General features: G+C 41.2%; 2 protein-coding genes and 1 non-coding gene across 10 annotated transcripts; 2 read left to right on the top strand and 1 right to left on the bottom strand.

Moving 5' to 3' along the window:
* Positions 1-160,495: 160,495 nt before the first annotated feature.
* On the top strand, positions 160,496-372,755 carry MEF2A (myocyte enhancer factor 2A). 5 transcript variants are annotated; one of them, XM_023553065.2, is made up of 11 exons: positions 294,510-297,363; positions 298,084-298,205; positions 298,301-298,372; positions 299,107-299,242; positions 314,971-315,102; positions 318,153-318,372; positions 319,413-319,472; positions 344,643-344,830; positions 361,808-361,934; positions 366,966-367,092; positions 368,676-372,755. In XM_023553065.2, exons 4-11 carry the CDS (start codon positions 299,228-299,230, stop codon positions 369,028-369,030), a joined length of 1,224 nt encoding a protein of 407 aa, XP_023408833.1. In that variant the 5' UTR covers positions 294,510-297,363; positions 298,084-298,205; positions 298,301-298,372; positions 299,107-299,227; the 3' UTR covers positions 369,031-372,755. The 5 variants fall into 5 exon arrangements, with proteins under 5 accessions (XP_023408831.1, XP_064123129.1, XP_064123130.1 ...); XM_023553063.2 differs by lacking the exons at positions 294,510-297,363; positions 298,084-298,205; positions 298,301-298,372; positions 299,107-299,242; positions 314,971-315,102 and adding exons at positions 160,496-160,860; positions 271,996-272,184; positions 292,344-292,547; positions 315,168-315,305; XM_064267059.1 differs by lacking the exons at positions 294,510-297,363; positions 298,084-298,205; positions 298,301-298,372; positions 299,107-299,242; positions 314,971-315,102 and adding exons at positions 160,933-161,063; positions 271,996-272,184; positions 292,344-292,547; positions 315,168-315,305.
* Positions 372,756-377,507: 4,752 nt separating this feature from the next.
* TRNAK-UUU (transfer RNA lysine (anticodon UUU)) lies at positions 377,508-377,580 on the top strand. The gene has a single exon. It is a non-coding gene; the product is annotated as a tRNA-Lys (tRNA).
* Positions 377,581-384,395: 6,815 nt separating this feature from the next.
* Positions 384,396-391,613, bottom strand: LYSMD4 (LysM domain containing 4). 4 transcript variants are annotated; one of them, XM_064267057.1, is made up of 3 exons: positions 391,525-391,613; positions 390,097-390,383; positions 384,396-387,236 (listed from the first exon to the last, which is right to left on the bottom strand). In XM_064267057.1, exons 2-3 carry the CDS (start codon positions 390,373-390,375, stop codon positions 386,625-386,627), a joined length of 891 nt encoding a protein of 296 aa, XP_064123127.1. In that variant the 5' UTR covers positions 390,376-390,383; positions 391,525-391,613; the 3' UTR covers positions 384,396-386,624. The 4 variants fall into 4 exon arrangements, with proteins under 4 accessions (XP_064123127.1, XP_064123126.1, XP_064123128.1 ...); XM_064267056.1 differs by lacking the exon at positions 391,525-391,613 and adding an exon at positions 391,414-391,520; XM_064267058.1 differs by lacking the exon at positions 391,525-391,613 and adding an exon at positions 391,433-391,520.
* Between the last annotated feature and the right edge of the window lie 81,491 nt (positions 391,614-473,104).

The raw sequence follows: 473,104 nt of genomic DNA, 5'->3' as shown, positions 1-473,104 counted from the left end.
TCCATGGCAAGATCCACTATCTCCAAGGAGCCCTCCCTGTGCCCTCAACCAGAGGGGATGCTGCCTTCTTGGAGTCCCCAGGTCTGGGCCCCTCCCACATGGAGGACTCAACTCTATTATGGAGAGCCGCTCTCCTGCCTCGTTGTCCCATATGCCCCCACCTCTCCACACTGTTCACATAGGAGGTCCCATAGTCACTCTGCGAAGTCGAGCTATAGAACAAAAGCCTCAGACTTGGGCTCTAGCTATGCCTCTGAGACTAATTTGCAGTGTGACCTTAGGGAGACTTGTACCTCCTCTGGGTCTCCCTTCCTCAGGTGTAAAATGGGAAGACCATACTGGAAGGTCTCTTCCCAGTAACCCCAGCCTGACTTCCTGTGACTCTTCGATCTCCAGTCCCAACCAGGGGTATGGAGTAGGGGGTGTGGGGTGGGGTTTGTTCCTGAGGGCCTGGCAGGGCAGGGCTGTCTACATGGAGATTGTCCAGTCATAGGTCATATGGGGACATGGGTGCTTTGATCTGCTCAGCACCCTTAAACCTCTCTGTAATAGCATCCCTGCCTTTGTGGACTATTGGAGGTCTACTTTCTGGGGGTCTTCCAGCTCCAGCTGTCCTCCCTCCCCCAGCTGTAGCCTGGCTCCCACAAATAGAGCCCTTCCCTGGGATTTTATACCCAGGCACTGAGCAGCCAGGGTGGAGACAGCTTGACTCCCTGCGTCTTGCCTTCCACTGGGGCAACTGTTCTGCAGCTGGAGGGATGAGGCCCACAAGCAGACCAGAGTGATGCTGAGCGCTGGAGATGGAGCCCCAGGGTGATAGAAATCCATGTGGCCTGAGCTCCCTCTAGACAAGAGGCTGTGGCCCTCCTGCTGCCTGCTCATGCCACGCCCCGTCCTCGGCCTTCCCCGTAGCCATCACCTCTGCCTAGCTGAGAGAGGCAGCCGCTGGCTTTTCCCCATGGTGCCCACCTCATGACCCAGCCCCACACCCAGGATTCTGATTTTTAAACAGTCTGGATACCAGGCAGACAGCTGAGAACCACTGCTCACAAAAAAGGGCCATCTTCCCAGCAGAGCAGAAAGAGGACTACATCAGTCCTATCCACCCCCGAGAGCTCTCTGCTCCAGCCTGGAAGGATCAGGCTAAGTGTGCGGGAGGGCCCTGCCCTCCAGGGACAAACCCCACAAAGCAAAGCAGGGGACACCACGGGTGCCAGAGAGAACTGTGGTGGCCCAGTAGGGAGGTGGCTGGGCTGTAGGCAAGGTACCTCGGGGCACCCCCTGACCACTGGTTCCTGGGGTATCCCTCCCCTGTGGACCCCACTTGACCACTGGTTCCCCCGAACACCCCTCCCCTGTGGACCCCTCTGAGCACTGGATCTCTAGGCGCCCCTCCCCTGCGCTCTCAGGGTGTGGTTTGTGTCCCTGCCCTCTCTAGCTGAGATGACTTCCATCAGGAAGGTGCCCTGAGGTCTGGAGTCGGGAGGTGAGGAGGCCTGGACAGGAGGGGTTCGGCACTGGGCTGAGCTGACCCAGGCCAGGGACCTCCCCAGCCTGTCCATCATCCCTGGTTCTGAAACCTCTCTCCTCACTCCGTGAACGCCCTCGCCTCGTGAACACCAGCCCCTCTGAGCGCCTTTAGCCAAGCGTGAATGCTTTTTCACATTTGGAACAATAGCAGCTACCAGCTCTGAAACGCTGAGACTTTTTCCTGAGTCGTCCTGGGCGCTCCAGGTACCTGCAAGGACAGCAGGGCCAGCCCAGCCTGCAGTGACACCCTGCTGTGCCCACCAGCACTGCGGGAACCAGAGTCACTGGCTCAGCGGGCTGCATGGCAGGGTTTTTATTTGAAGGCTCTGAATCCCAACCAGCTGTACCAGCTGTTGGATGACTCCCTCTGTTAACACATGCTGAAAAGAAGGTACGGGGAGAGTTACGGCATCATCATTTCCCTGGACTTATCTACTGCCTCCAAGTGGTGCAAACTGCTAAGCGCTTGACTACTAACTGAAAGGTTATCAGTTCAAAATGCCCAGAGGCCCCTCAGAAGAAAGGCCTGAGGATCTGCTTCCAAAAGGTCACAGCGTTGAAAACCCTATGGAATACAGTTCTACTGTGCAACGCATAAGGTCACCAAGAATTGGAAGGAACTAGATAGCAACTGGTTGTTTGTTTGTTTGTTTTAATCTGCTGCCTGGAAGAAAACAGACCATTTATTATCTCCAAAGGTCCAAGGCCAAGTGCCCCAGCCCACAGATTCTCCAGCTTGGGGGAGGTGGAGGCTCCTCTTCCGCCCCTGCGTGCTGGCCCTAAGAAGGTCTGGAATAAAGAAAGGAGGTAAGGGGGGAGGTACCCCAAACAAAGGCCTCTGAGGATGAAAGCCAGAAGCCAGGTTTTCCACTGAAAAAAGACTTCCATTTGTTCTTGGGTGGAGTTTAAAGACTAGCTGAGAATTGCCATTGTGAAATGGATTCATTTCAAGCATTTACTTTGGGGGGTTTGTTCTGGGTTTGTGCTTTCTGTCCTCCCTGTGGCCACTGCGCATGAAAGGCTGGGTCAGGCCAGGCGCTGGGGGCTGCTGGCTGGGCTTTGATTTCCCCAAGAACAGCAGGAACGTCCTTCTACCTGGAGAAGTCTGGCCGTCTCCTTCAGGCCCGTCCCAGACTTTGCTGAGAATAATTCTTCCTTGAAACAGCCTAACAATTCCCATTAAAAGTTCTGAATTGCCTACGCCAAACTCAAAGCTCACAGAGACGGCTTTGAAGGCTTTTCATGAAACAAAAATAAAACCCTTCGCAGACGTTGGAGAAACTTGGCTGAAATAACTCCCAGGTGTGTGAAATGTGGCTGAGATGTGTGAGGTACAGAGCAGCCCTGGGCCCAGGTGGGAAGGATGGACGAACAGTGGAAGAAGTGGGGAGCACCGCTGAGAGCAGAGCTGCTTCGAGGATTTGGGGGATTTTTATGACTTGGCCATTCCGGGCCAACATTGGTACTGTGAATTAGCTCCACTAGGAGGGAAGCGGATAATCCCAAACAGTGACTAATCCCCAACCATGACTAATCCCCAGGCCAGATGCACAGTTCAGCCACTTCCCACCTCCTAGCAAGATGATCACAGCCATCAGGAAAAGGCCTGCTAGTCTTCGAGGTAGTTCTGAGCCTAGAGCCTAACCCAGCCTTGCCCAAAGTCAGTTCATTCATGCATACATCCATCCCATAAGCATTTATTGAGAACTTACCATACATCAGGCATTGTCCTAGGTACTAGAGTGAACAAAACAAAGATGCCTGCAGCTGTATCCTTGACATCTCAGTGGCACAGTCTCATAGATTGAGAAGGAGTACATCATGGCTCTCGGGGGTGACAGTTCCAAATGTGGAAGGTGCAGGTAAATCACCTGGGCACCTCATTAGAAGGTAGCATCTGATTGAGGAGGTCTGAGGTGGGGCCTGAGACTCTGCGTTTCCAACAAGCATCAGTGCTTTGAGTAGAAAGGAGTTATGGAGGACTGTTAATGGACTGAATTGTGTCCCTAAAAATATGTGTTGTAAATGCTAACCTCTATGCCTGTGGTTATAATCCCATTTGGGAATGGGCTCTCTTTACTATGTTGATGAGGCAGGATTAGTGTGCGGTGGATCTTGAGTTAATCTCTTACGAAATATAAAAGGAGCAGATTAAGCAAGCCAAGAGAAGAAAAAAATAGATGCCAAGCCACATGGAGATCTCCAAGGAATCAGGGAACAGAAGCCGAAGAGGCAAAGACTTTCCCCCAGAGCCGACAGAGAGAGAGAGCCTTCCCCTGAAGCCAGTGCTCTGAAATCGGACTTCCAGCCTCCTTAACTGTGAGAAATAAATTTCTGTTTGTGAAAGACATCCATTTATGGCATTTCTGTTATAGCAGCTCTCTGTAACTGAGACAAGAACCTCACTGCCTGATGTCAAATCTAGCTCTGTCATTTGTCTTCAGATCATGGGTGAGCTTTTAACCACATTCTTTCTCAATTTTCTCATCTATAACATGGAGATTAAAGTAGTCCTGACCTTACAGAAATTTATTCTAGAAACGGATTTCCTTGTTGGCTTGCGCCTGCCTGAACTGGGCTTTTCCATCACTGGCAGAGTCCTGAGCGACACATTTTTGGATCTTTCCCTGAATCTCTTCCTCTTTCCTGCTGTACCACCACATTTGCTTGGTTCAAAGGGCTCCTTCCAGTCTGAGAAGATAGAGAGGTACACAGCTTTCTCCTCGTCCAGTGCTGCCACTGCGGGGAGCAGGGGTGGACAGAGAGGGTCTACGTCACACTGCGCTGGGGGAGCGAGCAGACAGTGCAGGCTGCAGTGTCCTGCTGGGACCCTGGGCTTCATCCCAAAAGATGGAAGGGCAGAGAACAGTGTGGGACCTAGGAGCTGCAGCCGGGTGGCCTGAGTGCAAATCTTGGGTCTTTGGCTGAAGTTCTTGGTGACCTTTGGCAAGGTGCTGGACCTCCACATCTTATTTTCTTTATCAGTAAAATGGGTGCTTCTGATGGCACCAGCTCCTAGGATTCCTCATTCCGTTGCTTTTATGATCAATTTGGATGCTGACCCACAGTGGACATGGTTGGGGGCTTTGGTCCAGGCAGGTGGCATGTGGACTGGCCTTTACCTCCAGAGTGGGTAGATTTGTGATTGAGATGCTGCTAGTTGTGGTCAAGGTGATCTGTCTCAGGGACTGACTCCAGCCTGAGTTCCCATGGGGGTTCAAATGCATCAGTGGGTGATACCTGCAATGCAGAAAGGTGAAATAAAGCTAGCACTGTCATCCATGAGACAGGGCAGGGGACACCTCCACTGGCACCTGAATTTCTTCATTTGGGCAGTGACGAGCCTAAGGACCCGAATTCAAGTCTGAACAGGCTGCCACAGCTGCGTTACACACCCACCCCACTGCCCACACCTCCCCAAAGGCCACAGGACAGCCTGGGGGCTCGGTGAAAAGCCCGACCTGCCACTTACGAGGTGGGCAGCTACAAAGCAACTGGGCAATGCCTTTAGTCCCCGAGTCTCAAGTTTTTCATGCATAAAATGAGATCATTGGAGTGGTGGTTTATAGGATGCCTGTGAATTCCCTTGTTCCATGCTGCAGACCCGGGTTTGATCCCCCGCCAGTACACTTCAGGCACAGCCACCGCACATCTGTAGTGGAGGCTTGTGTGTGCTGGGATGCTGAACAGGTTTCAGAGGAGCTTCCAGACTAAGATGGACTAAGAAGAAAGGCCTGGCAATCTACTTCCTAAAATGAACCAGTGAAAACCCTGTCTGATCTGCAGCCAAACAAGGGGATGGTACAAGACCAGGCACCATTTCCTTCTCTTGTGCATGAAAGCACCACAAATCAGGAGCCAATTGACAGCCAACAACAAGAAGCCTGGCTTAATGCCAGGTGGGACTACAGAGCTCCCTGTAGGACAAAGGCCTGTGATATCATTGTAGCGGAGTTGGCTTCGCCTTGGTTCAGACAAAACCAATACACACAAATGAAAACACCCAAGTCCACTGCCATTGAATTGATTTTCCCCGCTCGTTGTAACCCCACGTGTTATAGGGTAGAACTGCTCCATAATGTTTTCTTGGATGTAATCTTTGCAGAAACAGATGGCCAGGGCTTTCTTCTGTGGCACTGCTAGGTGGGTTCAAACTGCCAATGTTTAGGTTAATAGTCAAGAGCAAACTATTTGTGCCACCCAGGGACCTTCACTTTGGTCCTATTATCCAAAACCCATTGCCATCGAGTCGATTCTGACTCATAGTGACCCTATAGGACAGAGTAGAACTGCCCCATAGGGTTCCCAAGGAGCAGCTTGTGGATTTGAACTGGAGACCTTTTGGTTAGCAGCCATAGCTGTTAACCACTGCACCACCAGGGCCCCTCGCTTTGGTCCAGTCCCACCCAAAACCTGTACAAAGGCTTCCTCTTCTACAGCAAGACTGTGCAATATTTGCAACATCCTTATACTTAAAAATTATTCATTGTTTATCTGAAATTCAGTTTAACCAGATGTCCTATATTTTGTCTGGCAGCCCTATTCTCTGTCCATGCTCTGCTCAAGTCTCCTGCCCTCAGCCTTGCAGCTGAATTTTGCCCACCCTGTTCCTCACCCCTGCCCACCCATATGCCTGTCCTCAGGTGGGTGGGTGCCTGTCCTGTCTCCTCTCTACACTGCTAAGATACAAACAATCCCCTACTGGTCTCAGGCATTTTTTTCTTTTGAGTTTCATTGAAATGGATCTTCTAAATGCTATCTTGGACTTTTCTAAAGCATGTTTCCCGTTGTCTGCTTTTTCTGTCCACACCCTGACTTTCCTTCTCCTGAAAGCAATGAGGATGCTGTGTCCTCTGACCCACCACTAGGAAACGGTTGAGTGCCAGGATTTGAAGGAATGACTTTTTGGGACACTGTCCTCTTGTGCAATGAACAATGGAAGCTGCCATTACTGTGGCATGGGAACTACGGGATGCAGGGAGGGGGCACCCTAGAACCACCAAAGTGGGTAGGTGTGCTTCACATGTTTTAAGAGCATTTTAGGAGCCCTGGTAGCACAGTGGAGCCCTGGTGGCATAGTGGTTGAGAGCATGGCTGCTAACCAAAAGGTCGCAAGCTCGAATCTACCAGCCGCTCTTTGGAAACCCTATGGGGCAGTTCTACTCCGTCCTAGAGGGTCGCGATGAGTTGGAATTGACTCAACGGCAAAGGGTTTGGTTTCAGGTGGTGCAATGGCTAAGCTCTTGGCTACTAACCAGAAGGTTGACAGTTTGAACCCAGCAGCTACTCCATGGGGGGAAAAAAATGTGGCTGTCTGCTTCCATAAAGATTCCAAAACCAAACCAAACCCGTTGCCATTGAGTAGATTCCAACTCCTAGTGACCCTATAAGGCAGAGTAGAACTGCCCCATAGGGTTTCCAAAGCTGTAAAACTTTACAGAAGCAGGCTGCCACACCTTTCTTCCGAGGAGTGGCTTGTAGATTAGCACCATCCAACTTTCAGTTAACAGCTAAGCGCTCAACTGCTGCGCCACCAGGGCACCTTCCATAGTGATTACCTTGGAAGCCCTTCGGGGCAGTTCTGCACTGGCCTGTACGGTCGCTATGAGTCAGAATCAACTTGACAGCAAGTTTAAGGACTTCTTGTTTGGAGCTCGGCTGTGTGTTATAATGTGGTCTTTTTCAATAGTTAAAATACTTAGTAACTTAGTTTTTGGAACAGGAAATGCTTGTTGTTGTTGTTGTTTTTACCCAAACAGTGTGTGTTGTTATTAGTTGCTGCCAAGTTGGTTCCAAGTCATGGCGGCCCCACTTGCGCGGAGTAGAACTGCTCCATAGAGTCGTCAAGGCTCGGACCTTCCAGAAGCTGATTGGCAGGGCCTGTCTTCTGAGGAGCTTCTGGGTAGGTTTGAACCAACAATCATTCGTTTAGTAGTCCTGTTTGCACCACCCAGGGACTGGAAACAGTACAACCTGCAACTGAATGAAGTCTCACTCCTCTCCTTCCCCAGGCCCTGTGTCGACCCCCAGAGGCCAGCGCCACCTTGTCCACCCAGGCCCAGGTTGTGCGAAGGCGGCAGATCTGTTCCTTCATGTCTGACGTGTTTTGTGCACAGACTGTGGCCGTACGGGGTGCATGTTCTGATCCTGTTTTCTTCCCTCACCACCCTACCGTGGAGAATGCTCTCTCCATCTGAGGTTTCCTTTAGGTGAGTCATCCCAGGCCACCAGGGAGGTGGTCTCAGTGTCTGTGCTGGGAATGCCACCCTCCTCCTGGAACTCTTGGTCTAGGTCCCTGACTGATACATACAAGAACAATTTAAAACCTAACTCTGCATTCGAAAGAGAGTTCGACGCTGCACCTGTGGCCTAGCTTTGAGATTCCGTCTTTGTTGATGGACGCTGAGCTGTTTCTATACACTTTTAATGAGTGCATACACGCAGGCTTTTGTTTTGCCCTTTAATATCACTGCTCATAAACATTTCCCTCTACTAACACAAGATCATATCTTTTTGATTTGCAATGGAAAAACTGTGTCACTATTTTTTCCATCACTCAAGCACGTATAGGGTTGATCTTTTTACCATAGTTCTCTCACTGGCGATTGAATACAAAAAGGAATGCGAAACATGTCATCGGAAAACTGCTGATTAACTATTAAAATGTCTGCGCTCGAGAGTGCTCTGTCTGTAAAGATTGAAAGCACCAACGGTTACGTTTCTCCCTCTTTGGCTTCAGGGAACAACAAGCAGAGGACCATCCCCCCATCAGAGTTGCATGCACCCTCCCTCGCAGGCTCTTGGCAGTGGAAAGGATTAGTAAACTCTTTCAAAGGCCAGAAGCCAAAAATCACGCCCTGAGCTAGCCAGTGAAACACTCTCCTCCCAGCCCGTGCCCTGGCCGCGCAGCTCCGACACCCCAGGCCTGCTGTGAAACCACGGTGGGTCCCCGCTGGCTCACTCTGCCCTTCATGACATTCGCTGAAATACCTCCTGCACCAGGCTGGAAGAGCGCAAAGGGAGGATGAGGAGGCTGAGTCTCCTCAAAGACAGGATGGCCACCAGAAACTTTACTTTCAAGGTGAATCTTGGACTTGGTGCAAAAGTCTCTGAGAGTAAAGGTAGCCGGGTGTTCTACCAGAACGTGTACATGGGTGCTGGAGGGATCACCCAATCAGAAGAGATGGCTGTGGGTGGGCTGGTGTAGGGGCAGGAGCAGGTGTGAGTCCCTTCCATGCTGGGGGCCCTGGAGAAGGGAGGGGGAGCCAACAGTGAGGGCACCAGCAGCAGTTATTGTGTGTGATCTGTGTCTTAGTCATCAAACGCTGCCATAACAGAAATACCACAAGTGGATGACTAACAAACAGAAGTCTGTTCTCTCACAGTTTAGTGGGCTAGAAGCCCAAATTCAGGGGGCCAGCTCCAGGAGAAGGCTTTCTCGGACAGCGCTGGAGGAAGGTCCTTGTTATCAATCTCCCCTGATCTAGGAGCTTCTCAGCACAGAGATCTGGGTCCAAAGGACACGCTATTCTCCTGGCTTTTGTTTCTTCGTGGCATGAGGTCCCCATGTCTCTCTGCTTGCTTCTCTCTTTTATATCTCAGAAGAGACTGGTTTAAAGCACAACCTAATCTTGTAGATTGAGTCCTGCCTCATTAACATAACTGCCGCTAATCCCACCCCCATTAACATCGTAGAGGTAGGATTTACAACACAGGAAAATCACATCAGATGGTAAAATGGTGGAAAATCACACAATACTGGGATCATGGCCTAGCCAAGTTGACACACATTTTGGTGGGGGACACAGTTCAATCCATAACAGTTTGGAAGGATGGCACTGACCACTGGGAATGCTGGCTGGATGCTAGCCCTGCGTGTACCCAGAGTTATGAGCTCCCGGGGTGGCCCCACGAGCTCTCTGCGTACTGGCCTGAGGCCATCCTCCACAAACCTGTATCCCCCGAAAAGATCCAAGTCTACAACAGGTCAATAGAAAAGGGGCAATGCACTGAAGAGCATGGGGGAGCCAGCAGAAGAGAGTTCATTTCCTCAGGCCTCAGCTATCCTGCGCTCTTCTCCCACGCAGCCTCTGAGGACCCTTCTAGAGGCCCTGAGCAATTCACCTCTGACAAAGGGGCCTGTATAGTGTGCAGTTCAAACTGGGGGACTCTCAGAGTGAGGGGGCATCACTAACAATTGTACCGGGTTCGTCTTCAGCAAGCCACCAACTCTGGTCTTCCCAACCCTGATGTCAGCTTGTACACCCCTCCTTGGCACAACAAAAGCCAGTGGTTTGCTAAATAAAAAAAAAAAAAAAAAATAGATGCCTCTAATTTCCTCTAAGATCCGTGGGTGGCACAACCAATTTGCAGTTGGCTACTAACCGAAAGGTTGGCAGTTTGGACCTACCCAGCAGTGGCATGTAAGAAAGTCCTGGCAATCTGCTTCTGTAAAGATTAAAGCCGAGAACACCCCCTGGAGCTCAGTTTTACTCTGTAACACATGGGGTCGCCATAAGCCTGAATCGACTCAACAGCAATGGGTTTTTTGTCTTCCCCCAAACCTTCTCTTTGGAGAGAACAGGTTTCTCCTTATGGACCAATCAGCTGCTTAGAAAATATATTCTCCCTACCCTCCCACGTATATTGTCAGAAGGAAGTGAGGAAATAAATAAATGGACTTTCTATGGGCAGTCTTTGTGTACCAGGAGCTTCATTTAAAAAATAAATAAATAAAACCTGTTGCCGCCAAGTCGATTCCAACTCATAGCTCGTTCTCACAAACCTGTGGGGAGGGTGAGATTGCCCCCATTTCACGGACAAGGAAAGTGAGGCTCAGACACATCCTCTTGGGTTGGTGGTAGTCAGGGTTCACACCAGCTAACCAGCTCTGTGTGACTGCATGTCACAAGCTCCTCCAATAGCACTAGCAAGGAAGAAGTGAGGCATTCAGAAGGCCACTTAGCCATAAGATGAGTGTTCCTCTTCATAGCCAACGTGAGGCTGGTGACACTTAACCCTTCCCTCCCTAAACATCCGTATGTTTCCCTTTGTACCCCTTTGACATTTTTCCTCAGTGGGCTGTTTCTGGCTGGTTTTGATAGCTGCATTTTTATTTACATGCAAATTCACAGCAAGCAGCTTGCATGTAAATACTATACTAATTACTAAACCTCTGAGGCTCATCAGAATGCTGGGTCCTAACGGGCTGCGAGGTTGCCGATAACCCACAACAACAGCCTGATTCGGAGCAGTACGAATTTTTGCATCTGCATAACAAACAAAAGGGAACAGGAGGCTGGGAGAGTGTACACCTATTTCACACGTGTTTCTTCAAGGTCAAATGGTCTTTTCTTCCCTTCCCAATCTACATATTCATAAAGGCCTTTTACAATTAATGAGACAGAAGATTAAATGGTTGCAGATTAAGAACAAACCCTACTGTTCTAATTAGACTAAAAGTTACTTAGTCAATCAGATTGGAATTCCAAATTCAAACCAGCTAACGCAGAGGCATAACAATGCCAACACACACACGCACACACATGCACGCACCCCTTCTCCCCCTGTTGGTGTCTTACAAGCAGACACTGGGGCCTGGGAGGACAGCCATGAGCCTCCGTAAATGTTTCTACCTTTGCAGAGACAGTTTTACTGGGGACATACCCACATTCAGTGCCTCAATGGTGGAAGAACAGAGAAGGGAGAACGGAATCCCATCGTGTTACAAGGAGGCAACACTGTTTTGGCCCCAGTGGCCACAAAAGTAGAAAAGGGGTCTCCCCACTTGGATCTGGTTGTGGATTTTCCCCGGACTCTTCCTTGGGAACCTGAAGGGATGAAGGATTTTGACAACCAATGAATGCTTATGTAGGAGGTCTCTGAGCCTTGGGGGTGGATACAGAGATGGAGGACATGGTTCCTTCCATCAGGGAGCTCGCAGTTCCCTGTGGGTGTGCAGACCTGTACATCTGCAGAGGTGACACACAGAGGGTTGTATGGGCCCTCACCTGGGGTCCATGGACCCCTTGAGCAGCATTCCTCAAAGGGTGGTTCTGGAACCTGCATCCAAATGACCCGGGACACTTGCCAACCTGCAGACTCCCTGGCCCCGCCCCAAACCTACCAGTAAGGCCTGGAGACTGAACTTTAACAGCCCCGATTGGTGCTGACTCTCACTGACGTCTGAAAACCATTGGCTTAGGGGTCCATGCCTGGTTCACAGCATCCACAAACTCCTGGAAATTGTACCCAAAATTGTATTTTGTTGTGCATTTTCTGGGAAGAGGTCCATAGCTTCTGCCAGGTTCTCAAAAGTGTCCATGTTTCAGAACAACCTTAGTAACTCCTGGGATTGAGGAGCAAGATCAACAGACCAGAATTCTACAAAGCAGTGGACACTGACCACAGTATGTTGCCAGCTGTGGTTGAGTTGACTTTGACTCATGGAAACCTTATGTACAGCACAATTCAGTGTTGCCAATTCCAGTGTCATCCTCACAGTTGCCAACATGTTCACATCCATCATTGCGGCTGCTGTGCCAATCCATCTCACCTAGCCTCCCTCAACCTTGTTGGCCCTCTACTTCACCAAACACGATGTCCTCTTTCAGTAATTATTCCCCCCGACGATGCGTCCAAAGCAAGTGAGTCAGACAATGTTCTCTTGTGATCTGTAAGATTTTCATTGGCTAATCATTGGAAGTAGATTGCCAGGCCTTTCTTCCTAGTCTTAGTCTGGAAGCTCTCCTGAAACCTGTCCACCATGGGTGACCCTACTGGTGTTTGGAATACCAGTGGCATAGCTTCCAGCATCACAACAACACACAAGCCAGCACAGTATGACAAACTGACCCCTGTATTAACTGGGGCAAATCCTGTAGCCTGTGATGCGGAGACATCACAATGAGGTGCTGGCAGCTCTTTCATCCCAGCCCCAGGGGTGCAGGGACGTGATGACTTGGAAGAGAGTGCTTCCCAGCAGAAGAGGACTCCTGCTGGTCCACGGATGGTGGGAACTCATTCCAGATGGGTGGGGGCTGGGGGGGCGGCAGGAAGGAGAATGGTCATCTCTGACACAATCCTCTTTTCCATTCTTTCTTAAACATGCCCAGACTTCCCATGCCCCCTCCATTATTCCCACGAAACTGGGAGCTCGGTCCCATTTGCACCTGAAGCCACTGGCACACCTTCTCTGGCTTGAGTGCCTGCCCCACCCTGCAGGTTGGAGTCCTCTCCCGACCTTCGCTCATGATTGCTAATGAGATCACGTCTGCTTGACGGGAAAGGGCGATTATCCTGTGTGCCGGGTTATTACCCTCACCAGAGGCACTTGGCCGGCCCAGCTGTCTGCCCGCCCCAGGCGCACACACCTGGCAGGGCCAGGGCAGCTGCTGGGAGCCACTTCTTGGCAGCTGGCTTCTTAGCAGACACAGCCCCATGGCAGGCAGAGCTGGGAAGATGTTGCAGGACGGGTGGGTGCATCCCCCATGAAGCTGCCCCACCCAGAGATCCCCAACTCTGCTCAGCCAAGGGATGGCAGGGATTGTGCAGGCCCTGAGGGCACCTCGGTGGGACAGGGCTCTGGTTTTGTGGAGGAGGCTGGCATTCCCATCTCAGGCATAGGGCTGAAGCCCCTGCTCTGCACAGAGAACCTTAGCCAGACCCTGCAGGGACAGTGAAAGGGCATGACAGACTCTGCACCCGGCTCTTGCCCTGGATTTGGCCGGCAGGTTCATCTAAATTCCATTCAGGTCTGCTGGTCAACCTCATGTGGACTCCAATTCCCAGGTCTCGCCAACGTCCCCCAACAACTCAGGAAAAGCCTTCAAACTGAACCCGATCTCCAGGTCTCCCTCCACCTCCAGCCCTCCCTCTGTGTGGTCCCCAGGTGTGCATCGATGCCCAGTGGGTGGTGGGCAGGGGAGAGCAGGAGTGGTCCTGGAGTGTCTGGGATGTGCCCACCACCCACAGGAGGGCCCATCATGCAGCAAGGACTTGAAATATCAGAACTGGGGCCACACTGTCTTTTCTCCTGTGAACCTCCATCAAAGAGCAGGGCCTTGAGGGCTGCTGGCTTCCTGCCCCATCCCCTCCCATACCCCTTCTTGCAGCAGCTGTGTGCAGACTGCTGGGGGTCCTCCGGGGCTTGCAGGAGGCCGAGCCCCTGGTGAAAGGAGGGCCCGCACATCGCACTGAGCACCTGTCCCGTGGCTTTGATCTGTGTCCAAGCCCAAAACCTCATGAATCTCCTTTCAAATTATTCAGGTGAGAGGGAGATTAGCTGTAGGGGAGAAGGAGAGAGTGGAGAGAATGGTTATCTACATCTGGGTCATAAGTTTCAGGATCAGGTAAGGGGTAAGCAAGACACCCAGACAGCCCTTGCTCCCCACTTGGCGCGTTACCTGACTCCCTCCATAAATGGGTGTCGGCCAAGAGAGGCAGAGCAGAGTGAGTCTAAACCATGCTGCCCAGAGCAGCCCCCATCAGGGCACCCAAGACCCTACGACCCCTCGGAAACTTGCCCACTTCCAGGGCAGAACCTGCACCCTTCTCTGGGAAGCCCCCAGCTTGAGGTTTGTGATGTCTTCATGAAGAGTCACCGATGAAGGAAGTAAGCAAGCAAGTACCCAGGCTCCAGGAAGGCTGTTGGGAGATTCTGGAAACAACCGTGAAAGATCATCCGATCCAGCCTCCTGGTTCAGTGATCACCAGTTAACCATTCAGCTTTGGGAACCTGAGAGCCATCTCCAAGAGAAACACACAGCCAGACTAACTATATGAAGCAGGTGCCACTACGTCCACCTTACAGTGTAGAAAATGAGCCACAGGGTCAGCCAGGGACTAGGGGAGCTGGAATTTGAACCCAGGTTGTCTAATCCTGGAGCTCATGCTCTTAACCAAAAACTTGAAGAAAACATAGGTAATTAAAAAAAAAATCTCAAGGTAGGAAAAGCTTGTTAAAGCATGACACAAATCCAGAAGAATTAAAGGAAAAAAAAAAAAACTCACTGCCGTCGAGTCGATTTTGATTCATAGTGACCCTACAGGACAGAGTAGAACTGCCCCACAGAGTTTCCAAGGAGCACCTGGTGAATTTGAGCTGCTGAAATTTTACTGAGCAGCTGTAGCACTTAACCACTATGCCACCAGGGTTTCCATTAAAGGAAATTACATTGGTATGTGTTTGCTAAGGCTGATATTGATTGATAAATTTAACTTGTTACAAAGGTAAACGCTTTCATGATACCAATACTAATGACCCACCACAACAACACAAATGACAAAGGAAATGTTGGGAAGAAGAATTTGTAACATATGATGATTATCACTTTCCTTAATATATAATGAGCTTTTCCAAATCAATAAGAAAAAACAAAGACAATAATCTAAAGGGAAATGGAAGGGAAAAAGTCATGAACATATAGTTCACAGAAGAAATAGAAGTGACAGAAGAAATATGAGTGAAAAATCACTCAGTGTCACTCATAATTAAAGAAACACTGAGACTCCGTTTTCACCTATCGGAGTGGGAAAATGGAAAAGCTTTACAATCCCAGTATTGATGAAAGAGTGGGAAAGGGAAACGTCTATATTTTGAGGGAGAGTATAAATGGATAGAACCTTATTTTAGAGTTATCTAGGATTTGTCATAGCTAAACAAAGCTGGAATTGCAAATACCATTCCACATAGCAATTCCACCACTAGGTATTTGTCCCACAGGCAGAACCACACAAGAATGCTCATTGCTTCAGACTTCGAAACAGTAAAAACCTAGAAACAGTTGAGATGTCACCCATAGGGCGATGGCTGAATGAGTTTTGCCCTCCCCACCCACCACAACAGAATTCTACATAGCTATTGAAAGGAACGAGGAAGATTTCATTAAATTCCGGCGTTGGGGGGAGAAAGGATGTCTAAGACAAATTATGACATTTTATCAAGTGAAAATGTGAAGTGCTAAGTGGCGTGCAAAAGGGTGTGCTGTCATTTGTATGTGAACATGAATTAATAGTTTTCCTTGGAGAGGAAGAAGGATATATTTACCGTCTCTTTTTCTCCTTTTCTGTGTTTTAGCAGTTCTCCCTAGAAAAGGACATCAGGCTTGGTAAAGTAGAGGGTCAACGAAAATGAGGGAAACTCTCAATGAGATGGACTGACGAAACAGTCACAACGATGATCATGAAGATGGCACAGGACCAGGCGACACTGTTCTGTTGTGCATGGCGTTGTCATTAGTTGGAGACCACTCAACGACAACAACAACAACAAAACTCTGTCATGCCTCAGGATCCCCAGAGAGTCTCTTGTTCAAACCCAGATTGCTGGGCCCACCCCCAGAGCCCACCCCCAGGCCCAAGAGGCTCCATTTCTAGCAAGTTCCCCGATGATGCTGAGGCTGCTGGTCCAAGGACTCCACTTTGAGAGCTACTGTTGTCCTGTCTGAATTTTGGTATCACGTGCAGACACTGGTCTTATAATTTATATCATTTATAGCAATGAGTTCCAGGCCCAGGACAAGAGCTGGTCTACCACTTCAAGCCACCCCAGTGATTTTTTTTTTTTTTTTTTTACCTTGTCAGTTGAAAAACCACTCCCTGTGCCTAAACCTAGTCCCTCCTGCTTTAGTCTGAATACCCTCCCTCCCCCGGTGAGGTCACCTACTCACAGGAAGGACAAGCTACATTCAGGCTGGTCTCCCACCCACTGGAAGACAATGTCCAGACCCCCACCCTTGAGCCTTCTCCTCTCTGAGACCAAAGCTCCGAATCCCTTTTATCTTAGAGCAGCTGTTTTCTGGTTGTGTAATCACTACACAAAGGCTCAGCTCGCCCACTCCCTAGCCCCTATGACAGAGAAATGCAAAAATGGAATGATCAGCACTCATCCGGTAGAAAGGTTACAGCTTCCATGACTGCCGGGGGCCTGCACACCTAGAGACTCATTGCTATAAAGCCAGTAGTAGAGCCCCACGCTGGAAGGGGAGGTGCGTGCTAGGTAAGACCATGTTTAATGAGGACAATGGGGTGATTACTCAGAAGGCTTGTTCTGTTTAACAGGCTTCAGGTGGGACTTCTCAGGGTTCCCGGGACAGCCTTCAGGTCAACTCCCAAAGAAGGTGCGAGCAGTGAGGGGATCTGATCATGGCGATGACCCAGATTCCCTGCTCGGGGCCTCAGGTGCGCTCTGCCCTCCCAGATGGGCGGAATCTAGTTATGTCCACAGCCCCTTCCCTTCCAGCGCACCGGAGGCTGGCGGTCACTGTGGAGACCAGAGACCGGCAAAGCATTTAGTGGCAAAGCCTTGGACCACATACCTCCTGAGCGGAGGTTGTGGCAGGACTGTCAGCCGCTTGGCCACCCCCATCCTCTCAGGCTGCCCTCTGAGGTGCCATCTCCTCCTCCTCCGTGCCCACCACAGCTGTGACCCTGATCCTCTACAGCCTCCCTCCTCTTCTGTTTTCAAAAGAGGGAAAAAGCATTTTGACTATGAAGCATTTCCAGGGCTGTTTAGGTTTGCCAAGTGCTGGGTCTTTTGTTTGCCTTCCCTCTCAGCCTCCGCCTGAGTGGTGGTAGCAGTATAACACTATTATCTCCTCTTTACAGGAGAAGTTGCTGACTGAGGGAGAGGCCACTCGCTTGCCAAGGTCAGCACCCACACAGCTAGAGCCTAGCAGGGGCGCCCCCCCAACACACACACAGTGGGACCTGGGAGGGACCCTGGCCCAGGGGGGCTACACTGCTGGCTGGGGACCAGGAATGCTGGAAGGAGATACCAGAGCCACTGGAGGCAACTGAGATGATGGAGCCGTGGTGCAAATCTCATGTGTGAGGAGATGAGAAAGTGGAGGGAGGCAGCCAAGGTTTAATCTAGTTCTGGTCTACCTTTATTAATTGTTTCCACATTTTCCTCATTTGATTCTTACAATCACCAGTAGATAGTTGGGGAAGGTACGGAAGCCAAGGCTGTCGAGACGAACCTATGTGAGCTGATTCCCAGTCACCATCCTTTCTCCCCAGTAACCCATCCTCTCAGCATATGTTCTGGGCTTTTCCAGGGCTAGGCCTCAGGTGGGGAGGAGCAGGAGCCCCTGTCTAGCCCAGGCCCCGCTGTAGAGTGGTGAGGCCTGGCAGGTGTCACGGCCCCCCTCGACCAGCCCAGGAGCTGCTCTGCTGCTGTGGCTGAAAGCTGCCTGCTCCATATCTGCCTCCTCCTTGAGACCTGGGTTTGTTCCGGGCAGCACGTGGCCCCTTTCCCAGCCCCCCGTGCAGTTAGGGCTGCATGTGGCAGTGTGGGGACTCCTGGGGATGTGTGTCGGTAGACACAGCCACCACCCTGTCTCCACGCTGCTTCCTGCCGCTTCCTGCCTGATTGCAGAAGCCGAGTCTGGAGGGGGCAGCCATCTGGTGACTCCGAGGACAGACATCCCACGCTAAGGATGGCAGAGCCGGAAGCTCAAAGGAGCCCGAGTCTTCCATGCTTCCTCAAACTGCGGCACCAGCTCTGTCTGCTTCTGGCCTCATTGAGGGAGAAAACTCAACTCCTATCCAGTTAAATGTGGTCGGCTGTAGTCAGGGGCAGCTGAGCAGGCTCTGAAGTGACAACAGCCATGCAGCCCTTTGGAAAGAGGAGCCGTCTGGCTTCCCTGCAGCTCTCAGGACCTGCCTCTCACCCTACCACGTGCCCCAAATCCTGGCTCTGACCCACAGTCCCTCCCATGGCTGCAGGGAGCTGTGAGCAGTACCCACCCAATCTGGGTCTGGCGTTTCCTCCACGATGCTCCCCACCCCCCCAGGCACTCTCACTGAACACTTCGACTCAGGCTCAAATGTCAGTCCAGCACTTCTAACCTCTTCCCCCCATCTGCAATGGTCAGTCTTTGCCATCTCTTATGTGGTCACAGGACGGTTCTGAGGTGGTCAGGGCTGCTGCCGTTCCATATCACAGGTCGGGCAATGATTGATGCAATGCCCTGCTACGGGGCGTGTGGCAGCTGAGTGGGGAAGGTGGGACTAGAAGCAGGTGTTCATGATCTGCATTTCCAAAGCGTAGTGCCCTGACCCCACATCAGAATCACCCAGGATTCTTGCTCACAATGCAGATTCCCAGGCCCTACCCCAGACCTGGTCTTTTCAATTGCCTCATATGTATGTGAAAGCTGGACAATGAAAAAGGAAGGCAGAAGAAGAACTGATTGCATTCAACCTGTGGAGTTAGTGAAGAATATGGAATATACCGTGGCCTGCCAGAAGAACAAATCAGCCTTAGAAGAAATACAGCCCGAATGCTCCTTAGAAGTGAGGATGGTGAGACTTCAGCTTACTTGCTTTAGACACATCATTAGGAGGGGCCAGTCACTAGAAAAGGACATCATGTTTGGTAAAGCAGAGGGTCAGCAAGAATGAGGGAAACACTCAATGAGATGGACTGACACAGTAACATTGACCATGGACTCAGACATACCAATGATTGTGAAGAAGACACAGCGCCAGGCAATATTTCATTCTGTTATACATAAAGTCACTGTGAGTCGGAGCCGACTCGATGGTAGCTAACGACAGCCCCAGACCTGCTGAACTGGGGTCTCTGGGACAGGGGGCCTGGAATCTACAGCATCAAGCATGCCCACAGCCCTGGCGTGATTCTGGTGCACACTGATGCCAAAAACCTCTGCCCCAGCTGAGCTGCCTCCCCAGGTGTGAGGGTCAGGCCTCTGGGATGCCAGGTGCAGCCCCTTCCTGTGCCAACACTTCAGAAAGCAGGTTCTCACCTGGGAAGCATCAGGAACTCCTGATGCCCAAGCTGAAACCCAGGCTGGTTGAATCAGAATCTCTGAGGGTGGGACCCAGGCTTCAGGATTTTTTTAAGTTCCCCAGATGACTCCAAGGTAGAGAGCCGCTGCTCTGGACCTTCCAGAACCACTTGTCCCAGTGCTGTGTAAAGTGGGGCCAGGGTTCTCCCACTTCACTGAGCATCGGAATCCTCGGAGGGCTGGTTAAACCCACATGGCCGGGCCACCCCAGAACTGCTGACTCAGCAGGTCTTACGGGATCTGAGAAGTTGCCTTTCCAAAAAGTTCCCCGTTGATGCTGATACTGCTGGACTGGGGGACCACACTTTGAGGACCACTAGGGTAGAAGAAAGATGGGAAAGTGGAAAACCTAAAAAGTCGTTCCATTTGGCAGTTCCTATTAAGCAGGGCCCACCTGGCGCTACTTTTTAAAGATTTTCATAAGTGTTACAGATGGTTCCCCAGGAATGCTTCCTCCCCAGTGCAGCTGCAGAGGAAAGGACTGTCTGTGCTAATGTAATGACCGCCACTTAGATAGACAATTAGGGCCTTGCATTCAAGGCCCCCAGAGATGGTGGGGCAGGATGTGCACTGCACAAATCCAATCCACGATTCATGTGAACCATGCCCACAGTATTGTCAAGCCTAACAGTTTCCTACTGAAAGCTCAGCTCATCAGTATGGAGTGTTCACATCTTGCTTCTACGGTTGGCTTACCTTGTCTCCTGTTCCCTAGGAAACAACCCCACTGTCCTCTTGTGAGTAGCCTCCGAGTGCTGCAAAAGGTTAATGTGCTTGGCTGCTAACTGAAAGGTTGGAGGTTCGAGCCTACCCAGAGGTGCCTGGGAAGAAAGGGCTGGTGATCTGCTCCTGAAAACTCAGCCACTGAAAACCCTACGGAGCACAGTTCTACTCTGACACGCGTGGGGTCACCGTGAGTCAGAATCTACTTGACAGCACCCAGTGGACTTCCCTGTAGCCACTAACTTAGGACAACCTGACCTGGGGCTGATCTGCAAGCAAGGCCTTGCCCTGTCCTGGGCCACCACAGGTAAGCTCTCTCCTGGGACCAGGTGTGCATGGAGCCTGGCACAGGGAACCCGGTTGGGGCGGGAGCACATGGCCTCCCTCCTCTGCCACTTGGTGCTGCTGATCATTCCTCCTCCACGAGGCGATAAACCTGCTGGAGGAATTTGTTTTCTCTGGCAGAGCGTACTCCGTCCAGTGCAGAGGCGTCGCCAGCGCTGGTTCCTCCAGAGCCCCCCGCCCCCAGGGCCTGCAGGCTTCTTCCTTTCATGAGACACTTTTGGGCTGAAGCACGTGTCCTGGGTGTTTCGTCTCATGACTCGGGCCCAGCTGCCACCACATTCTGTCTGTGACACTTGGCTGGGGTGGGGGAGTTGCATCAGCGGGGGAGAGGGGATCTTATCAGAGGGTGTTCTGTTTGGGGCTTGAACACAGAGAAGCTGGCCAGCCCAGAGCCTGGTGGGAAAGAGCCGAGATTCACACCCCACCCAGCAGGGAGGGAGGGAGAGAGGTAGGCAGGGGTGCAGGGAGAGGGCATTCAGCTCACAGGGGGATCAGGGACCTTGCCAGGTATGAAGTAGTGGGGGAAAGAATGTCTAAGCCAGCTGGTGCCTCCTCCCACATTTCTGTCTCAAGCCCAACCCTCTCTACCGAGCTACAGGCTCATAAATCCACCGGCCTCCTCCCCAGCTCCCCTGGGACAGCCCCAACCTGCGCTCCTGATTTCCACTCCCAAGAGCTACTCCTCCTAACACCTCAGCAGCTCCAGCCTCTGTCAGGGAGAAGACTGGAGGGCGTCCTCGACTCCTCTTTCTCTCTCACCTCACATCCAAAGCTTCAGCAAACTCCACTGGGCACCTTGGGAAGCCCTCTTTCTCTTTTACCTTCTCCCCTGCAGTAGGGCAAAGACCCTGCAGGCAGTAGACTTATCTCCCCGGGAGGAGAGTGTCACCCTCCAACCCCTCCCACCAGGACAGAGGTGGTCCACGGCAGGTGTCAAGGGTCCCGAGCTGGGCAGAGGGCCAGCAACTTCCATCTCCAGCCCTGCACTTGGTCACAGTCTTGGGAAGCCCTGGCTGGGGAACCTCCAGTGGCTCCCTGAGAACGGCTGTTCTGGGAACTGTGCTGTGGCAGGGGGACCACCTTCCTGCAGGCCTAGGTCAGGAGGGGCCGGGCCTCACAGGGGCCTGGGCTGGGCTGCTGGGGACCGGCCCACTCTGCCTCAGCTAACCAGGCTGGCCACACGCTCACAGAGTGATGCGAGCCTCACTTCTGTGACAAAGCCAAGCCCTACCTTTCACCAGGTCGCTGGATAGAAGGTGGAAGTGACGGAGGGGAGGAGGGGCATAGACCAAGTCCCTCCACAGCAGCTGACCATTAGAAGCTGCCACCAGCTACAATTACTTGCTGCTGCTTTTAATTTCATGTTGAGAAACCACGGGTGATGGAAAAAGAAATTGGTCCCCATAGGCAGAATGCTTCTCTGATAAGCATTTATTAGCAGAGCTTCCGAAGGTGTCAGGAGCTGAACGTGAGGCGGCTGCTTCTAGAAGTGAGATGTGCGTGCAGGTGGGAGTCACGGTGGGGAGAGCAGGAGAGACGCTTTTGAGAAAACTTCTGTGGAGCAAGGCACCTTTCCTTTAAATATCGGAACTTTTTTTAAAAAAAATTATGTTAAGACATATATAATGCAACATTTCCCATTTTAGCCATTTTTAAGTGTGTGATTCAGTGGCATTAATGATTCGTGGTGTTGCGCAGCTTACCAGACGTTTTCTCATCACCCCAATGGAAACTCAGTATCTCTTCCGCAGTAAGTCACCTCCTCCCAGCTCCTGCAAACCACCAGTAAACTTGGTCTCTATGCATTTTCCTACTCTAGATATTTCACATAAGTGGGATCATACAATATCTGTCCTTTGGTATCTGGTTTCTTTCACTCAGCAGAATGTTTCCAAGGCTCATCCATGTTGAAGCATGTATCAGAAAAGTTCAGAACATTTTTGCCACCAACCCCTCCTCCCCTGGCAGCCTCCTGACCTGTCCCTCCTTTCAAATGTGTCGTCACTCTCTGAAGGCCCATCCCAAAAGATGTTCTCCTTCAAACTTGTTTGCCTGGGAATTTTCGTACAGGTACACCTTGCTTCACATAACTGATGCATGCCTCAAAAATTATGTATTAATTAGCTTTGTTACAAATCAGATGCTGTTTTAAATGCACCAAGATGGTTTGCATTTTAAGATAATTCTATGACAAATTCTGTATTTTCATAGGCTCTCATAGCCAGTTATGCTCAAGTTCATGGCTGCCTCCCCAAACATCCTCGAGAATATGGCCCAGATGATATATTTTGATTCATACCATCTCAGAAATTTACAAATGGAAGGAAACTTAGGCTTTTTCACTGTAGTTTCCAAATGTTCTCTCTATCTTTTTAGCCATAGAACTACTTCTTCAAATGAAATTCTACCCAGAAGCTGAGTGCATAGGACAGAGAGGAGAGGGGAGCATCTCCAGCTGGATCAGGGCGGGGAACCTGAAGTCCTACCTGTCCGACTTCTCATGCAGCTCCCTAGGTTACCCCGTGGAACCCCTAGGGCCCCATGGGATCCCAAGTTTGAAAATCATTGCTCTGGACATACAATGAGCATTCTCTCTGCCCTGCAGTTCCATCTCCAAGACTCTAGATCCTTCCACCTAAGCACAAATGTTCAGCATAGCTTCATTTATGACTGCAATTTTTTTAAAAGGAAGCAATTTATGTTCCTCCATCTGCCTGCCATCAGTGGAGAACACGTGGCAAGCTGGACTTCCACCCCACCTGGCAGGAATAAGGTACTCTTCCTGTTCCCCACTGGGGTGGTATCAGCAGAGGCTTGGTCAGGAGCTGGAATTCCCACCCTCACCCAGGAGTAACAAGGAGCCCTCTCCCCTCAGGTGTAAATAGACGACTTCTACCTCCATCTGGCAGTAATGAGGAGGCACCCCTACCCTTTCTCTGAAGAACAGTGTCAGAGAGAGCCACCTAAGACAGCAGGTTTACATGAGATCCAGAATCTCATAACATCATACCCCAAATGTCCAGGTTTCACTCAAAAATTACTTGTCATATCAAGAGCTAAGAAAACCTCAGCTTGAATGCAGAAAGACAATCAATAGATGCTAACACTTACATGGTGGATGTTAGCACTATCTGACAAAGATCTTAAAGCAGCCGTCCTAAAAAATGCTTCCACAAGCAATCATGAACCCACTTGAAACAAATAAAAAAATAGAAAATCTAATCAAGGAAATAGAAGATATAAAGAAGAATAAAATGGAAAATTCTAAAACTGAAAAATACAATAACTGAAATTAAAAAAAAAAAAAAACCTCAATGATGGGCTCAACAGGAGAATGGAGGAAACAAAAAGAATAGTGAACCAGAAGATAGAACAATAAAAAGTACCCAATCTGAACAATACAGAGAAAATAGAGTGAAAAAAAAAAAAAATGAATAGAGCCCCAGGGACCTGTGGGACTTGAACAAAAGATCTAACATTCGTATCATTGTAGTCCTGGATGAGATGAGAAAAGCCAATCTGAAAAGCACTAGAAGAAATGCTACTCCTGCTATTGCTGGGTACCATCGAGTCAATTTTGACTCAGTGACCCCATGTGACAGAGTACAACTGTCCCATAGGATTTTCTAGGCTGTAATCTTTACAGAATCAGATTGCCGGGTCTTTTTCCCATGGAGCTGCTGGGTGAGTTCAAACTGCCAACTTTTCAGTTATAATCCAAGCATTTAACCATTACACCACCAGGGCTGAAAATTTCACAAATTTGCCAAAAGACATAAACCTACAGATTCAAGAAGTTGAGCAAACCCCAAAAAGGGTGAACCCAAAGATATCTGTACCAAGACACGTTATACTCAAACTTCAGAGAACTAAAGACAAAGAAAAATATTCAAAGGTAGAAAGAGAGAAACACCACCATACCTATTGCAGAAAAACAATTCAAAGACAGTGAATTTCTCATAAAAAACCAAAGAGGTCAAAAAGAAGTGGCACAGCATTTTCCAAGTGCTAAAAGAAAAGAACTATTAACCCAGAATTCTATATGCAGTACAGACGTTCTTCAGGAACGAAGGGGAGATCAAGACATTCTCACAAGATGTAAAACTAAGAGAGTTTCTTGTCAGAGGCCAACCATAAAAGAGTGACTAAAGGAAGTTGTCTGAACAGAACGGAAATGATAAAAGAATCTTGGAACACAAAGAACAGCAGAAAGGGTAAAAATATGGGTAGATATGATAAATTTTTCGTCCCCTCTTGAGTTTTCTAAATTATGTTTGACAGTCTGATGTGGTTCTAAGTATACGTAGAGTAAATATTTAAGACAATTATATTACCTGAACTGGTAAAATGTCAACACCAGTAGACTGATAGGTTATGTATGTAAAATGTCATGTCTGGAACAACCACTAAAAAAACTTACAAAAAGATATACTCAAAAACACTACAGGTAAATTAAAACAAAATCCTAAAAAAATACTCAAGTACTCATGGGAAGGCAGGACAAAGAAAACAAAGAAACGAAAAACAGAGACTTAATGGTAAACAAAAGATAAAATGGCAGACTCAAGCCCTATATCAATAACATATTAAAAATTACATTAAATGCAAATATTCTAAATACACCAATTAAAAAGGGATTGGCAAAGTACATTAAAAAACAAGATCCAACTATATGCTATGTACAAGAAACCTCAAACATGATACAGGTAAGTTTAACGTAAAAGGATGGAAAAAGATATGTCATCCAAACATTAATTAAAAGAAAGCGGTAGTAAAAACTGACAATACCAGTTACTGGTGAAGATGTGGAGCAACAGAAACTCTCTCCTTGCCGGTGTGAATGCCAAATGGTGCAGCCACTTGGGAAGACAGACAGTTTCTTGCAAAGTTAAGCATAGTCTTACTCTATAATTCAGCAATTGCACTCCTAGGTATTTACCCCACTAATCTGTGAGCTTATGTCCACACAAAAACCTGCACGTGGATGTTTATAACAGCTTTATTTATAATTGCCAAAACCTGAAAGAAACCAAAATGTTCTTCAAAAGGTGACTATAAAACTTCAACCCCTCAACAAGAGAAAGGCAAAAAATTCAATAAAACAATGGGCAAAGGACATGAACAGATGCTTCATCAAAGAAGACATTTAGGTGGCTAACAAACACATGAAGAGATGCTCATGATCATTAGCCATTAGAGAGGTTCAAATCAAAACCACAATGAGATCCGATCTCATGCCTGTGAAAATGGCACTGATCAAAAAAAAAAAAAAAAAAAAACAGAAAACAAATGTTGGCGAGGTTGTGGGAAGATTGGCACTCTTATGCACTGCTGGTGGGAATGTAAAATGGTACAACCACTATGAAAAACAGTATGGTGCTTCCTCAAAAGGCCAGAAATAGGAATACCATATGATCCAGCAATCCCACTCTTAGGTATATATCCGAGAGAAATAAGACAGTGACATGAATAGACATATGCACACCCATGTTCACTGTAGCATTATTCACAATAGCAAAAAGATAGAAACAACTTAAGTGTCTATCAATGGGTGAATGGATAAACTAAATGTGGTACATACATACAATGGAATACTATGCAATGATAAAGAATAATGATGAGTCCACAAAACATCTTATAACATGGATGAACCTGGAGGACACTATACTGAATGAAATAAGTCAATCACAAAAGGACAAATATTGTATGATACCACCTTTATAAAAAGTCAAAAATAAGTTTACACACAGGATGCAACATTCTTTGATGGTTACTAGTGATGACAGGGAGAATCACTTACTTGTCAGGAGACGTGATAATTCTGATGAAGGGAAAGGCAATACACAATAGGGAGGAAGTCAGCATAAAGTGACCAAGGTAAATGAAGACACTGAGAGGTATGCAAGAAGAAAGGATAACTACGGTAAATGCTATAACATGCTATAACATGTACAATTCTGCAATAATAGTAATAGCAACCAAAAATTTGTGAGCAGTTACATGGGTAGATATGTGTGCTATATTGGTATGGGAGGGGATACAGGAGAACATGCATGTACATGGATAGGTATAGTTGTGGGCATTTGTATGTACATATTGTATGTGCTGCATGTATACTCATATATATAATAGAGAACATCGGGGCATAGTTAGGGAAACTTCTTAGACATAACCAAACACCTCATGGGACTGAGTTACTGAGCTTGAAGTCTAAGGACCATAGTCTGGGGGGACATCTAGGTCACTTGGCATTAAAAAAAAAAAAACACTTGGCATAACATAGTTCATAAAGATAATGATCTATACCCTAGTTTGGTGAGTAGCATCTGGGGTCTTAAAAGCTTCTGAGTGGCCATCTAAGTTACAACTATTGGTCTCTTCCAGTCTCAAGCAAAGGAGAGTGAAGGAAAACAAAGACTCAAGGAAGTGAGTAGTCCACATGACTAATAGACCACATAAACCATAGCTGCCTCTAGCCTGAGACCAGAAGAACTAGATGGTGCCTGGCAACCACTAATGACCACTCTGACCAGGGACACAATAGAAGGTTAGAATGGGAGAAATGTAGACCAAAACTAGAATTCATAAAAAAGACCAGACTTACTGGGCTGATGGAGGCCGGAGAAACCCCCGAGACTATTGCCCCAAGACATCCATTTAACCTGGAATTTAAGCCACTCCTAGAGGTCAACTTTTAGCCAAATAATAGATTGGCCTATAAAATATACAATAACACCTGTGAGGAATGTGCTTCTCAGAACAATTAACTACACGAGACCAAAAGGGCAACATTTGCCCAAAAGCAAAGATGAGAAAGCAAGGAGGGGCAGGGAAACAGGAGAGACAAAAACGGGGAAGGCAGGGTGTAAATGGAGAGAGTGCTGACACATTGTGGGGACAGTAACCAATCTCACAAACATATTGTGTTTAAATTGTTGAATGAGAAACTAATGTGCTGTGTGAACTTTCACCTAAAACACAACAAAATGTTCAAAAAGAAAAAGGGTAAATATATAAAAACAAACTGTGTTACATCCATACAATGGAATATTATTCAGAGTAATGAGCTGTCAAGACACAAAAAGACATGGGGGAACTTCAACACACATTGTCAATGAAAAAAAGCCAGTCTGAAAAGGCTGCATATTGTAGGATTCCAACTACATGACATTCTGGAAAAGGCAAAAACTATTGAGACAGTAAACAGATCAGTGATTACCTGGAGCCTGGGGAGAGAGGAGAGTTAAAATAGATGGCGATTTTTTTTAAGGCAGAGAAGCTATTCTTTATGATACTATAATGGTAGATACATGATATTATGAATTTGTTAAAACCCACAGAACTTTACAGCACAAAAAGTGAACCTTAATATAAGCAAATTAAACACACACACACACACACACACACACACACATTTAGAAAGTCAGAGCACACCAGGGTGTAAATGACACTGTGATAAAAGAATTTAACAGTATTACAAATGTATGAAGTAACCTCACGGAAGGGATGGGGGACACATGCTGGACTAAGTAATTCTGGAAATGAATAGAGACTGTAAGACTAAAGGCAAATGGAACTGTACATGAGCACAGTACACTAGTTAATAAAGTTGTTTCCCACCAGGTTAATAATTCTGAAGCAACTATATGCATATATTGCAATTGAACTATTAGATAAATGGATAGTGTATAATGGGAGCCAGATTTCCCACTGTTGTAGTGGGATGTTACAGACAAGAAAAAGTAAAGGCTAGAATGATTCATGTGGTAATGGATTGGAGTTGGAGATATTAGTATGAACTAATATTTAGCTTAACATAGATACAGACGAGTATAGAAATGTGTATAGATACACACATATATACCATACTTAAACTATATGCTGAGCAAATAATCCAAGAAGCTAAACTATATGAAGAAGAATGCAGTATGAGAATTGGAAGAAGGCTCATTAACAATCTATGCAGGAAGACTCATTAACACCCTGTGATATACGATGACACAACCTTGTTTACTGAAAGTGAAGAGGACTTGAAGCATTTACTGGTGAAGACCCAAGACTACAGCCTTCAGTATGGATTACACCTCAGCATAAAGAAAACAAAAAAATCTTCACAACTGGACTAATGAGCAACATCATGATAAACAGAGAAAGAGTGAAGTTGTCCAGGATTTCACTTTACTTGGATCCATAATCAATGCCCATGGAAGCAGCAGTCAAGAAATCAAAGGACATATTGTATTGGGCAAATCTGCTCCAAAAGACATCTTTAAAGTGTTAAAAAGCAAAGATGTCGCTTTGAGGGCTAGGGTGCTCCTGACCCAAGCCGTGGTGTTTTCAATCTCATATGCTGGACAATGAATAAGGAAGATCAAAGAAAAAATGATGCATTTGAACTATACTGTTGGTGAAGAATATTGAAGAAAAACAAACAAATTTGTCTTGAAAGAAGTACAGCCAAAATACTCCTTAGAAGCAAGGATGGAGAGACTTCGTCTCATGTACTTTGAACATATCATCAGAAGGGACCAGTTCCTGGAGATGGACATCATGCTTGGTAAAGTAGAAGGTCAGCGAAAGAGAGAAAGACCATCAGTGAGATGGATTGGCACAGTGGCTGCAACAATGGGCTCAAGCATAGCAATGATTTTGAGGATGGTGCAGGACTGGGAAATGTTTTGTTCTGCTGTACATAAGGTCACTATGAGTCAGAACCAACTGGATAGCACTTAACAACTACAACAACAAAACATGTATATACACGGATCAATGTACGTTCATACATTTCCTTATTCTGTCAACTGAAAGGGGCTAAAAGCGACAGCATCCCAGTAGCAGCGAGCGCACTTTATACCCAGATCTAGGTTTCCAATATCATTCCCCAACAAAAGGAACCAGAGGTCACTGGAGAAATAGCTGATTCTACAACTGGAACAGAGAATATACAAGATGAGCATGGAGTGTCTTGTAGTGCCAGAAAGTAATGAAGTGTTCAAAAACAAAATAAAGCAAAACAAAACACATTAATAGAGGTATGTCAGAGGGACACAGAAGCCGACTGAAAGAGCTCCCGATGGAGCTCAAAGCTGGAACAATTGGAGCAACAGAATGAAATAGTATTGGGTTATAATCCAAAGTATAAAATAAATATTCATGAGTCCATACTACTATATATAAATGATTGAATAAGTAAATAAATGGAAGAGAAGAGATAAATCTCTCATGCAGAAGAAGTCCAAATAATTTATGACGAGCCCTGGTAGTGCAGTGATTAAAGCGCTTGGCTGTTAACTAAAAGGTTGGCAGTCCGAACCCACCAGCTGCTCCGTGGGAGAAAGATGTGGCAGCTTGCTTCTGTAAAGATATATAGCCTTGGAAGCCCTATGGGGTGGTTTTACTCTGTTCTGTGGGGTCCCTATGAGTCGGAATCGACTTAATGGCAGTGGGTTTGGGTTTTGGGTTTTCCTCCACGCTCAAGGAGGTGGAGCATAATTCTCCATTTCTTATATGTGGGCTGTACACAGTGATTTCCTTTCCAAAAAGGAGAGTAATTTTACAGTGAATAAACCTGACAAATACTACTTCGGCCAGGTGATAAAGGTTAAAATCAACAGTGATATGTCACATATACCCTTGATATGACCTCTGTGGTCTTCCTCTCAAAAACTCATAACCTCAGTCTAATCATGAGAAAAAACCTCATACAGATCCCAGTTGAGGGACATTCTACAAAATACATGATCAGAACCCCTCAAAAGTGTCAAGATCATCATAAACAAGGATATTCCGAGAAAGTGTTACATTCAAGTGCCGTCTAACGAGACTTGGTGACTAAATGTGATGTGGTAACCTGGATGGAATCTTGAAATAGTAAAAGAATATTAGGTAAAAACTAAGACAATCTGAATAAGGTATGGATTTCAGCTAATAATAATGTATTGTCTTAGTCACCTAGTGCTGCAACAGAAATACCACAAAGTGGATGGCTTTAACAAAGACAAATTTATTCTCTCACAGTCTAGGAGGCTAGAAGTCTGAATTCAGGATGCCAGCTCCAGGGGAGGGTTTTCTGTCTGTGTCAGCTCTGGGAGAAGGTCCTTGTCATCAATCTTTCCCAGTCGAGGAGCTTTTCAGTGCAGGGACATCAGGTCCAAGAGCTATTTTCTGGGCTCTTGTTTGTTGGTGGTATGAAGTTCCCTGTCTCTCTGCTTGCTTCTCTCTTTTACATCTCAAAAGAGATTGACTTAAAACAACCTAATCTTGTAGACTATAAATAAAATAAATTAAAAAAAATTTTTATTATTTTTAATCTTGTAGACTGAGTCCTGTCTCATTAACATAACTGCCTCTAATCCTGGCTCATTAATATCATAGAGGTAGGATTTACAACACACAGGAAAATCACAACAGGTCACAAAATGGTGAACAATCACACAATACCGGGAATCATGGCCTAGCCAAGTTGATACACATTTTAGGTGGGGACACAATTCAACCTATAACATGTATCAATATTGGCTCATTAATTATGAGAAATATAAGATGATACTAATAAGGAAACTGGGTATACGGAAGCCCTTTCCTCTCTTCACAATCTTTCTGTAATTTTCAAACCATTCTAAAATAAAAAGTTCATTAAACAAGAAAGAATGGAAGCAGGGGTAGTGATATTAATATCAGATAAAGCAGACTTCAGAGCAAAGAAAATTACCAGAGACAGAGAGGGACATTACATAATAACAAAAGGGTCAATCCACCAAGACAACATAACGATCTTAATTGTGTACTCACCAAACAATAGAGCTGCAAAATAGGTGAAGCAAAAGCTGATAGAAGTAAAAAGAGAAATAGACAAATTCATAATTACTGTTGGAGACTTCAAACCTCCCTCTCACCAGTTAATAGAACTAGATAGAAATTCAGCAAGGATATAGAACTCAACGACACCATTAACCAACAGGATCTAATCAACGTTTATAAAACACTGAACCCACAACAGCAGAATACATATTCTTTATAAGTTCCCACAGAACGTATTCCAAGATAGATCATACCCTGGGCCATAAAACAAACCTTAACAAATTTAATAGAATTGGAATCGTTATAGAGCATGTATATGACCAAAATGGAATCAGATGAAAAATCAATAAAAGAAAGATAACAGGAAACTCTCCAAGTCACCCTTCTAAATAATTCATGAGTCAAAGATGAAGTCTCAAGGAAAATTAAAAAATACACTGAACTGAATGAAAATGAAAATACAATATATCAAAATTTGCTGGATACAACTAAGTAGTGCTTAGAGGTAAATTTACAGCATTAAATATTTACATGAGAAAAAGGGAAAAGTCTCAAGTCGATAATCTAAGCTCCCACCTCAAGGACCTATAAAAAGAAGAATAAAATAAACTTAAAGCAAGCAGAAGGAAAAAAAAAAAGATATAAGCAGAAATCAATAAAATCGAAAAAAAAAGCAATAAAACAAAAGCTGGTTCTTTGAAAAGATCAATAAAATCGACAGACTTGTAACAAGACTGAAAGAAAAAAAGTGAGAAGACAAAAATTATCAATTTAAAAAATGAAACAGGGAATACCACTACAGTTCCTAGGGACATCTAAAGGACTATAAAGGAATATTACCAATAATTCTACAAACAAAAATTGGACAACTTGAATGAAATGGACCATTTCCTGTGAAAGCTCAGATTACCATGACTCATCCTACATAAAACACAGGTAGTCCCCGACCCCTGTCGTAAATCAGTTCTGATGTAAGCCGAATACCTCATTTTTTTTAGTTTTCATTATTATTGTCTTCTATCATCAGTATCTTTATAAATTCACTCTTAGTCTTTCTATTGTCTTGAAGGTCACATTGCATAGAAACACAGATATGATGACATCAACAAATTACCACTGCAACATTTTATGTAGTACATATTACTAACAACAAGATAAACAAAAAACAAACGGTCTTAAGGGCAGTGTCTCAAGTCAAACATCATAAGTAGGGGACTACGTGTAGGTAATTTGGCCCTATAACTACTAAGGAAATGGAATTTGTAATTTTAAATTCCCAATAATCTCAAAAATAAAAAGTTTAATTAAAAAAATTTTTTTTTCACAAAAGGAAAACAGTTCAAACATCCATTGTTAGAAGCCTAGCTATATAAACTACACAAGACAAGCAAACACACGGGGTTGCCATCAGCCAGACTCAATTGGACAGCAATGGGTTTGTATGAAGGGACATGGAATCACAGCTGACTGAAAGCAGGCAAAGAAGAGTATGTATACGTGATTTTTTTTTTTTTTCCCCGAAATGAAATAAATGTTAAGTATGTTTGTAAATGCATAGAAAAAGGTCTGGGGCCTACACTCTAAAGTGTTAACAGTGATTCTCTAGGGGAAGGTCAGACTTGTTTGGGAGGCCGACTTTTACTTTTAACAGCAAATGTGCTTAAAAAGAAAAAAAGCCTTCATTTTGAAATTAAGAGACTGAAACCGAGGTGATAGACAAGGTCACAGAGCTGGCTCAGGATCCAGACTTTCTGATCCCAAATCCAGAGGGGCCGAGAGGAAACCAGGCCGGACGGGCCTCCTTGGAGCCTGGGCCGGGTGTTGAGTGTCCACAGATAAGAAGCTCTCGGGAGAGGAAGGGCCTGGGACAAAGAAGACCCGTGCGGATGTGGAGGACAGGAAATGGCACTGGCTGGGGCTCTCCTTGCCTCCGGGTGCAGGGAGCTGGGAACACAGCAGAAAGGCAGGCTGGGCCAGAGTCTGGATTTCAGGAGACGCCCAGTTACCAGGCAGACTCTGTGATAGCCACTGGGAGGTCACAGTCCCTGCCTTCCCAGAGCTCACCATTCAGGCAGGAGACTTGTATGCAAGGTGATCCTGAGACACAGCCCTTCACCCTGTGCGAGGGAGCCCGAACAGCAAGGCCCTGACTCTGCTGAAGGCTTGGGCCACGTTTGACTTGGGCCCTGAAAGCTGGATGAGTAAGAGAGTGTTGTGGGGGCAGCGGTGGTTCAATGGTAGAATTCTCGCCTTTCATGCAGGAGACTCGGGTTCGATTCCTGGCCATTGCACTTCACGTGCAGCCACCACCCATCTCTCAGAGGAAGTTTGTATGCTCCTATGATGCTGAACAAGTTTCAGCAGAACTTCCAGACTAGATGGATTAGAAAGAAAGGCCTGGTGATCTACTTCCAAAAATTAGCCAGTGAAAACCCTATGGAGTACAACCATCTGATTCACAACCAATCATGGAAGGATGGCACATCCATGGGTAACATTTCCTTCTGTGTGCATGGGGTCGCCACGAGTCAGGGGCCGACTTGACAGCTGCTAAAACAACAACAAGTGTGTGCTGGGTAAGACAGGAAGAGGTGGGTCCCTGAGGGGAAGGATCGGCATGTACATATGAAAGCAGGGAGTGCTAGTGGCTGAGACACTACGGCCCGCCCAGGAGAGCAGTGGGAAGGAAGGCAGCGAGCTTGGGGTCTAATGTGGAAGTTCTCTTGTCCTGCAGGCAGTGGGGGCCATCGAAGGTTTGTGCACAGGAGTCACAAGTGGTATGTGTTTCCGTTAAGTGAGTTCCGGCCACTGGGCAGAGAAGGATGGGAAAGGAAAGAGGTAGCTGCTACTACAGGAGTTGTGGCACCCAGTGATAAACCTGAGAAATGGAAAGGCGGAAATGGATTTGAGAAACATATTTGAAATATGCTTGAGAAACATCTTATAGGCTGAATGCATAGGATTTGATGTGGGGGACCCTTGTTGATTTTGGCTAACCAGCCACCATTTCCCCTCTCCTTTGGTAGCATCTTAGATGGGCTCTCAGCCAAGAAGCCCTGCCCACACCCAAGCTCTGCCGTCTTTATCTTCTGGCCTGAGACATAGACTCTTGAAAGGAAGAGACAAAAGTGAAGGCAGCTGGCAGAAATCCCCCCACCTCCACTGCAGAGCCTCCAGTGGGCTTCTCAAGCTTCCCTTCCAGTCCATTACATCCCTCCAGTGCTGGCCTTGCTACGGCTTTCCTTTTACATGCAAAGGACCTTGCCATGGGTGGACTGTAGGCAGGCTGGGGGGAGAGGCAGAATCCTCTCAACTGTCAGTTCTAACCACTCAGAAGATTCTCTTGGGCCTTGTGGGCTTCTTCATCCTCTCTACTTCGTCTGATTTCTGCTAAGTTTGAACCTTCTATTATCACTGAGTCCTACATTGAACATAACTCAAAAACTAAAGAAATTTTCATGTCCCAGCCTCCCTAATTCTGTCTCTGACAGTGGTTCAAGGGAAGGTGGCATCCACCCCACTCTCTGAGGCACAGGGTCAGACGTCCGGCTTGGTTAGTGGGTCTGTTTAGCTTTTTCTCTATGACAGCCGCTTCTCCTAAGTTTCTGGGCACCCCTAAATGGCAATGGTTTGGTCTGTTCGTGGATGGCGCTAACTGCCATTAGAACTTTGGCTAAAAGCCATCCTGGCAGGGAAATATGGAGAGCCACAGTGTTGCTGCCCTTGGAGGACTTCAGGTGGTGGGGAGGGGACTCAGGGGACAAGGTTGTAAAATGGTAGTAGTACGCTCAGAGCCTGTCCAACTTTGGGGGTGGTAAATGAGAGTCAAGATCAGCCCAAAGCTGATTCCTATGAGGTGGAGGTCAGACATGCCTCCATTCTCCAACTGTTTTTTGTTTTTTGTTTTTTACCAGTTCTGACATAGCCATCCCTCTCATGGTACTCTCTACTTCTCTTCTGGGTTCCATAATTCATGGCAATGGCCACACGGAACTCACAGACCATACTTACAGGTAAGTGGCTTATTAAAGAAGTAACAGGGTACAATTTGGGATCAGGATCAACAGGCTACAACTCTGGACCAGGAACAGGAAGCATCTAGGCAAAGTCTGGAAGGCTTTAGTGCCTTTTTTAGTGCCCTTCTCCCTGCTGTGCATTCCCCCTCTCCATCATGCAGGCTCCTCTCAGCCCCCTCAGGACAGGCCTCCTCTTGGCCCCCTCAGGACAGGTTCCTCTCTGCTCCTTCAGGGCAGGTTCTTCTCGATCCCCTCAGGGCAGGCCTCCTCTCAGCTCCCTCAGGACAGGTTCCTCTCTGCTCCCTCAGGGCAGGTTCTTCTCGATCCCCTCAGGGCAGGCCTCCTCTTGGCCCCCTCAGGACAGGTTCCTCTCTGCTCCTTCAGGGCAGGTTCTTCTCGATCCCCTCAGGGCAGGCCTCCTCTCAGCTCCCTCAGGACAGGTTCCTCTCTGCTCCCTCAGGGCAGGTTCTTCTCGATCCCCTCAGGGCAGGCCTCCTCTTGGCCCCCTCAGGACAGGTTCCTCTCTGCTCCTTCAGGGCAGGTTCTTCTCGATCCCCTCAGGACAGGCCTCCTCTTGGCCCCCTCAGGACAGGTTCCTCTCTGCTCCTTCAGGGCACGTTCTTCTCGATCCCCTCAGGGCAGGCCTCCTCTCAGCTCCCTCAGGACAGGCCTCTCTGCCTTTGGCCTCTCCACTGCTAACTGACCTAGCTCATAGCCAGGGTAGCAGTTTTGTTCAGCTTTCTCGGCTGCGTTCCTCGCAGCAGGTTTCTGCCGTCACTGATGACTCTGCCGAAGGGCCCCTTCAGGGCCTCTTGCTATCTTCAATGTTACAGCCTTTGACCCATGTTACAGTTCTTTGAGGAGTTCCTCGCTTCCTCTCTCTCTGCTTCTTTCTTCTTGCCTCTCTTATCTTCTTTCTGCTTCTATCTTCTTTTGTCTGCAAACCTCTGTGGGGTTGGCTGCGTATATAAACAAAACCAAAATAAAACCCCATGCTGTTAAGTCGATTCTAACTCATATATATATATATGCAAATCATATATATATATATATATGTGTGCAAACTCCTGGACAATTTCAAGGCGTGGCACTCCTGGGAGGCCACAATCACTTTATTTGCATAGTAGGCTATAGTCACGTAATTTGCATTAAGTATATTGACCAGTTCCTGCAAGGCTGGTAAAATAGACCAGTCACAGGGCAGGCTGCAGCTCAGGGCCAGACAAAAAGCATCGGATCATCAAGCTGTTTACAGCCTACCCAGGAAATGCCAATCAGTCTGGACAAAAGTAATAAACCCTCTCCGGTAGAAAACTAAGGCAAAGGTAACTCCCCAAGGAAAACCTTTCAAGCCATTTTTTCAGAGAACCGAGGCAAAAGGCCACAGGAAGGAACTCATCTCACCAGAGGTGTACTGAGCACCGTCTACACGTCAGGGGCGGAGTTAAATGAACTAAAGGCCTGACATACGTGATGTTAAGTTCTCATGACAACCCTGAGGGATAAATGTCATTTATTAGGCCCATTGTACAGACAAGAAAACCATGATTTAGAAAAGTCAGATGGTAGTAAGTGACAGTTTGGATAGAAATTCAAGTGTGTCTGGTATCAAATCACGCGCTTTCCGCCACACCACGTGACTGCCGTTGAAGGGAGGGCTCAGGAACAGAGAAAACGATCTCAGTCCGCCTCCCACCTCCCAGCCCAGTACACTGACGGCCGAAGCACCTGTGGGGGAACCCAGCTTTACGTTGTATGATAGGTGATAAGGCTGAGCACTGAAGGTCAAGTGACCACTACCTACTACCAGAGCTTTTCCTGACAGATAGATAGTTGCCACTGAGTTGACTCTCACTCCTGGTGACCCCCCATGTGACAGAGCAGAACTGTGTTCCACAGGGTTTTCATTTGCTGATTTTTTGCAAGTAGATCACCAGGCCCGTCTTCTGAGGAGCCTCTGGGTAGACTTGAACCATTTGTACTACCCAGGAATTCTACTCTTTACTAAAGCAAATTGTAATAAAGAGAAGGGGTGAGTGCCTAAGAGGGTAGGGGTGCAGGAGCCTGGCCCCCTGCTTTGCAGAATTCCATCAGCCTGTCCTTGGCATCAGGAAAGCCTGTGGGTGTCATTTTGGTCTCAGGAGCAGGACACATCTTTTGGAGTGTCTGCCCTACTTACAACAACTCCTTTATCTGAGGGCTGAGCCCCCACCCCACCCACCTACAGGGAAGGAGTCCTGGCAGCCTTCGCTATACCACCCAGACCTGTCCTCCTAACCTGGGTAGGACCAATTAGTGCTTGCCCCCTAGAAATTTTGAACTGAGGCTGGGAGACAACCAGAGAATCTGGCTGGTCCTATAGACAGAGGGAATATAAAATCAGGAGCTGTGCACTGGCCATCTTCCACCTGCCAGGAGCAATAGCGAAGGTGGGTTGGAGGAGAGAAGCTGATGCAGGAACACATGAGACAGGCAGAGAGCAGCTTCCTGCGCCCCCAGCGCCTTCTAGGCCTGGTTCCCACCCCTCCTGAGGCCCAGTTGTTCCATTTGCTCTTGGAATTCAGGAGCCCAATTTCCTCCCAATAAATTTCTTTGAAGTAGGTTTTCGTCACTTTCAACCAAGTGTTCCAGGCAATCCCAGTTGAGAAGGGTATGTCTTCTTGAAACACTAGACTTTTACTCCCCAGGGATCCTCTGCAAGGGTCCCAGAGGTGCTGGGGTGAGAAGGGGCCAACCCTTATATCCAGTTGAGGTTGAGGTCCTGGTTCTGCCTGGTTCTGAAATGAAAGGGTTAAACTCAGAGGCCACTCATCACAATAACTAAGCCCTATCACAATTAAGCAGGCCTCACTCTCCCTATGATAACCGCAGCTTTCAATGTCAACCCCAAGGACTCAGGCATGTTCTGAAGGTAATTCATCTGTCAGTGCTTTGTACTAACGACTAATCTACATTTGGCTAATGACTCCATGCTGTATACTGACCTTGACTTCACTTGAAGGTCTTCATCATGGCTACCCTACCAAATGAAGAGCGGGGAGAGCAAGTGAGTGGTTTTTTGTAATACTCACTTCCCTCCACAATTTGACTCGAGTGCTGAAAGCATTCCTTTGTACCCTCTGGCCAGTATCATCCAGCCCTTCTTTGGGGTGAGGGGACCCACTGTCCCTGGTGCCGGCTCTGCCCAGCCCTCAACAGTGACAGCGATGACATCTCCTCTCCTTCTGCAGTCACCTCCTCCCCAAGGCCCAGACCCTTCCAGCACCGTGTGCCCAGCGTGGGGACAGGTAAGCCTGCCTTTGCTGGCTTCATGGGAGGAACCTCCCAAGAGCCCTGACTTTCCAGTGCTGTCAGACCCCTGGAGGGGGTCCTGGGTGGCAAGAAGTGAGAGGGGGCAGGTTTGTTCTGGATCCCCCCATCCTTCCCTCTCTGCTAGAGGAATGCTCAGGGGTATGCCACACTGCTGACAGCTGCAAGGAGCAGGAACTTGGCTCCCTCTCCCCACTTTCCGGCTAGGTCCCAGAGGTGGCCATGGGGCAGCTGAGTGTTCCAGGGTTGCAAGCCAGACACCAGCATCTCCCATGCTGTGACCAGAGGCCCAAAGACCTCCCTGGGTGCACTGTGCATAACTTCAAAGAAAAGAAAGCCTTTTACTGGAAGTCCCCATGCAAATCACAAGCCTCCAAAGGTATCTATTAAGTGAGTTTCTTTTTTGTCTAGTTAGATACTAGACCAAAGAGTTCCAATTTTAAATTTCACTGACTGATTTATACCCAGCCCACTTCCAAAAATGATGACAATAATACCACAGGTAGTATGGCCAGAAACAATTATGGAGACAAAGGAGGGGAACAAAGCCAGAGAATCGTGCCCAGCCTCAGCCTTCCAGGAAGGTAAATCTAAGACCGCATTCTCTGGATGTCTTTAAAATTCCTTTTATTTCTGTAGAGCTCTCCTGCCCGCCCTCAGAAAGGCAGCCCACTTGGCGCCCCGGGTCAGTTCGCCCGGAGGATGGTCCTGTTGCAACTGTCCTCTGCGGCCGTGGGCGGAGGCTTGGTTTGTGTCCCATCACCTGACATCATCTGCAGGCCCTCTGCCCTCTGGGCCACGCGGCGGAAAGTCCTGTAGGATCGAGTTTCTCAACTGAGTCTGCAGCCGGTGACAGTTTGTCCAAGCTGTGCTTTGGCCGGCTGTCTGTTGGTGCTTTCTCTTCTCCCTTAAGGAGATCAAAGTGAACACGAGAGCAAACCCACTCTCGGCCCCTGTGCCTGGCACCATGGAGATGCCTGGACAAGCCGGGTCAGCTGGGCCTCGGGGGAGTGAGGAGACAGACCAGCCCCAAATAGGATCCGGAAGTGAAAGGGGAAGGGGTGAAAAGCGCTGAGTGTGGGCTTCAAAGGGAGCCCTTTTTCTGCAGTTCCTCCAGGAGCCCCCAGACGTGGGAGCAACTGGTGGACAGGGCCCGGATTAGCTTGGCCAACGCTCCACCTCTGCCCCCAGGGGTGAGGCCAGAGGGGCCTTGCTTACACGCCATTCCCTCTGTTGACTCCTTTAGCCTTGAACACAGGAGATACAAAACCTTCCTTCTGTTTCTATCAGTGGAGCATATTGAAACCTGCCATTAGAAGAGGTCCCAGCTAATCCCGTGGCTCAGTCCCTCTGCTTTCATGGCCATCGCAGGTGGCCTGGTAGGTGACACTGCACACCGAAAGGCCTGGACACTACACAGGTCTGTGTTTTTGTTCTGCCCTTGGCTTACCAGCTGAGTTTCCTTGGCCCTCCCTGAGTCTCATGTATTCTTACTTATAAAATGGGGATGGATAATACCCACTGCATAGGATACTGACAGATGAAATGAAATAAAATAAAAATTTAAAAATATATAATATATAAATTAAACAAAATATCTATAAAAATAAATACACATATTAAAAAAAAAAATCAAACCAAACCTGTTGCTTTGAGTCTGACTCATAGTGACCCTATAGGACAGAGTAGAACTGCCCGTAGGGTTTCCAAGGAGCAGCTGGTGGATTCGAACTTCCGACCTTTTGGTAACAGTCATAGCTCTTAACCACTGTGCCACCAGGGCTCATATAGATATAGATAGACAGACAGACAGATAAATAGATAAATATGTATATGTATGTATGTATAGCTTGGGTATTTGTGTGTATAGTGCGTGTTTGTGTGTATATATATATATGTGTATGTATATGTAATACGGAGCCCCGATGGCACAGTAGTTAGCCGTTCAGCTGCTAACCAAAAGCTCGGCAGTTCAGATCCACCAGCTGCTCCTTGGAAGCCCTATGGGGCAGATCTATTCTGTCCTTTAGGGTTGCTGTGAGTTAAAATCAACTCTACAGCAACGGCTTTTGGTTTGATGTAACAGGCATATACACATATATACCGTACATATCTATATGTATGTATGTGTATATATATATATATATCCTGGCCCAGAGCACACGTTCGACATGTGTTTAGCATTTCTTGTGTCACTTCTAATTACTGGCCTCTTGGCCTCTTCATGTCTCATGATGCCAGGTGTTGTTGCTTTCCACACCCTCTGTGCCCGCTTCCTTAGAGCTCCGGGTACCCTTGACCATGGCTCCCTGGCCCTGGTGTGGCCCAGGCTCTTGGGGCAAGAACAGCTGCCCCTGGGCTGATTGTCTCCTCCCTGCTGCCCCACCCAGACTGGCGGCAGCTGAGGCCAACCAGGATAGGCCAAAGCTCTGGCAGCTGGTCCTGGATGGAACTTGGAGGTCTGACCACAGGCAGAGTGTTCCCTGGGCAAGCCCAGGCCCCAGAATGCCCGTCCATGAAACCCCAGCCGGTTGACCTTCTGGGGGTGGTATGAAGTGAGCCTGCCTATTCTGTAGAGCCAGGCATGGAGGGACCTGGGGTGGTGGGAGGTGCCAGAATTGTCATTGCCCTGCCTTTCGCCTTGGCCATGTAAGCCTGCTTCCTCTCGCTCTTCCTTTCCCTACCCTTCAACATCCTCACCCCCAAGCATTCTGCCGCACTCCCGCCCAGGGTGAAGTAATGATAACAACGGCGACGGCAGCATTTGCTGAGGTCCCTGTGGTGGTCCGGGCAGTCTCTGTTCATCCTCACTCTCCGGTTCCCCTCCTGCCTCTCCGGCTGTGCCTTCTCAGTCTCTGGGGTTAGGCCCGCTCATCTTCACAGGCCCAGGGCTCACCAACCACTCCGTCTAATTGGCCCCGTACCTTCATCCCTGCACATTCTGTTTGGTGCTCACCACCACATGCTGGGCTGTGGATGAAAGTAAATAAAACACCATGGCCATTGAGTCGATTCCAACGCTTGGTGATCCCACGTGTGTCACAGTAAAACTTTACTCCAGAGGGTTTTCAGTGGATCATTTTTTGGAAATAGATCACCAGGTGTTTCTTCTTAGGTACCTGTGGGTGGGCTCAAACCTCCAACCTTTCGGTTAGCGGTTGAGGGTGTTAACTGTTCATACCACCCGGATGCATGTAGTTGTTGTGCTTATTTGTAAGTTGCAAGGGTGTGGTCTCGGCCTGGCAGGAGTGAGAGCATGAAAAATATGTATCAAAGGAACAAATGAATGAGGAAACAGGCTCCGAGAGGCTTAGTCACTGTCACAGAGCTGGAAAGTGGTGGAAGGAGGATTTTAACCCCATTGCCTGATTCTGGAAGACCCTGGTGTCTGAACAGCCATGACCACTCCACCCCTAGTCAGAGACCCCCTTCCCTTGCCCCCTCCCCGCACAGCCCCACAGTGGGTGTCTTCCCTCTGCTGTCAATCACCCCCTCCCCCAGGAACACCGAGGTAGCATCACCCAGGGGCACCAGTAGGGGCTCAAGGACGCAGCCAGCCCAGCTGTGGCCCTTCCTAAGCCACCAACCCTGCCGAAGGAGAAAAAGACCGTTTCAGAGCAGCAGGGAGGGCTGGAGCAGGAGCATGAGGGGCCCCCTCCTGCTGGCTTCTTCCAGAGCTCTTCAGCCCTGTGCCTCAGCAGCCTTTTGAAGAGAGGCAAGCCAGCTCTACCTGTCTTTCTGATTTGGAATCTAGGTCACTCTGCAGCCTCCCCTCCTCCTTTCAAAGACAAGCAGGATTTCTCCTAGCATCTCAGAGGGAGAGAGAGGACCTGGAACAATGTTTCAGTGGAACCCACACCCTGCCTGCTGCTGTCAGGAGCATTTCATTTTGGGGTCAATATAATTTATGAAATGCAAATGGTTTAGCATCAAAAAAAAAAAAAAACTTGGAAGAGGTACAAAGTGCACCTCACACCCTCTTGCCGAGGTGTGTTGGGGCTCCAGACAAAGAGATTTAATTGGAGGCTAGCCAGTCGGGTGCCCAGGAGGCCGGCCGGGGAGGAGCAGGCAGCCGCCGTGGGCTCCGGGGCTCTGGTTCGCGGCGTTTATGCCGTGGCTCTTGTCTGAGTCACACAGCAGATGAAATTACAGAGGTTCCTGCACACGATGAATCAGAAAGCAGGATCAAGCCAAATATTTGGACAAGCTTTGCGCGAGTGGAGCAGGATGAAGACTTAGCAGCCAGCCAGCAGCAAGCCCAGGGATCGTTTCTGACCAAGTGCCTCCGAGGGCCAGGCGCTGTTTGTGCTGGCCTGAGCTAGCTCGGGTCCATAAAGGCTCCCTGCAGTCTCTCTCGCAGCCAGCACTGTCCAAAGGGGCTGTGAGCATCCCAGGGCCCCCCGCCGTGATTCAGCTTCATGCTCAGAGAGAAGAGGGGGCTTGTCAGGGTGCAGCGCCCAGGCAGGGGTGTGTGTAGGGGGGGAATGGTTCACTTTGAGTCACCTCATCTGCCTTCTCTTCCTGGAAGTCATCAGGGCAGTGGGCAGGGTTGCTTGCAGCAGCTGGGAGAAGGCCATGAGGCCCTCCCACACCTCCTGCCTGGGCCCTGGTCGGGGGCACAGCCAGACACCACAAAATGGAGAAGGAAGTGGAGCCCCAAGCCCCTTGGCAAGACTTTGTTGCAATTCCTCTCAGAGAGGCTTAATTGCTACCCTTTATAGCTTCAAAGCTAGGGGGTTTTCAAGGCGGTTGGGAACAATAAAACCAGTAGTAACAATACCACCTTAGGTTTGTCTGCAATCTTCATTTAAAAAAAAAAAATTAACTTTTGAGAGAACTCAACATTCTTGGGGTTATTTTAAGCTACCTTCTCTCCTTTGCAGGGAAGTTCCCAGGGGCTAAAATAGTCTGCATTGAACTGAACAAACAAATGCCTTTAAGTGAACTGCTATGGCCAGCAAGAGTAGCTCATACGTGCTTTGGGTGGACTGTGTGCTGAGCCTTTGCCTAAGGCTGCATACCACCGTGTCTTGACTGAGCCTCACAGAGACCCTGTGAGGTAGCAGCTATTATCCTCCCATTTTGCAGATGAAGGAACAGGCTTGGAGAGGTGTTAAAACTTTCCAGAACCACACAGCTTGGAAGTTATACATCCAGAACTTAAAGGCAGGTGGTCAGACACCCAGCTTATGTTCTGCTTCCGAACAGCTCTAATGCTACACAAACCCGTTAGCAAAATGACTCAGGGGCACGGGTTCGAACTAGACTCACAGTTTCCAGCCCTCGGACCTTGAAAAGCACAGATAGGATGGCTGCCTTGGGGAGTCTGGCCCACTCTCTAAGCTGGAAGGAGGCTGGAGGGAAAATGTTGGCTTCCTCAGAAGCCAGGCAGTCCTCACGGGTTAGCCAGAGTCTAGCCCATGTGGGCCAGCTCCGCTTCCTCAGAGACAAGACTCAGCAAAGATCTTCCTATCCAGACATCCTCTGAGACAACAAGGCTGCTGAGCTGGCATCACAGAATAGAGAAAAGGCTGGCACTCCAAAGTCACAGAGTCCTGGCTCAGAACCTGGCTCCGCTCCTCACTAGCTGTAAGACTATTCCAGTTACTGTCGCTGCATAAACCCTTAAAACTTTGTGGCTTAAAACATCTCTTTTATTATGTTCAGATTCTGTGTGTAGAGCAGGATCCACTTGCTCTATATCTCGGCGACTCCAAGACTGGGGGTGACTCAATGGCTGGGGTCTAGAATCATCTGGAGACCTCTTGGCTCACATGTCTATCTATGGTTGATGCTGGTTGTCAGCTGGGAACTCAGCTGGGGGTGTCAGCCAGAATGTATATACATGGGTTCCCCATGTGGCGTGGGCTTCCTTGCAGCATGGCAGCCTCAAGGTAGTCAGGCTTCTTAGGTGACAACTTAGGATTCCAAAGGCAAGTGTCCCAAGAGAATCATTTAGAAATCACATGGCCTTTTCTGAATAGCCTTGAAAATTGAGTTTTGTTCTATAGGTTACAAGTAAGTCACTAAGGTCAGCCCAGAGTCTAGGCGAGGGAACACAGACTCCACCTCTTGGTGGGAGGAAGCTCAAAGAATTTGTGGGTTTTTTTTTAAGGTAGGTGCTGTTTTTATTCCCTGTTTTCAGACAGAGAAAGCAAATCTTAGAGCCATTAAGTAATTTCCCCAGGGTCTGACCGTCAGTGGGGGGCAGAGCAAGTGTTGGATCTCCATGTGGACATCTTTTAAAATCCCCTACTGACCTTGCAGAAGCTCTGGTGGTGTAGTGGTTAAGTGCTATGGCTGTTAACCAAAGGGTCGGCAGTTCGAATCCACCAGGTGCTCCTTGGAAACTCCCTGGGGCAGTTCTGCTTTGTCCTATAGGGTCGATGGCACTGGGTTTTGTTTTTTTTTTTTTTACTAACCTCCCACAAGTTACTCAACCTCGTAAGCTTTGATTGCCCTACTGTGGATGGGTGACAATGATACCCAGTTCACAGAGTTGTTCTGAGGACTGAATGAAGGAAGCTAGGTAAAGTTCCTAGTGTACTATAGAACCTCAATTAATAGCTTCTCCTCCTCTTCCTCAGCATTATTATTCACCTTAGCAGTGGAAACATAATGACAAGAGGTGACAGGAGTGGGGGTAATGGGAAGTCAAAACCCTGGACCTTAATTTCAGCTGCGGATGTTAACGACTACTAACCTTTATGGCAGACTTAAGGATGTATTGCCACATTTGATCTCATTTCAACTTCACACCAGCAAGTGAAGGGCAGAACTCAGATTTGAACCCCTGAGCCTATCCCACCCCTGGCCCACTATCTGTGAGGTCTTTTCCAGTTATAACAATATATAATCCGTAATAATGTAGCAGGTGAAAATGCCATGGCCCGTGTTCTCAGTTGTGTGTACAAAGACTCAACTTCTTGTGTTTTTCTATCCCTGAACCTATTTCCTATCTTTAGTCTCTATTTCTGTCTGATGACAAAAAATGTAACCTAGTCATTTTCATAAAAACCCAGTAGAATTCAGCGATTTCTCAATCTAGGTTAAGACTCATTACAATTTACGGTTTTCTTCCAGACATCTCAGTTCCACAGGGGATTTCTAGATCAAGGTGTCCAAGAAATGCTTAGTTCATGACGGTGGTAGAGACACTGCTAGGTTTTCTCAGGTCCTGTTTCACTTTCCTCTCACTGTGCGCACAGAAATACTGCATTTCTGAGCCTCCCTTTTGGTTGGGTTGGGGTCATTTGGTTGTCAAGGCCAAGGGGGTCTAAGGGAAAATAATGTATGCCATTTCCTGGCTATGTCCATAAAAAGTCCTCAGTGTGACCTTCCAGCCCTCTCTTCATCTGCTGAGTCCACTCTAGAAGTCACAATTAAAATGGAGCAAATTGGATCCCTGAGTCACCATTTGGAAGAAAACTATTCAGGAAAGCCACCAGACCTGCAGCGGATCAGACCATAAGGAAGGAGAAACAAACTTTCACGTATCAAGCTACTAAGTTTTGGGGTTTGATTGTTTCTACACCATTACCTCGCCTATCCTGACTACAACGAGAGCCAGCTTGAGCTGGCCCCAATTGAAATTTATAATGTTCATGGCTGACTTTGACTATCAACACCAACTCCCACTGGTATCTGCTGAAGCAACCAGGATTTACTCACACCATTGTCTATGGGATGCACTGTTCCTTCATTTGGCCTCTGGCTTGCCTGGCCCACTCTGCCAACTATGACTGTGTCTTCTTATCATGATCCCAGCACCCTTCAGACAACTAACGTCCACACTCTGTTTCCTGCCATATCCATGTCAGGGTCATAAAAGGATTTAGCTGTTCTCTATCTTGCAGTTCTCATCTCTGTAGAACTGCAGGAGACTTGACCCAGGCTCTCTGCCTCCGATGTCCCCACACCCATTTCTAATTAACTGTTCTCTTACCAGAAGGCTGGTGCAAAGGTTTCCCTAACCTGAGATTTCCTCATACTCTTCTAGACCTTTCTTTACCTTCTCTTCAGCCTGAACCATCTTGGTTATTACTGATGTTAGGTGCCGTCAAGTTGGCCCCTGACTCTTGGCAACTCCATGCACAATGGAACAAAACACTGCCCAGTCCTGCACCATCCCCATGACGGCTTGTGGATCGATCACACCATTGTGATCCATAGGGTTTCATTGACTGATTTTCGGTAATGGATCACCAAGCCTTTCTTCCTAGTTCATCTTAGTCTGCAAGCTCCACTGAAACTTGTTCAGCATCACAGCAACGTGGAAGCCTCCACAGACAGATGGGCGGGGGCTGCACGTGAGGTGCATTGGCCAGGAATCACACCCAGGTCTCCCACATGGAAGAAAAGAATTCTACCACTGAAGCACCACTGCCCCCTGAACCATACTGGTAGGACATGAGGAACTGCAGGCATCCCACTTCCACAGTTCCTTCTCCCTCGGCCTTACAACCTGGATCTTGTATGTAGCAAGGAGTTATTGGGCCTCTTCTATTCTCTCCCCATTCTATTGTTTCGGGAACAAACTTTATGCTCTACTTTCTTTAGAGTTTAGGTCTTTGAAGTTCAGTAAACCTTTTCTTTTTCAAAAAGTCTCACTCTTGCATAGCAAAAAAGTCTTCATTCACAGGATTAATTTTCTCTTCAATGAGTTTAAGAAGACTATTTTGAAACTCCAAAGCCTTAGTATTTGTGTTCTGCTGAATCAGGGCAATAAGGAAACGTTGAGGGGTGGGGGGAGGAACCTGATGTTTTTATGTCTGGTATGATTGTACTGCAATAATGGGGAACATTTACATTGAGTTTATGTGTGTTACCCCATTTACAACTCAATAACAGCCCTGTCTGTAGACATGACCCATCCTCTATAGGTGGGGAAAGAGCCTTCGGACGTTTTAGTGCCTTGCCCGTGACTAAGTGGCAGTGCCTCGGCCTGGCCAGCAGTGGTGGATATCCAATAGGCAAGGTAAGAGCGGTGCTTGTCTTGCTTATCAGGTCATCTATAGTGAAATTGTTCCCCACCGATTAGTAAGTAGACACAAGTAAGCCCGTGTTTACCTTGCTTACTGGGTCATCCACCCCTATCAGGGATTGTAAATTGGAAAAGAAGCTTTGATTTTGTAGGAAGGTGCTGTGGCGTTGGGAGAAAGACAGATGCCAGCCACACCTAGAAGCAGACTCTTAGACATGGTGAAAAAATGTGAAATTGTTCACTACAGATGATCTATGAAACAGGGTAAGCGTCATGCTTACCTTGCCTTTTGGATAATCCACCTCTGCTAGTCAGGGTGGTCCTTTCTTCAGGCCATCAGCATGTGACAATGCAGCAAGACACAGAAGCCTCCACAAGGAGAAATCAAAGCCAAATGCAGGCAGTCGATGCAAGCTGGGGCAAGCTCTAAGTGTGCGAATGCGCACAAGGAAGCCTCAAGAATCCTGCAGACCAGAGTGTTTGCAGACACCCATTACTATGCAGTTCAAAGAAAGGAATTCTCTCTGGTCAGTGCTATATCCCTGGGGCCTAGAACAGTGTCTGGCCCACAGCAGGTATTCAAGTAATAGTTGTCGATTGAGTGGATGAAGGAAAAGAAGAGGATCTGCTCTCAGGTACCTCATCATTTGGCTGAGAAAACTGAGTTCACAAAGAGGGAAGACAAGAAAGCAGATTAAGTGCTAAACCAGGCAAAATGAACTTTAAGAAAATGTGAATGTAATGAAAAAAAAGACCAGTCTGTGGGTGAGACCACCTGAGTATCCTAACAGACCCACATCTATGTGGTGCATCTGAGGTAGCAGCTCAAGGGTTACCTCTGTCTGACTTCAGGGAGATTGTGACATACCCAGAACACCATTTTCTGCTAGTATCTGGTAGGAGAATTTCTTAGACGGGGGAGGGGGGACTCAGTTTGTTGGGAATAATAAGTTTTAAGCAAATTAGGATGCAGAGGGAGTCCCAAGGGTGTACTCAAGCCACAGAAGACGGCTACTTCAGAAAGGGACAAACCAGTTGCCTTTGATTTGACTCTGACTTATGGAGACCCCATGTACGTCAGAGTAGGACTGTGCTCCATAGGTTTCCGGTGGCTGATTTCTTGGAAGTAGATCACTAGGCCTTTCTTCTGAGGTGCCTCTGGGTGGACTTGAACCTCCAACCTTTCAGGTACCAGCCAAGCATGTTAATGGTTTGCACCACCCAGGGACTCCTCAGAAAGGGTCAAGAGATTGGAAATTACCATAAGGAAACCCTCCAGGTGGGGAAGAGCCAATAGAGTCAGACCCTAAAAGGAGATAGTAGGGGCATGTCAGAGGTAGGGGAACCCCACAGTGTGGTGAGGAAGAAGACACTTTGGAGAAGAGCCTTGTCTTCTGGGAATTTCTTTGCAAGTGAAATAATGTGTGTTGTATAATGTCCCTTCACCAAACACCACTGAAGCCCTCAATGAGATGGCAAGGTGTCTGGATTGGTTGGGTTTCTTGTGGCAATAGTGAAGGATGCAGGACTTCTAGCTCCTGGTTTAAGCAGAGCTGAAACAGAGTCAGCTGATGAGAGTGACAGGTCACCTGCCAAATGAACCTCTCTAACAAGATTGGTGTGAGGGTTAATAATGTAAGTACTTCCTACTGGAACGTGTTGACCACCAGATGCTTATTGAATTTGAAGTTGTTCTGGGGAGATTTAAAAGATCAGTTTCTAGAGGAATGGGAACTGAACGCTAGTTCATTCTGTACAGTGCCTAACACAGTCAGGGCAAACTCGTGGCATTGATGTTGTCATTCTCCAGGCTGTGCCTGTGGAGGCATTACTAACGGACTCTTTCTCTTTGAGGCCAGATTCAGACTTAGAATCCTTCTCAGCATTACACTCCAGGTAGCCCATACCAATGAAATGCAGTTGACTTAGACAATTAACCTAGTTTCCTTGGCCTGAGCCAGAGGCCACAGACAAGAAGCCCATGAGCTGGATATGGCTTGGAGATATGAGTTGTTCTTGCTCGCAAAAAGTTTTGGGAGGGTTTGACTTAATTAATGACATTTTTAAATCAGGAAATTTCATCTAAGTATCCAGAATTCTGACTTCATTTGAAACACTGGAACGTCTGGCAACACTGAGCCCACTTTGCCACTCTATAACAATTGTCTACAATTGAGGAGCAGTTGCCGCTGTGAAAGGCTGGGACCTAGAGGCATTTTGGATTGTCCCCACCTCTCAGCTGAAGCCACCTGAGCATGAGTAAAAAGAATAGACTCTCAAGATGGCCTGAGTTCAAGTCCCGTCTCTGCCACTTACAGATGATGTAATTTTGGACAAGATCCTTAACTTTTTGGGACCTTAGTTTTCTTATCTCTAAAATGGCGGTGGGGGGGGGGAATCATAGTACTTACCTCATGGGTCAGTTGAGAAGATTAATTTAATCAGAACGGTGCCTGGTGCACAGGAAGCACTAATGTAAATTTAAGTATCATTGTTAACCTTTTGAAATTTCAATAAGCACTCAAGAGCCTCCTGTCTAGCATGTAGCATCCCAATTCCTGCTGCACAGTTGAGGAAACTGAGGCAGCAGAAAAAGGCCAGGCAGCATCTCTCAGGACACAGACAGGCACAGTGCCTGAGTCTCCAGATGTGGGAGCCCTTGGGGGTCCTTGCTGGGCAAGGGTCTCTGCTGCCCAGCCCAGGCCTTGTGGGTATTTCTGTGAGGATCTATAGCACTCAGCCCACACACAGTGTGAGGGCATTGTATTTGAGACGGAAAAAGGAAATAAAACATTTGTTCTTTGCCCTTGCCATATCAAAGGTGGGCTTGGCCGGTGCTCCTGCTTGGGGGGGATGAAAAGATGAAACTAATTAGAGTAGAAATGTTGCTAAAAGTGCATACTCAAAGTGAAGGTAAGAGGATTGGGGCTTCTCCAGGGACCTATTTTAATGGGATGAAGTTAAGCAAATAAAACCAAGGGCTCAGCACCAAAGCACCAAGCCCAAAGGGCGACCACCTCCATCTCTTCGCCCTCCTCAGTGTGCTGCCCCTTCACCTTCAGAGTAACAAAGGTTGACACTTATGACACTGAACGCACTGTCTTCGGACCGAGACCCACAGAGGGAGGCCATCCTCTGGGAGAGCTCCTGCAGCTCCCAGGGATAGTGGGGGCCCCAGAGTATCAGAGTTGGCGCCTGAGGCCACAGCTGGGAGTATTTGTGCTGACACTCCTGGAGTGGAGGCCTGGACAAGGCATCCAGAGCCAGGCGGTGGTGCGCGGAGTAGATGGCTGGGTGAACAAAGTCATGGAAGGAAAAGGGTGTTTGGGAAGAAGACAACCTCCCCTGCTAGGGAAACTGAGTCTAGGCCACATTTGAACTGCTTACATTGTTTCCTATCTTCCTTATAGACAAACCAAACCAAAACCAAATCCATTGCCATTGAGTTGATTCCGACTCATAGTGACCCTAAGGATAGAGTAGAACTGTCCCATTAGGTTTCCAAGGAGCAGCTGGTGGATTTGAACTGCCAGACTTTTTGGTTAGCAGCCAAACTCCTAACCACTGTGCCACCAGGTCTCCTCTTTACAGACAAACAGGGAACAATTCTCTTCGAAATCCAGCCATCTGGGTTCTCTGAACGCCCGCTGGGCCTGTCATTTCTCCATGCTTTGCCCGCCTGCTCTGTAGGTTCTGCAGCTGTGAGAGGGTGAATTTAGAGCCACCAGGCCCCACCTCTCCACACACACCAGGATGCTGTTGCGTTCTCACATGGAGAGCTTGCTCTGCAGACTCCCAAGCCCCATCTAACCCGTGAGTGTACAAGGAAGGCCATGTCCAGGGGGGTGATACCAAAACCCCCCAAACCCACTACTGTCGAGTCGATTCCGACTCACAGCGACCCTATAGGACAGAGTAGAACTGCCCGACAGAGTTTGCAAGGAGCACCTGGCGGATTCAAACTGCCCACCTCTCAGTTTGCAGCCATAGCACTTAACCACTAGGCCACCAGGGTTTCCCCCAGGGGGTGATAGAAAGAGTAAAGTCAATCTACAAGATCAAGGGCTGCAGACAGAGGGCAGGAGGACAAGGACTCCTGGGAGGAAGGACTGGGGGGAGGGAAGGGTGAGAAAGAGTGGAGGGCAGAAGTGTCCCAGGGACTCTGAGGGGTGTCTCTCCATAGGTCTGCAGGAAATGTAAGAGTGGAATTCACTTCTCACTTAATTTCTGACTGTCGAATGTGCTTTACATTCAGCACACTCCAGGCCTGAACCACCTGAGCCCATAATTTCCACGGGGTTACTGAGGAGTAGAGGAGAGAAGGGGAAAACACTTCACGTGGACCGGGCATCAAGGACAGATGTGAGGGAGGGCCTCAAAATGACCCAGCCTGGCCCAGCCCTGCCTCCAAGGAGCTCAGCTCTAGTGGAAAGACAGATGTGAATCCTGCGGATTCTTCAAGCCCTCAGACCCCCAGGAAACACCCCATCCTCCCCTCAGCCTTGCTCCTAGTGTCCAGGGTTCCTAACCTGGCAGACAGGACTGCTCTGCCCTGGCTGCTCGAAAGAGCTGCCCCCTGAGGCTGCCTGAAAGAGCTGCCCCCTAAGGCTGCCTGGGCTCCTTCGGACCGCCTTCCTCCCCTCTCCTGCGCCTGTGTGGATTTCGTGACAGGAGGGCCGGGCATGTCCAGATCTTTTTCCTGGAGCCGAGCGCGAGGTGGGGTGGAGAGGGCCGCGCGGGGTGGGCCGTGCGCCTCTGCACGTGGTCTGCGCAGGCCGGGAGGCTCGGGCTGCCGGCGCTGGGGCATCGCTGTCGGCAGTTCAGCTACATGTGCGTGTGGCACCGCGCCCAGGGGAGAAATCCGAAACAGCTTTCGACCTGGAGCTCTGCTCCTGCGTGCGGGCTCCACCCAGCTCAGAGCCAAACAGCTCTGGAAGCCAAGGCGCGGAGCCCTGGGGAGCCTTCTGAGCCGGCGAGGGAAACAAGGAAGTCTCTTGGGCCAGGGTATTTGCAGCGGGTATACATTTTACAGTTATGACTCAGATGAGCAGGATGTAAGTTTCCTGATTTTTTATAGTTGCGCCCAGTGTGTTCAAGAGCCCGATAGCTACTCGGTAGTGGCCGGCGATCAGCCCCAAGTATCTGGGAGAACAGTCAGGCAGTTAGCAATTTAGTCTGTGGCAGGTTAAGTCTGTCTTTCAGTTGTCTTTGCCCTCTTTTAGGCGGCAGGTGGGACCTGGGGATGCTCATGTAAAATCTTGTCACAGGGGCTGGGCCCTCTTCTTGGCATGCTGGCCTTGTCTCCCTGGCAGGAAGCAGGACATGCTCCCTCATCCTGGTAGATGCCGTTCCTTTCCCCTCTGGTGAAGGGGACAGAGGGCAGGCTGCACACTCAGCCTCAGCTGTCTAACTCTCCTTCTCTCTCCAGACTATTCTTCCAGCCCAGGAAAATGGGAAAATTGGGTTCCTGAGTGTCTGCAAATTGCCCATATGTCCTATCCTGCATCCTTCTACAGCTCAAAACTCCCTGCTCAGTCTGCCTGACTTGGATTCTTGATATGGAAGGGGACGCTTTTAGAATTTAGAAGAATCATCTCTCTCAATGCCCCTGGGTGGTGCAAATGATTAAGTGTTTGGCTCCTAACCAAAAAGTTGGAGGTTTGAGTCTACCCAGAGGTGCCTCGGAAAAAAGACCTGGTGATCAGCTTCTGAAAAAGCAGTCATGGAAAGCCCTGTGGAGCACAATTCTACTCTGACACTCATGGGGTTGTGGAGTCGGAGTTGACTCGATGGCAACAGGTTGTGATGGTTAAGGTCGTGTGTCAACTTGGCTGGACCATGATTCTCAGTGGTTTGGCAGTTACGTAGTGCTGTAGTTTGGTAGTTATGTAATGATGTAGTCATCCTCCATGATATGATCTGATGTGATCAGCCAATCAGTTGTAAGGGGATTTTCCCCAGGGGTGTGGCCTGCATCCAATATATATCTGGATGCTCTGGCAAAGCTCTCTTGCTTGCTCTAGATCCTACATCCGGCTCATCATCATCTGACCTCCAGTTCTTAGGACTTGAGTCAGCTGCCTGCCATCGTACCTGCTGATTTTGGGATTCATCAGCCTCCACAGCCTTTGAGCCAGCAGCCTGTTGTTTTACCTGCCAATCTTGGATTCATCAGTCTCCACAGTCCATGAGCCAGCAGCCTGCTGTCAGACCTGCTGACCTTGGGTTTGTCAGTCCCTGAAGCTCCAAGAGTCAGGAGAAGCCTCCAGCCTGACTCCTGACCCATGGACTGGGGACTTGCCAACATCTACAACCACATGAGCCATTTCCTTGAGATAAATCTCTCTCTATATGTGTGTGTGTGTGTGTGTGTGCGCGCGCGCGCATACACTTCACTGGTTTTGCTTCTCTGGAGAACACAGCCTAAGAAAAGGTTTAGGCAGTTATTTTTTGTTTGTTTCTCTCTCTCAAGTTTCTGTAGCTCTTACAGTGGAAGAGATTCACTCTTGTTTCTGAGATAGATTTCAAAAGCCTACACTGCATGTCAAGGAAAGAACATTCTCTCTCTTTTTAATCCAACTCTAATAATCCTAATCCTCCCCTAGCTAAACCAGGAGACAACCACTGACAAAAGAGTGTGAAAAAGAAAAACTCTTTAGTTTAGAACGTTATCTCCTAGTTTCGACAACCATGTATTAGAAGTGCTGGGATTTGTCAAGAAGTGTGAATTTAATTTGTCACTGAGATAGGCTGAGGTTTCATGGTTTGCAGCAGAGGGTCTTAGAGGGTCTCACTGTGGTTAGCTAATGGGACCCCTGAGCTTTAAGAATGAAGCGAGAGGGGAGGGGGCTGGGAACAAAAGTGGCAGCTAATATAGTTACTTGTCTGTCTACAGCACTTCACCCCTTATTTCATTGAGCACTTTAGCACTTTAAAGATGCTATTCCGCTATCTTCCGACTTCTATAGTGTATTGGTTTCTTATTGCTGCCGTAACAAATTAGCACAAGTTAGTGAAGTAAAACAGCACAAATGTGTTATCTTACAGTTTACAGTTTTGTAGGTCAGAAATCCAAAATTGGTCTCACTGGGCTGGAATCAAGGTATTCCAGAGCCACGTTCCTTCTAGAGGCTCTAGGGAACCATCTGTTTCCCTGCCTTCTCCAGCGTCTAGAGGCCACCTACATTCCCTGGCTCCTGGATCCCTCCCAGGGGCAGATCCAGCCTCTGCTTCCGTCATCACACCTCCTTCTCTCTGACTCTGACCCTCCTGCTCCCTCTATAAGGGCCCTTGGGATTACCTTTCAATTAGCAGCTAAGCACATTTACAGGCTCAGTCTTGTCATTATTGTTATTGTGTGCCCTCAAGTGGATTCCGATTCATAATGACCCTATAGTGCAGAGTAGAACTGCCCCATAGGGTTTCCTAGGCTGTAATGGTTATGGAAGCAGATTGCTGGGTCTTTTCCTTTTCAGACTCAGTCTACCTCTGGTTTATTCCTGTCTCTCAGGTGAGGCTCTCCTAGACTTTTTATTGAAAGCCTATGAGGTCTCGTTAGCCCTGGGAAAGGATCCTCCCTCTTTTGTATTTTAACTTATCTGGCCCTCCTTTTGTCCACAGCTCTCCAAAGTCTTTAAAAATATGATTCGTCTGATTTATTTTTTGTCTCTAATTGTAGCAGCGGCATAGCCTGCTGCTGCCTACTACATCCTTCTTGGGAGCGAAAGTCCCTCTCTCTACATTTCAAAACAGCAAAGGTGAAAATACCTATAGAATAAAAAAAAAAAAACCAAACCTGTTGCCGTGGAGTCGATTCCAACTCATAGCAACCCTCTAGGACACAGTAGAACTGCCCCATAGGGTTTCCAAGGAGCGCCTGATGGAGTTGAACTGCTGACCTTTTGGCCAGGAGCCAATGTGCTTAACCACTGCACCACCAGGGCTCCACCTATAGAATAAAAATCATTGCGACTCTATAGAATAGCAAGTAACAAATAAGACGACAAATAAGTAAGTGGGAAATGGGACCCCCATTTTGAGGACTTCAACAGGGTACAATAAATAACACCCTTCTTGTCCAACCAAGTTCTGAAGCAAGTGAGAAGTCCTAAGACAGGTAAAATGCGAAGCGTCACCTATATTCCTGACAAGGCTAGGCTGGGTTATGAAGCTTTCATCTGTGGGCAATGGCTGTACTAATACTGGAGCTAAATTTTAAACTAAACTCCAGAGTTGGCAAGCCTAAGACATGGGGCAGGCCCCCTCTGACAGAGTCAGCCCATGGAGGAGAACAATCATGGCACTGTTCTCTGCAGGCAAGGAACAGCTACTCTGCTTCTGTACTGGCCAATCAAAACAGATCTCAGGGGAGAAAGGGCGAGAGTCCCCAGGAGGGGATGGAGGGGTAGGAAGCATAAAGCCAGGCAGGAGATGGATTTTGGAGAGGCAGGATCCTGGAACAAGGGAAAGTAGAAGGGGACAGAAGATGGAAGGGAAAGAAGGAGGAGGAGACTGGAGGAGTCTCAGACCTAAATAAAGTGTGGGGCTGCAGAGACAGTCAACCTTTGGATAGGGCAGTGCTGGAACAATCGGGCCTGAGTTCTCGTTGCCACAGTCCTGGTGCGCGTGACAGCCATGGCCTCGGGGGCAGTTTCCAAAACTCCTGTCTGACTCAGTCCCAGTCAGCCTTGGGCGTCTTCTGACCATCACCAGGGAAAAGGATGAGCAACTTGGCATGACTTTCCAGCCCCCTCCCGGTGAAATTCTACCTGCTTTACCAGCCTCATCATGCGACACCCCACCTTGTCCCTTTCCTACATATGGCCCGACTAACACAGCTCTGCTTTGCACCCAGTGCTCCAGGACTGGAGAGGGTGGGTCAGGGCAAGGCTGGCAGCTCTGGGAGGGCCAGGCCTACCAACCAAACCCGCTGTGGGGCTGATCCCGAGGCCAAGCCAGGCAGTAGAGGCCTTCCAGCAACATCTGGAAGGGAGGGTGTGGCCGGCAACTGCAGGGCAGCCGTTGCAAGCAACCTAACAGGCGGCCCACCCACCTTGAAGAATAGAAGCTAGCTCACTGTCCCTTAGCTATCCCTCCTGGTGGCATAGTGGTTAAGAGCTACGGCTGCTAACCATAGTTCTAACCCGCCAGGCGCTCCTTGGAAACCCTATGGGGCAGTTCTACTCCGACCTTTAGGGTCACTATGAGTTGGAATTGACTCAGTGGCAATAGGCTTTTTTTTTTTTTTTCTTTTTTTAATGGGCATACATCCAGCTCAGGCACCACAAAGAAAAAAATAAGAGACTGGGGGTTGCAGAACTGGCTTAAACCAGATCTGACCTGCCTAACATGCGCAGCACCATCAGTCCTGTTCTCTGGGTAACCCCAAAATTCCTCTCCCGCTGAATGGACCAAACTTAGGTGGCCCAAGATCAAGGGAAACATTTCAGAAGCAAGGGCTTCAACCTAAGATCTGGGTTGCGGGACTCACCCGCTCCTGGACTCAGCCGGTACAGAAGGGGAAACCACCCCAGGAACGCCTTCAAAGGCTGAACCAATCAGCAATTAGGCCCCGCCTTGGGAAGTCCCTAACAGACCCTCTCCCGGAATTCCCTGACCCGTATAAACCCCAGCTGCTGCTATTTTGGAGAGCCACCTTGGCAATGCAAGTCACAGTGTACACCTTTGCTTGGCCAACCAAATAAAGCTGCTTCTTTAGCTTTCACCCATTTTGTGTCTCTATAGCTGTGCCAAGTGAGACCTGAGACCCCCGGTAACAAGGTGATAAGAGCCCGGAGACAATGCTGGGAGAAAGGGTCAAACAGAGAATAGAAAGAGCAGGAGTGGGCCGTCTGGGAGGTGGGCAGCCCAGGGATGGCTCCTGCAGAAGGCACCTTGCAGCCACAGCGTCCTTCCATGGGAAGCTTGGACCACTCATTGGCCTCCCACCCACTGAGGTCTGCTGGACTCACAGGACTGGTGTGATCTGCTGGAGTGCCCTTCCCTCACCTTGCCACCCAGCTCATCCTTAGAGGCCTGGCTGGTACCCTCGGTTACTACAGCACTTGTCACAGGCCTGATAGGTGGCAGCAGGTGTGGCTGTGCTTGCCACTATCTCGCAGAGAACCCAAGGCAGATCCACCCCTCTGCCAGCCTGCACCCTGGTACAAGGGAAGCTGGAAAATGTTTGTTTCCTTAAATCAACAATGTAAATAGAAACGATCAAAATGCAGGGTGGATTTTCCTAACACACACATTGTTTGCCTCATCAGATCATTAGGTGCCTCTGAGCAATCGAGGATGTCAGGCTCATGGCTAAGCCTGGGAGACGGCACTGCCAACACAGGTGTGCCTCACCCTGCAGGTGGCCCGAGTCCTCCTGGGGGAAGGCACTTCTCCCACCTCCTGCCCATTAGCCGCTTGTCTTCCACTGAGAGGAAACCTGGTGGCATGGTGGTTGAGAGCTATGGCTGCTAACCAAAAGGTCGGCAGTTCAAATCCACCAGGCGCTCCTTGGAAACCCTATGGGGCAGTTCTCCTCTGTCCTTTGGGATCGCTATGAGTTGGAATCGACTCAACAGAAACCGGTGTTCTTCCGCTGAGAAACTGCATGCTGGTAAGAGACACCAACAACAGACATGCAATCAATCCAAAAGGTTCAGGTGACAAACGCAAACTCACATGACTGGCTGTAATGTCACCTCTGGGGTCAGGGAGCCATGGAGCCCAATGGCAGTGGTCCTCTGGAGACCTTCACTCCCCCAACTCATGATGACTAGGCCACAGAGGCAGAGCCTCCTACCTTGCCTGCTCAGCTCTGGCTCCTGCTTTAAGGAGTGCCTCCCGTCCCACCCCTCACTGAGCAAGCAGGCATGAAAAGGCCGCAGCCCCAAGGTCCCTGTCCTCAGTGGTGGGGCCACCTAGGCGCCTGAGACCACTGTAGAGACCAGAGGGGTCACCCACTGGCCTCCTCCAGCCACGCCCAAGGACGTCGCTTCTTCTCAGGAGTGGGATCTCACAGCTGCTGTCAGCAGAGGGTACCTGGCCAGGTGGGACACCCCATACTAAGGACCCAGGGACCTTGGGATGAATAACATGACAGCTAGAAATTCTAAGGAGAAGGGATAGACCACAGGGCTGCCTCCCATCACCCACAGGGGCGAGCCTGAGGAGGTCCTCCAGGGATGGACCAAGGCAGTCACACTGTCCCCAATGGTGCCCAGAGGAGCATCGCAGGAGGGGTGGAAGTGCCAGCCTCTAGGCCAGGGCAGGTCCAGTCTTGCCAAGGCCACCAGCGGAGCTGGGCAGTGGAGACCAGGACTGCTGGGGGGGCCAGTTACCCGCTGCCGTGGAGTCAGCTCCAACTCATGGCAACCCCATGTATGTCAGAGCAGAACTGGGCTCCACAGGGTTCTCAGTGGCTGGTTTTTTGGAAGTAGATTGCCAGGCCTTTTTTCTGAGATGCCTCTGAATGCACTCAACCCTCCAGCCTTTTGGTTAGCAGCCAAGTGCATTGACTGTTACTACCACCCAGGAACTCTGCCACGGGGATAGGGCCTGGCTTGTGGACTTACAGCTTTGCTGGCTGTTTTGGGGAGCAGCCCTGGGGTCTGACGGGTGCCGAATTGGTAACTATTTGGAGACTGCGCACCTCAGAGTTCCTGCAGAAAAGCAGGCCGTGCTCAGAACCATTGCAGGAGGGATGCTGATGGGAAAAATGGGAAGGGGACGTTTATCCTGCCTCTGGTGGCACGGTGTGCACTGATCCTTGGGAATGCGCCGCTCCTCTGGGAACCACCCCAGACCCGCAGGCCAGAGGAAGAACCGAGCTGCCACAGTTCTTTGGCAAAAGAAATGGGAGGAGAATTAACAGGCTTTTAGAGAAGTGACTGAGCCCCAAGACAAAGCCTCGTTGGCAGAGGGTCAGGGCAACACCCACATCCCATGGAGGGCAAGGGCGGCTGCTGGCCTGACTTGAGAAACAAGGAAGCAGCTCCAAGGAAGCCAGTCAGATCCTCCCAAAGGGTGATATCCGCATTTGTAACTGAGATGAGCGAGGCTGCTGCATAATTTATGAAACAGCTGAGCCCAGAGTTTACAGGGAAGGAGGAGGCCCTTAGAAGGGAAAGTGGTTTCAAAAGCATCCGTATGTCACTGCGAAAAACACACGGAGACTATGATTTAGAGTGTACTGAGGTTTATAGAACCGGAGATGACTCTAGTGCAGTTAGAGACCACAGGAGGGAGGACGAGGGTGTGGGCAGAGCGGGCAGAGGGACAGAGCGGCAGGGGTGCTTTTGAACACTCCAGGAGAAAGAGAGGCACACTGGGAGGGGTCCACACCCTGGCTGTAAAGAGATGTACGTGTGCACATTCCCAGAGGCGTGGGGTATGTGTGTGCACACCCCAGAGGTGTAGGGTATGTGTGTGCACACTCCCTGGGTATATGGGTATGTTTATGTGCACACTCCCCAGGCGTGGAGGATGTGTGGGCACACTCCCCAGGCGTGGAGGATGAGTGTGCACATTCCTCAGGTGTGGAGGGTGTGTATGTGAACACTCCTCAGGTGTGGAGGGTGTGTGTGTGTGCGCATTCCCTAGAGGTGCAGGGTGTGGGTGTATATACAGTGCCCAGGTGTGTAGGGTGTGTGAGTGTACATGCCCAGGGCGGCAGGGCACAAGCACACTGCCCACATGCACTGGGTGTGTGTGTGTGCATACACTTGGAACAGAGAAAGGGGGAGTGGTAGTGTACTTCCAAAGGCGCAGGGCCTTGCGGGACTTTTAATTCTCTTTGCCAGGCTCATCTGCTGTAAGAATTTGGGCCAAAACTCTGAGAAGAGGTTTTAAAAAAAAAAAAAAAAATTAAGGTATAATCTACATACAATAAAATGCATGTTCTTAAGTCTTCAGTGTGATGAGGTTTGACAGTTATATATGTCCAAATGACACCATTGAAAACAAGTTACAGAACCTATTCATCACTCTAGAAAGTTTCCTTGTGTCCCTTACTACTTTTTGACTTGCATAAGCATGGATTAATTTTGCACGTTCTAGAAATTCTTAGAAATGAAATCACACAGTATATGCTCTTTTGTGTCTGGCTTCCTTCGCTCAGCACAATGCTTTTTGACATCTGTTTATGTTGTGGGCATGTCAGCAGGTGGTTGTTTTTATTACTGAGTAAATTCTATTGAATGGGTACACCGTATTGTTTACCTGTTCTCCTATCCATGGACATTTGCGTTGTTTGCAGTTTTGATGCTTATGAGTAAGACTACTCTCACCATTCTTGTACAAGTCTCTGTGTAGACATGCGTTTCCATTTCTCTTGGGTTATAATACCTAAGGGGGGAACTGATGAGCCATACAGTATATGTATCCACCACTCATCTGTCAGCTGGTCATACTGTCATGGCTTGCGTGTTGCTGTGATGCTGGAAGCTATGCCAGCAGTATTTCAAATACCAGCAGGGTCACCCATGGTGGACAGGTTTCAGTGGAGCTTCCAGACTAAGACTGTCTAGGAAGAAGGACCCGGCAGTCTACTTATGAAAAAATTGGCCAGTGAAAACCTTATGAATAGCAGCGGAACATTGTCTGGAGTAGTGCCAGAAGATGAGCCCCTCAGGTTGGAAGGCACTCAAAATACCACTGGGGAAGAGCTGCCTCCTCAAAGTGGAGTCGACATTAATGACATGGATGGGGTAAAGCTTTTGGGACCTTTATTTGCTTGTATGACACAACTCAAAATGAGAAGAAACAGCTGCAAACATCCATTCATAATGGGAACGTGGAACGTGCAAAGTATGAATCAAGGAAAATTGGAAGAAGTCAAAAATGAAATGGAACACTTGAAGATGGATATCCTAGGCACTAGTGAGCTGAAATGGACTGGTATTGGCCATTCTGAATTGGAAAATCAAATGGTCTACTATGCCAGGAATGACAAATCGAAGAGAAACAGCGTCGCATTCATAGGCAAAAAGAATGTTTCAAGAATCCTGATAGACTACGATAATTGTGTTCATGAGGACCTGTACACAGACCAAGAGGCAGTTGTTCCGGCAGAACGAGGGGATACTGAGTGGTTTAAAATCAGGAAAGCTGTGCCTCAGGGTTGTTCCCTTTCACAAATACTTACTCAGTCTCTATGCTGAACGAATAATCTGAGAAGCTGGACTATATGAAGAAGAACACGGTATCAGGATTGGAGGAAGACTCATTACAGCCTGCGATATGCAGATGGCATGACTTTGTTTGCTGAAAGTGAAGAGGACTTGAAGCACTTACTGATGAAGATCAAAGACTACAGGCTTCAGTATGGATTATACCTTAACATAAAGAAAACAAAAACCCTCACAACTGGACCAGTAAGCAATATCATGATAAAGAGAGAAAATATTGAAGTTGTCAAGGATTTCATTTTGCTTGCATCCACAATTAATGCCCATGGAAGCAGCAGTCAAGAAATCAAACAATGCATTGCATTGGGCAAATCAGCTGCAAAAGACCTCTTTAAAGCATTAAAAAGCAAAGATGTCACCTTGAGTACTAAGGCGCACCTGACCCATGCCATGGTCAATACTTCAATCACCTCATATGCATGTGAAAGCTGGACAATGAATGAGAAAGACGAGAGAAAAATTGATGCCTTTGAAGTACGGTATTGGTAAAGAATATTGAACATACCATGGACCTTCTAGAAGAATGAACAAATCTGTCTTGGAAGAAGTACAGCCAGAATGCTCCTTAGAAGTGAGGATGACGAGACTTTGTCTCAGGCACTTTGGACTTGTTATCAGGAAGCATCATTCCCTGGAGAAGGAAGGACATCATGCTTGGTAAAGTAGAAGGTCAGCAAAAAAGAGGAAGACCCTCAACAAGATGGATTGACACAGTGGCTGCAACAGTGGGCTCAAACATAGCAATGATTGTGAGGATGGCACAGAACTGGACAGTGTTTCGTTCTGTTATACGTAAGGTTGCTACGAGTCAGAATCAACTCAACAGCACCTAAAAACAACAGAGTATGTGTATGCTTGACACTATGAGAAATTACCAAGCAATTCATCAGCAATGATTAAGAGTTCCAGTTGCTTCCAATACTTGCCAACGTTCATCTTATTTTATTTTAGCCATGCTAGTGAGTTTTTAGTGAGTGAGAAATGGGATCTCATGTGGTTTGATTTCCATTTTCCTGATGACCAGTGATGTTGAGCACTTGTCCATGTGCTTATTGGCCATTCATGCATCTTCTTTGTGAGCTGCCGTTGAAGTCTTTTGCCTATTTTAAAAATTGAGTTATTCATCGTTTTATTGTTGATTTACAGGCATTCTTTATATATTCTGAACCAATCAAAGGAAGATTTTTTAAAAGTAAAGTACTGCCCCTGTCCCTTAAGCAGAGGTCCCTGGGTAGCCAAGTGGTTTGTGATCAGCTGCTAACTTAAATTTGGTGGTTCAAACTCACCCAGTGGTGCTGCAGAAGAAAGGCCTGGGGAACTGCTTCCATAAAGGTTATAGTCAAGATCTACCTACAGCGCATGGGGTTGTCGTGAGTCAGAATTGACCTAACAGCAGTGGGTTGGATTTTGGCCTTTTAAGCTGGGATAACTGTCACCTCTCCCCCGCCCCAATTGTACCTCACATCATGTCCCTTTGGATGGTGTTATGGGTAGAATTGTGTCCCCTGAAAAGATGTGTTCAAGCCTAACCCCCAGTACCTGTGAATGTGACTTTATTTGGAAATAGAGTCTTTGCAGACATTGTCAGTTAACGTGAGGTTGTACTAGATTATGTTGAACCCTAATTCAATCTGATTGATGTCCTGTTAAGAAGAATGGATGCAATGCAGAGATGCAGAGGGAAGACAGCCATGTGAAAACAGGGGCAGAAACTGGAGTTATGCTGCCACAAGCTAAGGAACACCTGGAACCACCGGAAGAAGGAAGAACCATCCCCCAGAGCCTTCAGAGAGAGCATGGCCCTGCTGACACCCTGAATTTGGACTCCTAGCTTCCAGAACTGTGAGAGAATACAGTTCTGTTCTTTTAAACTACCCTATATATACTTTGTTTGGCAATCCTGAGAAACTAATACAGGTCGGGTACTGGGTTTAAAATGTGACCATCGTGACTCAAGTGGCAGAAATGGTAATTCTACTTCATCAAGCTTAACTGCCTCGTGAGGCTGTATGTCCACTGAAAGCAGGTAACAAAACAGATGAACCAATAAAAGCAACTAGCCTTACTGCTTCCAGGTAATTAATTCTCTTCCATTTGAAAACTTCATCTCTTCTGTATAATTACTCGGGCAATTCGGGATTTAGTCAACTTAGTTGGTCAAAGTTTAAAGTTCATTTCAGAGTTCTATTATCTCAAAGGAAAACCTGGTGGCATAGTGGTTAAGTGCTACGACTCCTAACCAAGAGGTCGGCAGTTCGAATCCACTAGACGCTCCTTGGAAACTCTATGGGGCAGTTCTACTCTGTCCTATAGGGTCGCTATGAGTCAGAATCGACTCGACAGCAGTGGGTTTCGTTTATCATCTCAAAAGCCTTCCTGCCCACCTCACCCCCTCAAAGGATGGCCAGGAAGGATCTTATGGTTCTTGTGGCTGCAGGGTGGACACTCCTGGTCCACTGTGTCCTCCAGTTTCAAGTCACACTGTGTGGGGTTGCCCTCTGGTCTGTGGAGGTCAGCTCCATCCCTGGGCCATGTGCTGCTGCTGACCATGACCCTCCGTCTAATACTGTTTTCTTTGTGAGATGCTTTGAAGTCTTTTGCCTGTTTTAAAAATTGACTTGTTTATCTTCTTATTGTTGATTTACAGACATTCTTTACATATTTTGGGCCAATATTAAGAAAGTTTTTAAAACTAAAACACCACCCCTCTCCTCTTCCTCCAACCCTCTGCCTTCCAACCCCAACCTACAGAGAAAGTTCTGGATTCTACTCAAGCCCTACCAGGACCCCGGGGAGCCTGTCTATGATATCTCAGTCTCTCTCTCCGCCTGAACATACCACAGCACCATTTTCCTCTTCTGAACCGCCCCATAATGGGGTAGGTCACCCTGGAAGGTGGTTTCTGCCTGGAATTCTAAACGGAAAGTGGAGCATATGCTTTTTGATCCTTCCTCAGACCATCTGAAGTTTTCATAATCTCTCTCTGCACTCAGAGTGTGGTGTTTTAGCCCTAATCTGGCTGAGTGTGACTATCTCCAATCTCCACCCCCACATCCCAGCCCAGGGAGGGCTGGTCCCTTTCCGGTGGAACTGGAAACTCCTCTTGGGTCGTATCTGCACATCTTTACCTGCTCTACGGAGTGTGGTAAAAACGCTACACTCATCCTCAAGATTTTTTTTATATTTAAAAGAAATCTATTTGAATTTAGAGAAACCTCTTCTGTCTAAGGGGCCTGGGTCTTGCAACTGAAAACTTGGTTTTCACTTCTATTGTTTCTGAGCTTGTTTCCGAAATCTGAAGCTAAACGCTCCCTCTTCATTCTAGTTTCTCCTTTTTCCTTCATTCCATCTGCTCCTCAGGAAGGTAATGGAAGCTCTGGGTAGAAAATCACAAAAGAGTGGAAAAAGAAAGCACGTTAACATAATTCAAGACATTAATTTTAACACACTTGTCTCGGTGGTGACAACAACAAAAACACAACCAAACCAGCTGCCGAGGGGTCCGTTTTGACTCGCGGCAACCCCACGTGTTGTCGGAGTAGAGCTGCCTTCTGTAGGGTTTCAACGGCTGTCATCTTTCGGAAGCAGATCACCAGGTCTTTCTTCTGAGGTTTCTCTGGGTGGATTTGAACCACCAGCCTTTCAGTTAGTAGCTAAGCACTTAAATGTTTACGCTACTCAGGGACTCCCAGTGGTAACTAGGAAGGACTTGTTGCCTCCTTCAAAAACTCACATGTCCTATCCCTGTGCTCAACTCCAACTCCAGTCCCCCCTTGTGGGCCATCCTATGTTTGACATTCCAAGGCCTTTGGCCCTCAAATCCCCTTCCTGGTTGCTGCTTGTCTGTAATCTCCATGCCCAGCACTGCTCGTCTCACGCAAGGATTTGTTCTAGTACCTAGCTCCACAGCATCCACCCACTCACTCCTGGGCAACACAGGGGCAGGATCCGGACCCCGAGGACAGGCACTCCTAAGAAATCCCCCAAACAGATTTCTTGATAATGCAGGCCAGCCCGGTTTGGACTGGATGCTCTGGTTAGCCAGCCTCCAAGACAGCCATCAATGTCCCCCATCTCCTCATTCTTGGTCTTGTGTGGTCACCTTCCTCATCATATCAAGGTTGGTCTGTGTAACCAAGAGAATAAGGCAGAAGGGCTGGTATGTCTTTTCTAGGTTATAAAAGACACTGTGCATCTGCCTCAGTCTCTCTTGGATCACTCACTCTGGGGGATGCTGGCTGTCACATTGTGAGGCTGCTCAGGCAGCTCTGTGGAGAGGTCCATGCGAAGAACTGAGGCCTCCTACGAGTAGCCACATGAGTCAGTCATCTTGGAAGCAAGCCCAAAATCACAGTGGCAGACTAATGTGGTTGTCAGGGCTCCTTCATCCAGCCCCCTAAGCTCATAGATAAGAAGCAGAGGCCCAGGGCTTGGGAGATCAGCCCCACACCATACCTCTGGTTACTGCCTGAGCCAGGCCTTGCTCACAGTCCCATTTTAGATACACTGATTGATCTTCAGTTCACGGTGGTTTCTCAGACTTTACCATCAATCTTCCTGTGCTCTGACTCCCCCATCCTATGGATCCTGGCCATTAGGAGAGCCCAAGAAACCCTATCATTGTAGGCAGGGGATGGGGTGGAGGTGATGGGCACTCTAGTTTGAGGAAACAACACAACTAAAGGCACAGTGGTGTGAATGTGTCTGAAATTTGGAGAATAGAGAGTTGACCAGGGCAAAGGAAGGTTGGGGCCAGAATATGGTGTAGAGTGAGGTTTCCTGGAGCACGCTGAAACTGCTGAGGGCAGTTCTCTCCCCTCTAAAGTGGAGGCCACTAAGCAGCAAGCCCACAGACAGGGTGCACACAATCAGCCCGAGTACTCTGGCGTTCAAAGGAAGATGTTGTTAAAGCAAGAGGCAGAGAGACCCTGTGACTATGGCCCCTGGGCACTCTGCTAACTCAGAACTAAAGCCACTTTCAAAGCCCACTTTTCAGACAAAGATTACACAGCCCTATAAAATAAACAGTAACACACATGAGGAACGTGCTTCTTAGTTCAATCAAATATACGAGACCAAATGAGCAACTCCTGCCCAAAAAGCAAGATGAGAAGGCAGGGAGGGACAGGAAAACTGAATGAATGGACACAGGGAACCCAGGGTAGAAAGGAGAGTGCTGTCACATTGTGGGGATTACAATCAATGCCACAAAACACTTTGCTTATAAATTTTTGAATGAGAAACTAATTTGAGCTGTAAACTTTCACCTAAAGCACAATAAAATTTAAAAAAAGAAAAAAAAAGAGGCAGGATGGGTCAGTCCGTCCATTCTTACTCGATCAGGAGAGATGTTTCTAAACAACCTAAGTTTGGGGGACAGAGAGAAGCAGGAGTGCAAGCATAGATGAGGATCCCTGAAGTGGTGGTCCTGGGGCTCTAGGGTCAGCCAAGATGGCCCAAAAATGTTGGCCTTTTTGGACAACTTTCTCAGTGGGCTCTCAACAACCCCTAAGTCTGAGCTTGCAAAAACAGAGGCTGAAGCAGCAAAGGCAGATGGAAATGTATTAATTTCTTTGGTTTGGTTTCATCTCATTTTCATTCCCTGCAGCATTTTTCTTCCCAGGAAAGCAGAGAATTTCCCAGAATAAGGGGCCCTGGCCCTTCTATATGATCTGCCTCTTGGTATCATTTTTCAAGGCCAATTCGCAGACCTGTATCTTGCCAGAAAGTTCAGACACATAACCACATCAAGTTCAGAAAGCCTGGAATTGTTAAAGAGAAAGATAAAGCAGGTTTGGAAGATGAGTGGTTTTCTATTCCCAACGTCCACGCCCTTCCAGAGCCTTGTTGTTGTTGTTAGGTGCTGTCATGTTGGTTCTGACTTACAGTGACCCTAGGTACAAGAGAACAAAAAGCTGCGTAGTCCTGTGCCATTGCGACAATCATTGCCATGTTTGAGCCCATTGTTGCAGCCATTGTGTCAATCCATCTCGTTGAGGGTCTTCCTCTCTTCACCGACCCTTTACTTTACCAAGCTTAAGTCTGTGATCATTAGGGTTGTGTGTCAACTTGGCTGGGCCATGATTCTCAGTGGTTTGGCAATTATGATGTGGTTTGGCAGTCGTATGATGATGTGATCACTTCTGTGATGAGATTTGATATGTGATCACCTCCATGATGGTATGAGTAGCTGTGAGTAGCCAATCAGTTGAAAGGGAGTTTCCCTGAGCATGTGGCCTGCATCAGATATAAGTAGGCATTCTGGCAAGGCTGTGGGCTTTTGCTCGCTCTGGATTCAGCAGCTGGCTCCTGTTTGTCTGACCTTCGGTTCTTGGAACTTGAGCTAGCAGCTTACCTGCCATCTTGCCTGCCGATCTTGGGATTCGTAGGTCTTCTCGTAGGTCTTCAAAGCCTGTCAGCAAGAGCCCTCCTCTCTGACAGGTTTGCCAGCCCCTGTGGCTACATAAATCAGGAGAAGCCTCCAGCCTGACTCATGGATTTGGGACATTCCAGCCTCTACAACCATGTGAGCCATTTCCTTTATATAAATGTCTTTATGTAGATGTTTATATGCTTTACTGGTTTTGCTTCCCTAGAGAACCCAGCCTAAGACAATGACCTTCTCCAGGAACTAATCCCTCCTGATAACATGGCCAAAGTATGTAAGACAAGATCTCGCCATCCTCGCTTCTAATGAGCATGTTGGCTGTACTTCTTCCAAGATAGATTTGTTTGTTTTTCTGGCAGTCCATGGTATATTCAGTATTCTTTGCCAATAATTCAAAAGCATCAGTTCTTCAGTCTTCCTTATTCACATGCATATGAGGAGATTGAAAACACCATGGCTTGAGTCAGGCACATCGTAGTCCTCAAGGTGACATCTTTGCTTTTTAACACTTTAAAGAGGTCTTTTGCAGCAGACTTGCCCAATGCAATACATCCTTCAATTTCTTGACTGCTGCTTCCATAGGCGTTAATTGTGGATACACGTAAAATGAAATCCTTGACGACTTCAATCTTTTCTCCGTTTATCATGATGTTGCTTATTGGTCCAGTTGTGAGGATTTTTGTTTTCTTTATGTTGAGGTATAATCCATACTGAAGGCTGTAGTCTTTGATCTTCCCAGTAAGTGCTCCAAGTCCCCTTCACTTTTAGCAAGCAAACTTGTGTCATCTGCATATTGCAGATTGTTAATAAATCTTCCTCCAGTCCCGATGTTGCATTGTCCTTCATATAGTCCAGCTTCTCGGATTGTTTGCTCAGCTTACAGATTGAATAATTATGATGAAAGGATACAACCCTGACACACACCTTTCCTCAGTATCCCCTTGTTCTGTTGGGGCAACTGCCTCTTGGTCTATGTACAGGTTCCACATAAGTGTTCTGGAATTCCCATTCTTCACAATGTTATCCGTAATTTGTTATGATTCACACAGTTGAATGCCTTTGCAAAGTCAGTAAAACACACGTAAACATCTTTCTAGTTTCTCTGCTTTCAGCCAAGATCCATCTGACATCAGCAATGATACCTCTCGTTCCATGTCCTCTTCTGAATCCTGCTTGAATTTCTGGCAGTTCTTTGTTGATGTACTGTTGCAGCTGCTTTTGAATTATCTTCAGCAAAATTTTAGTTGTGTGTGATATTAATGATATTGTTAGATAATTTCTGCGTTCTGTTGGATCACCTTCCTTTGGATTGGACACAAATATAGATCTCTACCAGTCAATTGACCAGTTAGCTGTCTTCCAAATTTCTTGGCATAGCTGCACCCATTTGTTGAAACATCTTAACTGATATTCTGTCAATTCCTGAAGCCTTGTTTTTCACCAATGCCTTCAGCGCAGCTTGCACTTCTTTCAGTACTGTCGGTTCTTGATTGTATGCTACCTTCTGAAACGGTTGAACCTAGCATGTGTTAAAACTAGAGTAACCCAAGAAAGTGAGGAGGGTATAAATTTTGTAGACTTGGGGGACAAATAAATTTATTTTTCTATGATTGAACTTAACTTAGCTCCCAAGCCTTTGTTTATATTCAGTCACTATCAGAATGTTTTGGGTAAAAACTAAATCAGTTAAGGAGATTTTCCATTCCTCTTTTCTTCCCTTCTCTCTGGATGTTAAGTTTGAGGTGGATGCATTATGGGGGTGAGGGGAGGAGGCAATGTGTGACTGTGACCAGCATGTCCACCTCTCACTAGTCCCAGAACACTGGCACCTTCCCTGCCACACCTGTATCTGTGACCCCTTCTCTCCCCAGGTTTCAGATCTAAGCAGGTGCCTCTGTGTCCTCCTCATCACGCCACCCAGGCTGCTCAGCCTGCTCCCAGGCCCTTCCACACCCCACTCTGTGGCACAGAAGCATTATCTGTGCTCGATCCGTACCACCATGGGAGGCTAGGGGCTCTGGGGGACCACCTGTGGCCCATCTGCTGAGGCTCCACCCTTGACTCTGGCTGCTTCCAATCTGGTGCCATGGAGCACATAGGCTTCTCCCAGAGGCTAGTTCCCCTTCTGTCTCTCTCCTTCCTCTTCGATTTATTTGTTGAAGAAACCAAAAGCCTTGGCTTCTGAAGAGTATTGTCACTGCTACAAGTTAAAAAAAAAAAAAAATTCAGAAATCCATTTGAGTGACTACCTCCCTTTCCTTGTGTAGAGTCTACAAGGCAACAAGAAAAATACAGCAAAGAAAAGAAATTTGAGTGGCAGGCGTTGCAATGTGTTTTAAGGTGGTGGGGAGACAGATGCTCTTTGCAAAGGGAGTTTCTTAAAAGCATATCAGGTAGGGAACAGGGTTATGTAGATGGCTAGAATCAAGTTCAAAGCTAATCTTTTAAGGACAATGTGACAAGCCACACCACAGAACTGGGCTGCTGCTGCTGCTGCTGCCACCACTGTCTCTTTTCCCTCCAAGGTCACTTACTCTGAGTCTGGCTTTGGTGTATTTGTCTGGCAAAGACGAAGCCTTACACTTTGAGCCCCAGTTGCAAGGCAGGCTAAGAAAGGGAGAACCTGACAGTCACAGTACCTACAGGGGAGGTGGTTTTGCTCTTCACGAAGAGTCAGAGAATAGGGGATTCACCAAATAAAGATAAAGGTTCAGATGTTGGGGAACCAAACAAATGACAGGTATCACTAAACGGGACACCTGAAAAATGTTGAACTGGCAAATGTTGTGTTACATATAATTTACAACAATGAAGGAAAGAGAGAAAGAGGGAGGGAGAGAGGAAGGAAAGAAGGTAGAAGGGAAGCTTGGAGGGAGGGAGGGAGGGAGGAAGGAAGGAAGGAAGGAAGGAAGGAAGGAAGGAAGGAAGGAAGGAAGGAAGGAAGGAAGGAAGGAAGGAAGGAAGGAAGGAAGAGCCAGTACAAAACCAAAAAAAGAGGAAGAACAAACATTTTCAGGACACCTCTTTTGTCATTCCTTGCCCCTGGGAGCACGCTTATGGGCAGGTGGGAAGCAGCTCCTACCCTTCTGTCCAGCTCTAACAGTCACCGTTTGTGGTTGAGGGGGTTGCCTTGCTGGTGTGACTGGCTTCCTCTGGTTAGAAGAAAAACAGCCACATCCATTCGCATTGTTGTTAGGCGCCTTTAAAAGAGATGTCGGTTGCACTTAACACACAGTTGGGCGGAAGTAAAAGCTGGGTAAGCGCCCAGGCTATTCAGTTGGAAATTACATCCTGCTCAGAACATAAATGTCATGCTCCCCAGGCTTGACATAGTCCAACTGCCTCGTCGCCTTCGTTCCCCAGGACTGCACATTTTTCAACCAATGGCCCCGTGCTTGCCTTCAGACACAACCTGTCCTGGCGGGGAAGGCCAAGAGATGCAGGAGGCCAGGGTGGAAGCAAGCTAACAGGAACACAAGAATGGCATCATTGACCTAATCTTTTCTTTGGAAAAAAAAATCCCAAATTAGAATGCATCACTCCAGACTCTAGGAATTCTTTCAAAGGTCATCTTAATAATCCAAACCAGTTGCACTACCAGGAAAAAATACTAATTTAGTATGGTTGAAAACACCCACAGGCAGGTGCTTCTTGCTTGGGAAAAGTAAGACAGACAAAGCCATGTACAACCCAGAAACAGCGGGCTGTACACGGCTTTGTCCTTTCGTGGGAACGACGAGCCTCTATCTTCCACCGGACACAATAACTGTATAGCAATTTGAGTGATAGGAATCATAAACACAATCCAAGAGAAATTTACAAGCAAATTGGGAAGCTGTTTCATCTAGTGACACAAATAAGCAAAAGCCAGGAGGCAGCCATCTGAGAAAAGACAAACCAACACTAGGAAGGAGACTGAATGTGGTCATTTCTTCCGAGGATAAAGGAATCCCACCAAGCTTTGCTTAGGCAGCCTCAGCTCCCGTTTCTGAGGCTTTCCCACATTGGGGCTTTCTTAGCTCCCCTAACCCCACCTCCATACAGTGGAGGGGCCAAGGTCTGTTCTCAGAAGCATTCACACTCAAGTGTAAGTAACTGATAGCAGACAAATGTGTAACCAGAACCAAATCTGAAATCCAAGGGTAGAGATCCTCACTGGAAGATGTGGGGGACAAGCCCTGGTGGGCTGGGTTCATCATGGCCTCTGTCTCCATGAAGGGCAGAACGACCAGAGTTAGCCAGACCTGGCTGGAAACTCTAGCACTGAAACTTCCTCCTTACACGGCCTTGGGGTGACCATCTGGGGTGGTTCTGAGCTTCCTTGTTGCACCCATAAAAAGGAGAGACCACTGCAGACCTCTCAGGCTGCAGATGCAGTGGGATCCTGTTTGTGAAGGTGTTTTGGCAGATTAAGCCTGTGCAGAAACACCTGTGGCCCGGATGCTGGGCCCTCCAGAGCAGGCCAGGTTCCAGCGGAACTTGGCCTCAGTCAAGGGCTGGCCGAAAGTTGGCGTTCTGCATAGAAAGCCAGTCTCCTATGAGCAACATACACATAGCCTACAGAAGCTTCTGGAACCCACAGTGCTGTTGTCACTCACCTCCCTGGGTCCTGTGCATTAGCCCCGGGAAGTAGTATTTATTCACTGGCCTCCTGGAGATAGTCCCTGGAGGCCTGGGCCTGGGATGGGTCACATTTTAGGACACTAAGCGCTTTTGTTCAGAAGTGACATAGGACACAACGTTCCTGTGGAATTAGCTCAAAATTAATTTAGCCACAGTGGCTTATTATTAGATTTAATTATAAATGAAACGATTCACCAGGGACTTTTTACTTTGTAAACAAGCACCTCGGATTCAGAGGGAATTTGGATTTTTTTCTATTCTCCAGTCTCCACACATTTTCACAGTCAAGCATAAAGAGTATTTTGGAAATGGCTTTGGGTCAAAGGCCACTGAGGCCTGCCGCCCTTTTAGGTATGCTGGCTTTTGGTGGGAGGGTCCAGAGGGCCTCTCTGCTTCCACACAGCCTGCCGGGCACATGAAGGCGCTCTCTGCTGCAGTTAATACATTGTCCCCAAATCACCCCAACTCTCTTCCAGAATCCCAGTGCTCCTGCATAAACATCAACTCTGCTAAAATAAAGAGTCCAAAGAACAAGGTCTGAGCAGCCCAGGCTATGGTTTCCTCCAGGAGCCCTGAAACCAGTGATTCTCAGAACACAATGCTATACCACTGATGGAACATAAAGTTAGTGTAGACACGTAGTTCTGAGTTTAATGATTACGTGTTCATTTTAAGTTGTACTAAAAACCTGTCTGTCAGTTTGTTATACTGTGATGGCTTGCATGTTGCTGTGATGCTGAAAGCTATGCCACCAGTATTTCAAATACCAGCAGGGTCACCTATGGTGGACAGGTTTCAGTGGAACTTCCAGTCTAAGACAGACTAGGAAGAAAGGCCTTGCGACCTCCTTCCAAAATCAGCTAATGAAAATCTAGGGATCACAACACAATATTGTCCAGTATAGTGCTAGAAGGTGAGCTCCCTACACAACAGCCAAAAGAATAAACCTGAGCATACATCATTGTGACAATGATGCAGGATGGGACATTTTGTTTTGTTGTACGTGGCATCACTGTAAGTTGGAGCTAACTCAACGGCAACTAACAACAACAACAAGACAAAGAGCACTCACCAAAGCTGTGATTTCATGGTAATATGTATATATTTAAAAATAGGACAATTTGAAGAAAGTTATTAGCTAAATAATAAAAAAGATGACAAGTCTATGGCAAAAATCATAACTGAAGATGGCACAACCACTATGGAAAATGGTATGGCACTTCCTTAAAAAGCTGGAAATAGAATTACCATATGATCCAGCAATCCTACTCCTAAGGACATATATCCAAGAGAAATAAGAGCTGTAACATGAATAGACATATGCACACCCATGTTTATTGCAGCACTATTCACAAGAGCAAAAAGATGGAAACAATCTAAATGCCCCTCAACGGATGAATGGACAAATAAATTATTGCATACACACAACGGAATAGTACCCAAAGATAAAGAACAATGATGAATCTATGAAATATCTCACAACATGGATGAATCTGGAGGACATTATGCTGAGTGAAATAAGTCAATCACAAAAGGACAATGATTGTATCAGACCACTATTATAAAAAGCCAAGAATAGGTTTAAGCAGAGAGGGAAGCATTCTTTGATGGTTACCAGGGATGGGAATGGGAGGGAGGGAGAGTCACTAACTAGATAGCAGACAAGTGTTAATTCAGGTAAAGGGTAAGGCAATACACGATATGAGGGAAGTCAACACAACGTGACGAAAACAAAGGAAGACCCTGAGAGGTATGAAGAATAAGGGGTAACTACGGTAAATGCTATAACACGTACAATCCTTCAACAACAGTAACAACAAATCAGTCATTTTGGAGTAGATGCATAGGCTAACATGTATGCTAAATAGGTGAGGGGGTCATACCAGAGTGCACCCATGTACATATGTAAGTATGGCTGTGGATATTTCTATACACATATCTATAAATGCTGCACATGTACTCGGATATAAGATAGAGCATATGGGGGCACAATTACAGAATACTTAGACATCAGGACTGAACTACGAGACATGAAGCCTAAGAACCATAGTCTTGGGGGACATCTAGGTCAACGGACAAAACACACTTCATAAAGACAACGTTCTATATCCTAGCCTGGTGAGTAGCATCTGGGGTCTTAAAAGCTTGTAACCGGCCATCTAAGAAACAATTGTTTGTTTCTTTCTGCGTGGAGCAAAGAAGGAAAATAACTGAAGCCTCAAGGAAGCAATTAGTCTAAAGGACTAATGGCCCACATGGACCGGAGCCGCCTCTAACCTGAGACCGGGAGATCTAGATGGTGCCCGGCTACCACGACCAACCACCCTAACCGGGATTACAATAGAAGGTCCGGGTCAGAATGGATAGAAAAAGTAGAACAAAATTCAAAGAAAAAAAGACCAGACTTACTGATCTGAAAGAGACTGGAGGAACCACCGAGACTATTGCCCTGAGACAACTTTCTAACTTCAGTCTATAGATACTCCTGGAGGCCAACTTTCAGCCAAATAATAGATGGGGCTATGAAATAAACAGTAACACCCATAAAGGATGTGCTCCTCAGAACAATTGACTATATGAGACCAAAACGGCAACATTTGCCCAAAACCAAAGATGAGAAGATACGGAGGGACAAGGAAACTGGACTAATGGAAGCAGGAAACCCAGAGAAGAAATAGGGAGAGTGCTGATACATTGTGGGGGTTGCAAGCAATGTTACGGAAAAAAATCTGTGTAAGAATCATTGATTGGAAAATTAATTGGCTATGTAAACTTTCACCTAAAACACAATTAAAAAAAAAAAAAAAACCCAGTGCCGTCGAGTCGATTCCGACTCATAGTGACCCTATAGGACAGGGTAGAACTGCCACGTAGAGTTTCCGAGGAGCGCCTGGTGGATTTGAACTGACGACCCTTTGGTTAGCAGCCGTAGCACTTAACCACTACGCCACCAGGGTTTCCAGTAAAGCACAATAAAATGTTTTAAAAAAAAAGACTGAAGTTTGCTTAGTAATATCTTTGAGCCAGAGCTCCTCGAAAAGGGGTTCTCAAACAGTACCATGAGTATCACCTGAGAGTTTGCTAGAACCCAGAAGCCCAGGCCCCACCCCAGGCCTACTCATCAGAATCTGCATTTTAACAAGGTCCCTAGGAGGTATATATGGTTTGTGCTCGATTATTAACCTAAAGGTTGGCGATTTGAACTCACCCAGCAGTACTGTGGAAGAAAGGTCTGGAGATCTGCTCCCATTAAGATTACAGCTTAGAAAACCCTATGGAGCAGTCCTACTCTGTAACACATGAGGTTGTCATGAGTTAGAATTGACTCGATGGCAACAGGTTTGGTTTTTGGTTTCCGGGAGACTAGCTAGCATGCAGTTTAGAGTTTGAGAAGTATTGCCTGATAAGACACTGGGCTAATGAGACCACGTGGCTGCTGATGCTCTAGATGGATGAAATACACCTCGCTGAGGCCTCTCTGGCAAAATGGGTGAGGCTTTGGCCAGCAGAAACAATTACTTTGAATATCTGAGGGCCCTTCTTCACTCCCACAGTGAGACGTTGTGTGTGTCCACTGTGTGTAGGTCCCAGGCCCTCTCCATTTGTACCGCTTTGCCTGTAGAGAAGCAGAGGCATGGCTAGCCCCAGAGATGGAGCCCAGGGTGGTTTCATCTGCAAGCAGGCAAAGGAGCCCACAGCAGGGGACAACCTGGGATGGCTAGGACAGCTTCCCAGCCTCCAGGATCAAACCTAGAATAAATGCTGCAAGGACCTCCGTAGAGGCTGCTAGCTGCAGCAGCCAGCAGATAAGAGTGTTAATTCAGTCTGGCTGGTATCCAGAAAGCTGCACAAAGCTGGGCCTCCGAGCAAAGAGTAATAATAAATAAAGTAAAAATAAGTTGGCAGTTGTGCCTCCTTTGTAACACTAGCCGCGTGCATTCCCTATACCCAGTGTGCCAGGCGCTGTGCCAGAAAGACTCCATCCTTGTTCTCTGTCCTTCACTGAAATCCCTGTGGGTTAGCCCTGTCACCTCCACCTCACAGGGAGGACAGCGCGGCTCAGAGCGGTGCCTCGCCTGTGGTCACCGAGCCCTGCCCTCACCACCCCCAGCTCTCTGCAGAGTCAGCTCTAGGCAGGAAACGGAAACAGGCTGGTCAGTTTCAAAGCTGCACACGACCGGTTTTCCCTAGCGGATTCTGGATTGAAAGGACTCTTGGTATCCTAATAAGGCCTCAGAAGAGAAAGGAGCGTCTTATCACCCTCTGCTGAGCCAACACCATCTCATCAATCCTCTGCACTTTGACGCAGACAGAATGGGCTGTGATACACGTGGCAAAGTTAAAACGTACCTTGAAAGAGAGTGGAAGTAAGTTGCCAAAACGTTCAGCCACGAGCATCTATCTACGAACAGCCCCAGTGGCTGCACCTCGCTGGCGTGCCTGAAGGGTGAAATGGCTCCTTTTGCGAAAGTGCCCACAATTTGCCTGGTACACAGTAGGTGCTCTGTAAAAGGGTGGTTGCTTCCTTCTCCCCACACCCTCTGAATGGAAAGTGGACCATTTCCTCATTCAGCCCACAGAGAACCAGAAACCAAGGCAGCCTCTGCCCAGACAGAAATGGATCCTGCTGCGGACCGGCGGTCGGAGAAGCTTCCCATTATAACGCTGCTTCTCAAAACATTGTAAATCCATGTCCCATTCTGATAAATGTAAACATTTGTCCTTCAATATTATTTCAAATTTCAAATGAAATTTAATATCATGACTGAAAGTAAGTCAAATGAATTATATGATTTGACACATTTTATGCAAACTGCCCCCACCCAGAGAGATGCTAGTATAGCCCAACTACAAGGACAATCTCACTGCCCTCGGCTGAGTCTTGATGGAATGAGCTACTGCCAGAACATGAGGAGAATATGTGGAAGGTAAAACAGGTATCTACCGTTTTCATCTGCGGGCACCTCTGTCTGCCCAGCACCTGGTAGCAGCCTTTTTCTCCCATTGCTCATAGGCTGGGCACACAACCAAACCTGGGCCAATCATAGTACCCACCCTTGGCCACAGGGATTGGTCCAAGAGATGGTCACATGGCAAAAATTTGACCAATCAGGGTACCATACTACCCCTGGCTGCAGAGATTGGTACAGGAGATGGGCACATGGCCAGAGCTGGAGCCAATCATAGTCCCTCACCTGGCCCTGGCTGCAAGAGTAAGCAAATACCCTGACACCTGAGAATTTTTCAAATTGTAGTGGGGAAGAAGTGGACAGGAGGGCCTTGCTCTCTCGTCAAAGCTGGGAGGAGAGGAGGCCAAAGTGACAGGCACTATATCTCTTGCCTCGTGGAGGAGCAGTCCGAGACAGTGAAGCCCGCTCACAAAGAGAGGCCAAGATAAGAGGTGCAGAGTGGTCTGCTATCATCTGGGTCCAGACTCTATTCATCTCCACGGCAGTGCTCACCTGCTTTTCCCCCAATTCGGCTGCAGGAAGCAGTACATTCTCTTATCTTAGTGAAAAGTCCTTCACTGAAGGTTCTCACCGCACACCCAACCAAGGGTAGCCCGCCTAAAACAGGAGGCACAGGAGCGGGTTCCAGAATATCCCTGGGCATAGAGGTGGCTGTCCCCCAAGGCCAGGTGACCGTCTACGGCATAGACTTGGTTTTCTTCCTCTGCCTTTACACACCTTTCTCTCCTTTTGTCTCTCTGGGTCCCACACTGCCTCTCTGCTTCCCATCCCCATGCGCCCCTAACGCTCTTCCTTTGAATGACATACTTTTGTCCACCCAGGCCTCTGATTCTACATGCTTTTGACTGTTGGTTACACTTCTTGAAGTATTTTTTCCTCTGGAAAATCAGGGTGCTAACGTGTCCCTGATCTTGGGGCACTATGAGTGTTCTCCAGCTCTGTGCTCTTGGGCTGCTGGCCCAGCAAGACCCGGCCTAGCTGCCTGATACGCACACTCACTGTCTGTGCCTTGGTGGCCCAGTGATGCCTGAACCCACAGCAGGCTTGACAAGTGTGTGCAGGAAGCTGCTTCATTCCCTCATAAGCTGCCCTAATTTCTGTGATACAATTTTAGCATCTGGCCAGCCGAGCAAGTTGGGCCTGAAACATTTATAAAATCATTTGTTGAAGAAATCGTCTTCCAGAATCCCATCTGGGATCTTTTATTTTCTGTTTGGTGTTGCACATGTTATGGGGAAGAAGCAAATAAAAACCCTCAGAATTTAATTTCAATTTACACCAAGACAAGAGATATCAACAAATGACATGTTACCAATCCAAGTGTTCAAGTGACATGTGCAAACTCGCATGAATGGCTGAAATGTCAACTCTGGGTTCGGGAGACAGGGTTTCAGGCCCCATTCAGTTGTACCAGCTCAGATAAATCCCTTAACATCTCTTAGCATCAGTTTCCTCATCTGTAAAATAGGGCTTGCTAAGGCTTGCTATAAGGTCCTTAGGTGGTGAAAACAGTTTACATTCAACTGCTCTCCTAAAGGTTGGCAGTTTGAACCCACCAAGCAGTACCACAGAACCAAAGGCCTGGTGACCTGCTTCCATTAAGATCACAGCCAAGAAAACTCCATGGAACACAGTTCTACCCTGGAACACATGGGGTTGCCTTAAGTTGGAATCAACTTGCAGGAACTAACAACAACGAAGGCTTGCTGTGGGGATTCCAGATAAAGAAAGTCATTAATATCATTGCTCTTATGGCTCTAGACTAGCTTACACCTCATGTCTTAGTGCTGAGGGGCGGGTCAGCAACACAGGACCAGAAGCGCATCTCAGTTTGCAAGTTTTAGTGGAGCTCGTTGGGTTTAGTAATGCCGTAACTTGGGTTAAAATCTCAGTGAACCACATAGTGTTATGTTGCATAATGCTTTTTACAGTTTTGGGGAACAGTAGCTCAGCTGCTCTAATTCAGCCTGCAAACACCCACCACATTTGAATTAGAGAACTTACCAAACCACTTGCCATCCAAGAAGAGGACACACTTCCCATTTGTGGGGGCACTTAAAAATTACAAATTCATTTTGACTTTCTCTTGCATTTTGTACTCTATTACTTTGCATTTTAATGAGAAGGGGTTTTAAAAGATTTCCAAATACCTAAGTAGCTAACATTTTAAACCAATTAATTTTCCATTTCAAAAAACTTCATCTGTGATTACTGTAAATAAACCCACTACCGTCGAGTCGATTCCTACTCATAGTGACCCTATAGGACAGAGTAGAACTGCCCCATGGAGTTTCCAAGGAGTGCCTGGGGAATTCAAACTGCCAACCTTTTGGTTAGCAACCGTAACTCTTAACCACTACGCCACCAGGGTTTCCTACTGTAAATAGTAAAAAACACTAAATTTTTCACTATGGGAGAAGGGAAGGAAACCCTTACCTTATCACACCCTTTTAAAATTTCTTAGATTTTTTTTTACCCTCAGAAATGTAAAAAGCTATTTTTCAAAACCTAAGGCTTAGACTTAGTGAATATATCCCCCTCTCCTTTTATTTTTACAAAATATAATTTTGTGGTGAAATGACCAAATGGTTTAGAAGGAGAAAAGTATGTTCCTATGAAGAAAATACTAGACTTCTAATAACTTTTTTTCTAAGATCCATTCAGATTGTTGACTTTTTATAAGTTAGATGTCAAGTTCTAACTCACCTATGTACTCCTAGACTCTATAAATATACACACACCTAACACATTTCTAAAAGAAGCAAATGTGTCTCAGGAAAATATCGGAACAATGAAGTTCCTGAGAGAAGCTTGTTTTCTCAAGTTATTAAAAGAAGGTGGCAAGCGTTCATGAGGATATGAAAATTTAAAGTTGTCTGAAGGAAACTCTTGAGTACGGTTAACACTGCTGCCAAAAATCTCAGCTATGTTATATCCGAATGTTCAAGTGCAAGCTACACTCTGATGAATTGAAAGGTAAGGTAACTGCAGAAAATTTCTGCAGCAACACAGGGCAACATTGAAAACCAAGTTTGAGAAGTTGGCTGAGCTCAGTCATTCAGGGGCTCCATGGTCAGGTTACATGGTCTACGACAGTCAACAAGCAGCTTACCAGGCGCCTACAAGGGAGAGCAGGAAAGAGCAGGAACGGTCTGGCTCTCTTCACATTCTCTTAGACAACACTTAGGGAATAAACACGTTTGCTCTCCCTGAAAAAGTGGGTGCTCAGAGAAATGCAGTCCTGAACTCAGAAGAAAGAAATCCATGACACCTTGCAATAAACTCTTTATTCCCTTTTTCCACGAAGCTTGCTTGTAGCGTGATGTTGCTATTTTTATCAGCTCTCTTCAACCCAGCTGTTGCTTCATGTTAACATGGTGAATGGTGTGAAAATCCCAGCAGAGGTGTGTGAATCCCAGAGGGACCTGTCTTCTGTCATTTCTAGAACAGTTAGAATGTCAGGAGCTTCAGTGGGATATGGGTCAGGAACTCTTCTCCAATGGAGGCAATGAGAACATAGCTGACATTTTAAGTGATACGGAGCCAGGCATCTCTTCAACCCCCACCAAAAGCATGCACATGACCCCCCCCCCCCCACACACACATATAGAGGACAAAAAGGTAGGACAAATCTGTGTGGAAAAGTTGGAAACAAGAGTCTTCACATCTCAGGGGCAGACCATGACCATCCCAGGTGCAGGCCCTTGTGGTGTCCCAAGGTTGGACAACTGTTTGGAGTCCAGCCAGGAGGTTGCCCCAGAGAACCCACTTCCTTTTCCTGACTTAGAATGTGACTTGTAATTTAAAACCCACCCTTTGTATTTCCTCTGTGAAAATAACAGCATTTTGGCGAGACTGTGTGTGGGGGGGGGAAGTGCCACATAAAACTTAGACAGTTTAAAAATACAGCTCTAATTGCAGGATTGTTTTCCCATGGTTTGGCAAATTAGGGGGCAAATTGGAGGAGCACTTGGAACTTGCCCCAGGCATAAGAAAACTGTCCAGTTAAACATTTGACTGTGTTGTCCATGAACTCTTTCAAAACATATGAAAATATGATTATAGGCGCTTCCTTCTAGAATAGCAACTACTTTCTATGGGGGTATATTTTGTGCCGAGTGCTGCAATTTAGCATGCGAACATCAGGGCTTGACTTCTTTGGGTTTTTCTTTCGCTGTCTCTAGTATGAGGACAAAATTGTTTCCCTGCCCATTCCAAAACTCAGGCTTTTAAAAAACCAGATGAAATTCAGTGAGGAAATCAATTCCTTACAAAATCCCTTCCCTTAAGATTCACAATCTATAGGACACTAGGGAGAAGAGCTAAAAAAAAAAAAAATCAAGAAAAACCCAGTGCCGTCAAGTCGATTCTGACTCATAGCGACCCTATTATGGGAGAAGAGCTAGACCTTCTCAATTTCTTTACAAAACTTGAGCCACCCTGTCACTTTAGTTTAAGACTATGAAAAAGTCTAATGTGAGGCTATTGAGTATTGGATGCTGTGGGTCAATACACAGTCCATTCTCCCCTCCTGGTGGACCTTTCTGTACTGCAACGATAGGAAGCTAGCAACCGTCTGTTCCAGGATCGCTTGCAGCTCAACTTTTGGACATGTGCATATTTTGGCCTAGCACAAAGCTCGGGAGGCAGAGGTAGGGTGGAGGCCACACTTCTGTTGTTTCTGCTGACAAAGGCCATGAGGGTGTGCTCAATCGTGCTGCGGCAGCAGCAGGCCCAGTTTCAGTCTCCGAGCAGCAGACACGGGGCATTCGTGTTTTGCTGGTGCGAGCCAAGGACCACTGCTTGGCTCAAGAGCCAATGTTTCCGCACCAGCTTTCTGATGCCTGGATTGCATGGGAGGGAAGGTATTCCTATCAGCAACATGTCTAGGGTGGCTTCCTGGTGGCAGCTCTCTGGCACACCAGTCAAATCTTGCTTTTCTGGAAGTTGTTCCTAGTGGTCCATTCTGAGGCCTTCACCTGAAGCCTTCCAATTATTTTATGAAGTGCTTAGTTCCTTGTATTAAATCCCGTTCTGCTCACAGTAGCTCATGTGGTTTCTGACGTCTGCAACTGAACCATGACTTAGGAAGTAGGCAACGTGGGGCAATCGAAGATCGGCTTTTAGTCTCAGCTGTATTCTAACCGACTGGGACTGGTTGCCCTTTTCCAGACCCCTCCCTTGGCTCTGCCTCTCTCCCTTTCAGCTACCATCACAGCTTCTGGCTTCACAGAGAAAACTGGGGCATTAACTCCTTCAACTTCTTATTTTCACCTGTACCCAAATGAGTGCCACATCCTCACATGTTCCTTCACTAAGAAAACAAACCCATTGACAGAAATCTTTTTTTTTTTTTTCAACGTAGAGGTTAACCGTTGGTGTTCCTCTAGGACATGTCTCAAGGACCTTACCAAGTGCGCACCACAAATGTTGCTGTTAGTTGCCATTGAGTGGGTGACCCCATGCACAACTGAATTGGCCAGGAATCGAACCCAAGTCTCCCAGATGGAAGATGAAAATGCTACCACTGAACACACATTAAAAAAAACACATAGCTTCCCCCAAATCCCACTCAGGCCTCTCCCCCCGGCCACCCTCCAGGGAGCAACATCTGTCTGCTCTCCCTCATTGTCCTTGCAGCTCCTTCCCACCACATAACCCCCTCAATTCCTCTTCCCCTGTGCAGCACTCCCTCCCCAAGGCAGTCAGAACACAGATGTCTGCTTCATCGGCCCACCGGGGCCAAAGATGGCTGGAGACCCTGCAGTGTCACACCCCCTGCTCCTTCCTTGCCTCCTCGTTAGAGAAGCTCAGAAAGGCAGTAAGCCCTCCATCACCAAACTGCTTTTCTCATGAAAAAACATCTAGTAAATAACAACCTCCACCTGGTCATGTACCTTTACACCCATTGCTGTCAAGTTGATTCTGACTCATAGCAACCCTGTAGGAGAGTTGAACTGCCCCATAGGGTTTCCAGGGACAGGCTGGTGGATTCGAACTGCCGACATTTTGCCGAGCTCATAACCACTGCACCACTGGGACGCCTACAACTTTGCAGTGGATAAAAACGTATAAACACAGCAGGTCTTTCCCAAAGCAGATAAATATAAATCTAAGAAGGCAACAGATGTATCTATCCATTTAAAAGAAAATTATTGAGGGGAAATTTACATAACATAAACTTAACCATTTAAAGTGAACAATTCGGTGGCATTCAGTATATTGACAATATCCTGCAGCCACCACCTCTACCAAGTTCCAGAACATTTCCATCACTCCAAAATAAAACCTCGTACTCCTTAAGCAGTTCCTCCTCATCTTCCCGTCTCCCAGACCTGGCATCCACCAATCTGCTTTCCGTCTCTGTGGATTAATTGATCCTGAATGTTTCACATAAATGGAAATATCCGGACACAAATGTGATCTTTTGTGTCTGGCTTCTCTCACTCAGCGTAATGTTTGTGAGGTTCATCCATGTCATAGCACGTATCAGAACTTCATTCCTTTTTGATGGCTGCGTAATACTTCGTTGTATGGATCTACCACATTTTCTCTACCCACTCGTTTGATGATGGATACTTGAGTTGTTTGTGCTTGTTGGCTATTGTGAATAATGCTGTAGTGATTATTGGTGTACGCGTGTCACCGTCGCTGCTTTCAAGTCTCTTGGGTATATCCCTAGGAGTGGGATTGTTGGGTCATATGAGAGTTCTATGTTTAACTTTCTGAGGAACTGCCAAACTGTTTTCCGTGGTGACTGCACCGTTTTACATTCCCACCAGCAATACACAAAGCTTCCGATTTCTCTTCCTTCTCCCTAACACTTGTTATTTTTCTTTCTTTTTTTATTATAGTCATCCTTACGGGTGTGAGGTGGTATCTCATTGTAGTTTTGAGTTGAATTTCCCTGGTGACTAACACAGTAAAACCGCGAAAGCTGGAACACGTATAAGGCGGAAACCTGTCAGAGAAAGAAAACTAAAATATTTTCCACTAAGACGAGCAATAAAAAAATGGTAAGACTACACCCTGCCAAAGGCGGAAAACATGCAAGACCCAGAAAAACAAGGCAGTCCCGTCAAGTTCAGCTCTCACAGGTTTCACTGTAGATGTCAATAAACGTTGAGCATCTTTTCATGAGCTTGTTGACATTCGTATATCTTCTTTGGAGAAACTGTCGATCCATTTTGGTCTGGAACTGGAGAGACTTGAATTCAAATAAGTTCAAACATTTAGAAGAGGTATGAGCTTGAGCTCATTACTTCTCCAGGCCTCATTTTCTTCTTCAATGAAAGGCAGACGTAGAATAACTTCAAATGCCTACCTCCTTGATATCTTTCAGGACTTAATCTGGGCAGCTGAGAGGGACTTTCCTGATATTCCTAATTCAAACAGATTCAAGTCTTATTCTGCTTCACAGAACCTACTCTTTTCTTCATAGCACTTGACACAGTTTGTTATTATATATTCATTCGTGTAAAAGTTTGTGTCATCTGCCTCCTCCACTGGCTCATTAGCTCTTTGTGGTCAGGAACCATTGACTAGTCCTCTTGGTCATCGCTGTATCTCCAGAGCAGAGCAGCGTGTTTGGCACGTAGAGGGTGTGAGACAATGTTTGCTGAATGGAAAAAAAAATTAGTAAGTTATTAAATGAGACAATGGTATATATTAGATCAGTAGTTCTCAATGGGGGATTTTGGAAATGTGGTGGGGTGTTTTAGGTTATCACAATAATAGGGAAGGCACAGGGCCAGGAACACTGAGAAATGTCTGAGGGGTGACCCTGCAGTGCAAAGGCTTGTCCCACATTTCACACAATTAGAATATCCTGCAGGACATTGGTGTAGAGGGAAAATCTGCTTGTAATTATCTGAATTTGTAATACTCTATCTTGTATATAAATACAGAGTAATGTTGATACTGTTTTAACACGCACAGGATTTTCCAGGAATGCAACGATCTCATAAATTTAGAAAACACTATTTTACTTTTTGTTTGAAATTCCACTGAGAGTCGTTCACCTTCTCAGAAAAATCACCTCTCCTTTAGCAACACTGCTCATGGTATTTGAACCGTCAGTATAACACTCCTGGATCAGGCCGCATTTGTCATTATGATTCTACGTGCTGGCACAAAAAGCTTCTATCTAGACCTGCCTGAATATCTATATATTGAAGTGCATATTCTTTTATTATGACTTAATTTCTTATTTATGTTCTATTTAAAGCATTATGCTGTTTTGAAATTATATTTATAGACAAAGTTTGCGTTTTATTACAGGATCTTAAAAGAAGTATTCCAAAATTTTATTTGAAAGGAAGGCACTGAGTTTAATAGGGATTGTTGTTGCATGCTGTCAATTCCTACCCATAGCGACGCTATATGACAGAGTAGATCTGCCCCACAGGGTTTTCTTGGTTGTAATCTTTACGGAAGCAGATAGCCAGGTTTTTTCTCCCAAGGAGCTACTGGATGGGTTCAAACCACCAGCCTTCCGGTTAACAGCTGACTGCTTAAACATTGCGCCACCAGGGAGCCTTTTAATAGGGATTAGAACTACTAATTAGTATTAGATATTCTCTTTCTTTTAATAATACTGTAATGGAATTTTACAGCCTTGTCTGAGGTGAATGGCAAAGGAAATAAGATCTTTCTTTCTTATTCTTATTCCAAAGTCTAACTTTCTTATTGCATTCCCAAGATGCTCCTTTAAACACACCCAGGGACGCTTTTAGTATTTCATACACTCAAAGTACTTGTGCTTCAAAGAAAACTGTGCATTACAGGACTTCTGAGTAAAAGAATACCCCAAAGTGAGGTTCGTGCAGTTACATTATCTAAAAGAAATCCGACTAGTATAAGAAAGGTCATGAAATAGAGAATAGAGTTCTGGGGCTTATGTGCTGGACAGACCTGGGTTTGAATCCTGACTTCAGTCTTTATTAACTGTAATATCTTGGACTAATTGTTTAACTCTCTGAGCCTCAGTTTCTCATCTGTAGAATGGAGTCAGGGAGAGCTCTCTCCAGGGCTGCTGTGTCATGAAATGTGATCTTGCGTATAAAGGGCCCAGCACAATGCAGTCACGTGGTAAACTTGTCGTTGTTGTTGTTAGTTGCTGTCAAGTTGACTCCAACTCATAGCGATCTGTGTATAACAGAACAAAATGTTGCACAGTCCTGTTCCATCTTCATGATCATTGGTATAATGAATCCATTGTCATGGCTATTGTGTCCACCCATCTCTTTGAAGGTCTCCCTCATTTTTGCTGATCCTCTGCTTTACCAACCATGATGTCCTTTCCTGTTGACACATCCACAGTAAGTGAGTCAAATTCTTTCTCCACCCTCTCATCCCCCAAATTATTCAAGTTGCCCCTGTAGACACTGCCTCACGAAGCATCTCACAAATATGAAATCATAAAATGATAACACATCACAGGTATCACTGACCTGGATTAAACACTCTGCTCAACGTAAAACTTAGTCCAAGGTTTCTTAACCTGCAGTCAGTTGATGTGCATCTTCCAGAAGTCCGTGGCCTTCATCATTCTAAAAGGACCCTGTGATCTGCAAGTTAAAAATAACCACCTTCGACAATACCAGTTCATTGCTTTTGACTCAATTATCAAATGGTCAGATTTTTTTTTATAGGTTTTTGAGAAGTATGTGAAACCAATCAACCACCAAGATCCATCCACACTCTCTATTGTGCTAGTTTGCAGGAATTTGAGAGAAAAAAAAAAAAACATTATCTCGTCTCAAGGAGCTGATGATTGAGTCTAGGAGAAAAACGCTTCAGAAAACTTAGAGCGTGTGTAACTAGGTAGAGTTCAAAGTGAATATGTCAAAACTCAAGACACTCAACAGAGGTGAATTCAGGTGAGAAAGGTGAATTTGGAGGAAATGGAAAGTTGACACTATGAATTGGAATCGACTCGACGGCAGTAGGTTTTTGGAAAGCTGACGATGTATTTTGAGGGTTTTCTAATGATGTGGATCTGAAACTAGCACCTATTTGAAGAAAAATACTACAAAGGTTTCTTAATTGGGTCAAATAGATATGTTGTTGTATCGTGGTTAATCCAACCTTCCTAGCAGAGATTTTTATTGAAATCAGCTCTTTGGTTTTAATAGAAAATTCATGCATTCATTCAACAAGTGTATATTGATTCTTGGTGTATGTCCAGCATTGAATGCAAAAGTAGGGATGCTCAAGTAAGCAATCAGATACGATCCCTGCCCCCACGGGATGCACATTCTAGAGGACCAGACAGACATTATCTAGTCCTAAGTACACAGCTACCTCCTGCAATACAGGAAAGGACCAGGATCTACAGAAACATATAACTGGGCTAATTTAATTTGGGAAGTCTGGAAAGGCTTTCCTGAGGTATGATAGTTCAACCAAATTTTGAGAGATGAAAAGAAGCTAGCCGGGTGAAGGGGAAAAGAACATTCCTGATAGAGAGAACAATATATGAGAAGGTTGTGTTATTTTTGCCTTTTAGTATTTCTTAAGAAATTTGTAAAGAAGACTCAAGATGTCTGATCCAGATAACTCCGGACATAATATTATTCACATAATAATTCTTCAGAATCCTTTATATTTTTATGGTTTCATTCACTTAAGGAACTGTTCCCCAAATATTTTTAAACACCTCCCCAGCACCCAGAAGAAGACAATGGCCTAGAGTCAGCAAAAACTGTGGGGACAGGGGACACCTACTGAAGTGACCAAATGATAGATTGGATCTTTGTCCAAGATAGAGATGTGGGTGGGAGGGAAGAAAAGTCTCCTGTGCACGGTGACAGAAGCGGCGCTTCATTCATCCTGGTTGTTGCTGACTAAAGAGAAAAGAGGATCATGGAATTTTAGAACTAGAAATGACCTTAGAAATAATTTTCTTCTATTCTGGTAGTGCAGTTTTTAAGAGCTACAGCTGCTAACCAAAAGTTCAGCAGTTCAAATCCACCAGCCGCTCCTTGGAAACCCTATGTGGCAGTTCTACTCTGTCCTATAGGGTAGCTATAAGTCGGAATTGATTTGACAGCGAAGGGTTATTCTTTTTCCTCTCAGATAATCAGACTTTTCCTGGTTATCTGAGAGTAAAGGGTACCATGCCATTTGGCTGTGAACTTTCTGTTATAACTTTTTTTCAAATGATAAAAATAATGCATGCTTACTTTTGAAAAACTGGAAACTATGCAAAAGAATAAAGAAGCACTCAAATACTGTACCTACATTTATTCCCTTGTGAAATTTATAGTAATTTACTTAATCATTTCTCTGTTTTTTGGATTATCAAATTGCTTCTTTTTTACGTTATAAATAATGCTGCAACAAACATCTTTGTTCCTAAAGTGCTGTTATATTTAATATTACTCCCTTAGGGTACATTTCTGGAAATATGATTTGGACTCAGAGGATTTGGATATTTTTAAGGTTCTTGATATATCCTGCAATGATTATCAATGGCTCTGGAGTATCTAGATGGAATGTGAATGAGGAACTTTATGAAAGATGAATCAGGTAGAAAACACTTAAACAGCCTGATCAATCTTAACGTCGCTGAAAATGTGATAGCCGGACATTATTACCCCCCTTGATTTGATTCGATAGAAAGTACACAGCCCTAGGCATTATGCTGAGTGAAATTAGTCAGTTGCAAAAAGAACAAATATTGAATGAGACCACTAGTATAAGAACTCAAGGAATAATTTAAACACAGAAGAAAATATTCTTTGATGCTTATAAGAGCAGAAGGCGGAGGGAGAGAGGGATATTCACTAATTAGATAGTAGACAAGGCCTATCTTCGGTGAAGGGAAAGACAACACACAATACAGAAGAGGTCAGCGCAACTGGACTAACCAAAAGAAAAGAAGTTTCCTGAATACAACGAATGCTTCGAAGGCCAGAGTAGCAGTGGCAGGGGTCTGGGGACAATGGTTTCAGGGGACATCTAGGTCAAGTGGCATAACAAAATGTGTTAAGAAAACATCCTGCACCCCACTTTGGTGAGTGGCGTCTGGGGTCTTAAACGCTAGCAAGTAGGTCTTCAACCTACCTGGAGCAAAGAAGAATGAAGAACACCAAGGACGCAAGGTAATTATGAGTCCAACAGACAGAAGGGGCCACATAAACCAGAGACTACATCACCCTGAGACCAGAAGAACTAGATGGTGCCTGGCTACAACCAATGACTGCCCTGACAGGGAAAACAACAGAGAATCCCTGATGGAGCAGAAGAACAGTGGGATGCAGATCTCAAATTCTTGTAAAAAGACCAAACTTAATGGTCTGACTGGACTAGAAGGACCCTGTAGGTCATGGTCCCCAGACCTTCTGTTAGCCCAAGACTGGAACCATTCCCAAAGCCAACCCTTCCGACAGGGATTAGACTGGACTATAAGTCAGAAAATGATACTGGAGATGAGTGAGCTTCTTGGCTCAAGTAGACACATAAGACTATGTGGGCAGCTTCTATCCGGAGGGGAGATGAGAGGACAGAAGGGGACAGAAGCTGGCTGAATGGACACAGGGAATACAGGGTAGAGAGGAGGAGTGTGCTGTCTCATTAGGGGGAGGGTAATTAGAAGTACATAGCAAGGTATATATGAATTTTTATATGAGAGACTGACTTGTAAACTTTTACTTAAAGCACAATAAAAATAAATAAAAAGAAAGTACACAGCCCCACCTATGAGTTATTCTTCCCAAAATTTGAAAAAGAACTGAACTCAAACCTATCAAGCTTCTAGGACTGAATCCCTGTTTATAGGAAGAAGTTAAACACGACCCCAAGGAAAGAATCAGATGAATCCAGATTATGGAAAAGTCTACCCTACAAATAACTCAGTTCCTTCAACAAGTGTCATAAAACAAGAAAGAGGGAACCTTTATGGATTAAAAGAGATGTAGAGAGGTAGCAACCAAATTCAGTGTGTCTCTATCAAACCACAACCAGTGAGTCCAGTGAGTCCAGTGGTTCCGAAACTTGAGCAGGCATGGAAATCCCCTGGAGTTTTCAATTCAGTAAATCTGAGGTGTTGTTTATGTCAGCTGCCACAGGAGCTGATTTTCAGAAGTAGATTACCAGGTCTTTCTTCCTAGTCTGTCTTAGTCTGGAAGCTCCGCTGAAACCTGTTTAGCATCCTAGCAACACACAAGCCTCGGCTGACTGACGGGAAGTGGCTGCACGTGAGATACATTGGCCTGGGTCTTCCACAGGGAAGGTGAGTTCTACCGTGGAACCACCTATAATTTGCATTTCTAATGAGCTCCCACGTGATGCTGACGTTGCTGCTGGCCTGGGAACAGCTCTTTGAGAAATCTTATAGTCTGATACATAAGCTTACATGTTTTATATATTAGTTTTTTTTTTTTTTTATCCTGAAATGCTAGAATAGTTAGAAGTCTTTTAGATGCAAACAAAGAAAACTCAACCCCATCAACCCAAAGCATGAAAAAGTTATTTAATAATTCCAATAACTAAGAAGTCCCATGTTAGGGTGACTGGCATCAGTTCACCAAATTCTCACAGTTACAGCTCCCTTTGCTTAAGGTTTCCTGGCTTGGCCTCCTTCTATGCTTGCTTCATTCAAGGCCAGCTCCATTTCAGATAGCAGCCATGGCTTCGTAGGTTCCAGACCTCATATTCTGCCTCCCACCATCTAGAGGAAGAGTCTTCCAGCAGCTCCCCACGGGAGAGAAAGTAAACTTCTTTCCCAGAAGTCCCCATTAAACATCTCCTGAGTTTCTATGAGTCGGAATTGGCTTGACGGCACTGGGTTTGGTTTTGGTTTTGAGTTTCCTTGCTCTGAATATGACTATGTGCCTAGCCTGGAACCAATTACTGTGGGCAGGGGAGTAGAACGTGCTGATTGGCTCAAACCAATGGGACAGGGCTTTTTTTTTTTTTTCCTTCTTAAATTGGGAAGGACTGATTTTTTTTTTTTTTAGTTTTTATTGTGCCAGAAGTGAAAGTTTACAAATCAAGTCGGGCTCTCATTAAAAAGGAAGGACCGATTTTTATTCTATTTCCGCACTTTTATTTTCTTCATTGTGGTAAATACATATGAAAAAAAACAACTGCCATTTCAACTTTCATGACATATACAATTTAGTGACATTAATCATGTTTACCATATTGTTGAAATATCACCATTATCCATTTCCAATTTTTTCTATCATTCTTAGCAGAACCTCAGTGTCCACTAAGTAATAACTCCTCTTCCCCCCTCCCTTCCAGCCCTGGTAACCACTAATAAACTTTGGTCTCGATACACTTGCCTATTCTAAATATTTCATGCAAGTGTTGTTGTTGTTGTTAGGTGCCATCGAGTCGGTTCCAACTCATGGTGACCCTATAACAGAACAAAACACTGCCTGGCCCTGTGCCATCCTTTCAATTGTTGTTACACTTGAGCTCATTATTGCAGCCACTGTGTCAATCCACCTCATTGAGGGTCTTCCGCTTTTCCGCTGACCCTGCACTTTGCCAAGCATGATGTCCTTCTCCAGGGACTGATCCCTCCTGACAACATGTCCAAATAATGTAAGACGCAGTCTCTCCATCCTTGCTTCTAAGGAACATTCTGATTGTATTTCTTCCAAGACAGATTTGTTCATTCTTTTGATAGTCCATGGTATGTTCAATATTCTTTGCCACCACCACAATTCAAAGGCATCAATTCTTTGTCTTCCTTATTCATTGTCCAGCTTTCACATGCATATAATGCGATTGAAAATACCATGGCTTGGGTCAGGCAGACCTTAGTCTTCAAGGTGACATCTTTGCTTTTCAACAGTTAAAGAGATCCTTTGCAGCAGATTTACCCAATGCAAAGGTTCGTTTGGTTTCTTGACTGCTGCTTCCATGGGTGTTAATTGTGGATCCAAGTAAAATGAAATCCTTGACAACTTCAATCTTTTCTCCATTTATCATGATGTTGCTTATTGGTCCAGTTGTGAGGATTTTTGCTTTCTTTATGTTGAGGTGCAATCCATACTGAAGGCTGTGGTCTCTGATCTTCATTAGTAAGTGCTTCAAGTCCTCTGCACTTCCAGCAAGCAAGGTTGTTTCATCTGCATAACGCAGGTTGTTAATGAGTCTTCCTCCCATCCTGATGCCCTGTTCTTTTTCATATAGTCCAGCTTCTCGTATTATTTGCTCAGCATACAGACTGAATCGGTATGACAGGATACAACCCTGACGCACACCTTTCCTGACTTTAAACCAATCAGTATCCTCTTGTTCTGCCTAAACAACAGCCTCTTGATCTATGTAAAGGTCCCTCACGAGCACGATTGTTTGGGAATTCCCATTCTTTGCAATGTTATCCATAATTTGTTATAATCCACACACTCCAATGTTTCTGCATAGTCAATAAAACACAGATAAACATCCTTCGGGTACTCTCTGCTTTCAGCCAGGATCCATCTGACATCAGTGATGATATCCCCGGTTCCACATCCTCTTCTGAAACTGGGCTGAATTTCTGGCAGTTCCCTGTCGATATACTGCTGCAGCCGTTTTTGAAAGATCTTCAGCAAAATTTTGCTTGCGTGTGATACGAATGATCTTGTTCTATAATTTCTGCATTTGGTTGGATCAACTTTCTTGGGAATAGGCATAAGTATGGATCTCTTCCAGTCAGTTGACCAGGAAGCTGTCTTCTATACTTCTTGGCATAGACAAGTAAGCGCCTCCAGCGCTGCATCTGTTTATTGAAACATCTCAATTGATATTCCTTCAATTCCTGGAGCCTTGTTTTTCACCAATGCCTTCAGAGCAGCTTGGACTTCTTCCTTCAGTACCATCAGTTCCTGATCATATGCCACCTCTTGAAATTGTCGCTCATCGGCTAATTCTTTTGGTATAATGACTCTGTTCATGTAAGTAGAATCGTATAATATTTGTCCTATTGTGACTGACTTATTTCACTCGGCATAATGTTTTCAAGGTTCAGACATTTTGCAGCATGTGTCAGGACTTCATTTATCTTCATGGCTGGGTAATATGACCAAAAGAGGAAAAGTGTGATTCCTCAGAGGAAAACCTGGGGCAACGGAGGAACAAGGAAGAAGAGAAGCTGTGGGGTCAGAATTGTATGTCATCAGAGGGAATGAGGAGGGAATTAGCATTAGTGAGCACTAACTGTGTGGTAGGCATTGTGAGTTGAAGAAAAAATTAAATATTCCTTATTTTTTCCTTTATTTATACGTACAATAAAATTCAGCTATTTTAAGTGTACAGTTTCATGAGCTTTGGTGAACATAACCACCATCACAATCATGATGTTGAACTTTTCTATTGCTCAAGAAATTCGCTTGTACCCCTTTACAGTCAATCGCCTCTCTTCATGCACAACCCCAAGCAACCACTTATCTGCTTTCTGTCACTATAGTAGGCATTTTCTAGCACTGGCCACAAATGAAATCATACACTATTCAGTCCTTTCGATTATTTTACTTAGGTATAATACTTTTGAAATTTAGCTGTGTTGTTGCATGTATCTATAGTTTGTTACTTTTCATTGCCAGGTAATATTCCATTGAATATGGATATACCACAATTATATATGTGTTTATCCATTCAGCAGTTGATAGACTTTTTGGGCTGTTTCCAGATTGGAAACTATTATGAAAAACCATCTATTAATATTTGAGTATGATTCTTTATATGGAAATATGTTTTCTTTTCTGCTGGATAAATATCCAACATTGCTGTTTGTTTGACTTATATGGTAAGTGTATGTTTAACAATATAAGAAACTATCAAACTGTATTACAAAATATCTATTCAATTTTTCATTGTCACTAGCTGTATATGGGAGTTCTTATTGCTCCACTTTGGCATTGTCAATTTTTAAAATTTTAGACATTCCAGAATTCAGTTTTACTCTGTAACACATGGGGTCACCATGAGTTGGAATAGACTCGACAGCAATAGGCCTGGTTTTGGTTTAGTGTGTATGTAGTGGAATCCAACTGTGGCTTAAATTTCCAATTCCTTAATGGCAAATACTAATGAGCATCATTTCATGTACCTATTTACAATTTAGGCATCTTTTTGTTGATGTGTTTGTTCAAATCTTTTGACCATTTTTTATTGGATTACTTATCTTATTATTGAGTTGTAAGTGTTCTTTATATACTCTGGATACAAGTATTTCATCAAACATGTTTTTTTACATATATTTTCTTTCAGTCTGTGGCTTGCCTTTTCATTTTCTGAACAATGTCTTTGAAGAGAAAATATATATATATATAAAATATGTATGTATTTTTTTTAGGTGTGAAAAATTTACAGCTCAAGTTAATTTCCCATACAAAAATTTATACACCTATTGTTATGTGACACTAGTTGCAATCCTTATAATGTGACAGCACACTCCTCCTTTCCACCCCGTGTTTCCCATGTCCATCCAACCAGCTCCTGTCCCTTCCTGCCTTCTTGTCCTGCCTCCAGACAGGAGCTGCCCATTTGGTCTTGTAGATCTGCTTGAACTAAGAAGCACATTCTTCATGAGTATTAGTTTATGTTTTATAGTCCAGTCTAATCTTTGTCTAAAGAGTGGACTTCAGGAATGGTTTTAGTTCTGAGTTAACAGAGCATCCAGGGGCCGTGGCTTTGAGGGTTCCTCCAGTCTCAGTCAGACCATTAAGCCTGGTCTTTTTATGTGAATTTGAGTTCTGCTCCACAGGTTTCTCCTGCTCTGTCAGGGACTGTCTATTGTTTTCCCAGTCAGGGCAGTCAGTGGTGGTAGCCAAGCACCATTTAGTTCTTCTGGTCTCAGGCTGATGGAGTCTTTGGTTTATGTGGCCCTTTTGTCTCTTGGGCTAATATTTTCCTTGTGCCTTTGGTGTTCTTCATTCTTCTTTGCTCCAAGTGGATTGGGATCAATAGATGCATCTTAGATAGCCACTCACAAGCTTTTAAGACCCCAGTAAACTTTGTTATGCCAATTGACTTAGATGTTCCCCGAAACCATAGTTCCCAGACCCCAACTCCTGCTACTCTGTCCATTGAAGTGTTTGGTTGTATACAGGAAACTTAGTTTTTTTTTTAGTCCAGTTGTGCTGCCTTCCCCTGTATTGTGTGTTGTCCTTCCTTTCACCTAAGATGATTCTTGAGTACTGTCTAGTTAGGGAATTCTCCTCTCCCTCCCTCCCCACCCTCATAACCATCAAAGAATGTTTTCTTCTGTGTTTAAACCTTTTCTTGAGTTCTTATAATAGTGGTCTCATATATCTGTCTTTTTGTAACTGATTTTGCTGAGCATAATGCCTTCCAGATTCATCCATGTTATGAGATGCTTCTTGGATTCATCATTGTTCTTTATCATTGCATACTATTCCATTGTGGGTATGTTCCATAATTTGCTTATCCATTGATGGGCACCTAGGTTGTTTTCCTCTTTTTGCTATTGCGAACAGTATTGCAATGAACATGGGTATGCATATATCTATTTGTGTGATGGCTCTTATTTCTCTAGAATATATTCCAAGGAGTGGATTGTATGATACTTCTATTTCTAGCTTTTTAAGGAAGTGCCAAATCGATTTCCAAAGTGGTTGCACCGTTTTACATTCTCATCAGCAGGACAGGAGTGTTCCGGTCTCTCTACAACCTCTCCAGCATTTATTATTTTGTGTTTTTTGGATTAGTGCTAGCCTTGTTGGGGTGAGATTGTAGTTTTGATTTGCATTTCTGTAATGGTTAATGATTGTGAGCATTAAATATTTATATTTTGATGATGTTCAATTTATCCATTTTTTTCAATTATGGTTCATGTTTGTATCCTGTTTAAGAAATTTTTGCCTAACCCAGTGACACAAAGATGACTATGTTTTCGTCTAGAAGTTTTATAGTTTTAGCACCTATATTTAGATCTATGATCCATCTTGAGGTAATGTTTTTATATGAAGTGATATAAGGGGTCTATATTTGTTTATTGTACACACATAGACAATTGTCCCTACATCATTTATTGAAAAGCCAATCCTTTCCTCATGGTATTACCTTGGCAGCGAAAATTTTGTTAAAGATTTTTGTGTCTGTGTTAATGAGGGATATTGGTTTGTAATTTTTACTATTATTTTTGTCTGATATTAGTATAAGGGCAACATGAACCTCATAAAACGAGTTGGAAAGTTCCCACCACTTCTATTTTACTGAAGATATTGTGTAAAAATTGTATCATTTCTTCTTTAAATTTTGGTAGAATTCACCAGGGAAGCCTTCCAGACTTAGAATTTTCTTCATGAAAAATGTTTTAACTATAAATTCAATTTCTTTGATAGATGTAGGGCTATTCACGTTACCTATTTCTTCTCAAATTTGTTAACTCAAACGAAGTTGTCAAATTTATTGGCATAAAATTGTTCATTATTCATTTCTTCTCAAATTTGTTAATTCAGACTAAGTCGTCAAATGTATTGGCATAAAATTGTTCGTTATATTTACTTATTATTCTTAAAGGGTCTGCTATGGAGTTCCCTTTTCCATTCTTGACAGTGATAATTTATATCTTTCCTAATCAGTCAGTGTAGACTTTATCTTCTCAAATAACTAGCTTTTGTTTTCATTGATTTTCGCTAGGGCTTTCCAGTTTTCTATTTCATTGACTTCAGCTTACATTTTTTGTTTTCTGCTTACTTTTTACTTTGGGTTTCATTTGTTCTTCTTTTTCTAAGTTCTTAATGTGGAACTTATAATATGAATAACTTCCTTTTTTCTAGTGTAAGCATTTAATGTTATTAATTTCCTTATAAACAGTAGTTTAACTACATTTCACGTATTTTTATGTTGTGTTTTTACTTTCACTCACTTCAAAATGTTTTCTAATTTCCTTTGTGATTTCTTTTTCATGAATTATTTAAATGTTTTAATTTCCAAATATTTAGGATTTCCCAAATATCTTATTGTTAGTGATTTCTACTTTAATTCTGTTCTGGTCAGATTCTATAACCTTACTGATTTTCTATCAATTACTAGTAGAGGAATGTTGAAATCTCCAGATTTGTCTGTTTCTTCTTTCAATTCTATCACTTTTTGCTTTATGTATTTTGAAAATCTGTTAATAGTTACATGCACATTAGAGTGGTTGTTTCTTCTTGATTAATCAACCTTTCTATTCGTTATGAAATTTTTTTTTTATTTCTGGTAATATTCCCAGACCTGAAGTCTACATTGAAATTAATATAACCACTCCAGCTTTTAATTAGTAGTATTTTCATGGTGTGTCCCCAGATTCAATGATTCACTAGGAGAACCCGCAAGACTCAATATATACTCATGGCCATGATTTATTACGGTGAAAAGATTAAAAAAAAAAAAATCAACAAAGGGAAAAGGCACATGAGATGAAGTCCAGAGGAGACTAGGCACAAGCTTCCAAGAGTTCTCTCCTAGTGGACATAGAACCGGAATGTGCTTAATTCCTTCAGCAATCATTTGGGACAAAAAGTATGAAATGTTGTTTACAGGGGAAATCCATTAAAGACTCAGTACCCAAGGTTTCTGTTGGGGTCTGGCATGTAGACACACTCTGCCTATAATGTACCAAAATCCCAGACTCCCAGAAGGAAAAGAGGTGTTCAACATTCACCACATTGTTTTTACAAACAGCTGGACAAGGTGGTGAGAAGAGTCACGCCCACAGATGAGCAAACAATAAAGAACACCCACCCCCAACCCCTGCTCAGACATTACCAAATTAAACAAAAAAGCAGGTTAAAACAAACAAATCTACAATTGATAAATGAAGAAAAATAAGTACTGAATGCCCTGAAGACAACAGACAATATCAAAACATATATACAAAAAAGGACAGGATGGTTTCAGTAGGTGTTCAAAATAAACACCAGATAACCTTCCAGTAGAATAAAACGCACTGGAACTACCTGATAGGGAATTCATATCTCTAATATTCAGAGTTATCCAAGAGCTGAAGGAAAAAACAAACAAAAATGAGGGAAAAAACAGACAAAATCATAGAAAACACAGATAAAATAATGGAAAAGACAGATAAAACAATGGAAGAATTCAGGAAAATAATACAGGAACAAAATCTCAAAATAAATTCACAACTAGAAATCATACAAAAACAAAAATTAGAAATCCAAAAGATAAACAATAAAATGTCAGAAATGGACAGTGTCATAACAGGTTTAAGGAGCAGTTTTGAAAAAATGGAAGACAAGGCCAGCAAAATTGAAGACTAATACTTGGACACCACTTCAAGGAAAAAATCAGAGAAAAGAGTGAAGAAAAATGAATAAACCCTGAGAATTATGTGGGATACAATCAAAAGCAAAAATTTGCAAGTGATCTGAGTTCCAGAACAGTGGCAGAAAAACGAATACACAGACTGAATCATTGAAGAACTGCTAACAGAAAATTTCCCTAATATCATGAAAAATGAAAAGCTGATCATTCAAGAAGACCAACAAACCCCATAAAGGATAAACCCCAAAAGAAAATCACCAAGGCATATCATAATTACACTTGTTAAACCCAAAAGACAAAGAAAGAATCCCGAGAACAGCTCAAGAAAAATGAAAAGGCACATACACAGGTGAAACAATAAGATTAAGCTCTGATTACTCAGCAGAAACCATGCAGGCAAGAAGGCAATGGGATGACATACATAAAGCAGTGAAAGTAAAAATTGCCAACCAAGAATAATATAACCTGCAAAACTCTCATTCAAATATGATGGTGAAATTAGGACATTTCCAAATAAACAGAAACTAAGGGAATATGTAAAAACCAAACCAAGCTTGCAAGAATTATTAAAGGGTGCCCTTCAGTTAGAGAACAAACAATGTCAGATGACAGCCTGAATCTAGAACATTAGACCACATTAGTCAGATACCAACCTAGGCAATGAACTCCCAAGGATTAATCAAAACTGGAAGATTTACAACGGGGAACCAGGGAGGTTAATCTGGAAATGACAACAAGGTCAGAACAATAAAAGAGGGGATAAACAGTGTAGGTATAGAACTTTCAAATGGAGAGAAAGGCAAGGTGATACCAAGTAATAAAAAAAAAAAGTAATAAAAGACTGGTTCAAACTTAGGAAGATAGGGATAAATTTCAAGGTAACTACAGAGAAAGTTAACAAACCTACTCATGAAAATAAAGAAAAACATAAAGTCTCAGTAAACACAAAATCTACAAAGAGAAAAGAAACAAACAAACAAAAAAATCCAACAACAAAAGGAAATCAGCACAGGAGAGTAAGAGGAACAAAGAAAACGTCAGCACCACAAAAAAAAAAAAAAAAAGCACTACAAAATGAGAGCAATAAACTAATAAACTCACACCTATCAATAATTGGGCTGAACATAAATGGCCTAAATACACCCATAAAGAAACAGAGAGTAAAAGAATGGATTAAAAAACAGGATCCATCAATACACTGTCTACAAGAGACACCCCTTAGAAACAAAGGCATGAATTTATTTTAAAAAACCAAATGATGGAGAAAATATATATCAAGCAAACAGCTACCAAAAAAAGAGCAAGAGTGGCATACTAATCTCAGATAAAGTAGACTTTAAAAGAAAATCCACCATAAAAGAAAATCCACCATAAAAGACAATTCAGGGCATAATATAATCATTAAAGGGACAATCCATCACAAAAACATAACCTTAATAATTATCTACACACCCAATGACAGGTGCTCCAAAATATGTAAAACAAACACTAACAGCACTGAAAGGAGAAATTAACAGTTCCACAATAATAGTAGACTTCAACACACCACTCTTGGTAAATGACAGAACATCTAGAAAGAAACTCAGCAAAGATACAAAAGATCTAAAGGTCACAATCAGCCAAGCTGACCTCATAGATCCATATGGAACACTCCACCCAACAGCCACAAAGTACACAATTTTTTTCAGCGCACGTGAAACGTTCTCCAGAAGAGACCACATCTTAGGCCACAAAGCAACCCTCAAAAAAATCCAAAACACTGAGATAATACAAAGTATCTTCTCTGATCACAACACTATCAAATTAGAAATTAACAATAGGAAGATCAAGGGGAAAAAAATTCAGATACATGGAAACTGAATAACATTTTGTTAAGAAAAAAAAAAAAAAAACCTGGGTAATAGAAGAAATCAAAGATGGAATCAAAGAAGTCCTAGAATCAAAGTAGAATGAAAGCACATCAGACCAAAAGGCAGTGCTCAGAGGTCAATTTATAGTAATAGATGCACACATTAAAAAATAAGAAAGGGATAAAATCGGAACATTAGCTACACAACTTTAACAAATAGAGAACAGCAAAAGAAGCCCACAGTCACCAGAACAAAGGAAATAATAAAGATCAGAGCAGAAATAAATGAAATAGAGAATAAAAAAACAATAGAAAGAATCAACAAGACCAGAAGTTGGTTCTTTGGAAGGATCAATGAAATCAACAAAGCACTAGCCAAACTGACAAAAGAAAACAGGAGAGGACACAAAGGACTCATATAAGAAACGAAATGGGGGACATTACAACAGACCCAACGGAAATAAAAAGGATCCTAACAGAATACCATGAAAAACCATATGCCAACAAACTTGAAAACCTAGACGAAATGGACAAATTTCTAGAAACATACTACCTACCCAAACTAACATGACATGAGGTTGAAAATCTGAACAGACCCATAACAAGAGAAGAGATTGAAAGGTAATTAAAAATGCTACCAACAAAAAAAAAGTGCTGGCCCACAGGGCTTCAGTGGAGAATTCTACCAAACATCAGAAAAGAGCTTACACCACTGCCACTCAAACTATTTCAGAACACAGAAATGGAAGGGATACCTCTGACTTCATTCTACGAAGCCAGGATAACCCTGATACCAAAACTAGGCAAAGACACCACACAAAAAAGAAATTTACAGACCAATATCTCTCATAATTATAGATGAAAAATTCTCAACAAAATTCTTGCCAATAGAATTCAATATCATATCAAAAAGATAATACGCCACAAACTAGTGGGATTCATACCGGATATAAAAGGATGATTCAACATTAGAAAAACAATCAACTTAGTTCACCACCTAATTAAAAGAAAAGAATCACATGATCATCACAATCATTGACGAAAAGGCATTCAACAAAGTCCGACACCCATTCCGAATAAAAACTCTCAATAAAATAGGTATAGAAGGGAAATTCCTCAACATAATGAAGGGCATCTATACAAAACTAACAGCCAACATCATTCTTAATGGAGAATTTCAACGTTTCTCTTGAGAACAGGAACAAGACAAGGGTGCCCTCTATCACCACTTCTATTTAACATTTTGCTGGAAGGTCTAGCTAGAGCAATAAGGCAAGAAAAAGAAAAAACTGATAACGAAGGTGTAAAACTGTCCCTATTTGCAGATGATATGATACTATACATGGAAAATCCAAAAGACTCCATGAGAAAACTACTGAAACTAATAAAAAGATTGAGCAGAATAGCAGAATGTAAGACAAACATACAAAAATCAGTTGGACTCCTATACACCAATAAAGAGAAAGACAAAAAGGAAATCAGGAAAACAATATCAAAAAATTTATAATAGCCCCTGAAAAAAAAAAATACTTAGGAATAAATCTAACCAGGGATGTAAAAGATCTACACGAAGAAAACTACAAAACACTACTGCAAGAAGCCAAAAGAGAATTACATAAATGGAAAAACATACCATGCTCATGGATAGATAGGCTCAACATTGTGAAAATATCAATTCTACCCAAAGCAATCTACAAATATGATGTAATCCCAATCCAAATGCTAACAACACTCTTTAAAGAGATGTAAAAGTGAACCATTAACTTTATATAGAAAGAGAATAGGGCGTGCATAAGTAAAGCACTATTGAAGAAGAAGAATGAAGTAGGAGGATGTGTACTACCTGATCTCAGAACCTACTATACAGCTACAGTATTCAAAACACTCTGGTACTGGTACAATAACAGATACATTGACCAATGGAACAGAACTGAGAACCCAGATGTAAATCCATCCACCTATGGTTCCCTGATCTTTGGCATTAACACGATATAAACCATAACTAACAACACACAAACTCTAGAAAATAAGCTAGATAACTGGAATCCTCTAAAAATTAAACACTTATGCTCATTGAAAGACTTTGCCAAAAGAGTAAAAAGAGAACCTACAGACTGGGAAAAAATTTTTGGCTGTGGCAAATTCAACAAAGTTCTAATCTACAAAATCTACAGGAAAATCTACCATCTCTATGACAAAAAGACAAATAATCCAATAAAAAAAATAAGCACAGGAAATGAACAGACGCTTCACCAAAGAAGACATTCAAATGGCTAGCAGACACATGAGGAAATGCTTACCATCACTAGCCATTAGAAAAATGCAAATCAAAACCACAATGAGACACCATCTCCCCCCAGCATTACTGGTGGGAATAAAAAAAAGAAAAGAGAAGAACAAATGTTGGAGAAGCTGCGAGGAGATTGGAACTCTTACACTGTGCTGATGGGAATGCAAAACGGCACAACTATTTTGGAAAACGATATGGCACTTCCTTAGAAAGCTAGAAATAGATATGCCATATGATCCAGCAATCCCACTCCTAGGAATACATCCTAAAGAAATGAGAGTTGTCATACGAATAGACATATGCCCATCCATGTTCATTGCAGCATTGTTCACAATAGCAAAAAGATGGAAACAACCTAGATGCCCATCAACAGATGGATGGATAAACAAACTGTGGTACATATTCAAGATGGAGTATTACACAGCAATAAAGAACAATGATGAATCTGTGAAGCATCTCACAACATGGATGAATCTGGAGTCAATCACAAAGGACAAATATTGTATGAGACCACTAGTGTAAAAAATCATGAAAGGTTTACACACAAAAAGAAAAAACCTTTCATGGCTATGAGAGAATGGAGGGGAGGGGTGGGGAAGGAAAAACACTAAATAGACAATAGATAAGTGCTAACTTTGGTGAAGGGTAACACAATTTTTTTTTTTTTTAACACAGTACACAATACTGGGGAAACCAGCACAACTTGTCCAAGGCAAGGTCATGGGAGCTCCATAGACACATCCAAACTCCCTGAGGGACTGAATTACTGGACTGAGGGCTGTGGGGACCATGGTCTCAGGGAACAACTAACTCAATTGGCATAACATAGTTTATAAAGAAAATGTTCTACGTTCGATTTTGGTGAGTAGTGCCTGGGATCTTAAAAGCTTGTGAGTGGCCATCTAAGATACTCCACTGGTCTCATCCCATCCGGAGCAAGGGAAAATGAAGAAAACTACGGACACAAGGGAAAGATTAGTCCAAAGGACTAATGGACCACAACTACCACAACCTCCACCAGACTGAGTCCAGCACAACTAGATGGTGCTTGGCTACCATCACCAACTGCTCTGACAGGGATCAAAATGTAGGGTCCTGGACAGAGGTAGAGAAAAATACAGAACAAAAATCTAACTCAAAAAAAGACACTGGACAGAGACTGGAGAAACCCCTAGTGTATGGCCCCTGGACAGTCTCTTAGCTCAGTAATGAAGTCACTCCTGAGGTTCACCCTTCAGCCAAGGATTAAACAGGCCCATAAAACAAATTGAGACTAAAGGGGCACACCAGCCCAGGGGCAAGGAGTAGAGGGCAGGAGGGGACAGGAAAGCTGGTAATAGGAACCCAAGTTCAATAAGGGGAGAGTGTTGACATGTTGTGTAGTTGGTAACCAATGTCATAAAACAATATGTGTACTAATTTTGTAATGAGAAGCTAAATTGTTTTGTACACTGTCATCTAAAGTACAGCAATAAAGAAAAAGAAAACCTTATGGCTCGTAGCCTACTCTAACACCCATGGGGTTCCAATGAGTCCATATTGACTTAACGGCAATTGGTTTTTTTAAAAAATGTTGATAATGTTTAATAATAATGAATGTTTCTAACTCCTAGTTCTTTGTGTAGTACCTGGGGTCTTAAAAACTTACAAATGGCTATCCAGGGCTCAACAATTGGTCTCTATTTGCTTGGAGCAACAAGGGAAGAAGGAAAGTTAGGAATAGGAGGAAGATACGACAGGTGAGGCTAATTGCCTCCATGAACAACTGCCTCCATGAGACCAGAAGAATTGGATGGTGCCCAGCTATCATTACTGAACATTTTGATAAAAGATTCCACAGAATAATCTTGATCAAAAGGGGAGAAATGCAGACGGAATTCCAAATTCTTGTGGAGTCCAAACTTTCTGGAGCCATGGGGGATGAATGAACCCTTGAAACTATTGCCCTGGCGTAATTTTTAAACCTTAAACCCTGAAACTGTTCCCTGAAGTCATTTTTAAACCAAAACAATAGCTTAGCTTAACTAGAAAAAAGGTCTGCCTTGAGCATTTTGCTGTTTTAAGAACTATCTATATGTGATCAAATTCACAACAGCAACTCAAAAGATTAGATAGGAACCTTAGGTGGCAGTGAGTTTACGTTAATGACAGAGGAAAAACTCAGAAAAGGAGGGTGAGAACGGTTGCACAACTTGAAGAATGTAATCAGTGTCACTAAATTATTTATGTAGAAACTGTTGAATTGGTGTATCTTTTCCTGTATATGTTCTCAACATCTGTGAAAAGAGACAATGCAGAAGCTCTATATCATCTGTTAGAATGAGGTTGGGGCTGACTGCAGAACAAACCATCAATTGCTCATATGCAAGTTCCAGTTGAAGCTGAAGAAAATTATAACAAGTCCACAAGAGCCAAAGTAGGACCTTAAGTATAGCCCACCTGCATTTAGAGCCCTTCTGAAGAATGGATTTGACACACTGAACACTAATGAACCAAGGCCGAACTAGTTGTGGGATGACATCAAGGACATCATACATGAAGAAAGCAAAAGGTCATAAAAAAGACAGAAAAAAAAAAAAAAAAAGACCAAAATGGATATCAGAAGAGACTCTGAAACTTGACCTTGAACATAGAGTAGCTAAAGCGAAAGGAAGAAACGATGAAGTAAAAGAGCCTGAAAGAAGACTTCGAAGGGCAGCTCAAGAAGACAAAGTATCATAATGAAATGTGTAAAGTCCTGAAGTTAGAAAACCAAAAGCAAAGGATACCTTGGAATTTCTAAAACTGAAAGAACTGAAGAAAAAAAATGCAAGCCTCAAGTTGCAACACTGAAGGATTCTATGGGCCAAAAATTGAACGTCTCAGGAATTATCAAAAGAAGATGGAAGGAATACACAGAGTCACTGTACCAAAAAGAACTGTTTGACTTTCAACCATTTCAGGAGGTATCATATGATCAAGAACCAATGGTACTGAAGGAAGAAATCCAAGCTGCTCGGAATGCATTGGTGAAAAACAAGGCTCCAGGAATTGACTGGAATACCAATTGAGATGTTTCAACAAAGGATGCAGCACTGGAAGTATTTGCTCGTCTATGCCAAGAAATTTGGAAGACAGCTACCTGGTCAACCGACTGGAAGAGATCCATATACCTGGCCATTCCAAAGAAAGGCAATCCAATGGAATGCAGAAATTATCAAACAGTATCATTAATATCACATGCCAGTAGAATTATGCTTAAGATAATTCAAAAATAGCTGCAGCAGTAAATCAACAGAGAAATGCCAGAAATTCAAGCAGGATTCAGAAGAGGACATGGAATGAGGGATATCATTGCTGATGTCAGATAGATCCTGGCTAAAAGCAGAGAATACCAGAAAGATGTTTACCTGTGCTTTATTGACTATGCAAAGGCATTCGACTGTGTGGATCATAACAAATTATGGATAACACTGCAAAGAATGGAAATTCCAGAATACTTTAAGTGTGCTAATGAGAAACCTGACATAGACCAAAAGGTAGTATTTGGAACAGAACAAGGGGATACTGTGCGATTTAATATCAGGAAAAGTGTGGGTCGAATTTTTATCTGTACACTGAGCAAATAACCCAAGTAACTGGACTATGTAAAGAAGACCGAGGCATCAGGATTGGAGGAAGACTCATTAATAACCTGAAATATGCAGATGATGTAACCTTGCTTGCTGGAGGAGAAGAGGACTTGAAGCACTTACTAATGAAGATCAAAGACCACAGCCTTCAGTATGGATTATACCTCAACATAAAGAAAACAAAAATCCTCACAACTGGACCAATAAGCAACATCATGATAAGTGGAGAAAATGTTGAAGCTGACAAGGATTTCATTTTACTTGGATCCACAATCAACAGCCATGGAAGCAGCAGTCAAGAAATCAAAGGATGCATTGCATTGGGCAAATCTGCTGTAAAAGACCTCTTTAAAGTGCTAAAAAGCAACGATTTCACCTTGAGGACGAAGGTGCGCCTGACCCAAGCCATGCTATTTTCAATTGTGTCACATGCAGCACAAGCTGAGCAATGACTTGCGGTGTTGGCAAAAAATATTGAATACGCTATGGGCTGCCAGAAGAAGGAACAAGTCTGACCTCATAGAATGAGTTGGGAAGTATTCATCCTCTTAAATTTTCTAGAATAATTTGTGTAAAATTGATGTTATTTCTTCCTTAAAATAGTTAGCAGAATATACCTGTGAAACCATCTAGGCTCTTAAATTTGTGCGTGTGTGAAGATTTTAATTATAAATTCAATTTCTTTGATAGACATAGGACTATTCAGATTATCTTTGTGTGTGTGATCTGTAGTAGTTTATACCTTGCAAGAAATTAGTCCCTTTCATCTAAGTTGTCTGTCAAATTTCTTGCATAAAGTTACTCTTAATATATTCTTATTATCCTTTTAATTATCTGTGGAATCTATAGTAATATCAAATTTTATCGGTAATTTTTTATATTGGTAACTTTAGTTTTCTCTCTTTTTTTCCCAATCAATCTGTCAATCTATTAATCTTCTCAAAGAACTAGGTTTTGATTTTGTTAATTTTTCGCTAGTGTTTTATGTGTCTGTCATGGATCGAATTATGTCCCCAAAAATGTGTGTATCAACTTGCTTAGGCCATGATTCCCAGTATTGTGTGATTGTCCTCCACTTTGTGGTTGTAATTTTATGTTAAGAGGATTAGGGTGGGATTGTAGCACCACCCTTACTCAGGTCACCTCCCTGATCCAAGGTAAAGAGCCTTTACCTGGGGTGTGGCCTGTACCACCTATTATCTCTCAAGAGATAAAAGGAAAGGGAAGCAAGCAGAAAATTGGGGACCTCATACCACCAAGAAAGCAGCACCAGGAGCAGAGAGTGTCCTTTGGACAGGAGATCCCTGTGCCTGAGAAGCTTCTCGACCAGGGGAAGATTAAGGACAAGGACCTTCCTCCAGAGCTGACAGAAAGCCTTCCCCTGCTGCCAACACCCTGAATTTGGGCTCGTAACCTACTAGACTGTGAGAAAACAAATTTCTCTTTGTTAAAGCCATCCACTTGTGGTATTTCTGTTATGGCAGCGCTAGGTGCCTAAGACAGTGTCCTATATCATTGATTTCTTCCCTGATGTTTATTATTTTCTTTCTTCTGTTTATTTTGGGCTTTATTTACTCTTTTTATTTTTTTCTAGTTTCTTATTGTGAAAGCTGAGATCATTGATTTTAGACCTTTTTTATTCAAATATAGGTATTTTAGTGCTATACTGTTTTAGCTGCATCCCACAAATTTTAACATGTTGTGTTTTTTCTAATTTTCATTCAGTTTAAATTATTTCCTAATGTCCCTTTTGATTTCATCTTTGACCCATATGTTACATAGAAGTATGTTATTTAGTTTCCAGATAGCTTTCAATTATTGATTTCTAATTTAATTTCACTTTGGTTGGATTCATGGAGCCTCTGGGTGGCACAAATGGTTAAGTACTCCACCACTAACCAAAAGGCTGGCAGTTTGAACCCACCTAGAGGTGCCTCGGCATACAGGCTTGGCTATCTTCTTCTGAAAAGTCATAGCCTTGAAAACCCTATGGAACTGTTCTACTCTGCACACATAGGGCCACCCTGAGCCATGATCAATTATAAAGCAACTAACAGCAACAAAAATAGATGGATACTTTACCTCGTATGACTTGAATTCTTACTGAGACATCATTGGCCAAAATAAGTTCTACTTTGGTAAATAGTCTGTGCGCACTTGAAAAGAATTTTTATTCTACTGTTTTGGGGTGACGTTCTATTAATGTTAATCAGATCAAGTTGGTTGATAATGTTGTTCAATGCTTTCTAATTGTTCCGTTTGTTATTGACAGAGGACTGTTGAAATCTGACTGTAATTCGTCTATTTGTCTTCCCATTTCTATCAGTCTTTGTTTTGTGTACTTTGAAGCTGTGCTATTAGATACATACATGTTTAGGATTGCTATGTACTCTTGATGAGTTGATCTCTTTATTGTTATGAAATAATTCTGTACTAATATTTGTTTTAATATTTTTTCTGTACAAATATTATTTTCTCTGAGGTCTACTTTCTCTGAAATTAATATAACCACTTGTCTTAGTCATCTAGTGCTGCTGTAACAGAAATTCCACAGTGGATGGCTTTAACAAACAAAAGTTTCTTCTCTCACAGTCTGGTAGGCTAGAAGTCCAAATTCAGGGGATCAGCCCCCAGAGGAAGGCTTTCTCTCTCTGTCAGCTCTGGAGAAAGGCCTTTCTCATCAATCTTCCCCTGGACTAGTAGCTTCTCCATGCAGGAACCCCAAGTCCAAAGGATGCGCTCTGCTCCTGGCACCATTTTCTTGGTGGTATGAGGTCCCCACTTTCTGCTTGTTTCCCTTTCCTTTTATCTCTCATAAGATAAAAGGTGGTGCAGGCCAGACCCCAGGGAAACTCCCTTTACATTGGATCAGGAATATAACCTAAGCAAGGCTGTTACATTCCACCCTAATCCCCTTTAACCACAGGCAGAGATTATGATTTATAAAACATAGGAAAATCATAAAATGGAAGACAATCACACAATACTGGGAATCATTGCCTAACCAAGTTGGCACAAATTTTGGGGGGACACAATTCAATCTATGACACCACTACAGCTTTCTTTTGATCGGTGTTAGCATGTCATATTCTTTTATTTTTAGTCTTTTTTTTTTTTTTTTTTTGTATATGTAAAGTACGTTTCTTGTAGGCAACATATATTTGGGTCTTGCTTTTTTATCCAATCTGACAATCCACTTACATTTAATGTGAGTATGGATTGTGTTAGGTTCAAATCCGTTCGGCTATTCGCTTTCTATTTGTACCATCTGGTTTACATTTTGTTCCCCTTTGTTTTGACCTCTTGTGAGTTGTTCGATTATTTTTTATGATTCCGTTTTTTCTCCTTTGTTGGCTTGTTAGCCAAAACTCTTTGCTATGTTATTTTAGTGGCTGCTTTAGGGTTTATAGTATACTTTTCAAACTTATCACAGTCTACCTATAAGGGACAGTATATCACTTATACACATAGTACGAAAACCTTACAACAGTCCTCTATTTCCCCCTCCCCAGCCATTGTCCTATTGTTGTTATACATTTTACTTCTACATATGCTATAAGCCCCACAGTATATTGTTTTTGTTTTTGCCTTTGTTGCCTGATGCCCAATACCTTAAAAATGGTTCTTCTATACACTTTGTCCAATTTTTAAATTATATTGGTGTCTTAGTCATCTAGTGCTTCCATAACAGAAATACCACAAGTGGATGGCTTTAACAAAAAGAAATTTATTTCCTCACAGGGAAGTAGGCTAAAAGTCCAAATTCAAGGAGTCAGCTCCAGGGAAAGAAGGCTCTCTCTCTCTGTCGGCTCTGGAAGAAGGTCCTTGTCCTCAATTTTCCTATGGCCGGGGAGCTTCTCAGAAGCAGGAACCCTGTGTCCAAAGGACGTGTTCTACTCCTAGTGCTGCTTTCTTGGTGGCATAAGGCCCCCAACTCTCTGCTTGCTTCCCTTTCATTTCTTGAGACATAAGAGGTGGTGCAGGACACACCCCAGAGAAACTCCCTTTTTGCTAGAATGGGGAGGTGGCCTGAGTAAGTATTACAACCCCACCCTAACCCTCTTAACATAAAATTACAATCACAAAATGGAGGACAACCACATAATACTGGGAATCATGGCCTAACCAAGTTGACACATATTTTTTGGGGGACGCAATTCAATCCATGACGATTGTCAAAAGATAAATCTGGTCACTTTTATTTCATCTTGGCTGAAAGCAGAAGTCTTCAGAAGTATTGAAATACCAAAGATTTAGCCTCATATTGAATATGGGTGGAAAAAACAGTTTTGTTTTTTTTTTTTAATTGTGCTTTAGGTGAAAGTTTACAGCTCAAGTTAATTTCTCATACAAAATTTTATGCACATATTGTTATGTGACCCTAGTTGCAATCCCTATAATGTGACAGCACACTCTCCCTTTTCACCCTGGGTTTCTCATGTCCATTCTCCCAGTTCCTATTCTTTTCTGCCCAAATTGTGTTATTTTAATACAGTCGTTCTTAACTATTTTTATATCATGGACCCTTCTGGCTATCTTGTGTAATCTATGAACCACTTCTCAGAATAGTGTTTTTGAAATGCACAAAGTATATTGTACTGGATATAAAAACCAAAACAAAAAAAAACCCGAAACCATTGCCATGAGCTGATTTCGATTCATAGCAACCCTATAAGACAGAGTAGAGCTGCCCCATGGGGTTTCCAAGGAGTGCTGGGTGGATTTGAACTGCCATCCTTTTGGTTAGCAGCTGCAGCTCTTAACCACTATGCCACAAGGGTTTCCACATAGCAGATATAGTTATCAAATATTTTTAAATGAATTTATGCTATAGTAATATGTGCACTTCTTAATTAACACATTAAATAACAAGACCTTGCAGTTGGTCTTATAAGTACCAACTAGTACTAAGTATAAATGATATTCTAAGATAATATGAGATGACTGTACTGTGATCTGAATATATCCATACTTTCTATTTGTAACAATGTTGACGTACTGTTAATATTGCTGTGGTTTGTTGCCAACATGTATTATGGAAGGAAATGCTAAATTTCAGTCAGAGGTTAGTGGAACTAAACAGGCAGCTGCTCTCTCAAGTTCATGGACCCCTGAATTCTATCCATGGACCCTTTGGTGGTCTGTGGATCCAGGGTAAGAACCTCTTTTTTAATGAATAGAAACTTGAGCACCTAGGAGGTGTGAAGTTTTCACAATTGGCTAAGCTGGAAACAGCAATGATTTTATTTGAATCTGCAATGAGAATGGTGCTAGTTTGGGGAGCATAGGAGGAAAATAGGTGTACACAGTGCAACTGGGAATGTCCTTCATGCCAAGATGGGTCTTCTTTCTGTGGTTCTCAGACCAAAGAAGTTTCAGCCCAAAGCTGAGGAGTCTATCTGTCAAATGGCTTCTTGCTCAACTCACTTTCTGAATCTCAAGTCTTATCACTCAAAATTGACATATTGGGCAGATCTGCTGTTTGTTTTTGCCTGTGGTCCTTATGGCAGGCCACAAACCCTTTGGCTATGTGAATACACAGTTCTGTTCCTGTCCAGTGTGTCCCAACCAGAAAGTCATTGTAATTTTTGGGTTTGTTCCCATACTCCCTCCAAATGTCATTAGTCATATCCTCCTTCCCGTTTCTGCCTTGAATAGGCGGTCATTATGATGAAGCCAGATTCGTTTCAGAATTCCATGAGAACCACAGTGTCAGGCCATCACAACTCTGGAACTGGAAACGGAAAAGGCTGTGATCTGAGGCTGGCTGGCATGGTCCTTGTGAGTCATTGTGGAAACACTGTCCCCGGATGCTGCTGAGAGGGACTGGGGAGCTGGTGAGTCCATCTGTCAGATGAGAGCCTGACCCCCTGACATCTTAAAACATTCCAGAATATGTGGGATGTTGGGCCTTCCATCTGGTATCCTGGTTACATTAAGATTTGGGTTGTTTTATTCTATTTTTGGTACTCTTGCAGTTTCCAAGTTGTGAAAAAAAATAATAATACTTTTTTAGATTACAAAAATAATACATATTCATTGTACAAAAATTGAAAAAGGCAGAAAAACATGAAAAAATTCCACCACCCAAAGATAGAGTTTTCTTTGAGATGTTGCTCTTTCTTTAAGATATTATTTGGATTATGCTGTGTATAATATTTTTGTAAGCTGTGTTTTAATAATAACAGTATAATGCAGTTTCTGTTTTAAACATTATAAAATTGTGTCATTTTTGCCATTGTTGTCTTTGTCAGGTACCATCGAGTTGGTCCTCATCTCATGGCAACCTCATATACAATGGGATTGAGTTGTTACACTCAGTAGTAGACTTCTCACCTTCCATGCAGAAGACCTGGGTTTGATTCCCAGCCAATGAACCTTAAGTGCAGCTACCACTCATCTCTCAGTGAAGACTTGTGGGTTGCTGGGATGCTGAACTGGTTTCAGCAGAGCTTTCAGACTAAGATGGGCTAGGAATGAAGTCCCGGTGATCTTCTTCCCAAAAATCAGCCAACGAAAACACTATGGATTTTTGCCCTAGAGGGGACCTTATATAAAATATCTATCCAACACGTTCTTTTTAAAAATGAGGAATGTGAAATTCCTGGAAAGTAAGCAGTTTGCCCAAGGTTCATCAGCTCACGGACCACTCTGCTGCCTCAGGACCAGCCCATGTTCTGTGTGTATCCGTCTTCAGACAGGAGCTAAAAGGGCTCTGGCCTCTCTGCCTCTTGGCCCAAGGAAATGCAGATGAGTTCCTGGAGTTACTGAGTAGGAAATTTGCCTCTGCCCTGGATCTTGAGTTAAGGAACTATCTAATTTTCATTCCCTATAAGAAAGTTTAATTCCCTATAGGAAGCCCCTGGTGGTGCAGTGGTTAAAAGCTCAGGCTGCTAACCAAAAGATCTAAGGTCAGAATTCACTAGCCGCTTCTTGGAAACCCCTGTCCTACAGGGTCACTATGAGTTGGAATCAATTCTACAGCAACAGGTTTGGTTTTTTGTATATGAAAGCTAAAAATTTGAAAAAAAAAAAGAAAGGTCTTCCCCATGCAAAAATGATTTTTATAAAGTGGAAATTAAGAATAAAAGAAAGCATTAAAAATTCTGCATGGGTTTTCCATTTACAAAGCATAAACTTTTAAAAATCCAGTTGCCATCACGTCAATTCTGACTCATGGCAACCCTATGTTTGTCAAAGTAGAACTGTGTGCCATAGGGCTTTCAATGGCTGGTCTTCAGAACTAAGTGGCTAGGCCTTTCTTCCAAGGAGCCCCTGGGTAGACTTGAACCACCAGCCTTTTGGTTAGCAGCTGAGCACATTAACCATTTGCATTACCCAAGGACTCTGATAAAACATAGGAAGATGTGATCCATGTGCTAGAAGAACTCAGGAAGAGTTCTCAGGAAATAAATAACAAAACTATCATAGAAATTGAACCAAACATAAGGCAGAAGATACAGTATGGGACAAAGGGAGTAAAAATGAGAAAGACAAACAAATGAAATGGAAGTGATTGGAGTTATGCTGTGATAAGTCAAGGAATACCTGGAGCCACCAGGAGCTGGAAGAGACAGGGAACCGATCCTCGCGCAAGGAACTCGGCCCTATCAACTCCTTGATTTTAACCCAGTGAAACTGATTTTGGACTTCTGGCCTCCAGAACTGTAAGAGAATAAATTTCTGTTGTTTTAAGCCACCCAGTCTATAGTCATTTGCTGCAGCAGCCACAGGAAATGACTATAGATGGAATAAAGAACAAAATAAAACTAGCAAATAATTAGAAGGAAATGTGTGAAGTATGTTTATAACTTTTGAAGGTGTTCTTAAACAAGATCCATCCATACTCAAGAATTTATTAAAAAAATGATTAATATATCTGGCCACATAAAATTGTCTTTTTTTTTTTACAAAAGAAAGTATCCAAAAGTCAAAACACAGGGATACTCTGGGAGAAAATATTTCAACACAAATACAGAAAAAGGGTTATATCTAGACCAATGCTGTCCAATAGAGCTTTCTACGATGATGGAAATGTTCTCTGTCGGTGCTGCCGAATACTACAGCCACTAGCCACATGTAGTTAGTTACTGGGCACTTGAAATGTAGCTGGTCTGATTGAGGAATTATATTTTAAATTTTATTTAATTAAAATAATTTAAATTTAAATAGAGAAATCTGGTGAGTGGTGATCCATGTTGGTCAGTGCACATCTCAAATATGTAAAGAACTCTAACAGATACAGAAAAAGATAAACAGTAAACAAACTAGTCAAGAATATAAACAGGAAAATCACAGTTAGTACAAAGGAAACACTAACGGTTAGTAAATATGTAAAAAATAGTCAGTTCCCTTCCTTGTTAATCAAGGAAATGCAAATTTAAATAACAATTAAAAAAAAAGTTACCATTGAGTCAATTCTAACTCATGGGGACCCAATGTGACAGAGTAGAACTGCTCCATGGGGTTTTCTTGTCTGTAATCTTTATGGAAACAGATCACCAGGCCTTTTTCCATGGTGCTGCTGGGCAGTTTTGAACCCCCAACCATTAAGTTAGTATTTGATCACAAACCACTTACACAACCAAAAGACCCAAGTAACAATAAGATATTCTTTTTTGGTAAAAGTTTTAGAATTTGTTAATATACAGAGATGGTGAAAGTTAAGGGGAATGGAAACTCTTTTTCACTCTTGGTAGGACTATAAATTGAAATAATCCTTTTGATGGACAATTTAGCAGTATTTATCAATTCTAAATGTGCATAACCTTAATCTAGCAATTACCAATATTTTTATTGGTAATACATTCTTTCTAAAATTCTCCTAGAATAAAAAATACATAAGAAAAACCAAGAATCATTTTGAAAAAGAAAAACAATGTGGAAAGGAAGGAGGCTTTTTCCCCACCTGATGTCTTTTGTGGAAACGCTTGTGGCATAGTGGTTAAGTGCTATGGCTGCTAACCAAAGGGTTGGCAGTTTGAATCCACCAGGCGCTCCTTGGAAACTCTATGGGGCAGTTCTACTCTGTCCTATAGGGTCGCTATGAGTCAGACTCAGACTCCACGGCACTGGGTTTTTTTGGTTTTGAATGTCTTTTGTTAGAGAAATACTAAATTACAAAGAGGCATAGATTAGAATTTCATTATTCTAATTCAAGTTTTGATGTTACAGAGAAACTTGAGCTCATCTATTGCTGGAGGGAGTGCAAATTGGTACAATCAATTTGGAAAAGTGTTTGGCAGTATCTATAAAAGCTGGAGATATATATACAGTGTTGTTTTTGTTGTTAGGTGCCACACTAGCTCATCCTGCACCATTCTCAAAATCGTTGTTATGCTTGAGCCCATTGTTGCAGCCACTATGTCAAACTATCTCATTGAGGGTCTTCCACTTTTTCGATGACCTTCTACCAAGCATGACGTCCTTATCCAGGGATTGGTCCCTAATAATAACACATCCAAAGTATGTGAGATGAAGTCTCGCCATCCTCGTTTCTAAGGAGCAGTCTTCTAAGATGGATTTGTTCGTTCTTCTGGCAGTTCATGGTATACTCAATATTCTTCACCAACATGTAATTCAAAGGCATGGATTCTTCTTCAGTCTTACTATTCATTGTCCAGCTTTCACATGCATATGATGCAGTTGAAAACACCCTGGCTTGGGTCAGGCGCATCTTAGTCTTTCAGGTGACACCTTTGTTTTCTAACACCTTAAAGAAGTCTTGCAGCAGATTTACCCAATACAGTGCATCGTTTGATTTCTTGACTGCTGCTTCCGTAGGTGTTGATTGTGGATCCAGGTAAAATGAAATCCTTGACAACTTCAATCTTTTCTCTGTTTATGATGATGTTGTTTATTGGTCCACTTGTGAGGATTTTTGTTTCTTTATGTTGAGGTGTAATCTGTGCTGAAAATTATAGTCTTTGATCTTCATTAGTAAGTGCTTCAAGCCCTCTTCACTTTCAGCAAGCAAGGTTGTGTCATCTGCATAAGGCAGGTTGTTAATGAGTCTTCCTCCAATCCTGATGCTGCCTTGTTCTTCTTGTAGTCCAGCTTCTGGAATTATTTGTTCAGCATACAGATTGAATAAGTGTGGTGAAAGGTACAACCCTGACTCACACCTTTCCTGACTTTAAACCATGCGATATCCCCTTGTTCTGTCTGAATAGCTGCCTCTTAAGCTCTGTACAGTAGCCTCATGAGCCAATTCAATGTTCTGGAATTCCCATTCTTCTCAATGTTATCCATAATTTGTTATGATCCACACAGTTGAATGCCTTTGCATAGTCAATGAAACACAGGTAAGTGTCTTTCTAGTTTCTCTGCTTTCAGCCAAGATCCTCATGACATCAGCAATGATATCTTTCGTTCCACATTATCTTCTGAATCAGGCATGAATGGCAGTTCCTTGTCAATATACTGCTGCAGCCTTTTTTGAATGATCTTCAGCAAAATTTTACTTGCATGTGATATTAATGATACTGTTCGATAATTTCCGCATTTAGTTGGATCACTTTCTCGGGAATAGGCATAAATATGGATCTCTTCCAGTCAGTTAGCCAGATTTCTTGACATAGATGAGAGAGCACTTCCAGCACTGCATCTGTTTGTCGAAACATCTCAGTTGGTATTCCGTCAATTCCTGGAGCCTTGTTTTTCCCAATGCCTTCAGTGTAGCTTGGACCTCCTCCTTTAGTACCATGGGTTCCTGATCATATGCTGAAATGGTTGAACATTGACCAGTTCTTTTTGTTATAGTGACTTGGTGTATTCCTTCCATCTTCTTTTGACGTTTCCTGCATCATTAATATTTTCCATGTTGTTGTTTTGTGCCATCGAGTCGATTCTGACTCATAGCTACCTTATATGACAGAGTAGAACTGCCGCATAGGGTTTCCAAGGAGCAGCTGGTAGATTCAAACTGGTATTTTCCCTGTAGAATCCTTCAATAATGCAGCCCAAGACTTTAATTTTTTCTTCAGTTCTTTCAGCTTGAGAAATGCAGGTCTTTGTGCATGTCATTATAATACTTTACTTTGTCTTCCCGAGGTGCCCTTTGAAATCTTCTGTTCATTTCTCTTACTTCATCATTTTTTGCTTTAGCTACTTGACGTTCAAGAGCACATTTCAGAGTCTCTCCTGACATCCATTTAGGTCTTTTCTTTCTCTCCTGTCTTTTTAATGACCTTCTGCTTTCTTCATGTATGATGTCCTTGTTGTCATTCTATGACTTGTGTGGTCTTCCTCAGTTATTAGTGTTCAATGCCCCAAATTGATTTTTGAGATGGCCTCCAAATTCAGGTGGAATATAAATATACTCAAGGTCATGCTTTGGCTCTTTTAGACTTGTATTAATTTTCTTCAGGTTCAACTTGAATTTGCATATGAGCAATTGATGGTCTGTTCCACATTCAACCCTGGCCTTGTTTTGACTGATCGTATTGAGCTTCTGCATAATCTCTTTCCACAGATGTAGTCCATTTGATTCCTATGTACTCTATCCGGAGAGATCCACGTGTATAGTCTCCACTTACGTTGTTTTTAAAAAGGTATTTGCTCTGAAGAAGTTGTGTTTCTTGCAAAATTCTATCATGCAATCTTGGGGATCATTTCTATCACCAAGGCCATATTTTCCAACTACCGATCCTTCTTTGTTTCCAACTTTCGCATTCCAATCACCAGTAATTATCAATGTATCCTAATCGCATGTTCGATCACTTCAGACTGCAAAAGTTGGTAAAAAGTCTTCAATTTCTTCATCTTTGTCCTTAGTGTTTGGTGGGTAAGTTTGGACAGTAGTCATATTAATTGGTCCTCCTTGTGGGCATATGGATATTATCCTATCACTGACAGTGTTGTACTTCAGGATAGATCTCGAAGTGTTGTTTTTGGTGATGAATACAATGCAGTTCCTCTTCAATTTGTCATTCCCGGAATCTTATCTATACCCTAGAGATACGCTGAACAGATATGCATATATAGTTGCTCCAAAAGACATATATAAAAAGTTCATAGCAACAGCATTGGTAATAGCCTCAGCTGGAAAGTCCCCAGATGTTCATCAACAGTATCATGGATTGATAAATTAGAACATATTTATGCAGTGGAAAACCACAGTAATGAAAATGAGCTAACTTCTGACACATGCAATAACATAAACAATTTGCACAAATATAGTGAGTAAAACAAGAGAGATACATTGAAATGAATTCCAAATGATTTCATTTATATAAATTTCACAAACAGGCAAAACTAACCTAGGGTGTTAGAAGTCAGGATAAACGTCCTCTTTAGGGAAAGGGAGCAGCAACTAGGAGTGACAGCTGTCCCAACGAGGTGACCCACCCTTACAGTGTTTGGGTCCTGGTACCTGCAGAGAAGTAGGGCCAGTTTTCCACTGGTCCACCTCCCATCAGATGCTGCATCAGAAGGGGGAGGGTATTTCTCCCTAGCTCACTTGACCCTGAGACCCACACATTAAGAATCAGGAACTTGATCTGTTCTGGCTCAAGGCTTCCCTGCTTTATTTCACACAGTGAGTATTGTGGATCAGATTGTGTCCCCCGCCCCCCAAATTTATTTTGGAATCCTAACCCCTAAACCTGTGGATGTAATCCCGTTTGGAAATAGGATTTTCTTTTTTATGCTAATTAGATTATATCCAATTAGGGTGGGCTCTAAATCTAATCTCATCTGAGTTATAAAAAGAGGAGATTAGACACAGGGAGATGCACTCAGGGGAAGACAGAAGCCATGTAAGGATCGTATATAAGCCAAAAACCAAGGACTACTTATAAGGAAAGAATTGACAAGGCCGCAACCTTGATTGTCTTTCAGCTTCCAGAACTGTGAGAAAATAAATTTCTGTTCTTTAGAGCCACCCACTTGTGGTATTTCTGTTACAGCAGCACTTGGAGACTAAGACAGCGAGGCTGAGTTAGAAGCACCAGCAACTGAATCACCTTGTTGTCAAGTGAACAGTTCTCGCATGGAGGCCTGTACAGGTATCTGACCAAATGAAGACAATGTCGAGATCTGTGTCTGGCACACATTAAGCACTATGAAGGTGTTTGTGTTAATTGTTATTACGTCTTACATATCCACAGTTGACATTTCTCTCCCTTTACTCAGCTCTACGGCAAAATAGTCACAAGTAGAACTTGAAGAAATCCCTGTGCACACCGGAATTCCATGAAGTCTACCAATTTTCTGTACCCCATCATTTCAAAAAAAGTTTATTTTGATGATAAAAGCTTCAAAGTTATAAAAAACAGTACATATTCATGGACCTTCCATCTCCCAGATTTAATAGATGTTGATACTTTGCTGTATTTTGCTTCAGATACCTATTTTTTAAGTAGGCAGAATCAGCTAGAGTCCTTCCTTCAATTGCTCTTTTCTCCTGTTCTCCCTCCAACCCCAGGGGGTTTCAATCTCCTGAAGTCAGTGTATGCCATCCCCAATCCTGTTCTTAGACTTTTACTCTAAACGCATCTATTCATAAACAATACAGAGCCCCAAGGTAATTTCTTAAAATATTAATCCAAAGTTGAAATAATATACAATCCTGATGATGATCTTTTTGAAATGTCTGCTGTTATGGGTTGAATTGCGTCCCCCAAAAATATGTGTTGGAACCCTAACCCCTGTACCAATGGATATAATCCCATTTGTGAATAGGGGCTTCTTTGTTGTGTTAATGAGGCCACATAAGAATTGGGTGTGTCCTAAAACTAATAACTTTTGCTAAATAAAAGCAGATTATACACAAAGAGAAGCAAATACAAATGGGGGAAGACAGACACCATGTGGAGGTCTCCCAAGAGCCAAGGTAGGCCAGGGATACAGAAGCTGAGACAAGGATTTTCCCCCAGAAGTGACCTTCCCCCAGAAAAGGTGGCCTGATTTCAACTTCTAGCTTCCTGAACTATGAAAAAATAAATTGCTGTTCATTAAAGCCATGCACTTGTATTTCTGTTACTGCAGCACTAGATAACTAAGACACCTTCAGCAAAAAAAAAATCCCTCTTGAAACAAGAAAATGCCCACTCAAGGGGGATTTGGTGGGATCAAGGGATACTGTTTATATGCAGGCTAGTTTCTGCCTTGCACAGAAATCCACTTTCTGTAGAAATGACTGGAACCACAGCCCATTTTTAAGCTGATGTCAAAATTTCAGGCACTAGTGTTAAGTGCTACAGCTGCTAACCAAAAGGTTGGCAGTTCGAATCCACCAGGCACTCCTTGGAACCTCTATGGGGCAGTTCTACTCTGTCCTATAGGGTTGCTATGAGTTGGAATCCACTCAACGGAAATGAGTTTGGTTTTTTTTTGGTTTAGTGTTGACCACCACAGCAACCCACAACACGTGTTTCACAGAATGTCCAACAGCTGAATGATCCAAGTATTGCCTCCAGGCTATGGCAGTTATGGATGACACCTGCTAGTGGCTGCTGGACTGAGCCCACGGATAGCTGCAAGCTGCAGGTGAAGCACCTATAGATACCCAAACCCCTCTTGCCCTTTGGATTTCTGAGCCTGAGCTCTGTAACATAACCAGAAGTTTGTTACATGTTACCTGGTGTTGGGGATGGTGCGCTGCCCTAGTCCTAGAGCTTCCTCTCTAACCTGGATTCCTGCCTCCCTGCCTCAAGCCCCCATGGAGACTCCTCAGAGGATTGTGAATGTCCTGGCAGCAGCGTGAGAGTTCTTCATTACCTGGACGAGCATTTCTTGGGTGGCTCAGTATGTAAACCCTACCTCCAGCACCAGGAACGTGGGCATGCTAAGGAATTCAGACAAGGGGAGACTTCCCACTATTACTCTTACAACTGAAACTTTTGAAGGGTCCCTTGATGAAGTTTTTCTATTGTTACCCCGACCCCCATCAGTCATGGCTGCCAAGATGACTAAATGTCGGTTCTGCTCCAACATTTCTGGAGCACCCTCAGGGAGCTCACACTGATGGCCTTGCAGATGGGCCCTCCCTCCCTGCACCATGCCAGCTGTGCTATGACAAAGAAGGGTAGGCTCCTGGCCTGGAACCTACTTCCAAGGGACCCATTCAGATACCCTTTATTGTCTTAGGATCTGATCCCTTCCAAGTGGTCCTTGGCTCCCCTGGGATTTCATTTGGCTGTGTCTTTCCCCAGCTGTTTTCTGAAGGCAGCAACCTGTTCTAGTATTTCCTGCCTCTTCCCACTATCCCATAAAAATGTAACTTTCCTGAGTGCCATCCTAGTAAGGCGTTATTTTGTTGTTGTTTTTGATACTTTTATTGGCAACAGAATAATTGATATAATAAAATATGCTACCATAATAACTTTAGAGGTAAAGATACCAATTGGTGGCAAAATTATTAATCTAGAGTTTGAGTAGTTGGGATTTTGGAAGCCTGGAGACCGCCTGAAACTGAATGAAATGTTACCTGTGCATGATTTGGGGGGTGGAAAGGCACAGAGCTTTCATCAGGTTCTTAAAGATTTCTTGAGACTGCACCCCCCATCCCCACACCTCGCCAAAAGTTAAGAACTATTGACCTAATATGTTCATGTATTAATTCATCCAATACAGACGTAATGTTATCAGACACCAGAGACAGCACGAACAAAGCAGACATATCCCTGCCCACATATAGCTAAGAATCTCGTGAGGGCAAACAATAAACCAGTAAACACACACGAATAATTGCAAATAGTAACAAGTGCTCTGAGGGAAGCATAGTGACATGATAGAGGATATTGGGGGACCTGCTTAAAAGGGTGGTCTGGGAATCCTATCCGCTAAGGTTTAAACTGAAATCTAAAGAATGTTTAGGAACCAGCCCTGAAAAACTGGGAGAAAAATATTCTAATAAATCTTGAGGGTTCAAGGGATGGAGCATCAGGGGGAATGGTGCTGGATGGGATTAGAAAGGTAGAGATTATCCAGTTCGTACCATGTATGCTAGGAGTCCTTAGATGGTGAAAACGGCTAAGCACTCAGCTACTAACTGAAGGCTTGGTAGTTTGAGTTCACCCAGAGCTACCTTGGAAGAAAAGCCCGTGGTCTACTTCTGAAAAATCAGCCGTTGAAACCCCTGTAGAGTACAACTCTACTCTTACATACATGGGATCATGAGTCGCAATCAACACCACAGCAACTGGGGAAAAGCAAAAACAAAATAACAGCAAGCCGTGTACATCATGGTAACTGGTTTTAAGTTTTTATAAAGTGCAACGAAAACTACTTTAGGGGACCACGCAGTGGGTGACACGATAGCACTGATGTTTCAACACTATACTGTGACTGCTCTAAAGAGAATAGGCTGTAAGAGAGGAAGGAGCCAGGAAATAACACCCCAGGTGAGAGACAGTGATGACTCTGACTAGAATGGTGGGGAGAAGAGGTTCCAATTAGGGTATATTTTAAAGGCAAAGTTGGTGAGACTTGATGATGGGTTGGATGAAGGGGAGAGAAAAGGAGGAATCAAGATGATGTCCACATTTCTGGCTTGAACAACTGAGTGGGTGGTGTTGTTTCCCAAGATGAAGAAGCCTAGAGGAGGGTAGGGTTTGGGTTGAAAGGTAAATCAAGTTCAGTTTTTGATATATTAAGACTGAGGAAAAGTTGAGGTATAAAGTGGTCACACTGGGCAGTAGAAGAGGAAGCTTACTAAAGCAATGTAGTAGGTTTGACATGAGTCCTGGGAACCCATTTATGGTTCAAAATAATGAACTAAGTGTCAATCTCTGTTTGTTGTTGTTGTTGTTGTTGTTAGGTGCCATCGAGTCAGTTTCGATTCAGAGTGACCCTATGCACAACAGAACGAAACACTGCCTGTTTGCGCCATCCTTACAATCATTGTTATGCTCGAGCCCATTGTTGCAGCCACTGTGTCAGTCCACCTCGTTGAGGGTCTTCCTCTTTTCCACTGACCCTGTACTCTGCCAAGCATGGTGTCCTTCTCCAGGGACTCATCCCTCTGAACAACATGTCCAAAGTATGTAAGACATAGTCTCGCCATCCTTGCTTCTAAGGAGCATTCTGGTTGTATTTCTTCCAAGACAGATTTGTTCATTCTTTTGGCAGTCCACGGTATATTCAATACTCTTGGCCAATACCACAATTCAAAGGCTTCAATTCTTCTTATTTGGCCTTCCTTATTCATTGTCCAGCTTTCACATGCATATGATGTGATTGAAAATACCATGGCTTGGGTCAGGCGCACCTTAGTCTTCAAGGTGAAATCTTTGCTTTCCAACACTTTAAAGAGGCCTTTTGCAGCAGATTTGCCCAATGCAATGTGTCTTTTGATTTCCATGGGTATTGATTGTGGATCCAAGTAAAATGAAATCCTTGACAACTTCAATCTTTTCTCCATTTATCATGATGTTGCTTATTGGTCCAGTTGTGAGGGTTTTTGTTGTCTTTATTGTAATGGATTGAATTGTATCCCCCCAAAATATGTGTCAACTTGGTTAGGCCATGTATAGTTGTCCTCCATTTTGTGATTTTCCTATTTGTTATAAATCATAATCTCTGTCTGTGGTTAAAAGGTCACCTCCCTGATCCAAAAGGGAGTTTCCCTGGGTGTGGCCTGCACCACCTTTTATCTCTCAAGAGGAAAAGGAAAGCAAGCAGAGAGTTGGAGACCTCATACCACCAAGAAAGCAGTGCTGGGAGCAGAGCGCATCCTTTGGACCTGAGATTCCTGAGCTGAGATGCTCCCAGACCAAAGAAGACTGATGCATCACAAGGACCTTCCTCCAGAGTTAACAGAGAGGGAAAGCCTTCTCCTGGAACTAACGCCCTGAATTTGGACTTGTAGCCTACTAGACTGTGAGAGAATAAATTTCTCTTTGTTAAAGCCATCCACTTGTGGTATTTCTGTTACAGCAGCACTAGATGACTAAGGCGTTTATGTTGAGGTGTAATCCATACTGAAGGCTGTGGTTTTTAATCTTCATTAGTAAGTGCTTCAAGTCCTCCTCACTTTCAGCAAGCAAGGTTGTGTCATCTGCATAACTCAGGTTGTTAATGAGTCTTTCTGCAATCCTGATGCCCCGTTCTTCTTCATATAGTCCAGCTTCTCGGATTATTTGCTTAGCATACAGATTGAATAGGTATGGAGAAAGGATACAACCCTGATGCACAACTTCCTGACTTTAAACCAGTCAGTATCCCCTTATTCTGTCTGAACAATTGCCTTTTGATCTATGTACAGGCTCCTCATGAGCGTGATTAAGTGTTTGGGAATTCCCATTTTTCGCAATGTTATCCATAATTTGTTGTGATCCACACAGTCGAATGCCTTTGCATAGTCAATAAAACACAGGTAAACATTCTTCTGGTATTGTCTCCTTTCAGCCAGGATCCATCTGACATCAGCAATGATATCCCTGGTTCCACGTCCTCTTCTGAAACCTGGCTGAATTTCTGGCAGTTCCCTGTCGCTATACCACTGCAACTGTATATCGTCATGACCTTCAGCAAAATTTTGCTTGCATGTGATATTAATGATATTGTTCTATAATTTCCATATTTGGGTGGATCACTTTTCTTGGGAATAGGCATAACTATGGATCTCTTCCAGTCAGTTGGCCAGGAAGCTGTCTTCCATGTTTCTTGGAATAGATGAGTGAGCACCTCCAGCACTGCATCTGTTTGTTGAAACATCTCAACTGATACTCCATCAACTCCTGGAGCCTTGTTTTTCGCCAATGCCTTCAGAGCAGCTTGGACTTCTTCCTTCAATGCCATCGGTTCCTGATCATATGCCACCGCTTGAAATGGTTGAACATTGACTAATTCTTTTTGGTGTAATAACCCTATGTATCCCTTCCATCTTCTTTCGATGCTTCCTGCTTTGTTTAACATTTCCCCATAGAATCCTTCACTATTGCAATTAGAGACTTCAATTGTTTCTTCAGTTCTTTCAGCTTGTGAAATGCCTACTGTATTCTTCCCTTTTGGTTTTCTATCTCCAGCTCTTTGCACTTGTCATCATAATACTCTACTTTGTCTTCTCGAGCCGCCCTTTGAATCTTCTGTTTAGTTCTTTTACTTCATCCTTTCTTCCTTTTGCTTCAGCTGCTCAACATTGGAGATCAAGTTTCAGAGTCTCCTCTGACATCCATCTTGGCCTTTTCTTTCTTTCCTATCTTTTCAACGACCTCTTGCTTTCTTCAAGTATGATGTTCTTGATGTCATTCCACAACTTGTCTGGTCTTTGGTCGCTAGTGTTCAACATATCTAATCTATTCTTCAGATGGTCTCTAAATTCAGATGGGATACACTCAAGGTCATGTTTTGGCTCTCATGGACTTGCTCTGATTTTCTTCACTTTCAGCTTGAACTTGCATATGAGCAATTGACGGTCAGTTCCATATTCAGCCCCTGGCCTTGTTCTGACTGATGATATTGAGGTTTTCCATTGTCTCTTTCCACAGATGTAGTCAGTTTGATTCTTGTGTGTTTCATCTGGCATGGCCCACGTGTATAGCTGCCATTTATGCCATTTATGTTGGTGAAAAAGGTGTTTGTAATGAAGAAGTCGTTGGTCTGGCAAAATTCTATCATTTGATCTCTGCCATTGTTTCTATCACCAAGGCCATGTTTTCCAACAGCCAATCCTTCTTTGTTTTCTGAAAAGAATTAGCCAGTCAAAACCAATCTATGTCTAGCCATTTTCAACTACTTAGGCATAATCAAGCATGTGAAGATGATAAATTCACACAAAGTTAGGGTTTTGCCAGTTAATTTTGATAAGGGCAGAGTGGGGCAAGAGAATTGAGGCTATTTGCAAGGAGTAACATTAATGACCACCACCCATCTGTCAGTTTGTCCTACTCTGGTGGCTTACATGTTGCTATAATGCTGGAAGCTATACCACTGACATTTCAAATAAAGTTGGGTCACCCATGGTAAACAGATTTCATTGGAGAGTCCAGACTAAGACAGACTAGGAAGAAAGGCCTGGTTAACTACTTCCAAAAATTAGCCAATGAAAACCCTATGGATCACTACAAAATATTGTCTGATGTGGTACTAGAGGATGAGTCCCCTAGGTTAGAAGGCACTCAGAATACACAATGGCCACAAAAACGAGCTGGAGCAACCAATGATTGTGAAGATGGTGCTGGATGGGGCAATATTTTATTCTTTGTACATGAGGTCACCATGAGTCAGAGCCAACTAACAACAACTATAGCTATTGCTGTAGAGTCTACTATGGGTTTGCTGTAATCCATTTTCCTCCATGCAGTGGGAACCGTATGTGCCAGGAGCCCTTGAATGGTGCAAACAGTGAAGCACTTGGCTACTGAGAACATAGCTAGACTACATTTCCCAGATTCCTTTGCAGTTAGGTGTGGCCATGTGACTGTATTCTACCAAAGGAATGGGAGCAGATGTTCTGAGTGCCACTTCTAAGCCTGGTCTGGAAAAACCTTCCAGATGTGCATAAGTTTACTGTGCTCATGTCCTGGTGACCTCTGGAGGAACTGTTCTGGTGACCTCTAGAGGAACCTTTGAAACTACTGTTGAAAATGGCTGAATTGTAATCAGCCTGTGTTCCTGGTGGTGCAGTGGTTAAGCGATACAACTGTTAACCAAAAGGTCGGTAGTTCAAATCTACCAGCCGTTCCTTGGAAACCCTATGAGGCAGTTCTACTCCGTCCTATAGGGTCTCTATGAGTTGGAATCAACTCGACAGCAACGGGCTTGGTTTTGTGTGTGTGTGTGCTCCTAGTGGCACAGTGGTTAAGTGCTTGGCTGCCAAAAAAAATGTTGGTGGTTCGATAAAGGAGAATGAAGAACACCAAAGACACAGAGACAGAAAGGGCCACATAAACCAGAGACTACATCAGCCTGAGACCAGAAGAACTAGATGGTGCCCAGCTACAACCAATGACTGCCCTGACAGGGAACAAAACAGAGAACCCCTGAGGGAGCAGCAGAGCAGTGGGGTGCAGACCTCAAATTCTTGTAAAAAGACTAGACTTAATGGTCACATTGGGACTAGAAGGACTCTGGAGATCATGGCCCCAGACCTTCTGTTAGCCCAAGACTGGAACTATTCCCAAAGCCAACTCTTCAGATAGTGACTGGACAGGGTTATGGGACAGAAAATGATGCTGGTGAAGAGTGAGCTTCTTGGATCAAGAAGGCACATGAGTTTATGTGGGCAGCTTCTGTCTGGAGGGGAGATGAGAGGGCAGAGGGAGTCAGAAGCTGGGCAAATAGACATGCAAATAGAGGGTGGAGAGGAGTGTGCTGTCTCATTAGGCGGAGAGCAACTAGGAGAAAATGGCAAGGTGTATATAAATTTTTGTATGAGAGACTGACTTGATTTGTAAAATTTCTCCTAAAGCACGATAAAAATTAAAAAAAGAAAAAATGTTGGTGGTTCAAATCCACCAGCAGCAGTCAAGTTCTATAAAAGATTTACGGCCTTTGAAACTCTATGGGGCAGTTCCACTCTCTCCTATAAAAAAAAAAAAATCACTCAACTAACAAAATTGACTCTCCCACAATGGGTTTGGTTTTTTGGTTTTGCAGTTCCAGGGGCATGTTTCCCCACTCCTCCACTCTCCACGCACACCCTACCGTGCTACCCGGAACTCACATTTATCTTGTCTTGAACCAGCCCACATTTGGATATATTTGTTACCAAACCCATGTCCTAACTAGTACATGTCATGTCATGAGAGTGAGGCAGGAGTGCAAAAGGGCTGGGGACTACTGGATTGAAGGGCCACAAGTGGGCCCACTTCTTCAACAGAAACCACAGAAAGGTGAGGGGACCATCCAGAGTTCCACATCTTATTCCTGGAGAGGCTAGGGCAGTACTCCTCAACTCTGGCTACATGTTAAAATTAGGACTCTTAAAAATCCTGATACACTGGCTGTACCCCGGGCCAATTAATTTAGAAGATTTGGGGAGAGGTGGCCCAGGCATTTGTTAAAGCTCCCCAGTTAATACCAATGTGCAGCCAAATTTGAGAACCACACAGCTATGATGAAAAGCTAGGTTCTCTGATTTGTGGATTGATGCCCAGTGGGGTTTTACATGCATGTTATGACTAGTATGAAACCTGGGAGGAGCCCTGGTGGTACAGTGGTTAAAGCCACCAGCTGCTAAGCAAAAGATCAGTGGTTCAAACCCACCAGCAGTTCCAGAGGAGAAAGATGTGGCAGTCTACTTCCATAAAGACGTACAGCCTTGGAAACCCTATGAGACAGTTCTACTTGTCCTATAGGGTCGCTGGGAGTTGAAATCAACTCCAGGCAGTGGGTTTGGTTTTTTTTTTTTTTTTTTCTCTTTTTGAAAACCTGGAGAAGCCTCACACCTGGGTGAGGTTACAGGGTGCACCCCAGCCCCAGCAGACACCAGCTCAAAAGGTGACTGTGCTTAATGACCAGGTCACTTGTAGCTCTCAGGGGATGCCAACTGGTTGCAGAGAATGGTGTGAACCAGTGCCTCTCTTCCCCCACCCCAATATAGGTCAGTCTCAGGGTGAGAAAAGGGAGGGGAGATTCCTAAGTTGGCTGAGGAAACCCAAAACCCACAGCCGTGGAGTCAATTCCGACTATAGCAACCCTATAGGACAGAGTAGAACTGCTCCATAGAGTTTCCAAGGAGCACCTGGCGGATTTGAACTGTCGACCTCTTGGTTAGCAGTTGTAGGACTTAACCACTACACCCCCAGGGCTTCCAATTGGCTGAGAGTCAACCTGAAATAAGCCACTTTGACCACAATCAGGTAAAATTTACATTATCTGTTATCAGGGGGAATAAAAAACAAAACAAACAAACAGCGTTATATCATGTGGCTTGAGAAATGGGTACCTGCTCAAGTGCATTTTAATCATGAGCACTTGGAAACATTCTTGGTTGTTAACTCTAGAACTCACCATAATGGTAGAGATTTCGAGACCTGGCACATTCAAGAGGGAGCAATATTGTGCCAGTGGATCCTCAAGCCAGACTGGCCCAGTTAAGGGAGCTGATCCTTACTAGGGAGCTACCTGAGTCCCTAACTCTAGTTCTCTAGCTTACAGGTATAAGCCGTTGCTTTCGAGTCAATTCCAGGCCATAGAAATCCATAAGACAGAGTAGAACTGCCCCATAGGATTTCCAAGGGGCAGCCGGTGGGTTAGATCTACCAACCTTTTGGTTAGCAGCAGCAGCTCTTAATTACTGCGCCACCAGGGCAAGGAACTGTTAACCACTGAGCCACCAGGGCACCACTGAATTTAATACATAATTTAAATTGTTGTTAAAATTATGGACAAATCAATTTTCAGTAAAATGGCTTATATATGAGTCTTCAGATATGAGCAATGCCATTGAGCAAGCACGAGTAGAACAAGTCTTACTGTTATTATTGCATTTACTATTATCCTTTAATCTGATAGTATTTTTGAGTGTCTACTATAACCGAAGAGCATTGTGGTTAATCCCTAACAGACTAAGAATGCCATTTTAGTGGGATGAGATGAACTGGGTTATAAAATTTTTAGTGGATGCGAGGTACTAAGATTTTTACCACATACAACATTTTCTACAAAGAATATTCCACATATTCTGCAACAAAGAAAATGAGTCAGTGAACTTAGTTGTTTCAACAATCAATGTAAAATTCTGTTGATCTCCCACACTAAAGACTGACTTTCATCCATTTTGCTTTAAATGGCTCATACTTCAATTTTGATGCTTGTTTCATAAGAAATGCTATAATTATAAGTGAACAAATGAAAAGATGTCATAAAATAAATTTTACTGATCAGAAAACAAATATTACAACAAACTGCTGTATTTTAGTTTTAGATAGATCTTTCATCTCTAACACATTATTATTAAAAACATTTCTTTCTCTTCTTTGCTGTCACAAATTCTTCAATGATTTCATCACAGTTAAGCTGCTGAACAATATCTACTTCCAAACATAACAAGGATAATGAGTCGAGTCTTTTTTGGATCATTGTTGTGTGCTTAGGGTTTTTGACTCTCTTTAGGGATGAAAATGAGCATTCTGTTGTGCAGTTCGTGACCATTAAAGATAAAAAAAAATAGGAATATGCAAAAAGCAATTACAATATTGGGACATGCCCATTGTTTTTTATCTTCTATTATGGAATCATACACACCTATATGAGTAAAATTTGTCTTTCCTGAGTCTGTAAACTTAGTTCTCATGTAAGAATGAAATTGTCCTACTTCTCCAAAAAGGTTCATATTTAAGTCATCGGGATAAGTCTGCACTAATTTCTTAAATGCTTTCATGCATTCTTCATCAAGTATATCCACACTGATTAAGAAGGAAAATCTATCTGAAAGAACTTCATATGCTTTTGCCCTTCTTTTCACGCAGCCTTCAAGTGTGTCAATGATGGTGCAGTATGTGGTTACGGGAAATTGATCTCTGCACTCAATACCTCTGGAGCAGTTCTGTCATTTACTTGTTATCTTTCTAATGCTTCTGCAATGATGAACTGCTTGATAATCCATATTTAGCAGTATTTGTTTTGTTGTGTTTTCAAATTTTTCAAAATCTTTTCTTAAAGTACTTAAATACCTTGTTAATGACTGGTAGAGATCTGTACGTGTCTTTAAAGTTTCTTCTGAATCTTGAACAGCTTGACTCATCTGATGAAAATGCTCCAACAACTAACATAAATACACACTCTAGTGCTTGCTTTTTGTTAGTGATGTTTTCAGCTTCTCTTCTGGTATCCACTTTTTGTGTCCTGTCTTCAGCAATATTTTCTAAGGTATCTGGAATCTGAGCATACGATTCCAGGATTGCGCTTGTTGCTATAGCAAGCACTTTGCAACGTGTATTAGAAAAACATTTTAATAATCATTGCCTAAATATGTTTTAAGAACCACCCATCAGTGAGTAGAGGTGGCAAAAAATGTATAGAGTAACCAAAGAGCAGGAAAAAAAAATCTGCTTCCAGAAAACAATCTACCACACTACATCCTACAAGATTAAGTGAATGCTGTACAACCAAATATGTTACGGGATTTGATTCCTTGGTTTGGAGGTTTAGGGTCTTGGTTTCATGGGATATTCCAGTTAATTAACCTAATACTGTGTTTAGTGCTTCTGTTCTACCTCCTAGTTCATTGTGTAGTGCCTGGGGTCTTAAAAGCTTGCAAGTGCCTTCCAAGGTACAACATTTGGTCTCTATGCACCTGGAGCAACAAAGGAAGAAAGAGCATCTAGAATAGGGGGAGGATATGGAATGTGTAGCTAGTTGCCTCCATGAACAACTGCCACCTTGGCCATGAGACAAGTAGAACTGGATGGTGCCTGGCTACCATTATTGGACATTTTGAGTGAATACTCCATAGAAGAGTCCTGATCAAATGAGGTGAAATGCAGAACAGAATTTCAGATTCTCATGGACTCTAGATTTTCTGGAGCCATGGAGGTTGAACACCTGAAACTGTTGCCCTGAGATAATCTTTAAACCTTAAACCAAAAATATCCCCTAAAGTCATCTTAAAACCAAACAGTAGTTTAGCTTAACTACTAAAAAAAGGTCTGCCTTCAGCACTATTGTCTTTTGAGAACTAAATGTATGGGATCAAATTGACAACAGCAACTCAAAAGATTGGAAAAGAACCCCAGGGGCAGTGTGTTTATTTTAATGAGGGAGGAACAACTCAGAAAAGGAGGGTGAGAATGGTTGTACAACTCAAAGAATGTTATCAATGTCACTAAATTGTACATGTAGAAACTTCAATTATTGTACGTTTTGTTTTGTATATTCTCAACAGCAACACTGCAGTAAATAAAATTAAGAAGGATAAAAAAAGAACTCATGGGACAATCAGAATGGAATTAATAAGAATGTTGACACATTGTGAAAAATGTAATCAATGTCACTGAATAATTTGTATAGAAATGGTTCAATGAGAACCTAATTTGATGCGTAAATTCTCGCCAAAACACAATAAGATATTATTTTTTTAAAAAAAGATTACATGAATGTACACCACATAACATGAAAATGGCATATTCATTATGTTCTTAAATTTTCTGTTGCATGCCTTTATAATGCCCTGTCCTATTGGCAGCATTGTCATAGGACCGGCCTCTGTACTTAGATCAATTTTGCAGACTTCATATAAATAGTGAAGTACTTGATTTTAAATCTCTTTACCGGTATGACTTTTTAAGTTAAAGAATGTGATAAATCACTCAACAGGTTTTCCATCTGTTGGATATGTGTATCTTAAAACAATATTTAGCTAATCTATATGTTCTAATGACAGAAACACTCTCATCGTTGCAAAACAGAAACATATTTTGCATGATAAATAAATATTGAGCCACCTTAATGTGCCTAATACCTCATTTATTAGCATATAGAGAGTAATATGAAGCTCTGTGTCCTGCACAACTGGCAATAAAAAACAAAACTCACTGGATACATGAATTAAAACTTTTCGTGTCAGGTAACTATTATCATTTCCAGTGTTTTTTGACATTTGCTGTGTTAGTACTATACTAAATTATTACTCATGTTGGTATTATATTAAATGTATGTCAGATTGCACCCACGTGTATGCCAAACATATTTTAAAGTTAAAATTATAAGTATTTATTGTTTACAAAACTTAGGGCATAACTCTCTAGTACATGCTATACAGTTAAAAAGTAACTTGATTGAATTCATTGCAATGGTCATCTTATTACAGTTCCCTTGATTTTGCTCATCTCTGGGACTGGAGATCCTATTGGTTGTTTACCAGGATGTGCACAAAAGCATACCCTTGTGTTTGTATCACGGCAAAGAGCATTGCCGGCTGGCCCTCCTGGCTGGAGTTGCTGGATTAGTGCACATGGATGTACAAGAAGGTTCTCTCAAAATGGTTCAGAGACCAGTCATCTACTAATATAATCCACTCTTGCCCAGTAATCATTCATGTTGGATCCAGTTGCATATATGGTGAATGTAGCAAGAGTTAGACTCAACAGCCCACCCCCACCTCTTAAGAAATAGTGTATTCCCAAGGGACCCACCAAGATAAGGAGATTCAAATACACAGGAGGGGACTGTAGGAGACAGATGTCAACAAAGGTGGTGAAGTGGTGAAGGGAGGGCCTCATAGCTTAAACAACATTGTGTGTGGGTGCCCTCATGACCCTGCGTGAACTTTATTTCCAGCCAGCATAGTCTCACCCACTGGAGCTGGTATCTATTTCATTTAGTGCCCTGCTAGTTCCCTTCCCCTGTGGTGCTCACTTTTCCCTGTGTCCCATCTGCTTGGTATCTATGGGTCTTTGCTTTAGATAACTAGTGCCCCTGTTTTGTTGATGCCCTAAGCTTACCTTGCTTGTTGAGTAATTCATCCCTGACCAGACCTTTCTTCTTAGTCTAGAAGCTCTGCTGGAACCTGTTAAGCATCATAGCAACACGATCCTCCACTGATAGACCGGTGGTGTCTGTACGTGAGGTGCACTGTCCAGGAATTGAACCTGGATCTCCCAGATGGAAAGTGAGAATTCTACCACTGAACCACCAGTTCTATATATATTTATGTTCCTAACATAAACGTTGGCTACCTGGATTTTTTCACTTAATATATCTTGGATTTTATTTAATTATATAAATACCTGCCTTATGTAGCTAAATACTATTCTCTCGAATGGTTGTTCTATAAGTTATTTACCCAATCTCAATTTCGTGTTTGTTTCTTTCTTCAATCTTTTTGCTGCTGTAAGTAATTCTGCAAGGAATATAATACAAGTGTCTCTGTGGAGTAAATACTGAGACATGGAATTGCTAGATCAAGGGTATGTACCTTCAGACTTGTGGTAGATATTAACCAAATTGCCTTCCAAGAGATTGTACAGGTTTTCACCCTCACTAACAATGTACAAGAGTACCTGTTTCTTTCGGTATACACTTGACAACTCAGCATATTAATAAGCCTTTTTATCTTTTTTAATCTAATAGGGGAAAAATGGAATCTCTCCATAACCTCAGCTCTGCCACTACGCTCAGTTCTAGAACAGGTATTCTAAAGTGAAGTGGCTTAAAAATTCACCCTCTGATACATCCAAAGGCCAGGACAGTAAATTCTGGGGGAGAATTTTGATGAAACACTTCAGCTTTTTTTGGCAGGCTGAATCCAATGTGTCCAAGCTGCTAGAAATGACAAATGATTCTGAAGGAGAGGACCCAGCCCCTGGAAACCATGCGCTTAATCCACTCGACATGCTGGAGCATGACTTCTGAAAAGGCTTTTTGGATTCCTGTAGATATGTATATGATAAATACTTTGTATCTGTGGCGTTCACCAAAGTGGCATTGAGAGGTGCTGTCTGCTTTAATCTATTGCTGAATTACAGATATACATGATCAAATACAGGCAAGACAAGAATCAAGCCTCATAAAAATCTTGCCTACAGCATGTACCAAAGGAAAAAAAAAATCAGCCATGCCAAGGCTATGCAGGCCAAGCAAAGCCAAGTGTTGTGCAATTATCCAGAAGAGGTTGAAATTTCTGACAAAAACAGGGAATGCACTGAAAATGTGAGCATAAAATGAAGCCTCATTTAAAAAAAAAAAAAGGTCATTCTGATATTTTGCTAATGGGAGTATTGAATACCATGGCTTTTGATCTCCAGTAGTTACTTCCTCTGTGAAGATCAGGGTAAAATAAATTTTCCACTCCTGGATTTTCTGAGTTGGTCCCTCTGGCTCTAACTTAAACCAAGTTTTCGAGTGGTTGCATCAGACCAAAGTATTCCATCCTTTCTCACGTCCTGATTGAAGACAAAGATTCATTCTTTCACTTGGAGAACATCTATCAAACTTTTACTCTATGTCAGGTCCTTGGCAAGACACTGTCGAAGGCAGTGATGAGTAAAACACTGCCTGTTTGTTGTTAGTTGCTGTCGAATTCATTCCGACTCATGACGACCCCACGGGTTACACAGTAAAACTACTCCATAGGGTTTTCTTAGCTGTAATGTTAATGGAAATAGATCACCAGGATTTTTCTTCCGTGGTACCTTCAGGTGGGTTTGAACTATGAACATTTAGGTTAGCTGATGAGCACAAATCATTTGCACCACAGGGGGATTTTGCCAGAACCCTGATGGCACAGTAGTTAAGAGCTTGGCTGCTAACCAAAAGGTTGGCAGTTCTAATCCACCACCTGCTCCTTGGAAACTCTATGTGGCAGTTCTAATCTGTCCTATAGGGTCACTGTGAGTTGGAATCAACTCATTGGCAATGGGCTGGCTATTGGTTTTCTGGGACCTTGCCTGCTTCCTAGAATCTCCCATTAGAGAAGGTGATCCGAGAAGAGCTGCTAGGAACCACAGTTAGGAGGAGTTTTGTCAGTGTGCATGGTGGCTCCAGGCCCCACAGTTAGCAGCATGAGCCCTTGGGGGTATCATAGTCTGGTTAGGGCTAAAATTAACTGACCAGTGCAAAAGGTTCTGGCTACTCTTAGAAAACCAATAGAAGTCTGTTAGGTTTCTCACTGACAATTTTCCTTCTGTGTCTGTTTTCCATTAAGAGTTAAGGGTTAGCTTAGAGGGTAGGAGCCAACTTTCTGCCACTCTCAGCCTAAATGTTGTTTGTTGTTAGTTGCCGCTGAGTCATCTCCAACTCAGGGCTACCCCATGGGCAATAGAACAAAACGTTGCTGGGTCCTGTGCTATCTTCACAACCACTGGTATGCTCAAGTCCATTGTTGTAGCCACTGTGTATTTTGAGTATCTTTCAACCTAGGGAGCTCATCTTCCAATACTATATTGGACTACATTCTTTTGTAATTCATAGGATTTTCATTACCTAATTTTCAGGAGTAGAGAGCCAGGCTTTTCTTCTCAGTCTGTGTTAGTTTGGAAGCTTCATTGAAACCTGTCCATCATGGGAAACCCTGCTGGTATTTGAAATACTAGTATCATAGTTTCCAGCATGATAGCAACACACAAGCCACCACAGAAAGATAAAACTGTGGTAGACAACCTAAATACAAGCATACAATCAAATCTTGCTGATCAACTGTTGTGAATGTCTCTTTTATTTTGTCTGGCACATGGGCCCTCTTTTCCTGATAGTACCATTCCAATTTGTGAGGGGAACCCCCCCGCCCCCACCATTCTCAGTCCATGAGTCCCTGTGGCTTTGGGAATTGTGATGCCCCTCCCAAGACTCCAGGGCAAACATGAACAACCACAGGGTCCGTATCACCCTAGCTACAGTAATTGATTCATAGAGAGGCATGTGTCCCAGGTCAGGCTCAACTGGGGGACTTTGTTAGTAAATATTAAAAAAAGAAGCTCTACACACACATGTTCGTTGCAGCATTATTCACAACAGCAAAAAGATGGAAACAATCCAAGTGTCCATTAACAGATGAATGGATAAACAAATTGTGGTACATACACACAATGGAATACTACACAACGATAAAAAACAGTGATGAATACATGAAATATCTCACAACATGGATGAGTCTGGAGGGCAATATACTGAGTGAAATAAGCCAATCACAAAAGGACCAATATTGTATGAGACCACTATTATTAAAACCCAAGAAAAGGTTTACACACAGAAAAAAACAATCTTTGATGGTTACAAGGAAGAGGAAGGGTAGGGAGCAGAAACCATTAACTAGATATTAGACAAGTGTTAACTTTGGTGAAGGAAAAGACAAAACACAGTGTAGGGGAAGTCAACACTACTTGAACAAGGCACATCCAAACATCTTGAGGGACCAAGTTACTGGGGCTGAGGGCTGGGAGCCATGGTCTCAGGGGACATCTAGGTCAATTGGCATAACATAGTTCATAAAGAAAAAGTTTTCCATCCTACTTTGTTGAGTAGCATCTGGGGTCTTAAAAGCTTGTGAGTGGCCACCTAAGGTACATCTATTGGCCCCATCCTGTCCGGTGCATAAGAGAATGAAGAAAACCAAAGACAAAAGGAAAATATCAGCCCAAAAGACTGATGGACCACATGAACCACAGCGTCCACTAGCCTGAGCCCAGAAGAACTAGATTGTTCCTGGCTACCACCACCAAACACTCTTACAAGATCACAATAGAAGGTGCCAGACAGAGTAGGCAAAAAATGTAAAAAAAAAAAAAAAAAAAACTCAAATTCAAAAAAAACCAGACTTACTGGTCTGACAGGGACTGGGGAAACACCCAAGACTGTGGCCTCCGGACACCCTGATGACTCAGAATTGAAGCCACTCCCAAAGTCCACCTTTCAGCCAAAGATTAGACAGACCTATGAAACAAACAATAACACACATAAGGAACATATTTCTTAGTTCAATTAACTATATGAGACCAAATGGGCAACACCTTTCCAAAAGCAGGAAGGGTCAGGAAAACTGGACAAATGGACATGGGGAACTTGGGGTAAAAATAGGAAGAGGGAGAATGCTTACACAATGTGGGGGTTGCAATCAATGTCACAAAACAGTTTGTGTATAAATTTTTGAATGAGAAACTAATTTGCGCTATAAACTTTTACCTAAAGCACAATACAATTTAAAAATGAGAGAGAGAGGTGTTTTTCAAAGGAGGGTATTAAGTTGGAAGATGTCAGAGCAAGTAAACTGCAGCACTTGACTAAAGTAAAAATGACTGCTTTAGAGTTTGGGGCCCTACTCCATCTTGCCTTTCTTTCTATGTGTTCTTTAAGGCCTGTAACTAAATGTAGGCTGAAGGGTTTTTTTTTCCATTTTCTCTGTGGTTAAGCTGAGAGAATAATGATAAACTGTTTCCCAGAGTCTATCAAGACCCTTCCTGAAACAACGTCCCAGGAAGAGAGTCTTGATGCTGACTCTTATCTACGTTTCCTAGGCAACTACTGGCAAGAAAAATCTCACTTGAGCAAGCTGTTTCTAAGACAGAAATGTCCTGTAATCATCCCCCTTCTAGCCCCCACTTCCAGTAAGCCTGCCTTGTGTTAATCTAAGTTTTTAATGTCCAATCAAAATAGGGCACCTTAAGTTCTTTGTTCTCACCCTTTAAAGGGTCTCTGCTGCTTCACAATTTTAGAAGCATTTATTCACTCTGTAAAATCAGATGTTTTCCCCAGTCTAGACTGTTATCAAACCTTCAATAAATTTCCTTGTTTTACTTTAACAGGATAAGCATTTATTACTCTTAGACATAAAGTGGTGTCAGAAGTGGGAATCTGAGGCATCACTTTCGGTGACCTCCTGGGACATCATGAAGTCAGATCTGTGGTGCCACATGGACACCTTTGTGTTCCTTCTGCTTTCCTGGGTTCCTGGTAAAGTTACCTCATGTAAACAGCCACCCAAACCAAACTGCCTTTTTGCATTAAGTTCCTGGATATTTATGATTGGCTTTCTGTCTGTGTTTCTCTTCTGTACTTCTGTTTTTGGTTTGCTTTTTCAAACATTCTGAGAGGTTCCATTTCACAGGGGAAGAGAGATGACAGATTGTCATGGATTGAATTATGTCCTCCAAAAATATCTGTCAACTTGGCTAGATTATGATTCCCAGTATTGTATGATTGTCAACCATTTTGTCATCTGAAGTGAGTTCCTTATGTGTTGTAAATCCTATCACTATGATGTAGTGAGATGGATTAGTGACAGTTATATTGATGACATCTACAAGATTAGACAATGTCTTAAATCAATCTCTTTTAAGATATAAAAGAGAGAAGTAAGCAGGGAGACATGGTAACCTCATACCACCAAGAAAGAAGCACCAGGAGCAGAGTGCATCCTTTGGACTCAGGGTGCCTGTGCAGAGAAGCTCCTAGTCCAGGGGAAGATTGATGACAAGGACCTTCCTCCAGAGCCGACAGAGAAAGAAAGCCTTCCCCTGGAGCTGATGCCCTGAATTTGGACTTGTAGCCTACTATACTGTGAGAGAATAAACTTCTATTTATTAAAACCATCCACTTGTGGTATTTCAGTTGCAGCAGCACTAGAAGTCTAAGACGTAGATCCTGCCTGTTTTGTAAAGTTACTTGCTCATTCCTTTCAAGTGCACATTTAAGGACCCCAAAGAGGGTATTTGTTGGAGCTCATGATCTTCAGGAATGCTAATATACAGGGGGTCAGTGGCAGCTCCTGCCTGTCTTGTACTTTGACCTCATAATGTACCATTACCTGATCAGGAACCCTCTTAAGTTGGTGGCGACTTTGAGAATTTTTTGAACTTTCTGCTCTTGTTTTCTCTGGGGGTTTTTTTTCCTTCTTGCACATCGAGGTTAATAGTTTTTGCAAGTATGTCAATTTTGACTAGTTCATTTGTTTGTTTGTAAGCAATTTAAAGTTGGCTATATCCTTGTTGAGGCTTTGAACTCCCTTATTTATACCAGCAGTTGTTAAGAGCTACGGCTGCAAACTAAAAGTTCAGCAGTTCAAATCCACCAGCTACTCCTTGGAAACCCTGTGGGACCAACCTACTCTGTCCTATAGGGTCATTATGATTCACAATCTACTCGATTCCAATGGATTTGGTTTTCTTGTTGTTCGTTTTTGGCCTATAAAATAATCAGGCAAATGGAAGTCCTTCTAACTTAAAAATGAAAGACCTAAATCAAGCCATAAAGAAACAGAGAGAAAAGAAAAGCTCATGGGACTGGGAAAAATTACAGTTTTCTAAGTCCCGAACACTAAAACCCCCAGTACAAAGCAAGCAAGAAAAAAAAAAAAAGGAGTAAAAATACTCTTCCAGGGCTCTGGCTTCTCAAAGAGTGGGGCCACATCCTCCTAGGTTTCAAAGAGCCAAGTCTTCACCAACTTGGTTGAAGAATGTGGAACTGCCATTCAGTTTGGCCAAGAGGATGGGGCCACTGCCCAAAGCAGAGGGGCTGGGGCTGTCATGCCCAAGGGGAAGAAGAAAAGGGCCTGCCAGGGCTGACCGGGTGGGGTTGCCACTCAGATGGAATAGAGGAATGGGGCCACTCAAAAACAAGGGAGCAGATTTGCCATTCCAATCAGCCTTGAAGGCAGAGCTGAAGCCCAGGGGTAAGAGACCTCCACCAAGAATTCAGAAGGCATGGCCAACATCCAGAGTCTGGAGGGCAGGGCCATTGCCTAGGTGATCTCAGAGAATAGAGGATTATTTTTGAGCCTTGAGAGCTAGGGTAATTTGTTCTGCTGAGTTTTATACTTCCTGGGTGCCCATTATCCCCTTTTTTCCCTTCGATTTCTCCCATTTGTACTGAAAATGTCTACCTTGTGCCTGTTCTCCCATTGTACTTTGGAAGCAGATAACTTGTAGCCTAGATTTCACAGATTCTCAAATGAAGAGAAATTTTGCTCTGGAATGGAGTACACCTAAAGTCTCATCCATATATGATTTAGATGATTCAGGAGATGAAATTTTGGGTTTGGAGTTGGTTTACAATTTTGGGATGATGTGATGGGGTGAATGTGTTTTGCATGTGGCAAGGAATTGGGGGGACTGAAGGATGGAAGGTCATGGATTGAACTTTGTCCCCAAAAAATGTGTGTTGTAAATCCTAACTTCTATGCCTGTGGTTATAATTCCATTTGGGAATCGATTGTCTTTGTTACGCTAATGAGACAGGATTAGTGTAGGGTGTGTCCTGAGTCAGTCTCTTTTGAGATATAACAGATTAAACAAGGGAGCAGAGCAGAGATGGGGGAAGATTGATACCAAGTCACATGGAGATCTCCAAGTAATAAGGAGATAAGTCAAAGAAACAAGGACCTTCCTCCAGAGACAACAGAGAGAGAAAGCCATCCCCTAGAACTGGCACCCTGAATTTGAACTGTGAGAAGATAAATTTCTATTTGTTAAGACCAAACAAGAAACCAAACCCAGTGCCGTAGAGTCGATTCCGACTCATAGAGACCCTATAGGACAGAGTAGAACTGCCCTATAACGTTTCCAAGGAGCACCTGGTGGATTCGAACTGCTGACCCTTTGTTTAGCAGCTGTAGCGCTTAACCACTATGCTGTTTTGGTTTTGGTTTTTCTGTTTGTTAAAGCCAAAAAAATAACTTCCAAATAGCTTATTTTGAAGCAACCTTAAAAAGACCATAAGACACGAAAGGAGAGACTGGAAGGAGGGAGCAAGATGACTCATTAGGGGGAGAGTAAATGGGAGTATGTAGTAAGGTGTATATAAGCTTATATGTGACAGACTGACTTGATTTGTAAACTTTCACTTAAAGCACAATAAAAATAATTTAAAAAAAGAAAAAAAAAAACCATAAGAGGTCCACTCTGTAATTCCTTAACAACTATAAGCTAAAAACGATGGGCTTCCTCTGTGTTACCAAGCAACTGGGCTCACTGTTCTTCCTGCATTTGAGTTAGTAGAAAGAACTCTTTAAAGAAATCAGGGCTCTACAAACATTACCCAAAATGTCTGACCTTCAAAGTTAATTACCATGTAGGTAAATAAGTTGCTTCTCCCAAGTTTCTTTATTGATGACTCCAATTTTTATAAATTAATTTAAAAAAGACTTTTAAGACATCTTTAAATAAATGAGATGAAATTACCACTTTACCAGGACACTGATTTAAAGTCAATGTTTAAAAAAAACTATAAGCTGAATATACTTAGAAGTAATTTAGAATCTCAGTGATCACTTAAAGAATATGAGTTCCCATTTATGCGTTGTCTTCTCTTTCCTCTGAGAAACTTTTGTTTAATGCTAAGAAACTAAATTACTTATGTTGTATAATATTAAATAAGCCTGGGAGTTTGGAGCTGGCCAGTAAATTTGTATATTTTTTCTGTTTTATTTTGCGTTGAGAACTTGCCACTAATATTATGTTTAAGTTTCTGTCTTTCATCAAGTTGAAAGTCATGGTTGGCAAGTACTGTTTTTCATGAGGTTGCCTTTTCTCTTCCAAGAAAAACTGCTTTTTGCACCTGGGGTTTTGGTAATTACCCCGAGAAACTTTGACATAAGTTAACATATTTAAAAAGTGCAGTGAAAAAAGATGAACCGTTTATTTTAATTGATATAACAAGCCCTTAAAAAGAAACAAATTAGTCTAAACTGCCTCTTTAAAGGATCCTATGAAATATGTACAAAATAAGGTTATAAACATAATAATTTCTTTTACCTCTCAGTTGTATTATTAAATTAAATTGTAATATTCCTTCAAAGAACTTACTCTGATTGGTTTAATGATGTTTATATAAATTAGTTTTAATATCTCAAGAATTAATAAAAATAAATTCATTCTAATGAAGTTTTTATGTTTTATAAAATGTCAACTTGAAATAGTTTCCAAGATGAGAAAGAATAATTTAGATGGATACGTAGAAAGTAGTAGAAAGTCAGAGAAAAGTTAAATAGAATGTTAAAAATACTAAAGAAGGAAAACTAAACTCATGCCACAGAGAAAAGATATGTGTATGTATGTTTAGGTCTAATATTAAATGTGTTTGCCACTAAGAAATATAACAAACACAACTAATATGAAAGTTGTTAAAGATTTTTTGTTTAATCAAGGTTCTTGTTTATTGCAACTAGAAGTTTAATAGGTTAAATCATAAGAATTTTTAAGAGCCTTAATATCAAATAGCATGAACAAAGAACTGGGTTTCTTGTTAAAATAACAAAGTTTTCTTTAATTACCAAGTTAAAGAGTTAATATGTTCTTTATGTAATCTGCCTTGAAAACAAGGATTTGATTTCTCATTAAAATAAAACTCGAGTTAAAACTAAGCTACATAGTTTAAAAAAACAAAGGTTTTTACCTTTAAAATCTTTGCTTTAAATATCTTAAATATTTTTTTCTCAGTAATCTATAATAAACTCTTGACCGTTTTGAAACTTTGTAGAAAGCCACAAAAGACTTATTTCTGTTCTATAAAGAATAATAATAATATAAAAAAGATTAATATATTTTGAGTTACACAAAACATGTCAAAACAGAAAAAGTGTCAAATATTCTTGAAGTTAAAATTTATGTCAGCACATAATATTATGTCATAATTTTATTATTTCAATTGCTAACTTGGTCACATCTTAATTTCTTTTAAATCTGACACCATCAAGCCAACTGTTTGACTAGGGAAATTGGCATCATTTCAAATATTTAAAGACTTGATAATCTTAGTATATTTTTGATGTGTCCTGACTATATAGTTTTATGTCTCAAGATTATTATGTGTTGTATCTGAAGTTCTTTGAAAATAAGATTTTAAAGATAATTTTGTCTAAATTGACTTTATTTGGCTTTGCATTACTTTTGTAATTCACATCAAGTCTCACTTTTAAAAAGTATTATAAACTAACCATGGACATGTTAAGTTTCATTACCCACAGATAGATTTTACTTTCCTGACTTACTAGAAACATTTGAACATATTTTTGAAAAAATATCAGATTTATAAAAAGGACTGTATTTCAGATGTGGATACTATTGACTTAAATCAAGATTTGAGAACTTTTGTGTAAAAACTGAGGTTTTTTTTAAGTTACTATTAATCCAGAATGATGTGGAACTAAGGTTAGCTACATAGAACTATGTAAACTAAAAGAAGTACCATAAGGTTTTATGAGAGCATTGCTGATGTTCAATATTCTAAATTTTTAGATGGAAGAAATCATTTTTATTTTCCTTTCCTTCTTTTAATATAAGAATCAGTTACTTCAATAACTAATAACAGTATGTTGGTTACAGAATATCCTATAATTTAAAAGATGTTATAATATGTATTAAAGTTATAATTAAATATATTCAGAATGTTTTAAATAATTCCACCTGTGGGCTCCAAGAAATGAATACTGAAATAGCTATAACAAGAAGTTATTCAAACCAGATGACCCTGTCTTATGTTACCTATACTAGCTCTAATATTGTTAAACATTGTCAGTCTTTAATCCAGTACTCTGAGAAGTGTTTTCACAAGTTAAAAGAGCTTTGATGATCAAAAACCGAAATCCCAAAATCTGCATGATATTGTTCCAAGGGATCATGTATATTAGAAAAGACATCAGCTAAAAGATTCCCTGGAGTCTTGTTGGAAAAGATTGTATGTAATTCTCTTTACTAATCCTTGCACTGCTAAATTACAGGGAATTGAGACTTAGATGCACCTTCTCCAATTAAAGAAGACTGTGATTCCTGTGTGGACTGTACAGACCACCAAAGTACTTAAACTGAAATTCAAATTTTACAAGGATCAAAAACAGATGACACGTGGTGTAGACTGCTGATCCCAAGACCTCCAGACCAGGCCTGTATTCATCTCAACACTACATCTGAAATCTTGGATTCATGCAGACAATAAAAATTATTGAAGTATGCCTTATATTTTTTGTTTTCCTAATAACTAATTGTGCTACACTAGTCTCCTTTCATGGTGGCTATATTATATGGAGACCCTTGAACTAATTGCTCTCTGATTGTTACTTATAACCTTTAAAGTAACTTTGTTTTATTGACTTAGACTCATAAAATGATAATGTGTTTGTTTCACGAGTTAATAATTTAAGCTATTGTTTGATTACTCATTTCTCAATCATGTAGATTGTTGAGATTCTTAGAATTTGATTTTTAGCAGAATTGATCGTTCTTATGAGGTTGCATTTAGGATGCCTTATGAAGTCACTATGAGTCAGAATCAACTCGATGGCAGTGGGTTTGGTTCTTTGGTTTTATCCCTATATCAGGAAATTTCCCTCCACAGTGCTAGTTTTTTGTATCCTCACTAGAGGTTATTGCCCCTGTCTAATATTTAATAACTTTGAAGTTATTTTCTTCTATAAACAGTAACCCATAAATTGTTAATTTTAACTTACTGCTTTCATGTTGAAATTATTAGATAATATTGTATTAATCACCATCATTTGACAAATTATAATAGCTACCGTTTTCCTGTTAAGAATAGTATATATGCCTTTAAATAAGGGAGGAATTTATTTTAGAATAAATGTGATTTTTATGACTCTTGCCTTATTATGCTATTTTTGACTAATATTTTTGCATTATATAGCTTTCCTTAAGTATTCTCCTGCTGGCTTTTGTAGACCCCATTGAAACCTGGCATGAGAATGCCTTTATATGACTATCTCAAGCCATAGCCAATGCCAGCAATATTACCGATTGCTAGATTTGTCATTCCAATTTCACTCAGGGCATGAGAATTCAGACCCGCTGGTATGTCCTGTCCTCAATTATACCTTTGTACCTAGGCCCTTTGTAAGCTATACTGTCACCTTTAAACAAGCCATCTGTGTTAAGTTATGGCACCCACCAGATGTCCCTGATGGCTTTTACGTGCCCTGTTTTGGACCACCCATATTCTAGAAGAATATCTAAAATGCACCAGAAAATTCACTGTTAATGTTGAAGTTCTAACCTCTTTCTCCCAGAAGAGATGTAAGACAGGAGCCTCTAAATATTTGGTTACTCACTCTACATTCCCACAATATCATCAAAACTTTTCCTCAGAATGTGCAAGAAATATTTCTCGGTTTTGTAATAAATTAGGGGATCAAATTAAATGGGGATGGTTCCCCTGCTGCAGTCATGTATTAGTGGAAGATTGGCTGCTGGTAAATAGTCCATCCCAAATCCTCATAAATGACTAAGAATCATATATGCCCCATCTGGGTATGTATTTTTATAGAGAGATGAATTCCCCCATATTTAGGCAACACCATGCATGCATGGATAAAGAATGATGGGACAATGTGCTTCATGAAACTTAACAGTCTTCATGGATGTCTATTCTTATGATGAAAACCTTCATTAAGGCAAACATTTTAAGCTTTTAGATCTAATCAGAAACAAACAAGAACACTGGAATGAGAAAGCAAGTACTGTACCAACATCTTAGGAGATAATCCAAGACTAGGATACTCATTTCTTAGGGGATTTCTTCCTCAGTATAGAGCCACAGACTTAGAGCATGCCATCCAGAACATCTCTAGTAGCATAGAGCAACTGAGAGATGATGTTCTAGGCAGCATAGTGGCCATACAAACATCCTTAAATTCTTTAGCCAAGATTGTTACAGAATTACCCTGGATTTCCTCCTGGCTCAACAGAGGGTTGTCTGTGCCATAGCTAATACTTCATGTTGCATTTAGATTAACACCTTCATTGAGATCAAACATGACGTTGAACAGATCCACCATAAAGCTACTTAGCTTCATATACCTGCTTCTGGTGAAATTGAATCCCCCTTCTTGGACATTTTTAGCTGGCTACCAAAAAGGGTTGGATCCTAGGCCAGGTCATTCTTCCTGTTCGCCCATGTAATCATATTAATTACAAGAATTGTTATAATTGGACAGATTAAATGTTTACAGTGTATGACCAAAGCAGCCATTGCAAACCATTAAACAAATGCCCATACCACTCATGTATATAGAGGCTGCCCATCTTTGCAATGAAATAGAGGGACCTCGCACTCTCGATTAGCCATTCAAAATAGTCAAATTGTTCCTGTAATGTGGTGCCTCTCTTTACCAACCCACCTCCACGAGATCACGGAAGCTGAATGTCAAGCTATGCTATGGTGAAGAGGGCCAGTGTTAACCAACTACTGGAAATAAACCAGCTGGTACCTGGCTACCAAAGAGTAGTATCTGAGATCTCAAATACTTGTCATGACCAAAGGCTACTTACAAATGGTAATGTAAAAAGGCTCTCTAAACTTGACCGGCCACCAAAAGAAGAACACAACCCTTCAAGTCCATGTGGAAGAAATATTCATTCAAAAAGTGATCAAAGGATGTTCATAGGAATCTTTCATCAAAAGGAAGGAATGAGTAAGAGCAAGTAAATTGAGGCAGTTGACTAAGGTAAAAATGGCTGCTTTAGGTTTTAGGGCAGCACTGCTTCTTGCCTCTTTTTTAATATACGCAAACCCCTGACTTATTTTTTTAAGGCCTGTGACTAAATGGAAACTAAAGAATGTTTTTTTTTCCTTTTCTCTGTGGTTAAACTGAGAAAATAATGATAAACTGTTTCCCAGGAGCTATCAAGACCCTTTCTGAAACAATATCTCAGGAAGAAGGCCTTGATGCTGAACCTTATCTGGGTCTCCTGACTACTACTGACAAGAAAAATTTCACTTGAGCAAGCTGTTTCTAAGAGAAGAATGACCTGTAACCACCGCCTTTCTAGTCCCCGCTTCCAGTAAACCTAACTTGCATTAATTTAAGTTTGTATTGTCCAATCAAAATAGTGTACCTCCAGTTCTTTTTTCTCACCCTTTAAAAGGTTTCCACAGTGTCACCATTTTGATCACTGTGTAAAATCAGAGATTTTCCAAAGTCCAGACTGCTACTGAAACTTCAATAAATCTCCTTGCTTTACTTTAACTAAGAGCTCAGCTGCTAACCAAAAGATCAACAGTTTGAATTCTCCAGCCACTCCTTGGAAACCCTATGGGACAGTTCTACTGTGTCTTATAGGGTCACTATGAGTCAGAATCAACTCAACGGCAACAATTTTTTTTTATGTTTTTTACTTTAACAGAGTAAGTGTTTGTTATTCTTGGACAAATGTAAATCCAGAGTTGCTGCAGTTGGAGCAGCACAACGGGTTGGAGAACAGGGTAAATGGGAGACAGATGAAGGACAAGAGAGAGAAAAAGGGAGACAGACAGAGACAGAGAAGTGGGAACATTGTTTCAGCTTCCAGAATCAGAAATACCCAAGAATCCTTCAGTAAAACAAAACAGTAAATCCCACCTTTTAATTTTTGGCTTAATTGGTTTGAGTAGGGTCCCTGTCACTCAAGGCTGCTGATTAATAGATTGACTGACAGATGTCTCACTTTCAACTTTTGAACAAGAAGGAAGTAATTTGTATTAACTTGCTGGCAGTTTAATCTGGGGTTTCTTCCTGGTTGTCCTACATAGGTAACAATAACACAAAAACAATTCCGCTCCAATGGCTTAAAAATACCCGAGTTCCTTCCCATTCCCTTAGGTTAAACTCCAATTGCTTGTTTTGGCCCACGTAATCTGAGCTCCATGGTCTCACCTCCCATTCCCCCACCCATCTCCATCCCCAACTCCCACCTTATTCCAACCACACTTGCCCCATTTCTGTTCTTTGAAAAAAATAAGCTTGGTTCCATCTTGGGGCCTCTGTTCTTCCCTCTGCCTGAGATACTTCCCCAGGTCTTCATCTTGCTCCTTCTAGTACTCTGCTATCTGCTTAATTATTCTTTATCTCATGATCTTGTGTTATTTTCATGCTAGCCCTTCTCATCATCTGATATTTTCTTGTTTAGGTATTTTTTTATCTGTCTATCCCCACTGACTCCAAACTCCATGACAGCATTATATTCCCAGTGCTCAGAATAGTGCCTGGCACACCAGAGGGACTCAGTAGACATCTAAGGAACAACCACAGGTTTAGCTACTATTTGTGTGTTAATCAACTAACCAACAAACCAACCAGTTGCCACTGGGTCAATTCTGACTCATGGCAACCCCATGTGTGCAGAGTAGAACCACTCCTTGGGGTTTTCATGGCTGTGACCTTTCAGAAGCAGATTGCCAGGCCTTTCTTCTGAAGTGCCTCTGGGTGAGCTCAAATTGCCAATCTTTCAGTTAGTAGTCAAGTGCTTGTTATGAATTGAATTATGTCCTCCCAAAATGTATTGTAAATCCTAACATCCGTGGGTGTGGTTATAATCCCATTTGGAAATGAGTTGTTTTTCTTATGTTAATAAGGCAGGGTTAGTTTAGGGTGTGTCTTGAGTCAATTTTTTTTTGAGTTATAAAAGAGATTAAACAAGGAAGTGAGCAAACAGAAATGGAGAAAGAAATGCTAAGTCACATGAAGATTGCCCAGGAGTAGAATCTCAGAAGAGACAAGGACCTTCCTCCAGAGCTGACAGAGAGAGTAAGACTTTCCCTAGAGCTGGCCCACTGAATTTGGACCACTAGCCTCCTTTCATGAATTGAATTGTGTCCCCCAAAAATATGTGTATCAATTTGGCTGGGCCATGATTCCCAGTATTGTTGTCCCCCATTTTGTGACTGATATAATTTTCCGATGTGTTTTAAATCCTAAACTCTGCCTAAGGTTAATGAGGCAAGATTAGATTATGTTAAATAGGATTAGGGTGGGATGTAACACCCTTGCTCAGGCCACATCCCTGATCCAATGTAAAGGGAGTTTCCCTGGTGTGTAGCCTGTACCACCTCTGATCTTAAGAGATAAAAGGAAAGGGAAGAGAGCCAAGAGTGAGAAACTCATACCACCAAGAAAGCAGAGCCGGGAGCAATGCATGTCCTTTGGACCCGCGGCTCCCGTGTGGAGAAGCTTCTAGTCCAGGGGAAGATTGATGAGAAGGACCTTCCTCCAGAGCTGATGAGAGAGAAAGCCTTCCCTTGGAACTGACATCCTGAATTTGGACTTCTAGCCTACTAAAAAAAAACTGAAAAAATAAATTTCTCTTTGTTGTAGCCATCCACTTGTGATATTTCTGTTACAGCAACACTAGATGACCAAGACAGAATTTGGTACTATGAGTCAGATGCTGCTCTAACAGACACCTAAAATATGGAAGCAGTTTTTGAAACTATGAATGGATAGAGGACTCAGAAGGAAGTGAGGAGAACTGTTAACACCAGAGACAGCACAGGTGGTGAGAAGCAGCAGCAGAGAACCAGCAGCGGCAGAAGACCAAAAGCAGCAGAACCAGGAGACCAGCGCCAGACAGTGCTGGAGCAGACCCACGGGGCAAGAGAGCTGAATGCCTGCGTGCAGGAGGCTTCCTGCACGGGGGTGGTACCTCTGGGCACTTATTCGTGCAGCTAGGCATGCCACCCCTGGAGTGGGAGAGCTGAGTGCCTTCTGGTTGAAGTTTACTGGCAGAGTGGAGTGCTCCCAGGCACTCATTGGTAGAGCTACAGAGCTTTGGAACACTTGGCCCAGCAGGGCAGATGTGAGTGTTAGGCCCCAGGGCAGAAAGGACAAGGAACCAGGAAGCAGAAGCTGAAGAGACAAGGAACACAGGAAGTCAAGCTGCCTCAGTCTCAAAAGGTATGGCCACGACCTCTGAGGTTTCAAAAGGTGGAGTTGCCACTCAGATGAACTAGGAGAATGGAGCTCCTAAAGCTGAGAGAGCAGAGTTTCTGTCCCAGTGGGCTTGGAAGATAAAGCAGAAGCCCAGGGCTGAGGGGCCTCCACTAAGAATCTGGGAGGTACGGCCAGTACCTAGAGGCAGGAGGGCAGGGCCATTATGTAAGTTCTCTCAGAGAACAGAGGATTATTTTCAAAGCCTTGAGGGCTAATGTAATGTGTTCTGCTGACTTGCTTGGTGCCTGTTATGCCTTCTTTCCCTCCAGTTTCTCCCATTTGTCATGGAAATGTCTTCCTTGTGCCTGTTCCACCACTGTACTTTGGAAACAGATAACTTGTATTCTAGATTTCACAGATGAAGAGGAACTTTTGGATTTTGGACTTGGAGTTGATTTAAGACTTTTGCAATGATAAGATGGGGTGAATATATTTTACATGTGGCAAGGACATGAATTTTGGGGGGGCCAAAAGGTGGAATGTCATGATTGAATTGTGTCCCCCAAAAATATGTGTATCAATTTGGCTGGGCCACGATTCCCAGTATTCTACGGTTGTCCTCCATTTCATGATTGATATAATTTTCCTATGTATTATAAATCCTAACCTCTGTCTGTGGTTAATAAGGTAAGATTAGATTATGTTAAAGAGGAGTAGGGTGGGATGTAACACCCTTGCTCAGGTCACATCCCTGATCCAATGTAAAGAGAGTTTACCTGGGGTGTGGCCTGCACCACCTTTTATCTTATAAGAGATAAAAGGAAAGGGAAATGAGCGGGAACTTCATACCACCAAGAAAGCAGCACTGGGAGCAGCGTGTGTCCTCTGAACCTGGGGCTCCTGCGTGAAGAAGCTCTTAGTCCACAGGAAGATTCATGAGAAGGACCTTCCTCCAAAATCAACAGAGAAAGCCTTCCCCTGGTGCTGACCCCCTGAATTTGTTAAAGTCGTCCACCTGTGGTGTCTCTGTTATAGCGGCACTAGATAACTAAGACATATCCTAAACTGTGAGAAAATAAATTTCCATTTGTTAAAGCTGCCCACTTGTATTATTTCTGTTATAGCGTCACTAGATAGCTAAGACAGCACTTAACCATTTGTGTTAACCAGGGGCTTCACTTGTATGTTAAGGTGGCACTTAATGCAGATTATTTTACTTGATCCTCAAAATAACCCTGAATAAGTATTCTTGTCATTTTGTAGGTGGGGAAATTGAGATCTAGAGAGGTTGAGCAACTTGACCAAGTTACACAACTGGGAAATGGTGGACATGTGATGTAAACAAAGGATACTTTGACTCTAAAACTCTTGGTCTTACCTCCTCATTGACTCCTAGATTTGTCTCAAATTCCAACATTCTAAACTTCTACATAAAAATCCTTGCTAAATCATGAGTTCTAATTCAGCAATGATTTGTATAATGTGGCCATCACACAGACAACTGAACCATTCTCTCTGTATGAGATCTTCAGGGACATAGAGGCCTAGAATAAGTCATTCTTACAAGTACGATGGAGTCTAGTAATACCTGGAATGCATTTTAAAAGAAATATTTAGGGGTAACTAAAAATTGTATGGAAGGAGTGTTCCAGCCTTAAGAAGAACTATCTTGACCAAAATACACAGCAAAGGGGACAAGGGAGAGAGATCTTGATGGTCTTATACGCGAGGGTTGATGTAGGTGGGATATTGGGGGGATGTGTGAAATGCAGCCCTTCTTTGGATAGAATATTAAAAAAAAAAAAGAAACTCAAAATTTGAAATTACTATAATTGACATGTGAATATATTATTGATTGTGGAGAGAATCAGAAAGTCTGAATAAACTCTATACAGAAGAAAAATATAACAAAATGAGAACATATAACAGAAATTTAAGAACTATTTCACTTTTCATTGTATAAAACATCCAGCTGTCAAAGATTCAAGTTCTTATATTTTTCTAAGTTTATTTAATCTTTGTGTAGATTTTCACACATAGGAATATAAACTCTACAAATGAAGGGTCTTTTATCCCCTTCTTTGAGAATCTGAATTCATCCTTTTCATCATCGGGCATTTGAGAATAAAGGCCCATATGATATTCAAATAAGAAAGTGGAAACACCATTTTTAACGCCTGAGAAGTATGTAATAGGTGATGTTAAAAGTTATACATGCATATGTATCACTTTCTTATGTTTAGGCATAGCCATGTGCCAGACATGGATCTACACCGCTTTGCGTAGTAACAGGAAACTTTCTGTTATTTTCTGTGATTTTTTTTCCCCTGAATTCACAACGTTGGCCGCTTCAAAACAGTCATACTAACAAACATTTTAACATTGGCCAAATTAAAGTTGAGTTTATTGTTGTAATGTATTGTAAAAGTGCTTTGTACCAGTTACGTATTTTTTCTTTTTTTTAATTGTACTTTAGATGAAGATCTACAGAGCAAACTAGCTTCTCATTAAACAATTAATACACATATTGTTTTGTAATATTGGTTGCCGACCCCACAACTTGTCAACACTCTCCTCTTCTCAACCTTAGATTTCTCATTACCAGCTTTCCTGTTCCCTCTTGCCTTCTAGTCCTTGCCCCTGGGCTGGTGTGCCCTTTTAGTCTAGTTTTGTTTTATGGGCCTGTCTAATCTTTGGCTGAAGGGCTAACCTCAGGAGTGACTTCATTACTGAGCTAAAAGGTTGTTCCGGGGCCATACTCTGGGGTTTCTCCAGCCTCTGTCAGACCAGCAAGTCTGGTCTTTTTTTTTTTTTTTGAGTTAGAATTTTGTTCCACATTTTTCTCCAGCTCTGTCTGGGACCTTCTATTGTGATCCCTATCAGAGCAGTCAGTGGTGGTAGCTAGGCACCATCTAGTTGTGCTCGACTTAGTCTGGTGGAGGCTGTGGTACTTGTGGTCCATTAGTTCTTTGGACTAATCTTTTCCTTGTGTCTTTGGTTTTCTTCATTCTCTCTTGCTCCAGATGGGGTGACACCAGTGCAGTGTCTTAGCTGGTCACTCATAAACTTTTAAGACCCCAGATGTTACTCACTAAAGTAGATTGTAGAACATTTTCTTTATAAACTATGTTATGCCAATTGAGCTAGATGTTCCCAGAGACCATGGTCCCCACAGACCTCAGCCCAGTAATATGGTTCCTGTTTAAGGAGTTTGGATGTGTCTATTGAGCTTCCCTGACCTTGCCTTCGTCAAGTTGTACTGGCTTCCCCAGTATCGTGTACTGTCTTACCCTTCACTAAAGTTACCACTTACCTATTGTTTATTTAGTGTTTTTCCCTCCCTACCCCCCCATAACCATCAAAGATTGTTTCTTTTTGTGTGTAAATCTCTCAAGAGTTTCTATAGTAGTGGTCTCATACAATATCTGTCCTTCTGTGATTGACTTATTTCACTCAGCGTAATACTCTCCAGATTCACTCATGCTATGAGGTGCTTCGAAGATTCATCATCGTTCTTTATCGTTGCATAGTATTCCATCTGTGTACGTACCATTGTTTGTTTATCCATTCCTCTGTTGATGGGCATCTAGGTTTTTCCATCTTTTTGCTATTGTGAACAATGATGCAATGAACATGGGTGTGCATATGTCTATTCGTGTGAAGGCTCTTATTTCTCTAGGATATATTCCTAGGAGTGGAATTGCTGGATCATATGGGATTTCTACTTCTAGCTTTTTAAGCAAGCACCATATCAGTTTCCAAAATGGTTGTACCATTTTGCATTCCCACCAGCAGTGCATAAGAGTTCCAATCTCCCCAAAGCCTCTCCAACATTTCTTATTTTCTGTTTTTTTAATTCTTGCCAGTAATGCTGGGGTGACATGGTATCTCATTGTGGTTTTCATTTGCATTTCTCTTATGGCCAGTGATCTCAAACATTTCCTCATGTGTTTGTTGGCCACTTGAATGTCTTCTTTGGTAAAGTGTCAAGAGACACTTCCCATTTTTTAAATTGGACTATTTGCCTTTTTTGTTGTATAGGTGTTGGATTTTCCTGTAGATTTGAAAGATTAGACCTTTGTTGAATTTGTCATAGCCAAAAATTTTTCCCCAGTCTGTAGGTTCTCTTTTTATTCTTTTGGTGAAGTCTTTTGATGAGCATAAGAGTTTAATTTTTAGAAGATTCCAGCTATCTAGCTTATCTTCTGGAGTTTGTGTGTTGTTAATTATGGTTTGTATCTTGTTAATGCTGTATATTAGGGCCTCTAGCATTGATCCTGTTTTTCTTCTGCAATCTTTATAGTTTTCAGTTTTATATTTAGGTCTTTGAGCCATTTTGAATTAGTATTTGTATATGGTGTGAGGTGTGGGTCCTGTTTGATTTTTCTTTTTTCAGGTGGACATCCAGTTGTGTAAGCACTATTTGTTAAAAAGACTGTCTTTTCCCCATTCAGTGGACTTTGGGCCCCTGTGAAAAATCAGGAGACCTTAGGTGGATGGAGTTACTTCTGGGTTTTCAGTTCTGGTCTGTTGGTCAATGTCTCTGTGATTGTACCAGTACCAGGCTGTTTTAACTACTATAGTTGTATAGTAGGTTCTGAGGTCTGGTAGTGTGAGTCCTGCTACTTTATTCTTTTTCTTCAATAGTGCTTTACTTTCCGGGGCCTCTTCCCTTTCCATATAAAGTTATTGATTAGTTTTTCCATCTCTTTAAAGAATACTGTTGGTATTTGGATTGGAATTGCATTGTATTTGTAGATTGCTTTGGGTAGAATGGACATTTTCACAAAGTCGAGTCTACCTATCATCATTCTTCTAACTGCCACTTTTAGCATCTATAGGTAGTTCTTGCTTGCAACAGTTATTAACTTTGGCTTTTGCCTGATGTTTTTGTATTGCTCTCATTATTTCTATATTTATTAATTGAAATTCTTCTATAAGGAAGAGTTATTCTTTCTCCCCCATTTATTCAGTTATTTATTTACATCAGTATGGATTCAGAGATATTTATTTTATTCTCTGGGTTATAGTTAAATAGTGTCATTATTTATTTATTTTTTCTCTAATTGTTCCAACTTTGGCCATTGGTAGCTCTTTCAGGCTGGCTTTTGTGTCCTTTTGACATACACCCATCATGTTTTAAGCACTGCCACCACAGGTTTGTCTTGTATTTCCACTACCCCAGTCCCAGAGTCAACCACTTTCCAAGGATTCCTAGTTTCTTTTATAGGAAAATGACATTTAGCTCTGGGTGTTTATCATAACACTTTCAATAGAAAAGGAGTGCACAAAAGTCCTTTCTCTTGAATACTCACGTTTGGGATTTCTAACTCTAAAGAATTTGCCGTGCACAGTTAAAGATGGTTATGTTTTTATCTTTAAGTTTAATTTAAAGTGAGTAATTTTGATTTTCTGAAATATTTACAAGTCATTAGATCTCACATCAGATTTATTAACTTCACAAGTAAGATTTAGTTCAGTTTTTTTTTTTTTTCAGTGCTCATGTGGTATTTCACAAGACACTAGTCCTTAAACAAAGTTAAATTGGGAGAATGTGTTAATCTTGGGTGATACATTTAAAACCTTCAATTTTAATTATTTATTCTTTTACGAGATTGAGACATCATTCAAAATTTTATTGAGACACTTTGCCTGGTTCACACCATATTTAATAAGTATCAAGTTTATGTACATGTTAGGGACACAAGACTGAATGTGGCATGGTCCCTGTCCTTAAGCAGCTCACAAATTAAAACTCCATCAAGAATCTTTTTACCCCAATCACTTATTTGTTCTAGTTTTCCCTGGCTCAGAAAAATTCATTTTTCCCTCTACAAATTTATTCTTTTTTACAACCTCTGCTCCCTCTCATCATCATTTTTCTGCTCCATTAAACTAATTCATTTCTGTTTTCTCAAGGCCATATCCCTCAACTTCAAAATTCTCCTTAAATTTCTTCTCCTCCAAGAAGCCCTCCCTCAATTACCATGTCTCATCTAGTTGTATCTTTCTCCAACCCCACAGAGCTAAGGGTGTATTGTCTCACCATTAACCCGTTGCCGCCGAGTCAATTTGGACTCATAGTGACCCTGTACGACAGAGTAGAACTGCCCCGTAGAGTTTCCAAGGAGTGCCTGGTGGATTCCAACCGCTGACCTTCTGGTTAGCAGCTGTAGCACTTAATCACTACGCCACCAGTGTTTCTATATTGTCCCACAGGCATCTCAAATTTAACACAGAACAGAATACATTATACTCCCCTCCATCCAGCTCTCTCAATCTGATTTTCCTCTAGTATCCCCACTTAAATGATGTTGCTATTATCCACCCAGGAGCCCAACCAGAAGCCTGGGGGGTAACTGAGACACACTACCTTCCCTAAACCCAGAATCAATGGTCAGCAAGTGGGTCAATTCTCCCTTCTAAACATCTCTGTGTTCTGCCCCTGCTCTCTCCTCACCATCATGCAACTGTCTTCTTCTACGTTCTCTTTGTCCTTTATCTCAGTTACCGTCTGTCTTAAATGGGTGCCCCGAAAGGCAAAGCCTAAAATAAGGATTTTGATGAAGGTAGGTTATTTGCGAAGTAATCCCAGGAAGTACTGTAAGGGAATATGGAAATGAGAGAAACAAGAGAGCCAATAAAGAGTGTGTTTATGAGTGGATCACCACTCTGGGCAACTGGGGCTCAATGCACTGGGAACGCCCTGACAGATTTTGTGGAACGCGCCTCACAATGTCTTTCTGAGGTGAGAGGAAAGCTGGAGTATTTATCTACCAATCCAAACCCTCTCCTGCCGTCAGAGCACGCTTTCAAACAGGGAGGTCCACAGGGAGCCATCAGCCTGTGTGAGAACTGTCTGCATCAGATCTCTATGGGTGTGGGTGAGGCTTCACCATTTGTTCTTCCTAACTGGTTGTCCTGCCTCCATTCTCGCACCTCTCCAACACCCATTTATTGCTCCCTAACTGATCCTTCCAAAACTCCAAACAGATCAAGCTCTTCTCCTGCATAAAATCTGTCAGTGGCTCCCCATTGCTTTCAGAATAAAATCCAAAAGACTGCACATCTCCCTCACAGCTTCTCTCCTAGCCTCATCTCTTACCACTTCCCAGCCCTCAGTTTAGGCTTTAGGCATACTACACTGTGCTTTCTCTCCTGAGCCACACTCAAGTGGTCCCTGCACATGCCAGTCCCTCTGCCTAAAGCTCACTCAAAAATATTTAACATTTATTTGATCATCTACTTGGTGGTGTAGTGGTTAAGAGCTACATCTGCTAACCAAAAGGTCTACTATTCGAATCCACCAGGTGCTCCTTGGAAACTATGGGGCAGCTCTACTCTGTCCTATAGTGTCGATATGTGTCGAAATCAACTCGACGGCAACGGGTTTTGGTTTGAAATGGCAGGCACTGTGCTAGACACTGCAGATACAATAAAGAATAAATCATGGGGCTCACTCTTTAAAGGCGTGGGAGACAGACAATTCAACAAAAACACTATATTACAGAGGGGCTCTCAGAGAACATGATGCCTAAGTGGAGACTTGATGGATATATAGGGGTTTACCCTGCAGAGAAGAGGAAACAACCTGGTGCCTACAGACAAAACTCTGGATTCTTGGATGGGGACAGGCTGCAAGAGGTGAGGGATAGGCTTGCCAGGTGGTCTTACTCTTCAGATTAAGATATAATGAGGGGGCCCCTTTTTCATCCTTCTATGTGGCTCTCAAGATTCACCATAGGCATCACCTCCTCTAAGGAACCTTTCTTAATTCTGTCCTCTCCTTAGATGCTCTTGTAATGCCTTGGAAATCCCTCTCTTGGTGATTATCAAGTTGGATTGTGTTTTAAAATATATCCTCCTTCACGACCTGCCAAACGTTTGAATGCAGAGCCTGCTCTTCCTTGTCTTTATATGCCAGTGCCCAGTATGATGCTGAGCCCCTTCAAATCAGACACACCTGGACAAGTGAGTGCCTTTAAAGAGGCCAGAGTGGGAGGACCGACAGATGCTGCTCCTCAGAAGTTACCTCCAAGCCAACAGTACATATAAGCACTTGCACCTGGTCTATGCCAACCTGAGCACAGGAAGCCACTGGAAACCCTGAACCTCAGATACCTATTTTTGAGACCTGAACAGTGGCTCTGATGATTTCCTAAAATCAGTTACTTTAACTGCAGATAACGGTGACATGCTCTGCTAATGTATTTTTATAATAGGCTTGCTAAAGAATTATTAAACCAACACACTTTTTCTTCCTCTTTTTCTTTCCTTTATTTTTTGCCAAGACTGGGCAGGTGGTGGTGGTGGGGCGGGGGAAGAGATGCTTTCTAAGGTGATGCAAGTGCTCTTTTCATTTTTTCTTTGCCTGGACTCAGGGCCAAGTTCTCTGCCACCTTTCTGGGGTGACTGACATTTCAGTGGGTAGGGGTAGCAGTCTGGGCTGAGTCTTCTGAGTCTGGGAAGAGTCAGCTTCAGGAAGGGTGGGAGATGGGGTGAGGAGAGTGGGGAAACCACTTTGGAGCAGTCTGTTCTCATCGTCCCTCTGCTCCTCCCAGGGTGAAGGAGAGGTGGTAAGGAGGGAGCCATTGATCACTGTCTCCCCCCCCTCAAACATCTTCCTATTTTCCTGGAGCAGAACAGTCAAATCCAGCCAGCTTTGCAGTTCCTGGTAGGTTAAAAAGCATGCATTTCCACATGACTTGCTGATTTACACCAAATTTTGACTTGTTTTAAAAACCTTCCAGCAATCCCTGATGCTGGCTCCCCTGAACACTGACGCTGTGGGGCTCTGAACAGAGCTCGGGGTCTGTCTCCGTGTCTGCTGTTTATGAGCTGCCTTAACGTTGGGTTCTCCCCAGTATACTGCCTGGTCCTTGAGGGAGGGAGCCAGTGAACTTCCAGCTTCCTTTGTAGCTTCCCAGTCCCTCTGCCTACAGCCCCCGCACATTGGCCCACCTACCCCAACCACTTTATTTTAAAGTGCTGGGGTGGGATTGAATTTCACACTTACAAATGACAACAACCATTTGGCTTTGAGTCCATTGGATAGGCGTCTCTGGGTGCAGACGCAAGCAGTGTGGCCGTGAGAAACTCTCCATAGGCAAATGGTCTTCAGGACGTGAGAACCAGCAATGGGTCACCTCCTAATGGCCTCTATGACAAAACCAGTAAACCCACATAACATGACTGCTGTCCCCAGCACATCTCCTTTACACCTCTCTCAGAAAAAGCAGTATGCAGAGTAGTTAGGAGTTCAAGTGTTCAGCGCCGCCTTAGTTCTGTGACCCCCACAAGCCACTTTAGCTCTCAGCTTTCGTTTCCTCATCTGTAAAATGGGAATAGAAAATGAACCTATGTCATGGTGATGTTGTAAGGAATATATGAGCTGTAATATGCAAAAGTGCCGCACCTAGTTCAGAAATCAAGGTATGGCAGGTATTCGAATGCAAAGATAAGGACGCTGCTTCTCTCCAGGGCGTGCGGGGGTCTCATTGTGCTTGTTCACCGAGGGTGATTTAGAGGCGCCCCGTGCAAGCACAGGTGCGGCCCCGGCCACAATGACAGCGTGACGCCGGCCTGGCAAGCCGAGGTCTGGGGAGGCCCAACGCGCCCGGGCGACGGGAACGGTGGGGGCCGCAGGAGGCGGCAGGGGCTGTCCGGGCCGCCTCGGGGCACACCGCTCGGCCCCGCCCCGGAGCCCCGCCCCCGTGTCGCCCGCGGCCGCCGGCCACGCGCGGCGATTTGCCACGCGCCGCGTCACCAGCGCCGGCCCTGGCTCCGGCACCGAGGGCTGGTCGGGGACGCGGTGGCGGGGAGGCGGGGGCGCGGGCGCGACGCCGCCATGCCGCCCCGCCCCGCCCTAGGAGGCGCCCGGGACCTCATCAAGTGACCAATATCCCTTCCAGGAGAACTCGGTCCTCCACCGGGAAGGCAGCTCCTGCCCTGGGGCTCCGGCGCCAAACCGCCGTCATCTCCTTCCTGTGCCGGGTGATCCGTCTCCTCACCCACCCGGAAAAACATAGTCCGCCCCTCGCGTCCTTGTGGAATAGCGCTCGGCTACAAAGAGTGCGACTCTCTTTGCCTGCACCCTTGTCTTTCCGATTCCAAGTACTCTAGGGCTCATCAAGAGGATAGATCAGTCCTGAAAAGAAACCTTAAGGGAGCAGCCGGAGAGAGAAGTTAAGGGAAGGGCGGGACAGGCCGGACTGGCGGAGGGACACGGAGAACGACGTACGTAGTGCGCACGCGCGCGGCAGCAACGAGTTCCGGTCTGGCCGGGGCCTGTCTCCTAAAAATAGCCCCGGTGTGGGGATCCGTGCGCGGATGTCCCGGCGAGTCCCGGGCTGAAGGAGGCGGCTCCGGGCGGCGCGCAGCGCTGGTGGCGGCCAGGGGTGCGGCAAGTGTGCGCCCGTGCGCTGCGCCGCGGACACACGGTGAGGGCCGCGGGCTGCGGAGCCCTGTCCGCGGGGTTGGCAGTGTTGGAGGGGGCGGTGTCTCGGCGAGGGGGCCGGGTAAGGGCTTGGGGGGGTGCCAGGGCGAGGGGCGGCGCGGCCGGCGAGGGGCGCCCGCGGGGCTCCGGGGACAGCAGGATTTGGCCGTGCCCGGCGCGGAGGGGACCGGGGTCGCGGGCGGGCGGCGGCTGGGCGGCGGGGTGCGGGGAGACGGCGAGGAACGGCCGGGTTGGGGTGGGCGCCGAGGGGCGCGGCGCCCGGGGAGGTGGGGGCGGGGTGCCCCGAGGGCGGGCCGGGGTTTGACGGGGCGAAGCGCGCTCGGGCGCTGCTCTGGTTGCCCTCGCGGCCGGCGGCGAGGAGCCTCTGTTGCGCGCACAGCGCCTTGGTCTGGGGGGCGGTGGTGGACGTCGCCTCGGTGAAAGTTGAAGGAGTTCTTGGAGGGCTCCGGACCCCGGGACCCTCTCAGCCCGCGTTCCTTCCCGTTGCCCTCTGCGGCCGGGGTCTCCTCGAACCGAGCGACCCTGAGTGCGGTGCGTTCTGCCCGGTTGTCGGACTGGGAGAAGTTTGTCCACTTGGGCTTTGGGAGAAGCTGGATCTAACGGGAGCGACCTTTAGTGCCTTAGCTCTCCGTGTGCGTACGTACGTGTATCGGGGGCGTCAGTGACGGGTCGGTGTGGGGCAGCGGGCCGGGGAGGGGACCCCGGGCAGAGGACACCTGCGGTGCGGAGGCCACACCGCGCGCGGAGACATCGCGGGGACCGCTGGCTGTTCCCTGACATCCCACTGGCTCCCAGCACGCAGGGAAGGTTTTGTGCCATAGAAACTTGTGCCTGTTGGTTCGCTTTCCTCTGCGTCTGGACAGGAAGGTTAAAGTAGGTGAGGTCGAGCGAACAAGTTTAGAAAAGGTTGAGTATTTCTGAATTAGAAAAAAAAATTCTTTTTTTCATGAAAGTATAACTATGGAATTGTTCCTCAGACTTGATTCTTGAGATAGGTATGGAGACTTCTGCCGTGGTCCGCTCACTAGAGAGCCCTGTGTACATTCAGGAATAGCAACATCATGTTAATCGCATTTTCGTTTACAGCGAAATTGGGATTCAATAATGTGTTGTTAGAAAGGCCTAATGTGATGTTAACGATAGTATATGTATTTTTTAAGTAATTATTGTCTACAAATTTCCAAGTGTTTAACACAGGGTTTTTCCCCGTATCTTGTATCGTGTATTACTACATGAAGGGAAGGTTCTCTAAGGCTGTAATTAGGTGTACATTACCCAAGAGTGTGGTACTTTCTTTTTAAGAATCCAGCTGTGTTGTTTTGGCAACTGCTAAGTATTCCAGTTGTCAGCTTTAAAATCTATGTTACCTTGGCAGAAGAACTTGAACAGTCTGTGGAAAAGGTAAACAAAATAGTTTTTTTTTTTTTTTTTTTGGAAAACATACAAAAATGGCACTTACTATGAATTTAGGAAGTAAGGATAAAAGTTAACTATATTGTGGTATATGGCTTTTTGTATGTGTATGTGTAATTTTTTTTTTTTGGTATGTTTTTGGAGTATCCAGTCTTGACTCCTCTTTCTTTTACTGTAAGTGGCAACTTTTGTTTTAGGGAAAGAATCAAAAGTGTTTTTACTAAAGTGGATGCCTTTGTATTAGACTTTATATCAAATGTCATGAACACGTGTCTATATGTCATATAAAACGTTAAGATTAGCATTTGTTTTGTATGCTAGCGGTTTAGTTGACTCTAGAATCACGTTTATTTTAATTCTCAGTGAGCGTTGTTGCAAAAAGTTGTGATAATAGTGCTATAATAATGAAAATATTCTGAAGAGCTAAAACTAGTGATTTGAAAATTTGTAAACTTTGACATTAGATTGACAGGTTTTTTGGATAATGCTTTCCCTAGAAAGATGTTTATTAAAGCAGTCGATGATTGTATAGTAGTAGCAATCTCTCTAAATACAATTATTTGCTTACCTATTTCTTTTAATTCATAATATAGTCATATACAAAAAAAATGGTTTTATGCAGACTGGACAGTGGTGTTAAAATTGCATTTAATTCTTTAAGTTGTTAGGCGCTGTCAAGTCAGTTCTGACTTACAGCGACCCTTCGTACAATAGAGCGTGTTTGAGCCCATTGTTGCAGCCACTGTGTCAGTCGATCTCGTTGAGAGTCTTCCTCTTTTTTGCTGACCCTCTACCAAGCATCACGTCCTTCTCCAGGGACAGGTCCTTCCTGATAACGTATCCAAAGTGTGTAAGACATACTCTCACTGTCCTCCCTTCTAAGGAGCGTTCTGGCTATACTTCTTCCAAGACAGTTTTTTTTTCAAAAGGTAGATTGCCAAGTCCTTTTTCATAGTCTGTCTTAGTCTGGAAGCTCTGCTGAAACCTGCCTATCATGGAGGACCCTGCTGGTATTTGAAATACCAATGGCACGTCTTCCAGCATCACAGCAACACGCAAGCCACCACAGTACAACAAACTGACGAGTGGTTCCCAGCAAACGTCTCTGTAAACTATTGGGGGAAGTGAGTGGTGGGGTGTGTTCAGTGGAAGAATAGATTATTGGGGCTCATAAATAATAGTTGTTGTGTTACTGTGTTGAATTGTGGTTTGAGAATAATTTCCTTCTGTATTCTGAGAGTTTTTATGTTACCATATTGAGTATGTGTGACAAAGGTTGTTTTTTGTAAATGCAGTTTGAAGTAATGTCTTAAAGAAGTTGAGTTGTTTTGAGAGGCGATGTTATGTTTTTCAAAGCAATTTCATTTTAGCTTTGTGTTTTCCATTTAGGATGCAGTGCAGATTAATATTAATTTCACTGTCACTCAATTAATACCTGTGTCTCCTATTGTTTGGTTACCAAAGAGAGAGAGCTATTGAACTGTATTCTGAAGGTGGTTAATTATAAAAATGTTTTTTAGAACATGATTTTGCAGTTTGAAATAGTTCAATGAAATCTTTTTAATAGATTTGTGTTCTAATTTAGGAGGAAGACATAAGCAAATTTGTTACTGGGAAGTGGCATGCTTGGCAGTAAGGTTTTGGAAAGCCACCTTCCGCCTCCCTCTCCACCCACGTTGCTGCTTTTAGGTGATTAGTGAGAGGAATTTAGTGTACCATACAAGGATGATAGTCGTGGATTTTCTCGGGCATTTCTAATTTCAAGTATTCTGACCTGCCGCCATTTTTTGGTATTATAAGATATATCAATGGTACATACGAATGTTCTTCTTTTCTCAGTGATCTGGCAGTAAGAATACTGCTTTTTGGGTTGAAATGGTCAGTATTGCCTTTTTCTAAATTAAAAAGATAATTTGTGAACATTTTTAGAGGTGTGCTCTCTCAATGTTCAATAAGAGAAGTGTAAATATGGAAAATTAAATTCATCTTTTAGCTAGATAACTTCTTGCAGGACAGTGCTTTAACACATTGTGCTGAATTACAAACCCTCATAAAGGAAAGCTGCTTGGCTTTGTGGTTAGACAGATCTTGGTTCAGATCCCAGCTTCACCATTGACAAAATTATGAGACGTCTTCTGTAGAATGGGAAGGAATTATAACTATACCTGCCCCATTGAGTTGTTAGGATTAAATGAGATAATGAGCGTGAAAGTTCTGGCCTGACGCTTAATGTACTAAATGCAAATTGTCTGATTTCCCTTTATCCTTGCCTTTATTCATCTCTTTTTTCTTATGGAGATCATACACATAACCTGCTCAATACCTGTACTTGTAGTGTTTATGATTGAAAAGGACTTAATATCATGTACAGATATAGGAGAATGCTCGTTTACTTGTTTTTAATAAAATATCCCAGTGTCTTAAATTCATTGTTAGAATTACACATAAGAAATTTAGTTGACTATACAAGATTGATTTTTGATCCACAATCAGTTTGCTTCTAACTTCCATAATGTCCCCAAATGAGATTAAAAAAATTATAGTTAAATATAAGTATTTTCCCTGCTCTTCAGTGAAATATGTCTTTTAAGAATTGTCTGTTGTCCTCAAGATACAATGTTTTTAAAAAACTGAAATTCCAAAGATATTTTTATAACCCACTTGGAATGAGTATATTTTAAAAACAATTTTCATGTAAAAGGTAATTTATTATTATTTTATACTTCATTTTACTTGGTTTGTGAAAAATGGTTTTGTGCTCTTTTTCTGTGTACGTTAAAGTAAACTGAACCCTGTGTCCAGTTTATTATTCTCGTCTATAAGAAAGAATGTGTGTTGGCACTTAATAAAGTTTGTATTTTAAAATACAGTTGTTTTGGTATTTACTGAATTTAGTAAATCATATTTGTATTTACTGAATTTGATACTGAATTAACATCAAGTTATTGTCTTAGTAATCACTCAAGACAGTCACACAAGGTGAAATCATAAGCATATGAGTTAAAAAAAAAAAAAAGAATTTCTGAAGTGGAATACCAGATATTTGAACGTTGGTGTATGACGACTGGTAATTTATTTCGTCAGTGTAATAAGTGATGAGCCTTTATAACTGGTTATTTTTGTGACCAGCAGCATGCATAAGCAGGTTGGCTCGGAGTGGTTTGAGGTCTGATTTGTGTCTCTTGGAACAAAGGGTTGCTACTTGTTTAACCTAGTAAGATAACTTGTGACTTTTGGCTTATTAAGACAAACTGCTCTTGCTTTGGACTAATAATGAATTTGCCAGTCTCACCTCTAATCTTCAGCCCCAGTAGTCCTTCTTCTATGTAGAGACTGTAATTACTAACATTCTGATCTAAATATCATTCATTTAAAAAGAAAAACAAAATTTTGAAGGCATGTAAGATGAAGTAGGGAGACATTAATAAAAGGGATAAGATGTTGGCCTCTAAAATCAGACTGTCTGCGTTAGAATACCCACTCTAACACTTCATATTCTTTTTTTTTTTTACAGATGCCTTTTTATTTAAATCGTACTTCAGACGAAGGTTTACAGAACAAACTAGCTTCTCATTAAACAGTTAGTACACATGTTGTTTATGACATAGGTTAACAACCCCACAACATGTCAGCACTCTCCTTTCTCGACCTTGGGTTCCCTGTTACCAGCTTTCCTGTTGCCTCCTGCCTCCTAGTTCTTGCCCCTGGGCTGCTGTGCCCCTTTAGTCTTGTTTTGTTTTATGGGCCTAATCTTTGGCTGAAGAATGAACCTCAGGAATGACTTCACTACTGAGCTGAAAGGGTGCCCGGTGGCAGTACTCTCAGGGTTTCTCCAGTCTCTGTCAAGCTAGTAAGTCTGGTGTTTTTTTATGAGTTAGAATTTTGTTCTACATTTTTCTCCAGCTCTGTCGGGAACCCTCTATTGAAACACTTTATATTCTTTGACAAGTTCTCAGTCTTCTTGAGGCTCAGTGTATAAAATAGTGATTATAACAATATGTGTACTGTAAAGCCTTTAGTGTAATGCCTGGTGCATAGTTAGCATGCAGTAATTTTTTCCCTCTACTGTTACTATTGTTAAGCAGCCTTGATGGCACAAAAAACAAGAGACAAAATAAATGGGACCTCATAAAAATTAAAAAACTTTTGTTCATTGAAAGATTTTACCAAAAAAGTGAAAAGACAAACTACCAACTGGGAGAATGTCTTTGGAAACCGCATATCTGAAAACAATCTAATAACCAAAATACATATAAAACTTTGATGACAACAAAAAGACAACCTGGTCATAAAATGGGCAAAAGACTTGAACAGACATTTCACCAAAAAGGATGTTCAAATGGCCAACCAAGCACATGAAAAGATGCTCAGTGCCGCTAGCCATTAGAGAAGTGCAAATCAAAACCACAATGAGATACCATTTCACTCCCACTAGGGTGGTTAAGATTAAAAAAACAGAAAGTAATAAATGTTGGTGAGGATATTGGGAAATTAGAACCCTTATCTGACGGCTAAGATTTAAAAAAACCAGAAAATAACAAACGTTGGTGAGGATGTGGGGAAATTGGAACTCTTATCCATTGCTGGAGGGAATGCAATATTTTATAGCCATTGTGGAAAACAGTGGTGGTTCCTCACACAACTAAAAAATAGAGCTACCATAAAAAAACCAAAAAACCAAACCCAGTGCCGTCAAGTCGATTCCGACTCATAGCGACAGGGTAGAACGGCCCCATAGAGTTTCCAAGGAGCGCCTGGTGGATTCGAACTGCCGACCCTTTGGTTAGCAGCCGCAGCACTTAACCACTACGCCACCAGGGTTTCCTAGAGCTACCATACAACCCAGCAATTCCACTCCTAGGTATGTATTCAAAAGACTTGAAAGCAGAGACTCAAAAAGAGACTTGTACAGCAGTGTTCATAGCAGCACTATTCACAGTAGCCAAGAGGTGGAAACAACCTAACTGCCCATCAACGAGTAGAGTAGATAAACAAAACGTGGTACATACATACAATGAAATATTACTCAGCCAGTGGGAGAAATGAAATCTTGAGGCATGTTACAATATAGATGGAGCTGGAAGACATGCTGAGGGAAATAAACCAATCACAAAAGGACAGACATTTTATATAAGATCTCACTTATATAAAAAGACAAAAAGGCAGATGTATAGAGACCAAAGTTCATTAGTGGTTACCAGGGACAGGAAGAAGGGGAAAAAGGGTTAATGGTGATGGAAAAATCACATTAAGCATAGCGTTGCTTCAATAAGTTGTACGCTTGTAAAAAATGGAAATGTCAAAAGTTATGTGATATAACAATCACCAAAAAAAAAAAAAAAAAAAAAGCTGCCTAAGCTGCTTACGTACAACCAGATACCTCATGGATGGGATTTGGTTCCTTGGTTTGGAGGTTTAGGGTCATGGTTTCATGGGACATCTCAGTTAATTGGAAACCCTGGTGGCGTAGTGGTTAAGTGCCACGGCTGCTAAGCAAAGGGTCAGCAGTTTGAATTGAATCCGCCAGGTGCTCCTTGGAAACTCTGTGAGGCAGTTCTACTCTGTCCTATAGGGTCACTATGAGTTGGAATCGACTAGCTGGCACTGGGGTTGCTCAGTTAATTGGCCTTGTAACAGTTTGGTACTTTTTTCCTACCTCCTAGTTTGATGTGTAGTGCCTAGGGTCTTAAAAGCTTACAAGCAGCCATCTGAGGCGCAATTGGCCTCTCTTCATCTGGAGCAACAGAGGAAGAAGAGTCAGGAATAGGAGGAGGATATGGAATGTGTGGCTAATTGCCTCCATGAACAACTGCCTTCTTTGCCATACGGCCAGAACTGGTTGGTGCCTGGCTACCATTACTGAACATTTTGATCAAAGAGTCTATAGAAGAATCCTGACCAAAAAGGGGAAAATGTAGAACAGAATTTCAAATTCTCATGGACTCTGAGACTTACTAGAGCTGTGAAGGGTGGATGAACTCTGGAAACTATTGCCCTGATGTAATTCTTTGATCCTTAAAACAGAAATATCCCTTGAAGTCACCTCAAAACTGAACAATAGTTTAGCTGATAAAACTAGCTAAAAAGCTAGTGAAACTAACTTTTTCAACTAGTAAAAAAGGTCTGCCGTGAGCACTCTGCTATTTTAAGAACTATCTGTGTGGGAACAAATGGACAACAACTTGAAAGATTAGATATGAACCTTAGGGGGCAGTGAGTTGATGTTTATGAGAGAGAAACAACTCAGAAAAGGAGGGTGAGAACTTGAAGTTGAGAATGGCTAGTGGGTTTGAACTGCTGACTTCAGTTAGCAGTCAAGTGCAAGCATCTTAACCACTGCACCACAAGGGTTCTTTTTCCCCCCTAAATTTTAGTTATTGTTGTCATTGAGAATATACATAGCAAAACATATACCAGTTCAGCCATTTCTATGTGTACAATTGAGTGACATTGATTAGCTAATCCATAAAGATTGAAAACCCACCAAAGCCACTGCTGTTGAGTCGATTTTGACTCTTAGTGACCCTATAGTGCAGAGTAGAATGGCTGCATAGGATTTCCAAGGCCGTAAATCTTTATGGAAGCAGACTGCCACATCTTTCTCCTGCAAAGTGGCTGGTAGGTTTGAACCACTGACCTTTTGGTTGGCTGTTGATCACTTAACTATTGTTCTGCCGGGGCCTTTCTGTAAAGATTGCAGCCAGGGAAACCCCATAGGGCAGTTCTACTCTGTCATATAGGGCCACTATGAGTCAGAATCGACTCGGCGGCAGTGGGTTTGGTTTTTTGGTATTAGTATCATTACTACTACTGGTATTACTATTATTAGGCATGGCTCACTTCAGAATATGATTCCATCCTATCTTTCCAGGCTCATTGTCAGCCACTATCCTTCAATCTCTATGCCAGTCAAGGCCAGCTGTTTGCTGTTCCCTGAACACGCCACGTATTTTCATGCTGATGACTCCTACTTTTATTTCTCTAGTCCAGAATTCTCCACTTGGAAACCTAGTTGAGATTTCAAACATAGTATTAGCCATATGGCTAAAGTAGAGCTTTTGATTTCAGCCTCCAGCCTTGGTGTTTATGCTGGCTCTCCCCATCTCAGTAAATGGCAGCACTCAAGCCCAAAACTTAAGATACCATCCTCGATTCTTTCCTTTTCTCTCAAATCCAGTCCATCCACAAATCGTGCTGTACCTTCAGAATTTATGTTGCATCAACCCACTGCTCTCAGTCTTCACTGCTGCCTCTTTATTGCGTGCCGTCACTATCTCTTGCATGGATTACTGCATCATTGCAGTAGTAATTCCTAACTGGGCTGCTTTTTTTTTTTTTGTCACAATTTCTTCATACAGCAGCGCTAGGGAACATTTTAAGAGCTTCAATCAGATTGTGTCATTTCTCTGCTTAAAATCTTCCAATGACTTCTCATTTCTCTTGAAATAAAACTCATACTCGTTTCCATGGCCTGGCTTCTTGTCTTCATTGATTAGATGCCAGCCACAAGGGCCTCTTCTCTGCTACTTAGACTTTCTGAGCCTTTTTGTTCTTTAGGGCCCTTTGTAGTTTTTGTACCACCTGCTGAAATGCTCTTCATATGGCTGGCTCTTTCTAACCTTTAAGAACTTGTCCCAGATCTTACTTCCTCACTCAAAGACCTTCACTAACCATATTAATTTAATGTTGGATTCCTCCATACACTCTCTCTCTCATTTATTTCAAGACAGTTGTAATTACTCAGATTGTTTATTTATTTGCTTATTTATTAGGGGCTTCAGTACCTGAATGTAAACTCTGTGAAGGCAGAGACCTTGTCTCTCTTGTTCACAGCTGTATCCTCACGCCTTAGCACTTGGAAGACAGTATATTTGAATGAATTCTTCTGTGTCTTTGTTCATATTTTTGCTGCTGCCTGGAGTACTCACTTGTTCAAATACCTATTGAACTTATTCTTTAAAGTCTAGCTCAAATGTGATCTCATCTGTGACATAATTTTAATCTCTCCACAGTTTTTTCTTTTGGCTTTTTGTGCTCCCAAAGCCTTGATAAGTGCACTGTTTGTAAATTCCATTTTAGAGTATTAAACCCATTGCTGTCAAGTCGATTCCAACTCATAGCGACCCTATAGGGCAGTGTAGAACTGCCCCATAGAGTTTCCAAGGAGCACCTGCTGGAATCAAACTGCTGACCTTCTGATTAGCAGCCCTAACACTTAACCACTATGCCACATTACAGTATTTTAAGTATTGTAATTGATATTTTCTGCTAGGATGAGTCCCTAGGTTGAAGAGTGTCTTGCTCTTTCTTTATGCACAATATCTATCATAGTACGTGGTGAGTGCTCAGTAAATGTTGCGTTGAATAGTTTTCCTAGTCAACCAAAATGACCAGTCACAGACCAGTTTTTCCAGTTCAGATTTTAAAAATTATAAGGGCATAGTCCATATTATAAAATCCTAATTTGTGTGTTTTCTATATATACAAACATTTTACTGTCAGTATTCTGGGTCAGGGCAGGAATTCCAGAGCTGTAGAGCACACATGGCATTTCCTGAGATTCCATGGTCATTGAGTAGCCATCTTGACTGAGGGCTGTATTTCCAGTTTGAAATGCACTGTTGTTAGATGCCATTGAGTTGGTTCTGACTCATAGTGACCCTGTGTACAACAGAACCAAACGCTGCCTGGTCCTGCGCCATCCTCACACTTGTTGCTGTGTTCGATCCCATTGTTGTAGCCACTGTGTCCATCTTGTTGAGGGTGTTCCTCTTTTTTTCTGACCCTCTACCAAGCATGATATCTTTCTCCAGGGACTGGTCCCTCCTGATAACATGTCCAAAGTACATGGGACAACGTTTTGCCATCCTTGCTTCTAAGGAGTATTCCAGCAAAACTTCTTCCAGGACAGATTTGTTTGTTCTTCTGGCAGTTGATGGTATATTCAGTACCCTTAAGCAACACCATAGTTCAAAGGCATCAGTTCTTCTTTGGTTTTCCTCACGCACTGTCTTGCTTTCACATGCGTATGAGGCGGAATGCGTATCCCTGTAAAAGGGGTTAGAAATTGTATCTAGTTACCAGTTGCTTTTTACTAACCAGCATACCCCCACTCTCTCCTTCCAGCTTATCCAGCTACTTCCACATGTTGTTTCAGAAAGGCTCCAAGTAGGGGGGAAAACCCTGTGCAGTGAGCACAGCATACATGAAATGCACTATTAATTCAGCTGTATTGCTGACATGGATTTATCAAAGAGCTTTTGTGTCCAACCTTAGGAACCTGACCACCATTTGTAATAGTGGAAATCAATCCAAATTTGGAACAACTGACTGACAGACGGGCTTTGGGAACATACCCCATTTACGAGTTGGTGACTACTTTAGCACAATATTTATTTTGATACTGATAACCTTTTTCTTAATGGTGTTAAGCCTAATTTAATGACATGGGTTTTGAAAGGAAAGGGAGAGAAGAATTCTGGGAGATAAGGTTTATTTTTCAGAAATGGTTCATTTTCTCCAAGGTAAAGCTTTTGTAGTGGCAGTAGTTTTTTTATGTTAATTTTTTTATGTCAAAAAAATTTAAACTTGGAAAAGAGTTACAGAAATAGTACGTGAACTTCCATATACCTGTCACTTAGATTCACCAGTTGTTAACATTTTGCCGCATTTGCTTTATCATTCTTTCCGTACTTGCACAGTGGCCACGAAGTCTGGAAACAGATATTATTTTATTTATTTACAGTTCGGAGTTCCTTGATTGCATCATGTTGAGTATGCCAGAGATGCAAGTTTATTCAGTTAAAAACAGACACGTGTCACCTGAGGCAGAATATTACAGATGCACGTACAAGGAGAGAGAGAAGACCTGTGCGGATGGGTTATGTGCGTTGCACTTCTGCACAGCCCAGTGAACTATGCATCGCTAATGAGGAAATCACGTTACATGTAATGTCCTTGAACATATATAATAATGTATCCATTATCGATGCGTTCCTCCTCGCCTTCCCCCACTTTTTTCCTCCTCTTCGCTGTCTGTTTTCTCTTTTTTCTTTGTATTGTTATTGTTATTAGCACTGAAGCATTTGAGATTAGATTGCACACATAATGACTTTTTACTCCTAAATACGTCAGTTGACATCTCCTAAGAAAAAGGACGTAGTCTTACATGACCACAGTGTGATGGATTCAAGAAATTCAACATCGATACTATTTAATATACAACTCATGTGAAAAATTAGATAATACCATTTAATAATATTTTTTTCTATTCAGATATTATATGTTGTATTTTAGTTGCCATTGTCTTTTTAGTCTTCTTTAGTCCTTCAACCTTTCTTTGTTTTTCCTGACATTAAAGTTTTGGAGAGTACAGGCCCTTTGTTTTGTAGGATGTCTGTTAGTCTGGGTTTGCCATACTGCTTCCTTGTGATTCAATTTGAGTGATGCATTTTTGGCAGGAATACCACTTAAGTGATGGTGTGTCCACACTATCACATCGGGAGGTGATATCGTGTCAGCTTGACCCATAGGTAATGTGTACTTGGATCACTTCTTTAAGGTTTTGCCTGCTGTTTTCTCCATTATAAAAAGTATTATTGTCTCCCTTGTTGTTGTTTAGTGATGTGGCGAGACACTTTGAGACTGTGTAACTATTCCATCCTCCCTAGAATATTCCCATAAGGATTTTAGCATTCATTGATGATTCTTGCTTGAATCAGTTACTACACAATGGTTGCAAGATGGAGCTTTTCTAACGATCATTCCTTTTACATTTACTAGTTGGCATTCTTTTGTAAAGAAGTTTTTTCTTTCCATTTACTTATTTAATATCAATATGAATTCATGAATTTTTTAATTAAAAAGTTGTAATCCAGGACCTGCCACTAATGTAGTTTGATGATCCAAATTAACTCAAGATTTGGTCAGTGGGAGCTCCTTCAACTTGACTCCTTGGTGGTCTTGACATGGTTTTTGAAGAACTTCTTTACCTTCTGGAACAATAAGATATTCCAGGCTCATTGTACGATTTTCCTTCTGCTGTCCTGGAGTCAGCCATTTCTTCAAGGAGTCCTGGTTTCTTTTATTGGGTAATGTTATTTAGAAAACAAGAATTGTCAGAGCCCTTTCGCGTGACCAAGCTAAGAAATTATGAGTTTATACTGATTCCTCCGGCAATAGATTATAATTTATCTTTACACTCCGGAAACTCCTTAGAGGAAAGTCTTTTCCTTTGGAAGTGTTAACAGTTTAATTACTTCCACCTACTTCTATTTAATTCTGCAGTGGTTGGGTTTTACTTTTCAAAACATTTTAAGCTTTTTGGGAGTAGGCATTCTGTTTTACATCTCTGTGTGTACTCAGTGATGTTCCACAGTGCCTTGAACATAGTTGATACCCATATGCTGTTTACAAGGTGTAATTACAATAATGACTCAATAGTATCTTTATGGTTCTTATAATTAAATATTCTTATAACACTTAATCTAGTATTGTTGAAACCGTTTTTGAAGTGAATTGGTGATTCATTTGTTCTGTTTTTAATAACTTTGTTATCCTAAAAGAAATATACAACTTTAAAGTTTTTCAACTTAAAAAAGCTCGACTCCTAATATTAAAGTATGTAATTAAAGAATATCAAAATGCCTAATCTTGGTGTTGCTGTTTTATAGTGTTTTGTCCTTTAGCAAGTAAATGATCTTTCTGAGTATCATTTTAATTATAAAATGAGGTGATTTCTAATCCTTTTTATCTCTGTGCTATGCGTTCCATGCCTAATTAACATTAAATTGTTTATGAAAGTAAAATTAACTGCCACAAAGTATAAGGGAAAGAATATTGTGCTTGCAAGCCAGGAGTCATTAGATTTTAGTTCTCCGTAATGTTGTATTACTTTGACAGTTTATTTCACTGTTTGGTCTCAATTGCCTTATTCATTTAGTCCACTTGGCTAGGTACTGGAGGATACCAGTGTGTAAGACCTGACTCACAGTCAGATGCAAGTAAAGACATATGCGTTTATAATCCACTGTGATATGTGTTTGATATGTATAGTGCAGAATGCTGCACGTAGGAAGAGTGCTTAATCCAGTTTCAGGGAGGCCAGGAAAATTTGTTCCAGAGGGAGCGACATCTAGGTTGAAGCCTGAAGAGTGAATAGGACCTAACCTTGTGAAGAGGGAGGATAGCTTTTACTAGACCTATGTTAAGGACAAGAGATGCACTAGAGAGTTGGGATTGCTTTGGAGAAACTAACATACAGTGTGGATGGATGAGGAAGTTCTAGATAGGGCAGGCACCATAGGAGTAGTGAAAAATGAGGTGGAAGAAGGAAATAGGAGCCAGATTATGAAGAGCCTTTAAGCCACCTTGGAGCCCTGGTGGAGCAGTGATTAAGAGCTACAGCTGCTGACCAAAAAGTTGGCAGTTAAAATCCACCAGCTGATCCTCTGAAATCCTATGGCCAGTTCTACTGTGTCCTATACGGTCTCTGTGAGTCAGAATCGACTTGATGGCAATGGTATTTTTTTTTCTTTTTAAGCCTTGTTAGGGAATTTAGACTTTTTCCTAGGAAAAATGGAAGCATCTTAAGCTTGGGAGGAAGTTGATTAGAAAGATAGTGCTAGTTGCACCGTGGGAAATTATTTGAAGAGCGTTAGTCCTTGGGTCGTGCTAACAGTGGAGAGCTTGACAACTAGCCTAAAGATTAGCAGCTGAGTGTTAACTGTTGCGCCACCAGGGCGTCTTTGAGAATTATATAGGAGTGAGAATTAAACTACGCAGTGATTGAAGGCAGTGGAAGATGAAGGAGAAAGAGAAATTAAGGGTAATTAGGCTTATGGCTTGGACAACTGACAGGATGAATGGGATAAAAGCAAAAAAAAAAAGTTTTTTTTTTTTTTTTTTTTTTTACATTTTTAAAAAACACCAATGATTCTCAGTTGTGGGTAAAAATTTTGAGACATATCAGGCATACAAAAGGTTGCAGCGTTTACTTAATAGACGATAGATGAAGGGTAACTTTGGTGAAGGGTAAGACAGTGCACAATACTGGGGAAGCTAGCACAGTCTGTACAAGGCAGGGCCATGGTAGCTCCATAGACACACCCAAACTCCCTGAGGGACCAAATTGTTGGGCTGAGGGCTTTGGGGACCATGGTCTCAGGGAACAACTAGCTCAATAGCCATAATAGAGTTTATAAAGAAATCTTCTACATTCTACTTTGGTGAGTAGCATCTGGGGTCTTAAAAGCCTGTGATTGGCCATCTAGGACACTCCACTCGTCTCACTCTTCGGAAGCAAGGAATCATGAAGAAAACTAAAGACACAAGGGAAAGATTAGTCCAAAGGACTAATGGACCACATCTACCACGGCCTCTACCAGGCTGAGTCCTGTATACGGAGATGGTGCCTGGCTACCACTGCTGACTGCTGTGACAGGGGTCATAAGAGAGGGTCCCGGACAGAGCTGGAGAAGAATGTAGAACAAAATTCTAACTCTAAAAGGAAGACCAGACTTCCTGGCCTGACACAGACTGGAGAAACTCTAAGATTATGGACCCCAGACACCGTTTCAGCTCAGTCATGATGCCACTCCTGAGGTTCACCCTTCAGCCAAAGATTGAACAGGCCCATGGAACAAAACAAGACTTAAAGGGGCGCACCAGCCCTGGGGCAGGGACTGGAAAGTAGGAGGGAAGAGGAAAGCTGGTAATAGGGAACCCACGTTTGAGAAGGGAGAGTGTTGACATGTCGTGAAGTTGTTAACCAGTATCATACAACAACGTGTGTACTAACTGGTGAGAAACTAGTTTGTTCTGTAAGTCTTCATCTAAAGTTCAATAAAACAAAAAGAAAAAAAAGTATTGACTCAGAAAGAAAAAAAAAGTTGCAGTGTGTAATATAAAGAATATTAAAGTGTATCACCTGATTTAAGAAATAAAGCAGGGTGAATGTGGTTGAAGACCCCTGTGGACATCTCTCATTCCTTTTATGTTTTTCCCCTTCTTCAGAGATAATCATTACCTTAAATTTGGGTTCATCCTTCTCATTCATTTCTTTTTTAAACTACACATATACTGATTAATATGTAGTGTTTTGCGTTTTTTTAAAACTTTATAAAATGGTATTTAAAAAAAAAAAACAACCCATTGCCGTCAAGTTGAATCTGACTCATAGAGACCTGTAGGACAGAGTAGAACCGCCCCATAGAGTATCCAGGGAACAGCTGGTGGATTCGAACTGCCAACCTTTTAGTTAGCAGCTGAGCTCTTAACCATTGCACCACCAGGGCTCCATAAAACAGTATAGAATTCTGGATATCTTTTTCCAACTTCCGTATCAGTAAATCACACCGTAAACATCTGTTCCTTTCAGTATAATGAATTGGGTATTAACATTGGAAAAAATCATGTGGTATTAGGTCATTGACATTGATGAATTATATTTTGAATTGTCATGATTTATTCAGTAAGTTTTTGTATAAACTAGATTAATTATGCCATGCATATTCCTCTTTTTAATTAATCCTGTCAGTAAAAGACAATATTTTAAACAATTTTTATTATGAAATAATGTTAGAGAAAAGTTGCAAAAATAGTATGGAGCGTTTGTGTACTCTTCATCCAGCTTTCCATAATGTTGAGAGTTATTTTAGTACAATTACCAAAACAAGGGATTTAATACTGGCATGATAACTATTAATTTAAGTAAAGACCTTATATAATTTTATCAGCTTTTCCCTCAATGACCTTTTTCTTTTCTAAGATCCAATCCAGAATCCCACATTGCATTTATTTGTTGTGTCTCATTACTTACCTCAAATCTTGTCTTTTATGGTCTTGACACTTGAGGAGTACTGATCATTAATTTGTAGAATATCTTTGAATGTGGGTTTGTCTGATGTTTTCTCATGATTAGTTTGGGATTACGCATTTTTGGCGATAACCACTGAAATAATGGCATTATACTGGAGTACATGACGTCAGTGTCTTCTTACTGTGAATGTTTACCTTGATCACTTGATTAAGGTGGTGTCTATTAGTTTCTCCACTGTAAAGTCACAATTTTTCTCTGTAATTGATAAATAGCTTGGGAGAGTACTTCGAGAAGATGTTAATTTCCTCAAACTTTCACGTACTGATTTTAGCAGCTATGGGTGGATCTTATTTGCAAAAATTACTACTTTAATGTTTACCTGTTGTTGTGTGCCGTGTGGAGTTGATTCTGACTCATAGAGATCCTATGAACAGAGTAGAACTGTCCCTTGGGGTTTCTTAGGCTGTAATCTTTATGGGATCAGAACATTGGGTTTATTTTCCCACACAGCTGCTGGGGGGCTTTGAACTGCTGCCAACCTTTTGGTTAGTGGTTGAGCCCTTAACCATTGTGCCTCCAGGGCTCCTCAATATTTTCCTAATGGTAGTAAATTTTCCTGGTTTCCCTTCTTATTTATTCATTGCAGTTCTTATGTAATGAAGATCTGTCCCTTTTACTTTATTTATTCAGTCATTTACTTATATCAGTATAAACTCAAATGTATTTTATTTTGTCGGTTATAGTCCAATATTGTCATTATTTTGTTGCTCAGAGTTCTAGCTTTGGCCATTGAAAGCTCCTTCTTGTTGACTCCTATTTGTTTTTTAAGTACTTTTCTACTTTCTGGCACAAGACACTCTAAGCTCGTCTTGTATATTCCTTGCTCAAATCCTGGAATCCTCTTTTCAAAGAGCCTTGGCTCCTTTGATTGGAGGATGGTAATTAGAAACCAAGATCCGGACACTAGGTGTGCTCATTGTTACTGGGGTGTCATTGTTCCTAGGGCTTCTAAGCAGACATAGCTAAGAAATATGTGTGTCTAGTAACCCACAGATTCACACAAAAACTTTGTCAGCGGCATATTAAAAGAAAGGATAGGAGCCCATCCTTCAGAGTTATCTGAAGTCAGATGAAAAGTTGTAACACCAGATGTGGATGGATGTGGCTTATTACACAAGTGGTAGACCATGGTGGCTTATTTTCATTTGAGTCATTTCTCCTTTGGGTGTCTTACAATTTTCATTTCTGGAATAACTGAATTTTTGTTCCATTTCTTTTCTTAATTCAATCAGCTCTTTTTCTCTTTATGTTTTGTTCATTTCTGATTTTAGTTGTTGAATTTCTTTTTCAGGGTGGTTGTCATAGCCTCAAATACTTGTTTGAATATATTTTTTTCTGTTAGGAGTGTTAGCTTACAGTCTTTTTCTGCCTCGAGCTTGTTTTTTGGCAGGGGGGAGAGAAGGAGGAGATTTTCTTCATTTGATACGTATCAAATTTTGTTTCCTGATTTTCTGCTTTTCCTCAGTAGATCTGTAAGGACTTCACATTTATTTTTATGGTATTGGGGTATTTTACAGTATTCCTAGTTTAATGGTGCCCTTTTTTGTAGGAGTAGAACAGTCCAACTACTGTAACCATTTCTGTTTGTTTTGATGTTTGGAGAAGGGTTTTTGACGCTTCGAATTTTATGATTGTCTTTTGTAGAGACTTAAATCTTCCCCTTTTCCTTTCTCCCTTTATCATCCAATTGCCCAAGGGTACTTTCTCTTTTTGTTTCCTCTCTCCCAGGAGCTATGTGTTTCAAAGAGTATCCCTTTAAATGGTACCTAGTCTGTTTGGAAACCCTGGTGGTAAGTAAAGTGCTAAGGCTGTTAACCAAAAGGTTGGCAGTTTGAATCCACCAGGTGCTCCTTGGAAACTCTTTGGGGCAGTTCTCCTCAGCTCTATAGGGTCACTATAAGTCAGAATTGACTCGATGGCGGTGGGTTTGGTTTTTTATTTGGTTGAGTCTGTATGCTTGGTTTCTAGGATTTAGTTTAAAATATTTATTAGTCTTAAGCATTTCTTTTCCTAGACTTATTAAGTTTTGTGTCAGTACTTTATGTTTTGGAGTAGAAATTGACTGGTTTCACTACTTACACATTTTTTCTTTGTAAAAATATCAACCAGAATTTAAAAGGCGTATTGACTTGTGTTGTTGCTGGGTGCTGTTGAGTCGATTTTGACTCACAACAGCTCGTCAAAATCTTTCATAGTATAAATTTAAGGGTTTTTGGTATTAATGACACATATTTAGTGTTCTCCACATGGCTTTCTAATAGTGTTTGAAAGGCGGTGTGTATCTGTGTTCATTTGTCTGTCATTGGAACCGTAATTGTAAACTTCCATTTCTTTTTCATGTAGTTTCTACAGGTCTTAAATAATGGCTTGATAGGCACTTTATACATTTCCTTATTTGAATTGACCATTTCTCAAAATCTTTTTATTCCTCCTTTTTGTTGTGCCTGTCCTTGTTTTTCTCTCGCCCCTCTCTTGGACTTTGTCCGTATCTATTCTCACTGCTTTAACTATTGTTTCTATACTGTTGATCCTGAAATAAAAACACTTCTTGGCTTAAAAAAAAAAAAAAAAATAGGGAGGATAAAATCCTACTAATTAGTATGGTAATTACTAACCTGATGCCGTGGAGTCATTCCAACTCATAGCGACCCTATAGGACAGAGTAGAACTGCCCTATAGGGCTTCCAAGGAGCAGCTGGTGGATTCGAACTGCTAACCTTCTGGCTAGCAACTGAGCTCTTAACCACTGCACCGCCAGGGCTACAGTGACAATGAATGGATTAATGAGTTCAGGGAAGGAAGGTGATCAGAGGATGCTTATGAAAGAATTGATACTTGAGCTGGATGTCAAATTTTATTGTCAAAGATGTGGAAAGGATATTGCAGATGGAGGGAACAGTTTGAGTAAGAGGTCCAAAACAGAAAAGTGAGAGGTGTTCATAGCACACAGTTTATATAGATTGGAAGATTTTTCAGAAGTAGAAGTTGGTAAGGTGGGAAACAGACCTTGAGGCCAGCTTTTGGAGAATGTTGAGTTTGGCCTTTGTTCTCTGGGTATAGAAGAACTTTTGTTTCATGTACTTTGGACATGTTGTCAGGAGGGACCACTACCTGGAGAAGGACACCATGCTTGGTTAAGTAGAGGGTCAGTGAAAAAGGAAGAGCCTCAGTGAGATGGCTTGACATAGTGGCTGCAGCAGTGGGCTCAAACACAGCAACAGTTCTGAGGATGGCGCAGGACCAGACAGTGTTTCATTCTGTTGCACATTGCTGTGAGTTGGTTCTACATCGCTATGAGTTGGAACCGACTTTATAGCACCTAAAAACAGCAGTAGTGTCTTTAATATGGTCATATAAGATAGCGAAGATGATGTGTACGTCATTTCTTATTAATGAGCCTTGGTTCTCTAAGGAATTATACTCAAGATCACTTTTTAAAAGCACAGTGCTAGTCTCATACTTCAATTTGATTGTTTGAAGGGAATTGATGGGAATACATGCTCTTAAAGGAGTCCCTGGATGGCAAAAATGGTTAATCGCTGGACTAAGGTTGGAGGTTCCAATCCACCAAGGTGAGCCTCTGAAGATAGGCCTTGGTGGTCTGCTTCCGAAAGGTTTAAAAAAAAAAAAAAAACGCACTGCTGTCGAGTCAATTCCGACTTATAGCGACCCTATAGGACAGAGGAGAATTGCCCAGTGGAGTTTCCAAGGAGCACCTGGTGGATTCGAACTGCCCACCTCTTGGTTAGCAGCCATAGCACTTAACCAGTACGCCACCAGGGTTTCCTCTAAAAGGTTACAGCCTTGAAAATCCTATGGAGCAGCTCTACTCTGACACACAGGGGGTTGCTATGAGTCAAAATTGACTCAAGGGAAACTAACAACAACAACCTGCCTTTAGGTAGACGACAGGTATAAAGATAGATTATCCTTTTCTCTTTGTCTCCTGTATCCTGCTACTTCTCCATCAGCTTTGTCAGTCCAGTCCAAGTGCTGTACTCTCCATAAAGAACTGATTTCTTCCAGATAGACGCTTTCTCTGTTGAAGTTCCACAGTACTTTGTAGTTGCCTTGTTGTCCTGGACTGTAAACTAAAGGTAATACACATTGCACTGAAGATTTTCATGCTTGTGTTTTATTTCTTACGGCCTTTTCATGTAAGTTCTCAGTAAATAAAATAGTAAATGAATTTATTAAAGTACTGTCTTTCAAATGGCCCTAGATTTTGCGCTTTGCCAAGTTGTTCTTGGTCTAGGATTTGGACTTAGCTGGGGTTATATGAAAAGAAGACTTGTTAGTTTACCTCTACTTTAGTTCATCTCAACCTTTATTTCTGCCGTGAGATACGATCTGACACACGTGAGGCACTCCTATGGGTTTACATAGCAAAGAAGTGAAGAATGACAGTAATGAGGAGTTGCCGCAGCTCTCCTGGGCTGCGCTGTAGATGTGACAGGTCGTAGTTTCTGTGCTGTTCCTAGGGCGGTAGCTGTAGCTCTGCCTAGTTCCCTTCCACTGAAGAAGGGGTGTCAGACAGAAGCAGTGGGGTTCCTAGGAGGATAAGCTTTTTTTCTTTTTTCCCAATTATGAAATATATATATAAAAAACAAAATTTGCAGTTTTAACAGTTTTTAAGTATATAGTCCAGTGACATTAATTATGCAATTCACAGGCTTTGGCAACCATCAGTACTGTGTGTTTCCAAAACTTTATTACTCCAAACAGAAACTGCTCCTAATTAACTCTCCAGGTACGTCTCCACTCCTCCAGCCCCTGGTTTCCACTAATCTCCTTTCTGTCTCTATCCATTTGCCTGCATTTCATGTAAGTGGGATCGTACAGTATTAATACAGATTCTTTTGTGTCTGGCTCATTTCACTTAGCATACCGTTTTCAGGGTTCATCCATATCGTGTCAGAACTTCATTCCTTTTTATGGCTGAATGTATGTATATGCCATCATGCGTATGTACCACGCTTTTTTATCCATTCATCTGTTGATGGAACGTGGGTTCTTTCTGCCTTCGGCTGTTGTGCATAATGCTGCAGTGGAATCCAAGTATCTGTTTGAGTCTCTGCTTTCAAGTCTTTTGGGCATATACCCAGGAGAGGAATTGCTGGCCCTATGGTAATTCTTTTCAACTTTTTGAGGAACTACCAAACTGTTTTCCACAACAGCTGCACCATTTCATAATCCCAACAGCAGTGGACGAGGGTTCCAGCTTCTCCACTTCCTTGTCAACACTTGCTTTACTTTTTCAGTTTTTTGCTTGTTTTAAAAATAATGACTCAAGAGGGGGAGAGCAAGTGGGAGTAGGGAGTGAGATGTATGTAAACTTATATGTGACAGACTGTTTGGATTTGTAAACGTTCACTTGAAGCTTAATAAAAGTTATAAAAAAAAAAAAAAAAAAAAAACTTCTTTGAACCGAAAGAATAGTTTATCTGAATTAGGAAAGCACAGCTTTGAACATTATGCTCTTTTAAAGGATTATCTGTATGAGATCAAATTGGCAATGGCAACTTGAAAGGTTGGATGGGAAGCTTAGGGAGCAGTAAGTTTAAGATAATGGTGGGGGAATAATTTGGAAAAAGATAGTGAGAATGTTAGCACAACTTAAAAGAATGTTGTGTCACTGAACTGCACATGTAGAAATTGTTGAAACAGTGTATCTTTGGCTGTGCATACTTTCACCAAAATAAAGAAATTTAAAAAACAAAAACAAAAAAAAATAATGCCATCCTAGTAGGTGTGAAGTGGTATTTCATTGTGGCATTGTGGTTTTGATTTGCATTTCCCTAATGACTAATGTGCTTATGGCCATTCTTATATCTTTTTGGACAAATGTCTGTTCAAGTCCTTTGTCCATTTTTGAGTTGGGCTATTTGTCTTTTTGTTGTTGAGTTGCAGGAATTGTTTATATAGCCTGTATATTTAAACCCTTTACAGGTGTATGGTTACCGAATATTTCCTCCCATTTTGTAGGTTGTCTCTTCACCTTATTGATAATATCCTTTGATGCACAGCATTTTTATTTAAAATGAAGTTCTATTTTCTTTTGTTGCTCATGTTTTTGGTCTCTTATTTAAGACTTCACTGCCAAATACAAGGTTCTGAAGATTTACCCTTATGTGTTCTTCTAAGAACTTTATGATTTTAGCTTTATATCTAGGTTGTTGGTCCATTTTGAGTTGATTTTCCTGTATGATGTCAGATGGGGTACACTTTCAGTCTTTTGCATGTAGAAATCCAGTTGTCATATCACCATTTGTTGAAATGACTATTCTTTACCCAATGAATGTACTTGGCACCCTCGTCGAAAATCAGTCATAGATGTGTGAGTTTATTTCATGACTCTCAATTCTGTTCCATTCGTCTATATATCTGTACCAGTACCACACTATTTTGAATACTGTAGCTTTGTAGTACGTTTTGAAATTGGGAAATGTGAGTGCTCCTACCTTGTTTTTTTTTCAAGATTGTTTTGGCCATTCAGGGCCCCTTGGAATTCTATATGAATTTGAGGACCAGCTTTCTGTTTCTGCAAAAATGGGTGTTGGAATTTTGATAATGATTGCGTTGACTCTGTAGATACCTTTGAGTAATATTAACATGTTAACAATGTTAATTCTTCCAGTCCATGAATACAGAATGTCTTTCCATTTATTTAAATTTTCTTTAATTTCTTTCGGGAATGTTTTATGGTTTGCAGTATACAGATCTTTCATTTCATTGATTAGATTTATCCCTAGGTATTTTATTCTTTTAGATGGCATTGTAAATGGAATTGCTTTTTTGATTTCCTTTTCAGATTGTTCATGGTTGATATATAGAAACACAACTGAATTCTGTGTGTTGGTCTTGTACCTTTTCCAACTTTATTAGTTGTAGCTTTCTTGTGAAATCTTTTGAGATTTTCTGTATATAGAATCATGTCATCTGCAAAGAGATAGTTTTATTGTTTTCCAATTTGGAAGTCTTTTATTTCTTCTAAGGAGCCCTGGAGGTGCTGTGGTTAAGCTCTCAGCTGCTTACCAGAAGTTAATCCAGCCTGTCTGTGGGAGAAAGATGTGACAATCTCCTTCCATAAATACTTCAGCCTTGGAAACTCTATATAGGGTCGCTATGAGTCGGAATTGACTGGATGGCAATGGGTTTGGTTTGATTTTTGGTTCTTTCTTTTACTTGCCTAATTGCTCTGGCTAGAACTTCCAGTATAATGTTGAGTAGCAGTGGTGAAAGCAGGCATCCTTGTGTTGTACACGATCTCAGCGGGAAGTCTGTCATTTTTTCACTGTTGAATATGATGTTAGCTGTGGGTTTTTCATAAATGCTTTCTATCCTGTTGAGAAATTTCTCTGTTCCTCATTTGTTGAATGTTTTCATCATGAAAAGTTGATCTTTTTGTCACCTGTCTTATCTGCATCAATTGAGATGATCATGTGTTTTTTTCCTTTGTTGTAGCAATGTGGTGTATTACATCGATTGGTTTTCTTGTGTTGACCCACCCTTGCATTCCTGGGATAAATCTTACTTGGTCATGGTGTATAGCCTTTTTAATATGCTGTTGGATTTGGTTTGCTAGTATTTTATTAAGGATTTTTGCATCTGTGTTTATAAGGGGTATTGGTCTATAATTTTATTTTCTTGTGGTGTCTTTATCTGGTTTTGGTATTAGGATAATGCTAGTTTTATAAAATGAATTAGGAAGTGTTCATTGTATTTTTTGCAAGTTTTCAGAAGCGTAATGTTAGTTCTTCTTTAAGTGTTTGGTAGAATTCACCAGTGAAACCATATGGTCCTGGGCTTTTCTTTATTGGGAGGTTTTTGATTACTTGTTCAGTTACATCACTTGATCTAGGTCTGTTGAAGTTTTCTCTTTCTTCCTTAGCTATTTTAGGTAATTGGTGTGTTTCTAGAAATTTGTTCATTCATCTAGATTATCTCATAGTAATTCTTTTACAATCATTTTTTAATTTCTGTGTGATTGGTGGTAATGTACTCACATTCATTTCTGATTTTAGCTATTTGTGTCTACTTTCTTTTTCTTTGTTAATCCAGCTAAAGATCTGCCAATTTTATTGATCTTATTGATTCTTTTAATAGAACTGGCTTTTGGTCTTATTGATTCTGTTGTTTTTCTGTTGTCTATTTCATTTATTTCTGTTTCAGTGTTTATTATTTACTTTCTTCTGCTAGCTTTGGGTTTAGTTTGTTTTTTTATAGTTCTTCAAGATGCAGGTTAGGTTGTCGATTTGAGATTTTCCTTTTTTAAAATGTAGGTGTTTTCAGCTATAAATTTCCCTCCAAACACTGCCTTTGCTACAGGCCATAAGTTTTGGTATATTGTGCTTTCATTTCCTTTGTGTATTTTCTTATTTCTCTTGTGATTTCTTCTTTGATCCATTGGTCATTTAATAGTGTGTTGTTTAACTTTTTAATTTTCCTTTTATTATAGATTTGTAGTTTCTTCCCATTATGGTTAGAGAAATTTGTATAATTTCAGTCTTTTTAAATTTATTGAGACTTTTTTTTGTAATCTGACATATGGGTCTATCCTAGAGAATGATCCATATGCACTGAAGAAGAATATATGTTCTTTTGTTGTCAGGTAGAGTGTCCTCTATATGTCTCTTAAGTCTAGTTGGTTTATAGTGTTGTTCAAGTCTTATATTTTATTGATTTTCTGTCTAGTTCTATTTATTATTGAAAGTGGTATATTGAAGTCTCCAAATATTATTGTAGAACTCTTTTTCACACTTCAGTTCTGTCAATGCTTGGTTCATATATTCTAGAGCTTTGTTGCTAGGTGTATGTATTTATAATTTTTATCGCTTATTGATGAATGGTCCTTTTATCATTATATAACATTTTTTGTCTCTTATAATGCTGTTCTAGTCTGAATTGTTTAGAGGAACAAAATCAGCAAAACATTTATATAAATATACGTGGAGAGATTTACTTCAAAGAAATAGTTCATGTAAGTGTGGGGGCTGACAGATCCCAAATCTGTGGGTCTGGCAGCAGGCTGGAGACCTCTGCTGGCTCATGCTACGTCTTTCTCCTGCAGAGTGGCTGGTGGGATCGAACCGCTGACCTTTTGGTTAACAGCCAAGTGCTTAACCACTGTGCCACCAGGGCTCCATTATTCTAATAAAGCCATTATGAATGTTTGAATACAAGTCTTTGTTTGAATATATGCTTTTATTTTCCTTGGGTAAATACCTAGGAGTGTGATTTCTGGGTCATGTAATAAGTTTATGTTGAACTTTCTAAGAAACCGTGAAACGGTTTTTCAGAGCGGTCGTATGATTTTACATTTCCCAACAGTGATGAATAAGTGTTCCAGTGTCTCCGTATCTTCATCAGTACTGTGTGTCATCAGCCTTTTTTTGTTTTTCAAAAAGGTATTGCGATAAAACATATACCCAACAAAACATTTGGCATTTTTAACCATTCTTAAGTGTATAATAGATTACGTTAGCTACATTGACTGTGTTGTACAGCCATCATCACTATATATTTCCAAAAGTTCATCTTTACCCCAAACAGAAACTGAGTATCCCTTAAGTCATAATTTTCAATTTCCTTCAGTTTTCTGGTAACCATTAATAAACTTTTGTTTCTATGTATTTACCTATTCTAGATATTTCAGGTAAGGAGAATAATACACTATGTCCTTTTGTCTACCTTATCTTACTCAGCATAGCGCTGTCAAGGTTCATGCATGCTGTAGCACATATTAGAACTTCATTTCCATTTATGACTAAGTGTACATATGTACCATGTTTTGTTCATCCACCTTTTGACTATTGAAAATAATGCAGCAAAGAACATTGCTGTACAAAACTCAACTACCTTAAATATTTTTGTAAATTTAGGTAGACCCTAGATAAGTATGAGAAAGAATAAGGGCATAGACATAGCATGACAAGTAGAAGGGGAGGTATAAGACTTGTGGAAAAAAAATGGAGAGACAATCTCAGGTCGTTCTAAAGCATTTGTGTTTCATACTGAGAGGAGAAGGTGAAGGGTCAGATGGAATTACATTTGCAAGACTGGGCTTCCTTTTACAGATAAAGAAATTGAAGGAAAAAAGTCAGAAAGCAATACAATAGTTCAGTGTGGGAAGAAGGAGCCTCGTCTCTCATGCTGCGTCTCTCATGCTGCTGCGTCGGTTCCTCCCTCTGAAACCAGATCTGTCTAGTAACCTCAAAGCTGGGCTGCCTTGCTGTTTGGGGAGTTGGGCACCATCTAGTTGTACTGGATTCAGTCTGGTGGTGGCTGCGGTTTTTGTGGTCCATTAGTCCTTTGGGCTAATCTTCCCCTTGTATCTTTTGTTTTCTTCAATCCCCCTTACTTCAGACAGGATGGGACCAGTGGAGTATTTTAGATGGCTGCTCACAAGCTTTTAAGACACCAGAATGCTACTCACCAAAGTAGAATATAGAACATTTTCTTTATGAACTATGTCGTGCCAGTTGACCTAAATGTCCCCTGAGACCATGACCCCCAGCCCTCAGCCCAGTAATTCTGTCACTCAGGGAGTTTGAATGTGACTATGAAGCTTCCATGATCTTGCCTTGGTCAAGTTTTACTGACTTCCCTGGTATTGTGTACTGTCTTAACCTTCACCAAAGTTACCACCTATCTATTATCTAGTGTTTTTCCCTCCCCCCTCCGTAACCATCAAAGGTTGTTTCTTTCTGTGTGGAAACGTTTTCATATGTTTTTATAATTGTGGTCTCATCGAGTATTTGTCCTTTTGTAATTGACTTACTTTACTCAGCGTAATACCATCCGCATTCATCCATGTTGTGAGATGTTGCATGGATTCATCATTCTTTATTGTTGTGTCTTACTCTATTGTGTGTATGTACCATAATTTGATTATTCATTTATTTGCTGATGAGAATTTAGGTTGTTTCCATCTTTTTGATGTTGTTAAAGCTGCAGTGAACGTGGGTGTACATATGTCTATCCGTGTGACAACGCTTACTTCTCTAGGATATATTCCTAGGAGTGCGATTGCTGGATCATATGGCATTTCTATTTCTAGCTTTTTAAGGAAGTGCCATGTCGTTTTCCAAATTGGTTGTACCGCTTTACATTCCCACCAGCAGTGCAGAAGAGTTCCAGTCTCCCCACAGTGTCTCCCAACATTTATTTTCTGTTTTTTTTGAGTCGTGCCAGTAATACCGGGGTGATATGGTATCTCATTGTAGTTTTGATTTGCATTTCTGTAGTGGCTAGTGATCGCAAGCATTTCCTCATGTGTATGTTAGCCTCCCAGATATCTTCCTTTGTGAAGTGTCTTTTCACATCTTTTACCCATTTTTTAATTGGGTTATCTGTTTTTGTTGTAGAGGTGTTGGATTTTCCTATAGATTTTAGAGATTAGACCTTTGTTCGATTTTTCATAATCAAAATTTTTTCCCCAGCCTATAGGTTCTATTTTTATTCTCTTGGTGAAGCTTTTTGATGAGCATAAGTATTTAATTTTTAGAAGATCCCATTTATCTAGGTTATCTTCTAGTGTTTATGTATTGTTAGATATGGTTTGTGTGCTATTTATGGTGTGTATTAGGGGCTCTAGCATTGACCGTATTTTGTCTTCTATGATCTTTATAGTTTTTGGTTTTATATTCAGGTCTTGATCCATTTTGAATTCGTTTTTGTATGTGGTGTGACGTGTGGGTCCTGTTTCATTTTTTTACAGATGGACAACCGGTTTTGTCAGCACCATTTGTTAGAAAAATTCTTTTCCCCATTAATGGACTTTGGGGCTTTGTCGAAGATCAGGTGCCTGCAGGTGGATGGATTTACATCAGGATTCTCAATTCTGTTCTATTGATCACTGTGTCTGTCGATCACTGTGTCTGTCGTTGTGCTAGTACTAGGCTGTTTTGACTACTGTAGCTGTATAGTAGGTTCTGATGCCAGGTAGTCTAAGTCCTACTACTTTATTCTTCATTAGTGCTTTACTTATCCAGGGCCACTTTCCTTTCCATATAAAGTTAATGATTAGTTTTTTCATCTTGTTAAAGAATGTTTGATATTTGGATTGGGATTGCATTGTATTCGTAGATTGCTTTGGGTAGAGATGGCATTTTCACAATGTTGAGTCTGCCTGTCTATGAACATGATATGTTTTCCCATTTACATAGGTCTTGTTGGTTTCTTGTGTTAGTGTTTTGTAGTTTTCTTTGTATAGGTATTTTATGTTTCTGGGTAGATTTATCCCTAAGTATTTTATTTTTTTAGGGGCTGTTATAATTGGTATTGGTTTCCTGATTTCCTTTTTATAGTTCTCTTTATTGGTGTACAGGAATCCAACTGATTTTTGTATGTTTACCTTGTATCTTGCTACTCTGTGAATCTTTCTGTTAGTTCTAGTAGTTTTCAAGTGGAATTTTTGGGATTCTGTATGTATAGTATCATCATCTGCAAATAGGAATATTTTTACTTCTTCCTTACCAATTTGGATGCCCTTTATTTCTTTTTTTTTTTTTTTGCCTTATTGCTCTAGCTAGGACTTCCAGCACAGTGTTAAATAGTGGTGATGAAGAGTATCTTGTTCCTGTTCTCCGGGGGAACGTTTTCAGCCTCTCTCTGTTAAGAATCATGTTGGCTGTTGGTTTTGTGTAGATGCCCTTTATTATGTTGAGGAATTTCCTTTCTATTCTTATATTATTGAGAGTTATTATCAGGAATGATGTTGGACTTTATCGAATGCCTTTTCTGTATCGATTGAGGTGGTCACGTGAATCTTTTATGTATGTGGTGGATTACGTTGATAGATTTTCTAATGTTGAACCATCCTTGCATACCTGGTATGAGTCCCACTTGGTCATGGCATATGATATTTTTTATATGATGCTGAATTCTGTTGGCTAGAATTTTGTTGAGAATTTTTATGTCTGTGTTCATGAGAGATAGTCTGTAATTTTTGTGTGTGTGTGTGCTGTCTCTGCCTGGTTTTGGTATCAGGATTATGCTGGCTTCATAGAATGAATTTGGCAGTATCGCTTCCTTTTCTGTGTTCTGAAATAGTTTGAGTAGTACTGGAGTAAGCTCTTAATAATGTTTGGTAGAATTCTCCAGTGAAGCCATCTAGGCCAGGACTTTTTGGGGAAGGGGGGGAGTTTTATTTTTTAAATTTTTTTAATAACCTTTTCAATCTCTTATTAAGAATCTATTCAGATTTTTTTGACCTAGTTTGTGTTAGTTTACATAGGTTGCATGTTTCTAGAAAATTTGTCCATTTCCTCTAGGTTTTCGAATTTGTTGGAGTATAGTTTTTCACAGTACTGTTATGATCCTTTTTTATTTCAGTTGGGTGTGTTTTAATGTCCCACATTTCATTTCTTATTTGGGTTGTTTGCTTCCTCTCCTTTTCTTCTTTTTTTAGTTTGTTCGATGGTTTGTTGATCCTTTCAGAGATTTTGTTGAGGGTTGCTTTGTGGCCTAAGGTGTGGTCTTTTCTGGAGAAAGTTCCATGTGCGTTGGAAAAGAATGTGTACTTTGCTTTTGTTGGGTGGAGTGTTCTATATATGTCTATGAGGTCAAGTTGGCTGATTGTGGCCTTTAGATCTTCTGTGTCTTTGTTGAGCTTCTTTCTAGATATTCTGTCCTTTAACAAGAGTGGTGTGTTGAAGTTTCCTACTATTATTGTGGAACTGTCATTTTCTCTTTTCAGTGCTGTTAGAGTTTGATTTATGCATTTTAGAACTCTGTCATTGAGTGCAGAGATATTTATTATGATTATGTCCTCGTTATGGATTGTCCCTTTAATCATTACATAATGTCCTTCCTTGTCTATTATGGTGGATTTTGTTTTAAAGTATTTTATCTGAGATTATTATTGCCACTTCTGCTCTCTTTTGGTTGCTGTTTGCTTGATATATTTTTTTCCAATCTTTTCATTTTTAATAAATTTGTCTTTGTTTCTAAACTGTATCTCTTGTAGACAGCCTATCGATGAGTCCCATTTTGTTATCTGTTCTGACACTGTCTGTCTCTATGGTTACATTTAAGCCATTTACTTTCTGTGTGGTTATTGATAGGTGTGAAATTTACCCTTATCTTCCTAAGTTTGAACCAGTCTTTATTACTTGATATTGCCCTGCCTTCCTCTGTGTTTGAAAGTTCTATACCTACACCATTTATTTCATCTTTATTGTTCTGGCATTGTTGTTATATACGACTGGCCTCTCTGGTTCCCTGTTGTAAATCTTTTAGCTTGTTGGCCTTTTTATGGTTGGCCATTTAGGCGGATAGTCAGAAAAGCTGGAGCATATGAAGAAGTATGTGGCATCAGGATTGGAGGAAGACTCATAAACAACCTGCGATATGCAGATGATACAACCTTGCTTGCTGAAAGTGAGGAGGGCTTGAAGCACTTACTGATTGAAAATGAAAGACCTACAGCCTTCAGTATGGATTACACCTCAACATAAAGATAACAAAAGTCCTCACAGCTGGACTGGTAAGCAACATCATGATAAATGGAGAAAATTTTGAAGTCAAGAATTCCATTTTACTTGAATCCACAGTCAGTGCCTATGGAAGCAGCAGTCAGGAAATCAAAGGACGTATTGCATTGAATAAATCTGCTGTGAAAGACCTCTTTAAAGTCTTTAAAAGCAAAGATGTCACTTTGAGGACTAAGGTGCCCCTGACACAAGCAGTAGTATTTTCAGTCGTGTCATGTGCATGCAATAGCTGGACAGTAAGACCTATGGAGAATCGATGCCTTTGAATTATGGTGTCGATGAAGAATATTGAATATACCATGGGCTGCCAGAAGAATGAACGAATCTGTCTTGGAATAAGTACAGCCAGAGTGTGCCTTAGAAGCAAGGATGGCGAGACTTTGTCTCATGTACTTTGGACTTGTTATCAGGAGTACTGTCCTTGGAGATAGACATCACACTTGGTAAAGTAGAGGGTCAGTGGAAAAGAGGAAGACTCTCAACAAGATGAATTGTCAGTGGCTGCAATAATGGGCTCAAACATAACAATGATTGTGAGAATGGTGCAGGACTGGGCAATGTTTTGTTCTGTTGTACATAGGGTCGCTCTGAGTTGGAACTGACTGGATGGCACCTAATCACCACCACAGCAATAAAATATTGGTATTGTATTATAGTTTTGGGAAACCCTTGTGGCGTAGTGGTTAAGAGCTACCATTGCTAACCAAAAGGTTAGCAGTTCAAATCTCCCAGGTGTTCTTTGGAAACCCTATGGGACAGTTCTACCATGTCGTATAGGATCGCTATGAATCGGAATTGACGCGACGGCAGTGGGTTTTTTTTTTTTTTTTAATTTATTATAGTTTAAACTTTAATTTTCGTGATGACTAATGGTATGAAGTGCCTTTTCATTTCTTTAATTGGCTATTCATGTGGCTATTTTGGTGAAGTGTCTGTTTGAATCTTTTGCCCATTTTTAATTGGCTTGTTGACCTTGTTACTGAGCTGTAAAAGGCCTTTATATATTCTGGATAAAACAATTCTTTTTTTCATTCTATTTATTGTGAATATTTTCTACTTGTGGTTTGTTTTTTATTTCTTTAAAAGTGCATTTCACACACATACACACAAAAAATAAAAATAAAAATAATTTTTTTTTTTTTTTCACACAGCAGAAGGTTTTAATTTTGATGAATTTGTCAGGTTTTTCTTTCGTGGTACCTGCTTTTTAAATCCTAGCCAATTAATCTTTACCGTACATGGCAGCAGAATTTTTTATCCTGTTTTTATTTTTAGACATTTAACTTTCCCTTATAGGTTTAAAATTCATTTTGAGTTATTTTTTGTGAATGGTATAAGGTAATGTTAAGGTTCATCTATTTGCAGCAGCATTTGTTGGTAAGACTTTCATTGAATTACCTTAGCACCTTAGTTGAAGATCAAATGACCGTAGGTTTTTCAATTTATTTCAGAATTCTCTATTCTGTTCCCTTGATTTATGTGTTTTTCTTACACAAGAGGACACTGTGTTACTGTAAGTTTATAGTAAGTCATGAAATCCAGTAGCATAAATGCTATATCTTTTGTTTCTTTTTAACATTGTTTCTTTTGTAAACTTTGAATCAGCTTGTCAATTTTTACAAGAAGGTCTGGTGGAATTTTGTTTTGAATAAATAAATTTGGGAAGAATCAATATCTCAACAGCATTGAATGTGTATTTGGATCCATGTTTGAATCCATGAACATGCCATACCTCTCCGTTTATTGATGTCTGCTTAATTTCTCAGTGGTGTTTTGTAGTAGTCTTACACATAGTTTGTTAAATTTGTCTTTATTTCATGCTTTTGATGCTGTTGTAAATGGAATTAAAACATTTTGCTGTTGTTTGTTACTAGTGAACACAGTTGAATTTTTTTTATATTGGTATTGTATACAACGTCCCTGCAAAACTCACTTGTTAGCCCCAGTCACTTTATTTTAGATTCTTTGGCATTTGCTGTATATGTTGTCATGTGTGAATAAAGGCTGTTTTACTTCTTTAGAACTTTCTAATCTGCACGCCTTTTCTTTATCTTAAATTATTGCTCTATTTAGGACCTTGTAAAAACGGCTTGGGGGCAGCGTCTGACCTCCTCCAACCCCACAAGGGGAAAAGAGAACCAAGATCAACAGTCCAAGGCTGATCCCTATGAGGCGGGGGTCAGATGTGCCTCCTCTCTCGGCCATCTTTCCTAATTCTGACACCACCGTCCCTCCCACAGTGCACTTCTTCTTCTCTGCCGGGTTGGATAATTCATTGCAGTGGGTACACACAAATCGCAGACAGTACTCAGGATAATGGGGTTTATTAGGGAAGTAACAGTTACAGTTCAGCCCAGGAACACTAAAGACACAGTGCTTCCATCCGGACAGCCACTTCCCAACCGGACTGGCAGGCACACCTCTCCCTGGCCCTAGGCCTCTCCTCACAGGTACTCAGCTTTCTCACTCCATGGGCCAGGAAGCCCACTGTACCATCTCCTGCTGCCGGGTCTCTGCTGCTGGTCTCTTCTTCTTTGGTGGTGGACGGCCCCTCTCTGCTGTGGAATTGGCTCTGTTTTAAGACAAAACTGACAAATCCCCTTGGTAGGTCACAATTATCCTATCACACAGTCACCTGGGTGGGAGTTACAAGACTATGGCTAGAAAGGCCACACAAAAGTAATCAGTCAGTAACCAGTCATACTGCAGGCCACCTCGTGGCTTTTCTAGCCATGGTGGTTTCATATTTGGAGGATAACTTTCCCCTCCCGATCATTTTACCAGTCCAAAACAGTCATTAACAATTGGTTTTTCAATAGGGCAAAGAATCCACGGGGTAAGGTCACTCGTTTACCAGTCATTCAGATTTGGTGCAGGTGTCTGCTTGATTTGGTCAGGCTCTCCAACAGTTCATCTTACTCTTTCTGGCTTCTGGTTTAAAATTTAACTGAGAGGGTTATTCCCTTGCTCTGAGCCTCATGGGGCATCAGCATAAGCAAAACCTTTAAGGGACTTTAGGTTCAGCCACTTTACTCCAGTCCAGCACTGCCTCCCCCTTGCTCTTTCATACTTACAGCTTCTACAATTACAGTTTTTACAGCCACAGTCAACCCTGTTATAACACTTACAGTTGAATGATATAATCCTATCAGCTTCTTCTCCCCCCATCTCTTCCCCAGATCCATCAGGAATAGAGGAATCTATTCAGTGGGGATCCTCTCGTATCCCCTCATTTAATGTAAGGACACTCATGAGAGCATGTAAGCCGGCCACTTGATCATGCCTTTATCTCTCTCAGTTTTGGATAGCCAGTGTTTAAGTTTCCTGTCCCTGTCAAACCAGTACTCTGAGGAAACAGATGCATTCCTTGGTCTTGAAGAATCTTCAGTTCCAGTTGAAACTTTGAACATCTGCATCCATAAACAAAGCTCAGTCCAGAACAGGCCTTCAAATTGCAGCAACCTACACCAACTCTTGGTGTCTAACATGGCTCTCTAGTTTGGTTGGGTTGTGTTCCTGGTTTGCTGAGAGTTGTTTTAAATCATGAATGGGTGTTTTATTATAAATAGATATTTTTTTCTACATCTGTTGAAAATAATCATATTTATTTAATATGTGAATATTTTTAATTACATTGGTTGTTTTTTGAATACTAAACCAACCTTGTGCTCCTTGGATAAATCTCACTTATACTGATATTTCCTTTTATATATTGCTGAATTTGATTTGCTGATGTTTTGTTGAGAATTTTTTGTATCTATACCATTTTTATCCTCCTATTGTGAATTGTTCCTCCCCCACTAACAAACTCACCACCCCCTTAGGTCCCTGTCTCATCTTTCAAGTTGCCATTGTCAGTTTGAACCCATATAGATATTTCTTGAAAGAACACAATGCTCAAGGCAGATATTCCTTCCTAGTTAAGCTGAACTATTATATGGTTTTAAGAAGACTTCAGAGGATATTCTTGGTTTAAGGCTTAAAGATTATCTCAGGGCAGTAGTTTCAGGGGTTCATTCAGTCTCAGTAGATACAGGAAGTATCTGTCTAATCCATTGGATAGTAATCACCAGTGTTCTTTTGTTAACATGAACCATTGGCAGTGATCAATTTTATATTCATTTTTGGCACTTTATGTTCATTTTTATTTCATGGTTACTTTATAAGGTAGATAGTGGAAAGTCAACTCTAAGCACATTATGTATGAGTATAAACATTTTATGGCAATGCAGAACCATTGACAATACTTGACAATTTTGAATAAGAACATAACACAAAGAATGTTTACAACTATTTTATCAAAACTGGTAAATTCAGTAGGATGTGTGTACCAGATTAATTTAAGAACTATCATGTGATACCGATGAAAGGAAAATGGGACCTAGGAAACCAATTTTGGAATCTTGGAGTGCATAGAATATTACCGAAAATTTGAGTGGAGTAGTGATATTAGAAATACTCAGTTGTTTAGCATTCTTTTGTCATTAGCAAAATGAAACCAATGATTTTTTAAGTTTATTTTTCCGTAATTCAACACATTTGTGGTGATGCTGTGTGCCAGGCAGCTATGTGCCAGGCATGATGTTGAATGCTGGAATTTTTAAATGATGAAATGTATTTAGAGTTTTTTTTTTTAGAGTTAGAACAGTTACTAACCCATCCCCTCCTCCACTTTTTTCCTTTTTTAAGGAATTGCATTTTGTAAGACAGGAACAAAGAAGAATTTTCTGCAAGGATCATATCTAAGTGTACTTTCTGCTGATATTTCATTTCTAGTAAGACATTTTCCCATTTTCCTGTGATGTGAAGGAAATAAACATAGTGGAAATGTTTTTTAAAAATCAGATTGTTCTTATAAGCTTAAATGGTGGTCATTTCCGAGTTTGTTTTTGGGAATTAATGTAGACCAGTTAAGGAAACTTGTAAAAGTCACTGCAGTGGATAATACTGTGCAGTGGCCACTTCCGCTGTGTTCTGTGTGACACCACTGAAATAATCCCAAACATGTTCATATTTTCTACTTCCATATTCTATATCCATTTTTTAGACTTTTTTATTATGCGTTAGGTGAAAGTTTACAGAGCAACTTAGTTTCCCATTTGATACTTTGTGTATAAAGTGTTGCATGACATTGGTGTCATTCCCCACAGTGTGCCAACACTCTCCCCATTTCTGCCCTAGGTTCCGTGTTTCCCTTCCGTCCTGATTTGCTGCCCCTTTCTGCCTTCTCATCTTTGCTTTTGGGCAGATATTTCCATGTCAATTATCCTTTATTTGAAAAAATTGAGAGTAGGTAGTGAGAATTTGCTGTGGGAATAAATAGCAAGGGAAAGTTGGAGGACATGAGTTACAAAAGCTGAAGAAAGATTTATCAAGTGATAGTTGACGTAGACAAATCTAGCCATATCTCTTAAAAGGTGGTAGGAAGGGTTAAAGAGAAAAAGTAAAGCAAATTTTAGGGGACCTTTTACAAATAGGGATTTTTTTTGTGACTTTGGGTCTTAAACCATGGGCCCATATTTGCAGAACTCTGGAATAGGCTATTTTAATAAAAAATTACATTGGCTTTGGTTAACATTCCCAATATGTAAAAAAGATATGTAGACTTCCTGAAAAGTTTTCATGAGTGAAACGTCTTACGAATTTCACCATCTATTAAAAATTGAAGTGAATTATATTTGTACCTTGTTGTTAGTTAATTGCCATCAAGTCAGCTACAACTCGTGGCGACCCCATGCACAATAGAATGACATGTTGCCCAATCCTGTGCCATCTTCACGATCATTGGTATGCTCAAGCCCATTGTTGTGGTCACTGTGTATTTTGAGTCTCTTTCAACCTAAGGGACTCATCTTCCAGCACTCTGTTAGACAATATTCTGTTGTGATCCATAGGGTTTTCATTGGCTCATTTTTGGAAGTAGATCACCAGGCCTTTCTTCCTGGTCTGTCTTCATCTGGAAACTCTGCTGAAACCTGTCCACCATGGGTGACTGGGTGACCCAGCTGGTATTTGTAACATCGGTGGCATAGCTTCCAGCATCATAGCAACATGGAAGCCACCACAGTACGATAAACTGACAGGTCGTGGTGTTATACCTAAAATATTTTAAAATAGTGTAATTTGGAAAGTGTTGGTAGGGGATATTCTTCAGAGTGTTATAAGTTAACATATTTTAAATATCAAATATAATCAATCAAGCTTGATAATTATATTGGTTAAAAACTTGGTAAAGGTATCTTTAAAAAATACCTACTTTTGTCGTTTCAAGAATAGCTTTGCTATTTAATAAAAACACAAACCCAGTGCTGTCCACCAGGGTTTCCTTGCTATTTAATATAAGGTCTAAATTATTCATTGTATAATTAGATGTCGTTAGATGTTGTCGAGTCACTTCTGGCTCATGGCAACCCTTCGCACAACAGAATGGAACTGTCTGGCCTTGTGCCATCCTTGCGATTGTTGCCATACTTGAAGTCATTGTTGCAGCTGCTGCGTCAATCCGTATCGTAATTAAATAGTGGAGATTTTTTTGAACCTACAAAATGAGTTACTTAAAATATTCTGTATCAGTTTCATCTGGCTGCTTTTCTTGTTATAATTTGGCTGCAGGACAACCCGTTTAACGATATCCTTTATTTTGGGGAACTGGGAGAAAAGATGGTTTCTCCAGTTGAAGTATTCTTCAGTTCAAAACTTGTGTTGTATAGGTGGGATAGGAATAAAAATTTAAATCTCGTGTTTAAATATACAGCTTGGTTAGTCATCTGTAAATCTTTGCAAGTTTTAAGTTTTTATCTTTTCTCAACATTATTTTCTCACATATTTCCTCTTTGCACACCAGCTGCTCAGCAGTGAGTGATTTGGGTTAAAGCACTATACGAATATGGCCATTCTGGAGCCCAGAGCTCAAAGCTCTGCATCTTCTCTGAACCTCAGTGATGGCTGTGGGTATAATTTCAGCTCTTATCTTTTGGGACATGTTAAAGCTTTAGAGAATCCCTGTGACGCTTCCTTCACTAGGCTCTGAGGATGTAGGCAGTGTCTTACTCTTCATAACCCAGTGCCATCGAGTCAATTCTGAGTCATGGCAGGCCTTTTGTGGCCGTACGGATTGTGTTGGAGTTAGACACTACTTGTTGAAGAGTTATTCTGAGCACTTCTTAGATGGGGAATGCTCTTTTTTTTTTTTTTTTAATAGATTCTTGTGTTGATTCAAGAGCCTCAGATTAGGGATCTTCCTTTTACAACTGTCCTAATTTTGTGTAGAAATTGGAGAGTTTGGCACAAGGGATTGGGCAAAATATTCTCTGATTTTTTTTTCTTTTCCTTTATATCTTGGAACTGCTTTGGGCTCTTATATTTAGATCTATAATTCATTTTGAGTTAACTTTTATATATGGTGTGAGATGAAGATTGAGGTATATTTCTTTGTATATGGATGTCAAGTTGTTAGTAGCATTTTTGAAAAGATTATACTTTTTACTCTTGAATTACCTTGGCACATTTGTTGAATCACTTAACCATGATGTGTCTGTCTCTGAACTCTCTGTTCTGTTTTGTTGGTCTACATATGTATCCTTAAATTGTGCCATCTTTATAAAAACCAGTTGTTGAGTCACCTCTGACTCATGGTAACCCCGTGTGTGCCAGAGTAGAGCTCTGCTCCACAGGGGTTTCAGTGCCTGATTTTTTGGAAGTAGATTGCTAGGCCATTCTTCCAAGGTACCTCTGCACTTAAACATCGAGTCTTAAAATCAGGTAGTGTAAGCCCTCCAATGTTGTTTTCTATTTCAAAGTTGTTTTGGCATAGGTACTTTATGTATCTTGCTATATACTTTAGAACCAGCTTGTCAATTTACAAAAAAGCCTAATGGGATTCTAAAAAAATATATATATTTTATTGTGTTTCAGTGAAGGTTTACACAGCAGTGTAGGTTCCCATTCAGCAGTTCCTATACATGGCTACATTCTTTAATATGCGTGAACATTCTCATTTTTTCTGCTCTGGTTGTTCCATTTCCATTAGTATAGTTTCCTAGCCCTCTTACATTCTCATCTTTGTTTTAAAGTAATTGTTCATCGTTTGGTCTCATATGGGTGATTTTTTAAAGGGGCACAGTACTTAATGGGAGATAGTCATTATTTTTTGAGCTAGTTTGTTTTTTAACTACAAGGTGACCTCAGGTTAGTTTCGGTTCAAGATTTGAAGAGTATCTCAGAGCATTAGTCTTAGGGAGTCCTCCAGTCTCAACAGTCCAGTCCAGTCGGTCTGTTTTTTTAAAGGAATTTTAGGTTCTGTTCCACATTTTCCCCCCATTCTATCACAATTTATTGTGGCCCAGATTAGAACAGTTGGTGGTTGTAGCCCGGCACCATCTAGTTACTCTGGTCTCAGTAGATGGGCCATGGTTCATGTAGACTGTCCTGTAGACTACTTTCTTCTTTGAGTCTTTGGTTTCCTCCTTTCCCTTTTGCTCCAGACAAGTAGAGACCAATAGTTGTATCTTAGACAGCCACTCACAAGCTTATAAAACTTGACAGTACTCACCAAACTAGGATGTAGAACATAACTTTATGAACTGTATTATGCTGCTTGACCAAGATACCTCACGAAACTATGGTCCTAATCCTTCAAACCCAGAAACCAGTCCTGTAAGGTGTTTGGTTATGTCTAAGAAGTGTCTGTAACTGTACCCTCATGTGCTTTGTTATATATATGAATATGTATGTATACAGTCACGTAGATACATATACATATGTATATACCTATATGTACTCACATACATATATACCTGTACACATATTGAAAGAACCCTGGAGGCACAGTGGTTAAGCATTTGACTGTTAACTGAAAGGTTAGTAATTCAAACCCACCAGCCATTCCACGGCAGAAAGATGTGTCAGTCTGCTTCCATAAAGATTTACAGGCCTGGAAACCCTACGGGGCAGTTCTACTCTGTCCTATAGGGTTGCTATGAGTCGAAATCGACTCGACGGCAGTGAGTGTTTTTATACACGTATTACGCCTGCATACATACATATATACCTGCACGTGTATTTTTTGATTGTTTCTGCTGCTGTTTGAAAATTATATATGCCATAGCAATTACTAACAGGTCCTTTTTCTTGTGTACTTTTTTAGTGTCATTGTTGACCTTTGTCAAGCTGTGTATACTTCATCCTTATTTGGTGTTACCTTTCCCATCACCAAAAATAACAAGTATCTACTATTTAGAGAGTGAATCCCCCTTTCCCCACACCCACATCCCTGGTAACTGCTAATTAACATTAGTTTCCGTATATTTACTTATTCATGTCGTTTCATAAAAGTGTGAACAAACTATTTTCTTGTGGTTGACTTACTTTGCTCAACATAATGTCTTCCAGGTTCATCCATGATTCAAGATGTTTTGGAAACTCGTTTTTCTTTATCGCTAAGTAATATTCCATTGTATTTACGTACCACATTTTACTTTTCTGTTTATTCATTGATGAACGCTTAGATTGTTTACATCTTTTTGCTGTAGTGAACAGTGTTGCGATGAACATAGGTATGCATATGTCTGTGACACTTCTATTAGATCCCTAGGGTATTTACCTAGGAGTGGAATTGTTGGGTCATTTGGCAGCTCCATCTCTAGTTTTTTGAGGAACCATCAGACTGTTTTCCACAATAGCAGCACCATTTTGCATTCCCACTAGCAATGGGTGAGGGTTCTAAGCTCTCCACATCCCCTCCAGCACTCGTTATTTTCTATTATTATCATTTTTTTAAATCTTGGCCACCCTAGTGGAAGTGAAATGGTATCTCATTGTGGTTTTGATTTGCATTTCTCTGATGGCTAATAACATTGAGCATCTTTTAATGTGTCGGCCATTTGAATATCTTCTTTGGTGAAGTGCCTGCTCATATCCTTTGCTCAGTTTTTGATTGGGTTGTCTTTTTCTTGTTAAGTTGTAGAAGTTTTCTATGCATTTTAGATAGTAGACCATTATCAGTTATGTTATTCCCAAAGATTTTTTCCTAGCCTGTAGGTTGTCTATTTACTCTTACTAAGGTCTTTTGATGAACATAAGTATTTAACTTTTTTCAGGTCCCAGTTATCTATTTTGTTTTCTATTGCTTGTGTGTTTGTTGTTGCATAATCCTAATGAGATTTTGATTATGAATTCTTTGACTCTGTACATCAATTTGGGGAAAATTGACCACTTAAGGATATTGAATCTTCCAGTATATGAACTTGGTATCTCTTTTCATTTATTTAAATCTTTAATTTTTTATCAGCAGTGTTTTCTAACGTCATTGTAAAAGTCTTACACATATTTTGTTAATTTCTTCTTATTTTATATATATTTTTCTGTCATTGTAGATGGTAATTAAAGAGAATATATCAACTTCCAGTTTGATGCTAGTGTATATAAATATAATTGATTTTTGTATAAAACTTTGTAATTTGCAATTCTACTAAACTCTATTACTTCCAGTGGCATTTTTTGTAGATGCCTTCAAATGTTCTGTGAAGACTATTGTTAAGCCAGGGCCTGAGATCACCTACAAAAGACATGAATTACGCATAGGCAGTGCATGGAACAGCACTTTAATCACAGAGAGGAGACAAAGCAAGATCAGCTTCACTAGCAGGCACAGGTCCCCCATGCTCAGCGAACTACTTTCTGCAGTCAACATGGTCCAGGTGTTATGCATGTTCCCTCTTGTGCCCCAGGAGAAGAACCCTGTTCCTTCCCTACTGGGAACAGTTACAGAAATGGCTTGGCCAGGTATCATATGGTGCCCACTCATGAGCAGAATAGAGAAAGGTACTGTGTCCCCAGCACATGGAAGGAGCCTTTCCTGATAAGGAGAAACTGGAAATAGAAACCCTGTTCTCAGCCTCTACTATCAGAGAATGTTCTAGGCCACGGCTTCTGATTAGACAGCCCGAATGGGAGACACAGAGGCTACGGCAGACTGTTCTCCCGACGACAATCATCTTGCCTGTGAATAAAGACTGTTTTACTTCTCCCTTTTCAGTATGTATGCCTTTTTTTTTTTTTTCTTATGTTATTGCACTGGCTAGAAGTTTCAGTACAATGTTGAATGGAGGTGGTGAGAACTCTCAGCAAGATAGAAATAGGGAAATGCCTTAACATAATAACTAACATAAAATAAGGCAAGAAGATTAGAAAGGAAGAAATAAAAATACCCCTATTAGCAGACTTTTTGATCTTATACAAGGAAAATTGCAAAGATTCTACATGAAAGCTACTGGAACTAACAGAAGGATTCAGCAGAGTAGCAGGACACAAGATCAACATACAAAAGCCAGTTGGAGTCCTATACAACAACAAACAGAACTTCGAAAAAAAAAAAAATGAGGAAAACAATACCATTTACAATAGTCACCCCCCCCCATAAGATAAAATAATCAGGAATAAATTTAACCCAGGGACATAAAAGACCTATACAAAGAAAACTACAAAACACTACCACGAGAAACCGGAACCCTTTGCCAGCTCCTAGCAAGCCCATAGGACAGAGCTGATGATCCCTAGCAGTTCTTCATATGTTAGCTGCTTGAATGTCGTCTTTGGTGAAGTGTCTGCTCATTATCCTTTGCCCATTTTTTAGTTAGATTGTCTTTTTATTGTTGAGATGTTTTAGCTTTTTAAAATAAATCTTATTAGAGATTAATTAGTCCCTTGTTGGATATGTCATGGCCCCAATTTTTTTTTTTCCCCAGTCTGCAGGTTCCGTTTTTATTCTTTTGGTGAAGTCTTTTGTTCAGCATAAGTGTTTAATTTTTAGGAGCTCCCAGCTGTCTAGTTTTTCTTCTGGTGTTTGTTCATTATTATGGTTTGTATTGAATTTACGCCATGTGTAAGGGCCCCCTAGCTCTGCCCCTGTTTTTTCTTCCATGATCTTTATCATTTTAGGCTTTATACTTAGGTCTCTGATCCATTTTGAGTTAGCTTTTGTGTATAGTGTGAGGCGTGGGTCCTCTTTCTTTTTTTTACGGATGGACATCCAGTTTTGCCAGCAACATTTGTTAAAAAAAAAAAAAAAAAGTTTTTTTCTTTTTACCATTTTATGGACTCTGGTCCTTGTCAAAGATCTGGTGACCGTAGATGGATGTATTTGTGTCTGGGTTCTCGATTCGGTTCCACTGGCCGATGTGTCTGTCATTGTACTGGCCCCAGGCTGTTTTGACTACTGCAGCGGTATAATATGCTCTGAGATCAGGAAACGTGAGGCCTCCTGCTTTGTTCTTCTTCAGTGTAGCTTCACTTATTCAGGGCCTCTTTCCTTTCCATATAAAGTTGGTGATTACCTTTTCCATCTCAGTAAAGAATGTTGCTGGAATTTGGATTAGGATTGCAGTAATTCAATTCTGTTCCTATTTCCTTGTATTAAATTGTGCATTTCTAATAATTTATTGTTAAACTTTTGGATTTCTACTTGCTGTTTTTGTGTGGTTTCTAGCTGTCCACTTATTTTGCCATTTTGTTCTTGTATTGTTTTCCAGAATTCATCTCTTGCCTTGTCTTTATTTTCCTTAGTTTTATTTATGTTTTCCTTAATCTCTTTCTTGATCTCTCGGCGAACCCTGTATGTTAGTGTTTTGAATTCCTTCTTAGGTAGTTCCATTATCATTTCTTTCTTTGGAAGTTTATCTGGTTCTTTATTTCGATCATTTGTTGGAGCCATATTGACCTTTTTTTTATGTGATTTGATATTGTCTGTCGGAAACCCTGGTGGCGTAGTGGTTAAGCGCTGCGGCAGCTAACCAAAAGGTTTAGCCATTTGAATCCACCAGGTGCCCCTTGGAAACTCTGTGGGGCAGTTCTACTCTGTCCTATAGGGACACTATGAGTTGGCATCGACTCAACGGCAGTGGGTTTTATATTTTTTTGGGGTTGTCTCATAGGCATCAGTGTGTTATTATATTTATTGACTTGTGTTTATTTGCTGTGATCTGACTTTTTGTTTTGTTTTGATATATCCAAGTAGGCAGGGGGGCATGTTAGTCTGGCTACACTGGAGCTCTCACCACCTGACTCTGGGTAGGTGTGGCAGTGACTGGGTGTGAGAGCTCAATTCTCTCTTTGCTGGTTTTTTGGGGAAGCTGAGGATATAGCTAGCATTTCTGGTGAGATGGTGTGTCTGTCTGGCTGGTGGGTGCAGAGAGTGTGCTCACTGGTCACTGGGTTGAATATTGTGTATGCTCACTGTTGGTTGCCGGGTGTTCTGGTCAAGGATGTCCAGGTTGTCAGTCACTGGGTGAATGGCATGGAACCTTTCACCGACAGTCCCTGGCAGGCCTGGCTGGGCGGGGATGGTCAGGATGAGCACGAGCCTCTGGTTATAGTGGGAGGTGGTGTGGGGGTTAAGGTAGGGGAGATGTCACCAGTCCACGGGTGTTCAGTTGGGAGGTGTGCCCCTGCCTGCTAGAACATGGTATGGGGAAGGCGTGTCGCTGGTCCTTGGGACCCCAGACCCCTGGCGCAGGTGGTTGGAGGAGGTAGAAGGCACTGCTGGACCGCGGCCCTGGCGTTGGTGGCTAGGTGTGGGAGTGTGCAGGTGTCTTCTTTTTGCATAAGCCGAGCTGGGGCTGCCTGTCGGAGCTTGGTCAGTTGGCAAACAGGGAAGGAAAGGAACTGGGCTGCAGGGATGGGGGAGCTGTGCTGCTGATCACCTTGTTTCAATTCAAGTATTTCTTTTCAGTTTCTCTGCACCCTGATGAGAATTCCATGAAGTTGCTTCCTGTGCTCTTCACCTGGGGTTGCAGCTGTCTTTGTCTTAAGACGGTCCCATTGTGCTGGGCCAGTTTGCTAGGTACCTCCGTTCAGTCTTCGAGTTCAATGTTTTCAGTCTGTTTCTTCTTCCTTTTGGTATTCATTTGATGCTCAGGGTTCCAGGTTTGATATCTGTATCTTTTTTACTTGGTTTTTTACGTCTTTGCTGTAGAGGGATGGCATGGTACATCTGACTAGTCTGCCACCTTGTCAGTTTTTCTTGAATGAGCTTTGGTTGTTTGTGTCTTTCAGGGAATTTGTTTTATGTAAGTTGTTGAATTTTATGGCATAAAGTGGCATGTTATTTTCTTAATGTTTGAAAGTGATATCCCTCTTGCATTCCTGATATTGATAAATTGTAGTTTCTTTTGTTTTTCCTGATCAGTTTGGTTATAGGCTTATCAATATTACTAATCTTTTCGCTAAACCAGCTTTTGGTTCCTTTAACTTTCCTGTAGGGTTTTTTTCTGTCTCCTGTTTCATTTCTCTTGCTTTTATCTTTTTTTTTTTTTCCTACTTTCTTATGGTTTCATTAGTGCCTCCCCACAGTTTCATAAGGTGGAAACAGATTGATTTAAGACCTTTCTTCTTCATTTCCTATACGAGCATTTAATCATTCAAATTTCTCTCTATCCGCATCCTAGAAAGCCTTAGGTTGTGTTTTGATTTATGTGAAGTTCTAAGAATTTAAAAATTTCCTTTGTAATTTTTTTCTTTGACTCATTTAATTTCCAAATACTTGGTCGATTTTCCAGATATATTTCTATTATGGGTGCATAATTCTGTTGTGATCCAAGAAGTTACTTTGTATGGTTTAAATTCTTTTCATTTTATTATTATTTGTTATAAGGCACAGAATGTGGTTTGTTTTAGTGAATGTTTTGTGTGCACTGGAGAAGGATGTGTATTCTGTTGTCGAGTGGAGCTTCCTAAAAATGTTAAGTCAGATTGGATGATAGTGTTCATGAAGACTTCTGTATCCCTCCTGAGTTTCTGTCTACTTGTTCCAAAAGTCCCTGAGAGAAGAGTGTCGAGATCCTCGATTTCGACGTGGATTCATCTGTTTCTCCTTTTGCTGCTTGATTCGTGTGTTATTTAGGTGCATGCATGTTTAGGGTTTTTATGTCTTCTTGATAAATTCGCTATAATGCATTATTCCTCTATTTCTGATAATATGTTGTAAAATTTACTTTGTAGATACTAACACAGCCATTAGCTCTCTTTGGGGGGATAGTGTTTGCATGGCATATCTTTTTCCATCCTTCCTACTTTTATCCTTCTGTATCTTTATATTTAAAGGGGCAGGGCTTGTCAGCAGCATATAGTTGGATGTTGCTTTTTATCCAGTCTGACAGTTTCTGCCTTTTAATTATAATGTTCACAATGGTTGGGTCTGATTTTTTTTTGTCTTGATCAGGTGTTGGCAAACATTTTCTCAAAGCCAGATAATAAATATTTTAGGCTTGTGAGCCATATGGTTTCTTGCTACTTAACTCTGCCATTGTAGCACAGAATCAGCCATAGGCAATATGTAAACAAATGGCCATGGCAGTGTTCTGGTACAAAAAGTGTGAGACCAAATAATCAAAACACTACTACAAATCATGACAGAGACAAAAATTCCAAAAATAGTCAAGAGACACAAAAAAGCATTTCATCAAAAGAAATCCAAATGTTCAAGACACATGCAAAAAGGTGCTTAATCTTATGAGTGATATGGGAAATACAAATTAAAACTGCAAAGAGCCCCCTAGAGTGGCTAAAATTAAAGCGATTGACAATTCAAGTTTCAGAGAGGACGTAAAATTATGGGAATTCACTAAACACTGCTTGTGAGAATATGTATTATTACAACCACTTCAGAAAACAGTTTGACATTTGCCTTCCCTATGACTCAGTAATTTATCTCCGTTGACCCCCAAGAGTAATGCACACGCATGTGTATCAAGTGATGTGCAAAGTAAAATTGGTAGCAGCGCTATTGAAGTAGCTTCAGAGTCAATTCGGTGTTCATTAGGAGTTGAATAAGTAAAATCATGATACATTTATACAGAGGAATGGATGAACAGTAACAAAAATGGATGAACTACATAACACGGATAAATGTCACAAACAACATTTTTCCAAAAAAGCCAGAAACAAAAGAATTCATAATGTATAACTCCATTTATGTAAACTAAAAATAAAAACAAAATAAGGTATAATGTTTAGGGACCCTTGCTTCTGTGATTAAAAAACAACAGCAAGAAACCCCACAAGAATGATAACTCTGTAACAGCCAGGAAAATAATTGTCTTTTGGGCAGTTGGTGAAGGAATTAATGATTGTACGGGACCATGGGGAACTCAGGAGTGCTGCAGTTTGTAATAAGTCTTTGTGCTGTGCATTTTTATTTTATATACGTCCTTGTGTTATGTTTTATAATAAAAAGTTAAAATATACCACATATTTAAATCTGTGTTTATACTTTTAACACCTAATATGCCAATTTCAAATTCCATTGCATACTCCACCCACGTTTTTATGCAGTTATCCTCTGCTTTTCAAAAGTTTACTTTATACAGCTTCACTTTTATGAAAGACCTTCATTAGTACCTGTTTTTGATAACAGAGAAAGCTGAAGATTTTCACTTTTACAAAAAAGGCAAAAAGTGGAAATAGCGTTTCAGTGTTTGTTTTGCAGCATGCTGTTAAAGAGGCAGAAGCAGTGTGCACCTTGAGCAGTAATGGTGCTTCACCCCCACCTCAGGCCTTAGCTCCCTGAGGGTAGGAAAAGGGCAGCACTAACGATTTCCAGCTGTGTTAGTTAACTAGTGCTGCTATAACAGAAATACCACAAGTGGTTGGTTTTAAAAGATAAATTTATTTCGTCACAGTAAAGTAGGCTAAAAGTCCAAAATCAGGGCATCAGCTCTAGGGGAAGGTTTTCTGTCTCTCTTGGCCTTCTCATCAATCTTCCCTCTGGACTAGGAGCTCCTCCACACAGGGATCCCGGGTCCAGAGGACACACTCTGCTCCTGGCACTGCTTTCTTGGTGGTACGGGATTCCCCTGTCTCTCTGCTCACTTCTGTCTTTTATATCTCAAAAGAAACCAGCTCAAGACAAATCCAATCCTGTAGATTGAGTCCTGCCTCATCAACACAACTGCTGCCCATCCCCCCTCATTAACACCATAGAGGTAGGATATAGAACACATAGGAAAGTCACATCAAATGACAAAATGGTGGACAAGCACGATACCAGGAATCATGGCCCAGCCAAACTGATACACACATTTTTGAGGGACACAATTCAGTCCATGGTGTTCCACCCTTTGGTCCCCTCCCCTCCCCAGTCACATCCTTGCAACATGCAAAACATATTCACCCCATCATATCATAGCCAAAGTCTTAGCTCCAAGCCCCAAATCCAAAAATGCCTCTTCATCTGTGGAATTTAGAATACAAGTTACCAGCTTCCAAAGGCGCAATGGCAGAACAGGCACAAGCTAGACATTTCTATTACCAGTGGGAGAAAATAGAGGGAAAGAAGTGATAACAGGCACCAAGCAAGTCTGCAGAACACATTACATTAGCTCTGAAGGCTTGGAAAAGAATTCTCTTTTCTCTGAGACAGTTTACACAATGGTTCTGCCCTCCAGACTCTAGGTATTGGCCACATTCTCTGAATTCTAAGTGGAGGCCCCTTGGCCCTGGGCTTCAGCTCCAGTCTTCTAGGCCCACTGGGACAGCAACTCTGGCCCCTAGGCATTAGGCACACCATTCTCCTAGTGGCAGCTCCACCCTTAGAAACACTGGAGGCCATGGCTCCACCCTTTGAAACCTCAGAGGTTGTGGCTGTACCTTTTGAGACCGAGGCAGCTCTGGCTGCCTGTGTTCCTTATCTTCTCAGCTTCTGCTTCTTCGTTCCTTGGTGTCTTGACCCTTGGGCCTCATGCCTGCATCTGCCCTGCTGGGGAAAGTGTTCCAAAGCTCTGAGGCTCCACTGATAAGTGCCTGGAGGCATCCCACACTGCCGGTAAACTTCTTCTGGATGGTACTCAGCTCTGTTGGTCCATGTGTCAGCAAGCCTAGCTGCACCGATAAATGCCCGGAGGCACCCCGCTCCACCAGGAAGCCCCCTGTGCACAGGCACTCAGTTCTTGCACTCAGTGGGTTGACTCCAGCTCCGTGTTGCACTGGTCTCCTGGTTCTGCTGCTGCTGGTTCTCTGCCACTGCCACCTCTCTACTGCTGCCCGTCCTCTAGCCATTCACAGTTTCAAAATCATTTCCACATGTCATCTGTTAGAGCGGCACCCAACCCTCGGTACCAAATTCTAAGATACCTAGTACTGCTGCAACAGAAGTACCACAAGTGGATGGCTTGAACAAAGAGAAGTTTATTTCCTCACAGTAAAGTAGGCCAGAAGTCCAAACTCAGGGCATCAGATCCAGGGGAAGGCTTTTTCTCTCTTTCTTGTTCTCATCAATAGGAGCTTCTCCGCACAGGGACCCTGGGTCCAAGGGACGCACTCTGCTCCCAGCACTGCCTTCTTGGTGGTGTGAGAGCTGCCCCCCCCGCATCTCTCTGCTTGCATTTGTCTTTTATATCTCAAAAGAAACCGGCTCAAGACAAATCCAGTCCTGTAGATTGAGTCCTGCCTTTTCAGTATAACTGCTGCCCCATTCCCCCTCATTAACATCATAGAGGTAGGATTTACAACACGTAGGAAAATCACACCATGTGACAAAATGGTGGACAATCACACAACGCTGGGAATCATGGCCCAGCCAAATTGATACACACATTTTGGGGGGACACAATTCAATCCATGACACCAACCAACCTTGCCTGCCCAGTGACCTCCCTCCTTTCCTCCAGCACACCCCTTCCCAGCACTTCTTTTGTCTGTCTCTCTAGGCTCCCAGCCAGGCACGACCCAGTCTCCAGCCCCCCAGAGAACCTGAGCAGGCAAGCTGGGGACTGGTCTCTGCCCCCTCCCCCTAGGAGAGGGAGCCTGTGACACACTGGAGCTGAGGGCAATCCTCCTCCTCCCCCAGCATATGCCATCTGCCGCCTGTCACTGTCTCTCCTCGGTTCTTGATCCCAAGTGCCATTGAGGGTGGGGGGAGTGTGAGCGACTGATTCTGCCCCTCCTTCCCTGGCTGCTTCTCAGGTGCCTTGCGGCCTGTGCCCTCACCTTGCCCCCTCTCCTCTTAGCCCTGGCCATCCCTGGGCTGCAGGGGTGGCTCCCAGTCCCTCTGGGAAGGCCAGAATGCTGGACATTATTCGATGCACGAGCTGGGGAGGGTGGTGATTCAGGGGGTGGCAGCTCTAACCTTGGAAAGGGGCAGCCCTTGGGCCTGTGACCCAGTTAGGGGACGTCTCTGTCCTGGCCAGGCTCCTCCCTGGGAACCACGCTGAGCATCAAGCCACCATCGCTTTGAACAGTGTCTGTGAGCATCTGTATTTTGATTTATTTATATCATTCCTACTTTTCCAACATGTTAGTGTTATTTTAGGTGTTATGTCTTATTTAGTATGATTTTGTAGGTGGTTTTTTAGATCTGGGAATGCTCAAAATTTTTTCTCATATAGATTAATGGCAATTGCTTTTTTGTTTTATGACGTTTTGGCTTACGAAAGGTTTCACGGGAGTGCTCTCCTTTTAGGAAGTGCAGCAGGCCTGTACTCTTTTCCATATCTGTTTAGAAATCTTTTGAGTATAATGTTGAAAACAGAAGTTAGACCTAGCACACCATTTATATACAGGTTCGACTGAGTGGTACATGGTTGAGTTTTTAATGTATTTAATACTGGAATCATAACATAGAGCATTGAGATTATTGCTAGTAATGGTAATTTATGAAGGGTTTAATGATTTGTAAAGCATTTTTTCCCCAGAAATCATGACAGTCTGAAAAACATATGAGATATATGTAACTATCTGTACTTTACAAACAAAGGAGCGTTAATTTTGACTGTGAGTTGGTGGTGAAAGACTAGAATCTCATTTTCACTTCTACACCTTGTCTTTCTCCATCCTTATTTTCTCTTGTGCGTCCCACGTGTAGACAGGACATTGCTTTTATGTAGGCGTAATTAATCTCGGGATGGAGGAGCTTTAGTCTTAACTTAGGGGCAATTTACAGAGTCTCCTAAAATGATTTTAATAATAGTGTGCATATCTCTAAGAATCTCAGGTGTTCTGTGGTTATTTCCTCAGTTTTCATAATTTCCTATAAGAGATTTGAGCTGTGCTTTTATTCCACTTTGTAGAAATGATTGAGGCAATGAAAGAAGTATGTCACTGACAATCGTACAACTAATTGATACATCTAGAAACAAAATATAAATTTTACAGACCGGTCACTCCGATAAAAAATTTTGGAGTTAGAAGGTCTTCATAGTTGGTAGTTTGGATTATTCATTGTGACCAGCTAATAATTTATATGGTTTTAAAATAATCTCATGTCTTGCTTTAAGAAAAAAAGCCATTGCCATCGAGTCAATTCTGATTCATAGCGACCCTATAGGACAGAGTAGAACTCCCCATTATAATTTCCAGGGAGCACCTGGTGGATTCAAACTGCGGACCTTTGGGTTAGCAACCAAGCTCTTAACCACTGTGCCACCGGGGCTTTTTAATAAAGCAGTTTAAAAAATCCTGTATACGCTATACCATTAAATGAAGGGATAGTTACTGACATTACATAAAAGTTAGTTTCGGTTTCAGTCAACTTCAGTTAATTTTTTCTGGTCAGTTTAAGATGCTTATTGATCACATTTGTGACCAATACACAACCTTTTAGCACCGTATTGTGTAAACAAGGCGCATATCTATCTAATAGGATGGTAAGTCCGTATTATCTCTTGTGTCAGCCTACTTTTGTCCCTGTTAATACTTAGGTTTTAAAGCCTTTTTTTCTGCTAGAATTTAAGTCCATTTCTTTTTTATTATTCTGTCATTGAGCAGATAACTATTCTTTATCAGTCATAGAATTCATAAAGCAACCTTTTATGTTTATCAAGATTGTTATCCTTTCTCTTTTTTTGTTTTCCTGTACTGGGAAATCTTAACCGTAGTTAATAGTGTAAGGTATTTTTACCCTGGCCAAGAATTTATAGGTAGTAAGATAGTTTTTTTTTTTTTTTTAAGATAGTTTTTAGTCTCAGCATTTTGTCCCTGAGCTTCTTCTCTACTTTTTTACCATTTATCTTTAAAATGTCTCAAGTGAAGGAAAAAATAGGGCCAAATCATACAGAAATATGTAACTTTGTTATTAATGAGGGAAACTCAAATTAAAATAGCAAGGTGACATTTTCTTTTAAACTGTAAGTCACAAAGAATAATAAACACTGTGGTGAAATGGTGTTGGAAATGGGCAACCTCTTATATACAGGTGGGTTTATAAATTATTATAACCTGGAGGTTAAAACTTAGCAAGACTGGTCAAAAACCTTAAAAATATGACCCAGCAATCCCACTTTTAAGAAAGGAAGTTTAAGATTGTATATAAAGATGTATGGATAAGGCAGTAATTGTAGCATTGTTTTTAGTATGAAATAAAAGGAAATAAGACTTAACTGTCATAATGATTGTTATTTTGTTATTTTTGTTTTGGTATATTGATTTTTTTTACCTAAAAATGTATAAAGTAAACCCATTATGGGACATTATATTTCAGCGTTTTGATTTCAGGCAAAAGTACCAATATTCAGTATTTCAGTTGTCCTTAACTTTTCTAACAAGTAGATAGTTTAAAGGAGTCATACCAGGACCACAGCTAGTCTTTGAAAAGTGAGAAAAAGGTTCTCCTCCTTTTAGGGAGATGGTGCCCTATGCATAGAGTGCCTTATGCAAGAATGGAGGACATACTGAATTTCAGTCCCCTCTTATTCATTGGCCCCAGGCCCATGTGCAGGGTATATCCTGTACCATTGTACATAGTGGCCTTGAGTCGTAATGATTTTCTTGCCTTTCTTTGATGGATGTATAGCATTTGAATTGTTTTTCAGGCCAGTACACCTGTGTCATGAGACCCACTAGGATTCATCAAGCAGTCCTTTTTTTAGTTAGTAAGGGGTTGTTTTTCTGTATCTTTGTACTCTTATTGATGTTACTTTATTTCTTGAATTATATGTCAGTATTTTTAATTTTACCCCAAATTTAAAGTAACCTAAAATTCAAGTGAGAACTTTATAAAATTAAGTGTGAATGTTTGTAGGGTGTGTTCTACCTTTATGAAAGTTATATACAGCCAAACTACATTTTAAAGTAATGATCATAAGAGCATGAACTTTATATTATTCCTGTGTGTGGGGGGGGGGAAAGTCTGTTTAATAGTAAAAACAAAAGTTTTATTATGGCAATTCGTAAAAACGAGTTTTGTTATGGCAAAAAGGGCATTTTGCAAAATGGGAAATAGTTAAGAAGCCCTTGGCAAAGTGTTCCAGGGGGTGCAGCATTACAGAGGCTTATGAAGGAAAAAAACACAAGGAGGAGTACAGCTGTGTATTTCTGATTGGTTAACATTTACAAAGTTGCAGGTGGCAGGATCTTAGTTGACCACCTTTGCAGGAATTGGCCTTCTTTGTGTAAAGGTGGCTCCAGGTGACAGAATTTGGCTGACCATGAGTTTCCGGGAACATTTAAAATATGGTGCTACAGAACATTGCATAAAGGGGTCAGAAAAACATTTCTGCGATGGATCTAAGGCTGTGGCTGAGCCACTAAGGCCACATATTTAATAACGTCTAACACTGTACAAGTCTGAGTTATCTCTTCTTAACATTGGCCGTTTCTAACCACAAGTTCTTCCTTTAGCAGAGTAGGGTTGGTAAAACCACATTTTTCTGTGGAGCTATTTGCTTCTGGGTCAAATGAAATTTTTACAGAAGGCAGAAACTATAATTTAAAAATACAGGTGAAGTCACTTAGAACAAGGAGGGATTGGTCTAAACCTTTGTCAGAAATCCCAGTCATGTCAAGAGCCTGTTTTTGGAATGCTCTTCCTCACTCCCCCTTTTGATCAAGAAGGCTTCTGGAAATGTGATGATCACACTTAAGAGTACTATCTTCTGCATTGTCTTTCTTAATTCTTCACCTTGCTTAAGCTGGTTGCCTCATCTTCAGGGTGAGTTGATTTTAGATCCATCTTACCGTGTTCTGATCACTCACAAAGGAGTAACTCTTCTTCTGCAAGGGCTTTGGGGTATGAGCAGATGGCTGCTTGTTATTAACAAGCTTTTAAGATCTCAGGCTCTATGCTTTGGAAGTGGTAGTCGGGCACTTTTTAATCTTCACCATGCTATGGTTTTTGTTTCAGTGATCTTGTTATTATGGGGATGTGAGCAGAGGAGGGCTGAATGAAAAGCAACTTGACAGACAAGGGACCTCTAATTAAGGTGTGAGGTCCAATTCCTTTGAGTAAACATTTTAGAATACTAATAAACAGTAAAGCTAACTGAGTTTAGTTTGAATTATAGAGCATAGCCAAGAGCTAATACCTTTTGGATGTTATTTTTAAAAATTAGGGGAAAAGTTAGCTTGTTTTGGGATGTTTGGCTAGGCTGTTGTCTGGTAAACCTAACTCAAATTAGGAAATGGGTGAGTCTATAGTAGTTTCAGTTATTATTTCAAAGTACATACCCAGTGCCGTTGAGTTGATTCCGACTCATAGCGACCCTATAGGACGGAGTAGAACTGCCCTAGTATGTTGTTTATGAGTGGGCATGAATAGTTGCTTACAGAGGTGATGATGCAATAGAAGAAACATTTTATTAGGCAAAAGCAAATGATAACAAAAAGGAGTATAATTATTTTTTACGAGAGAGTTGGCCTAAGATCTGATGTCGTTGGGCAACTACTTGAAAATTTAAAAAGGAATTTCATAATGTTGAGGTAATTACTAGGAAATAGTGACAGACCATACCAAAACCTTATAATAAGGCAGTTAAAATGGAATGATTATGAATGTGAAGCAAATTGCAAAAATATTGTCGGCATGGGAATGAGCAATGGGAGAGCTTATTTAAGTAAAGTCCAGTTTGGTTAGGAGCCATGTGTTATATAGGCCTGGTCCAGAAGTCTTGGGAGGAGCTGTCCACTCCAGATGTCTGCTTCTGATTTCCAGGTTATTGGAATTTGAGTTTGAGTCTTTTATGGCCCAGCGAAGCTTGAGAGAATTTTTTTTGGTTGCTGCTGTCATAGACAAAATGTGTCAATACGTAGATTTTTTAAAAGAACACAATGTAAGTGACTTCAGGATATCATCTTATGTTGGTATGTTTAACTTTTCAATGATATTCTGTGTGCCTTTTTTTTTTTTTTTGGAACAAAACTATAATTTTATTTTCTATTAACTATATTACTAAAGTTTTTGTAAAATCTCCAGGAATTTCTTAATACACATATATCTCATTTACAGACAAATAGTGAAAATCTAGATTTAGGGATAAAATAAAGTGTCTGTATTCTCTTTTTAAAGAATTTTAAATGCAGTTTTTTAACTAGAAAAACTTCCTAAAACATTTGCATCCATTTGTTTCAGTGTATTTGTTAACATTACTATTGAGCGAATTTTTTAATTGATTTTTTTTCCAATAAACATAGTCTCTGGGTTGAATAGAAGGTAATTCAGATGTATCTGTTTTTTTAGTATTACATGCTTCTTTGACATGTAAATAATACTATTTTTTTAGCAAATTGAGTATGCTTATACAGCATTTTATAATAATTGAAATGATGAGAAAGAGTCCATAGTAAAATAGTGGCCATAAACTTTAAGCAGAAAAGTAATTATTTATAAAATTAGTTAAGGAAGGAACAAAATTGTTAAGATTTAGCGTCAAAATCAGCTTTAGTAATGATATAGGTGCCTTTATGTGTGGTAGTAAGGACATTGAGGGCTATTCGATTTTGAACAATTATTTATCTTATCATAGTCATTTCAACATTTATTTCTTGGAGTCCATGGGTGGAATCATTTAACATAATCTGAATGTATTTAATAAAAACTTTGATATGTGCCATAACTTCTTCTAATCCATATGATATTCTGTAGCCAACATAATGTTATTAGTTATTGAAATAACTGATTTTTGCGTTAAAAGAGAAAAAGGGATATAAAAATAGTTTCTTATGTCTAGAAATTAGAACATTGAATATCAGCAGTAGTCGCATAAAAATTTTTATAGTAATTTTTTTAGTTTACCCAGTCATATGTGGCTAATTTTGGTTCCATGCAATTTGGGATTAGTAGTGGTTAGGGCAGTTCTACCGTGTCCTGTAGCATCGCTATGAGTCGGAATCAACTCGATGGTACTGGGTAGTGGTCTGAAAACTCCCATCAGTTTATATGTAAGAGTCCGGGAAATCTTGATTTAGTCCAGTGGTATACATATTTGAAATATGATAGTCCTCTTCATGAGTTTGAGATAGTACACCTTTGTTGAAATATTTTAGTCAAGTGTTTTTAGTGAATAGTGATGTAGAATTTTTCTGTAGATGACAAACTTAAGATGACCATGATTAACTTAAAACCGTAGCTTTTTAAAAGTTAAAGACCTGATTGAAATTACAAAAATAATGCAAAGAAAAATAAAGTTAATAAAAAATGAAACAACTTTAGTTAAAAATACTATTTCTAAATGTAATGATTAACTTTATTTTTAAAGTGCTTTAGTTATAACACATAATAATTTTGAAACATGATATTAAACAGGATCTATCAAGAACATGCCAGAATTACTAAGCCCCTGAACATTGGAGTAGGAATAGCTTTTTAGATTTAGGGATTTGTTTTGTTGACCCTTTGCTTTTGAAGTAGATTGCACAAAGAATAAAATTAACTCTTTAACCTAATACTTACAGATAATTTTGTTATTTTAATAGTGAAAAACTCAATTCTTTGTTATTAGACATTAAAGATCATTATAATTTCGTAAATTAACAAACTCTAACCAGACCGATAAAAACTTTAATTATATCAAATGAATTCCTTGTTAACAAACTTTTTAAGTTTCTTGTCTTTATTACATATTCTCTATAGTACAGCCTTTGGAGTGACAAAAAATAAACATGCTTATTACCAGACCCAAATACACACACACACACACACACACACACACACACACACATTCTTTTTCTGTGGCGTAAAAGAGCCTATAAATTTGAAGTATAATGAATGTCCATTAACTCAGTATTAAAACCAGTGACCTAAAAATTTTAGAAATTAATTAAACTTACATGAGTCGGAATCAACTCAATGGCAGTGGGTTTGGTTTTTTGGTTTTTATATATTAACCCATTATAAAACATTATTATTGAAGTAAGTTTATTTAAAGTTTGTTTTCTACTCCGGCTTTTGCTATCTAATTTTCTTGGTTAAGCAGTTTAGTTTTTTCTTACCAATAAAAATTGCTCCCTTTAAATAAAACACATTTCATATATCTATCTTAAGTTACTTAGAAAAGTTTTGCTTTTAAGGTTGACATAAGCATATCTTGGTCAGAACAAATTTACTTCCATTTTTCTTGGGAATGTTAGGACTATTTAATTTATGTAAGTGCTTCTTTATCATTAAACTAATCAGAGTAAGTTCTTTGAAGAAATATTATAATCTATTTATAGAAATAAGTTATTACACTTTTATACCTCTGTCTTTGCATGCTTTATTTAGAGAAGAAATTTAGAATAACTTGTCCCTTTTTAAGGCCTTATTAAACTGAACAGTCCATTCTGTTTTTCAGTGCACTTTTCAGATAGGCTAACATATCTTAAAATATTTTAGAGCACTTACTAAAAGTCTAGATTATGAAATACGAACAAAAAACAGTTTTTCCTGGATGAGGAGGAGGAGGAAAAGAAAAATGAAACAAAACAGCTTAAGGCTTACAAGATTGCTTCATGAAAGGAAAACAAACAAACTAGTGACTACCACTCATGACTTTTTTGAGATAAAGCAGAAACTCAGACACAGACTGCAACAGAAAACTGCATTTATTGTTAAGAAGTCAAGCAAAACTTTAGAAATACGCTACAAACTGCAAAAATTTCTGGAAACATTTGGAGGTTACCATTTTCTCTGATATCTTTTTATGAAAAATCTTGAAAACAAATACTAGTTTCTAATTCTTCTTAGTCTATGCAAGCATCCAGAATACATTATTTAAAAGTTTCAATTCAGTAAGAGCTACAATTTCCTTTTTCTTCAAAACAGCCAAATTTCAACTGTGCAGAAGATGAAATCAGTAAAACAAGACAGAAAACTTGAAGAAGAGAAATAGAAAGAACCACATAAACTTGTCACTGTGTGAGGCTAGCCTACACATTGGCTTACATTTAACTTCAGATAAGACAAATACATGGGAACCCAGTTTATTATTATTTTTTAAATGCATACAGCAATTCTTTGGTAAGACCAACTTAATGTAACGAAAAACAGGTCTTAGATAAACTCTTTAATTTGTTAGAATCTCAGATGGAAGAACATTGGTTCCTCTGACAAAACCTGAGCATTAAACAAAAATCCCCCAGAGAAAAGGAAAGATATGGCAAGAGTGGAAACTTATTTTTGGGGGGGAGTGATTATTAAAGTTTTCTTAGAAGAAAAGGGAAGTTATGTATAAAACAGGACACTCAGACAGAGTAGGCTGTCACTGAAAGGGTAGAGGGAGCGGCTGCAAAGCTCCGACAAGTTCAGACAACATAGTTTCTGGTTGTTTAGTTAATTTAGGAATAGTATATTATCTTGATATTTTTATTTTCAAAATTTGAAATTTTAAAATACCGATTAAAATAGGTGTTAGGTAAACAAGTTTAGACAATTCAAAAGAATCTTAATGTAGTTTTATTGAGGGTGTGAGCTGTTTCAAGTTTAACACCCTTACGCTTGGTAAAAATTCTAACGGGTGCCATAAGGTTTGACTTTGAGGCTTATGGAGTCGGTGATCCCCAAAACTTAGTAACTTCTAGAACTCATGGGCACTCTTTTAGCTCAGTAATGAAGTCACTTCTGAGGTTTACCCTTCGGCCAAAGATTAGACAGGCCCGTAAAACAAAATGAGACTAAAGGGGCACACCAGCCTGGGGGCAAGTTCTAGAAGGCAGGTAGGGCCAGGAAAGCTGGTAATAGGGAACCTAAGGTCGAGAAGGGAGAGTGTTGATAGGTCATGGGGTTGGTAACCAGTGCTACTAAACAGTATGTGTATTGTTTAATGAGAAGCTAGTTCTGTAAATCTTCATCTAAAGTACAAAAAAAAAAAAATTCTAGGAAAATACACTGCTTACAACCTCATACTGTTGCTACTAGTGAAAACAAAACTTCTATAAACAGCATTTCAGGATGTCTCCTGGGTAAAATTATTATTTTTTTCTTATTTGTATATTTTTATTGTACTTTAAATGAAAGTTTACAAATCAAGTCAGTCTCTCATACAAAACCTTACATACACCTTGCTATATGCTCTTAGTTGCTCTCCCCCTAATGAGACAGCACATTCCTTCCCGCCACCCTTTGTTTCCGTGTCCATTCAGCCAGCTTCTGTCCACCTCGGCCTTCACATCTCCCCTCCAGACAGAAGCTGCACACATAATCTCATGTGTCTACTTGATCCGAGAAGCCCACTCCTCACCAGTATCATTTCTGTCTTATAGTCCAGTCCAATCCCTGTCTGAAGAGTTGGCTTTGGGAATGGTTCCTGTCTTGGAATAACAGAAGGCCTGGGGACCATGACCTTTGGGGTCTGTTTTTTACAAGAATTTGGGGTGTGCATCCCACTGCTCTCCTGTTCCCTGAGGGGTTCTCTTTTGTGCTCCCTGTCATGGCAGTCATCAGTTGTAGCTGGGCACCATCTAGTTCTTCTGGTCTCAGGCTGATGTAGTTTCTGATTTATGTGGTCCATTCTGACTCTTGGGCGCATACTTACCTTGTGTCTTTGGTGTTCTTCATTCTTCTTTGCTTCGTGTGGGTTGAGAACAACTGATGCATCTTAGATGACAGCTTGCTAGTGTTTAAGACCCCAGATGCCGCTTTTCAAAATGGGACGGAGAATGTACTCTTAATGGTTTTTATTCCACTTGACCTAGGTGTCCCCTGAAACCATGGTCCCCAAACCCCTGCCTCTGCTACACTGGCCTTCGAAATGTTCGGTTTATTCAGGAAATTTCTTTGCTTTTGGATTAGTCCAGTTGTGCTGACCTCTTCTGTATTGTGTATTGTCCTTCCCTTCACCTAAATTAGTTCTTGTCTACTATCTAATTAATGAATCCCTCTCTCCCTCCCTCCTCCCCTCCCCGCTCTTGTAACCATCAAGGAATATTTTCTGTTTAAACTACTTCTTGAGTTCTTATAATAGAGTTCTAATACAATATTTGTCCTTTTGCAACTGACTAATTTCACTCAGCATAATGCCTTCCAGATTCCTCCATGTTATGAAATGTTTCACAGATTTATCCTTGTTCTTTATTGATGCATAGTGTTCCATTGTGTGAATATACCATAATTTTATCCATTAATCTGTTGCTTCCATCTTTATGCTATTGTAAAAAGTGTTGCAGTAAACATGGCTGTGCATATATCTGTTCATGTAAAGGCTCATATTTCTCTAGGATATATTCCAAGTAGTGGGATTGCTGGGTTGTATGGTAGTTCTATTTCTAGCTTTTTAAGGAAACGCCAGATCGACTTCCAAAGTGATTGTATCATTTTACATTCCAACCAGCAGTGTATAAGTGTTTCAGTCTCTCCACATCCTCTCCAACAGTTATTATTTTGTGTTTTTTGGATTAATGCCAGCCTTGTTGGAGTGAGATGGAATCTCATTGTAGTTTTGATTTGCATTTCTCTAATGGCTGATGATCGTGAGCATTTCTCCACGTATCTGTTAGCTACCTGAATGTCTTCTTTAGTGAAGTGCCTGTTCATATCCTTTGCCCATTTTTTAAATGGGTTATTTGTCTTTTCGTTGTTGAGTTTTTGCAGTAACATGTAGATTTTAGAGATCAGCCGATAATTGGAAATGTCATAGCTAAAATCTTTCTCCTAGTCTGTAGGTAATCTTTTTACTCTTTTGATGAAGTCTTTGGATGAGCATAGGTGTTTGACTTTTAGGAGCTTCCAGTTACTTAATTTCTTTTTTGCTTTTTGTGGAGTTCTAATAATGTCTTGTATATTGTTTATGCCATGTATTAGGGCTCCTAGTGTTGTTCCTATGTTTTCTTCCATGAACTTTATCATTTTAGATTTTGTATTTAGGTCTTTGATCCATTTTGAGTTTGTTTTTGTGCATGGAGTGAGGTATGAGTCTTGTTTCCTTTTTTTGCAGATGGATATCCAGTTATGCCAGCAGCATTTGTTAAAGACACTGTTTTTCCCTATTTAACAGACTTTGGGCCATTGTTAAGTATCAGCTGCTCATATGTGGATGGATTTATGTCTGGATTCTCAAATCTGTTCCATTGGTCTATGTATCTGTTGTTGTAATAGTACCAGGCTGTTTTTACTACTGTGGCAGTATAATATGTTCTAAAATCAGGTAGGGTGAGTTCTCCCACTTTGTTCTTCTTTTCCAGTAATGCTTTACTTATCTGGGGCCTCTTTCCCTTCCATATGAAGTTGGTGATTTGTTTCTCCATCTCATTAAAAAATGTCACCGGTATTTGGGTTGGGATTGCATTGTACTGTAGATCACTTTGGGCAGAATAGACATTTTTACAATGTTGAGTCTTCCTATCCAGGAGCAAGGTATGTTTTTCCGCTTATGTAGGTCTCCTGGTTTTTTGCGGTAGTGTTTTGTAGTTTTCTTTGTATAGGTCTTTTACCCTCTGGCCAGATTTATTCTTAAGTACTCTATCTTCTTAGGGGCTATTGTAAATGGTATTGATTTGGCGATTTCCTCTTCATTGCTCTCTTTGTTGATGTAGAGGAGTCCAACTGATTTACGTTTATCTTGTATCCTGATACTCTGCTGAACTCTTAGTTTCGGTAGTTTTCTTAAGGATTCTTTAGGTTTTTCTGTGTATAAGGTCATGTTATCTGCAAACAGAGATCTTTTTCTTTGCCAATTTGGATGCCCTTTATTTCTTTATCTAGCCTAATAGCTCTAGCTAGGACCTCCAGCACAGTGTTGAATAAGAGTGGTGATAAAGGGCATCCTTGTCTGGTTCCTCTTCTCAGTGGGAATAGTTTCAGTCTCTCTCCATTTAGGATGATGTTGGCTGTTGGCTTTGTATAAATGCCCTTAATAATGTTGAGGAATTTTCCTTCTATTCCTATTTTGCTGAGAGTTTTTGTCATGAACGGGTTTTGGACTTTGTCAAATGCCTTTTCTACATCAATTTATAAGATCATATGGTTCTTTTGTTTTATTTATGTGATAGATTACATTGATTTTTTTCTAATGTTGAACCATCCCTGCATAAACCAAAAAAAAAAAAAACCATACCCAGTGCCATCGAGTCGATTCCGACTCATAGTGACCCTACAGGGCAGAGTAGAACTGCCCCATAGAGTTTCCAAGGAGCGCCTGGCGGATTCAAACTGCTGACCCTTTGGTTAGCAGCCGTAGCACTTAACCACTACGCCACCAGGGTTTCCCCGCATACCTGGTATGAATCCTACTTAAAAAAAAAAAAAAAAACTGTGTGAAATTATTTTTTTGATATGTTGTTGAATTCTTTTGGCTAGAATTTTGTTGAGGATTTTTGCATCTATATTCATGAGGGATGTTGGTTTGTAATTTTCTTTTTTTGTGGTGTCTTTACCAGATTTTGGTATCAGGGTTATGCTGCCTTCACAGAATGAGTTTGGGAATAGTCCATCCTTTTCTGTGCTCTGAAATACTTTTAGTAGTAGTGGTGTTAACTCTTTGAAAGTTTAATAGAATTCTCCAGTGAAGCTGTCTGGGCCAGGGCTTTTTTGGGGGGGAGTTTTTTGATTACCTTTTCAATCTCTCCTTTTGTTATAGGTTTGTTTAGTTGTTCTGTCTCTGTTTGTGTTAATTTAGGTAGGTAAGTATGTTTCTAGAAATTTGTCCGTTTCCTCTAGGTTTTCAAATTTGTTAGAGTACAACTTTTCGTAGTACTCTGTTATGATTCTTTTTAATTTTAGTTGGGTCTATTTTGATATCGCCCACCTCATTTCTTATTCAGGTTATTTGCTTCGTCTCCTGTTTTTCATTTGTCAGTCTGGCCAGTGGTTTATTGATTTTGTTAATCTTTTCAAAGAACGAGGCTTTAGCCTTGTTAACTCTTTCAGTTGTTTTTCTGTTTTCTATTTCATTTAGTTCTGCTCTAATTTTTATTATTTGCTTTCTTCTGGTACCAGAGGGTTTCTTTTGTTGCTCTCTATTTGTTCAAGTTGTAGGGATAATTCTTTGATTTTGGCCCTTTCTTCTTTTTGTATGTGTGCATTTATTGATACAATATTCATCCTTGAGCACTGCTTTTGCTGTGTCCCAAAGGTTCTGATAGGAAGTGTTTTCATTCTTTTTGGATTCTGTGAATTTCTTTATTCTGTCTTCAATTTGTTCTGTAATCCAGTTGTTTTTGAGCAAAGTGTTGTTCAGTTTCCATGTGTTTGATTTCTTTTCCCTGGTATTTCTGTTATTGATTTCTAGTTTTATGGCTTTGTTGTCAGAGGAGATACTTTGTAATAGTTTGATGTTTTGGATTCTGTTAAGGCTTGCTTTATGGCCTAATATGGGGTCTATTTTAGAGAATGTTCCATGTGCATTGGAAAAGAAAGTATACTTGGATACTGTTAGATGGAGTGTTCTGTATATATCTTTGAGGTCAAGTTGGTGAACTGTGGCATTTAGCTCTTCCGTGTCTTTATTGAGCTTCTTTGTGGATATGTTCTGTCCTTCACTGAAAGACGTGTTGAAGTCTCCTACTATAATTGTGGAGCTGTGTATCTTGCTTTTCAGTGCTGTTGGAGTTTGTTTTATGTATCTTGAAGCCTTGTCATTGGGTGCATAAATATTTAATATGGTGATATCTTCCTGGTATATTGTCCCTTTAATCATTATATAGTGTCCTTATTCTTTGTGGTAGATTTAAGTTTGAAGTCTGTTTTGTCAGAAATTAATATAGCCACTCCTATTCTTTTTTGACTGTTGTTTGCTTGATATATTTTTTTCCATCCTTTGAATTTTAGTTTTGTTTGTGTGTTTAAGTCTAAGGTGTGTCTCATAGAGCCAGCACATAGCTAGATTGTGTTTTTGTATCCATTCTGCAACTCTCTCTCTCTTTATTGGTGCATTTAGTCCATTTACGTTCAGCGTGATTAAGGATAGGTATTAGTGCTGTCATTTTGATGCCTTTTTTTGTGTGTGGTGTTGACAGTTTAATTTTTTCTACTTTTTTGTGCTGAGGACTTTTTCTTTGTAAATTATGTGTTCCTCTGTTCATTGTTGTTGAATTTGTTTTTGCTGAGACTTAATGTTTATCTTGTTTTTTATTTTAACATGTAGGATTGTTAGTCTTCTTTGTGGTTACCTTAAAATTTACCCTTGCTTTTCTAAGTTTAAACCTAACTTGTATCTCCCTATATCGCCTTGGTTTCCTCTCCATATGGAAAATCTAAGCCTACTTTATTTAGTCCCTTTTTATGAATTTAATGTCATCTTTTACATAATGACATCACTAATTCTCTGTTTTGAGCATTTTTAATCCTGTTTTTGTGATTTCCCTATCTGAGTTGATATCTGGTTGCTTTGTTCTGTGTTCTAGTGTTGGGCTGATATCTGATATTATTGATTTTCTAACCAGAGAATTCCCCTTTATTTCCTGTAGTTCTGGTTTGGTTTTTGCAGATTCCCTAAGCTTCTGTTTATCTGTAAATGTTTTAATTTTGCCTTCATATTTGAGAGACAGTTTTGCTGGGTATATGATTCTTGGCTGGGAGCTTTTCTCCTTCAGTGCTTTATATATTTCATCCCATTGCCGTCTTGCCTGCATGGTCTCTGCCTAGTAGTCCGAACTTACTGATTCTGCTTTGTAGGTAACCTTTTGCTTATCCCTGGCTGCTCTTAAAATTTTCTCTTTGGTTTTGGCAGGTTTGATGATAATATGTCTTAGTGACTTTCTTTTGGGATCTACATTGTATGGGGTTCGATGAGCATCTTGGATAGATATCCTTTCATCTTTCACGATGTCAGGGAAGTTTTCTGCCAACAAATCTTCAGTGATTCTCTCTGTATTTTCTGTCATCCCTCCCTGTTCTGGTATTCCAATCACTTGCAAGTTATTTTTCTTGATAGAGTCCCACATGATTCTTAGGGTTTCTTTAATTTTTTAAATTCTTTTATCTGATTTTTCTTTGACTGCAGTGTTGCCAAGTGTTTTGTCTTTGTTCTCACTAATTCTGCATTCCAGTTCATCAGTTCTGCTCCTCTGACTTTCTATTGAGTTGTCTAATTTTGTAATTTTATTGTTAATCTTCTGAATTTCTGATTGCTGTGTTTCTGTGGACTCTTGCAGTTTATTAAAATTTTCATTATGTTCTTAAATAATCTTTTTATTTCTTCAACTGCTTTATCTGTGTGTTCTTTGGCTGTTTCTGTGTGTTGCCTGATCTTGTTCCTGATGTCTTTCAGAGTTCTGTATATTAATCTTTTGTGTTCTACATCTGGTAATTCCAGGAATACATCTTCGCCTGGGAGAGCCCTTGATTCTCTGTTTTGGGAGTTTGTTGAAGCAATCATGGTCTGCTTCTTTATGTGGCTTGATATTGAGTGTTATCTCTTAGCCATCTGTAAGTTATTGTATTAATTTATTTTATGTTTGCTTGCTGTGTCCTAGTTTCGTTGTTTTATTTTGATATACCCAGATAGGCTACTAGAGTGAGCTAACTTGGTTATTGGAACCTTTGAAGCATTGATGTCCTGTTACCAGATTGTTAGAGCTGTTACCAGGTATGTGTACCTAGGAGTCCGTTCACTATTCTTATATAGATTCAGTTCAGGTGTCCTGATAGTCAGTCACCTAGTGTGTGGTGTAGTCTCTTACCTAGTGTATTAGAGGAGCAGTGGTGATGGGTGTATGCAGTGGTTTCTGGTAGTGACAGGGGGTCACACTCTGAAGAAGGCACGAGGCTGACAGCCTTCCCCCAAGTGTCAGTGACGAAGGAGCATCTGTGTTCTCTAGAGCGCTGTGGTAGGTGGGGTCTGCAGATGTACCTTAGGCGCCACTATCCTTGGACCCCTTTTGCAGGTGGCTAGGTGGCGTAGATGGAGCCTCCAGCCCTCAGGCCCTTCTGCGGGTAGGTGAAGGTCCTTTGTAATAGTCAGAGCTGTATCAGATCTCCAGAACCTGCCTCTCCACTTCACAGCTGAAACATTTACAGATGTCAAACAGATTTCCTTGCAATATAATAGCCACCTGGATCCATGCAGGGGTGAAAGACAAAGTCTGTGGATCACCTGTGCCTGGACTGGAGCTGCTTCTGCTCTGAGCTTCCAGATTAGCTGAAGTTGGCAGAGTATTTTTCCTCCATTTGTTAATTTGTTCTTTCTCCCAGGCCAGCAGAATGGCTCACGGAGCACAGCAGGTCCTATCTCAGGCCCGAGGAAATCAACAGTTAATGAAACTGGCTAGGGCAGAGGGAGGAGGGATCAGATATATAGGAGTTCTTTCAAAAGGTGGAGCTATTAGACCTGAGTGGTAAATTAGACAAAATAAAATCACTTACCTTGTGCCAAGAGCTGCTGTTTTATCTCAGATTCCAGAGGTCTATGTAGCTTGTGTGCACTGGCTGGGTCCCCCCACTGCTCCCCCGAGGTTGCTCCAGGGGGTTAGGGCTGCATCCTGCGATTGCCTTCTTTGGCTGAAGCAACTGCTTGCTACACGCCGCGGCCTGCCCCACTGTAGACACGCCACAGGATCAGGGGTACGCCACTCTGCTTGCCTTCTTTCTCTGAAGCTGCCATGTTCCAGGAAACTACCATCAGCCCTGCTGCCTTCGCGCCAAAGAACACGTTAAGGAATCAGAGCTGAGGTGGTGTGCGGACTCAGCAACTCGTCGCTGCTTCTGCACCGTCTCTCCCTCCCCTGCCACTCAGACGGACTCGTTATTTTAGCCGTAAATGCTCAGGGCTCCTGTCTTCTCATACATACAATCGATTCACTTGTTTCTTTTGGTCTTTGTTGTAAGAGGTATCAGAGGAAACCTCTGACTAGTTCGACATCTTGGCTCTGCCCTCCCGTGGTAAAAAGCTTAAGGTAATAAAATGAAGACTGACAGAAAAAAATGAAACAGTAAAAAAGTAATTTTTGAAGAACTCACATTCTAATTTTAAAGACTCAGCTTTTGAAGACCCAAATCCTCATTTTGAAAATTTCAAAACTCTAGTCCTGGAGGCTCAGCTTTTGAAGATTCAGCTGCTGAAAACTCAGCAGGATACATAGATAGTGCACTGAAAGCAAAGAAGATAGAGAAGCGATAGGTGCCTGAGATTTTAATCTTCTAGGGAGATGGTTTTACTGTTCTGTTGTTTTTGAACACCTTCTGGTACCAGTCAGAAAGGTACTCTTTATTTTCTAATTTACTGTGCAGGAAAAATTAGACATGTCAGAAGTTCTCCATATGGATTATTTATTTTGCTTTCCATATGGGACATTTATCCATTAACTTAAGAGGGGTATTGTCTTGGCTTTGAATTTCTGGTTACCCATTTCCCTGTTTGACCAAATGTGCACACGAACCAGATCCAAGAACTAATTTTGGTTGTTGTTTTGGGACCAAGGTCCAAAAAGACTTGAAATTCTGACAGAAGGGCAAATGTCTAACTCTGGGTTGCCCTTCGAGTAGTCTACCAAAGTCTCAAGTTTTAAGGACAATTTTCTCTGATGGTGTGCTGGTAGAGGGAGCTCAAAACCCACAAATAACCAGGTGGAGCGCTACTTTCAGGTTTCTTGGGGTTATAATAAATCCAAATCACCCTGAGGTGTTTGAAAGTAGAATCACCCTCTGTGACCAAACTGAGATTCAAGGAGTAGAATTACGCCCGATAGAATCCAAAAGAGTGAGAAAAGGGAAAATGAGTCCAGGCCAAATAAAAATGAAAGTAAGTTAACAGTAATAAGAATAAGCCAGTAATAAAACTCGCTTGAACCTCAGATGTAGCAAGGCGGAGTTTTGAAGATCCAGGAGGTACCCAGTCAGCTCTCAAATGTCCGTAGAAGAAGGAGAGTCCAAATGACTCTGCTGTATTCAGAGCCCATTTTCCCTGCTCTCCAGGGGTTGGCAGAGGAAGTTGCCTTCAGATCCCACATATCCTGACACCAAAAATTTTTATTGTAGGGAGAAAACTACAAGTCTTTTAAAAAGTGAAAACAAGAGTTTTATTATGGCAAAAAGGGAATTTTGCAAAACAGGAAACATAGTCAAGAAGCTCTTGATGGTGTGCTGCAGGGATGTGCAGTGTTACAGAGGCTTATGAAGGAAAAAACTGCAAGTAAGGGAGGCATATAGCTGGGGTATTTCTGATTGGTTAACGTATACAAAGTTGCAGGTGGCAGGGTTTTGGTTGACCACCATTGTAGGAATTGGTCTCCTTTGTGTAAGGGTGGCTCCAGGTGACAGGGTTTGGCTGACCATGAGTTACCTGGAACGTTTAAAGTATAGTTCTACAGAACATTGTAAAGGAGTCAGAAAAACTTTTTATGGATGCAGGGGCGGGGAGGGGTCTATGGCTTTGGCTTAGCCACTAAGGTCACATATTTAACACTTCGTTTAACACCTGTGCAAGTCTGAGTTAGCTCTTCTTAACATCGGCCTTTTCTAACCACAGGCTCTTCCTTTAGCAGAGTAGGGTAGGTAAAACTGCATTTTTCTGTAGAACTGTTTGCTTCTTTGGTCAAAGGTAAATTTTTTACAGAAGGTAGAAACTACAATTTAAAAATATAACTGAGGTCACTTAGAACAAAAAGGAATTTGGCCTAAACCTTAGCCAGAAATTCCAGTCATATCAAGAGCCTTTGTTTTTAGAATGCTCTTCCTCAATATTCAAAGTATATTTTATATTTTCCTTGTTGAATAATTTCTTTGAATGATTTATAGCTGTTGTTGTTTTCATACAGCGCATCACTGTATTTTAAACATACATAATTAGATACAGTATGCACGTTTCTGTTGAAACTGAATGCTTTATTTTCTATAAAACAATATTTTCTGCTTGGATTTAATTGTGAACAGTAAAGAAAACATTCTATTTTAGGGGAAAGAAAGAAAAATGTTCTTACATTAAAAGTAATTGAAAAATTATTCTATAAGGGCAAAGAACCTCTGATTGCATTACCAAAGTACAGTAGGATAGTTTCCCCTACTCATAGGTAAGGGAAACTATCCTAGTGTAATTTGCTATGAGTCAGAATCGACTCGACGGCACTGGGTTTGTTTTTTTTTGGTTTAGTTTCCCTTAAGTTAGACTAACAGGAAGAGTGTACAATGCTGGTGGTTTTCCGTTTGTGTATTTTATAAGGTAATGTAGGGTATCACTTGTGTGTTTGTGTGTGTAACATAGTTGCACTGTCCAGTGCTGAAATTGGAAGGGATAAAATTATTTGTCATGACTGATACTGAGTCTTCAAGGAGGTCTTTTAGCAAAGGTGCACAGTCCCTGGTTTTTTTGCTTGTTTAGATTAGTTATTTTTTCTACTTCTGATAGTAATTAGAAGATCCAGGATATTCATACTTCAGTACAGTAAACGTCTCCAATTACTTAAAAATTTTTTTAATGTTTATTTTCCTTTAAGTGAAAGTTTACAAACCCAGTCTCTCATATGAAAACTTATATACACCTTGCTATATACTCCTAGTTGCTCTCCCTCTAATGAGACAGCACATTTCTTCCCTCCACTCTCTATTTTCGTGTCCATTCGGCCAGCTTATGCCCCCCTCTGCCCTCTGATCTCTTTTCCAGACAGGAGCTGCCCACGTAGTCTCATGTGTCTGCTTGATCCAAGGAACTCATTCTTCACCAGTATCATTGTCTGTCCCATAGTCCAGCCCAATCCCTGTCTGAATAGTTGGCTTTGGGAATGGTTCCTGTCTTGGGCTAACAGAAGGTCTGGGGACCCTGACCTTTGGGGTCCTTCTAGTCTCAATTGGACCATTAAGTCTGGTCTGTTTATAAGAATTTGGGGTCTGCATCCCACTGCTCTCCTGCTCCCTCAGGGGTTCTCAACTGTGTTCCCTGTCAGGGCAGCCATCGGTTGTACCCGGGCACCATCTAGTTCTTCTGGTCTCAGGCTGATGTAGTCTCTGGTTTAGTGGCCCTTTCTGTCTCTTGGGCTCATAATTACCTTGTGTCCTTGGTGTTCTTCATTCTTCTTTGCTCCAGGTGGGTTGAGACCAATTGATGCATCTTAGATGGCCATGTGTTAGTGATTAAGACCCCAGACGCCAGTCCCCAAAGTGGGATGCAGAATGTTTTCTTAATAGATTTTATTATGCCAATTGACTTAGATGTTCCCTGAAACCATGGTCCCCAAACCCCTGCCCCTGCTACGCTGGCCGTCGAAGAGTTCAGTTTATTCAGGAAACGCCTTTGCTTTTGGTGTAGTCCAGTTGTGCTGACCTCTCCTGTATTGTGTGTTGTCTTTCCCTTCACCTAAAATAGTTCTTATTTACTATCTAATTGGTGAAAACCACTCTTCCTTCCTCCCTCCCTGCTCTCGTAACCATCAAAGAATATTTTCTTCTCTGTTTAAACTGTTTCTTGAGTGCTTATAATAGTGGTCTCATACAATATTTGTCCTTTTGCAACTAATTTCACTCAGCATAATGCCTTCCAGATTCTTCCATGTTATGAAATGTTTCACAGATTCCTCACTATTCTTTAACGATGCGTAGTATTGCATTGTGTGAATATACCATAATTTATCCATTCATCCATTGATGGACACCTTGATTGCTTCCATCTTTTTGCTGTTGTGTAAGAGTGCTGCAGTGAACATGGGTGTGCATATATCTGTTCGTGTAAAGGCTCTTCTCTAGGATGTATTCCAAGGACCAATTATTTTTTTTATGTGTATACCATTTAAAGTTTTCTGAGATCAAGAATCATATAGAACAGTAGCAGTAAACAGTCTGAAATGAAATTAACAAAATTCCATTTACAATAGCATCTATGAAAATAAAATTTTTAGGAAAAATTTTAACAAAAGAGGTGTGAGACCTATACACTGAAAAGTCTAAAACATTTTTGAAGGAAATTAAAGAAGACCTAGGTAAATGGATGGATATCTTGTATTTATAAACCGGAAAACTTAATATTGTTATGATTGTAATACTCACTGTTATGGATTGAATTCTGTTCCTCAAAAATGTGTGTCAACTTAGATAGGTCATGATTCCCAGTATTGTGTGATTGTCCACCATTTTGTCATCTGATATGATTTTCCTATGTATTGTAAATCCTACCACTGTGATGTTAATGAGGTGGGAATAGGGGTAGTTACGTTAATGAGACAGGATTCAATCTACAAGATTAGGTTGCGTCCTAAATCAAGCTCTCTTGGGATATAAAAGAGAGAAATAAACAGAGATACAGGGGGACATCATACCAAGAAACGAGAGCAAAGAGAATAGTTTTGTCCTTTGGACTGGGGTTCCTGCGCTGAGATGCTCCCTGACTGGGGAAGATAGATTACAAGGACCTTCCTCTGACAGAGAGAGAAATCCTTCCCCTGGAGCTGGCACCCTGAATTCACACTTCTAGCCTTCTAGACTGAGAGAGATAACTAAGACACTCCCCAAGTTGATCTAAGATTCAGTGCAATGCATATCAAAATTCCACCTGAGTTTTTTACACAAATTGACAAGCTAATCCTAAAATTGATATGGCAATTTAAGATACCCAGAATAGCCAAAACCAATCTTTAAGGAGAAGAATGAAGTTAAAGAGCTCCCACTGTCTCATAATGAACTACAAATCTGCAGTAATCAGGACAGTGTTTTACAGGCATAGGGATGAACATATAGATCAATAAAATAGAATTGAGAGTCTAGAAATAAACCCATACTTTTATGGTCAATTGATTTTTGACAAGGGTGCCAAGACCATTAAATGAGGGGAAGAATAGGATAACCATATGCAAAAGAATGAAATTGAACTCTTACATCATATTATATACAGAAATTAAGTCAAAATGGATCTAAGACCTAAACGGAAGAGCTAAAACTAAAAAAAAAAACTAGGTAAGTTTAAATGTTTGTGACCTTGAGTTAGTCAACGGTTTCTTATACATGACACCGAAAGCATGAACAACCAAAGAAAAAATAATTGGATTTCATCAAAATTAAAACCTTTTATGCTTCAAAGCATACTAATTAAATTATAATATAGTTTCTTTTATAAGAATCAGCACAAAGCTGGTTCCTATGAGGCAGAGTTTAAAGATGTCCCAAATGTCCATCTTTTCCAAGCTGCCATACCACTCCATCATCTCTAACATCAACTACTCCCTCTCCCCTCAGCACTCTCCCTCCTGTCTTTGGGTACCCTAATTTGCACGGTGCCTCACAGAGCTCAGGAACCATATAAAGGAAATAGTTCATGTGGGTTGTGGGGGCTGGCAGTTCGTGGGTCAGACATAGGCTTCTCCTGACCCACGTGGCTGCAGGAGCTGATGAACTCAAACCAGCAGTTCGTACCCCAGGCTGCTGGTTCACAAGACTGCAGAAGCTGGCGAATCACGTCACGTGATAGGCTGCTGGCCCAAGGGACTGTGGAGGCCAGCAAATCCCACAATCGGCAAGTCAGACAGCAGGCCTGTGGGGAGGTGAGCTGATCATGAATCAGATGTGCTATCCAGATGTAGAGAGAGCAAGCCTCGCCGGGACATACACATATATGTTAGATGCAGGCCAAACCCCAGGAAAGGGTATAACTTTAGTAAGGGTTGGGCTTGAGTCACACCCTCCTGCAAGGCTGTGACCCAAGACACACCTTACACCAGTCCTGCCTCATCAAAATGTAGAGGTCAGGATTCACAGCACATGAAGTGGAGGACAACCACACAATATTGGGAATCACGGCCTAGTCAAGTTGATACATAACCCCAGCCATCACAGGTTCCCTATATCTTCTTTGCATAGTGCCACTCATTGTGTGTGAGTCACAAAGACCATGGCTAGAAGTTCCATATTAAGTCATTGCACCACAGAAGCTATCAAGAAAATGAAAAGACAATACATAGAACGGGAGAAAATATTTGCAAATCATATCTGATAAGAAACTGCTATCCAGAATATATAAACAATTCTTTAAATAGAACAGTGGAAAGACAAAAAACCGAATTAAAGCCAGGTAAGGGATTTGAATAGACATTCCTCTAAAGAAGAGATACAAATGGCAAATAAACACATGAAAGATGCTCAGCATCATTAGTTGTTAAGGAAATGCAAATCAAAACCACAATGCAATACTAATTCACGCCCACTTGGATGGCTGTAATAAAAAACACAGACAATAATGTATTGGCAAGGATGTGGAAAAATTGGAACCTTATATGTTGCTGGTGGGAATGTAAAATGGTTTAACTACTTTGGAGAACAGTCTGGCAGTTCCATAAAATGTTAATAAGCATAGCTTTGCCACATAACCCATCAGTTTCACTCCTAGCTATATACCCAAGAAAGTTGAAAATACATGTCAACATAAAAATGCATGCACCAGTGTTCATAGCCGCGTTATTCGTAATAGTCAAAAAGTGGAAATAACCGGAATACCTATCCATTGTTGACTGAGTAAACAGAGTGTGGTGCATTCATATGACGGAATTTTATTCAGCCATAAAAAGGAAAGAAGTACTGATTTATGCGGTAACACAGATGAACCTTGAAAACATCATGGTAAGTGAAAGAAGCAACACACAAAGGCCGCATATGGTATGATTCTATTTATATGAAATGTCCAAAGTAGGCAAATCCATGAGACAGAAGGCAGATTAGTGGTTGTCAGAGGTTAGGAATTGGGGAGATGGGATGTGACTGTCAGTGGGTATGGAGTTTGTTTTGGGGTGATGAAAATGTTGTGAGTTTAGGTAGTGGTGATGGTTGCACGACTTTGTGAGTATACTAAAAACCATTGAATTGTACACTTGGTAAGAGGATGAGTTTTATGGTGTGTGAATTATAACTCAATTTATAATAGCATTTAGAAATCAGTACCCAGCTTCTTTTCTAATTTGTTATGAAACCAGGATACTTTTGAGAATGAGAAAGGGCTTGCTTAATACTTAACACCCACAAAGGGTACATAGACTGGAGCTTTCCCTGGTAAACCGGAATGTATGTTTGCCCTGCCTAGTGTGGAATGCCTAAACTGTTTTTCTTTTTTTCTCATTGTAGAAATATGAGGGATAGAAAATTCTCCTTGTATCTTTCTTTATCAGAAGTGGGAAAAAAGATCAAGAGAGCCATGTAATTAAAGAAAGTGAAAGAGATGGTATTTCTTTATGGAGATCAGTAGTATAATGTGTGCATCAAGTACAGTGTGTAGATAGAATCAGAGCTTTACTTATGGATGTGATCTTGCCACTTACAGTGGAGCACACAGCCAATTTGTTTGAATGAATAAGGAGTTTAGTGTTGTAATATAGTAAACTACCTTTGAACTAGGGGTGTGGATCAAAATCACCTGTGGAGCTTTTAAAAATTATTTTTGCTTGGGCCTTAGCCTCAATTATGATTTGATAGATTTATGGTGGGGCCAGGGCAAGGTCATGCATATAGGTATGTTTTAACTCCTTAGCTGAATCTAGTGTCCATTTAAATTGAGATGTACTTCATTATATCAATGAGTTTTTTGATCCATTCATTGAAATGTATGGTTATTATTGTTTGTGAATAAATAGTAAACGGAAGTAGGAACTTAGAGAACCTCATTCCATACTACACCTACCTAACCGCCTTTATCCCTCCCAGGGCCTGCTCTCTTGGTAATTCAGCTATCGATTCCTCTAATTCTGGTGGAATTGGAAGGATTCTTTTTTTTTTTTTAAGGTTATCTGGAAGTACGAGTAGTAGTGGGAGGTAGGTAGAAGCTCAAGTTCCTTTGCAGATGCTTGAAACTATGTCCTTAGAGGATGGAGGGGGCAGGTAATCAGTGTCAGTGTGCAGAGTAGGAGGGCTTGGGATATGGAGGCCTTTTAGGGGATGAGAACTCTTATGGCCTTGGTAGTGTCTGATAAATTACCCTCTGATGTGAGAACTATGGGAGAACATAGTACTATACAGTGGTACTTTCACATGCTCTGGTTTCTCTTCTTTAGTCGTGTAGAACTTAGAAGTTATCTTAATATTCTGCTACTGAAAAGTAGCCATAGACCCATGATGTTAGGTAGGATGATGTCATGGATTGGATTATGTCCCCCCAAAATGTGTATCAACTTAGCTAGGCCATGATTCCCAGCATTATGTGACTGTCCACCATTTTGTCATCTGATGTGACTTTCCTATGTGTTGCAGATCCTACCTGTATGTGTTAATTAGGTGGGATTAGCAGCAGCTATGTTAATGAGGCAGGACTCAGTCTACAAGGTTAGATTGTGTCTTAAACCAATCTCTTTTGAGATATAAAAGATAGACTTCAGCAGAGATACAGGGGGACCTCATACTACCAAGAAAGCAGTGCCGGGAGCAGAGCACATCCTTTGGACCTGGCGTTCTTGTGTGGAGAAGCTCCTGGACCAGGGGGAAGATTGATGACAAGGACCTTCCTCCAGAGCTGACAGAGAAAGCCTTCTCCTGGAGCTGATGCCCTGAATTTGGATTTGTAGCCTACTGGACTGTGAGAGAATAAACTTCTCTTTGTTAAAGCCATCCACTTTTGGTATTTTCTGTTATAGCAGCACTAGATAACTAAAACAGATGACTCCTTAAATATTTTGTAGGTTAGCGTATTTAGTTGTGAATGATTCCCATGACATTTTTGACTGATAGCCTCTTTTTAGCCACCATTTAAGTACTTTTGTGGTGATGCTAGACTGTTAATGGAAAAAAGCATGACGTTAGAACCAGAAGTTCAGCTGTGCCTCCTTATGTGGCCTTGGATGAGTTGTAATCATTTGTCCATTACTTGCTTCATCTGGGAAACGGAGCAAATGCTACCTACCTCACACGGTTATTGTGGGCATTAAATGAGATACAATGTATGTTAATGTCTGACAGTGTTCAGTACATATATAGATACTTGATAAATTTCACATGCCTTCCTTCCCTTCTGCAGTTCTGTGAAGAACAGCTGACTACCTTTGAAAGACTGATTTTTAAAAGCAGATGACTAGGTCTTTCTTCCTAATTTGTCTTAATCTGGAGCTCCGCTAAAACCAGTACAGCATCATAGCAACACACAAGCCGCCTGCATAGCCTGTAGAGATTTTTCACAGCCTGAGTCAGAAATCTCTCTTATGCTTTGACTTACAACTTTCATTCATCAGCTAACAAACTGTTCATTGAACATGCATTTTGTGATAGGCACTATTGTAGCTACTGGAATTACAGGGGCAAACACAACAGCATGGTCCTTTCCCTCACTGAAATTATAGTTTGGCAGGGGAAAAAAAAATTAAATTAAATACCTAATGGTACAATTTATTACAGTTTGATAAATGCCATAAAAGAGAAATATGGGGGGCTGTGAAAGTATATTAGAGGAAGTCCTGACTTTGGGTTTTAGGGGACATTTTCTTGAGGAAATTATGGTAAAACTGAGACATAAAAGGATGGGTAGGACTTCTCTTAAGGGGAAGTACTTGGGTGAGAGCTAAGAAAGGGATGGCAGTATGTGTGAAGGCCCTGAAGTGGAAAGGAATTGTTGTTAGCTGCCATGGGGTCCTCCTGATGTCATGTACAATGGAACAAAATGCTGCCCCCGTCCTGGGCCATTCCCATGATCTGTAGTGGATTGGATCGTTGTGATCCATAGAGTTTTCATTGGCTTATTTTAAGAGCTTTCTAAGTACAGAAGGGCCTCTGCCTGGGAGCTTACTGGGCAATAGGAAGAGTGAAAGGGAATGAGAATTGTGGATATAGGCAGGACAAGATAAGGCGGGGCCTCCTAGGCCGTGTTAAGGTTTGGACTTTAAGAACAGTGATAAATGACATGATTATACTTGCATTTTAAAAAGATCACTCTAATGAAAGTGGGGAAATGAGATTGGAGTAAAACAAGAATGCCTGCTGAGACCAGTTAGAGAGCTGTGGAAAGTTTAGCCTAGAGGTGGCAGTGGCTGGGACTTGGAGAGTAGAGCACTGTTCTGTGACTGGAGAAGTGAGGTGGAACCAGACTTGTAACACTTTAATCCTGTAGGCATTGTGGAGTCAGTGGAGATTTTATAAACAAGAATGATGTGATCAGATATGTTCAGAAACATTGCACGTAAAAACAAAAAGCCAAGCCCGCTGCCGTCGAGTCGATTCCGACTCATAGCAACCCTAGAGGACAGAGTAGAACTGCCCGATAGAGTTTCCGAGGACACATAGCAGTGTTAAAATTGGATTGGAATGGGGAAGAACTGGTGTGGAAATAACAGAAAATGAATAGACTTGATGTGTTTGGTTTTAAAAAAATGGTGAATTTTAAGATACTTTTAGAACACCTGGGTGGTGAAAATGGTTAACACTCGACTGCTAACAGAGAGGTTAGAGGTTAAAGTTCACCCAGAGGTGCCTTGAAGAAAAGTCCTGGCAATCTACTTCAGAAAAGTCAGCCATTGAAAACTCCATGGAGCATGGTTCTCCTTTGACACACATGGATCCTCCTTGAGTCGGAATCAACAAGATGGCAACTGATGTTTGGTTTGTTTTTGGTAGGACATGCGGGCTGACTAGTTGAGAATTTGGTTGGAAATGGAGAGCTTTTGGGGCTTGTGATGTAGCTCTGGTGTTCTCACGGTGTACAGGTGGTGGCCGAGGCTTTTGCAGTAGGTTGATAACCTGTGTTCCTGGGATTTGTTTTTTATGCACATTTCACAGCAATTTGAGTTGCACATCTTATGATTTTCTTAATATTTGTAAACTTATTTTACTCCCAAACTATCAAGAATAGTTACTTTAAAAACCGTAATGAGTGCTTTTATAGTTTTTATATTAAATGGTATAAATAAAAATCGCCAAAATTTATTGATCACTTACCTGTGCTGGACACTAGGCTGAGTCCTTCATATATGTTATCTCTTTTAGCCGTCACAACCCTATGGGCATTGTTATTATTATTCCCGTTTTTTAGATGTGGAACCTGAAGTTAAAAGAAGTTGAATAACTTCCTTGAGGTTACAGTCTAGTAAGTGGTGGAGTTGAGATTTGAACCCAGGCAGACTGACCGCAGAACTTGTTCTTTTAAACACTGCCACATGCCATTTCTCTGTAATATTTGAACCAATCAACCAAATCTGAGAATGACTGAGAAAGCATTTATTAAACACTGTGAAAGACTCGTGTATACTATGTGTCGTGCTGTAGATGCCTTAACATACTTTCTCATTTACATTACTGTTGACATGGCCTGTGAAGTAAATGGCATCTGCTCCATTTAAAAATGAAGTAACTGTGACTCAGAGATTAACTGACTTGGTCAAAATCAACAACTAGTTAGTGGCAGAGCTAGAATTTAAAATCAGGCCTTTTTGTCTCCAAGGCTAGTATTTTTTCTGTTATACTATTAAAAAATAGAATTTCGTTGACTTAAAAACAATAACTTTTCCCTTGAGGAACATGATTGGATCTAATGGTTCCCTTATACCAAACTGCAGTCTAGTTTTTGAAAATAAATTATAGATCTCCAGTGTTCTGAGTTAACAGATTGAATTTAGAAGATAAACAGCTGAGAAAATTGAAATACTTCTAAATAAATAGTAAGTAGCTTATGCATGTGTGCAAAGTGAAAACTTCATAAAAAATTATTTTTGAAAAGATAAAATGGGAAAGTATTGTCTACTAAATTCTGTCCATTGCATTTATTGTAAGATCTCTGAAGAAATTAGGTGAAATCACAGTATTGATATCTTGATTAGTGTTTTATAATCAGTAGATAAATTGTTAGTATTACATAGGACTGTATTTTGATCATGCTCAATTATATCAGTCATTTAATTTTCTTCTTTGTTTCTTCCTTAATTTTGAGATGACAAATGAAAATTAAGGTAATAAGGTAATGCAGCATTAAAAAAAAAAAAATCTGTGGCTGTGGCTGTTTAGTCGAGTCATAGAGACACTATAGGACAAAGTAGACCTTCCCCATAGGGTTTCCAGGGAGCGACTGGTGGATTCAAACTGCCCGCCTTTTGGTTAGCAGCTGACCTCCTAACAGTGGGCCACCAGCTCTCATGTAGCATAAAAAAAAAAATGTGTCTTAAATACTGGCTCCTGTTGGCACCAGAGTTCGAGGCTTTGTTTTACCAGTGCTTGCTACTGCCTTCTGAAAATCAGCAAGAGACAGTTAAATTTACTATTCACAGTCTGGCTCCTTCTTTAGGATCTGGCTTTGGAATAAATATTCTTTTTCAGTAAACCCCAAGGTTAGCAGCTTTTCTTGGGCACATACTAAAAGAGAAATTACTAATCTGCCTTTAATTTCATGTTGTCAGTTGATGATGTAGAATGTCTTTTGGGTACTGAGTACCTGTGAAGTAATGCTATATTGAGTTTTCTTTTGGTTGATGGGTACACCGCCAATGAGAACTGTGGCCATAGGGCTCTTTGTCGTAACGTAGAGAGAAGCCCCTCTCGTTATGGAGGCAGAGTCTGTCTGAAACAGATACTGAATTTTGGTTGGTTGGTTGTATGTGAGAGAATTTTGAAACCGTTTTATAAGGTGTCTTTGAATTTTAGGAAACAGTGAGTAGCTAAATCAAAAAAGGTACTGTTCCACTGTCTCCTGCTTTATTTGGTTATAATCATTTATTATTGTTTTTAGCATATAATTTTGATCGGTATGTCTTAGTTGAGAATTGCTTTTCTTTGAATGCCAGCTCCTGTCACTCAGGACTGCTGTTTCAGCAGTATTTGGTTGAGTTCTTAAGTCACACATCTTTTGTTGTAAAGATGATGCTGTCCTGAGTATCTGCAGGCAATTAGAAATAGGCACCTTTTTGTGGAACTGCCTGGGCAACTTGCCTTTTCATTTCATTCATGCTGTTGTGTGGTCTACAAAGCATTTTTGATTTCTCTTCCCAGCTTTCTGTACCATCCAGTATTTTGACTTAGAATATTTTGGTTTTATCAGCACTTTAGATTTACTATTACTGCAGCTATTTTATAGTGTAGAATAAAAATTACAGAATGAAATGGCAGATCAAGAAAAGAATGTCTATGATATGAAAATGACCTAACTAAAAGATCTTTTAATGGTCTGTAATTTAATTGTCCTTTTGGGAACAGATTATAATCAGCTCATCAGTTATCTGCATGTATGTGTCAGTTAGGATTTTATCATCTCATATAACAAGAATTCCAGAGTTAGGGTGGTTCCAGGGCTGCTTAACTTTGGTCTGTCTTCCATCATTTCTTCATCATCTTTGTGTTTTCTTGTTTCATTATGAATTTCTTTGTTCAGTTACCCTTCCCTAGTAGCATAGGCAAGGTATAGTTGACCTAGACTGTATTTACGTGCATGTGGAGAAAAAAGCAGTGATTAGTCATAGGCTTTTTTGCTTTGGATTGCCTCTAAAGTTGCTAGTTCATTTTCTAGTTTCACATTTGTAACCAAAGGGATATAAAGGGTCTCCTGAGTATCTAACTGATGTTTTTTTTAAAATTTTTTTTGTGCTTTAAGTGAAAGTTTACAAATTAAGTCAGTCTCTCATACAAAAATTTATATACACCTTGCTGTATACTCCTAATTGCTCTCCCCCTAATGAGACGGCCCGTGCCATCCCTCCACTCTCTCTTTTCCTGTCCATTCTGCCAGCTTCTATCCTCCTCAACCCCTTCATCTCCCCTCCAGATAGGAGATGCCAACATAGTCTCATGTGTCTACTTGATCCAAGAAGCTCATTCTTCACCAGCATCTTTTTCTATCCCATAGTCCAGTCTGGTCCCTGTCTGAAGAGTTGGTTTTGGGAATGGTTCCTGTCCTGGGCTAACAGAAGGTCTGGGGGCCATGACCACTGGGGTCCTTCTAGTCTCAGTCAGACCATTAAGTCTGGTCTTTTTACAAGGATTTGGGGTCTGCATCCCACTGTTCTCCTGCTCCCTCAGGGGTTCTCTGTTGTGTTCCCTGTCAGGGCAGCCATTGGTTGTACCCGGGCACCATCTAGTTCTGGTCTCAGGCTGATGTAGTCTCTGGTTCATGTGGCCCTTTCTGTCTCTTGGGCTCCTAATTACCTTGTGTCCTTCATTCTTCTTTGGTCCAGGTGGATTGAGACCCACTCATGCATCTTAGATGGCCACTTGCTAGCGATTAAGACCCCAGACGCCAGTCTCCAAATTGGGATGTGGAATATTTTCTTAATAGATTTTATTATGCCAATTGATTTAGATGTCCCCTGAAACCATGGTCCCCAAACCCCTGCCCCTGTTACGCTGGCCTTCAAAGCTTTCAGTTTATTCGGGAAGCTTCTTTGCTTTTGGTTTAGTCCAGTTGTGCTGACCTCCCCTGATTAGTGTGTTGTGTTTTCCCTTCACCTAAATTAGTTCTTATCTACCATCTAATTAGTGAATACCCCTCTCCCACCCTACCTGCCTCCTCCCTCTCGTAACCATCAAAGAATATTTTCTGTTTAAACTATTTCTTGAGTTCTTATAATAATGGTCTCATACAATATTTGTCCTTTTGCAACTGACTAATTTCACTCAGCATAATGCCTTCCAGATTCCTCCATGTTATGAAATGTTTCACAGATCCTCATCACTGTTATCGATGTGTAGTATTGCATTGTGTGAATATACCATAATTTATCCATTCATCCATTGATGGGCACCTTGGTTGCTTCCATCTTTTTGCTATTGTAAACAGTGCTGTGATGAACATGGGTGTGCATATATCTGTTCGTGTAAAGGCTCTTATTTGTCTAGGGTATATTCCAGGGAGTGGGATTGCTGGATCGTATGGTAGTTCTATTTCCAGCTTTTTAAGGTATAGAAAGATTTTTGACTACAACTTCAGTTTATTTCAGTACAGGCCAATTCGGGTTATCTCTTTTTCTTTTAGTTTTGAAGGTTTTATGTTTCAAGAAATTTATTTCATCCATTTTACCAGATTTATTGGCGTAAGGTTATTCATAATATTCCCTTGTAATTCTTTTGGTGTCTGTGGCATCTGTAATAATATCTCCTCTTTTATTTTCTGACACTGGTCATTTGTATCATCAAATTTTCTTGGTCAGCCTGTCCAGAAGTTTTCAATTTTATTAATATCTTTGAAGAGCCAGCTTTTGATTTCATTTGTTTTTCAGTTTTTTATTTTATTCATTTTTCCTCTTTATTGTTTTCTTTCATCTGCTGGCTTTAAGTTTAAATTGCACATCTTTTTCTCCAACCCTCCGGTGAAAGCTTAGGTCATTGATTTGAGACCTGTCTCTTTTTGTAAGGGAAGAATTTAATGCTATAAATTTCTAAGCACTTCCTCAGGAGTAACCCATATGTTTTGATATATGTCATAAGCTAATTTCATTCTGTTCAAACTTTTCTTTTTTCTTTTACGATTTCTTCGTTGACCCATGTATTATTTAGAAATGTTGTCCAGGCATGGACCAGTAACATGAAACTTGCCTCTGAAAATGGAGGGCTCCAAGAGACTGAAGAAAGAGGCTGGCAGCTACAGTGTGGTGATGAAGGAGTTTATTAGGGAGACTTACATATGAGAGCAAGTCCTGGGTGGCCTAAGGACTAGAGCAGATCTCCACACCCTGCAGTGGTAAGACAGAGGTTTTATAGTGGTGGTGGACAATAATGACTACCAGCCAGGGGCTTATGTAGAATGACTCAACAAACAGTAGTGAGCTAGGGGATCACATGAGGGTGTTCATGTACAGCCTTGCAAAGCCTGTTACCCCTTCATTCTGCCTCTCAAGGTCAGCAATTAAAATCTGGCACGTTCCCCATCTTGTGCCATAGTATGAGAGATCCCGTTCCCTCCCTGCCAGGAATAGATACAGAAGTGCGGTTGGCCAGGGACCATATGGTGCCTGTGCATGCACAAGAGACAGCAAAAGTTACTGTGTGCGCAGAACAGAGAGAACGCTTCTCTGATGAGGGAAGGAACTGGTGGAGAGAAGGCGACTCAGTTCCCTACCTCCTCATCAGAGAATGTTCTGAGCCCAAGGCCTTTACTTAGGCAGCCTGGATGAGAAAATGTAGAGGCAGACCATTTCCCCAACAAATATATTTTTTAATTTCCAAATATTTGAGGATTTTGCAGATATTTTGCTGTAATTGATTTCTAATTTTTTTTTTTTTTAAGTTAGAGAGCATACTTTGTGTGGTATAAATGCTTTTCTGGAGTTTTTTTTTTCTTTTTTTTGGCCTAAAATATGGTCTGTTTGGTGAATGTTCCATAGAAGGAATGTGTATCGTGTTGTTGTTTGATGGAGTACCCTACAAATGTTGATTAGGTCAGGTTGGTTGATGGTGTTATTTACATATTCTGTCTTTCCAAATTTTTTCTTTTGTGTGTGTATGTTGAAGTTTCTGATTGTAATTGTGGACTCTTCTGTTTGTCCTTTCAATACTTTCAGGTCTTGTTTTATGTATGTTGCATCTCTGTTATTAAAATACACTTATAATTGTCATATCTTTTTGGTGAATTGACCCTTTTATGGACTGTACCTTTTTGTCCTTGGTAGTAGTTCTTGTTCTGAATTCTCCTTTGTCTGATATTTATATAGTCTTTCCACCTTTTGGAGTCCTAGTGGTGCAGTGGTTAAGAGCTCAGGCTGCTAACCAGAAGGTTGGCAGTTCGAATCTACCATCCACTCCATGGAAACCCTATGGGGCAGTTCTACTCTGTCTTTTAGGGTTTCTGTGAATCAGAATTGACTTGATGGCAATGTTCTCCCCACCCCCGCCACCTTTTAAAAGACTTATTATGTTTCTGTATCTTTTTTCTATGCTTCTTCTTTTAACCTGGAAACCCTCTTGGTGTAGTGAGTAAGTGCAGTGCCTGCCAACCAAAAGGTCAGCAGTTCAAACCCACCGGGAGCTCCCTGGAAACTCTATGGGGCAGTTCTGCTCTGTCTTATAGAGTTGCCATGAGTCAGAATCGAACTGATGGCAGTGGAGTTTTTTGTTTTTGTTTTTTTTTAATTTACTTATGTCTTTGTTTTTAAAGTAAATAGTTGGCTCTTGCTTTTTCCCCCTGTGAGAATCCTTGGCTTTTAATTGGGATGCTGTTTATATCATTTACTTTTGATACAATTATTGTTTTGTTTCTACTTAAATCTACCATATTGCCAGTTGTTTCCTATTTTTCTCATTTTTTCTTTTCTTTGGATTAATTCCATTTTCTTTTAATGGTTCTAGTATTGACCTACTAGTTATGCCTCGTGTGTGTACGTGTGTGTGTGTGTGTGTGTGAGTTTATTTACATGGGAGCAGTGGTTGTTCACTAGTAGAATTCTTGCCTTCCATGTGGGAGACCTAGGTTTGATTCCTGGCTAGCGTACGTCATACAAAGCCACCACCCATCTGGCAGTGGAGGCTTGCATGTTGCTATGATGATGAACAGGTTTCAGTGTAGCTTCCAGACTAAGACTAGGAAGAAAGGCCTGGCGATTTATTTCCAAAATCAGCTGATGAAACGCTACAGATCACAATGGTCCTATCTGCAACTGGTCATGGGGATGGTTCAGGACTGGACAGTGGTTTGTTCCTTCGTACACGCAGGTTGACATGAGTCGGGGGCTGACTCCATGGCAGCTAGCAACAACGATAACATATTTTTAACTATATTCCAGTCCTCTCTCAAATAATATAATGACATTTCACTTAGAGTGCAGTAACCTTCCCCCCCTCTTTTTCTGGCCTTGGTGCTATCATGTGTTATAAACCCCACAACACATTGTTACTATTTTGCTTTAGATAATCATTTGTATTTTAAAGAAATTAAAATTAAGTTTCTTTTAGATTCACCCCATCTGTACAATTTCTAGCACTCTTCATTTCTTTGTGTAGAACCAAATTTTCATATACTGTTGTTAAACATAATCAAAGCTTAATGAAATTTGAACATAAGGTTTATTCTGAGCAGTTACTCTGTATGCATATACGGAGACCATTTTGATTCCAGAAAAAGCAAATGGCTCAAAGAAGCTAGATACAGTGAGGCTTATAAAGAGAAGAAGAGAAGAGAGAAATATAGAAAAGCAACCATTGACTAATCTTAACATGATTGATTGAACCCTCCCCTCCTCTTTTTACTGAGATCAATGGATAGCAGGTCATAGAATGGTCTCTGGTCTTCCACCCAGCAATATCTTTTGAAATTCAAATTTAGTAAGCCTGACTTTGAGCAGGAAAGAAAGGATTTCAACTTTAGGAGAAAGAAGAGCCACCGGCAGATTAATTTTGGTCAAGGATTTCTTAAAAGTGAATATTTGGTTTTGTGGATAAGAAGAACCCCAATTCAAAGCAAGGTATCTGCTGTCACTCTTTGACACTGTCATACTTACTCTGCCTGGAGAACTTATTTTAATATTTAATGCTATGATGCTAGAAATGGATTCTTTCAACTTTTGTTTGTCCAAAAAAGATTTTATCTTGTCTTCGTTTTTTGGAAGATATTTTTGCTGGGTATAGGACTCTGGACTGATAATTTTTTTCTGTCAGTGCTTTAAAGACACCACTCTTTTTGTTTCTTGCTGACGTAGTTTTTGAGGAGACATCACCAAGAGTCTTGAGGATGAGGTGTTCTCATTGTCTTTCCCCTGCCCCAGTGGCAGCCGAAGTCTGCCTTTCATCTGTGGGTGATATTGGGTGGGAGAGAGTTTCCACCTCCATGCTTAGTGGTAGCAGACCTCTGCTTTTTATCAGTGCAGGACCTTGGCCCCAAGTGGGTTTCCTACCCCCTCCTCACAGTCGGACCACTTTTGCTTCTATCATTCCTCCAGCCTAAGTGTATGTGTGCCTGGAGGACAGTTTTTGCCTGGGACCAAGAGTGTTCTTGCTTGTTACTCATTGAAACCTTGTGGTGGGGTAGTGGGTATTCTTGCCTCTCCCTCAGGACAGCAGTTTTTGCTTCGACCTTACTTTCAGTGGCAGTTTACCTTTACCTGGTTTGGGGCAGAGGAGTTCTTACCCCTTCCCCAGCAGCAGGCAGCTTTAACTTCTCTGGCACTCAGAAAGTGGTGAATGTTTGCCTGGGCCTTGGGGCCTAGAGGTCTTCCTGCCCTTCCTCTAGTGGCTTAAGGGTTTTGCTTTGTATGAGAGAAAGGTCAGGGAAATGGACAGGATCTTTCATTTGTTTCCAGAGGAGCTTCTCTCAGGACTTTCGTACTGCTCTTCAGTCTTTTTTGTGGGCACATGGTGCAGGCCCATGGAAAAGAGCAGATTTCCCTTTGTTTGGGGTTTCTAGGGATTCTAAACTATCATACTAGCCCAACCAGCCTTTAAGAATACATTAAAATTTCAGGTATTTTCTTCTTATCCATGTTTATGGCGGACAGCCTGTTTCTTCTGCATTCTGCCAGAGATAATCAGTTCTCGTCTCTTGTCTCTTCAGAGGGGCTTGTCTTTCTTTGGTATTTCGTTTACCTGGTTGCCTTGTGAGGAGTCCTGGTAGGGCAGTGGTTAAAAGTGCTCTGCTGCTAACTGGAAGGTCAGCGGATTGAACCCACTAGCCACTCTGTAGGAGAAAGATGTGGCTGTCGGCTTCCGTAAAGATGTATAGCGCTGGAAGTCCTGTGGGCAGTTCTGCTTTGTCTTACAGGGTTACTGTGAGTCAGAATCAACTTGATGGCAGTGGGTTTGGGTTTGGGGTTCCCTTGTGCAACATGAGCTTTTTGATAGGCTCAAAAAAAGATACACTTTTGTAGATTATTTGGCTTTTTCTCTTTTGTTAGCATGGGAGCAGTATTTTCTTTTGACTTTCTACATCATAAGCTGAAGCGGGTCGGTGGCTTTTTAACTTCATTGTGTTGTATAAAGTGATTTTTTGAGTAGTAGGATTTTAACATCCTTTCTTGTGCAAAATTGAGAATGTTGCAGGAAGCATTATATTGATTAAGTGACTTAGACTCTCATTGGTAATTACTGTTAAGTGCGTATTCTTCCAAGTGCCTAATACTGTTTTAGATAGAGTATTTGGTTTAAGCTTTATCTTAATTCTCTGCAGGTACACAATCAAAATAGCTGAAATGGAAAGAATCACATCTTTTGGTGATAGAAATATAACGGAAAGATGACCAAGCCCAAAATTTTTTGGAGTACATTTGCTTGCTAATTACTTACATAAAATTATCATTCTGCCCTATAAAGAATAAAATTGTTTTCCTTTTATTTAGGAATGAAAGGCTGGTACTATTAGGGGTCTTAGTTCTGTTTGTAACAAAAAATTAAAGATTTTTGCTTAAAGGCCATCTTATATTCTATGTCAATACAAAACAATGATCATAACTTGGGATGGGATGCTGTGTAGAGCTAGAATTTTCTTATGGGAATATATATTGTCATGTGGCTTCTGTGCTTGATATATTTATTTTTTTACATATTACTAAACAGTAAAACACTTAAAGTTTTATTTCTTACCCTTGGCTCTTTAAAAAAAAAATACTTCTCTCTAATGGTAGTCAATATATACAATATATAGGGCCAGTTTTACTGAGTTTGAAGAATTATTTTCCTTATGATGTTGTCTGTATCACTGTCTGGAAATCTAATTATCTGGGAAGCATGCAAAGTTCTTAAGTTTTGGGGGTTGTACTTCCCTCTAATGGTGTTGAAAATGAGATCCTTGCCTGCATAAATGTCTCGTCAAAGGTTATGTTATGATGCCTTTCTCAATCCTGCCTCTTTTCTGACCAGCTTGGGACTTCGGGTAGGCTTCCTGTTGCCTTTGGATGCAGTTTATTCATGTGTGACAGGAAGAGATTAGGACCCATGTCTGTCTCTAACTATTGGACATTAAGCATTACAAAGTTATTTGAAGGGTTAGAAAAAAATATTTCATGCATATGAATGTTATTAATCAGAGTGATTTTCTTTTGTTACTAATTATGAGTGATTTTCTGTTGCTCCAGTCAGAGATAGGAAATTTTCTCCCATATTCCTGTTCACATGTCGCTGGACAGTAATAATAATGGTTCTTTTCTTTGCTCTGATTATTGATGATTCCTAGTTGATTTTTATATTGTACTTCGTAGCTGCAATATGTATTTATAATAATTATCTTTATAACTAATATACAAACACAGACTTTCGGAATGGCAAAGTAATGGTGCCTTTGGACAACTCTGGAATTGCTACTGTGTCCTTACCACGTTGTTAGGCCAGACAGGTCCTTCCCTTGAGCTATAAAATATTTACCATGATTGCTATGAGAGTGATAGTAGAGAGTTACAGTAGAGCTAACGCACTTGATTTGAGAGGATTGGGAAAATTGATGTAGGACTTTTTTATACCTTGTTGCATTTGTTTTTTTCCTAAAAGCATGAAAAAAATTTTGTGCAAAAGAAAATGTCTTATCTGAACAGTGAAGTTGGATAAGTATAACTTTTTGTCCCCTCATAATGACATAACTGTTCAGATGTCCTTCGATTGTGCACACTGTCATTTCACTGATGAATTGGATTTCCTGCGTAATATTCACAAAGATAAAATTAATTTTTGTTCAGATGATACTGTATACCTTATTTTTAGAATTGCTCTATAAATATTAATTAGAATCAGAATATTACAGCTGACGTCTGGCTAACAGTTATAAAGCACTTTATATGTGCTTGGCACTATAAGTGTTTTATACAGATCAGTGCATTTATTCCTCAGAGCATCCATATGAAGTGTATGTTATTATCCTTACTGTACAGTTAGGTATGTGGTGTGCATTTCCAAGGGTGCACAATTAATAGCAAAGCCATGATAAAACTAGTGATGGCTTTCCAACACATTTAAATAAAGTCTATTTGTCTCTTGAAATCTGATCCCTGCTCACCTTTTCAGTGTCATCTTTTCTCATTGTCCCACAAATGCCATGCCCCAGCCATGCTAACTTCTTACAGTTTTATGTGAATTCTACATCCTGTTCTGTCATTACTGTATACCATCTACCCCTGTAAACATAACAAACACAAACACAAACCAATAAAACAAAACACTTAATTACTCCCTTGTTTGAATTATATTTGTAACTTATACATGTATCTGCGTATAGCATCATATTGACATTTATTCACGTAAAACCCAATAGCTCCCTTAAAGGCGGAAAGAATTTTTAAAAATTCATCTTTGTTTCTCTGGTATTTAGCCTGGGTTCTTACTATGGAAGAAGGGAGACACAGATATGGAATAGGGAAAGCAGAGAAGAACCTTGTGGGAATTGGAGATATTAATATGAACATACATTCATATTTACATATTTTTTAGAAAAATTTCGGAGGGAATGACACCACAGTTGTAATGAGCACACTTCCATCATCACCCAAATACTGGTTTCTAAACACCATTCCCCAGTAAAAGGAACTAGAGTCATTTGGATAGATGGCTGATTCTAGGGATGGTGCAGGAAGGTACAGGATCAGCCTAGAACATTTTGTTAGGCCAGAAAGTAAGGAAATGCCCAAAGAAGTGATGGACACCTATCGAAAAGACGTAAGACCCAGCTTGAGGGTTACCCTACTGGTCAAATGGGGGACAGTTTGAGCATCAAAATAAACAAGGCGAATAATGGATTATAACCTAATTGAATAAAAGGGGAATCTGTAAATCCATACTACTGATAAATAACTGCATAAATTAAATAGGAGAGGGGAGGGCTCTTCTTTATGGTAGAATGCCAGTTAATAAATGCAGAAGGAGAAGCAGAGTTAGAAAAATCATCATTTTTTAATCCCGGTGGTGTTGATTGGTTCAGGCAGCTATCATCAAAGGGTTCTAAATCTAGGGGAAAATTTTGATGAAGAGGAATTAGTATATTTAAAGCATCTCCCCACAAATTGCTTTGAGAAAATAGGTTTTATGCAGCAGAGAAACCAGATGACAACTTTATCAGTTAGAGATAGATGGACATCAAATGCCTCTGGATAAAGTCCGCAAGATCACTTATATAATACTTCAACTGGAATTTAAATGTGAGGAAATGCCAGATAGACCTAAATTAAGGAATATTCTATGGTGTAACTGGCTGGTATTCTTCAAAATGTCAGTGTTGTGAGATCCAAAGGCCAAGGCCAAGAAACTGTTCTAGATTAAAGGAGACTAAAGGGAATTCCGGAAGACTTACTTGTGCACATGTGGAACCTGTACATGAATCAAGAGGGAGTCATTTGAACAGAACAAGGGGATACTGCATAGTTTAAAATTAGGGAAGGTGTGTTAGGAGTGTATCCTTTTACCATACTTATTCAATCTGTATGCTGAGCAAATGATCTAAGGTGCTGCAGTATGTGCAGAAGAATGTGGCTTGAGGATTGGAGGAACACTCACTAACAACTTGTGATACGCAGACAACACAACCTTGTTTGCTGAAAGTGAAGACCACTTGAGGCACTTACTGATGAAAGTCAAAAACCGTATCCTTCCAGATGGATTACACCTGAACACACAGAAAACGAAAATTCTCACAATTGGACCAATAAACAATATCTTGATAAGTGGTGAATAAATTTGGAGTTGTCAAGGATTTTATTCTACTTGGAACAACAATCAATGCCCATGGAAGCAGCAGTCAAGAAATCAAATGAGCTATAAAACAGAAAACCAAACCAAACCCATCGCTGTCCAGTTGATTCTGACTCATAGCGACACCCTATAGGACAGAGTAGAATTGCTCCATAGAGTTTCCAGGGAGTGCCTGCTGGATTCAAACTGTGAACCTTTTGGTTAGCAGCCTTAAGTACGCCACCAGGGTTTCCAAATAACCTATTAAAAAACCCAGCAGAGTGGAACTGCCCCATAGGGTTTCCAAGGAGTGCCTGGGGGATTTGAACTGCTGACCTTATGCCAGCAGGGTTTCCAAAGACTTCTTTAAAGTGTTAAAAAGCAAAGTTGTCACTTTGATGACTATAAGTGCGCCTGCCCCAAGCCATGGTCTTTTCAGTTGCCTCATACGCATATGAAAGCTGAATGGTGAAAAAGGAAGCTCGTAGGAGAATTGACACATTGGAATTATGGCGTTGGCGAAGAATACTGAATATGTTATGGCCTGCAGAAGAACGAACAAGTCTGTCTTGGAGGAAGTACAGCCAGAATGCTCCTTAGAAGTGAGGATGCTAGACTTTGTTTTGTTTAGACATATCAGCAAGAAAGAGCGATCACTAGAAAAGGATATCATGCATGGTAAAATAGAGGGTCAGCAAAAATGGAGAAAATTCTTCATGAGATGGATCAACATGATGGTTGCAACAATGGACTCAAATATAGCAACAATCATGAGGATGGTACAGGACGGGGCATGTTTTGTTCTGTTATGTACATAAGGTCGCCATGAGTCAGAGCTGACTCGATGACAACTAAGAACAACAACAACAAAGAGACTAACAACTAAATGTAATATGTAATTCTGGATAGACTGATGAAGAGTAAGCAGTATATTTATATGGTTTTAAAGTATCTTTTTGGGTCCCACAGATTGCTTTGGGAAAATAAGTTTCAGTACGGGATAGATTGTGCATTGAAAAGGGAAAGCAGTGTTCTAAATGATATTATTGGGTCAGTTGACAAAATTGGAATATGGCCTGCACTGTGTTGTATCAATGTTATATTTCCTGAATTTGACAACCGTGATATGGTTATATAGGAGAATATTTCTTGTTCTTAGGAAATTCACACTTTAAGTATTGAGGCATGTCTTAGTTATCTAGTGCTGCGATAACAAATACCACAAGTGGATGGCTTTAACAAAGAGAAATTTATTTTCTCACAGTTTAGGAGGCTAGAAGTTCGAATTTAGAGCCCAAGCTCTAGTGGAAGGCCCTCTCTCTCTCTCTCAGCTCTGGAGGAAGGTCCTTCTCTCTTCAGCTTCTGCTACGTGCCTGGTTCCTTGGAGATCTCCATATGTCTTGGCACCTGTCTTACCCATCTGCTTGCTCACTTGCATAATCTCTTTTATATCTCAAAAGAGATTGGCCCAAGATACACTGTGCCTGCCTCATTTATTAATATAAAAGACAACCCATTCTCAAATGGGATTATAACCATAGGCATAGACGTTAGGATTTATAACACATATTTCTGGGGGACATAATTTAATCCATAACAGGGTATAAGGGCAGGATTTATACAGTTTACCTTCAAATGATTCAGAAAGAGAAATTGTGTGTATGTGTATATGTAGTTGTTAGTTGCTGTTGAGTTGACGAAGACTCAATGGTGACCTTATGTATAGTAGAACAAAACACTGCCTGGTTCTGTCCTGTGCCATATTCATGATTGTTTTAGTCCACTTTTGTGACTGTTGTGTCAATCCATCTTGTTGAGGGTTTCCCTTAAAAAAAAATTACATGTACATACCCCATGAGGAGGAAATCATGGTGGCTTAGTAGTTAAGTGATATGGCTGCTAACCAAAAGGTCAGCAGTTCAAATCTGCCAGGTGCTCCTTGGAAACTCTATGGGGCAGTTCTACCCTGTCCTATAGGGTTGCTGTGAGTCAGAATTGACTCGATGGCAATAGGTTTTTGTTTATCCCATGAGGAAGTGTTACCAAATGCAGTGGGTTCGCCAGTTGTACTCTTGTTAAGAATAACTAGAGTCAAGTGGGTTTTAAAGCAGGCACAGTTTAATACTCACAGCAAGTAGGAGACAGGGAGATCACTCGCAAAGCACTGTCTCTCAAAACAGAGGGCTGGGAGAAGGTTTATACTATACAGTAAGAGGGAAGTTACATATATTCATTAACCTCCTGGGAAATAGCATACTTATTTAATAGAAAGGCTGGGCTGAGACTTAGCATGGAAGTGGATGTCGGACCTCTTGCTTCTAAACTGGGTCCAGCTTTTGTCTGATGACATATGTCTGGTGTTTTTAGTTACTTGACACGAATTGCTTGGTTCCTAGGCAGGACTCATCATGGGATAGGAACATCCAGCAGTCAACCAAATAATTTCTGCGCTTGCGCGGGATTCTGGTTTTAATGGGTTTGCCTGAAAAACAATCCTAAGAGGAAGCATTAAGGGAAATCTTGTTGATAATTTTAAATTTAGCCTCACGATACTGGTTTCCTCATGTCCAGCCTACACCATATCGTGTTTGTTTTGGAATTTGTACAGCCTCCATTCACAAGAGGATTAATTTTACCTCGGGACCCCAGACCTGTCTCAGAATGGGTCAAAGAATGAAAAGTAAAAACAGTGGAAATTAGAACACCAAGGTCACAAGGTAATTATGAGCCCAAGAGACAGAAAGGGCCACGTAAACCAGAGACTACATCAACCTGAGACCAGAAGAACTAGATGGTGCCTGGCAACAACCAATGACTGCCCTGACAGGGAACACAACAGAGAACCCCTGAGGGAGCAGGAGAACAGTGGGATGCAGACCCCAAATTCTCGTAAAAAGACCAGACTTAATGGTCTGACTGAGACTAGAAGGACCCCAGTGGTCATGGCCCCCAGACCTTCTGATGGCCCAGGACAGGAACCATTCCCGAAGCCAACTCTTCAGACATGGATTGGACTGGACATGGGTTGGAGAGGGATGCTGGTGAGGAGTGAGCTTCTTGGATCAGGTGGACACTTGAGACTATGTTGGCATCTCCTGCCTGGAGGGGAGATGAGAGGGTAGAGGGGGTTAGAAGCTGGTGAAAAGGACACGAAAAGAGAGAGTGGAGGGAGGGAGCGGGCAGTCTCATTAGGGGAAGAGCAATTGGGAGTATGTAGCAAGGTGTATATAAGTTTTTGTGTGAGAGACTAACTTGATTTGTAACCTTTCGCTTAAAGCACAATAAAAATTTTTAAAAATGGTGACTGTTTAAAAATTGGTTGATTTGAGTAAGTTTGCAGGGAATCTCTTATTTTTGCAACTTTTCTGGAAGTTTGAAATTAAACTAAGAATGAATAAAAGAATGGACAAACTATAAAATTTATATAATAATCTTCAGTAAACCAAGGCTAATACATACCTTTCAAGATTGTTATGAGAAGTACATGAACCAATGTATGCGAAAGTGCCATTTACTAAGCTTGTATTTACTATGCATGGGCTGGTGCTGGGCGTACATTGGTGAGCAAAGCAGATCCCGTCCTGCCTTATTATGGAGCTGACATTCTGGTGTACAGGAGGCACTTGAATTACGTCTTAGTATCTGGCCATCCATCTGTTCATTCGTCCATCCATTTAGGTATGTAAAAGTGCATTGGCAGTTCATAGAGGTAGGAGTAGAGAGGGAAGGGGTGTAGCCTGGATAAGTAGATAGGATTTAAATCTGATCAAGGAGCCCTGGTGGTTCAGTGATTAAGCGCAGGACTGCTAACTGAAAAGTCAGTGGTTCAAACCCACTAGCTGCTCTGTGGTAGAACAATGTGGCAGTCTGTTTCCATGAAGATTTACAGTCTTAGAAACCCTGTGGGGCGGTTCTCTTCTGTCCTACAGGGTTGCTATGAGTCAGAATTGACTTCAAGGCAGTGGGTTTGGGTTTTTTTTTTTTTGTTTGTTTGAATCAGATTTTAAAATACCAGATTTTGAGGTTGTCTTGGAATGAGTAATAAAAATAGCATTCTAAGTATGTGTGTGTGACCAGGGAAGAGAGAAAAGGAGAGGCTTAAACAAAGTTAAGAATGAGTATGGCCAGTTCTTGGAAAAGGAAGAAATGCCAGTACAAGTTTTTATTGTGTAAATATTTGGTGCAAGCTTTTGAATTAATATGTGTACTGTTGGAATTATAATTTGGAATTAACGTGTTAGCTTTTCCTTGTATTCGCTTCGGCAGCTGGCAGTGTCTTCAGTTATACTAAGAGTTGAATTAAGAGCTTGTGATGATAGTTGCTCTGTTATTTAGAACTTATAATTTGCTTGGCTTTGTTGTAGGTGCTTTTTGTATATTACTTTTAATGTTTGTAACAACCACATAAGCAATCTAGATAAGGAGGGTGAAGCATAGAGCACTTAATAACTTTTCCAAGATTTACAACTAGTGGTAGAGTCTGGATTCAGACCAATGCAGGCAGACTTCAGAGGCCCCCGCTTCTATCATTAAACTGTAAGTAGTGTCCCACCCCTGCTGACATCTCTGTCATGTCAAATGATGGGACTGGAAATGAAGCTGCCATCATATTAAAAATAAATAAAACTCATTTTTGGAAACATAATGTTAGTATAACTTTGTACTCTTTTAAAGTTGAATCCGTAATTCACTAATTTAGAAATCAGAAAAGGAGCAGCATTTTGGTGCCCAGAATGCCGTATACACGAATTTTCCTTCAGGAATGTACAGTTAGTATACACTTCCATGGCGTAAGAAGGAGTAAAGAAAGTAAAACATAGAGAAAGCATGGAATATTGAAAAGAGTAAAATTGAAGATTTCATGTTTTATGATAATGATTGACTACTAAAAAAGTTAACCAACTCAAAGAAAGCCTATTTCATCTTAAATTACTTTTCTTTCATGCCTTGTATTCTGTCAATATAAAGAATAAGCTGCCAATTCTGTGACATTTCTGTATAAGAATTAAATATTCACTTTAAAAGGGTAAATGTATTATTTTACATATTAGCCAGATTTAAGCAATTATTCCTTTTTTGAGGTCAAAACTAGAGGTAATTTATATTTTTAAAATTTTTGCATGGTTGATTTAAATAATGCTTTGAATTAAAGGAGTCATTATTATGGATTGGGAAGGAAAACCAAAAACCAAACCCAATGCCCTCGAGTCAATTACGACTCATAGTGACCCTATAGGACAGAGTAGAAGTGCCCCATAGAGTTTCCAAGGAGCACCTGGCGGATTTGAACTGCCAACCTCTTGGTTAGCAGCTGTAGCACTTAACCACTACGCCACCAGGGTTTCTGGGAAGGAAAAATCTATTTTAAAAATTTGTAAGTAAATTTTAGTAAAATTTATTTGTTACCAAACAAAGTTAAAGTCTGAAAAAGAGCAGTTAGTAAAAATGTTGAACATGAACTAGGAATGTAAAAGGTAAAAATTTTATGTTAACTACCTAAGTTCATATTAGGTGAAGTTAGTAAATCTATTGTTTTGATGTTTCTGTTTTAATCTGATTTGTCTAATTATTGATATTTCCTATTAATGAGAGTATTCCTATCAGGAATAGTTAGCACATAAGGAAGGCATTGAGTATACTTTATATTTTTAGTAAAGTATAAATTATGCTTGAATTTTATTTCCTTGTTCTCAGAGCAACTTAAAGGAGGGTATCCTATAGTTGTTCTAAGGCCTTGGCTGATAGTTTTCCACCAAGTATTATAGTGATAGCAGTATAGTATATTAGTATGCTGCTCAGTTATTTATTACAGTCAGGTGATTACTATAGAGGGAGCAGAAACCCTGGTGGTGTAGTGGTTAAGAGCTATGGGTGCTAACCAAAAGGTCAGCAGTTCAAATCCACCAGATGCTCCTTGGAAACTCTATGGGGCAGTTCTACTCTGTCGTTTAGGGTCACTTTGAGTCAGGATTAACTTGATGGCAAAGGGTTTGGTTTGGTTTTAGTGGGCGTTCAGTGGTAGAATTCTTGACTTTCATGCATGAGACACGGGTTCAGTACCCAGCCAGTGCACTTCATGAACAGCCACCACCTGTCTATCAGTGGGGACATGCATGTTGCTATGATTCTGAACGGGTTTCAGCGCAGCTTACAGACTAAGACAGACTAGGAAGAAAGGCTTGATGACCTGCTTCTGAAAATTGGCTGTTGAAAACTCTGTGCATCACAATGGTCCAGTCCGGAATCAATCATTGGGGATAGCACAGGACCAGGCAGCGTTTTGTTCCATTGTGCATGGGGTCGCCGTGAGTTGGGGGCCAACTTGACAGCAGCTAACAGCAACAACAATAATTAATCTATTATCATAGTATATACACATGGTTGAAAAGGTAGATTTTAACTTAATGCTGAATTTATTTTTAGCATTTGAAATAATGGCACTTTTCTAAATGGTTGCAAAGGTTAAGTATACTTGCTGAATGCATTCTTTGTGTTTTCTTAAAGCGTGCATGAGTATTAAATTGTGAAAGAATAGATATACTGGGTCAAAGAAGATCTATATTCCAAAGTGCGGGCAGGGAGGAGGCAACTGCAGCTGGAAGGATTGTGGTGTCCCTGGGAAAGAAAACGCTGTTTTTAAGATGGCCATTGAGGATTGAGAAGGAGGTAGAAAAGGAAGGAACCAGGCTGTGGGAGTGGCCATGGAGGTTTCTCTGTCTGGCTGTGGTTCCTTCCCTCCCACCATCCACCTTTGCAAACAGCAAGATAATAGAGTTTTTGTGATAGAGCTGGAATGACATTGGCCAGACTACTCACCTGGGGTAGTCCTGGACCCAGAGCCCCTGGGCAAGGCTGATGCATGGTGCCTCATCATATGAGCTGAGAAAACTGATGCAGGCTGGTAGTTTCTGAACCCCGTTCCTCTCCAACTAAGGCAGCAGAGTACAGCTGATGGAGCACTCTCCTAGAGTCACACAAATTTTCGTTGAGTCTTAGTGCTGCTCTTTAGCAGCTGTGACCTTGGGAAAGTGGTATCAACTGCCTGGACTTCATTTTTCTCAAATATGAATAATGACAATAATGTCTATCTAATAAGGAGATTGTGAAAATTTAAAACAACCAGGGCCCTTGAATAACTTCATTTCTACTTTCAGCCAACTAACAGAAAACTTATCGCCTAAATCATCTGGTTATGAACTTCTCTGATGAACTGGCTGAACGTATTTTAAATATTATGAAAAGATACTTGAAAGATTTGATACAAATATTTTTCTAGGTATTTTTTTCAAACTACATGGCAGACATGAATGGAGAATAGCACCTGTTTCCCATCACTGTTCGAAAATTGCGAAGTATATATTCACATTAGGAAGCAGGCTTCAGAAATCATCTTGAGACAGAAGTTTGTTCATCAGAAGTTATATTTTTATTGTGGTAAAATATACATAACAAAACATTTGCCAAGTAATATTTTATAGTTTTTAGTGTATAGGTCTTTCACTTTGCTGTTTAAATTTATTTAGGTAATTTATTCTTTAGGATGCCGTTGTAAATGGAATTGTTTCTTTAATTTCCTTTTCCGCTTGCTCATTGCTGATGTGTAGAAACCTGACTGATTTTTGTGTGTTGACCTTGTATCCTGTTAATTTAGTGAACTCATTTATTAGCTGTAATAGCTTTCTTGTGAAATCTTTGGGGTTTTCTATATATAGGATTACGTCATCTTTGAAAAGGGGAAGTTTTACTACCTCATTCTGGATTTGGATACTTTTTACTTAAAACTTACTTATTCTTTTGATGGAGACCTGGTGGTGTAGTGGTTAAGAGCTTGACTGAAAATCCAAAGGTCAGCACTTTGAACTCACCAGGCGCTCTTTGGAAACCCTATGGGGGCAGTTCTGCTCTGTCCTATAGGGTTGCTATTAGTCAGAATGGACTCGACGGCAGTGGTAGTATTCTTTTGATTAGGGAATGTATTTTCAGTGTTCCAACCCTATCAGAGAAGCTTGCACAGATCTTTGCCCCTTCTGATTAAGTACACGTGTGAGATGGGAGTTTTTGATCTGGTTTACATTAATTAAAACTAAAAATTGGAGTTATCTGTGTAAATGAAATGGAGCAGAATCCATTTACAAGGGGTTACTGCATGGTTTAAAATTGGAAAAGGCGTGTGGTAGAGTGGTATCTTTCACCTTACTTATTTAATCTATATGCTGAACAAATAATCCAAGAAGCTGGACTATAAGAAGAAGAATTCCACATCAGAATTGGAGGAAGGCATATTAACAACTTAAGGTATGCAGGTGACACAGCTTTGCTTGCTGAAAGTGAAGACGGCTTGAAGCACTTACTGATAACTGCTGCCTTCAATATGAATTGTTGTCATTAGGTGCCATCGAGTTGGTCCCGACTCATAGCAACCCTATGTACAACAGAACAAAACACTCCCAGTACTGCACAGCCTCAGAATTGTTATGTTTGAGCCCATTGTTGCACCGACTATGTCAGTCCATCTCATTGATGTTCTTCTTTTTCACTGACCCTCTACCAAGTGTGATGTCCTTCTCCAGGGACTGGTCCCTCCTGATAACGTGTTCAGAGTACGTAAGACAAAGTCTCAACGTCCTCACATCTAAGGAGCATTCTGGCAGTTCTTCTTCCAAGATGTAACATAAAGCAAAAATCCTCACAACTGGAGCAGTAAGCAACAGCATGATAAATGGCAAAGAAATTGACTTTGTCAAGGATTATATTCTCTTTGAATCAACAACCAGTGCCCATGGAAGCAGCAGTCAAGAAATCAAATGACATACTGCATTGAACAAATCTACTGCAAAAGACCTCTTTCTTTAAAGTGTAAAAAATCAGAGGTGTCACTTTGATGATTAAGATGTGCCTGACTCAAGCCATGGTACTTTCAGTCGCCTCATGTGCTTGTAAAAACTGGACAATGAAATAGGAAGATCAAAGAAGAATTGACACATTTGAATTGTGGTGTTGGTGAAGAATATACCATGGACTACTTTGACAGGTGGGACATATTGTTGGCATATTGTTGGAAAAAGACATCATGCTTGGTGTAAAGTAGAGGGTCAGTGAAAAAGAGGGAGATGTCCAATGAGATGAACTGACATAGTGGCCGCAACACTGGGCTCAAACATAGCAATGATTGTGATGATGGCTGCGATGGTTAAGAGTGTGTCATCTTGGCTGGGCCATGATTCTCAGCTGTGTATATGTGCACTCCCAGGATTGAATCTGCTGTGAGTAGCCAGTCAGTTGAAGGGGAGTTTCCTTGGGGGTGTGGCCTGCATCCAAATATAAGCAGACGTTCTGGCTTCTTTGCTCGCTGTGGATCCTGTGCTGCCTCCAGTTTGTCTGACCTCTGGCTCTTGGGACTTGAGTTGTCAGCTTATTTGCATCCAGATCTTGGGATTTGGATCCTGCTCCTGTTCATGTGACCTCCAGCTCTTGGGACTTGAGCTTTCAACTTACCTGCACATCTTGGAATTTGTAGATCTTCACAGCTTGAGAGCAGGACCTCCACTTTCTGATACACTGATCTTGGGTTCCCCAGCCCCTGCGGCTGCGTGAATTGAGAGAAGCTCTATCCTGATAAATGGACTTGGGACGTTTCAGCCTCTACAATCGCGTGAGCCATTTCCTTGATATAAATCTCTTTATATATATATATATATATGTTTATACGCTTTACTAATTTTGCTTCTCTAGAGAACTCAGCCTAAGAGAATGGCATAGGACTGAGCAGCGTTTTGTTGTTATACATAAGGTCATTATGTGTTGGAGCTGACTCGGCAGCACCCGACAACAGCAATTATATATGATCCTTTTCTTTGTATTGAGGAATTTATTTTCAGGTATACATTTCCGTATATCAAGTAATTAGATTTGTTATTACTTATAGTTACCGCATTACGAGGTAAGTATAAGTAATTATACCATGATGTATACACATATACACACCATTATAGTTAATTGTTTATATTTTATCTTAATATTTAATTTCACTTTTGTTATTTAATTTTTTTGCATTTTAGGTGAAAGTTTACGGTTGAAATTAGTTTTTTATTCAAAAGTTTATACACAAATTGTTGTGTGACATTGGTTGTAATCCCTGCAAGGTGTCAGCATTCTCCCCCTTTCCCTTTTCACCCTGGGCTCTCCATGTTCATTCGTCCAATTTTCATGTCACTTCCTGCCTTCTTGTCTTTGCATTTGGAGGGTATTGCCCATTTTGTCTCATATATTTGATTGAACTAAGAAGCATGTTCCTCACATGTGTTATTGTTTGTCTTATAGACCTGTCTAATCTTTGGCTGAACGGTGGACTTCAGAAGTGGTTTCAGTTCTGAGTTATCAGGATGTGTGGAGGCCATAGCCTTGGGGGCTCCTCCAGTCTCCGTCGGACCAGCATGTCTGGTCTCTTTTGTGAATTTGAATTGTGTTCTATATTTTTCTCCCGCTCTGTCTGGGACCCTGTATTGTGATCTCTGTCAGAGTGGTCCATGGTAGTATCCAGGCATCATCTAGTTCTTCTGGACTTAGGCTGGTGTAGGCTGTAGTTCATGTGGTACATTAGTCCCTTGGACTAATATTTTCCTTTCTTTGATTTTCTTCATCCTCCTTTGCTCCAGATGTGATGAGAGCAATAGATGTATCTTAGATGGCTGCTCAAAAGATTTTAAGAACCCAGTTGCTACTCACCAAAGTAAGATGTGGAACATTTTCTTTATGAACTATATTAGCCAGTTGATCTATATGTCCCTGGAGACCATGGTCCCTAGTCTTCAGCCTCAGTAACTTGGTCCCTTAAGGTATTTAGGTCTGTCTAGGAAGCTTCACTGACTTTCACTTGGTCAAGTTGTGCTGACTTCCTCTATATTGTGTGTTGTCTTTCCCTTTACCAAAGTTAACACTTGTCTACTATCTAGTTGGTGATATTCTCTCCTCATCCCACTCCTCCCTCGTAACCATCAAAGCTTGTTTTTTTTTTCTGTGTGTAAACCTTTTCTTGGGTTTGTACGCAATATTTAGTTTCAGGCAGTATTTGTCCTTTTGTGATTGACTTTTTCACTCAGCATAATGCCATCCAGATTCATCCCTGTTTTGAGGTGTTTCGCAGGTTCATCATTGTTCTTCATTGTTTTGTAGTATTCTATTGCATGTATGTACCATATTTGTTTATCCATAATTCTGTTGATGGGCACTTAGTTATTTCTACCTTTTTGCTATTGCGAATAATGCTGCAATGAGCATGGGTGTGCATGTGTCTGTTCGTGTGATGGCACTTATTTTCTAGGATATATTCCTAGTAGATTGCTGGATCATATGGTAGTTCCATTTCTAGCTTTTTAAGGAAGCGCCATGTTGTTTTTCATAGTGGTTGTACCATTTTACATTCCCACCAGCAGTGCATAAGAGTTCCAATCTCCCTGCAACCTCTCCAACATTTGTTTTCTGTTTTTTCTGATTTGTTCCAGTAATGTTGGGGTTAGACGGTATCTCATTGTAGTTTCGGTTTACATTTTTGTAATGGCTAATGATCACAAACATGTCCTCATGTGTCTGTTAGCTGCCTGAATGTCTTCTTTGGTGAACTGTGTTTTCATATCCTTGGCCCATTTTTTAAATGGTATTATTTGTCTTTTTGTTGTTGAGGTGTTGAAGTATTACTATATATGTGATGGTTAAGATTGCATGTCAGCTTGGTTTGGCCATGATTCTCAGTGTTTATATGTGACCACCCTCATGATGGGATCTGCTGTGAGTAGTCAGTCACTTGAAACAGAGTTTCATTGAGCACGTAGCCTACATCCAAATATAAGTGGACATTCTGGCTTTTGTCTGCACTACATCCGGCAGCTGCCTCCTGTTTGTCTGACCTCCAGTCTTTGGGACTTGAGCTTAACAGCTTACCTGCCGATCTTGGGATTCATCCATCTTCACAGCCTGTGAGCAAGAGCTCTGGTCTCCAATCTGCTCATCTTGGGTTCACCAGTCCCTGCAGCTCTGTGAACTAGGAGAAGCCTTGTGGTCTTGCCTGCCAACCTTGACATCCATCGAGCTTAGTGAACAAGAGCCCTGTTCTCTGACCTGCTGATCTTGGGTTTGCCAGCCACCACGGCTACATGAATCAGGAGAACCCTCTATTCTGATCCACAGACTTGAGACATTCTAGTGTCCCCAGTTGTGTGAGCTGTCTCCTTGATATAAATCTCTCTGTATATGTATTTATACACTTCACTGGTTTTGCTTCTCTAGAGAACGCAGCCTAAGACATGTAGATTTTATGGATTAGACGCTTGTCAGATATGTTGTAGCCAAAAAATTTTCCCAGCCTGTAGGTTCTCAGCCCAGTAATTTGATCCTTCAGGGAGTTGGGATGTGTCTGTGGAGCTTCCATGACCTTGCCTCAGACAAGTTGTGCTGGCTTCCCCAATATTGTGTACTCTCTTACCCTTCACCAAAGTTGCCACTTATCTATTGGCTTTTTAGTGTTTTTCCCTCCCATTCCCACCTTCTCTTGTAACCGTCAAGGATTGTTTCTTTTTTTGCATAAACCTTATGAGTTTTTATAGTAATGGTCTCATACGATATTGGTCCTTTCATGATTGACTTATTTCACTCAGCATTGTTCTTTATCATTGGGTAGTATTCCATTGTGTGTACGTACTATAGTTTGTTTATCCATTCATCTTTGTAGAGGTGTTGGGTTTTCCTGTAGATTTGAGAGATTAGACCTTTGTTGAATTTGTCATGGCCAAATTTTTTTTCCCAGCCCGTAGGTTCTCTTTTTACTCTTGCGATGAGCATAAGTATTTAATTTTTAGGAGTTTAATCTAGTTTATTTTCTGGTGTTTGTGAATTGTTAGTTATGGTTTGTATTGTATTTATGCCATGTATTAGGGCCCCTAGTGTTGTCCCTATTTTTTATTTCATGATATGTATTATTTTAGGTTTTATATTTAGGTCGTGGGTCCATTTTAATTTACTTTTTTTTCATATGGTAGGAAGTATGGGTCCTGTTTCTTTCTTTTTTTTTTTTTTTACAGATGGACATCCAGTTTTACCAGCATAATTTTTAAAAAGAGTGTCTTTTCTCTATTTAGTGAACTTTGGTCTTTTGTCAAAGATGAACTGACCATAAGTGGATGAATTTACATCTGGGTTGTCAATTCTGTTCCATTGTTCTATGTCCTTGTTGTTTTACTAACATGAGGCTCTTTTGACTACTGTGGCTGTATAATAGGTTCTGAGATGAGGTAGTGTGAAGCCTCCTACTTTTTCTTCAGTAATGCTTTGCTGATCTGGGGTCTCTTTCCTTTCCACATAAAAGTTGGTGATAAGTTTTTCCATCTTGTTAAAGAATGTTGTTGGTATTTGGACTGGGATTGCAGTACGTCTGTAGATTGCTTTGAGTAGGATTGATACTTTCACAGTGTTGTGTCTACCTATCCGTGAGCATGGTATGTGTTTCCATTTATGTAGTTCTCTTGGTTTCTTGGAGTGTTTTATAGTTTTCTTTGTACAGGTCTTTTACATCCCTGATTAGATTTATTCCTAAGTATTCTGTCCTTTTAAAGGGCTATTATAAATACTGTTTTCCTGATTTTCTTTTCAAAGTTTTCTTTGTTGGTGTTTAGGAATCCAACTGATTTTTTTTATGTTGATCTTCTATCCTGCTACTCTGCTGAATCTTTCTGTTAGTTCCAGTAGTATTCTTGTGGAGTCTTTGGGGTCTTCTGTGTATAGGATCATATCATCTGTGAATAAGGATAGTTTTACTTCTTACTTTCCAGTTCGTATGCCCTTTATTTCTTTTTCTTGCCTTATTGCTGTAATAGGACTTCCAGCACAATGTTAAATAGTATTGGTGATAGAGCGCATCTTTGTCTTGTTCCCCCTTTTCAGGGGGAATGCTTTTGTCTCCTGTCTGTTGAGAATGATACTGGCTGTTGGTTTTAAAAGAGAAGAAAATAAATGACAGTGCATTAGGTGCAGGCAGGTGGGGATGGTCCAGTGTGCTGGTGGCACTTCATCTGTGATGCCATGGTGGGAGCTAGTGGGAAGGTCATCAGGGTGGCATACAGGGCTAGGTGGGAACAGAAGTGAAAGAAGGAAAAAGGAAAATGATGGCACAGTAGGCACCCACAGGTGGGGGTCGGCCGGTGTGCCAGTGACACAGTATTCATGATGGTGTGGTGGTGGCTGGTGGGAAGTCCGGCAGTGTGGCGTCATGGAGCTAGGTGGGAGGGAGAAAGAAAAGTAAGATGGGAAAAATAAAAATAAAAATGTAACGTGGGCCAGGGAATGGACGTGGGGCAGAACCAGGAGCTGGTGGAAAGGGAGGGGAGGTGACATACTCTGGTAAGGGCAGGGAAAAAGAAAAGAAAAAAGTGGCAAGGTGGGGGCTGCGAGAGGGTGCTGGTGGGCCTGGGGCAGTTGTAGGCCTATGTGCTTGTGGCTGTGTAGCTATGGCAGTGCAGTGGGGTCTGGTAGGAACGAGTGGGAGGTGGCGCACAGGACTAGGTGGCAGGGAGAAAGAAAAGGAAGAAAGAGAAAAGAAAAAAAACAAAATCACAGCACGATGAGAGCTGCAAGTGGGGGTGGGGCGGACCTGGAGTGGTGGTGGGCTACCGGCTTTCTAGCCATTGTGGTGCAGTGGGGACTGGCGGGAATAGGTGGAGGTGTTGTTCAGGCCTAGGTGGAAGCGAGAAACAAAAGGAAGAAAGGGGGAAATATTGGCACAATGGAAGCCAGTGGGTGGGGGCTGGGCAGATCTGGGCTGGGGGCAGCGCAATGGCATTCTAGCCAAGGGTGCGTGGTGTGGCCCAGCAGGAAAGAGTAAGAGGTGGCATATGGGCCAGAACGGTTTAGGGGTGGGAAAGGGTGTTTCTCTGGTTACCAGGTTCTGTGTCTCCTGTTGGGAGTTAAGTTGCCTTCCTGTATTCCCTGTCCAGGAACGGTGCTGGCTGTGCCCCAAGATGGCAATGCTGTGCCATCTTAATTGGCAGGGTACCTCCACTCCGCATCTGTCCTTGTTCTCTGTTTTCCTTTAGTTTCTTTTTCCATTTGATGTTTGATCTAGCTCTGTCCTTTCATTTGATGCTTAGGACTCCAGGATTGAGGTTTGTATCTGTTTTACTTAGTTTTCGGCTCTTTGCTGCATAGGGACAGCGTGATGCACCTGTCTGTGCCACCATGTTGGCTACGCCTCTGCTTTTATTATTTTTAAGGCTATTTTCATTGGTGGCACGTGATACTAGTTTGTCTTTTATAGTAGTAATAAAGGTTGTTTTTAAATATACTAATTAAAATAAAAAAGGGAATTGATATGAAGGAAAAATATGTATATGATTGTGTATAGACTAGGACATGATTAGGGCAAAGATTTGAAAAATGACTGATGTTCAGGACCAACTTCTATGTTAACAGCGAAAACTTCCTGGCTCTTTTAAATAACTCAGGCTTTGGACAGTTTGCTTAACCTCCTTGAATTCCTTTTCTATTTTGGTGGAGGGTAGGAGTTATGATATAAGATGAATTTCTAAGGTAGTTTGAAAATTACAGAATTCTACTGTTCTTCAGGCAGCTTGATTGAGGTTTGGTAAAGAAAAAGGTTTAGCTTAAAACTGGTCTGAAACAGTATTGACTCAGTGCTTTTACTTTCTTCCTCTTCTTTTCACTGATAGATTATTTACAGAAAAAGGAAGAAATCAAATAATAGTATCAACTACGTTTAAGGAAGAAGAATAAAAAAAATATATATAAGGGCAACTGTAAGGATCAGCATGAATCCAGTTCCCAAAGTGGGGGTTGATTAGTCCTCACATTCCCACCTCTCCATCCTCCTTGCCAGCCTTCCGTGTTGTGCCCTCTCTCACCCTAACCATCAAGAGCTAGGTCAGAGCTCACAACTTAAAAAGATACCGTTCTTCAAACTGCCATTAGGCAGATGCCAGTCATAATTTTGGGGAGTCTGCATGACATCCCAGCTTTCTGACCTGCTGGCTCCTATTATCCTTTTTGTTAATTCGCTGGAATGACTCACAGAACTCACAGAGTGTACTTATGACTATGGATTTATTATAACCAAAAATCATACAAACGAAGAGACATATAGCAGAGGTCTGGGAGGATCCCCAGTGAGGAGCTTCCATGTCCCAAGGAACACTCTACCTTCCCAAGAGCAGATGTTCCCATCAGTGATAAAGCCTTAGTATTCAGTATATTCAGTATTAGTATGCTTATATAAAAAAATACACAAATCATAAAAATTTACTCTGCTGATGAAGAAGAGTTGGATGATACTGGCATTTTGTCAGTTGCAGTAATAACTCCACTTGTGGAATCTTCTGGATCACCTGGATTATCCCTGGATATGGAAATGGTGTTTCTAGTCAGAAAATTAGTGAGAGGTGTCTGTGTGGTCCTTTTCTTTTTTTCTTCATGTATTTCACAGTAACATCTCACTGCTTCCCAAATCTGCCTATTGAGTTTAGCAAACCTGTCAGTGTTTAGGTTCATGTTTTCAAGCAGCTGAAGCCACGACTTAGTTTTGAAAACTAAGTCAGTACAGCAGTGTTTTGAATGGTAAATCATAAAATTAAACATCTGCAAGTGAACACCTGAGAATGGTAACATCGGCAAATTATGCTCTGTAACGTTGTATGTGGTACATGTTACTAACAACAAGATGTTAAAAAAAAGACATTCACAGGTGCAGTTTGTCAGAACTCAGTTATGTCGTAAATTGGGGTGTACTTGTGAATGGGTACTTTTTCCATTTCCTAGCCAGTGAAAGGGTCTTGGAACGATGTAACGTCATTTACTACCCTTCCCATTTATGTAACTATCTATTGTGTTTTGCAGTATTTAAAATCACACAAATAACTATTTTTTGTAGTCAGTATTCATTTAGAGTTACACATTTGTCTTGTTCATTACACCTCATTTTTTGGTACATATCTAAGCCATATCTGGAATCCTTTGTTTTCTTCAACTTGAAGAAGTCTCTTCACCGTTTCCTTTAGTGTGAATTTCCTAGTGACAAATTCTCTGATTATTTGTCTAAAGATGTCTTTATTTTGTTTTAACTTTTAAAGCTTTTTTGCCAGATATACAATTTCAGTTTGGCAATTTTTTTTTTTTTTTTTTTTGGGGTTGCTGTTAAGATTTCCTTGTCTATGACTTGTTTATGTGTTCTCTCTCCTTTGATGTGCTTATATGTGGTTTTCTTTGTATTTTTTTTACTTGGTAGTTGGTAAAACATCTTGAATCTGTGGCTTGATGTCATTGGCTGGTTTTGAAAAGTTCTTAGCTCTTATGTCTTCTGGAAACTCTGCTGGTGTAGCAGTTAAGAGTTAATGGCTGCTAACCAAAAGGTCGGCAGTTCAAATTCACCAGACGCTCCTTGGAAACCCTATGGGGCAGTTCTACACTGCCCTATAGGGCCACTATGAGTTGGAATCGACTAGATGGCAGTGGGTTTAGTTTGGTTTTATTATGTTTTTCTCCCATATGTTTTCTCCTTCCCTTCTGGAATTCCAATTACATGTATTTTAGATCTCTTTTCCACATGCAAGAATTTTTTCACATTCTTCTCTGCATTTCTCGTTCTTGTGTCTTTTTTGTGCTTCAATTTAGGTATTTTATTCTGTCCTGTCTTCTGGATTATTGATTCTTTCTTCAGCTGTGTCTAACCTATTGATAAAGTCATCCATCGATGACTTAATTTTTTGTTTATAAAATCATATTTTTCAATTCTATTTTCCATTTTTGATGACTGTCTGCTAAAATTCTGTATCTTTTTTTTAACTCCTTGAACATATTAATTAACTTATTTTAAAGTCCATTTTTTATGGCACTGTTATATCAATCTGCTGTGGCTTAATTGCTGTTGTTATTTTTAAATATGGTTTTCAGTCAGTTTTTTACTTCTTGTCTGCCTAGTAATCTTTTTATTTCCAGATGTTTTGTATGAAAAAATGATAGAGTTAATTTGAAGTTCTGAATGTTATCTTTCTGTTGAGAAGATTTACTTTTGCTCCTGCCATGCAGCCAAGTCAAGGACATTTGCTTAATGTAATTGGATATTGAGATGATTTGAAGCTATGCTTAAGTCCTGGTCAGGCCTGGTCTATTTTTGGTTTATCTTTATGCCTACGGTATAGCCCTTTAGGGTCCCTTTGAAGTCCTGGTGGGGGCTCTTCTTCCTTGATAGTCACTGAATCTTAATTTTTACCCTTCCCCCCATCTCAAAGTCTGTTAGAAATTCTGCTTACTTTCTCAGTCGTTCAGCCAGTGCTATTGGAATATATAAATGATTCTAGGGGGGTAAATGAGTCCAAAGTCTGGTCTTACCTGTTTCTTTCAGATCTTAGCCCTGCAAATTCTCACTGTCTTGAAAGTTCTCTAGTGGTTTAAAACAGAATTTTGTTTGTTGTACTTTTTTAGTTCTTCTCAAAGGACGGTTGGTTTGAAGCAATCAACTCCACCATTGGCAAAAGCAAAATCCCCAAATATATTCTAGAATTCAGACTTTTTCAGATTATAGGAGATAGTACCTGTACCTATTGCCGTCAAGTCGGTTCCAACTGATAGCGACCCTAAAGGAGAGAGCAGAACTGCCCTGTAGAGTTTCCAAGGAATGCCTGGTGGATTGGAACAGGAGGTAGTACAGTGTAGACTATATCTACCTTATAGGTGTCAGCAGATCTTGCACAGCTTACCTTAATACCACTTCAGTGAAATGTATGAAAACTAATCTTGCCGGTGCCTACTAGGTGCAAGTTTTCATCGTGGGACTTGGATATAATGTGATATGTGAGGGAACATGATTTGGAATAAGCCAACTTTTATCGTTTATACTGCCTTCTGTTGAAGAAGCAAATATTCCAAAACACAGCTGCTTGTTTGAGTGCTGCCCCCTGCCAGTGACTAGCAGTCTTTCCGTTCCTCTAATGTTCCCTGCTCCTCCTTTTCACGGGACCGTTGCATATACTCCTCTCTCTTCCTAGAATGTACGCCCTCATAATCAGCTTTGAGATCTCATGCCATATGGCATGTCTTCAGGGGAGTCTTCTCTAACCCATGAAATTAGGTCATATTCTTTTTTAAATGAGCTTTTTAGTTTTGAATTATTTAAACTCATTTGTATGATAGCTTAATTAACATCTATTTCCCCTGCTAGACTCTGTGAGATCAGGAATCATGTCTTTTTTTTTTTTTCTTTGACCATTTTATTCTCTGTGCTGAGTTCCGTGCTTAGAAATACACTTATTTTACATAGATAATCAGTTATTAGGTAATAAATTATTAATAGATGATCAATTGTGTAAGAATGAAAGAGTGAAAGAAGGAAGGAAGGAATCAATGAAATATGTAAGAAGTGCTGTGCTTATGATAGTGCTGGTGATGAAAGACTTATTTATTGCTCTTGAGCAAAAGCCAGATTTAATCAGACCCTGGATTTGCCACAGTATGGTTGCATGTATAGAATTAACAGTACTTCACTGAAATTCCTTTGGGAATTTATTACTGTTTTAGCATTTGTCCCTCGTTTCCCCATAAATAGTTATTTTTAATATGTTTTGAAAGCACGATGTTTCGTATAGACACAACCATCATTTCAAAGCACGGCTAATTATGTCATTGCCAGTCCTACTACAGAGATAAATGCAATATACAATCCCTATTCTTGAAGAGCCCATGGTCTCAGAAGAAAACCCACCCATTGCCATCAAGTCGATTCTGACTCATAGAGTAAAACTGCCCCATAGGGTTTTCAAGGCTGTAAATCTTTATGGAAGCAGTCTGCCACATCTTCCTCCTGCTCAAAAGAAAGACAACTTGGAATTTACACACACATGCACGCATGCAAGTGCTGTGGTTTTGTCTACCAAGGGGCATTGGTTTTATCTTCATTAGGGAGGTGACATTCAAATTGAGTCTTAAGTGATAAGCACTAGCTCATTAAATGGCCGATGGAAGAGTATTTAGTTTAAATGCATATTTTGATGAAAGTATATAGTGTCTATGTGGATTGACAAATGGTAAATTTGGCTAGAAGCTAGGGTGATTTAAGAGGGCAGGTTTTGGAGCCAGAGTTCCTGGGTTCATATCCGAAGCTCTGTCTCCTACTGACTGTTTATGACCTTGGCACACTGCTTAATTTCTCTGTGGCTCAGTATCCCTGTTTATGAAATGGAGATGATAATTGTAGCTAACTTGGAGAACTGCAGTTAGGGCTGAATGATTTGGAGAAGTACCTGGCACACAGAAAAAGCTCAGTAAGTATTGGCTCTTGTTGTTACTAGGATTAGTTGCATGGAAGAAAATTCAAAGATTGTAATTGCATTAGGCTAGCCACAAGTAGGGACAGGAATAGATTCAGGAGGTACTTTAGGGGTAAAATGAACAGGACTTCAATTTGTTTATTAATTTTATTTAAACAGAAATTTCAACTAATAATGCTATGTGCAACATAAAAACAATTTTGACATTTGTATAACAGTTTTATGATTTGTAAACTTAACAGAACTTTAATCTTCTAATTTGTGCTTTCTTTTAGGTCTTAACAGAACATTTCAGCTGTAGCCCTCAGACTAGACGCCAAAATAATTGAAGCTGTGTACAATGCATTAGGGTATTGAAGACAATTTTTGAATTAAATATTTGGAATTTAAGTAAGGGAAAGTGACGAAAAATGGGGCGGAAGAAAATACAAATCACACGCATAATGGATGAAAGGAACCGACAGGTAAATGAACATCTTAATTCATGTATTTCATTGATGCATATGTATACATATTTTAAGACTGTAAAGTAAAATGGTTGAGTTTTTCTTAAATTTAATTTCAACTCTGAATATTTTTATGTTCAGATGAAATGAAAAGTTTTAGCAGTCCTGAAATAAATTGTGGCTTCTCATCATATGCTTTAAAGAAACTTTTTTCTTCCTATAGAAATCATATACGTTAATTACAGAAAACATAAGCAAAAAGAAGTAAATTCACTGCAGTCCTACCACACTGTTGTATATATTTATTATAACATATTTAGTCTTATATACATTTAATTATATATTTGATTGTTAGCCTTCTACATATTGTTGTTTTAAATTTTCACTTTTATTTTTATAAATAGGTTAATACCTAAGTTAACTATAAAAAAGTACCAGACCTGTTGTCATGGAGTCAATTCTGGCTCATAGCAAGTATTTTTGCTTCTCTGGAGAACCCAGTCTAAGACATTTGGTACTAGGGGTCGTTCTAGAAAAACAAAATTGTAAGGATGAGTTTTCTAAATTAGTTTTCAGGTCTGGTTAGTCTTAAAGATGTTAATGAATCTGCCTCCAGTAGTAAAGAGGGCTCTGCTATTCCACGGCCTGAGTTGGCAATAGAGATACACAAAACGTCACCACCAATTAATCAGATTATTAATGGAGTCTTAACTCATGTCCGTCTCACAGTAGGTCCAGTCGGACCCTGAACCCATCCTGTAGTGATTCCCCCCATTCCAGAGTGCATAATTGGAATAGATATACTCAGCAACTGGAAGAACCCCACTCTTGGTACCAGACGTCTTAGGCTGGGTTCTCCAGAGAAGCAAAACCAGTAAAGCATATAAATGTATATAGAGAGATGTATATCAAGGAAATAGCTCACGTGGTTATAGAAGCTGGAATGTCCCAAGTCTGTGGGTTAAGTTAGAGGCTGCTCCTGATTCATGTACCTGCAGGGCCTAGTGATCAGCAAGTCAGAGAGCAGGGCTCTGGCTCACAGGCTAGGAAGACCAACAGACCCCAAGATCAGCAGGCAAGATGGCAGGTAAGCTGCCAGCTCAAGTCCCAAGAACCGAAGATCAGACAGGAGCCAGCTGCAGGATCCAGAGCAAGCAAAAGCCCACAAGCCTTGCCAGAAAGTCCACCTATATTGGATGTAGGCCACACCCCCAAGGAAACTCCTTTTCAACTGATTGAGTACTCACAGCAGATTTCATCATGGAGGTGATCACATTATATCAAGTCTTATCGTGGAAGTGATCACATCATCATACAACTGCCAAACTACATCATAACTGCCAAACTACATCATAACTGCCAAACCACTGAGAGTCATGGCCCAGCCACATTCACAAATAGCCTTAATGATCACAGCGACCCTATAGGACAGAGTAGAACTGCCCCGTAGCGTTTCCAAGGAGTGGCTGGTGAATTTGAACTGCAGACCTTTTGGTTAGTAGCAGAGCTCTTAAGCACTGCACCACCAGGGCTCCAAGTTACCAATAAATGTGTGTTTTGGTCAGGTAAATTTTCTGGTTAACTAATTATATAATGAGAATGTTTTTTAGGACTCTTATTATTATAAGTATTTCTAAAACATTTACGTATATACCTCTGCTTTAACTGACAAAATGTATTGAATATAATTTCATTATCGGTGACGGCAACCCTCATACATTTGGAGTAATTATAATGGTGCTGGTATATGTAGAGAGTAGAAGTTGTAAGAGTTTAGAGCAGAGGTTGGCAAACTCTGGCGCACAGAGTGGCCTTCTGTTTGTGTAAATAAAACACTATAACACAGCCAAGCTCATGCACTTAAATATTGTCTGTGGCTACTTTTATACTACAGTGACAGAGTTGAGTATTTACAACAGAGACTCTAGAGCCCACAAACCTCAAATATGTAGTCTCTGGGACTTTAAGAAAAAGTTTGCCAACCCCTGGTTTAGAGGAAGGAAGGAAAAATAATTTCATAGACTATTGCAAATGGAACTAATAGTCAAGGGATGTGCAGAGGAGAGATGCTGTCTTTAGAAAGGTTGTGTATCAGGAGAAATTTCAAGAATGGCTGATTTTTGGAAGTTTACCAGGAAAGGAACAACACTGAAGATGTAGTCTGCAAAGTCTGAATAGTAGTTCACATGTTAACACAGATATAATTGGGGATTAAACTCAGCTGGGTAGCTGGTTAAAGAAGTTAGTGGAAAGGATTAGGGCTGCCCTTAGAAAAAATTGCAGAGAGCCCTTGTTTCAACTCATGAAGATTCCTTAACAAAAGCGTAAGCTCTCCTAGTATGACCTATTGTGAAGAAGGTAGTAGGGGAAGGTTGATAAAAATAACCAAAGGAATGGTTCCATAGCAAGATTGTAAGTAAACTTCCCTTCACACATCTGAGGATTGTGACATGTAAAGGAGGCATAGCAACCTGCTCTGTAAAAACATGCAGCATAAATGTAAAATAGGATTTTTTTAGGGAATAACATTCAAGCAGAGAAGGCCAAGCACATAAGAATCCCTGAGCTACCCTGATCCCATACAGAGTCATGATTAAATCAGGCATAAGTAAACTGGACTTAGCAATGGAAAGGACTATGTATGTTTAGAAGAAATAGAAAACTAGGAGTATGTAGGGCCCATGTAATGAAACCATTAGGTTGAGGTAATGCCCTCATTAAAAAGATGGAGCCAGCCACTATAGCTCAGAGGCTAGAATTACCTTGTTACTGCGTTGAACTTACCTGTTAAGCCAGCTTCTTGCCCAGCTGCTGAAAGGAGCAAGGGCTGTCTGAATTTTCTCTCCTCAGGTAATTTAGGTAAAGAATGGAGAAAAGATACAGGATTAGTTGCATAGTGTATTTTTCAGGTTAGATTGGGCACAATTTGTCATAAAGTACAAGGGTATCGTAGTTTTATTGATTTTTGAATTTGTGGATTCTGAGTTAATGGGCTTATTATTCTAAAATTAATGGGGAGAAATTGTTCCTGTGCAGAAGAAAAGAGAAGTCATTCTTTCATCCAAATTTGAATACCTACTATATCTGAGGGACTACTGTTGCTTTTGTTGTTAGGTGCCATCAAGTTGGTTCTAACTCATAGTGACCCTATAGGACAGACTAGAACTGCCCCATGGGTTTCCAAGGAGTGACTGGTGGATTTGAACTGCTGACCTTTTGGTTAGCAGCCAGACTTTTAACCACTGTGCCACCAGGGCTCCATAGGAGATGTAAGTATATGGCAAATAGAAGTAAGCCCAGTTGTTGGGAGAGCTTATGGAAAGAATGACCGGTCTCTGTTGGCGAATGTCAGGGAGTAGTTACTGAAGGAGTTAATAGGAGATAGAGTTTTTCAATTACATGTATGAGCTAGCCAGATAAAATCAAATTTCATGTAAGTGAAACAGTACATGAACAGGCTTGGTGGTGACAGTGTCATTCATTTAGCGAGAACTGCAAGTAGTTTATTATGATTAGAGTTAGATCGTTGGAAGACAAAGTTGGAAAATAAGGAAGGAACCACTTCAAAAGGGCCTTAATCTCATGTTAAAATATTTGGGTTGTGTCTTTAAAGCAATAGAGAACCATTGAAGAATTTTTGGATATGGCAGTGACTTAAGATTTGCTCTGCCAGAAATTCAGAACAGTAAATGGAACCGTCCATGTGTGAAGTGATGGGGACTGGACACAAAGGCAGTGGTGATGGAGGGGAAGGAGATAGTTGTGAGAACTAAGTGGGCTATTAAGCTAAGGACTTGATCTTCACAGAAAGTTCTAAATTTTTCACTTTGAGAGTGGTTATATATGTGATGTATTTGAAAAGACAAATTTGATTTATAGGAGTAGTAGTTAATCACATACATAATTTTATATATGTATAGTATCCGTAGAGCCCTGGTGGTGCAGTGGTTAAGTGTTTGGCTGCTAATCAAAAAGTCAGCTGTTCAAATCACCAGCTGCTCCCTTGGAAGCTCTTTGGGGAAGTTCTACTCTGTCCTAAAGGGTTGCTATGAGTTGGAATGGACTCGACGGCAGTGAAAAAAAAAACGGCATCTATAAAGTAGCAAAACTCAATGCAGATACACCCATTGCTGTCGAGTCGATTCTGATGTAGATACACACACATACGAATATACGCAGCCTAAACAAAAGTACAAGAAAACCTGAGTAAATAACGAGACATACTATATTATTAAATGAGATGACTTAATATATACTCAAGGTGCCAATTCTTCTCATATTGATACTGCATTAAATTTATATGTATATATATGAGAATCACTGTGGGGCTGTTGGGGAAACTTGACAAAATTAATATAAAGTTGTTAAAAAAAAAACCCATTGCTGTCGAGTCAATTCTGGCTCATAGCGACCCTATAGGACAGAGTGGAACTGCCCCATAAAGTTGTTAGCTGGAAGAATAAATACATGGGACTAGCTAATAGAATGTTGAAAAAGAAAAATACTGAAGATAATTTTTCTTGTAAGATATTGAATGTAACATTTAGAATCATGTAGAACTTCTCAGATACTTCAGAACCTTTATACAGTAACTTGATTGCTGACTTTGTGGGATGATTCCTGCATGAATATTGAGCCTTTCATGATGCCATTTTTTTGTAAAATAGACAGGGAAGTAGTGGCTTTATTTTATAAAAAGAGATACACATTTTTAAACTAAGCTATGTAGCATCTATTTTTTTTAATGAAATTCTTTTATTTATTTTTTCTAAACAGTAGTTGGTAATTTCTTATGTATTTTTTTTTTCATGGTGCAAATACATACAACAAAACACTCCCCCATCCAGCATTTTCTATGTGCACAGTTCAGCGACATTGATCACACGTTGTGCAACCCTTATTCCTGTCTTTTTCCTAATTATTCTACTGCTGTCAGTGCCCCCCCCCCCCACCAAGCAAAACCTCCCCCTTTTCCCCTTTCTCCCACCCTGGTAACCACCATGAAGCTTTGATTTCTGTGTATTTGCTTATTTCATATAAGTGATGTCATACGGTATTTGTCCTTTTGTGACTGATTTTGAAATGCTCAGCATAATGTTTTCAGCATTTATTCACTTTATGGCATGTTTTAGGCCTTCGTTTCTCTTTTTGGCTGAGTAATATTTCATTGTCTGTAACACATTCTGTTTGTCCATTCATCTGTCGATAGGCATATTTAGGTTGTTACCACCTTTTGGCTCTTGTGAAGAGTGCTGCAGTGAACATTGGTATACAGGTTTCTGATTGCTTTCCTGCTTTAACATCTTTTGGGTATATGCCTAAGATTGGGATTGCTGGGTCATATGGTAGTTCTATGTTCAACCTTTTGAGGAACCACCAAACTGTTTCCAGAGTGTCTGCACTATTTTACATTCCCACCAGCAATGGATGAAGATTCAAATTTCTCTACATCCTCTCTGGCTTGTTTTCTGTTTGTTGTTTTTTAATCATTGCTATTCTAGTGGGGGTGAGGTGGTATCTGATAATAGTTTTGATTAGCATCTCCCTATGGCTAATGACATTGAGCATCTTTTCATGTGCTTGTTGGCTATTTGAATATTTGCTTTGGTGAACTGTCCAGGTTCTTTACCCATTTTTTGATTGGGTTGTTTGTCTTCTTGTTGAGTTGTAGGAGTTTTTTAAAAGATATTTTTGATATTAGACCCTTATCACATTAAAAAAAAAAAAAAACCTGTGGTCGTCAAGTCAATTCCGACTTACAGCGACCCCGTAGCACAGAGTAGAACTGCCTCACAGGGTTTCCAAGGAGCGGGTGGTAGATTCAAACTGCTTACCTTTTGCTTAGCAGCTGAGCTTTTAACCACTACGCCACTAGGCTCAATCAAATAAATAATACCCCCAAATTTTCACCCAATCTTGTCTCTTCACTTTGTTGAGAAAGGTAATTTTTTTAACATGATTGTTTCTTATTGATGGGACAAAAAGTTGATGCTATAAATGATGCACAATGGTAGTTTGTTATTGTTTAATTACAGTGAATAAAGTCTGTTCAGATAGGTCCAGTAATGTGTAAGCTGGCAGATTGTTGGTACACTTATGCTCCATCTGTAGTGTACTTCATTGTTTTCTGAAGGTCTAGGTGAGTGAATTCAGTAGCCATCAGCCTTCAGGTACACATCTACTGCAGTTTTCTCCCTTAAACATGCTGTGTCTATTTTCATAAACCCTGAAATTTCTAATTCTGAGTGTTTAGCTAATGATGTAGCCCCAGAGAACTATAATGCTACAATCATCAGTATCATCCAAACCCTGTTTTAAATGTCTAGATAGAACTTTGCTTTGTGCTATAATATACTAACTGATCGTGTTGTGGTTCTTTTCCTTCAGAAATTGATAGCCTAAGACAGAGGCTAGCAAATTATGACCTGTAGGTCAAATCTAGACCACAGCTAGTTTTTGTAAGGTCTGCAAAGTAAGGCTCTATATATTTTGGGGGATTGTTAAAAAAAAAAAACCCAACCAATGAGTAAATAAAACTCAGAAGAAAACGCAACAGAGACCACATGTGGCCTGCGAAGCCTAAAATGTTTACTATCTGGCTCTTTACAGGAAAAGTTTATTGACCCCTGACCTGAGATGAATTGATAAGACCCGGAAAAGAAGTAACAACAACCAAACAAATGTTGTGTGTGATCACTATTTGCATAATGTGCAGGGAGGTGGTTTGAGTAACAGTGACTATGTACTTGAAGCTACTGACCTTGATTAATGAGAATAATTACTCAGTCTTCTTTGTGGTCATTATGTATTATTATTACATATTTGAAGAGCTTCTGTAGTAATCTGGCAGTAAGGTTCTTGAGATATTAGCAAAGATTTAACAATATTTTGAATATTTAAGAAGCAGCCTCCCATTCGCCCCCCCCCACACTCTGTGTGCAAATACCCAGTGATACTTTATTGAATTGTTGCAAAAAACAGGCTCAATTTTATTATTTAAATTAGAATTCTTACAGAAATTTGTGAGAAATATGCTAGGATACTAACAAACCAAGAAAGAAATTGTTCCACAAATGAGCTAATTTTTATTTTGTTTTGTTTTAATTGTACTTTAGATGAAGGTTTACAGAACAAACTAGCTTCTCATTAAACAGTACACATACTGTTTTATGACGTTGGTTAACAACCCCACGACGTGTCAACACTCTCCCTTCTCGACCTTGGGTTTCCTATTACCAGCTTTTCTGTCCTCTCCTGCCATCTAGTCATTGCCCCTGGGCTGGTGTGCCTATTTAGTCTCGTTTTGCTTTATGGGCCTGCCTGCTCTGGCTGAAGGGTGGACCGTAGGAGTGACTTCATTACTGAGCTGAAAGGCTGTCCAGGGGCCGTACTCTCGAGGTTTCTCTAGTCTCTGTCAGACCCGTAAGTCTTGCTTTTTTTTGTGTTAGAATATTGTTTCTACATTTTTCCCCAGCTCTGTCTGGCACCCTCTATTGTGATCCCTCTCAGAGCAGTCAGTGGTAGTAGCTGGACATCATCTATTTGTACTGTTTAGTGGACACCGTGGTAGTTGTGGTCCATTAGTCCTTTGGACTAATCTTTCCCTTGAATCTTTAGTTTTCTTCATTCTTCCTTGTTCCTGAAGGGATGAGACTACCGGATTATCTTAGATGGACACTCACAGGCTTTTAAGACCCCTGACACTACTCACCAAATTAGAATGTAGATTTTCTTCATAAACTGTGTTATGCCATTTGAGCTAGATGATCTCCGAGACCATGCTCCCCATAGCCCTCAGCCTAGGAATTCAGTCCCTCAGGGTAATTTTCAGTGTTCTTCATTATCTTATTTCTCTCTGGCCAATGATACTTCTTCTGATGAAATGTACATTTTAAATTTTTAGCCTTTTAGCAAAGGCACAGTTACTAAATTTCTATAAGACTGTCTTAATGTAGTATTATTATTATTAACAAAAACTAGTATTATTTTCATTATTTTGCACGGGAACTTTTTTATGAGTAAGCCACTTAGAAGCTTCTGGCGAAACATTGTCCTTGGTCTAATACACTTTTTTAAAGTAAATTTTCTATTTAAGTATAACATTAAAAAAATGCACAAATCCTAAGTGTTTGGCTCAGTGAACTTTTACAAAAAGAACATGGGCATGTAACCAGCACTTATGTCAGGAAACAGAACATGCCTGTACCCCAGAAGCACTCTTTGTACTGTCTCCCAGTCATTACCCTCCTGTTCCAAGGAAGTCACTAACCTAACTTCTAACACTAGATTAATTATGTCTGTTGGATTTTATGTGAATAGCATGTGTTCTTTGCTCAGCATTATTTTGTGAAATTAGTTATGTTGTTGTTGAATGTAAATACATTTTGTTCATTTTCATTTATGTATATATTCTTCCATTGTGTGAATGAATATACTACATTTTATTTACATGTTATTTTTTTATTATACATGGACATTTGGGTTGTTTTCTAGTTTTGTAGTCAGTTTGATTCCTGTGTATTTCATCCGGCAAGGTCCACATGTACAGTTGCTATTTATGTTGTGGAAAAAAGGTATTTCCAATGAATAAGTCCTTGGTCTTGCAAAATTCTGTCATGCGATCTCTGGAGTCATTTCTATCAGTAAGGCCGTATTATCCAACAACCAGTCCTTCTTCTTTGTTTCCAGCTTTCACATTCCAGTCATGAGTAATTATCAATGCATCTTGATTGCATGTTCGATCGATTTCAGATTTCAGAAGTTGGTAAAAATCTTCACATTCTCCATCTTTGGCATTAGTGGTTGGTGCATAAATTTGAATAATGTAGTTATATTAACTTGTCTTCCTTGTAGGCATATGGCTATTATCCTGTCACTGGCAGTGTAGCATTTCAGGGTAGATCTTGAAATGTTCTTTAGGATGGTGAATTTGACACTGTTCCTCTTCAATTTGTCATTCTGGCATAGTAGACCATATTGTCCCATTCAAAATGGTCAATACCAGTCCATTTCAGCTCACTAATGCCTAGGATACCGATCTTCAAGCATTCCATTTCATTTTTGACAGCTTCCAATTTTCCTTGATTCATACTTTGCACGTTTCACATTCTGATTATTAATGGATGTTTGCAGCTGTTTATTCTCATTTTGCATCATGGCATATCAGCAAATGAAGATCAAGGAAGCTTTTCTCCATCCACATCATTAAAGTTGACTCTACTTTTAGGAGGCAGCTCTTCCCCAGTTGCATTTTCAGTGCCGTCCAGCCAGAGGGACTCATCCTCTGGCATTATGTCATACGATATTCTGTTGCTATCCTTAAGATTTTTCACTTGCCAGTTTTTTCAGAAGTAGATCACCATTTCCTTCTTCCAGTTGGTCTTAGTCTGGAAGCTCTGCTGAAACCTGTCCTTCATGGGTGACCTGGTGGCATAGCTTCCAGCATCACAACAATACACCAGCCACCACAGTATGACAAACTGACAGACGAGTTGTGGGATGACATCAGGGACATCATACATGAAGAAAGCAAAAAGTCGTTAAGATTACAGAAAAAAAAGACCAAAATTGATGTCAGAAGAGACTCTGAAACTTACTCTTGGATGTCAGGTAGCTAAAGCAAATGGAAGAAATGAAGTAAAAGAGCTGAATATAAAATTTCAAAGGGTGGCTCAAGAAGACAAAATAAAATAATGAAATGTGCAGAGACCTAGAGTTAGAAAAATCAAAAGGAAAGAACATGCTCAACATTTCTCAAGCTGAAAGACCTGAAGAAAAAATTCACCACAAGTTGCAATATTGAAGGATAATATGGGCAAAAAATTGAGTGACGGAGGAAGCATCAAAAGGAGATGGAAGGAATACACTGAATCACTGTACCAAAAAGAATCAGTTGATGTTTTACTATTTCAGGCGGTAACATACGATCAAGAGCTGATGGTAATGAAGGAAAAAGTCCAAGATGCTCTGAAGGCATTGGTGAAAAATGAGGTTCCAGGAATTGACGGAATACCAATGTAGATGTTTCAACAAATGGATGCGACATTGGAAGCTCTCACTCGTCTGTGCCAAGAAATTTGGAAAACAGTTACCTGGCTAACTGACTGGAAGAGATCCATATTTGTACCCATTCCAAAGAAAGGTGATCCAACAGAATGCAGAAATTGTTGAACAATATTACTAGTATCATATGCAAGTAAAAATATGCTAAAGATAATTTTAAAATGGTTTCAACAGTACATAGAGGGAACTGCCAGAAATTTAAGCCAGACTCAGAGGCAGACATGGAACAAGGATTATCATTACTAATGTCAGATGGGTCTTGGCTGAAAGCAGAGACTACCAGAAAGTTGTTTACCTGTGTTTCATTGACTGTGCAAAGGCATTCAACTGTGTGGATCATAACAAATTATGGATAACTTTGCAAAGAATGGGAATTCCAGAACAGTTAATTGCGCACGTGTGTCAACCAAGAGGCAGTGTTTCAAAGAGAACAAGGGGATACTGGATGGCTTAAAATGCTCCTCAGAAGCGAGGATGGCAAGACTTCATCTTACGTACTTTGGACATGTTGTCAGGAGGGACCAGGCCCTGGAGAAGGAGTGTCAGGGGTATATCCTTTCATCATATTAATTCAGTCTGTATTATTTGAGCAAATAATCTGAGTAGTTGAACTATATGATTGAAGGAAGACTCATTAACAACCTGTGATATGCAGATGACACAGCCTTGCTTGCTGAAAGTAAAGAGAACTTGAAGTACTTACTGAGGAATATAAAAGACCACAGCCTTCAGTATGAATTACACCTCAACATAAAGAAAACCAAAATTCTTACAACTGGATCAATAAGCAACGTCATGATCAATGAAGAAAAGATTGAAGTTCTCAAGGATTTCGTTTTACATGGATCCACAATCAACACCCATGGAAGCAGAAGTCAAGAAATCAAATGATGTATTACGTTGGGAAAATCTGCTGTAAAAGACCTCATTAAAGTGTTAAAAGCAAAGATGTCACGGTTGGTCGGGACTAAGGTGCATTTGACCCAAGCCGTGGTATTTTCATTCGCCTCATATGCATGCAAAAGCTGGACAGTGAATAAGGAAGACTGAAGAATTGATGCCTTTGGATGGTGGTGTTGTTGAGGAATATTGAATATACCATGGACTGCCAGAAGAACCAACAAGTCTGCCTTGGAAGAAGCACAGCCAGAATGCTCCTTAGAAGTGAGGATGTTGAAACTTCATCTTTCGTGCTTCGGACATGTCATCAGGAGAGACCAGTCCCTGGAGAAGGACATGGTGCTTGGTAAGGTGGAGGGTCAGTGAAAGAGAGGAAGACTCTGGATGAAATGGCCAACACAGTGGCTGCAACAGTGGGCTTGAACATAGCAATGACTGTGAGGATGGCTCAGGACCAGATAGTGTTTTATTCTGTTTTACATAGGGTCGCTGTGAGTCAGAATGGAGTTCACAGCACCTGACGACAGCAACAACATTTCAGTGTTGTCCAATTTACCAGGCCCCCCGCCCCCGCACCTTTAAAGCTAATGCTATTAGTATTGTTTAAGAAATTATTACCCACTGAAAGGTCATGCAGATACTGTTGTAAAAGTGCTAGTGTTTCGCCTCCCGTGTTTTAGATTCATAATCCATTTGGAGTTTATTTTTGTGTATGATTTGGGGTTTAGGGGTTAAGATTTGTTATTTTCCAGTTAGAAATTCACTTGACCCAGCACAGGAAACCTAGGTGGTGTAGTGGTTAAGTGCTACGGCTGCTAACCAAAGGGTCAGCAGTGCAAATCTGCCAGGTGCTCCTTGGAAACTCTATGGGGCAGTTCTCCTCTGTCCTATAGGGCCATAGCATCCTTTCCCGGCTGCACTACAGTGTCACCTGCATCATGAATCAGGTAACCATATATGTGTGGGACAGTGTTTGTACTCTCTATTTTGTTCCTTTTCTCTGGCTGTATGTCCTCACCCATTTGTTAACTAATTATCGTTTGGTATATCATAGTATGAATTCTCCAGCACATGTTTCTGCAGCACTGCCTGGCTATTCTTACCCCTTTTCCTTTCCACGTGAAACTAGGTGTCGATTTTCACACATACCCACACCAAAAAATAAAACAAAACTTACAGCATTTAGATTTTTTTTTTCTCCCGTTTGGAAGTATTGATCTATTTAGAGAGAACTGATATTTTTATAATATTAAGTCTTATAAACCATGAATATGTTTGCCTTCTGTTGGTTTTCATTAATTCTCTCCATAATCTTTGATTGTTTTCAATGTATAGGTCTTGTGCATTTTTTGTTAGACTTATTCCTAGGTATTTGGTTTTTATTTTTAGTGGTATTTCTTTTTAAAGAAAAGTTACTTCCTATATGTTTGTTGCCAGTATGTAAAAGGATAGTTCATTTTTTTTTATACGTTGACACTGCATTCAGCAGTCTGTGAATAGTGACAGATATTTTTTTTTAATCTTTTTAATTTTATTTAATTATCTTGTCTTACTGTCTTGGCTAGAACCTCCAGTAAAATGTTGCGTAAAAATGGAGCTAGTGAGCATCCTTGTCCTATTCTTGACCTTAGGGAGAAAATATTCAGTATTTTAGCATAGATTATTAATTATTATTAAGGAGAGGTTTTTAAAAAAATCTTGGTTGGAATATGGAACTGAAAGGTTGACTGTTCAATCCACAGCCTTTGAAAACCTTATGGCGTGCACTTCTACTTTGAAACACATGGTGTTGCCATGAGTTGGAATTGACTTCATGACAATTGTTTTTTGTTTGTTTGTTTTTTAAGTGTGTTGCAGCATCCTTGGGTAGTGCTAATGGTTCAAGTGCTCTCCTGCTAACCAAAAAGTTGTAGATACAGTTTTACTCAAAAGTGCCTTGGAAGCAAGGCCTGACCATCTGTTCCGAAAAATCACCCATTGAAAACCCTATGGAGCGCAGTTCTATTCTGACACAGGAGGTCGCCATGATTCAGAATTGACTTGACAGCATTTACCAAAAAAAAAAAAAAGTTGCATTCAACTGTTTTAGGTGCTAAGGATGGAGCACTGAGAAAACTCAACAGAATCCCAGCTTCTTTCAACTTATAGCCACTCCTCACTTAACTTACCTACTTGGTTAGGTTCCAAAGACCAGGTTGTTATGCTAAAATTGGCATTATGGGAAGATGGAGGATGACCACATCAGATCACAAAATGGAAAATGACTTAATCATTAGATAACTGCCAGATTACATTATTACATTACTGCCAAATTACGTAATTACGTAATTGCCGAACCACTGAGAGTCAAGTTAATGGTGCCACTAGTAATAGACAACAGATGTCTCGTGGATCCTCATGTGATATATCGAGGACACGGCATTACTTGTAAGGTATTCCTGTCAAAAGTGTGCCATCTGAATGTAATCAGGAAGGAACATCAGACAAAGCTGAATTTAGGGATACACTAAAACACAGATAGCCTATATTCTACAAAAGTGCTAAGGTTCTGAAAGACAAAACTAAAGGAGTGTTTAGGATTAAAAGAGATGAAATTAAATGCACTGTGTGATCCTGGATTGTATCCTGCACCAGAGGAAAAAAAAAAGAAGTTTAAATAAGGTTTATAGCTTACATAATAGTGCTGCGTTCATATTGGTTTTCGATTTGGATCATTGTACTTTGTTTTGGGGAAGTATTTGGGGGCAAAGAGACCTTGTGCCTGCAACTTAATCCACATGGCTCAGAAAAAATTTTTCAAATGCATATGTGTTTATTTAGAGAGAATGCTAGTGCAGAAGTGGTAAAATGTTAACATTTGGGGAGTTTCTTTGAAGGATATATGGAAACTTTTGTACTAATTTTTGCAACTTTTCTGTGAGTTTGAAATTATTTCAAAATAAATTAAGAAGACAAAAACAAATTTATAAGAATATGAAGTTAAGTATTACTATTCAAAAATAGACAAAGTGCTATAGATAAAATGAAGGATGTTTAATTAACACAGCTTAAGAGTGAGATACTAAGTTTGTAGTTTTCAGTATTATGTCTTTGGTGTCATCATTGAAGTATAAGTGTATTTCTGTGCAGATTTTTCTGGTTGCTGAAAAGATTCTTTCTGACTTTAATTAAATTGGAGGAATAGGGAGATTGTTATAAGCTAAGTCCCTTCGTCTAGCAGCCCCTTCCTTCATCTCCAACTCTTTTTTCTTTTTGTAACTTTTTCTTATTATTTTTTTTATTGTACTTTAGGTGTTCAGTAGTTTGTATATAAAGTGTTCCATGACGTTGGTTGTATTTACCACAATGTGTCAGCACTCTCTCCATTTCCACCCTGGTTTCTCGTTTCCTTTTGTCTTGGTTTTCTGTCCCTTCCTGCCTTCTCATCTTTGTTTTTGGGCAGATGTTGTTCTTTTGATCTCATATAATTCATTGTTCTAAGGAATGTGTTCCTCTTGGGTATTATTGTTTATTTTATGGATCTATTGTTTTTTTTTTTTTTATTGTTTGGCTGAAAGATGGTCTCTGGGAGTGGCTTCCATTCCAGGTCAGAAAGGGTGTCTTAGTTGGCAGTTCCAACTGTTTCTGATAGATAACTTTGAAGAAAAAATTTTGATTTAAGTTTCTTTTGGGAAGAACGGCAGGGATGTACTCTTAATGATAGTGAACTCTATGTTGTTTTTCTTTTTTAATCTTTGTTTTTTCTTTATCATTCTTTAGATGAAGGTTTACAGAACAAACTAGCTCCTCATTACACATACTATTTTATGACATTGGTTAACAACCCCACAACATGTCTACACTCTCCCTTCTCCAGACCTTGAGCTCCCTATTATCAGCTTATCTGTCCCCTCCTGCCTTCTAGTCCTTGCCCCGGGGCTGGTGTGCCCCTTCAGTGTGGTTTTGTTTCATGGGCCTGTCCAGTCTTTGGCTGAAGGGAATGACTTCATTACTGAGCTGAAAGGGTGTCTGGGGACCGTACTCTCAGGGTTTCTCCAGTCTCTGTCAGGCCAGCAAGTCTGGTCTTTCTTACTGAGTTAGAATTTTGTTCTACATTTTTCTCCAGCTCTGTCTGGGGCCCTCTGTTCTGATCCCTGTCAGAGCAGTCAATGGTGGTAGCTGGGCACCATCTAGTTGTACTGGACTCAGTCTGGTGGAAGCTGTGGTAGAGGTGGTCCGTTAGTCCTTTGGAGTAATCTTTCCCATGTATCTTTAGTTTTCTTCATTCTTCCTTGTTCCTGAAGGGGTGAGACCAGTAGAGTATCCTAGATGGCTGCTTACAGGCTTTTAAGACCCCAGATGCTACTCACCAAAGTAGATTGTAGACCATTTTCTTTATAAACTCTGTTATGTCAGTTGAGCTAGATATTTCCTGAGACGATGGTCCCCACAACTCTCAGCCCAGCAATTCCTCAGGGAGCTTGGATGTGTCTATGGCGCTTCCATGAAGTTGGCCTTGTACAAGTTGTACTGGCTTCCCCAGTATTGGGTACTGTCTTCCCCTTTACCAAAGTTGAGCTATAGTTTTGTTTTAAAGAATTTTTTCAACCACATTTAATGTGTATTCTAAAGCAACATTACCTGGGTCAATTTCACTGCTGTCATGTTCATATTTCACTTATATTGGAAGTCTTTGACTAAGATTATTTTTGCAATAAATGTGTTTTGTTGTCGTCATTTTCTTCTTCTTGGGTTTTAGGAGTATAGAAAACATCTTCTAAACATATTCATCTTTGTTAAATTCAAATTTTTAATGCAGCAAGTATGTTTAGGTGACTTTTAGACATAAATTATTCAGATTTCAGTGTTTTAAAATAGCATGGTATAATGGAATGCCAGGATTCTGAAAACCAGTATTGCAGTCAGTAAAAAAATTTTTAATGATAAAAACACCAAATAAACAAAGTTAATATATAAATGAGAAATTTGGAGTATTTATAAAGCATGGTTAATATATTTGTAGTGTACAAAGTACACTGTGTACTAAATTGACAAGTAAAAGACAAATTACATAATAGGGAGATAATTAAAAGATACATTGAATTGGCAGTTTAGAGAACACAAAATCCAATTGAAAACATGTAAGAAAATGTCCTATCTGTGCTGGTTAGGGAAATGCATATTAAAGAAGTAATGAAATGTTATTTTATACCTATTAAACTACCAGAGATTAAAAATAATACTTATATGAAAATATTATTAATCTGTTTTAAAGGGTACTTTACAGCTATACGAGTTGACTTGGAGACATATCCATTAGCTGTGATTAAATAAGTAAAATAAAGAGTATTGATAGAGTCCCATTTTTGTAAAACTCTCACAGAATTCCATATATCTATACAATTGTCCGTTGGCATCCACAGGGGATTGGTTCCAGGACCCCCTGCAGATACCAAAATCCAAGGATGCTCACGTCCCTTATATAAAATGGCTTAGTATGTGCATATAACCTAAGCATATCCTCATGTATACTTTAAATCATCTCTAGATTATTTGTAATATCTAATACAGTATAAATGCTATGAAAATAGTTGCTGTATTGTTTGGGGATAGTGACAAGACGCGATGTGAAAATGCTCCAGTGAGAGCTTGAGAGGGACTGAGGATCTGTGAAATGGAGGGAGGCTACAGCAGGGTCTGCCTACACATCTTTTCATTCACATAGATTCAGCGTAGTGCTCAGTGTGCGGCAAATTCCAAAGCTTGCTTTTTGGAACTTTCTTCTTTTTTTCTTGAATATTTTCGATCCACAGTTGGTTAAACTCGTGGATGCAGAATCCATGGGTACAGCAGGGTACGTGTATAAAGTCATATGTTCGTACATTTGTAAGGACTTTTAAGAAAAGATTAAATAATGGTCAGAGGTTTATTTTGAAAGGGTGAGAGAAGGAACCATTAGGAAGATCTTGTGGGAAGAGCATTCTACAGAGAGGGAGTAGCTGGTGCAGGGTTCCTAAGGTGGGAGTTATCTAGTGCAAGGAAAACACACATTTACATGCTAGTGTGGCTTAGTGGGCATAGGGGAGAGTAATGGAAAATAAGGCCATATGGGGAGGTTAAGGCCACATCATCTATTTTTGTGAGACAGGCAGAATAAGTTTGAATATTACTTTCAGTAAAATGAAAAACCTGAATCTCCCACCTGAACAATATGATCTGTTTTAAAAAATACCACTCTGGCAGGTCTGTGGCAGATACACTGTAAGGTGCAATAGGTGGAGCAGGAATCTGGTAAGGTAGGTATATCAATAATATTTATGAGAGATGATGTAAGCTAGTGTAGGTTAGTGATGGTGTAGCTAGAAAGAAGTGGATAGCTTGGAGAGATGCTTTAGAGTTGACACGGTTTGCTGATAGATTGGTTACAGTAGATTATTGGGATAAGAGGGATGGAGGATAATTCTTAGATTCTGTTTCGTTTTGCTTTTGTTGTTTGGAAGGATGGTGGTGCCATTTGCTTAAATGGAGAAGACCGTTGAAAGAGCACATTTGGTGCTTTTATAACCATGAAGCTGAATGCAGCCACATGGCAAGGACTGTGAGGATAAAGAGGAGAAGGGAACCCAAGTCCAACTAAAGGCCCAGGGCACTTCAGCATTTAGAGGCTGAGCAGAGGGAGAGGTGGTAGCAGTATGACTGAGAGAAAGCAGCCACTGAAGTAGGAGGAAAGCCAGGACATAAATACCTGGAAAAGAACGTATTTGAAGAATGAGAAATATAGTCAACTTTTTTCAGATGCTGCTTAAATAACAGTAAGATAAGAACTAGAAAGTGGCCATTGATTTCCACCATGTAAATTACAGGTCACTGATGTTCTTGACAGGAGCAGCCTTAGTAGAATATGGGGACTGGAAATCTACTTTCATTGGGTTGAGGAGACAATAGGAGGTAAGGAAGTGGAGATAAAAATTATAGATGATTCATTCAAACATTTTTACTTTGAAGTAGAACAAAGAACAGGTGGTAACTGGAGGGGCAGTGTGGAGTCAGGGGAGATGCTAGAGCATGTTTTATGTGCTGATGGTTTTTGATCTTGTTGAGAAGAAGGAAGCCATGATGGGGGATAGAGCGAAACTTTTGAAAAGCGAAAGGAAAAAGAGATAGAAACAGAGATATCAATAATAATAGCAGGAAGGGAGAGTGGTAAAGTACAAATGAAGCAGTTCAGCTGATAGATTTGGTGATGGAAAGATGAGGTAGTTCCTCTTTCTGTTTTCTTAGTGATTTGAGACAAGGTTATCAGTGGGAAGTGGAGCTGAGGGAGAGAAGGTGGGAAATCGCTTGGTGAATGAAACAAACGAGGGTGGAAGGTATGACTGCCAGGGAGGATTTTGTATTTGAGATTGTTGTTAGGAATTTGGAGACATTGTTTGTGTGCTTGTGCACACGTGTGTACACACATTTCCAGCAATTTTCAGCTATTTCCCTAAACATAGAGGGATAACCGGATGTAAGTATAGGGGACCTGTTCCCTGGTTGACGCTATGCCAGTCAAGTTTGATAGTGCAAGAAGGGCAAAGGAGTTAATTGTGAAGATAGCGACAGACCATGGAATCCAGAGAAGAAAGGACGGACGTGAGAATAGATAATGACAAAGTGGTGAGGTACGAGGATTGGGGGATCTGATAAGGTGAAAGAATTACTGGAGAGGTAACACAGAATGGGAGCACTGGACAGGAGATAGTGACAGACCATGGAATCCAGAGAAGAAAGGACGGAGGTGAGAATAGATAATGACAAAGCAGTGAGGTAAGAGGATTAGGGGATCTGATAAGGTGAAAGAACTACCGGAGAGATAACGCAGAGTGGGAGAACTGGGCGGGGGATAGTGAAAGGGTAGAACCGGAGAGAGGACAGAATGGGAGCACCGGGCAGGAGACAGTGAAAGGGTAGAACCGGAAAGATAACGCAGAATGGGAGCACTGGGTGGGAGATAGTGAAAGGGTGGAACCGGAGAGATAACGCAGAATGGGAGCACTGGGCGGGAGACAGTGAAAAGGTGGAACTGGAGAGATAACGCAGAATGGGAGCACTGGGCAGGAGACAGTGAAAGGGTAGAACCGGAGAGATAACACAGAATGGGAGCACTGGGCGGGAGACAGTGAAAAGGTGGAACTGGAGAGATAACGCAGAATGGGAGCACTCGGCGGGAGACAGTGAAAAGGTGGAACTGGAGAGATAACGCAGAATGGGAGCCCTGGGCGGGAGACAGTGAAAGGGTGGAAGACATGAAGCCAAGATTTTGGAGACTGTAATTACAGGTGATGGCAGAGTTAAAGGCATGACGGTAGGAGTGGGTGACTAGCATGAGGCGAAGATAACGATCACTGGAGGCCGGGAGATCAAGGAACTGAGAAGCCCAGGATATTGCACTGATTCTCTTTTGTACACTGGTGCCGAAGTCACGAAGAACAAAGATAGGAATAGCACTAGAAAGAAAAGCAGTCAAGTGATACTTACCAGTGCCTGAGGGAGAGTGACCACAAGGCAGGTTATCAGGTGGTATAATTTCCTGGAATGAGCTCCAGAAGAACTAGAGTTTTTGAAGGGGAAGGAAGGAAAAATAGTTTGGAAGAGGGAATAGGAAGTAAAAAGAATGTATCTTCTAGGGCCTTGAAGTATGGGGGATGTAATATTTAAAAACAAAGAAAAATTGGTCTCCATTTGAGAGGACTTCAGGTAGCATGTTTCAGTTTGCGAAAGAAGTATTCAAAGAAGAATTTGAGGACGTGGGAATTTGCTGGTCCTAGACAGTGAACCTCATGGGTACAACAGAAAGGTTTGGGAGGGAAGAGACAAGTATGAGGTAGATGAGTAGATATATGCAGCTGTTCAGGGATTAAGGTCTGGGGTAGGACTTGGGTTTCTGATGGGTAACAGTTTTAAGCTGACTGACAAGGGGCCACCAGACAACTTTTCCTTCTGCAGTTCTTTGCCTTCTGCAGTGGAGTGGCAGCCAAGGGTAGGGAATGCCTCCTCAGGAGGCGGCTCTGTCAGAGCCCTTGGATATACAAGGTACGTGTAGGACTGTAGTCTAGTGGCAAGCTGGGAGAGGGGAGGCTGCTAGAACCTTTTCCTTTTTCTGGAGTCTGGCTCTGTATTAAAAATAGACTAATCTTCAGGTAGGCTGTATTCAAGTATTCATGTTTTTAATGAAAACACTTTTTTTTGCCTAGGTCACATTTACAAAGAGAAAGTTTGGATTAATGAAGAAAGCCTATGAACTTAGTGTGCTCTGTGACTGTGAAATAGCACTCATCATTTTCAACAGCTCTAACAAACTGTTTCAGTATGCCAGCACTGATATGGACAAAGTTCTTCTCAAGTACACAGAATATAACGAACCTCATGAAAGCAGAACCAACTCGGATATTGTTGAGGTAACCCATCTATCTAGTAATGCCTAAATTGCAAATAATACTTAAGTCTTCTGTTTCATAACCTTAGCTGTCAGATTGCTTTTTATGTCCGATAAATAGTAAATCAGTTAAAGATTTTTTTAATTTTTGGAGGGGAATTATTTCTTAAAAGAAGGATCCTAATTATTGCTATATAATGACCCACTTAAAAACATTTCTTATTTATTCAAACAAAATTAATCGCTTGGTTTACTGTATACACTGGTGTAATCTAACATTTCCTCTATGATTACTTTCTATGAGTTTTTAAATTAATATTGTGAGGAATTAGAACACTTTAGGTTAGTACAAAGTTACAATTTTAGTATGTCTTAGTCATCTTATTACGTCAGTGATGACCCACAACTTTAAACACTAATAAAATGGAGGAAAAGATATAAATCATGTTTCTATTTTGTTAATAGTGCTTTATATGGGGGAGGAGGGTATCCTCGTTTTCTTTTTCTTAATCTGCCGCCCATTATGTATCTCTCATAGTTTGGCCAACTGATGATGTGAAAATAAAGAAAAGCAATTTTTTTAGGATTTTTTTTATCTATTTGAAAATTTTGTTTTAAAACAAAACCTTCGAAAAGGGGAACCGATTATAACTTGTATTTAATTTCTGCTGCAAAATATTATAAAAGATACCTTTCCCATGTATGTTTCTAATAGCATTTTAAATTAGCTTCACATTTACTTTTTTGCCCTTCTTGTTTATATTTAGAGATTTAGCTTCATTTTTCTTCGGAAAGGGGATATTTTCCATTACTCGTGAGAGGTTACTTTGGCTCAATTTTGTAACGTTGGAAAACTTATTTGAATAAATGAGGCATTTCCTTGTAGAATGTGCTGAAACCATGTGGAGATGATGCAGAATTAACTATTAAAGACAAGTGAAGCTCTAATCTAGATTTTACTTCTAATAATTGTTTTAATTTAAAACAGAAAAAGAGAAACTTTATTTTATTGTGTAGGAATCTAATCTATTTTTCCCTGCAGATTATGGTTATAGCTCTCAGAATGCATTTTAAATGCCACCCATATCACTGTGCCTTAGCCATTCCTTTTTGGACAGCTGTTGATTTAGGTTGTTGCTATAAAAAATTCTTATTTATATTAAAGAAAAGTTGTGTTGGTTGGAATTTTGCTCAGTAATTTTGTTACTTTTTTGCAATTTATCAATTGTTTCAAATGCGAAATAAAAGATATAACAAATTAGCGTAATGACAGCTAAGACTCACTCCTGCTGCTTGACCTGCCTGCACTTCTGTTTAAGGGGCCCCCACTGGGGTCCCATCCTGAAATGTATATGCAGCTTTTTACTTTACTTTTGTTGATCACGTCTGTTAAACTACATGGCTGTTACGTCTTAAGCCAAACCTCTTAAAGCAGTTGTATATATGTCATTTTAAAACAGTTTTATCATATTATTTGGCATTTATGTATATTTTATCATGTATGTGCCGTATGAACTATATAGTAGACTCTTTCTCTGTTACATATTACAAATAAGTTTTGTATTATAATTTTGTAAATTAGAGGATTGCCCTTAGGTAAGCTATATAAGAGACTTCATAATTGGTTTCTTTGAGGTGGAGGATATCCCTCTGTGTTCAAAATAGCATCTTGTTTTAAAAATTTGTTTTACCAAAAGTTCCACAGCATTAAGTCAAACAAGGACATCGAGTTGACTTTAATAATGTCAACAAGTAGGTTCTAACTAGTTTCATGGTAGAAGGCAGCCACCTCCTGAACCCTAACTACTGTGCTCTTTCATTGCAGCAGTTGTTGTTCTTGGCCCTGGAAATTGAGGGTCCTTCGCCCAGCCTAAAGCTTGCTTCCTTAGAGAATGTGAAGAATATAGTCTGATTTAACCTTCACAACATTTTCAGAATACCTCAGTCTTCACCGCTGTTGTGGGCAGCAATCCAAGTGTAAGAATAAATCCCAAACAATTTTTAGCAGTCTCCTGTATTACAGTCTGCTTCAGTATGAAGGAAATTTTTGCAGTTTAGTTATCAATTGAGGTTTTGATACTTTCTTTTTAATGGCATTTCTTAGATATAAGCTAACATGAATCTTACCAATATTTCTTATGAAATTTTGAGTTATATAAATCCAATAGATAGAAGACACATGAGATTATAAGGAATTAATGGTAGGATAAATTATAAGGCTTAATTCACCATTCTTGTATGTTAAAGTCTTACTCCCAAAAACCCAGTGCCGTCGAGTCAATTGCTCAGTCGGCCTTTATTGTAAGACAGTGGTTGTTACACTTGTAAGATATGCTTTCTTTCATGCATGATGATGAAGCAGCTGTATCCTCTCTACTTGTTGTTGTTGTTGTTAGGTGCCGTCGAGTCGATTCCTACTCATAGCGACCCTATGCACACCAGAACGAAACACTGCCCGGTCCTGTGCCATCCTTACAATCGTTATGCTTGAGCTCCTCACTACTAGCGCATACATGTTTGAGTTCCTCTTGCCAGTGGTGGTAGTGGCCTAGACTGATGTATCTGCAAGGGCCATTGTGAACCAGAGCTAAGTTTACAGGATAACACCAGTGACCAGTATTTTTTATAGAGCTTCCTAGGGACCAGCCACTTTATAATTGCTTTACAAATATTATTTAAGGATATTTTAAAAATACTATTACAAGTATTTTTTCCTTTTTATGTAATTTAAAATTCTAACGATTGTGATAATTGGAAGCAAATTCTTTGATATCCGTTTGTTCATTTGACAGAAATAATTTGAGGGCCTCCTGTGTGCAGTGGACTCTGAGGTGGTGGTAGTACCCGAGATTTCTAATTCATGACACAAAATTGTTCTTTCTACCCATAGTTTTGTAAACCACCGAGATACATGTTTACCAATTGCCAATGTTGTATCTATAAACTTCCAACAAGTCAGTGATAAGGTTCTAGGTTCTTTAGCCATCTCATGTGGCTGAGCATATCCAGAGTAAACCGAGGCATAAACTGCTGTAAGTGATCTACGTTAGATGTTTCTTTATGTAATATGACTAATAAATAGTGAATCTCTGAAAACTTGGTGAACAGCTTTTATAAGGCCCCTAACCTGAGTTTTTTTTTGTTCGAATCTGAGTTTACCTATCTCCTATCGCATATATTTTAGTATTTAAAATCAGTGGGATTTTACTTTCTCTCATATTAAAATGGAGTACTCTGTAGATAAATTTCTGTTCTATTGTATCTTACACGTAAACTCTTATGGGATGTAAGGTGAGGAGGAAGAGGATGGTGCACTCTGCTGTTAACCAACCACACCTGCATTATCCACAGCGTAAGGACACACATGTATTATGTCTGTAGGGTTAGATGTAGTATGCTTTCTCGGGGTACAATAAAAGTAATATAAAACCCACTGCCGTCGAGTCGATTCCAACTCATAGCAACCCTATAGGACAGAGTAGAACTGCCCCCATAGAGTTTCCAAGGAAACTGGCGGATTTGAACTGCCAGCCTCTTGGTTAGCAGCCGTAGCACTTACCCACTATGCCACCAGGGTTTCCAAAAGTAATATAGCATGTTAAAAGTAGTTTGTATTTGAATATTGTGTTTATAAATAAAAAGAGATAGACATAGTGCTCACATTATATACCTTTCAATTTTATTTAACCACAGATATTAGAAAGCAATCTATGGGGTATTATTTTATCTTTGCTATTCCCTGTGTCTTATTACCCATGTTTTTAAACAAGTTTCCTAAAAATTTAACTTAAATTGTAATCAATTTTTAAGATTTTGATCAGAGTTGATAAAAATTTAGAAATTATTTCTTTATAACTTTTTTTTTAACCAACAGCATTTACCTATTTTAAGTAGAAATCTGCAGTGTTTGTAGGCTGTCTGTACTTCCTACTTAAAAAAGCTGAGTACATGAAAATGGAAACTTAGGGCATCAGTAAATTAGGGAGTCATCATTGGAGTGAGTTTTATTAGAGACTTCTTAACTGGATTTCTTTGAAATGGAGACTGTCCCTGGTGTGTTTACATGACATCTTGTTTTAAAATGTTTATACACAGTTTTTTAGGAATGTGTCTTAACGTGAAGGGAGTTTTACTACTTCATTTCATGTATTTCATTAGGAGACTTTCTGCTAAGAATGTCATCAAAGGCATACATTGTACCTTTTCATGTTCTTAAGCATTGATAGAAAAATAGGTGGCAGACTTTTGTTTGGTTCTACGTAAGTAGTAATTTAAATGTACGAAGAAAATGTTACAACCCCTAGATTTTCTTTTTAATAAATTAAGATCTAAAAACTTGTGAACTGTATAATGAAATTCTGTAAGAAAATTTGATGTGTCAGAAAATAGAGTTGAAAATCACCAATCCAGGCAGTTGCCATTAAAATTCATACTAAGAGCCTAGAAGCATTGGGGTTTTGCATCAAAATGAAAATTATGCTAAAAGGCATGAAATTAGGATTTTAGCAGCTGCTACATCATAAAAGCCTGGCATTGCTTTTGTATCCACATTTTTTATTCTTCACTTTGCAGGAATGTTAAATATTTCTGCACTCATAATTTTAAGTAGCCGTGACTTGGAGGCATTGGAGAATATGCTGTAAATGGCTTGTGTGGAGATTCAGATCATTGTATTATCATTAAGGGTGTAAATATAGGAGCCATGGTCATTGATCTCTCTTGTTGAATTGATCTTGTGAACTATTCCCAAATGGAGGCATTTTCTTTACCACAGGAATACTACAGTACTTAAAAAAAAAATTCTACTTATATTTTCTCATTTGATCTTCACATCTAAGGTAAGCTTTTTCAGAAGTAGAAATTGAGACTCAGGTTAAGTGACTTGCCCAGAGTCATGTAGCAATTTAATGGCAGAACTGGGATTAGAACCTGAGTATTTGACACTTATTCCTTCCCCTTGACTCCCCAGTATACTGAGTCCAGTGGAGCTCTAGAACTTTTCACCGTAAATAAATATTACATATATACCAATGATGTGTAATATATAGCAGATGTAAGTTTTTCTCAATAATGAACAGAATATTAGGATAATAGCAATAAGAATTTTAAAATAAAAACCATTGACGTCAAGTCAAATTCCAACTCATGGCAACCCTACAGGACAGGGTAGAATTGTCCCATAGAGTTTCCAACGAGCACCTGATGGATTCGAACTACAGACCTTTTGGTTAGCAGCCATAGCACTTAACCACTACGCCACCAGGGTTTCCAGTAAGAATAATAGGTGACATTTATTAAGTACCTAATATGTCCTTATGGAAACCCTGGTGGTGTAGTGGTTAAAGTGCTATGGCTGCTAACCAAAGGGTCTGCAGTTCAAATCCGCCAGGTGCTCCTTGGAAACTATGGGGCAGTTCTACTCTGTCCTGTAGGGTCGCTATGAGTCGGAATCGACTCAGTGGCACTGGGTTTGGTGTTTTTGGATTTATGGCCTTATAGTCTTCCAAGGGCTTCTATTTGTATTTTATTGAATCCTTTTTATTGTCTCCATTTCATAGTTGAGGAAATTGAGGTCGAAAATGGATGACAGCTGAAGGTTCAGAGCTACAGAAAAGAAGCTAAAGATATTATAATAGAATTAAGTAAAAATGATGGAAAATTTCTAATATTGTGCTATAAGGTTTGTAAAGTTATATTTTATAATATCCGTGATGAAGGAAGAGAAAATCTGCTTTTTCAAGTCTTTAATAATCCTTGCCTGCTTTCAAATTACAGAGGAATTTGGAAATAATCAGTATCTTAAAGATAGGAAGATATGGGACCAATATAAGATGCATCTGTGAACTAGTAAGTAAAAACAGCTGGTAGTAAAAGTGGTCATGCCGGGATCACCCTTTTACAATTAGTAGTTCTCAAAGTGCCCTCCTCAGGTAGGTGGCATCAGCATCACCAGGGAACTTGCTAGAAGTGCAAATTCTAGAAATGTCTCACCCTAGACCTTACTGAATCAGGAGTTTCTGCAGTGAGGCCTAAACATTCATGTATTAAATTGGATTAACTTGTCCTAAGTGCAGTGGTAGACCAGAAGCTTCAAGTGACATGCACTGTCTTGGCATTGGTCATCAGCTTTTTAAATATATCTCCAAGAATATCCCCTGAAATAATTTTAAGCTGTTAGCTAGCACAAATTCAAAATAGAATGTAAATTAGTATTCAAAATAGTATTGGTGTGAATTGCAAACGAGGGAAAAAATTTCTATGAGGTTGCTTTTCAAACTGATTCTGTATGCTAATAGGAGCTTCTCTGAATGTGTATTAGAGGGTATGGTGAGGATGGGTGGAAGATGAAATCCTCTTCCTCAGTTGTGCAGAAAAGGAAGCCGAATGACTTTTGTCTCCTGAGATCATCTAGTGCTGGCCTTACAGAATTGGAGGCGTGGTTATGCCTAGGTTTTCTGACAGTGTTATAACACCCTCAAAGAGGCTTTGTGAGCCAGTCAGTTTTATTCTCCCCATTTTACAGATGAGGAATGGAACCAGACAGGGAGTGTTTTTTAAGAGGCTTGCCTAATGTTTTACAGAGCTGCAGTGGAGCAGCAGGGAAAGGGAAAAAATGAGACCTCTGAAGACAAGACAAAGCTTCCCTCCACCTCCAGCCCCCTGCCCTGCTCTTTTGTTCCTAACAGAGCCTGAAGCAGCAGGATGATGACTCACAGGGTGAGGCACACAATCCTCACGGCCCTCCTCTCCCTCGTCCCACCTGTCACATGCCGCGCCATCACTTCACACAGCAGTCACCGTAGCTCTTGCAATTTGAGTGCTACTATTTTTATTTTGCTATAGATTTGAGTATTATTTATCATACAATTACTGGTTTTCATTTATGTGCTTTTTATAAGGAGATATGCTGCATCTATTAAGTGCATGTATGTGTTTCATTGTGAGTTTAGATTTGTCTGTTAGAGATTGATGTTGTTGATATATAAATAAGAGTTCATGGCAGGGGATTGATCTGCATATGTCACCTGGTAATACAATTCACGTTTTTGTAATATATTTCTTGTGATTATTGACCAATACTCATGTGCCCTGTGTTGTCAGAGATTGAATTAAAGTTCTAGATCTTACCATCAGATAAATTGTTCTTTTTGCTCTGGAATGTTTTTGATGCATTGGTCAAATTTTTGAGCAGTGGGAGAAGGAGGGTTCAAGAGAGGATTGGGAGGTCAGAGAGGTGACACCATCACCAGAGTCCTTTAAGGGATAGGGTTGAAGAGGGAAATGGGGTAGAAAAAAGACGTTGGAGATGAAGAGAGAAGCTTATGTGGAATTAAGGACTTAGACACAGTATATTTATTTTGTGGGGTTGAAATCAGTTAAGTATAGCTGCAGTACAGTATGAGGAATAGAAATAGCTAAAATCTGAGGAGTAAACCAGATCGGGAAGAGCTTATAGAAGGCCTTTGGACTTTGTCCTGAAGGTTTGTATAACCGTTGAAGTAGTTCGGTAGAGCAGCCACCTGGATTTCACTGAGCATCTTGCATTTCCCAAGCTATAAATTGTGCTAGAACTGCGTCATAACTTATTTTTCCCTAATAGGGGTTGAAGATAAGGAAGGAGAAAAAGGGTAAAAACATTGAATATAGTGCATTATTTCTACGTTGTTGTGTTTATTGGACTGATATTTATTGAATTATGTACCAGACATTGTGCTGGACACAGAATATAGTGATTAAAAAAAAAAGAAAACCTGTTGCTGCCAAGTTGATTCCGACTCATTGTGACCTTACAGGCCAGAGTAGAACTGTGCCCTAGGGTTTCCAAGGCTGCCACGTCTTTCTCCTGAGGAGTGGCTTGTGGGTCCAACCGTTAACCTTTTGGTTAGCAGCTGAGCACTTAACCATTGCGCCACGAGGGCTCCTTTGGGGATGTAGTGATAATTGGCCATGTTTCTGCCTTGTTCCTAACAAAGTGATGTGTTGGCCCATTTTGATCCTTCAGGTCTTTTTGGATTTTTTATTTTATTTTATTTTTTGTTGTTGTTTTCTTTTTGGAATTTTTAACAGAGGGAAGCTTTTGCTTTTCAGTATGAGTTAATTCAAAAATTAGTTTTAAAATATATTGGTTTTAAAATGTTTAATGTTATATTAAAATAGAAAATTATTTAGAAATGCATTTACAGAAAGAAGGAAAAATCATTACCTGCTTTTTTGTCGTTTGTAGGTACACTTGAACAGTAACATTTTTATTTATATTTTTGTAAATCAGAATGGTGAAAACAGCCATCTACGTGTTTTTATTTTTTTTTTCCCCCAGTTGTCCTTGTATCTTAATAAGTGCCACGGCTACTAACCAAAGGGTCAGCAGATCGAATCTGCCAGGCGCTCCTTGGAAACTCTATGGGGCAGTTCTACTCTGTCCTAGAGGGTCGCTATGAGTTGGAATCGACTCGACGGCACTGGGTTTGGGTTGGGTTTGTATCTTAATAAGAAATATTATTAGTAGACCTTACCACTATTATTTTTGCCCTCCTTCCTGCCTCCTTCCCTCATTTCCTGCTTTTGTGTGTGTAAGAGAGAGAATGGGAATTTTTAGGAAACGAATATCCTTCTTAAACATAACAAACTAGCAGTTTCTTAGGAATGAATCATTTAGGGTTCATAGGTAAATAGGCTTATGAAATTAAAGCTAAAAAACATAGTGAAAATGAGCATGATGTGGTTCTTTTTTCTAGGGCTGTTCTGTACAGCACCTTAACTGGTTATAGTCCAGAGCCAGTCTTGCCCACATGCTGAAGTCGGAAGATAAAATTATATCTGTGCTTTTTAATCAGAGCATGAATTAAATTAAGCCATCTAAAATTATTTGAAAGGAATTGTGGACACTTGGAAAATAAAGATGGCTCTAGGAAAATTAGTTAACTTATAAATAAGCAGCGTAGTTATATATGGTTCGGATAATGTATTCTGCTATATTAAATCTTTCAGTGGTTATTCAGCAAAACAAGTAATCTTCAAAAATAAGTACAACATAAAGTAATAGCCACAAAAAAATGTTATAAAATATGTTTAAAGCAACTCAGACTGGTGGAACTAAGGGAAGAAAAACTTTTAAGTTTTTGAGCAAATAAAAAATGCCATTCTTATTCTCTCATCTTATTCCTCTGTTTCATTTGTTCAATAAATATTATTGAGCACTGACTGTTCTGGGACCTAGGGGTCAAGCAGAGACCAAGAAAGTTGAGGACCGTGCTTTCAAGATCATATTGTTGTAGAGGGAGAAAAATAATTTTTTAAAAAAAGCATAAAAACTTTAGATAGTGGTAAGTCCTGTGATAAAAAATAAATATATAGGTGGGTTGATAAGGCTTGCAGATGGTTTGGATGTCATGTATAAGGGACGAGAAGGCTCAGGGGTGATTCCTAGGTTTTTGCTTGAGCCATCGAATTAACAGAAGTGCCATTCACTGAGATGGGCAAAACTAGCTGAAGATTTTTATATATGGTGTTTTCATTGCTTATATATTTGTGCTGTATATTAAGACTTCACAGAGGTGTCTTACATTCTATTTCATTTTAAATATGTCCTCAAGTATAAATACATACTTCAAGCAAAGTAGAATTTATATTCCCCCTTTACATTTACTAAATACATACATAAAAGAAAACTGAGAGTAAAAGACTTTTTATTATTTTCCTGCAGAAGTTCCTTTGTTGGATACACTTCAGTGTAGAGTCAAGATACTTAAAATCCCAAGATTTTGATGTCTCCCACCATATAGTAATACTTTAGCATATAGATATTATACTCCTATTAGAAGTAGCAGCTCATTTAGAGCACAAGATACTGGATACTTAACACGTTTATCAGTGTTCACAGTATACTCATGAAGTGAAGTCTGTATTTGACTTGAGTTCTTCCCTATTGTTTTTGAAAATAATCTAAATGATATACCTGTTACTTTTTGAAAAAGTGGCTAATGCAGACTTGTAGTTTTTTTGAAACCTGGCAATTCAGACACAGTTTAAAATCAAGGAGGTTGCTGTATGGTGTTCATGGTTATTTTGAGTTATTTTTGTGACTCAGTTTTTAGACATTCTATTTAGGGAGCTAGAGTCTAAAGAAAGAGAGGTATCTTCTTGGCATGGATTAGGTATAACTTTTTTAATTTAGAATTATGCAGTCAGCACTGTACCTGTAAAAAATGCCAAATGGTAGTAGTGTGGACTTCTGTATTTTGGAAGAGTAAACAGGCCTTTTAATTTTCCAGGTTTTTGTTTTGTTGGTTGACTCACAACTTTTAATATGTGTTTTGATACTTGTGTGTACTAAGGGTATTCTATAAATAATACCATTATATGTTTAGCCACATTGATCTGTGATTATAATTCCTTAATCAAAAAATGTTTCTTATAGTTCTCATTTTAATTCATTACCAGTAAGACACCAGAAGATAAACCTTTAATGTTGTTTGGGAAATAGTAATTTTTAAACCTTGGTAAATAAGTTGTATGCTTGATTAAGCCTTAGAGAATAAACAAAAACTCGGTTATGTGTATTGGAATTTTGCTCTTGTAATTCAATGGAGAGCATTTTTCTGCCATGCTTTATTTTTATAGAAATTTTCCTTTCAAATAACAGGTTATCTTGTAATTTCTGTGCTTGAGTTTTTATTTCTAGAATTTATTTTGAAAACCTCAAAAATATTTGTGTTCTGAAAAAAGAACTCAGAAATAACAACTAGTATTTGTACAGGTAAAAAAAAAAAAAAATCACTTTTTTTTTTAATGCCGCTAATGTTTATATAGGATTATACCATAATGTTTTATAATTAAAATGTTTTTATTTCTGTTTTCCACATGTTTACAGTTGAATTAAGTTTTTAACAGTTACTTTGAGATGTGAAAATTTTGTATGTTACATTCAGTAACCCAATTTTAGTTTGGTGTTCAAGCAGTTTACGAAAGGTGTTTGATATTTACTCTCAAATTCTGTTGTTTAATATTTCACTAATTAGTGATTCAGAGTAAATATCTTTAGTTAGTATTCTGCTTATATTAACTAGCTGTATATTGAGTGCCTACTGTACGCCAGGTACTAAGCTCAGTGTTTAATAGAGAGAACAGTATTAAACCTTGTGGGTTTTGAGAATCCATTAAAATAATGTATGTGAAAGCATTTGAAAACTATATACCATATTTGTTACGTTGTTTATGGTTGCAAGCAACAGAAGACCTTGCTGAAACTTTTTTAAAAAGGGCTTTTGCTTTGTCCATTTGTTATATAACAAAAAAACCTAGCAGTGTGGTAGAGATTAGGCTTTGTTGAGGTGGGCTCCAGCCCTCTGCCTTCCCCCATGCATCAGCTTTGTTCTTGGACTGGCTTCTTCCTATTGATAAAATGGCGGTGCCAGCTTTAGGCATTCCTTCTGCACGGTATCATCTAAAGCAGCACTATCCCATAGAACTTTCTGTGGCGAGGGAAATGTTTTCTATCTGTCCTTAACATTTGAGCACTTGTTATGTGGCTAGTGTAACTAAGGAACTAAAAATTTTTTTAATTAACACGTGTTCCTTAATGGTAGCTAGCATATTGTTAAATGCACATCTAAAGGATCAGAGATAAATTATGTCCCAGGATTCCCAGCAAAATCCTAAGATTAATTCTGATTGTAATGGTTTAGATCACATTCCTACCCCCTCCCATAAACCAGTCAACTCTTGTACATTCAAAGATGACCAAGTACAATAAACAAAACAGCAGAAACTGACTCCCAAATATTTCAGATACTGTTGTTATTACTCATAGATTATACAGAATTGTACTTTCTACATTTTAAGAAAAGAGATAAACTTGAAAATATCTACAAGAAACAGTGAATTATAAAAGAAGTGACATAGCAGTCTTGAGAAGAAATACTTTTAGGGATGAAAAAATACAGTAACCAAAATTAAAAAAATCAGTAGTTATGTTGGAAATAGATTTGACATAGCTGAAGAAAGAATGTGTGAAGTGAAAGATCTGAAGAAATTTTCTAGAATGCTGCACAAAGAGATAAAAAAAGAAAGGAAAATACCAAGAGAAGTTGAGAGACAAGAAGGATTGTGTTTGACATTCTAGCCTACATTCTCTTGACATTCCAGAGGGAGAAAAGAGAGAGAGAGAATAGGGCAGAGGCAGCATAGGAAGAGATAATGACAGAATTTTCCAGGTTTGATGAAACAACACACTCCTCAGATTTTAGAAGCCCAACAAATCCCACGCAGAGTTAAAAAACAAAACAAAAATTATGCATAGCTATATCACAGTGAAACTGCAGAAAATAGAGTAAAACTTAGATTACTTCAAAGGAGTGTTGATTAATTCTGAAAAATTAAATGAAATGTGGAGACAATTAAATGATATCATAAATGTGCTAGAGGAAGGGGGTAGGAATCCTAGAGTTCTATACCCAGAGAAAATAGCCTTTGAAAATGAAGGCAAAACACCTATATATCAGCTTTGCAGTTAAACCACCTCATGGTTGTGGAAAAAGGGCGAAGGCCGAGGCAGGCTGCCATGATAAAGTACTCTTTATGAGAAGGTCAAGTGACCTCCACAAGCTTCATGTGGACAGTGACCCTTGCCTGTTTTATTAGTGTTAGTATGGTGTTCTCAGTAAATGTTGGATGAAAAAAAAAAAGCAAAATAAGTCATTTGTGTAATAGCCAAAAAACAGGAGAGAGGACAGATGCGAGAGAGGGATAGTGAAGAGCCAAGACCCAGGATTTATGAGGATTTACTTTCCTAGCTTCACAGTGCACTGGAAATCAGCTCCATCGAAGAATTAAATACTTTTAAGCATGTATAATTTCAAGATAATGCTGTGCCTCAGAATTTTAACTCGGTGGACAAATTCTCAAAAAATATATCTTAATAAAACTGAATCACAAGGAAATAGAAAATCTGCACAGTCTTATTGTTAAGTTTACCACAAGAAAACTTCAAGTTCATATGGCTTCATGAGCAAGCACTAGCAGATTTTTAAGGAAGAAGTAATGCTAATATTTTACAAACTCTTCTGGAGAATAGAAAAAGAGGGAACACTCCCTTATGTGAAGCCTAACCTTGATAACAAAACCAACAAGAAGAGCTCTAGAAAGAAAAATTGTAAATCAGTCTTACTGGATGTAAATGCATAACTCCTGAAGCACAGTATTAGTCCACATCTCTGTGCTCATGTCCTTTTTTATTTTTACAATGACCCAGTTCCTCTACTGCTTGGGCACACGTCTAGGCTCTTTGTATCAGCCTTTCTTGCCGTTAGGAGTAGTCATATGGCTGAGCTGTGGCCAATGGAATGTTAGTGGAAGTGATACACACTACTTGCAGGCCTGACCTATAAAATATCTCCCACGTAATCCTTCATACTCTTTGGTCCCAGTGTGCTAGCCAGTGGCAGAGATTGAGATGGGATCTTTTAGGTTCCTACGTGGAACCACAGTTAAAGGACCCTGAACAATTTCATCTGAGTCTGTCTGAGATTAAGCAACATCCTCTGCTCTGTATGAATAAGAAGTAGACTTTCATTGTGTTAAGCTGCAGAGATTTGTGAATTTGTTTGTTAAAGCATTTTGCATTACTTATGCTAACTTCTGTAGAAATTAAATCCAGCAATATATAAAAGGAGTAATATATCATGGCTAAATTGGATTTATCCCAGGAATGCAGGGTTGACTTAACAGAGTTATACAGTGTTCATAGATTGGAAATCTCAATATTGTGTATTTCTGGGTACATAAAATAATCTGTGTAGATTCAGTGAAATGACAATGAAAATCCCAGCAAGTTCTATTTTATAAAGAATTCAACAACTTATTTTGAAATACGTAGGGGATTCAAAGGAGAAAGAAGATTAGACATTCTGAAGAACAACAACGGGGTGGTGGGAGGGTTTGCTCTGGAAGATACTGAGGCTAATTTTAAAGTTATAGTAACTAAGATACTGTGGCATTGGTATAAATAACAAACATATCAATGAGATAATAGCCCAGAAACAGAACCGTGTATATATGGATAATTGATATATGACCAAACCAAAAACCAAACCTGCTATTGTTGAGTCAATTCTGACTCATAGCAACCCTATAGGACAGAGCAGAACTGCCCCATAGGGTTTTCAGGGAGTGCCTGGTGGGTCTGAACTGCTAACCTTTTGGTTAGCGGCCGTAGCTCTTAACCACTACACCACCAGGGTCTCCTGATACATGACATAGGTGGCAAAATGGTGCTGGGGCAGTTGGTTATCTGTATGGAAAAAACATTAAATTGAATGCTCCTTCATATCTTACACAAAATCACCTTCAGAAAAATTATAGACCTAAATACGAAAGACAAAATGTTAAAGCTTTTTAGAAGATATTATAGAATTTTAGGTAGGAATTTTGAGGTAGGGAAGGATTTCTTATGCAAGACATAAAAATTGCTATCGTGAAGGATGACTCTAAAGGAAAAAAATGACAAATTTGACTACCATATTTTTACACAAATAACATACATCTTCAGCATCTGTTTGCTGGCCGCACCCTCCCCACACGAGGCACCCTTACAAGCACCGCAATGCCAGTCCTCTCCTCGTGGGAGGAGGGTGTAGCCAGCAAGGCAATGCAGAAGGTGCACATTACTTGCGTAAAAATACGGTATATTAAAAGGAATAGCCCCTCGTCATCAAAAAGTGAGAATAAAACATGCTGCAGAATGGGAAAAGATTTTCCCAATGCATAAAATTTGTAACAAAGGACTTAATAATGACTACATGTAAAAGAACTACTACAAGCCTTTAAGAAAGAGACAGTACTTGAACAGACACTTTACAAAAGAGAAAATCCAAATGGCCAATAGATATGAAATGAGCATAATTTCAATAGTAATTACCAACCAACCAACCCACCCACTGCCGTGAGTTTGATTCCAACTCCCAGTGACCCTGTAGGACAGAGTAGAACTGCCCGGTAGAGTTTCCAAGGAGCACCTGGTGGATTCGAACTGCTGACCTCTTGGTTAACAGCCATAGCACTTAACCACTATGCCACCAGGGTTGCCAGTAGTTTAGGGGTATGCAAATTAAATCATTGCAGGTAGGCATGTACATTGATGGAACTACTTTTAAAAAGTTGGCATTACCTCATGTACCTGAAGATCCATGTATTTGATGAACGTTTCCAATCCTAGGAATGTACCCTAGAGAAATGTGTGCAGATACGTACTGTGTCTACAAAAATGTTCACATCCAAAAGCTTCAAGTAACTTTAATGTCTACCTGCAGTAAAATGGATAGTTTTTTATTTCATACAACAGAATATGATATTCAGTGAAAATGAAGCAACTATAGCTTTATGCAACCCTGTAGATGAATCTCATATAATGAAAGAAGCAAGACTAAAATACATTACATATGGTTCCTTTCACATAATATTCAAAAATAAGCAAAACTAAAACATTTTTGGTGATATGCGTATTGTTGGTAAACCTATAAAGAAATCCTTTCACATAATATTCAAAAATAAGCAAAACTAAAACATTTTTGGTGATATGTGTATTGTTGGTAAACCTATAAAGAAATCCAGAAGATTGTCGCCACAGAGTCAAAAGGGTGCTGCCTGTAAAGAGGGAAGGAAAAAGTTACTTGTGTGAGTGAAGGAAGAAATATAGGGTTCTGATAATGGTTTTATTTTTTGCCCTGATTGCAGCCAGTGGTGTTCATTTTATAATTATTTGCTGAGTTGTATATGAATTTTTATGTACTTTAAATATTTCACAGTTAAAAAAAATTAAGTGTTTTTGTTCCCTAAGTGCCTGGAAAGAATATTTCAAAATAGGAAGCAGTTGTTAAAAGTGGGGAAAAGGAGAACTTGTCTCATTTTTAAAATACTCTAACAGTCTAAGTCCTGGGAACTGAAGACGTACTATTCCTTTATTGTACAAGTACTCATGTGTACCTGGTGCTGTAATGACTGCCTACCCATCCAGCCAGTGTTGATGGAGCACTTACTGTCCAGCTCCATCACAGAAATGAGATGTAAGTTGGCTGGTGAAATTGTGGATTGATTTAATTGACTAGTCCCTTGCCTTTAAGAATGATGCATATACACCTTTTCAGGAGCCTTGGTGGTGCAGTGGTCCAGGTGCTCAGCTGCTAACCAAAAGAGTTGGTAGTTTGAACCTACCAGCCGCTCTGCGGAGAAGAATGTGGCAGCCTGCTTCTGTAAAGATTTACAGCCTCGGAAACCAAATGGGGCACCTCTGCTCTGTCCTGTAGGGTCGCTGTGAACTGAATCGACTCGAAGGCAGTGGGTTTGGTTTGGTATAGATGTTTTGAGTACTTTTAATCTCATAATTTCACTTTTGTATACTGCGATTTTATTTCTTTGGAATGGAATTTGGCAACCAGTTATAATCCTTAAACAATTTCCATTATAAAATTGAGGCATGTATTAAAAACGTTTCAATTCTTGGTAGGCAGTAGTTAAAAATCCAGCTCTTGCTAAGCATGGGCTTTGATAAATACTCAGGCAAAATAGCCTCTCAGATCCAAAATTTAGTAGCATGTCTCAACATTGCAGAAAATGTCATCCTCTGGGATTTTTATGAATCCTTATTTCAGACCTCATGTGGTTTAAATATTTTTAAAACATATTTGCAGTGAAAGATATCCTGAATACTAGATTTTCTTATTTTATAAACAAACACCAAGTATTGTAATAATATAAAAAATATATATATATGTTTGTTATATTAATCTAATACATATATAATTATATATGCACACATATGTGCATGCGCTTACACATAACTCATGGAAATGAGTCTACAAGTTCAAATATATTATTTTTTGCTGTTAGTTTAACATGAGCTATATCAACTATAAATTTTTTGTCTATGCCTAGTAATTCATTTTGAAATATTTAAAATTGTATTATGGAAAAAACACTGATGTACTTATTTTTAAAAAATTCCAACTAGCATTGTTCTTGCCTCCTCAAGTTTCTTCTCCCTCTCCCCTTCCCAGTATTCTCTTTTTCCATCTCTCGTTTCACCAACAAATTTAATATATAGCTAGAAAAGAAGAGGCAAGTGGATAGGGCCTGCCAAGCAGTAGTTACACCCACAATTTAGTAAATGTTTCCTGAACTTGAAAGTCGCTAGTACTTTATAACTAGAACAACAGAACACATGACTTCAAAGAGCTCTGTTGGTATATGTCCCATTATTTCAATCAATCTTCTTTGGCCAGAACAGGGAGTAAGCTTCAGTCATCTCATGGTCAGATTTAGAATCCTTCCTGGGCACTAGGTTGTAAAGGCACTGACCAGACTGGTTTTGGAACTTCAATGTCTTGGATAGGGAGACTATGAAATTGTGACCAGAAGGGTCACTGACAGTTCACTTCATTAAGATTCTTTGATGATAAGGAATAGAGAGACCTGTCTGAAATAGCTCAAGCTAAAGCCCATAGCTGATTAATGAAAAGAGTAGAGGCAGAGGTCACCCAGAGACAGGAGGGAGTACCTGGCTTCACAACACCATTAACTCCATCTCGGGCCGCATGGTCTCTCATCCACAACACCAAGGCTAATTTGCAAGATGACTCTCTTGAAGGCACAGGTGATGGTCTTCATATAAAAATAAAGCGATATTCTGAGTCATCGTCCAATTAACCATTTTTGTAATCAAACCATAATTCCTCAGTTTAAAGAAAAAGCTTCAATATGGCACTGTCTTGGTGGTGCATTGGTTAAAGCGCTCGGCTGCTAACTGAAAGGTCGTTGATTCAAACCCACCAGCCACTCTGTTGGAGAAAGATGTGGCAGCCTGCTTACGTAAAGTCTACAGCTTTGGAAACCCTGTGGGGTGCTTCTACTCTGTCCTTACCACCCAGTGCCATTGAGCTAAAGGGTCACTAAGTATCCGAATTGACTTGAGGACACTGGGTTTTTTTTTTTTTTTTTTTTACTTTTTTGGCTTAGGAGAAAACATTTGATGAACTGTGCCCTCTTTATTGCAGTGCTATATAGATTTTTTAAAATTGTGTTGACCCTCAATAGATGTCGTGGAGTTTTCCTTACTCTAGAAAAATTGGGCTTTTGTTTTTTAAATTTCCAAGTTCATGCTCCAGCCTACTGGGTTTAAAATAAATGCAGGTGCTTCTATTAGAAGATCCAGAATTAGAACCTTTGGATGTTAATTGATTATAGGTAACTGCATACTTCACATAAAGGAGGAAGATTCCCAGTTACCAAGTCTAATCTTCCTATCAGAAAGCCTCTAGGGAATCACCCAGTACCTTTTACAGTATCAGCTATTGTAACTTAAACTTTTAGGTTAAACCATATGAAATTGTATTGTGTAGTTCAAAAACAGTCAAGTACTGAATTGTTATAAAGCAAATTTCATGTTTTTACCACAATAAAAAAAAAAGTCAAATATCAGCACTTTAACCACTACGCCACCAGGGTTTCCCCACTAAGTTTACATCTATTAAAAATGATGACGAGTCAAGGGTAGTTGGACTTTCATAATTGTTAAAAGGTAATTTAGGTAAAATCATGACTCTCAAACAGATATTACTTGAGTGTGAGTCAACCATTTTAATTCATTAATTGCAGAGGGAAACTGGAAAAATTATTACCAGTTAACAGGCAGATCCAAAGGTCAGACAAATACGTTAGCCCATCAGGAAGGCCAAAATGAATTTGCTTCTGAGATGCAAAAACTGGCCTCTTCCACAGTGGGGAAAGGAAGTCAGTTGAACCTCTACTAAACCCCCCCCCGCCCCAATACCAAACCCACTGCCATCGTGTCGATTCCAACTCAGAGCAACCCCATAGGGTTTCCAAGCTTGTAAATCTCTATGGAAGCAGACTGCCACATCATTTTCCCAAGGAGCAGCTCGTGGTTTCAAACTGCTGCCCTCTCAGTTAGCAGTTGGTCACTTCAACCACTGTGTCACTAGGGCTCCTTGAACCTCCACTGGGCAGAGTTTATGTGAATGTCTGTAGACACATACTTGTATTACTGTCAGTTTTCTACTTTAACTTTTATCTCTACAGTTTGTGAAATAGCTCAAAACATTAAAGGCCCAGACCCCAGATAATCAGATAACTTGGAAAGGGGTGCCCTAAAGAATGTATAGTTTTCCATTAAAGATGCTTAGTAATATTTTTTGGTCCATTTAGAAGTCTTTCACAATTTGTTCTTACATAACTAATGTTGAAAAGTAAATGTTAAATAAGGACATTCATAATTTTAAAATGTACATTTTGTACCATAAATGCCAATGTGCAGAATGTGCAATGTGCTCAAAATCACAAAAAGAAAAGCCTTTAAAATCAAAATAGAAACTTAACTTTGTTATGACAAATAGAAAAATGTTTGTTTTTTAAAGGTGCTTAACTGGTTCTCCAAAAATAAAATTTTTGTTTTCTATAGAAATAGGCTGATGAAAATTTATAGGTATGTTAATTTTAGGATTTTATGTAAGTAATAGTGCCAGTTGAAGCTTTTAAACATGTTTTAGAACACAGCTATAGGACAGATTGTGTCAGGTTATCTTAAGTTGGTTAATAATTGCTCATCACAACAGATCCCTTTACCAGTTTATAATATATATTTAAGAATACAATTATATTCCAGAAAAGCAGCTGAGATAACTTAAATGGGAGATGCCACTGAAATTTTAAATTATTTTGGCACAGTTGAGTTTTCCCCTTAAGTTTGCCAGAATGGCGCTGATACGCTGTCACATTTGCAAGGAATAAAGAATTTAGGAGTTTTGTTTACTTTAGAATGCAACACAGTAATGAACAGTAATAGCCATAGAGTGCACACAGGCAAATGTTAGTACTCTTGATGAGTTTTTTCCACTTACAAGCTGGTTCCTCATAGTGGTGACCTTTCAGACTGTTTTCTTCATGAGCAGGTGTTTTTTGATTGTAGCTAATGTGTTGCAAAACTGAAGGTGGCCCGTCTCTCGTATCCTCCTCCTGGCCTTGTTAATAGATGACAGCATTCCACTTGTTAGTAACAGTGACACAGGAGAAACTTCTACTATTATGCTGTTCGGTAATGATAAAGAAGACAGAAAAAGTCTTTTTATGGTAGTTGGGCCCTCAAAACAACTCTTCATGTTTTGGTGATAGGGAGACAGAAGTTGGATATCAAACAGAGGTACATTAGCTTGTTATCTGCATAGCTGATACAGCCTCTTAAATTCCCTCACAATGACAGGAGCCCCTTCTGAAGTGAAGGCTTGCAGAGCCGGAGATAATGGAGAGAGCTTTGTGTCCCCATGAATACTAGTAGGGTTAACCCTACTGTTGTAGAATAAAAATTACATGTAATTAGTAAACACCATATTCTTTTTTCTTCTATACATTAGAAAATGCTCAAAGAGATACTTGATGATTGCTGTCTGTAGAAAGTTTAGTGATTAGCATTTCATCATATCAAGAAGAGCGAGATTATTAGTCTTAAAATATATGAAAATGGTGGGAAACTAGAGATGTCAGTCTAGAATGAAAGTAAATCAGTTGTTTCTAGTCCTAAAGTTGTAATAAAGTGTCAAATGCTAATTTATGTTCAAAGTACTCTTCGGTTTCTGGTTTTTAAATAAGCCAACTTCATGCTTGCCAAAATCTACATGTAGGTAGTGTTTCTAGGGCTGTGTAGGTTATCAAAGTTAAATATATTCCAGTATCGTGACCGTTAAACAGTTTGACTCCTGCTGGCAGCTGGCAGCGAATCCGCAGGCAGACTGTTGCAATGGATGGGGAGGATAAGTATCTCCATCCTTTAGTGTTCCAGACAACAGGCCCTCTTATGGCTAAGAGCACATAAATGTCCATGCAATTAGTTAGGCCCACAAAGCTCGGTGCCATGAGGCAGATGTTGGGATAACAGGTGTAATGTTTGCTGTACGTTCGTGTTTAGTGTAATGGAAATTTCAGGCATCGTATGTGGAATTTCTAGTATATGCCAAGCAATTTGAGAAGGTAACGTATCTATACTAATGATCGCCTGTGATTCTGTATGCATGCAATAAGAATCACATTAAATAAATAAATGGCTTCAGAGAGACAAATTCTCCACTCTTAATGTACTATGTGTTTACATTCTACTTCCTTCAAGAAAAAAGTAAAATAAGTGTCTATAATTATTGCAAATCTTTTTTTAAAGGATACTAAGATCTATTATTATGAATTATTAAAAATACACTTTAAATATAATTTAAATAATATTAATGAACTGATGCGGGTACCCTGGTGGCATACTGGTTAAGAGCTCAGCTGCTAACCGAAAGATCAGCAGTTCAAATCCACCAATTGCCCCTTGGAAATCCTATGGGTCACTTCTACTCTGTCTTATAGCATCGCTGTGAGCTGGAGCTGACTCAACAGCAAATAACAACGCCTTAAAATAAGACCCATAAGGATTTTAAAAAGCAAGCCTTTAGACGTTCTAGAAATAAACTAATATTCCATATCTGAGTCCTTGGTTTTAAATTTATTCTTTTAAAAACTAAACAAGTCGTTTCACGATGACTTTCTAAGTTAAAAAAAATAAAAATCAGAAAACCAATCCATATTCATTATATTTTTACCCCCAAGCAAGGGGAAAGAAAACTCAGTATGGTTTAGGGTATATTTTGATGATACTGTAAGAAAATTCTCCAGAAAGTCAATTCAGTAAATTAAATGAAACCATAAAGGAGCTCTTTAAGAAGAGCTAGCAAAGGGGAAAAACTTTCTGATTAAAAAAATTTTTAATACGTAAAGTCATTAATAATATACATGTAATCTACATAGAAGTCATTACTGACTTATAAATATATAAATAAGTATTATATTTGAGCTTTTATACCTCAGAATTACATAGGAAGATGAAAATGTTAGTATTTAAAAACAAATCAGGGATCAGATTATTGGGATACTGTGTTAATTCTTTCCGATGGATAGGGTGAAGTCTCATAGGCCGAAAGGCGTTTCAGTAGGTGAAGTGGCAAAAATGTTACAAAGGCACTGCGATAGCCTCTCAAAGCATCATTTGGATACGTTTCCATTTCAGTTCTTACGCTCACTGGCCCTGGTAAATAAGTGGATGAGGCTGTAATCAGATTGGAGTGTAATTAGGAGCAGCGATAACTTAGTGTCCTGTAGGTAGTTTGGAAAGGGAGAATCCAAACAACTAAATATTCCTTTTCTCTTAATGTACAACAGGAGCGTTTATTCTGGTTTCATCTATAGTTTACCTTATCTGAAAAATCAGAGTGCGTTTGTGATCGTTTGAAGCCATTTCATTGGCTCTTGTATAATTCAGTTCATTCAGTCTGTGCTCTCTTAAAATTTTTACAGAAAAATTCATGGCAAGTTAGTATTATTTGTGTGTGAATTTTCCAATTGTATTTCAGACTTTAAGAAAGAAAGGCCTTAATGGTTGTGAGAGCCCTGATGCTGACGATTACTTTGAGCACAGTCCACTCTCGGAGGACAGATTCAGCAAACTAAATGAAGATAGTGATTTTATTTTCAAACGAGGCCCTGTAAGTACTTTTACTTTACCTCTACTTTTTATTTGTTGATCCTTTTTGTTAACTTCATTATTTAGGCTCTGAACAAGAAGGAACACAGAGGGTGCGACAGCCCAGACCCTGATACTTCATATGTGCTAACTCCACATACGGAAGAAAAATATAAAAAAATTAATGAGGAGTTTGATAATATGATGAGGAATCATAAAATCGCAGTGAGTACTAAAGTATGGTTTGTGTTTTTATCTTGTGCATGAAGAGATTGACCATACATCTTGTTTATTTTCACAGTGAGTGGTGACAATAGTAAATAGAAGGAAAAAACTCTGCCATTTTACTAATTTTTATTTTGGTTTTATAGAATTTTAAAATGAAATTGCTCAAATTTGGTAATAATACATGATCAGTGTTTTAAAAGTAGAAGTGAAAGGAAAATGACCTAATCCAGTCTCTGCCACTTATTACCCCTGTGCCTTTGAGATTCCATCTGTAAATGAGTGATTTGGCCCTTGTAAATATTAAGGCCCATTCCTACTCTAATAGTCCATGATTCTAAAGATAGTGGATATATAAGAATTACTTTCCCTTCCTTGACTTTTCTAAAAAATATTAGATGTACTTGAGTAGATCTTGAGAATATAAAATGTGAGGTGATTAGATTTCTTATGAAATTTGGTATTTCAAAATTATTTATGATCACTTTACATAATTGCTGTAATAGTAGTAGGGCTAAGCCTGTTGGGCTCTGTGCTTTGTAAATGTCCCACTTGGCAACAGATACTACCAAACTCTTGTTTTTTTCTCATACTGTAGGTACTGAGGAAGAGATGCCTGGTTTAACTTAAGAAAGCGATGCTTTTAAACTGGTTGCAGAACAAATAGTTGATTTAATTTTTTTCTATGCTTATGCATCTAACTGTAGTGAAACTACTTCCAGAGTTCACATTCCAGAACTTGATGGTTCTTCTAAGAGTTCTTCTCACTTGAAGCTCCATTGGCAAGAACTACTTAAAATAGCTGTTCTGGATGTAATTTCCCGGTCTTATATATGTAATATAGGCTTCATGGAACACACTGGTTCCAAAGCTAATACTCATTTCATTGTTAGGATTGATTTCCTTAAAACTATGCCCCAAAGAATGCATCATGGATAATTTCTTCAAAATAGATCTGTACTCTAAGAAGATGCTTATGAGAAATAGATATAAAGGGGCTTTTCTGTGCTGATGACATTACTGTTTGCAAACAAAATAAACCTTGCAGGGATGTTGCGAGGAATAACTAGTCAATGTTAAGTGGCAAAAATACTGCATGAATGAAATTGTTTTTACCTTTGAAATTTTTTAAATCATGGATTGATCTATGTTTGTTGCTTAATATACTTTCTCATCTGAAATAAGTTACTGTTGAATAGAGTATATAGACTATGTATATATCCTTCTAACTTTGAATTGGCAGTATTACCTTACTTCGTAAATCACTGTTTTAAAATGTGGGGGAAAGGAGATTTTTTTCTCCTCTCACTTTAGATTATAGAGGCTGCTGTTTATCATGGTGAATTTGTTGTTGTGTTAGGTGCTGTTGAGTCAGTTCCAACCCATAGTGACCCTATATTCATGCAACAGAAGGAAACACTACCTGATCCTTCACCATCCTCACAGTTGTTGCTTTGTTTGAGCCCATTGCTGAGCCATTGTGTCAGTCCGTCTCGTTGAGGGCATTCCTCTTTTTCACTTTACCAAGCACGATGTCCTTGTCCAGGGACTGATCCCTGCTGATAACATGTCCAGAATACTTGAGACCAAGTCTCACCCACCATCCTTGCTTCTAAAGAACATTGGGGCTGTGCTGCTTCTAAGACAAGTTTGTTCGTTTTTCCGGCAGTCCATGGTATATTCAGTATTCTTTGCCAACACCATAATTCAAAGGCATCAATTCTTCCTTATTTCACATGCATATGAAGCAACTAAAAATACCATGGCCTGAGTCAGGCACCCCTTAGTCCTCAAAGCAACAGCCTTGCTTTTTAATACTTTAATGAGGTCTTTTGCAACAGATTTGCCCAGCGCAGTATGTCATTTGATGGTTAATAAGTGTATTATAAATGGTGTATGCGAGAAATGCAAGAGGAAAATAGAAGTGTAATATTGGGGAACCCAAAAATATTAATGAATTTAGGTGTGGAATATTTTGGAAGGAAGGAAGATAGCATTTACAATATTTGTAACTTAGTATAGTTCAAAGAACTCTTATCAAAAATTTCTCTACTAGCTTGTCAGTAATTTTGTTGTTTAAATTTTAAAGTTTCTTTGCAGCTTCATTATACCAAGGTTACATTGTGTTATGTATATAATAACTTGGTTTTTCTTTAGTTTTGCCCATTAAGAATGCCAGCCAGTTAAATCAGACCTGAACTTTTTTTTATAATATCCCATGTTTGGCATATTAAGTTGGTAATAAATGTACACACTTTTTCCCCTTTTGTTATATTGGGAATCTCCTTGTAGAAATGTAGTGTTGCTAATTTATGCGTACTTGGTGACAATGAGGAAACCCTGGTGGTGTAGTGGTCAAGTGCTACGGCTGCTAACCAAAGGGTCGCCAGGTCAAATCCACCAGGCGCTCCTTGGAAACTCTATGGGGCAGTTCTACTCTGTCCTATAGGATCACTGTGAGTCGGAATTGACTCGACGGCACTGGGTTTGGTTTGATTTGGTTGGTGACAGTAATATATTTTTCATGTCTAAATTTGTCTACACTGCTCTGTTATCAGATTCTAACCTCTGATTTTCATCCATAAGAATATTTGAAATATATAGATTACATTAGTATATATAATATCAATGTATAAAAATTGAAACTGAAAATGTTCATGTCAAACGTATCCACGTTAAAGTACAGTTCTAAAGAAAAATAGCTTAAATCTGCAAATAGATTTAAGAATCCATCTCCATTCTCTGTTTTTAATTGCTAGAGGTATCTTGTCAAATTAAAGCTTGTAAGTTATTTAATATAGATGAAAATTAAACTAACAGTTTTCTCTTCCTTGTTCTTATTTGCAGCCTGGTTTGCCACCTCAAAACTTCTCAATGTCTGTCACAGTCCCTGTGACTAGCCCTAATGCTTTGTCCTACACGAACCCAGGGGGTTCACTTGTGTCCCCATCTTTGACATCCAGCTCAGCGTTAGCAGATTCAAGCATGCTCTCTCCACCTCAAGCCACATTACATAGAAATGTATCCCCTGGAGCCCCTCAGAGACCACCAAGTACTGGCAATGCAGGTTTGTAGTGAAATCTCTTCTGCTGGTTCATTAACAAAGAGGGGGGTAAAAAACTAATTGCTAACATAAAAAAAAAAAAAGTTTTTTTTTTTAACATAAGCATAGGTTATTCTGCTACTCTTAGTTTACTGCTTTGATGAGTAAGAATCACTACTACATGATTGGCTCTATTTTAAGGTATTTTTTCAGTACCTCCTATGGCTCTCGCACTGTGCCGGGCACAGTGTAAAGAACCTACCCTCTGTAAGTTTTCTTTATGAGAAAGCCATACTTTTTTTTTTTTTTTTTTTTTATGGCTCTCGCACTGTGCCAGGCGCAGTGTAAAGAATCTGCCCTCTGTAAGTTTTCTTTATCATGAGAAAGCCATACTTTGACAGGCAGAAAATTTAATTAGATTATCATAAGCAAGGATTTAAAAGTTGAGTATAAGCCGTTTAAGGAGCCCTGATGATGCAGCAGTTAAGTGCTCGGCTGCTAACCATCTAACCAAAAGGTTAGTGGTTCAAACCCACTCAGCAACTCCACAGGAGAAAAGATGTGGTGATCTGCTGCCATAAAGATTATAGCCTAGAAAATCATATGGGGCAGTTCTACTGTGTAATGTTGGGTCATTCTTAGTCGAAAATAGACTCAGTGAAACCTAACAACGACAGTAAACCTTCTATGTTAGAAATATGGGGAATAGATGTGCCTGATTGGAGTTAGAGTGTTTATTGTATTTCCTTCTACCTAAATTAGTTCATTCGTTCAGCAGAAATTTACAGTGTATTTACTGCATTACTCTGTCATGCAGTGCCTCATCTGCCTTTAGTCGTAGATTTAATAGTACTCCATGAGCATTATCTCTGTTCGTATGAGCTTGATTGACAAACTCATATACATGATTACATCAAAGTATACATTAATGCCACGTTCAGGCTATACCAGTTTTTATTTTTGTGTTTTATAAGAATGAAGTGGGGGTTACCTGTATTCTGTGAGGTAAGGAGAGCTAATTCATATTCATTCCCTCCCCTTTCTCTTCTCTCTAATGCTGTTAGGTGGGATGTTGAGTACTTCTGACCTCACGGTGCCAAATGGAGCTGGAAGCAGCCCAGTGGGTGAGTATATTTCTGCTGTTACACTCTGTAGGCATCAATCCTGTCAGAGACAAAAGGAATATTTTTCCTGGAACAGGGCCTTTATACCAAATTGAAATGAAGAGGAGAAAACGGGGATATATGACTAAAGTAGACATGTCTCTTTGAAAACTTAAATTCCTTCCTAGGGGTACTTTAACTAATACTTAAATTTTTCACAAATCCCTGTTTTTCTTCCTTGTTGTACCTTGGCGTTAAGTTCAGTTACTCATTCATTCATTAAGTTTGGACATCATTCTTTTGTAAAGACTGAACCGCCTTAATACCACATTTACATCAAGGCAATTTCTTAAGCAGAAGCTTTCTGTATCTGTTTATTTCAGTATCTGCCCTCCCTAAAGTTAGACTATTAGCAAACGGATCTATCTTATAATAGCATGAAATGTTACTGGAGTAGGGAGAAATGATGGACCTATTTCTAGAGATACCAATAGAATTGAGAGGCTCTCTGAAGGAACTCTTTTGGAGGTCACATGTAGAACATTCATACTTTGTCATAGATGCAGCCAAATAGGTTCTTTCACTTTGAACCCCTCTCAAGCTGACTAGCAGTTTAAACAGGCCATAAATGTACCTGCGTGGCCCTGAAGTACTTGTAAAGATAGATACCAAGATCTTATGTGGTATATATATGGTGTATGGATTGAATTGTGTCCCCCGGAAATATCTGTCAACTTAGCTGGGCCATGAGTCCCAGTATTGTGTGATTGTCCACCATTTTATGTGATTTCCTTGTGTGTTGTAAATCCTGTCACTATGATGAAATGAGATGGGTTAGTGGCAGTTAGATGAGATATACAAGATTAGATAATGTCTTAAGCCAGTCTCTTTGAGATATAAAAGAGAGAAGTGAGCAGAGAGACAGAGGGACCTCATATCACCAAGAAAGCAGTGCTGGGAGCAGAGCGTGCCCTTGGACCTGAGGTTCCTGTCCTGAGATGGTTCCAGACCAATGGAAGACTGATGACGAGGACCGTCCTCCAGAGCCAGCAGAGAGAGAAAGCCTTCTCCTGGAGCCGGCGCCCTAAATTCGGACTTCTAGCTTACTGGACTGTGAGAGAATAAATTTCTCTTTGTTAAAGCCATCCACTTGTGGTATTTCTATTATAGCAGCACTAGATGACCAAGACAAAATTTGGTACCGGGAATGGGGCGCTGCTCTAACAGATACCTAAAATGTGGAAGTGGTTTTGAAACTGAACGAACTGGCAGCAGCAGAGAAGTAGCAGCAGCAGCAGAACCAGGAGACCAGCACCAGACAGCGCTAGAGCCAGCCCACAGAGTGAAGGAGCTGAGTGCCTGTGTGCAGGAGGCTTCCTGGTGGAGTGGGGTGCCTCTAGGCGCTTATTGGTGGAGTTAGGCTTAGCAACCCATGGAGCAAGAGGGAGCTGAGTGCCTTCTGGCCAAAGTTTACTGGTAGAGTGGGGTGCCTCCAGGCACTTAGCGGTGGAGCTACAGAGCTTTGGAATATGCAGATTACACAACCTTGTATGATGAAAACAAAGACGACATGAAGCGCTTACTGGTGAAGATCAAAGACTACTTCCTTCAGTATGTCTCACACCTCAACGTAAAGAAAACAAAAATTCTTACAACTGGACCAATAAGCAACATCATGATAAACGGAGAAAAGATTGAAGTTGTCAAAGATTTCATTTTACTTGGATCCACACTCAATGCCCATGGAAGCAGCAGTCATGAAAGCAAAGGACATGCTGCACTGGGCGAATCTGTAACGAAAGACCTCTTCTAAAGTGTTGAAAAGCAAAGATGTCACTTTGAGGACTAAGGTGTGCCTGGCCCAAAGCACGGTAATCAGAGCTGTCTCATACGCCTACAAAGGCTGGACAGTGAATATGGAGGACTGAGGAAGAATTGATACCTTTGAGTTATGGTGTTGGTGAAATACCACGGACTGCCAGAAGAACCAACAAGTCTGTCTTAGAAGAAGTACAGCCAAGAATGCTCTTTAAAACGAGGATAGTGAGACTTTGTCTCTTGTACCTTGGACATGTTATCAAGAGGAACCAGTCCCCAGAAAAGGGTCAACGAAAAAGAGAAAAACCCTCAAAGAGATAGATTGACACAGTGGCTGCAACGATGTCTTCCAACATATAAACGATTGTGAGGATGGCGCAGGACCAGGCAGTGTTTCATTCTCTTGTACAGAGGGTCAGCATGAGTCAGAACCAACTTGATGGCACCTAACAACAGTAACAACAGAAGATAAGGTAGAATATCCCGAATGAAGCCTAGAGGCACAAAAGGATGGAAAACTCAAAGGAACGCTAAGTCCCAGAGGATATAATGAAGAGGTCTAACATATGTGAAGTTGGAGTCCCAGGAGGTAAGGAGAAAGGAAATTGGGCAGAAGCGATATTTGAAGAAATAATCACTAAGAATTTATATATAATTCTGTATATACATACAGGCAGATACACACACACACACACAGTCTTCCCTCAGTATCTGCAGGGATTGGTTCTAGGACCCTCTGCAGATGCCAGCATGTGTGGATTGCTCAAGTCCCTTGTATAAAATGACGTAGTTTGTTTTTTGTTTCTTTGTTGTTTTTGTTTTGTTTTACACAGCACAAGAATGAAAAGTGTTTCGCTTTGAAGAGGAATAATGATTGTGGGACCAGGTTAGGGCAGATGTGTGAGGCAGTAGATCAAAGCAGGCAGTTTTACAGATAGCCACATCCAGGCCCTCCTGCTGCAGGCTGCCCTCCAATCCAGGTGTCCTGCTAGGAGGCTCTGGGTGACTTTGCATGCCCACACATACATGGTGTAGGGGGTTCTAGATCCTAGATCTGCCAACTTGGTTTTCTCCTTAAGGACCCAAGATGTCTGCTGAAAACATGCTCTGCCAGATCCTAGGTCAGGTGACCCTATTCCTCGTGTCCTCACTTGCCTAAATTGTGTCGAGGTATGGCTGCCCCTGTCCTCTGGGAGCATCATCCTTCTCAACCTAATACTGTTTGTTCCTTGGGACCAAACCCTATCTTGCCTTGTGCTGCCTTCCACGTTGCCTCCAGGCCCTTGAGCTCTTTCTTTTTTCTTGAATGTTTTTGATCCGTGGTTGGTTGAACCCACAGATGTGGAACGTGTGGATCCACAGGGCCAGCTGTGTCTGTGTGTGTGTGTGTGTGTATGTGTGTGTGTGTGTGTGTGTGTGTGTGTGTGTGTATATCGTTAGGTGCCTTCAAGTTGCTTCTGACTCATAGTGCATCTATGTACAACAGAACAAGAAACTGCCCAGTCCTGCACCACCCTCAGCGGTCACTAACATGTGTGAGCCCACCTTTGCAGCCACTGGTCAGTTCATCTCGTTGAGAATCTTCCTCTTTTTTGCTGACCCTCAGTTCAGAGTCATCAGCTCTTCTTCAGTCGTCCGTATTCACTGTCCAGCTTTTGCATGCATATGAGGCCGTTGAAATTAACGTGGTTTGGGTCGGGTGCACCTTAGTCTTCAAAGTGGCATCTTTGCTTTTTTGACACTATAAGAGGTCTTCTGCAAAAGATTTGCCCAACACAATATGTCCTTTAATTTTTTTTTTAATAATTCGTATTGTACTTTAAGTGAAAGTTTACAAACCAAGTCAGTCTCTCACAAAAACTTATATACACCTTGCTACGTACTCCCAATTCCTCTCCACCTATGAGACAGCCCCCTCCCTCCCTCCACTCTCTCTTTTCGTTTCCATTTCGCCAGCTTCTAACCCCCTCTACCCTCTCATCTGATCCAAGAAGCTCACTCCTTACCAGCATCCCTCCAACCCACTGTCCAGTCCAATCCATGTCTGAAGAGTTGGCTTCGGGAATGGTTCCTGTCCTGGGCCAACAGAAGGTCTGGGGGCCATGACCACTGGGGTCCTTCTAGTCTCAGTCAGACCATTAAGTCTGGTCTTTTTATAAGAATTTGGGGTCTGCATCCCACTGTTCTCCTGCTCCCTCAGGGGTTCTCTGTTGTGTTCCCTGTCAGGGCAGTTCATCGGTTGTAGCCAGGCACCATCTAGTTCTTCTGGTCTCAGGCTGATGTAGTCTCTGGTTCCTATGGCCCTTTCTGTCTCTTGGGCTCGTAATCACCTTGTGTCCTTGGTGTTCTTCATTCTCCTTTGATCCAGGTGGGTTGAGACTCATTGATGCATCTTAGATGTCTGCTTGCTAGCGTTTAAGACCCCAGATGGCACTCTTGAAAGTGGGATGCAGAATGTTTTCTTAATAGATTTTATTATGCCAGTTGACTCAGATGTCCCCTGAAACCATGGTCCCCAAACCCCTGCCCATGCTATGCTGGCCTTCAAAGCATTCAGTTTATTCAGGCAACTTCTTTGATTTGGTTTAGTCCAGTTGTGCTGACCTCCCCTGTATTGCGTGTTGTCCTTCCCTTCACTTAAAGTAGTTCTTATCTACTGTCTAATTAGTAAATACCCCTCTCCCACCCTCCCTCCTCCATCTTGTAACCACAAGAGAATGTTTTCTTCAGTTTAAACTATTTCTCCAGTTCTTATACTAGTGGTCTGATATAGTATTTGTCCTTTTGGAACTGACTCATTTCCCTCAGCATAATGCCTTCCAGGTTCCTCCATGTTATGAAATGTTTCTTAGATTCCTCACTGTTCTTTATCCATGCGTAGTATTCCATTGTGTGAATATACCATAATTTATCCATTCATCCGTTGATGGGCACCTTGGTTGCTTCCATCTTTTTGGGATTGTAAACAGTGCTGCAGTAAACATGGGTATGTGTATATCTGTTCGTGTAAAGGCTCTTATTTCTCTAGGATATATTCCGAGGTGTGGGCTTGCTAGATCCTTTGGTAGTCTATTTCTAGCTTTTTAAGGAAGCGCCAAATCAATTTCCAAAGTGGTTGTACTATTTTACATTCACACCAGCAGTGTATAAGTGTTCCAATCTCTCCACAGCCTCTCCAACATTTATTATTTTGTGTTTTTTGGATTAATGCCAGCCTTGTTGGAGTGAGATGAAATCTCATTGTAGGTTTGATTTGCATTTCTCTAATGGCTAATAATCATGAGCATTTCCTCATGTATCTCTTAGCTACTGGAATGTCTTCTTTAGTGAAGTGTCTGTTCATATCTTTTGCCCATTTTTTTTTTGAGTTTTTTTTTTAATTTTATTGAGCTTCAAGTGAACGTTTACAAATCAAGTCAGTCTGTCACATATAAGTTTATATACATCTTACTCCTTACTCCCACTTGCTCTCCCCCTAATGAGTCAGTCCTTCCAGCCTCTCCTTTTGTGACAATTTTGCCAGCTTCCAACTGTCTCTATCCTCCCATCCCCCCTCCAGACAGGAGATGCCCACACAGTCTCAAGTGTCCACCTGATATAATTAGCTCACTCTTCATCAGCATCTCTCTCCTACCCTCTGTCCAGTCCCTTTCATGTCTGATGAGTTGTCTTCGGGGATGGTTCCTGTCCTGTGCCAACAGAAGGTTTGGGGGCCATGACCGCCGGGATTCCTCTAGTCACAGTCAGACCATTAAGTATGGTCTTTTTATGAGAATTTGGGGTCTGCATCCCACTGATCTCCTGCTCCCTCAGGGGTTCTCTATTGTGCTCCCTGTCAGGGCAGTCATCGATTGTGGCCGGGCACCAACTGGTTCTTCTGGTCTCAGGATGATGTAGGTCTCTGGTTCATGTGGCCCTTTCTGTCTCTTGGGCTCTTAGTTGTCATGTGACCTTGGTGTTCTTCATTCTCCTTTGCTCCAGGTGGATTGAGACCAATTGATGCATCTTAGCTGGCCGCTTGTTAGCATTTAAGACCCCAGATGCCACATTTCAAAGTGGGATGCAGAAGGTTTTCATAATAGAATTATTTTGCCAATTGACTTAGAAGTCCCCTTAAACCATGGTTCCCAAACCCCTGCCCTTGCTCCGCTGACCTTTGAAGCATTCATTTTATCCCGACTTTTGCCCATTTTTTAATAGGGTTATTTGTCTTTTTGTAGTTGAGTTTTTGCAGTATCATGTAGCTTTTAGAGATTAGGCGCTCATCAGAAATGTCATAGCTAAAAACTTTTTCCCAGTCTGCAGGTAGTCTTTTTACTCTTTTGGTGAAGTCTTTGGATGAGCATAGATGTTTGATTTTTAGGAGCTCCCAGTTATCTAGTTTTTCTTCTGCATTCTTAATAATGTTTTCTATACTGTTTATTCCATGTATTAGGGCTCCTAACGTTGTCCCTATTTTTTCTTCCATGATCTTTATTGTTTTAGATTTTATGTTTAGGTCTTTGATCCATTTTGAGTTAGTTTTTGTACATGGTGTGAGGCATGGGTCTTGTTTCGTTTTTTTGTAGGTAGATACCCAGTTATAGTTGGCTGGGTTTTTATCCAGTTATGCCAGCACCATTTGTTAAACAGACTGTCTTCTCCATTTAACTGACTTTGGGCCTTTGTCAAAAATCTGCTGCTCATACGTGGATGGATTTATTTCTGGATTCTCAATTCTGTTCGATTGGTCTATGTATCTGTTGTTGTACCAGTACCTGGCTGTTTGTACTACTGTGGTGGTATAATAGTTTTTAAAATCAGGTAGAGTGAGGCCTCCCACTTTGTTCTTTTTCAGTAATGCCTTGTTTATCCACGGCGTATTTCCCTTCCATATGGAGTTGGTGATTTGTTTCTCCATCTCATGAAAAAATGTCGTTGGGATTTGGATTGGAATTGCATTAAATGTATAGATTGCTTTTGGTAGAATAGACGTTTTTATAATGTTAAGTCTTCCTATCCATGAGCAAGGTATGTTTTTCCACTTACGTAGGTCTCTTTTGGTTTCTTACATAAGTGTATTGTTGTTTTCTTTGTATAAGTCTTTTATATCTCTGGTAAGATTTATTCCTAAGTATTTTTATCTTCTTGGGGGCTACTGTAAATGGTATTGATTTGGTGATTTCCTCTTCGATATTGTTTTTGTTGGTGTAGAAGAATCCAACTGATTTTTGTATGTTCATCTTGTATCCTGACACTCTGCTGAACTCTTCTATTAGTTTCAGTAGTTTTCTGGAGGATTCCTTAGGGTTTTCTGTGTATAAGATCGTGTCGTCTGCAAATAGAGATAATTTTACTCCTTCCTTGCCAGTCTGGATGCACTTTATTTCTTTGTCTAGCCTAACCGCTCTGGCTAGTACCTCCAGCACAATGTTGAATAAGAGCAGTGATAAAGGGCATCCTTGTCTGTTTCCCTTTCTCAAGGGAAATGCTTTCAGGTTCTCTTATTTAGGGTGATGTTGGCTGTTGGCTTTGTATAAATGCCCTTTATAATGTTGAGGAATTTTCCTTCTATTCCTATTTTGCTGAGAGTTTTTATCATGAATGGATGTTGAACTTTGTCAAATGCCCTTTCTGCATCAATTGATAAAATCATGTGATTCTTTTGTTTTATTTATGTGATGCATTACATTAATTATTTTTCTAATATTGAACAATCCTTGCATACCTAGTGTGAATCCCACTTGGTCATGGTGAATTATTTTTTTGATATGTTTTTGCATCTATTGGCTAGAATTTTGTTGAGGATTTTTGCATCTAAGTTCATGAGGGATATAGGTCTATAATTTTCTTTTCTTTTCTTTTTTTGGTGTCTTTACCTGGCTTTGGTATCAGGGGTATGCTGGCTTCATAGAATGAGTTTGGGAGTAATCCGTCCTTTTCTGTGCTCTGAAATACCTTTAGTAGTAGTGGTGTTGACTTTTCTCTGAAAGTTTGGTAGAACTCTGTAGTGAAGCCGTCCAGACCAGGGCTTTTTTTGTTGGGAGGTTTTTTTTTTTTTTATTAGCTTTTCAATCTCTTCTTTTGTTATGGGTCTGTTTTTGCTGTTCCACCTCTGTTTGTGTTAGTTTAGGTAGGTAATGTGTTTCTAGGAATTCATCCATTTCTTGTAGGTTTTCAAATTTGTTAGAGTGTAATTTTTCATAGTAATCCGATACATTTCTTTTAATTCAGTTGAGTCTGTTGTAATATAGCCCATCTCATTTCTTATGCAGGTTATTTGCTTCCTGTCCTGTTTTCCTTTTGTCAGTTTGGCCAGTGGTTTATCAATTTTGTTGATTTTTTTCAAACATCCAGCTTTGGCACTTGTTAATTCTTTCAATTGTTTTTCTGTTTTCCATTCCATTTAGTTCTGCTCTAATTTTTATTATTTGTTTTCTTTTGGTGCCTGAGGGTTTCTTTTGTTGCTCTTTCTAGTTGTTCAAGTTGTCGGGATAATTCTTTGATTTTGGCCCTTTCTTCTCTTTGTATGTGTGCATTTATTGATATAAATTGGCCTCTGAGCACTTCTTTCGCTGTGTCCCAAAGGTTCTAATAGGAAGTGTTTTCATTCTCATTGGATTCTCTGAATTTCTTTATTCCATCCTTAATGTCTTCTATAATCCAGCCTTTTTTGAGCAGGGTATTGTTCAGTTTCCGAGTGATTGATTTCTTTTTGCCGCTTTTTCTGTACTTGATTTCCACTTTTATCGCCTTGTGGTCAGAGAAGATACTTTGTAATGTTTCAGTGTTTTGAATTCTGCTAAGGCTTGCTTTCTGACCTAATATGTGGCCTATTCTACAGAATATTCTTTCTGCATTAGAAAAGAAAGTATAGTTGGTTGCTGTTGGGTGGAGTGTTCTGTATTTGTCTGTGAGGTCAAGTTGGTTGATTATGGCAATTAGATCTTCCATGTCTTTATTGAGCTTCTTTCTGGGTGTCCTGTCCTTCACTGAAAGTGGTGCGTTGAAGTCTCCTGTTATTGTGGAGCTGTCTGCCTCACTTTTCAATGCTGTTAGTTTCTTTTATGTACCTTGCAGCCCTGTCATTGGGTGCATAAATATTTAATATGGTTATATCTTCTTGGTGTATTATCCCTTTAATCATTATGTAGTGTCCTTCCTTATCCTTTCTGATGGATTGAACTTTAAAGTCTATTTTGTCAGAAATTAATATTACCACTCCTGCTCTTTTTTGATTGTTGTTTGCTTGATATATTTTTTTCCGTCCTTTGAGTTTTAGTTTATCTCTAAGTCTCAGCTGTGTCTTATGTAGGCAGCGTATTGACGGAGCTTGTTTTTTAATCCATTCTGCCCCTCTCTGTCTCTTTATTGGTGCATTTAGTCCATTTACATTCAGGGTAATTATGGATAGGTATGAATTTAGTGCTATCATTTTGATGTCTTTTTTTGTGTGTTGTTGACAGTTTCCTTTTCCCACTTAATTTTATGTGCTGAGTAGATTAATTATCCTTATATATTGTCCTTTCCTTATATTCGTTGTTGAGTTTGTTCCTGCTGAGTCTCTATTTTTTTCTTGTATTTTATTTTGATGAGTAGGATAGTTTGTCTCCTTTGTGGTTACGTTATTATTTACCCCTATTTTTCTAAATTTAAACCCAGCTTTTATTTCTTTGTGTCGGCGTATCTTTCTCCATATGGAAGATCTATGATTGCATTTCTTAGTCCCTCATTATTGTTTTAAGGTTGCCTTCTTTTATATAATAACATCGCTGTTACCCTGTTTTGAGCTTTTTTTTAAAAAAAATCTTGCTTTGTTTTTTTGATCTCCCTGTCTTGGTTGACTTCTGATTATTCTGCCCAGTGTTCTAGTCTTGGGTTGTTACTTGATATTATTGATTTTCTAACCAAAGAACTCCCTTTAGTATTTCTTGTAGTTTCCGTTTGGTTTTTACGAATTCCCTAAACTTGTGTTTATCTGAAATGTCCTAATTTCACCTTCATATTTAAGAGACAGTTTTGCTGGATATATGATTCTTGGCTGGCAATTTTTTTCCTTCAGTTTTTAAATATGTCATCCCGTTGCCTTCTTGGCTGTATGGTTTCTGCCGAGTAGTCCAAGCTTATTCTTATCGGCTCTTCTTTATAGGTGACTTTTCGTTTATCCCTAGCTGCTCTTATAATTCTCTCTTTATCTTTGGTTTTGGTGAGTTTGATTATAATATGTCTTGGTGACTTTCTTTTAACATATACCTTACGTGGAGTTCAATGAACATCTTGGTAGGTATCTTCTCATCTTTCACGATATCAGGAAATTTTTCTGCCAACAAACCTTCAACAATTCTCTCTGTATTTTCTGTTATCCCTCCCTGTTCTGGTACGCCAGTCACTCATAGGTTACTTCTCTTAATACAGTCCCATATGATTCTTAAGGTTTTTTCATTTTTTTCAATTCTTATATCTGATTTTTCTTCAGATATATCAGTGCCAAGTGATTTATGTTTAAGTTCAGAAATTCTGGCTTCTACTTGCTCAGTTCTGCTCCTCTGTCTTTCTACTGAGTTGTCTACTTCTGTAATTTTATTTTTACTTTTCTGAATTTCTAATTGCTGTCTGTTTATGGATTTTTCCAGCTTATTAAATTTTTCATTATGTTCCTGAATAGTCTTTCTAATTTCTTCAATTGCTTAATCGTGTGTTCCTTGGCATGTTCTGCGTATTGCCTGATTTCCTTCCTGATGTCTGGAAGTATTCTGTATATTAATCTTTTGTATTCTGGCTATGGTAATTCCAGGAATGCACTTTCATCTAGAAGATCCCTGGGTTCTTTGTTTTGAGAGCCTGTTGAGGTGATCAAGGTCTGCTTCTTTATATGACTTGATATTGACTGTTGTCTCCGAGCCATCTATAAGTTATTGTATTAGTTTATGCTTGCTCACTGTGTCATGGCTTCTTGGTTTGTTTTGTTTTGATATACCCAAATGGGTTGCTTGAGTGAGCTAGCTTGATTATTTTCGCCTTTGGAGCTCTGACGTCCTGTCCCCAGCTGGCTAGAGCTGTTATCAGGTATATCAGTCTAGGAGTCTGTTCACTTTTCTTGTATGAATTCAGCTCAGATGTCCAGGTAGCTGATCATCAAGTGTGTGGTACAGGCTGTGTCGTACAGTCTTAGAGGGGCAGGGGTGATTGGTGTAGGTACCGGTATCTGATTGCAGCAGGGGGTCACACTCTGAACAAGGCAGGGGGCTGAGAGCTGACCCCCGAGTGTCTCTGAGGAAAGCGCATCCCTGTTTCCCAGAGCGCTCAGCTGGGTGGGTTCTGCAGAGGGACCATGGGCACCCAGAGTTTTTGGTCGCAAGGACTGGGAGGTACCAGTTATCTTTGGACCCCTTTCGTGAGTGTCTGGGTGGCCTGAATGAAGCTACCAGTCCTTAGGTCCCTGATGTGGGTAGGTGAGTGCCTTGTTTTATAGGGAAAGCAATGTGAAACATCAAACACCGACCTCACCACTACACAGCTGAAACGGCTGGAGTCTGCCAGCAAGGGCCTATTCTCCCAAAATAGGCCCGCACAGGACCCATGCAGAAGGGAAAGGTTCTCAAAGTCTACGACCATTTATGTCTGGACAGGAGCCGCTTCTGTCCTGAGCTCCCCCAGTTAGTGGAGCTGGCAAATTATGTTTTCCCCCAGTTGCAAATTTTTTCCTTCTCCAAGGCCTGGAGGATGACTCTGGGTGTTCAGCAGGGCCTATCTCAAGCCCAGGGAATTCAGCCGCTGAAGGCGGCTTGGGGGTGGGGGGGGGGTGTGGTAAAATATAGAGAGGTATTTAGCTTTGCCAAGAGTGCCATTCTTCTCAGGTTCTGGAGGTGTGAGTAGGCTGTGTTTCTGGCTGCTTCTCCCTGAGGAAACTGCAGCCGAATGCTAGTACCAGCCCCCCACCACCACTGCTCTGGGAATGGTGCCTGAGGGTTCCCTGCAATTCAGGTCCAGTAACACCTCTCTGCTTCTGAATGGTCTCTTCCTCCCCCTGCCCCTCAGTTCGTTTTCTAAGCTTGCCTTGTGAAGCTCAGGGCTCCTAGCTTGTCACAGATATACTCGTTTCACGTGGTTTTGTGGGTCTTTGTTGTAAAGGTATTTCGCTGGAAGCGTCTGTCTATTCCGCCATCTTGGCTCTGCCTCCCCTTTAATTTCTTGACTGCTGCTTCCGTGGGTGTTGATTATGGATACAAGTAAAATGAAATCTTGATAACTTCAATCTTTTTTGTGTTTATCATGATGTTGCTTATTGGTCCAGTTGTGAGGATTTTTGTTTTCTTTATGTTGAGGCATAATCCATGCTGAAGGATGTAGTCTTTGATCTTCATCAGTAAGTGCTTTGTGTTGTCTTTGTTTTCATCATACAAGGTTGTGTCATCTGCATATCGCAGGTTTTTAATGAGTCTTCCTCCAGTCCTGATGCTGTATTCTCATACAGCCCAGCTTCTTGGATTATTTGTTTAGCAAACAGATTAGATAAGTATGCACAGGTTTCCTGATTTTAAACCATGCAGTATCCCCTTGTTCTGCTTGAATAACTGCCTCTTGGTCTACGTATAGGTTCCACAGGAACAAAGTTAGGTGTGTTTTACTCTGGAAGCTCTGCTGAAACCTGTGCACCGTGGGTGACCCTGCTGGTACTTGATGGCTTCCAGGATCACAGCAACACGGAAGCTGCCACAGTATGACAGACTGACAGATGAGTGGGGGAGATATATATATCTTAAATTTTGTGTTTTCTGCCTCTTTTTCAAAAGCTAGGATTCTTCAGATGCATGTACTGTTGAGAGCAGAGGCATCCTTGAGCTTTAAACCATTTGAACAAACTCAGGATAGTAGAAGACTTCTTAAATAGGAAGCTAAACAAGACTAACCACAAAGAAAGATTGACCGCTTTGCATATGTTAAAATTTGGAAGCGTTGTTCATAACAAAGCGTCATATAGTGAAGAGGCAAAAGAGAGTAGGAGAGTACGTATGCAGTACACTGAGCCAACAGAGTTTTCATAAAGAAATACCTACAAATCAACAAGGAAAAGAAAACTTAAGTTTTTAAAATATAGGTGAGAACATACGTACTTCACAAAAGAAGCTATCCAGGTGTCTGGTAAACATGTGAAAAGATGCTTAATCTCAGTAATCCAGGAAATGCAGAATTAAAACCACAAAGAGGTAGCGCTATACACCTAACAGGATGGCTAAAATGAAATCGGTAACACTCTGTGTTGACAAGGCTATGGGACAGAAACTCATACACTCGCGGTGGCAGTAGCAGGTGGTGGAACCATTTTGCCAATATCTACTAAAGTTGAGATGTGCGTATTCTATGACCCAGCAGTTTCCCTCATTGCTGTATATTGTAGAGAAATGCATAGGTGCATCATGAGCACCAAGAGATGTGTAAATTATTATTTTTTACAATCAGCATCTAGAAATAATCTGGATTTCTGTCATATTATAATGCATAAATAAAGTATAATACATTTATGTGAAAGAATACTAAACTGTCATGAAAATGAAGGAACTACAGCAATAATGGAGCCCTGGTGGTTCAGTGGTTAAGAACTCGGCTCCTAACCAAAGAGTTGGCAGTTTGAATCCACTAGCTGCTCCTTGAAAACCCTGTGGGGAAGCTCTACTCTGTCCTGTGGGGTCGTTATGAGTCAGAATCGACTTGACAACAACGAATTTGGTTTTGGCTTTTATAGCAATAATCAAGAACATGCATAAATTTTATCAAAATAATGTGAATAAAATACACAAATATTTACTGGTTCTATCTACATAAAATTTGAAAAGCGGGGAAAGAAAAGCATAATGTTAGGGGTGCATGTGTGGAGGGATGGTAAAACTTTTTTTAAAAAAACCAAGAAATTACTGGAAAACATGATAGTAGTTACAGGAGGAGAGGATAATATTTTAGGGGGTCAAATTATAGGAACTTCTGTGGTGCTGGCAGTTCTTGAATTATTTAATCTGGGTTGTAGTTACATAGATGTTCACTTTATGATAAATCATTGATTTTGTTTTGTGCACCTTTCTGTATGTGTATGTTGTTGTCGTTAGGTGCTGTCGAGTCGGTTCCGACTCATAGCGACCCTATGCACAACAGAACGAAGCACTGCCCGGTCCTGCGCCATCCTTAAAATCGTTGTTATGCTTGAGCTCATTGTTGCAGCCACTGTGTCAGTCCACCTCATTGAGGGTCTTCATCTTTAACTCTGACCCTGTACTTTGCCAAGTATGATGTCCTTTTCACTTTCACCAAGCAAGGTTGTGTCATCTGCATAGCACAGGTTGTTAATGAGTCTTCCTCCAATCCTGATTCCCCATTCTTCTTCATATACTCCAGCTTCTTGGATTATCTGCACAGCATACAGATTGAATAGGTGTGGTGAAAGAATACAACCCTGATGTACACCTTTCCTGACTTTAAACCTGTCACTATTCCCTTGTTACGTCTGAACAACTGTCACTTGATCTATGTAAAGGTTCGTCATGAGCACATTTAAGTGTTCTGAAATTCCCATTCTTCACAATGTTATCCATAAATTGTTATGATCTACACAGTTGAATGCCTTTGCATAGTAAATAAAACACAGGTAAACATCCTTTGGTATTCTCTACTTTCAGCCAGGATCCATCTGACATCAGCAATGATGTCTGTAGTTCCACGTCCTCTTCTGAAACCAGCCTGAATTTCTGGCAGTTCCTTGTCGATATATTGCTGCAGCTAGTTTTGAATGATCTTCACCAAAATTTTGCTTGCATGGGATATTGATGATATTGTTCTATAATTTCCACATGCAGTTGGATCGCCTTTCTTGGGAATAGGCATAAATATGGATCTCTTCCAGTCAGTTGGCCAGGAAGCTGTCTTCCATATTTCTTGGCATAGACGAGTGAATGGCTCCAGCACTGCATCCGTTTGTTGAAACATCTCAATTGATGGTCCACCAGTTCCTGGAGGCTTGTTTTTCACCAGTGCCTTTAGAACAGCTTGGGTTTCTTCCTTCAGTACCATCGGTTCTTGATCATATGCTACCTCTTGAAATGGTTAAACATTGACTAATTCTTTTTGGTACGATGACTCTGTATTCCTTCCATCTTCTTTTGATGCTTCCTGCATTGTTTAATATTTTCCCCATAGAATCCTTCACTATTGCAACTGGAGGTTTGAATTTTTTCTCCAGTACTTTCAGCTTGAGAAATGCTGAGTGTGTTCCTCCCCTTTGGTTTTCCATCTCCAGCTCTTTGCACATGTCATTGTAATACTTCACTTTGTCTTCTCGAGCCACCCTTTGAAATCTTCAGTTCTTTTCCTTCATCATTTCTTCCTTTTGGTTTAGCTGCTCGACGTTCAAGAGCAAGTTTCAGAGTCTCCCCTGACATCTATCTTGGTCTTTTCTTTCTTTCCTGTCTTTTCAGTGACCTCTTGCTTTCTTCATGGATGATGTCCTTGATGTCATTCCACAACTCATCTGGTCTTTGGTCACTAGTATGCAGTGTGTCAAGTCTGTTCCTGAGATGGTCTCTAAATTCAGATGGGATATACTCAAGGTCATATTTTGGCTCTCGTGTACTTGCTCTGATTTTCTTCAGTTTCGGCTTGAACTTGCATATGAGCAGTTGATGGTCTATTCTACAGTTGGCCCCTGGCCTTGTCCTGACTGATGATATTGAGCTTTTCCATCGCTTTTTCCACAGATGTAGTCAATTTGACTATAATTTTGACCATGCCACCGGTATTCAGATACCAGCAGGGCCACCTGTGGAGGACAGGGTTCAGCTGAGCTTCCAGACTAAGACAGACTAGAAAGAAGTACCTGGCAATCTACTGCTGAAAAGCATTAGCCAGTGAAAACCTTATGAATAGCAGCAGAATATTGTCTGATATAGTGCTGAAAGATGAGCCCCCCAGGTTGAAAGGAACTCAAAAGACAAATGGGGAAGAGCTCCGTCCTCAAGGAAGAGTCAACCTTAATGACATGGATGGAGTAAAGTTTTTGGGACCTTCATTTGCTGATGTGGCATGATTCAAATTGAGGAGAAACAGCTGCAAACATCCATTAATAATTGGAACCTGGCATGTACAAAGTATGAATCTAGGAAAATTGGCAGTCATCAAAAATGAAATGGAATGCATAAACATCGATATCCTAGGCATTAGTTAGCTGAAGACGACTAGTATTGGCCCTTTTGAATTGTACAATCATATAGTCTACTCTCCTAGGAATGACAACTCAAAAAGGAATGGTGTTCATTCATCGTCAAAAAGAACATTTCAGGATCTATCCTGAAGTACAACGGTGTCAGTGATAGGATAATATCCATATGCCTACAAGGAAGACCAGTTAATTCAACTATTATTCAAATTTATGCAGCAACCGCTAAGGCCAAGGATGAAGAAATAGAAGATCTTTTATCAGCTTCTGCCATCTGGAATTGATTGAACAAGCAATCAGGATGCATTGATAATTACTGGTGATTGGAATATGAAAGTTGGAAACAAAGAAGAAGGATCGGTAGTTGGAAAGTATGGCCTTGGTGATAGTGCCAGAGATGGAATGATAGATGTGTGTTATAGTTTACAATGAAAAAAAAAGGTTTTATAAATAAATGCACTTCACTAGATATGAAAGACCTGTCCCTACAAGTGGAACACTTATGGCGCAGTGGTCAAGCGTTTAGCTGCTAACCAAAAGGTCGGCCTTTCAGATCTACTAACCGCTCCTTAAAGAACCCCATGGGGCAGTTCTACTCTGTTCTATAGAGTCTCTGTGAGTCGGAATCAACTCAGTGGCAATGGGTTTGGGTTTTTTTTGTTTTGTCACTACAAATACGAAGGAAGGCACTTTTAAAATGTTTTGAGGATGTGTTGTTATACTTCATGTAGTATTTATACTATTAATTCCAAAGTCTAGGAAGAAAAAATTCACACGTACACACACAGAAACTCTCAACAGTCTTTTGAGCCTTTAGACATTGCTCTCTGCATGTGACAGCCAAAACCACAACACCCATCTTGAGATCATGAAACCAGTCAGTTTAAGAGGACAGGCCAACGTGCCAAGGATGGCAGAGGAATGCTTAAAGAATCTGGGTCCTCAGTGATGTTGAACTGCTGAAGGAACCAAGCCTGGAACAGCTGTTCCTTCATTTGTCGTGTTTTGTGGTAATGATATCCTTTCCTCATTCTTAAAAGGAAAAATAAATAAAATATATACAATCAATTGTTGTTGTTAGCTGCCGTTGAGTCAGGCCCTGACTTGTGGTGACCCCATGCACAACTGAAGAAAATGCTGCCAGGTCCTTTGCCATTCCTGTCATCAGCTGTGGATTGGACTTTGTGACTCAAAGATTTTCATTGGCTGGTGTTGTCATGCCTTTCTTCCTAGTCCATCTTAGTCTGGAACCTCCACAGAAACCTGTTCAGTAACAGAGCTACACATAAGCCTCCACTGGCAGCCAGGTAGGAAACCCTGGTGGCGGAGTGGTTAAGTGCCACGCTGCTAACCAAAGGGTCGGCAGTTTGAATGCGCCAGGCGCTCCTTGGAAGCTCTATGGAGCAATTCTGCTCTGTCCTATCAGGTCGCCATGAGTCGGAATGGACTCATCAGCGCTGGGTTTTGGACAGCCAGGTGTGGTGGCTGCATGTGAGCTACATTGTTTGGGAATTGAACCCAGGTCTCCTGCACAGAAGATGAGAATTCCACCACCGAACCACCAATGTGACAGGAATATTTAGTAAATGAGTGGACATTTAAATGTTTGTAAGTGTGCAATTCAAGGAAGAAACCCTACTAGTGTTTAAGAAAATGAAAAGGAAGTTCATCGTTGCTAGTAGTTATGAAATTCAAATAAAAACAGCCAAAAGAACACCACTTTTACTTTCCAGTTGCCAAGTATTACCACTTTTTATTGTGATACTCAGATGAAGGTGTGGTGAAACTGATGATGTCATATGGGCTTATGGGATTTTAAATTACTAACAATCTTTCTGGAGAGATTTTGGCAAGATATTTCAGTAGTCATAAAAATGTTCATACCTCCAGAAACTCCAAGTCCAGTAATCCTATTTTGGGAATGTCTCCCAAAGAAAGAAATCAGAATATGCTAAAGTTCATTACAGTGTTATTTATAGTAGTGAATAATAAGAAATCAACATATTCAATAGTATAAAAATTAAGAAAGTAAGTTTTCCAACTGAATTCCTTTTTAGTTGTGATATGAAACTATACAAAAAACATGTATATGGAAAATAAAAAGGAAGGGAAAGTCCAAATTGATTATAGTAGTTGTGTGTGGATGATGGATTGTAAGTATTCTCCTTCTTTTTGTAGCTTTTGAATTTTTATGGTCCTATTTTTTTTTTATATTAATAATGGTGCCCTTGGAATCATAAAATTTTTATTGTAATAGAGCATTTGTTTATTATTTACTTACAATTTAATCTTTGTTTTCCATCTATGTTAATATTTGTACAAATAAAACCTGCCAGTTTTGTACATAGTATAAATTCTCTAGCTCTTTCAAATGGGTAGGGAGCCCTGGTGGTGCAGTGGTTAAAACACTTAGCTGCCAACTGAAAGGTTGGTGGTTCAAACCCCCTAGCCGCTCTGTGGATAAAAATGTGGCAGTCTGCTTCCATAAAGATTTAGAGCCTTGGAAACCTATGGGGCAGTTCTGCTGTGTCCTGTAGGGTTGCTGTGAGTCAGAATCGACTCCAAGGCGGTGGGTTTGGTTTTGACTGGTTTAAGGAATAATCTGCCTGTTTGACTATGAATTATGTTATTAGCTATAGTTCTCTACTGAGAGTTTACACTTAATCAGTTTATGCTATAGTTCAAATGACTTTGGAGACTTCTTTTAACTTTGGGCTTATGTTTAAAAATCAAGCATAAAGTAAAATTTCAGATATCCTGCAACTTCATTTTTTAAAAATGTTGAAAAAAAGAAAGAAATATTCTGGGCTGGAAGTAGAAAGACTCAAGAAGCTCTTGGAATTGTTTAGGGTTGAATGAAAGTTACAAGGTTTATGTTGTAGCAGAGGCAGTGGCAGTTAAGAAGAGAGAGATGAGATTAAGAACATTATGAAGAAACACCTAATAAAGCTTGGTAGCTCTGTGATGGTGAGGATGAGGATGACGGGGGATAACAGTGGTCAGATGTTTAGAACAGGTTGACAACAACATAATTAAAAGAAAGTGGCCACCGAGCAGTTGAATATGGACTGGAAATTAGGAGAGACAAAGCAGAAAGACAGATTTAAGAGTCTTTCACATTGTGGTGCTAGTTGAAGCCATGGGGATGCATAAAGTCTCTGAAAGAGAAGTAGAGATGTAGCCTCCTTGAGGCTGCCTACACAAGAGACATTGAGAAGGCATTTATGGTGTTCAGAAAGAGAAGAAGCAGGACCCATGTGAGCATTACCTGTTTCAGATTAGAAACTTCTAATAGACAGGATCTATGCTATATATCCTTTGGGAATTTTCATTGAGTCAAATAAGTGTATCGTTAATTATTTCAAAACACAGGTTTTTTTTTTTTTTATTTCAGAAACCTCAAGCAGTTCTTTATACAAATGAATTCATTTTATAAACTTTTAAAGTTCATGTTTATTTATTAGATAATCAGTTGAAAGTTTGTCAGATTTTATGAAAAATTTATCAAATATGATAAAATCAATTCTTGAACCTTGCTTTGGTTGAGTTTTAAAGAATACTTTGAAATTTACATGTTTAGTTCAACTTCTGGAATGGATTCATAATTTAAAAAATTAATGACATCATTGTCTACAGTTTAGCCCCAGAGAAGAGTAGGGCACATGAATGCATTATTTGAGCTGAAGTGATTTATGTTCTGAAATGTGAGCCAGACTGATATAACTGAATGATGTGTCTTACAGTTGGAGGACCGTGAATGAGATTGGCTGTATTAAGTTTCTGGAGCCATTGTTATGCGCTTTGTTCCAGATCATTTTGTCATGTTTGTCTTCGGGCAGTAAACTACCAAACTGTGAACAGGTTTTAACAGCAATGACATTAAATTGAGTTTATTCGTATAGAAGAGATACTGTAATTCTTAAATTTGTCAGCTATGGCAAAATGAGTTATGTACTAAAAATATCTATTTCAAAAGTCTATCTCAGCAAGATCCTCATTTTTGTTATAAAAAATGAACTGGTGGTAAGAAGGCAACATTAAGTAGTATGTTGTTCCACTCTACAGAATAACAAATGGTGCATGTGAGATAGCTTCAGCCTGGCAAGGTACCAAAAACTTACATCATCCTGTAATCATTATCTGCTGTAAAGTCCTGACTTTACACAAGAAATACTGTGCTTTTAGATCCTCTTTCATGCCTGTAATTTGATTCTCATGGCTTACTATGGTATCACAGCTAGCATCAGGGACTCCACATGGGAAAATAGTATTAATGCTTCTTGATAATGTGTTCCTCTAAATTATACCTTTAAATCATCTTATAATGTATTTGAGAGGAAATATTTTTTTTCTTCAGATTTGAGTGTAAATCAAGTAAAAAGAATCTTCTAAGTATTATCAGAGAGTACATATTGAGAACATATTTGTGCTATTATAGAGAAATATTGTACATCTAATGTTAATCTGTCATTCTCATTTTACTATGCAGTATGAAATTTCTGTTAATGCCTCCTACTATCTTGAATAAATTATTTGATAGACATCTTGTTGTCCTCCAAATGTCTGGGTTGCAGGTTCCCTCTGCCCAGTTCATAGATGAGCTCTACTCCATAGGGGATGATCTAGTGAAGAAGTTGTTGTTGTTGACACCACTATTTTTTTATTTATTTTATGAAGCTTAACAGTATGCAGGAAATTGCTTTATGGCATATGGAGAGAAGGTTCAGCCCAGATTTAATACACAACTCCTTCAAAAATAATTAAAGCAGAATGCAGGAAATGGCCTCATAAGTTTAACTGAAATCCCAGTCTCTGCAGCAAAATTAAATCACAAAAATGAATTAAAACTGCTAAGTCAATTGGTAAAAGTTTTGGAGAAAGCAGGAAGAATTAGGTGAGAGTTAGGGGGAAAACCCCAACATGTCTGTCAGTTTGTTATACTGTGGGGGCTTGCCTGTTGCTGTGATGCTGGAAGCTATGCCACCAGTATTCAGATACCAGCAGGGTCACCCGTGGAGGACAGATTTCAGCTGAGCCTCCAGACTAAGACAGCCTAGGAAGAGGGACCCAGCAGCCTACTTCTGAAAAGCATTAGCCAGTGAAAACCTTATGAATAGCAGTGGAACATTGTCTGGTATAGTGCTGAAAGATAAGCCCCCCAGGTTGGAGGGCACTCAAAAGATGACTGGGGAAGAGCTGCCTCCTCAAAGTAGAGTTGACCTTAATGACATGGATGGAGTAAAGCTTTCAGGACCTTCATTTGCTGATGTGGCACCACTCAAAATGAGAAGAAACAGCTGCAGACATCCATTAATAATCGGAACCTGGAATGTACAAAGTATGAATCTAGGAAAATTGGGAATCGTCAAAAATGAAATGGAACACATAAACATCAATGGCATTAGTGAGCTGAAATGGACTGGTATTGGCCATTCTGAATCAGACAATCATAGTCTACTATGCTGGGAATGATAGCTCAAAGAGGAATGGTGTTGCATTCATCGTCAAAAAGAATGTTTCAACATCTATCCTGAAGTACAACGCTGTCGGTGATAGGATAATATCCATACGCCTACAAGGAAGACCAGTTAATACGACTATTACTCAAATTTACACACCAACCACTAGGGCCAAAAATGAAGAAATAGAATGTTTTTATCAGCTGCTGCAGTCTGAAATTGATCGAACATGCAGTGAAGATGCATTGATAATTACTGGCGATTGGAATGTGAAAGTTGGAAACGAAGAAGAATCAGTAGTTGGAGAATATGGCCTTGGTGATAGAAACAATGCTGGAGATCGAATGATAGAATTTTGCAAGACCAACAACTTCTTCATTGCAAATACCTCCTTTTACCAACATAAATGGCGCCTGTACACATGGGCCTCGCCAGATGGAACACACAGAAATCAAACTGACTACATCTGTGGAAAGAGACGATGGAAAAGCTCAATATCATCAGTCAGAACACGGCCAGGGGCCGACTGCGGAACAGACCATCAATAGCTTGTATGCACATTCAAGCTGAAACTGAAGAAAATCAGAGCAAGTCCACGAGAACCAAGATATGACCTTGAGTATATCCCACCTGAATTTAGAGACCATCTGAAAAATAGATTTGACGCACTGAACACTAGTGACCAAAGACCAGATGAGTTGTGGAATGACATCAAGGACATCATCCATAAAGAAAGCAAGAGGTCACTGAAAAGACAGGAAAGGAAGAAAAGACCAAGATAGATGTCAGAGGAGACTCTGAAACTTGCTCTTGAACGTTGAGCAGCTAAACCAAAAAGAAGAATTGATGAAGTAAAAGAACTGAACAGAAGATTTCAAAGGGCGGCTCGAGAAGACAAAGTAAAGTATTATAATGACATGTGCAAAGAGCGGAAGATGGAAAACCAAAAGGGAAGAACACGCTTGCCATTTCTCAGTCTGAAAGAACTGAAGAAAAAATTCAAGCCTCGAGTTGCAATAGTGAAGGATTCTATGGGGAAAATATTAAACAACGCAGGAAGCATCAAAAGATGGAAGGAATACACAGAGTCATTGTACGAAAAAGAATTAGTCAGTGTTCAGCCATTTCAAGAGGTGACATATGGTCAGGAACCGATGGCACTGAAGGAAGAAGTCCAAGCTGCATTGGTGTGAAAAACAAGGCTCAAGGAATTGATGGAATATCAACTGAGATGTTTCAACAAACAGATGCAGCGCTGGAGGTGCTCATTTGTCTATGCCAAGAAATACGGAAGACAGCTTCCTCGCCAACTGAATGGAAGAGATCCATAAAAAAAAAAAAAATTTTTTTTTTTTTTTTAATGCTTATTCCCAAGAAAGGTGATCCAACCACACGTGGAATTGTAGAACAATATCGTTAATATTACAAGCAAGCAAAATTTCGCTGAAATCATTCAAAAATGGCTGCAGAAGTATATCAACAAGGAACCGCCAGAAATTCAGGCCAGTTTCAGAAGAGGACATGGAACCAGGGGTATCATTGCTGATGTCAGATGGATCCTGGCTGAAAGCGGAGAATACCAGAAGGATGTTTACCTGTGGTTTTATTGACTATACAAAGGCATTCGACTGTGTAGATCATAGCAAATTATGGATAACATTGTAAAGAACGGGAATTCTAGAACACTTAACTGTGTTCTTGAGGAAACTTTACGTAGATCAAGAGGTGGTTGTTTGGACAAAACAAGGTGATACTGATTGGTTTAAAGTCAGGAAGGGTGTACATCAGGGTTGTATTCTTTTCACCATACGTATTCAGTCTGTATGCTGAGCAAATAATACGAGAAGCTAGACTGTATGAAGATCAGGGTATCAGGATTGGAGGAAGACTCATTAACAACCTGCGTTATGCAGATGACACAACCTTGCTTGCTGAAAGTGAAGAGGATTTGAAACACTTACTGATAATCAAAGACCACAGCCTTCAGTATGGATTGCACCTGAACATAAAGACAACAAAAATCCTCACAACTGGATAGATGAGCAACTTCGTGATAAACGGAGAAAAGATTGAAGTTGTCAAGGATTTCATTTTATTTGGATCCACAATCAACAGCCATGGAAGCAGCAGTCAAGAAATCAAAAGACGCTTTGCATTGGGTAAATCTGCTGCAAAGGGCCTCTTTAAAGTGTTGAAGAGCAAAGATGTCACCTTGAAAACTAAGGTGCGCCTGACCCAAGCCATGGTATTTTCAGTCACGTCATATGCATGTAAAAGCTGGACAATGAATAAGGAAGACTGAAGAAGAATTGCTGCCTTTGAATTGTGGTGGTGGCGAAGAATATTGAATATACCGTGGATTGCCAAAAGAACAAACAAATCTGTCTTGGAAGAAGTGCAGCCAGAATGCTCCTTAGTGGCAAGTATAGGGAGACTGCGTCTTACATACTTTGGACATGTTGTCAGGAGGGATCAGTCCCTGGAGAACAACATCATGCCTGGCAGAGTACAGGGTCAGTGGAAAAGAGGAAGACCCTCAACAAGGTGGATTGACACAGTGGCTGCAACAATGAGCTCAAGCATAACAACAATTATAAGGATGGCTCAGGACTGGGCAGTGTTTCATTCTGTTGTGCATGGGGTCTCTATGAGTCAGAACTGACTCAAAAGCCCCTAACAACAACAACAAGGGGGAAAAATTAAACACTAATTGTCTGGAATCCTGACTTCAGAATGATAACTGCTGGAGAGATACAATCCAGTTTCTAAGTGCCACACCTCATCTCTCTGGTTTCTTTATCCTTTGGTATTCAGACCCCAAACTCAAAAGTACTCCTTTACCTAGGCTCTGATCGTACATTTCTGGAACCAGCCACTGTGGCTAGGGAAAATTCTGTATACTTGTTGGCTCTGGCCTGAGTCAAATGCCTATCATCCAGCCACTTTGTGGCAAGGAGGGTTGAATTGGAGTCAACCCTACCAAATCACATGGCTGTTACACATGAGAAGAGACTAGAATGGCTGCAACATCCATGAAAATAGAAACTGTCTCTTAGATTGATTTTTTCTATCTCAACTGGTGCCCAAAAGTACTGTGTATACACAACATATAACACAGTATACCTGTTCCCTCATTTTATCTAAGAGAGATGGATGGTTCTGTGGGGAAAGTTAAAAAGTAGCAATAAATGATTCACTTCCAATAAAGTATAAATATTTAATAAAGGACTTAATGGCAGCTGAAGAAATAGAGCTGGTACTGGTAGAGCCATAAGGAAGAAGTACCTAGTGAAAATGAGGCATTAGAGCTGTGTGCTAAATGAACTGCAGTCAAGGAGTAGCCCCAATACCCGCCCCGGAACCCAGAACCTAGTAACAGTGCCTTTGCTGTCACAAGAATGAATGAATAGGCCAATGTCAGGCATTTTCTTATAATATCTCCATGATCTTGGTCCCTGGTATGAGAAGCTCTGTTAGAAACACGTGTTGTGTTTTAAGTATCTCTAAGCAGTGAGGCTGGAAAATAAGTGACGTTAGTCTTAAGCTTTGTATGTATTTCTGACTTTGATTGACTTCTTTTGTTATTTTTAAAATACCAAATATACATGGTTAGCTACTAGTAGGTTTTGTTACAAATTAATTTGTAACTAGTAGTGGGGAAAGCTTGCTTCATATTTGTGCCAAAGTATTTTAATGACTTTTTCCATATTAATGAACACTATTTCGTTTTCCCAGGTAATGGCTTCGTAAACTCAAGAGCTTCTCCAAATTTGATTGGAACTACTGGTGCAAATAGTTTAGGCAAAGTCATGCCTACAAAGTCTCCCCCTCCTCCAGGTGGTAGCAGTCTTGGAATGAACAGTCGAAAACCAGATCTTCGAGTTGTCATCCCCCCTTCAAGCAAGGGCATGATGCCTCCATTGGTAAATTGAACCTCTCTTCAACTCCATTCTTTAAAGCCCATATTTTATACATAGTCTATATCTTTTTGTAGTTTTCCGTACCTCCATAGAATCTAAACTTTTTCTTAATTACCTTTTCTATTTAAAATTAACATTTGAAGAGACAAATCTATTTTCAGTGCACAGAAATCAGACTGGAAAAATTGGAAGTAGATCTCAGTAGTAGTTACTTAAAATTAAAGAAAATACGGAGAAATTGTTTTCCTTAATTTTACTAAATTGGAATCTTTGCTTAGAAATCTCATTCCCGAGATTAATAAATTAAACCTAATTTATGTACTTCATCTCTGTCCTTTACATACTTGCAGTAATCTACTATACCTGCTTTTCTATGTGAGAAATATTAAATTATTAGCCAGGAAATTCTACACAACAAAGGGAACAACTGTACAGTAGGGGAAAATGCATAAAAACTTGGATGGGTTATTATTCTCCAAGTAATTTTTCTTTGCTTATTCCTTCTTAGATAATCTGTGTGTTTAATTCTATAAAGAATGTAGGTGTCCTTCCACCATCTATGTAATAGGTCCGGCCTCATTTATTTTTGAGTCCTAAGTCTGTGTTTATAAAGGACAGGAAAATATGTTTATTCCCTTCGTCTCTGTAGAAAAAAGATTGGAATATATACATATACATACATACATATATATATATGTGCAAGTTTTAAGACCATTTCTAGTTAAGCAGCTGTTTGACTACTTGCATGCTAAGTGATATACACCAGGTGTTCTTTGTACTGTGCATCTGCTAAATTATCATTTGACTTTTGGTTAACCAAAAGTGATGGTATCAGGCTTAAATAATAATTATATATTTTTATAATGCTTTATTCCCAAACATCTTTATAGGCATTGTCTCATTTGACTCTGAATTAAACTGTAATCTTGGCTAGGTAGGGATGAGAAAACTGAACATGTTTTTATTTGTCCAACATGGTACAAAAAAGACCCAGGACCAAAAAACTCTTTTAAATTCTGTATTCTGGGTCAAAAAAAATTTAAAAAACAAAGGAATAATCTTCATGCAAAGATGCAGAAACCTAGAAACTGTGTCGCTTCCATCCTTACAATGAAAACAATAATTGGATGAACAAAAGTAAGTTCACAGTTTTTCTTGAATTCATTGTAGTGTTGAGATTTCAGGGCAGCCAGCTGGCCTGGACTCTAGAGGGGGAGAGACATCTTCAGGGACATATAAGTGGTTTGAGCACTGACTTACAAGACATAGGAAATAAGTTAAGCTAAAGTGATTGGCGAATTGCCAGAGGCCACGTGTGCACGGACAGAGCTGTGCAGAGCCCCTGTGGGCGGCAAACATAGGGGAAGTCCACGTTCTCTTGTAGGCGTTTTCTCCATGAATCCTAGAGGGCACTCACAGACGAGACTGGGAGTGCCCTGAAAATGTCGCCTTGTGGTACAAACTGGGAGAGTGGAAGAATAACCACCTCGGCAGAGGCAGAAAGTTTTGCTTGGATTGTTCTTCCCTTTTACTCCTGTGAAACAAAAGGCTTGACCTGTGAGGATATGAGCAAAAACACCGTATCCTTAGGGCGCTGGTGAAATCCCACTGCACCTGGGGAAGTGGAGAAGGAAGAATACCTCCACCCGTGGTAGAGGAGGACTAACACCTGCTGTGTACAAAACTGCAAAGAGAATGGTAGGGTATCTGAGAAGGTCACAGCCTCAAGACTTAGAGACATAATGTCTGGTTAACACTGAGACTAAGTCAGAAAAACAGAGAAAGCCTTCCTAACCCCCACTCCCTGTTAATAAACATCAAGTAATAAGAAGTAGCTTGTAAGAGACAGACCATTGCTGAAGCACAGCACCAAGAGGAAGGCTTAAGACAGGATGGAGCAATCATTTGGAGGCAGGGAGCAGAGGAGAGCCTTGGCAGACCAGCCTCCCCATCCTCTGCAGAGATTTGAAGCCTGTGACAGATACACTGAAGGTAGCCATAGCAACAGTAAAGCTCAAACCTAGCCTAGTTCTTAATTAAATTAACTCAAACCTTGCAATAAAGTTCTAATAGAAGGAAAGGCCTGTCTATTCTCAGATATAAAAGCTATTTACGATAGTGTCTGCCGTCCTACACAAGATGGCTGACTTTTAACAAAAAATTATGGGATATACTAAAAAGCAAGAAAAAAAAAATACTCTGAAGAGACAAAACAGTAATCAGAACCAGACTCAAATATGACACAGATATTGGAACTACCTCATGGAGAATTTTAAATTATTGTGATTAGTATATTAAAGACTAATGAAAAAGACAACATGCAAGATCACATGGTACTTTTGGCAGAGAGATGGAGATACAAGAAAGAATTAAGTGGAGATGGTAGAAATGAAAAAAATAATAGAAATGAAGAATGCCTTCAGAAGAGTCATAAGTAGACTTAATATAGCCAAGGAAAGAATCTGTGAACTTTAAAACTAGTCAATAGAAATCACGCAAGCTAAAGGGCAAAGAGAAAGAAGAGTGTACCCAAAATAAAGGAAACAAAGTATAGAGTGAAGTATCCAAGAGCTCTGAGTCTTTTATCAAATAGTTTAACATACACGAATTGCAATCCTAGAAAGAAGAGAGAGAGAATGGGGCAGAAGAAATAATAACCAATACCAAGTAGGATAAATGCCACCAAATGTGTAAGTGCATAGTACACGTGCACACACACACTCAGACTGCTAAAAGCAAAAGAAAAAAACCTTAAAGGCAGCTAAAGAAAAGAGACACATTAAATACAGAGTAATAAATATAAGAATTAATTCTATCTTCAGAAATCATGCAAGCTTGAAAACAACATGATAACATACTTAAGTGCTGGAATTAAAAAACAAAAAACCCACCAGCCTAGAATTCCGTACCCAGCAAAAACATCTTTTAAAAATGAAAGATAAATACTTTCTCAGACAAACAGAAATTATGGGAATTTATTGCCAGCAAACCTACTTTACAAAAAATGTTAAGAGAAGTTCTTCAGGTAAGAGAATATGATACATCAAAAACTTACACGTTTTTGTAAGTTTACACAAAGAAATGAAGAACAATGGAAATGGAATAAATTAAAATAAAATTGATTTCCACCTATTTTAATAAACCTTTTTAGAACAGTTTTAGATTTGCAGGAAAATTGCAAAGGTAATACAGAGTTCCTATATACTCTGCACCTATTTTCCCATACTATTAATAAATTAGTATGGCCCACTTGTTACAATTAATGAACCAATACATAATTATTAACTAAAATATGTATTTCATCCTTTTTTTTTTAAAGCTTTTACCTAATGTCTTTTTCTGTTCCAGGATCTCATCCAGGATACCACATTTCATTTAGTCATCATGTCTCCTTAGGTTCCTTTTGGCTGTAATAGTTTCTAAGACTTTGCTTGTTTTAATGACCTTGACAATTTTGAGTTACTGGTCAGATATTTTACAGAATGTCCCTTGATTGGGATTTGGCTGATTTTTTTTTTCCCTCATGATAGACCAGGTAATGGGTTTGGAGCAGAAGACTGAAGAGTTCAAAGTGACATTTTCATCACATCAAGGCTATATACTATCAAGACGACTAATTATTGTTGATGTTAACCGTGACCCTCAGGCTAATGTAGTTTTTGACGAGTTTCTTCACTTCTAAAGTTACTCTTTCCCCCTCCTTTCCATACTGTACTCTCTGGAAGGAAATCTATGCACAGCCCAAACTTAAAGAGTGGGGAGTCGTGCTCTACCCCCTGAGTACAGAGTATCTACACAAATTATTTGGAATTCTTCTGCACAGATTTTCCTGTTCTCTCCCACTTACTTGTTTATTTATTTATGTTAGTATGAACTCATGAGTATTTATTATATGCTTTGGGTTATATATACCCCAATAGCACTTCTTCCGTCACCCAGATTGTTTCAGCTTTGGCCTTTCAGTTGGCTCCCGTGATCCTTTGACATTTCCCTTATCCTTGTGGGACTTTTTAAAGGTGGCGTACTTTACTTCCTGGCATACTATATGCTTCAGGTTCATCTTGTAAATTTCCTGCCCCAGTCCTAGAATTGGGCATTTCTCCAAGGGAACTCTGGTTCCTTTTATTGGAGAGTAGTATTAGAAACCAAGATCTGTGGGTTTTCCCTCTTTTTAATTGCTTCAAAATACAGCCTGCTGCCTAAAGCAAAGCTGATAGTTTTTGTGTTTATAAAGCATATGTAAAAATAAAATATGGCAACAGTAGCACAAAGGATGATAGGGAGAAATTGGAAATGTATAGGTATAAGGTCCTTACTCTATACATGATGTGATATAATATTTGAAAGTGAACTCTGATTAACTAAAGGTGTATATTGTCAACCCTAGTGTAACTACAGAAAAAAAAAACTAAGAAGTATAAAAAGTCAGTAGAGAAGATGAGGTTATTTTTTAAAAGGTTCTAATCTAAGAAATGGGAGGGAAAAAATAAAACAACAGATGGAACAAATAAAACATAGCTACAAAAATGATAGATTTTAATCAAACCATACAACTAATCAACGTTAAATGTGGTATCTTAGTTATCTTGTGCCCCTATAACAGAAATACCTCAAGTAGATGGCTTTAACAAAGAGAAATTTATTCTATCACAGTCTTGGAGGCTAGAGATCTGAATTCAGGGCACCAGCTCCAGGGGAAGGCTTTCTCTCTCTTGGCCCTGGGGGAGGGTCCTTGTCATCAGTCTTCCCTTGTGTCTGGAGTTTTGTAGCGCAGGGACCCCTGGTCTAAATGGCTTTTTCTTGGTAGTATGAGGCCTCTCTCCTCTCTGCTCGATTATCTCTTCCATAGCTCAAGAGATGGACCCAAGACACAACCCAATCTCTGTGTAAATTGAGTCCTGCTTCATTAATATAACAGTCCCTAATCCTGCCTCATTAACATTATGGAGTTAGGATCTACCACACATAAGACAAAGCACATCAGATCACAGAATGGTGGGCAACCACACAATACTGGGAATCATGGCCTAGCCAAGTTGACAGACATTTTGGGGGACCCAGTTCAGTCCATGACAAGTGGTATGAACACATCAGTTAAAAGACAGAATGTCAGATTGGATAGAAAAGCAAGACTCAATTATATGCTACTTACAAGAAACCCACTTTAAATATAAACATATAGATCAATGGTAAAAGGATGAAGAAATATATGCCGTGCAAGCACTAACCAAAAGAGAGCTACAGTAGCCATATTAATTTCACACAAAGTAGACTTTAAAACAAGGAAACTTATAGCATTAAATATTTACATTCAGAAGGTAGAAAGGTCCAAATTAGTAATCTAAGCTTTCACATTAGAAACTCAAGAGAGCAAAATTGAACGAAAGCAAGCAGAAGAAAGGGAAAATCTAAAGAGCAGAAATTAATGAAATTTAAAACAAAAACAATAGAGAAAGGAAATGAAAAGCTAATTCTTTTTTTAAAGATCGATAAAATTGATAAAACCCCTTACAAGGCTGACCAAAGAAAAAGCAATGACACAGATTAGCGAAATCAGAATTAAAGAAGGTATATCAGTTCTACTCTGTCCTATACGGTCGCTATGAGTCGGAATCAACTCGACCGCACTGGGTATTACTGGGTATATCCCCCAAAAGACATAAAAAAAAAAAAAAAGTAATACTACAAATACCTCTGTTCCAATGAATTTGGTAGTTTAGATGAAACGGACAAATTCGTTGACAGATAAAAACTACCAAAGAACTACCAAACTCACTGAAGAATAGTTAACCTGAATTGTCAGATAGTCAAACTACAATCGAATTCCTAGTTTAAAAACCTTCCAAAAAAAAAAAAGAACTCCACACCCAGATAGTTTCACTGCAAATTCTACCAGATATTTAAGGAAGAAATTACACTAATTCTTACACGGAAAAATAGAAAAGAAGGGAATATTTGCCAACTCATTTACTAAGCCAGCATTACCCTAATACAAAAGATATTATAAAAAAAGAAAACCACAAACCAGTATCCCTTATGAACTATAAACATAAAAATCCTCAACAAAATATTAGTAAATAAATTCAGCAATATGTAAAAAGGATAATACATGAAGACCATCCCAGGAACGTACGACTGATTCAACAGTTAAAGATTCATCGGTATGATTTACCTTGCTGACAGAATTCAGCATTTATTCGTGATAAAACTCTCTTGAAACTAGAAGAGAAATTACTTAATATAAGGACATCTACAAAAATTCTATAGCGAACATCATACTTACCAAGAGGAAAGCATTCAGTTTTATACAAACATCAGGAACTAGGCAGTGTTTTTTCTCACACTCATACTCAACAGCATATTGGAAGTCTTAGCTAGTACAGTAGGGCAAGAAAAATAAGTAAAATGCATACATATTAGAAAGGAAGCGATTAAGTGCTTTGATTCACAGAAGAAATAATTTTCTACATGGAAAAGCATAAAGAATCTACAAAAAACTCTCAGAACCAGTAAATGAGTTCAGCAAGGTTGCAGGATACAAGATCAATATACAGTAGTTAATTGTATTCTTATATGCCAGCAATGAAAAGTTGGAATTGAAATTTTTTTTAATTACCAATTATAATAGGACCCCCCCCCTAAAAAAAGTACCTAAGTACAACTTTGACAAAATACATGCATGATCTGTAGGCTGAAAAGTACAAAACACTGATGAAGGAAACCAGAGAAGACCTGGAAATAAATAGATGACATTAATGGATTTGAAGACTCTTTTGGGTTTTGGTATTGTAGAGATACTACTGCTTCCCAATTTGATCTATAAATTAAACACAATCAGTGAAAATCACAGCTTGCTTTTTTTTTTTTTTTTTAGATATTAACAAGCCAATTCTAAAATATATATGGAAAGGCAAAGGAACTACAATAGCCAAAACAATTTTGAAAAAGAATGAAGTAGGAGCATTCACATTATCTGATATCAAGATGTACTATAAAGCTACAGTAGTCAAGAATTCATGGTATTGACCAAAGAATGAACACATAGATCAATGGACAGAACAGAGAGCCCAGGAAATAGACCTGCACAAATACATTCAGCTGGTTTTTGACACAAGTAGGGAGGCAATTCAATGGAGAAAGGATAATTGTTACTACTAACAGTGTTAGAACAGTTCAACATCTATATGCAAAAAAAGAACCTTGTTACATACCTCACGTTGTACGGAAATTAACTCAAAATAGAAGGAAATGTAAAACATTAAAATGAAACTTCAAGAAAAAAAATGGGAGAAAATAATATAACAAAAGCATGATCCATAAATTTAAGAAGTTGATGTTTTGGAGTTCATCAAAATTTAAAAATTTTGCTCTGTGAAATACACTCATCAGGTAATAAAAAGACAACCTATAGACTAGGAGAAAATATTTCCAAATCACATATCCAATAAAGGACTTGTATCCAGAATATATCAAGAACTCTCAAAATTCCAACAGAAAGAAAACATACAACCCAATTTTGAAAATGGGCAAAAGATCTAAACAGTTACTTTACTAAAATATATGGATGGCAGAAGAGCATATGAAAATATGCTCAACATCAGTAAGCTTTAGAGAAATGAAAATTAAAACTATAATGAGACACCATTACATACTTATTAGAATGGCTAAAATTAAAGAAACGGAAAATGCTAACAGTGTTGGTGGCAATGTAGAACAACAATAACGCTCATGCATTCTTGGTGGGAATGCAGAATGGTACAGTCACTTTGGAAAACAGCTCAGCAATTTCTTGTAAAGTTAAATATATACTCACCATACAACTGAGTAACCCCCTTTGTAGGAAACTGAAATGAAGCCCTGGTGGGACAGTGCTTAAGAACTTGGCTGCTAACCAAAAGGTCAGCAGTTGAAATCCACCAGCCACTCCTCGGAAGTCATATGGGGTAGTTTAAAACCTGTATATTTCATGATCGCCCAAAACTGGAAACAAGCCAGCTGTCCTTCAGCAGATTAATGGATGAACAAACTACGATACATCCATGCAAAAGAATACTACTCAGTAATAAAAAGGGACAGACTGTTGGTTCCCAGAACACGAATGAATCTGAAGTGAATTTAGCTAAGTGAAAAAAAACAGATCCAGAAGGCCGCTCACTGTATATTCCATTTATATGACATTCTGGAAAACACAAAACGGATCAGTGGTTGTCAGAGGTTGGAAGTGGGGAGGGGAATTGACTATAAAGGGAACTTTTCAAGGTATAGAACTATTCCACGTGGTACTGTGCCGTTAGATACACAACTGTATACATTTGTCAAGCAAGTGAGTGGATTGCATCCATAGTTATACAATGGGATATTATTCAGCAATAAAAGAAGAAACTATTGACTCACACAGCAACGTGTGTGAATTTTAAATGCAGTATGCATTTAAGAGGTCAGATATTCTGGAAAATGCAAAACAGATCAGTAACCACTGGTCAGTAACCAGCAGTTGGGTGTGAGGAAAGGAATTTGGTGACCACAAAGGGGTAGCATGAGGGAGTTTTTCAGGCAGTGGCACTATTCTATATGATACTGTGCTATTGGATTCATGATTCTGTTGTTAAAACTAGTAGAACTGTGTACTACAAAGAGTGGTTTTTTACTGTGTACAGTTTTTAAAGAAATCAACCAGGATTTCAGGGGAACCCAAGATGGAATGTAGACAGTGACACATAAATATATTACAAATGAGTGACATCATACTGAAGGGGATGAGGAAGAAAGGAGCTATCCTAAATAACTTTGGGAACTGTTTTGACTGGATACTATAAAGACCAAAAAAAGAAAAACTATATCCAGACCCTGTACTCTTTTCTAAATGGCAGATACATTTCTCACATGATATGGGTTAGCAACTCTAAAACTACTTTGTGCACATATACCCCACACATGCACACACCAAATAAATGAATACCTTAGAAACTCTATGGGGCAGTTCTGCTCTGTCCTACAGGGTTGCTATGAGTCGGAATCAACTGAACGGCACTGGGTATTATAGATAAAAAGCCAGGTTTCTCATCATTGAAGAAAGAAGTTACAAATAAGCAAGGGGAGGGCAGCGAGTCTAGAATTGACCTCTGTGTGTCTGAGTTGTAGTTGGATGTATCAGTATGAACTTATGCTGTTGTTGTTTTAATATAAACAGATAGATATATACATGCATATACATGAATTAGTATGTTGTGTGCCTTTGGAAACCCTGGTGGCATAATGTTTAAGTGCTACGCCTCTTAACTAAGAGGTCAGCAGTTTGAATCCGCCAGGTGCTCCTTGGAAACTCTAGGGGGCAGTTCTTCTGTGTCCTATAGGGTAGCTATGAGTCGGAATCGACTCGACGGCAGTGGGTAGGGTTTTGTGTGCCATTGAAATGATTCTGACTCATAGCAACCCTATAGGACAGAGTAGAATGCTCCATAGGGTTTCCTAGGCCATAAACTTTACAGGAACAGATCTTTAGGTCTTTTCTCCCACAGAGTAGCTAGGGGGGTTGAACTGTCCACCTTTTGGTTAGCTGCCAAGTGCTTAACCATGTGCCACCAGAGATCCGTGAATTAGTGTGCACACGTATTTCCTTATTCTGTCTTGCTGAGAGGGCCTTGAAGCAGTGACACCCAGTAACAGTGAGCATACCTAGCACTCAGATCTTGGTTTCTAAATACGTTTCTTCAATAAAAAGAACGAGGGCTCTTTGGAGAAGTGGTTGATTTTATTGAAATTCTAGTGCAGGAAAAATACAAGATGCGCCAGAGGATAAGGAAGTGTAAAAGGTTATAGGAGCCAGCCTTTCTCACGAGCTCCCAGTGGCCAGAGCAGAGACAATATGATTAATAAAGTAAAGGGTATCTATGAGTCCATTACTGACATAAATAGATGATTGAACATATAAATAAAAGAAGAAACAACTCCTTCTTAGAGAAGAATTCCAGTTAATAAACGTAGAAGGAATGAAATAGCAAATCACCATTACCAAACCAAAACCAAACCCAATGCCATCGAGTCACTTCTGACTCATAGCGACCCTTTAGTACAGAGTAGAACTGCCCCATAGAGTTTCCAAGGAACGCCTGGTGGGTTTGAACTGCTCACCTTTTGGTTAGCAAGTGTAGCATTTAACCACTATTCCAAAAAGCCAAACCAAACCCATTGCCATCAAGTCGATTTCCGACTCATAATGACCCTATAAGACAAGGTAGAATTGCCCCATAGAGTTTCTGAGGAGCACCTGGTGGATTTGAACTGCCGACCTTTAGGTTAGCAGCCATAACACTTAACCACTACGCCACCAGGGTTTCCTTAGCCACTATTAGAACACCATAAAAACCAAACCCGTGGCTATCTTGTCAATTCTCATAGCAACCCTATAGGACAGAATAGAACTGCCCCATAGGGTTTCCAAGGAGCAGCTGGTGGATTTGAACTACTGACCTTTTGGTTAACAGCCAAGCTCTTAACCACTGCGCCACCAGGGCTCCATAGTAAGTGATAATTGTTATAGGCAAAATCAACAGATGAATGCTGAATTTAATGGGCAAAAGTGAAGGATAAACAGGATATTTGAATAGCCAAAATGTCTCCCTTAAAATGTTTGTTGATTACAAAGGGAAAAATGACTTTATAGTGAATAATTCTAAAAGACCAAGGTTAAAATCACTGGTAATGGGACGTTAAGATGTCATGTGCCTTCTGGTATAATGTACTAAGAAGGTCACATTACCTTTGTGATACTCTTCCAAAGATCCATATACCCTCTGTCTAACCATGAGAAAACACCAGACAATACCACATTGGTGGACATTCTATAACTTACCTCATCAGTGCTGTTCAAAAGTGTTAGGGTCGTAAAAGGCAAGGAAAGACTGAAGAACTTTCACAGACCACAGGAGACTTAAAGATACATGACAGCTAAAAGCATTGTGGGATCCTTGGGTTAGATCTTGGAATAGAAAAAGAACATTGATGGAAAGACTGATGCAATCAGCCTAATAGAAAAAATAAATAAGATCTTCAGTTTTAATTAGTGGTATTGTACCAATGTTATTTTCTTAGTTTTGACAGTTGTACCGTGGTTATTTGAGACATTAACATTGGGGAAAGCTGGGTGAGGGGTGTGAGAGAGCTCTCTTTTTGCAACTGCTCTCTAAATCTAAAGTTATAATAAAAAGTTAAAAATACATACATATATATGTAACAAAGAAAGAATGCCCAAAAGAAAGAGCCAAGAAGAAATGTATTTAGGTTGGGCATTTGGCTCACCTTTTAAAAACTGGATGTGGGGATACCTGCTATTATCTTTTGGAAATACTAACTACAAAAAGTTTTATATAAGGCACAGATAGACATTTGTAAGAATTTTTAGTGAACTGTAAAATTAGCAACTTGTTGATATAATTATCTTTTTTAAAGAGACCATTAAGTATGGAAAACTCAATTTGCCATATAAGCTATTTATACCATTATCCCTGTAGGTTAAAGTGAAAACTATATATATATATATATATATATATATATATATGTAGTTTTTTTAGCCCGTAACATTTTATAGTATTTGGACATGTATCTTGTAGTTGGAGATAGGTAAAGATATCTATAACAAAACAGTTGAAGAAATTTTACTCACATTTGAAATAGTAACTGTAGACCAGTGTTAAGTAATTGGCATCCCTCTGATTTTACACCATTAGTTTACACATAGATCTCCTCCCAGATTGGGGCTGTATGTATCCGTGATGCCTATTTATAAGACCCTTTTCACATACTGACGAACAAGTTTGTTTTATGCAAGTAAAATAAGAACAAACTAACAGATTATTTCTAGGATGTACATATTTTCTGAATGTTCAGAAGAAAAGGAACAAATGTGTTTAATTCATCCCTTTTCTGTATTTTATTCATTTCTTCTTTAGTCTCATTTTCTTCATATATGTGGTTTTTCTCCATTGAAGTTATTCATCTGAAAACCGTATTTGCAAATGATAAGCATAGATAAACTGTACGATTTAAAAGTGTTTTATTTACATGTGTTTGAGTTCCTGTTATTTCATAACACTGTTAGCTACTCTGGGAAATAAGAAAACGTAAAATGATTTCTCCCCACTAAGGAACACAGACTGTAGGAGAGGGGTAAGTGACCTGTGTGACCAGGTGGGATAGGGGTAGAGGATTAAGATGGAAGTATAGAGGTATTTTTCTCAAGGTTCCAAACATAAACTGGTATTATGATTAGGGACCCCTTTTAAATAAGGTGTCATCAGCCTGGCTGTATGTCAGAGAGGCCAGCATGCAGGGGAGGGCGTGGTTTAAAATCCTGTACCTGGAGAATTTAAAACAATCTTTCTGGTCTTTTGCAATCTATTACAAGTATAGGAACAGTAAATAATTTATGTTTCTGTTTGTTATATGTGTAATCATGTCTTTAGAGCTCCAGACAATTGCTAGTGTCCAAATTACATGTCTTTCTAAAAAATTTTTGCTTTGTGAGTATCAACAGTCACAGTAACTCTCTTATCCCTCTTTTGTGCTGAGTGCAGTCGGAGGAAGAGGAATTGGAGTTGGTGAGTGTGGGTTTCTGCTTGAAGAGAGCTGATAGATTTAGAAAGTACTAATTCTTCACTAAAATGCTTTTATCTAATCAGTGTTCCCTTTGTACAGAAATTTTTTTTGTTTAATTAAACACTTCTGAATGAATAACTAAAGCAATGTACTGGTGCTTTTCTGTTTATGATGTGTATATTGACCCATTTTATTGGTTGGAGGGAACGTTGGAACAGAGCCTTTAAAAACAGGAGCTGTCCATAAGCACAGGACACTTGTTAAAGCTTTTGTGAAGAAAAGCTACAATATACCTTATATAGTCCCCAAGTTATTAAAATATTTTTAGAAAATGACTTCACCCTCAAAGTTCCTCAGATTGTAGCACATGGTCTTGTGTTATTTTCTTTCTTTCAAACAGCTTACATCATTTTGGTGAGGTCACCTTTTTCAGAGTTGGAATTGTTTCAGCCTGCCTCAGAAGATCTGACCCACAAGGGGATTCCCTGTTCACTAAGAGGAATGTCTGTAATTGAAAATATGCAAACTGAACTTTTTTCTCTCAGAATATATTCTGTTCTTAAAAGCAACTATTACTTTCCCCCATCCCCACCCCTACTTCACCCCCCCCAGAAAAAAGATTTATATTGGCTTTGCCTTTAGAAAATAAATATGACTAAAAGTAACTTGGAGTTGATCTGTTTCTTCTTTGGAAACTAAAACCCAAACCTCACGGAAGTATTCGTAGGAATTCAGAATTAGCTGCTACTTCGATGCCTTCAATTTTAAGGGAATTAAGACTTGAAATTGTTCTGTCTTTAGCTTAGAGGAGGTTCAGATTGCATGAAAACACGGGGGAACGGCATCTGCTGGTTTTACTTGTATTATACATGTTTATGCATGCTGGTGTGCTTTGCAGTTTGTTTTCTTTTCAGATAAGGTTGTCTATGCTCTGTCTGTGAAATAAGAGATTATTCCTTACTCAGCTTCATGGTCGCTCTCAGTTTTGGCTGTGGTTTTGTATTAACGGAAATAATGGTCAGCTGTGAATGTAGTGTTGGATTATAGTATGTACAGATAGGGAGTATCTTTTATAGTGAAATAATAGTACAGTAATGATTAGCAGGTAGAGGTTTGTGATTCAAGCTAAAATAACTCCTCCGAGATTCAAAACCAAACCAAACCCATTGTTGATTCCGACTCATAGTGACCCTATGGAACAGAGTAGAACTGCCCCATATGATTTCAAAGGAGCACCTGGTGGATTTGAACTGCTGACCTTTTGGTTAGCAGCCGTAGCTCTTAACCCTGGTGGCCAAAAAGTCAGCAGTTTAATCCACCAGGCGCCCCTTCGAAACCCAAGCAGCAGTTTAATCCACCAGGCGCCCCTTCGAAACCCAACGGGGCAGTTCTACTCTGACCTATAGGGTCGCTGTGAGTTGAAATCGACTTGATGGCAGTGGGTTTGGTTTTGGTTTTTTTATTTATGCTTAGGTGGTGCAATGGCTGAAGTGATTGACTGCTAGCTGAAAGGTTGGCAGTTCGAAACCACCAGTGACTGCTCGGGTGAAAGATATGGCAGCCTACTTCCGTAGTAGAGATTTACAGCCTCAGAAACCCTATGGGGTCTCTGTGAGTCAGAATTGACTCAACGGCAGTGGTTTAAAAAACTTATGCTTAAATTGACATGAATGGTTCCCTGTGAATTATCTGGCAACACGTTGCCCTCTAGTGGCTCTGAAAGTCACTTACCCTTGTAGAACTCTGCCGTTGAGATTAGTAGCTTTGATGGGTAGAACCAATGTATTGGAGTCTCACTCTTACCCTGTCTTGGAGGTCATGCCAGGAGATTGCCATGGAGATGAAGCCATGGTGTGGTTGTTCTTTCACCTAGTATTTGATGTTTGAAGTACCATTGACCAAATATGAAAGGACAAACTAATTCCAATAGATCCCTATCTCAAAAAATCATTAAAATTGGTAACTCAGTGCTGAGACTCGTGTATTCCTAGTTATCATACATTGATTTTCCACGTTCTTTAAAGTATCCTCCATTATAAAATCTCAAAGATAAATTTGTAAGTCTTTGAAGACTGTAAAGTCTAGAAATCATGAAAGTAAATATTTGTAACTAAGAAACATATATGACTAAGAACTATAAACAACTGTTCATATTCTTTAAAACTTCAACTAAGAGAATTCAAGCTGTAAAACAAATCAATTAAAAATGCAGAGCTTTATATGTCAGAACCAATATATAACCAGAAACAGAATCTGTTAGGACTTAGAAAGTTGTTCAGATTGATTTAAGCTCTAAAATATAATCATGGATGACTGATACACAGCAAGGAAGGGCAGTGCCCTGAAGCCTGTCTTAAAGACTCTTTTGGAGAAAACTTAGCTGCAGGTTCCTTGGCGTCCTTGCAATCCTAGAACAGCTTTACTTCCTGACAGCTCCAGTGGATGAGCTAGGAATGAGAAAGGATAAATTTATCCTTTTTTTCTTTACCAGTTTTGTAGAAGTCTTGGAGCAGGGGGTTTCCTGGGACAGTAATTTTAAGGATACTGTCTCACCTTTTTGGAGCCCTGGTGGTACAGTGGTTAAGCGCTATGGCTGCTAACCAAAAGATCAGCAGTTCAAATCCACCAGCCAATCCTTGGAAACCCAATGGAGCAGTTCTACTCTGTCCTGTAGGGTCGCTATGGATCGGAGTCGACTTGATGGCAACGAGTTTATCTTACATTTGTTTAGCACTTCAGTTACCAAAGCACTTGAAATGTATGAGATCATTTCATTCTGACAGTAGTACTGTGAGGCAGGCAGGACAAGGATCACTGTCTTCCCGACTGTACAGACGAAGATGATAGGAAGAGGAGAATCTTGGACAAAAACCCAGGCAGTATATCACATACTACATTATCTGACATCATCTCACTTAAACTGAAGAGAAAATACAAACTAAAAAGACATAATTGAGATCTGGATCCTCATTCAGGTGGCCTTTTTTCTGGAGATTATCTAAATCTAGCCAAAGGCTTTCATCTAACATTCCCTTCCAAAAGTGGTGACTGATAAGAACCAAATCACATTCTAATTCTTTCCAAGAAATCTGAGTGGTACTGAATTGTACTTTTATTGATATGGCTTATGCCCCCAGAATCATTTATCAGACCGTAACTTCTTCATTTAAAGGAAAAAATCTTGGACACTTGTGTACTAACCACATGGAGTCTGTTCTGTTCCTCTGAGCCTCAGTTTTGAAAAATGTTAGCTTAAGCCAGTGACACGGTGAGAAGCTGGTTCTGTCATACCCTTACACGTAGAAGACAATGACTGCCTTAAAGCAAACTGAGAAAGTTGAGTTTTTTACTCATTCTCACTGTAGATAGGACACTATGTAGAGCCAGCCAATCAGCGAGCATTTATTATTGCTCCATTCACAACTTTGTACCCAAAAGTAATTTAAAAGATCTCTACTCAAAACCTTTCCTTTCAGAAGAGTTGGGAGTGTAGAGGGAGATGTATCTGATGCCACTGGCAAAAAATAGGTCAGGATTAGAGGGAAGGAATATAGGAACTAAGAATGCAAGATGTACTTCAATAAGCCGTGACTTTAAAAACCATGATAACACGTAAGTGTTGCAAATAAACATAGTTTTGGTTCCTGTACAAGCAGTCCCTGGGCTACAGACGAGGCTCTGTTCCTAACGCTCTTTTGAGTTGAATTTGTAGGTAAGTCGGAACAGGTGCACCCATTTCTTCCTTCGCCTTGTTTACTTCAGTATGAGAAAAGGCTCAAGCCTTCTCAGTGATTTAAAAGTTGCATGTGCAGCAAAGGAAGGGGATCGTGATGAAGAATTGGTTGCCGGTTAAGAGCTGGCTCAGTCGTTTCAAAGAGAGGGGAAATTTACATAACATTAAAGGGCAGGTACACACTGTCCGTAAGTCGGGTGTCCATAAATCAGGGACTTACTGTACTCATGGACCTATGATCCCGAACATACAAATGGTCTTTGCTATCATCACGTATTTAGAGCCTACACACCTTTTACTGAGGGTAGCCTGGCAGTGTTTGTAATGGCATCACATCTCATTTAGGCTAACGTATGAAAGTGTTATCACCTATAATGTATGTTTCTGTTGTAAGGTCATGTCTATGATATCGATAAACTCTCTATGAAAAAAGAAAATGAATAATATAAAAATATGTCCCTTTAGTATTCTTTTTTAATTAGAATATTTTAGTATAGAATATTTTAAGATTTTCACATCACTTATTCAGAAAATACAACATTCATATTATAACACTGTGAAAAATATCACTTTTAAATTGAATGTTATTTTTAAAGTATTAAGCCTAAACATAAAAATACTCACATAATAACACTTTTTCTAATCTCCCACAGAATACCCAGAGGATAAGCAGTTCTCAAGCCACTCAGCCTCTTGCTACTCCAGTGGTGTCTGTGACGACCCCAAGCTTGCCTCCACAGGGACTCGTGTACTCAGCGATGCCCACTGCCTACAACACTGGTAAGCCTGCCCTATCGCCTCTCATGGGTTTTATTTCTCTCTTTTGTGATCAGTATGCCCTTTTGTGATTTTTAAACGGTGTATTTATTTAAATAAATAACCAGTTCTTTAGATTCACATTTGGATATATTAAAAAAATATGCTAGTCTTAAAAAAATTACAATTGTTAATAGTGGAATGAATTCATAAATGGGTTATTTCTATTCAGGGCTTCCAACCGGTTTATTCTGGTTCAAACCCCTGCTGAGGATTTGCATTTCCATCAAGCTCCCCAGGTGGTGCTGATGTTGCTGGTTAGGGACCAGTTCTGAGAACCAGTAGTAGAGCCGTGGCTCTCAAAATTTATTATACATAAGAATCACATGGGGATCTTGTTAAACTGTAAATTCTGATTCAGTATATCTAGGGTGAAAATGCAAATTCTTAGCAGGGGTTCCAGCCAGTTCTGCAGCTGTTTGTATTTCTCTAACATAAACTTCCACTTAACTCCTGACAGTAAAACAAGTAGCTGTTATCAGAATTGTGGCACACATCAAACCCAGGAGGCTAATAGCCTATTACTCAGTGTTTTCTATATAGTTTCTTATTACACGGTATCTCACTCCTCCCGGCTTTTTGAATAGAATATTTTTCTTTGTGCACTGTTAACCTATTTTGGGAAAGAACGTGAATCCTTTTGGACCTCAGGACTTGAGGATATGGTGGGCGTAGAGCTGAGTTGGGCAGGTTGTGCTCACCTCCTTGTAACTTACAGTTTGCTTTCAGTTGTTTGTGCCTGAGGAACAAAAACAAGGACTTCAGCCGTTCCTCCTCAGAGCTAGTCACTCTTCACCCCTTAAGTTTAGCCTTTGAGTCTTAAGATACCCTAGTTGGGGGGTTATATGGAGGAAGTTGAAGAATGCCAGTGACTAGAGGGGTGCTTTTAGCCAAACAGGCTGTGTGGGGAACCCTGTGCACAATGAGCTTCATTCCACTTTGCCACTTCAAGGAGTGTCAGAAAACACGTGTTTATGTGCTCTCTCTAGCTGAGCCAAACATGTGATGCTTCAGAGGAAAAAGGGACTGGTTTAACTGTGCCTTGTCTGTGATTCTGGGACTGTAATGCAGGGAATTTCTATAGGGGACATACTCTGGGTGATTCTCACCGGTAGACTCTGATAAAGGTCATTACATTTTAGACTTGGGGCAAATGCTTTAGCTGTTCAGCTGCTATTGGCAGCTGCCTGAGAGAGCAATTGATAAAAAAAAAATTTTGATTTTGTCTTATTTTAAAACAAACAATTTTGAAAGATTTGGTTTTGTTTTGAGTGAAAAATATAAGGAAAAAAAAGCATCTGAGGAAATGTACACTACCTTTTGCAACAATCAAATAAAATAGCTAAATCCTCTGACAGCTAACTAGCCTAGCTAAAAAAAAAGGATGTATGAATTGTAGCCTGGTGTTTATGTCTTAACACAGAGCAAGGTTCCAGAGTAAAGCCAGGGCTTATGCATTCATAGGATATTCTCTTTTAGTGTATTGATTACCGGCTGGCTGTACGTGAGGGACTTGAGTTTATTCTGCCTGAGGAGATGTGAGACATAGCTAAGTTGCTAACCGTGGAGAGGAAGTGCTGAGTGGTTGAGGTTACCCATTTATACTCTGAGACCTGAGAAGGTAGGAACAGAGAGAGATCTGTGGGCCAGAATGTTCAGAGGCGTATTGGCTAAGATGTAGCTTGAACTGGACGTTGAAGTTAGATTACAACTTACTGAACATTTCGTTAACAAGGTTTTCAACATACTTACAAATTTCCACGATACTTGTTTTTAGAAATGCCATTGGATTAGAAAGAATCTGTTTTTACAAGTTCAGAGGAATTACCAAAACCTATAAAGCTGGAGTCAGGTTCTCTCAAAACCATCAGTTGCTTACCTTCAGTCTCATTTGTTCTTTTGACAGACCGGCTTTATCTTTGCTCTCCTTTCACAGCATCTGTTCTGTTTGATTGTACCATATTTAACTTGCTTACCTATTTGCATTTCTCAGTATTTACAGGAAGTCCATGTTTTATCTTTCTTTAGTATCATACCCACCTTTCTGTACGTATTTAATGTCAAACACATACCAGACAGGCAACAAAGGAATGAATAAATGAGCAGTGTTTCAAAAAGTAAAGTTCAGTGCTAAGGAACCCTATATGTGCTTCTTCTGCCTGTCAGTAAGGTTGCTCCCAGGTGCACAAGCGTATGCATGCGTTCATCAGCAAATATTTATGGAACACCTGCTGTGTGGCAGGTACCATGCCACACACTGGAAACAAGAGTGCATAGTTAACAGTGGATCTTAGGGAAGAAAGGCAGAAGAGAAATGGCCTAGGAATAATTTATTGCAATTGTGTTAAGGGCTACATTTAAGCTTAGACCTAAAGAGGTGTGTGTGACTTAGCTAGGCAAAGGAGAGTGTCCTGGCAGAGGCAAGACCATGTGAAAGGCCTAGGAGACAGAAGGAACATGGCTGTCTTTAGGAACTGAAAGAAAGCCAGTGTGGCCGGAGGTACAGCAGTGGGTAGGGGTGCTTAGAGTCTAGACTGGGGAGGTAAGTAGGGGTTTAATAGCCCACCCAAATACCCAGTGCCCTTTTGGAAACTCAGTGGGGCAATTCTACTCCGTCCTATAGGGTTGCTTTGAGTTAATAGCCCATATTGAGGATTTTGGACTTTATCTTGAGAGCATTGGGAGACCGTAAAAGGTTTTAAGCAAAGGAGTGTTAGGATCATCTTTGTCATTTTGAAAATATCACTTTGGCTGCAGTGTACATAGGGGCAAGGAGGCCACAAAAGAGGCTGTTATAGTGGTGCAAGTAGTGGGTGCCAGTGGGTGCACTGAGTGGTGGCGGTAGAGTTGGGGAATTGTGGCAGACTTGCGAGACAGTGGAAAGATTGACCAGATGTGCTGGTTGGTGGTGTGAGTAAGAGAGCAGTATGAAGGATACCACCCACAGGTTTTTGGCATGGGCATCTGGGTGAGTGTTGGTGCCATCTACTAAAGTAGGTGGTATTTAAGGAGCAACAGGTTTGCAGGAGATGTGTCCAGTTTGGAGCATGTCAGATTTCAGTTGTTCAGGAGAGACGCTCATGTAGGCAGCTTGGATATAAAGGACCTAGGGGTCAAAAGTGCCCTGGAGGGGGTACTGAGAGAGAGAGGCATCGGTACGGTGGACCTCTCTGCCTCCTGCCTCCTGCCTCCTGCCTCCTGCCTCCTGCCTCCTGCCTCCTGCCTCCTGCCTCCTGCCTCCTGCCTCCTGCCTCCTGCCTCCTGCCTCCTGCCTCCTGCCTCCTGCCTCCTGCCTCCTGCCTCCTGCCTCCTGCCTCCTGCCTCCTGCCTCCTGCCTCCTGCCTCCTGCCTCCTGCCTCCTGCCTCCTGCCTCCTGCCTCCTGCCTCCTGCCTCCTGCCTCCTGCCTCCTGCCTCCTGCCTCCTGCCTCCTGCCTCCTGCCTCCTGCCTCCTGCCTCCTGCCTCCTGCCTCCTGCCTCCTGCCTCCTGCCTCCTGCCTCCTGCCTCCTGCCTCCTGCCTCCTGCCTCCTGCCTCCTGCCTCCTGCCTCCTGCCTCCTGCCTCCTGCCTCCTGCCTCCTGCCTCCTGCCTCCTGCCTCCTGCCTCCTGCCTCCTGCCTCCTGCCTCCTGCCTCCTGCCTCCTGCCTCCTGCCTCCTGCCTCCTGCCTCCTGCCTCCTGCCTCCTGCCTCCTGCCTCCTGCCTCCTGCCTCCTGCCTCCTGCCTCCTGCCTCCTGCCTCCTGCCTCCTGCCTCCTGCCTCCTGCCTCCTGCCTCCTGCCTCCTGCCTCCTGCCTCCTGCCTCCTGCCTCCTGCCTCCTGCCTCCTGCCTCCTGCCTCCTGCCTCCTGCCTCCTGCCTCCTGCCTCCTGCCTCCTGCCTCCTGCCTCCTGCCTCCTGCCTCCTGCCTCCTGCCTCCTGCCTCCTGCCTCCTGCCTCCTGCCTCCTGCCTCCTGCCTCCTGCCTCCTGCCTCCTGCCTCCTGCCTCCTGCCTCCTGCCTCCTGCCTCCTGCCTCCTGCCTCCTGCCTCCTGCCTCCTGCCTCCTGCCTCCTGCCTCCTGCCTCCTGCCTCCTGCCTCCTGCCTCCGTGGGATGGTGGAGGCCACCTTCGAGCATCTAGAATGAGAGAAGTACAGAGTCAGAACAGAATACTGAGTACCAGCCATGCTGTTTCAACTCAATTCCTTTTTAAAAAAAAAAATGATTCATTAAACGCCTCTCTGGAGGCAAGAGAGAAAAGTTAAAAGTAAAAGAGCTTTTGCCACCTCTCTTTAGAACTAAATAGAAAAGACAAGTGTTAATGATGAACTAAAAAAAGCTCTACATGTGAATGAGAATTAAGGTCCCAAGTCTTGGTCAGAGTGATGATGACCCAAGCATTCGTGTATAAAATGAGCTGTATTTTGCTCTTGTAGCACGTAAAGCTCTTTAATGAACGTGAAAGTATTTTGCAGTCAGTATGGAACTGTGACATCACCAATACTGTAGACAAGTGCAGTTAACTCTCTGTGTAATAATGCATTTGGTGTTGATGTCTCTAAGCGTGGCGCTCAGTGAGAAGAGGTGCGGTGCCTTTCTGGCTCCCCCCGTACCTCAAGAACATACGTCTTCTGGGTCCAGGTTCAGTCTGAGTGAGCCAGAGGGCTTCTCTTTGTTCACAAAGGCAGTGCTGTGGGCATATTTGTTTAAAATAATGGCGGTGTGGGAACACACTCAACTTCTGTGAAGTAATAAACTACACGCATTTAGTACAAACCTGAGTTTTGTTATATTTAAATACTCTCAGACAACTAGATATACTCAGATCCTTTAAACCGACAAAAAGAAAGTTTTTGTGGGATTTAGACACGTAAGCGTGTTGTTTTGTGTTACGAAGTACCTAGCTTCTCTCAACCAAGAAACTTCTAGAGCCTGTTGGAAGAACAGGTTTTGCATGCGCCTTTGTAGAATAACATGAGGACCTTTCAGTATACACAAGAGCAATATTTTCTTCTTTTTTAGATTACTCACTGACTAGTGCGGACCTATCGGCCCTGCAGGGTTTCAACTCCCCAGGAATGCTGTCTTTGGGGCAGGTGTCGGCCTGGCAGCAGCACCATTTAGGACAAGCAGCCCTCAGCTCTCTTGTGTGAGTAACTAGAAGAATTTGCGCAAATCTTTATTCCCAGTCCACCACACTCTCTTTTCTTAACAGTTAGTCTTTTGCCCTGTCGACTTTCATGTTAATAATCTTGCAGTGATTCTTTTTCAGTTGGACCCAAGTGTTCGGAGAAGTATTTTCTTTACGTGGCTGTAGATAATACCTTGGCTACCGAACGAACTAGGCGTTCCTTGAAGGGATTCAGGGAGCAAGGCATTTCTTACATGGACATACCAAGGCAGAGAGACCCTATTAGTCTAAGGGGGCGTCAAGGCACAGATGCCACCCATATGCACCCTGTCTTCTATGTGCTGATCAATAATTAACAGCCCATCTACTTCCACCCCTACTTCCAACACCTGTCTGTGGCTCCACAGTTTGAAGAAAGGCAGCTTGAAGGTATGCAGGCCCACCTACCACCCTTCCCTGTTTTTGTCTGCTGAATATCTGTGGACAAGGAGACTAGGAAAATAAGCTGTGCCCTTTGCTTTCTCCCTGGATCATAGGGGAGGAGAAGCGGGGAGTATCTTTCCTGTGAATTAGGCTACATAGAATTCATATGGCTTGGCCAGCCCATTGCATATTCTGCACCTCACCAAGGAGGGTTCACAAAGAGAACATTCCTGTGAGCCAGGGTGTTGGGCTACCAGCGAGAGAATTACAGTGGTGCTCAGGGGTTACCAGACACCCCTGAGCAGAAAGGAGAAGGGGCAGTGCTCTGGTAGACTCGTGGAACAGGTGGAGGAGAGCCAACAGGCTTCCCTGTGGGCTGGCTGCTTCACGCCTGCTTAGGGCAGTAAGGGGACCCTAGCCTCCTGCCCTGAGAGTACCCAGCAAGCCCTAGCTCAGGAAACCATTTTCCTCCCGCATTCAGAAATAACTCTAGGTATATATTGTTATCAGTAGTTTTCTTGGGAATTACGTCAGGGAAATTTCTTTGTCTACACAGGTGTTTGCCCTTCAGGCCTATACTGAGCGTCTTAAATGAACACACTAAAAATAGCCCTGGAAAAGCCAGTGGAAATGGTTTGGCCTGAAGCTCAGAGCTGGGGAAAAGCCTGTACACTTCCTGCTGTACCACTTTGAGCAAGTTACTTAGCCTTTCTGACACTGTGTCTTCATTTGGAAAATAAGAATGATATGACTCCCTTTTCAGAGTTGTAAAAGGGTAGGTGAGATACTGTGCCTATCATAGTGTGCAGAACTGAGAAGATGCAAAGGAAGAAAAGGGAGCGGGAACCAGAATCCAGGTCGCCGTATTGTTCCTCTCCCTTCTTGGTCCACGCACGGCATTAGCCACTGACGCTGTTTTTCAGCTACACAAGTATCAGCTGTGGGGTCGTGGCATCAGTAACTAAAGGGCTCAGCTGTATGGTTTTCTTCCTTCCAGGGAGAGGCAGTTTCTTTTTGTTAGAAGTGCTGAAGGAAACAGCCAAAACCAGTCTTTGGGAATTCTGACAGGATCTCAGCCACTGGGCTGTTTCCAGTCAGGCTGTGTCTGTAGTATCATTCCAGTTATGCAGATGCACTCACAACCACCTGACCGCTCTCTGTCTCTCTCTTCTCTACAGTGCTGGAGGGCAGTTATCTCAGGGTTCAAATTTATCCATTAATACCAACCAAAACATCAACATTAAGTCAGAACCAATTTCACCTCCCCGGGATCGAATGACCCCATCAGGCTTCCAGCAACAGCAGCAGCAACAGCAGCCCCAACCCCTGCAGCCCCAGCCCCAGCCCCGGCAGGAAATGGGGCGCTCCCCTGTGGACAGTCTGAGCAGCTCTAGTAGCTCCTACGATGGCAGTGACCGAGAGGATCCCCGGGGCGACTTCCATTCTCCAGTTGTGCTGGGCCGACCGCCAAACACTGAGGACAGAGAAAGCCCATCTGTGAAGCGGATGCGGATGGACGCGTGGGTTACTTAAGGCTTCCAGGGCTGACGTTTGTACTTTGTGTTACTGCAGTGAACTGCCCTACATATCTAAATTGGTCAATAAGGACATGAGTTAAGTATATTTATATGTACATACATATATATCCTTTACATATATATGTATGTGGGTGCGAGTGTGTGTGTATGTGTGGGTGTGTGTGGCAGACAGAACCAGGCACTTAACTTCAAACTCCCTGTAGATTGGCAGATATACGTCCCATGGCAAACAGCACCCTGTAGGCAGAGGTCTAGTCTGGCACGTCTTTGGACTACTCGTTTCGTAAGATAACCAGTTTTTGCAGAGAAATGTGTACCCATATGTAGCTATCCCACACTAGCTTGCGGAAACCTAGAGGGCCCCTACTTGTTTTATTTAACTGTGCGGTGACTGTAGTACTTACGAATGCTTTGTAGAACAGAGCAGTAGAAAAGCAGGAACCAAGAAAGCAATACTGTACATAAAATGTCATTTATACTAATTACCCAACCTGGCATGGGTCTCTATTACAAAGGGGTGCATGGGAAAGGGCTGTTGATATTTAAAAAAACAAAAAATAAAAACGCCCCACACATAACTGTTTTGCACGTGCAAAAATGTATTGGGTCAAAGAAGTGATCTTTAGCTAATAAAAAGGAGAGAGAATAGAAAACACGCATGAGATATTCAGAAAATACTAGCCTAGAAATATAGAGCATTAACAAAATAAAACTAATATATTAAGTTATAATTGGAATATGTCAGAAGTCTCTTTTTACATTCATATCTTAAAAATTAAAAAAACTGATTTTAGCTCATGTATATTTTATATGAAAGAAAACACCCTTATTAATTGATGATTATATATAAAATTATATTCACTACGTTTGAACACATTCTGCTATGAATTATTTATATAAGCCAAAGCTGTATGTTGTATTTGTTTTTTTTTTTTTTTTTTTTTAAAGAATAGCTTTATCTTGTTTTAACTTTTTAGTTTTATTTTAGGAGCGGGGGGGAAACAAATATCTTGCGAGCAGAACCTTGGAAAAAAAAAGCCATGAACACTTACTATTCTATGTGTAAATTAAAAGTTGAGCCAAACTCTGTGTACATAGCATCTGAAATATATTATCACCTTTAATGTAAGTACCTATGTATTGTATGGTCACCAGATTAAAAAGTATATTTTTGTGGATTGCCACCAATTTGGGGGGAAAAGGCAAGGTCTTTATTAGAGTACTCACTGTTTAATATTTACTATTTTGTTAAATATACTGTACTTTGGATTTTAATTTTTAGCCCAGTTTTTTCAGAGGATTGTATAAAGGGGTTTCTCCCCTCACTGGTGGTGAATGTGTGATGTTACATGGTAATCTTTGTGCTGTATGGGTTGAGCATCATTATATATTTTATATATATGTACATAAATAGCAAAGTGGCAAAAAAAAAATAGTGTTAAGTTGATCCTGCATAAATATAAAATGTGTTGTAACAGATTTTATAAGGCATTATTTAAAAATTTGCCTTTTGTGAGGAAAAAAATGAGTAGAAAAAGCCGACCTAATTTAATTATTAGAGAAAATGACAAAATATTAGATGAGCACAAAGGTTTTATAAGTGGTAAATGATTAGGAGAAGCATTAATGGGGGAAGGGGTTTTTTTTCCCCCTTAACCCCCTAAAAATAGAACGATGCAGCTGGTTCCTGTATGCTGGCATTGTTAATGGTTATGTGCGTTGAAATGACATTTTTTTGGTGTGGGGGGAGAAATTCTCGTACGGTGCAGATCCTCATCCTCATCATGGTTCTTGCCAACCTGATTGAGATCAGTGGAGCTTTACTCTTACAGGAAGACAATGAATTGGTAATAGCTAGTTCCTCAGTTTACTGGGCTTGTGCCATGAACAAAAATTCAGAGTCCCGTATATCTTTTATCATAGCTTTTAAATGCTCCTTTTCCTGAGAAACTCCAAGGGTTTAAAAATTGCTACTTCATATTTTACAGTGAATATTGAGCAGCTAGCTGTAGTTTTTACTTAGATTTTGCTTTTCCCCCTAAATTATGTTCTTTTTGATGTTTTCCTCATATGCTACTTGTGAGAAACCATCAGCCATATTTCTTGACTGACACATAGGTATGAGGTACAGGGTACACCTCCAGCAGTCACGGGATGCAAAATGGAGATTTTATTCAGTGGCAATTTGGGTAGTAAATTTTGATACAGGCCAAAAAGGGGAGGGCAATATGCTGCGCTCTCTTCTCTTTGATACAGACATTTGGCTGTCATTCAGGAAGGATTTGTTTTCCTTTAAAATGTACGTATTTTCCTGAACTACTTACAGGCACATTTCTTCATAAGGTCACACCTAATTGAAACCAGTCTCCCAACACTGAATTTCCAAGATAATCCTTACCACTTTGTAAACCATTTATAGCTTTGAAAGTGTGATGTGATCTTTCATTATTATTTATGCATGTTCACAAACTTCTGCTGTACGTTGGGATAGGAGTTAACACATTCACATTTACTGTCTATTTTCTTGTGTGCCTTATGAGATGGCTTTTCTGACTGTATCTCAGTAGTCTTTCTTTCTATGCAGGTTTATAATCAGTACAACTACTGTTTTCTAAAATAATATTACACAAGGCTCGGAGTTTGTATTTAAATTACACTGACCAAGTAACAATTTATTCCGTTTTCAGGAACTGAATATTTGACTGTTAACCTTCTCTCCACATGTCCAGCGTGATTTGGAGCATGTGGGCTTGACAGAGACATCCTTCACCAGACACCCATGTACAAACACATCCACATACACACCTCTTGGTGGAAACCAGTTCAGAGTGGGCAACACACTAAGGTGTTACTTTAGAACCTACTTTTCTTACCCTTTTAGATTCATGTGTTTTGTATAAGACACCATTTGCAAGAAAATTTGATCCCTTCAGATGAAATATTTTATTACTAAAAAATAAAAACAAAAAAAGTTTCGAATAAGTTGCGCCGGTTACAGTCCACTTTCCAACAGCTGTCCGTCCTTCGGCACTCTAACTGGTATCCCACTGAGAGTGAAAGTCATCACTGTGTGTAGACAAACGGTCCCAACCAAACTCCATCTTTTGAGCCCTAATTATGTCCATTGTGTTATAGACTAAATCAGGGGTTTGTTCTAAAAGAACAATATATGTTTTACCATTTCCTTGAAGGACAACTAATTATGCATTCACATAGTTTCTGTATTAACCATCATGCGCACAAGAAATACATAGTAAATAAGGAACCTGAAAACTCCTGGCACCGGGTCATGAGAAGCTAGATGATTAGAATGTGAAAAATATTTTACAAATGTAAAACTTTTATTTCTCTGTAGAACCTTTCTTCACTTTGCTGTGCAAGAAGACACTGCTTTGCTATATTTAAAATGGCTTTTTTAAAAGAGATTTATGTATTTGGTAAATGTTTGTAGTCAACAGTTCACACAAGAAGCTGTACACGGTTTGATCAAGTAAAACCGTTTGGCGGCACAAGCTGGACTTTGTTGCCATCCTTGAGATGAACCTTTTAAGAAAAATAAGTTAATCTCAATTTTTCCCTGAATGTGTTGTTTTTTCTTCATTATACAATAAATATTATAGTGAACTTTTTATCAAATGGTTAAGAAAATGCTAGAGGTTGTTGTAAACTATTTGTATCCTGCACTCACTACAGTAAAGACGGACTGGCTTTTACTGTGTACTCCGGACTCTGTCATGTTTGCCTGAGGAGACTTGGGGAGAATGGAACTCCAGAAAGGGCTATTTTTGGCACCAGTCATACCCTTTCCCCAAAACCCCTTCCCTTCTCCATTCCCCTCACGAAAACCTCTTCCAGCCTCCGGGTCCCATGTACTTATTTGCAGACATGCTTAAGGAAACTGTTCCGGTGCCCAACCATCCCACCCATATCGATTCCCCAGGCCTCCCTTTAGGGACAGAAGTCCTGCCGGCCTTGGAACCCTTTAGGATCCAGCCGGTGATCCAGTCCCCAAACTCACTTAGCCTGGGTGTTATGCATTCGTGGCCATGGAATGATTCTATCCATTCAGGCTCTAACAACTACTACTCACAGAAGATACGCCAAAGAGTGCGGGGAGGGGGGGCGGAGTGGAGTACTGTTAGAACTATCATTAGATATTTTATTTACTTTGTTGTTGAGAATACACACAGCAAAACATGCACCAATTCAAAAGTTTCTACATGGACCATTTAGTGACACTGATACATTCTTTGAGTCACGCAGCCCTTCTCACCCTTCTTTTCTGGGTTCTTCATCCCTCATTAACGTAAGGTTCCTATCTAATCTTCCAAGTTGCTGCTGTTAATTCAATCCCATATAGATAGTTCTTAAGAGAGCATAATGCTCAAGGCAGACATATTTTACCAGTTAAGCTAAACTACTGTTTGGTTTTGAGAAGACTTCAGGGGATATTTTTAATTTAAAGATGATCTCAGGGCAGTAGTAGTTTCAGGGGCTCATCCAACCTTCATGGCTCCGGGAAATCAAGTCCCTGAGAATGTGAAATTCTGTCCTACATTTTTCCTCTATTGATCAAGATTCTTCACCATTAAGTGCCCCCCCTTCCCCTCCCTTCCAGCCCTGGTAACCACTAATAAACTTTGTTCTCTCTACATCTGCCTCGTCTTTTTATGTAAGTGAGCTCGTACAATATTTGTTCTTCTGTGGTTGACTTACTTCACTCAGCATGATGTCTGCCAGCTCCAGCCATGTTGTAGCATGTATCAACACTTCATTTCTCCTACTGGCTGAGTATTCCAGTGTATGTATGTACCACTTTTTATCCATTCATCTGTTGATGGGTGTTCAGGTTGTTTCCACCTTTTGGCTATTGTTAATAGTGCTGCAGTGAGCATTGGTGTACAAGTCTGGGTCTCTCAAGTCTTTTTGGTATGTACCTGGGAGTGGAATTGCTGGATCATATGGTGTTTTTTTTAGTTTTTTGAGGAACCACACTATTTTCCCCAGCAGCTGTACCGTTTTGCATTCCCGCCAGCAGTGGGTAAGGATTCAATTTCCCCACATCCTTGCCCACCTTTGTTATTTTTGTTTCTTTTTTTAATCTTAGCCATGGTGGTGCAATGGTTCAGCATTCAGCTACTAACCAAAACGTCGACAGTTTGAATCCACCAGCCATTCCTTGGAAACCCTATGGGGCAGTACTGCTCTGTCATATAGAGTCTCCGTGAGTCAGAATAGACTCTATGGCAATGTTTTTGTGTCTTTTAATCCTAGGGGGAGTGAAATGATACTGTGGCTTTGAGTTGCATCTCTCTGATGGCTAATGATGCTGAGCATCATTGCACGTGTTTGGTGGCCATTTGGATGTCCTCTTGGTGAAATGTCAAGTCCTTTCCCGATTTATGATTGGGGTGTCTTTTTATTGTTGTCAAAGTTTTATGCTTTTTTGTTATTGTCAGATACAAGGTTTCAGAAGATATTCTCCCAGTTAGTAGCTTGTCTTTTCACTTTTTTCGTAGACTTTTGATGAACCAAAGTTTTTAATTTTTATGAAGTTCCATAAATAAATTTGGTTTTTTGCTGTTTGTGCTTTCGTCATTATGTTAGATAATCCATTGTTAAAAGCTAGGCCTGATGACGTTGCTCCTGCTTTTTCTTCCAAGAATTTTATGGTTTAATTTGCACATTTAGGTCATTGATCCATTCTGAATTTGTTTTTGTAGATTCTATTTATCTTTGAAGCTTAGAGGGTGAAATGACTTGTTTTGCCCAAAATGCATACATAGTAAGCAAGAGGCAGTAGAAGACAGGTTGACTAAAGTGAACTGAGTTTTATTTTCTAAAGTGGTAGGTGTGTGTTCCAGGATGTGGGTAGGCCCTTTTCAGTGGTTGTCCCCCTTGGTTGTAATTCAGCTAGAAAATGAAAAAATGCAGCGAAAATGTTCTCAGCCTCTGATTTTGCCTTCCAGGCCAGCTCCCAGCTAAGCAGATTCTTAGTGTCAAATGAGATTAAAGGCTAAATCTTTTGTCCTGGTTTTACTTGCTGGCTACAGTGCAGCTCTTACGAGGTTTTGAAAGCTGGGTGAGTCCTGTGGTTAAAAATACTCTAATCAGAGCTACAGCTACTTAAAAATCAATTCACTGTGACTTCCTAGTTAGCGCTCACTGTGACTTGCTGGGCTTTCTCATGTTTTTAAGTTGATTATGCGTATGGCTGGCACCAGCCAAGAAAAAGCGTTTTCCTGCTGGAGCCCAATGCCAGTTGGATGGCTCCAAACCAGTCTGCTCCCACTGACAAGGGGCCACAGTGCCACTAAAACAGAGGAAGATAGAGTGTTGTTTCTTCCTATCTTCTGCAAGAGTTAATGGGGTTTCATATGGGAACTTAAACCACCGTCGAGAGAGGTTAAACCACCGTCGAGAGAGGGGCTCCCCAGGGGCTGAGTGGACTTCTGTCATTCGTCTATCCTGCCATGCTCAGCCCAGGGGAATATTTATTAAAGGGCGCCCTGCTCTCCACCTGCCACCATGTTTGAAGTGAAGACATGCTCTTCCCAGGCAGCCCCAGCCGATGACTGTACACGGCAGGGTACTAGGGACTGGCCAATTCATGGCGTAATTACTACAGATAAGTAAACACAGTTAAACCCGTGCTACCTTGCTTATTGGGTAATCCATCCCTGTTAGCCATTCATCCATCACAGGCACCCCCCGACACACACATAATAAATCCTGTGCACTCTTAACTCCCATCTCAGTGTCTACCTTCCAGGAGACCTGAACCCACATAGCCCCTGACCCAGCTTAGCGTCGTGGTCCTACCACACCCCAGTCACAAACATACCCAGCTTCTCTGGCACTTTTCTAGCAAAACCCAACCATGCTTAAATATAGTATCTGCCTACTCAGTGTCTACATCCAGGCAGATGAATACAGGCTGGAGGAAGAAAATCAGTGACTTTTTTTTTTTTTTAACTTTTTTCCAAACTTTATTTAGAATTTTTAGACTTACAGAAAAGTTGCAAAAAAAAATTCTGTATATTCCTCAGCTTTTCTTAATATTAACATCTTACATAACCATATGCAAGTATTCATACCAAAAAATTAACCTTAGTGCAGTACCTTTAAAGACATATGAATCTCACCATTTTTTCCACTAATGCCTATTTTTGTCCTGGGATCCATCAGACCCCACATTGCTTTTGTTATTTCTCTGTAATGATTCCTCAGTCCTTTCTTGATTTTCATTACCTTTGACGTTTTGGAAGAATACTGATTATTTTGTCTAATATCCCCAATGCAGATTTGTCTGCTCATGATTGGAAGGATGTATATTTTTATCGAGAGTACCATAGAAATGATGTTATGTCGTCCTTAATACACATACGTCTTACTGTGGGTTATGTTGGCCTTGATCGCTTGTTTAAAACAGCTTCCACCAGGTTTCTCCACCGTAAAGTTACTGTCTTTCCCTTTGTAAATTAATTACAAATTAGATAGTTTGGGGATTATACTTTGAAACTGTCCAGATTTCTCCTCAACCGTACCCACTAATTTTAGCAGATTATCTGCAACAGCTATTACTGTGGTATTTGCCTGTTGTCTTTTACACGTATTAATTGGAATACCATTGTAAGGAGGAGCAGCCCCTTCTGCCCCACTTCTTTATTATGGGCTCATGGATTTTTTTTTTTTTTTTTTAATTCTGTGGGTTATCATCTAGTACTACAGTTATTTTGTTGTTCCGATTGTTCCAGCTTTGGCCATTAGGAACTCCTTCAGGTAGACTCCTGTGTTCTTTTGACAGCCTCCTGCCCTTTTTTTTTTTTTTTTAAGGACTTCCCTTCTGGCACCACAGAATGCCCTACACATCTTGTGTCCCCTGCCCCAGCCCTGGAAGCCACCACTTCTGCAAGGATTCCTGGTTCCTTTTACTGGAGAATGGTATTTAGAAACCAACAGCTAGGCACTGGGTGTGCTCATTGCTACTCGTGTGTCACTGCTTTTAGGCCCCCTCTGTGGACAAAGGAGCCCTGGTGATGCAGCGGTTAAAGTGATCGGGTGCTAAACAAAAGGTCAGTGCTTCAAAACCACCAGCGGCTCTGCAGGAGAAAGATGTAGCAGCCTGCTTCCCTGGAGATTTACAGCCTTGGAAACGCTGTGAGGTCGCTGTGGGTCAGAATCGACTCAGCAGCGGTAGGTTTGGTCTGTGGACAGAGCTAGGAAACATCTGAGTAAATACATGTAGGTGTGCTAACTCAGACACAGACACACGTACACACATATCCTGTAGCTAATGTATATATACACATATAACTATGAATTTATACTAATACTTGGGATTTCAGTTCAGAATTCAACACCATAAGGTTTATTTTTAGCCTTTCCCTTCCCTTATTTGTAACTTCTTTCCCATATGGTGATAAACTAGCTCTCTTATCTACAATCTTTTTACTTATTTGTTCAATTATAGCCCGGGTAGCTCAGTCGGTAGTGCATCAGACTTTTAATCTGAGGGTCCAGGGTTCAGGTCCCTGTTCAGGCGCTAGCAGTTCTTTGGAAACCCCGGTGGTGTAGTGGTTAAGTGCTATGGCTGCTAACCAAAGGGTCAGCAGTTCGAATCCACCAGGCGCTCCTTGGAAACTCTATGGGGCAGTTCTACCCTGTCCTATGGGGTTGCTATGAGTCGGAATCGACTCGACGGCACTGGGTTTGGTTTTTTTGTTTGGGTTCAATTATAGTATACGCATTGTTTCAGAACTGCTGACCCATACCTGTGTGGGAAACACATTTACTAACAAGCATTTATGTAGTTCTTTTGTTTCTGACCTTGTATTATCCAGCGGAAATCATGTTCCCCACAGTTACTTTTAGTCTCCAGCTCCCCTCAGTGTGGTTATGTTAATCATTTCCAATGCAGTTAGGATCATGTGTTAAGTGTGTGTATTCCACGTTGGGTACCACTACACACACATCCTCGTTGGTCTTATTTAATTATTTGAAGAAGGGGCATGTGAAGAGTGTCTGAAACATTACTATGTTTCTAAGAGGTGGAGCTTAGTGGTATAACCAGAAATCAGTCCATAGAGTGATCAGCTCATACAAATATTCACCACTGTTTCTACAGCTGTGTAGTACTCCATTATCTGGGGGCACCATGGCTGCTTCTCCTATGAAGAGGCACTTAAGTTGTTTCCAGTAGTTTGTATGTATCAGTGAAACCTTGGGATATGTATTTTTATGTTGTTGGAGATGTATCTTCAGGGTAGATGCCTAGAAGCGGGACTGCTAGATAAGTTCATGACTGGCTTGGCTAGGTATTGTCAAGATTTTCTCCAGAGGATTTTACCAATTTGCGTTTCCTCCAGCATTGTATGAGAATGCCTGTTTCTCCACAACCTCTCCAACAGAGTGTGTTGTCATAGTTTTTGTTTTTACCCAGTCTAGTTTTTAGTAGGTGAGAAATTCTATCTCAACATTGTTTCAGTTTGCCTTTCTCTGTTATGAGTGAGTTTGAACATTTCTTCATGTGTTTGAGGGCCATTTTAATCCCCTTTGTGTGAATTGTCTGTTCTGTCTTGTTACTGTTTGCCTGTCAGGTTTTGGGTCTTTTATTCCTCACTCATAAGAGTTCTTTTTAGATTGGGGATATTAGCCCTTTGTCATATATGTTATGAATATTTTCTTCCAGAGAATCAGCTGTCTTTTGACTTTGTTTATGGTGTGTTTTGTCATGCAGAATTTTATATTTTTATGTAATCAAATCAATCTTTTATTGCCTGTGGATTGTGAGTCATACTTAGAAAGCCTTTCCCTACACCAAGGTAAGAGAGGAGTTCACCCATGTTTTCTTCTAGTACTATTATGGTTTCATTTTTTATATCTAGCTCCTCTCTAATCCATTTGGCGCTTATTCTTGTGTATGAATTTAATTATATATTTTTCCAAATGGCTAACAAGTTTTCCTAGCTGCATTTATTAAAAAGTCCATCTGTACTCCAGTCATCTGGGATGCCACATTTGTCAAATACTAAGTTTCCAGGTACATTTAGGCATAATTCTGAACTTTCTATTCCACTGTGACCACAAATTTTTTTTCTCAATTTTTTTACTGTGGTAAATTCGTAGGTAAAAAAACATTTGCCATTTCAACAATCTTCGCATGTGCAGTTCAGTGCCATGAAATATGTTCATCATGTGATAACCACAGATTTTAAATAGACTCACAACACTCCCCAGAAATGCAACTACAATTCCCTGGTATGTTTGCTTCCTCACTTGCTGACATTTCTATTTTACACTTTCTTCTCTCTATTCAAACCTCCAAGACCACTTCCTCCTCTTCTAGCTGATTACTTCCTCTCACGTTTTTCATTGAGAAAACAGACGTAACCTAATGAGAACTACCTAATCTTCCCACCATGAAAATCCAGGAGCCTGTCTGCATTTGTTCCCACATGCTCTGCCTTTCCTCCAGTCGCTATAGATGAACTGTGTGTGCTCTTATTTGAGGCCATGTTGTATATGAAATCCCATGACCTCTCTCTCAGTCTTCACTCCTGCAACTATCTAATTTTTTCTGGCAGCATCAATTTCTCCTTCCCTTCTAAAGCATACCCATCAGCGTAAAGGCACACCTTTCAGTCATCCATTTCAAAAACCAAATCAGAACAAAACCCTCCAGCTACTACTTCTTTATAACACTTGAGCTCAAATAAACCAAGTTCTGTCGAGTTGACTCCAACTCATGGTGATCCCATGTGTGTCAGAATAGAGCTGTGCTCCATATAGTTTTCAAGGCCCAATTTTCCTGAGTAGATTGCCAGGCTTTCTGAGGTGCCTCTGGGTGGACTTGCACCTCCAACTTTTTGGTTAGTAGCCAAGTAGATTAACTATCTGCACCACCCAGGGACGCCTAGGGCCCATATAGAGATCATCAAATTCTCTCCAGTTTACCCCAGGGTGCTCTACTTATTATTTTCTATATGTGATATGACCTGAAAAAGATGGGGAAGCACTGATTTACATGGATACCGAGAGTGAGAACAGGCACTAAAGACCACTGAATTCAAGAGAGGGAAAACCTGTAGATGATGCAACAAGGAAGTCCAGTAGGTACTATGTTCTGATGACATGTGCTTCAAAGGAGTAAGAGAATTTAGGAAGCAGCAATGATCTTAAAGTAGCACTTCTGGATCACTTGTCCATGAGCTGTCCTCCTTTCTCAGCCACTCAGCTGAGATAATACCCTCAAAACCATGGGGCCTAGCACTTGACACGTAAGAGAAATGTAATAGTATTTCTTCAGCCCAAATCAACCACACATCTCCAATGCAGCTATCCCCCTGGTGCCTGGAATTCAGTGGACTCACTCTCAAGCCATTCAAGAAAGTCTGCCCCTTCTGACTTGTGGTACCATGATCCAGGACAGGTTCATCAATTCAGAGCCACTGACAGGCCCATTCCTTTGGATCTGCCTCTGAACCAGTCTTACCCTCATGCCATCACTTTGGCTGCCCCTACCCTGACTCTAGCCTGTGGACGTCCACTTCTGGTCTTAATGGAATAACGAACCAGATGTATTCTTCAACCTCAAACAAGTACAAAAAAAAAAAAAAACAGATGAAAGCTGAGACGTTAAACCACAAGCAGCACCAGATAGTGATCCCTGAGAGAAGAGAAATAAATTACGTAAAACTGATGAGTGCCCCCAACTCAGTGCCTGGAGAATTTCCAGGCCACAGCACAAACAGAGCCCAGGGCCTTCCTAAGTTGAAGAGAAGAGCCAGAGCTTGGAATTCAGGGAGGCCAAGTCAGCTAGAATTTGTAGGGCCGAGTACTGGGGAGGGGCCAGCTGAACAGAGATCCCCTCAAGCCTGTCTGTGTACTGATCAGCACATGCATGTGAGGAAATCTCTGAGGCCAGGGAAGACCAACAGAAAAAGTCAGTGGAACAATCCAGACAGCTCACTAAGTACCAGGAATAACACACAACATTGGCTATCACAAGGGTATTGCTGTAGTAGTGTGGACAAATTAGCCCTAGACTACCAGCTACTCTGAACCTGCTCTAACAAGGCTTAAAAGTAAGCCTCAAAAGGATCGAACTGATCCCAAAACTAAGCCCAAAAATACTTAAAGGAATACAACAGAATCCAGCACCCAACAACATAAAATTCACTATATCTAGCATCCAATAAAAAATTACCAGGTGTGTAGAGAAACAAGAAAATACAACCCATAATCAGGAGAAAAATTAACAAACAGAAATATACTTAGGATGACAAAAGGTAGAATTAACAGACAAAAACATTAAAATAGCTATTATACTCCATATATTCAAGACTATAGGGTCACTATGAGTCGGAATCAACTCGACGGCACTGGGTTTGGTTTTTGGTTTTATCCAAGACTATATGAACATAAATGGACCATATGACAAAGACCCAACAGAACTTCTAGAAATGAAAAATTCCTGTAATGAAACATGCACTGAATGGAATTAATAGCAGATTTAGACAGTATAAAAGAAAACGGCAATAGAAACTATCCAGAACTGAAGAAAAAGACTGAATAAAAAATGAACAAAACATCAGTGCACTGTGGGACTACATTAAATGGCATTAAATTAAATTGGAATTACATTAAATTGGAAGGGGAAATCAGAAAATGTATTTGAAGAAATCATGGTTGAAATTTTTCCCAATTAGATGAAACTATATAAACCCACAGATCAAAGAAGCTTAATGAACCCCAAACAGAAGAAAACCACACTAAGGCTCATCATCATCCAGTTGCTAATTGTGGCCTGCATCACCACCTCTGATGGCCTGCCCTCCCCCAGTCAAGCCTCCAAATCTTGTGAAAGTCAGGACTCATCGACAATCTCTGCTGCTCAGAGACTTTCAGTTGCATCCCATCACCCATCAAATAACGTCCAAATCACTTCAGTTTGGAATTTAGGGTCGCTTATAACCTGACGCCAAACTATTAACTGCAGAACTTTCCCATGATTCCATTTACACTTCCTTCACTTCAACCCGCTAGGGCAGTTCCCTGTCCACGTGGTCCCCGTGGTTCCCAGCCTCTGGGCCTTTGCTCACACCGGAGAGCACTCTTTCTGGAGAGCCATCCACTGTCTTGGTAGTAAATCTCATTCTCCCTGGATTTTAATAAGGAGATGCCACCTCTTGTAGAAAACCTTTCTTGTTTTATCTACCACTTGGTTTCCCTCTCATAGGGCCCAGCATAGTCTACCATATCACCATGCTTGCGTAAGTCTTATCTTTCCTACTAGATTATAAGCATCTAGAGGGCAGGGACCACACCTTGCATATGGCATAGCCTCTGGGTATACTAGTGCTCTGAAAGGTTTTTGAATGAATGAATAGAAGAGCCCATGTTCCCTACTCAGCGTAGTGAATGGTGATTAAAAATAACCCAGTGCTTGCTGAAGATCCTCCAAAGGGGGAAAAATGGTGGCATCAGTCTTCCTGGGGTGTGATGAGGTGGCCCGCTCCCAGTTAGCACTGTCTGTCACAATGTCTTGGAGCACTGGTGGTGCAGTGGTTAAGCGCTTGTCTGCTAACTGAAAGGTCAGCGGTTCAAACCCACCAGCCGTTCCATGGGAGAAAGATGTGGCAGTCTGCTTCCATAAAGATTATAGCCTTGGAAACCCTATGGGACAGCTCTACTCTGACCTATAGGGAATCAACTCAACAGCAACAGGTTTTTGTTTTGTTTTGTCAGTGTCTCAGGGCCCCAACAGTTTGGGGCAGGGATTGCAGAGTGCACAGGATGGAGGTCAAAGATGCACATCCCTACCACCTGGCCGTTCTGGGGCTGGGCAGGAGGAGGGCAGGGCACTGGCCTCATCGCGCCTCAGCAGCTCCACTCTACCCAGCTGGCTCTTGGAGAACAACAACAATGGAAGCTGCCCCGCTCTCCATGCCCCATCTCCCTGCTTGGCCTGGTGAAGCCAGCCGTCCCTCGTCTGTCCCAAGGCATTAGAGCCTGGGAGGGAGGCGGCTCAGGCTCCTTCGCTGACACAAATCAGGTTTATTTTTCACAGTCAAGGAGACTGGCTCACTGACTCAGGGTCTAAATCCAGGAGATTCTGCGCCATTAAGAAAACTGGCAGATGAATCCCAGTTCTGCAGTTCTCCTTGGGGTCCAGGCCACAGACCTGACATTGCTTGTCACTGCAGTGTCCGTGTCCCAAGGGGGACCAGGAGAAATAGTCTCCATTCTTCTCTCTCCGCTGCCCTCTCCTGAAGCCCTGCCTTGGGAGGACAGAATCCCACCCATGCAAGCAGAGGGCTCAAGCGGCCGCCATGGTCTGTGAGTTGGGACCAGGCCTGTCACTGCCTTCTCCAGAGCAGCAAGGTCGTAGCAAAGTGGTTAAGAGCTGGGACTTCTCGCACCCCCCCCATTTACTAGCCATATGATCTCAGCCAGCTTTGTTTCCCCATCTGTAAAATGGGGTAGTAACAGTGCCCACCTGGGGAGGCTGCTGGGAGGGCAAGATGAGTTAGTACACGTGACCGCTCAGAGCCCTCACTACGTGGCACCTGGGGAGCACTGTGGGCCATGCAATGACTGTTTCTGCTCCTAGGGCAGCCGCCCAGCCTTTTCCCAGAGAGCAAACATCATGAGTTTCTGGGCCCTCCCTACAGCTGAGCTCAGCCTCCTGCCCCTGCCAGCCAGATGGCTGTTTTCTCAATTCCATGATATTAGACAGCCCACCCCCCTCCCCCGCCCTGCCCACGCCATCCACAGCAGCCCAGAAGGCCTGGCACAAGCCCACGTGCTCCCAGGCCAGGCCGCTCCCAGCCAGCGCCCAGCACAGAGGTAATGCTCCACCCAAGTGGCTTGAAAAAATAGATGAATTAGCCCGTTGGCGGATTATTCCAAGACCTTCTCTGGCAGTCTCTCTACAGCGCACCGAAGTGCCCAAGGCATGCTACTGCGGTGGGGGATGGGGGTGGGCTGCCAAATCTGCCAATCCACAGGGCACAGACCCCCCTCTTTCCTGCTAGCAAGAGTGACAGTGTAAAATTCTGCAGCATACACTATTGGTTGTTAACTCCTTTAGCCAAACATTTCCAAGTCAGCACAGAGCTGAAGCCATTTAAAGCAATGCCTTCTCAAGGAGTGGGGCTGGGCAGTGGGTGCAGGCTGCCCCTGGGCCCTCGCTGGGCAGTGGCTGCTCTGGGTGACCCTGAAGCATTTGGTTTGTCCTTGTAGCCTAGTCTCCCACAGGAAAACAGGCACTGTTTGCTTGACAACAGAGGTTCTTTAGGCTTCAACGTTAAAAAAAAAAAAAAAAAAAAAAAAAACCCATTGCCATCTAGTCGGTTCTGATTCATAGCGACCCAACAGGACAGAGGAGAGCTGCTCCACAGGGTTCCCAAGGAGCAACTGGTAGATTCAAACTGCCGACCTTTTGGTTAGCAGCTGAGCTCTTAACCAGTGTGAACCCACCATCATTCAACCAGAAAGACCGAAGACAACAAATCGAATTATTTCTTTAAAGCATTCATTCCCAGACACTGAAAAAGAAAATATGCAATGAGCTCCATGGTTGTCTTATGCATACCCAATAATACAGCTGTAAAGCCTGTCACGCAGGCCAGTCAGCCAGTCTGTTGGTTACACGTCCTGTCCTTGCCGGCTCATGGAACGCTGGCCCAGGCCCCTGGGCTGCTGTATCCAGGCACAGAGGACCCTGGGGACCTGGACACCTTCTTCTCCACCATTGTCCCATATTTTTTAATTCCGAATTATCAACCCCCAAATTAAAAAGGGAGGACTCAATTTTCCTTCACAGAAGAAATTATTTTATTCCATTTGAGAAAAGTAAAAGATACAGATATTTGTTCTTTGCCTGGCAAGTGACTTTCCCATGGGGCTGACTCTGCCTGGGTTGTGGTGACAGGTGTGACAGGAACTGTGCCCCCTGGTGGCATAGCCAGCACAAACATTTGGCCAGAAGAGCAATTACATGATGAAAACATGTCCCGTGGCAAAGTTTCACAAGTTCATCTTAACCCGGAGATCATTTTGGTATTTAAGGAAACATTAAATTTTAAAAATAATTTAAGTGTGGTAATTGAACCTGGGCAAATCGCTGCTTTTTCACAGGAACTGATAAGAAAATGGAAGGCCAATTTGAGGACTCTTCCTCTACACTTCCTCCTCTCAGGGATGTGTCAAGGCTTTACCAAAGCCACCCCGTTCCAAAAGCCAAGCCAACGTGGTCCAGTGCCATCCACCACCCCCAAAGCTCGGCATTTGGCTCCCTGTAAACGTCTCTGAGGCTGAGCCACAAGCCACCCTAGTCCATTTCCACTCCTCCGTGACGCCGAGGCTGGCCTCCTGCCAAACCAGCCCCCTGGGCAGCAGGTTCCCTCACCCCTCGGCCCCTCCCCTCCAGCCTCAGCATCGCTGCTGCCCTGTCTTGGGTGGAGGGGACAGAGAGAGTTCTCCCAGGACACACCTCAGGCCAGCAGGCACCAGACCTCCTCCTTTGACGGCCTGTCAACCCTCTAGACCCCCGCTAAGCGTTGAGTCTTTCAGTACGAAGCTATGCTGTATGTAGAGTTTACTCTAGGGGCATCACCTAGGAAGCGTCTTGTGCTGTGGCTCCAGCACCTCTGAGAACGGAGTGGGGGAAGGAGCGGGCTGAGTGCCCCGTGCCCCCGGCACCACCCTTCCAGGGGCTCTGCAGGGCCTTGAAAGAGGGGCCGATGGAAGTACACACATGCTGGAGCCTCATTAAAGACAGGCCTTCATCCTTCTCTCCACACCCACTCAGATCTGGACCCCGTGCCAGCAAGATGGCTTTCAAAGAATGCTTACTCCTGTGAAGCTGGGCAATGGTCCTGTGCGTCCTGCCAGGAAGTGCTGGCCACACCCTCCTGTGACTTAAAACACGCTTGTGTTTCAGACTAGGTGTGTCTAAAAGTGCAAGGAAGACGACTGGAGTTTCCTCAGTATTACAGCAGCTTGGATTGGAGGCTTTTTCAAGTGTAGAAATGACACTGCCTCACAAAGGCTAACTGATGAGGCAGACATGAAGTAGGGCTTGTTACAACTTGAACCAGTCACTCCCTAAAGGAGGCTGAAGCAGCTTTGCTGGGGAGACATACGGCACCCCTTCTCACAGCCAGTCCCCCTCCATGGCAGGCCTGGAGCCGCAAACAGCCAGGCAGCCAGAAGCCGACCCAAGTGCAGCCCACACTGCAGGCCTCCTTGTTAAGGCCATTCGTCTTCCCCAGCACGTCCAACCTGGGGGACACTCACAGCCAGTCCACTAAATGTCCTTAAGAGGCAACAACCTGTCACCTGTCAAGGTCTCTCTCACCTCTCCAAATGCAGGAGGCTGAAGCAGTGTTTTGGTCCTGTAGCCTTGAGTCAGGTGGGGGGCTGTTCCCCAGGTGAGCGCCACCGAGAACACGGCAGTCACTGCCACCGATCAGTCCAGTCGCAGAGGAGAAAACACAGCCCCCCAGGACGTGGCCAGTGACAGCTGATGCACATCAGGAACCCAGCTGCTAAAGCTGGGCTAATTCTCTGAAAACAAAAAGCTTAGTTCCCTGTCTGGGTGGTCTGACCAAAATGGCCGTCTGAAGAGGGGATGGCTGGCACTGGCACCGCTAATTTGGGGGCTTTCCCTGGAATCGCAGTCATTGCTATCGAGCCATTGGGGACAGCTGTTGTGTTCAAGCTACCAGGTGTCTCGCCAGTAGCCTGTATTTTAAAATAGACCAAATAAAACACTGGCAAAACAATCCCAATCAGGAGCATGATAAAAACAGCATTCCACCACTGGATTCCACAGTCTGCACCATTTGTTGGCATCTTCTGAGTAGCAGGAAGCAGCGGCTGACCGGGGGTCTCGATGCAATAACTTTCACGTAGAAAGATTTCTGACTGCACCGCACGCTCAATGTTCTGGTCAATCCCCTTAAAGAAATTTGTCAGCTGGCTGGACTGGCCCCCAGCATCTGCAGCTGCTCTCTCTGGGTCGGGCAGCTCCGTGAAGGTCACTCTGGTCTCTGAGGATGGGCTCGGGAGGGGTTTTAGCTCTTTGTGCGTCTCTGTTAGGATCCCGTGGTTTTTCACTGGAATCTTAATAGATTTTAAACCATATAAGTCTTGTTCACGGATGAAGTTGTTGACTTTCTTAATATCTGCCACCTAGAGAAGCCATTAAGAACACCACCATGAAATACGTAAAGTTCCCTAAAATTCATACCCAAAAAGTGGCTCTTAGCCTTTCCGGGTATTGGATCAACTCCAGCCCGCTTAAAAATCGAATGAATACCAGAAAGCTGCACCTACACACACACAATTAGTTCAGCTGCATAACTTTGGCTTTAACTCAGTCTTACTGTATATCTTAATAACTTTCCCATAGATTTACAAGTTTGATCAATTTAAGATCAGTTTTGGAAAACATTTTTTTTTAAATCTGTTTAAAGCGTCACTGCAACAAAAGGCTTTTAGATGAAACACAATCAAGGTATATAGCCTTCTTCCTTTTTAACTTTTATATACATCTTTATATATATATATATATATATATACATATACATATATATATATATATACGTCTTTTAACTTTTGAGGAGACAGTGCCCCCATCCGGCTGACTTCCCTCTCACATCAGACCCCAATCAGTAGCTGCCTTAGCTGTTATCATTCAACAAACACTCGCAGGGCCTCAGCCAGCTCTACAGACCCGCCGTAAGGACGTCATGAGAGGTGTGCCCTTATGGTCTGACACATGTTCTTTCCCAGAAGTGTTGCATGGCATAAAATTATTTTTTAAATAAAAGTGACCTATACTTAATTCATTGGGAGAATTTCACAGTACTTATTAACAATGATTAGAAAACCAGACCCAGTGCCGTCGATTCCAACTCATAGTGACCCCTATAGGACAGAGTAGAACTGCCCCACAGAGTTTCCAAGGATGATTAGAAACACGTAGGGAATCACAAATCAAGTTCGAAACTATGGACTGAGCACTTCCACTTCAGTATCAGGACTCCAAGAGAAGGGAACACCTGTGTGGATTTTATCAGGTGACAAAGTTCATCATAAACTTCTCGTAATCAAGCATGCTGACCTCTGACCCTAACATTTAAGAAGTGGGGGGACATTTAAGTCAAAAGGCAAACCTTCCCTCAAGCTGATGTTTGAAAACTTATCAAAAGCATCAGAGATGGACTCTAATGTTTAACTCGTAAGTCTGCTTAAACTAGAGTGCAAATACGGCCAAGGGACCTGGAAATAGAGCCTGACTCAAATCGACCATCCCCATTTTCATTATTTAGAAACTGCTTTTGTCATTTAATTGAACTGTGGTGGATGATATTTTTGATTTATTATGTCCTAACATGAGATGCTTGAGGTCCTTTCATCCTTGCTCCTAATAAAAAAAAAGGAAATCACTCACTTCCCACAGGAAAGCTGACCACTTACAGGGGAGTCCATAGTCTCTGCTGTCTACCCAGGCCTTTCTAGGGTGGGATGCATTTCTCGACCCATGCTCTACAAACACTTCACAATGCCACATAAGGTGACTGTAAAAGTCAAATATAAACGTCAGTACAATTTAACGACCTCTACGTATCACTGGTGACCAACCTGTTTATTTCCAGGAGAGAACATAACAGCCTCCACAATGTGTTTAGCTATTTGGACCTCGTTAGATAAATGATATTTTAAGGAAGAAAAAAAATGTTTAAGTAAGTAGCTTATATAGCCTTAGAGAAGGCCACAGAACTTTGAAGCACAGCGTTAGTTAGAAAAATGAATTACACAAAATAGCTTCAATCTAGGAGAAAAAATACAGGAATTCTATAAATACTTTCCTACTTACTTTGCCATTGTTAATCACTCTGAATGCTAAAAACATAATTAAAAAGAAAAACAGGGTTACACAGATACACAGCATACAAAGACTAACTAGATCATGCAGTTCTAAGAGAGACATTTACCAGTCAAACAAGCTACTATCAGCAAGAAAAGGTTAAAAATAAATAAATAAATAAATAAAAGTAGCAAGAAAAACAAGCATCCAAAGAAATCTTGGATAAATTTTGCCTGGCATCTCCAACCCTACTAGGTCTTAAATAAGATGTGCTTTAAAAAACGAAAGAAAAAAAAAAAAGTTTCTGCATTTCTACTTGGAGGGGCAGGAAGAGTAGAAAGAAGTACCCTGCACAGAGAGGGAACTGCCCCATCGCCTGAGAGCCCAGACTGACCCTCACTCTTTATTACCCCCCCAGGTTCAGAACTAAACGTTCTTTCATCTGCCTCTCTGGCTAATCAGGAGAGGCCTTTACTGCTACAAGGTCCCCGAGTGGCACAAACGGTTTGCCAAGCACTGCTAAACTAAGACTGGCAGTCTGAGCTCACTGAGTGGTGCCACAGAAGTAAGGCCTGGAGATCTGCTTAAGTAAAGAGTACCCACCCCCACTCCCCCTGCTGCTGAGCGCACTCCAACTCAGAGTGGCCCTATAAGACAGGGCAGAACTGCCCCATAGGCTTTCCTAGGGTGTCATCTTTTTGGAAGCCCTGGTGGCATGGTGGTAAAGTGCTGCAGCTGCTAACCAAGAGGCTGGCAGTTAAATCCACCAGGCGCTCCTTGGAAACTCTATGGGGCAGTACTACTCTGTCCTAGAGGGTCGCTATGAGTTGGAATCAACTTGATGGCAATGGGTTTTTTTTTTTTTTTTTGGAATCTTTATGGAAGCAGATCGCCAGATCTTTCTCCCTCTGGGCGGCTAGTGGGTTCTAACCGCTTGACTTTCAGTTAGCAGCTGAGCACTTTAACCACTGCGCCAACAGGGCTCCTTTCCAGTAAAAATTACAGCCAAGAAAACCCTGTGGAAGCAGTTCTACTCTAACACATGGGGTCACCGTCTTGTTTGTTTTGCTGCTACAAGAGGCCTCTCCCGGCCACCTCTCAGGGGTCAGGAGGAGGCAGCAAGACCCTACCGCTTAGTGAGTTGCCATGTCTCTCACCCTGTCCCCGAGGGCTCCTTACTTTGCAGCCGTACTGCAGTGCCAGCTTGTTGAGGCTGTCCTCCTGGGCCAGCTCCCGCTGCAGCAGCACCACGTCGGCGGCTCCTGGCTGGTGAGGGCGGTGGGCGCAGTCCTCGTGGCGCTCCTTGCCCCGGGGCCGCAGTACCACCCGGCCTGACTCTTCCTCAGAGGAGTCCCCTGAGTCTCCGCTGCCATCCTTAAACACGTAAACGTGGCTGCTGGGAGTCCTACACACAACCGGGCCTTGGAAGGTCTTGGTTAATACTTCCTTCTGCCTCATCTTCTTAACTGAAAACCAAACCCGGGGTTAATTCCACACAAAGCATATTCACTCCTCTGTGGCCGCATTAAAGGTAAGGGTCCTCTGCTGTTAGAGGTCATTTCTCTCCCTAATCACTGGACGTGCTCAACAAGTACCATCAGTCCCAAAACTGTGCTTATGCTGGCTGGGAGGGAAGGAGGTAGGCAGAGTAAAAACACTGCATTTTTTCCCTAAGTGCACACTTTTTGCCCAAAAAGCAAAGGTTCCCCCTTCTCCTCCCATTATTCCTCACCCACAGCTGTGTCCCCTCAACAGCCACAACTGTAAAGAAGCGACTTCTATTTGTGGTCTCAGAGTTGTAAAGAGGAGGGGGGTCCCTGCCATGAGAGGCAAGTACTGCATCCTAGCCTTCTGGCCCCTGAGAATCTTAAATTCCCAACCTTTCCCCCAAAACTGGTATTCAATACTGGGCACATTGCAAGTATCTTCACTAAGGTCAAGACTAAGGGCACTTGCTTGCCAAGAAGCACCAGGAGAAGAAATTACTTGTATTTTGAAACAGCTTGAATATAATACGTGAGGCAAGTTAGGGGCAAATCCCCGTCAACTGAGACCTTGGCCCCTTGCTCACAGGTCTCCTGGCTTTCATTCCATCTGCCTGTCCGGTCTTCCTTTTCACTGCCAGCCAAGTGCAAACCCACAACGCCCCCTTTCCCCTCTCCGAACTGTTCCAACGAGATTCAGGGCTGAAATCTCAAGCACCGGAACTGACGGCCTCAAAAGAACCGCTGGCACCGGGGTCCTGCGAGCCGCTGGGGAGCAGACCACCGGGGACAGCCCGCGACCCCGCGCCGAGACCCGCACTCCCTCCCCTCCGAGCTCCGGGCCGGCAAGGGGGCCCCGGCAGGTCTCAGGCCTCGGTTTCTCCCCAGCCCCTTCCGTGGACGGAGGGGGCCCCGAGGCCGGAGCTGACAAAGGAACCGGCCAGCGGCCGCCCTCGGGCTCACACGGGCGGGGCCCCGACGTTCTACAAGGGCGTGATCTTTAACCTCTGACCTCCAACCCAAGGATGTACCGCTGGCCCTCGACGGTCCCGGTCGCCCCCTCCAGCTGGGGAGTGGCCGCCCGCCCCCAAGCCGACCAGCCAGGCCAGGCGGAGCGCCTCACCCCCTCAGTGTAGGCCCGGGTCCCTCAGCGCCCAGGCTCCGCCGCGCCCGCTCCGCCGCCGCCTCGCCTGCCGATTGGCCTCGAAAATCAGCGGGCCGATGGGCGGGGCCTACGAGGCAGCCAATGAAATCTCCGGTGGGTGGGCACTGGAACGAGCCAAGCCGTGCAGAGAGGTCAGCCCCGGGATTGCGGGGCCCGGGGGCGGGGCCGCGGGGCGGACACCAGGGGCGGGCACGGGGGCGGGGCCAAGGGGCGAGGGGTCGGGGCCCGGGGCCGGGGCCAAGGGGCGAGGGGTCGGGGCCAAGGGGCGGTCGCCAGCGGCGGGGCCCGGGGTCGGGGCCAAGGGGCGAGGGGTCGGGGCCAAGGGGCGAGGGGTCGGGGCCAAGGGGCGGTCGCCAGCGGCGGGGCCCGGGGTCGGGGCCAAGGGGCGAGGGGCCGGGGCCAAGGGGCGGTCGCCAGGGGCGGGGCCCGGGGCGGGGCTCCCAGGGCCGACGTCCGCCCTGCCGGGCCAGCTGCGACGGCGGCTGCGGCTTTTGCTCCTGCTCTGGGACACTGGCCTCGCGAAGTTCACAGCTGTGTGCTGAGCCCCAGCCCTCTGGCCACGAGAAGAGGCCTTTGACCCCGCCCTGTAGGTAAATGCCCGCGGGTCTGTGGCGGGCCCGGGTCCCCAGAAGAGAGGGGGTCACCGCCGAGCCTCCCGCGGAGAAAGCTGCCCCCGGCTCCGTCTAGATGGGCCGGGGTCTCCCTGCGCGGGGTGTCGGCGGACCCTGAGCCTTTGGACGCCGGGACCACGAGAATAAAAGCAGAAAGGTCTGCTAACATCGAACCACAAATAAAGTAATATTTATCAAACACCGGATGGTGGAGGATTTCTTAAGCTTAAAAGTGATGGATGAACTGTCTCACACGCCAAGGCACAAACGCTTAAAACTTCTATCCAAACATGAAAACCGTAATTACCAAACGATAACCAGGGAAAACCTCACCAAATGACTCAGACCCCAGTAGAGAAAAACCAGCAGTTAAAAGCCTATGCCTTTGTGACTGTTGACTTGGAACTCATATCTAATTTAACAGGTTGTCTTTTGTGTCCACAAAGCCTCTCCGGAGCACTACAAAGTACATTTTTCCATATTTTTCTATATTATATACCATATTTTAAGTCATGACGTCCAAAAATATGTCTTCAAAATGGAAAAAATCATTTTCATGTTAGGTAATATATGACTGGCAGAAAAAGAGGCAAAGAGAGAGAAAAAAAGGAATCTTACTATAAATATTTGTTCATGATGGGGAACCCTGCCAGAAATTGCATTTGTAGTTTTTACTCTTCTCTGATGACAGACATGGAGGCCTGCTGGTTCAGTGGTTAAGAGCTTGGCCGCTAACCAAAAGGTTGGCGGTTTGAATCCACCAGCTGCTCCTTAGAAACCCTATGGGGCAGTTCTACTGTGAGTCCCAATCCACTCCACAGCGATGGGTTTGGATTTTTTTTTTTTTTGGATGAAAGACATAAGAAAACTTTGTTACACCACGTAAGGACAAGATCAGAACTCAATCCTCTGTTTCTTGAAAGACCTTTGTATGTGTCAGATATTTCAGTTGTGTTGGGAATATGGCCTGCCGCCACGTCTCCCATCCAAGCCACCTAAGCAGAGGCCTTGGAACCGGAACATTCCTGATAAAGAGGCTATGAGTTTGGCCACTGTCTCTCTGCCAGTCCCTTCTCCTTTGTGGGGAAGCCTTTCTCCCTCTTCTGGGCACATGGTAACTTTCTGTGTCCTGCTCATTCATGGGCACCACATAGCACCTGGCCAACCCCACTTCTATATTGTCTCCTCCAACTGCCACAGAGGGGTGTGTGCAGAATATCTGTCCTGCACTGGCCACAAAGGGCGACTCCCTAGCCATGGGAGACTGCTGCCCACAATTGAAGCTGACCTTGCTCTGTCTATTCGTTATGTGAAATAATAAAAATAAAATAATACAAAAAAATAATAATGAGAGAAAATGTAAACCTCAGTAGCAATCGAAGCGATATAAATCCAAATAACAAGACTTCAGAATAACCGCTCAAAGGCTATCCATCCCACTTACAATAACAGTCAAATTCTTTATCTTGGGTGGTGAAGCCCAAGATGTGCAGACTCTAAACCTTCTCTGTGGCTCTCCCCACTCCTTGCAGTCACACTGTGCTGCGTTCGGCCTCTTAACATCCTTCTCCCACCTCAGGCGCTCGTCCTTTGCTGTTCCAAGAATGTCTCTTTCTTGGTCCTTGTCATTACTGGATTTTCTGACCCTCAGGTCTCACATGAAAGTCACCTTCTCAGTGAGGTGCTCCCATCCACCTTGTAAAGGTAGATGTCCCCTCTGTGCTTTGTCAGAATATTCTCATTCTTCACAGCATTCCTCAGTTAATTTACTTATTTTATCGCCATGTCCCTGGGTGGTGCGAATAGTTTACGCTCAACTACTCACTTAAAGGTTGGCAGTCCAAACCCACCCACGGTGCTGCAGAAGAAAGGCCTGGTGACCTGCTTCCATAAAGATTACAGCCAGGAAAACCCCATGGAGCTCAGCTGTACTCTACAAAGAATCAACTCCACAGCAACAGCTCTGGTTTTGGGTTTCGTTTTGTTTTATTGTTGGGATCTTCCTACCCCAAACACCACTATACTTACTTCCAATGCCCAGCTCAAATGCAGTCACTTAGTATGTGCTCACAATTCTATTGGTTCCGTAGGCGAGACATCAAGTGAGCTAGGCCAGGCAGGATACACAGAGAGAGGACAGCAACAAAACTCAAGCCCTGGTGTGTCTGACTCCAGAGTCCACGCTGTCGTCAGCTACCAGCAGTATTTCTGGCCCAAGGCCCTTGGCCATGACCTGGGGATTTGGCAAGTCTACCCATTGCTGTCGAGTTGATTCCTACTCATAGTGACTCTATAGGGCAGAGTCGAACCAATTCTAGGAGTCAGAATTTAAAGGCATGATTAATGGAGACTGGAGTCAGAACAAAGTGTGAAAACCTGCATTAATGTAGCTTCTCTCTGTCAGTTATGGTTCTTTCATTCATTCAACTTATAGAGCTCCTTTTATGTGCTAAGCACTGGGGGCACAGTGGGGAACCAGGCTGCCAAGGCTGCATGGGGCTGACAGTTCCAGAGGGGAGACAGACATACACAGAATACATCATTACAGATTATGCTAGGTCTATGAAAGACTCAAACTAGGTCATGTCTATTAATAAAAATCATGCAAACTTTGTAAAAGCAAAAGGATAGCTGTGCGTCCTTTCCCTGTCATACTGGGGTATTATCTCGAAGGCCCATCCAAAAATTATCTGTTCCTCTAAGGCAGCTGTTCTCAAAGTGTGATCTGGGTGCCCTGGTGGTTCCTAAGACCTTTTCAGAGGGTCTATGAGATCAAAACTATTTTCATAGTAATGCTAATATTATTTGCCTTTTTCACTTTGTTCTGTCTTGAATGTACAGTAATTTGTTGTTGTTGTTAGATGCAGTCAAGTCGGTTCTGACTCATAGCGACCCGATGCACAACAGAACGAAACACTGCCCGGTCCTGCACCACCCTCACAATTGTTGCTATGTTTGAGCCCATTGTTGCAGCCACTGTGTGAATCCATCTTGTTGAGAGAGTCTTCTTCTTTTTTGCTGACCCTCTACCAAAGACGATATCCTTCTCCAGGGACTAATCCCTGCTGATAACGTGTCCAAAGTATGTGAGAGGAAGTCTTACTGAGACAGATAGGGTTAACTCTGCTGGTGGAACAAAAGAGCTGTTAAAAGATGACCATCTAGAAGTTGAGTAAACAGGAACCACACCCTGTCAACATGAAATAAGGTTAAAACAACCCGTGAATTACTACCTCCTTCTTAGTGTTTTTCTAGTCCCTTTCCCCTTTACAGATTCCACATGCACAGAAGAACAAAGTGTAACCACTGTTCGACTTTCTTTAGCCTGCGGAAGAGGGCAATGTAGTGCCCAAAATCAGTGCACCTGCACTATATCCTATATCCTATAATAAGTGATGCCAAGGGCTGCCAAGAGGACTCCATCTTGAATATCAGTGGGTTCCATCTTGGATTCCAGATGCCAGCGCAACCTAATTAGTATGCACCGCCATTCTGAGAAGTACCTGCCCCTTGAAAGAAATCCAGTAAATATTCATTACTGTGTTGCCTCCACTGAACCCAAATAAGCCCTAATCTTGCTTCGGTTTTTGAGTCAGTCTTTTGGAGAGGCGTAAGTCCCCACTGACTCCTTTTATTTGTCACAAGTAAAATAAACCTGTTAGAGCTGAACCCAAAATTGTCTCCTGTGTGTATTCTTACAAGAGAAAGACAAGGACCCATTGAATCTGAAGGGCCTCCATGCCCTCGGCAGTAACATCACCATCCTTGCTTCAAAGCAGCATTCTGGTTGTACTTCTTCCAAGACAGGTTTTTCGTTCTTTTGGCAGTCTGTGGTATATTCAATATTCTTCGCCAATACCACAATTCAAAGTAATTAATTTAGTAATTTAGCCAACATTTATTGGACCCTTACAGGGTACCATGCAACAGATCTGAGCATGACACCTGTATGACATATGTGCTGTTATAATTCCCATTATAAAGATGGAAAACTCTGAGTGTGGGAGAAGCTGCAAGATGCCTACCCAATATCTATTCTCACCTTTTTTCCTTAGAAACAGAGCCCCTGTATTATTTGGGAGACCAATGCGCTAAGCCAAGACTACATTTTCCAGCCTTTCTTGCAACGTGGTGTACAATAAGTTCCAGATAATGAGATGTAAATGTAAGTATTGGGTGGGACTTCTGGAAAGGCTCTTAAAAGGAGGGGACATATGGAAAATCTCTGTAAAATGTATGTGCCCTTTTAATCCTTCCTCCTGCTACCTGAAATTGAGATGTGATGGCTAGAACACCAGTAGTCATCTTGGACCATGAGGCAACATTGGAGGTAGAATCCATGGAAGATATGTGAAAGAGCAATGATAAATATCATTATTTAAGCTACTTTTTAAGATCTCTGTTAGCAGCTGAACTAATTCCTAACTTACATTTTTAGGTACAAAAAGATTAAGTTACTTGCCCAAGATGTCAATGCTACAAAAGGCAGAATACAACCCCCAGATAGTCTGGCTCCAAAGTTTATGGCGACTTTAGATATAAAAATGTTCTTAATGGTAAAAAATGGGGGCAAAAACAAACAAAAAAGTCCAACAGTAGGAGATTAGGTTGAATTAATTTAGCTCATTTATGAAATGGAATAAAGTACACTCATTAAAAATAATCTTGTAAACATACCTTGCTCGTGGATCGGAAGACTTAACATTATAAAAATGTCTGTTCTACCAAAAGCGATCTATATATTTAATGCAATTCTGATCCAAATCCCAATGACATTCTTTAATGAGATGGAGGAACAAATCACCAATTTCATATGGAAGGGAAAGAGGCCCCAGATAAATAAAGCATTACTGAAAAAAAAAAACAAAGTGTGAGGCTTTACTTTACCTGATTTTAGAACCTATTACACCGCCACAGTAGTCAAAACAGCCTGGTACTGGTACAACAACAGATACATAGACCAATGGAACAGAATTGAGAATCCAGACATAAATCCATACACATATGATCAGTTGATATTTGACAAAGGCCCCAAAACAGTTAAATGGGGGAAAAGACAGTCTTTTTTAACAAATGGTGCTGGCATAATTGCATATCCATCTGAAAAAAAATGAAACAAGACCCATACCTCACTCCATGCACAAAAACTAACTCAAAATGGATCAAAGACCTAAATATAAAATCTAAAACGATAAAGATCATGGAAGAAAAAATAGGGACAACATTAGGAGCCCTAATATATGGCATAAACAGCATAGAAAACATTATAAAGAGTGTAGAAGAAAAACTAGATAACTGGGCGCTCCTAAAAATCAAACACTTGTGCTCATCCAAAGACTTCACCAAAAGAGTAAAAAGACCACCTACAGACTGGGAAAAAGTTTTTAGCTATGACATTTCTGATCAGCACCTGATCTCTAAAATCTACATGATAGTGCAAAAACTCAACTGCAAAAAGACAAATAACCCAATTAAAAAAAGGTCAAAAAATATGAATAGACACTTCACTAAAGAAGACATTCAGGTAGGTAACAGATACATGAGGAAATGTTCACAGTCATTAGCCATTAGAGAAATGCAGATCAAAACTACAATGAGATTTCATCTCACTCCAACAAGGCTGGCATTAATCCAAAAAACACAAAATAATAAATGTTGGAGAGGCTGTGGAGAGATTGGAACACTTCTACACTGCTGGTGGGAATGTCAAATGGTACAACCACTTTGGAAATCAATTTGGCGCTTCCATAAAAAGTTAGAAATAGAACTACCATACGATCCAGCAATCCCACTCCTTGGAATATATCCTAGAGAAATAAGAGCCTTTACACGAACAGATACATGCACACCCATGTTTATTGCAGCACTGTTTACAATAGCAAAAAGATGGAAGCAACCAAGGTGCCCATCAACAGATGAATGGATAAATAAATTATGGTATATTCACACAATGGAATACTACGCATGGATAAAGAACAGTGAGGAATCTGTGAAACATTTCATAACATGGAGGAACCTGGAAGGCGTTATGCTGAGTGAAATTAGTCAGTTGCAAAAGGACAAATATTGTATAAGACCACGATTATAAGAACTTGAGAAATAGTTTAAACTGAGAAGAAAACATTCTTTTGTGGTTACGAGAGGAGGGAGGGAGGGGGGTGGGAGAGGGGCATTCACTAATTAGATAGTAGATAAGAACTACTTTAGGTAAAGGGAAAGACAGTACACAATACAGGGGAGGTCAGCATAATTGGACTAAACCAAAAGCAAAGCAGTTTCCTGAACAAACTGAATGCTTCGAAGGCCAGCGTAGTAGGGGCAGGGGTCTGGGGACCATGGTTTCAGGGGACATCTAAGTCAATGGCATAATAAAATCTATTTAGAAAACATTCTGCATCCCACTTTGAAGAGTGGCGTCTGGGGTCTTAAATGCTAGCAAGCAGCCATCTAAGATGCATCAATTGGTCTCAACCCACCTGGATCAAAGGAGAATGAAGAACACCAAGGACACAAGGTGATTACAAGCCCAAGAGACAGAAAGGGCCACATGAACCAGCGACTACATCATCCTGAGACCAGAAGAACTAGATGGTACCCACCTACAACCGATGACTGCCCTGACAGGGAACACAACAGAGAACCCGTGAGGGAGCAGGAGAGCAGTGGGATGCAGACCCCAAATTCTCAAAAGGCCAGACTCAATGGTCTGACTGAGACTGGAAGGACCCTGGTGGTCATGGCCCCCAGACATTCTGTTGGCCCAGGACAGGAACCATTCGTGAAGCCAACTCTTCAGACATGGATTGGACTGGACAATGGGTTGGAGAGGGATGCTGGTGAGGAGAGAGCTTCTTGGATCAGGTGGACATTTGAGACTGTGTTGGCATCTCCTGCCTGGAAGGGAGATGAGAGGGTGGAGGGGGTTAGAAGGTGGCAAAAAGGACACGAAAAGAGAGAGCGGAGGGAGAGAGCAGGCTGTCTCATTAGGGGGAGAGTAATTGGGAGTGTGTAGCAAGGTGTATATGTGCTGGGGGCAGTGGGTGCAGAGGGGCCGCCCTTGCAGCCTGGGGCGGCCCCTCTGCACCCACTGCCCCCAGCATATATGGGTTTTTGTGTGAGAGACTGACTTGATTTGTAAGCTTTTGCTTAAAGCACAATAAAAATTCGTTTAAAAAATCTTGTAGCAGTATAGTTATTGACATGGAAAGATGTTTATGAATAAAAAATACTGTTCTAAATATTGCTAGAAAACAATGGTCCCCCAAACCCAACAGTATCAACCAATATACATTTGGAAGGCTACAAAGCAAGGCTCAATTTTGCTTCCCCTGAAACCCCATCTGAGCCCAGTGGGCCTCCTAACCTTATAAGCAGTTTCCTCAGAAAGATATCCTCTTTTTCTGCTCAGACCCTGGGCTGAGCTACCTGAGACACAGTTTCCCAGACCCAGGTGAGGCAGAAGGGAGGTGCCAGAGCACCGGGACCCACCCACTGAGTTTGTCAGGATCATTCCCACCAAGGAGAATCCCTCCACCCCGGCCCAGAGAAATCTGTTGCTGCCAAGTGGACTCCTTGTGACTCCACGTTTGTCAGAGTAGAACTACGTTCCATAGGATTTTCAATGGATCGCCATGCCCATCTTTCGAGGTGTCTCTGGCTGAACTTGAACCTCCAACCTTTAGATTAGCATCAAGCATATTAGCCTTTTGCACCACCCAGGAACTCCCTACCCCTAAGAAAGCTGTAACCAAACCTCCATAAACAGATGTGCCTACTCAGATGCCCCTGAAACTCCTGCCAAACCTGTGCCGTCCCGTCCCTATGTCTGGCCTTTTGCCCAGGGAGCCCCAGTCAGGGTAGGGAGAAAGGAAGGGAGCAGATGCTTTCGCTGGTTGCTTCAAAATCCCAGTGGTTGAGCAGAGAACTGTATTGCCAGTGTTGTTAGAAATTCTTAAGCCATGAGTTCTCATTTGATAGTGAGGGATTTGGACCCAGAGACAGGAGGAGACTTGCCAGACTCACCCTGCAGGTTAGTGGTAGCTCTAAGACTTAGTGGAAGAGGCAGCCAGCTCTGCACTCCTCAGCTGTGTGACCTTGATCGAGCCCCTTGGCTTTCTGGGCCTTGGTCTTCCTACTTAGTGGTCTCCAGGCCTGGGGCAGCCATCTGTCTTATTCACCTGGAACAGTTTCAGTCTGTGCCTGTTGTCACAGCTTGGGCCAAATTAAGGCATGTGAGGGCCCTAAACAGTGATAATCTGTGGTGCCCCCTCCTCTGTTTACTCATGCATTTGAACAGGATATGTGAATTATATACGTACGTGTGTGTGCGTGTATGTGTGTGTTAGCTATCCATGATGTAACTTCTTTTTAAATGTGGCTATTATGTTAGCAATTGAACACGGAATGCCATTTTAGGGGAACGAGGTGAACTGGATTAGAAAATTTTTAGTGGATGTGGGGTAATGAGATTTTTAGTGTATACCATATTTTCTACAAAAAGAATATTCCACAAAGTTTGCAACAAAGAAAATGAGTCAGTGAACTTGTTTCCACAATCAATGTAAAATTCTATTGATCTCCCACAACAAAAAATTGACTTTCACCAATTTTGCTTTCAACGGCTTATACTTCAATTTTGATGCTTGTTTTGTAATTAAGACTGTAATTATAAATGAACAAATGACAAGACATCATAAAAGAAAATTTAATGATCAGAATTCAAATATTACAACGAATTTGTATATTTTATTTTTAGATAGCTCTTTCATCTCTCACGTTATAATTAAATGATTTCTTTCTATTCTTTGCTCTTACAAATTCTTCAATGATTTCATCACAATTAAGCTGATGAACAATACCTACTCCCATACGTAATAAGGATAATGAATCAAGTCTTTCTTGAATCATTGTACGCTGAGGATTTCTGAGTCTCTTGAAGGATGAGAACTAGCAATCTGTCGTGCAGTTTGTGATTATTAAAGTTAGGAATATGCGTAGAGCAATTTCAATATTGGAAAATATGCATTGTTTTTTATCTTCTACTATGGAATCATACACACCTGTTATTGTTAAGTGCCGTCGAGTGAGTTCCGACTCATAGGGACCCTGTGTACAACAGAATAAAACACTGCCGAGTGGGTTCCGACCCATAGGAACCCTGTGCACAACAGAATAAAACACTGCCGAGTGGGTTCCGACTCACAGGGACCCTGTGTACAACAGAATAAAACACTGCCGAGTGGGTTCCGACTCACAGGGACCCTGTGTACAACAGAATAAAACACTGCCGAGTGGGTTCTGACTCATAGGGACCCCGTGTACAACACAATAAAACACTGCACGGTCCTGTGCCATTCTCTTGATCGTTGTTATACTTGAGCCCATTGTTGCATACACTGTGTCAATCCATCTCAATGAGGGTCTTCCTCCTTTCGATAACCCTCTACTTTACCAAGCATGATGTCCTTCTCCAGGGACTGATCCTTCCTGATAACACATAAGATGAACTCTCACCATCCTCTCTTCTAAGGAGTGCTCTGGCTGTACTTCTTCCAAGACAGATTTGTTCATTCTTTTGGCAGTTCATGGTATATCCGGTATTTTTCACCAACGCCATAACTCAAAGGCGTTAATTCTTCTTCGGTCCTCCTTATTGGTTGTCCAGCTTTCACATGCATATGAGGCAGTGGAAAACACCATGGCTTAGGTCAGATGCACCTTAGTCTTTAAAGTTACATCGTTGATTTTTAAACCTTTTAAGAGGTCTTTTGCAGCAGATTTGTTCAATGCAATGAGTCTTTTGAGTTCTTGACTGCTGCTTCCATGGGCATTGATTGGGGATCCCAGTAAAATGAAATCCTTGACAACTTCAATCTTTTCTCCATTTATCATGATGTTGCTTCTTGGTCCAGTTGTGAGGGTTTTGGTTTTCATCATGCTGAGGTGTAATCCATACTCTAGGATGTAGTCTTTGATCTTCATTAGTAAGTGCTTCAAGCCCTCTTCACTTTCAGCAAGCAAGATTGTCATCTGCATAACACAGGTTATTAATGAGACTTCCTCTAATCCTGATGCCACATTCTTCTTCATGTAGTCCAGCTTCTCAGATTATTGGTTCAGCATTCAGATTGAATAAGTATGGTGAAAGGATACAATTCTGACACACACCTTTTCTTACTTTAAATCACACAGTATCCCCTTGTTCCATTTGAATGACTGCCTCTTGACCTAGGTTCCTCATGAGCACAATTAAGTGTTCTGGAATTTCCATTCTTCCTAATGTTAACCGTAATTTCTTATGATTCACACAGTCTTTGCATAGTCAATAAAACACAGGTAAACATCTTTTTGGTATTCTGTGCTTTCAGCCAGCGTCCATCTGACATCAGCAGTGATATCCCTCCTTCCACACCCTCATCTGAATCTAGCCTGAATTTCTGGCAGTTTGCCATTGATGTTCTGCTGCAGCTGCTTTTGAATGATCTTCAGCAAAATTTTACTTGCGTGTAATATTAATGATATTGTTCAATAATTTCCACATTTGGTTGGATCACCTTTCTTGGGAATAGGAATAAATATGGCTGTCTTCCAGTCGGTTGGCCAGGCAGCTGTCTTCCAAATTCCTTGGCATAGACCAATTAGTACTTCCAGCACCACATCCATTTACTGAAACATCTGAATTGATATTCCATCAGTTCCAGGAGACTTGTTTTTTCACCAATGCCTTCAGTGCAGCTTGAACTTCTTCCTTCAGTACCTTCAGTTCTTGATCATATGCCACCTCTGAAATGATTGAACATTGGTCAGTTCTTTTTGGTACAGTTACTCTGTGTGTTCCTTCTGCCTTCTTTTATGCTTCCTTTGTAGTTCAGTATTTTTGCCCACAAAATCCTTCACTATTGCCACTCGAGGCTCGAATTTTTTCTTCAGTTCTTTCAGCTTGAGAAATGCCAAATGTGTTCTTCCCTTTTCTTTTCTAACTCCAGGTCTTTGCACATGTCATTATAAGGCCTTACCTTGTCTTCTTGAGCCATCCTTTGAAATATTCTGTTCAGCCCTTTTACTTCATCATTTCTTCCTTTCACTTAAGCTACTTGATGTTCAAGAGCAGGTTTCAGAATCTCTTCTGACATCCATTTTGGTCTTTCTTTCTTGTCTTTTTAATGACCTCTTGCTTTCTCCATGTATGATATCCTTAATGTCATTCCACAACTTGTCTGGTCATTAGTGTTCAAAGCATCAAACCTATTCTTCAGATTGTCTCTAACTTTAGGTGGAATATACTCAAGGTCATACTTTGGCTGTCATGGACTTGTTCTAATTTTCTTCAGCTTCAACTTAAACTTGCATATGAGAATTGATTGTCTGTTCTGCAGTAGGCCCGTGGCCTTATTCTGACTGATGATACTGAGCTTTTCCACCTCTCTTTCTACAGATGTAATTGATTTGATTCCTGTGTATTCCATCCAGCAAGGTCCACATATTCAGTCATTGTTAATGTTATTGAAGAACGTATTTGCAATGAAGTCGTTGGTCTTGCAAAATTCTACCATGTGATCTCTTACATCATTTCTATCACCAAGGCCATATTTTTCAACTACTGATCCTTCCTCCTTGTTTCCAACTTTCCCATTCCTGTCACAGTGCATTCCTCTTAGTGCATCCCTATTGCATGTATGATTAATTTCAGACTGCAGAAGTTGGAAAAATCTTCCATTTCTTCATCTTTGGCCTTAGTGGTTGGTGGGTAAATTTGAATAATAGCCGTATTAATTGGTCTTCCTTGTAGATGTATGGATATTATGCTATCACTAACAGTGTTGTACTTCAGGGTAGATCTTGAAATGTTCTTTTTGATGATGAATGCAACGGCATTCCTCTTCAATTTGTCATTCCCGACATAGTAGACAAAATGATTGCCTATTCAAAATGGCCAACACCAGTCCATTTCAGCTCATTATTACTCCTGAGTGATTTTTATTGCCTTATTTATGTTCATCTGCATTTTTAAACTTGAACCTACTGTATATGTTTGTTTATTATTAGTAGGTAGTATACCACATTGGAGCCCTGGTGGCTCAGCGGTTAAGAGCTCAGCTGCTAAGCAGAAGGCCAGCAGTTCAAATCTACCACCTGCTCCTTGAAAACCTTATGGGGCAGTTCTACTCTTTTGTATAGGATTGCTATGAGTCAGAATCAACTCATAGGCAGTAGGGTTGGTTTTGGCTTTTTTTTTTTTTCTCCATGGCTTAAAGATTTTTTTTTTAATTGTGCTTTAGGTGAAAATTTACAGCTCAAGTTAGTTTCTTGTACAAAAATTTATGCACACATTGGTATGTGACCCTAGCTACCATCCCTATAATGTGACCGCACATTCCTCCTTTCCTCCCCAGATTTCCCGTGTCCACTCAACCAACTTGTATCCCCTTCTGCCTTCTCATCTTGCCTCCACACAGGAGCTGCCCAGCTAGTCTCAAGTATCTACTTGAACTAAGAAGCACACTCTTCACGAGTATCATTTTATGTCTTATAGTCCAGCCTACTCTTTGTTTGAAGAGTTAGCCCTGGAAATGGTTTTAGTTCTGGGCTAACAGAAAGTCTGGGGACCATATCCTCTGTGGTACCTCCAGTCTCAGTCAGACCATTAAGTCTGATATTCTTACTAGGTCTTCAGTTCTGCACCCCACTTTTCACCTGCTCCATCAGGGACTCTCAGGGCTGTCAGGGGTGATGGGAGGACAGTCGTGCTAGCCAGGCACCATCTAATTCCTCTGGTCTCTGGCTGATGGAGTCTCTGGTGTATGTGACCCCTTTTGTCTCTTGGGCTAATATTTCCCTTGTATCTATGGTGTTCTTCATTCTCCTTTGTTCCAGGTGGGTTGGGACCAATTGATGCATCTCAGACGGCCACTCGCTAGCTTTTAAGACTCCAGAGCCACTCACTAAAGTGGGATACAGAACATTTTCTTAACAAAATTTGCATGCCAGTTGACCCAGATGTCCACAGAACCATGGTCCCTAGGCCCCTGTCCCTGCTACACTGTCCTTCAAAGTGTCTGGTTGTGTTCAGGAGACTTCTTAGATTTTCAGTGGTGCTGACATCCCCCTTATTGGGTGTTGTCCTTCCCTTTACCCAAGATAATTCTTGTCTACCATATAGTTAGTGAATACCCCTCTCCCTTCCTTCCCACCCTTATAACCATCAAAGTATGTTTTCTTCTGTGTTTAAACCTTTCCTTGAGTTCTTATAATAGTGGTCTTATACAATATTTGCCCTTTTGCGACCAATTTCACTCAGCTTAATGCCTTCCAGATTCATCCATGTCATTAGATGTTTTGTGAATTCATCGTTGTTCTTTATCATTGCATAATATTCCATTATGTGAATATACCATAATTGGTTTATCCATTCATCTGTTGATAGGCACCTAAATTGTTGCCATCTTTTTGCTATTCTGAAGAACACTGCAATGAACATGGGTATGCATATATCTATTCGTGTGATGGCTCTTATTTCTCTAGTATATCTTCCAAAGAGTGGGATTGCTGGATCATATGGTACTTCTAGCTTTTTACAGAAGCGCCAAATCAATTTCCAAAGTGGTTGTACCATTGTACATTCCCACCAGCAGTGTATAAGGGTTCCAGTCTCTCCACAACCTCTTCAACATTTATTATTTTTGTGTTTTTTGGATTAATGCTAGCCTTGTTGAGGTGAGATGGTATCTTATTGTAGTTTTGATTTGCATTTCTCTAATAGCTAATGATTGTGAGCATTTCCTCATGTATCTGTTAGCCGTCTGAATGTCTTCTTTGGTGAAGTGCCGGTTCATATCCTTTGTCCACTTTTTAAGTGGGTTACTTGTCTTTTTTTTATTATTCTTAAGTTTTTTTTTTTTTTATTGTGCTTTAAGTGAAAGTTTACAAATCAAGTCAGTCTCTCACACAAAAACTTATATACACCTTGCTACATACTTGGGTTACTTGTCTTTTTGTGGCTGAAGTTTTGCAGTATCTTGCAGATTTTAGAGATTAGACCCTGATTGGATATGCTGTAGCCAATTTTTTTTCCCAGTCTGTAGGTTGTCTTTTTACTCCTTTGATGAAGTTTTTGAATAAACCTAAGTGTTTGATTTTTAAGAGCTTCCAGTTATCTAGTTTCTCTTCTGGTGTTTGTGCCTTGTTAGTTATGTTTTCTATTCTGTTCTTGCCATGTATTAGGGACCCTAGCATTGCCCCTGTTTTTTCTTCCCTGATCTTTATAATTTTAGGTTTTATATTTAGGTCTTTGATCCATTTTGAGTTAGTTTTGTGCATGGTGTGACGTATGTGTCTTGTTTCGTTTTTATTTGCAGATGGATATCCAGTTATGCCAGCACCATTTGTTAAAGAAACTGTCTTTACCCCATTTAATGGACTTTGCGCCTTTGTCAAATATCAGCTGCTTATATGTGGATGGATTTACATCTGGATTCTCCATTCTGTTCCATTGATCTATGCATCTGTTGTTGTATCAGTACCAGGTTGTTTTGACTATCATGGTGGTATAATAGGTGCTAAAATCAGGTAGTGTGAGGCCTCCCACTTTGTTCTTCTTGTTTCAGTAATGCTTTACTTATTTGGGGCCTCTTCCCTTTCCTTATGAAGTTGGTGATTTGTTTCTCCATCTCATTAAAAAATGTTTTTGGAATTTGGATAGGGATTGCATTGTGTCTGTAGATTGGTTTGGGTAGAACTGACAATTTCACAATGTTGAGTCTTCCTATCCATGAGCAAGGTATGTTTTTCCACTTAGGAAAGTCCCTTTTCCTTTCTTGCAGTAGAGTCTTGTAGTTTTTTTGTCTAGGTCTTTTACATCTCTGGTTAGGTTTATTTCCAAGTATTTTATCTTCTTGGGGGCTATAGTAAATGGTATTGATTTGGTGATTTCCTCTTTGAAGTTCTCTTTGTTGGTGTAGAGGAATCCAACTGATTTTTGTATGTTTATCTCGTATCCTGATGTTTTCCTGAAATCTTTTATTAGTTCCAGTAGTTTTCTTGTGGATTCTTTGGGGTTTTCTGTGTACAAGATCCTATCTTCTGCCAATAAGAATACTTTTACTTCTTCTTTATCAATTTGGGTGCCCTTTATTTCTTTTTCTAACCTAATTGCAGTAGAGAGGACCTCCGGCACAATGTTGAATAAGAGTGCCGATAAAGGGCATCCTTGTCTGGTTCTCGTTCTCAAGGGGAATGCTTTCAGATTCTCTTCATTTAGGATGTTCTTGGCTGTTCGCTTTGTATAAATGCCCTTTATTATGTTGAGGAATTTCCCTTCCATTTCTATTTTGCTGAGCTTTTTTATCATGAATGGGTGTTGGACTTTGTCAAATGCCTTTTCTGCATCAATTGATAAAATCATGTGGTTCTTATCTTTTATTTATGTGATGGATTACATTGATTGTTTTTCTAATATTGAACCATCCCTGCATACCTGCATACTTGATCATGGTGAATTATTTTTTTTATGTGTTGTTGAATTCTATTGGCTACAATTTTGTTGAGGATTTTTAAGTCTATGTTCGTAAGGGATATTGGTCTGTAATTCTCTTTTCTTTTCTTTTTTTTTTTGGTGGTGTCTTTACCTGGTTTTCGTATCAGGGTTATGCCTGGAATGAGTAGAGTATTCCATCCTTTTCTATGCTCTGAAATACCTTTAGCAATAGTGGTATTAACTCTTCTCTGAAAGTTTGGTAGAAATCTCCAGTGAAGCCGTCAGGGCCAGGACTTTTTTTGTTGGGAGTTTTTAAATTACTTTTTTAATCTCTTCTTTTGTTATAGGTTTATTTAGTTGTTCTGCCTCTGTTTGTGTTAGCTTAGGTAGGTAGTGTGTTTCTAGAAATTTGTCCATTTCCTCTAGGTTTTCAAATTTGATGGAGTACAATTTTTCATAATATTCTGTTATGATACTTTTCATTTCAGCCGGGTCTGTTGTGATATCGCCCACCTCATTTCTTATTAAGGTTTATTTGCTTCCTCTCAAGTTTTTTATTTTTTCAGTTTGGCCAATGGTTTATGAATTTTGTTGATCTTTTCAAAGAACAAGCTTTTGGCCTTGTTAACTCTTTCAATTGATTTTCTATTCTCTATTTCATTTAATTCTGCTCTACTTTTTATTATTTGCTTTCTTCTGGTGTCCAAGGGCTCCTTTTGCTGCTCTGTTTCTACTTGTTTGAGTTGTAGGGTTAATGTTTTGATTTTGGCCCTTTCTTCTTTTTGGACGTGTGCATTTATTGCTATAAATTGACCTCTGAGCACTGCTTTTGATGTGTCCCAAAGGTTCTGGTAGGGTGTGTTTTCATTCTCATTTGATTCCGTGAATTTGTTCATTCCATCCTTAATTTCTTCTATAACCCAGTCGTTTTTGAGCAAGGTATTATTCAGTTTCCATGTGTTTGATTTTTTTTTCCTTGATTTTTCTGTTATTGATTTCTACTTTGATGGCTTTATGGTCAGAAAAGGTGCTTTGTAATATTTCAATGTTCTGGATTTTATTAAGGCTTGCTTTGTGACCTAATATGTGACTTATTCTGGAGAATGTTCCATGTGCATTGGAAAAGAAAGTATACTTGGCTGCTGTTGGGTGTAGTGTTCTGTATATGTCTATGAGATCATGTTGGTTGATTGTGGCATTTAGATCTTCTGTGTCTTTATTGAGCTTCTTTCTGGATGTTCTGTGCTTCACTGAAAGTGGTGTGTTGAAATCTCCTACTATTATTGTGGAGCTGTCTGCTTCTCTTTTCAATGCTGTTAGAGTTTGTTTTATATATTTTGAGCCATGTTTTGGGGTATGTAAATATTTATTATGGTTATGTCCTCCTGGTGTATTGACCCTTTAATCGTTAGATAGTGTCCGTCCTTATCCTTTGTGGTGGATTTTACTTTAAACTCTATTTTGTCAAAGATGATACTGCCAGTCCTGCTCTTTTTTGATTGTTTGCTTGATGTATTTTTTTCCATTCTTTGAATTTTAGTTTGTTTGTGTCTTTAAGTCTAAGTCTCTTGTAGGCAGCATATAGATGGATCTTCTTTTTTTTAATCCGTTCTGCCACCTTCTGTCTGTTTATTAGTGCATTTAGTCCATTTACATTCAACATAATTATTGATAGGCATGAGTTGAGTCCTGTCATCTTGATGTATTTTTCATGTGTGTGTTGTTGATAGTTACTCTGTTCTACTTAATTTTCTGCGCTGATTTGTTTTTCTTTATGTATTTTCTTCTCATCTTTTTCATTGTTGGTGATTTTGTATCTGCTGAGTCTTTATGCTTTTTATTTTGATGTGCTGGATTGTCAGTTTCCTTTGTGGTTACTTTAATATTTACCTCTATTTTTCTAAGTTTAAAACAATCTTTTATTTCTCTATATCGCTTTGACTTCCTCTCCATATGAAAGATCTATGAATACATTTTTAATCCCTCTTTTTGTTTTGATGTTTTCATCTTTTGCATATTGACCTCTCTATGTTCCTATTTTCAGTGTTTTAGATTTGATTTATTTTTGTGACTTCCTATCTGGGCTGATATCGGGTTGTTCTATGCTGTGTTTTAATCTTGGATTGTTATCTGATGTTATTGATTTTCTAAATGGATAAACCCTTTGGTATTTCTTGTAATTTTGGTTTGGTTTTTACAGATCCTTAAACTTCTGTTTATCTGGAAATACCCTAAATTCACCATCATATTTGAAAGACAGTTTTACTGAAGGTATAAGTCTTGGCTGGCAATTTTTTTCCTTCCAGGCTTTATGTATGTCATTCCATTGCCTTCTTGCTGCATGGTTTCTGCTGAGTATTCATAGCTTAGTCTTATTGACTCTCCGTTGTAGGCGACTTTTCATTTATCCCTAGCTGCTGTTAAAATTCTCTCTTTATCTTTGGTTTTGGCAAGTTTGATTATGATATGTCTTGGTGACTTTATTTTGGAATCTACCTTGTGTGGGGTTCGATGAGTTTCTTGGATAGATATCTTCTCATCTTTCATGATATCAGAGAAATTTTCTGCCAACTAATCTTCAACAATTCTCTCTGTATTCTCTTTATCCCTCCTGTTCTGGTGCTCCAAAGGTTATTTCTCTTGATAGAGTCCCCACATAATTCTTAGGGTTTCTTCATTTTTTTTTTTTAATTCTTTTATCTGGTTTTTCCTTAAATAAATTGGTGTCAAGTGCTTTATCTTCAGTCTCACTAATTCTGACTTCATTTGCCTTAATTCTGCTCCTGTGACTTTCTATGGAGTTGTCTAATTCTGACATTTTATTGTTAATCTTTTGGATTTCTGTTTTCTGTCTCTCTATAGATTCTTGCAGCCTGTTAAATTTGTCATTATGCTCTTGTATAGCCTTCTTAAGTTGCTCTATTGCTTTATCTGTGTGTTCCTTGGCTTGTTCTGCATTTTGCCTGATCTCCTTCTTGATCTGTTGAAGAGCTCTGTATATTAGTCATTTTAATTCTACCTCTGGTAATTTCAAGAAGTTATCTTCCTCTGGAAGGTTTCTTGATTCTTTGTTTTGGTGGTTTGCAGAAGCCATTGTGGTCTGCTTCTTTATGTGATTTGATATTGACTGTTCTCTCTGAGCCATAAGTTATTATATTTATTTATTTTATGTTTGTTTATTATGTCTTAGCTTCTTGTTTTGTTTTGTTTTGATATTCTCAAATAGGCTGCTCATGAGAGGCAGTTTGATTATTGTGTCTTTGAAGCTTTCACCTCCTGTCTCCAGGAGGCTAGAGCTGTTACTAGATTTGTGAGCCCAGGAGTCCATTTATTTTTCTTGTGTGGATTCAGCTCAGGTGTCCAGGTCATCGGTCACCTAGTGTGTGATGCGGGCTCTCAACTACAGTCCTAGATGGGCAGGGGTGACTAGAGTAGGCACAGGTATCTGGCTGCAGTAGGGGGCCATGCGCTGATCAAAGCAGGGGGCTGATGGCTGCCCCAAGTGTCTGAGTGGAAGGTGTGTCACTGTTCCCTAGAGCACATAGGTGGGTGGGTTTTTCAGCTAGACTATGGGCACCCAATGCTGTTGGGATGTAAGGACTGGGAGTAACTACTTATTCTTGGACCCCTGTCATGGGTGGCTCAGTGGAATGGGTGGAGCCATCAGTCCTCAAGCCCCTGATGTGGATAGGTGAGAACCCTGCTTAATAGAGAGAGTGGTGTCATGTGTAAGTACTCTGCCACTCCCCCTTATAGCAGATACAGATTAAAATGGGATTCAGGTATGTACCCTCTTATACTGTGCTAATGAGGGCCTAAGCTGTTGAAATCACTCACACAGGTTTATACAGGGGTGAAAGGCATTCAAAGTCCATGGATCCCTTATGCCTATGTCTAGGCAAAGGGGCTGTGTCTGCCCTGAGTTCCCAGATTAGGGCAGCTGGCAGATTATTTTTTCCCATTTGTTAATTTGTTCCCTCTCCAAAGCCGGAAGAATGGCTCAGGTTGTTTGACAGGTCCTACTTCTGGCCTAGGGAGCACAGGAATTCCTGAAGCAGACCGGGATCCAGAGCAGAGCAGAGAGAGGCAGGTAAGAGGTATGTCCAAAAGGGCTTTTTTTTTTTTGGATTCACAAGGTAGGTTAGATGCTTGTACTTATCTTTTGCCAACTGGGTGCCATTTCTCACTGGTTCTGGAGGTTTGAGTAGGCTCTCCACCACTTGGTCTCCTCTGATGTGGAAAACACATCCCAAGCGCCACTGCTTGCCTCACCTACTGGGTGCCAGTGCCAGCCAGGTCAGGTCTGGCAACTTCTTGCTGCCTGTGAACCGTCTGTTCCTCCCCCTGGCACTCTGTCTGATTCCTCAACTTTGTCTTTGATGTTCAGAGCTCCGAGATTGTCACATGTAATCAATTCACTTGTCTTTTCAGGTCTTTGTTGTAAGAAGGACCACAGGAAACATCTGACTACTCAATCGTCTTGGCCCTGCCTCCTGGTTTTGGCTTTTATACCACATTGGAGCCCTGGTGCTGCGGTGATTAAGACCTCAGCTGCTAACAAAAGGTTGGCAGTCTGAATCCACCAGCCGCTCCTTGGAAACCCTATGGGGGAGTTCTTCTCTGTCTTATAGAGTTGCTCTAAGGCATTCAACTCTGTGGGTCATAACAAATTATGGATAACATTACAAAGAATGGGAATTCCAGAACACTTAATTGTGCTTATGCAGAACCTGACAGAGACGAGAAGGCAGTTATTGGGGAGGGGATACTGTGTGGTTTAAAATAAGGAAAGACGTGTGTCAGGATTGCATCCTTTCACTATACTTATTCAATCTGTATGCTGAGCAAATAATCTGAAAACTGGACAATACAAAGAAGAACGGGATATGCAGATGACACAGCCCTGCTTACTGAAAGTGAGGAGGATGTCAAGCATTTACTGATGAAGATCAAAGACTACAACCTTCAGTGTGGATTGCACCTTAATATAAAGAAAACAAAAATCCTCAGAACTGGACTAATAAGCAACCTCATGATAAATGGAGAGAAGATTGATGCTGTCAAGGATTTCATTTTACTTGGATCCATAGTCAATGCCCATGGCAGCAGCAATCAAGAAATCAAAAGATGTGTTGCATTGGGCAAATATGCTGCAAAGACCTCTTTAAAGTGTTAAAAAGCAAAGATGTCACTTTAAAGACTAAGGTGCACCTGACTCAAGCCATGGTGTTTCCAATCGCCTCATACACATGCAAAAGCTGGACAATGAATAAAAAAGGCACAAAAAGAATTGACACCTTTGAATTATGGTGTTGGCAAAGAATATTGAATATACCATGGAGTGCCAGAGGAGCGAACAAATATGTTTTGGAAGAACTACAGCCAGAATGCTCCTTAGAAGCAAGGATGGCAAGACTTCATCTCACATAATTTGGACAAGTTATTGGGAGGGACCAGCCCCTGGAGAAGGACATCATGCTTGGTAAAGTAGGGGGTCAGTGAAAAAGAGGAAGACCCTCAACGAGATAAACTGATGCAGTGGTTGCAACAATGGGTTCAAGCATAACGATTGTGAGCATGGCACAGGACCCAGCAGTATTTCCTTTTGTTGTATGTAGGGTGACTATGAGTTGGAACCAACCGGACACCTAACAACAACAACGAGTTGAAATCTACTTGACAGCAATAGGTTTGGTTTTTTTAGACTACATTAAGTCTGTTCAGATTAAGCTGGACTAGGAAGAAAGGTATGGCAATCTACTTCTGAAAATCAGCCAGTGAAAACCCAGTGGATCACCAGAATCTGCAGCTCAGCATAGAAATGGTGCAGGACCAGGCAGCGTTTTATTCTGTTTTGCATGGGGCTGCCATGCAGCTACAACAACAGTGTACCACGTAGTGGTTAAAACCACAGGTTCTGAAGTCAGACATCCAACTTTGAATCCAGCACCATCCTTTGGAATCTGTAGGAAAATTTTTTGACCTCTACAAGCCTGTTTCCTTGTATATAAAATGGGATCTGAGGTAGTCCCTGCTGCTGTCAGGATTAAATGGGGGAAAATTCCTGTCTGGTGTTCAGCGTGTGCCTAGCATGCAGTGAGCATTCAGGGAACGTTGGCTGTCATTGTCATCAAAACAAAACCAGTTGCTGTGGATTTGGTGCTGACTGCTGGCAACCCCATGTGTCCCAGGGTAGAACTGTGCTCCGTGGGGTTTTCATGGCTATGACCTTTTGGAAGCAGATCACCGGGCCTTTTTCCCAAGGCGCCTCTGAGTGGACTCCAAACTCCAATCTTTTTGTTGGTAGTCAACTGTTTAACCATTTACGCCACCCAGGGACTTCTCATTAAGGTGGAAACAGTAAAAGCATAGAAGTTATTTTTTAATTTTCTAAAAAAAATGCATGGCTGTCCTACGTAACATAAGTAGGTGGAAGTAGTTTGTGGGCCCCTTTTGGAGCCTTTATGTACTGTGATCTGGGGAACAAGTTTGCTATGTGAGTTTTCAGCCATTTGCCCGCATTTTTACTTGAGTCAGATCCAATTGTCCTAGGGCCTGGGTGTTCGGAGACGCCCCAAAACTGGAGCCCAATGAACAGACAGCTGATGTAATCATAGCTGACAACAAAGGCAGGTGTCAGCTAGGCCACAGTCCTTCAGACCAGGTGAGATCCCCGTGGGAAGTCCAGCCTCACCCAAGCTCCCTGTAATGCCCTGTGAACCCCGCCTTCTTGGTCATCCCAGGCCAAACTCCTCCTGCCACCTCTCCCACTCGGAGCCTGGGATTCTCCTGTCCTCCCTACCTTGGCTGGGGACTCAGTCTTTTTTTTTTTTTTTTTTTTCTGGTGTCTCCAAAGAGACACATGCGCGGCAGCTTTGTGTCAGCAGCAGGGGATTAGAGGTTTTACAGACACATCTTAATACTGGATGTGTCCTCACTGTCCCTCTCAGGAGCAAAACCTCAATCCCTGTCCCACCCACTCCCCCTTCCATTTTCCAATCTGCCTGACTTTATCTAGTACCAACCTTTAACTGCAGCTGTGGTTTCCCTGGCATGCCTGGGAATTATGCCCAGGTTCTGAGCCTAACTCAACACTTCTCCATCCTGGTCTACTCCCCAGTCCCCCAGGGGGGCAGACTCATTAGTCCAATCAAGCAATGTAGGTGGGGCTCAAATTTTTAAAACTAAAGTAATCAAAGCTCCATTAAAATGACAGTTAAAAGGGATGGGGGATTTCTTAAAACGTCAAACCTTCCGGCAATCCACACCTATCTATTTACTCAAGACAAATGAAAACAATGTTCACACACAGAGCTCTATGGCAATGTGCATAGACGCTTTACTCATAATTGCTCAAGTCACCTAGTGAATGCACAAACCAACTGTGGCACATTCCTACCATGGAATACTGCTCAGGAACTAAAAGGAGCGGCTGACGCATGCAACAGCATGAGTGAATCTCAAAAGCATGATGCTACAGGAAAGAAACCAGATGCAAAAGGATATATACTGTATGGTTCCACTTATATGGCATTCTGGAATTCACAAAACCATAGGACAGGAATCAGATGAGGTCAGTGGTTGTTGGGGGCTTGAAGTGGGGAGGGAGGATTGACTGCAAAGGGCCATGGGGAAATTGTCTGGAGTGAAGGCATGGTTTAAGCTCCATTGTGGTAGTGATTAAAACCCATTAAATAGTACACTCTAAAGGGGTGAATATTACTGTATGTAAATTTCACCTCAATAAGCCAAACTTTACAAGTGGCTAAGGTGGGAGGAGTTCCTGGGTGGGGAAAATGGTTAATGTGCTAGGCTGTTAACCAAAAAGTTGGAGCCTAGAGTCCACCCAGAGGCATCTTGGAGAAAGGCCTGGCAATCTATGTCTGAAAAAATCAGCAACTGAAACCCTATGGAATAAAATAAAACAATATCATTAGGAATACTGTGCTCCTTTAAAAAGCATCTATATAAAGAAAAGGAAGGAGTGCTTCTGAATTCATTCTATAAAGCCACCATAATCCTGATACCAAAACCAGGCAAAGATACCACACACACACACACACACAAATGCAGACCAATATCTGTCATAAATATAGATGCAAAAATTCTGAACAAAATTCTAGCCAATAGAATTTGGTATCACATAAGAAAATAATACACCACAACCAAGTGGGATTCATCCCAGGTATGCATGGATGGTTCAACATTACAAAATCAACCAATGTAATCCGGCACATAAATAAAAGAATCACATGATCATCTCAGTCGATACAGAAAAGGCATTTGACATAGTTCGACACCCATTCCTGATAAAAAAAAACTCTCAATAAAATAGGTATAGAAGGGTAATTCCTCAACCTAATAAAGGGCATCTACACAAAACCAAGAGCCAACATCATTCTTAATGGAGAGAGGGTGAAAACATTCCCCTTGAGAACAAGAACAAGACAAGGATGCCCTTTATCACCAAGCCTATTTAACATTGTGCTGGAAGTCCTAGCTAGAGCAATAAGGCAAGAAAAAGAAATAAAGGGCATCCAAATTGGTAAGGAAGAAGTAAAACTGTCCCTGTCTGCAGATGATATGGTACTATATATAGAAAACACAGAAGACTCCAGGAGAAAAGTCCTGGAACTAATAGAAAGATTCAACAGAGTAGCAGTACACAAAATAAACATTCAAAAATCAGTTGGATTCCTATACACTAATAGCAAGAATGACAAAAAGGAAATCAGGAAAAAAAACACCATTTATAATACCTCTTAAAAAAAATAAAGTACTTAGGAATAAATCTAACCAGGGATGTACAAGAGCTATATGAAGAAAACTGTAAAGCACTACTGCAAGAAACCAAAAGAGACCTACATAAACGGAAAAACATACCATACACATGGATAGGTAGATTTAACATGTGAAAATGTCAATTCTACCCAAAGCAATCTACAAATATAATGCAATCCCGATCCAAATATCAACAGCATTGCTTAACGAGATGGAAAAACTAATCATTAGCTTTATATGGAAAGGGAAGAGGCCCAAGATAAGTAAAGCACTATTGAAGATGAAGAATAAAGTAGGAGAACTTGCACTACATGACTTTAGAACTTATTATACATCTATGGCAGTCAAAACAGCCTGGTACTGGTACAACAGATACACTGACCAATGGAACAGAATTGGGAATCCAGACGTAAATCCATCCACCTACCGTTACCTGAACTTCAACAAGGAGCCAAAGTTGATCAAGTGGGAAAAAGTCAGTCTTTTCAACAAATGGTGCTGGCAAAACTGGATGAGCATCTGCAAAAAAATGAAACGGGACCCATATCTCACACCATACACAAAAACTAATTCAAAATTGATCAAAGACCTAAATATGAAGCCAAAAACTATAAAGATCATAGGAGAAAAAATAAGATCAACTCTAGAGGCCCTAATACATGGCATTAACAGGATATAAACCATAACTAACAATACACAAGCTCCAGAAGATAATCCCGATAACTGGGATCTTTAAAAATTAAACACTTATGCTCATCAAAAGACTTCACCAAAACAGTAAAAAGGGAACCTACAGACTGGGAAAGAAAAAATTTTGGCTATGACAAATCCGACAAAGGTCTAATCTCTACAATCTACAAGAAAATCCAATACCTCTACAACAAAAAGACAAATAATCCAGTTAAAAAATGGGCAAAGGATATGAACAGACACTTCACCAAAGAAGACATTCGAGTGGCTAAAAGACAAGTGAGGAAATGCACAAGAACACTAACCATTAAAGAGAAATGCAAATCAAAGCCACACTGAGATACCGTCTCACCCCAGCATTACTGGCATGAATCAAAAAACCGAAAATAACAAATACTGGAGAGGCTGCAGGGAGATTAGAACTCTTATGCACTGCTGGTGGGAATGCAAAATGGTACAACCATTTTGGAAAACAATATGGTGCTTCCTTAAAAAGCTAGAAATAGAAATACCATATGATCAAACAATCCCAGTTCTAGAAATATATCCTAGAGAAATAAGAGTCATCACATGAATAGACATATGCATACCCATGTTCATTGCAGCACTGTTCACAATATCAAAAAGATGGAAACAACCTAGATGCCCATCAACAGATAAATGAATAAACAAACTATGGTACATAAACACAATGGAATACTACACAATGATAAAGAACAATGATGAACCTGCAAAGCATCTCATGACATGGATGAATCTAGACAGCATTTTGCTGAGTGAAATAACTCAATCATAAAAGGACAAACATTGTGTGAGACTACGACTCTAAAAACTCATGGAAAAGTTTACACACAAAAAAGAAACAATCTTTGATGGTTACAAGGGAGGGAAGGGGTGGGGAGCTTGGATTTCTTCCTTTACTACCATTGGTTCTTGATCATATGCTACCTCCTGAAATAGTTGAACATTGACCAATTCTTTTTGGTACAGTGACTCCGTGTATTTCTTCCATCTTCTTTTGATGCTTCCTGTATCGTTTAACATTTTCCCCATATGTTGTTGTTGTTAGGTGCCATCGAGTCTGTTCCGACTCATAGTGACCCTATGTGCAACTGAATGAAACATTGTCCGGTCCTGAGCCGTCGTTACAGTCGTTGCTATGCTTGAGCTCATTGTTGCAGCCACTGTGTCAATCCACCTCATTGAGGGTCTTCCTCTTTTCCACTGACCCTGTACTCTGCCAAGCATGATGTCCTTCTCCAGGGACTGATCCCTCCTGACAACATGTCCAAAGTATGTAAGACGCAGTCTCGCCATCCTTGCCTCTAAGGGGCATTCTGGTTGCACTTCCTCTGAGACAGATTTGTTCATTCTTTTGGCAGTCCATGGTATATTCAATATTCTTCGCCAACACCACAATTCAAAGGTGTCAACTCTTCCTCAGTCTTCCTTATTCATTGTCCAGCTTTCACATACATATGATGCAATTGAAAATAGCATGGCTTGGGTCAGGCGCACCTTAGTCTTCAAGGTGATGTCTTTGCTTTTTAACCCTTAAAGAGATCTCTTGCAGCTGATTTGCCCAATGCAATGTGTCTTTTGATTTCTTGACTGCTGCTTCCATGGCTGTTGATTGTGGATCCAAGTAAAATGAAATCCTTGACAACTTCAATCTTTTCTCCGTTTATCATGATGTTGCTCATTGGTCCAGTTGTGAGGATTATTTTTTTTCTTTATGTTGAGGTGCAATCCATACTGAAGGCTGTGGTCTTTGATCTTCATTAGTAGTGCTTCAAGTCCTCTTCACTTTCTGCAAGCAAGGTTGTGTCATCTGTATAACGCAGGTTGTTAATGAGTCTTCCTCCAATCCTGATGCCCTGTTCTTCATATAGTTCAGCTTCTTGTATTATTTGCTCAGCATACAGATTGAATAGGTATGGTGAAAGAATACAACCCTGACACACGCCTTTCCTGACTTTAAACCCATCAGTATCCCCTTGTTCTGTCCAAACAACTGCCTCTTGATCTATGTAAAGTTTCCTCATGAGCACAATTAAGTGTTCTGGAATTCCCATTCTTCACAATGTTATCCATAATTTGTTTCCCCATATAATCCTTCAATATTGCAACAGGAAGCTTGAATTTTTTCTTTGTTTCTTTCAGCTTGAAAAACTGTTCTTCCCTTTTTGTTTTCTAATTCCAGGTCTTTGCACGTTTCATTATAACACTTTACTATGCCTCCTCGAGTGGCCCTTTGATATCTTCTGTTCAGCTCTTTTACTTCATCATTTCTTTCTGTCACTTTAGCTACTCTACATCCAAGAGCATGTTTCAGAGTCTCTTCCTACATTCATGTTGGTCTTTTCTTTCTTTCCCGTCTTTTTAATGATCTGTTCTTTTCTTTGTGTATGATGTCCTTGCTGTCATTCCACAACTCATCTGGTCTTTGGTCATTAGGGTTTAGTGCGTCAAATCTATTCTTGAGATGGTCTCTAAATTCAGGTGGGATGCACTCAAGCTCCAGTCTAGATACATTTTATTTATTTATTTTCTTGTCTTATTGCTCTGGCTAGGACTTCTGGATGGGATTTCTAATACAATATTGAATAGAATTGGTGAGAGTGGGCACCTTTGTCTTGTTCACGATTTCAAGGGGAAAGCTCTCAGTCTTTTTTCACCAAGTATAATGTTGGCTGTTGACTTTTCATTTAGGCCCTGTATCATATTAAGGAATTTCCCTTCTTTCCAATCTTCTTTAGGGTTTTCATCAAGAAAGGGTGTTGAATTTTATCAAATCCCTTTTCTGCATCCATAGAGATGATCATGTGGTCCTTTTCTTTTGTTCTATTGATACATATTATGTTAATTTATTTTCTAATATTGAACCATCTCTGCATTCCTGGAATAAATCCCACTTGGTTGTAGTGTATGACTGTTTTAATATGCTGCTGAATTCTGTTCATAGTATTTGTTGAGGGTTTTTGCATCTATGTGCATAAGAGATATTGGCCTGTAGTTTTCTTGTGGTGTCTTTGTCTGGTTTTGGTATCAGGGTTAAGTTTGCTTCATAGAATGAATTAGAGTCTAAACAGTATTGGTGTCAATTCTTCACTAAATGTTTGGTATAATTCACCAGCAAAGCCATCTGGTTCAGGACTTTTTTTGTGTGTGTGTGAGGTTTTGGATCACTGATTCTAGCTCTTCATTTCTTACGGGTCTGTTGAGACTTTCTATTTCCTCTTCAGTCAGTTTTGGTAGTTTGTGTACTTCCAAGAATTTGTAAATTTCATCTCAGTTATCCAATTTGTTGCTGGACAGTTCATAATATTCTTTTTGTTTCTACTGGGTCAGTTGTAATGTCTCCTCTTTCATTTATTTTGGTTTTTGCATTTTTTTTCTCTTTTTCTTTGTCAGCCTAGCTAAAGATTTGTGAATTTTATTGATCTTTTGAAATAACCAACTTTTAGTTTTATTGATTCTCTCTATTGTTTTTCTGCTTTCAATTTTATTTATTTCTAGTCTGATCTTTGTTATTTCCTTTCTTCTCGAAGACTTAGGCTTAGTTTGGTCTTCTTTTTGTAGTTCCTGGAGTTGCCAAGTTAGACTGTTGATTTGAGATCTTTCTTCTTTTTTCATGTAGGTACTTATTGCTAAAAGTTTCCCTCTGAGCGGTTTCTTTGCTGCATCTCATAAGTTTTGGTATGTTGTGCTTTCATTTGACTCTAAGAAACTTGTAATTTCTCTTTTGATTTCTTTCTTGACCCATTAGTAGTGTGTTGTTTAATTTCCATATGTTTCTATATCTTCCAGGTTTTTTTTTTTCCTGTTATTGATTTCTGGCTTCATTCCATTGTGGTCGGAGAAAATACTTTGTATGATTTCAGTCTTTTTAAATTTACCAAGACTTGCTTTGTGACCTAAAATGTGGGCTATACTGGAGAATGATACACATGCACTGGAGTAGAATGTATATTGTGCTGTTTTTGGGTGGAGTGTTCTATGTATGTCTGTTAAGTCTAATTGGTTTATAGTGTCATTCAGGTCCTTTGCTTCCTTGTTGATCTCCTTTCAACATGTTCTGGCCAATACTGAAAGTGGTGTGGGAGCCTCCAACTATCATTGTAGTACTATCTATTTCTCCCTTCACTTCCATCAGTGTTTATATATTTCGGTCCCCAGATGTTGGGTGCATAAATATTTATGATGTTAAATCTTCTTGTTTAATCGACCCTTTTACCACTGTATAATGTCCATCTTCCAAAAGATTTTGTCTTAAAGTCTACTGTTTCTGACATAAAGATTCCATCCCAGCTCTCTTTTGGTAATTATTTTCATGGAATATTTTTTCCATTCTTTTACTTTCAACGTATTTGTGTCCTTCGATTTAAGATGTACCTCTTGTGAAGAGTAGAGAGTTGGATCACATTTTTTTAAATCCATTTTGCCACTCTCTGTCTTTTGATTAGAGCATTTAGTCTATTTACATTCACTGTAATTACTGATAAGAAGTGACTTCTGCCATTTTGTAATTTGTTTTTGTGTCTTAAGCCTTCTTTGTCTTTGTCCTTTACTATTGATTGCTTTTGTGTTTTGTTGGTTTATTGTAGTGAGATTTTTTAGTTCTCTTCTCCTTTTCTTTTGAATATATATATGTATGTTACCATGAATATTACATTTAACAGCTTGTATTTATAATATTCTAGGGTAAATGGTACAACTTAACTTCAGTAACAAACAAGAAATTCTATATCTATACCATTCCTCATCCTCCCCTTTTTAATTACCACTAATTACATCTTTATATTTCTTGTGCCCTGAAACGTAATTTTATCCTTGCTTTTTAACATATTTGTTATTAAAAAAATATGAAGGACATAAAGAATTCTAAAGAAAACTACTGAAACTAATAGAAATGCTCAGCAGAGTATCAGGATACAAGATAAACAAACAAAAATCAGTTGGATTCCTCTACACCAACAAAAAGAACATCAAAGAGGAAATCACCAAATCAATACCATTTACAGTAGCCCCCAAGAAGATAAATACTTAGGAATAAATCTTACCAGAGATGTAAAAGACCTATACAAAGAAAACTACAAGACACTACTACAAGAAACCAAGAGACCTACATAAATGGAAAAACATACCTTGCTCATGGATAGGAAGACTTAACATTGTAAAAATGTCTATTCTACCAAAGCCATCTATAGATACAATGCAATTCCAATCCAGATTCCAATGACATTTCTTAATGAGATGGAGAAACAGGTCACCAACTTCATATGGAAGGGAAAGAGGTCCCAAATAAGTAAAGCATTACTGAAAAAGAAAAACAAAGTGGGAGGCCTCAATCTACCTGATTTTAGAACCTACTATACTGCCACCTTACTCAAAACAGCCTGGTACTGGTACAACAACAAACACATAGACCAATGGAACAAAACTGAGAATCCAGACATAAATCCATCCACATATGAACAGCTGATATTTGACAAAGGCCCAAAGTCAGTTAAATGGAGAAAAGACAGCCTTTTTAACAAATGATGCTGGCATAACTGGCTATCAATCAGCAAAAAATGAAGCAAGAGCTATACCTCACGCCATGAACAAAAACAAACTCAAAATGGATCAAAGACGTAAATATAAAATCTAAGACGATAAAGATTATGGAATTAAAAATAAGGACAATGCTAGGAGCCCTAATACATGGCATAAACAGTATACAAAACATTACTAACAATGCACAAACACCAGAAGAGAAACTAGATAACTGGGAGGTCCCAAAAATCAAACACCTACCTATGCTCATCCAAAGACTTCACCAAAAGAGTAAAAAGATTACCTACGGACTGGGAAAAAGATTTTAGCTATGACATTTCCGATTAGCAGCCGATCTCTAAAATCCACATGTTACTGCAAAAACTCAACAACGAAAAGACAAATAGCCCAATTAAAAAATGGGCAAAGGATATGAACAGGCACTTCACTAAAGAAGACATTCAAGTAGCTAACAGATACATGAGAAAATGCTCATGATCATTAGCCATTACAGAAATGCAAATCAAAACTACAATGAGATTCCATCTCACTTCAACAAGGCTGGCATTAATACAAAAAATACAAAATAATAAATGTTGGAGAGGGTGTAGAGAGGCTGGAACACTTATACACTGCTCGTGGGAATATAAAATGGTACAACCACTTTGGAAATCAATTTGGTGCTTCCTTGAAAAGCTAGAAATAGCACTACCATACCATCCAGCAATCCCACTCCTTGGAATATATCCCAGAGAAGACCGTCACATGAACATATATATCCACACCCATGTTCATTGCAGCACTATTTACAATAGCAAAAAGATAGAAACAACCAAGATGCCCCTCAATGGATGAATGGAAAAATAAATTACAGTATATTCACACAACGGAATACTACACATTGATAAAAAACAGTGAGGAATCTGTGAAACATTTCGTAACATGGAGGAACCTGGAAGGCATTATGCTGAGTAAAATTAGTCAGTTGCAAAAGGACAAATATTGTATGAGACCACTATTATAAGAACTGGAGAAATAGATTAAACAGAGAAGAAAATATTCTTTGACAGTTACGAGAGTGGGGAGGGAAGAAGAGAGGGAGGGGGTATTCACTAGGTAGAGAGTAGAACTATTTTAGGTGAAGGGAAAGACAACACACTATGCAGGAGACGTCTGCACAACTGGACTAAACCAAAAGCAAAGAAGTTTCCTGAATAAACTGAGTGCTTTGAAGGCCAGTGTAGCAGGGGTTGGGGTTTGGGGACCATGGTTTCAGGGGACATCTAGGTCAACTGGCATAATAAAATCTATTATGAAAACATTCTGCATCCCACTTTGGAGAGTGGCATTGGGGGTCTTAAATGCTAGCACGTGGCCATCTGAGATGCAGCAATTAGTCTCACCCACCTGGAGTAAAGGAGAATGAAGAACACCAAAGACAAAAGGTAATTATGAGCCCAAGAGACAGAAAGGACCACATAAACCAGAGACTATATCATCCTGAGACCAGAAGAACTAGATGGTGCCCTGCTACAACCAATGACTGCCCTGACAGGGAACACAACAGAGAACCCCTGAGGAAGCAGGAGAGCAGTGGGATGCAAACCTCGAATTCCTGTAAAAAGACCAGACTTAATGGTATGACTGAGAGTGGAAGGACCCTGGAGGTCATGGTCCCCGACCTTCTGTTAGCCCAAGACAGAAACCATTCCCAAAGCCAACTCTTCAGACAAGGATTGGACTGGACTATGGGATAAAAAATGATACTGGTGAGGAGTGAGATTCTTGGATCAAGTAGACACATGAGACTATGTGAGCAGCTCCTGTCTGAATGGGAGATGAGAGGGCAGAAGGGGTCAGAAGTTGGCTGAATGGACAAGAAAAGAGAGGGTGGGGGCAAGGAGTGTGCGCTCTCATTAGGGGGAGAGCAACTAGGAGTATATAGCAAAGTGTATATAAATTTTTATATGAGAGACTGACTTGATTTGTAAACTTTCACTTAAAGCACAATATAAATAAAAAAAAGATATGAAGGACAAAACATTTAAAATTATTACTAGCCCTTATACTTGTCCATGCATTTCCCTTTATTAGGGATCGTTCTTTTTTATATATAGCTTTGAATTACTTTCTAGTGTCTTCCCTTCCATCTACAGAACTCCCATTAGTATTTTTCGTAAGGCCAGACTGGTGGATATGAACTTTCTCAGCTTCTGTTTGTCTGAGAGTGTTTTAATTTTACCCTCATTCTTTTTTTTTTTTTTAATTGAACTTTAGATGAAGATTTACAGAATAAACTAGTTTCTCATCAAACAGTTAGTACACACATTGTTGTATGATGTTGTTTAACAACCCCACGACTTGTCAACGCTCTCCCTTCTCAGCCTAGGGTTCCCTATTACCAGCTTTCCTGTTCCCTCCTACTGTCCAGTCTCTGCTCCAGGGTTGGTGCGCCTTTAGTCTTGTTTTGTTCCATGGGACTGAATCTTCGGCTTGAATCTTTGGCTGAAGGGTGAACCTCAGGGGTGGCCTCATTACTGAGCCAAAAGGGTGTCCGGGGTCCATACTCTCAGGATTTCTGAAGAAATGACTGCTCTGCCAGGCCAGGAAGTCTAGTCTTTCTTTTTGAGTTAGAATTTTGTTCTACATTTTTCTCCAGCTCTGTCCGGGACCCTCTATTGTGATCCCTGTTAGAGCAGTCAATGGTGGTAGCTGGGCACCATCTCGTTGCACAGGAATCAGTCTGGTAGAGGCCGTGGTAGATGTGGTCCATTAGTCCTTTGGACTAATCTTTCCCTTGTGTCTTTAGTTTTCTTCATTCTTCCTTGCTCCGGAAGGGGTGAGACTAGTGGAGTATCCTAGATGGTTGCTCACAGGTTTTTAAGACCCAGACACTACTCACCAAAGTAGAATGTAGAACATCTTCTTTATAAACTCTGTTATGCCAATTGACCTAGATGTTCCCTGAGACTATGGTCCCCACAGCCCTCAGCCCAGCAATTCGGTCCCTTACGGAGCTTGGGTGTGTCTATGGAGCTACCATGGCCCTGCCTTGTACAGGCTGTGCTGGCTTCCCCAGTATTGTGTACTGTCTTACCCTTCACCAGAGTTACTGCTTATCTGTTGTCTATTAAGAGTTTTTGCATCCCCACCCCTCCCTACCCTTGTTACTGCTACTGCAATTTCACAAGTTAGAGCCGCCTGCCACAAATAGCCCATTCTTGAGACAGGGGTAAGGTGGGTAGCAAGAGCTTTATTAGATATACCGGTATATGGAGACAGAGGGGAATGATCTCCTCCTAAAGTTGTCTGTCTCACCAGACTACTGATGGGTTCGGGTTTTTAAGGGAAAAGGGGCCATAAGTTTTAGGGACTTGTGGAATGTTCACTCTCTTTCTTCTGTTTGGTTTTGGTGGTGGTATCTCAAACATGTTGATCTTTTCCTGCCATTATCCCATCAGCTCAGTGGGTAGCTGGCGCCATCCTTTGTCTTATTTGACAGGCTTAGATCAATATCACTTGTTTCCACAGTCTTAGAGGAAACATTGCCTAACACTTAACCATTTGGGGAGCTAACATCAGGATCTTCCTTGGAGGCAGGGATGGGCTAGGGGAGGGAAAGGAGAGAAAGAAGAAAGAAGAAGAAGAAAAAAATTGACTTAGGCACTGTTCAAGATACGGCTCAGCAGCCTGTTTCAATTAAGAGTTTTTGCATCCCCATCCTTGTTACCATTAAAGATTGTTTCTTTTTGTATGTAAAACTTTTCATGAATTTTTGCAGTAGTGGTCTCATACAATATTTGTCCTTTTGTGATTGACTTATTTCACTCAGCATAATGTCCTCCAGATGCATCCATATTATATGATGCTTCACAGATTCATCGTTGTTCTTTAAAAAAAAAAAAAAATTATTTATTTTATTTTTTTTTTTAGCACTGTGTAATACTCCATTGTGTGTATTTACCACGTTTGTCTACCCATTCATCTGTTGATGGGCATCTAGATTGTTTCCATCTTTTTGCTGTTGTGAACAATGCTGCAATGAACATGGGTGTACATATATCTATTCATGTAATGACTCTTATTTCTCAAGGATATATTCCTAGGAGTGGAATTGCTGAATCATATGGTATTTTTATTTCTAGCTTTCTAAGGAAGTGCCATAACATTTTCCAAAATGGTTGTATCATTTTGCATTCCCACTGGCAGTGGGAATATCCCCACAGTCTCACCAATGTTTGTTATTTTCTGTTTTATTGATTCGTGGCAGGAATACTGTGGTGAGATGGTATTTTATTGTGGTTTTGATTTGCACCTCTATGAGTCAGAATTGAAAAAAAAATAAAAATTTTTATTTTTTCTATGAGTCAGAGTTGAGTCGACGGCAGTGGTGGGTGTGGGATGACTAGAAATCATGAGCATTTCCTCATGTGCCTGTTGGCTGCTTGAGTATCTTCTTTGGTGAAGTGTCTGTTCATATCCTTTGCCTATTTTTTAATTGGATTATTTATCTTTTTGCTGTAGAGGTGTTGGATTTTCTTGTAGATTTTAGAGATTAGACCTTTTTCTGATTTGTAATAGCCAAAATTTTTTTTCCCCGTCTGTGGATTCTTTTTTTACTCTTTTGGTGAAGTCTTTTGATGAGCATAAATATTTAATTTTTAGAAGATCCCAGTTATCTAGCTTATCCTCTGGAGCTTGTGTGTTGTTGGTTATGATTTGTATCCTGTTAATGCCATGTATTAGGGCCTCTAGCGTTGATCCTATTTTTTTCTCCTATGATCTTTACAGTTTTTGGCTTTATATTTAGGTCTTTGATCCATTTTGAGTTAGTTTTTGTATATGACATGAGGTATGGGTCCTATTTCATTTTTTTGCAGATGGTTATCCAGTTTTGTCAGACTGTTTGTTAAAAAAGACTGTCTTTTCTGCATTTGACGGATTTTGGGTCCTTGTTGAGTATCGGGTGACCATGGTGGATGGATTTACATCTGGGTTCTCCATTGTGTTCCACTGGTCAATGTATCTGTCGTTGCACCAGTACCAGGCTATTCTGACTACCATAGCTGTAGAGTATGTTCTGAGGTCAGGTAGTATGAGTCTTTCTATTTTATTCTTCTTCAGTAGTGCTTTACTTATCTGGGCCCTCTTCCCTTTGCATATGAAGTTAATGATAAGTTTTTCCATCTCTTTAAAGAATGTTGTTGATATTTGGATTGGTATTGCATTTTATTTGTAAATGGCTTTGGGTAGAATTGTTATTTTCAGAATGTTGAGCCTACCTATCCATGAGCATGGTATGTTTTTCCACTTATGTAGATCTCTTTTGGTTTCTTGCAGTAGTGTCTTGTAGTTTTCTTTGTATAGGTCTTTTACATCTCTGGTAAGATTTATTCCCAAGTATTTTATTTTTTTAGGGGCTGTTATAAATGGTATTGTTTTCCTAATTTCCTTTTCATCGTTCTCTTTATTGGTGTATAGGAATCCGACTGATTTTTGTATGTTGATCTTGTATCCTGCTACTCTGCTGAATCTATTAGTTCCAGTAGTGTTCCCATGGAGTCTTTTGGATTTTCTTAGTATCATATCATCCACAAATAGGGACAGTTTGAAGTCTTCATTACCAATTTGGATACCCTTGATTTCTGATTCTTGCTTTACTGCTCTAGCTAAGACTTCCAAAACAATGTTAAATAGGAGTGGTGATAAAGGACATCCTTGTCTTGTTCCTGTTCTCAAAGGGGATGTTTTCAGCCTCTCTCCATTAAGAACGATGTTGGCCATTGGTTTTGCATAGATGCCCTTTATTATGTTGAGAAATTTCCCTTCTGTACCTATTTTATTGAGAGTTTTTATCAGGAATGGGTGTTGGACTTTGTCAAATGCCTTTTCTGCATTGATTGAGATGATCATGTGATTGTTTTCTTTCCTTTAATTATGTGGTGGATTACGTTGATTGATTTTGTAATGTTGAATAATCCTTGCATACCTGGTATGAATCCTACTTGGTCATGGTGTATTTTTTTTTTTTTTTTTTGATATGATGCCAAATTCTATTGGCTAGAATTTTGTTGAGAATTTTTGCATCTATATTCATGAGAGATATTGGTCTGTAATTTTTGTGTGTGTGTGTGATATCTTTGCTTGGTTTTGGTATTGGGGTTATGCTGGCTTCATAGACTGAATCTGGAAGTATCACTTCCTTTTCTATGTTCTGAAATATTTTGAGTAGTACTGGTGTAAGCTCTTCTCTGAATGTTTGGTAGAATTCTCCAGTGAAGCCATCTGGACCAGGGCTTTTTTTTGGTTGGGAGTTTATTACCTTTTCAATCTCTTCTCTTGTTATGGGTCTGTTCAGATTTTCAATGTCATTTTGTGTTAGTTTGAGTAGGTAGTGTGTCTCTAGAAATTAGTCCATTTCCTCTAGGTTTTGAAATTTGTTGGAGTATAGTTTTTCGTAATACTGTATTATGATCCTTTTTATTTCAGTTGGATTTGTTGTAATGTCTCCCATTTCATTTCTTGGGTTATTTGTTTTCTCTCCTGTTTTTCTTTTGTCAGTTTGGCCAGTGGTTTGTCAATTTTGTTGATCCTTTCAAAGAACCAACTTTTGGTTTTGTTTATTCTTTCTATTGTTGTTTTTCTATTCTCTATTTCATTTTTTTTGCTCTGATCTTTATTATTTCCTTTCTTCTGGTGGCTGTGGGCTACTTTTGCTGTTCTCTATTTGTTCAAGTTGTGTAACTAATGTTTTCATTTTGTCCCTCTCTTCTTCTTCGATGTGTGCATCTAGTCTTCTAAATTGGCCTCTGAGGACTGCCTTTGCTGTGTCCCAAAGGTTTGGTATAATGTGCTTTCATTCTCATTTGATTTTAGGAATTTTTTTTATTTATCTTTGATTTCTTCTATTACCCAGTGGTTTTTAAGCAGGGTGTTATTCGGTTTACATGTAATTAATTTTTTTTCCCTTACTCTTCCTGTTGTTAATTTCTACTTTGGTGGCATTGTGGTCAGAGAAGATACTTTGTATTGTCTCAATGTTTTGGATTTTTTTGAGGGTTACTCTGTGGCCTAAGATGTGGTCTATTCTGGAGAATGTTCCTGGTGTGTTGGAAAAGAATGTGTACTTTGCAGCTGATGGGTGGAGTGTTCTATGTATGTCTATGAGGTCAAGTTGGCTGATTGTGCTCTTTAGCTCTTCTGTATCTTTGCTGAGTTTCTTTCTAGATGTTCTGTCCTTTACTGAGAGTGATGTGTTGAAGTCTCCTACTATTATTGTAGAACTGTCAATTTCTGTTTTCAGTGCTGTTAGAGTTTGTTTTATGTATTCTGGAGCCTTATCATTGGGTGTAAATATTTATTATGGTAAGTCTTCATGATGGATCATCCCTTTAACCATGATATAGTGCCTTTTTTGTCTTTTATGGTGGCTTATGTTTTAAAGTCTATCTTATCTGAGACTAGTATTGCCATGCCTGCTCTTTTTTGGTAGTTATTTACTCGATATATTTTTTTCCATCCTTTGATTTTTAATAAATTTACTTTTGTGTTTCTAAGGTGTGTCTCTGGTAGACAGCATATTGATGGATCCTGTTTTTTTAATCCATTCTGTCACTGAGCATCTCTTTTTGGGTGCATTCAGGCCATTTACATTAAGTGTAATTATCGATATGTGTGAGTTTATTGCTGTCATTTTGTAACACTTTTTTTTTTTTGTGGTGCTGACATTTTCTTTGTTCCTCTTACTCTCCTGTGCTGAGTTCCTTTTGTTTGTGGATTTCTTTTTCATTTCTTTTGTTTTTGTAGCTTTTGTTTTTATTGAGACTTTATGTTTGTTTTTTTTTCCTTCTTCTTTATTTTGATGAGTAGGTTTGTTAACTTTCTTTGTGGTTACCTTGAAATTTACCCTTATCTTCCTAGGTTTAAACCAGGCTATTATCACTTGGTATCGCCTTGCCTTCCGCTCCATTAGAAAGTTCTATACCTATACCATTTATTCCCTCTTTTATTGTTCTGACCTTGTTGTCAATTACAGATTAACCTCTCTGGTTCCCTGTTGCAGTTGTTTTGGTTTTGGATAGTCATTGAGAGTTCATTCCCTAGGATGGTATTTGACTGGTACTATCTTGCGTCCTAACTCAGGCGTAGTCTGATGTTGTTTGTTCTCAGACTGAGGGATTCCCTTTAATAATTCTTGTAAGTTTGGTTTGGCTTTTACATATTCCCTTAATTTCTGTTCATCTGGAAATGTCCTAATTTCACCATCATATTTGAAGGGAAGTTTTGGAGGATATATTATTCTTGGTTGGCAATTTTTTTTCAAGGTTTTATATATGTCATCCCATTGCCTTCTTATCTGCATGGTTCCTGCCAGATAATCAGAGCTTAGTCTTATCATTTCTCCTCTGTATGTGACTTTTTGTTTTTCTCGAGCTGCTCACAGGATTTTTTCTTTGTCTTTGGTTTTAGCAAGTGTGATTATGATATATGCCTTGGTATTTTTCTTTTGGGGTCTATCCTATATGGGGTTCGTTAAACTTCTTGGATGGTCAGCTTTTCATCATTTATGGTATTAGGGAATTTTTCTGTCAGTAATTCTTCAGTCATCTTCTCTGTGTTTTCCGTTTTCTTTCCCCATTCTGGAACTCTGATCACTCCCAAATTTTTGCTTTTGATTTTATCTCACATAATTTTCAGGGTTTCTTCATTTTTCTGATTTTTCCTCAAACAGAGTTGTATACACAAGTTTGTCTTCAATTTTGCTGATTCTGTCTTCCATTGTTTCAAATCTGCTCCTCAGCCCTTCTATGACACTGCCCATTTCTGAAATCTTGTTGTTTAACTTTTGGATTTCTAACTGTTGTTTTTGTATGATTTCTAGTTATGAGTTTATTTTGGCATTTTGTTCCTGTATTACTTTTCTGAATTGTGCCATTTTTTTTGTCTGTGTTTTCCATGAATTTTTCTGCCTCTTCCATAAATTTGTCTATTTTTTCCTCATTTTTGTCTGCTTTTTGCTTCAACTCTTGGATTTCTCTGACTACTAGAGATTTGAATTCCCTGTCAGGTAATTCTAGTGCCTTTTCTTCTACCAGAAAGTCATCTGATGTTTTATTTTGGATGCCTACTGGAATGATCCTGTCCTGTTTTTTTTAAATATGTTGTGATATTGTCTGCTGTCTTTGGGACATTCAGCAGTTGTTTTCTTCGTTTCTTGATTGTAGATTTGTCTTGTCCTGATTTTTTTTTTTTTTGGTTATGTCTGAGCAGGTGAGCTGTGCGTTCTTTGTTGTTTCTTGTCTGTAGTCACAATTCTTTTCACCTCCTTGTCCAATGGGCAGGGCCAGCCAATCAGCTATGGTGCAGCACAGCAGGTCCAGCTGAAGGGGAGGGGCTGGGATGAGTTGTTTGTGGCAAGTAGTAGGACCAACAGGGTGGGCCAGGAATCAGTGCTGGGCAAGTTTCAGTAGGCTGTGCCTGTGCTGCTCGGGGGTATGATGTTCAGTGCACGGTACAGGTAAGCAGGAAAGATGGGGGAGGTTGTGATGTGTGGAGCTAATGGGATATGGGAGAGAAACAGGAGCTAAATCAAACAGGCCAAGAAAGAAAGAAAAAAAAGAGTGCTAAGGGAGCTTGCCATTAGAGTGGAGAGAAAAGAAACCGAGAAATGGAGAAAAGCAAAAAGGAAAAAAAAAAAGGCGGGGGGAAGTAACTAGATAAAAATTTGGAAAAGAAAAGCCCCCAGAAGTCCTGGAGTCCCACCAGAGGGCCTGCTAAGACAGGGGAAGTGGCTTCCAGGCTGCACAGTATAGCCTGGATAGAGGGGGTACAGATGTCACACAGCACCAGGTATTCAGGAGACAGGAAAAGAAGATAAGTGTAGAGAGATGAGAACTGAGAAATGAGGAAAGACATAAAGGGAAAAAGAGAGAGAAAAGAGAAAAAACAAAGAAAGAAAGAGAGAAAGAAAGAAATGCCCCCAGGGATCCCACCTAGGAGGCTGTGCAGATTGGGGGAGTGGCTTCTAAGCCGCACAGTGCAGCCCAGCTAGAAGGGGCTCCCAAGCTGCAAAAAGAAAAAGAAAACAAACAAACAGAACAAAGCAAAACAAAACAAGGCAAAAAAAAAAAAAAAGAAAGAAAAAGCCCCAGGGATCCCACCAGTGTGGTGCTGCGGCCCAGGGGAGTGGTTCCCCAGTCAGGCGTGGCTTCACAGCCTTTCAAGAAGAAGCAAAGGTGGCACATGGAGCCAGGTGTTCCAGAGAAAGGAGGGGGATGTGGTAGGAGGCACAGAAGAAACCAAAACAGACAGAAAGGACCAACACCAGCTCAGGAGCCCAGCCTGTGTGGGCAGGGTGAATCCAAGCATCCTGAGGTCAAAGCAGTTGCCTCCCAGCAAAAAGACCGTAGCTGGCGGGAAGCAGAGGAGGCCAAAGGGGAGAGAAAGAAGGGGGAATGGTTAGGAAAGCATATATCGCTCTTTTACCAGGTGCTCTGTCTCCTGCTGGGAACTTCATGAAGCTGCTTTCCCATACTCCCTGTCTGCCAATCTCCGACATGGGTGGGGCGAATCCAAAGTGGCTTGGATGTTGCACTTCCCGGCCACCTGAGCCACCGCAGGCAGCAAGCTCGGAAGTAGAGCATCGGGGAGAGAATGGGGGGGTGGGAAAGCACGTATTGCTGGTCACCAGGTGCTATGTCTCCCGCTGGGAGTTCTGCGAGGTTGCTTTCCCGTGCTCCCTGTCTGCTGATCCCCGACAGGAGTCCAAGATGGATCTGTGCTGCCTTAGCAATGGGGCCCTCCACATGTATCTCTCCTCGCTCTCTGTCCTCTGTCAGTTTCTTATCCTGTTAGGTGCTTGGTTGAGTTCTTTATCTCTTCATTTCACACTTCAGTTTCTAGGAATGACGTTTGTCTCTGTTTTACTTAGTTTTTCGGGTCTTTGCTGTAGAGGGATGGCATCGTGCTTCTGTCTATGGCACCGTGTTGGCCAGAAGTCTCACAGTGTCATTCTTGAAGGATAGTTTCACTGGATATAGTATTCTTTGTTGACAGTTTTCTCATTTTTTTTTTTTCTCAGCACTTTAAATACATCATTTCATTGCCTTCTGGCCACCAGTGTTTCTGAGGAGAAATCAGCACTTAAATCTTATTGGGGAAATTTTGTACGTGACTGTTTTCTTCTGTCTCACTGCTTTCAGGATTCTCTTTTTATCTTTACTTTTTGAAACCATAACTATGATGTAGGAGCCCTGGCAGCACAGTGGTTAAGAGCTTGACTGCTAACTGAAAGGGTGATAGTTCAAACCCACCAGCTGCTCCATGTTGAAAGATATGACAGTAAAGATTTACAGGCTTGGAAATCCTGTGGGATAGCTCTACTCTGTCTTATACGGTCAGTATGAGTCGGAATTGACTCGAAGGCAGTGGGTTTGGTTTTGGTTTAACTATGATGTGTCTTGATGTAGATTTCCTCATGTTTATCCTGCTTGGGGTTCTTTGAGCTTCTTGGATTTGTAGATTCATATCCTTCATTAGACTGAGGAAATTTTCTGTCATTTTTAAAAATATTCTTTCTGTCCCTTTCTCTCTCATCTCCTTCTGGAATACCCACGATGTATATGGTAGGTCTCTGGTTATTGTTCCATAATTCTGTTAAACAGTGCTCAGACTTCTTGCGCCTCCATTCTTGTTGCTCTTCAGCTTCTGTAATTTTAACTGTCTTATCCTCTAATTCACTGATTCTTCTGCCTGATTAAATCTGTTGGTAAGTCCTTCTATTGTGTTTCTCATTTCAGTTATTGTTCCTTTCAGTTGCGATATTTCTTTTTTTTAGATCCTCATTTTGTTTGTGCATTGTTTTCTTCATTTCTTTTAGCTCTTTGTCTATGTTTTCCCTTAGTTCTTTAATTATGTTTAATGTTGTGGTATTATATTCTTTCATTTTTTCATTATTCAGTCATCCCTAGATGTGCTTCCACCCCCTTTGTCAAGTTCATTTGAATGGGTCATTATTTCTCTGTTCTTTGTGTGTCTTCTGATTTTTTTGGCAGGGGGAAGCATTGGAATTTTTGAGGGTGTTAACTTTCTCAGTTTTCCCCAGTATTTGATGTTTTTGTCTGTATTGCTTTCTGCAAAAAATTCTTGGGCAGGCAGAGCCTTCAGCCTTTGCTTACTGTTTCCTCTCCCTCTCTGTAATAGCTCATTCTCCCTCCCTGGTTTAATTAGTATTCAAAAGTTCCAGATCTTGGTTTTCAATATGTTGTGACCAGTCTGTCTACCAGAAGACACCACCACTCAGATGAGATATTGTGTACTAATTAATCTGTTCATCAGAGGACTCAGTCCTCTCTCTGGGTATTACTACCTTTCCTTCTTTGTTTCTTCAACCACATTTTTAGTCAGAAAACCTATGACCACCAAACCTTCTTTGGGGCTGGGTGTTGCCCTCTGGTTTTGCCCTAGGTTTCCTTCCCTGCTCTGTGGGGGCTGCTTATATCTGAGCTGGCATTCAGTTGGAGCACAGGCAGACTTTCCTCTGTTTCTTGAGGAGGAGGCGCTGGCACTTGCCAGAAGGACTTCCAACAGAGCTGTGTTGGTTTCTGAGCCCCAATGCCTTGTGGTTGCTGGGGAAGCCGTCTCTACTTAGGTGACCTACGTCCTGGCCCTACTGTATGAAACCTTCTGTAGAAGTTTGTATCAGTCAAGCAGCCAACTGTTACCAGCTCAGGGAGGGGTTGTCACACTCTGAACGGGCCCCCAGGGAGATCTCCCTTGTTGCTATCAGAGCCCCCCTCAAAGTATGTTGGCTGTGGGTGTAGCCTCCACTAACAATGTCTGCTTCCCAGCACACAGCAGCCTCAGTCAGCAGTCCTCAATGCCAACTGGAAGGGGGTGTAAACAGATCCAAACTGATCCCCAGGGAGTCTGTCCTATTGGTTTCAGAGGCCTGAGCTATGGGGTGCACAGGGAGGCAGGTAGAATGCTGACTATGGGAGCAGACTCCGCTGCAGGGGCCTTCTGTAGCAGTGTGTAACAGCCTGGAAACCAACAATTACCAGGTGGGCAAGGGGGTGTCATACTTTGGTTAGATCCCCATGGAAGTCTGCCTTGTTGCTGTCAGAGTCCTCCTGGTAGACTGTTGGCTGTGGATACAGCCTCCACACAAGACTCCAGCTTCCTAGCACATAGCATCCTCAGTCAGCATCCTCAATGCCGAATGAAGGTGGCACAGACTAACCCTAATTGACCCCAAGGAAGGTTTGCCCTGTTGGTTTCAGATGCCAGTGCTATGGGGTGCACAGGAGGCAGATAGAGAGCTGACTATGGGAATAGACTCCACTGCAGGAGCCATCTGTAGCAATTCACAGCCGGATTGCAGCCAACAGTATTTGGGTGGAGGAGGTGCTGTTGTTGTTAGGTTCTTCTAGTCATTTCTGACTCATGGTGACCCTAAGTACCACAGAATGAAACACTGCCAAGTCCTGTGCCATGCTCACAATCGTTATTATGCTTGAGCCCATTGTTGCAGCCACTGTGTCAGTTCATCTTATTGAGGGTCTTCCTCTTTTCCGCTGACCCTGTACTCTACCAAGCATGACGTCCTTCTCCAGGGACTGATCTCTCCTGACAACATGTCCAAAGTATGTAAGATACAGTCTCTCTGTCCTTGCTTTGAAGGAGCATTCTGGTTGTACTTCTTCCAACAGATTTGTTCGTCCTTTTGGCAGTCCATGGTATATTCAATATTCTTTGCCAACACCATAATTCAAAGGCATCAGTTCTTCGGTCTTCCTTATTCATTGTCCAGGTTTCACATGCATGTGATGTGACTGGAGATAACCCAGTTTGGATCAGGTGCATCTTAGTCTTCAAGGCAACATCTTTGCTTTTCAACACTTTAAAGAGGTCCTTTGCAGCAGATTTGCCCAATGCAATGCGTCTTTTGATTTCTTGACTGCTTCTTCAAGATTGCAGCCAACATCATCAGGGTGGAGGAGTTGCTGGCGCACTCCAAATGGACCCCTGGGGAGATCTGCCTTGCTGCTATCAGAGCCCCCTCTATGGTACACTGGCTATGGGTGTAGCCTCTATTAAGATGCCTGCTTCCTAGCACACAGCAGCCTTGGTCAGCATTCCTCAGCACCAACTGAAAGGGGGAGCAGACAGACCTGACCTGAATCCCCAGAAGGTCTGTCCTGTTGATTTTAGAGGCCTGAGCTATGGGGTGCACAGGGAGACAGATATAGTGTTGACTATGAAAGCAGACTCCACGGTACTAGCCTTCTGTAGAGATTCACAGTAAGCTTGCAGCCATCAGTGACTGGGTTGGGGAGGTGGGGGCACACTCCAAATGGACCTCTGGGGAGGTCTGTCTTGTTGATTTTAGAGCAGAAGCTTGGGACCCTCTTTCTGTACATTCAGAGGCTGTGGTGTCTAGGGTATCAGGCTCCTTTTCTGGGGCCACTTCTCCAGTTCACAGCAAGTCGTGGCCCACAAGGCTGAGAGACGGGCAGGGACAGTGGGAGAAGTGATTTTAATTCACTGATTATTGCCAGTTTGCAGTTCCTGCTGCTTTCCTTTGCTCTCCAATTCAGAGTCTCTCAAAGCTGAGCGCCGTTTCCTTTTATTTGTGGGGAACAGCTGCAATGAAAGTCTGTTTATGCTGCCATCTTCCCAGAATCCAAACAACTACCCCACTCACTTTTGAGCTGGACTGCATGTTGCAATTAATAACAGGGGGTGATTCACCTCCCCGTTACATTGGGCCAGGTAAGTTAATAACAGGAAGGACCAAGGGAGGTGAACAGTGGAGACTTTATAGAGCCAAGACACAACCTGTGGGTTTAAATGATCAAGTATTGTCCAATAGGAGGGAATGCGGGAGGACATGTATGGATGATTTGCTGGTTGTAGCCCCATTAAGGGAAACATTTGGAGCACTGATTGCTGTTTTCTAGGTTTCATTTAAGTTTGATGTGTGGACTAGACATGAGTTTTATTTGCTTTGTAGATGATGGTCTCAGTGGTATTGGGTAGTGAGGGTTATAAAGGTTGAAAAAATTAGGGTTTCCATTTAATTTCAGGCATAGAAAAAAACTCCCTTTATTTTTCCATTTTCAAGGCTTACGACTGAGGGTAAACCCCAATATATTCAATACTTTAACATTACAAAATGAGAAATAAGGAATTGCTTTCCAATTTCTTGAGCAATCTTAAGAACAAGTGCCCATGTTTGGCTTTGGAGTATTAATTTTTTGGCTATTCTCATCCAAGATACTTAAAGTGTTTGTCTCTGGCTTTTCTCTTTGCTGCCACAATCACCCTAGGATCAGAACCTAAGCTGAAACAGATTATATTTTATTGCATGCCTTGGAAGTGATCCATATACTGTCACAGGGAGGAGGGTAGGGCCCCGACATCTGAAATTACTCAGTCTTATGAAAGCAAGCAGATAGCAGGAAAATAGCCTTGGTTGGTTTTGAAGGAAAGAGAATCTATAGTGAGACAGAAGGACAGACGGAAGAAAGAAAAGAAGGAAAGATATTCTAAAGGAAAAACTTGAAGATACTGACATCTGGGATTCTCTAATGAATGGGCCAGACAGATCAAATTACAACAGTGGCTCTCAAGCAGGGGCGGTTTTGCCCCCAGGGGACACTTGGGTATGTATGGGGACATTTTTGGTTGCCACAAATAGGGCAGTGTGCTACTGGCACCCATGGATACCGCTAAACATCCTGCGTTGCACTGAGAGCCCCCACAACAAAGAACTATCCACTCAAAATGTCAGTAGTGCTGAGGCTGAGAAACCTGCCTCACAGTGAAGTTCAGTGTCTACAAGCCCACCATATGCTTAAGACATCCAAGCAGACATTCAGTCTTTTATCTTTATGCATGAGCGATAATCTGTTAGCAGGCATTTGAAGAAAACCTCTGACATGAATGACAGTGTTTAGAATACACAAACAGGAAAAAAAAAAAAAAAAACTCGAGTGAAACAGACAATAGAGGGAGAATAAAATTTAAGAAAAAAAAGAAAGATGGAAGGAAGGAAGAAAGTAAGGGAAGGAAGGAAGAAAGGAAAAAAGGAAAGAAGATACCAGATCCATCGAACAAGAACAGGATGCTTTTAGAAAGGAATATTCCAAAAACAAATAACTCTTGAAAATCAAATATGTGATAGCAGAAATAATAAACACTAAACAGGTTAGAATAGAAAATTGAGAAAGTATTCCAGAAAGTAAAGCAAAAATCATAGATGAAACATAAGAGAAAAATATAAGAAAATTAGAGGGCCAGTCTAGGAAATCCAATATCACAATAGTAGGAGTTTCATAAAGAGGGGACAGGAAAAATGGAGGAGAGGAAATCATGAAGAAAATATTTCAAGAAAACTCCTCAGAAGTAAAGACCCTTAGTATTCAGGCTGAAAGAGTGAAATAATCTGCCCCCAGGCACCTTATAGAGAAATTTTCAAATACTGATAACATAGTGACTGTCTTACAAGCCTCAAGAGAGCAGTGAAAAATCAGGTCACTTTTAAAGAACTAGAAATACTATAATGGCTTCACACTTCTCATTATCACACCAGAATCAAAGATATTTGGAACAATACCTTCAAAATTCTGAAGACAAATGGTTTTCAATCCAGAATTTCTATATCCAGCCCAACTATAAATGAAATGAAAAGATGGAATAAAGACATTATTGGATATGTATAATCCCCCCAGAATTTTCCTTGCTTATGCCTTTTCTTAGGCTGCTACTGAACAGCTGACCCCTCCAAAGCAAAGGGAGTAAAACCAAAGGGATAAGAAGGCATCCAGGAAACAGAATCCAAAACAGAAGAAAGGGTGACGGTGAAGGCTTTGCATGAGTTTTGAGGGGAAAGTCAGATATGCCTGAATGTATTGAAAGAGATTGGCAGAGAGTTTGGGATTGAGTTATTGATTAAAAAAACAAAACGAAACAAAACAAAACAGAAAACTAAACAAATTTAAAAAAATTAGGAGTTCAGGAAAAACAAAACAAAAATAATGCAGAATCTAAAATTAGTAGTGTTATACTAGAAGAGTGTGCTGATCTAATCCAGTTAAAACTCTACTTGAAAGATTGGGGAAGGAGGGTATTTGTGGTACAGTGGGGCGTGTGGGACCCCCACATCACCCAACCTGAACTGCCATATTTGGCAGCCAATAGACACAATACAAGGGATCAAAATCCTCATCTACTGAAGTGTGAAGTCCACAGATCATACCCAACACTGAAAAACCAAAAGTACCAATAGAAGCCTGTTACTGAGAGATGGAAAGGTAAATATCAAAAAAGCCTATGAAAGAATTGAATGTATTTGCCCCTGGAGAAAAGCAGTTGGGACGGAGGCGATTATTGTTCTTAAAAAGCCCCACAGAACTATTTGACTCTAAAACAGCATTTTTACACCATTAGGAGCCCTGGTGGCCAACTGGTTAAGAACTTGACTGCTAACCAAAAGGTTGGCAATTTGAATCCACCAGCCACTTCTTGGAAAACCTATGGGGCAATTCTACTCTGTTCTATGAGGTTGCTTTGAGTCAGAATTGACTCGATGGATGGGTTTCTATACCTTTGATAAAAAATGAAAACTTTCAAAAATGAAGGAAGGAAGGGAAAAATAGCTTGCAGGTAGGCAGGAGAAAGGGAGATGTATCCTTTGTTGTTGGAACGTGCTGGCTAGGAATTGCGGAAAAATACCATGACTGATGGGTGCCCTGCTAGAACCATCCTCTCCCCAATACTAAAGCTCAGGGGAGCCAATGAGGGAGAAGAAGCCTGGCAAGGCAGTTGGTCAAGGCCCCTACTCTGGGAGGCCACCCCATTCAACCACAGAACGAATGCTGCATATGAATGAGTAAAGCCAGTGGGTGATTTTCTATCAGGACAAGTCCGACCCAGGCAAGGGAGATTTGATTTGGATTTCTTATTCTAAGCTCCTCCTTTAACTTTTCCTACCCTACAACCTGCAATCGATCTGCTTTGCAAGTGGGTAAACCTTGCCCCACAGGCATTGTGTAATACACTGGACTGTAACCGTCAAGGACAAAGAACAATCTGTGTATCTGAGTGGTGCTTTTCTTAAAGATTTTCCTCTTTGACCTTCCCAATAACCTGGTGAGGTGGGCAGGACAGGTTTTCTTATCCCTATTTTCTGGATAAGGGAAGAAGCAGGAGGTAGAGAAGTGTGGCAGGACCAGCTTGAACAAGTTTCTTAACCTTTCTAAGCCTCCGGTTTTTCACGTGTTACATAATTCTTACTTCATAGGCTGGTTGTGAAGTTTACATTAAGCAATGTACGTAAGGCCTGCAACTAGTAAGCACTGAGCAATGTGGATTTTCTCTTTTCTATTCTCTTCAAGTACGGATCTTTCTCCAAAGACTCTCATTTGAAAAATATTATCTATATGCTTCATTTCTTAAAAAAAAAAAATCTTTTAAATTGCTTATTATTTCTTTAAAAAAAATCTTTTAAAATGCTTATTATTATAAGAAGCAAAACCCACCAAAAAATTTGACTGTGCTTATCCTGTGGTTTTACCTACAGCCAACACACTGCACCCATCAAGGCTCCTAGCTGCAAACAAAAGAAACTTCCCCCTTGACTTGAGCTAAAAGAAATAATAAAAACAGCTCACACGATTGCTGGGAAGGCTGGGGAAACCTGCTTGGGAAATAGGCAAATGCCAGGGGGATATGAGGTCAGCAGCCCAGGCACAACCACAGCAGAGCACCAGCTGCTCATCCCTCTCCATTCAGTGAGTATTTATTGAGCACCTACTGTGTACCAGATACTGTCCTCTGCCCTGGAATGCAGCAGGCTTCAAAACAGATACAACTTCTGCTCTTGTGCAATTTACCTTTTGGTGTTGGGGAGAGAGCTAAAAACTAAAGGGAAACATACAGGATTTTAGATGATAATAAATGATTCAGAAAAATAAATTAAGAAAAGGTACAAGTAGATTTTACAGAGAGATGATTTCAGGCAGGGGGTTAGGAGTTGTTGAGGTAACATTTAAATAAAGCAAGTACATAAATATGCCAGTGCCAAAAGGCTGGAGGTTTGAGTCCCCCCAGAGGTGCCTCAGGAGAAAGGGCTGGTGATCTGCTTCAGAAAAACCAGCCATTGGAGTGCAGCTCTCCTCTGATACATGTGGGGTCACCATGAGTTGGAACTGACTTGATGGCAACTGTTTGCTTTTTGTAAATGCTATGGAGGAAAATGAAGCTGAAGAAGAGAATTGGGAATGAGGGGAAGGATGCTGCTGTTTATTTACAGCGGTCTGGGGAGGCCTTACTGATATAATGTGACATCTGAACAAAGGCCCGGAAGAACTGATGGAGGAAGTCATATGGATTTCCAGTGGAAGAATATCTAGGCTAAGGGAAGAAACAGAGCCAGGCCATGAGGTGGGGCCTACCTGGCCTGCTAAAGGAGCAGAGAGAGGAAGACCAGGTTAGGTCAGTTTGGGGGCCAGGGCACTTCACCTAAGGTCACCATAAGAGCTTTGGGTTTTATCATGAGTGAGTCAGAAGTCACTGGAGGGTTTTGAGCGTAAATACGAGTATGTATAGAGGGACCTGTGCATATACATGGGAAATTTCACTTTTTATGAAATGGGTATATTATATGCTTTTTTTCACATTTGCTTTTTTTGCTCAACAACGTTATGTTAATTCCTCCATCTCATTCTTTTATGGCTGCTTACTTGTAGTGGCTACCCCCTGTCTATCACTTTGTTGTACTGTGGTGGCTTTTGTGTTGCTGTGATGCTGGAAGCTATGACACTGCTATTTCAAATACCAGCACTCATGGTGAACAGGTTTCAACAGATCTTCCAGACTAAGAAAGACTAGGAAGAAAGACCTGGACATCTACATCCAAATATTAGCCAGTGAAAACCCTATGGATCACACACAACAGACTATTGTCCAATATAGTGCTGGAACATGAGCCCCTGAGGCTGGAAGACACTCAAAATGTAGACTGGCTCCTGCAACAATGGGCTCAGTCAAGCATACCAACAATCGTGAAGATGCTGTAGGACTGTAGGCCTGGGTGACATTTCCCTCTGCTATACGTAAGGTCACCATGAGTCAGAGCTGACTTGATGGTAACTAACAACTACAATTGTAGTGGAAGCTTAGGCATGCCACAAAGACCCCCTAAGAACTGGGACTCATTCCTGCAGTGCCAAGAGTGACCCAGCATACCCCAGCCCCTCCCTGGGCTTTCCCGCTGCTCCAGGGGACTACCTTGCACCGTTGCCTCTCCTCCTTGGGACAGTCTGCATTCAAGATTGCTCTGTGCAGGGGGACAAAGCCCTCACCCCTTGCCTCAGTTGGGGACAACTCAGAAGGCTATTCCAGCTCCAAGTCTCCCTGTGGGCTGAGGCCTTTGTTGCGAATGCCCAATGCTGCCTCCATTACCCACAGCGTTGTTCTCAAGAGCATCCCTCAGTAAGCTTCCTGCACAAAATCTCCGCATCAAGTCTGTTTCCAGGGAGCCCAACCATGATAGCTGGTGTTAGGAGGAGTCTGAGGAAGTAGATTCCAAAATGGGATTTTAGAGCTGCAAAATGGGATTTTAGGGTCACCTGCAACCAGCCAGCAGTGAGAACCCCATTATGATGGGCGGTGGAGAACTCTAGGCTCCAGCGTGCAGTAGTGGCACAAGGTTAACTTTGGTGGGTGGAGAACTGGGGTGGGATACTGGTGGACGGAAATTGACTGCTGAGTCCAATACTCCAAAATTTTGAAAAGATCAGAAAACATAGTAATTATAAGGATCATAGAATCAAATGCCTCTTGCTGAGAGGTATTCATGCAATGAAGAAAGTCAACTAAAGGCTGAGGTTGTTGAGCACGGCTTTAAGTGTGAATGCAGATGGCTTCCTTGACAGCCTAAGAAAAGAATCTCAGGTCCTGCAGCTGATGGGAGGACACCCCTGAGGAGCAGGGCAACAACTTAATTAGAGAAAGCAGAGGTCCAGAGAAGGCTGACCTCTCAACCCTGGTAAGCTTACTGCACTCAGACCAGGGCCCTGATAGAAAAGGGTGGGACCCTGAGTCTTGGGCTGGGGAGGTCTGGGTTGACAATCCATTACAATGAGTCAGTTTCGACTCATAGTGACCCCATGTGTTACAGACCCCATGTGCTACAGCGTAGAACTGCCCCATAGGGTTTTCTGGCTGTAATTTTTATGGAAGCAGATTGCCAGGCCTTTAGTTCTACTCTGTCCTATATGGTCGCAATGAGTCGGAATCGACTCGATGGTACTGGGTTTGGGTTTTTTTGGTTTCTACTGCAGCATGGCTGGGTGGATTCAAACTGCCAACGTTTCAGTTAGCAGCGGAGCACAAACCATCTGCACCACCCAGGGACCTTATCTGGGTTGATAGACTAGGGATTCTTGAAACCTCAGATTCCCCTAAGTCTTCTGGGCTTGTGAAAGGCCAACATTCCTCCCTTGCTTGAAAAAGATGCAGAAGCTTCTGCCTTGAGATTCAATATCTTCCTCTGCACCAGCCCCCCCGCCCCACCCCCCAGGATCTATCTCACCTCTCCTCGAGCCAGGTTATGGGTTGAATTATGCTTCCCCAAAATATGTATTGGAGTCCTAGCCCCTATACCTGTGGATGTAATCCTGTTTGGAAATGGGGTTTTCTCTGTTACATTAACGAGGCCATATCAGTGTACAGTACGCCCTAAACCTAATCACTTCTGAGTTATCAAAAAAGCAGGTTAGGAGAGTGGTGGGAAGGAGCATCCTGTCTCATTGAGGGGAGAGCAACTAGGAGTATACAAAAAAAAAAACAGTGCTCTTGAGTCGATTCCAACTCATAGCGACCCTATAGGACGGAGTAGAACTGCCCCATAGAGTTTCCAAGGATATATAGCAAGGTGTATATAAATTTTTGTATGAGGGACTGACTTGATTTGTAAACTTTCACTTAAAGCGCAATAAAAATTAATTAAAAAAAAAAGCAGGTTAGACTCAGAGACACACAAAGACACAGAATGAGACAATTGCCATCTGACGGTGACATAGCCTGATGAATCTACAAGTCCAGAACTCCCAGGGTTGCCAGCAGCTACTAGAAGCGGAAAGAGATAAAGAAGGGCCTCCGCTTAGAGCCAGGCCCTGAATTTAGACTTCTAGTCTCTTGATCTGTGAGAAATAGATTTTTGTTCTTTAAAGCCACCCACTATGGTATTTCCGTTACAGCAGCACTAGGAGACTAAGACCCTAGTTTTTGCCATGTTGCTTTCCGAAAATACCCTAGCAATTCACATTTCAGCAACCATGAATTAGAGAACTCCTTTCCTGCACCTTTGCCCACAACTCATATTAACACTTATTTTATTTTTATCAGTCTGATGGGTATAAAATGATAAGTTTTTTTCTTTAATTTGCATTTGCCTAACTACTAACAAATCTGAGTAGGTTTTTTATGTTGGTCATTTGGATTTGCTCCTCTGTGAATTGCTGTGTTAATTGAATTAGGTTCAGCTGCATAGAGCAGAAGAACCAAAAATAACAGTGGTTTAAATTGGATAGACTTTTTTTTTGTCTTCTGCAAAAAAATTCAAGAAGCCCTGGTGATGCAGTGGTTAAAGCGCTCAGCTGCGAACCAGAAGGTTGGTGTTTGGAACCCATCAGCTGCTCTGCAGGAGAAAGATGTGGTAGTTTGCTTCCGTCAAGTTTACAGTCTTAGAAATCTTATGGGACAGTTCTACTCTGTCCTATAAAGTTGCTATAAGTTGGAATCGACTTGAAGGCAACAGGTAAAAGAATTCTGGAGGTAGGTAGTGTAGGATTGGTATGGTGTCTTTGCAAACCTGTTGGTGACCCAGATGTCTTCTAGCTCTCCATTGTGCTCTCCCTAGGGAATGGCTGTGGCCCTCAGCCTCATGTTCTAAGATGGCTGCTAGAGCTCCAGGCATCAATATCCTCATTCCAAGCAATAGGAGAGAGGCAGGCACAAAGGAGGGCACACTCCCTCTCTTTAAGCAGCTGCTTTGGACATAACATGCATCACTTCTGTTTGCATATATTGTGTCAAAGTTATATAGATATACCTAACTACAAAGGAAGCTGGAAAATTTAGTCTTTGAGTTGGGTAAATGGCTGTCATGAGGAAAATCAGTATTCAATTATTGATTTTGGATGGGGAGAAGGGAAATTGAAGAAAGCAACTAGAAATCTCTGCCACAATTGCCTATTCATACTCTTATGGACAAAGTTGTGTTCCCCCAAATATGCATTAAAATCCTGGCTCCTATACCAGTGGATGTGATCCTGTTTGGAATAGGGTTTTCTTGATTATGTTAGTTAGGACATACCCAAGTAAGGTGAGTCCTAAACCTAATCACTTCTGAGTTATAAAAAGAGGAGAATAGGCACAGAGACACAGAGGGGGAAGATAGAAACAAAGGAAAGTCAAGGGACACCAAAGAACTCCCAGTAACTCCTGGGGCAACCAACCAAGAAGGACCTCTCCCGAGAGCCATGACATGAGTTCAGATTTTAGCCACCACAGTGGTGAGAAAATAAACTTCTGTTCTTCAAAGCCACCCACTTGAGTTGTTTCTGTTACAACATCTCTAGGTAACTAAGACACATACATTTTGTCAGTTTACTCCATCCGGCTATTTTCCTTTTTTTCTTGTTAATACCGTGTAAGTTAAACAAAATGAAATGATTGATATTTCACTATTTTGATGAACAAAAAGAGCGATTTCGTATGATTCAACTTAATAGAAATTTACCCTTTGCCTTTATCTCTCATTAGCATGGCAAACTTTTTTTTTTTTTCCTCCCAGAGGTGTTGTTTTTATATCAACTTTGTTTATGGTTCCTTTTGCCATTCAAGAATTTTATTTTTTTATGTAGTCGGATGAGTCTGCTTTGGTCTTATAGCTTCTGGGTTGCCTGTTTGGCACAGAAGTTTTTATGGAGATGTAGTTTCCTCTAAGACTTGAATTGCATTCTTTTCTCTTTTTTACTTTTAAATCTTTAATTGTCCTGGAATTTATTTTTGTGTACGGTGTGAAATAATGTCCAGCTGGATAATCCTGGGCTCTGAAGTATCACATTGGCCTCTTGTTCCTCTGCTGAGAGTTTGCTGTGCCATCAGTCTCTCCAACGAGGCTGCGTCTTCTTGGGAGACAATGCTCGGAGAGTCTCTCACGCTTCTGCACATCTTGTAAGCAGAGGCATGACAGCCTTTTGTTCTACATTATCTTTGTAAGGATGTTTGTATAGCAACAGTCTTGAAAGATATAGTGTTTCCCTCCAGAGCAAAGGGCAGACGTGTTTGCTGTCCAGTATAATAAAGATAATGTATCCTTCTGGGGCAAAGTTTGGCAGGTTTGCTTGTAGCCCATCATTATAAAAGAATGAGGTTTTCTAAGCTCAGGGCCTCTTAGCTGTGATGAAAAACCAAAGTATCCACCTGTGCCTGCCTCTGCATCACCCTTGTGGGTTTTGGGTGTAGAGGGTTGAACTGTATCCCCCCAAAAGATAAGTTCAAGTTCTAATCCCCAGTACCTGTGAATGTGAACTTACTTGGAAGTAGGATCTTTGCAGATGTCATCGAGTTAAGATGAGGTCATGTTGGATTAGGGTGGGCCCTGAATCCAGTGATTGGTGTCCTTATAACGAGAGACACAGGGTAGACACAAGAAAATAAGGCCATGTAAAGATGGAGGAAGAGTTTGGAATAATGAATCTAAAAGCCAAGAAATGCCAAGGATTACTGGTAGCCTTTGGAAGCTAGGAGAGAGTCATGGAACACATTCTCCCCTAGAGCCTTTAGAGGGACCAACCCTGCCAATTCCATGATTACAGACTTCTAGCCTCCAGAGCTGTGAGGGAATAAATATCTGTTTTAAGTCACCCAGTTTGTGGTAATTTTTTATGGCAGCGCTAGGAGACTAATACAGGGGGCAAGAGGATCTGACACAAACATGAAGCCGTGCCTGCTGTATTGTGAGTAATGGTCTTTTTTCTCTGACCCGGGAGTCTTGTGCCTTCTTCAACATCTATGTAATTGTGGCAGGCTAAATTGTTAACTTGCAAGGATGGTAAAATCTCAGACCCTTTGTAGTTCTTGATAGTATTGATGATAAGAATGGGATATTAGCTTTCTAAGTTGAAAGGACAAGGGTCAACATGGGCTGGGTTAGAGTATATGAGGCGATTCCTGGAATCAGGTAAGGAATGCTGTCTCCCAAGTCCTGGGCAAGGGTGAGGGAGTATGGATGCCACACTGTCCCACCTGTTAATGAACACTTAGAGGCTGAGCAGAGAAACAAGTGCTTGGGTTCTTGCTCATTCACCTCTGGGATGGAGGAGGAGGGCATGTTATGACAACGAGGCAGCAAACCCTTCAGCCCGAGCTAAAAGGTGATGTGGCTGTGGCTGCTGAATCAAGGGGTCCCCAGAGCTGAAATAAGTGGTGCCAGCAATAAGGATCTTGCTACTCAATATGGGGCTTTAGGCAGACCAAAATCAGAAGCTCGTTTAGTTGATCCAGGCCACTTTAAACTGAAAGTTAAGGTAAAGCCTTGCTTCTTGCCACAAAGTGCTCTTTTCCTCCAGGCCCTTCACTCCTCCTTCCCCTCTACCCTGACCTCAGTCACTTTAAGTCAAAAGATGAGTACTCTGGAGAACTTCAGGGAGGGCAGAGACTCAAACTTTTAGGACTATGTTGGATAAAGGTGCCTGTCTTAGTTACTGAGTGCTGCTGTAACAGAAATATCAGAAGTGGGTGGCTTTAAAAACAGAAGTTTGTTTTCTCACAGTTCTGGAGGCTAAAAGTCCAAATCAGGGTTTCTGCTTTGTCAATTCCTTTCTTTTTAGTAACCCCAGGTATTCCTTTTGTTCCTTGGTGATCCTTACATGGCATTTGTCTTCCCCTTGTGTGTGCATATACCCGTATCTAATCTGCTATTTTTGTAACTCAGAAGTGAGTTAAATCTACAGAACCCACCCTACTCAGTTATAATCTGATATAACGAAGGGAACCCTGTTTCCAAACAGGGCCACATTCACAGGTATAGCGGTGTCTTAGTTGTCTAGTGCTGCTATAACAGAGATACCACAAGTGGATGGCTTTAACAAAGAAAAAATTATTTCCTCAAAGTAAAGTAGGCAAAAAGTCCAAATTCAGGGCGTCAGCTCCAGGGGAAGCCTTTCTCTCTGTTGGCCTTCTCATCAATCTTCCCCCAGACTAGGCACTTCATGCAGGGACCCTGGGTCCAAAGGACACACCCTGCTCCTGGCTGTGCTTTCTTAGTAGTATGATGCCTCTCCCCACCCCCCCAACCCCACCCCCTTCACCCTCCCACCCCTGCTCGCTTCCCTTTCCTTTTTATCTCTTAAGATCTTAAAAGATAAAAGGTGGTGCTTGCCACACTCCAGGGAAATTCCCTTTACATTGGATCAGGGATGGTACCTGGGTAAAGATGTTACAATCCCACTCTAATCCTCTTTAACATAAAATTACAATCACAAAATGGAGGACAACCACACAGTACTGGGAATCATGGTCTCACCAAATTGATACACACATTTTTTGGGGGAACTTAATTCAATGCATGACAAGGGGTAAGGATTACAACACATATTTTTTGGAGGGAGGGGACATGATTTAATCCATAACAGTCCCTAATTAATCAGCCTGCTCAGTCTTGTCAGGGAGGGAGGACCCTGTATTCAATTGATGGGGTTGGGCATAATCCACAGTGGAGCAGGGAAGCTAATGTGACCTTGTGGCCCCTTTGGGTCAGTTCAGTGTACTGTTTTTGTTACTTCTACATCTGAATGTATAACAGTAATTGAGGTGTTACATGCACGCACACCTCATCCCAAAAGTGACAGAGGGGATTCTCCCAACTGGAAAGAGATGCATGTAGCGAAGTGAGAGTTGGATAGACTTCTCCCTAATTGCCACCAGGGAATGAGTTAAGGTTTAGTGTGAGTGACTCTACCCGCTGATGTCCATAAATTTCACTATAGAGATGACATCCTGTTGATTGTCATGTCACTGTTACCACATCTTCACTGGTGGGGGTGGCTGATAAACCTTGACAAAATTCAGAGGCCTGTTCACCAAATAAAGTTTCTTGGGATTATGTGGATGAACCCACAACACTCAATTCCTTGGAAAAATTGCTGTTTCTTTGGTCTCCCACCACCTTACTGGACTCTTTGTGTTTTGAATACAGTGTTTGCACCAGTGGGCATTCTACTTGCCCCTTTATGACCTGAAAATCAGGATCCTTTGAGTAGGGTCCAAACCATCATGCTGTGTTGGAAGCTGCCCAGAAAGCTGTGGAGCTTTCTTGACATTTGCGGGCCCAAAGCCCTAATAACCCCTGAGCTACGAGTCTCTGTGACTGATGATTTTTCCAATTGGAACCTCTGGCAGAGGGAGGCAGCCTCCACTAGAATGTGACTCTTAGGATTTTGGACTTGTTGCCTCCCTGACATGACTATCAGGTACACCCTTTTTGAAAAGCACCTAAAAGCTTGCTATGAGTTTTTTTTTTAATTGTATTTTTGGTGAAAGTTTACTCAGCAAATTAGGTTCCCATTTAACAACTTCTATACATATTATTCAGTGTCATTGGTTACATTTTTCATAAGCTTCCCTGCCCTCACCCCTCCCCCAACCTGCTTCCCCTCTCACCTTTGCTTTAGGGGAAGTATTGACTGTTTGGTCTCATATAGGTGATTATTTAAAAAGAAGCAGAGTACTCACAGGTGATATTTTTTATTTGATGATCCAATCTGTTATTTGGCTGAAAGTTGACCTCTGGAAGTGCGTTCAGTCCCAATTTAAACGGTATCTCAGGGTGATAATCTCAGGGGACCCTCTAGTCTCTACTGGTCCGGTAAGTCTGGGCTTTGTTAGGAATTTGAGGTTTAGACTACATTTTTCTCCCATTCTGTCCAGGACCATCTATTTTGTCCCTAGTCAGAGCAGTCAATAGTGGTAGACAGACACTTCTGATCTCAGGGTAGATGAGGCCATGGTTCGTGGGGGCTATTAGTCCTGTAAACTGGTTTCTTCTTTGAATCTTTGGCTTCCTTTTTTCTCTTTTGCTCCAGATGAATACAGACCAATAGTTGTATCTTAGATGGCCACTTACAAGCTTTTAAGATCCCAGATGCTACTCACCAAACTAGGATAAAGAACAATGTCTTTATGAACTATGTTATGCCAGTTGACAGGTTGTCCCCCGAGACTATGGTCCTAAGCCTTCAAACCCAATAAAAACCCACGAGTTGTTTGGTTATATCTAGGAGGTGCCTGCAATTGTGCCCCATGTGCTTCATTATCTATATGAATATATATGCAGCACACACAAACATGTATATACATATGCCTACAGATTTGCACTGGGCAAATCTGCTTCAAAAGACCTCACTAAAGTGTTAAAAAAACAAAGACATCACCTCAAGGGCTAAGGTGCACCTGACCCAAGTGTGTTTTCAGTTGTCTTCTGTGTGTGCGAAAGCTGGACAATGAATAAGGAAGACGAGGAAGAATTGACACCTTTGAATTATGGTGTTGGCGAAGAATATTGAATATACCATGGACTACTAACAGGTTGGGTTACTAACAGATCGAACAAATCTGTCTTGGAAGAAGTACAGTTAGAATGCTCCTTAGAAGCAAGAGTGGCAAGACTTTGTCTCACATACTTTGGACATGTTATCGGAGGGATAAGTCCCTGGAGAAGGACATCATGCTTCGTGAAGTAGAAAGTCAGCAAAAAAGGGGAAGACCCCCAACGAGATGGATTGACACAGTGGCTGTAACAATGGGCTCAAGCATAATGATGATTATGAGGATGGTACAGGACCGGGCAGTGTTTTGTTCTGTTGTACATAGGGTTGCTATGAGTCGGAACTGATTCAATGTCTCCTAACAACAACAACAAAATACACCTATACATGCACACTCGTATACTCACATGTGCTTTCCTATACACATATATGCATAAATATATACCTATGTAACCACACGTATATTCTTTGGTTGTTATTACTGTTGTTGCAAAATTATATATGTCATAGCATTTATCAAAATTGTCCCTCATTCTTATGTACTTCTTAGTGTCATCATTTACCTTGGTTAAGTTGTGCAGACTTCACTTGTATTGGGTATTACCTTTCCCATCACCAAAAAATAATATGTGTCTACTATGTAGAAAGTGATCCCCCTCACTCCCTCCCAGCTTTGGTAACCATCAAACATCTTTGCTTTCTGTGTGTATATCTATTCTTGTCTTTAGAAAAGTGAGACCATGCAATATTTGTCCTTTTGTGATTGACTTATTTCACTCAGCGTAATGTCCTCCAGATTCATCCATGTTGTAATATGTTTCTAGAACTCATCGTTGTTGTTTATAAAACCAAAAACCAAACCCGTTGCCATCAAATCAATTCCAACTCGTAACAGCCCTGTAGAACAGAGTAGAACTGCTCCATAGGGTTTTCAAAGAGTGGCTGGTGGATTCAAACTGCTGATCTTTTGGTTAGCAGTTGAGCTTTTAACCACTACACCACCAGGGCTCCTTATTATTTATAGCTGCATAGTGTAAAAAAAAAAAAAATATTTTTTATTTTTTTTTTAGTGTTCCACTGTATGTATGTACCACAATTTCTTTATCCAGTCATCCATTGATGGGCTTGCTATGAAACTGTCAAAACTGAATGCCTGACCTATGGAGGCCTGGTGAGTCTCTGGCTTAATAGTCTTATTTTGGAATGATTCAACTCAGATTAAATGACTAACAAGGTGGGAAAGCCCAACAAGCCTCACTTTGTCAAATGGAAGTAGTATATCAAGATGGCAGCCTACCTGATGCTAGCAGCATCTTGGTTTTACAAGAAAAAATGGCAGCTAACCTCTGGGGGAAACTATATCCCCTACTCAGCCATTTGAAGCAAAGGTGCTGGCTCAGTGGGACCCTTGATTCATAGGGGTTCTCTAAATGCCTGGCCTGGTTCACAATGTTTTGGTTCAGGTCAAACTTGTAGGTGTTCCTTGGGCTGCTGTGGTTGTTTAGCCTTAGCACCCTCTCTACGGAATTGAAAGTGGATGTGGTCACTATGTTCAGTGTGAAGAACTCACTCAAACACTTGGGCTATTGCCAATGACCTAGCTCTTTGGTCTATCACCGGGAAAACTGCAGACTGGAAGATTAGAGATATCCCTTTTTGGAGGCAGAAACAGTAGAAACAAATCATGGCTACTGATCAAGCCATCTAGGTCATTCATGTAATAACCATGGTATAAGAGCCCATTCTCTGATGAGACCAACTGTAATCAAGGTGCTGACTGAGCCTGCACTTCTCAGATTACCACCGCTGCTGCCTGGATTCATCATTGTCACAGACATGGAAACACACCCACTGTGACAGACTGTGCACAAAGTAAAGGACTCTTTGTTTCTTTTTTAGAGGCTACCACTGCATGCCACATTTGTGACTCCTGCTCAGAGTTGTCCCAGTTGTCTCGTGGTAGGAGAGGCCACATCACACAGGGCATTGCCTCTCACTCCTGGCACATTGACTATATTGGACCTTTGACCCCCTCCTAGGGCTATCAGTGGTTGCTCACTGCTATTGGCACCTTTTCAGATTACCAATCAGCTGACTCTAGCCACACCAACTGTTCCAAGTTTTTGGCTTTCTGTACCATTTGCCTTCTGACTATAAAAAAATTAATAATGAGCTGATAGTCAAGGTATTTGATGGAGCTTTTATGCTCCCTAAAATCTACAGGCATCTCATATTATTGAACATTGGGATGACCCCATGCAAAAACTGATTTAAAAAGATTTCTGACTCTACCTCCTTTACCTCCTCCTGGTCCACATGTCTCAGCAGTTTGGTCACTGAATAAGGCTCGCCCCAAGACAGATCATCCCTCTTGGGCTCTCCCTGAGTGATGATCAGGATAAAGGGTTTGAGATGCTTTATATACCTATCTTGAAAGTTTGGATTCTATTTTGACTATTCCTGAGCACGATATCTCCTTTTTCCCCCCTAACAGCAACCCCAGGCTGGCCTAGCTGTTATTCCCTGCAAGTAAAAGCTCAGCCAAAGGGGCCCTGGGGGATTCAGATTCAATTCTGGTTTAGCACCTGGATTCACTTTTTTGGAGTGACATGATCACAGATGATAAGGCTAATGACCACAAAGTAGAGTACACAGCTTACTGCGTCCCCTTACAATGGCACCTGCAGATCAAAGTGCAGGAATAAATGTGTTATAAAGTGCTCTTGTCCCTCTTGCACTTGATCTTTCCAAGTGATAGGTCTGGGTGTTAGTAGCGGATGATTTGAAAAAAGGTGATGTTATAGTTACTTAGATGGGACACATTTTTTGGTGAAGGTTGAGGAAGAGCAACACCTGGGAAGAGAATATCTTAGACCCCAGAAAGTATCAGGGAGGGAGGGATGATTCTTTTGAAATCACCTCTGGAGCCTTCCTCATGAAGGAAAATGCTCTGCCCTGGTATGGCTCACCCTAGTGCCTTAAACTTAACTGACTGCTGAGTCGGCTATCTCATCAGACAACTCCGACCACGACTTGATCGCCATTTTTTTAACCTTAGTGAAAGTCAGTTGGGAACAGCAAAGGATGGCCCCAGCTCCTGCATCTCACACAAAAACACCTGTCAACACCTCCAGATGTCTTCCCCACCCCTCAGCTATTTGATGGGGTGGACAAATATCACCCAGCTGGTGGTGCGAACAAATAGAACAAGTTGTCTGAAGGCAGTCAATTTGTCCAAAAACCAAGGGCTAGACTAAATTATTCAAACTGAACTGGGACCCTAGGCCATGATGGAACTTACTGATGTAGGTCTCACTTAGATTGTCCACAACAATTACAAACAAATTTTCTTTCCAGGGACGCCACGTGTGTCCTTGGAATTGTACTTCTTGTGTGGAAGCCAGGCATTGAGTTGCCTCCTTCCCAAACACATGGACACTTGACCTTAGAGGTGGTCAAAAGACATGTTAAATGTTTAAGGAAACCTGGTGGCCTCTGATGACTGTAGAGGCCTCTCCAAAATGAGATTACCCTTGGTTAGTTGGGATCAGCTTTCCTGACTCATTATTGATGTGCACCCTGCAGGCAATCTTCCCTACAATGGGAGTCATCCAGTTAGGAAAGGTTGTATGAAATTTGCCTCTGACTTTAGCTGAAGTGATCAATGACACCAGCTTGGCTCTGGAAGGCTTTCTGTCTCAACTCACTGGCCAGGGTCCTTGTAGGTAATAAAACTGCTCTAGACTTCCTCTTTGCAGATCAGAGCACAGTCTGTGCAATGGCTGATACATTCTAATATACCCGAATTGATGTGGTGGACCAAGTGAAGAGGTCAACACAGAAACTCAAGGAGAAAGCCACTTGGATTTCTAACTCTGATGATTGATGGGATTTGGCTGGGTCCCAGACCCTGGAGGTTATGGTTGGGGTCAATACTGCAGGTTGGCTTCATTCTGCTCCTTTTTCTTCTGTTAATAGTATTCCTAGCAATACCTATTGCCATTGAGTCAATTCTGACTCATAGCAACCCTATAGGACAGAGTAGAACTGCCTGATAGGGTTTCCAAGAAACAGTGGGTGGATTCAAACTGCTGACCTTTTGGTTAGCAGGCATAGCTCACTGTAGCTCTTAACCACTGGGCCACCAGGGCTCCATTCCTATCAATATCCTTCTCAAATGCTGTATGAGACAAACTGAAAGAATTTGGTCCCAGCCCCTGTTAGTCAGAGTAATCAGAATGGTTGATGGAATGTCTTCTTTATGGAAAAATTTGCTAGATGCCAAGATTGTGTAGAAACAAAAGGCAGATATTGTTGGGAGACAGTTCTCCACGGGTCTCTCATGTTTCTGCCTGTCTTGTGAGCAGAGGTACTGGCAGTCTGTTGTCCTGGACTAGAATTTTTTCAGGAATGTTTGCATAGCAGACAGCCTTTGGGGACAGAGTGGCTCCTTCAGCGCACAGGGGTGGTTTGTTTGCTGTGCAGTGTAATAAAGAGAATGCATTCCTCCAGGGCAAAGCTCTGCTGGGAAAACAAACTGACCCTTTAATCTTGTGTAGGTCCAGGGCCACCTTTATGCTCCAGCTCTTCTCCCCTTCCCTGGCCCTGTGGCACAAAGGGGCAACGTGAGGCTCTACTGTATCTACCCCTCTCCTCACTCCATCCTCCGTACCTCCCCACCCCCACCTGTTATGGGGCTGTGTCTGCTCTCCAGTGTGCTATCCTTTGAGCTCTCTATATGTGATTTCCCTAAAGGCTGAAATAATCTTTCTGGAGATCTAGATGCCAGAATTGGTAAGAATATTGCTAAAGCTGTTGCCGTTAGCTGCCCTTGAGTTAGGCCCTGACACATGGTGACCCCATGCACAAAAGAATGAAATACTGCCCTGTCCTGTGCCATCCCCATAATTGGTTGCAAATCAGACTATTGCGAGTTATAGGGTTTCCACTGGTTGATTTTTGCAAGTAGGTCACCAGACCTTTCTTCCTGGTCTGTCTTAGTCTGGAAGCTCCACTGAAACCTGTTCAGCATCATAGCAACACACAAGTGTCCACTGACAGATGGGCGGTGGCTTCGCGTGAGGTGCATTGGATGGAATCAAGCCTGGGTCTCCCTCGTGGAAGGTTAGAGTTCCACCATTGAACCACCGGTGCCCTCCTGCTAGAATAGACTACAGCAACTGCTGCGGATTGAATTGTGTCCCCCCAAAAACATGTGTTGCAAATCCTAACTTCTGCCTGTGGTTGTAATCCCATTTGTGAATGGATTGTGTTATGTTAATGAGGCAGGATTAGGTTATGTCAATGAGGATTAGGTTATGTTTATTATGCTAATGAGGCAGGTTTAGGGTGTATCTGGAGTCAATCTCTACTGAGATAGAAAAGAGATTAAACAAGCAAGTGAAAGAAGGAGAGATGAGGGAAGAGAGATGCCAAGCCACATGAAGATCGCCTAGGAGCAGCTCAGAAGAGACCGGACCTTGACCCAGAGCTGACAGAGACAGAAAGTCTCCCCCTAGGGCTGGCACTCTGAATTCACACTTCTAGCCTCCTAAGCTGTGAGAAAATAAATTTCTGTTTCTTAAAGCCACCCACTTGTGGCCCTTCTGTTATAGCAGCACTGGTTAACTAAGACAGCAACAGCTGGAGTTGGGAGGATTTTTTTTTTAACCTTCTTGGCTGGGGTAACTGTGGGAATTAGGAGGAAAATTCCAAGAAAATTGCTTTAGAAACCTAACCTAATGTTGTCAAATGGAAACTTCCAGGACAATCCCGGAGGAGGAGTGGGAGTGAGGGACACCCAGGTGGACCACGGGTACCCTCTTCTGGACCTCCCAAGCATGTGTCTGCCTCTGAACGGCTCTAACCCAGTCACCTGACCATCTGTCTCCTGCATTGGACCGGTGTTTTTCAAACTTTTTGACCATGCCCTCCCCCAATGAAGAATACATTCCACATTGCAAACCAGGACTCACATCCACACCTACAACTCAAATCAGTTAAAAAAAGAGCCCTACCCTCGCTGCCATCACTGTCAGTTTGTCATGCTGTGGTGGTTTGCATGCTGCTATGATGCTGGAAGCTATGCCACCGGTATTTCAAATACCAGCAGAGTCACCCACGGGAGACAGGTTTCAGCGGAGCTTTCAGAGTAAGACAGTCTAGCAAGAAAGACCTGGCAATCAGCTTCTGAAACTTTGCCAACGAAAACTCTATGGATCACAATAGAACATTGTCCAGTATAGTGCTGGAAGATGAACCCCCTAGGTTGGAAGACACTCGAAATACACAGTGGCTGCAAAAATGGACTCAAGCATAAGATTGCTTGGAAGGATAGTGCAGGGCCAGGCAACATATCATATATAAGGTCACCCTGAGTCAGAGCTGACTCGACAGTAACTAACACCAACACCACCCTTAGCACGTGTGATGACACCCTTTGAGATTTCTGTCCCATCTTATCCATTTTGTAGAATGCTGGTTGTGGTCCACTCAATGCTGGTTGTGGTCCACTCAACTGATTTCAAGAACAAGGTATGTCTACAATAGTTCAGAAAACACTGACCTGGGCTGAGAGCCCTTTGAGGACAGAGTTCTCCGTGACTGCCCTGTGCCTGGCACACAGTGGATGCTCACTGCATGGCAGGCATTAGGGGGGAGACGAAGGAGGGCAGGGAGGAGGAGTCCATGAGGTGCTAAGATAATGAGAATCATGAAACACAGGACATGTCCATCTTGTCCTGTCTGTCAGGGCATCAAAGCCAAATTTAAAACTAATCCCAGTGAGGGATTTAACTCTCAAAGTTGTGTATTTATCAATTAACCTATTACTTGTCTAACTTTGAGAGCTGCCTTATGTTCTTTTTGCAAGAGCTAGGTATGTGTACACACACACACACACACACACCCCAACAAGCAAACAGACACACTGCAGATTCGGATATTCATTCATAGATTTCTACTTGGACCTATTTCGCATTCCGGCAAAGGCCAGGTGCACAGGCCTCTTGCATAAAAGTGGATCCCTAGCTGAGGTCCTTAATGCCACCTGTGCAAAAAAGGCAGAGCTAATCTGTAGTAAAAGGATAGAGATTAGCTGTCACCCTGACAATAACATTCAGAGAGCTCCCTCCAGCATAGAAGGCAGTTGCTTTGGCTATTTTCAGCTCCCCGAATTGACCCACGGTGGTCCGGAGCTGACTCACAAAGCTGTTCAGTGAATGCCGATGCCGGTCCACGCGCCCCTTGCCTTCTCCCTACTTCCTAGACTAGCTCAGATGTAACTGACAAGGCGGTAGGAGCAGGTCGGCGTTACTGGGCCACAGCATTTGTGTTTTAAAGGGACACAGTTGACCAACATGATCTAAAGGGATGCATATCTCTTGGTGAAATTTCAGGGCCCAGTGACAAGCTGATGACACAGCTCAGAACCCTTTCAAACTCACCCACAGGGGTGGCTACCTTTTATGTGAATTTTTAAACTCATCCCTAAGAAAAGGCAGGGGGGCAGTGGGAGTTCAGTGGCTAATTTTTGCCTTCCATGCAGGAGACTCAGGTTCAATTCCTGGCCGACGCACCTCAAGCACAGGCACCACCCCTCTGTCAGTGGAGGCTTACGTGTTGCTGTGATGTTGAACAGGGTTCAGTGAAGCATCCAGACTAAAATGAACTAGGAAGAAAGGCCTGGCAATCTACTTCCTAAAATCAGCCACTGAAAACCCTATGGATCACTATGGTCTGATCCACAACCGATCATGGGGATGTTACAGGACCAGGCAGCATTTCAATCCATTGTGCTTGGGGTCTCCATGACTTGGGGCCACCTCAACAGCAGCTAACAACAACAACAACAAAGTAAAGAACAATAAGAGTTCAGCTGTGCTGTTGGGAATATATGCAAGTAGTACACCAAATGAACATATTCAAGTGTTGATATCTAATAGTATGGCAAATTCTATTTTTAATGAATTGTTTTTGGATGACAACACTGCTTTTACAGACAGGAAGCTATTACACCAGGTCATTAGTCAGCCTAGAAGCCTGGGTGTCACCTCTTTACTTCTCCTTTGGCCACATCCGGTGTGTCACCAAAAGCCAAAACCAAATCCAGTGCTGTCAAGTTGATTCCAACTCATAGCAACCCTATAGGACAGAGTAGAACTGCCCCATAGGGTTTCATTTACGGAAGCAGACTGCCACATCTTTCTCCCTTGGCGTGGCTGGTGGGGTTTCAGTTAACAGCTGAGTACTTAACCACCGTGCCACCAGGGATCCTTCAGTTGGTCACCAGGCCCCATCATTTCTGCCTTCCATTTCTCTAGAAGCCATCTCCGCTCTTCCAGGCCTCTGTCTTGCTTCAGCCTCTCATGAGCACCTGCCAAACCTTGTATCTTCTCATCTCCGCCATTTTTTCTATCTGAAACACACCTTTCCTCTTGTCTACTGGAGGAGTTCTGATTTTTTTCTCAAGACTCATTTCAAATAAGATGTTCCCTGCAAAGACCTCGTCCCCTCCAAGAAGAGTTAACACCCCTCCTTGGGGCCCCTAATTAAGGGGTGGGTCACAGAGCATTGGGGTGACGCAGAAATGTCTATGGCTGCTGCTGCTAGGTGGCTAAGGTTGCTATGATGCTGAACAGGTTTCAGCGGAGCTTCCAGACTAAGACTGACTAGGAAGAAAGGTCTGGCGACCTACTTCCAAAAATCAGCCGGTGAAAGCCTTATGGATCACAACAGCTGTAGGGACAGTGCAGGACTGGGCAGCATTTAGTTCTATCGTGCATGGGCTCTCCATGAGTCAGGGGCTGACTCCTAACAACACCCAAAAACAAACAAACACAAGGTCTGGCACATAACAGTAGTTTTGGCTTTTAGAATGAACGCAGTTGCTACTGGACTCCCTTCTTCATGATCGCTGATGGTGGCAGATTCAGGGGTTCCCTGAGGTGCACAAAGCTGTCCTTAGCTAAGGAGTTGTTCAGATGAAAATTTGGATAAATATCCAACTCCCCTCCTCCCTTTTCTCCCCCACTCCTGCTCTTCAAAAAAGTCTACTGAAGAGCCGCACAAACGGATGTGCGTCCTTGCTCCCCAGGAGGTACAGTCATGATGGTCAGCACTGGTCACCTTGGTGTGGGGCACGGCTGATACCTTCCTATCTGGACTCCCCCTTTCCTCTTAGGAAGGTGGGGAGACTCAGGTTCAGGGCGTGCGCCGCCCAGGCAGCTTTGCGCCTTCAGACGCCCGCCCAGGTGCGGACTCAGTGCAGGCTCAGGTGAGGGCCCTTGAACCGGCTCCCGAGGACCTAGGTGCGGCCGGAGTGTTTTCCCAGCTGTGACGCCTCGGCGGGAGGGGGGCGTGGCAACGCGGCCCGCCCAGCGCACGCAGCGAGGGCGTCGGCCGCCAGGGGGCACTGTGGCGTCGCCGTGGGTCGCCAGGCCAGCCCGCTTCGCTGCGGGCTTTCTGCCGAAGATCTCACACTGGCGAAAGGCCCCATAAGGCAGAGCTTGGATTTACACAAGGTCTCTATCAGCACCAAGGGCCATGATTTTCCCACGGTCCCTGGCTCGGTTTCCCCTGCGGCTCCGCACAAGGCCAGGTTCTTTTCGTCTTCACGCACACGGTTCAGGCACCTGGCACAGCAGAAAAAAACCCTGCCGAAAGAAGCGCCATCTGGCGTGACCTTTCCCCAGTATTCTATGCTATTGTCCCTCTGTCCCAGCTTTAACCCGGAAACTTTAAGGGCCTCTGCTTTCTTGAGTGTCCCCAAGGCCGCTTCCAGTCAGCGCTTCATGTGGCAGCACAGCCAGGTGGATGGTGCTTGAAAGTTTCAGGTCGAAGGAAGCAGGGACTGAGGAAGGATTAAATCAGGGGGACTTCAGCCCTAAACGTCCTACCCACAGGGTCTGAGGTCCCCCGACTGTGGTAGGCAGAATAATGGCCCCCCACGTATGTCCATGTTCTGCTCCTGGAACCTGTGAACCTGTTAGGTTATGTGGTCAAGGGGAATTAAGGTTGCAGACGCATTACTGTTGCATTCTAGAAGCTGGAAAAGGCAAGGAAATGGATTCCGCCCTAGAGCCTCCAGAAAGGAGTGCAGTCCTGCAGACGCTGGCCTTAGCCTGGTGGGACCCATTTTGAACTCCTGAATCAGAATCGTCAGATAATAAGCCTGTGTTGTTTCCAGCCACTAAGTTTGTGGTGGTTTGTTACAGCAGCAGTGGGAAACTAGTACACTTACTATGGGCCTTGTGTCCAATGGCCTTGCCTAATATAAACTGGGGCTAGGGGGAAGCCTATCAGCCCCTCAGATTTTTTTAAAAACGTTTTGTTGTGGTAGAATACATATTTTTTTTTAATTGCCGTTTTAACAATTTTTAAGTGTCCAATTTAGTGGCATTAATTACATTCACTGTGTTGTACACCATTACCACTAATTTTTTTTGAAACATTTTCATCACCTCAAGTGGAAACTCAGTGCCACTTCAGCAATAACTCCCCGTTTCCCCCTCTCCTCAGTGCCTGGTAACCACTCATAAATTTCTGTCTCTGTGTATTTGCCTACTCTAGCTATTTCTTATGAGTGGGATCATACAATATTTGTCCTTTTGTGTCTGGCTTATCTCACTTAGCATAATGTTTTCAAGGCTCATCCTCGTAGCATATATAAGAACGTCATTTCTTATATATGTGTTCTTTTGTGTCTGACTGATATCACTTAGCATGTTGTTTTCAAGATTCATCCATGTTGTAACATGTATAACAACTTCATAATAGGTACCTTGTGGCTACTATGAACCAGAACCCACTCAATGGCACCAATCAGTTTGAGATAAAGTGATTATCCTGGATTATCCAGGTGGACCCAATGTAATCACAAGTGGAAGAGGGAAATATAATTTTGTTTCTTGATGAATGAATAATATTCCATTGTATGTATTTGCCACATTTTTTAAAATTCATTCATCTGTTGATGGACACTTGGGTTGTTTCTACCTTGTGGCTATTGTGAATGATGCTGCAATGAACAGTAGTGTACGAGCCCCTCAGATCTCGATGTGTTGGAGGATGGGAGGTGAGAGGGGGTGGTTGGTGGTTGTCTTAGGCTGGGTTCTCTAGAGAAGCAAAACCAGTGCAACATATAAATATAAATAGAAAGGTTTATGTAAGGAAATAGCTCATGCGGTTGTAGAGGCTAGAAAGTCCCAAGTACATGGGTCAGGCTGGAGGCTTCTCCTGACTCACGTGCTAAAAACGCTGGCAAATCCAAGATTGGAAGATCAGACGGCAGGTAAACTGCTAGCTCAAGTTCCAAGAACTGCAGGCCCGATGAACAGGAGCCAGCTGCAGGATCCAGAGTGCCCAAAAGCCAGCAAGCCTTGCCAGAAAGTCCATCTGTATTGGATGCAGGCCACACCACCAAGGAAACTCCCTTTCAGCTGATTGACTGCTCACAACAGAGCTCATCATGGAGGTGATCACATCATATCAGGTCTCATGATGGAGGTGATTACATCATTAAAAAGCTGCCAAACTACATCATAACTGCCAAATCACAACTTTAACTATCACAGTGGTGATTGGCATGTTGAGGGACAGGGTCTGGGTAGCAGATGGGAAGGATCTAAAAGGTAGAGCTACCCTTTTCCCCGTGCTGAAGTCCTTCTGGGACTGCACAGAAGAGCAGCCATCCCGGACTGGGCCTGCTCACACCCTGAAGCCTGTGCTTCCTGAGTGAGAATGAGTGGGCCCCAGGGAGGAATGGGCAGGAGCAGGCAGGCCCAGGGAAAGGGAGCCAGCAGGTACCTTGGACACCCTGGTCACTGGAGCTGTGGAGAGGTCTGGGAAGTGGGGGGGGGGGGTGAGGTGGTGGGGTATGTGGTGGGAGGTGGGATAGGGTGGGGATAAGCCTGGTGGGGCCACTACCCCCTGAGCAGAGAAAAGCGCTGCACCGACTCTGAAAGCCATGGCTTCTGGTGGACTGTTATGTGGAGGCAGCACCAGCCGCACAAACAGGCCTGGCCTGGAGCCCGGTGACTCTGGCTCGAAAGTCATACCACACCCTGCCACTTACGGGCTGTGTGACTCTGGACAAGATCCTTCAAACTGGACTGTTGAGAAGTCTGAATATATCATTGAAATATATGGGTGAAAATGCTTTTATTTTTCTCAGTTACTGCTGTTAACCCTGTCCTGTTGAAATTCCTACCCTTGGATAGGAGTTCTATGAAACATACCCCAGCCTGACGCTATGACTTGTCAGCTACATTTGATTAGTCACTAATTCCTCTTTGGCTAGAGCTAACCTGCTTAACCCAGGGATTTTCCTTGTTAGAAATGCAAATTCTCAGGCCTCACCCCAGGAATTCTGGAGCCCTAGTGGAACTGTGGTTAAGAGTTTGGCTGTTAACCAAAAGGTCAGCAGTTCAAATCCACCAGCTGCTCCTTGGAAACCCTACGGGGCAGTTCTCTGTCCTCTAGGGTCGCTCTGAGTTGGAATCAACTCGACAGCACCAGGTTTTGATGTATGCTAAACTTTGAGAACTGATGGTAACCTGGCCACAGAGATTATTATTTTCATCATCATTATTTCAATAACTATTATTTTTCAATTTTTTATTTCTGAAAATGGTGCTTTATCAAATCTGCCTGTAATTTTTCATGTATCTTGATCTTTTCTATGCTTTTTATTCCTTCTTTTATGTCTTTAGTAATTTTAAACCAATTTACCCTATAGACTCTGTTTGATTTTTCAATTTATTTTTCTATTCCTCCTATATATTGGCTTGTTGTTGTCTGTTTGGTAATTTGCGATTGTGATCTGGCTTTAATGGGGACTTAATCTATGGGAATCTTATGCACCACAGATAAGAGTGAGTCCCTCCAGAGTGCTTTTGGGTTTGCTTCTTCTAGGTGCTTGGGGTATCACCAACCCAGGGCTACTTTTCATACCAACGTTTTGGCTTGAGAGTTACTGGACCAAGTGGGTGGTATGTGACTTAACCCCAAACCTGCATTGATAGACCTGTTATGACAAATTCTAAGAAGCAATTTTCCCTACTCAGAGCCCCAACCAAGTCCAACTTCCCTGACATAACTGGATGAATTTTTTCTAGTTGACTTTTTTCCTGAAGGTATATATGCCCTTCAAGAGTCCCTGACTTCTGTGTTGGGAGCGGGTTCAAGACCTCCTCTCCCAGCTGCCATAGCATTGAAACCTGAGGCCCGGAGAGAAGATCAGTCCTCCCCAGGGCAGCCAGGAAGCTCATGCACTTGCAGATCTAATTGGGGGTTCCTTTCTCATCGTTTGCCCCTTGATTTCCACAAGTCCAGCTATGCATTTACAGCCAAGTCTGCTACATTTTACATGGCAATTCTGGGCATACTACAGGGGTTATCTCGTTTGCCATATTGTTGCAAACGGAAGTTCCCTGATGATTCGTTTTGAAACTTCAGTCCTCTCTTCTTTCCTTCAGTACATGCTGAACCTGCCATTTTAGTAGTTGGAGAGGATAGGGTGGCTCCACATGTCTCCTCCCTCTTCCTCTTCCTGGCATTTGCCATTCTGGTGTTGGGGTGGGGAAGGGGGCTGGCAAGGTGTGACTGTCTATGGTGAAGTCACAGTTCCATTGTTTGGGTTGTAACGGCTGTTTAAGCTCATTGTCCTTGGGCTCTGAGTGACCAGGAGGTGACCAGCAACCCTGGGCATTGATGAGATACAGCTGCCTCCTCTGTTGACCCCTAGATGGTCTCATGCTGCATCTGGCAAACAGGCAGGTGTATCCCAGGCAAATTTGTAGCTCATAGTCTTCTCCCTTCTGGACACACATGCCACATGCATCTCTGTCTTAGTCGTCTAGTGCTGCTGTAACAGAAATACCACAAGTGGATGGCTTTAACAAAGAGAAATTTATTCTTTCACAGTTTAGGAGGCTAGAAGTCTGAATTCAGGGCCCCAGCTCCAGGGGAAGCCTTGCTGTCTGTGTCAGCTCTGGGAAAAGGTCCTTATCCTCAATCTTCCCCTGGTCTAGGAGCTTCTCAGCACAGGGGCCCGGGGTCCAAAGGACACACACAGTCCCGGTTCTTCTTGCTTGATGATAATGAGATATCCCTGTCTCTCTGCTCACTTCTCTCTTTTATATCTCAAAAGAGATTGACTCAAAATACAACCTAACCTTATAGACTGAGTTCAGCATCATTAAATGCCTGTAATCCTGCCTCATTAACATCACAGAAGTAGGATTTACAACACATAGAAAAATCAAATCAGATGACAAAATTGATAATCACACAATACTGGGAATCATGACCTAGCCAAGTTGACGCACATTTTGGGGGGACACAATTCAATCCATAATAATCTCCATATTTTGGGAGCCAAGGACTCAGAAGGGAAGGTTTTTTCTTCTCCCCATCCCCTGTGCCAAGCCCTCCGGTCCCATTTTCTATTTCCTCTGCTCTAGAAACACCTGATGATGCCTATTTTCCAGCAAACCAACCACTGCTTAGAGTTCCTCCCATTTCAGTTATGCAACTTTGGGGTGTGTAAGTGAGGAAAAATGCCCCACAGAGCAAGGGAATCAGTGAAATGATCCCTATGATGTGCTGAGCACTGTGAAGGAGCTAGAAGACACTGTCCCTGCTCTCAAGGTGCTTATAATCTAGATGAGCAACACAAGAGATATATGTTCATTTCCTCGAACTTGTATTGAGCATCTAGTATGTAGTGAGCATCTAGCTTCAGGCAACTTTTTGTATATGGTGTGAGGTAGGCATCAAACTTCATTTTTACGTGTGTGGCTTTTCAGTTGTCCCAGCATCATTTATTGAAAAAAATATTATTTCCCCATTGAATGGTCTTGGTATCCTTGTAAAAAATCAATTGACCATAGATGTACAGTTTCATATCTGGACCTTCAGTTCTAAGCCATTGATATATGTATCTGTCCTTACGCTAGTACCACACTATCTTGATTACTGTAGCTTTGTAGTAAGTTTTGCAATCAGGAAATGTGAGCCCTCCCATTTTGTTTTGCTTTTTCAATATTGTTTTGGCTAATCTGAGTCCCTTACATTTCCATATGAATTTTAGAATCAGCTTCTCCATTTCTTCAGAATTTCATTTGGAATTACATTGAATCTGTAGATCAATTTGGGGAGTATTGTCATCTCAACAATTTTAAGTCTTTCAGTTTGTGAGCATAGGGTGTCTTTCCATTTATTTGTGTTAAAAAAAATTTTTTTTGTAGTTTTCAGGGTATTTTTGCACATCTTAAATGAATTTTTAAGTATTTTATTTTTTTCTGACACTTGTGAACTGAGTTGTTTTTTTCATATTGTTCATTGCTAATGTATAGAAAATTGTGTTTTGTATATTGATCTTGTATCCTGCAAACTTGTTGAACTCATGTGTTAACTATAATAGTTTTTTAGTAGATTCTTTAAGATTTTCTATATACAAGATCATGGGTCATCTGCAAATAGATAAAATTTTACTTTTTTTTGAAACTTTTTTATTGCATTTTCTTGCCTAACTGTCCTGGCTAGAACCTCCAGTGCAATGTTGAACAGAAGTAGCAAGAGGAAACATTCTTGTCTTATTTCTGATCTTAGGGGGAAGGCATTCAATCTTTCACACTTACCCGTGGATTTTTCCTAGATGCCCTTTATCAGATTGAGGAAATTCTTTTCTACACCTAGTTCTTGAGTGTTTTTTTATCATGAAAGCTTAATGGATTTTGTCACATCCTTTTTCCGACTCTATTGAGATGATTACATGTTTTGTTTTTTTCCTTTTATTATGTTAGTATGGTGTATTACTATGATCATCTGAATAGCGACACTCCAAAGACGTCCATGTTTTAATTTCTGGAACCTATAAGTGTGTTATCTTACACGGTAAAAGAGAATTTGCAGATGTGATTATATTAAGGATCTTGTGATGGGGAGATTATCCTGGATTATCTAGGTGGACTGACTGTAATCACAAGAGTCTTTGAGAGGGAGAGAGATTTGCAGAAGCTATGATGCTGGCTTTGAAGACAGAAGAAAGAACTATGAACCAAGGGATGCAGGCAGCCTCTAGAAGATGAAAGGGCAAGGAAATGTATTCTCTTTTAGAATCTCTAGAGACAGTATGGCACTGATGGCACCTTGATTCAGCTCAATGAATCCTGTCTTAGACTGCTGACCTCCAGGACTGTAAGATAAATTTGTTACAGCAGCAGTAGAAAACTAATACAGATTTTGGCACCTAAGACTGGGATACTGCTGTAACAAATACCTGAAAGTGTGGAAGTGGCTTTGGAATTGGGTAATAGGCAGAGGCTGAAAGAATTTCGAGGAGCATGATAGAAAAAGCCTATACTGCCTTGAACAGACAGGTGGTTAGTAGAAATATGGACATTATATGTGATGCAGGTGAGGGCTCTGAAGGAAGTGAGGAGAACAATAGAGAAAACCTATGTCATCTTAGAGAATACCTACACTGTTGGTAGAAAGACTCGGAGGCACTGCTGGTGAGAGCTTTGAAATAAATGAGGAACCTGTTATTGGAAAATGGAAGAAATGGATCCTTTTGTATAGTGGCATAATACCTACCAGAACTGTATCCTACAGCTATGTGGCAAGCAGACTTGTAAGCAATGAACTTGATATTCAGCTGAGATTTTCAAGCAAGATGTTGAAGTCATAGCCTTGTTTCTTTTTTTTTCTGCTTATAGTAAAATGTGAGAAGAAATAGCAGTGTTTAGGAAAGAACTGTCCAGCAAAAAGGAAGCAGGATTTGATGATTTGGGAAATTCCCAGCCTATCCAGTTTACAAAAGATGCTAAAATTAGGAGATTCTTTGCCAGGAAAGTGTGATGTAGAGAGAAACCTATGGTTTTTGCTGAAAATCCTTTTCCTAGTGCATTGGAATGATCAAAAGATTGACATATTCAGTCACACATAGGGCTCTTTGATTCCTGAGTCCCCTTGGCCATCTCAGCAGAAGTCAAGAACAAATGGGATTGTCCAAGAAGGACCTGTGGAGTAGTCTATTATCTAATGTTGTGTATCTCTGTGACATACAAGGGAGACACACAAAGGCCTTAAGAATTTTATATCAGCAGAAATACTGCCAGCTTGGACTGAAAAGAACAGAGAAAGGACAAAATTAAAAAGGTGTTGGAGTCCCAAAATTCAATAGGCAGGAAACAGGCTGATAAAAATACTCAGGAGAGGCAGAGCCAAGATGGAGGAATAGACAGACGCTTCCGCTGAGCCCTCTTTACAACAAAGACCTGAAAAGAACAAGTGAAACGAGTATATTTGTGACAAGCTGGGAGCCCTGAGCATCAAAGGCAAGCTTAGACAATGAACTGAGGGGCAGGGGAAGGAAGAGACCATTTAGAAGTGGAGAGAGGACTTACGGGACCTGAATTGCAGGGAGCCCTCAGGCACCATTCCCAGAGCTGTGGCAGCACCACGGGCTGGTCCTAGCATTCCGCTGCAGTTTCCTCAGGGAGAAGCAGCCAGCCATACAGCCCACTCACACCTCCAGAACCTGAGCAGAAGGACGCTCTCGGCAAAAGTTAAGTACTTGTGTATATTTTACCGTGCCCCCCTCACCCCCAAACCAGCTTCAGCAGCTGAATCCCTAGGCCTGAGATAGACCCTGGTGAGCACCTGGGGCCATCCTCCCAGCCTTGGGGAAGGAAAAAATTTTCAACTGGGGGGAAAAGATAATTTGCTAGCTCCATTAACTGGGGGAGCTCAGGACAGAAGCAGCTCCTGTCCAGGCATAAACTGTCCATGGACCTTGAGCACCTTTCCCTTCTGCATGGACCTGTGTGGGCCTATTTCAGGAGAATAGACCTTTGTTGGCAAACTCCAACCATTTCAGCAGTGCGGTGGAGAGGTGGGTGTTTGACATTTGACATTGCTTTGCCTATTAAACAAGGTCCTCACCTACCCACAACAGGGACCTAAGGACTGGTGGCTCCACTTGGGTCACCCAGCCACCCGCGACAGGACCTCGGGGATAACTGGTACCTCCCAGTCCTTATGATAAAATCTTTGGGTGCCCACGGTTTCTCTGCAGAGCCCGCCCACCAGCATGCTCTAGGGAACAGAGATGCGTTTTCCTCAGAGACACTTGGGGTCGGTTCTCAGCCCCCTGCCTTGTTCACAGCGTGACCCCCTGCTGCAATCAGATACGGGTATATACGCCAATCATCCCTGCCCCTCTAAGACTGAGCCTGTACCACACACTTGATGATCAGCTACCTGGAAACCTGAGCTGAATTCATACAAGAAAACTGAATGGACTCCTAGACTGATATACCTGATAACAGCTCTAGCCAGCTGGGGACAGGACACCAGAGCTCCAAAGGCGAAAATAATCAAGCTAGCTCACTCAAGCAACCCATAGGGCTATACCAAAACCAAACAAAGCAAGCAGCTACGACACAGTAAGCAAGCATAAACTAATACAATAACTTGTAGATGGCTCAGAGACAACAGTCAATATCAAGTCACATAAAGAAACAGGCCATGATCACCTCAACAGGCTCTCAAAACAAAGAATCCAGGGATCTTTTAGATGAAAGTGCATTCCTGGAATTACCAGATGCAGAATACAAAAGTTTAATATACAGAACCCTTCAAGACATCGGGAAGGAAATGAGGCAATACGCAGAACAAGCCAAGGAACACACAGATAAAGCAACTGAAGAACTCAGAAAGATTATTCAGGCATTTAATGAAAAGTTTAATAAGCTGGAAAAATCCATGGACAGACAGCAATCAGAAATTCAGAAGATTAACAATAAAATTACAGAATTAGATAACTCAATAGAAAGAGGAGCAGAATTAAGCAAGTAGAAGCTAGAATTTCTGAACTCAAAGATAGATCACTTGGCACTAATATATTTGAAGAAAAATCAGATAAAAGAATTAAAAAAAATGAAGAAACCTTAAGAATCATGTGGGACTCTCTCAAGAGAAATAACCTATGAGTGATTGGAGTACCAGGACAGGGAGGGATAACAGAAAATACAGAGAAAGTTGCTGAGGATTTGTTGGCAGAAAACTTCCCTGATATTGTGAAAGATGAGAAGATACTTATCCAAGATGCTCATAGAACTCCACATAAGGTAGATCTTAAAAGAAAGTCACCAAGACATATTATAATCAAGCTTGCCAAAACCAAAGATAAAGAGACAATTATAAGAGCAGCGAGGGATAAAAGAAAAGTCACCTACAAGGGAGAGCCAATAAGAATAAGCTCAGACTACTTGGCAGAAAAAATACAGGCAAGAAGGCAATGGGATGACATACTTAAAAAATTGAAGGAAAAAAGTTGCCTGCCAAGAATCATATATCCATCAAAACTGTCGCTTAAATATGAAGGTGAAATTAAGACATTTCCAGATAAACACAAGTTGAGGGAATTTGTAAAAACCAAACCAGAACTACAAGAAATACTAAAGGGAGTTCTTTGGTTAGAAAATCAATAATATCAGGTATTGACCCAAGACTAGAACACTGGGCAGAGCAACCAGAAGTCAACCCAGACAGGGAAATCCAAAAAAAAAAAAAAAAAGCAAGATCACACACACAAAAAAATAAAGCCCAACACAGGGTAACGATGATGTTTTTATATAAAAGAAGATAACATTAAAATAATAAAGAGGGACTAAGAAATGTAATCATACACCTTCCATATGGAGAGGAAGATATGGTGATACAAAGAAATAAAAGTTAGTTATAAATTTAGAAAAACAAGGGTAAATAATAAGGTAACCACAAAGGAGTCAAACCATCCTAATAAAATACAAGGGAAAAATACAGACTCAGCAGAAACAAAATCAACAACAACAAATATGAAGAAAGGACAATATGTAAAGAAAATCTACTCAGCACATAAAATCAAGTTGGAAGAAGAAGCTGTCAACACACAAAAAAAGACATCAAAATGATAGCACTAAATTCACACCTATCCATAATTACCCTGAATGTAAATGGACTAAATACACCAATAAAGAGACAGAGAGTGGCAGAATGGATTAAAAAACAGGATCCGTCTATATGCTGCCTAAAAGAGACACACCTTAGACTTAGAGACACAAGCTAAAACTCAAAGGATGGAAAAAAAGGGATCAAGCAAACAACAATCAAAAAAGAGCAGGAGTGGCAATATTAATTTCTGACACAATAGACTTTAAAGTTAAATCCATCAGAAAGGATAAGGAAGGACACTACATAATGATTAAAGGGACAGTACACCAAGAAGATATAACCATATTAAATATTTATGCACCCAATGACAGGGCTGCAAGATATATAAAACAAACTCTATCAGCATTGAAAAGTGAGATAGACAGCTCCACAATAATAGTAGGAGACTGCAACATAGCACTTTCGGTGAAGGACAGGACATCCCGAAAGAAGCTCAATAAAGGCATGGAAGATCTAAATGCCACAATCAACCAACTTGACCTTGTAGACATTTACAGAACACTCCACCCAACAGCAACCAACTATACTTTCTTTTCTAGTAAACATGGAACATTCTCTAGAATAGACCACATATTAGGGCATAAAGCAAGCCTTAGCAGAATCGAAAACATTGAAATATTACAAAGCATCTTCTCTGACCATAAGGCCATAAAAGTGGAAATCAATAACAGGAAAACCAGGGAAAAGAAATCAAACACTTGGAAACCGAACAATACCCTGCTCAAAAAAGACTGGATTATAGAAGACATTAAGGATGGAATAAAGACATTCAGAGAATCCAGTGAGAATGAAAACACTTCCTATCAGAACCTTTGGGACACAGCAAAAGCAGTGCTCAGAGGCCAATTTATGTCAATAAATGGACACATCCAAAAAGAAGAAAGAGCCAAAATCAAAGAACTATCCCTACAAGTTGAACAAATAGAAAGAGAGCAACAAAAGAAACCCACAGCCACCAGAAGAAAACAAATAATAAAAATTAGAGCTGAACTAAATGAAATAGAAAACAGAAAAGCAATTGAAAGAATTAACAAGACCAAAAGCTGGTTTTTTGAAAAATCAACAAAATTGATAAACCATTGGCCAAACTAACAAAAGAAAAACAGGAGAGGAAGCAAATAACTCAAATAAGAAATGAGATGGGCGATATTACAACAGACCCAACTGAAATTAAAAGAATCATATCAGATTACTATGAAAAACTATACTCAAACAAATTTGAAAACCTAAAAGAAATGGATGAATTCCTAGAAACACACTACCTACCTAAACTAACACAAACAGAGGTAGAACAACTAAATAAACCCATAACAAAAGAAGAGATTGGAAAGGTAATCAAAAAAACTCCCAACAAAAAAAAGCCCTGGTCCGGACGGCTTCACCGCAGAGTTCTACCAAACTTTCAGAGAAGAGTTAACATGACCACTACTAAAGGTATTTCAGAGCATAGAAAAGGATGGAATAGTACCAGATTCATTCTATGAAGCCACCATATCCCTGATACCAAAACCAGGTAAAGACACCACAAGAAAAGAAAATTATAGACCTATATCCCTCATGTACTTAAATGCAAAAATCCTCAACAAAATTCTAGCCAATAGAATTCAACAACATATCAAAAAAATAATTCACCGTGACCAAGTGGGATTCATACCAGGTATGCAGGGATGGTTCAACATTAGAAAAACAATTAATGTAATCCATCACATAAATAAAACAAAAGACAAGAACCACATGATTTTATCAATTGATGCAGAAAAGGCATTTGACAAAGTTCAACACTCATTCACGATAAAAACTCTCAGCAAAATAGGAATGGAAGGAAA

This window comes from Loxodonta africana, chromosome 13 (assembly GCF_030014295.1).
Source record: "Loxodonta africana isolate mLoxAfr1 chromosome 13, mLoxAfr1.hap2, whole genome shotgun sequence".
Taxonomy (NCBI): domain Eukaryota; kingdom Metazoa; phylum Chordata; class Mammalia; order Proboscidea; family Elephantidae; genus Loxodonta; species Loxodonta africana.
This window is presented reverse-complemented; position numbering and strand designations above follow the sequence as displayed.

Bases quoted from the DNA above. Each gene is read 5' to 3' on its own strand.
- MEF2A (XM_064267061.1), top strand. From the start codon at position 272,131: ATGGGGCGGAAGAAAATACAAATCACACGCATAATGGATGAAAGGAAC. The intron at 319,473-344,642 runs GTGAGTATATTT...TCGTTTTCCCAG, and splicing joins AGCTGGAAGCAGCCCAGTGG to GTAATGGCTTCGTAAACTCA. The intron at 367,093-368,675 runs GTGAGTAACTAG...TCTTCTCTACAG, and splicing joins GCAGCCCTCAGCTCTCTTGT to TGCTGGAGGGCAGTTATCTC.
- LYSMD4 (XM_064267057.1), bottom strand. From the start codon at position 390,375: ATGAGGCAGAAGGAAGTATTAACCAAGACCTTCCAAGGCCCGGTTGTG. The intron at 387,237-390,096 runs GTAAGGAGCCCT...TGGCTTCTCTAG, and splicing joins CACTGCAGTACGGCTGCAAA to GTGGCAGATATTAAGAAAGT.